The 576,716-nt window shown below is 36.5% G+C and overlaps 1 protein-coding gene, 1 non-coding gene and 1 pseudogene across 3 annotated transcripts; 2 read left to right on the forward strand and 1 right to left on the reverse strand.

Annotated features, from left to right (window-relative positions):
- Positions 1–128,783: 128,783 nt before the first annotated feature.
- On the forward strand, positions 128,784–431,543 carry PPP3CA (protein phosphatase 3 catalytic subunit alpha). 2 transcript variants are annotated; one of them, XM_054591684.1, is made up of 14 exons: positions 128,784–129,600; positions 286,759–286,959; positions 356,792–356,916; positions 364,979–365,090; positions 366,367–366,512; positions 369,339–369,478; positions 378,555–378,632; positions 381,561–381,655; positions 397,405–397,530; positions 399,944–400,018; positions 416,779–416,863; positions 423,530–423,627; positions 426,592–426,621; positions 429,750–431,543. In XM_054591684.1, exons 1-14 carry the CDS (start codon positions 129,543–129,545, stop codon positions 429,944–429,946), a joined length of 1,566 nt encoding a protein of 521 aa, XP_054447659.1. In that variant the 5' UTR covers positions 128,784–129,542; the 3' UTR covers positions 429,947–431,543. The 2 variants fall into 2 exon arrangements, with proteins under 2 accessions (XP_054447659.1, XP_054447660.1); XM_054591685.1 differs by lacking the exon at positions 426,592–426,621.
- Positions 130,471–213,923, reverse strand: LOC129085212 (40S ribosomal protein S6-like; annotated as a pseudogene).
- On the forward strand, positions 349,186–349,292 carry LOC129085450 (U6 spliceosomal RNA). The gene has a single exon (XR_008530704.1). It is a non-coding gene; the product is annotated as a U6 spliceosomal RNA (small nuclear RNA).
- Positions 431,544–576,716: the final 145,173 nt, after the last annotated feature.

Here is a 576,716-nt window from a genome sequence, read left to right on the forward strand (position 1 = left end):
TGCCTTGCTTCTTTGCATTGTTGGTTAGGTTCCGCTTATAGGTGAGATCATATGGTATTTGTCTTTCGCCCCCTGGCTCATTTCGCTTAGCATGATGCTCTCCAGTTCCATCCATGCTGTTGCGAAGTTTAGTCAATTATCTTATCCTACTTTTCTCCTTCACCCTTTCTTGTTTCTTTTCTTCATGTTATTTCTACATTACCAGATCAAATAATACAACATGTTATTATATACCCTTATTCCAATAATTATTTTAGAACATTAATTACATTCAAATTCAACACCAATTCTTTTGTCATAGTTTTCACAATTATCATTCTGGCAGATTCTTCAGTAATCTGCTCATAAACGTCATGTTCAAAATAGTTTTTCTCTAGTCTTGATTCTTGAAGATAGCTTGGCTAAATAGTATTTCACTAGTGGATCATTTTCTAGCATGTCTTATAAATATTGCCATACCATTTTCTAATAAAATATTGCTTAGAGGTCAGATGCCAACCTGCTTTGATTTCCTTTGAAAAAATTTGGTCCTTTAGTTAGAAGCCCAAAAAAGATTACCTTTAGTGTCTAAATAATTCCAGCATATGCTCCAAGTTGACAATTCACTATATAGTTTCAGTCTTCTGTAATTTCAAGAAAATTTTCTTGATTTATATTTTCAAATATTAGTTCTGCTCCATTCTGTTCTTTGTCCTTTAGGATCTTTGTTCTGTATTTATTAAATTTACTTTATCTTTCTTCTATTTTTATCAATTTTTCTCAGATTTTTGGTCTCTTTCCTTGTATCTGAACTTCCTCATTCCTTATGCCTCCTTATAGTCATATTAGCTCATCCCTGTGTGTCGATAACTCATCTTCATGTAAGATGACTTTGTCATTTTTTAAAATTATTCTGAATTCTCACACATCTTTCTATATCTTCATGCTATTTAAGCCACTTCTTCAGAGTTTTTGCATTTATGCATCATAATTGTGTATATTGAATGTTTTCTTTTTATTTCTTGTTTCAATGTTCTTGTGCTTTGCGGCTCTTTGTCATGTATTTTTATTTGTAAACAGTTTTGAATTGTGTCATCTACAGTTTTCTTATAGTATCTCTGTTAGTTTTGGCTTTTTTTTTTAATTTTTAAAGACATTAGATATTCCTAGTATTTTAGTTAAAAGAGGGATTCTATGGAGGTACAGGAGGTGATTGAAATGGTTTTTCTGATTTCCTAGCTCAAGAGTTCCCCCTTCTGTTGCTACAACAAAGGGAAGTTGTTTTATTTTGTGGTACCTTTTTTGTGGCCAGCCTTTCTCTGGTTCTTCATTCCTACCACATTCTAGAAATGCTATTTACCTGTTTAATTACGGGTGATGCCTTCAAAGGGCACCTCAAATTTCCAGATTGCTTCTCTTTCAGTACCCAAGCGCTGGGTACTGCCCACCCCAGTCTCATGCACTTTGATGCCTATTCTAGTCCTCTCCTCCGTTGTGAGTCCTCTGAACTGCCCCATCCCATCTCCATCTCAGCAGTGCCCTGAGGGTGGAATCCTCTCCTTCTGAAGATAAACCTGACCTCTGCTGCTGCCGTCATGCTTCCGTACTTCACAGTTTTCGGTCCAATTTTTTCTTGATTATATGCAATATCAGGGATTCTGGCAACAGTTTTGCCCTGTCCTGTGTGTTTTTCCCTAATTACGTGTACATTGGAGTTTAAAGTCTTCTGTGTCTCCTAGTTACACTATAGGAGTAATTTGTGAGAGTTTAATTTGCTCTCCTTTTACTATCTGTAAATGTTAATAGAAAATTTCAGGCGATTCCATCGTAGTCTGCTGCCATTATCCCAGGGAGCCTGAAACTCCTAGATTTCCTCAGCTTAAATTAAATTAAAAATTTAACAATATTAAGAATAAAATATAGATGATACCTGTATGAATATAGGATGTGGAGGACTTTCTTTAGCAAGACTTGAGAAGTTATGTTAGTCTATTCAGAGTGTCATAACAAAATATCACGGACTATGTAGTTTAAATAACAGAAATTAATTTTTTCTCAGTTCCGTTATTTGTAATTTATGGGAGGTTTATTCAAAACATGGAGAAGAAAATTCTGTTAAAAAGATATACCATGAAATACTAAAATAAAGAAAACAAGACTGGCAGTTATGACCATAAAACAAAATAAAGTGTATTTTAAAAAAAAGTAAGCAAAAACAGAACTATTATGCACTGAAAAGGAAATGGAGTCTACTTATTATTATTATTTAAGTCTATGAACCAATTTTTTGTTATTGTTTTGTGTTTGTTTTGTGTGGTTTATTTGTTTGTTCATTTGTTTTTTTGGTGAGAACACTGAAGCTCTGCTCTCTTTGGACCAACTTGTAAGTTTCAAGATTGCCAAATAAGACCACCCTTCTTCTCCATCTGTCTTCTAAACCAATACAGAAATAGTAAAAGAGTCAGACAGATGGACACTAATATACCAAAGCTAATATTGGAGAAAATGACTTTTTCCTGTGGATGCCTAGGCTACTGAATCCTGACAATAGACGTACACATCAAATCCGTCCCCAGTGTCAATAGATAACACAGGTCTCCAAGGCACGGGCAGGATCTTTACTCCTAAGCTCCTCGTATATCCACAAGGAACTGAGCACACACAATCTCTAGAGAAAAGGCAGGAACAAAAAAGGAAAAAGGAGAAGGCAGAATTGTTCATGTCCAGTACTTCATCCCTAAAACATCAATTACTGGAGTTGCTCTGCAAGAGAGAAATGAATGAGAAGGCTAAAAGAGGTCAGTGATGATATGCCAATGATTGAGCCTCCAATTGACAGGGACTGCTAATTGTCACAAATATCAATACTTACTTTCTTCAATAACAATTTTTTTTAAAAAAATCCTCCTTAGTTTTACTGAGTGGATAGATGTCCAACTAGGCACTACTTTTCCAAAGTCTTCCCTCCAACTTCATGAGATGACATTATGTTCTGGCCAATAAAATGACAATAGAAGATATGTGTGTCACATACTAATCAAGCCTTTCTTTGTTGTATACTCCACTGGCTGGGAGAAGACGAAAACTCCAGGCTTGGAGTTATAGCAGTTCAGAACGGAGCACCTCAGCTATCTTCAGCTCTGCCACCCTGAAGCCACAGGTACAAGCCACCATATTTTGCGCTGTCTTGGTTATAGCTACTTAGCTTCTGCCCCAAATCACACAAAATATGTCGATGAAAGTGAATTAATGGTAAATGTAAACCTAAGAGCATTAGATTACCTATTAACTGGTAGGTAGTGATGGCAAAGACATTCATTACATGATAAAAAGTTGGTGATATTTATCATGCTATGATCAGTTGTCATCTTCAATAGGTTCAAAGGTTGACTATATGTCCACAGAGTTCTATAATTTTATCAGGACTCATGCATGTGTGTGTTGGAAATGCCTTACTACTTTCTACAAATTCCTGCTCAGGCTAATTATAAAAAGTGGCTGTGAGAAAAAGAATCATTGCTGGAGAAAAGGTCTCAGCCTTCAGAACCTCAATTAAGAGTTTTCTACCAGACAATGGGAGGCACTGGAAAGGAACCAAGCATTGAAAATCAATTTGCAAGTTATGCATTCCCACGGAAGCCTGGTTTCCAGAAGGCATCAAGGTAGCCAAAATAAAATTGAAATAGAAAACAATGGATCAGACAAAAGACAATTTAATGAGAGGTAAGCTGGAAATCTTGGCAAATCTTGGTAAAGGGCTTCTTTGAACATATAGACCAGAACCTTACTAAGTCAGAGGGAACAATTATTTTTTTTTTAAGTCATATGCCTGACCCTCAAAAGCATGTGACTATTTCATCCTCTGATATAATCCCTAGAGCCAAACTAAACCAGCTGTTCAACTTCCAGTATCAACTTCTGAAGAGATTACAAAAGGTAATGGAATAGCGTTTGCTTCAGAGGGAAGATCCACGTGCCATCCTGAAGAAGGGACTAGGGAGTTCTGCTCAGGGAGTAGAATCAATGTTGAAAGGAAGACATTTCTCTGTGATCAGAGCAGGGAGTTAATGTTAGTCCTTTACAGCAAGATTTGTTTATAGCTATGGTGCAGTGACTGCTGAATGTTTCCCATTCCCACCACTCCATATAAGAATAATTTTAAGTTAACTAGTTCAAACTCATCATTGTATATTGGGTATGAGTCATAAATCACAGGGTCATAGGGAACAATACTTTGATATGGACACAATCAGTGTTTCAGACTTTGTATTGTCCACCTTGGGCAGACTCGAGTATGTTCTAGGTGGGGAGAGAAGGAATGGCCTGGGAATGTGAGAACCAAGAAGAGCAGGCTGGCAGTTCCAGCTAGTGGTCCAATCATTTATATTCCTCACTTCTTTAACTATACAACTCTTGAATTATAGCTGTTCATATATACAAGACAGAAGGTTAATATCCAGAATCTATAGAAAGTTTCTAAAAGTCAAAAGAAAGAAAGAAAGGAAAACAGCATAAAGATAGAACTCGAAGTGGGGTTTTTCTGGTTAAACATATTTGAACTTATTAACTACCACTGAATTCCTCTTCCATTCCCCACCCGACTCCTCACAATATGAAATAAACAAATGTGAAGGAATAAAAAGCAAGTGGAAAAGATGCAACTCACAAACATGACTAGATCAGGAGAGGAGATAAGCCACAGTATTTTGGGACCTGGAAAGCCATAGACAGTGGCAACTGACACAGTAATCCTAAGTAAACTGAATTCTAAATAAGCAATGGAGAAAACAGGAAATCATTACTATTTATGCACCAAAACTCCCAAAAGATGTAAGAATGGCAGCTGAAGGCAGTTTAGGAGGTGAGACTAAATGTGGAGTTAAAATACAGGATTGTTTAAAAGTCATTGTAGGAAACCATAGTTAGACGGGTCAGTCTCTTCCTTCATGCAGTGGGCAGCTGTTCCCTACCCTGTAAATGCCCTGGCTGCTCTCTTTTTCCAACTTTACCTCCCACCAGGGCCTCTAGTAAAGAATGAAGGGTTACTCTGTGGAGAGGATAAAGTGGGAGGTCTCTAGATCAGAAAATACCAAGTACTGCTATATAATACCAAGGACAGAACTATTAAGAGCAGGGGCATTATCTGGGTTCACATTGTAAATGTTGAGAACTACTAACTGCTTTTTACAAAAAACCTTGGTCTTACAACACTACTATATCTTCGGGCTTATTTTTAGTTGAACTTATTAATAAACACATGCCCGTGCCTAAATATAACAACTGTCACCGAAAATGAATTTTTTCCTTTCATACATTGGCTTAATTCATTTATTTTTTTAAATAAGTGATTTAGCTTGCCTTACTTACATTTGATATATTATTTATACATGTTTTTAACGCAGCCTTGATGACACTTTTGTTGCCAATTTTCTTGTATTCAAATATATTTTCTTTGTCTCCATGTTCTATTATCTATAAGTTGTATATCTTCCATATTTTATGGAAGTAAGATATATTTACTTACTAAGAAGTATTAGTAAGAAGTATTTACCTTTAAGACTTTGAAAGGCAACATTAACCTTGTATTTAATTAAAATCAGAGCCAAGAGTGAAATGGCATATTTTGTGTATTGCCTTCTTCCTTCAAATGCATTAAATTTCTGTCTGACTACATGTGCTCGGTTTTTCCATTAACATTCTCTTGATCTGTATTAGAATAATCTAAGGTTTTAAATCCAGATAATTATTTTATATTTTTTTAGATAATGTCTGTTTTTAATTTGTTTAATCCTCACCTGAGGATATGTTCACTGAATTTAGAGAAAGAGAAAGGGGGAGGGAGGAAAGGAGGGAGGGAGGGAGAGAGTGAAGGAGAGAGAAACATCAATGAGATGCCTCCCAGTGCACACCCTGAACCCTGCAAACTTTCTTTGGTGTATGAGAGGATGCTCCAACCAACTGAGCCATCCAGCCAGGGTGAATATGTCTGTTTTTAGTTTAAGAATAATTTTTGTTGGTTTTATTCACTTTTTAAACTTTCATAAAAATTTAATTTTTATATATTTAACTAGTTTATCAGCTACACAAGAAATAAAAGCACTTTGCCTTAGTACACAAATAATTTAAGGCAAGGACTTTGCTGCACAGGTGAAGGGCAGGCTGAGAAGCCACATAAAAGGCAGTGAAGTTACCCAGAGATTAGCAAAAGCAAGGAGCCACTACTGTATTTAAAGACAAGAAGAGGTGGCAGTGATGCTGGGCTAGGTCACCTGTGGCATTCGTGGTAGGCCTGTCTGGGAGAGAGCTGGAGCCACCAACGTGATGCAGCCCCTGCCAGACATACTATGGGGGGCGGGGGAGAAGCTAGTTTCCTTCATTCTTTTAATCTTCCATAAAGACCTATCATTGGCTAAATGTCACCCAAAAGCAGGTGACAAGGTGGGGGCTGAAAGAGTTAGACCCACATGACTCAGGGCAAAGCCAGGAGAGGACAAGGAATGGGTCTGAGAGCCTAGAGGCCTCAGGCTTTCACTGTCCACTTCTTTCTATTACTCAGCATCCATTCTCTTCTTTCTACTCATATTTAGTAACTGTATGTTTCCACCTAACATGAAGCACCTATCCATTGTACAAATGTAGACAATCTCATTCTCTTCCCAATAAGGAGAGACATTAAAAACCATCAATCATTGAATATTATTCAAGTTTAGGATCTCCAAGATAATCAGTCCTTACCACTCAGCTCTAGATATGGTTCTTTATGAACCATGACCTATGAATTAACTTAAGTACCAATATCACATCTCATAAAAATAACAATAAAAAAGAATCATTGAGTACTACATACCTTAAGAATACATATTTAGCTGCTATAATTCTTGAGCCTATACCTAGTTCCAAGGCCATATTTATAAGTGTCTCTTTCCTCCTACCATTTTGTTTTCATAGCCTTTAGCAGAGCCTCAGGTGGTTGGTGCTTTCAACTGGTGGGATTATCTAAATCTTAATTCCTAAAGTGTCTGAGTCCTTAGTGCCCATGCAGTTATTGCGCTACTCTATCTTTCTGCTGACATTTATTATCAGACATGGAATACTAAGAAGTAGCCCAGTTAATTTCCAGGTTGCAAAAATAATACCAACTGCTTCCATTGCTAAAGCAATCAAATTGTCCCCTTTGCAATTGGGATCAATCATTTAAGTTCCTGCTCTCTCTGTTGATTCTGAGGTTTAAAAGGCCCCCAATACCTAGGTGGCAGTCTGAACTTATAGTTTGATGGGAACACTGTTGCTTCTTCCACTGGAAACATTCCACCATAGGACTAAAGATCTCACTGCTACATAATTCTTGCAATGAAATCAACTCCTTGGTCAGGGGCAATTTATGGAACACCGTCATGCTGCATAGGGCTTTCTCTAAGTCCTCAGTTGTTGTAGTAGCAGTAATGTTATAAGTAAGGAAGGAAAGTCCAAACTCAAAATGAATATCTATTTTGGAAAGGACAAAAATTAAAATTAGTGATTACTAATCACTGCCTTCTCCATGATGGAGGAGAGGCAATGTAATTAACCTACCATTAGAAGGTTAACTGGGCTCCAGGTAACTGGAGCCATATCAAGTCCCCAGAATTGGCCTCTACTATTGGTAAGCTGGGCAGCCAGCAGGGACTATAGCCATATTAGCCTTGATGGAGAAAGGTCACGTTGTTGAATCTGTGCAAAACTGCCAGAGCCATTTTATGCATAGTTACAAGATTCATATATATATAAATTCATATACAGGATTCATATGTATATTCAAGTACAGGATATACACACACACGCACACACACACAAACACACACACATTCCTTTCACCAGGCAATAACCTCTGAGTAGGCATGAAAAATATAAAAAAATTACTTCCAGCCAGTGCCAGTTTATCCTGCAGAGCTCTCTATAACAAGGCCTGAGTATTTTTTTTCCTTTGTACATTAGCTATTTTCAAGAAACTCTCCATGAATCCATAGGTGTGGGCAGAAGGAATCGTGACAATGCAGCATGAGTAGGTGTCACAAGAGCCTAAGCCACCTGCCTATGCAGTTTTTTTTTGGTTCCTTGCATACATTCATGAGTCTAATCTAGATCATACTTCAATTTTATAATGATTGATCCTGCACAATCTTATGGATAAGTCTGATAACACCTAATGTATGGTAGACGTCTCAGGTTACATAGTGTCACGGTGTCCACTGGTCTAGGGCTCAGCCTCTACCAGGTCCCAGTAGCAAGTCAGGAGTTGCTTCTCAAAATGCAATAGTTATCAGCAGAAGACATTTCCTGCAAACCCTAGGGAATTGTGTAATGCACTTTTAATGTAGCTTGACAGAGGTTTCAGATGATATCCTTATTTATCACTGTGTTACTTAAAGTGACATTGAATCTGATGGATAACAGAGCAGATAACAATAGCCTGAACCTATTGCAGAGCCTTCTTTTTCTCTGTTACCCCTTAAAACATGCAGCATTATGGGTTATTCAATTAATGGATCAGAACGTCATTCCCAAAAGGCCTCCAGAGGTGACTGCCAAGTGTTGTACTACGCCCTCAATGGCAGGCAGTACAAAGCACAGCAACTTACCTTTTACTTGGAAAAACATATCACAACATGCCTAAGACCTTTGGACTCCCAAAGCTTAATAAACTGTCAGCCCCAAATAGGATTTATCGCTCAAGCTCCAGCACATGTGTATCCAACTAAAACAGCTAGTACGCTTGTTATTTCTCAACAGTCCAATTTGTATGATGTCATCGACATTATGCTCCATAACACGATGTTCTTGAAATGTCCAAATGATTGATGTTGGAGCAGATCACTATGCATTGCTTACTAAACTAGAGGAAGGCTCTGACCATTTGTGCCTGTTGCACCTTGATATTAGAGTCACCAAGAAGAACACAGTGCAGTCAAGCAGTGTGTGGAACAAAGCATTTCTTGCATAGAGAACAAACAGAGCAAGATGAGCCTCTACAGTGAGCATTGCTCCCATGGCCTTTGTTTCTCTCCCTGTGGCTGATGCAGGGCAATTTCCTACCACACCTATCCTGTGCCATGGTAGAAAGACCCATCCCCTCCATGGTGGAGGATGTACAATAAAAGTGGGACGTACAAGGTGCCACATGATGCACAGATTTCAAGCAAAGACAAAAGAACATTCCTTGAGCCTGAAGAAGATAAAAATATTTTCACATAAGGTGACAAGACTGGTATAAGCCACATGGACTATTTATCTCTCAGTAAGGAAATGTCCTAAGCCCAAGGCTCAGTCTTATGTAACTGAATGGGGGTTGAGATACTGAGTATATGAGACTGCCCTTCCTAACAATCAATATCCCACTAGACTGTATTAGTAAAGAGATTTAAAAACACAGGACTTTGAGGTAAAACAGTGAGGGTGCACTTCTGTTTATGCCAGGTGATAATGAAATGCTTCTCACTGTCTTGCCAATTCCTATGATGTGGTAGACTTCTTGCAAACAAGGATGCAATATTTCCTCACACCCCTACATGACACTTCTTGGCAATGAGACACAACTATTCCTCACGTGAAGGAACATGTATTTCGCCACCCCTTAAATGTGAACTGGCCTTTCAACTTGCTGTGACGAATAAAACACAGTAGAAGTGATGCTGGAAGACTTCTAAATCTAAGCCACAAGTCCTTGAACTTTCTGTTCTCACCCTCTCTCTACCTAGAGTCTGACTTATGAAGAGACCATAAAATGGATACTGAGGGATACAATAACTTTACAATAACTTTTCGTTTTATTGCTTTGGAGGTAAGGTGCAGCTCCAGGGGTTTCTCTTGTCCTATGTACCTGTCATAGGGAGGCAAAGGGGGAATTTCTTCAGAGGCCAAGAATGTTTATTCCAACTCTACATTTGGAATCTGAGAAGATATCCACAGGCTGGGTCTATGGGTCTACTGGGATGTTTGGGAGACAAAATCAAGTTTGCAAAATTTTCAATACAGAAGTCATGTTACTTCCCTTCAAAGTCCAATCATCTGTCTATGCCTACTAATAAGGGGGCTGGAAAACATGCAGAAGGATGTATCTGTAGATATTTGTTGAACAGTAAATTCTCTGCCATAACTGTCTACTGCCTTTTCTTGGAAGAAAACAAACTGGCTTTATTTCTCTATAGGTAACTGTTGGTTTTGTTTTGTTTACTTAGATATTTTATGGTATTTTTTTCCTTCATCTTTGTTGTGTAAATGTTTCCCCAAGTGACCATAAGTACAAATTTGTTTTCGTTGATTTTGCTGGGAATGTAACCTGCTACAATAAGTCTCTTACTATTTCCCACCTTGTTGTTTTCTGAAAGTTGCTATCTCTAGATGGTGGTGTCAGTGTTAGCAGTGAAAAGGGAGGTGGAAAAAAACAAGGGGTAAAGGCAAAAAGTATTTACGTTGTGCAGATCAAAGGAGAAGAGTAGAGAAAAAATAATGCTTAACTTTGATCTGCTCAGACCTTGAATTTCTAGGTTAATTGACATAGGAAATTATCAGTTATCTTTCTGCTTCTTTTAAGTAGCAAGGCAAAATCTAAATGTGCTATGATGTCAAATCATATTAAGTTTTAACTTTAGTTCTATCCACCTTGTGGGAAAGGACGATTTGTCATAGTTCCCAACTACAAGTTGATTGTTGTTTCTACCTGTCAATTCTATAATGAGTTTTCAGCCTTTTGTACGTATATTTTTTTTTTAGTCTTGCAGAAGGCTGGAAGAGGCTGCATAGACATGTGCCTTTTTAATCTAGAGCACAGTATACTAATTTAACATATTGTTGATTACACTGTATCCTCAAAGCTCATCAGCTTTGAAAACATGAGATTTGGAGTGCTCCAAGGATCCTGCTCTGGGACAGTGGCAGTTTTACTGAATATGGGACTATATTTAATGCTCACCAGCTCTCCTATGTCTTCTACAATATGCTAAGATGTCCTAACGCCTCCTCAGAAAAATGATGTTGACTTGTACTCTACTCATTGTCTGAATGCTTCCCAGTCCAGTTATAAGTCCTACATGTCATAGAAACTCACCATCACAGCATGCGAAAGAAAGAAAGAAAGAAAGAAAGAAAGAAAGAAAGAAAGAAAGAAAGAAAGAAAGAAAGAAAGAAAGAAAGAAAGAAAGAAAGAAAGAAAGAAAGAAAGAAAGAAAGAGAGAGAGAGAGAAAGAGAGAGAGAGAGAGAGAGAGAAAGGGAGAGGGAGGAAGGGAGGAAGGGAGGGAAAATGAATGCTTTAGACTAAATCTGCAGAATTTATTTCCTCATCAAAAGATAAAATGCATGTAGAACAATGCAGTTTCTGACCTGTGTGTTTTCTTTTTCTATCCTCCCTTATGGATATCTTACTCATTTTCTCATTTGAGCAATTCAGAGAAGAAAGACAGCCTAAAGACAGAACCTCTCATAGGCTAAAGCAGGATGAATCATGAAAATATGTCCTACTGTTCTGTTGCCAGAATCCAGAGCTATCCACTGGTTCCTAGCACAACAATGTGAATATTTCCTTATGATTAATGGACAGTTTCTCTTCATTATTTGCTTACAATCTTGCACATCAATTGATAGTCACCTCTGTGTTCACATACTAGGGATATATCTAATAGAAATAAGTACTGAAGTCTGATTGACACATTTTTTTTACATGTCTCTGATGACTAACCCATTTTGAAATGAGTAATGTAGAAAATACTGTATAGCTGCTCAGTAACCATATCTTCAAATTGGGGGGGGGGAATAAGTTTTAAAAAAAACTGCAAAGTTCTCTAATTTTCTGCCATTATTGACTTTGCCATCATTTAGGCAGGTGCCTGCAAATGTAAGAAAATAATAGCAATTCACCCCTAATATAGTTTTACTAAAAAATCATTCAGCTAACCATAATTTTTTCTCAAGGAAAATGGTTCCCTTTGCATAAGAGGGTATTAAAATAGGTGATAGAATAAGAATCTTCCAAGGAATGAATAATATTTTTAAAACATAAAAGTTTTTTTTACTATTTATAGATAATACTTTTTATAGTATTATAGATAGGACTGGAATGAAGATGGAAAACTATCTAATTAGAAAAAATACAGACTGTATAAAAACGGTATATATTTTTATTGAACTATAGTCCAGAAAGTCAGTGAAAATTAAGTCTGTTTATCAGAATATTTAAAATAGGTGAATATCATTTGTCATTGCCACATTCTTGTGAACTATACAGTTATTACATTTCTGAAGTTTAGTATGACTATATCTCAAATCTATAATATAATTTTCTAACTTCTTCAAAATGTTTATATTCTTCCAAAGGATTTGAGACAGACTATAGAAATAAATGTGATATAGAAATATTTTATACCCAAAATATGGTATAAAATGGGACTTAAACACAAATAACTATACTTGATTGCTTCAGGATTCTGACCAAATGATGAAACGAATATAACAACAAGATAAAAGGAGCCAGCACTGGAAAGTAGGCAAGGGGCTATTTGTATCATAAAATTCAAGAAATACGTCAGTGCTGAGAAATCTCAAACTTTTGTCTTTTAGAAAGTAGTCAATGTTTAAGAAAGTAAGCTGAGGGTTTACTGCAAAAATTTAAACTTCCTACTAAATTTATAAAAAAACACACAACACAAATAGTAATAACCTGCTACTTTAACAAAGCAAACTAAAAAGTTTAACCATAAAAGAAATTAAGAAATGAATATTATCAAGAGCACAATCTATTAAATGTCTTTACTGAGTAAAGAAGAATAGTCACATGATTACAACTTAAATGTCAATATGAGATTTAAAAAATAAAATATTCATTTCCAATGTTGGAAAAGCCAGATTAATCTAATGATAAAAGAATGTTTCATGAACACAATCTAGAATATCTATGTAAAAACAACAACACAAATTTATATATGAGAAAAAGGTTAATGGCTGTATCATTAAGTTGAGGAATACTGAAAAGACTGCTCACATATTTATTTTATGTTTTTTTAAGTGATAGCCAATGAAAAAGACAAAAAAAAATTTCAAACTTAAAATAGTAGAATTATGACCAAGAAAATCCCAAAAATTAACTAAAATAATTTTAGAGTATTAGCCAATGAAATAACAAAAAATAATTCTCTAAAATTATGTATAAATAATAAGCACTAGTGAATAAAGTAAGAAAATTTTTTTTCAAATTTATAAAAGAATAACCCTTATCAACCTAGTAAATCCAAGGTAATCGGCTAAAGATAATTTCACAAAAAAATTAATGAGGTTATATAATAAAGCATGTATATACGAAATCAAAACACTTTCTACATACCTGCAATATTTAATTATTAAACATTATGGTAGAACTTTCCAGGTAAATCACACAGTTTAAATATATTTGCTTACTTCCACACTCTATCAAAATGGCAGCCAATCAAAAGTTTAAGGCATTTATAAGGAAGAAGGCAATGAAACTAATGAGAAATGAAAGCAGACAAAAAATCACAGAATTTTAGAAGCCAAAGAGGAAGTCAAGCAAACAGAAAAAAGATCAAAGGTTAAACTCTATGGGGAGGACAGACCAAAAAACAAAGCCTGATACTCTCAGGCCATCTGAAAACTGCAGGCCTCTGTTGCCCCTGAAGCTGAGGAAGCAGGGGCAGACGTTAATGGCTCTCACTGAATATCTATTTTTTAAAACTCCGGCAAAGTCCTATAAGTCCATTCCGTCCTTGTAAGCATGTGGAAAAAGCTTTTAATATGAAAATGGAACCCAGGAAAACGGAGTAAAGGTGAGGAAGTGAAGACATTCTAAGAAAATATAATTAATATTCTCAGAAATTTTTTGAAAAGATAATATATTCTTGAAAAAAGAAGAGAATGATGTTCAAAAGACTCATAAAGATTTAAAATATTGTAAGAGAAATAAAAGTGAAATAGGATGGAAAAATAAATTTGAGAAAAGCTTTCACAAAAATAAAGAAATAGAATGTAGAAGGAAAAATATTTTAAGTCGATTATTTTTCAAGAAGTCTATTCTTGAATTCAAAGAGAAAAAAGAGCAGATAAAATGGAAGTGGAGGAAAGGAAAACTACATAAAATTTCTAGCTATTAAAGGATCTACTAAATACACAGTATATTGAATGGGGGGGAAAATTCAAACCAAAATACATTACCATAAAATTTCAGGGTGTCTGAAGAAAGAAATTTGTATGTCCAAAACTTTTAGGGAAAAAAACAAAATGTCATTTGAAAGGAATGGGAATAAAAAAATAAAAATAGTATTCTTTAATATTGTACTATAGCTATATATAGTTGTTCCTTGCCATTGGGACGGATTACTGTCCCACTATTGGGATGAGCTGAGGGAAAGATTCATGGGACTCTTTGTGTAATTTTCTCAGCTTCCTGTTTGCCTATAATTATTTCATAATAATTTTTTTAAATATCCTAAGACACTTCAACAGCAACACTGGAAGCTACAGACAATGAACTTATTTAGAAAAGCCTTCACAAATCTGACAGGAAATTCTGATCTGGAATTGTACACACAGCCAAAAAATTGCTCATGTGAAATTAAAGTAAAGATATTTTCAGATTTGCAAAATCTCAAACAACTTTACTCCAATGACCAATTTTTTACATCACTGAAAAATGTTCCTTGCCGAATTAAGAGAATAAATCCAGAATCAGACATGAAATCCAAGAACAAAAGAGAGTTTCGGGGAATCTTCAGAGTGATGGTGAAGGGGCAGCTCTGAATCACTCTGTCGCAAAGCCAATAATCAAAAGACTAGGTTGTAGGGGTAGAAGTCCCCTATTAGTGATAACTCAAAAAATAAATAAATTAAACTGATATATTATCAGATATATTATATGTTTGAATTCTTTAAAAAGATTTCTGGTGAAAATATGGGGATAAATTAATAATAAGTGTGTAGAAGAAAACAAGGCAAAAAATATATCACTTATCAACTCAAAAAAATAAACCTATAATCAAGGGAAGCAACGCACAATGGATGTATCAATTATAAATAATAAGAACACTGTCATAATAGTGAAAGCACTGAGAAGTAACTTAACTATGATATGGTATAACAGATATAAGAAAGCTAAATACTCATCTTTCACAATAGGAATCAATATATACTATCTGAAGTTCAAAGGTCAAAATATAGGAATTTGAGAATGGTACTTAGACATGTAGAGGAAAAAGGGGGTGGAGGATGTAGAAGAGGATAAAATGGGGATAAATGATGACAGGAGACTTGACTTTGAGTGTAAACACACAATATAAGATATGAATGATATTATAGAATTATACACTTGAAACCTATATAATTTTATTAACTAATGTCACCCCAATAAACTCAATATAAATTTTGAAAAAGAAATGTACAAGTAAACACAAAAATAAAAAGCTGAAATACAGAAAATGGTTTTCACTAGATTATAACAATCAGATTGTGGCAGAATGGAGCAGAGGGTTGTCTTTTTTCATGATAAGCCATGAAGAATTATTTGACTTTTAAATGAAATACTTTGAATAAAATTAGATTAAATTTAAGATGAAAGATAAAGAAGCCTCTAGGTTTTCCTTTTTTTTTTTTTTTAAGAAAGTGAGCAATACCTAATTCATCCACCCTCAGCTTCCCATTTAAATAGCTGTAAAAGCAGTTTTTTAAGATTCAAAATTTCAAAAGTTTTGGAAACTTAATGTATAAAAGCCACCTATTTTCACAAAGTCAGTTTGTAATGGAATCAGTAAAATGTTGAAAGAATCCCCTTGCAGGGGGAATGCAGGAGTAGAAAATACATGAGATCTAAATTTGGATATCCATTCGCTTCACTCATCAAAACGGAAGGAGCCTCCAACCTAGGGTGTGGGAAGTGCTTTCCAGTAGAATCACAGCTCTTCCAATAACCTCCTCCCCATCATTTTTCCCTCTATTAACTTTTTGGCACCAGTTCTGGAAATAATTTTCCTGATAATGCACTTGCGCTAAAAGGCACTTCTATCTGGTTGACTAGATAGAATACCCGTAGAGTGGAGGACATGAAAAATTGCAATTTGGTTTGTTTGGGGGTTTTGTTTGTTCGTTTGAATGCACAATTTCTAATAAGAGAAGAATCCCAAAAAACTTAAGAATACTTTAAAAATATTTTTATTTCTCACCAAATTAAACTCAAAAAGTAAAACCAGGAATTCCTCACTCTGACTAAAATATCCAAATTAAATACCTAGAAATAGCAAAAATCTGGCTAGAAGTCTTACAGGTAAAAGAAAAAGAATCTCTCCCCCCAGTAGGCCTTTCCTGATCACCTTGTCAAACATTGCAAGCACCTTTACAGCCACCCCACTCCCTATACCTTTATTTGTTTTACTACTACTTTTTTTTTTGAGAACACTTACATCCTCTAACATACTATGATGTGCACTTCATTTATGTATATTTGATTATCTTTCTTCTTCCCCTGCAACAAGAATATAAACTCCTGAGGATGGAGATTTGTCCTTTTTGTTTTTGCTGAGGCCACTCAATGATGACTGGCACACAGAAGACAATAACTATTTGGTAAATGAGTGAGTGAATTGTAATAGGCATGAGGTAGAGCCAAGGAAGAAGCCAAGAACAAACCCAAAACTCAATTTATCAAGTCTGGAAGAAACTTTACTCTTAGAAAAATAAAATTTAAAAAAAGGAAGCTTATTAAAATAGCTTTAATCTAAAGGACCTAAGATGAGACAAGCATTTTTAAATTTTATATTTTTAATAGGAGATATACTCAAATGTTTCAAAGTCAAAACCATATAAAGAGGTTTAAACAGGAACAGCTAGCTCCCATCCCTGTCCCCATTTTTCCAGCTTATCACTGTTAGTCACCACTCTCCTCAGTTCCTGAACTTTCTTCCAGTGTTTCTAAATATAAATTCATATTTTTTTCCTTTATTTCGCAAGTGGTTTTTTTTGTTGTTGTTGTTCCAATACATTTGTCTCCATTTTCCTCCCACCACTTTACCGTGCCCCACCCACCCCCATCTGCCCCCCTCAATCCTTCCCCACCTTGGCTTCATTCATGTGTCCTTCACAGCAGTTCCTTGATCTGACCCTTCCCCTTCCCCTTCCCACTGGCCCCCTCCCTCCCTCCCTCCCTACCATCCCTGTTGGTTTCTTCTTTCTTTCAATGTTGCTGGTCATATTTTCCTTGCTTGCTTGCTTTGCTGATTATGTTCCACTTACAGGTGAGATCATATGGTATTGGTCTTTCATCCCTTGGCTTATTTCACTTAGCATAATGCTCTCCAGTTCCATCCATGCTGTCGCAAAAGGTAATAGCTCTTTCTTTCTGCTGTATAGCAGTCCATTGTGTAAGTGTACCATAGTTTTTTGATCCACTCATTTACTGATGGGCACTTAAGTTTTTGATTAATATTTTAAAATCTCTGTTCTGTCTCATGTTTTGGTTTTCTTCAAGAATTTCAAGTGTTTATATATTAAATCTGTTTTCCTGCCATCTAAGTATAAAATTTATTTTTAATCTTTTGAAATCTTTCTTGATTTTTGCTTTTTTTTTTCTTTTGACCATTAACACATTTCATTCGTGCTATACTGTCTATAACATGTATTCACTCTTGTGTCCTTGTAATTTACTCTTGATTCTTGAAATGGTGTTCTCATTTATTTCTTTCCTGAATTCTGCCACTTCCCATTTTCCCTCCTCCTGTTTTTTGGTCATTGGTTCCCATTGTCTGGCTTTATCTTCCACTGGATTCTTGTAATATTATTTTCAGTCTGCCTTCATAGCTGCAATTACTTTATTACACTTTTTTTATACAAGTTAGAATTAGGTAATTTTCTTCTACTTTGTGGGAGTGTTTTTCTGGCATGCTTTCTTCATATATAGAAAAGATTTTCTATGTACTATTTTTCCACAGTTGCATCCTATAGAAATCAGATTTATCCCTTCACATAGTTCATTTGTGTAAGAGGTGAATTCATTTAAGCCAGGTTTTAGCAGGAAGTTCCTGGAAAAGACAGAAAGGGCCAGGGTAGTTGCCTGTTTCGTTGATTGAGAGGATCTCTCCTCAGTTCCTTTAAAATATATGCTCTCTGGGGCTGTGGGGAATGGGAAACAGGGACTTGTTTAATGGCTCTGTCACTTCAGTTTTACAAGATAAAGAGTTCTTGAGATTGATTTTGCAACATTGTAAATGTATATAACACTACTGAATTGTACACTAAAAAATGGTTAATGTGGTCAATTTTATGTTATGTGTATTTCATAATTGACAGTTCTTTTTTAAAAATTAAAATGTATATATTATCTATATATTTTAAATATATTTGTTTTATTATTTTAAAATATAAACCATATATATTCTGTGTAGCCATGCCATGCCACTTATATAACCCAGAACCTAACCTACTTCACAAGGCTTCTCTCATCACTCTGGTTTCCCTCGCACTCTCCCTGGATGATATTATGAATGAATACAACTTCCTTTCAAATGTGCTCCTTGTCTTCTAGGAGAAGGTGCTCTCTGAGATCTGCTATTTTAGGATGCTTCTAAGGACTTTATTACCACTCTTTCTCTGCTCCCCCAAAATACTCATGACATTAATTTCAGTTCTCCTTATAGACATTCCAACTTAGAAAGGAACACTCAGTCTGGAAGGCAATGTTTGTTAGTAGTTTCTCAAACCTATCACTACTTAGTCTTACTTCAAATCAAATCTTGAGTGAGATAAAGTGAAGGAAAAAGAAGATGAGTAAGATTATAGTGGCTAACTTCAATAATTCTCTTAATAGAACAAATATAGAAATAAAGGAAATTAAGGATATTTTTTAAAAGGTAGCAATGTAAAGGTGACTATTAGAACCACAGTATCGACATACATATATATGTATCATACACACACATATGAGAAGTGTGTATATATGTATCATACACATACACACACATATGAGAACTATGTAGAGAAATACTTGGCAAGAGAGGAACAGTTAGAGATACGAGGTCAATAATGTAGATTTGTAGTAGTCTAGGTGAAAAATGTTAGTGGGATATATGGGAAGATGACAGAGCAGAGAAGCTGACAGATTTCAGATACATGGAGGAAAAAGAACTGAAGAAGTTGTTGATATTTTGCTTTGTAAGGATACAAGGTTGATGTTATAGGCTATCATGTTATAGGGCATAAGGATAGAGAGCATGGAGATAGGAACTTGGACATTTCCTCCATATTATTATGGGATGGGAGCAAAAAATAATAGTTACATTTGCATACAGGAGGTGCTTTTAATGACTTACCCATATATTTCTGTGAAGTTGGCATATTGTTTGAGTGGAGAAAGAATACAAGGTCTGTCTGGAAAAAGTCCAGCCATTGTTAATTTAATGAGAATGGTTTTTGCAACATTTATGTAACCTGGAAGTCAACAAGAGTGGACTGGAATGCATATGTGTGAACAATGACAACTTCACTGTACTAGTCATTGGTGGTGGTAGATGCCACTAAGTGAGCATGTGTACTGTGTGGCTATTGCATTCAAAAGGACTCAGTGAGTAGAGCAATGAATCTGCATCAAACTTTGCATTAAGTTCAAACATTGCTCTGCAGAAACTACTCAGATGATCAGAAGGCCACAGCTATGGGCAACTGGAGATTGGCAGCTTCATCACAATAACATGCCCCCTCATGCATCACATCTCATGCAGAGTTTGCTGGCAAAACATCAAGTCACCCTGGTGACTCAGCCCCACAACAGCCCAGGTTTGGTGCCCTGTGATTTCTGGCTTTTCCCAAAACTAAAATCACTTTCAAAAAGGAAAATATTTCAGACTGTCAGTGAGTTTCAGGAAAATATGACAGAGCAGTTGATGGTGATTGAGATTGGGAAAACAGTGTGAGGTTCCAAGGCGCCTATTTTAAAGGGGACTGAGGGGTCATTGTCCTATGTACAATGTGTCTTGTATTTTTTATATTCTCTAATAAATGTCTCTATTTTTCATATTACATGACTAGATACCTCTGGACAGACTTTCTCTATATATATAATTCATCAGAAACTATTAAGCCAACACTCCGGCTATTTGGGAGCAAACACTTAGAGCCATATCTCAAACCATACTCGAAAATAAATTTCAAGTATATTAAAATGTTATATTTAATATACAGGATAACAACAAAAAAAGTTTAAAATATATATAATGAATATACAGGGTCCGGCACAAATAATGCTCCTTTTTTATTACAAAATCATAAGCATGTAATTCTGTAACATAACAAAATCACACTCAAGCACACCATATGACATTTTAGGTGAAATGTTCAAAATAAAACTATAAATTATTACACCCATATTATTACCCTACCAACCACACTCAAGCAGATGTTACTTCTGCTGGACGCTGTATTTCACCTTGACATGGAGAAGGAATAAAAACAAAAGCAGAAGCCATAAAGAATAATAAATATAACCATATAAAAATAAAATATATATGGTAAAGAAAACACTATTTAAAAACTAGGAAAATAATTGCATAATATATATAAATAAAAATAGGTCTAATATTCTTGAATAGAAATATTCTTGGAAACAATTACTAGAAAGATGAGCATGCCCTTTTTAAAAAATTGGTGAAGAATATAAATAGGCAACTTAAAAATTGAAGGCCATTACCTTTAAGAAAATATATTCATCTTCAGTAGCAATCAAAAAACACAAATTAATAGTAAGACACCCTATTTACCTATCAATTTTTGAGATGTGATTATTTAAGTAAACTCTGAGGGTACAGGACAAATATAATTTTCATATAAGCTGACAATCTAAACAGGTATAACTTTTCTGGAAGGTAATCAGAAAATGTGTATCAATAGCCTTAAAAATATTATATTTTTTATTTAACTATTGCTCTTCTAGTAATTTATTCTAAGTGAATAGTAATGTATATAAAGCTTACATCCAATTATTGATATTTATAATAATATTGTTCACAATATTTAAGCTGGGGAAACTATAAAGTTTCTAAAATAAAGGTTGACCAAAAAATAGATTCATTATTACAATGGAATATTATGTAGCCATTAAATATAAAGTCACTGAACAATGTTCAGTGCCTTGAAAAATTGGTCTCACTAATGTTAAACAAGAAAACAATTAAATTGTATTATAGTATATATGGTATACACCAAATTTCTTTTTATTGATATATTTAATCAAAATTTTAGAAATATGTTTATAAAATACTAACAATAGTTATATATGTTTATCTTTTCATACCCATCTATATGTTCTAAATGCTTCACAATAAACCTCAATATTTTATAATTAAGAAGAAATTATTGAATTGATACATAAAGAAAGTTGATTTCTAAATTTTCCCTTTATCATTCCTTTTTTTAAAAATGTTTTTTATTTAGTGATTTGAGAAAGAGAAGAAGAGGAGGTGGAAACATCAATTTATCATTCCATCTATTTATGCATTCATTGGTTCATTCTTGTATGTGTCTTGGCCAGGATGGAACCTGCAACCTTGGCATATGGGGACAACGCTCTAAGAAACAGAGCCACCCAGCTAGGACCATCATTCCTTTTCATACTCCTCCTTTCCTACTGCTTTTGCCCCTCAACCAATCTTTCCTGTTACAAGACTTCATAGACACATTTATAAGTTCTAAAATGAAGGATTCATTGGAAAAGAGAAAATGGCAAACATATTACTGTTGCATGTATTTCTAGATATTTATATTTATAAATTATCTGTAGTATTGAAACTTATGAAATAAAATACCTGATTTTTAAAGCATAACTTTTAAATGAAATTAATCTCTCCTATCTCAGAATATTATATATTTACCATGAATAAGGCAATTTTTTTTTCTATAGATCTGTGTTTGGAAACCTAAGTGCACATCAGGACCACTACAGTAACTTTCAAAATGACAAGCGGTGGAACCACCCCTAATGTTCTAAGTCAGCAGTCCTGGGGCCCGGATAGAAAACTGTATTTCTAAGAAGTTCTCATAATATTTATGATTCTAATAAGAAGCCACATCACAAAAATGCAGTTTTGGATGATTCATAATTCCACTCTTTGAACTTATTCTACCTTTCACCTATATTAATTATAATACAAGTAACTCTAGGAAAAAATGTGAAGTGGTTTTTGAAAATTGACATAAATGAAACTAAGCCATCTAACTACTATTTCCATATAGCTTGAATCATTTTGAAAAGTTACTCAGCGGAACTATGATAATATTCTAAGTCCACATCTACAAAGATCTATAAAAAAGAGCCTTCCTTTCAAATTCTTAGAACAAAGTGGTAACAAAAGTCTATCTTTGATCATTAGTGAAGAATAAAGGCAAGAGCTGATATCTATTATATTCTAAAAGTAGATTGTTTCCCATATCTAGGAATGTTTTATATTGTAAGAAAATTACATTCAACGTTTAGTATGAATGAAAGGCCTAAGAGAAATCTTAATCACTGAATCAAGAAAAAAACTGATTACTTCTGTTGAGTTCATAAAATTCAAAGTTAACATTTAAAAAGCATGATATGTACATCTAGAAAAATGTTAGCATGCAGAAATTTCCCCCCCAAAACCAAATTCTTCGTACACAGCCATAATTTCTAATAGAATTAGAATTCTAAATTCTAACAGAATGTATGATGTATAATAATGTACATTATTGGTTTTATAAGAAAACAATCATAAGGATGGATTTTTTTAATGTATTAGAAGGAGAAATAGTAGTAATTGAACTATATATTGTTGTTGTTTACTTGATCCAATTAGGACTAGTGCAACAGGGACTTATGACAGATTTTACCAGCTGAGATGTTATGACTGGCATTCCAGAATTCTTAAAACATTTCAAAGGTCCGGGGTTAATAGAAAGTTTGAAGTATGTGAAGAGAAATGATATTAATATTCTAAAAAGAAAGCCAGGGGGTTAGAAAAGATTTCAGCTAAGTATGGTGTCACTGTTTAGACTACTTAGGAGAAGTATTAAAAACAAAATAAAAAAACAAAACAAAACAGGAAACTGAAGGTTGAATGTTGAATGCTACTCATGATGGTTTCACGCTTTTGCAACTGCAGTAGATTTAAAAAGTGGCTTGCAAATTCTTTACTGTATTATACAGAAAAAAACTGTTAAGACCAGAAAAAGGGTCCTGTTTGGTGATCTGGAAATAATATTAGAGTTAAGTGATCTCAGAGTTTGGTTCAGTTCTCCCACAGACTTTGTGTGAATTTAAGAAAAATCACTTTCACTCCCTGAGCATTAACTTAGTAATCATGCATAGAGGCAGGATGGTGGTTCAAACCTTGGGCTTTGGAACAAGCCACCAGGTTTGAATCTCAGCTGTACCACATACAAGATATGCAATCTTGTGCGAGTTAATGTTCCTGTGGATTCATTCTCTTGTGTGCAGGATGGGAATAGTAATAATGCTTACTTCACTAGGTTATTGAGAGAGTTAAATGATTTATTATGTATTAAGCACTTAGAAGAATGCCGGAAATATAGTAATTGTTTCAGCATTTATATAATGTGAACTTTGATCCAAACTCAGTGGTTTTCAAATTACTCTCAGTTATGAGAGCTTGGGTCAAATGAAATGTCATATAGATGTCTAATAATAAAAACACATAGAATTAGAGATGTTTTCATTGAACAGGGGAAGAGGGGTTGCAACTCATAACTTCCATCTTCCCAGCGCTTCCCAGGTCACCTCCAAAACAACATCAAGAAACCACAAAACAATGGAGCATGGTTTAAATACACTAATGAGCTCTTCAAATGTGTCATAGGCTACGTATCAATTGGGAATTGTGGCTAGTAATAGGAACCTGACATTAGTGGGATTTATTATCTCATCTAGAAGTTCAGCAGTGGATGAACAAGGCCTACTTGGCAGCTCTTTGATGCCATCAGGAAACCATGCTCTCTCTTGCCCTTTGGAGCTCCAGTCATTTTATACATGAAGAAAGAAGGGGAAGGGGGAAAAATAGCTTTCTAATAATCGTCACCAAGCATCTTCTGTTAACACTTCAATATTCATCCCTTGATACAGAAAAAGGTAGGAAATATAACCTTTTAATTGAATGTATCTCTATCTGAATTAAGTAAGTGTTCTGTTACTATTGAAAGAAAGAATGGATTATTCTAGTCAATTACTTTCTACACATTTTAAAATACCATTTTGTTTCATGAATAAAAGGAATGTTAAGGCTGCCTCTTTAACAGTGAATCAAGGACAGTGGGAAAAGAATAGTACATAAATCAAAATGTGACTTTTTAATTGGCTTTTAATCACCATTAATTTTTATGTGGTTCCTGAAAAAGTGTATTGATCCATTTAGTAAATAAAATAGTTCTCAATAAATATATGCCAATGAAGTTTAAAGTATTTCTTCTTGGCCAGAGGAATAAAAATTTAAATAGCTGTCCATCTACAAAATAAAGGTTAATTTGAAATTATAAAATAGATAATATACATGTAATATAGCATAATTTCCAGTACATATTTGATAATTCTCTAATTCTCCTTTAATACTCAGAACTTCAATTTCTTCATCTACATTATGAGGAATTTAATACAAATGATACCTGAGACTTCTTAAAATTCAAGCATCCTATGAGACAATATGCAACTCCCTTAGTTAAAAAACATTTTAAGAGCTCCAAGATGGTGGAAGAGTAAGTGGAAGCTACACTAACCTCCTCTCAGAACCTATCTGAATTACAAGTAAACTGTAGAGAAATTATCCCCAATAACCAACTGAACATTAGCTTTAAGGAGAGAAGCCTTATAACCATGGACAGATCACCACAACCTGACTGGTAGGGAGTGCAGAGGAGGCTTGAGAGAGCTGACTGGGCTCCCATGGGCAGCAGCTGAAGTTCTGGAGGGATATATCAGCTGCTGGGTGTTTCCCCTGAGAAATGTGGGGTCTAAATCCCGAGCTGGGGAACCCAGCCTATAGCACCAGAGCCTGGAAGGACCCCAGATAACATCCAACTGTGAAAAGCAGCAGAGTTTCTGTCTGCCAAGGAGAGACTCCTGGAGGCACAGAGAGCCTCTTAAAGAGCCAATGTATAAAGTTTTGTTTGCAGCCACTAACCCTGGGCTCCAACAAAGGGAGGAAGAGTGGACTAGAGACACTTGAGGAAAGTCTGGGACTGATGGCTGTGGGTTGAGAACTGAAAGGACAGCTACCAGGATCCATGTGCTGAGTTATTCCCATGCTGGCAAAAAGCCATCTTTCTTAGGCAGAGCACTCCCTGCCAATTGGCATCAGCCTGAGGGGAAGCAATAGCTCTGCCCACAGGAATTATTCGTCCCCATCCTGTGCTTTTTAAGCAAGATTGCTTATTACAGCTTGATTAGATTAACAACTCATCAATTCAACAACTGATTAGTCTAACATCTAAGGAAGAAAATACAAAGAAATGGGAAGAAAAAGAACACACCTCAAATGAGAAAACAAGAGGATTCTCCAGAAGCACTAGATGAAATGAAGGCAAGCAATTTATCAGAGAGAGAGTTTAGAGAGTGATTATAAGGACATTTAGCAGCATAAACAAAGACAGAGAAACCATAAAAAGGGACCAGTCAGAAATAAGGAATGCAATATCTGAAATAAATAAGACACTGGTAGGAATAAACAGCAGGTTAGGTGAAGCAGAGGATCGAATCAATGATTTGGGAAACAAGGTAGGAAAACAAAACACAGGCAGAGCACCAAAAAGAAGAAAATTTTAAAAAGTGAGGTGAGCTTAAGAAACATTTTGGACAATATGAAATATAACAACATTTGCATCATGGCATTACAATAAGGAGAAAAGAGCAAACCAGGGATTGAGAACGTATTTGAAGAAATAATGGCTCAAAACTTCCCTAATCTGGTGAAGGAAAAAGACACACAATTCCAAAAAGCTCAGAAAGTCCCAATCGAGTTGGACAAAAGAGGCCTACACCAAGACCCATCATAATTAAAATGACAAGGCCTAAAGACAAGGAAAGAATCCAAAAGCCACAAGAGAAAAGCAGATAGTTACCTACAAGGGATTACCAGTTAGACTGTCATGTGATTACTCAACAGAAACATTTCAGGCCAGAAGGAAGTAGTGATGTGAAATATTCAGGGTGATGAAAAGCAAGGACCTACAACCAAGGCTTCTTTACCCAGAAAGGCTATCATTTAAAATCAAAGGAGAAATAAGGAGCTTCCCAGACAAAAAAATCTAAAGGAGTTTCTTAACACTAAACCAATACTGCAACAAATGATAAAGGGCTTCCTTTAAGAAGAAGAAAAAAAAGAGAAAGGAAAAAAAAAACAGATGAAAATAATCTAACAAAATGGCAATAAATGTGTATCTATCAACATTACCTTAAATGTAAATGGCTTAAATTCTCCAACCAAGACACAAGGTAGCTGAATGGATAAGAAAACAAGACCATACATATGCTGCCTCCAAGAGATCCATCTCAGATCAAATGATACACGCAGACTAAAAGTAAAAGGTTGGAAAAATATATTTCATGTAAATGCAAAAGAACAAAAAGCTGGAGTAGCAGTACTTATATTCAAGAAAATAGACTTTAAAACAGAGGCTATATATAGTAAGAGGCAAAGAAGGATACCACGTACTGGTAAAGGGAACAATCCAACAAGAGGATATAAACCTAGTAAACCTTTATGCACTCAGCATAGGAGCACCTAAACATATAAAACAAATCATGGTGGACACAAAAGGAGAGATTAACAGGAGAGATTAACTTGGTACAGTCAAGTCAGGGATACTGACTTCAGTGGATAGATATTCCAGGCAGAAAATCAACAAGAAAACAGCAGCCTTAAACGACACACTAGATTAAATGGATTTAATAGATATCATCAGAACATTTTACTCCAAAGCAATAGAATATATACACTTTTCAAGTGTACATGGAATGTAGTCTAGGATAGACCACATGTTAGGAAACAAAACAAGTCTCAATAAATTTAAGAAGATTGAAATCACATTAAGCATCTTTTCTGACCACAATGCTATGAAACTAGAAATCAGTCACAAGAAGAACACTGAAAAACAAACAAAGACATGACACCTAAATAACATGTTATTAAACAATGACTGGGTCAATAACAAAATGAAGGAAGAAATCAAAAGATACCTTGAAAAAAATTAAAATCAGGACACAACAATTCAACATCTGTGGGACACTGGGAAAGCAAACATTAGAAGGAAATTCATAGCATTGTAGACCTATCCAAAAACAGGGAAAAAAAGCTCTAATAAACAATCTAACTTCTCGCTTATGGGAACTTGAAAAATAACAACAAACAAAGTCCAAAGTGAGTAGAAGAAAGGAAATAGTAAGGATCAGAGAAGAAATAAATGAAATAGAGTCTAAAAAATGATACAAATGATCAATGAATCCAAGAGCTGGTTCTTTGAAAAGATAAACAAGATTGACAAACTTTTAATTAGACTCATCAAGAAAAAAAGAGAAAGGGCCCCCAAAAATAAAATCAGAAATTAAAGAGGAGAAATAATAATTGACACCAAAGAAATACTAAGGGTTGTAAAAAAATATTATGAACAATTATTATATGCCAACAAACTGAACAACCAGGATGAAAAGAATAAATTCCTACAAACATACAATCTTCCAAAACTAAATCAGGGAGAATCAGAGAATCTGAATAGACAGATTAGACCTAATGAAATTGAATCAGTAATCAAAAAACTTGTAACAAACAAAAGCCCTAGATCAGATGGCTTCACAGGTGAAATATACCAAATATTTGGAGAACTAACACCTCTCCTTTTCAAACTATTTCATAAAATCCAAGAGGAGGGAAGGCTCCTAAACTCATTTAATGAGGCCAGCATTAATTCCAAGGCCACTTAAAGACACTACAAAGAAAGAAAATTATAGGCCAATAAACCTGATCAACAAGATGCTAAAATCCTCAACAAAATATTAGCAAACCAAATACAGCAATGCATCAGAAAGATCATACAGCATGATCAAGTGGGATTTATATGCAAAGTTGGTACAACATTTGCAAATCAATAGACATAATTCATCACATAAACAATATGAAGGATAAAAACCATATGATCATATCAATATATGTGGAAATAGCTTTTGATAAAATCCAGCACCCATTTATGATCAAAACACTCAGCAAAGTGTTTTTGTGGAAATAGAGGGAACATACCTAAACATAATAAAGGTCACATATGACAAACCCACTGCCAGTATCATACTCAATGGGCAAAAATTACAAGGCTGCCCCTTAAGATAGGAAACAAGTCAGGGATTCCACTCTTACCTTTCTTATTCAACATAATACCGGAAGTCTTAGCCACAATGATCAAACAAGAAGAAGAAATAAAAGGCACCCAAATTGGAAAGGGTTAGACCAAAAACCATAAAAATCCTAGAAGAAAACACAGGCAGCAAAATCTGACATTGCTCATAGAAATTTTTTTATCATATATATCTCCCTAGGCAAGAAAAACAAAAGAAAAAATAAACAAACAGGACTACACAAACCAAAACGTTTTTGCACATCAAAGGGAATCATCAACAAAATAAAAAGATAGCCCCCAAAATGGCAGAACATGTTTGCTGATATATCTTATAAGGGGTTAATCTCCAAAATTTATAAAGTACTTACAAAACTCAACACCAGAAAAAATAAACAACCCAATTGAAAAATGGGCAAAGGAAATGAATAGACACTTCTCCAAAGAGGACAGACAGATGGTCAATAGACATATGAAATGTTCAATGTAATTAATCATCAGAGAAAAGCAAGTTAAAACCACAATGAGATATTATCTCACACCTGTCAGAATCACTATCATCAATAAATCAACAAGTAACAAGTGCTGGCGAGGATATGAAGAAAGAGGAATGCTTTTGCACCATAGGTGGGAATGCAGATTGGTGCAGCCACGTTGGGAAGCAGCATGGAGATACCTCAAAAAATTAAAAATGGATCTGCCTTTTGACCCAGTGATCCCACTTCTGGGAATATATCCGAAGGGATCCAAAAAACTAATTCAAAAGAACATAAGCCTCCCTATGTTCATTGCAATATTACTTACAGTCACCAAGATATGGAAGCAGCCCAAGTGCCATCAATAGATGAGTGTATAAAACAACTATGGGACATTTACACAATGGAATTCTACTCAGCTGTAAAAAAGAATATGTTACCCTTTGCAACATTATGGATGGACCTGGAGAACATTATGCTGAGTAAAATAAGCCAGTCAGAGAGAGACAAATACCATATGATTTCACTCATATGTGGAATCTAATGAAAATACTGAACTAACAAGCAAAACAGAAAAAAACTCATAGATGGAGAGTAGATGACAGCTAGTGGCGGGTGGAGGGGCGGCGTGTGGTTAGGGGATGGAAGGATGGAGCAAAAAGGAAAAAGGACTCATGGATGTGGACAACAGTGTGGTGATTCCTGGGGAGAGGGGAGTATAAGGGGACTAAATGGTAATGGAAAAAATACAATAAAGATTAAATTTAAAAAATAAAAAATAAATAAAAATAAAAAAACATTTTAGAAGAGAAGGGTTTTACATACCTGTTGGGAAACGCCCAGCCTGGTTTCAGAACCTGTAACCCTGCCAACAGGCTGGAGGGCCCCAAGGCTGGAAATAATCAGGAGGCCTTGGAGAAACAGGCTCCTGAGGAGACTTGACCTGTCCCCTCCTGGCAGAGGAGTAGCCCCTGCCTCTCTGCTTTGCCATGGAGGGTCAATAGCCAATGACGGGTGAGTGACCTCAGCGCTGAGGTTTACAACCTAAGACAGGCATTGGCCGATTTTGGCAGCAGATAAGAAATTGAGGGACACCGAGAAGGGGTGAAAAGGCCCCCTGCACCCCTTGGCTTGGCTTAGACACGGCCGCAGTCCTCATTGCAGCCAAGAAGCAGTCTCCTTAACCCTTGGTGGCTTCCTCCCCAAACCTGGCTCAGGCTTGAAACAGTGCAGGAAAAACAGCCCTAAATCAGATCTGGCAGGTCTCTGGGTAGTAATCAGGCCTAGAGGTAAATTCTTTAGAGTGTGTTCTGTTCCTCCCTCAGATCTCTGGTCAGCTCATGCTGCGAAGGACCTTTATTTACATCCCTTACCTTGTTAAGACATTTGCTTCATTTACACATTTTACCCTATATCTTTAAGGTACCTTTAAATCTACTTTCCCGTTATTTATAGTCTCTATTGTTGATTCTAGTCTACTCTCAGACCCATGTAAATCAGTGTATTCCTGTCACTTGTCTTGTTAGAAGCATCATGTATTCACTATGAAACTTACCATACTGATGTAATGAGATAACGTATGCATTCCTGTTACATACTCCACTGATAAGATTTTCAATAAAAGCCTTGGAACAAAGGACAACGGGGCCTTCCCCACTAAAGGGATGTGCCATGGCCTTATTCAGTGAGAGGGAAGTGCCCCGTCTGCTCTCCCGGCAAACAGAGAGGTGTTTGCAACATTTTGTGTTTATTCCCCTCATCTGTGACAACCCTGGGAGGGGCTCTGCGGGTTTCAGAGCCCTGCTCCCACCTCAGGTGGCCCCAGCCGGTTTCCTTCAGGTTTCAGGGAGCGCTGGGCTCTCTGCGGCACTTCCCCGCAGCAGCGGGCTCCCTACAGCCGCCCCGCAGTGTGACACATACCTTCAAAAATAAGCATTAAATGTGTAATTTCAGGACTCTATGCTCTTACATAAAATGCAGACCAGTGATACTACCGGGATATGAATGAAGCTAGTTAGTGCTCAAAGGTAAACATCTTTGTGGAGTATATTTTAACATAATTGCCAAGCTAAATTTATATAACTGGAAAAGAGAGGGGGGAAAACTTACCACCTTCACATTATTTATTTTTCCTAGCTCAGCTAATTGAAAATTATCAATACTCTCATTAGCCAGCTACTTTGAGCCCCCACTATCTACAGGACCACTGCAATTTATAGGACATTAAGGGAGACACAAATGAAATAGAGGATAAACTGTCTGCCCTAGATAGTCTTGAAGCCTGACAAACCAAAAAACCTTTAGGTCAACAAATATTCACTGAGCTTCTACTGCATGTCAAGTTCCATACCCAAAACAGACATTAAATGTTAAATAAGACCCAAGGACTTGTCAAGGTAGTTCTGGCCATCAAATGTTATGCCCAGGGTCACCATACCCCTGGCACAAATAACATTTTGTTATACTCAGAAGCCACCTTAAAACATTATCCACCAAAGAGCACTTCTTGTTCTGTAGATCTTCTGTTGTAAATACTTAAGACTAATTTGATTTCTTTAGACCAAAGAAACCTCCACTACTGTGCAGAACAGATCTTGGGAGAGTTTTCATAGGATGTTTGTTGTTCTTACTGGTGCTGGAAGCAAAGGATCTTGTTAAATAAGGACATTTCTCTCTAGAGGACATATGAAAATCAACTTCTGGCATTTGTAAGAACATGAAATCGGAAAATAAATTGACTGGCTAGATTGTGGGAAAAACTCACTAAAAATATCATATTCTCATTAAAAACACCAAAGTGAGAATTGAGATATTTACCAAGCTCAGTTCTCCAATAAAAGAGATGATAGTTTGTGTGTTATGCTGAGTTTAGTTTTTTTCATTATCATCTTTATATAGCATCCTCTCTCTTTTTCCTTTTCTCTTTTTTGCTTTGTATTTCTAATTTTGAAACTATAGGCATGAAAAACAGCTTGAGGTGCCAGATCAAGCATGACATATATCTCAGAGTCTTCTACTTGCCTTCATACAGTATCTTCAGGAGTCCTGGGGGATGTCTTTACCACTCTCCGTTGATTTTTATCTTGTGTTTTATCATTTAAAATTAATACTTGAATCTCTGAACCATTTTGTAGTGGTGGTGTTGTTGTTGTTTGAGTAGAGGTACTATAAATGAGAATATGATTTATGCCTGGACACTGAAGATAGAGCTAGAAGAAGCAAGAGATACCTCCTACCCCAGAATAAACAGATTACCACCAATAAAACTTCTTGGAATTACCTGGTATCATTCACTAGACCAATATAAATACCTTCTATGAAGTACTTAGCTACTCAACTCATGGACTGAAATATTAACACTGCATTTTCTAACCATACACAAAGTTTAGGAGACTCAGTCTATGGTAGGAATATATTAATCCGTGATTCTATCCAGAAACAGAATGCCTAAGAATTCAGATCTAGTTTTCATTAAAATTTGATTTTGAAATTTGTTATCCTCTAGAGTTAGAAGGAAAAGTAAATTCTTGGAGGATGAGAGATGCCAAAGAAATGACCCAAAATAGGGAAGTTTAAAACACTCCCTTTAGGAAATGGATTGAAGACATGACACTGGTAAATGAAAGCTGGGGTACCACTGGGGAAGGCTACAATCACACTGAAAATGTAGACAGCCCGATGTGTGAGAAAAGGATTTTGAAAACCAGTAACAAGGTGAGTACTGTGTGCTGGAGAATAAAATTCTTGTATTGTAGGAAATCAGGTGCGTAAAGCTAACCACATTAAATGGATGCATGGTGATACACAGTATAAGTGTATTTTAGTTTAAAGCTCATAACTCAGTTCATAAAGAGGTCTGGATTATTGTCCTGAGACTATCATTAAGTATAAGGAGATCGTTCAGAACTGGTGAAGTAGGAGCCGGTTAAAAAAAAAAAGCTAAATTCAATGAAGACAAAGAAAACTACCATAAAGAAGTAACAGAATACAGATTCATAGTTGCTCTTTAAGCTGAGGATCGTATTTCGATATCTTTCTAACTCTAAGATATAGGCCCATGTAAACAGTCAAACATAGCAATACTTAGAAAAAAAATTTGCTTAAGACATTATCATAACATAAAAATGCAATCAGGAAGAAATCAACAAGGGCCACAAGTATTCCAGAAGTATCATTATGTTCCAAAAGCATGACTTGGCAATAAAGCACAGGAAAATCTTGCTGCACACTGCTTTTCCAGGAAGTGCTAAGATAACGCGTAATGTTGGGGCGGGTGGAGTGGCGGGGCAGGGTCGGCGGGTACTGGGGAGGCAGGAATCCCCACATCTAAGTTGAAGCCCAGTCCAACTGTCAAGCTCCCAAGTTGTTTCTATTATAAATGATACTTAATTAGCAAGGTGTTTTCTTAGAAGTCCTCATGAAAATGAAATGGAAACCTCAGTCCTTCTAAACAGTCAGTCTTGGTTTAAAATGCAACATTAAACTAAAGGTTATCATTGTAACAGTGGTCCAGGGTTGTTATTACTGTGAAGGGCTTCTACATGCTGAGTAAAAATACTCATGAACCCCCTTTTTTTACATTTTAATTTAAAATTCACACATTTCATTTGATGGAGAAACTGATAAGTGTGCTAATTCACTTGTTAGTCTTCTAAAAAAGGAAATTTATGAGACTCTATGGATATTATGTTTTGTCTTGGAATAGTAAAATGGATTTCTTCCACTTAAATAATAAGATCACTTTTCTTCTAGGAATGTCTCTAGCATTAATCCTACTGTGCAAATAGAAGCTTAAAAGATTGGAGGAAATACAGTTTTAAATGATTCTAAGACATTTAAATATATGTCCAGCATTTGAACTAAAGGTTCGAACTTGATGAGTCACTGTGAAAAAAAAGGTTACTTCTGGCAAAACTTGTTTTTCTAATTCTAGTGGAATAATAATATAATTCTTTATATTTATAAATGACTATGATTCAAAGAACTTAGAATGCCATAAAGATTGTATGTTACCAAATACTAACACTGAAATCAAGTAGAAAAACAGTGTTAAAGATAATAAGAGAAACCAGAGTTTTCATTTTTCAAACACACACACACACACACACACACACACACACACACACACACACCCTTTTTTTATATAATGAATCTGAACTAGAAAACTCCTCAAAGGACCAGAAGAGGGTTAGTTCTTCAAAAAAGATACACAAAGTTAATACCCACAGAGAGCTAGGTTTCCATCAAAATTTAACTCTCTTCTCTTGGAATTCTGTGAATGTTTAAGCTCATTGCCAAAACAGGGGAATTTGGGGTTTCTTTGAGTCAGTGCAATGCTACACAAGCTGACCAAAATATAGATAGATTCACAGACAGATACACAGACACATAGACATGTAATTTATTATTATTTTATAACTAGGCAAATTAGACTTAAAATTCTTCTTTTATCAATTTCATTGATTATAATACAGGTTTAACAAAATTGCCTAGCTTCTGTCATGGATGATGAAAACATATTGTATTATATCTAGTTACAAGTTGTTGTAAGTCCTACACACTGAATTTTGAAAATAAACAGTAAAGGGTTATAAACACTGTTCTTTGATCTGTTCTTGATACAGGCAACTGTAACAAGGCCCTTAACATCTTGGGGGGGGGGGGAACAAAGGTGAGAGATGTTATTCAAAACAATAAAACAAAGAAATGTGCAACAAGACCATAAACCATATTAAAACTTTGAGAAAGAAATAAAATGAAGGGGGAAAAAGGAAGGGAACAGAGTATGAAAAGCTCCTCAAATGCAAATTGTAGCTACTGAAGTTCAGAACCCCTAGACAATTTAGGTGGACAAATAACTGATTACAATGCTGGGACTTACGGTAAGCATGAAGAGCAGGTCTTAAGCATTCTTAAAAAGGGGAGAGAGACTAAATCTCATTTTATACTCATGCTCATATGAAATCTTCAAAGCTGGGATGACAACATGAGTGTTCAAGAACTGAAAGAAATGTAAATAAAATGGTAAAGAGGGAGGAAAATCATGGAAGAGAGGAGTAGGCATGATTGACACAGGTGCCATTTGGAAAATATAGTTTGGTCAATAACAGGTGAACTAAGTTCAACCAAGACTTGTTAGAAAATGAGCATCTCTGTGGTTATAGTTGTACCGATTGGGAGAGAAGTAAGCCCATGGCTTTTTAATGCTGGCTATCAGGCATACATGTTGTCAAAGGTCTTGCCTAAATTTACACAATGTGGTTCTAACTCTTATAGAATACACAGTTCAAAGTTTTCTGTAGTTTAAAAATTGTAAATTGCTTACAAATACTTGCAGCTTTAACCCACAAGATTCCTTTTTTCTTTTGATACAAGAATAAAGCCATGAGTAGAACCATATTGAAACAAGGATGGAGGGAAGTAGACAGAGGGAATATATCTGGGACAGAGGGGTTCCTTATTTTTCCATCATCTGATTTCCTACCAGAACGTCCCCTAGGCCAAATCCAACTGAAAACCAGAGGGCAAAGGGGCCTATGTTTCAGTCCTTACAGGGAAGCCTCTCCATACATAGAGCAGGATGGGAAACAAAAGTATAAAGTGGATCCAAAGAGTCAACAAGAGAATATCTAGCACAACTGCTCATTCTAAATATCTTCACAGTTGATTCAATGATTGACTGAATCAAAAAAATATTTGGAATGTCTGAGATTTTCCTGCCTATGTTCTCATCTACAGTTTTTATGGTGTCACAACTTACATTTATGTCTTGTATCCATCTTGAGTTTATTTTTGTGAATGGTGCAAGTTGGTGGTCAAATTTCTTTTTTGTGTGTGTAGCTGTCCAGCTCTCCCAACACCATTTGTTAAAAAGGCTATTTTTACTCCATTTTACATTTCTTTCCCCCTTGTTGAATATTAATTGACCATAGAGACATGGGTTTACTTCTGGGCCCTCTCTTTTGTTCCATTGATCTATGTGTCTATTCTTACGCCAGTACCAGGCTGTTTTGATTAGTATGGCCTTGTAATACAGTTTGATACCAGGTATTGTGATCCCTCCTACTTTGCTCTTCTTTCTCAAAATTGCTGTGACTATTCAGGGTCATGTATGGTTCCATATAAATTTTTGAAATGTCTGTTCTATATCTGTGAAATATGTCATTGGTATTTTAATACAGATTGCATTGAATCTACATATTGCTTTGGGTAATATGGACATTTTGGTGATGTTAATTCTTCCAATCCATGAACACAGTATATGATTCCATTTGTTTGTGTCTTCCTTAATTTCTTTCTTCAGTGTTGTGTAGTTTTCTGAGTATAGGTCTTTTACCTCCTTGGTTAGGTTTATTCCTAGGTACCTTATTTGCCTTGTTGCTATATCAAATGGGATTTTTTTTCTTGATTTCTGATTCTGATACTTCATTGTTGATGTACAAAAATGCCTTTGATTTCTTAATATTGACTTTGTATCCCACTGTTTTGCCCAATTCACTTATTAGGTCAAGTAGTTTTTTTGGTGGAGTCTATAGGATTTTCTGTGTACAGTATCATGTCATCTGCAAACAACAACAGTTTTGCTTTCTTCTTTCCAACTTAGATGCCTTTTATTTCTTTATCTTGTCTGATCACTGTGGCTAGGATTTCCAATACTATGTTGAATAGAAGTGGTGAAAGCAGACAACCTTGTCTTGTTCCTGATCTTATTGGGAAAGCCTTTACTTTTTGCCTGTAGAGTATGATGTTGGCTGTAGGTTTAGCATATATGGCCTTTATTATGTTGAAGTATGCTCCCTCTACTCTTATTTTGCTGAGTGTTTTTATCATAAATGGGTGCTGTACCTTATCAAATGCCTTTTCTGAATCTATTGATATGATCATGTGGTTTTTGTCTTTCCTTTTGTTTATGTGATGTATTATGTTTATTGATTTGTGAATATTGAACCATCTTTGTATCCCTGGGATGAATCCCACTTGATCATGGTGGTTGATCTTTTTAATATATTGCTGGATGCAATTTGCCAATATTTTGTTGAGGATTTTAGTATCTATATTCATCAGCAATATTTGCCTGTGGTTTTCTTTCTTTGCTGTGTCTTTATCTAGTTTTTGGATTAGGATGATGCTGGCTTCATAACAAGAGTTTGGGAATCTTTTCTCTTCTTGGGTGTTTGGAATAGTCTGAGGACAGCGGTTAGCTCTTTCTTAAATGTTTCGTAAAATTCTCCTGTGAAACCATCAGGGCCAGAGCTGTTGTGTGCCAGGAGTTTTTTGATTACTGCCTCAATTTCACCAGCTGTTATCAGTATGTTCAGGCTTTCTGCTTATTCTTCACTCAGTGTTAGATTATATTTTTCTAGAAATTTGTACATTTCATCCAGGTTTTCAAATTTCTTGGCATATGGTTGTTCATAGTAATTTCTTACAATCGTTTGTATTTCTTTGGTGTCAGTTGTAATATCTCTTTTTTCATTTCTGACTTTGTTTATTTGGGTTCTCTCTCTTTTTTTTCCTAATGAGTCTGCTTAAAGGCCTGTCAATTTTCTTTATCTTTTCAAAGAACCCACTCCTGGATTTATTGATCCTTTGAATTTTTTTTTTAGTCTTTATGTCATTTAATACTTCTCTGATCCTGATTATTTCCTTCCTTCTATTTGCTCTGGGCTTTGTTTGTTGTTGTTCTTGAAGATGTAGGGTTAGGTTGTTTACTTGAAATGTTTCTATCTTTTTTAGGGAGGCCTGTATAACTATCGACTTCCCTCTCAGGACTGCCTTCACTGTGTCCCATAGGTTTTAGACTGTTGTGTGTTTATTTTCATTTGTTTCCAGACACTTTCTGATTTCTTCTTTGATCTCATTATTGACCCATTCATTGCTTAGTAGCATGTTATTCAGTCTCCATGAGTTTGAATGTTTTTGAGTTTTCTCCTTAAGGTTGGTTTCTAGTTTCAAGCCCTTGCGGTCTGAGAAAATGTTTGATATGATTTCAATTATGCTAAGTGAAATAAGCCAGGCAGTGAAAGACAAATACCATATGATCTTACCAATAAGTAGAACTTAATCAACAAAACAAACAAGCGAGTAAAATATAACCAGACATTGAAATAAAGAAAAAACTGACAGTAACCAGACGGGAGGGGTGAGGGGATAATGGGGGTGAGAGCGAAGGGGAAGGGTCATCAAGGAACATGTATGAAGGACACTTGGACTAAGCCAAAGGGGGGTAGGATCGAGGGTGGGAGGTGGGAGTGGGTAGGGTGGGAGGGGAGTGGTGTGGGGAAAATGGAGACAACTGTACTAGAACAACAATTAAAAATATATATTTGGGCCAAAATGAGGTCCATTTAGTCTATTATGTTTGTTTTTGTTGTTGTTTTTGTTTTTAGGGTTTTTTGTTTTTTGTGTTTTTTTGGTGCATTGTTCATAACTAACCAACATAATGAGAGAGTTGAATTGGCAAGTATATAACTCTGGAATAGCATGTACATTTTTTTTAAAATGGAGGATTAAATGCCCCAAGGATAAAAAATGTCATTGAAAATAATGAGAGTTTTACAGTATAGATTGACCCTTTCATCTTTTACTACAATCGGAAAAATGACATAAGACCCAAATTTAGATGTGAGGAAGAATTACTCTGGTATAGAACGGGCACAGAGAGAACATTAACAAGTGACGGGCTTGAATCTAGGGTAAGAGAGAATGCTCATTAGAAACAAGAAGTACCACAAAACTCATATTTTTGCATCCAATTTAAACAGATTTAGTACTTTCAAAGTGATGAAGAACCAAAATAAGTCTTTATGTAGTCATATCAAAACACCAATTGAGCAGCCACAAACAAGAAATTATTGCTGGTGAGGTCAGGACATTATAGGAATAGGGGCAGTAACACAAAGACATTTATGACTATGTAATTCTTACGTTTACAAATGAATGTTCCTACTCTTAAAATATACCTGATAAGCAACAGAAGCCATGGAAAGAAAGATGCCAATATAAAGATCTGTTTAAGTTAATGAACTAATTAGTTCTAGTCCTAAGTTAGAGGACCCAACATAGCCAGGCTTCTAGTTAATCGAAACTAAAGGAAAAATAAATGCAGTGTGTTCTTCAATGTTCTGGCCTCAATTTTAGCTCCATAAATTTCTTCTGAGGACAATGTGACAGCCTCTTTTCCAGAAGCTATGGTCTGAGATGAATAAGCCTGTAATTGCTGCCCTTTAGGAAGCTATAGGGGTTAGTGGGAAAATGGGTACACTGGGCACATAATCCTTTTCTCTAAAAAGCCCAGTTGCAAATGGGTGTGAGGAAATGGGGAGAGGATGAGATAGCTAGAGCTGAGGAATATCTAAATATCTAAATCAGAATATCTAAATCTGATTCTGCCACAGACAACTTCTTCAAGTTCCCTGGGGGAGATTTATGGATAAAGAACATCTGCTGAGAAAAAACCTAACTGAAAACTTTGGCAAGCAAACTTCAGTGCAGAATCTTAGAAGCATATCAAAATTTGTACTGTTTCTTGTGCCAGTCGAGGCACACCTAAGAGATCTCCTTGTACACAGAACTGATTTTCAAAGCAGGTCAGGAAGACACGGTAGTCATCAACTCCAAAAGGGTGGGAGAACTCAGTGCTTTGCCAGACACTGACTTGACATAACATACTAGGCCAAGAGAAGCAAACTGTAGACATGGGGAAAAACTATGCTGACAATGTCTAATGACATAAATCACCTTTCTTCTCATCTTGACATTCCCAGCCCCTAGTGCCATATCTGAACAAAGATCCCTGATTGTTATCTATTGCTATGTAATGATCCACCCTAAAACCTAATGGCTTGTAAAACCACTATTTTATCTTCTCTCACAATTCTGTAAGTTGACTAGGCTCAGCTCGACAGTTCTTCTCCTCCACCTGACATTGGCTAAGACTACAGTCATCTGAGAGCCCAGCTGGGCTAGAGCATCCAAGATGGCTCACTCATGTGGCTGGCAGCTGATGCTAAGCTGTCAGAGGTTGGGAGCTCAAGTGGGGCTACTGTCCAGAGCACGTGAATGTGTACTTCCCAAGTTGCCGCGGAGCTTCTCACAGCATGGCAGCTGGTGTCCAGTAGAATGTGTCACAAGAACGTGCATTTGAAGCTGCCAGTGTTCAAGTCTAGGCCTAGAGCAGCCACAGAGTCACTTTTACCTCATTCTATTGGTTAAGCAGTCACAGGGCTGGCCTGGATTCTGGAGAAAGGAAAATAAACTAGTACAGAATTCCCAGCCATGTGTAGTTCAGCACAAGGCTTGAATATAAAATAGTCCAGCACACCCACGAATGGAGTAAGGGATAGTGCTGTGGTGCTGGTACAGATAGTAGACATAAAAGGACAGCATCTTTTATCTAGTGACCTTGAGAAGCAATAGATAATGTTAATTGGCCAATATTATCAATCAGTTAGGAGTTGAGGACAGTTGCCCAGTTGCTGACTGATTAAATGTAAATCAGAATTTGCAAGAGGGAGAATACAAAATAAAAAGGAGTCAAGGAAATGAATGCCCAAAATGAGATATATTCAGGGAAGTTAAGTCAAGGGAATCTCATGCTAGATCCGACTTCACAATCTAGAAGGTAACACTTCAACCATAAAGAGGAGGTCAGCTGAGATTAAATGAAAACCCTGTAGAATAGATACAGCATTTAACAAAATGTCTTTTTAAAGAATACAAAATTGTAGAATGAAATATGAATACGGTTTCTTCAGTTTCTTGTAATCCTAGTTGTTGTTTCTGTTCTGCTTCTGGATATTCTCCTTCCCCCTCAACTAGATAGACAAGTCTATTATTTTGAAATACAACAATGATTATCTAGTTTTCTTAAACTACCAGGAAGCAGAGTCTGCCTGATCAAAGGGAACTATAGACAACATTCTATTACAGGTGTGAACTAATAGAGACTGAAAGAAATTGAGAAAAAAATTTCAGCTAAATGGGGTTTTTTCTGTTTGAACTAATTAATTAAACTTTTCAAATATACACCAACTTAAGAAACACAAAAATAATTCTTGCTATTTCAAACCATTGTTTACACATTCATATACGTTGCATCAGTTTAAATATGTCTGAAATTTGCTACCTTTGAATGTGTTTCTATTTTATTTATCAGAGATTTTCTGAGTGAGCACGTCTCTGATTTTATCATGGAAGTCAACAGGAAGATCAGCTTTCACATGTAGAGAATTGCTTCCATAGGCGATATTTGTTTCACAAAACCAGGGGCATCTATATTCTCTAGCTAACGGTTCATAGCTAGTAGCTGTTCTGTAGGACTACTTTTCTGCTATTACCTTAACATCAATTATCTGAGATTAGTTTATTTGGATGGGGCTGGTGCAGAGAAAGACAGAAACAAATAATTTCTGATGGCTGAAACAGGAGTAGTCAGGCAAAGTTCCAGGGAGCAGCCGAGGCTATAACTGCCCAGTTCCCACTGACATCAGTGCAAGTAATAAAACTAAATCCTCTGGAGATACTTTGAAATTTTAGCCTGCAGTATCTTTGGAAATATTTCACAGTGAAATTGTATTTCCAATTCCACAGCCAATAGTTGTCCCAACCACCTCCTTCTCATTTCCCAAACATGCAATGGCTTCTAACTCTGTTCATTTACAGTGATTACTTCAATTTATATCAACAGTGCATGGTGAAGGGTAAGTCGGCAGCCACTTCTGAATTGATCATTTAAAAACAGTGCTGTGACAGCTCTTTCCCTTGCCCAATTGACAGAGGAGTAGTGCCAAGTCTTCACCAAGTGTTTTAAACCCTACCTAAAGAATATTCAAAAAGAATAATTAATAAACACTGCAGGAGTAGATTGTCTCTTAGAACTTAACATAAGACAGAGAAAAGGGAAGCAGGACAGAAAAATCATTAAATGTTCTCTCTCTCTCACTCTCACTCTCACTCCCTTTTTGGTTTTAACACTTTTAACCATTTTTCCCCTAAAAGTACCCAAAACACAGCTACCATGAAAGAATAAGTGTTACATGTTCACTTAACTTTTTAGTACCTCTCTGTGCTCCATCTAGTGAGTTTGTATTAGAACACTTAGCCTATAGGGTGGTTATAAAGATTAATGAATGTGACACGCTTGGAAGAATGGCTGGCACATGGAAACATTCAATACGTGTTGTCTGTGCTTATAAATCTTTATACAGGATTTGGATTTGTACGCAATATAATCTCCCTGGTCCTCTCGTGAATTTATACCACATCCTCCACCTATTCTCACCCACCCTTTTTCCATACACATAAAGTCATTAAATTTTATATTAAGAATTCTAAAGTAGTATGAAAGAATAATGGAGTCAGTGCTGCCAGTGACTGATAGAATGGAAATATATATTTAAAAATAATTTTGTAAGTTTAACTACATCTAGAAATGATCATGGTGGTGGTGGTGGCGGTGGTTGCTCGTATGCCCTGAGCACCACATGTTGTCCAGGCATTGTGCCTAAACTACACATTAGCCTTTTTATATAAGTATCTCTCCATCTATTTTGGGGGGGGGGGGGTAATAAAACTGAGACTTAAAGAGGATTTTTAAATTGCATCCCTCATTTTGGTGCCTTCACAGTTAAATTTGTTTTCTTTTTATTTTACTTTTCAATTACAGTTACATTCAATATTATTTGATATTAGTTTCAGGTACACAGGTATATCTGTTAAGTTTATAAAGTGTTATCTAATTACTTCAGTCTACCTCCTTAATGCCATTGGCTCATTAACCCAATCAAGCCCTGCCCCCCATCACTGAAATGAAGCTAAATCATATCTGGCCCCCTGATTGCCAGACCAAATTAGCCCTTTCACATCTAATCTTACTTGATCTCACCATGGTAAGTGACATTTTTGAGCATGCCCTACTTCCTAAAAATGCCCTCTATCTTTGGTTTTCATAATACCACATTCTCCTAGTTTTTGCCTTTGTCTACATATTGTAGTCACTTTTTAAGGTTCCTACCCTCTGTGCCTTTTAAGAAATTGGCTTCCAAATATTTTTTTTGTAACCATGGGAGGAACTATATTTTGAATAACAAATCTGTACTCAAAAACATATTTACATCACATTCTGAAATAATATTTCCTTACTATGTGCAAATATATACTGATAAGTTTGTTTTATCTCATTAAAAACAATAATTTTGGTCATAACTCATCATATTACTTTCCTAGTCCACACATTTTTAGCATTCTGTTTTGACAGTTTTTTCTCTTGCATGTGGTTCAAACAAAACCTGAAATGAAAAATCTATTTGGTCACATCTATCCAAACATCTGTGATACCAGCACACGGTAGTAGCAAAACCCAAAAGACTTAGACAGTCGTCTTAGTTAAGCTCAAAAAAGCTTAAAAGACAATTATAATTAAGTCACCCAAACATTTTTTAAATAATGCTATAGATATCAAGGAGGCATTTTGCTAAAAGTTTTTAGTTGAATGAACAAATACTATTTTGGGAAGTGAGCTTTAAATAATTACATAATAGATATCCTCTCTAATTTTGAATCAACTTTCTGCTGTCAAAAAAAAAAAAAAAAGCCTTAAATAAATTATGCCACTAGGATTATTTTCTAATTTTAGTGTTCCATTTTCTGATTCTATTCCTAATCAGGAAGCAAAAAAATCAGTGCATCTCTTGTCATCACTGTAAGCACCACTTTTTCATTCATTAATGCATTCACTTAGCAATAGGTATTTAGCATTTTTCATGCACAAGGTATAGCACATGAGGCCACAAAGGATACAAAGATACACTGGACTGGACTTCTGTCTCAAAGATCTTATATGCTATTTATTTATTCATTCATTTAAATATTTTAAAGAATGATGATTATTTTTTACTACTTTCTTGTCCCCCATTCATAGATAGATGATTCATTAACTTCTAATTCAAGAGCAATGATTTTTAAATCATGTTCATTCACCTGCTAATATAAACTCAGATCCAACAAGTCATTTTTATGGGGCTTTTTTTTTATGAAAAATTCAAGTACTCTTTTCATTCTGAAGAAGCTTTATCTGTTGATAAACAATTAACATTTAGATCCAAATGGGTGATTAGCTTTGCTCCTGTTGCATTACATGCAGTAAATATTAACAACCAACTAGATTTTAAAACTAGAGAATAAAATCCCAATAAACTGGATTTTTTTGTCTATTTTTAGGACTTGTTCTCATGACATAAGCAAATCCATTATTTAGACAACAACCTGCTATTCACTGGTTTCTAATCGCAAAGAAAATGAGAGATTATGTTTTTATCTTCTCAGAGCCTGTTGGATAATAGTATTTTTAATCTAGTGGAATTATTATCCAGGCAAGATATATAAATGCTTACAAAGTAAATTAATCATGCAGGATGTGAATAACGTCTAGTTCTGTGAACACTTTAAGAATGAGTGTCCGTGTGCCATGAAAGTGGTGACCAAGGACAGGGTTCATGCAGAGCTGTTGGGCCAATAAAACATGCCAGGTACAGCTTATCCCAAATGATTTCTCTTTTTGTTTAGAATGGCAGCCCAGGTTGTAGGGAGAAATCTTAGTCTACAATCATGCCAAGGAGAGTCTGAAGATGCACATACCCTACAACATAGTGATTCTATGTCAAAATACAGTGTCCAGCACAAATAATGCCCCTGTTTTTATTACAAACCCTTTTATTACAAAATCATAAGCATGTAATTCTGTAACATAAAAATATCATGCTCAAGCACACCACATGACATTTAAGGTGAAATGTTCAAATTAAAACTATAAATTATTACACCCATGTTATTACCCACACAAAAGCCGGCATTACTTCTGCTGAACCCTGTATATATCCTTGCATATACACTAAGAACTTAGCATATATGTGCAGATGTTCCTTCTAGCATTATATGTAATAAAGAAAAGCTAGAAGGAACTCTAATGTCCAACATACATGCACACACTTGCACACAGATTCTGTTGCATGAATACTATAAAGTGAATAATCTAGATCTAAAATTTTCCTTAAGCATAAATCTATTAAATGATAAGTCAGAGATTTATTGGCATAAATGATAAGTCAGAAATTAAAAGTGTAAGTCAGAGAAATACATGCAGTACAATATCACACATGCAAATTTTAAAAACATGAGATGGTATACAAGTATGGTAAGTTATAAAACACAGCTAGAAAAAAATATGTACCAACTTTAATATTTTTAATGTTTGAATTATATTTTTTAGTTTATTTTTTTGTTCAAATACATTTGTCTCCGCCTTCTCCCCACCACTTTCCCTTGCCCCCCAACCCCCATCTCCCTCCCTCAATCCTTCCCCACTTTGGCCTTGTCCATGAGTCCTTGCTATATGTTCCTTGACTTGACCCTTCCCTTCCTTTTCCCTGTGCACACTTCCCTCCTTCCCTCTTGACTCTGTTGGTTTCTTTTTTCTTTCAGTGTTGCTGGTCTTATTTTCCTTGCATCTTTGTTTTGTTGGTTAGGTTTCACTTATGGCAGAGATCATATGGCATTTGTTTTTCGCCCCCTGGGTTATTTTACTTAGCATAATGCTCTCTAGTTCCGTCCATGCTGTTGTGAAGTGTAGTAGTTTTTTTTCTTTCAGCTGCATAGTATTCCATTGTGTAAATGTACCATACTTTTTTGATCCAATCATCTACTGATGGGCATTTAGGTTGCTTCCAAGACTTGGCTATTATAAATTGTGTTGCTATGAACATTGGGGTGCATAGGTTCTTTTGAATTGACATTTTGGGATTCTTAAGGTATAGTCCCAGCAGGGGAATCACTGGATCAAAAGGCATTTCCATTTTTAGCTTTTTCAGGAAATTCCATGCTGTTTTCCACAATGGCTGCACCAGTCTGCATTCCCACCAACAGTGGACTAGGGTTCCCTTTTCTCCACAGCCTCGCCAGCACCTGTTGTTTGTTGATCTTTTTGTGACGGCCATTCTGACCAGTCTGATGTGGTATCTCATTGTGGTTTTAATTTGCATTTCTCTGATGGCTAGTGATGCTGAGCATCCTTTTAAATGTCTCTGAGCCCTGGGTATCTCCAACTTTAGAAAAGAAGTTTCTTCTAGGTAAAGAAGAAGAAGAAGAAGAAGAAGAAGGAAAAGGAGGAGGAGAAGAACAAGGAGGAGGAGGGGAGGGGAGAGGAGGGGGAGGAGGGGGGAGAAAAGATGGGAGGAAGGAATTTCACTTGTACCTTTAATAGTGTTTTTAAGATTTGAAATACACATGGCCAAGTCATTACATTATTTAAGTCCATGCAGTAGATAATTCATATTGTTTTAGTTTATTCTCTTTAATCTTCCTTATAATTCGACTATTTTTGGTTTTTTAAACTATATTTAATAACACAAGTGACATGTACACTTGGATTAGAACCAAGCCGGAGTCATTTTCTAGTATCAGAAAATTGTGGCTGGAGTCCTCCAATGGTCTCATCAATCCCACCAGGCTGATGGTACATTTACTACTGCAGGGGGTTTGTCCAGTTTGAAGATGACCCTAGATGAGGGTACTAGGCAGTTCTCCGAGAGACTGGGCAGTTGGTCAGGGTCCCATTCGAGAATCCTGAACCCTACCGAGGAGGGAAAATAAGAGTACTAAGGAGGACCCTAGTGGAAAGTTAGTGCACTGCCTGTGTCCCCCGGACAGTCAGGGGACACCAGATAATAGGCTTACAAAAGAGCCTGCTGGACAATAGTATTTTATCCTATTTTATCCAGGTGCACTGCGATTGACCACACTCCTGTTTTCGATGGCTTTCCTGATATTAGTTCTACAGAACTTTGTCAAACTACATAAAGTGAGGTATTGTGCCACATATGCCCTTCATGTATGTTGCTTCATTTTATACTTATGTCTAGGTTTGATTTTATTATCTAATTTTACGTGTAAGGGAAATGAGGCATTATTAATGAGTGTTGAAACTGAAGTTTAAACCTAAATAAGGATATGAAATAATATAAAAAGGAAGAAGAGGAGGCAGAGGTGGAGGAGGCAGGAGAAAAGGAGAAGGAGAGGAAAAGAAAGTTCTGGGAAATAAGGAAGCAAGAGAAGGGAGGAAAAAGAATGCCTTCAGAATATATTCTAGTAAAAGGAAGAATAAAATAATCAGGGGTAGGGAGAGTAGGAACCAAGTTAGTAGAAAGCCAATAATTTCATATTTTTCCATAAACAATACATTGTTGCTACAGATGCAAAAGTTAAGTAACAGTGCCTCTACCTAAAAAAACTGGTAGAAACTATCCTATGCAAACAACACTCTTTCTTCTATTTCAAATCTTTGTGCACTCTTTTCTCAGGTGAATAAATGTAAAATAACCCAGAACCAAAAAGAAAAGGATAAGTGATTCCACATAAACTTAAGTCAACATTCAGTTAGAGAAGGAGGAGAAAACTGAACATATACCAGTCCAATGAGAACTTTATTTTTATATCTTATAGCTAACATTCTAGTCTTACAATGAAAAGTCATTCTGACATTTTTTAAAACAAAAGGCACTTTTAAAAGCTATGGTTGGCTTGCATTTTTGTCAGTGTCTGCTGTTTTCATGAGGTAAAACGCAATGTAGACCAAAAGTCTGAATGATTGTAGATCCTTTGGGAAAACAATTATTCGGGCAACTTGAAGGAAGTATGTGACAGGAAGTGACTCATGAATAGGTTCTAAGAAAAATAGCCAAATCATAAGTGAATTATGTTTAACTTTACAAGAAATATATTTTTAATATTTTTAAATTATAGAGAACCCTGAACTATTACCAAACAGAGAACTGGGCATGTTTTTGTTCTCAACAGTTGAAAATAAAATATCTTCGTGCAATAGGAATGAATGGCAACTTCTCAACCCGTTTTCACTGTGCACTTTCCATCTCCCACCTCAGGGGAGAACCAATGAATTCAGTAAACATAATTAAGACCTAAATCACACCCCAGGTAGCAAGAATTGTAGCTTTTTATAATTCTTGAAGGCCCCAAGGTAGAACAGGGAAAAAACCTTACAATCTTCAGTTCAATTATGGGGCCCCTTTGGCTCAAAGCTGTGCCAATTGTAAAAAGATCTTTTCTTCAGTAGGTGTTGTCTTGATGTACTGTCATGAATTTGTCATGAAGGGGACCATATTATTAAGTTGAGGCAGTAAAGTAGAATAAATTGCTATTTTCCAAAGGAAGTGTTAGACAAAATGCCAAATTTATAATGCAGTTAAAATTTAAAAAAAAAACAAAACAGTTACCTGATTTTTGAACCTGTAAACCATATTAAGATGATGAAAGTCAGGTTATATGAGAAATTTGTGAGGAAGCTTTTTTGGACTCTTTAGAACTGCAGAAGGAATAAGCAACCAGATAAAATAGTAAAGTGAGAGGAAGTTTCAGGTAAGAGAGATCCAGAAATGGAGGAGGACTTACATATAGCCCATAACAACAATGCACAAAAGAAAAAATCAGCTTCAAACATCTGCTGGGATTTGATAACATAGAGCCATCTTTTGTCAACATAGTTAAAATAAGAAATTTTCTTCTCCCCTTCAACTATTCATTCCCCCTCCTTTATGCCCACTCCACTCTTAAACTCAGGTGGGACAAAAAGAGTAGCCAGTAAGTAGGGATGGAAATAAGGACAAAAAAAAAGTGACTGAACATTCTCCCTTTCCATTAGGCATAGATTAAGAATAAAGGACCATAAAGGTCAAATAGTCTCTGCTTTTCCCTAAATAAATGGAAAAAAATGAGAATAGACTTCTTTACAGATCTCCAAATGAGATCTGTTTTAACTTTCTTAATGCATTTACATAAGTTTTTTATTATCCAAATTATCATTTACAAATCTACTTTATTTAGTCTTTACTGATTCCTCACATATCAATTACCAGCTTTTTTAGGAAAACAATTATATTACTTTCTGTGTGTCAATTCTAACATGTCTACAGTAAGGTTGAAAGGTTTTTTGATTTTATGTTTTGCCTAGGAGTTATAGCAAAAGAGGTAAGAATGGAAATTTGAAGATTCAAAATATTGCCACATTATTTTACATAATCCCATCTTTTTATGCCTAGTGTAATCTACTATATGAGACTACACTCATATAGTAGAATGTGAATGTAATCCAAAAATTAAATTTCTTCATGACTCTCTACATGGAAAAAACAAAGGGGTAAATGACTCCATTGAACATAATATTGACAGTTCAAATATGAAATCTACGCAAAAACAATCCATCAAGTAAAATTGTAAACTGTCACTAAAATCAATTACCTAATAATATAGCAATATTGGTAATGTTCTTTTTGTGGAAAGCTTTGGTTTAGTATAAATTAGTTAGTATTTAACTTTTTGGATGCTAATTTCAGAAGAAATTTATTGTATTAATTTTATTTTGATCTGATTCCATTTACTTTCTATCTCAATTGAAATTATTACTATTTCTAAACACAGTTTGCATTACTTGAAAAATTATTCCATTTTTATTAGAAAATGTTAGTATCCTACAAATGTCACTAGACTCAACTATCAAATTCTAACTAGTCTCTAAAAGAATATCCTGTTCTTGTAATGCCATTGTAACAAATGCTCATCTAGTTGTCACTAGGGAAATTTTAAACATTCCAATTCCACCAAAACTCATGGAGAATTTATTCATCTGGGTATTGTAATTTCCTGAACTGTAAGTGAAAACTGTATATACAAAAAGCAATCATTCATAATGAGCAATCCCTTTGTGAAACTAATGTTTATATCTTACACCTCATCTTACTTGTTACCCTAGGCAGTCAGGAAGCACCAGGGAATCTCCTCCGTTGACCAAAATGGTGCAGGGGAGGTTCTTACACTGAGCACGCCAAAAACTAGAAAGATAAATGGATAGGGCCTGGGTGGCCAAAAGCTAACAAGATAATTGAATAGAGAGAAAAAAGAAAAGCCCTCCCCTCCCTGTCCCTATAAGAATCACAGACTTGAGCAGGAAGGCAGGGGATGGTCTTTAAGATGAGAGTCCACCATTCTCCCAGGTGGTGGCACATGAATAGACTTCTTTCCTTCTGCACCAGCACCTGTCTCACAAGTTTGGTTTCCCCTGAAGCCAGCAGCCTTCACGAATCTGCGTTTCAGTTACAATCTGGGGAGATTTTGGGGAGATTTTGGGGAGAAGGCTAAAGCCTTCTCTAGCTCATAATTTTTATAGAAGTTAAAGATTTCCTGCAATAAGGCAGAGGTAAGGATATTCTTTTCAAGTAAAGGACAACAAGCGGGGCCAGGCTGAAAGTTGTTAAGTGAGTGTGTTTGGCTAAGGGTTTTGCCAGTTCAGAGGGTCCTGTTAGGCTGCAGAAAGCCTAGAAGACTAGAAGAAGGGAGTAACAAAGCTTCATATACCCTTAACCGCATCAACCTAAATCTTCAGCATAATTATCAAAAAGATGTTGCAAAAACTACCTTTAACAAGATATGATACTAAGCTTTATCATTTGAGTTTCAGATAAACTGATAACTCTTGCTAATTATTATATAATGAATAGGCATCACACATATACAACCACACAGCAATCATTTAACAGTAAACGCTGTAAACATGTTCAGTCATTGCAAGGAGAGTTTGAGTATGGAAAGGCAGAGCCTGAAAAAACCACTATCTACAAAAAGTGTTACTTTCAGGAAATAAGCAACTTTATTAATGAAATCATTTTTCTAATACAGGACCCCTTTGAGTCCTGCAAGATGAAGAGATCATTTTTAACATTTAACATTTTCTGAACAAACAGCCTGCCACTGAAAAGCGGCTCCCTCTAGCTGAGAGCAAAGACAACCTTCTCTCTAGGGAATGGAGTGGATAATGGCCCTTTAGGACCACAGATAACCAAAGAAACATAGTATTCAGTTGACTGAGAGGGTCTAGATGGATCAGCAGTTTCCAGCAGCAAGTTTACAAAAGAGGGCAAAAAACCAAAATAAGAACATACACAAAGAATTCTAATACCTGAGCATCTGTCAGAAGATACCTCAAACAGAAAAATTTATACCAACAGAAATAAAATAATGAAATAATTTGAAAAGGATTTCTAAGGGCTGGGGCACTGAGTGAAAAAGGTGAAAGGACTAAGATGCACAAATTGGTAGTTACAGCCACAGTGCAGTAAGTAAAGCATAAGAAATACAGTCAATCATATTGCAGTAACTATGTACGGTTCCAGTGGGAGTGCTGGAACTATAGAGGGGAACACTATGTAACCACAAAGCTGTACCCCTGAAAACAATACAAAATAAAATTTTAAAAATAAACATATGTAGAATACTCAGAGATAATGGGAAAGAAACATCTTTGAAATGAAAACAGCAGATTACTTATCTTTAATAAATAAAAGAGCTGAAAAGTTTTTCCGCGGCTTTGGAAATCTTGGAAAGAAAAAAATGCAGTAATAAAAGTTAAAGAGACAATTTGCATATTTTAAACTAGAATTTAAAAATTCACCTAGAACGCTGTAAGAAGACTAAGAAGTTGAAATTCCTCTCAAATGTAAGAAAACTGAAATTCCCAGACTCCCTTGAACCTTGGATTTAGTCAATATATATTTGACTCCACAAATCAGACACACCTCTTGAGATTTGGATTTGAAAGTGAGCTGAGGAAGGAGTTAGCCTATTAATGCAACTTATACCTTTTCTGGTATAAGCTCAGGCAGCAATTGGTATTTTGGTGGTGGCAATCAAACATGTGAGGTTTCTGGCAGTTGCAAGATGGTCTTCCTAGTGCAGAAGGGGCCTTGGAAACCCAGGAAGGGGCTGCTCTCACTTCACAGACACTAAGGAAGCTGAGAGACATGGCAGTTTGCTCATCAGGCAAATTCTCTACTATAGTTTTAGGGGAAAAAAAATTCTGCTTGAGACTAAGCACCAAGATTACAAATGTTGAGCCAAAATATTGATAAACTTCATTAACAGCTACAAAAATATTGTCTGCAAATAACAGTAATTTTTATGCTTAAAACAGGATTAAATATTCCAGAAATCTCTTTTCAATTACTTAATCAGAACATCATTAAGTCCTCTTTGAGTTTCAAAGTCAAACCAGCAAATTTTTAACTTGAAACACAAGCCCAAAAGCCAGATACTTTTGACGAAATTCACTTTACAAGGAGCCTCTCACCTATGTCCTAAAAAGTGTTTTCGGCCAGATGTATAGAATAGATACAGGAATACATATATAGATTATATATACCCTCAAAATTATTGTAAGATAGCAGTTAATTTTTTATTTTAACCCACAGATGTCTAATATAGCATATACCTGAAGAATAATGCCACCAAGAGTAGAAGAAAAAAGCTGGTTGAGAAAGAACTCGGCAAACGTATGATGGTAAATGGCATGATGAAGAACTATGCTGAGAAAATGGTCTGGATCACTGGGACAAAGCAAAACATCTCTTCAACAGGAGTACTCCAAATCTTTAAAAAGAAAAACAGAGTTGTATCTTTTCTGCTGACTATAAAACATCATTATAAACCTTAAATAGTTGATAGAAAAATGTATTTTTTAAAAGTAAAAATTATCCTAAATTCCAATACACAGAAAGAACCTGTTATAACAGAAATAGCCTTGATTTATTAATGCCAATAATTTTTCTATGTACACATAAAGATGTATGTTAAAGAATTAGGTCATAGTACCTGCTACTTTTAATTGCTATTAAATCTCTCCAACTATTGGTGGTAAACAAAAGCATATGTATTCTGTCCCCCTCCTAAAAATCCAGTGATTTAATAAAATAAAAAATATAAAAAACAAATAAGCTAAGTACAGGAAATGTAAACAATAAAACTACATAATTGTATAAATAAAATAAGATTTAAAAAAAGAAAAGTACTTTGCTGTACACCTGAAACTAATACAGAATAATATTGAATGTAAACTGTAATTGAAAAAAGAGAAACAGGGAAAAAAAGCATTTGGATCAGTTAACATAATTAAATTGAATAGTTTGACTTTTCCTCTAAAAATGCAAGGACTTTGAGTTTGCTTCAAATGAAGAAAATCCTGGTATTTATCACTGATAAGTAGCATTCTTAAAGCAGAATGCTAATAAAGATTAAAATTATAGATATGGTCAAAGATATTGCAAACGAATGCTAACAAGATATAGAAATAGTTGAATTACTATTTCAGTAAGCAGAGTTTAAAGCATAAAAGCATTTATTTAAAAAAAGAAAGATATTTTAATGATAAATGTTATATCCAATAAGGCATAATAATCACAAGTCTTTGTGTTTCAATAAAAGGAGTAAGGAATGCTTCTAGAATCACAAAAGAGAAGCTTGACAAAATCATTACAGTGTACTTTAATCATTAAATCATTAAAGTGTACTTTAAAACACCTCTTTCAGAATGTAAAAAAAAAAAAAGATCCACAACATATAAAATTCAAGTATACAAAAACAGAGCTTAAATTAACAGATATAATAAACTGTGCAATAAAGCAAACAATGTACGTATGCCCCATGAATACAAGCTGGTAGATTCAGGAAAAAACAGAAAACAAAACCAACAGAAATGAAGACAAAATTGGAATTAATGTTTGAACTAATATTGCATGGTACTTAAGAACAGACATACATATTAATAAAAGGAACAAAAAGAAAAATAATAGTTGAGGTTTAAAATAATTAAAGAGGGACTTTTGATTTCTAATTCCGCATGTAAGGAAATTGGAAGTCACCACTAGGTCCTAACAAGTAAAAGGCTGAACAGACTGAAAATTCAACAATTCCTCTTGAATGCATTAGCGAGAGAAGGACCCAGGGCGAACCCTGCCCCCAAGATTACAGAGCGGGAGATGCCAGGGAACAGAGGGAGTTACAGTTTACTGGAGCAGATGACCCAGCCTCAGGAATCCAAACTGGAATTGCTGGACTTCTGAAGGCTCAGTGTGTGCAAAATGACAATTAAAAATTTCAGAGAAAGCCTGCCATAGTGGACCGACCCCTGCAATATTGTGAGATTTGCCTCCAGATGCTCCATGAGATTTTCGGAGTAAATATCAGAGAAAAATCTCCTTGGCCTTTCATCAAGGGGCGGGGAATAGGGACCATTTTGAAACATGCCAGAGGCTCCATTCTTAACAAGGCCTGGAGCCTAACCTGCTGGGGTATTTCAGGCACATAACTGATGTGAGGGAAGGAAAACACCCAATTCCAACCCACTCTAGCCATCCTATCCTACCAAAGGGAAGAGGAAAAAACTGAGAAATACCTGTAAAATTCTCAGCAGAGTCATAAGCTCACTAAAGACTAAGACCTAATCATAGGAATGTAGAATGCTTCCCTTACCTTGTAACTGTCCATTATTAAAGGCCTATTTACAACAGTTCCTATTATCTAGTATTGATACATCATGTCCAGCTCTCAAAAAAAAAAAAAATTGCAAGGCACACCAAAAGACAAAAAACACAATTTGAAGAGACAGAATACACGTCAGAATCAGATATGGTAGGGATGTTAGAATTATCAGACCAAGTATTTAAAACAATTATGATAAATATGCTGACAGGTCTAATGGATAAAGTAGTCACAATTCAAGAACAGATGAACAATGTGAGCAGAGAGAAGGAAATCCTAAGAACAAAAAAAAGTGCTAGAGATTAAAACAACAAAAAATTGTAGCAATAATGGAGAATGCCTATGATGGGATTATTAGCAGACTGGACACAGCCAAGGAAAGAATCTCTGCATTAGAGGATATGCCAATAAAATCCTTAAAAACTGAAGGAAACAAAAGCAAAACAAAACAAAAATGACTGAGAAAAACAGAATAGAATATCCAAGGACCACGAGACAACTCAAGATGTATAACGTGCATACAATGGGAATACCTGAAGAAAGAAAGGAACAAAATAAATATTTGATAAAATGACTGAGAATCTCCCCAAATTAATCTGAGACACCAAATCACAGATCCAGAAGGCTCAGAGAACAGCAAGCAGGATAAATACTAGCCCCCATAAAAACAACAACAACAACAACAAAAACACCCTGCACCTACGCATATCATTTTCATACCATGAAAAATAAAAAATAAAAATCCTGGAAGAAGACAGAGGAAAAAAACTAATTTCTCTCAATAACTAGAACCAAATTCTTACATGGCCATACCTTGGCTGATGATTAGTGCAATTGCACAAGAATCTTAAAATGGCCAGAAGCTTCTAATTCTTCAAAATTATAGTCTTCTTACATGCTAGTTCCTTCACATCCTCAATGTTTAAGGTCTTGATGACAGTAAGTATAATTTCTTGGTTGTTAGAAATCATCATGAGAATAACTTTTAATGTCAAACCCTTGTTCCTGGTTGTAGGAGAGATTGCATAATGTATGGCCTGCAGATTTAAGACATATGCCATAAATTTGCAAGATTTTATCAGTAGCAGGAGTCATAAATAAGCCTTCAGTGGGCCGTGCCACCTTTCTATTAAGCCAGCTGCTTTCAATGATGTGGCACATGGTAAGACCAATGAGTTTCAGGAGTAAAAGACTACTGTTACAATATGTATGCAGTATGTGTGCCTTGGTCGAAGCTTGTATGTTCAGGATATAATAACATTCTTCTAGTCCACAACTGAAGGTGTTAGGAGTCTATAGACAATGAAGGTCAATGCAAACCTGAAAAAAGCATCTAATTCCATGAAGCAAAAGAGCTTTGCCCCTCCAATGAGAAGTGAGTAATATAATCAATGGCTACCAGCCAGCTGTCATACCCCCAAATGCTCCATTTTGGGAGTGCAGCATCGGGCTCTAGTGCAGTCAGTTTGGGCACTCAGCATGGCAGCAGTCAGATCAAATTTGGTGAAGAAAAGACCATATGGTTGAGTCCATATATCACTTACCTCTCTACCATCACGATCATTTTGTTCATGGGCCTATTATGCAAGTACTAGGAGATTTAGGGAGGGAAAGTGACTGACAGCAAGAGGCCAAGTCATTTTGTGATCCTAACTATTAAAAACCTCCTCTACTATGCATAATTCTGGTGAGCATTTACACAAGATACAAAGATATTTGCTCACTTTTCCCATTACAAGAGGTGAACCCATATGTACATATGCATTTCCTCCACACTTCCTGATCACCAGTGTCCAACATTCTACGTTCCAGGTCACTAAGCAATTAGCCAAATGATTAGCCAACGCCCATAAATCAGTATAGGTATGTGCCTCTAGTCATCTTTCCTTCCATAAAATGTGGGCAACCAGAGTACCTCCAAAGACTAAATTTTCTTGAAGGATTTTACTTCACCACACTCTTTCAGGGCCACTCCTCAGAGAAGACACAACGCAGAAGCTTTCCACTTCCACTTGACAACAACCTGCCATGCAGATCCGTCCATAAACCAGGCCCATTACTCTTTGTTCCCCATTCAATGGTAACAAGGAACTTCCTATGAAGCTATAGGTGTGAGTTGAGAAGGAAACAATGAAGAAACAGATACAGCAGGAGGCCAAACCCGTGTAGTTCACTGTAACACCTAGAACTCTTTAAACCAAGTCTTTTCTAAACTACTTCCTTTTTATGATGGAATGCTGCTATGCATGCAGTTTTATGTTTTGAAAGACCAAATATTATTCAGTTCATAATGGGAAGCTCAGGCACATGGTTACTTGGTGCCCCATTGTCAGATGTCTCTCTCCACCCAGGCCCAGCAGCAACCCAGCAGCAACCCAGCAGCTACATTTCAAATGGAGAGAGATTGTTGGCCAAAGAAAGCAGAGCTTTATTCTAAAATCTTAAAGGCAGGTGATGTTATTCTCTCCAAAGCTTTTCTAATCATTCTATATAGATTTTATTTTATTTTTTTGCCTCAAATATTTTCAATAAAATTGCATATGTTAGGCTATAAGGAGTAAGGTGTAGGGCAAAATGCCCTATGTATAGGGAATTGCTACAGAGCCCTATATATCCAGGCTACACTCAAAACTAGGGGCATTATTAGATAGACAGTAATGGGTTGACAAACACATCCAAACATGTTATATGTTACCTCCAAAACCCAAAGAGATCTATGAACTCATGACCTCACTGCTCATACTATGTGTTGCAAGGTGCAGAACAAGTCTGCCACTTTAGACATGCCCATATAAGTGATATACTGATAGGGTCCAGAACACTGCATCCCAGAAACCTCACCAATGTGGCAGACCTTTTATATTTGCAAGGATTATTTCCTACCCTCTGGAATACATAAAGCTTATTAAGATATATTAGGTGTTTGTTACTTAATTTTTGCTGGGCTCAATTGTCATGCTGTCATCAGCATAATAAACTTGTGTAATGTTCTGTTAGTTACCAAGATGATAAAGAACCCTCTGAACTATATACCATGATTTAAGAGGACATAAAATTTGACACCTTCCTGGGGCGAGTCAGAAAAATTATACTGTTGTCTCTGCAAACTGCTTATAATTTTAGTAATTAACGGGAATTGACAAGAGAGCATTTGCTGGGTCAGTAACTGCATATTGAGTTCAGGGACTATGTTAATTTGCTCCAGAAAAGACCCACATTTGGAATTTCAGCTGTGACCTCCATGGTCACCTGATTATGTATGTGATGATCTAGTCTGGTTTTCTATGGATCATCTGAATTTTAAGTTAAATTTTCAGTTGATGGTCAAATATGGAATTAAAAGTAGATAAGACATTATGGGAACTACTATCTGTGCGTCTCTCAAGTTTTTGATGCTGGGGTTGCTCTCTTATTTCCACAGGATACAGTATTGCTTTTGATATACCATTATAATGAGGGTTGTTGGAGACAGTGGCAGGGGCTTCCAACTGGTCCTTCAAGCTCTAATAGGCCTTACTCCTTGGGTCAGAGAAACACTGTTGGGATTCTGACAGGTATTATATATACATATACATTCTGAGGCTGGGAAAATAATAAGTGCAGTTCTACAGTCTGTATGAACACACTGTGAGATGGAGTAAAACCAAAATCCCATCCCTGACTTAACCTGCATAAGTCCCTGCTGCATCACAGGTACATTCTGGGCCTTTGAGGTTCAACAAAAATTTAAGGCCAGTATCTACTTAGCCCTAGAAATTTCAGGGTTTTTTTCTTTTACCTCATGCTCAGTCATTTAGATCCATAGCTGAGGTCCTTCTGAGGAAAGTGTTGAGGAATATTTGCAATGTACATCTTATTGCTACTCTCAGGTGGTTTTAAAAATTTAGCAAATGTCAAATCTAGGGTGAGTATACTCCTGTCAATAAATTTGGCCTGATCAAGGCTTGTATTTCAACCCTCTTGGTTTAACACTACCACACATGTTGCTCAGGCTTTTTCTGATAAAGATCAATGATTTCTTTTAATTTTTGGTATATAGTTTATCTTCTCCTAAAGATCTTATACATCCCCATCTAGACTATTTCAAAATGTACCTCCTACACTTGTCCTGGAGGCAAAGAGACTAGATGAAGGTTAGCCAAAAACAAACAAACAAACAAAACAAAACAAAAAAAACCCTGGTGTTACTTTGTGAGAAAACTGTCCCAGAGAAAAATGATTAAAAAGGTTTTTATGTTGAGGAGGGCTGGTTCTGTCACATGGTGAGATGGCCTGCCTCTGCCAGCAAAGACAGGCCATAGGAATTTAAAAATTCAAAATTCTCAGTTTTAACCACGTCCACTGAAAAGTCCTCATCTTTGAGGACTCTTTGTTCCCTAGCAGTGGTCCTACTTTGGCTTGTAAAAACTCAGCATTGAATTGTTGCTACAATTCTGTGATCCTTAGAGTCAGGCAGATCTTGGCATGGTCCTGAGCTAGTCTACCCTGCATCTTCAGCAGAGGACAGATAATTTCACACCTGCAAGCAGGCTTGACAGTCTCCATATTTCTTCTCAATGTATATTCATATTTCTCAGTTTCTCCATTTACCCTACTTACATCTCTTGGGATATAAGAAGAAGCCAGTTGACTCAATCTTTACCATCACTGTTGTTGTCATAGACTAAGTGCTACAGCCACCTGATTTCTTAATTCATGCAGCTTAATGTGCGGTATCACATCAGTTGTATCAACACCACCTGGGAGCTTGTTAGAAATTCAGCGTGTTAGACACCATCATACACATTGTATCAGCAACAGATTTTAACAAGACACTGCAGTAGTTGGTATGTACATTAAAATTTCAGAAGCACTGTCCTAATCACTTGCCTTCCTTAGGCACTGCCACTGGTGATAATTTGAGTAACTGTGTCACATGTCATATATCTGACTCATTGTCCTCTTGCAAGAAAGTTACCTCTAATTCTTGACTTTACGGGCAACCCAATCTCCGAAACCATTTTTGACAGCCTATTTTCTGGACCTCTTGTGGTACCAATTACTTTACCAATCAGGGTCCTGGCCAAAAAAAAAAAAAAAAAGACACAAAAAATTGTAATAATTTAGGATAGTGATAAAAGGACCATTCGCAAAATGTGGATGATGCCAGAATAATATATCATAAAGTTGCCAAAGCTTAACACACATGCACATAACTAGAATTCTTTTCTGTAGGAATTTAGCCCCATTTAACATTACTCTTAACATGTCATGTAATTTTTGTACATCTATTTATTTTACACATATTTCTACTTTGTTTCTATAATAGGGTTTAGAAAACAGGAAAATGAACAAAATCATGACAATGCACAAAAATAAATTTGAAGAAGAAAATAGAATAAAAAAACAAAAATATATCATGGGATCAGAAATGAGAAAATGAGTCCATTAGAAAAAAAAATGTGCTATATACTTCAGACCAAATACAGCAATAAACATCTAGCAATGAGCAAGGAAACATGCACAAGGCTAGGTCTTCAGAAGTAACAGTTTCTCCCACTTAAACACCAGAAATAAATACCTTATTCAAAGAGAAACATAGTTTTTAATAATGACTTCATAAGACTCACAATTATCTAAAGTTTGTGAATTAAAAGATTAAATCAACATTGAAACCTTAAAGGTACTACTTAGTGTGAATACTTTGTCTCAGTGTCAAATACTTAAGTCCAAAAAACTAACAAAACATGTAAATACAGATCCATAATCTCTTACCTTAAATTCTTAGAGCATTGTGTGTTTTGCAATTCAAAAGTTTTCCAACGTCAGAAGTTTTATACAGGGCATGTAACATCTATGAGAAGCCATTCCCTGTGGAATCTGAGGCAACAGCCCATAATCAAACACATTAATACATCTGCAGTGCAATCCATAAATATTTACATGAAGTAGGATAAATAAGGACTACAAATATCCTCATTTCAGTCCAAGGTAAGTTTTATCACAAAACATCAAAGAACTTAGGGTTTGGTTCTGTTATATTTTTGAAATTTTGTATTTTTAAATTGTAGTTAAGAAATTGTGGCTCTAGGTCACTATTCTATTAAAAAGTAGATCATATTTACTGATATATTATTTGGAGAGAGAAGTATCAAAAATAATTTTAAGTTATTAGAATCTTTCCAAAAAACAATATTCTCACATTGTGAAAATAAAGTCATTTTTATGATAACCAACAGAGAAAACCTCTCCAGGTGACATGTCAGAACTCAAGATCTGGTAGAGCTGACTATAAGAAATGGTTATTGACTGTATCTTGTCCCTGTTGATTGTGTGAAGGTATAGAAGGAAATGAATTCACTTTTCCACTTTCAGCTCTCCAAGCACACAAGAGATAAATTAGATCTGATGCAGTGACTACTGTACATCATCTGGTGACCTTGGATTTTGAGCTAGAGGTAGTGACAATATGAGATTTTTGGATTGTCTTCCATGGAGAGAAGTTGAATATTCTCTATGTGTGGAAGGAATGGCACAGAACTATTTTGTATCAGTTGAGAAAAGTAAATACCTGTCAAATATTTGTTGGAATGGGTGCCTCCTCCATTTTTCTCTTCCTCTGTTGCAGCAATGTTGGAAGCTCCAAATTTCAAAAGGTCAAATCTTAGTATGAAGGAGGACCATTATTTCATTTCACAATGATGTTTGAATAACAGAGAAATAAAACTCTGCTATGTATGCCTAGTGAAATCTGAGAATTGCTATAGACAAGTGACTGCTGTGTATCTCCCATTCTTTCCATAATCTATTAGAAATGGCAGGGTGGCTAAGCCTCTGTGTTAATTATTACACAAACAAGATAAGAGAGCAAGGAAAAATCTGAGCTAATAAAGATCACATTTCTTTTAGAAAGACAGGGTGATGGGATGAAAAATTAAATCACTGAATTTCACATGATGATATGTCAGTACAAATTCATTGCTAATGGGACTAAATTATTATAACCTTTCAATTGAATAATCTGGAAATATATGTTAAACTTTAAAATATTCATATATTATATTGCAGAACTCCTAGTTAATAATTCCCTTTCCACAAAATTTTATGTAAAATATAGAATACATATAAGAAAGTAAACAAAACAAAAACACACAGCATACTGATTTATAACAAAAAAAAAATACTATCATCCCAGTAAAAAATGGAACATTTTTAACACTCCATAAAATTTCTTATACTTTTTCCCAATCATTGTCCTTTTTTACTCTCTGGGATCCTATGATTATCACTTTCTTGCTTTTCTTTATGGTTCTTACAACTAAGTTTTTACCACTTAATATTAGTCTTTTTTTTTTCAACTAAATATAAATGGAATTACCCAATATATACTACTTTGTATGAGGTCACTTTTGAGAAATTCATCCATGCTCTATGTACCTGCAGTTTCATTCACTTTTATCGCTATTATTTTATTGTAGTATATACCATCACTTATTTTACTATTGATAAACATTGGGTTTGTGACCAGTTTGAGATTATTACAAAAAATTTTACTATAAACATACTGTGTATATGTTCTTATACACATGTATATGTATTTCCCTTGGGTATATACACCAAAGGGTCCAATTGCCAGGTTGTTTGGTATGCATAATTTCAACTTTGCCAAAGTAGATAATGCCAAACTGTTTTCCAAGGAGGAAAATTCAATTTATGCATATACCAGTATTATCAAATATAGGGTATTACTTAATTTATTATTTTATTTAATCCTTTAGTAAAACTGTTGAAATGGAAATTATTTTTTATATCACCTTATATCAAGTGACTTTGCAAAATTCACTCATTAATTCTAGTAATTTATCTGTATTATATTTTAATTATTATGTACACTATCATATCATGATGTTGATGTTGTCATTAGGAGGAAAAATGTGTCACTCCCAGGAATGATCAAGGCAGTACCCGAAAATTTTATCCTGATTTTTGACCAGGAATCAGACAAGAGGAAATGATCCCTTTCTGGGAACAGCCTCACTCAGAAACCAAACCCTTTTACTAAAGAGGGTTGAAGCAAGAGGAGGGTACCATCATAAATTTTTGAGTCAAATTTTGTGGAGGTCTTTCCAACACAACAATACACGGTACTGTGGATGGTAGGGAGTATAAAAGATCTATCAGATACCAAAACTATTAGGACATTGTTGAGTGGCTTTTGCAATAAAAAAGCATACCACTCTCAGGATGCAAATAACGCAGATTATTTTATGGGCTACAATCTGAGAATAGTAATCTGAAAAAGTGTCACCAGTGGTGAGGCACCACCAATAGCACAAGGGTAGCCAAAGTCTGATATAGTCAATCTGTCAGGAGCATCCATGGATAAGAACATATACAATGGGCCCTGGCTGCTGTGGCTCAGTGAATTGAGCACCCGCCTGCTGATTCAATTCCCAGTTCGGGCACAAGCCAGGGGTACAGGCCAGGTCAACCACGCATTGATGTTTCTCTCCCTCTCTTTCTCCCTCCCTTCCTCTCTTTAATATAAATAAGTAAAATCTTAAAAAAGAAAAAAAAAGAACCTATGCAATATAACCTCCCTCTCCACAAAACAAATGGGTCAGCTTTGGGCAGATTTCTTCAAGAAGATAAAATAACTGTCACACTAGACTTCTATATGCAGCAGATACATTTTAAGGATAATGATTATGATGATGATAATGATGTAGCAAAACTTCTTCCTGAAGGAAAATTCTAATAAAGTGTTTCTAACAGAAGAAAATCATTTCTAGATGGAAAGTCTAGAATTCAAAAATAAAATAAGAATAAAGAAATTGTTGAATGTGAAAGTAAATTAAAAAATTTCATATATAAATTAAAATATGTGTTTTTTAAAAAGATAGAATGAAATAAGAATACAACATTAATATAAAATCAGAAGTAAAGAAAAAAGTTGTCAAATTATTTCAAGGTCCTTATATTTCCAGATGAAAAGTAAAGACATTAATTAATTTTAAACTGTAATAAGTTAGGTATGTATGTTGTAATTTCTAGGATATTGACTGAAAGAAAAAATATATATTGTATGTAATATCCAAGATCACCAAGGGAAAAAAATTATGGCTAGATAATTTTTAATCAATCCAAGAAGGGTAAAAAGAGGGGAGAAAAAGAAAAAAATTAAAAGCACAATATCAAATGATAGATTGGAATGCAAATTTATCAGTAATTACATTAAACATAAAACTTTAAATACTTGTAGTAAAAGATAAACATAGCCAGACTAGATTTTAAAAAATCCAACTCTGCTACTTTAAAGTGTTTCAGGTAAAATTTAAGGATTAAGAAAAGTGAAAGTAAGTATTCAAAATAGATATACTATGCACTAATATCAAAAAAGAAAGATGGCAATACAGATAAAATGTAATTATAGGCAAAAAGCATTACTAAGTATTAAGAAAGTCATTTTATAATAATTAAGATTTTAATTCACTAGAGATATATTAATTTTAAATTTGAACTTAGCTAATAACAGAGCTTCAAAATATAAAAAACAAAAATTGACAAAACTGGAAGAGAAATATTTATTTTTAAATACTTTCCTAATTGACAAAACAAGAATACAAAATGTCAGTAGGGATATAAAATATTTCCCTATATAATTTTAAAACTTTACCTAATATTACAGGGATATAAAATATTTTATCCATATCTATAGCAAACCTGACATGAGGGGTACATGTAAAACATTGAATGCCTGCTAAGTACATAAGTACATATTTTCAAGCACATGCAGAAATTTTTCAAACATTGAGTAAGTTGTGAGTCGAAAAGCCAGTCTTACAAGTTTAATACGATTGAAAACATACAAATTATGGTCTCTAGCCATAATGCAATAGAAATAAATAACAAACATGAAAATTAACATTTTCTACTAAACCACAGGCCAAAGAAAAAATCATAGTAGAAATTAGAAAATAGCTTAAACAGAACAATAATAAATATAATTTATATCAGGACCTGTCAGTTGCAAACAAATAATGTCTTAAGAAAAAATTATTCTTTAATTCATGTATTGAAAAAGAAAAAAAGGAGAAAAATGATGAGATAAATATATTTTTATTGTATTTTTTATTGAATTTATTGCGGTGGCACTGGTTAACAGAATTATACAGGTTTCAGGTGCACAGTTCCACAACACGTCATCTGTGCATTGTATTGTATGTCCAGCATCCCAGGTCAAGTCTCCTTCCATGACCATGAATTCCCCCTATTCCCTTCTCTTCCCTCACAGTACCCAGCAGTCACCACACTGTTGTGTGTGTCCATTAGATTTTTTCTCTTTTTTTTCTTTTTTGCTCAATCCCTCCACCCTCTATCCAGACCCCATTTTCTCCCTTTTAGCTGTCAGCCTGCTGTCTCTCTATGAGTTTGTCTCTATTTGGCTTGGTTCATTTCGTTCATAAGATTCCATATATAAGTGAAATCATATGGTACTTTTCTTTCTCTGACTAACTTATTTCACTTAGCATAATGCTTTCCAGGTCAATCCAAGATGTCACCAAGTGTAACATTTCATTTTTTTTATGCCCGAGTAGTATTCCACTTTGTAAATGTACCACAGCATTTTTATCCACTCATCTATTGATGGGCACTTGAGCTATTTCCAGATCTTGGCTATTGTAAATAATGTAGCAATGAACATAGGCATGCATATATTCTTTTGAATTATTGTTTTGAGTTTCTTTGGACAGAGAAAATTGGACAAATATGTGCAAAAAAAATGAAACTAGACCACAGTCTTACATTATACACAACAATAAACTCAAAATGGATTAAGGACTATAAAAATTCTAGAAAAAAACACAGGCAGTAAAATCTCAGACATTTCTTGTAGTGATATTTTTTCTGATATATCTCCACAAGCAAGGGAAACAAAAAACAAAGTACACAAATGAGACTACATGAAACTAAAAAGTTTTTGCACAGCAAAGGAAACCACTAAGAAAATGAAAGGACAAATCACTGAATGAGAGAACATATTTGCAGATACACCTGATAAGGGGTTAATATCTAAAATTTATTTAAAAACTGATAAAACTCACCACCAAAAAAAAACAAACAATATAATTAAAAAGTGGGCAAAGAACCTGAGTAGACACTTCTCCCAAGAGGACCTACAGATGGCCAAGAGACATATAAAAAGATGCTCAATGTCACTAATCTTCAGAAATATGCAAGATAAAGAAATTTTTAATAACATCTAAAAAATCCAAACAAGAAAGGAAGATGGGAGAATATGAACATGAAAAAGCACTAAAATAGAAAACAAATGAAAAATAGGGAAATTGGCAAATTCTAAAGTTGAGTTTCTAGATAGACTAAAAATTATAGAAAAATACTGTCAATGCTGATTAAACTAAAATGGAAGAGAAGCACAAATAACCATTGTTGCAAACTTAAATGAGGACATAACTGTATCTATGGACATTAAAAGATAGTAGAATATTATGAACAACTTTATAGCAAAAAATGTGATTAAAATGGAAGAATTTCTAGAAAATTTAAACAAAATGACTGGGAGGACTATCTTCCATAGTCTTATGACAGTTAAAACTGCATTAGTCATTGAAAATCATCCCACAAAGAAACTTCCAAATCTAAATGTAGGTCTTCATCAGTAAATTCTACAGACATTCATGGGGGAGCTAATTCCTGTTTCAATTACAAGGGATTCAGCAAAGAACCACTACCCTCCAAATTTATCAATGTCATAAAATATGAAGAAAATTTGATAAACTGTTCTAAAATAATGAGACTACAGTTCCATAACAACTAAATACAATTTATGATGCTAGATTGAATCTGGAATCAATGAGGAAAAAATATAAAGAACATTATTGAGATAACTGGCTAAATTTGATTATGGACTATATATTAGACAATAGTATTTTATCAATGTTAATTTTCCTAATTTTGTTCATTGTACTCTAATGACCTAAACAATGAAATAGGTTCTTCTTATGAAATAGGTGACCAAATTTTGCAGAGGAAAAGAGGATGATTATTACAACCTATTCCCTCATAGTTTAGAAAAATAAAGAGAAAATCATAAAGCCATCCTGACAATATGTTACAGATGAATAAAACTGAAACTGGGTGAAGCATGTAGAAGATTCTTTGTTCTATTCTTGCAATTTTTCTTGAAGCCTGAAATTATTTCAAAATAAATGTTTTTAATCCCAATTTTACAAACTCATCTAAAAGACAATTAAAAAGTTATACTGTCTCAATGTCAGCATTACTTCATATTTTTATGTACATGACTTGAATTATAAATTTCAGAAATGGCAGAGGGAAAAAGGAAAATGACAGGCCAATTCATCAATGTGAATAAAGACTTCCTAAGCAAAATATTATGAAATTGAAACCAGAAATATAGAAAAGAATAATACATCATAACCAAGTTTCATGTATCCCATGAATTTGGGGGTAATATTTGAAAAATCAATTAATGTAATCCACAATATAAATGGAAACAAGGGAAAAGTCAAATGATCTTATGATTAAATGACAGAGAAATATAGTTCAATATTGTTTCATGATATAAATCAAGCAAGCCAAGAATAAAGGAAATTTTTCTTAATCATATAAAGGGTATTTACAAAAATCTACAGCAAGCAACAGAGTTAACAGTGAAACATTAGAAGCTTTCCTTTGAGATTACAAACAAGATAAGCAGACCTCTGCCACCACTTCTACATAACAGGCAAGCAATGCTGGCTTACATGTGACGGCCACAGTCATGTAAACAAAGGAAATAAAAGTTTAAGAATTAGAAGGAAAAGCAAAAACTGTCATTATTTGCAGATAATACAATTATGTATATTTTTAAACCTCCACAATAATCTGTAGATAAATTATTAGAATTACTAACAGCTCACCAAGTTTATAAGATAAAAAATTACATATAGCATATATCAATTTGTATTTCTATGCCAGCAGCAAGAAACTGGAAATGAAAGTTAAAAGATTACATTTACCAATACATTAAAACATATGAAGTACATAGAATGTACAACATCAAGGGTGAATCCTGATGTAAACTATGGACTTTAGGCAATAATGATGTATCCGTGTAGGTTCATCAGTTGTAATAAATGTTCCCTCTTCTGGGGTAATGTTGACAGTGAGGAAGACTATGGATTATTAGGGGCAAGAAGAGCATGAAAAATCTTTGTACTTTCTGCTCAATTTTGCTATGAACCTAAAACTGCCCTAAAAGTTATAATCTATTCATTTTAAAAATATATAGTATTTAAGAATAAATCTAGTAAGGAAAATAGAAAACCTCTATGGAGAAACTTTACTGAGCAATATTAAAAGAAATAAATGGAGACATACCATAAACATGGGTTGGAAGACAGTATAAAGTTGTTAAATCCCTTCAAATTGGTCTATAGTTTCAATGCAACCCATACCCAAATCCCACGCTCCACCCCAATCCTTTACTCCCACTCCAGAACTTAAGCAGGTTCTAAAATTTATATGAAAGTGATAAGGGACAAGAATATTGATGGTGCCTATGAAGAAGAAACATCTGAAAGAAGCTGCCTTAGTACATAGACATCAAGATATAAATTCAGAGAAATTAAGACAGCTTTGTATTGGAGCAAGGATCAACAAATAGACCAAAGACCATAATACAGAGCCCAAGATACATACACAAGTGGACACTTGATAACAATTGAGTAGAGAAAGAATGATAAACAGAACTATGACAACTTGGTATACAATTTGGAAAGCACAATTAGATTCCTACCTTCACCATACACGGTTACCAATTCCAAGTACATGAAAGACTTACATACAAAAAGATAAACAAACAAAGTGTTAATATAGAATATACCTTTATGACTTCAAAGTACAGAAGGATTTCTTAAACAAATACAAAAAGCAATAATCATAGAAAAGTAAGATTGATAACTTAGACTAAATTAGGCTTAAGAACATTGTTTCTAAAAAGAGCAAAATTCTAAGACAGAAAGCAGAAGAACATATTTATAGCACATATAACCCACAATCACTTGTATCTGAAATACGTAAAAGTCAATAGGGAAAAGATGAATATCTGATAGGAAAACTGGAAAAAAAATATAAACCAGCTATTCACAAAATGGAAAATCTAAATTGCTAAAACATTCAAATATGCTCAATTTCATTGGTAATAAAAAAATAAGTTAAAATAACATTATGACATTTAAAATTTCAAAATAATGCATACAATATAATCATATTTACCTAAATTTTATATGTACATATGTGTGTATTATACTTTTATTATTATTATTTATGCCTCATGGTAAAAATGCTATCCAATCATAACAGATGTGCTATAATAAGCTCAACAATTATTTCTCAAATTATTACATAGATGCCTCTAGATATAAAGACTCAAGGAAACCAATTCAATCTTTAACAACTCAAAATTGGAAAGTTGTTGCTTTTACTTTTGTTGTTATTGACTTCTTTTTTGAATTAATATTTGTCTCCCCATTGTTTTTTCCACTTGAATTTTGTTCTAGAATGGGTCAAATCCTTTTTCACCTGACACAAAAGACTTTATAAATTAAAATAGTCATCTAGAAATAACAAAAGTTACTTCACTAGGTAGTAGGCTCCTACTAGCTGTGCACAGCAGAGCATGAATTATCATTTTTCATGATATTATGGAAGGTCATGTGCATTAAATTCCTTCCCAAAACACTTCTAAGATTGTATTTCACATACTAAAAGCAATATCCCAAATTCCTTGCAGTATTTCCTTGGGAAAACGTATCCCATGAACACAGCCTTTCCTGTCTCCTGTACCTACTCTAGCAGTTGCACAGGATGTTATCCCAGCAGCAGCAGTAGCTTGCTGGGCAGAAGCCGGGAGGAGCCCTGATGCCCGAAGACCATGACACTTTAACCAGCCAAGGACTTGCTCACTGTGTTTACACATATAAGAGCAGGAATAATCTTAGAACTGTATTGTCCAGTGTGGAGCCACCAGCCACACATGGCTATTAAGCATTTGAAATATGGCCCGTAAAAAGTGAAATGTGCTGTATGTATTCAAACTCAGCACAAAGGGGATTAGCTCATTAATAATTTTTATAATGATCGCATGTTAAAGTACCAATATGTTGGATAGCTGAGTTGTGTAAAATACATTATAAAAATTAATTTTGCCTGTTTCTTTTTACTCTTTAATACAGTTACTAGAAAATTTTATAACAGGTGCGGACTCACACTGGGTTTCTATTTGACAGCTTACCCTTAAAGACCTAAGGTAGAGTATACAATGTGGTACTTTGTAAGAAAAATACTGTTCACAGAAGTGCTTAGTGTGTCTTTTTAAAATATTATTCAAATGTAAACTTTGTTGCTAGCTTTGAAACATCATCAGTATTCTCATAATGTTGAGATTTTTTTCAAAAATCAATTTTACTTTCCTTGGAAATCCCAGAGATGAGGCATTTCTTGGACTCTATTGTTACATGGCATCAACTGTCTGGAGCTAGAGAGCGGCCGACTTCTTTTCAGACCAGGCTTGCCGTAGTCCCCCACGTCCCCCTTTGCTAGTTCTCACTCCTTTCATCATCAGTTGTATTTAGCTTAGGTGAAAGAGTTTTGAATTTGTAAGCCCTATATTTTAAGACTAATATTTTGGCATTCAACATAAAAATGGGGGATTATTGCCATGTTTCAGAGGTAGAAGATGTGGATTTTAGTGGTGTGTTTTTCCACTGGCCCATTTTCTGATTAAGATGTTGAAAAATAGAAATAAGTATTTGCATGTGGGGAAATCACCTGTGGGCACAATTGTCAATTAAATCAGTTGAATGAAATAAATAATTGAGGGTTCCCATCCATTGGCTGGAACAGAGGATTTTGTTCAAAAGGTGTATGGGGATCCCACATCCTGAGATCAATAGGGAGTAGCGATGCATGTGTATACTAGAAAAGAATTTAACAGTAAGTGGTTTGTTGATTCTTCTTGAAGAGAAACCAAATGGCAGTCACCCAAGCCTTAGAAACAAAATCAAAGGAAGCTATCAATTAGAACAAACAAGGAACCTTAGGGAGGTAGTGCCTGAAATCAAAGAAGCCTTCTTTGCTGTGAAATGATTGGTTTATAATGTTGCCACCAGAAGAGATATAATAGTTCCAAACATACTGGTATTTACAATTATCTTTCAGTCAAGATGATCTGATAAGAGTTCTTTGCATACTCTGTTCTACTCAACATTTCAGTTTCCACCTGATTACCAGTTGGCCATTTAGAGAGCTGGTTTTCAAAAAAGGCACAGTTGTACATTGTTGCCTAGCTCAACACTCTTCCTGACAGAATTATTGAGGAAGCATTGTGCAAATCTATTGTTTACTAAAACCATAAAACCATCTGGTCCTAGGGGTTCATTCTTTGTAGCTGACTTCTGGAAGCCAGTGTAAGTTTCACTTCCTCTATCCTTCCTATTCTAGATGCCAAGCTGCTGTTGACAAAACACAGGTGTTTAAAATTTCTTATTTTTGACAGGCTGTCCATCCTGATCCTTACTGCATTTCCCTTTGCTGTATTTTCTGCAAAATCACCTTATCTTCAGCATTTACATGCCCAGTTAGTTGCCATATTACACGTAAGTTTCTTTGGAAAACCTTCTATTTCCAATTTTAGACAAATAGTTACAAGAATATCTCATAGACACAAAGCACAATGACCTTGGTCATAAAGCCTGGGGGAATAACTCTACAGTCAAGTGACAGCATCTACATGCCAAAATATCAACCATCATACGAGGGACTTTAGGTTTTCAAAATCAGTCTCTGATCCTACTTATATAGCCATATATTTACAATACAGACATTAGAAAATCTAAGACTTTGTTGCCATTACATAGGCTTAATAAATGTATTTAACTTTCAAGATCGCTATATAAAATTAAACTCTTTCATTCCCATTTTGTATAAGAATTTTCGATATTTATTTTGTCATTCTTTAACACACCACTACTCCTTCAGATCCTATCAGTTTCTGTGCCTACTTATGAAATGGAACTGTATTATCCAACATAGCCTACAGAAACTTAAGCAAATCATGGCATAAAAGCTCAATGACACCTCTTCTTAGTCCCTAAATACCCTAACTAGGGGCAGCTGTCAATTTGGAGCAGTTCGGGCTATTCCTTAATCTTACTGTTACCAGGGAGAGAAACAAATCAGGGGGCTGTCCCCAAGCTTATTCCTTGGTCCTTGCATTGCTCACAAGAGACAAATTCAAGTGAGAGACAGCATGTATAGTGGGAATGAGATACCAAGTTTATGTATGAAATACATACAAGCACAAAGCTGCAAGCAGGCACCCAGCTAATCTGAATGCCCCACGTATACAGGAAATAAAGTTATTAGTAAGTTTGTTCTATACACTTGAGCCAAGGTTACAAGTGGGCACTCAGCTAATCTGAGTGCACTGACTATTGGGGTTCAGGGGTTATATTCTTTAGTAAGCTTCTAAGTACCCCTTCTTCTCCCCCTTCTAAACCTTGGCAATACTGTACAGATACAAAGGCTTTCTTTTTCAGCTCGTAAAGACTCTTCGTCTTAGTCAGAGATATTGCCACAGAGACTCCCTTTCCCAGCACAAAGTCTCAAGGCCTCTCTTCCTCCTGTGCTATCCCTGCTTGTGATGTTTGAATGCCCAGCAATCTTACCAGACCAGGCTCAGGACTGTTGTGTCAGCAGGTGAGACACGTCTCCCTCCTCCGCCCTGCCTTAGGTACTACCTATCCTACCTAACATTACTATCTATTTTACCATGAGCAGGAAGCAAAAACAAGTTATATTTTTCCAGTGATTTAGACAAGTTAAGAGACATGTACTACAATACTTATTTTCTGTAAGATTTAAAAATACTTCTCAAAAAGAGAGAGGACTCAAATAAATAAAATCAGAAATGAAAGAGTAGAAATTACAACTGATACCACAGAAATATAAAGGATTGTAAGAAATTACTATGAATAACTATATGTCAAGAAATATGAAAACCTGGGTGAAATGGACAAATTTCTAGAAAAATATAACCATCCAACACTGAATGAAGAAGAAGCAAAAAGCCTGAACAAACCAATAACAGCTGGTGAAATTGAAGAAGTAATCAAAAAACTCCCGGCACACAAAAGCCCTGCACCTGATGGTTTCACAGGAGAATTTTACAAAACATTTAAGGAAGAGCTAACCCCTGTCCTCAGACTATTCCAAAAAGAAATCCCGGAAGAGGGAAAACTCCCAAACTCTTTTTATGAGGCCAGCATCATCCTAATTCCAAAACCAGGTAAAGATACAACAAAGAAAACTACAAGGCAATATCTCGGATGAGTATAGATGCTAAAATCCTCAACAAAATATTGGCAATCCAAATTCAGCAATACATTAAAAAGATCATAAACCATGATCAAGTGGGATTCATCCCAGGAATGCAAGGAGGGTACAATATTTGTAAACCAATAAATGTAAGAAACAAAATGAAGGACCAAAACCATATGATCATATCAATAGATGCTAACAAAAGCATTTGATAAAGTATAGCATCCACTTACGATAAAAACATTCAGCAAAGTGGAAATAGAAGGAGCATACCTCAACATATTAAGGGCCATCTACAAGAAACTACAGCCAACATCACACTCAGCAGGCAAAAACTAAAAGCTTTCTCAAGATCAGGAACAAGATAAGAGTGTCTGCTTTCACCACTCTTACTCAACATAGTACTGGAAGTTTTTAGCCATAGTGATCAGACAAGAAAAATAAATAAAAGGCACCCAAATTGGAAAGGAAGAAGTAAAACTGTCATTATTCACAGATGACCTGATAGTGTACATAGAAAAGGCTCCACAAAAAAAAAAAAAACTACTTGATCTAATAAGTGAATTTGGCAAAATAGTGGAATATGAAGTCAATATCCAGTAATCAAAGTCATTTTTGTACACCAACAATGAAATATGAGAAACAGAAACTAGGGGGAAAATCCCATTTACTATAGCAAAAAGAAAAATAAAGTACCTAGGAATAAAGTTAACCAAGGAGGTACAAAACCTGTGCTCAGAAAACTACAGAACACAGAAGAAAGAAGTTAAGGAAGATAAAAATAAATTAAAGCATATACTGTGTTCATTGATTAAAGGATTAATATCATTAAAATGTCCATAGTAATGTCTCTATGATCAATTAATACTTGACAAAGGGGGCAGGAGCATAAAATGGAGTAAAAATAGCCTCTTCAATAAATGGCGTTGGAGGATCTGGACAGGTACATGCAAAAAAATGAAACTAGACTACCAATTTACACCATACACCAGAATAAACTCAAGATGGATAAAAGACTTAACTGTAAGTCATGACACCCTGAAAGACCTAGAGGAAAATATAGGTAGTAAAATTTCAGATATCCCACACAGCAATATTTTCACTGATATATCTCCTAGGACAAGGGAAATAAAGGCAAAAATAAACAAATGAGACTACATCAAATTTAAAAGCTTCTGCATCGCTAAAGAAGCCATCATCAAGACAAAAAGGGAACTGACCATATAGAAGAACATATTTGTCAATGATACCTCGGACAAGGGTTTGATCACCAAAACATAGAAAGAACTCATACAATTCAACACCAGGAAGTCAAACAAGCCAATTAAAAAATGGGCAAAGGACCAGAATAGACACTTTTCCAAAGAGGACATATAGAGGGCCCATGGATATATGAAAAGATGCTCAACCTCACTAGCCATCAGAGAGATGCAAATTAAAACCACAATGAGATATCATCTCACACCAGTCAGAATGGCCATCATTAACAAATCAACAAACAACAGGTGCTGGTGAGGCTGTGGAGAAAAGGGATCCTTAGTGCACTACTGGTGGGAATGCAGACTGGTGCAGCCACTGGGAAAAACATTATGTAATTTCCTCAGAAAACTAAAAATGGAACTTCCTTTTGCGAGTGATTCCACTGCTGGAATTATAACTCAAGAATCCTGAAAAGTGTTGTTTATAATGGCCAACTGCTAGAAACACTTGGGGTAGAAAAGAGGCAAGGGGAGAAAAAAATGGGACAACTGTAATAGAACAATAAAATGTTTAATTAAAATAAATAAAATAACTAATATATTAAAAAATGCTTCTGAAATCAGCATTTTTAAAACAATTATAAATCTGAGAGATTCACTGGATGGTCCAAACACTAGTAGAACAGGTTGAACCTCTGTGTGCTCAGATAGTTGGGAATGAAAGTCAATCTGTGAAAAAATTCTGATGGTTTTTTGAGATAACAAAGGACATGTAATTTTTAACGTAGGAAGATATGCAACTGCTGTTTATCACTTTTATTTTGGTCCCCCCCCCCATCCTGTCCCACTAGAACTTTTTGACTAAATGAGCTAAGTTATTTGAAATTTCTAAATTCTAATATTTCCTTAGTTCTATACCCTTTTCTCTGTACTGAAATTATTGTGAAAATTGCTGATGAAGGAGGGGGGCGTACAATAGCAACACAAAGAAGATGTGAACTTTGGTTAATATTATAATCCTGGGAGTCGCCATCAGCTAAAAAAAGAACTAGTGGGAGGAGGATGTGGCTCCTTGCTCAAAGACTTAGAGCTCTGCTTTGGCAGCCACATCCTGCCTGTGGCTAGGTCAACCCAAGTACCACATCTTACTGTTTTCTTCAATGATAAAACACCATTTGCTCCTGAAGAAGGGGGTCTATCTTTGCAATAAGTCAATGTCATCACGAAATGTTAGTAAACATCTAAAATTATAGGAAACTTGGAGCTTTAAGAATTATGTGTACATGTGAAAATGTTGGTGGCCAAGATCTTTTATCGATAATAAAAAATAATATATTTTCATAGAAGAGGATTTGAAAAATGCATAAAGTGGCAAACAGGAAATAATTCAAAGCCATGTCCTCTGATATATTGAGAATAGCAATTTGTTCTGCTGGTATGTATGTATGTGTGTACATATGTGAATATATATATACATGAAGATTTTGTTATACATATGTATTTACAAAATGGAAATCATGCTATACATAATTCCCATGATCATATTAAATAGGAACAATTTTTATTCTTATTTTATTCACTTAATATTAGGTTTTAAGAATTTTTCAGTGTTAAATGTTTTTTGAAAACGCTTTGAATGTCTGTAAAATACTTCATTACATCAGCGATTCTGAAGCGTTAGTACACATCAGACTTATCTCGAAGGCTTCATGAAAGCTGGGCTCACCCAGAGTTCCTGAATCAATTGGTGTCAGGTTGAGCCAGGAAGATGCATTTTTAACAACATGTCTGGTGAGGCTGACCTTGCTGGTTGGGGGCCTACACAGTAGTTGACTAGATTATATAAACATTTTCTTATAACTGGAATTAGGATTGTTAATCATAAATAACATTGGACTGACAATTTGTATACACGATAATTATTATAGTATAGCTTTCTGTAATGGAAATAACTGACTAAAAATTTGTGAACTTTTTGGACACTTTCTATATATATAGCCAAACTGGCCCAGAAAACCTGTACCAATTTACACTATAGATGAATGCTTTCATTCTACCAAATCCTTTTTGTCACTTAATATATTCTATATTTTCTAAGTATTCAGTCAAAATAACATCTTATTTCAATTTATATTTCTTTAATTACCAATGAAGGGAAATATTTCATCATTTTTTTCATTATCTATTTGAAAGAAATATGAACAAAAAACTCTTCGGTTGTTTTCTTCAGTTCAAGCTGATAGGAACTTAAGATTTTTCCTTCTGTATTTCTAGGAACCCTTTATATTTTCAGGATATGAATCCCTAGTTTATAATGTTTGCCACAGATATTTTCTCATCTTACTGGCTGCTTCTGTATTTGCTGTACTTGACAGAGTTATTTTTAAAATTTTTATATAGCCAAGTCACTTGTTTTTGTGTGATTTAGTTTGTTACTTAGAAAATAGGAGTCTTAAAATAAACTAAATATTTCCCCAATTATTTATCTTTGGCTTTTATGCTTAGCATTTGCTTCCCTAACTGTTCTGCAATTTCTTGCATTCTCTCCCTCTCCCTCTCTCTCTCTCCATCTCATTTCTTGCAATATAAAGTGAAGCCCAAGTAGTTAAAAATTACCGAGCACCATTTGTGAAATAACCATTCATTTTCTTTATTAAAATGTGATACACAATCACATTTAAAAGTTAATTTGCAAGCTATAAAAATTTCTTGCTTGATATTTGTAGGAAATATGGCCTGCCATAAGATATTGTTTTAGTAAGCACAACAGGAGATACATGGATGACAACTAATGAGAAAACCAGGAGTGGAGCCATGGTAAATAGCATAGGTAAAGCATAAGCAAAGCTCTAATTTCAATATGTGTGTTTTGGCTTCAGGTTAGGTTTGCAACCAGTTGTTTACTGGGTTTCCTTGCTCATTGCCTTAAAGATAATGTTTTCAAAGGGACCAAACCAAAGAAGGAGGAGGAGAAAGAGGAGGGGAAAAGGGAAGAGGAAGAAGGAGGAGGAGAAAGAGTTCGAGTGTATTTCCTAGAGTTTGAGGCAAACAGAGACTCAAAAATCCCACTGCAGGATTGCACAAAAAACATATTTGTTGACTGCCTTTACTTGTTTATTCCCTGCCATTTGGTCTGCCAAATAACTAGGCTTTTCTCAGTCTGTTATATTAAACCTTTCCCACTCACCTCACTCATGGAATATATCAGAACTGCATTATGAGGTATAATAGAAGGTAAAGTAACCTCTTGGTATTTGCTTTGAGAAAGTCAAGTTTTGTTTACAATTGTAAATATCCCTCTCATTAGTAGCTGTCAACAATTCTTTAATATTATTGTAGCATCCAAATGATTTTAATACAGTAAAAATATCACTATGAAATCTAATCTCGGACTCAGTGACAATTATTCAGCACTTTTTCAGTTAGCTTGTACAATAAATGTAATTATCTTCAAAGACAGGCTCAGTTGTTACAATGAGAAAACTGAGGAGAAATACCAGACTTGCAGATTGTGAACCAAACTAACAATCAATTTCCAGGCCCTAATGAATGAATAGCAGAATAATAAAGTATTATTCCAACTCGATTTTTCTAAAAACTCACATCTTATGAATTTTGAAATAGGGAACATTGGTAGCAGAAAAATAATGCATGTACAACTCAAAGTCAATTATATTTTTAAAATGCACTCACCAGTTGTATCTAAGACAGTTTTTGTTTTAATTTCCAATATTCTGGCACTATAGAGATTTATGAAGGCTCAGTTTGGGTCTTGCAGAACTTGTATCCGGACATTCCATGCCAGACCTCTTAGTCAGGTCTTTCTTTTTCCTACTGTCATGCTGATAGCAGCAGCATCATGCTGACATATCTTTATTTTTTTCTCCACTCACCTAGCTACTGTAGCTGATATGAATCAAAGATGATAAGTATACTAATCATGTGCTGCCACTTCCCAATTTTGGTCTGATAACAGACATCACTAATAAACTGTAAGATTTTGTCTTTGTATATATTATATGTCTCTTTCACAACTCTTCTAGAGGCAAGCAGAGAACTAAACAGTTTAAAAGTCATCCCTGACCCTGACTGTGGGAAGTGACCTTATGCATCCCTTCCTTTCAACTCTATGTGAACAGAAGGAATAAACAATGTTCACAGGAGTAGAAGGCAGAGAATTTGTTGCATATTGGAAAAAGTCTATTAGATCTGCCACTGATTACCTGCTGATAGTCACTGAAATAATGAGGATGATAGAAACTCTGGTGGCTAGCGTTACAACAAGGAGCTACGTGCACAGTTCTCCTGGACTAAATGAATCCCAGGTATAGAGTTCTCCCTTAAAGACTACATTGTCATGAAAAATTAAGCCCTACAAGAAAACAGCTTTATTCTCCGACTTTTTATAACATATCTAAGTAATGACAACCATTATACCTACTTAAGAATACATTTATCAGACCTACCTTATAAACTTTTCTTCAAATAAAATGTACACATCTAATATTAAAATTTAATATGAAAAATAAGCACATGCAGTGTAGAGCTACAAAATGCATTTTCTGTCTCCCTGAAAGTTTTTAAATAATAAAAAATATTTGATCAATTGCTAAAATACAGAGTCACATTTTTTCTGCTGTAAGAAATAAGATCACAACAGAAAGAACATGGACTCATGGCAGCTGCTCTTACAGAGTCCCCAGTATTCCTGGCACAGGCAAGCCTACAGGACTGGGGCACTGGAGGAATTCAGTATCTTGGGGACTTGCAAGAACATCTTGGCTCCTCTCCTTTATCTGGCTCTCTACACTGTGGCCAACTCTAGTATATTTCCAGAAGTATAACATTTAGGGTTTCTGACATAGTGAAGAGGTGACTATAGCTATAAAAAAATAATATATTCTCAGGCAATTTTTAATCAAAATGTAACTGATATTCTCTAATTTTCATTTTCTCTCCTCACCCACCTACCAGCTGTCACAATCTAGATCACAGTTGGCCAATATTTGGCAGTAGGATTCTACTCCCTCCATCTGGCCCACCACAGCCAACACTGATGGATCACAAGGCCTCAGAGGCCTCTCAGCAAAGGCCTTGAGCAGCCTTTTCCAATCTCTTTCAGTAGGTGTAAGAGATGAAACCCCGTTAGTTCCCTGAACCAGTTGGAGACCACAGGATATAGAAGACATGTTTTAAACTTGGCTGTATAACAGAATCACTCTGGCATAAGAAAGAATGCGTGGATCTAAACTAAACCTATTAAACTAGAATCTTCAGTAGTGGCGGTCCTAGAATATATATTTCAACAGGATAATTAACATGCAGATGGCCCTTTACATATTTATAGGTTGCCTTTGGTAGACATTGGTACAGAGAAGAAAGATTAATCAATTTAATTAAGATCATTGAACTTTAGATTGCTAATCTATAAAAACAGTATCACAATACTTTCCTCAATGGGTTCTCCAAGAGACAAAATGAAATCATGCATTTGGATGCACTAAGCGCTTAGCTCAGGTCTGAGGCTCCTTAGCAGTCTGAGTTCATGGGAGATCATCAAAATATGATTAACTCACTAAGGCCTTTATTGTCTAGGAAACAACAATGGCCCATAGCTCATTCCCTTATAACCCTCTTACCTGTATAGCTCTTAATATTTTTGAAATTACCAGTTTTCTTATAGATACTTGACAGGTATTTTTTTTTTCAGTACTGTACACATAGCATGATAAAATAAGCCTTAAAGTCATATTACCTCCTATCACCTTGAGACAGAAATGAAGAAGTGATATTTATCTACAATATTAGTCAATAAAGACTATGGAATCTGGATAGTCTGTATATAGCCTGATGAGTGAAAATTAATCGCACCCTTGAGGTAATATTTCAGAAGTGTTCTTTCAGTCAACATCTTTACCAAAAGGCACAACTCACCTGAAAAGAAATAAAGCATGATTGAAACGGAGATAAATGTTTGTGTTCACTGAGAAATATTTGTGTATTCCTAAAATCATGCCAAATTTAATATTTTGCTTTTATCACTTGCTTGGAGAGTCTTTTTTCCCTTCAAAGATCTTGAGGACCTTGCAGAAGCTGCACATTGAAATGGTGAAGAGAGGGTGTCAGGTCAGTGTGGTGAAAAAGATGAGCATAAGACACTACGGCTGGCCCTGTCAGGGTTATGTGCTTTGTGGTCATTCCTGTGGCCTGAGGAGAGAGGTTATAATAGGGTGAGGAGTGGGTGTGAGGAGTGTCAGCATTATCAGGACTACATGATGGAAAGGTGGTTTCCCCATGGAATTGCCGCTGGGCAGCCCAAAGCAACATATGACAGATATTCTTACCATATCAACTTCACTTTCAAATCCAAATATTTCCTGATCACATGACATCAACATGTGCCAGGGTAAAATGAGTATTAATTACAGTAAGACACAAGCTTAGGCATTTATTGTTCATCCCATATGCCCCATGTTTTGTAGAGAAAGGCTCAACCTAGAATTTCTAATCAAAACCAGTGAAGAAAGAGTCCCTCAAAAGTATCTAAATGAAAGCTGGGGCTGGCCAGCAGAATTAATAAGGATAATATAATTGCTGAAAGATACTACATGCTTATCTTGAAACAATGAAATATAGTGCAATAAAAATCATGTAAATTCTACTTAAAATTATGTGCACCATGCTCAACATCACCAGTAATTAAAGAAATACAAATCAAAGCCAAAATCATACCACCTTAAATCTACTAGAATGTCTAAAATTTAAAAATTGACCTTTTGCAAAGGATGAAGGGCAATAAAATAGAGAAAAGAAAGTCTTCAACAAATGACACTAGAATAACTCTACATCCCCTTGCCAAAAAAAGAATGTAGAAACAGACCTTATACTTTTCAAAACACTAACTCAAAATGGATGATAGAATGCACCCCTATGTTCATTGCAGCATTATTTACAATAGCTAAGATAGAGAAGTAAACTTGTGTTCATGGATAAATGAATAATGAATGAATAAAGATGTGATAATACATATATAGTGCAATATTACTCAGCCATAAAAAAGAAATCTTACCATTTGTGACAATATGGATGGATGTAGAGGGTATTAAGTGAAATAAGTCAGACAGAGAATGACAAACACCATATGATTTCACTTATATGTGGAATCTTAAAAACAAAATAAATGAACAAACAAAACATAAATTCATACTGTTGTCCCTGCTATGAGTTCTTTCTCTTTTTTCTTTTTTGCTCAATCCCTTTATCCCCTCACTCAGCCGCCCACACAGCTGATTGCCAAGGGGAGAAGGGTAGCAGGATATAGAGAAGGATAAGGGAGGGATAAATAGTGATGGGCAGACACTTGACTTCTGGTGCTGAGCGCACAATACAGTGTTCAGATGATGTGTTGAAGAATTGTGCATCTGAAAGATATAATTTTGTTAATCAGTGTCACACCAATAAATTCAGTAAAAATATTGTACCCCTAAAACTTATAAATAATGTTATAAACCAGTGGTACCTCCATAAAACAAAAATGTTCACCAATATGCCCTGACTGGTGGGGTTCAGTGGGTTGGGCACCATCCTGTAAACCAAAAGGTCACCTGTTTGATCCCAGTCAGGGCACATGCTTGGGTTGTGGGCCAGGTCCCCAGGTGGGGATATGCAGGAGGCAGCTGATTGATGTTTCTCTTGCACATTGATGTTTCCATCTCTTTCTTCCTCCCTCCCCCTCTCTAAAAATAAATAAAATCTTTTAAAAAATATTTACCAATACTCAATAAATATTTTACCCTTGTCTTGACGAAGAAGGAAGAGGAGAAGGGGAAGAAGGAAAAGGAGGAGGAGAAGGCGAAGGAGAACAAAAACAAAAACAAGAACAAGAACAAGAAGAATCAAACTCACAGATACAGGGACCAAATGGATGGTTGCCAGATTGAGGGGGCAGGATTGAGAGAATGAGTGAAAAAGGTGAAAAGGTTAAGTGCAAATTACCAGTTATACAAACAGTCATGGGGATGTAAAGTACCACATAAGAAACATAGTCAAGAATATTGTCACAATTATGTATAGTGTCAGTGGGTACAAGAATTATTGGGGTGATCATTTCATAATTATATAAATGTCTTAATCACCATGTTATATACCTGAAATTAATATAATATTATACATCAATTGCAATTGAAAAATTTTTAAAAATTTAATGGGTCAGAAACCTAAATATAAAATGTAGAACTATAAAACTCCTAGTAGGTAACATAGAAAATAATTTAGATGACCAAGATTTGGTGATGACTTTACAGAATAACACCAAAGGCATGACCTATGAAAGAAATAGTTGATCAGCTGGACTTTGTTAAAATTAAAAACTTCTATTCTGTGAAAGACAAAGCCAAGAGAATGAGAAGACAAGGCACAGACCAGGAGAAAATATTTGCAAAGAGACATAGAGGAAAGTGCTGTCATCCAAAATAAATAGATAACTCTTAATATTCACCAAAAACAAACAAACAAACATACAAGCAACATGATTTAAAAATGGGCAAAAATTCTGGACACCTCACCAAAGATATACAGGTAACCAGCATATGAAAATGTGTTCCACATCATATGTTTTAAAGGATTTGTAATTTGAAACAACAGTGAGAAACAACTACATACCTATTAGAATGACCATATTCAAAACAATGACAACACTAAATGCTTGTGAGGATTAGAGCAACAGGAAGTCTCACTTATTGTTAGTGGATATGCAAAATTGTACAGCCATTTTGGCAGAGAGTTTGGAAGTTTCTTACAAAACTAAACATCCTTTTACCATATGAGCCAGCAATCACACTTCTTGGTATTTACCCAAAGGAGTTGCAAACATGCACACAGAGAGCAGCTTTATTCATAATTGCCAAACCTAGAAGGAACCAAGGTGTTCTTCAGCAGGTACATAGATAAAACTGTGGTACATTCAAACAGTGGAATATTCTTTGGCACAAAAGAGAGCTATCAAGCCATGAAAAGTCGTGTAGAAAACTTAGATGTACATTACTAAGGTAATAAGCCAGTCTGAAAAGGCTGTATGATTCCAATTGTATGACCTTCTGAAAGAGGCAAAGCTATTGGAGACATTTTAAGGATCAGTGGTTGCCAAGGGTTGAGAAAAGAGGGATGAATAGACTGAAGACAAGATTTTTAAGGCAGGGAAACTATTCTGTATAATACTGTTATATTGTGGATACATATCATTTATTCATTTGTCAAAACCTATAGAATGCACAACACCAAGAAAGAACCCTATTGTAAACTGTGGACTTTGAGTTATACTGATGTGTCAATATAGGTTCATAGATTATAACAAATGTCCCACTCTGTAGGGGATGTGGATAGTTCAGGAGATTGTGTGTATACACCATACAGGAGATATGGGGAAACTCTCTATTTCTGCTAAATTTTCTGTGAACTTAAAGCTGTTCTAAAAAAATGAAGTTTATTATATTAAAAAAAAAACTGTTGACGAGGATGTGGAGAACTTGGAACCCTCATACATTGCTGGTGGGAGTGTAAAATGGTGCTCACTTTAGAAACCACTTTCTCACAACGTGAAACATTGAGATACCACATACAATAGAATATTGGGTCATAAAAATGTCTACATCCTGATCCACAGAACCTATGAAAATGTAACCTTACATGGGAAAGGGGACTTTGCAAATATTATTAAATTAAGGATCTTGAGATGTGAAGATTACCTTGGATCATTTGGGGACGGGGGTGGCTAATGCCATCACAACTATCTTTATAGGGAAAGGAATAGGCCATGAAGTAGATATGAGGAAAGTAGCAGAGGACGGAGGCTGGGGACCATGAGCAAGGAATTCAGGTAGCCTCTAGAAGCTAAAAAAAGAGCCCACTACATTCTTCTCCCTCTTCCTTATTTACTCTCCTCCATTTTCAACCTGCATGTAATTCTTCAGATTTTCAATATTTGCACCTTTTTGCATAATTTAAGCTTAGTTTGTCTTCCCTGAACAAATGTATATACTCTCTGATCCATCCCACTTTCACAAGTTGGAGCTCCCCGTTCACCAACACCCCACATAGTCTACCTGATTCTCTGTGACACCCTTGGTCACAGGCACAGAGTCTCCCTTCACTTCCTTATCATGCAACTGTCTCTTGGGAATATATAGAGCAGATAGGGAAGAATAAAAGAAATAAAAGTGGTATAAAATTTTCCAGAAAAACTGTCTGAAATATCCCCGAGAAATAGGGAATGTGAATATTTGAGAAGATGGATTAAGAGAATGTTAATAAAATATATCAGTAGATAGAGAAAAGGAGATTGAAGGAAATGAGAGAAAAATAAAGATTGTGGCACAAAAAGAAATTACATTTTAAAGTATTTTTTTCCTCAAGAGATAATTTTTTAAAGCAAGTATCCTCTTAAAATAATTTTCCAAGAAGCATTCAAGTGATTTGGGTATAAAAAGATGCAATATGGTAAGGCAAGGTCAAAATCTGACTTGACATGAGTGTCAAAGATACACGCCTTATTTATATAAAAGTATTCCCCACTAGCATTCATTCTTGCAAAATCTTTGAGGAAAAAAACCTAAATTCTCTATAACATAATTGGACTTATAAATTTCAAAATTTATATTTTATTCACTCTCCCTTGTTTTGTCCATAATGTTTCATCTTCACTGACCTAATAATTATAAAATTGCAAGTAAAGTTTCCACCTCTGAAAAGATAAAAATCTTCCCAAATTTAGAAGATAAATTACCATGAACGGTGGCCACCTAACAATGTTTATTTTAATAACTAATTTTGGAGAAGTATTTGAAGTTGGGAATTTGGGAATGGGAAAGTGAGTACAAGCTGTCTAATAGGACCTATTAAGCAGTAAGTGGGCCATCGTATAGCTTAAAGGTATGTCATCAAATGGAGAGAAGCATTATTGAAACACTTAAAGCATCTTGAAAGCCTTCTCACTCCTTTTAGAGAGAGATTTTAAAAGAAGAAAAAATGAAAAGTAAAAGGCTTCATACCACCATACTGAGTATTATAAAAGCATTCTTATCTGATAAGATTAGGTGCAGTAGTTTGTTAGGCAATCAAAAAAAAAGAGGTTCAAACAAGTAAATGTATACAGTATACACATATATTGTCAAGAACTGGGAAATCTCTCAGATTTTACAATCTCCTTGCAAGCTCACACGATTGCTTGCCAAAGTTTCATACATCACAAAACTTCTAAAAGTATGGGCAAAACATGTTGAAAAAAAATTAAATGCATTCCTGAGGCAGCTGGAGAATAAGGGACATTTTAGAAGAAAAAAAATGAGACTAAAATATGAATCCAACCTTGAAGCTAGTGACAGTCTAAAAACACTTATAACCTTTGGTGATGTCAACCTTACACAGCTGCTGGGTGAGAAGAATCATGAAGATAGGAGACTCAGAAACAACTCAGGCCCCAGTTTCAGGTATGGAGTATGGCATAAGCAGATTATCTTAGGAGAAGTAACCACCCTCATTGCCAAGTCTGGAGGACTAAGAGTGAGCCTGCAGGTAGAGGTTAAGGTTGAGGTTTTGTGACCAGCCTGAGCCTGGTGGTTTAATAATCACACATTTTAATTCTCCCATTTTCAGTAATTTCTTAAAGGCATGGGTCATTTGATCCTATTCTAGGTATACAAAGTTTCATGTAGACTTCCAGTTAAGATGGTACCATAAGTAAACAGGGCCCACCACCTTGCACAACCACATCAAAATTACAACTAAAACATAGAACAACCATCACCCAAAACTGTCAGAAATCGAGTTGAATGGAAGTCCAACAACGACAGAATTAAAGAAACCACATCCATCCAGACTGGTAGGAGGGGCAGAGATACAGAACAAGCTGATCCCACATCCATGTGTGGTGAATAAAAATTCAGGAGGGATAACTTAGGAGCAAGGAGTCCCAGCTCCACATCAGGCCCCTAGGTCAGGGTTCCAGTGCCAGGAATATAAGTCCCCATAATTCCTGGCTGCATAAACCAGTGGGGGATTGAGTCAGTGGAAGAAACTTCTGCAGTCCCAAGCTCTTCCACTTAGAGAGCCACACATGGATTTACTTAGACTCAATCCCTCTAGCTCTTGCACTGGGGTAACAGCATGAAAGTCACCAGAGGCACACAGGGAGGAACTGAAGTATCTGGAATCAAGGAGAGAACTGGAGACAGCTTTCTCCCAGATAGAAAGGCAGGCAGAAGCTATTGCCTCCTTTCTTCAAACCTCCCCCCACAGAGCCATAGAGCCAGAAGGCACTTGCCATATCTGAGACTCCATCAACCTGGTTAATTCTGTTTTCTCCTGTGCTGGAGCTACCCTGAGACTTCATCCCACCCAATTTATGGGCCCACCCAAACTGTTAAGAGTGACTTTTGCATGTGAAGGGTGTCTTGACTCATGCTCCAAAACTTCTTAAATCCTCTCAAATAAGCAACAGCCAATCTCAGTGAGTATCCATACCCCAATCCTCTTAAGTGGTCCCAAACCAAGCACTAGCAGCAGCCAGCCTAGATTTACAACTTAGCCTTGCTTAGGAATCTCCAAGCCCAGCATAAGTAGCAGCCATCTCAGATTGCTTTATAACTCAGGCAGGGTGGCACCAGGCATAACAACAGGTGGTGGCTGAACTTGACCTGCACCATCTGCGAAACTCAAAAGTCTGTGTACCCAATGAACAGCTATAGACCATGTCAGAGCACCAACACCATGGCCCTACATAGCTGATCCTCCATATAAGGCAGAGGCTGGTGGTAAGTGGTCACGGTCAATCCTTGCAGCTGAGTGGTTTGAGTAAAACCCTCTCATTGACCTGCTGCAGCAATCAATGCTCAACTACAAGAGGAGCATGTACTCACCCCACACACCTACACAAAAGGTGCACCTCAAGTACCCAGCTTGGGTGATAGGGAAGGATGTGTACTGGACCCTACAGGATAGCTACTAACATTAGGCCATACTACCAAGACAGGGAGTCATAGCAGCTCTACCTAATACATAGAAAAAAACACAGGGAGGCTGCCAAAATGAGGAGACAAAGAAACATGTCCCAAATGAAAAAAACAGATCAAAGCTTCAGAAAAATAACTAAACAAAATGAAGATAAGCAGCCTATTAGATGCAGTGTTCAAAACACTGGTTATAAGGATGCTCAAGGAACTTACTGAGGACCTCAAAAGCAAAAAAAGATCCAGTCAGAAATGAAAGATACACTAATTGAAATAAAGGGCAATTTACATGGAAACAACAGTAGAATGGCTGAAGCCAAGAATCAAATCAATGATTTAGAACAAAAGGAAGCAAAAACAACCAATCAGAACAACAAGAAGAAAAAAGAATTCAAAAAAGTGAGGCTAGTGCAAGCAACTTCTGGGACATATTTGAGATATTCAAATCTTAGAGATGCCAGAAGTAGAAGAGAAAGAGCAAGAAATTGGAAATCTATTTGAAAAAATAATGAAAGAAAATTTCCCTAATTGGGTGAAGGAAATAGACATGGAAGTCCAGAAAGTACAGAGAGTCCCAAACAAGAGGGGTGCAAAGAGGACCACTCTAAGACACATCATAATTAAAATGACAAAGATTAAAGATAAAGAGAGAATCTTAAAAGCAGCAAGGGAAAAACAGTTAGTTACAGACAGTGTAGTCCTTATAATTGGCAAGAAATATTCAAAGTTGTGAAAAGCAGAGACCTACAGCCAAGACTGCACTACCAGCAAATATGTCATTTAGAATCTATGGCAAAAAAAGAGATTCCCAGACAAAAAAAAAAAACTAAGGGAATTCATCATTATCAAACCATTATTCTATGAAATGTTAAATGGGACATATTTAACATTTCATATAGATACATATCTATCACCAATTGCATCTAAAAACAAACTAAGGACACAAGAAGAACAGAGGGAGAATCATGGGTATGGAGACCATTTTGATGGTTGCCAGATGGGAAGAGGTTGTGTGGGAATGGGTTTAGAGATGAGGGGATTAAGAAGTACAAATAGGTAGTTACAGAATAACCATGGGGATGTAAAGTACAGTGTAGGAAATGGAGTAGCCAAAGAACTTATATGCACAACCCATGGACATGAACAAAGATATACGGATTGTCTAAGGGAGTGAGGGGTGCTAGGTGGAGGGGGGAAAGTGGAAATATGAGACAATTATAATAGCATAATCAATGAAATACAGTTTTAAAAACATTTCATGTGTTCTTGTTTTTTAGAATGGTGTCATCACTCTAATGAGCATCTTATTTATTTGCAGAGAAGAAGCCATCTATAGCAGGTCTGAACAAAATGGTTTATACTTATAATTTATAGATCAGTTTTAGAGGCAAGGCTTACCCCTTTTTTTAACCTACATTCTGAGAAGTTCAAACAATTTTATTGTCTATTTATTAATTACTAAAAGAAGAGATGGTAAAGAGTTTACCTTTGTACCCTCTCTCTGAATGGGAGGGGGTTTGCATACTTGTCTCCATGAGTAAACTGGAGTTTATTTTGTTAAGTGATTTGTAAAAAGGTCATCACTACAAGCAGGATATTACACTGTCTCTTTGTTTTGTCGTCACATTACATTATTATTAGCCACTTGAAGAACCTCCTAAACACTTTCCCTCTCATCAGCCTCCATGCTGAAGCAATACACCTCAGTTTCCAGTTTTGAGCTTTGTGGGCTCAATTCTGTTTACACTATAGCGTGACTGATGGACACTGGAATCTAGCCTGTTTCATGTAACCTGGTTGTTATGGGTATCTCAAAATTTCTCTGCCAAATTTGTGGAAACCTTGCATATTAGCTGGAAAAACGTGGATCCATCAGAGCAGATTCTTTGATCACTATTCCACATTCACTAACTTTTGAAGTACAAAATAATTAATTCATTTAGGAAGATCCAGTGCATTTGCTACTGTTGGTTATGTTAGATACTAATTGATAATAAAATGCTGTAGGCATCTTAACTAAATAATGCTACTTATTTTACTGGCACAAACTATTTCACTGTGATGTGAGGCAAATCAATGAAAATGTCCTGGCCTCAATAAGGAGAGTACTTCACGGCTAGGAAGGCTACAATACTTTGTGGTTAGGAAGGGTTCAATGCGCTAAAGAGAAATATTTCTACATTGCAGGATGTAACATTTTAGGGGTCCATTTATTTGTTTTTTTTCTTCATGAAGCATACAAGTGAAATATTACTTACTGTTGGAATCACTGGTAAGATTATAGTTCTACCTTTAGAAGAAAATTTTATCGTTACCTTGTACTGCTTTTATTGAAGGCTGGTAAGAAAATTCTTCCCAAAAATACACTAAAAACTGAAAATCATTTTTAAAGGCCTGTTTTTGGAAAACTTAATAAAGCCTGAGAAACCTTATCTGATTTTTTATTAGGGGTTTTAAGTTTTATTTATATTATCGAGAATGTGACATGTGTTGAAAATACCTGGAATTTTATGCAAATAAAAATTACTGCCAAAAATCATCAATAATATTGTGTGTGTGACAGAGAAAGAGAGAGAAAAGAGAGAGACAAGTCATATGCACAAGTATTATAGTATTTTAAATTAGCTTGTCATTTTAAGATTATCAGTGTTTCCTCAACAAAACAAAAAGTTAAGATCAATAAATAAAAGATCAAAAAAATCTAAGTTTTATTTTGTGGTAATCTATGTTCTCAGAAATGAAACTAAATTACTTCAATACTAAGTAAATAATCCTGGGAATACATTACATGATCAGCCCAAAATTTTAGAATAGCTTCTTTCCACTGTCTCTCATCCCAAAACACTAGTCACCAGTATTGGGAGATGGCTGCAAAAATGATTTTATCTTTTTTCTCCTGCAGTAGTCTGATATATGAATGATTTTTCTTGAATGAATGAAAAGAAAAAGGATAAAAACAGAAATGTGTTCCCCAGAGAAACTCTTCACTTTCTTCAGCAGCTCACTATGTCCAAATATTGATTGGACAGGAAATCTGACCCAAGAGTGACCTCAGAAAAGCCAGAAGAAAATGAACTAATGCTAGGATCTGCAACATCTCTTATATATCATTAAACATTATTACTTTGATGTTTCTGAAGGTAACTCTAACAATAGCTGTGCATTAACTATTTATCCTTTGGGATCTAGTCATATAATAAAGATATTTTCAGTTGTTATATGAAAATATGTGACATAGTTTTTGTTATTTTGGTTAATGTTCCTCTTTGTCAAAGAGCTCTTTGTCAACTACCTTGATTTGTTCTCTAACACCTATTATTATCCTGATATGTCTATAATTTCTTCAGAATAATTGATTTTCCATTTTCAAGGGAAGATGAATATGGCAGATATAATAGTAATGATGAAACTTGCAAAGTAAAGATGAAAATACAAAGAAGAAAAAATAGTTTCTTGAGTTATATTATATGCCAGGCACTCATTTGGGTGCCTTGTGCACCATCACATATGTAAGGCTCATAAATATTCTGTAAGACAGATTTTATTTTCATTCATATTTTATATATAAGAGAATTGAGAAACAGAGATAGTAAGTAATTTGCCTAAGGTCACACAGTAGTCCCCAAACTGTAGGCTTTCTAAGTGGAGTTACACCAACATGACTTAGGCCTGTTTCCTGTCCTTTATGAGTACAATTTGTCCCACTGTGTCTACTTAGTATAGCTCCTGGAAAGTTCAAGTGTAACCCTATTTCTTCTGAAATTACTATAAAGAACTAAGATATAGTACATCATGCAGTGTCAAACCATACAACCTAACCTGGCATAAGCTTAAAGCATTTATATTCATTTTTCTTCACTTACTAACCTTTTATGCCAGATCACCTTTCTTAAAATCCTGGATTCATAATAAGGTCTTCCTTTGTGTCTGCTACCAAGATTCCCCATAAAGCCAAGTCCAGTCAATCTCCCTCATTGTTGGGCCAAACTCACCAAGGTCACTCCGTTTAGCCTATGTTTCTGGGCACCTCCTTATACGATCTCAGATCTCTAAACTCTATCAGTAGTCTTGCAATCAAATGTAGTCTATGAAACTGCAGTGGCAGCATTACCCAGGAGCTTCTTAGAAATGTAGGGTCTAGTCCCACCGAGACCTACAATTTCTATATGTGTCGTGTTTGAGAAGCACCACTGTGGGACGCAGCCTGCCCTTCGATAAACAGACCTAAGTTTTTAGAGCAGTGGTTTTCTAACCCTAGTAGACAGTAGAATCCCTTGGAGTTTAAAATACATACTTCTAGATCCCATTTGTAAGAGTTATCTGATTTAGTAGGACTGGAGAAAAGGGATCAAAAATTTATATTTCTACCAGGTTTGAAAATGCTGTTGCTGCTGCTGACCTGTGAGCCATACTTTGACACCCAGTACTCTAACTCTTCCTGGATTCTTTCCTCTTGTATTCAAAACTTCTCTAGAAAGTTGTGAGTTCCCCTTATGTTGTGTGAGGAAGAACATTCCCCTTTGATTTACACATGACATTGATCTGTGAAGCTATTGTCTAGGAAGAAATTGAAGGCTGATGAGAGGCAGCACGTGTCGAGTGGGGAAGTGAGAATGGATGTCTGAGATCCCTGCCCTGACTCTCATGTGTAAACCATAGTTTCTTCTAATACGGTGGTTTCATGGGATAATTTTAGTTCCATATTTAACTAAAATATTCACAATTACAAATAAGGTGGGGCAAAATACATTTTGAAGAATCTGTTCTATGAGCTTCTAAACTAACAATAAATGTAATAAAGATAGAAATCAAATTAAGAAATCCATGGACTTACATGAGGATCATGGTCTAAAAGGAGAATTGGGAATTGTAAAGAAAGAGAAACTAGAGAATAAAAAATTAATTTTCTGGGTCTTTACTGGGAAAAAGTTTAAGGAAATTTTTACTCCCAAACTATTTTGGAAATTTATATTTAAAATTTTTTGAATTTTATAAACATAAAATTACAGGGGTTTTTTTAATAACAAATCACTAAAAATATAAGTAACTCATCTGGTTGTCACTGACATATATGATTGAACAAATTTAAGGTGTGCAATTGTGGAATATTTCCCAGAATGTTCAAACTTTTATGCAAGATAGCTAGTGATTTTCCAATGTAATGATCATTTATAATAGAGCTCCAAAGGAATACTGAAAACTGCAAATTATTAAATTCTAATGCTCTCTTTCATTTTGCAGATGTTGTGAGAATTTGTTGTGAAAACAAAGAATTGGAGCATTGAATATATACATATATATACAATACAAAAGCTAACAAAGTTTCTTAAGAAAACTAGGTGCTTATTTGGAGTAATATGAGAAAAATGAGAACCAGCAGTTTTGTAATGAATTTAGATTTTTTTGAGATTTTTGTATATCACATACTATTAAAATATATTGAGTCACCCAGAGATAAAAACCATGGTTTTACAATAGACTTTAACAGAAATTACAGGATAATGATAGATAAACTCATCTCTGTAGTCTTCTTTTATAGATTTATAAATAATTTGGAGGGAACAGTCCTTAGTCAAATCTCCAAGTCTATAAATGGTGTAAATGTTTTATTGCAGTGAAATTCTAAGCTAAAGGAGATGAACTGCAGAAATCTGTTTAGGAATGAGAGGGCATAAAAAAGGCAAATGAGTTTCTATATAACAAAATACAGAGTTTCATAAGAAAGATAATCCAGATATTACTTGTAAAATGGTAAAATCAGACATAGCAATAATTCAAATAAAGGACTTAGCAATCATTATAAAACTTTTTCTGAAAACATTGGTTTTCTGGGGTATCTCAGAGAAAAATATTCAAAAGCTAGTTCTTCTTAAAAGAAAATAGAAGAATAAAAAATTTGTCTGGATATTATAATCATAAACAAGGACAATGGAAATAAAGCCCACAGATGGGAATCTGAGACGTTAAGAGGGTGATAAAACTGTCTAATTAGATCAGAACTCAAAAATAAAAATTTTCAACCTGTAAAAATGAAATACTAGAATGAGATATAACTCTATGATATATGAAATAAGCAAACGCAGTATGAGTCATTTTACACAATGGAGAGATAAATTAATATAGTATTTTGAGTTAGAACAAGCTAAGAAAAAACGAGAACATTCTGAAAGATATGATACCACCATAGGTAGTGGTCACACAAGAGACTTTCTAAGAAAAAATGGAGAGGGATGGATTGTGGGTAGGGGGGCAGTTCTTCACTCTGTGGAGTGGAGACAGCCACGGATGACCACCACAATCTCCTGAGGCCTCACTTACAAAATATTAGATTGGATAAGCCATGGTATTTTCTTAGGTTACTGTTCTTACTGTTTTGTAACAATACCTCTCTTCTCTGGTAAATTTTAAAATGATATTCTCTGTAAATGTGCCTCTGACCTCCTCTCCTGTCCTTTCTGGTTTCTCTACCATCTTACTGCTTGCCTTCCCTCTCTGTTGCTTTCCCCCAAACTCATGCTTCATTTTCTCTTCTGCAGCACCATGCTCTAGGCCTCTTTTGTCACTTGGCCTCTTGTTTCTACTCTCCATAATTGATTCCCTCTCCAGTGTTCTAGCCCTACTGTCCCTTATCGTTCTCTGGTTTTTCTCAACCCTTGCTATTTCATGTTTGGGAATTCTCAGGAGAAAAGTTGGGGAAGAAAAGGGGACTACATAAAAAGCTTTAAGGTGAGGAAAAAGCTTTGAAAACAAATGCAGTATCTGTTATGTCTATGGGACTATAGAGATACACAGTACAGCGGTATTCTATCTCTATTTCCCCCACCCCACACTATTCCAAGTGGGCAGGTAGCCAAGTGCTTGGCCATGCCCCTTTGAATTCAGCAGACTAGAAAAACATTGTATTAAATAGGAATATTCATAATCTGAAAAAGTTATTAAAACACACCCCCTTTTCTAACTACATGTCTCTGTGAGACTGGATTTTCTTCATATATTTACAATATATACAAGCATTCTTCAATATGTGCAACCAAATATTGCAATACATTGAATGCAGAAACATATGTGAATCCAGCTCTTTTTCTATTAAGCCAGACATTAAAGAAGTAAACCAAAGTATAAAACAATGCTGCTCTACTCATTTTTTTGTTTTGGAAAATATGGTTTTCATAAAAATATTATTTATATTAAAATATAATGGATTTATTGAGACAATTTTAAGATAAATTAATAAACAAAAAACTTTAAATTTCTTAGTTTTAATTTATAGAATAGTAAATAATGATAGCTATAACCTACAGAAATAAAAGGTCTTTGAGGCCCTTGATAATTTCGAACACTGTAATTTCTTCACAAATTATATTTTAATACTACCCTGTAAAAACAATAGTTTCTAAGTATATTTTAACATAGTATGCCATTCTCTTAACTGAGAAATACTTTATATTTCTCAGCAGTGAGCATTGGCTACCAAACAACCTAGTCCATGGTTTTGCATTAAAGAATTTGAAGAAAGCAAATTTTTTCCCCCAAGAATTTTGTGTATTTGATGATGAAGAAAAAAACCAAAAGCCTTCTTGAGGCAAATTTGACAAAATCCTGGGTAAACTTCTCAACATAAGTGTTTGAGTTCACAAGTAACCAAAGGAAACTTCTAGTGTCTCTGTACGCAGGAGAAACTGAAAACCAGTGTTATAATCAGGCACTGTCAATTCGGCAGTCCTAGAGGTTCTGCTAGGCTGAGTAATCAAGACGCATGACCTTCAAAGTCCACATGAAGTTCTAGGCACCTGTGAGTTGATAGGTTGGAATGAAGATGACTCATACAATTACAGCCCTTGAAAGACATCATCCATTATGAAAGTGTGAACTTCAATAAAATCTCTCCACTTGAAAATTGATAGGACAAATGACTTTGTATCATTCTTGGCTCAGGATGGGAGAGAAAAAAACTCCCATAAAACATTGTGTCCATAGGCCTGCTTTGATAAGGTTCAGGATTTTAATTCACACAGTGTCATGGTCAGGAAAATTAACATAAAAAATTTTCCCAAAGTAGTAATGTTTCTAAGCCTGGAAGATGCAAACCCAAAGCTTCTCTGTAAAGATAAAACATCAAGCTCTCTTTCCAGGATTCTAACAGTAAAAAGGCAGTTGAACATAATTTTCCAAGTTCATTGTTACAAAACATATGAGGGGAAAAAACCCAAAATGAGCAAAAAGTCAATTAAAAGCAAGTTACAAAAATATATTCCTAAAACCTTCAGAAGAAAAAGTTATTAGATACAAGTCATTTAATAATGCTTAAAATTACAGAAGAAAAGAGAAGAGATCAAACATACAGGAAATAAATATATTAACCCAGAAAGATTGGTGATTTGGAATAAAAAACAGAAAATAGAGAAATGAAAAATGTAATGAGTGATTAAAAAAAAAAAACTTGGAGACAAGGATTAGGTTAAAAAAAACACACAGATTGAAAAGAACCTAATGAAGTGGAATGTATATCTGGAGAAATTATTCAAACTGCAACACATGAAGAGAAAGAAATAGGAAATGGGAAAAAGAAAATGGAAGAACCAACATGTATCTAGTTAGGCATTACAGAAGGAGAGAAAATAAGAGCGGGAAAATGAGTTATTCATAGCAAGATAAACCAAGAAGAGGGAATGCACAAATAAAAATATAGTTTAAAAAGAGATAGAACTATACATATAGGAGATTTAAGAATATATTTTATATTGATGTATTGCAAATTTATACAAAATGGACAAATTGCTAGAAAAAATGTCTTACTAGAGTTGCCTTGAGAAAACAGATCTGTAGGGGAATAGACAATTACCATTACAATTAAAGTAATTGAAAAACAATTAAAAGTATACAAATGAAACAGTAGGTCACATTGGGACAGGCAAAAGCATAGGAAGAACTCTGAGACAGCGGCAGCTATTGGCCAGCATCAGTATCCTGGTTGCCAGGAAACACCTTGGATAGTAAACCAAGGCAGGGAGGAGGAGGAAAACATGTCTCACCCACAAACTCAGCAGTCCTGAGCCTGGTCAGATAATATTGCCAGGTGTTCTGACATCACAAGACATACTATGTTAGCACTGGAGGAGGGAAGTCCTTGAAATTCTATGTATCCTTTCCACTAGGTGGGAAGGAAAGCCTTTGAAATTGTGCTTTTATCCCAAGGCTTGAAAGGTGGGAGAGAGTGCACAATGCTCAAGAAAGAAGCCCATAAAACAACTTTGATTAATTGCCTACCTCTGGTAGCTATCTGTTTTAAGAGGGAGTCGCTAATGCTTAAAGAAAGAGCCCATAAATAACTTTGGGTAATTTGCCCCCATTTTAATTAACTGCTTTCTACCACATATCTGTTTTAGAATGAGATGAACAAATGGAGCCTGGAGCACGATAAGGATTTGGGCTAACAGACCTGCACACATACCTAAGTTTGGGAAGTCATATTCCCTCAAGAAAGCTAGCACCATCTTTACCTGTCAATCAATATGTAATTTCTTCACCCCCATTCCACGTATATAAGTCCTCAGAACCAAGGGCTCAAAACTTGTGCTCTTGGCTCTCTGGTCACCTGGCCTTCCGCCACCTAGGTGTGCCTGCCACCCCTTACTTTCGCCACCCTGCTTTGCCCTGAGCCTATGCCTTTCACACCCTGCCCCTCGCCCCCCTCCAGTTTAGCTAGGCCCATTATCTTCCATGGAAACAGGTCACCAATAAATCTTGATTGCATGCTAATACATGGGCTGATCTGTAGTTCTTTACATGCATTGGCAAGAAGAACCTGGTCTCTTCCTTTAACAACATGATTTTAGAGGTAATCTTTAGCATATGCATTTTACTCCATATATCAAAAATAAGGAAAAGATTGCCAGTTAATTTTATGAGACTATGATAATCTTGTTACCAAAACTAGAAAAAATAATAAAAAATAAAATTAAAACTTAGCTCATGTATCTCACACACACACACATTCATTTTAAAATTAGCCAATTAAAAATATGACCAGCAACACTGAAAGGAAAAGAAATCAACAGAGACAAGAGGGAAGCGGCGGGCGGGGGGCGGGGGGGGCAGGGAAAGGGAAGGGAAGGGGAAAGTCAAGGAACATATAGCAAAGACTCAGGGACAAAACCAAAGGGGAAGAGCTGAGGGAGGGAAGGAGGGAGGGGGCAAGGGAAAGAGGTGGGGGGGAGGCAGAGACAAATGTATTTAAAAAGTAAATTAAAAAAATAAATAAATAAAATTAGCCAATTAAATTGAGAAGTATTATATTAATGCAAACATATTTATATATCTATCATGGAAAATCTGGATTTATCCCTGGAATACAAAGTTTCTTTCACATTATATGAATCATATAACCCATCCATATAACAGTTTTCTATGATAGTTTTAGGATTAATCATATAAATATCACAATAGATAAAGATCAAATATTTAATAAAATTAATATTCTATATGTGATAATAAACCTTTGGAAACTAAAAATAAAATATTTCATAACTTCAAAAACAGCAGCCATCAAATTTTGCAACATACATAATATTAAATCGTGAAAACAAAATTTTTTTTTAATCAGGAACAAGCAAGGACATCTGATTTCAGTGATACTGTTATATTTTTGCAAGAGGTTCTAGCCAATAAAATATAAAACAAAATTAAAAACTAAGGCATCGAGGGGGCAAGGGAAAGAGGTGGGGGGGAGGCAGAGACAAATGTATTTAAAAAGTAAATAAATTTAAAAAAAAATTTTTTTAAAAGAAAATACATTTTATTACCTGAAAAAAAAAAAAACAAAAAAACTAAGGCATCAAAATTTAAAAAAAGAAATTACAATTGTTCTCAAAGATTGTGTATTCTACACTTCAAATGTTAAAATGTACATTAAAAATTACTAAGATAACAAGAAAGTTAGCAAAGTTGATGAAAGCACACCAATTCAAAAGAACCTATGCACCCCAATGTTCATAGCAGCACAATCTACAATAGCCAAGTGTTGGAAACAAACAAAGTGCCCATCAGCAAATGAGTGGATCAAAAAACTGTGGTATATTTACACAATGGAATACTACACAGCAGAAAGAAAGAAAGAGCTACTACCTATTGCAACACCATGGATGGAACTGGAGAGCATTATGCTAAGGGAAATAAGCCAGGGGGTGAAAGGCAAATACCATATGATCTCACCTATAAGTGAAACCTAATCCACAAAACAAACAAGCAAGGAAAATACAACCAGCAACATTGAAAGAAAAAAGAAATCGACAATAATGAGAGGGGAGGAGGGAGCAGGCTAATGGGGAAAAGAAGGGGAAAGGTTAAATCAAGGAACATGTATAAAGGACCCATGGACAAAGCCACAGTGGGGAAGGATTGAGGGTGGGAGGTGGGAGTGGGTGGGGCAGGGGAAAGTGGTGGCAGAAAAGTAGAGACCAAGGTATTTGAACAACAACAACAAAAAATTTAATTGAATGTTCCTAATAGTGATAGCATTGCTTGTATTGGACTAAACCGTCTGTTTATAACAATGATAAATCCTGGGGGGGAGGGGGGATTTAACTACTTTTTGAAGCTAGATGAAAAAAATAGAAAAATTTGGAGAAATCTCAAATTTTACAAGAAGGAACCAGCCCTGGGCAAATGAGCATTTAAACAGTTTTTACCTAAGGGGATCCCTTGATGCTCTCTATACAGCATTTAGAACAAACCAGAAACTGTCACTGCCCTCTCTCTGCCTCCCCTTGAAGGACCTGCCGTCCCTCAGATTTCAACCTACTTAGCTACCCTAAAGTCTCAGCTTTACAATGGGTTTAAGAAAAGTTATGATTCTGTAGTTTATCCAGCATTTTCATGTCCTTAGGATAAAAGCATCACTCCAGCCGTGGGCAACCTAGGAGGAAGCAGAACTGCCCTGCCCCTACCCCACTTATTAGCAAAGCTGTGCCCTGCCCCGGGTACCAGCAACGCAATTCTCTGCCTAGCTCCCACTTCAGGCCAGATTTCAGGTATTAGCAGAAAGATGGCCCACAACGATTTTCTTTTTAAAGTTTTTTTTCTAGGTGAGATTCATTCACGTTCACTGTTATGAAGTATCCTGCTGTGTGAATATATCAAATGTTGCCTATTCTGTGTTTAGTGGACATTTGGTTTGTTTCCATTTGTTTCACTAATACAAAATAAAGCAGTCAAGAATATTTTTGAAAATGTCTTAGCATTCTCTTGAGTATGAAACTAGATGTGAAATTGTTGGTCTTTGGGAATATGTATATTTAAGTTTAGTAGGTAATGCTAAATAGTTTTCCAAAGTCATTATACCAACTCTTTTTCAACCATGTATGATAAACCGACCTATATTACATCTCTCCATTGTGAGGCTTTGTGATAATTTATCATTTTAAATCATTCTGGTATATATAGACATATCTCATAATTACAATTTGAATTTCCTTGATGATTAATGTGGTAGAGAACTTTTTTATAGGTGCACTAGCATGTAATTATTTTAAATTTCTTAAGTGCCACTTAGCATCTCTCACCCATTTTTCTATTTGTTTCAATTGTATGAATAAGAATTCACACAATTGTAGGAGAAACTAGGGAAGGAAGATTACAAAGGGAGAAATGGAGAATCAAAGACAAATCACTAACTAGGTCCCCTGAATCCAAGTGGTTTGAGCTGCTGGAATGGGAGTGCTAGAGAATTGGCGGAGAGGTCCAAGGGACACTGTCGCTTCTGGACCTGATGGGGCGCTTAGCATTGTGACTGGTCATCAAGGCCAGCCATCACAAAGAGCTAAACACAGTGGGGAAAAGAAAGTTCTCAGTGGAAACCACTAGCATTTCTGAATCTATTTCTCACCAAATCTAATTATGATGACCTTCAAAGCAAATTAGCAGCCACTTCCCTTTTACCGTCCCAATTCCTTACAACTTTTCTTTGGCCAACTCTAACTGGAACCATACAGAGAAGGGAATTCTTGGAAACACAGGTCTAGCCTATCCAAGCTGACACAGAACACCGTCAGAGAAATGACAATTTACCCAAAAGGAAACCAAACGGCCAGTAAACTTACTAAAAGACACTGAACTTCACATTTACTCAGGAAAATGCCATTTGAAAACACATTGAGATATTCTTCACATGCATATGATTACATAAACTTTAAAGTGTTAATGAAGATTATTTATGTTTGCAGAGTATAAATTGTTTCAGCCACATTAACAAGCAATTTGGAATGCTAAATAAAATTCAAGATGTGCATACACACTTCACACATACACGTAAGAGAAGTTTGATTCTCATGGCAGCTTTGGTTTTAATGGGGGAAAAAAGCAAAAAAAATTAAATATATTTTAGTGGGACTATAAACATCTATTTATTTATACAACAAAAACTATAGCATAGTTAAAATTAAAAAGCTAAACTAATTTTTAAAATTTGCAAAATAATACAGTATACATTTATGAAATATTGGGTTTGTTGTTATTATTGATTATTATTATCATTATATGTAGTAGAAATACAAAGCCTTCAGAAGAATGATACCAAATTCAAGGAATGCAATAAGGGAGAGTTCACAGGAAATTTCAATTGTATTTGTAATAATTTATTTCCTATTGGTATTGGCTGCATAGGTGGTTGTTTTATTTTCCCAATGCTTTTTTGTCTCTTTAAATGTATTTCTTAATTCCTGAAAAAAGAAAACTGATCTTGCCAAGTACATTTTATCCTATCTGCCTATGAAAATAATTTATCCTCACCTACCTCATAGGCAAGAGCATCTTCTAAAATTTAATTCTTTCTACAATTTATTCAAACTTTTTTTTCTCTCTTTACATAATATTAAATATAGTTGTTAGTTTTTTAAGGCATTGTAAAAACTGAGCTTTATTTTTTAATTGGATAATATTATCTCTGTGACTTTTACATTATTAAATTAATCTGGTTACATTTGATATTCAATATATTTTCCTACACTGAGGTGGTGTCTTATTGTAAAATTGATTTAAATTTTAAAAAAGAAGAATTTACTCAAAAAGACTTAGAAAACTTATACCTCATGTTAAAACAAAATTCAGAATATTTGCTCACTGAAATTCTGGCTGGCGATTGAAGGCAGAGCAACCCCACAGGGCTGCTCCACTTGAGAGAATGCGTGGGACAAGGGGCTGTGGTACAGCAGGAGGGAAAAACAGGGGTGGGGAGTGGGGAAGGGATGGGGGAAAAGGCATTTCCAGGCTCTGGCTGACAGAATGGAAGGGCAGAAACAAAGGAGCAAGCAAATGGTAGAATGTTTGCATTGTATCAACGGTCCTCTCTCAGAAGTCCTCAAATATTCGGTAAATTCACCAAATCACAAAATGCTGACTGAGAGTTTAATTTGAAAGAAATGGTAAAGGAAGAGATACTCACATCAGAACTTGACATGGCAAAGAATTAGAAGAGCAAGAATGAACAGGAGCTCAGAGGTCTAGAGAAACACCGTAAGGAACACACATTTTAGAGCAAGTTTGAATTGCTGCTAGAAAAACATGTAGAAACTAGGCCATGTTTATTCAAATTCCCAACGGGTAGAAGACATTGCTGTTTATATCTCTATTATAGTAAAATATATTTAAAACACAGTGATCTGTTTCCATTCTCTTTAATACAGTTTGTAAATGAAATTGAAATACAGTGTTTATTTTCAGAAGACTAGCTTCAAAGCAACGAAATACAAATAATACATTTAATTACATATATTTTGCTTAAGTCTTCATAGAAAATATGGTAATATTTTCTTAGAGAAAAATATGGAGTAAAGACAAATTCAAATACCAGTTTTATTTTTTACATCTAGCTCTGTAATGTAACAAGAATGGCTTGATTCTCTCTTATGTTTTTGCCTCTCCTTTTAGGAAATAGTAATACATGATTCCTAGTCACAGCACCAGTTTGTAAAGTATGTAACACTTTTGAAGAATTTTAATTAAACATTTTCTTACTCTTTGAATTTATGAAATTTCAACATTAAGCATGTATGATGATGGTAATTTTTATTGAAACAATTTATTTGCCTCCTTGCATTCTATTTCTTGTGAACTATTTAATCAGTAAGTATAATTCTACTTTATTTTAAATTTAAAAAGTGCTTGTATTAAAAAAACAACTATAATAAAGTTACAGAATAAGTAAATTTCTTTCATTTAAAATAGTAAGAACTATACTATATACTAAAATACAATTTTCTTATCCTTAAGTAGCAAAATTTCAGTGATTTTTGTTTTTATACATAATATTGGTTCCTTTTTAATTCTTTGCTAGTATGAAAACAGTTACAATATATATTACGCCATTAGTGGTTTTCAGTGAGAGAAGAAGAAAGTTGAACCTTAAGTTTCTTGGTTTTAGTGATTCCTTTGCTAAGCAATAAAAATATTTATCTTATATCAGAAATTTTATAGAAGGTAAAAGTTAGAACAAATTTCTTTATATTAGTTTTTAAAGTGTGGAAGGCTCTGGAGTCAAGACTTTGTGATTCAAAACCACAACTTGGTAGTTTTGTAACCTTGAGTAAGCTACTTCACTTCTCTGTGCTTCAATGTCTTTGTCCCTAACAGGAGAGTATAACAATACCTCTTTTATAAATTATTTTGATGACTAAATGAGAAAAGATATGTAGAACTGCCAACATAATGCCAGACATAAATATTAAGACTCAATAGTTTCTAGCTCTTATTATTGTTCTTAAATGGCATAGGCTCAAAATGGCCATCACAGATAAAAGTATAAATAAAAACACATATACACATAAATATGTACACATACACATATATACATCTCACTGTTTGTGCTAAGGCAGCAATGTGGACAAATAAAACTACTGGGCAAGGTCTAGGCTGACTGGCTGACCAGCTGCTCTGTGACTGGTAAATTCTGCTTCTCCACATCTCACTTTCCCCATTTGTAAGTTGGGAGTTTATACAAGAGGATTTCCGTGGTTTCAGTCTAGTTCTAATAGTCATTGATTCAATATTTTCTCTAGAATATACCTGTAGTATCAAATAGGAATATGTAGAATTATAAAGTAAAGTGACTCTTGAGAGGGGGAAAAGAAACTGAAAGGAGAGTTTCTCCTGACAAATTCATTGAGCAATAAGGATGCAACAATAGATTCTAAAGTACTGACTTGACAGAGCACTAGAACAGTGCACATAAAAAACAGTTTTAATGTACTGAATGTTTGTGTCCTCTAAAATTCCTATGTTGACATTCTAATCCCCAATGTGATGGTATTAGGAGGTAGGGGCTTTGGAAGGTAATTAGGTCATGAGGATGGAGACCTTATGAATGAGATTTGAGTCCTTGTAATAAGCAATATGGGAGATTGCTCTCTCTGCTGTGCTCTTGGCTGAGTGAGAATATAAGGAGAAGATAGGAATCTGCAAACCAGGAAGAAGCTCTCACTAGGCACTACATCTGCTGGCCCCTTCATCTGGGGCTTTCCAGGCTCCAGAACTGTCAGAAATAAATGCTTGTTGTTACCCGTTCTGCAGTCTTATGTTATAGCAGCCTGCACTGACTAAGACAAGAGTTTTTCCAGTCTATTCATTCTTTTATTTATTCATTATATGACATTAATGAACATGTACTATGTGCCAGGCCTTGTAGGAGAAACTAAAAATATAGAAATAAATAGTTTCCCTTTGTATTAATATATTTAGAGGGACAGGCATACAATTACAAGCATTTTGACAAAAGACTATACCATATCATGATATAGGCCACTTATACACCTCTAGATAAGGCGCTGAGGAAAAAAGGCACTCATCTGAAGATGGTGAACTCTATTTCCAGGTTGTTTCTTTTATACATTGTCTGTTTTTCCATTTTTCTCTTCTGTAAAATGGGAATAATTTTAGTATTTGCCTTATAGAATATTGCGAGGATTTAATAAGATAACATAGGTAAAATGATCAGTAATTTCCTGAAAAAAGTTAGATACTTTTTTTAAAATTCAGAAAGGGAACAATATATTTTAGTGATTAGAAGCTTGGTCTTTGGAATTAAACAGTTCATTTTTCAATATCAGCCTTGCCATTTACTACCTGTGTGTTCTCAGGATATTGCTTATCTTTTAAGTATATCCTCATTTTTAAGGCAGAAATTATGACTGTCCTTCAGTTTTCTGAGATGATAAAAACTTTGAATGCATGTAAAGTACTTATTAAAGTGCCAGTGTATTTTGATCCTAATTTAATCCTAAATTAAAGGATTAAAGTTACCACAGAATATGACCTCATAAGCAATATGTACACACATATATCAAATTACAGAGCATCTTAGGTCAAATGTCTTAGAGGTAAAAAGGCAGGCACTCTTGCTCCAGTGATTTATTACGGAAGTGCCTTCAGGAGAAGCAGGGGGAAGGGAAACAGGATACGGGTAGGGAAATAAACTAACCAAGAATGTAGTCTCAGCTGGACATTTGCTTCCGTCTGATCCCTTGGGGAAATCTGAAACACAAGTTGCACCACAGAGTTAGCCTCACATTGTGGCAAGTGGACCAGTCATAGCAGTGCTGTGTCAGTCCGTCATTGATCAATTTCTTGAAGAAAGAGCAAGAGGGGTAGCCCCTTAAGAAAGTAGCTCCTTGTTGGCCAAGAGCGGTTCTTTCAAAAGAAGTAGCAGTAAATTATTATTAGTCAACAATCCAGCAACAGAGTGATGGGTACAGATGGGTAAAGGCAACCTCAGTGGGACACCAATAGCACACATTGTACAAAGATACAGGTAAAAGACCTAGACTATTACTAATAAATTACTATTGTTAATACAATTGGCTCTTAAATAACTTAGCTTCTCAGGAGTGAAGAAAAGCAGGGTTTTAAAAGTTTTTCTTGATTTATAAAAGTAAATGTTTGATGTTTTCTGTTAGACCTTAGAGCTCTTTCCTTCTCCGTTTTGGGCCATATTTCCTGGAAGCTGGAATGTATGAACTACATCAGATGTCCTCTTGACTTTTGGCTTCTGATTGAGTCAAGCAAATGGGATCACTGACAGGAGAATAAAAAGCAAGATGAATCTATTCCTTTAGGGTTTACATGAGGTGGCTGCAGGCCTGCCCTGAAGGCCAAAGTACCTTCCGGCCTCCCAGTCTGTCAGTGTTTGGTAAATACTTCCTCTCTTGTCATTTTAGGTGGGGGAGTGCTAGTGATTCTTTGCTGGCACTAGCTTCACAATGGGACACACATCCTGCTGAAACCGTTGTGAAGAGTCTTCTTATTAAGATTTCTTTGTAGAACTCAGAAGGTTGTTATTTTTTTCCTGAAGTGACTCTCACTAATGTAGGTGGTGTATCATTTCATTACAAAAAGGGATATTACTTACCCTAAATTCTAGGCACAATTTATTGCATGAATAAGTTCTCACTTAAAATACAATGAATATGATAAACTGAAAATGTGAAATATTCTTAATATGGTTATTTCTTTTGGCAACATTTTATAAAATCTGAGGAATTAATACTGAATTGTAATTCATTGAAGTTAATTACTGTAGAAGTTTAAAATAATATATTCCAGGAAATTAGCACATTCACAGTAGCCTTATTATCTTAGGCACATGTGCCAATGAAGACTTTTTAATCTTGAAGACTTTGGACTTCAGGTCAAACAAAGCCAGACTCAAAATTCTGAGTCAGTTAATACTTCCCCAAAAATATGCATTTTTATAAAAAAATTTTAAATATCTAGTTTTTTTAAATCTAAAGAAATATGTACAATATCTCTTCCCAAAAAGCTATTAATCAATATTCTCAGAAATTACAGGCTTAAATATACTACGTTTATGGATTGGAAGACTCAACATTGTAAAGATGCCACTTTTCCCAAAATTATTCTAAAAATCGAATGTAAGGAGGGAAGGAGATAATGGGGAAAAGAAGAAGAAAGGTCAAGTCAAGGAACATGTATAAAGGACCCATGGACAAAGCCAAAGTGGGGAAAGTGGGGAAGGATTGAGGGAGGAAGGTGAGGAGGGTGGGGCAGGGGAAAGTGGTGGCAGAAAAATGGAGACAGATGTATCTGAACAATAAAAAAATAAAAAATAACTTTAAAAATTGAATGTAATCCTAATCAAATTCTCAGTGAATTTTTTTTTGTGGAAATGTATATTGGAATGCAAATAACCAAGGCAACTGTGAAGAACAGGTTGGGAGAAAGTGTTCTATTTAGTATCAAAGTAATTACTGACCTACATATGAGTAGATTTATATAGGTGGAGAGATGAATAGACTAATGAATCAGAATATAATGTATAGAAACAATGTATTGATTTATGTCTAATGTGACACTGTAGAACAGTGGCAAAGCTCAGTCTTTTTAATAATGTTATGTTAATTTGACAGTCATATGGAAAAAAATAAACTTTAATCACTGCCTCACACAATGAATAAAAATCAATTCCAGCAACCGTAGCAAAATGCAAAATAATAAAGTATCTAGAAGAAAACACAGAGAATATTCATAAATGTGGAATAAACAGAGATTTCTCAAAACATAAAAAGTACTGACCATAAAGGAAAAGGTTGGCAAATTGGACTATCTTAAAGTTGAGAATTTATCTGTATCAAAAGACACAATTAATGAAACCAGCCCTAACACTGAAACCAGGCCCTAATCGTTTTTTTTCCCCTAGATTTTCAGTGTCTTTTGGGAAGTAACAATTGGACTCCTCACAGCACTCTAGAGACCACTAGTCCAAGTGGATCAGAATAGTCCCAGAGGGTTGAGCAGAAGCATTTTACAACTACATGACACTAAGCTGACCTCAAGAGCACAGCAGAGCCAAGATTCACAAACTCAAATAGAAGAAGTGGTACTTTTACCACCGGAGCCCATTAAAAATTAAGGAGTCTGTCAACAAGGAAGATCTGGTAAAAAAAATCAAATTTGGACACTCATAGGGCTAACTAATCAAACTCTGCCTGATTGGAATTTCTTTGTTCTTACTTGCCTCTTCCACACATCCTTAGATCACTTAATTCCAAGGCTATCTAGGCTAAACCCTTTTTAAAAAACTACTGAATTTGTTGGAGTGATGTTGGTTAATAAAATTATATAGGTTTCAGCTATACAATTCTGTAATACAACATCCGTATATTGTATTGTGTGTCCACCACCCCAAGCTAAATCTTCTGTCACCATTTATCTTCCTTTTACCCTCTTCTACCTCCCCCTAGCTTTCCTTCCCTCTGGTAATCACCATGCTGTTGTCTGTGTTATAAGATTTTTTCTTTCCTCCTTTCTTTTTTTTTTTTTTTTCCACTTAATTGTTCATCTTTTTCACCCAGGCCTCCAATTCCCCTCCCTTCTGACAGCTGTCAGTCTGTTCTCTGTATCCATGAGTCTGTTTCTATTTTTTTGGTTTATTTTGTTCATTAGATTCCACAAACAAGTGAAACAATGTGGTATTTGTCTTTCTCTGATTGGTTTATTTCACTTAGTATAACACTCTCCAGGCCCATCCATTCAGTCAAAAAGGGTAAGAATTCCTTCTTTACTTACAGCCAAATAGTATTTCATCAATCTGAGCCCTTAAACTAGAATTAACAAATATGTATAGCTCCTTTCTAACTTCATTCTTTAATTTACTCCAAGTCATTGTCCAGAAGAGGCTGGGCTGAGCCTTGTCTCCCTATCTGGCTGCCTGACAAATGAATCTTTGTAAAAATCTGTTGCTTCAGGTTCTGGCTTCTCTGGGTGCCATGAACATTGAACTCACAGACTTTGTTCAGTAACATTAAGAGAGCAAAAAAGGCAAGTTAGAAAAGGGGAGAAGATATATAAATAACAAAGGGCTGGTATCCAAAATATAGAACGAAGTCCTAAAAATCAGTAAGACAAAGGCAATGCAACTGAAATATGGCAGTAGACTGGAAAAACTTCTTGCAAAAAAGTATACCAAAATGGTCAATAGACATCTGAAAAGGTATTCAGTACTATTAGATATCAGGGAAATGGAAGGTAAAAACATAATTTTTGTAGATTTGTAGCAGTGTACCATTAGGATGATAAAAACAGAAGCAGAGAAAATAGTGTATAAGTGTGAATATGGAGCAACAAGAACTCCTATAAGTTAATGGGGAGTGGAGTATAAATTGTTACAACCACTTTGGAAAGCTGTTGAGCAGTATTTACTCAAGTTGATTATAAACATACGTCATAATCCCTCGATTTAACTCCTTCCTTTATAAGGCAGTCCCCCCCTTATCTGTGGTTTTACTTTCCATGGTTACAGTTATCACAGTCAACCATGGTCCAAAAAAATGGAAAATTCCAGCAATAAAAAATTCATGTTTTAAACTCTGTGTCATTCTGAGTAGCATGATGAAATCTCATACCGTCCGGCTCCATCCTGCCCAGGATGTGAATCATCACTTTGTCCAGCAGATCTCTGTTGCAATGCTCTCCATCACTTAGTGACTTAGTTAGTCATCTTTGTCATCAGATTGACTGTCTCAGAATGCTGTGTTCAAGTAAGCCTTATTTTACTTTGTTATGGTCCCCAAGTGCGAGTGGTGATGCTGCCCATTCCGGTATGCCATGGAGAAGCCATAAAGTGCATCCTTTAAATGAAAAGGTGAGCACAATATATTAAGATATTTTGACAGACCACATTCACATAACTCTTAGTATAGTATATTGTTATAATTTTTCTATTTTATTAGTAGTTAATGCTGTTAATCTTATGCTGCACATAATATACAAATTAAAATGTATGATAGGTATGTACGTATATGAAAAATGCAATATACCTAGAGTTCAGTATTACTTGCAGTTTCAGGCATCCACTGGGATGTCTTGGAATGTTTTCACTTTTAATAAAGAGGGAATTCTGCACTCAAATGAAATGTACACAGGTACACCAAAGGAAAAATTCAGTAATATTTACCACAGTATTATTGATAAAAGTCTCATACTGGAAAAAACCAAAATGTCCATTAACAATAAAATGTTTAAATAAATATTTAATACACATACATAGTAATATTATTCAGGAATGAAAATGAAAAAAAGCAGAGTTACACACACAGAAAAACAGATAAGTGAAAGACGTCAGATACATTATGTTAATACTGTTTGATTTCATTTGCATAAACTTCAAACTGGCAAAAACGTGTCCATGTTATTATAAGCCATGAGAGTGGGTACCTTTAGGGAGAAGGAAAGGATTAATAATTGGGAGGGGGTTTCAAGATGAAAAGTGGGTGATTCTTGGCCACTGGTAATGTCTTATTTCTTATGTCTATCATGGTCACACAAGTGTGATTACTTTCACTAAGTCATTAAACTATACATTTATGATTTTTTCACTTAATGTGTTTTATACTTCAATATCATTTTTTAATTACACTTATTCAAATAGATAAAGAGAGTGAACACCAAATTGTGATAGGTAATTTTAAAGCTTTTGTGATGGCAATGTGGACTCAAAGGACTTTCTACAATAAAAAAAAAAAATCTTATCAGGACTTCCAGCCAAGATGGAGGCATCGGTAGATACAATTTGCCTCCTCACACAACCAAAGGAAGGAAAACAACAAATTTTAAAACAAAAAATAACCAGAACTGCCAAAAAATTGAACTGTATGGAAATCTGACAATCAATGAGTTAAAGAAGAAACATTTATCCAGACCAGTAGGTGGGGCAGAGATGGGCAGCTGAGGTGGAGAAGATGTGCGGTAAGGCTGTGGCTGGAGGACCAGGTGGGCGAGGTGGGGCTGGCAGGCCAGGCGGTCCTACATTTGTGTGCGGATAAACTGTAGGAACGGCTGGGGAGTGAGATAGACCATGCAATCCAGGGTTTCAGTGAGGGAAAAGAAATCCTCAAAACCTCTGGAGGTAAAAACATGTGGGGGTTGAGGCAGCAGGAGAAACTCCCAGCCTCACAAGAGAGTCTGTTGAAGAGACTCACATGGTCCTAAAATAAACACAAACCCACCCACCTGGGAATCAGCACCAGAAGGGCCCAATTTGCTTGTGGGTACCAGGGGAAGTGACTGAAATCTGGCCAAGAGCCAAGCAGGTGGTATTGTCTCCTCTCAGACTCCTCCCCCACAGAGTCACAACTCAGCGACCTGGGTTGCCCACCCCCCCAGTGAATACCTAAGCCTCCACCCCTTACAACATAGCAGGCCCCCTGAGACAAAGAAATATGGTGCAAATGAAAGGACAAGTAAAAGCTCCAAAAATAGAACTAAGCGATGAAGAGAGAGCCAGCCTATCAGATGCACAGTTCAAAACACTGGCAATGAGGATGCTCACTGAATTGGCTGAGTATGGTTGCAAAATGGAGGGAAAAGTGAAGGCTATGCAAAGTAAAATAAAGAAAAATATACAGGGAACCAACAGTAAAGGGAAAGAAACTGGGACTCAAAACAATGACTTGGAGCGGAGGGAACAGATAAACATTCAACCAGAACAGAATGAAGAAACAAAAATTCAAAAAAATGAGAAGAGGCTTAGGAACCTCTGGGACAACTTTAAACATTCCAACATCCAAATCATAGAGGTCCAAGAAGGAAAAGAGGAAAAGCAAGAAATTGAAAACTTATTTGAAAAAATAAAGAAGGAGAACTTCCTCAGTCTGGCGAAGGAAATAGACTTCCAGGAAATCCAGGGAGCTCAGAGTCCCGAAGAAGCTGGACCCAAGGAAGCACAAACCAAGGCACATCATAATTACATCCCCCAAGATTAAAGATAGGAGAGAATCTTAAAAGCAGCAAAAGAAAAGGAGATAGTTACATACAGAGGAGTTCCCATAAGACTATCAAAGATTTTGAGATTTCTCAAAAGAAACCTTGCAGGCAAGAAGGGGCTGGAAAGAAGTTTCCAAAGTCATGAAAAGCAAGGACCTACTTAATCCAAGATTACTCTATCCAGCAAAGCTACGGTTTAGAATGGAAGGGCAGATAAAGTGCTTCCCAGATAAGGTCAAGTTAAAGGAGTTCATCATCACTGAGCCCTCATTATATGAAATTTTAAAGGGACTTATCTAAGAAAAAGAAGATCAAAAGCTCTGAACAGTAAAATAGAGGGGCGGGGGAGGGGAAGAATGGGGGAAAATGTACAAGGAATAAGCAGCATAAATTGTAGGTACAAAATAGACAGGGGGGAGGTTAAGAATAGTACAGGAAATGGAGAAGCCAAAGAACTTATATGTACAACCCATGGACATGAACTGGGAAGGGAGGCGCTGGGAGGTGGGGTAGTGCAGGGTGGAAGGGAATAAAGGGAAGAAAAAAATGGGACAACTGTAATAGTATAATAATTAAAATATATGTTTAAAAAATCTTATAAGTTTGAGAATGTTCCCTCTAAGTGACATGTGACTTACATATCATCCAGTATATTCTCTACATGGTTTTAATGCATCTTTTCATAGGTAAAAGGGAAAAGGAAAGGACATGTATATTTTGGAGCATAAATGCTATGTAAGTCCAATGATAGGTATTTTACATACTTTTTTTAATCATTAGAACAACACCATGGGTAGTTATTATTGTTCATATATTTCAGATTAAGAAATTTAGACTCATAAATGGTAACATGCCTGAGGTTATATATCTGGTAAATATATGTCCAAGGACATAGCTAGTAAATGTGAGAGTCTGATTTCATATAAACCACATGCATTGGACATAAAACTGACATGAGAGAAACCTGAACTTTACCGTTGGGCTTTATTGTCAAAAGACCTGAACTCATGCTATTACCCCATCTTTTATACCTGCAGAACCCGAGAGTAAGATATGTAACCATTCTGAGCCTTGGTTTCCTTATTTCTAAAACAGAAAAATGGCCCTGTCCAGTGTCGCTCAGTTGGTTAGGTGTCATTTCGTAACATGAAAGGTCACCTGTTCAATTCCCAGTCAGGGCATATGCCTGGGTTGTGGGTTCAGTCCCTGGTTGTGGCGCATATAAAAGGCAACTGATCAATTGTTTCTCACATTAATGTTTCTCTCCCTCCCTTACCTTCACTCTAAAAATAAACAAACAAAAATCTTTTTAAAATTAATTCAAAAAAATAAAACAGAAAGCTAGAGGTTATTGATGCCCCTCCTTCATTCCCTTTACCCTCCAGGGCACCCATTTCCCATCTTCTGTGTTGATTGACAAAGACCCTCTTCTGACCAGACAATTGCCCCCAGAGTTTTGGCCAAACAGTAACTTCATCTGTCCCCAGAGACCTTTACCAATGCCTGATGGGTACAAAAGGCTGGTTCATTGCATCTAGGAGATCCAACTTTATAATGCGCTTTGTGTTCAGAGCTTTTCGGAGACCTTTTTCTTGCTTAGGTTTTATTGACTGGCCTGTTCTACTTCCCTCACTCCACTTCCCAAACAGGGAAAGTATCCCTGCTTAAGGATACTTTCTCAATTAATCCTTTGAAAAAAATCTCCATCTCAGGTTTTGCTTTTAGATAAGCTAAGATAAACATATTCATTCAAATATTATGATAATAAAATGAAATAAATATATAGGAAACACTTTATTCACAAGAATTATAAAAGTTTAATATTAATATATGAGGAATTATATAAAAAAGTAGAATTCATTATTTTTATTCCTTTTCCCTCAGTTGCCAAAAAACTACCACCTTTCAGGTACTTAGCACATTTGTATTCTGCTTTCTCTCTCATATGTCAAAACAAGGAATTAGTGAATGTTTTTATACCTCGGTCATTCAGCTAATCCATCAAAGTGTTGTGGGCTTAAGGTTGCAAGGTGTTCTTGGGTATGAGAAGAAAAAAATAGGTTCAGCCAGCTTGCCTTGGTCACAGAGCTTTAGCCTGGGTAAACACATTTTGCTAAGCTAGAGGTATTCAATATTTTTTGCTCAAATACTTCCTAAAATATTTTTAATTATATTTTTTCAGGTTTTAGCTAAAGTTTTATATTGCAGTTTTAATAGCTACACGATTTTAACTTCTAATAAGTTGTATATTTGTGCGTTAAACATTTTTCATCAAGACATTAAAATTTAACTTATTTAATTTAATTAACATCTGCCAAAGAACTTAATTGCTAAAGCCAGTTCTTAATTGTGAAACCAATTATTTAAATTAGGCTTTTCTGTTAGGAATAAAAGGATTTTGTTTTGCAATCAAAACCAACATGTAAATATGTGTCCCCACTAGCATCTTACCTCTGAATCCTAAATAAATATTGTACATAATGCATGATTTTCAGGAGATAAAGTCACAGGAGTTCAGCCATCAGTTTTTCAGCTTTGTAAAAAAGGAACTGTCCTCTCCAATGTTTTTACTGGTGCCTTTCCAGCTTTACCATCTTGTGATACTGCCTCACTGTCACTTCCCAAATTGTTTTGTTTGTTTGTTTGTTTGTGACCCCAGAGGATTTCACACCCTGGGATAATGAACCATATTGATTTCAGATAAGTAAGAGGATGGCAAAAGGGTCTGTGAAGAGAGATATGGGAAAAAAGAGGTGGCAGCTCACAAGACATTCACTGATGATCAGTTTTAAGAAACAGTAAATATGAAGTTGGAGGATCTGGAAAATTGTCCTCTGGAAAGTGTTCTTACGTGGGTAACATTCTTAAATTTCTGGAGCTATGTGTGTCACCACCTTAGCCTCTGGGTCATCCCTTGTTCCGCCAGACACCTGGACGTAAGGGACTTCCACTGGTGCCTACCCAAGATTTCTCGCGGGCATAGTCCACAACTGAGAAAAATTTGTTACTCTTGGTCTCCCATTGTTTTTTATTCCTCATGTACCTAAACTTCAACGCATTTCAGGACAAGGTGGGAATCAATGATAAGAACACAGTGGGATCTCACAGACCCCAAAGGCCATAATGCACTTGGGCTTCAGGAACATAGTAGAATCAGAAAATAGAATTTCAGTAAGTCTTTATTCATTTATTTCTGCTCTTCTCTGCATGTCTGATTCATGTTTCTTTCGGAAATAGAAACCCTTTCTCTACTTTCCTGATCTATAGGGCAGAATAATATGACTGTTGAAAATGCCTTAGGATAAATATGACCTGTTTTCTAGGAAAACACAGTCCAATTCACCAGAGAAAGGAATCTTATAGGGGAAGATGACATCATGTTCCCAGTCCTGGTACACAGAACTAATGTGCCATGATTCATGGACAATCACGGGAATGAGTGTGGTTTGAAATAAGGCTTCTGAACAGATAAAACCTCCAGCATAGATAAAAAGAGGAAAAGAAAAAGAAAAAAAAACTTTCAGTGTACACCCATGCCTTCCAAGACTGGACAGAGGACCTAGCCACAAATACCCTGCACAGAATTCCATTCTGAGTCAAATTAATGCATTACCTGTTTTAGGAATATTTTCATAGTAGTCTATCCACAAAGGGATTATATGCTATATTCTAAGACTTAAGAATTTAATACAATATAGGGACATTATTTGGAAATTGGAAATGGAGCAGGAATGAGGCCATCTGCCCATGAAACCACATCATACTTACTCCTAGGATGGTAAGTCCATTGTGGAGGTGGGAGAAGGAGATTAATTTGAAATTTAAAGTGATATAGGAAGAGATGTGATTTTCAAAAAACCAAACTTTCAATGAGGCGGTCAGGTCATTTTCCACCATCCCGCTGTCCTTCACCCTTGCCTGATTTCCTTCCCTTAACTGTCACTTGCCCTACTTTCCTTTGGTTTTTCCTTGGAGCATTCTTTAATAAATCACTTTTATATGAATTTTTATTTCAGGGTCTACATTGGAGAATTCCAACCTTAGATTCCCGAGTGTCCATTGGAATTACCTGGAAGTTGGTTTATTTGGGCAAATAAAAGTCCTCTGTCCAAGCCATGAGTGAATAAAGCAGTGTATTTTACCCTAGAGAATCAAATTAAAAACTTTATATTTTAATGGATATATGATGTGTTTTCATGTGATGTAATGTGATATGATGTGTGTGTGTGTGTGTGTGTGTGTGTGTGTGTAAAGAGATTTAAGGAACAGCCAGTCATAGGTCGGTGTGCCTGACATCTACACGGCAGACTAGCTGTCTGGAAACTCAGGCAGGAGCTGATGCTGCAGCCTTGAAGCAGAATTTCTTCTCCAGGAAACCTTAGTTTTTGCTTTTAAGGATTTCAACTGATTGCATGAGTCTCATCCACATTATCAAAGGTCATCTTGGTACTTAAAGTCAGTTGATTGTAGATGTTAACCACATCTACACAACACCTTTAAAGCAACACCTGGACCGGTGATTTTCAACCTTTTTTATCTCACGGCACACATACACTAAGTACTAAAATTCTGCAGCACTCAAAAAATATATAGTTTTTGCCAATCTGAGAAAAAAATAGGTATAATTTTGATTCATTCACGCTGGACAGCTACTGTTCTATTGGCTGTTGTCATTTTCTTATTTGACAAACTAAGGGAAAAGAGGTCAGTGCCCCTGACCTGAATAGTCAGGTATTGCATGTTTTAAAAATTCTTGCAGCACATGGGTTGAAAATTGCTGACCTAGACTAGTGTTGGGTTAAATAACTAGGTATTATAACCTAGCCAGATTGACACAAAAGACTGCTCATCACTCTGTAGACCTAACATAGTAAGAAGAAGACAAAGCAGTATGTTTTCCTATGTCAAAGTAATACCAAAACCTGGCATTCACAGGAACTGAAATACAATAACAAGTTTGCATTTTATTAGTCATATGAACTTGTTATAAAAGGCAGTGACTAACAATAATAAACCCTATACTATATGCTGTTTATACGTGTATATAGATAAATTTCTATTTCTAAGTAATCTGTTTATATCTTTCAAAATTAAAAAAAATAGTGGTTCTACTTGTGGCTAAGACACATGAAGGGGGCATGTTTTTCCTGCCTAGTTTGTATAATATTAATAAATGCCAACCATTGCTTAACACTGCCATATACAGAGGCACTAGAATGCTGAGAGTGAGAGAGCAACCAACTTTGGCCTAAGAGGGAGTTAACAAGATTACAAAATGTAGTAGAGCAACCAGGAGTGCATGCAGGACCACAGGGCCCCAGGGGAGATGTAGTAATATCAAAACCTGTCCGACTGGAATATATCCAACTCAGTCCAGTAGAGGCCATGAAACAGGGATAAAAGGAGAGGTTCAGCAAGAAGCATGTCAGGAGCTATAGTCACGCAGGAGTATCTTGGCTTTTAAAACAGAAATATGACACATGCCTTAGTCACTGGTTGTCAAACTGTAGCTTGGAGGTCTCAAAGGGTTAGGTGGGTTATTTAGAAATGCTGATTGGCATTATTACCCTTTTAAGATATTTTGTTTCCCTCTAATTTTGGATATACAGGAGCATCATATACCTATACCTCTGCTCTCCCACCCCCTTGAATTTAGGTGTGGCTAAATGCAGAGTTCAAGCCAATAAACAAGAGAGTATTCATTCATGAACATCATTTCTGGGCAGAAGAGCTTGATTGCTGGTGCTCAGCTCTCCAGGGCTCTCCTCCCTCCTGGTTGACTATGAAAACTTGCACTCATGTGGGTGCTGTCTGATCACAGCAGGCTAGGATGCTGAGTCAGTACAGAGGATGGTTGTCCTGGAGAGCGGCCCAGATGTGCAGAGGACTTCAAACTTTGTTAAGCTCATGAGATTTTTCAGTTTTTTCTGACCATAGCATAGCCTGTAGCCTTCCTGGTTATGACATGGAAACAGGAGAGAGAATCTCTCTCTCTCTCTCCGCCCCCATACACTGTTTTTTTTTGTTTGTTTGTTTTTATTGTTGCACTGAGTGTGCTATAGAGGCCATCTGGATGGGCAAAGATGGAAGCATGATATAGTCATTTTTTGAATGAAGAAACTGACTTCTATAAGCACCACAATCAGACGGCGTCGACTTCGGATAAACTACGGAGGGTATGCTGCTCTTTTGTCTGCCATATAATTTAGTGAGGATTCTTGGGTTTGTAAGGAACATAACTCTCAAACCAGCTCTAGAAAATAAGGTTTATTGTATGGATATTGAAGGATCGCATAAATCCAGAAAGAAAATTAATCAACCAGGACTTAAGAAGGACAAAAAGGAAAACAGACTTAGGAGTCTCTTTGTCTCTCTCATCTCTTCTCTTTACCCCTGCTGAGTCCTACCTATGGTCCCTCTGTTTAGGATGGCTTCATCCGTTTACTCACCCTACATGTGAATCACTTGCTAGTGACCATCTTAGTCCAAGCCCGCAAGGCCATTCATTTAAACAACCACCACCCACTTTCCTCTGGAATTTTAGATCAAGTTCTTCCTAGGAGATATCTGATTGGCCCAGCTTACTTTTGCAGATTAAGTCAGGGAACTTAAAGGTTACTGGCCTTTAGGTGTCCTCTCTTTAGATGTTCACCTATTCCAATCCAATCTCCAGTGATGGCAGCAGTTGAACCACTGACCTGATGATCACTCAACGGGTACTGTGACTGGGGCATTTTCCTTAAAACAGGAGCAAGAACAGGACAGGCACTCTAAAGCTTATGTAGCACAATTTCCCCTACTGTCTGGATTTCTTTGGGCTGGGCATGTGGCATACCCTGAAAGAGAGAAAGAAACCTTTCTAAGGGACTGCTTCTAAACCATCAAAATCCAATCCCTGCCTACTTCCTGTCTGAAAATTGCTAATGTTTGGCCTAACTTATCACCAGAGAATAGCTTAGATGTTGCAAACAATAGAACCCTTTGTGTATTTGGAGAAAGAGGAGTTATGAACAATACTGTGCCCTCCCTTGGATTTCCACACATAATGATTCTTACATTGGGGATGTGTGAGAAACACACCTCATGTTAAATCTAAATTTCTGAGTTCCCATTCCACTTCTCATCACGAAGGCCTGAGTCAACTCTTTTTACTCTGTGGAAGTTGATTTTATGACTTAAAAATTTTTTTAAATAGAACTAAACATGAATTTTATTTTTGTCCTATAAATGCTTTGAAATGCTTATTTCTCCTCCCCCCAGTTTTATTGAGATATAATTGACATACGACACTATACAATTTAAAGGTATAAAACATGGTTTGATATATGTATATATTGTAAAATGGTTACTGCAACAAGATTAGTTAATATCCATAACCTCACATAGTTATATTTTTTCTTATGATAAGAACTTTTAAGATCTACTCCCTCATCAACTTTCAATTATACAAAGAGTATTGTTAACTATAGTCATAATGTTGGTCATTACATCCCCAGAACTTATTTATCTTATAACTGGAAGCTTGCACCTTTTGAATATCTTCACCTAATCCCCCACCCGCTTTGTGAAATGCTTATTTTGACTACTGAGAAAATCAGAAAAATTAACCTGAGCCAGCATTGTAAGTAAATATTCATTCTTGAAGTCAACATTTTATTAAGCTCCTAGTATGTGCTTGGCATATTAAGGCACTGGAGATTCAGCTGGGAACAAAACAAAGTGCCTACTCTCAAGGATCACATCATCCAGCTGCAGGAAGCGAGGCAAACACATCACTCACATAGCACACCTACACATGTAATGTCAAGAAGTTAGAAACATGAAAAAGGAGCTAAATCTGTATAAAGAGGCAGAGAGTGATGAGGTGCTATTTTAGGTATAAAGACTACTTTCTTAAGGTCACCAGTGATCATCCCTTTAGTCAAAACCAATAGTCATTTCTCAGTTGTCACTTTACTCAACCCATCAGCATGGTTGACACAACTCACTTCATTTGCTTGACCACAGAGACACCACCATTTTCCCCCAGAAGCTGCTCTTTCCAGTCAGCTTTGCAGGTCCTGCCTCTTCTCTTTACTCTCTCACTGAAAGTAAGTGCAACTGAGATGCCACAACTTCCAATTTTATACATCACCAGCATGGCTCTCTTCTCTCATAGATCCACCTACCTACATGTCATCTCTACTCTCATGTATAATATGCTTCTCAAAATTAACATATATAAAAATAGTTTTAGATATTTTCCACAAAGTATGCCCTTCATTTCCAATGTTCCCTTTCTCTAAATGGTAACTTGTACCTTCCATTTGCTCACACCCAAAACCTTGGAGTTCTTTATTTTTTAAACAGGTCTTTTTTTAATTGAATTTATTGGGTTGGCATTGGTGAATAAAATTATATAGGTTTCAAAGGTACAGATCTATATCACATCATTTGTATATTGTATTGTACAGGTCAACTTGGGTCAATTGTATATTGATCCAAAGTCAAGTTTCCTTCCATCACCATTTATCTCCCCTTTATTCTCTCCACTCCACCCCCCATCCTTTCTCTCTGGTAATCATCATATTGTTGTCTATGAAAATTTTTTTGCTTATTCACTTTTTTCACCCTATCCTCCTTCCCCCTCCCCTCTGACAGCTGTCAGTCTGTTCTCTGTATCTAGGAATCTGTTTCTATTTTGTTTGTTAGTTTATTTTGTTCATTAGATTCCACATAGAAGTGATATCTTATGGATCTGTCTTTCAAACCCTGGAGTTCTTGACTCCTCCTTTTTATTTTCTTGCATCCTGTATCCAATCCATGAGCAAATGTTAGCTTTACTCTTAAAACATATTTGGAATCAGATACTTCTCATTGTTCAAATCATCTTATTTCTACCCTGGATTATGACAACATTCTCTTCAATGGTCTTCCCACTTCTATCCCTGATCTCTTACTATTTCCACATCTGAAGTCAGTTCTTAGAAAAGAGTGACCATTTCTTTAAACATAAATCATATCTCTTCTCTCATGAAATAATTTTCACAACAACAGAATACAAATTCAGAATCTATTCAATAGTCTCTGAGGCTCTGCATGACCTGACCTTACACTATCTCCTGGGCTTCATCTTGTACGTCTTTCTCCAGTTCACTGTGCACTAGGCTATATTCGTCTTCTTTGACATTTCTTAAAACATATCAGAATCTTACTTCAGAGCCTTTGCACATGCTGTTCCTTTAAACTGGAACACTCTTTTTAGATAGCATCATAGATATCTCCCTCACTTCTTTTGAATCTCCATTCAAGTATCACCTTTTCAGAGACATCTTCCCTACACAGTTTGCCTACAACAATGAGTAGCACTGCTTTGCCTGTCACTTCTTCCAGTGCCCTTAATAATGTGGATTATTTTAATGTTTATTGCTTAGTCCACCTGACATATCATATGTGTGCTTGCCTGTGTGTGTAATTGTTTTCAATTATCTTTTTAATCATCTGTTTCTCCCCACTAGAATGTAGGGTTTATGAGGGCAGAAACTGTTTTCTTTTTAAGTTATATTCCCATTGCCTGACATGTGGTCAATAGAATATATGCTTTCCAAAAACCATAAATATGCAAAACTTCACTAATTTGAAGAAAATGGAAATATGACTAATTTGAGTGCAAGATTCTTTTCTAATAGTAGAATATTTAATTCCAGATTCTTGAATTTTCCTTTTTTCCCTTTTAATTGAATTTATTGGGGTGACAATGGTTAACAAAATTATACAGGTTTCAGGAGCATAATTCTACAAATCATCATCTGTACACTGTATTGTGTGTCTATCAGCCCAAATCAAGTCTCCTTCTATCACCATTTATCCCCTCTGTACCCTCATCCCCCTACCCTCCCACTCTCCCTTGAACTGGCAATCGACACACTGTGGTCCATGTCCATGAGTTCTTTCTTTTTTCTTCTCTTTTTTGCTAAATCCTTCCATGCCCCCACCAGCCCTCCATACAAAGGTCAGTCTACTCTTTATCCATGAGCTTGTCTCTGTTTTGCTTGTTAGTGCATTTTGTTTATTAGATTCTACATATGAGTGAATATGGTTCTTGTCTTTCTTTGGCTGGCTTATTTCACTTAGCATAATGTTCTCCAGGTGCATCCAAGCTGTCACAAAAGGTAAGATTCCTTTTTTTTATGGCTGAGTAGCATTCCGTTGTGTAAATATAGCACAACTTTTTTGAGGGCTTGTTTGGAGGTTCTAGCAGGGGAGCGTAGCTACTCATATACCTTTGGCTGAAGAATGGTTTGCTCCTGTAGTTAGGAAGATTGTCCCCTTGTACTGAACATGAGGCTTCCAGAGGGATGCACATGGACTGGTGAAGGAGAGAAGGGATATCCGCCTAGCCGGTAAGATCAGCCAGACCAACCTTGGTGATCAATGGGGTGACAGATGTCAGACAGATTGCTCTCACATTCTGTAACACAGCTTTTTTACCTAGTTACCTCCTGATGGGCATTTGGGCTGCTTCAAAATCTTGGCTATTGTAAATAACACTACGATGAACAAAGGGGTGCATGTATTCTTTTAAATTAGTGTTTCCAGTTATCTTCGGATAAATTCCCAGAAGTAGAATTGCTAGGTCATAAGGCAATTTTATTTTTAAGTTTTTGCAGTGACTCCATGATGCTTTCTACAGTGGCTGTACCAATATGCATTCCTACCAACAGTGTGCCAGATTTTCCTTTTCTCCACATAGTCATAAGCACTTGTTTTTTGTTGATTTATTGACGATAGCCATTCTGACAGGTGAGATATGTTACTCATTGTGGTTTTAATTTGCATTTCTCTGATGATTAGTGACATTGAGCACCTTTTCATATTTCTCTTGATCATCTGTATGTCCTCTTTGGAGAAATGTCAAATCAGGTCCTTTGCCCATTTTTAATTGGATTATTATTATTATTATTTTTTAGTATTGAGTTTTATAAGTTCTTTATAAATTTTGGATATTAATCCCAATAAGATGTATTGGTAAATATGTTCTCCCATTCAGTGGGTTGTCTTTTCATTTTGTTGATGGTTTCCTTTGCTGTATAAAATGTTTGCAATCTGATGTAGTCTTATTTGTTTTTTTTCTTTTGTTCCCTTGCCTGAAGAGATATATCACAAAAAGATATTACTATGAGAAATGTCTGAGACTTTACTGCCTATGTTTGCTTCTAGGATTTTTATGGTTTTGAGTCTATCATTTAAATCTTTAACCTATTTTAAGTTTTTTCTTGTGCATAGTGTAAGAAGGTGATCAGTTTCATTTTTTTCACATGTATCTATCCAATATTCTCAACACTATTTATTGAATAAGCTATCTTTATCATATTTTATGGTTTTGCATCATTTGTCAAATAATAAGTGAAAGTAAAGGTGTGGGTTTATTTCTGGGCTCTCTATTCTGTTCCATTGATCTCTATGCCTGTTTTTATGCTAGTACCATGCTGTTTTGATTATTGTGGCCTTGTAGTATAGTTTGATATCAGGTAGCATGATTCTTCCAATTTTATGCTTCTTTCTCAAGATTTCTGTGGCTATTTGGGTCTTGTGTGGTTCCAAATATATTTCCGGAATATTTGTTCTAGATCTGTGAAATATGCCATTGTTATCCTGAGAGGAATTGCATTGAATCTATAGATTGCTTTGGGCATTTTAATGATGTTAATTTTTCTTATCCATGAACACAGTATATGCCTCCATATTTGTATCTTCCTCAAATTCTTTCTTTAGTGTCTTATAATTTTATGAGTACAGATCTTTTACATCCTTGGTTAAATTTATTCCTAGGTACTTTACTCTTTTTTAAGCAATTGTGAATCGATTGTTTTCTTTAGTTTCTTCTTCTAATAGTTCATTATTGGTGTATAAAAATGCAACTGACTCTGGATATTTATTTTGTATCCTGTTATTTACTTTACTAAATTAATTTATCACTTCTAGTAGATTTTTTGTGGAATATTTAGGGTTTTCTATGTACAGTACCACATCATCTGAAAATAGTGACAGCTTTACTTCTTCTTTTCCAATTTGGTTGCCTTTTGTTTCTTCTTGTCCGATTGTTGTGACTAGGACTGCCAGTGCTCTATTGAATAAGAGTGGTGAAAGCAGACATTCCTGTCTTCTTCCTGATCGTAAGGGAAACGCTTGTAGTTTTTGCCTGTTCAGTAGATGTGGGCTGTGGGTTTGTCATATATGACCTTTTTTAACATTTAGGTTTATCTTTTCTATTTCCACTTTGCTGAGAGTTTTTATTATAAATGGGTGCTGGATTTTATCAGATGCTTTTTCTGCATCTATTAATATGATCAAGTGATTTTTATCCTTCATTTTGTTTATGTGGTGCATGATATTTATTGATTTGTGGCTATTATATCAACCTTGCATCTCTGGAATAAATCCCATTTGATTATGGTGTATAACTTTTTTAATGTATTGCTGGATTCAGTTTGCTAATATTTTGTTGAGGATTTTAGCATCTACGTTCATCAGGGATATTGGCCCATCATTTTCTCTCATCAAAGTATCTTTATCTGGTTTTGGAATTAGAATAATGATGGCCTTGTAAAATCAGCTTAGAAGTCTTCCCTCCTCTTGAATTTTTTGGAATAGTTTGAGAAGGAGAGGTGTTAGTTCTTCTTTGAATGTTTGATAGAATTTGCCTGTGAAGCTGTCTGGTCCGGGACTTTTGTTTGCTGGGAGTTTTTTGATTATTGCTTCAATTTCACTAGTTGTATTCTGTGTATTCCGGTTCTCTGATTCTTCCTGATTTAGTTTTGGAAGATTGTATGTTTCTAGGAATTTATCCATTTTGTCCAGATTGTCCAATTTGTTGTCATGTAGTTGTTTGTAATATTCCCTGACAAGTAAATGGAAATATGACTAATTTGAGTGCAAGATTCTTTTCTAGTAATAGAATATTTACTTTCAAAGTCAGGAATTTTCAATCAGTAACAGGCAAAACTTACCTTCAGTAAAGGTAAATTTCTGCCAGCCTTAATGAGTGAAACTCATTTCTAATTGCTATATTGATTTTGTATATGCAAATGTGCTTTTTAAAGGCTTTGAAAATATTTCTCCTAAATTGATTTACTAGGTTTCCCACAATTGGGTAGTACCTTTAGTTTGATTACTAAACTTCTTGCTGTTACTGTTGAAGTTGCTCTTAAAACACTTCAGATGTAGACTTCAGAGCATTTCAGGTCACATATTCTGAAATTCTGACCTTCGAAAAGCCAGAATACATAGCTTTACAGTATAAATATTTTTTGGGTTTTCAATGTAAGTACATATATATATATATATCTATTTTAAATGTAAGCTTTTATGATTTGGCATCCTTAATCTATTTATAATTTTAAAATTAACATTTCTCCATTTTCTCCAGTGTGTATATATGTAATATATAGACATGCATATATAAGAAACATTGAAATATTAAAATATCTCTGAGAGCAAGGACAGTGCTTAGTGCTTCACATATTGACTGCTCTTTTTAAAATACACTCAGTAAAATTTGTTGAGTACCTTACTCTGTGCCCAGAAATAAAGTATGAGATGAAGATACAAATATAAATAAAACAAATATGAATTTTTATTAAATTCAAGTAAATAGTCACCCTTAGTCTTGTCAAATTTTATGTAAAATACATCATCTCCATATTAAGCTTAGCATACAATTCCATAAATTATAGTTTGGTCCCTAATGGGTAAGTAAAATTTATTCCTGAATACATTTGGTATAACATTTTTATGTTCTTTGAGAAATAACATTTCTAAATGTCTAAAATTGCCCTCTGGAAAAATGGTTTAACAAAATTTCAAGAGCAATCCAAAGATAAACAAAAGCCCTTTTAGTTTAAACCTTTAATAATAAAATCCATGGTGACTAATATATTTCATAGAGCCTCTATTGTAAATAGGGTAGAATTTGACATGTTAGAAATGAACATCAGGGGAATGAACTCTAAGACAGTAAATCAAATTCTCATAAACAGCTGATGGCCCCACTAGGACTGGCTGTCTAGTCTGCAGGTTCTTCAGCACTAGGCTCCTCCAGCTCAGGTGAGAATAGGTCAGACATACTACTATCAACTACTCAGAACAAATGGCATTCTTCAGACAGTCAAAACCAGGAGTTATCATTCAATCCTTTTTTAAAAAAGATTTTATTTATTTATTTTTTTGAGGGAGGGGAAAAGAAGCGAGAGGGATAGAACCATCGATGTGCAAGGGAACATCCAACATCAGTTGGTTGCCTCTGGCACACCCCCAGCAGGGGCCTGGCTCTGACCAGGAGTTGAACCCCAACCCAGGGAGTCACACCAGTCAGGGCTATTATTCAACTCTTAATATTAAATGATAGTAATGTCATCCCAGAACTAAAGAAAGTTCAAAATTTGAAAAAGCAGGTTTTTCTCAAAACATGATATAAAATACAGTAGTTTTAGTTCTTTTCTTTACAAAATATGCCTCTTGATCTAGTAGAGCACTTAAGAACAAAGTAAAATATTGCTCCTTTATTATGACTTGCCCCCAAGTAGATTAGCTGTGACTTGGAGCATTTGAATACATGGATGATGCAAACCTTCAACATTTTCTTTTTTATCCACACTTATTTATTCTCATAATTAGTTGTGAAGTCAATAGTAAAATGTTTGTGTTTTTCAATAATGAGAGGAAGTTGCACCTTTCATCTAAATTTCTAAATTTTTGCAAAGTTAATATGTGAAAAATTCTTGTATAACATGACTTTGAGATCCTCGAAAGGACAAAATGTCTGAATCTTTATACATTTATGCATCACCTAGCACAGTACCTTGTAGAGAAGAGGTGTTCAAAACACAATTGGTAAATGATTAATTCACTTTCAAGAAGTCAAAATTTGTTGCTCATGTACTAAAAGAAATAAAATTTTTAGTCTGGTAGTTCTATTACATAATATAATAGTTCTGAATTTTACTTTTTGAACTGTCATCTTTAAATAACTTCTGTATATTAATTTGGTAATACTAGCAACCTTAACATATCCCCAAATTTCAATGGAACAACACAGTAAATGTTTATTTCTTCTTCATTAAAAGTCTAATGCAGATTTTCCTAGTAGGTGGGCAGCATTTCTGTATGTGGTAATTCAAGCAGTTAGCTCTTTCACTTGGCATTATGCTTTCCCTTGGGCCCTAGAAGTCTCAGCATTCAGCTAAAGGTCAGGAACCCAGAGGCTGGAGAATGTATATACGCTGCTTAACTGTTTTGGCCTGAAAAAAATGTAACACTTTGCCCCACTCCCCCACCCCCCGTTCATTGCTTAGAGTGAGTCCATGGACCCACTTAGATGCAAGCAGAGGCAGGCTAGGAAATGGAATTCCTACCTGGGCAGATGCTTCTCAGAGAGAAATATACAAAAGAAAAGGAAATACAATTTTTTAGTAGAAAGCAAGTTGTTTTTTGCCAAGGTTTTTTTCCTCTTTATTTCTGTTTCTTTATAAGCAGAGGACATTGTTAGTCAGCATCCAGGAAATGCTTGAAAATGTAGATTCCAAGTAAAAGGTAATCTTAGGCAAGTGTAATGCAATTACAGTCAGCTTGGGCAGTCTAACAAAATTAAAAAAATGGCAGTAGCAGATAGTAGGACATGTGAAAAAAATATTTGCATAAACAAGATGATTTGGCTATTTCAGCAAGCCAGGTATGAGCACATAACTAGTCCCCAATTAACATGCTCTTGCCTAGTTTTCCTTAGAATAGGGTCCAATTTTGTTTATGAAGACATGTCATGTTGCAGCCATATGGAATCATACACATATATTGTAGTTACCTGGTGATAATGTGTTATAAAGTGATTATGATTCATAACCTTTTTTCCCACACATACCTCAGCTAGGAGGTGCCTTAGACTTGTAGCGGACTGCAGGGTGTGTCTCAAAGGTGTGCCTTTATTTTCTATCTGTATCATGTAAGTTGTATATGGTGTTGACATTTAAAGCATTCTGATCTTGGTTCAAGTGTTTTTCCTAAATCTGAAAGTGAGTCCAAAAATGGTGGAAACTGCCTCTCTGTCTGCAACATGTGGGAGGGAATATCATCACAGCCTCAGAAGTGAGCATCCCTAGTCATGGTTTCCTGGCCTTTCCTCAGGCAGGCCCTCTTCCTCACCCACAGGTCTTGGCATCCCTGCCTGGCTTTGTGCCATCTGGCCAGGGACCAACTTCCCAAATCTGCCTTAGCAACTAGCTCTGCCCATACTCAGGAGGCTGTTCTCAACAGTCCCTTCTGAAGATGACACAGTGGCCTCTTAGAGCTTCTATTTTCGATAGTTCTACTGGGCTCTAGCCTTTATTGAGGGCAAGGACCATTTTCATCCCTGCCCCTCCCACACACATAAATTACCTACCACAGTGTCTGGCATATAAGAGAACAATTCATATTTATTGAATGTACTAATTACTGCTCACTATACTCACTATCTTGAGTTCTGAATTGGACAGCAGAATATTGGAGCCAGTAGCAGCCTCCCTGAGCCAGTGGGACACGCCCTGCATGATCTCCTTTCAAGCCAGGCCTCCACAAAGGCTCACCTGCCTTCTACACTAAGTTCCTACTTTTTGCAGGCCAAACTGTTCAAGTCATAGTCCAGTACCATCAGTCAATTCCTAAAACTTATTTGCAAATTTGAGCTTTAATGTAATCCCTGTTCCCCAAAACACTCCTGATTCTATTGCCTAGCTTCTTAAATCTTTTATTAGGCTCTTGACTAGGTTCATGGTACCATTCAGGAAATAGGAAAAAAAGTTGATATTGAACGAATTTGGAAATAAAACAGTAAGGATGGAGGGTGATGAACTTATTTAGCTCTCTTCATGTTTTCAGAAGAAACTCCAGCCTCCTTGCCAGTCCTTGGTGCTCACTGAGGTTGGTCTGAGAGAGGGGCTGTGCAGAGGAAGATCCACTCCTCATTCTGTGGCATGGCACGTAGGCCAGAAATGAGCATTTAGGCCACTGTCACCCTCTGGCCTCTGCCTTGAATTCTCTTTATTATCCTTCCAACTGGAGGGACCAGTGTGTGGGTCCTCCCACGGCTTCAAGGCCCTGTAAGTACAGGTAGCATCAGTTGCTGTCTGGGAACAGGAAAGAGCGGGGAAGGGAGGTATGCCACGAGCCCCCAACCAGAGGCTGCGTGCTAGAATAGGGAAAACGCGACCCTCTCTGGTGTTTCTCCGCTCTCCTCATTTCTCCCTGGAGATCCACAGGGTCTCGGAGTGTCCCGGGGTTCCAGAGTTGCCTGGGGTCATGTGGACTCGCGTCCCAGACCTCCTCCAAGAGCTCTATTCCGCGCCCCGTAGTGCTCCGCACATTTCCGCCACGTTCCCGGCCCGCGACGCTCGGGAGCGGACTCCTCCTCGGAAGGTATGCAGGCCAGAGTGGGAAACATTAGTAAGCACCACACCGCCCGCAAAAAAGGCCCAACGGCTAAAACAACTGTATACCCATCACAGGCGGAGCCCGGCACCCCAAGGTAAGTTTATTCGTCGACGTTTTGGCGATCCTCCCTGGACAGCTGCGGCAGCCACAGCAACTGTGGCTCACGCCGCGGAACTCCCCGCGCTCTTCCTTCCTCCGCCCTTTCTTGGTCTCCTTTCACCCCACCCCTTCCCTCCTCTCCCTGCCTCCACCCTTCTTGCCCTCTCGCTGGCCACGAACTCACTCGGAGACACCCTCTGCACTTGGCTACTCACACTGAGGGTTAACCCTGCCGACAAGGCACGTTTACCGAAGCGGCGCGGGGGTGTGTGCGGGGTCCAGTGGCGGAAGCCAAATGGGGCTGTGGTGGCCCGGTAGAGCCCCTCCTCCCAGCCGCGACCCCTGCCCACTCTCCGTCCCTAATCCTGGTCTGCCAACAACAGTAACACCTGAGCAGAGACGGCGCGGTGGCAGTGCCAGGGTCGCAGGACTAGCAGCTGGGAGAAAACAGAGAGGGGGGCGGGACCGCCAGGAGGAGCGGGAGGCGGGCGGAACCGGGGGGGCCGCCACCTGGCTCAGTGACACGTGCGCCAGCCAATAAGCGCCCGCAACTCCGACGTCGGCAGGGAGCCGGAGGCGGGCTCCGCGTGGAGGAGGAGACTGACCTGGCGCTGGAGGCGGGGGCCGGGAGGAGGAAGGGGAGGAGGCGGAGGCGGAGGCGAGCGCGGTGGCGGCGGCGGTGGCGGCGGAGGAGGTGGAGGAGGAGGAGGGTAGGTTACGCCTGGGACTGTGTCTGCCGAGCTCCGCGGCTGTGCCTGTGTGAGTGAAGGAGCGGCGCGGAGAGGCAGAGGCGAGCGGCGGCGGGACGTCTCCGGCGGCCGCGGACCTGCGGCGGCACTCCGTGTGGGGAAGCAGCGGCAGCGGCAGCGACAGCAGCTGGGGCAGCGGCGGCAGCAGCAGCAGCAGCGGCAGAAGCTACGGCGGGCGTCTCTCCGCCGCCGGGGACGCCGAGGCGCGGTTGGTGGCACTGACATCGGCGGCCCTGCCTCTCCTCCCTCGCCCCCGGCCCTCCCCATGTGATCGGTCTTAATCCCGGCAGTGTGCGCGCGTGGGGCTCCATTCCGCGGTGCCCGGTCTCCGTGCCAGGGTGGGTGCTCGTGTGTGCGCTTCTCCTCCCCATCCCCCTTCCCCAAGAATAAAAGAAGAACGGAGAAGCGTGCTTGGAAAATAAATAAATAACAACCACACACGCGTGCCCGGAGCAGAGTCGGCGGGGCTGGCGGCGGCGGCGGAGGAGGAGTGAAGGCGGCGGCGGAGAAGGAGGAGGAGGAGGAGGAGGAGGAGGAAGAGGGACACGCGGAGAAGGCAGTAACTTTAAAGCCAGCTCAGAAACCAGACCTCCAACTGAGCGGTTTGCAGCGCGGCGGCGGCGGCGCTGAGTGTCTGGCCCGCCGGTCCGGTCGGGGTGTGCAGTAGGACGGACGAACAGCGCGTCGCTGTCCCCCGGCGGCTGGAGATGTCCGAGCCCAAGGCAATTGATCCCAAGTTGTCGACGACCGACAGGGTGGTAAAAGGTAAGTGGCTCGCCTCGGTCGCCCTGGTGCACCGTGTGCCGCAGGCACCCGGGCGGCTGGCCTCCCCTCCCCTCCCCCCCCCGCCCCGGGTTCTCTCCCGGCTCCAGCCACGGACCTTCTAGGATATTGTGCAACCCTCGCCCCCCTCTCTCGGGCGCCCTTCCCCCACGCCTCCCACCCAACCCCACTTGGGGATTTTTTATTTGCGGGGGCGTCAGTTGGCAAATGGCTGAGCCTTGGGGAGGCGGCTGCGGGGGTGGCGGTGGCGGGAGGGGGCGCCCGGGGGGTGGTTGCTGGCAGGGTGTAGCTGCTGTGACAGAAATAGGAAGTGGGTGGCTGTTCACTGGCTTGCATGGGATCGGGTTTATGGTTTTCTTTTGCACAGGGAGGGGTGATTTATGGCTTTTAAAAAATTAATATGGCATTTTTATGTGGCCGTGGCTTTCCACCGACTGCCGGGCTCGGGCAGGGTTCTCTCGGCGCTATATTGCAGCAATTCCCTCCGCGCTCCCTCCTCCTCCCCCTGGAAGGGCCTGCACAGGACTCGCGAGAGACCGGGAGAGCGTGGGGGGAGCCCGGCGCTGCTTTCTGCGCGGGGCGGGGGTGGCCTCAGGCCGTGGGGGTGGCGGAGGGGACGCGCGGGGGCGCGGGAGGCTGGGAACGACCCGAGAGCCCTGCCGCTGCCGCCGCCCCGGGATTCCCCTGCAGGCCCTGAGAAGGACTCGAAAGGCAGTTCTCCAGCCTCCCTCGCCCCCTCCAGTCTTCCCCCGCCGACCTGTCATTGCTCTTGAATTGGTTCCCCTCTGGAGCACACCTCCCCAGTGGTGAACTCGCCCTGCTCTCTTCTTCCGTGCCCCTGTCACCCCCTGTTTAGTGGGCTATTTGATTATCCCACACCCCTACATCTTCCACTCCTGGAGGGGATGGCTCTGGGTTTTCTGGCAAAGAGAAGCCGGGATGTATGGGGTGAGGAAGGGGAGAGGCAATGGTTTCTTCTATCGCACAGGGGAATCCGCCGTCCTCGTTGTGTTTCGTGGTGGAGTGGGGGAGGAACCATCCTAGGAATCCTGGAAGGATGAGGCAACACAGCAGATCCGCCAGGATTAAGTAGTATCCATAATTCCTGGGGTCAGAATGCAGAGCAAAGCAGGGTTGGGCGTGGGCTAGGCGCAGAGCAGGCCTCTGAAATTGAAAACAACGCTGGCTGGTGTAGAGTATGTGTGTGTGAGTGTGTGTGTGGTGTAAAACAGAGATAGGATCTTATGTGGCCAGAGCTTGCAAGTAGAATGCAAGGCAATAAAGTCATTTGCATCATGAGCCCTTAGGTGAAGTAACCCAGCAGCCTAAAGACCATGATAACAGAAGTCATTGGGGCTTCAAAACTGTTAATTGCTTCATTCAGGTTTACTCAGTTTTTAAAGTTTTGTGTGTGTGTGTGCTCTTGATGATGGAGTAAATTATGGCCTCCTTTGATAAGAAAAATAGAATAAAATATCTCGTTTTGGTTATATTGGAATCATTCCTGCTTCTGTGCAGTATTCATAGACCCATCAAAATAAAGAGGAAATATCTTAAAAAATAACTGGAAATAGGACTGCAGATGCACAGCTTTTCTTCCTGCAGGTATGGATCCTCCTGTAAATAGTCAATTCAACTTCATTCAAAAGAACTATGTTTGTATTAAGACGGCCTGTTGACATTTAAAGATAATTAAGACCTTCTGCTAATATATCAGAGAATAACAAATATCTCCCCAATGTGTGAAGTTTAGGTGTAACTCCCAATTTGTATGGTAAGATAACCTATTTTCAAAACAATATAAAGCTTGCAATTCAAATGATAACAGCGAACAGGTCAGCAATTAAAAAAACACTTATGTGCACACATGTAAGATTACACTCCCTGTTTTGAATCACAAGATGTGCATTCTAAATGTATATGTAAAATTGTCATCAAGCGAAGAATGTAAAACTTACTGTTCATACATTCATGCTTGTTGTCTTCACCAGTTAATGTGAAAGAGCCCATTCAACCATTCTGTGGCTGTTTGTCTTACCGTTTTTTTTCAGTGCTATACTATGTATATTGTTACAAATGGAGCTTCCCATTATAAGTACACAACACACATAAACCCATAATTCCAAAAATTGTGTTTACGTGTTATTGTATAACTGAAATGCAAATCTGGGTAATAGCCTCAAAATAGGAAAAGTTAATTTTACATTTATTTTGATAGGGCTCTGGATGTAAAATTCTGAATGTGAAGTTGTATGTAAAGAAAAGTTTTATTGACAAATCCTTATTTTTAAGGTGGACACACCACTACTGTTTCTCTTATGCTTTCTTTATATTGTTGGCTTAAAAGGCATTAGTAAATGTTGTATTCAACATTTTGTCATATATACAGTTTTTTTGATTATTGGAGATGATAATCAATTTTGATCAGTATATTATGAAATAGCAGTTCCCTTTGAATATGTATAGACATGCTTAGTGAGTACAAAGTTACATGTATAATGAATGGAAAACATTACCAAACAATTTTTTATGTTAATAAAAATGAGATAGGAGTTCCCAAAACCATAACTTCACTCTAAATGTTGCTAGAACTTCATCTCAGTGCTCTGAGATTGACTTATTTTCTAATGCAGGAAAGGGATTATCCTTGAGGAGATTTCTATGCTCTAAGCTTTCTCTCCTTTTACCAAGTACAGTTAGAGGTATTTGCTTACAAACAGAAATAAGAGGTATTTGGATTATTATTACCATGGCATGCATGCCATGGCATTTGTTTACAGTGACCTTCACGAGTGTGATCTGGTTTTTGTTGTATAACAAATTGCTACTTATTTACAAATAAAGCTGTGCTTGTGGTTGTGTTTGTAGTAGTATTACTTTCTTGACTTGCTCTTCAGAATGCAACTTTAGAAAGGTAGGTTGAGCTTAAGTGTCAACTAACTGTAATTTTTCCCGGTTTGCAGCACCTTCTGGAGTGTGTTCAGAGACCCTGATCGTTTTCTAAATCTTAGAAATAACAGGAAATAAATGGCAGCATTGGAGATGAAAATCATTCGTTTAGATTATCTCAGAAAAAGTTACTTCATTTAGCAAAACAAACGCTATTTAATTTTGACTGTTCTTGGATAAAAACAAGGGAGAGTAAAAAAATTCAGAGAAAACATTTTCGTAATGCCTTTTTTTGGAAATCAGAATAACTTGATCCATTGTTTTACGTTTTTTTTTAAAAAGAAACATTGCATAATATAGAGCCAAAGATGGAGGGCAATAAATAGAAGAATCTCCCCTCCCTACTCCCCCAACACACCCAATAGCCTGGATTTTCTCTGCAGTGATGCTCCACAGGCCTTTTTTCCAAACTTTGGATTCTCTTCATTTCTCCCTGCCTGCTCCTGCCTTTTAAATCCCTACTGGCTGTAGAACTTTGCTACATGACAGTTAGATACTTGGAGGAAATAAAACTGTATGTGGAGTGGGTGCCCTGCTTTTGTTCCATCTTTTGCCCTCCCTTCTGTTTCCATTTTCGGGTGTTCTGTAATGGGTCTTGTATCTTCACCCGAATTGTTTTTAATGGTAGAAATTGCAGATCCCATGGCAGGTTGTTGAGGGGTGAATTTCTGGGAAGACATTTAGGGAATTTCTCAAAACTCTAGGTAGGGCACTCCTGTGCTTTGTGTCAGGTTGCTTTTGCCTGTGGGGAATCCAAAAAAGGGAACTGCCTTTCTGTGTATTGTCAGCTTACATACTTTCAGTGTAGACAAAGTATATGTAGGGAAGTTCTGGAAAGATATCTAAGATCATATAATCAAGAAGATGGTAGCTAAGTAAAATACTAAGTAAATAAGGATTCAAGCCACAAGTTTTCTACCTGAATAAGACTGGTAACACTACTTAAAAAGAAAACAAATGCCATTTCTTCGCAGTTGTCAGGAAGAGCTTATTGTGGATTTAGTTTACTATTTTTTTTTTTTTTTTTTTACCATAGGTTGAGTTATTCATGTATCTGGTTTTCCATTTGAGTATAGTAAAACCTCATTAATTCAGGGTTATTAATTGAAACTTACTATGATTAAATGGTGGCTGAAGATTACATTAGCACTTAATAGGAAGAAAGGGTCTCCTAATCTAATTAATACTATAAACAACACGATTTGGGCATGGTTAATATACTTGATAACGAATTCTTTTCAGGACTTAGTGAAACAGCATGCAAATTACTGCTGTTAATTACAAATCAGAATGATCCATTCATTACTGTAAATATAACACAAGTGCACTGTTTTTAAGACATTCTGTAAACTTAAGGTTTAAGGTAACAGTTAAGACTGGGATTCTGGGAAATTCCAATGATTCTAAAAAGCCATCAATTAGAAGAATTAACATTTAAAAAACAATAGTTTTTGGGAATTGTGGGGAAGAAACAGTTCTTTAAATGAGCAATTTATTTTAAGGTAATTCAGTTAAAACGGGAAAAGAAATACCTTAGAATCTAGTTAGAGGTTTATTCTAACATTTGTTTATATTATTTTAAAAATATACTTTTAAAAACCCTGTTTATTTTTTGTAATTTTAGGGATGAAAAATGATATACTGTGCATTTATAACTTTTGTTATGGCCTCTTAATGCTTTTCCTTTTTTTTATTTGTTAGCCATGTATAAAGTTAAACTAATTATGAAACCAAATACAGAATCCAGCTAGACCTCTTTGGAAAACAGCATTTTTTCTAGACATACTCTCTTTTTAGCAAACCCAGTTAAATTACTTTTTTGAAAGTTTTGTGAAGATATTGGACACTTTCAGGACACTAACGAATGATAATGATTCATGATACGGAACTTTGATAAATACTAAAAAATCATTTTTGTCAGTTTTTTCAGCAGTGTTTTGGGTAGTGTTCTCTTGCTGTTCAAGAGGGGTATAGTGAGATTTTCAATTACAACTTTTTATAATTCCATTGATATGTATTATAACATCACTGGCTACTTTCCCCATATGTAAAAGGGCAATAATTGTACTCACCACCACTTGTGAGAACCAGAGGATCATCAAGTGGGATTTGAGGACCTGAATGGTTACATTTGGGCCACTTGCCTGGGGGTAGCAATTCAGTCACTGCTGACACAGTTACAGATGGCAACGTGCTAATGTGTTTTCAGGGTCACTCAAGAATAGTCAGACCATTAATATTAAAATCCATCAATAGCTTGGGTTTACAACAGTATGTAGTGGCACTTGTATTATACTTGAAGAAATGGAGACAATAGCTAGAAAGGTTGGCTGCAAGTGAGACTAGGTGGTAGGTAAGTGTAAGCAAATTCTTTACTCTAGCAAAGATGTGCTCTCTTGAAAACTTTTGTAACTGCCACTCCTCTTGGTATATTTAAGGTACCACTTTTTTTTTCTTTGAATTTTGCTTCACTGAACTACTAGCTGTATGTGCAAAATAGTTTTATTAAGAGAAGAAACTTTTATACCTCTTTTTAGCAGAAATATAAATTCTGAAGATAAATGTTTTAACCTGGTTTGATCTTGGCATGAGGTTTGCTAAAGGAAAACTCTTAAGCATTGTCTTCTACTCAGGTAAATATATACAGAGTTATACACAGAAATAGAAATAGCATAGTCTCCTGATAAGTTATTATTTATTATAATTTTGAAGGGTGTTACTACTGTAAGCCTCTTTGTCATTATCTATAGTGACCCATACTGTTACTCTGGTTTGAGGATTTTGTTAATTTCTAGCAAAAGTCCAAGCAAAAATATCAGCCAATTCTTCTTATTCTCCATTTACCTATCATCCATCCGTCCACCTATCTATCTGTCTATCTATCGAGAGAGAGGAAGAAAAATAAATCGATTTGTTGTTCTACTTATGCATTCTTTGTTTGATTCTTGTATGTGCTCTGACCAGGGATTGAACCCGCAGCTTCATGTATTGGAATGATGCTCTATCTAACCAACTGAGCTACCCAGCCAGGGTTCCACTCCTTTTTAAAAATAGTCATGAGGTAGGAAGATATAAGCACTGAAACAATTTCAGTTTGTAAATTAAGTCTTTAGTAGTGTTGACTTTTCATCACATTTTATTCTATATATTCAGCTCCTGTATTCACACAGCCCGTATTCATTGATAATCTATCAATTATATTTCATATAAGAAGCCAAATAAAACATTGTGTATTCCTTCATGGTTAGATGTTCTGCATAATGTCTTAAATAGATGAGCTATCAACCTGATGCTTAGGACCTGTTGCTGGGAGTTCAAATTCATTTTATAAGTGTACAATCAGGTAGCTGAAGTCTTAGATATTAAAAAAATACAAGCCCTGACTGAGGAAGTAGAAATCATTTATTAAAATGCTGCATTTTTGGAATTAGATGGATTCTTACTGAGACCATGATAAAAAGAAATACAACTTTTTTTTTTTTATTCCCCTAATCCATGCTTTTGCCTCACAGCAAACTATATTATGACTATTTTAGAACATGATCTATCTGACTTTCTATGAGCTTCTTTCTCTCTCTTGCAACTGGGGATTTTGCACATGCCTTCTAATAGCAAAACAAGTAGATACCAGATTTATTTTAAGGGCTGCCTTCAGATTATGACATACCACCTTACAGTGTTTTGTCAATTTCAGGTACTTTCTCCAATTAGGAAACTAGAAGAATGATGGTTGATGTTCAAAGAGAAAGTTTTATTTATATGAAGCTAAATTTAAAAAAAATTTTCCTGAGATCTAATATTCAAATATTTAGTCTCTTTCTACATTGATTGTATAGCCCCAGTTTTTCTTTTCTGAGGGGAAGAGCTACTACTTCCAATATAAAATGTTCAGTTGTCTCTATGTAACATTAGAATGTTTTGGAAATTCTCGCATGTCATTGTCTAATCTGTGTCTCCCAGGTTTCTGAATATACTTGGAAGTTACATAATACTTTTTGTCAATACATGTATTCAGAATTTTCATTTGGGAAATATGGTCATTGAACCAGTGGTGCCTAGCTCAATGCCTTGCTTATTAGGCACTGAATAAATTCTTACTGAATGATCTGGGCGTTGCATGTGCCTCCTGAAGCAGTAAGTCATGAAAAATTACATTTATTTTGAGTGCATTAAGTTCTGATTCTTTGTGAATGGTCTATATACGGTGACGGTCTGGCTAATTGCTTCCTTCTCCAGTCATATTATGGAATGGAGTACGAGAAGGAGACACCAAAAAGGTGGCACAATTAGATTGAGAGCAGTTTTGTTATTTGGTCATTTGGACTGGCTTTGTGCCAGCTCAATTTAAAGGGCTTTTTCAGCTTAGCATATTAGCTTGAACCTGAAAACTTTCTTTCAATTTTGTTGTATTTTCCCTTAGGCTGATCAATTTTCGACAAGTGGAAAAGGTACCTTAATCGTTCAGTGTTTGATTTATTGGGTGATTAATGTATTTTAATTATTGTCCAGACTTGGACTTGAAGAGAAAATGACCTGGCAAATTTCATGAGGAAAAAACAAACCAAAACAAATAAAACCCTCTTTCTTTGTTTAAATCTCAGTTTATCGTTTTCTGTAATTCTTTTGTAATCCAGAAATGCAGCCTTGTCCAACATAACCTCCTGGCCCCCCAAAACATTATTAGATGGTATCCAGTGGGAAGATATATGGGATAAAAGAAGTTAAAAAAAAGTGGCACCAATTTTGCTGACTCCTTACATTGCCCAAGTGGGCTTGAAGCCATTCCTTGACATTTGTTTTTAGATATCTTCTAAGCTATTCCATTTTATCAAATTAAAAGCACAATATATTTTCTTAAAATGACAGAACCTGAGTCAGGACTTCAAGTTTGTGGTGGTGGTGGTATTATTATTATCATCATTATTGCTCCTTACAAAGGAATTACAAGTTTGGTGTTTTTTTTTTTAAATTATTAAACCTGACATTGTTGGTCTGTTATCATATTTAATGCTAATAAATTAAAGTACACAAATACCTTCTCTGCGTGGGTCTGGTTATTTGCATGATAACAGTTTTCATTATTTAATTCTTATTATTCGAGCAGTTGAAATATCACCTCCTCTGGAGCTCACATCTCTTGATACCTTTAATTGTAGTAAAGACACTCAGCTTCTCAGAGAAGACACCTTGAATAGAGCATGTTGCTGTGACTATTTGTTTACCTGTTTACCTCTCCTCCCTGGTAAGTGGAGAGCCCAGGAGAGCAGTTCCATTTATCTTTAGCCCTGGCAGTGCAAACTGTGGAATAGGCATTTATTTGCTACATGGTTTTTAAATGAAAAGAGGGATTTAAATTTCTCAATTATAGGGTTCTTTTCTATTTTGAAATTTTATGAAATTTAAATCATGGGCAGATCACAAACATCTGATGAGTCTCTTGATTTGTAAGTGCCAATCCTGTAGAAGGGTTCTTCTTTCACATGAGTTTTGAAATGCTTTGTTTCATTAATTGGAATTGGTTTTTTGCCTAATAGCCAGCTTGCAAAAGCATAGCTAGCAGCAGTGGTTTCCCAGGGAGCGCTTGGTTTTCAGTGTGTCCGTGTCAGTTAAAGGGTGTAGGTTAGTCTCCTCAGAGGTGGACAATGGTTTTTTCCTCAGGAAGATTTGTGATGATACCAGATTAGGGGGTAGCTATTGTGACAAGCATCTGAGCAGCCCAGGATGAATTTCACAGTTAAATAGCTTACTTTGAATGCAAATGAATAAAAGTTACTACATTTAGGAATCAGAACAGAGATGTAAAACATACTACAGACCCAGATAGGAGGATGCCTGTGTAATACGAATATAAAATCTTGAGGCCCATGGCATGAGTACAGGCTGCTGTGAGTCACCTCCCTGGATGGCATGGCTACCTGGTGAATGTTTTGAGAAAAGCCAGGCCTGGGATGACATCAACAGGGAAGCAGTATGGGGAGGCACATGCTCTCAGCCCAATTCTCACAGAGGACTATTGGACCTGCATTGGCCAGGACTTGGTCATATGGTCCCCATTGAAGCAGGCCATCCAGGGCTTTCCAAGCTCTGGTTTATGGGCCAGTATTTAATCTGTCACCCTAGTGCAGAGATACTTTTCTTTCCAGGAATTAAAGACTAGGGAAAGTCTAGTTTCCTATATAAAAATCTTAGTATTGTCAACATCTGTTACTTTGCATTCAGCAGTCTGGAGGGAATCTCTCTGTAGCCCTTACCTATGGCCAAAATTCTACTTGAGTACTTGTCTCACTCCACATGCACTTCCAGGGAAGGTTGAAAATTCAGAGTATATCAGAGAAACCCGCCACCCCCACCCCCCGCAAGTGTTAAAAGGACTTTAAATTGCAACAAAGATTGAGATGTCTTAAAAAGAAAAGATTCAGTGGTGATACAATTGTGGATTTCAAGTATTAAAAAGTCTCCTTCACAGTATATTACACTTAGATGTCCATCACCACTATAAACCAAGTAAGAAGGAAAAAAACACTATTTGGATGCATCAAGGATTTAGGTAATTTTTTTTTTAATCAGTCAAGGACATTTAACACTGGCATGAATTGTGGGGATCTTCTGAATGGAGAGAGTAAAGGATCCTCAATTATTTGGGTTGTAAATGTGACCTAAATCTAAAGTTAGGAAATTTTGGAGCTGGAAGAAACCTTGGAAATCTACCTCCCCATCTGGCCCGAAGTCAGTCCTCTAGTTATGTACGGGGGAGAGGGAGTGGGGATACTGAGGGAACCTTTTATTTCTTAACACTTGCTCATGTCTGAGCCTAAGCAAAACAAGTAAGTTAGACTCTTAGAATTGGAAAGTGCACCAGAAGTCTAGCTCAGGATGTACCCAGGGTGGAATTCCTGTCCAGCCTCCCTGATGGAAGGTAATCCCACTGCTGCTCGAACACATCTAGTTGGGAGAAGCTCCCTACTTCCTGACACTTCCTTCCTTTTCCTGGCCGTTTCTGTCTGCTAAAACGTTTCTTTATGCTGGACCTTCATCTGAGGCTCTGAAATACACATTCATTGTTCCTACCATTGCCCTAAAGCGTTCCATAAAACGAGCTTTATGTCTTCCACGAGAAAAAGCTTACTGGATAGTAGTAAGGGCTTTCATGTTTTTAAGTCTTGTAGCTATCCCCCACACTGCATGGTTTCTGGGTCATTTGCCATCCCAACAGCCTTTCTTTAATGCCATGTCAGATGGTTAGGGTCTTTTGAAAATGGAGAAGTGAGCAAAGGTTCATCTTGGCTTGTCTTTTTCTGTGGAACCTTTAACACTTGAGGCTTGGGTGCCTCACTACTCTTGCTTTGCTGTTCTGTGTCCTTGTACTAACCTTTAAACTTCATGGAACTCAAGTCCTTCACTGGTGGGCCCAATGTAGAATTCTTTCCATGATGTCCTTTGGTTGAATAAGGACTGCCACTGTGTGATGCTTTTGTTCTTGTTACCCTTCCTATTGAAATTCTCTTCAATTGCGTTTTCCCCAATTTCTCTACAGCTTTAAGGTATCAGATACCTCATCTGCTTTATATGTAGGAGCTTTCCAGAAAACCTGGGTAGCAGATTTTCTAGAGGAGTTGCTTTCATTTTTCTTGCCTTTATTTGTAATACAGGCAAATAATAAAGACAGCATGATAGCATGACACCATAGTGGTGGTAGTAGGGTAATTGAGGACAGGTCAATCCCTTTGTTTACTTTTCACATCACACCATGAAGGCAGCTCAGCATCCCTCCTGACCAGAGCTGAACCTGCCTCTTCTGCCTCCTCTTATTTCTGGCACCCAACCTTTGAAGGTTGTTGATAAACAGCTCCTAAGGCCATTGAATTTGGCTAACCCAGTGAGTTCAGCTGTAATTTGATAACTAGCTAAAGTTTCACTGAAGCCTAAAAGAGGTCAGTGGCTTCCAACTGTGGTGTCACAACACATTTCTGTGTTACACTCAGCTGTGAGGCATTAACAGCTACTGATAACAACGTACAAAAGTTTGCAAATGACTTATTTTAAAATATCTATGTATAAATTGGGGTGGATTCAAATTTACCCATAAAATTTTCCTTTCACTTGCATTCTGATGTTTCCTTATGCAGGAGAGAAAGGAATGGAGCAGCAGCTGTCACGGTGGGCATTTTGCATTACATCTAGTTTCCTTGATCTTACCCATATGCCTTTAATCATAGTGGAAATTATACATTCTTATTATCTGTGGCAGTGTTTGCCTTAATTCCGTGAGCATTTTTGAGGATAGCTTATTAGAATCTGGATTCACTCATGCTAGTGTTTTTCATGCAAGTGAATGTCATGTCATGTACATCTTGGTGGGAAAAAAAGAGACTGAGACCTAAGGTTAGAGAATGCACTTTGTGCTAGCCAGATTTGTAGATTGAATAGGTTTTGAAACATGTAAGTGAGCACCTCTGGAAAATTTCAAAGTACCCCATGAATCCTGTTCTCAAACATCTTAAATGGGCCATGCCTGAAATTCCATGGTTAATTTTTCATTTAAGATAATATTGGCCACCTTTGATAGATGTTTCTAAATAAAGTAAGTGACCTTTAAAAAAATAATTCAGTGTAAATTATCACAGTTTTTTACCCAGTCATCTACTTGGGCACTTGGGTAGCTTCCAAATCTTGGCTATTGTAAATAACGCTGCATTGAACATGGGGCTGCGTGTATTCTTCCTAATTAGCGTTTCAGGTTTCTTTGGATATAGTCCCAGAAGTGGAATTGCTGGGTCGTAAGGCAGCTCCATTTTTAATTTTTTAATGTAACTCCATACTGCTTTCCACATGGCTGCACTAATCTGCATTCCCACCAACATTGTGGGAGGGTTTCCTTTTCTTCACATCCTTGCCAGTGCTTGTTTGTTGATTTATTGATGATAGCCATTTTGACAGGTGTGAGATGGTATCTCATTGTGATTTTAATTAGCATTTCTTTGATGATTAGTGACATTGAGCACCTTTCCATATGTCTGTTGGCCATCTGTATGCCTCCTTGGAGAAGTCACTGTTGAGGTCCTTTGCCCATTTTTCATTGGATTGTTTGCTTTTTTGGTGTGGAGTATTATGTTTCTTATAAAATTTGGGTATTAAGCCCTTATCAGATGTAATGGCTGATACATTCTCCCATCCAGTGGGTTGTCTTTTTATTTTGTTGATGGTTTCCTTTGCTGTGCAAAAACTTTTTAGTTTGATATAGTCCTCTTTCTTTATTTTTTCTATTGCCTGAGGAGATAATCAGAAAAAATATTGCTAAGAGAAAGTGTCCCAAGATTTTACTGCTTATGTTTTTTTCTAGGAGTTTTCTGATTTCTGGTCTTAAATTGAAGTCTCTAATTCATTTCAAGTTTATTCTTGTGTATGCCATAGGAAGGTGGTGGTGTTTCATTTTTCTGCAGGCATCTGTCCAATTTTTTCTATCTGAAGAAACCCAAAACACTTGCTGGGAAGAATATATGCCCCCCCTGTGTCATTGCAGAATTACTGACAATAGTCAAGATCTAGAAACAGCCCAAGTTCTCATTAGTACATGAATGGATAAAAAAGCTCTAGTACATTTACACAGTGGAATACTACTCAGCTGTTAAAAAAAGAAGGAAATCTTACCTTTTGGGACAACGTGGATGGACCTGGAGAGTATTATGCTAAGTGAAATAAGCCAGTCTGGGAAAAACAAGTACCGTGTGATTTCACTTATACGTGGAATCTAATGAACAAAATAAACTAACAAAATAGAAACAGACTCATACATACAGAGAATTGATAGCTGTCAGAGAGGAGGGGGGCTGGGGGTTGGGTGAAAAAGGTGAAAGGAGTAAGCAAAGAAAAAAAAACCCTCATAGACACAGACAACAGTATGGTGATTGCCAGAGGGCAAGGGGGGTGAGGGAAGGTAGAAGAGAGCATAGCGGGGATAAATGGCGATGCACGGAGACTTTGGGTGGTGAACACACAGTTCAATATACAGATGATGCATTGAAGAATTGTATATCTGAAACATGTAATTTCACTAACCAATGTCACCCTAATAAAAAAATAATTTAGTTGAATTGGTTAAATTAAAAAAACACACTCACTTGAGAACTTTATTTGTTTTTTTGATTTTAGGGAGAGAGGAAGGGAGGGAGACAGGAAGGGAGAGAGAAATATAGATTGGTTGCCTTCTGTAAGCTCCCTAACAGGGAGTCGAACCTGCAGCCTAGGTAGGTGCCCTGCCTGAGAATCGAAACCACAGCCTTTTGAGTATGCTGTGACACACCAGCCAACTGAACCATACTAACCAGGGCTGATAGAATTTTTCATTTTGCCTCCGGGTGGAAATGAATCCAAGAAAAATCTGTCTTTCAGGAGTATTTTTGAAAGTGAACTTCTGTGTCACTTTTTAAATGCATACTGCATGCCTCTTACAAGTATTACTCAATTTTCTATACTTCTCCCCTCAAGTATGATATAATTGTAATATTCCAGTTGTTAAATGGGTTAAATATTCTCTTACTGAGATAAAATGGCTCTTGAAAAATAATATTTCCTTCATTTATCTGCCATTTTATCCTTCCATTCTCTTGATGAACACATCAGTTTTATTGCCAACTTGACTGGCTCTGTGCTATGTCTTGGGGGCTTATAATGTAAAAGGCACTCTCTAAAGATTACTGTCCAGCATGGGGGAGATGAAAGAAAAATCACAATGTAAGTTATAATTATTTTAATAGCACAAGATTCAACATGCTGCAGAGTGCAGAAAAGGGAATAATTAACTGTCTTCATAGACTTAACTCATTTTTTGCAAAAGTAGGTGGAACCAATAATTTTTTGGTGTGAGATATACACACATGCATATGTGTATGTGTATATATGCACACTCATACACATATGAGATCTGTCCAGAAAAAGTCCAGCCATTGTTAATATAATGAATGGTTTTTGAGCTGTCGATGTAACCTGGGAGCCAAGGAGAGGGGATTGGAATGTGTGTGTGTGAACAATAATTCACTGCACTAGTCAGTGGGGGTAGTAGACAGCAATCAGTGAGCATGTGTACTATGTGACCATCGTATTCAAAATGACTGAGAAGAACATGAACGTTCATCAAATTTTGCATTAAGCTTGAATATTCCTCTGTGCGGAAACTATTTGGGTGATTCAGAAGGCTGCAGCTATGGGCAGCTGGTGATTGGCATCTTCATCACAACAATGCTCCTGCTCATGAATCATGTCTTGTAAAGAGTTTTTGGTGAAACATCAAATCACCCAGGTGACTCAGCCCCCCTACAGCCCAGATTTGGCGCCCTGTGACTTCTGGCTTTTCCCAAAACTAAAATTACCTTTGAAAGGGAAGAGATTGTAGACCATCAGTGAGATTCAGGAAAATACGATGAGGCAGCTGATGGCCATTGGGAGAACTGTGTGAGGTGCCAAGGTGCCACTTCAGAGGGTACTGAGGCGTCATTGTTATATGTACAATGTTTCTTCTATCTTCAATAAAGTTTCTCTTTTTCACATTACATGACTACCTTTTGGACTGTGTGTGTGTGTGTGTGTGTGTAGTTAGGATGTGGACTTATTTTTAAATGAAGGTATAAAAAGTGCTGCAAAAGGAGAGATGGGCATCTTTATCTGAAGTTCTGTGGTTATAATTCATCTCTGAGCTAGGTATATGATAGAATCATGTACTCTTTAAGGTAAAAGTGACTTTAAAAGTCAGCCAGTTCAGCTAGCTTCCAAAAATGTTAAATGGGTAACAGGCTTTCTGCTGTCCCCGCCACACACTATTTGCAGTAATCTAGAGGCAGCATCATATTGTGGAAAGAACATTGATTTACAGTTTGACAAAACTTGCATTTAAATCCTACTTTCTCCGTGTGCCAGCTTAGTGTTCATGGGAAGTCATGTAGCTACCCTGAACCCACTTTTCTTCCTGAAAAGTGGAAATGATCATTAATGGTATCATTGCAAGGTTCTTGGAACCATGAGAGGGATTGTTAACCATAACCATGATTGTTAAACATTCCATAATGTTAGGTATTGTTGTTTTATTGTTGGACATCTCCTTTGAAAGTGCAGCTTTCTACCTCTACAAGTAACCTGCATTAAAGTACAATACTTCCTCATCTGGCACAGTTAAAATCCACTGCAGTTTGGGGACCTTCATCATTCTTCTCAGACAGCCTGGCAAAAGTCCTACTGGCTTCTGTGATATTTGACATGAAGGGCTACCTCTTTGTTCTTGAAACATTGTCCTCATTGACCTTCTTGGATTTACTGTTTCTCTGACTTTTATTTCTTTCTTTTTTACCAGCATCTCTTGACTGAGTCCGAAATGTTGATGTTTATTTATCCCTTTACAAGTTCAGGCAATTTTATCTCCTCGTACTCAGAGGATTAACTATTGCTTATCGGCTGATGTTAAACACATGTGTATTTGCAACCTAGTCTTTTTTTTCTAGAGCTTTCTCTAAAACCATAAATAGATGCTGTGGATACGTATGGTAAGGATGAAGTGGGGTATTTGTTCTCCTGTGTTCCCTATCATGGGTGATGTTACCACCACTCATGAAGTTAATTAGACCTGTTCAGTTCAGGTCTTTTAAATATTTGACCTAGTGCTGCAGTAGTCTCTTTGCTGTCAAACTTATTCCCACTCATACAGTAATTTTCCTCTATTGTTACTAAAGTGATAGTTTAAAAATGAACATCAGATTTAGGCTAATTCCGTATTTGGTGGTTGAGCTTTTTTTTCCCCAACTGATTTGTGGGACCTCTTTATATATCATGAAATTTAGCCCTTATTGCATGACTTTTGAAAGTATTTATAATACATCATACTTGACATTGTACTGAATTTAAGTCTCTAACTTATTACAATACAATTTTTAAAGTATATTTTATTCATGCTATTACAGCTGTCCCATTTTTTCCTCCCCTTTATTCCCCACCACCCTGTACCCTCTTCTCACCAGCTTCCCCCCCGCCCCCCGCCCCTTAATTCATGTCCATGGGTCATACATATAAGTTCTTTGGCTTTTCCATTTCCTATACTATTCTTAACCTCCCCCTGTCTATTTTGTACCTACTACTTGTGCTGCTTATTCCATGTACCTTTTCTCCCATTCTTCTACCCCCTTGCTGCTGCTAACCCTCCATATTATCTCCATTTCTGTGATTCTGTTCCTGTTCTAGTTGTTTGCTTAGTTTGTTTTTGTTTTTAGGTTCAGTTGTTGATAGTTGTGAGTTTGTTGTCATTATACTGTTCATAGTTTTGATCTTCTTTTTCTTAGATAAGTTCCTTTAACATTTCATGTAGTAAGGGCTTGGTGACGATGAACTCCTTCAGCTTGACCTTGTTTGGGAAGTGAGAACGTTTTTTTAATTCATGTGTGTACTCTGAATGCTTCTGCGTTTGCTGTATATAAAGTTGGTTGAACCAACGATAGCTTCCATGGCTTTGCTTTACTGCTCCATGGAATAATCTTGCTTATTATTGTGTCCTCTTCTGTGTAAAACTTATCTGACCCCTTCAGGCACAGCTGTCTGCATACTCCATATACTGGGTACACACAATGTATCGCAAACATTTGCAACAAAATGTTCTCTTTAACTGTGAAGTCATCCAGGGCAAAGTCTCATCTATCTCATCTTCCTAGTACTTAGCATGATGCCTGACATATAATTAATCATGTTACCTCCCCCTCCCCCGCCTGGCATCAGACAACGTGACTTGTAAAAGATAGAGCTGTTCATCACAAAAGTATAATGATATTAGTACTTGCTCCCCCCGCATATACTTTTTATTAATATAGCCCAAATTGAATTGCCTTTTCTATTATCCTTGATGTATGGAACACCTAATCTCCTTATCCCCTCTGCCAGGAATTTTCATGTAAACCTATCGTCAGGTCTCCTTCACTCTGGATTTCGTAGTTATTTTATACAATTCTAAACACAAAATTTTAAAGTAATACAATTGGATTTAATCATGTTTACCCTGTTCTCTGGTTCTAGGCTTATTTAGCTCTTTTATTTAAACATCTGGATTTTTTCTCTCTTTTTCTCAGTTACTTGCTCCAATTTATATCCTTATTAGATCTGCCTAGGCCTTCACCTAAGCATGGCAACCAAATGAATTTTTGGAGCCAGTCAATCTGGATGAGGGAGTTCATAAATCTTTAGTTTAGGTTCTGCATATGTAACATGGGAAAATAATCCTACCTGTGTTAATAAGAAGCTTGTGGCTTCTATGGAAAAAAGAGGAGATGGTTCAGTAATTGTCCTTGATCTTTTCCTTACGTAATTAATGTATTTTTCTATAGCTGTACTTTAGAATGAAAAATTTAAAAAAAAAAGTCTAATTGTTTTGCCTACCCTGAGATTATTTTAAAGTTTGTCATCTCAGAGAGTGGAAAAATAATTTTTTTAGGAATAATGAATAGAGAGTTGGTGTGTTTATTACTGGCGTATGTTTGGGACTATGTTATTTCACATTTATATATGAAGAGAATACCCTGTTAACTTGTTGGCTACTTTGCTTCTCTATCAGATCTTGTTCATAGTAAATAAGTAATAAAGTGACATATATTTTTTGAGCTTTCTGTTCTAAAAATTTTAATAACATTAATATATAGGCCCTGCACATGCACTAGCTAATTTTATCCTTCCAATAACTCTGTGGCCAGGGAAGATTTAGTACCTTTTCAAGGTCACATAGCAAGCAAGTGGTGGAGCAGGTATTTGGACTTCAACAATCTTGACTCCAGATCCTAGACTTTTACCACCATAATAATATTAAGTTGAAGTGCATACAAAGCCAAATTCATTAGGCAGTATGTTTTAACTGATAGAAAATAGACTTCATTAGGGATTTGTTTTTATATAAAATATTAGTGCTGGAAATTTTAGTGAGAACATAATTGTCCTTTTCTGTGGGAGGAAAAGCTAGCACTTTTATGGAGCAGATATTCCTGCTTCCTTTTTAGAAATATGTAGCTGAGGCATTCAAACAGACTAAACTGTAAACTAGGCTTTACTTAGTACTACTGACCTTACCGTGCTGTTATAAGACAGACTAATTTAAACATAAAAAGTGCTTTATGAGTTACATAAAAAAGGTATTTTTATTGGACCTTGAGTTTTTCCTCTGGGTTAAAACTGGAAAAAAAAAACAACCCCAAAAAACAAAACTAATGCTAGCTATTGTATATACTGTTGGCCTTTGTTTTAGAGATTTTGCTTCTTTATATTCATTTTTATATTTTTGTCACTAAAGCAAATAAAGGAAGCCACACATAGCTAAAGTGAAAGCCACTTCAAGGAGACGTCACATGAAACATTTTGAGGAGGGAGTTATGTGGTTTTATTGTAACATGCAAATGTGAATGTTTTAAGATCAGAATTTTTCATTTACCACTCAACTATTCTGTACCATGATGGCAGTTTAGGACTAGTTGTACTTTCAAATAGATGTAATTACTTAAAGGAAAGGAGTGGTGATTCTGAATCAGAATTTTAATGCTGTCTGAGGCAGGTGATTAGAGAAACTTATTTCTTTATTTACGATTGCTAAACACATTTCTGATCCAACTGATTCTGGTTTGACTAACTGAGACGACTGTGGTTGTGAAGTGCTTACAGGTCAGAGGCTCAGGTGGAATGGAAGATTAGCACCTTGCCTTGATTCCCTGAGTCTGTAAATTCAGAGAGCTCCAATTTCATACTGGGGCCTCTGGCTTTCCCTTGCTTCATGGCTAATACCTCTGTATGTGGGGAAATTTCTTCCCTGCTGGAGTCAGCTTTGGTTCAGATTTTCCTGACATTTTTGTAAACCTTGGACTTAGAATATACCTTTATTTTTTATTTTTTTTTGAATAGTTGTTTAAAGGTGTTCCTTAACACATAGGAGAAAAAAATTGAATAACTTTAATTCTTAAATAGGAGTACAACTAAGGTGTTTTATTGACAGTTCTTATTTTGTTAACTTATGTATATTGAAATATAAATTATTTCATGGCCTGAAAAAAAAAAATACATTACAACTTTCCTGCTGTGTGTGTTTATTTTAATCCTTGAGCCAGACCTTGTGTGAAATAAGCTTTACCTTTTAAGGAAATTGATACTGAGATATATTTATGCCTAGTTTTATTATTGCACACACACAGATAATTTGAATGTTATTTGTATAGGAAAGAATGTCAGGTAAGTTTGTATTAAAGTAGGAATATCTAAGTAAAGTAGCCAATGACTAATCATTTCATTCATTCCATGTATCAACAGTGTGAGAAATACATTAAAAAAGTGCTTGGATACAGCTGTTTAAAATGTGGCTTTAACTTGTCCTAAGTGAAATTGTAAAATAGAACATTAGCATAGAGAGTGCTTCTTTTGAGAATTCCCTCAGTAAATACAACTTCTGGGCTCACTTCACTGTTTTTTGCTCTTTCTTGAACTGACGAGGGAGGCTCGCATATTTGTAGTACATTTCAGGCTTTAGAATTTTTTCTTGGGGAAGAGAGGCATGCCCCTGGAGTCCCGTTCAGTCACGGCATTTGATTAACATTCAGTTGGAATGGACGTAAGTGACATTCGGTATGCCATTACTTCTTCAAGTTCTTAAAAAAAAAATGTGCATTTAGTTGTTTTCTGTATATCCACTATTTTAAATAATTTTTCCCCTTCACTCTTATGCTAAACTGTGTATTGTAGAATTGTGCACTTTCATTCTGTGCAAGGTTTACAACTGTGAGGTTTTGTGAATGGTTTGATGTATTTCTGGAAGGATGGAACTGTCTTTAATAATGTATATATTTGAATGATTATGCAGTTATGTTGTAATTATGTTATAGCTAATAAAGGTGGCATCTGGTCTTGAACTTCGTTCTCCTTTAAAGAGTTGGCACCAGAAATGATATTTTGCTTGTGACTATTTGGCATGTATTCAAGACATTACTTTTCTCCTTAACTGCTATCCCCAGCTACTATTTAGAGATTTTCATAAATGAAGGGAATGAGTAGGAGGAAAGCCATTATGTAGTCAGGGTACTAGTGTAGGAGCTAGAACTGGTGTTTGTCTACAGGCTACCTGTAGTTGATTTGTGTTGTCATGCAAGAAACTTTTTATGTGGTAAGCTCAGAACGGGGCATTCTGGATAATTCATCATATGCTACTTGTTCCTATTTCTGTTGAAATCTGGTCTAGAATATTAAAAAAGAGTTAAAAGAAAGGACTGAAATAGGATGATGGCACACCATCTTCACTCTTCACAGACCCACCTGTTTCTGTTTTAGAAACACTTTATCATTATTTTTGTTGTCTTCACATTGGACCCATTTGGATTAAAATTATATTTATCTTTATGATGTGACTGCGTGGTTTCAGTTATTTTTTAAAAATGTTGTTTTTTAAAATCTCTGTGGTAATCCAGTTAAGGTGGTTAATAGGGAAACCTGTTTTACTGAGAGTATTTTGCGAATCAGGGAGGTTAAATAATTTGTTTATGATCAGAGAGCTAGTCAACAGTGAAGCTGAGATTCCTAAACAGGACATTTAAAAATTACTTAGAAAAATTTTAAACCTGTAGAGGTTGAGAGGACAATTAGCCCCCATGTACCTGTCCCGCAGAGTACCCAGAGGTTAAGATACCCAGATTTTACTGTTTGCTCCCCCTCTTCTCTTTTCTTTTTTTCTTTTCGATTGCTGAAGTATTTTAAGGCAGATCCCAGACATTGTGTTTTCAAATGTGCAAATTTTGACTTTGGGACAAATGTTTTATCAGAAGAGCATGACATAATATGAATACTGTGAACAAATAGAAACCATATTTATTTTAGAAAACAAGTTTATGTGTGCATTCAGTTTGCTCTTCAGATATTAATAAATTAGCAGTGAAATAGCTAATACGTTTTGAGTACGGATTCTAAGCTAGGGTTAGCCCCTCATGCTTGATGTCTCTTAGTTCATGTAGTTGTCAATAACGCTGTGCTCTATAATCCTTTCTTGTGGGTTCAGGTTGCTTTTTAAAAATAAGTATCTCTTTATGTAAAAGTGAAATATTTCACGTTGTACGTTACCTTAAATAGTAATAACTTGTCCATTCCTCACCTTTAATACTAATTATAATAGTGCATTGATGAAGGTATAGTGATGGTTGCTGCTCAAAAATGTCCATAGACCAGCAGCATCGGCACTGCCTAGAAGCATATAGAAATACAGAATTTCAGGCCATCCTCCAGACATTTTGAGTCAGTCTGCATTTTAAATAAGATCCTCAGGTAATCTATATGCATGTTAAAGTTTGAGGAGCTCTGAATAATACTTAGGCAGTGCCTCTCAAATATGGCTACAAATTCCAATCGCCTGGAAAACCTTTAAAGCTACCAATGCTCATACCAATTAAATTAAGCTCTCTAGGTGAGGCCTAAGGACCTTTATTTATTTATTTTAAGTCTCCAGGGTGATTTTTTTAAAGATTGGCCAGGCTTTAAAGTGCACTAGTTTAATAGGACTGGAGTATTTTTCCCTTCTGTTTCAGCTGCTTAACTCTGACCAGAACATTTTATAAATTGTATATCAAAAATGATGCTATCAATATAAATGAGCATTGAAATTGAGAGAAATTCTGGATTTAGGCTTAATCTTTTGGGTGATGGTAATTCATTGGCAACTCTACAGAAACTAATTTCCTTTTATGCATGACTGAACTTCTTTCACTGTTCTTATCTTTCTTTGGCATTAGGGAAGAAAATGCCGCCATTATTTATTGCCTATTCTTTGTTCCATTCTTTCCTTCAGGTGAATTACACAGATGGAGACAGGGAGATGTGGAATACCAAATGGATAGAAATTGGACCAAGAGTCATTAAATTGATGAGATTATACTAGATAGGATTCTCAGTATTCTAATTTTGTTCTTAAATTTTTTCCTGTGTGTACATGGATATTTGCTTTTCTGTGAGTCAGTGACTACAATTCTAGGCCTACATTTTGTTCATTCAGCTACAGTTACTGACTGCTTACTAAATGCAGCCACATGAACAAAGTAGTGTTTTTGTGCTCCTTACCCAGTTGTACCTGGTGGAGTGGTGTAGAGCATGGATTCTGGAGTCAGGCTGCCTGTATGGCACCCTAGCTAGCTCTGCAGCTTATTTGCTGTGTAACCAGGGGCAAGTTAACTATGTGTCTCAGTTGTCTGCCTGTTTGTCTTCCAATCTGTAAAACAGGGGAGCCTAATGGCTCCTACCTGTAGAATCGCGGCAGTGATTAAATGAATTACTACATGTTTAAAGCACTAAGAAGAATGCCTGGCTCATAGTAAGTGCTATGTAAGTTTTTGCTGATAGAATTACTACCATTAGTTATTCCATATCTCAAAGGGAAAAGGTGGTTTGTATTTGAAAGCATAGACTCTTAATCTTTGAGAGATTCCTTAGGTTAAAATAGAACTTTTGTGCAGGGAAATTGACTCACTGATTAGAGGCAGGACACCAGAGGTTCAGACCATGTATTCCAGCTGCCTGCATTTCTTATTTTATTGGATAATTGGTTTAATCAGTCCACCTTTAACTGAAGGGGGTTAGGGAGGGTGTGCAGGTAACACTTATCTCATGGACACAATTAACCTTAGTTTGTTGAAGTATTTTATAACCCTTGAATAAGAGCCACTGAAAAAATCCAACTTTTAGTTTTTAAAATAATTGCTTTCCCCAGAGCCCTGTAATAGCACATTTGAGTATTTTTAAAGCCATTAATTAGATTAGTAGCATTTTATAGTTGGGCTTTATTTGAGGAATGGCTGTAGACATGGAGGAAATGTGGCAGGCAGATTAGAAGGCAAGCCATGGCAGCCTGGAGTCATCCTGGTATTAGGACCATCAAATACGGATACTTCAGGGACTGAAAGATTACATTTTAGTCCAGTGCCTTTATTTCACAGATCACAAAGTTGTGGCTGAAATGTGATGATTTTGATACTCTTAATGAGAAATTCACATTCTAGTTTCACTTAGTTTTGATCTTTTCTTCCTAATTAAATGCATTCTATGCATATATATACACATCTATGTCAAGTGTGGCTAAAATAATATAATACCAACATTGAATATTTTCCTACAGTAGAATTTTCTTCTATTTTTACACATCCCTTTTCAAAGTTGTGAGATCAACTAACTGATGTCCAACTAGTGATTGCTTGCGTTTTGGAATAGAATATGGTATCTGTTTTTTTATGGACAAGATTAGGCATGTTTTTGTTGGCATTGGAAAAATTGCTATGTGAAAAGAGTGACTATTATTTATCTAACATTTAACCTAAAAGTTAAAATGTGTTCAAAACAGCTCATTTGACAACAGTCTGAGTCAGAAGTATTGAAGGACAAATGAAACAAGGATTTCTTATTCTTAATCAGGGAAAGGGCCAACCTTCAGCAGAGGAAATGACTGTAAATGGTCTTTGCAGTTAAGGCATCCTCTGTTGCAACAACTGCCTTTCTGGTTGGCCTGGTTTTTCCCCTCCCTCATAGAGTATTGCTGCTAAAAACACTTTACTCTGCTATTTGACTCTTCAATTTTCTCTTGTTTTCTACATAAAAGTAAATTTTTTTTTTTTTTTTTTTGTTCTCACTTTTGAAGCTTTGTGTGGCCTTGGTACTAACTCTTTGCCTTTGTTTTCATTTTTTTTCCCTCTTCTTGGGGGCTTGTTCATGATACTCGATATGCTTGGAAGGGTTCCCTTATTTGATGCCAAGTGACAACAACAAATGAATCCTGTTCCTTGGTCTTTTCTAGTTAGCTTTTTAGGGAAAAAAATGTAGAGAAAGAAAATTTAAAAAATTTGTACTCTCAACATTCAAGATAGAATGACATTCACTCCCACTCATGGACTTTTTGGTCTCTGTTGATATTTTTAAGGCTTTAGGGTAGGAATTGCTTTTCCTATCCCCAGTGATGTAATAATTGCATGCCAAGGCAACACCCAACACTCATTTACCTCTGAAATGCTCTTGTGTTTGTTTTTCTAAATAAATGTATGTGGCTTTTGAGCTCTACTTTTTAAAAACGTTTCTGTAAGTCAGTTGTACCAAAGGATTTGTGTTTCTACTCTTTTTAAGAGTTAAAAATGCATAAAAAATAAACATGTACAGATATGTTTATCTCTGTAGATCGGCTGTCCTGGAGTTTGCTTATAGGCATTATCATCTATAACATGTAGATGAGAAAACGAAATCACAGTTTTGGATCACACAGATTATTGGTGGCCTTTGAAGCACAGATCATGTATACTGTATAAAACTCTTTGGATAGGAAATAACATAAATGATCAAAAATAGGCTGTCTTGTAACTGAAAGTCCAAGGGATGGGTTTGGCTTCAAACACACACATCAGGGTTCTCCTTTTTATCCCTCTGTGATGTTTCCCTCTTAGTTGGCTCTACAGTCATTCAGGCTTTTTCCGTGTTGTGGCAGAGAAAACCACCAGAAAATCCCGACTCCCCTGGCCTTTTCACTAGAGATCTTAGACTAGGCCTGACTCAAACTCCATACGGAGTAGCCATCAAACTCCGTATGATCTCTCAAAAGATTTGATTGGAGCACATGCCCACTTTTGGATTAGTCATTGTGTCCAGATCTGATAGGCCGAGATTTGCAAAGTAATGAGAGCCTAATTACAAATTGGAATATTGTTTGTTGAAGTCAAGATTAATGAAGAAATAGCTATGACTGCCCTGCTCCTGTGGCCTGAAGCATTGTCCTTTTTTTCTACTACTACATTTCTTTCTAAGAACCATGACCAGCCAATCACCTGAGCCCCTCTTCATTGTAGGAAACACAATGAAATATTATTATTTAATATGCCATTGAATCTATCCTATAGCTATGCTGATCTGTTTTTAAAATATCAGCTTCCTTCAGCACCTAAACTGTTTTAATATCAGTATAATATGTAAGTAAACAATTTAGTTTTAATTGATTACATTTCAGGGTAGCTGTTTTTTTGGGTAGTTTTTAGGGATTGCTTTCCTAATGCTAATACTAATCTCAAATGTATCCCATATCACAATATGGGATAGCTTACTTCCAGATTTTTTAAAATCTACAAATGTGTGTATAAATTCTGGGTAGTTTCTATGAGATAGGATACTATTTAATGGTCTTATTTTTAGATTGATTTTTGTGTACTCTTGAGTAAGACTAGTTAGTTCATACAACTTGTAGCTGGTCTAGAAATTTCTTAAAATTAAGGAACACTAAACAGAAGCTTATGGGTGTGAGTGAACCTTAAATGGAGCACCTCCATTAATTCGTAGGCTTTTGTTGGAGACATGCCAAACAGCTAAAAATCAATAGTCTGTAACCTTAGTCACTTTTAAAAGAGAATTATCAGTAGCTTTTAAAAGTGATAATTTGTTTCTTGTTCTTTTGGGGGAGGCCACATATTATTGAAGGAAGGTAAGATAACTTTCTTTTCTTTTTTTTTAACCTAGGCAGCTTTTTTCAGGCTGATATAACTGAGAAAAAATTCTCTGCTTTCAAAAAGCTCAGTAGCTCATGGGAAATTCTCTTGGTGTGAGCCTGCTTTTCAAATGAAAATATTTTTTTCATTATGTTCTCATTTGCTGCCAATGTAAAGATTTTTAAAAAAATTTTTTAGTTGAGAGGTTGCTTGTCCAGCAGAAATGGACCTAGTATACCTTGAGAGATATGGAAGCCTATATAGGGCATTTTTGGAATAGAGAGGGTTTGGAAAAAATGAGAATCTCCACACTAAATATTATTTTGCATTTCTTTGATTCCCGGTCCTTTAGAGCAAAGTTAGGTGCAAGTCACTGGACAGAACTTTGGACTATCAGGATGCTTTTGAATTGGTAGTGTATTTTACATTCACATTGAAAACTCTAAGCATTGTTGAGACTAAGTATAAGTTTTAGATACTAAGAAACCTATTAAATCTTGACTTTTTTCATTTTTAGCTATAAATGAATACTTTAAGTACTCTGTTGTTAGAAGACATCTGTTGTATTTCTGTTCTTGGTATCTGTTGTGTATCTTTATCCTAGTACTATTTACTGAATATACAAGCAGAGCACGTATTACAGTGCTATGTACATACACAATACAAAAATATTTTAATTAGCCTAATTTTAATAGTGTTCCTAGATTAATGGTTTATTTTAATATTGGTTAGGTAAGTATGATGCCTACCTTTTATCAGTTTGTCCTAAACCTAAGCACGTTATCAGTTGAAGCCTGTTTACTGACCACTTCCATGATCTCTTTAAAAAATATTTCATTATTAAAGGAAGAAAAATATTTCTGTTTTCTCTCATGGGAAAAGAATTTCGACTTTTAAAAAGATTTAATATTGAAGTTCCTTTTATGAACTATGCTATAAACTTATTCAAACTGAGTAATTAATTGGTGTTAGGGTTTTCTGAGCCCCGTCTTTAATAAACAAGTAGGTTTTTTTTCAGTAGCTGAACTTTTTTTATACCGTTCAATCGTTTAAATTTTTCTGAATTCATTTCTTAAAAATACAAACCCAATGTTCTAGATCATGCATGTATGCTATCATTGTTAGTGGGCAATTTATATTCCCAAATTGTTTTGATATGTTATTTATTACATTAACTGGTTTTTTTTAGAAAGTGAGAAATAATAATAGATAACACTTGTTCAGTGGCTCTTTGTATGGAGTACTATTAAACCTGTTTTCCAAGTAGTAATATACTTAATAGAACAACTTTAAGAGGTAGGTATTGTTATTATTCCCATTTTCCAGATGAAGAAACTGAGTCACAGAGGGAATACTTCTAAGGTCACGCAGTTTGTAAGTGGTGACAATGAGATTTTTGCCCAAGGCAGGGCCCATTGTTCACCTACTGATATGCCTCTCAAAAGGCTGTATATGGCTGCTGAGTCTGGTATCAAGTTAATCATCAGGTAAACCTGACTCGACAAAACTCCAGTTTATTAAAAAATGTCCTGCGATTTTTCAAAAGTGGACAAAAAATATTGTCAGTATCCAAATATTATTGTATATGACAAGTAATACTCATTATATCATATGTATTTAGCTATGACATTATTTCTTTGTTTAATTTTGAGCCTCCTGTTTTAATCATGATCCTTGGAAATCTATCTAAGTCTAAAAGATGACAAAAATATACTAAAACACAACATGGAACCATATAAAGAGAGTTGGTAGAGAGAGGGAACGTTTAGCATTGAGGTTTTGGGGTAGATAAGGAAATTCATGTGTCTGATAAATTTTCACAAATACATGAAATTGAAGGAAAAAATTTACGGTCTTGACTATGGATCTGGTTAGTAGAAATTACATCACTTTACCATTGGAGAAATGGAAGGAGTGTGTGTGTGTGTATTTATGTGTTGGGAGTGTTGATGACGAGCCCCGAGACTGTGGTCAAGAGATAACTCATGACCAGGTTTTATTTTGCTGAGGACTATTTGGGTGACTTTGTCCAGCTGACTGCAGTCAGACAAATTCTACAGTGACCGTGGGAAGTTGGGAAGGTTTATGAGGGAGAGGGGAGAGAAGGGTAGGGTAAAAGCCACGAGGAGCGGAAATTAAGGAAAAGATATTTAAAGAGAATTTCAAGCATACTTACGTTGTTGAATGTGAAATGACTCCCTCTATCTTCCCTCCAAAACTTTTGTAAACATCAGCTTTATTTGGTTTGTGCTTTCGAAGTTATGTTTGTGTTTTTCCTCAAATGCTTAATTATTAAAGTCCAACTTCTACGAGAAGAGACTGGCTTGTAGGTGACAGCAGGGACCAAAAAAGTTACAGATGCGCACATTTCCTGATAAATGTTTTCAAGTAATAATGCAAATATAACGTATTTGAGAATAGTTATAAATCTGCGTAAATACTTGGATCTAGATTAACTGTTGAAGCACCTTTCAGATTTGATTTCTTATCAACATTTGCGTTTTCTCCTGTGTTCTCTATTTGGTTTATGACCTCTGTTCTCTATTCTCTATTTTGTTTCTGTCCTCTGAATATTAGAAGAGTTTTAGAAGATAAATGGCGGTTTAAAATCAGTAGTACCCCCATTGGTAGAATTTATCATCCAATGCAATGCATTGTATTCTAACCCTGGAAAAAGATTACCATTGATAAAATAAATCCTGCTTGATTTTTGTCTGATAGACCCATTATGATGGAAATGGTGAAAATAAAATTTCCAAAATGGTAAAAGTAAAAAAAAACAAAAGTTTTCCAAAAAAGTAAAACCTTGTATATTCATTTATTGTCTATAATGAGATGAATCCAATGGGATTATATATTCTACCTAGGAAATACTATGACATGTGTCTGTCTCAGTCATCTCTGATTTACTTGATAATATGAAGAATAAATTGGAGACTTTATGCAAATATCTATGACAGGTTCATCTAGTTGCCTCCAGGTAACCAGCCTCTTACCTTCCATTTCAGAAATAGTAAAAGTTCTGGTTTTAGCATCTTGCTGCCCAGTCAGAAAACCTACATTTCCCAGCTTCCTGGTCTCCTTTATGCCAGATGAGTGTGTGCAACTATGTTCTATGTTGTAGGAAGAATTGCAGTATTGAGTGTTACTTTGAGAAATAATCCTAATAAAGGAGGAGCAGCATGCTTCTTTTTCTAATTCCTTCATCTTGCTTCCTGGAACACAGATGTGAAGGCTGGAGCTTTGTCAGCCATTTTGGATGACAGATAAGAATCACACTCTAGAGAATATAAAGTAGCCCCCTAAAGGCGTTTGGGTCCTTGATGACTGTGGGATTGCCATTCTAAGTCTGGATTAACCACCTTGATCTATTTTTTGTGAAAGAGAATTGTACTTCTATCTTACATAAATCATTATTATTTTGGGATTGTCAGATCCAGCTGAATTTAATTCTAGCAGGTAAAATTCCTTTCCCATACAGAAAAGCCAGTAAATAGGATCATTTTTGGAGATATATACATACATATATATACACACACACACACACATATATATATCTCTCTCTCTCGCACCCAAGGGCATTTTTTTCATTCCTTTCAGATAGAGAGGAAGGGAGAGAAGAGGGAGGGAGAGAAGCATTGATGTGAGAGAGAAGCATTGACCAGTTGCCTCATACATGCGCTCGAACCAGGGATCGAACCTGCAACCAAGGTATATGCCCTGACCAGGAATCGAACTCCCAACCTTTCAGTTAGGGGACCACACTCCAACCAATTGAGCCACACAGGACAGGGCTGGATATTTCACTTCATTCTTATGGGCATATTTCTGTGTCCTGAATGAGAAACTTCGAATCCCACGTATAATTATCAGTGAATATTCAGAAGCAACAAAGTGTATATAGAGGGAAGAACATGAACTTAACCTCAAATTTTATTGGTTATGTGATTTTGGGGTAGTTATTTAACCACACTGAGTCTCAGTTTCATCTTTTGTAAAGCTATGGTGGTAGTGTCTTCTAAAAGTTACTGTTGAATAAATATTTGGCTCAAAGTGTACCACATCGTGGGCTCACAATTTACATTTGTTACTTCCTTTCCTGTTTTTCCTTTATATTAAGAGATATGAGGTCATGTTGAATGGCATATTCCTGTAACGGCACTGAGGAAATAAAGAGGCCAGAAAATGGGACATGTTAAGTCTGTTGGCAGGCAAAAAAACAAAACAAAACAAAAACCAAAGGAAACTTGTAGCTTTGTCATTGAAGGTTACAGACAAAAAGGTGTTTCAAGAATTCAGTACCATGTAGAATAAAAATTGGTTTTTTTAGGACCTAGTATTTATGTTTTAAAGCAAGTTTCAGGGCTTTGTATAGAGAGAACAGCTACTTGATGATATCTTTCACTAAGTAGGACTGTGATGCTTAAATGAAAAAGTCAATCAAATCAAGAGCTAGTTGTTTTTAATGATGTTTTGAAAAATTACAAATAAAATATATTGTCCTGCGGAGCAGTTTTTGTAAAAGATGAGAATAAGCAATGACTTCTAATGAAGGAAGGAGGCCATTAAGATAACATGAAGTAGCAGATTTGAGGAATTTTTGTATTTTGCTTCCAATCTGCTATTTGTGGTTCAAATGAAAAATGTAGAAAGCCTCTCAGGGATTACGTTTATTCTCTTAAAAATATATTGAGTTAGATATTTTTATTAAGTTATTGAAAATGATAAATGGTTAAGAGGGGTACTTTATTGCCATGTAGTTTTCACAACAGAGACACAACCTAAGAATTACCATTTTGAAAATTAAATATTTTGATAATTTAGCTGGTAATATCTCCTTAATTAAAATGTGATAAATTAGAAGTCTAAAGCCAAAACTTATTTTTTAAAATCAACATATGTTGAAGTGTCTACAGTAATGTTGCCAGTACAAGTGTTGGATAGTGTAGTGCCAACATATTTTTGCAAATATCTAATTCCCTTCCGTTTCTGGATTTTGTCCCAGTTTTAAATGTAGGGTAGGTGATGAAATTGTGAGGCATTAAATGCACTTAAAATTGCAAACGCATTCTAATTTTCTCTCACAATTACTTGACAGCTTCTGACCAGTGTTTCCTGTTTCGCAGTAATACTGTAGCCTCCTAGTGTTTGTCCCTCAAGTGAAGCACTCCTTAGAATAGAAGAGCTTTTGGGATCAGTTCCTCATTTTTCATTTGTTCTTCAGTCAACTAGGAGTGCATTTAATCATTCCAATTCTTATATTCACAACCATCTACAAGTTAAGTTTAATAGAGTTTTAAAAATCCAAACGAGATGTATCTTAAATAATTTATTTTCATTTAAAATTGCGTTACTGAAAAAGCCAGCGTAAGCCATTTGCTTATAATAAATCATGCCTTCCTCTAGGAATTTTTAGTTTGTTTAATGGGGCTCCTGAGTAGACAGCTGTGCAGTTTGAATTGCCTTGAACTTTGAAAACATTTCAGATGTAAGGTTCTACCAGCATGGAGTGCTGATCTGCACACATACTGCCGAAGAGGCTGGTTAGGAAAGTTAGGGCTGGGTCTTTTCCTGCAACTCAAAACAACTAAAGCAAAAATTAAGAGGAGCTGTATAAAAATCACCATGTTTGCCATATTTGCAGATGTCAGCTATATAAATAGGAACATTAGTTTGAACTTTCAGAAAATGACCCTTTTAAAGTGTAATACATCTTAGACAAGAAGATAACTCTGCATTTTACCTTAAGTCAGAACTTCATTGATATGTCCCAGAGGTTAATTCCACATATTAGAGTCTCTAATAACTCAGAATTTCTTGGTATTAAAAAAAGAGAGATGTTTATTATAGAAAAAGTGCATTCTGACTCAAAGGATATTTTGGAATAAAGAGTGGTGGAGCGTCAGGAAAATGCAAGAGTATGGGAGCTCTAAGGTGAAGGATTTGATTAGATAGGAAGAAGAGAAGGAAAGAAGAAAACCTTTTGAAAATGTATTGGAATGCTCCTTTCAATAATTTGTCTTACATTTTGGTTTACATTTTTAAAGTGCTTTTTATATATTCTGCTTGTTTTCTACAACCAGAATTTGATGTGTCTTGGATACTGCTTGTCCCTGCCACTACTTTTTAACGTGCCTAGGGTGTTGTCCTGTATAGAAAGAACTTAAGCTTAATTGTGTTACATTTTGATTGTCTTTTATACATTTTGTTCTTTGTTGGTTGGTTGTCTCTATTGTGTGAATCTACACATTTTGTTTTTTAAAATTATTAAAAATTCAAATTTTTAAATAAAAATTATGCACCTTACTTTTTCCAAACATTTTATTAAAGAAGGAACTATTTTAACTTTTTTATTTTATACAAAATCTCGGTACTTTAAGTGAATGGTCATTTATCCAATCTAACAACTAACGTAATTCATGAATGTTAGTTTGCAATGAATGTAAAAATAGGATTCTAGATATTTTATTTCAGAGATTTGCTTTTTTTCCTTTTAGGTAAAATCTCTTCTCCAAGGTAAGTTTTTCTATTAGCATTTTATTTATAAAATTATATTTGATAAATTCTAGCCTTTCTTATGCCTATCACATAATTTAATTTTATACTTTCAGTGAAATTGAATTTATTGTAAAGATCCATGTTCTACATTTGCAATATTTGCATCACAAAAATATGCAAAATAGATGTTTATTTCCTTGATCATGTGTATAGTTCCAGAGTGTCCTTTAAATCAAAAGTGCCTGTAATCTTTTTATACTTTTCTCATTGACTTCTACTTGTTTTATTTAACTACTTAATAGATTAAATGAGGTATTTGTGTAAGCCACCTAGAACAGTGCTTGATAAGGACTAAGCATTCATTAAATGTCGACTATTATTTTAATAATTAAATGGTATATAGTAATATATAGTAACAGATGGTCAAGGATTGAGTCTAGATAACTTATGAATGGATTTTTTTGCATAGCTCCATAACTACCTTTTGTGGGAGGAGATAAATATAAAAGAGAATAAATTGGTCGGCTTAGATACAGCATCATTCTGGGAGATAGGACCCCAGTGTTTAATACTGCCTTATAGAAATGGAGTGCAGGTTGGGGACCAGAAGACCATATAAATGGTTGCATGACTGCAGGTTAACTTATCTGATTTTACAATTTTCAAATTCCTCATCAGATAAATAGGAGTAACGCAAACCGGTAGGGCAGGTTATAAAGATTAAATGAAATAACATGTAAAGAACAGGGCACAGTACACATTAGGTACTCAACAAATATTAATTCTCTTCCTCCTAGGACAGAAAAGAGAAAAGTGGCAGGAATATAATAGAACAACAAAATTGAATACATGGTGCTCTTTTCATAATTTTTAAAAAACATACATTAATCTTTTAGAATTTTAGCTATACTTGGGTTCTCTGGAAATGAGAAATTTTGAAATGATTATCTATTTCATTGCTATAACTTATTTAACATAAGTGAGAATTGACTAATTCTTGATTTTTATATGTCTTTATGAAGCTTTTTTTTTGGTTTTATTCTTTGCTTAAAACAAGATTTTAGTATTTTTTACTATTCCATTTGTATTAATTACAATTTCTACTCATATCTTTAGGATGATGAATTTCAAATAATCTGCTGTTCTGTCTCAAATACATTAATATAAGTCGTATTTTGCCAAGTAAATGTATAATTTTATTTAATTTGAACAAGGTCTTTAGATTAAAAATGTTTATATATGCTTTTATTGTACTGAATTTTGGCATGGATTTTATGAACTGTTCCCAGGTAAATTTTTTTATTTGTTGGAAGTAAATAGTATTAATTTACAAAACCAAATATAAATCATTTCTTTCAAAATGGAGCTTATATAGTTTCCTTTTTTTATTAGTCCTGCAGGACAGCTGTCACTCTTTTTGAAAAATTTTGAGGGCTTGTGTGATTATATTAATAATTCCTGTGAGCCAAGTTGATCAGTAGAGCTCAATAATCATTTAAGTTTGACCTATTTTTATCCATTGTATTAATTATGAGAGATATTAAAAACCTTGGCAGTGAAAACAAACCAGCATGTAGAAAATCAGGAAGTTAATCATGGAAAGCTTTTCTTTTTATTTGTACAAATACAATTGTTGGTAATACTATAGTTGAAGAAGGTGCAAATGACACTTAAGTTAAACTTAAATAGATGTTAGGTAACTTGATAGTTTATTTGGTTTTTATAATTGTACTTAGAAAATCAAGTTTATATATTGATCTTATCATATAGGACATGGAATACATAATTAAAGTGTGAGGGTCTGGTGAATCATTAGGATAAACTGAAAAATACATGCTGTCAGTTTCAAAAATATGTTGCATATGTTTTGAAATAGTTTTATTACAGCAGTGTAAGAATATTCTGTAGAAACATTTAATTGTTTTACATATTAGAGAACAAGGTCTCTTTTGGTTTATTCTGACTGCTAATCATTCTTATCTAGACTATGAAGAGAATCCATTAACAGAATAAAATCTTGTTCTTCTTGCTCAGGCACATCTGGATTGCTTTTAAAAAAATGTTTAATTGGATTCTCAGGGCCCTACATGAAGATATATATTTTTTCTTTAGATGCATTATTAAATTCTCAGGTGGAGTCACATTGATTTTTTTGTAATTAATGTTCCACTTTGCCATATTAAGAAAGTTTTCCATGAACTTTAGAACATCATGAAGTTTATGAGACTGTGAAGTGTTTGCCCTCTTCTCCTGCCCCACCAACACACACACACACACACACACACACATTCTGCCTTTCGGGTTTCAAGCATTTATATGAATCCAACATCACAATATAACTAATTCAGAGTCTGGCCTTCAAAAGGGTCATGTTTCTTATATTCTATTATATATGGGACAGTCATTTCATAATATCCACAGGAATAAAGTGCCTTACAACTGGAAGCCATGGGAAGTACCAAGATAACACCTGAGGTGTAGTGTATTTTTTTGCCTTTCTGCCCTTGTAGCTTTTATAAATGATAGATGACAGAAGCCTTGCTCTCAAAGTGAAGACGGGGAATGGCAGAAGTTGGGGTTGGGGTTGGGGCTGGGAGAGTTTTTTGTATAAAACCCTCGATTCCTTCTTCTGGGAAATAACTTCCTCTCACTAGTGTAAACATTTTAATCTCATTGTGTTTATAAAATTTCACATTTCAGAAAGTATGCTTTAAACGAACAATGAAGTTTTTGTGAAAATAGAATAATTTTTGAGTAATAAGTTTTTTTATTAAAAATCTTGAAATACTATGTTCAAGGGGATTTTGTGAACATTCTATATGACAGATATCATGATAACAAAACTGTAGCTTGAGTGCACCATATATATTGTGCAATGATAAAACATTAGGTTTATTTAGAGCAGTTGCTCCCTAAGAGTTTTAAAATCCAGAATTAGCCCTGGCTAGTATGGCTCAGTGGATTGAGTGCCGGCCTGCAAACCAAATGGTCGCCATTCAGTTCCCAGTCAGGGCACATGCCTGGGTTATGGGCCAGGGCCCCCAGTAAGGGGGCACTTGAGAAGCAACCACATGTTGATGTTTCTCTCCTCTTTCTCCCTCCTTTCCCCTGTCTCTAAATATAAATAAATAAAATCTTTAAAATAAAAAGAAAATCTAGGATTACTTTGGCTCAGTTATAGTCATCTTGGAAGAAAACAAGTCTTTACAATTACATTTACATAGCATGACCAGTTTTGAATGTGAAAAATACATTAAATTCTTGAGAAATTACTTTTAATTTCACATTCCGGGCCATATTTTAGGTGTATGAGTCTTTAAGAGCACAAAAAGGAGTCCATGTATCATGTACACATGAGTCATTACAAGATGTACTGTTAAGTTGTTTGAGACACACCCAATAATGAAAAGGCCAAAGAATGTATACGATGTGATTACGAAATTCTCCCTTGATTGCTCAGTTATCATTGTGCTTTACCATTAATTATTTTTGGATAACAGATTCAATAGATTCATAGTAAAGATTCATACTTTGAGGTGGTAGTTTGTGTCCTTTAATGAAAATGAACTTACCATAGAATTGGAGTATAAATGAGACTTTCAAAGAAGAGAAGTTTATCCTTTAAAAATCCAGTGACTACTTCAGTTATAACCTCATTGGTACTTTGGTCTGTGAAAAAACAGTGAGCATAGTTTTGCTAAAGAAGGCTACACATACCAGGCACCTAGTGTCCAAGAGTTGGCCCCAAGGCACATCGGGTAGATTTAGGAATGTAAGAGAAAATTCCAACCAAAAAAGTTGACCGTGTTTTAACTTTTGTAACACTGCCAGTTATAACTACATTTTATAATCAAGATAGTCACCATGTGTCACATAATTGAGGTAAGTCATTTGTTAGGAGAAAACTTTTTTTAGAGAGTTTGTCTGTCTGTCTGCAGGCATTTACGTTGGACTTAAAGAAGGTTCATTTTCAGTCAATAAGGCAGCTAACCATGGTGACCTATCTGGTTTCCTTGGTTTGTGCTGCCAAACTACATTCTCAGAATTGTTTTGCAGAGGTAAAAGCCCAGAAACAGTGAAAATATGGGAATTATTCATCCTCATTTCAACATATTCTGTGTTCAAATTCCCTGAGACTGGGAAAAGCAAAGACTATAATCACATTGATTGGAGTGAACGTTTACAAGGCAGAACTCTACCTTCAGATGGTCTTGTTTTCTGTGTATTGCAGGGCCATTTATATAAATACAATATGCCAACAATCTGGTTTTCTTTGATTTAAAATGAAATTAGAGGGGTGATTTCTTTTAATTTCATTTCAGATTCTTTGAAGGTACAGCAGTATCTAAGTGTAATGTAAAGTTTTGCTGGGAAAAATTATGTGGTAGTTTGGTAGAACTATCCTACTGACAATGCCAGTACTTCAGAGAGAGCGAAGAGGTGCATGGTCACTGAGACCGTCAACAAATGCTTGTGGAGCAGAGGTCAACCAGGAGGGAAAGAACGCTATCCTCGACTTACATTCCTGGTCCAGCTCTGAGACCTTGCAGTTATCGGTTTTGTCTTGCTTATCTGTGCCATAGTTCTCACATCTCAAATTGAAGGAGATGACAATAGGAAACAAAAAAGAAATGAGAGTACACTTTGACAAAATAAGCTATCTGTATGAAATAAGAGAGTTGGATTGGTATATCAACTTCAGAATTACAGTAGAACTTAGAGCAAGGAGAAAAGTCTGTAGCTCAGCTTGTTTACTTTCTGATTTGCTTTTGCCGAACATTTTTTCTTTCGGGTCAGACAGAATTCAAGTCTTTTTGTGTTCTCTTTATTCTGAGAAGTGAGGATGGTAGTGGGTATACAGCCCATATTTGTTTACTTTTTATGTAGCTCATATATCAGTTATTACTGTTGGTTTCTTAGTGGAAATTTTTCTTTCATCCTTATTTTGGCTTTACCTCCAAATGCCTTATTCTGGTGGCTGAAATTTAGCACTGCAATTTGCGGCTTTCCAGAGAGGGAACCTCCGTGGTCAGGTGGAGGAGGCAGGCCACATTCCAACAGTGGAGTGGTAGGTGTTTCAGACAGAGCGCTGATTCTGGAGTGAGTTGAGGTGTGGGGTGAAAGTTGGCTGCTAATTCAAGCCACACCTGAAGCAGTGTTATTTTAAACAGAAAAGTGCCCTCTCTAATTAGCTAGCCCAATATGCAATTAGATTAATGACAGCCAACCGATTTAGAAACCTCTTCCAGGGTGAGCTAACCAAACAATAGGTGTTTCAAGGTTACCACCAAGAGCTAATTTTCCTGCATTAAGGAATTTGTAATTTTACCTCTTGTATTTGTTGTGGACAGCCTCATCGCCTTATGAAAGTAAAGCACATTCTCTTTCATTCTCTGTTTTGGGAGGCAGAGTTAAAACTTTTTCCTTGGAAAAAACTGTATTCTTGGAAAAAAAAATCTGTTGCTTAAATTTACCTTTCCAGTAAATCCTGTGCTCTCAAAACATTGTGTAAAGCTTTGGAACTAACTAGTTTAATTGGTAATAAAGTTCTCAGGTTCTGGAGATACATATATTTCCATCTTTTAAGATTGACTGGACTATATGATCATTTTTGTCAACCCTGAAAAGCACTTAGAAAACTATATGGTTGTTAAGATAGATGTACTTAATGACAGTTAAGTGTATGTTCTTAAAATATTTTTATACTGTTAGATGCCAGAAGAAGATATGTGTAAAAGTTAAAAACTTTATCATCATTGATTTTTTTCTAACCCCCTCCAAACCTTTAATAACCTTCTGTTTGCCTCTTTTGAAGTAGGAAAATTATGACAAATTATTTTATTCTGAAATTGTACTTGAATAGGAGTTTTTGAATTTTACTTTATGGTATCAAAAGAATACAGTTACCTTTTATATGAAAAAAGGATGATTGTTACCATTTTTCCTTCATACTTGTACTCAAAAAGAAGCATATTCCAGGGTTTCTCCTCAGTTAGTGTGGCCTTAAATTAAATCATGGAAACAATCATTATTATTCCAGTTTTCAGTATTTGTTGATTATCTAGAAAACTTGAATTATGATTAAAAGTTGCCATATAAATTCATTTTACATTTTTTCTGAGGGGTGAAACATACTTTTTCTGTAAACCTTAATTTAGAAAGTATTCTTTATCCTCTGACTACCTCCTAAAAATGTGACTAAAAATGGTAGAGGATGAATAAAGAATAATAATACCTTTTGTATTCTCAAATAGTTCAATTTTAAATGGGAGCTTTAAGGTTCACAGGAGCAAAAGCCATTGCAAAGCAGTCAAGCTGCTTGAAAGCCAGGCAGTTTTTCTTGCTTATATGCTGAGGAACCTTTTTAAGCCATACCAAGCTGCTAGGATCATTTGCTCTGATTTCAGATAAGCAAAATAAAATAAACAAACTCTTGCCCATGTGGAACTGGTTCTGCTCTCTCTTGTTCTAACTCTGCAAAGCCTGAATGTCTCCCCAGTATCTTTGAATGGGGCTCATTGTTTATTTATTGTGCTTTTCACAAGTGCTTGTAACTTCACCCTTGTTTTACTAATAGCTTTCTTCTAAAGTGGGCTGACATTTCAGTTAATTTTCAATGGCCTCAATGTTTTTCTTAAATTGGGCCAGACCAATAGGCCTATTTAAAGTTAGACAGCCTCATATAAATTGTAGCATATAAAAATAAGGAACGTTTATTAGAGATTTTTGAATTTGTTTTCCTATTTAAAAAATGTAAGGTCAAAGATAAATTTTTCTTTCATATTCTTTAATTACTTGTGTTGGCAAATTAAATAAATGGGTATAGAGTTTAGAACTTGTAAAAGTTGTGAGTTTTTATGTTAAAACCTATTAGGTTATGGAAATATATATTTTATTTTTAAATATAATACTGTTTAAAATCTTACATGAGGAATTTAGAAGATTGATTAGTGACTTCCTTATCTAGATGAGAAAGTTGAACATCCTACACAACATTCTGCATTTAGATTTTTATTGCCTTAATTTTTAAAATCATAAGTGAAAGCTTTTTCATCTATAGAAATGAAACTTCAAGAGAACGTTGTCCTTATACCAAGAATTAGAACATAAATTACAGAGCAGTTTTGGCACAGAAATGGATGCCAATAAGCAAAGTCCGGAAACAGGTTCTAGTACATAGTGAAATTAATTAAATGGTAAAATTATATTTTAATTAGAGAAAGCATGGATTATTAAAACACTTATTGGTTTAGCTTTTACCTTATTTGACATCATAAAGACAGATTCCAAATATATTAACAACAAAATAAAACTAAAGAACAACTTAAGTAAAAAATATTAAGAGAAAACAATATTAGTAAAATATGCTGATGATGGTGGCCTTGGTAAGCTTGCTAAGAAACTTGGATTCATAATGCAAAAATTGCAGGTTTGTTTACATAAAAAGTAAAACATTCTCATTTGCAAATGACATCATAATCAAAGGCAGAAGAGCAGTTGCAAAAATATGGCAAATGAACATATTGTGTAAAGGGCTTCAATACACTGATAAAAAGAAAAACAAAACAATTTAGAAAGAACATGAAGAGTAGGTAAAATGAAGATATGGCCAGTGAAGATTTATAAATGTGCTCAAGCTCTTGAGGGTCAGGATATCACAAGTGAAAATGATGTGTCATTTTTATCTCTTCAGACTGGTTAACTTACAAGAACTTAACAATGTCTAATGTTAATAAGGATATAGGGTAATTGACATTTTCATATTCTGATGATAACTCTGAATTTTTTACACCTAAACTGTACATCTCAGTGGTCCTGTCCTCCTTGGAACCCATCCTATGGAAAATAACAATACATAAGGATAGAGTACAAGGATGTCTATTGTTCATGACCTATCTGTTGTTAATAGAACTTAATTGTTAAAAAATGTATTTTATCCATTAAAAAATCAGTGACAATGTTTTGAACCAAATATGGTGCATTTAAAGTATGGAATATCATACAGTTTTATTAAAAATAGTAGATATATGCTTGGAAAAGTATACGTGATATTTTTAAGTAAACAAAGGAAATTGCAGATATTTATGTATATCTAAATATATGATCATGTATTATATATATGTATTATATAATATATACATATTATATATATGTATAATATATAATATATATATTATATATATGATCAAATATATATATATTTGGTAATAAAAACTATTCTATAAAATGTAAACATTTGTACATTTGTGTACACATACTCAAAATATGTTTATTTCCCTTAGAGTAGGTTAATATTAGGTCTTTGGAGAGGTACAGGTAAAAGAAATATGAGTATCTATTACATTTGTAATTTTAGTAGTACCAATAAACTTTTATACAGAAATTTTGACCATTTTACTTTCAGAAAACACGTTATTTTGAAACAAGTCAGATTACACATCTTATGAACGAATTGTTACTGCATTTAGAGGCCAGTATACAAAACTATAGATTCTGCCATGAAGCTTCCTTCTCACTTTGGCATATCACGGGAGAATGAAGCCCTTCTTGATTATGAAACATCCCTCCAGGGTTTCTTAACAAAGAGGTAGAATTTGAAGTAGGATGTAGCTTTGAATAACACTCAAACTAAGTTTAATGGGCACTCCCAATTTTTAAGTGAGCCATAAATTTGGCCCTAAACTTTTCCACTTGATTCCTGCACTAGCTTATAATTCTGCCTTAGAGAGAATCAGGAGGCTCTTACTGCCTTACTCCTAAAAGGCAGTGGCTGAGACAGGGCCAGGAACTTTTGATTTGTCCCATTGGGCTCTGTCTTGCTGACAAAGGGTGGAATTACCCTCATGGCTCTGAGACTCAACTTCTTTTGTCAAATGGGCATGATAATATTGAGAATTAACTGGTTAGTACTTTTATGTTACTTGGAGCTCTGTATAAAAAATGTATGGTAATGATAGAGATGGCACATTCTGTTAATTATCTTATTAGTTACTATAATCAGCTGTCATACAGATCAAGAATTATTTATTACTCTGTGGTAATATGCTAATAACTTAAAAAAGTTTGTCTTTATATGATGTTATGTAATACTAAGATGCTTACAGTAATACGTCATTGCAACCTGATCTTCTCATAGTGTTAGGGCCAGAAGGAACTTGGAAGATGAGGCTGCAACTACACTTTAAAGATGCTCAAACTACATTGAATCCCTTCTCCATGGTTACATAGCTGGTTAATGACAGGGCTAAGAACATGCTGGGAAGTATTTCTGGCATGAATGAATTAATAGGGACATCTCTTTATTTTCAATGTAGGGCTTTTTCTATAGTATTTCACCATTTTGCTTAATAATTCTTTATTATCACACATGGAACAAGTAGTATTAAGAAGTCAAGGTAATCTCTACCAGGTAGATTCTAATCTAAAAAAAAGTATCCTTTTAAAAACTGGAAGCTTTGCTTTCCTTTTTCCCTTTTTTTCTTTCAAACTGAAATTTCTTTAGGGTATTCTATAAGCTATATTAAATGGATGAATTGTAGGAAACATATATAAGTAATATTTACTTATTTGCATATTTATTTTAATTGGACCATTATTTGCTGGGTTTCTTTGAGCCCATATGTGATTTAAACACACCCACACCCACACACACACATACATAGATATATAAATATTTTTTATAAATTAATCATGTTATTTGGGTAAGCATCATATCATTAAGTATGTAAAAAAAGTAAAAGGTAACTTAAAATACGTTATCTATCCTTTAAAAACCTAAACAGGATTACTTTTCCTAGAATTGAGCCTGGTGGTTGCATTACTTGTGTGAAAAATGATCAAGAGAATTGGGTGACTTATACACTGATTTCATTGGAAATATTTGAGTTGGGAGGGGGTAATGTGTAACAATCAATGACTCTCATGTTGTTTTTGATACTAAATCAAATTGAGTGTTTCAGTTCCAATAAGTTTTGGATATTTGGAGGTGTGAATGCTTGCTTTCTGTCGTGCACGCATGCGCGTGTTTGTGTTGTGTTTAGTTATATAAGTGAGATGTAATCTATAAACAAATTTGTGTATATATAAATTTATAGGTAAGGGTTTACATAAATATGTTTTTTTGAGTTGGTATTTAAAGTGATACTGTTTATGATGAATGATGACGACTTCTGTTAAGGATTTTTGAAGTGGTTTAAAGTAAAATCTTACATATTAAATTATTTTGTAACATTGAGATAATTTTTTATTTTCCCCCTTATTCTCTCCTTTCTTTACACCATCAAATTATCTATGAACGGCGATAGAAACAATGGTATTCTTTGTATGGAGAGAAATCAGAATTACTCAGATACTCTTTAACTTTTGGGGAGGCAGATGGACAGTATAGTCTCGAATAACATTTAAGACCTCTACATGAAATACTATCTTATGTGTCATAAAGTAATTTTAAAAACTAACTTAAAAAGTAATGAAAATATTTCCTCACCATGGTATCACTAATGCCTACTCCTTAGTAGATTGTGATCACAGTTTATGCTTTTGATCTGATTTTTGTCCTTTATGTGTCAGGAAAACCTAAGCCAAGTTGTGTGACTTTGTTAGTATTTGATCCCAGCGGGTTTTCTGGCTAAATGTGTTTTATAATGTTACCATAATTCACATCTTCTGGATACAAAAGTATTTATACGGGTAGTTTGACTTGACAGCTTGAAATATTTAATGCATATGTACACTAATCTTAGTTTCTGTTAAATAAAGTTGGTAATATTTTAGATTATTTGTCTTTATGGTCCAAATTATATGTCTCTCTGAAACAGCAGTCAGCATGTCATTGTTCTGTCTTTTTACTTTCCTTCCCCCCCCCCCCGCCCCCCGCTCCTTAGTAGACTATGCTCCTGGAGGACGAATACCATTACCTTAATTAACCTTATAAACCTAGTGCCAAGCATGGAGCTGGCCACATACAGATACAGTGGTACCTCAGTACTCACTGTTAATTCGTTCCAGAACTTGTGACAAATGCCAGAACCAACGAATACTGAATGAATGGTACAAGCAGTGAGTGATGAAGCATTTTCTCTTGTGGGGCAGTGTCATAACTCATACAAGTTCTAGCAAGTGTGGCGAGTGCTGAGCAAGTGCCGAGTGCTAAAACATTTTTTTCTCGTCAAAATGCGATGAGTATAGGGTTCGACGAATACCGAAGTATGACAGCATATGTAAATATAGGTAAAATATAGACAAAGGTAGTCAAGGAAAGTGTTAAAAGAATGCCTTTGAAAGTAACCTCAGGGGTGTGCACGATGCCTGTTCTTGATGGGAAGGGAAGGAGACTCTAATGCTTATAACCTGGTGAAAATAAGTTGGACTTTTTTCTAACAAATGGTAAATCATTTGCTCAGTATCACTTATATATGCATACTACATGCTTGTTACAGTGGGGTAACAAGTGTCTGTCCTCTAGCATTTCACAGACATAGAAGACAAAACTAAAAAATTCTGTTAGGTAAAATTAATTTTTAAAAAAGATCCCTGCTAGGTGTGGGGAAAGACAGCCAGTTATTGGGTGATTTTGAACAAAGGTTTCTTTGCATCAGTTCAGTTTAAAAGGGATTAGGAGACTTGGTGCTGAATGACTTTGGTCTGCACCTTAGGGACTCTTGAATCTATTTGGGGATCACCTTTCTGTAATGTTGGCATAGGAGCTTTGTGATCTACTGGCTTGTGCTGATTCTAAGATCCATAGGGGAAAAGCTAGAGTCCTAGATTTTTGGAACTGAGAGGAACCTCAGGAGTCATTCACTGGAATTGGCTTGTCTCTGCTGAGAAAGCCCAGCAGGGATTTGCTCCTGCACACAATTAAGTCTGAGCAGAGAGCCAGCTCCTTTGAGAGCTGGTTCCCTGATTCCTGGTCCTCCTGCTTTGCATCAGCTGTGTGTTTTCACTCCTGAAGTGCTGGTGATAAAAGTAAAAAACAGCTGAGCTATTCAAACGAAAAGAGCTTTAATTGGAACATTATGATGAGGCAAGAAAAACCAGTCAAACAAAGCTACCTTCATGATTTTACTTAAAAATGAAGCAATATAGAGCAGGCCTTCCTTATCTAAGATTTAGGAAAGGGGATCCTCCTTGCCCATACCAATATTCCTGCACAAAAAAAAACAGGGAAAAAGTTCTGTAGAAGCTTCTGTCATGGTGGGTTATGTTCAGAATTTTCTGCTACCAGTTGGTTATGCGGGTGGGGGCCAGCATGGTTGGCCTTTCCCAGGGTTCATCATCCAGTGGGTTCCCCTTTCTGATAATGGAGGCAACTGGCCAGTCTCTGCTATAGTCAAACTATGTGGTTTTTAAAACACCTCGGGTGAACTTCAATCACCTTATATCGATCTGCTGATGTTATCCTGGTTAAGCAGTGGACCTGTATTACAAAGCCAATTCATTATGTCCACGTAGTAATAACTTTGGATATGATAAATGAATGCGATGGTGATTAGTTTGTTTCATGCCTTAAGTTCTTCCTTTTGAAATGGAAGCTTGTAGTTACTTTTGAACTTACTATGTGTTAGGCACTGTGCTAAAATATGTAGTATTTGTTATTTTGAATAAATCCTATTAACACTCTAAAAGAAATAGATGAGAGAAAATTAGAAAGGCACAGGGAACTTTTTACTTGCCAGTGTCATTGACAGAAGGCAACCAAACTTTATTACAAAGAATATATGATATGAGAAAACAAGGAAGGCGGCAATGTATGGTATTTCTTGTTTTGACATTACAAGGTCTGTCCAGAAGGTATCCAGCATGGAATATAAAAAATAGATACATTTATTGAAGAAGATACAAGACACCAGAAACATTGTACATAGGACAGTGATGCCTCAGTCCCCTTCAAAGTAGGCACCTTGGGACCTCACACAGTTCTCCCACCATCTCTTCCACTGTTCAAAACACTCTGCAAAATCCTTTGTTGGAATCGCCATCAGCTGCCCTGTCTTACTTTCCTGAATCTCATCAACTGCCTCAAATTTCTTCCGGTCCAAAGGTGATTTCAGTTTTGGGAAAAGCCAGAAGTCATAGGGGGCCAAATCTTGTTCATTGGTAGCAGTTTGAATCAAGTCCTCAGCAGCATGATGTTCCTTCTGCTCTGGTAGCAGAAGTCGCAGAACGAATTTTACCATGACACATTTCATGCCAAGATCCTGCGTCAAAATCTCAGACACAGTAGTTTTTGGAATCCCTAGATCAGCTTTTAGTTCTCTCACTGTCAGTCACTGATCCTTACTGATTGCAGCAAACATTCTTAGGTGTTGTGCTTGTTACAGCCCTTCCAGAATGCGGGTCACTTTCAACAGATTCTCGACCACCTTTGAAGCATTTATGTCACACTTTTATTTGTGCTGCACTCATTGCATTGTCTCTGAAAACCTTATGAATCATCCGAATAATTTCTGCGGAGGAATGTTCAAGCTTAACGCAATTTGATCCAGATTTGTTGTTCTACTTGCTCAGTCATTTTGAATGTAATGGCCACACTGAACACATGCTCACTCACTGATGTCTACCTCCCCTACTGACTGGTACAGTGAAGTCACCGTTTTTCAGGCATGTGCATTCCAGTCCATTCTCCTTGGCTGCCAGCTTACATCGATGTCATGCAGACCGTTCTCGTTATATTAACAATGGCTGGACTTTTTCTGGACAGATCTCATTTGGTACCACCTCTGATATGAACCTTAAAAGTTCCTAGAATGATACTGTGTTTAATTGTGCAAATAGTAAAATTTTTCTAAAGAAGCTCTCGATGTTTTAAATATATTGTTATTTCACATATTCTCATTTAACTTAAAATATTTTCATAGTGGCTTAACTGTGGACTTGTATTACAGAAGAGACCATTAAGGACACATTAAATGACTTAGCAGTATTTCAGTATGAGTCATTGACTAACTTCAGCTGTAATTTTAAATCTCTTAACTTCCAGGTATATGACTTTGTCAGTGGTACTCACCTATGCATAAATGTAAATTTTTGCATATGTCTGCAATAATAAACAAACTTTAGAAAAGCTATCTTTTATTTTTTTTTTTTTTAAAGTTATTTGGAAACAGAAGCAGAGTAATCTAGTAGAAACCCTCAGGAAAATAAGCCTGGGACTAAAATCCATAAATATTATAAAATGATATAGTCTCCGGAATCTATAGGAATGATAGGGACACATAGGATTCCATATTTAAAAAGAGAATACACACACTCTAATTACCTCCTGATCATTTTTGAGGAGTTCAGTTTCAAGCAAAAAAAGATGATGAACTGGTTTACTAAAACCTGTAATGTAATGAATATAGCTCATTCATCTTTTATTCCTCCTTAGCTTTCTTACATTGCTGTTAAAGAATAGTAAAATGAAAGAAAGTAGGCACTGGGAGAAATGTGGACTATGTTAGACTCTAGATGAATAATACACTTAAAATTTACACATATATAATGCCTATATTGTAGAAAAAATATATTAATCTATCGGTAATGGTTAACTGTCTTTTACTGTGAATGAGACACAATTAGAATTTTAAATTATTTAAAGTTTACTTTAATTGAAATCAGTTACATTTATATGAACAAAGTACCCACTTTAACAAGGTTGGTAATTCTTAACAAAGTTTGGAAATTCCTTTTATGCTACCACATAAAAATATCTTTAAAATGCATAATATCACTTTTTTAAGCTTAAATGGTTGGTGTGTTTCTCCTTTTGACACATTTTGTTCAAAAGACAATAATATTCCTTTAGATATAATAATAAAAACAACTTTGCTTATGTTCAAATCTGTTACAAAAAAAAACTCAGTAAGAAGAAACCAGTCTTGAGGCCTTACAATTGCAAAGATATTTATCTAAAGTTCATAAGATGTTGTGTTTGGTCCATCAAAGCTAAAGATCCTACTCTCCAGTGTCAGACTTGCAGAATTTGGGTGATTTTTCTTTTTTCACTTTCCCCTGGTATTTAGAACCAGTTAAGAGGACTCATGGAAATAGATGGGAACATCTTCAAACCATTACAGTAGGTTATGGCTACATGGCAAAAAGTTTGTTGTAGATTTTCTAGTTATCTGGTTAGTTTAATAAGTGTTGACTGCAAAAAGCTATAATTTAGACTTTTCCCAAAGAGAAAAGTTTGAAGCCAGCAGTCATATCAAAACAGTTCCGAAGGTTCCATTTTGTTTTATTCTATCTAGATGTGGTCTTAAATCATATCTACAATGAGATCCTGAATGAGTGTGTCGAGTTTCCCAAAAGGAAAGTTCCAGAAATGTTCAGGAAATGTTATTTAGAATTCCTTAATAGTCTTAGAACATATATGTGCTCATATTTAATTTGTCTGATTATTCATAAAGCGTGTTAAACCACTAACAAATGAGTGAATATTCTTTAATATAAGTAGCCCTTTCCCTTAAGTAATTGTCTGTTGGCATCATAACCCTACCTTACGTGTAGTGGATGTTTTGTATCCTGAGACCCTTGATTATTAAATTACTTTAATGTTATTCTCCTAGTGTGTTCCAGGGGGTTAGGGGTAGGTGAGAGCAGTGGTAATGTCTGGGGATATTTTGTATTGTCATAGGGGTCAGGTTCAGGTACTGGTATCTAGTGAGCCAAGACCAGGGATGCTGCTAAACATCCTACAATGCACAGGACAGCCCCCAACAATAAAGGATTGTCCAACCCAAAATGTCACTAGTGCCTAGGTTGAGAAACCCTGCAGTAGATGAAAGGAATTGTCTTTCTCCCTTGTCATATATAATGTGTTTAATTTTTTCATCATTAAAATTTCATGAAATGTACTCTTACAAAATGGTAGTATCAAAGACTAAAATTTAGCCCTTAATGAAATAAATTGTTGAAATTAGCTACATATAGGGCACAAAACTATAGCATGTAGTAGGCATGTGGATATAAAGTTATAATGCTGAAGTACACCTGAATAAATGATAGAGATTTGGTAAAATTTGGTACGTATCCAATACTTCAATATTGCTAAAGCTGCAAGGGGCCTTAATGGTTATGTAATTCGGTGGTTCATAATTGAGGTGATGTACTGATGAGCATTAGTGCTTTGGAATTACTTGAGGAGATTCCTTCCTCAAAAAAAGAATGCTTAGAGTCCCACTCTAATATATCCATTTTTATAACTGGATCTGATGACCTTACTTCAATCCCCTCCATTTCCTCTTTGAGAACCACTGCTTTCTTCTACCCCTTGTGACATGGTGTCTCAAAGATGTTTGCCTCCTGTAGGTAGCAGGTAACATAGTTAATTAGTGACTGCCGAACTTAAAAAAGCAGATCATTCTTCTTTCCCCACTGCCTTTTTTTTTTGATGTTATTTATTTGTTACTCTTAGAAAATTCCATTTTTGACTGGATTCAGACTTGGGTGTAGGAGATGTAAGAGAGGACAGCCTATGTCTCATCGCGGTCTGTTCCCAGCACTTTAGCTTCCTTCATTCCCTTATCCAGAAGTTTAGCATGTTCTGTGGACTCTTACTTTTCTTAGTACATTGTTTCTTCAGAGAAATAGGGCAATGTTTGTGTTCCAGGGCATGTAGAGTAACAAGATGCTGAATCTCGGATGCTTTGGTCCTAGGTTTCCTACTTTTGTTGAGGGGTTTTCTCATAATATATTGGTGGACGTCATCTTCTTTAGAGAGATTGAAAAGTTTGTGGATTCTGCCAGTTCTTTTGGGCTCCAGGTGACGAGGCACACTATTATCAGTGAGACCAAGAATATCTTTTTACCCCTTTTTTTATAATGACCAAGTGGAGAACACAGATTGGCATCCACAGTGCAACCCTGAACAGATTTGTGCTTTTTCTCTCCCGTTCTCCTTGGGCTGTAACAGGAATGCCCCTTACTCGGTAGCAGGCAGACACTGTCATGGATCAAGGCGCCCTGCTTTGTGGGAAAACCTTGTTTGTCACTCCCACCACTGATTCAAAACACATAACCCTTCCATTCTTCACCCAGAGCGGCAGCAGCAACTTCTCTGGTCATACGCCTCTCACAAAAGGTATGAAGATTGCATTCATCGTCCCTTTCAGTGAGTTTCTGGCAGCCAGTAGCTGAGAAAGAGAGGTTCAGCTTCACCCTGAAGCAGCTGGTTGCCTCTGAGGTACCACAAAAGAGGTAGCCCTATTTAATAGGCTTTGTTTTAAAAATGTTGAAATACACATTTTCCTATGGATGTATGTTCATTCTCCTTACATTTACAGAATGCCCCTAGGTGCCTGCCAGCCCCACTGCTAGCATCTGAGGATACAGATACTGTTCCAGCCCTCATGGAGCAGAAGAGAGACAAAAACAAAACAAAACAAAACACCAAACAACAAATAAGCAAATGCAATAAAAGCAAATCTGTAGGAATAATTAACAAATGGGAATAAAAAATTTGAACTGCAAGGGACCTAGCGATTGCTTTGGATTATCTGAGACTCAAGGAGTCAAAGTGGCTTGCCCTAGGTCACCTAAATACATGCCAAGGTTGGAGGTAGAAGGGAAGGCCAAGGACCTCTGGACGCAGCTCTGCTCTGCCAGTCCATGCTAGCAGATATGCAGGTTGGGAGCAGGAGCACCCTCTGGCTCTGGAAAAATAACAAGGGTGTGTACCGGGGTAGGAACAGGTACTGCAAAGAGAAAGTGACCAGCACACCTTCCTTTCTTAGGAGGATACAGCCATACCTAGGTTGGTTGGTATCCCTTGCAGGTCTGAAGAGTGAAGATTTTGTGAGCTTATTCATCCCTTGTTAGGCTCTGGGCAGTCATTAGGTCTTATGGAAAAGGGGAAGCACGGGAAGGTGGAAAAGGGACTGGAGCCGTGAAGGAAGGGAGGGGAACACAAAATGCTAGTGGTATTAGAATGGAGAAAAGACAAGGTCCTGGTTTCCTTGCTCCCTCCTCTTTTTACCCTGAGCTTTGGGATGTACTTGCCCATAGGCCACATTGTAAATGTGAGTTTTGTTTCTTGGCCCCCTTCCCATAGCCAACTAAACCTGTAATGCACCAGACTTTTAATTTAACAGTGGATTAGATTTGGGTAATATGGCTAGCAAGTTGATTTATCAAACTTATAAATCATAGCCTTTAAATGACCACATAGATTTGGGAAAAGATTAAAACTATATTTAAATTTGTGATATGATATATGAGATTATCATATGGAAAAACACTTTAATAAAACTAGATTGATTATTCACCATATGAGAAAAACATTTTTCTCCTTTGAATCACATTAGCGTTTAAGAATTCAAAAAGTTTCATTCAGGAACATATTGTGCTCTCCCCCCACCACTCCCTACTCGTGTGTGTGTGTGTGTGTGTGTGTGTGTGTGTGTGTGTTAATTGTTGTTTGCTCTTTCTTAAGGACTAAAAGCTGTACTTAGTTCCACTTCATCATTCTTTTCAATTTTTTTTCTAAATTGATTCAGGAGTATTGTGGCATTGGAAATTCTCTTAATTCATTGCCACAGCATAGTGGCTCCTGTATGTAGCACTCAAAAGTGAAATGCTCTAAAATAACGATCTCCTTGGCCCCTAGGAGAACTCATGTTAATGAGAGCAAATCAGGAAGTTATTTTGATCCACAAAGAAGAGGCTGATTTTGAGGTCACATGGAGATAGATGCCATGGAAGAGGTATCTGTTCTGATGGAGCTTAGGGTGAGCAATCTGATAAGCTTTCAGCTGTCAAAACAGATAAGAGAAAATTAGGGGTTTGTCAAAAAGCCATGGAACTTAACCAGGGCTAGAAATAACGTCTATGGTCTTTAAAGTTTGAATACAAAACACCTGTATTTCAATTTATTAGACATATATTGGAATATTATTATTATTATATGCTAGAAAGTGGGGAAATATAAAAGAATTGGGCACGGTTTCTGCCCACAAGGACCTAAAATCTTTTCAGGAAAAGACAACTCTATATTGGGGGCCATGTGTATACAAGACAGTAAGTTGATACCATCAATGGGTGTGGAAGAGGGCAGGGAAGTTGTGGGTCATCTGAAGACTAGTTTGATCGCTCTGCCCCTCACACTGCCATTGTCTCCTACACATTATTCTGTTCATTAGCTTACATTTGCTTTTGCAACTACTGTTCAACTGTGTTCCTTCTTTTTTGAAATGTTCTTGAAAAGCACTATGCCTCATTAGTATTATTCTTTGGGCCTGTCACTGCCTCGTCTGCTAAACATATGTTAGATTTAATGACTGACTGACTAATGAAAGGATTAATAGGAGAAACTCTGAAAGAGGAGGTGAGTACGGTATGAATATGGATTGGTAGAAAGTTGAGGCTGGGAGTGGAAGGGAGGTAGAGGAAATATTCCAAACCTGCACGGGGTCATACTGATGAGCATGATGTGCTGGGAAGACAGTTTGTGTTAGATTTATATAATAATGGAATGCATGTTGATATAGACTCTAATTTAGATTGCAGACAGTAGGAAATGCAGTCAGAGTGGATTAAACAACACCACAACAGCAACTCTAACTTTTCCAGATGAGGAAATGACCCCAAGAGAACTCCCAATAGTGAAAGCAAAGCGGGAAGTTGTTTTGCCCCACACAGAAGAGCTGATTTAGGTAATTGTCCTCAGTAACTGAATTTAGTTACTGTTGTCCTAAGTAACTGAATAACCCAGTCAAGGGGCAAATCTTCAGATATCCTTAGAATCTAACAATCAGATGGTTGTTTTGCTCTCTTGGGCTCTGCCTTCCTACCTATGGTGGCTTTATTGTCACAATTGCAAAAGGGCTGTAGTAGCTTGAAACCTCACAAGATTATACCACCAAATACTGTGGAGCTAGCCTGTGCGAAAGTCCCTTCTATCTGAATGACTCTGATTTTGTTACCTGCACATTTCAGAACCAATCACTGTATCCAGGGAGTTGGGATGTGCTATTTGGCTTCTGTCACTCTGGGTTCATCCCATGAGCCAGTATTTACCAACTGCCTGCCTGTTCTCTTAAGGGCTGGAGGTGGTGTTTCAAATTTCAGCTCCACACGTCCACTCTCACCCTGGCACTCGATGTTTTCTCCCTATTTTATTTTTCTCCACAGCACACATTACCTTCTAACACACTATCTATTTTAATCTTGTGGTAGATTGTCTCTCCTTGTGGGATTGTAAGCTTCACGAGGGCACCAGTTTTTGCCTGTTTTTGTCACTACTCCATCTCCTTTATCCATTATGTGTAGTGCTTAATAAATATTTGTTAACATGAATGGCATGAAAGAATAAAAAAGACAATGTCCTTTCTTAAGCTGATATTCTTGTCGGGGGAGGATGTATATTAAATAACTAAGTAAATAAGAAAATGCCAGTATTGTTAAAAATGGCATTTTTAGTACAGATAGTATTATTAAAACTAAGACACAGTGATTGGGCAGCAAATGCAGGAGGAGTGGTTTAGTTTGGTTGGAAGGTCCATCATGACTGCATGGCTGCTAACGGAAGAGGAAGTGGTTACCAAAGGAGGTTCCTAGGACTGCGTCAGCAAGTAGTCAGACTGATACAAAGATAACAAAAGTGATGTTCCTTCTAGGAGAGGTCTTATAGCTTAATCAAATTAGGAATGCCCTTTAGAAATTCCACTATTTCCAAGATTTTTGCTGTCTTCTCTGAACTTTCATTGACTTTTAACTGTGTCATTCAGCTCTTTTAATACTGGAGGTCACTTTTATCTTTTGTCTTGCTCTGTACAGTATTAATATTATAAAGTATTTGTTATTCACATGTGGGTGACACATTTTTGATGTCCAGCTAACTTCCTTCCTAAATGCTTGCTTGAACCACCCCAGCAACATGATCTTAGGGCATGCAAGCCCATTTCAGTCTTAAACATAATTAGGAAAGTAATTCATATTCTCTCTCTCTCTCTCTCTCTCACACACACACACACACTCTCTCTCTCTCTCTCTCTCTCTCTCTCTCTCTCCCCCCCCCAGTGTTTAAAGTAATTTAGGTTATCCATTAGTGGCAGTTAATGGAACATCGGTATAATACTAGGAGATACTGTTAAACTGAATGTATAACTGGAATCAGTTGATATTTTAATGAGACAGAATCACTTTATAAAAGTCATATTATGTTCATAGAAGTCATAGTATGAGCTCATATTGGAAATAAGGGGGAGGTTTAGTGTTGTGAAATGAAAGAAAAGTTTAGAAATCCTGCATATATACATATATGCTTATATATACAAAATAAAAAGTATGAAAAGATATCCACCAAATTGAGGAGAGCTTACATCAGAGAGTGGGTTTTAGGAGTTGGGAGAGAGTAGTGATTTTGCCCTACACTGTGGCAGGTACATATTTTAAGTTTTATCTGGAAGCATGGATCATTTAATTTGAAAATGTGAAAAAAGGTAAGAGCAATTAAAAAATTGACCTCAGAGTTGTCTCTGTACTGAAATCATTACTGTATATTTTGTTTCACTTTACTACTCTTGATATTTTAAATGGATATAAACATTTTTTAAAGCAATAAGACATGATAATTACTAAAAAACTGTTTACAACCATTGACTCATTAGGAAGAAATTAGTCAACCGAGAAAGGGGGCCATATTACATGATGTTGCTCATCTCAGGTTTAGCTCCAATGGGAGAAAAAAACTGGAAACACTCAAAGTGTGTAACAACACTATGAACACTGAGAGTCATGATTGTCTACCCCACATGATAGTGATTCTACCTTATGCCTACTTTGTGCGAAGGCAGGGTAGAAATAATTCAGTAAGTGACTTGTTTATTAACTTTGTGGAATATTACATAATTCTTAATGAAATTACAACTATAAGGGAACCATGATTTCAATTATGTGATTGACATATAGTCTGATACAAAAAAGATGAAGGAAATATGCAAAAATGCATATTCAAGATTAGAGCTCTTGCTTTAGTTTTATAAGTATATTTCTATATGTACGTAGAAATATGTTAATATATTTTTATATACAAAGATGTATTTTATAAATGTATAATATAGAAATATACATATTTCTACACACATATTTTTTAGTAAAATTGGATTGACATTAAACTTATGGTGGCAGTTTATAAAAGATAGCATTCTCAGGTAATTTTTTTTTTTTAATTGAAACCAGCAGGCAAGTAAGAGGTATTTTTTTTTCTCTCTTATATCATGGACATTTGGGGATTGACAGGTACTTGGTCATGACCCTCACTTTCAGGATTTCCTTCTTGCAGCTAAGTTGGGAGGAAATGCCTCACATCAAAAAGGGAAAGAGAAAGGGACCCAAGGCATGCCATTGTGATTGTGTAAGTGTGTTCTAATGGGTTAAAACATTGACTCAGTTTGGATTATTTCTTTTCTCAGAACAGTGGATTATTTCTATCCTCAGAGCAGTGTATAAACATTTTTTGGGAAAAAAAGCTAAAATGTTTAGACAGCTGCTTCCTCTATTTTTTTAAAATATACAAATAATATTTTTACTACCTCACAGACATCATCATGCCTTTGTGACCAGCATACTTTAGACTCCTGTAAACGGCTTAACTTTATTTCTGCTTTTGGTAGCAGTATTTTGATATCAGTTCATTTCTTCTTTTTTTTTAAATTGTCATCTATGAGTTTGTTAGACCTTAGGGTGCCTTAAAATTGAGACCAGAGTAATAATAAGAGTAATTAATTTTATTTTTAGTATTCTGTATTGACAGCCTTGCCGGGTTTTTTGTTTTTTTTTTTGTTTTTTTTTTGTTTGTTTTTTTTTTGGTGAGCGTGGGTAGGTACCCATTATTTTACCTTAGTAAAATAAATGGCTTTTATGTATAAACTAAGACATGTAAAAAAGTAGGTGATTAATGTCTTTTACCTGTGACTCTGCAACACTGAATAGTCCGCTTGTGGTTTTTCAGCGTAACATATGGCCATTTTAGTGATTTATTAATTTAACTGATTAACATGGAAGGAGAGGTAAATTCTATAGCTCCTTCAGACAGAGCCTGACGTTTCTATCACCTCTTTTGTGTTGTTGGCTGTCTGAACTGTTGGCTGCACAATGTGCTTTCCTTTCCCTGGATTCCTTAGACTCCTATTTTTATAACAGATTCTACTTTGGTTGCTGGCATGACTTCAGCCTGGCAGGGCATAGGGCTTTCTTGAAGGTGACCATCTCCTTAACCTGTTTGATTTCAACAGTCCCAGCAAGAAGAGGGAGAAAGGTACAAGGCAGCCCGGACGGCGCTGTTGGAAACTGTTGTTTTCATTTGCATTTTTTGAGATTGCGTAAAACTTGTTACTAGCCATTGATTAGCAAAGTTAGTTTAATATTTGTCTTTGGAGAGACTTAACTGTAAAACACATTTAGCCATTTTCCCCACATCAACTTATGAAGGGGGAGGGGGAATGAATAAACAACTAACTATATTATGTTTCCTTTTTAATGCCATGTGATCGAGATATTTTAGAAGGCAAAAAAAAAAAAAATTCTGTGCAAGTGCTCATTGAAGTGGTGAGTGCCTTTCTTGCTCTGGATGTGAATTGATGTTGGGTCCTTTAAGAAGAAGACTATACATTAAGTAGTAAGCTACCCAGGGCATCCGAGCTTCATACTCAGCACTGCGAGCTGGACTGCATATCTGAGAAAAAGTGCTTTGCCACTGTTTTGATTAGAACCTTGTGTTTACATGCTGAATATTTTCAAAACAAGATCTCTGTCAAGAAGAGAAGGTCAGCATCAGTTCTTCCTAAAAACTCTAATCTTTTGGTGGTGCAGTACTAGATGTATATATTAACAGGAGTGTAGAAAAATGAGTGTCATTTTTCAGTTGTGTTTCTGATGTTTCACTATGTATATTTAAATATGTGTAAAGTAATCAAAGATGTAAAGCTGACGGCCATTCCGAAAGTTTTAAACTTTGCTAAAGCACGATAAATTAGCTAAGGTATCTCTGTTAGTAGTTACTTTTTCCCTGCCGTTGCTGGGTTTGAGAAATGATATACAGATTTGAGAATGACCTTTTAATTTAAACTTTAAATATTAAATGTAATTTAGTAAGCACACACTTAAAGTCCTTTTTGCCCTTTATTTTAAGAGAAAATGCATATTAACGTTATACACTCATACATATTCCCCCCGTGTGCAACCTCAAACCTGTTGGGGAAAAAATATGTTTTCTGCTAGAAAAACAAAATTACCAACGACTTTTAAAAGCCTAAAGGTTCAAGTCCCAGCTGTTGAAAACTGATCCTGGGCTGCTGTGGCTAATGCACTCTCCTTCGAGAGGGCGAACCCTGTCACAGGTGACAGCTGACCCACTTACTCAGACCTTGTTAAAGCGCCAGGTTCCTTTTGTAGGTCTCCAGATTCTTCTGGCCTGTCATAGCCAGCATTGGCTGCTGAAGCCGAATCTCTTATACTTAGTTTTTCATGGCTTTCGTGTAACTAATCAGTATCGGAGTAATGGTTAACATAAACCTATGACAAAATTCTGACACATAGAGAGTAGCCTGTAATAACATTTAGAGTCCATTTCTAAGTGAAGGTAAGGCCTGCAGATGCTAAGAGTTTGATTATAATGCCTCTTCAACTGTGTAAAGAAGATTTTGTTTTTTAATCAGTGGTTCAACTTTTATTAAAATAGCTCCATAACTTCCATTCACAAGAAACCATGATTTTTCTACCTTCTTGGTAGCTTATTAATATAGTAAATAGTTCCAGGTGCAAACTTTATGACCTAACTAATTTGTGACCCCCTCCATGCTGTATGCAGGTGTTTCACAGGAGCCCCGTGTCTGAGGGAAAGCCGTGCCAAAGTTGTGGCTGGCATTTGTGTTCATTTGCTTTCAGATATACTTACTGGCTTTACCACATTGTCCCAAAAGAACGTTTCTTTTAGTTGTACAATTTCATGTTGGAATTTAGGCTGGATTTTTTTTAATTGATTTTTTAGATGGAGGAAGGGGAGGAGAGAAAGAGAAACATCCATTTGTTGTTCCACTTACTGATGCATTCATTGGTTCATATAACCTACAACCTTGGTGTGTTGATTGGGTTGTTGTACTAACCAACTGACCTATTTCATCAGGGCTTGTTTTTTTTTGGGGGTGGGGTGGGGTGGGGGGGACGGTGGTGGTGGTGCAAATTATCTGCCGAAATCTTTGTTGAAAGAAGACAAGTTGTTGGTCTGTGCTCCCTGACTGCTTTTCCATTATTCACACTAGTATTGATTAATAGCATGATTCAAAGCAGCACTACAAAGTTCAGGACCTCCCATTGTTGACTTTGTGGGTCATGCTTTATGAGCTTGGTGGAAGTGTTTCCTTGAGATAGGAATGACCAACACCCACATGTGTTATAAACTATGTGAAATGTGTGTGTGTGTGTGTATGTGTGTGTGTGTGTGTTATGTGTGGTGCTTGAAAGGGAAGGGAAAAGAAGATAGTCTTGGTTAATTCTTTGAAATGTGTATCATTTTTTCAGATGATTTTGAAAACTGGTTTATGTGATGTGATAGGAGTGGAGTGAAATCTTTGCCTGTTCACTCTTAAGAAGAAAAAACCATAGAAAAATATGGGTCTGCAGTGATATATATGCATGGGTCATAACCATTTTACTCCATTTCTTCATAGACTAGTCATATTAGATGCAGGTCTGTTTTGGGGAAAACCTATTAGTTGTTTATCGTTAATGATAGGGATGATTGGGAGGTCATAAACTCCTCTAACACTTGACAGCACCTGACCTCAGGAAAGCAAGTAAGCATTAGAGTTGTTTAGAAATAATCCTTTGTGTCAGAATTAGCATTGCATGAATATTGAATTCTGTATTTATCTGAAAGCAACCTGTAAATTCTCTCTGTTGGGTAGATAATTATAGATTTCACTGGTTAGATGGAGACCTTGAGTATGGTGGAGCTTCAGAATTCTTGACTACAGTTAGTGTTAAGATTGTGTTTTAGAGGGTTTTTTTTGTTGTTGTTGTTTTTGTTTTTTGTTAGAACATGCTGCTTTAGGAAGATGCCCTGGGAACTTGCTTTAGCAAGTTTGTCTGTTGATGCATAGGCATGACATTTGTATTTTTAATTATTTGGTTACTGTTTGTTTAAAAGCAACTGAATAAAAACATCTTCAGCTATCCAGATTTCAATCTGTACAGATGACTAATCATGTGGCAGATTTGAACATAAAGGTTCTAGTGAAAAATAAAAATTACAATAAAATATGTACTTGCTGCCTGGTTTGAAAGTACAGAATGTTTTCTGAGCCTTTTAGATATGAGGAGCTATGACATTGAAAACAATGGTAACCATGGCAATTGTACCTTACAAAATAAATAGAAAAAAAGGAGGTGGGGGTGGGGAGTGGGAAGGAGTTGGTGTAGTAACAGCTTGGTGAGTAAATAAATATTTAAACTTCATGCCTGGTTACTTGTGTAATCATGAGATTTGCAGAGTTATGGTGTATATTGCAGTTTAGTCGGTATCTTATTTATCTTGTTTTAAATAATCTATTACACCAAATTTAAGTGCTGTTCAGAAGCCAAAGCAAGTTACAAGCTTTCTGGGTCTTAATTGCTTCATGTGTTAAAAACAGGAAATCGAATTAGATATGTGGTAAGGTTTTTCCAAGTTTTTAAATTCCACGATTTTGTCACCCAGGAGGAGTCTTGGAGTGATGTTAGTAAACTAAGTTTTGAAGTGACATTAATTCCAAGGTTTAGGACTGTTGAGAGTACCCAGAAATGATTTACAAGAGCCTCTTACAGGTGCAAGTATAAAACAGATAAACAACCACATACCCATAAAACGAAGCGAATCCTGATCCTGGCAACTTAAGAAAAGTGGAACTTTATTAGCGATCTGGGGCAGCAATATTCAGTAGGACTTTATTTGAGGGTGGAAATGTTCTCTCAGTCTGGCCTCTCCAGGATGGCAGCCAACAGCCAGCCACATGTGATTATTGGTTGCTTGACATGGTAAATTCACCTAAGGAATTGATTTTTAGTATTATTAGAGTTTTAATTATTTTAAACTTCAAAATTTAAGTATTCAAAGGAATTCTGGGAATAACAGCCATCAGTCTTAAGTAGGGTAGGTAGGAGCTGTGGTGGCCTTAGGGCCTGAGGACTGCTTTGGGATCTTTAGAAACAGGAATGGTGGCCTCTTTAGAGTTGCTGTTACCATCACTTGGATGTTAGTGGGGCCTGGTTTGTGTTTATCAGATCAAAACGACGACTTCTAGGGAGAGACAGTCTGGTTGCCTTAGCTTCCTTGTGTCTGGTGTCTTCTCCCGAATCAATCAACTGTAGCTTGGGTCGAAGAGTTGCAGTGGACCTGTAGGAGTGCCGAGGACAGTCCTCTGAGGAGAAGGAAGTGTGGGCCAGATAGAAATCTTCAAAATTGTTTACTACATTACTTAAATGCTTTTTCTCTGCAATCGCTGATTTTCTACACTTAAAATACTCTTAATTTTGTTAATTCACTCATATTGTGCCTGTTTACCTTTTTATTACAAATTAATGTAGTTTGACAATATGCTGATAAAATCTACTAACCTGAGAGACTGATATAACATCGTGTGGAAGAAAATCGTAGAACATTACAGATAAAGGCAACAACTTAAGTATATTAGCACAGTGTGCTCTTTTTACAGATGAGGAAACCAAGTCTTAGGTGTTATGCTTCCTCAAGTCACAAAAATAGCTGCCATGTTAGGGCCAAATGCTTGCTGTCATCTGAATCTATGGTATTGACCTGTTAAATGTTAAATTAAAAACCATACTTAAGCATTTCAGATCTTTTCTGAAAATTATTATTTTTTTGTAAAATGATAATGGTAAAAATTTGTGAGAAACCTGAGTAGTGCAAGTTTTGATGTTTAAGCTTTTTGTTTTGCTTTTTTGATTTTTTGTGTATCACGAAGTTTTGATTGAGAATATATTTGTGTCATGTGAACTTATAAAATCACTTCTTCTTAATATATTTTAATTGAATAATTCTTGACCCAATTTAGTCAAAAAACGAGTCGAAAGGAGAGGCACCCGCACAGGATAACTGTTGCTTTTATGAAAGTTTGAGTTTAAGTAGCTGTTTAAATCCCATGATAAATGTGTTGATGGCTTCCCTGGGAACAAGTTGTCCTCTGTGTAGACCAGCCATGTTTCTGTAGTTGCGGGTGGGAGCCTTGCTTTGCTCCCTGCACCTCAGGAAGCTCAGGAAGGGACATTTGCTACAGTACTAAGTTCAGACATTCATTATGTGAAATTATCCTAATAGCAGTCTATGGGTATCTGTTGACAGGAGAATCATTTGGGGTTCAAATCCACAAATAGGTCAGAGGACGGATGAGGTTTTGCAGAGAAGAATCCAGAGCAAATGGAGCACGGGAGGGCAGCACTGGAAACTCAGAGGTCAATCAGATTGCGGAGAATATGCTACACACCCTCCCACTTAAAATAGGGCATGGGGAATTAGGGGCCTGATTTTCCATGTGTGCATACCAGCTTGAAGATGATTGCATCTGGGAGGAGCTCTGGACGCCTACCTCCTAGATTGAACTCTGCAGTTGAATGCTGGTGAGGTCTGTCCATAACATTTCTCCCATCCTAATCTTCACTCTTCTGGTTTTCACAGATAGGATAGAAGGAAAAACTGCTGTCACCATCTAGCTGGGGCTTTACCAGAAGATGGGTGTGAAGTGGTTATCAGTGCATAGACTTTCAGAAACACCCGCTCTCTAAGTACGTTTTAGCAGTTAAGCCAGATTTAAATGGTTTTTTTGGTAGTGGGAGTATCTACACTCATAAGAGAAGAACTGCAGATCACTTTTAAACTTGTCATAGACGAGAAGTTAAAAAATATTCTTGTTTTCTGGACTAACTCTTCCCAGGAAAAGATACGGGTTTGAGGGCTATCAGAATTAAATATCAATTTTTGTAGATATGAAAAGCCCCACATAGCTGTATTTACAGGCTGTCTACGATCCAGTTGAGTGTGTATTGAATGCAAATTTTTCTCTTCCCTGTTTCCCTTTATCTGGTCTGTCATTTGTTACATTGGGACTAATACAAGAGGGAAGCCCTTGATAACTGGCAAACCTGCATTTGTTACATTAAGTGAAAGATTTTCACTGAGAAGAAAGATTATTATTTTATTATGAAATTAAAATGAAGTTAGGGAAGTTTCTCCAACACAGAAAACATGCTCCCAGCTCAAGGCCTTTGCATTTGCTGCTCCCTCTGTCTTCCACGCTCTTCTCCCAGCCACACACCTGGCTTGCCTCCTCACTTCCTTAAGTCTTTGCTTAAATATCACCACCTTCAAACCAACCACTTTCTCTTCTTAATTTTCTCTGTTTTGCTTATTTGACATACTGTGAATTTGTTTACTAACTGCGTTTCATTTCAAGAATGTAAGATCTATAAAGGCAGCTGTGTTTGTTTAATTCACTAATGTGTTCCCAGTTCCTATAAAAACAGTGCCTGATCTATAGTAGGTGCTCAATTAATATATATGTTGTGAACAACTATTACCATAATGATGCTATAGTTTATTCAGTTCCAGGAACAGAAAATCTGAAAGAGCTTTAATCAGTTTCTCCTCTGAGGCTTAACTTTATATAATTTATATCTTTGGGAGAGACAGCAGCCTCTTACTCTTAAAGGAAAATTTCCATTGTGTCTTTTTCTTCTGCAACTCTCTCTAAGCAAATTGCTCATCCTAGCTGCTTCTTGGAACGAATTTCTTCTCCTCTAAACTTCACTTGGCTTTCTCCTCCTGCAGCTTGGCTTCTGTTCATCGAGCTTAGTTCTGCTTCCTGACCTCACAGAGCTCACCCTTTTTATAGTAAAAAGCCTGCGGTGATGTCATTGGTCCAGCTGGTTTCAATCAGGTTTCAAACTGAGCACAATTGAAGCTGGTTTATGACTCTGCAAGTTATCTTTTGCTGGGCCAGACTAATTCAGACACAAAACAAGATACATACAGTGCTAACCCTTTAGCAGTTATCACACTCAAGTCACAGGAATGCATTTCTTCACTCCTTACTAATAACGATTCTTCGCAGTTCATTCAAAGGCAACATGGTCATCTGATGATGTTGGTCATCTGCTCACTGGCTCTCTCTGTGCCTACCCCTCCGGGACCTCCTGAAGCATCCTTGCCTTTTCTTTATTCTGCTCTCATGTGTCATTCCTCATACTCTTAATCAAGCTACCCCAAACTCACTTTCCACCTTGTTCTTACCCATCTCCTGCTCCTGGAGCACTTTTTTTTTTTTTTTTTTTTTGTTTACCTTCCAATCTATAAAAGGAAATAGAATTGTGTGTTTAGTGGCCAGGCTTTCTTTGTAATTTACTTGAATTCTAGGTACAATCATCACTATTAATCTTGGATTCCATACAATAATTTCTATTTTGACTTTAGAACATTGAACAAATTTTTCTTTTTAGTGAGAAGGTGCTTAGCCTGAGATTATTTTATTCAAGAAGATTGTTCAGCTCCTAAGTCTGATGGAAGACATTTTAATTACATTTTTTTGTTCGAAAAATGCTCTATTGGGAAACCACTAACATTTCATAAAACAAACCTCTCATATTTATAAACAGTCTGCATAGAATATAGAGTGTTACAAAAAATAGTAGATGTAGAATCCTTATAGGCAGAACTCTGGAAGTTTTGATAGCCAGCAGCATGAAGGGTCGAGGTGTCCACAGGGATGGTTGTTCAAAGAGATAGTAGGAAATATATAATGTAGATGGGTAGAGGGATGGGGTGCTTATGACCACGGCGACTGCATAATTTATTGTCTATATCAGGATGCTTTGAAGATGAAAGTACCACAGGAGAAACTGGGACTGCCTTTTGCAAATGCTACTTATGACACTGGTAGCACAAGTCAGAAATATGGGTAGGCCTAGTTGGCCTTCAGGTTCTCAGGACTTAATGAAGGTGCTCTCCCACTTGCGTTGTGTTTATGATCTGTTTTACATGTATACACACACACACACACATAGACATGTGTATGTGAGAGAGCAAGCGAGAGACTCAGAAAGCACACAGTGCAAGAGTCCTGCGGTCAGTGCAGAGAGGTCCTTTTCTGAGCAGGCGTTGTTTCTAAACTACAGCAGATGGGAGTGTGGTGAAGGGAGTTATGTGAAGGACATGAGGTTTCTTTTTTTTATAAATTTTATTTTTAAACCATGTTTATTCTATTACAGTTGTCTCAGTTTTTCCCCCTTTGCCCTTCTCCACCCATCCCACCCTGTACCCCTCTCCCACAGTCAATTCCTACTCTGTTGTCTATGTCCATGGGTCATTCATACATGTTCTTTGTTTCATTCCTTCTACTTCTTTCCACCATTGTCCTCCTTCCCCATCCCCTCTGGTCACTTTCAGTCTGCTCCATGTTGCCATGCCTCTGGTTTATTTGTTCGTTAGTTTATTTTGTTGAATAGATTGCACTTATAGGTGAGATCATATGGTATTTGTCTTTCACCGACTGGCTTATTTCACTTAGCATAATATTTTCCAGTTCCATCCATGTTGTAGCAAAAGGTAGGAGTTCCTTTTTTTTAATTTTTAATGGAGATTGATTTTATTTATTTTTTTAAATGTCAAGATCCATTATAAAGTATTAAAAAATTTAAATCCATTATGAAATCTCAACAATCATGACACCTGCACAGAAATAATCAAGTAGATCAATGAAATAAAATGAGCATTTTAGAAACAAATGTATATATCTAACAACATAATACATGATTAAATTGATAATTCAAATCAATGGGGAAAATAAGGCTTATTCAACATATGGTGCATGGATCACTATTACTTGAAATAAAACAAATAGCCCTATTTCACACATTGTACAACACATATTCAAGTGAGTTAAAAATCAATATATAAACTCTAAGGACTTTTAGGAGAAAATACAAAATAATATTTTTCTTATCCTGAAGTAACATATTCAAACCCAGAAGCTATAAAGTAAAATATTGGCAGTATAAAGTATTTGCAACATATCTATAAAAAGGTTAACAATTTTTGTTTTATTTTAGGGAAAAAATTTTTACAAACATTTAATCAAAAAGTGGATAAAGAATACCAAAAAGTCATTTAAAGCTTTTTTAAAAAGTAACTGAAATAGGCAGGAAATATACAAAAACAGGTTTAGTTTCAACAAATAATAAAGTAACAATTTAAATAACACATCATTGTCACAATCAGATTAATGAGTATTAAAAATACTGGTAATATCAAGTATTGGTAACTGAAAGGAACTGGGTATTCATAGACTCTTTCTTCTTAAAGCAGCCCCTTTAGCATATCTTGCAATGCTGATTTGGTGGAGGTGTATTCTTTTAGCCTTCTTTTGTCTGGGAAACTCCGTATTTCACCTTCTATTTTAATTGAGAGCTTTGTTGGGTAGAGCAGTCTTGGTTGCAGGCCTTGCTTTTCACGACTTGGAATATTTCTTGCCATTCCCTCCTGGCTGGTAGTGTTTCTATTGATAAGTCAGCTGCTAGCCTTATCGGAGCTCCCTTATATGTTACTACCTGTTTCTCTCTTGCTTTCTTTAGGATTCTCTGTTGGACATGAGGTTTCTCATTGAGCATTTAATGGAACTAATTCTAAGGGCTAGCAAGAGGCAAAATTTGGAGTCCTGAGGTAAATAGCAGAGGGGGGATAAATAATAGAGATTATAAACAAAATAGTTTGAAAAAGAATATATATATATACACACACATATATATATAAAGATGCTTACCTTATTATAAGCTTATAGTGCTTCTTAAATTGTATAAAATAAATGCAGTGTTAAATTTATTCTAAAACGTTGAATTTTCAAGTCATAGATAAAATAACTGTTCTTAATTTTGCAGTAATGCCTTTTGCTTGCTCATTTTTTTGTTTGTTGCCATGCAAAATTGAAGAGTGGGTTTCTCTCCATATTTAAAAAACACATTTTTATGTATTGGGAGGTTGAACATTGTGACTTAGTAAAAATATCTGGTTGATTTAGGCTTTAAGAGAAATCAAGATGGATCCTAAAAAGATTAGGAAGAGGACTTACAAGACTGTAATATAGTCACTAACTTAGTGTTATGACTGACTGCTTCAGTTTTCATGGAAATTTCTTTTAAGGAGAATGTTGTATGTCATTGATATAGGCAGAACTTTGAACAGTTAAATCATTGTGCAGTAGGAATTGGAAACCTGTTTGCAGCTAACTAGTGACTCGCCCATAGTAGATACTTAATAAATATTATTGACTGAATTTGGGTTAAGGTTGTGACATGGAAAAAGATGAAGCCAGTGCACATTTACTAATAATCCATTTTACTTTTGGTGTGCATTGTTTTTAAGGGTGTGTACATTTCTGTAGAGGTGGTGGCTGATATTTTGGTCTAACAAAAATTATGTGCATGTGTGAAATGTATTTGCTCCCCACTTTATCCTGGATAATGGATGTACATCTGAGGAGGCAGGACAACTAGAAACTCATGCATGCTTAGTTATCTAAATAGTTGTAACTAAATGCAAAGGAAAGAGAGAATTAGGTGACTTTTAAAAATTAGGTGTTAGTTTTGTTATTTAAGAAAAACTACGCTCCTTGGTATTTAACAAAATGCGTTGGAAACTTATGTCCATGCAAAACGTGGCATCTGAATATTTATAGCAGTTTTATTCATAGTTGCCAAAACATGGAAGCAAACAAGATGTCCTTCAGTGTGTGAATGGACAGACTGGTACATCCAGACAATGGAATATTACTCATAATTAAAAAGGGAGGAGATATCAAGCCACGAAAGAAGTGGAGGAAGCTTAAATGCTTATTGCTAAGTGAAATATATCAATCTGAAAAGGTTGCATGTTGTATGAATCCTAGTACATGGCTTTGTGAAAAAGACAAAAGTAGAGCGATAATAAAAACACTGGTGATTCCTAAGGGTTCAGGGGAATGTGGGAGAGCAGGTGGAAAAGACACGTGAAACGAAAATTTTACAGCAAGAAACTATTCTGAATGATATTGTAGTGGTGGATACATGACATGCATTTATTTGTCAAAACCCACAAAACTATGCAGTATAAAGAGTGAACTATGAAGTCCTGATCTTAACTGTGGACTTCAGCTAATTGTCATGTATCAGTACTGGCTCAATTGTAACAAGTGTAACAGGGAAATGCAAGATGGTAATAGGGATAACTGGAAGAGGGAAAGCTGGAGCAGGTATATGAGCACTCTGTACTTTCCATTCAGAGTGTCTATAAATCTAAAGTTGATCTAAAAAGAAAGCCTATTAGTATGTTTTAAAAAGGGCATATCCCATTTCCTGGTATATAGTGGATGTCTAATACTTGGTAAATGAATGCAAGATGGGGTGCATGAAGAAATGGACCAGGTGATAAATAAAAGCACCCTGTAAACGCTAAACTACTTCACAAATATGGAGAAAGAGAACTAATAAAAAAAATGAGAAAATGTAATTTTGAAAAACATTCAGTGAAAAAGATTGAAATGACGTAAGAGGAATTTAAATTTGAATTAAATACTGAAACTATCTTTAAAAAATTAATTTTCAAAATAAGTATTTTTTCCTTTAAATAAAGGTTGATAAGTATACTTTCAGGTTATATGAATTAGAGAAACCCTCATGAATCAAATTACTGCTTATATATTTGGTTGTGTTCTAGAGGGTTCAAGTTACAAGCTTCAGAGGGGACTCTTCTCTGGAGGTATTTTTTTCCTTCATTGTTTTATGTAGTCAGGTTTCCATTCCCTTGATGCAAAACCTTGATAAGATGTAAATGTAACCTCCTTACATAAATAACAAGCTTCCAGCAGACTGAAAGGCAATTAAAAGAAATAGGTGGGCTATCAGTTGCATAATATTGCATAATTTTGGGTCTTGGTTTTAAAAAAAACTTATTTTTGTTAAGTTTGGGTAAATTTTTGAATGACCTTGGTTTTTTACTTTTACCTTTAGTAATATTAAGTGCCAATATGTTGAAGGTATATTGCTATTTTTCTCAAATAATTGTCTCGTAATTGGAAATAGCTTTGTAATGATTTCTCTGTGGTAGAAGTGTGTTTTTCCCAGTCTTCTATCTTCTTTGCAGTGGCCTGAAGGTGGCTGGTGAAAGATTGTAATGTGTTGTGAACATATTTCTGCAGGATTTGACATGAAAGAAGGTATGACTTCCTACAGGCTATTACAGAGGAAAACAAGACGTTGTAGGAGCAGAGGGAAGCTATTTACCTGCAGACCTGAGGAGTTAGGAAAGGTGTCCGGTATCAGAAGTGACAACTGAATGGGACCTGAGGGACAGGTGGCTGTAGCTAAATGAGGAGGTGCTAAGAGAGGAGAGTCATGAAGTTAAAGCGATAGTTTGTGGAGAAGCTTGGAGTCAAGGCTGAGGAGAGTTTAGAGAACAGAATGATGTCCTCTGTGGCTGGAATGTTTACCGTTAAGTGAGAAGGTTATGAGGAAATAATGAGGCTAATGAGGAAATAGGGTCAGATGAAAAGCCTGCAAGCCATGTTCAGTAGTTAACTTTTGGAGCTCAGTTATTGGAAATTATTCAGTTTTATTTTTAAAATTTTGAGCATCTTGTGATTAAGAAATAAAAAATTAGATATTAGTGATTGATTTTAAAGGCTTTAAATACTATGTTCCCACATCCTATGTAATGTAAGTTGTCTTATTGCTCAAAATGGCTTGGACTCTAATAGATCACCTGTTAGATTTGTAATTGAAATAACCCTTCAATTTAGCTTGATGAGAGTGTTTCATAAATTGAAACATTAAATGAATTATATAGACTAGATTTGTGGGAAGGATGGCTTTCTTCAAATGCAGAAAAACTTCCAGAAATTTTACTAATGTAGAAATACATTAATATTATTTTTATATAATTCATGATTTGCATGCCATAATATATAGTAAATGGAAGAAAAGATTAAATTAAAAAAGACATAATTGTGATCAGTGGAAGATTCTCATTTCTAGAGAAGAAATTGGGAAATCAACAAGTAATGGTGGTTTAGTATTCATGCAGAATAAATTTTGCCCTAAATTACTAAATAATTCAGCAGATATTCCATCTGATTAGTTGAAATCAAATAATTGAAGATTTGGATGCTGTAGCAAAATAATAGCTGGGATGTTTTTCAATAATTGAGTGAATACAGTAAAACAGACTGAAACTTAAGTATGTTTTCTCATCTATACTGTTCTCTCTTTATCTACTCTGTTATTTAAAGAGTTATTCTGCAGTTTCTTTATATAAACCTTTTTTCAGGTGTCTACTCAAATAATTTTTTATTTATGCAAATTTTTAAAAATTTAGGTTATAATAGCCAACTTTCTAGTTGTTGTTATTATTTTTTCGGTCAGGATGTCCTCCCTCCCTTTCTCCCTTTCTCCCCTTCTCTTTCTCCTCCCTCCTTCCCTCCCTTGCTTTCTTCCTACCTTCCTTCCTTCCTTCCTTCTTTCTCTGCAGTGTTGATAGGTGATCATTCCTGTAGAGGTTGTAGCACTCTTAACCATTTTTTTTTTGAAAGACTTCTTCTATTCCACTCCTTTATTCATTCTTATCCTAGAGGTTTGTTATATATGGAAGCTTATTTTTTAAAAGAGGGGAAATAAAACTGCTTAGACTTGAGATTCAGATTCATAAATGTGAGTTATATTAAAAGTAAGTAATTAAAATTTTTCTCTATTAAAAATAGAGTCTTAGAGTGAAGAAATTGTATTCATTAATTCCTTAAACTAAGAGTAGTAAAAACCCTTGATGCAGGTGTTTGGAAGTCACAAAAAATAATCTTCATTTAGAAAGTAGCACATACCAGTTTGTACTTTCACCATAGCAAGTAACATGCCATGCTTAAATCTATTAAGTCATCAATTGAAGGAACATAGTCAAAATTGACAAAATCTATATTCTTTGAACTAAAGATGATCTTAAGATCTAATACTCATTCAAATGATTGGAAATCAACCTGGAGAATGATCTTAAGCCATTTTAGTTTTTTTCCAGCTCCCTTCTAACTCCACTTGTTAGCTCTTCATTCCTATCTTTGAAGAGTTTGCCCATTGTCCATTCTTTCAACTAATTTCTTTGCCCTAAAGGAGCATTTAAAAGTTTATGGGTTACACATTGTTTTACTATAAACAAAGTTCATACTGTGCTGTCAATAGAGTTTGTCACTAAGCAGCTTTGATACAACCTACCCATAGAGAGTGTTTTTGTTTAATAAACACTTATCTGGTCCTTACTCTGCCAGGTACTGTTTCAAATGTTTTACAAATATCAACTCATTTAGTCTTAAGGTAGGTAGTATTATACACAATATACAGGTGATGAAACGAAAGTACAGAGAAGAAATGGGGGGGAACTGGGATTGGAACCCAGGTTGTCAGATTTTGTGCTGTTGCCTTGCTAAGGGTAAAGGAAATGTTAGTACTGAAGACAAGTATGCTAACGATTCCTTATGGGAAAGACATTTTTCTTGTAAGCTTGTATTGAACAGATAATTGAATCTTGATATGGTTACTGATTTTCCTATATATTATTTGATATGTTTGTATACTATAGGTTGAGATAGTCTATCTCTGGGTAATACCCAGCCTTTGATGCTTAACAGAACTGGGTTTAAATCTTGCATTATACTTAGGTATGATTCTTATAATTACTTGTAATTCTTGATAAATGTCTTCAAATATAAAATGAAACTAATAATACTTCATAAGGTGGTTATGGTATCAAATGAGGTAATGAATGTAACAGGCCGAGTACATTGAAAGCATTCACTAAATGGCTGTAGTATTATTAGATGCCATAGAACAATAGAACTAGAAGCCCTGTAGTGGAGGAGAAATCTAGAAATAGTTTTTCAATATTATCATATTATCAAGTAAGAACAATGAGTGAAGTGTCCACATGTGTCGAGCTACCTTACCTAACTTGCAAGTGTGCGTTGTGGGGTGTCAGGGAATTATTTTTGATGCAAATTAGACCTAACTACTAACTACTACTTGTTTTTAAAAGGTGAATTGTACCAATAAACAACACAGGCATTAGACTTTAGTAATAACATTTTTGTTATTTGTGTCTTGTGTCTGTATGTATTTAATTTTCCTACCACATTTCTGGACACATCTTTGACCCTTGTTTGTGTCTTAGCGGTATTGGTTCATTCCATGGGAAGAAAACTTTTCCTCTTAATAAACAGCAGGAAGCTGTCCATTTCCAGTGGTGCTGACTCCTGCAGCAACAGGAAGACAGTGATGCCTGCAGCTGAGGGGCAGGGAGTTAAGATCCCCTCCCTCTAAAAACAGGACAAATTCAAGCCAGAATTACAAAGCAGTATATATGATAGCCAACTAAGACACTAGTCAGAAGTGTTGGTCCTTATTTATGACAATTTTATTTGTGTTCCATTCTTGGCCCATTGGCTTACCCAAGAGAAACAATTGCTAATGCTTACTGTCTTTTAAATTTATGGTTCCTTTCACAAATTAGAAGGTGAAAGGGGAATATCATATTTATACATAAAATATTAACTTCCACTTCTAACTGGTAGTGTGCATGTGGGAAAGTAGTTAAGTAGCACTTACTGATCATGATTGGCACCATTAAATTCTTATTGGTGAAAGAAGGAGAGAATTGTTGAATGTCTAGCTAAATACAAGAATTGTTAGTATTTTTTATGAATTTATTGTTGAGTAAATGCTGCTTTTTAAAACATTTTTAAGAAACTTTTAATTTACTGGGGTAACATTGGTTAATAACATTATATAAGTTTCATGTATATAACTTTGGAATACAACACCTGTATGCTTACCACCCAAAGTCTAGTCTCCATTCATCACCATGGATTTGATTCCCTTAACCCTCTTCATCCTTCCCCTCCCTCTGTACCTCCCCTCTGGTAACCACCACACTGTTGCCTGTGTGTGTTTGTTTTGTTTGTTGTTTTTTGCTTCCTTTTTTATATCCTGCATATGAGTGAAATCGTATGGTTCTTGTGCATTTCCATGACTTAATTTTAATTAGCATGATACTCTCAAGATCCATTCATGTTGTTGCAAATGGCAATATTTCATCTTTTTTAAAGTCATCAAAGGAGACAGGTTATTTCCATGTCTTGAAATGCTCGGTTTTAATTATTGAGGTTAGGAAACATATGGAATCCTATGAAGAGAAATCTAGAAAACTTGAAAAGAAGGGTAGGGCGCACTGGTAGTTTGGAGAATAGGGTCTGTGTGATGTACATTCTCTGAGGCACGTTGAGGAGCACATATGAAGTCTAAGGTGGATTTGTCAGAGGTTAAAACTAGCTGCCAGCTCTAATCCTGAGAGAATCTCCCCTCTCTGCATATCTTTCAGGTACAGAATTTTTTCTTCTTTTTTTTGTTTGTTTGGTTTTTATAATATAATGCATATTACCAAAAAATATTTTTTTGGAGAAGACTGTGACAAGATATAGGTAAAATGAGTAAGTTTTATAGGAAATTTGATAGGCCTTGCCAGTTTTAGAAGCTAGGAACTTGGCAGAGCATGTAATACAGGATCTAACAAAAATGTATTAAAATGATTTTCACTTGTTTATGTAACCACTAAAGTTCATAGAATCACATTATATAATATTTAACCTAGAGTATAAACTTACAGAAAGGATTTTTAGGCCATGATTTATTTGAATGCAAATGATGTTAATTAAAAATGGATCTTAACCAATTAAAATTTATGTAGGGAATCAGGTACTGGACCAGCCAACCTATAAATTAAGAAATAAAAACTATCAAATTAAATAAAAGGAGTACAAAAGAAGTTGTCCAGGTCCTTTTTGCCAGTGTGCAGCTATGCTGTTTCTAGGAGTTATACCTTGATGTAACCATTTAAATAGACCAAGAGTGTCTACTTGAAAGTGCTTTTGGTGCCTCGTTTCTTGTGGCATAATACATCTCAAATAACTGGTAAGCAATCCTTTTGTGTCTCTAAGAAACGTATAGCATTTTACAGTGAACCTTTCCTTTCTATCTCAGAGTTTGAAGGAAATTTTCTTAGAACATTCTTATCTAGAATGTTAGTCCTCTATGCCTTGTGATAGAGCAATAGATTGAGAAACACATTTTAAGCAACTAACAAAGTTTTTACTTTTAAAATGTATGTTTGGTTGTGTAGGTGCATAGGCATATTTATGAATGGCCTGCGCTCGTCGTGGATCTCATACATGCTTCTTTTTATGCAATAACTATAGCTACTTTAAAAGTTCCAGACGTTAGATAATAAAAATGCTGTAAACACAGCACCTTCTTTTTCATTTTGGTCTTTTGAAAATTGCAGTCCACACACAGTTCCTCAGAGAACTTTATTGCAACATAGCATACTCTGAAGCATGCAAAGTACATTTTCATTTCTATCTCAGGGGTTACGTTCATTTAAGTCCATTTGTAGGAATTACTTCTAATATTTAATGAAATCCTCAGCAGCCAACTCTATGCCATAGAGATTACCATGAGAAAAACAAACATTTATGAAATGTTAAAATGATCCAGGAAAAGCCTATGGCCAGCTTACAGGGGTGGCTAAGTAGGGGCCTTCCTTCTACTAATACTACATTTCTGGAGGACTGCCATATTTGGACTCTTATCTTACAAATACTTGTGTGTTATCTTCCTCATGATATTCATGTTCAAGTGCTTAATTATGGCAGCAGTACACTTTCTGTGTTTCACAGCTGTAAAACAAAGTGGATAGCACCATAGTACGTACACCTGTGTTTCCAACAATTCAACTTAATGCCTTAATACAAAGGAGGTTTTCTGGATTTTTTTATATATATATTTTTTGGATAGATACATGTTTATATATAAATATTTTTATATAATATTTATATATTTCAATATATAGTATATTTATATTTTAATATATAAAATAAAATATTTATATTTATATAAAATAAATATGTATGTTTTCTCAGAGTTTTCTGATTACATAGAACTTATATTCCTTTATTTATTTGATTAGGTATTAATTCTATGGGTAGTCCATTGAATAATTATTGAACACTTTTTTTGTGTAATGACATTTCTGTATGTGATAGGAGAAGGCCAAAGTAAATAAGAAAGATTGTATTCCTGCTTTTGTGGATAGGAATAACAATTTAATATTGTTTGAATTCTAGAGTTTAAGTTAGAAGTAGATTTAAAAAGAAGGCTTATGCCAAAATGCAAAGCCCTGAGTAACAAACTGAGAAGATTGCACTTAATTCACCTGTGACTGTAGTGCTAGTAAAGATTTAGAGCACTACAGTAGCATGGTTGCTGCTGGGCTTCTAGAAAATTATTCTACCATAATGGTACAGGGTAAGTCTAAGATCTAAGTCAGGAATAGTCAAATTGATGTCTGGAAAGACTTATTATAACCTGTTGTAGACAATGCATTGATGAAGGTGGAGAAACCATTCACCGTATTTTAGGTGGAAGTAAAAAGCACCCAAAGCAACATGCTGGCCCTGAGAGATGTATTTGAGACAGACAAGCAGAAGTATCAACTAAATACAAGACCTTAGTAACTGAGTGAATGCATGTGGTGACAGAACCAAATGGGTTTTTGGATGACCTAGTTTCTGACTTGCCAGGAGTTTAGAGTAATGGGTATGTGGAAAATAGGACTCTGAGGAGTTTGGAGAACAATTTAAAAAATGTAGAGATGTAACCAGGGGGAGCCCTTAGTGGGTGGGAAGTAAAGAATTAGAGCAGGCTGGGTGGTCTTCATTTTCAAGACATTCAGATGAGAGGAAGTCACCAAGGTATTATGTTGAGAGAGAACAGGATCAGGGAAAGGTCTCTCCTTTCTTTCTTTCCCTCTTTCTGTCATTCCTTCTTTCTCCTTTCTTTCCCCCCCCTCCTTCCCTTTCTGACTATTCTGTATAATTGATAAAACAATGAACAAGAACTGGCAAAAAAACACTTTCAAGAAAATGGGTGGAAGATTCATCCTGGCAAAGAGGAAGGATGCTAAAACTCAGGAGAGAAGGGAGAGGGAATTGAGGAAGCAGAGGGATTGTGGGTTAATAAGGATGGTAACATTTCAGTGGGGCTCAATCTTGGCAAAGTTTTTGAAGGCAGGCTATAACATTGCTAAAAAGTAACAATAATTTGATAGTAGTAGCCATAAATAAATTTGGTGACTACCCTCATAATTTTTATAGCAGTTTCCCTTTGGGCTGAACAATTAATGCTTATGAACTTTGAACAAATAATATTTAACAGGAAGTCCATGAGCCACTCAATTAAAAGAATTGAATGCCAAGATCAGGTTCATGAACATGACACGGAAATCAAATCATGGTAATGTCCTGGGTCTTTTTACCATAGCTGCTTAAGGGAGATATCTTGAACACATGTAAGTCTTGGATATTTGGTTCATAAGTATGATACTTATGGGTGACTAATATAGGGCAGAAAGTCAGTTTACAGTTGTGAGTACGCAAAACAGTTTACTTTTGTTTTATTATTGCATTGTTTTCTTTTTTATATTTTTTTAAGATTTTACTTATTTTTAGAATGAGGGTAAGGGAGGGAGAAAAAGGGAGAGAAACATCAATGTGTTGCTGCCTCTCTCGCGCCCCCTACTGGGGAATCTGTCCTGCAACCCAGGCACATGCCCCAACTGGGAATCGAACTGGTGACCCTTTGGTTCACAGGCCAGTCCCAATCCACTGAGCCACACAAGTCAGGGCTAATTATTGTGTTATTTTCCACACGAACTCCTATGAACCTACTTTTGCCACACCCTGTATATTAATCCTAATGTGTCTTGGCACATTATTGTAAATGATATTCTATTAAGATGTTACGGGATTCGCACCTTCCTTAGGTTTGCCTCTTTATAGTGGCACTGCTTTAGTTAGGGTATTATTCTAGATGAAGATGGTTGTATGTGTTTGAGGTGATTCCAGTTTTTTGGTGCCATAGAACTATGGAGTGAAAGTAAGAACTCAGACTTGCTAATGGCCTACTAATCATTATGTACGCCCTGAAGAACATAACCAGTAAGTGTGACAGAGTTTTGCGTTCTTTTCTCACATTTCTTTCATGGATGATTAATTGTGTGCAGATTTTTTTTTTTTCTTGAAAGGGAGTAATGTGTCTTTCCCATTTGCTTTAGTTGAAAACAGACTAATAAGAATTTATAGATTATTTGCCTTCTGTATATTGACTTTATTTTAGGCTGTGTAGTGTATCCCTTAAAAAGAGGAAATTATTTAAACTGAAAACGTTGAAAAATCTTAGAAGTTTTTTTATATGATTCTGTTTTCAGAATCACTGTCTGCAGTCACAGTAAGTTTTCTCATGCAACCTGTCTCTCTTCAGTTAACAGAATTTGAACTGTTTCTCCATTAGCACTAAATTAAATTAAAGGCATTTAATCTCCCTTTCCCGTCTTTTCATTCTTTGTGCTTATTTCTTCCTTTTCTTTATTTTAGTTTGAACTCCTACTGTACTTATAAGTAGCCTCAGTCATTTGCTTTCTTGGCACATGCCACATGCTTTCCTATACCCTGTTTCCGTGCCTTTGTTCATCTTGATGGCCCGCTCCACTTCTGCTCTCAAAATTGTTTTTTTCTTTTTCTTCAAAACATTCTTCCATATTCAGAAAATATTTATTGAATTGATTACTCAATAAAAGATGGGGTAAAGTTTTGAAAGATTGATTAGGATCTGATTTTTCATGTTATATGGATTTAACTGTTAGGGCTGTATGTAAAGTAAAGGCCATTTTGAGGCAGTTCAGTAGCTAAAGTATGCCATTTAGAAGTAGCCTTGCACGTTATCCCTTTGCATAGAAGTTTTGGTGGTTTCCCTTTACATAAAGGGCAAAGTCCAAACACTGTTTTGTTACTGGGGCCCTGTTTGCTTCTCCACCAGGCCCATCGTTCCTTCAGTCTTGGCACATGGCCTTACATCCACCCAGAGCCCACTTCCTCCACTGTACCAGATTATGTCACCTCCTTTAGAGACCATTCCTCAGATCTCTTGATGCCTTCTTCCTCCAGTCTCAGTAGAGTGTGGGCTTCAAGTGATTCCATTATTAAACCTTATGCTTATGGCATTCGAAGCAGACATCACAGCACACTTTCTGTGTGTGATTATTTGATTCCCTGATTGCCTTTCCTATTAGGTTATAAGCACCTGAAGTACAGGGACATTGTATTGTCAAGTATGCAACAAAATTTTAACAATTCCTAGGCCCTGAGTAAAAGGGTAGGAAAAAAATCTTTATTCACATTGTGGATAACTCATACACTGTCTAATACATTGACTAAGAAAACCTTTTGATTTAATGGAAGTAGAACTTTATTCAACTTTTAAATGAATCATTAACTTATTTATATCTAATATATGTATTCCGTGCAGTGCATGAATTATGTAATACTATGTCTTTTTCTAACAATCTGCAACTGAGTGCCATTTTATGGTCCTCCCCCTCAGTAGGAGGGTGTGGAAATACACATGTACATATTATTTCATTCCTAGGTAACCAATGAAGCCCCAGGGCAGAGGCAGATTGGTAAGGAGATATTTGTTTATCCCCCTTCACACCATAGTTCTGTCAGTGGTGGGAAAAGGACAGAGAGGGGTAGTAGTGTGGTGTGTGGGTGTCTTGTATCCTCACTGCAGTTGGCTAATTTGGTCAGATTTAGTAGTTGAGAAAGGACATCATCAGTAATCAGCAGTTACTGAGTGGTTACAATCTGTTCTCTCCTTTTAGAATATTTGTTCTCTTCCCTTTCTTCTGTGACTGTGTACTGATAACAAATATCCCTAATTTAACATCCTTTCACTAGTTGAACTCAGGTTCCATTGGGAGACTTCAGTGTGCACTGTATGGTCTCATTATATAGTGTCAGAGCCATCAATGTAAAGCCATTGTTTTTATGTTAGTCCCAACCTTGCCTTTCAGATTTTATTAGGTAATTCTTAGTTGTGGGTTTTTAATTTTGTTCTTAAGGTTGTTGTATATTGAGTTGATATCACCATGATTTTAAGTGAGAAACAGTCACTCAATTTATAATAGTGAAACTAATTTTTATAATATAGTAGTAGCTATCACATAGCCAGGGTCACATCTCAGTTTAATAACTTAAGTGAAAAGTGTATTTACTTTATTATTATATTTACTTTTTTATACTTTTGATGCTACATATAAATCATAAAAGTATGGAGATATATGAAATTGTTATTACTTTTTAAAATTTATTTTTGGCTTTACATGTTTTGACAGTTTAAGGAAAGGAATGAATTGATAAAAGAAAATGCAGAGTTTTGGTGAAAAGTAGAATAAATGGGGGAAGGTAAGAAGCTTTAAAACAGTGTAGAATTGTAATTGTTACTCTATCTAAGACACTTGATAAATAAGTAAACCTGTTGAAGAATAAAATTATTCTAATTTCTCTTTTTATATATAAAGGTAGTTCATACATAGGAAGAGGTAACATGTAAATTTCCCTACCCTCTAATATACTGTCACAAATACGTTGGTAAAACTACAGCTTACTCATTTTTTTTCTGGATAGACCATGCAAATTGCATAACTATAGAAACATTTGTCTATGTCACTTTCCTTGATTTATTCACCTGGATTACATAATTAGGTCTTTCTCTGTTTTAGGAGCAAATGACCAATGAAGTTTGTCAGATAGTTCAGTTTTATTTTTTTGAAATCATGTTAAATGGGTTATGTTTGGTTTGAGTCAGAGTTTGATGGTGGGTGGGTGCGTGGGTGGGGGTGGGGTGTGTGTGTGTGTGTGTGTGTGTGTGTGCGCGCGCGCGTAATTTGGTCTATCATTTTACTTTGGAATTCAGCTTCTCCCCCAAAATGTCGACAGAGAGAAAGCATGAGCGAGCAAAAACTCAGTTTATATTTATTCGTGTTTCCAAGTGATTCATGTTCAGTTATCCATTCCATGAATCACCATTCATCCAAAAAAAAAAAAAAAAGGAAAGAAAAAAAGGTTCAGTCTTCTCTTTGCCCCTGTTCTGTGTTTGTTAGAACATTCTTAAGGGTTCAGGCGCATTTAGTTAGAAAAACTCAAGATGAATTATCTTGAATATCTTAAATAAGCCAGACTCTAATGAGTTAATTGCGTATAGGTTGACAAATTGTAGACTACAAGGAAACAAAATTCAATGAATGCTTATAGAAAACAGTAACATACTTTTTTTTTTTTTTTTTGTTCCTCTACTAAAGACAAAAAATTGTCTTTTAGTCCTCTAGATCAGAGGTAAAGGCTGCCTGCCAGCTTTCAGAGAATTATTTGGCCCACAGAGAGGTTTTAAGTGGTTTTGCATTAATTTCTAAAATGCAGGATTCAGAAGTTTTCCTATATAATCTGACTTTTCAAGGCTGCCTCCTTTAATAAAGTCATGCATTGCCAACAGCCTACCTTGTCTCCTTATCTCCTGTTTCCTCCCTATATACATTCAGTTACTTTGCCTCACACTGGCTCCTATAGGTATTTGAATGTGCTACTTTTCTTGGGGTAATGAAATGAATTATTTGTTTAATGATTATTTGAATTACAAAAGCATTGTGAGAAATTGAGGGTCATTGTCCTGTGCAGCTGGGCATTTAGAATCTAGATTAACTCTGAGACTGTGGGACAGAGGTCACAATAAAACTGAATTTTATGTGCATTTGTATATAGTGCATTTTTCTATGTGTTAAACAGTAATTGCTTGCTGGTGTCCAAAAATATTTCATGGAGAAAGTTCAAGAGAATTTCTTTTCCTTCATAACCCTCAGAAGTCATTTTAGTTTTGATTTTAATGATTTAAAAAAAAAAACACCTCAATTTGTGTTAAAGTTTAAACTCCAAAAATTTAAATGCAGTTATGAGCTACAGAAACTTCTCATTTACTAACCAAATGCTGGGTCATTAAAAATAAGAGAGAAACAGAAACAGCACCTCCCTTGCAGTAATTTACTATATGGACACAAGGATATGAAAAGAGATACATGCTTTACTTGATTTATTTAATGTAAATGAAGTACTTCATGTGAAGATATATTAAACTTCTCTGCCTGTTTAAAACTTTATATTTAAAAGCAAAATTGTGAATTAGGATGAGAATCAGTGCATTAAGATAATCTTGTGGAAAGATGGCTTTGGACAAAGACTCTTCCCCATAATTGTGTCACACCAGTTAACTGCACTTGTCACCATCTTCTTTGTCAGCCCCACTGACTTTGCTTAATAATTTGGTAAAATGAGAGTGGTCAGAAAAAGACATTTTTGCATAGCATATCTAGATTTTTGTTCCCCTCTTACAAAACTCTTGAATGATAGGTACCTTAATGGATACAATATACAATAAAGCTAATGGGGGTTCGATGATAATGAGATTAGATTTTTTCCCCCTATTTGAACAACAACAAGAGCAACAAAACAGTAATTAATGGATCAGTGTCAGTCCAGAGAGGTGCTTCTAGTAGTGAGCAGGGAGCTCTGACTTTCGTATATATATGGGGGAGAGTTGGTGTTTTGCCATTAATGGTAAAAACAACAAAAACAATAAAAAAAATATAGGATGACATCACTGTAGAAATGTAACATTGACAGTGGAAATTAAGAACCCAGAATTTTAGAAAGCTTCCCTTCTTAAATGTAAGAAACACGTTTTGTCTGTCTTATTTTTTAAAAAATATATTTTTAATGCTTATCATATTGCCCTCTATGAAGAAGGAGTTGACTGAATCATTGAATGAGATGCAACAAGTATTTTGGAGTAACAGGTTTTACAGAATGGCCCCCACTCTTAGAAATTCTGATCTAATTGATCTGGGAGCAGGTCCAGGCACTGGTGTTTTCTATAAGCTATTTGGATAATTTGAATGTTCAATGAGGGTTCAGGGGTTCTGATTCAGCCATTTATAAGTCCTAAGATTTTCTGTGATGGATGGAAGGTTGTCTATTCCCACATGTTGTGCAATAACTATAGCTTAGTAACATATATTTGCCCAGGATTTTGCCGGGTAGGATCGATTGAAAGCGGAAGAAAATGAATATATCTCTAAGAATATAAGCTGTGCCTGCAGCTTAAGTGTATTTTCTCAAGTATGTACACAGAACACCCCTGGGTGTGTATGTTGTGTGCCATAAGTGCATTATATTCTGGTGTACTGTGGTTGTGGTGGTCCATTCTCAGCCTTGTGTCCCTCCAGTTGCTTGCTCTCCAGCATCCCTTTCTCCCTTCAGGCACCCAGTAGCGTCCACCACCTAGGAGGACTTCTCAGGGACACTGGGTCAACCATAGGCATAGAGCTTAATGCAAATTTTCTTCTTAGCAAGGAGCGAGGCTGCTACCTCTGTGAGTAAGGTGGTCAGGTGGGTGGTCATAGCTAACATCAACCTGATTTGCATTTTTCTCATTATTTTTAGAAGGCACTATGTATACTTGAAAGTTACAGAGCAAAACTGTGAGAGTCAGGAAACCTGCATCATGGCCTCAGATGTTTTGGGGCCACTTAACTTTATGACTTTTCAGCAACTTTTTTATTTGCCTTTACCTTGTTTTCCTTTCTTTAAAATGAGAAGCTCAGATTAGATAACCACTAATGTTCTTTTTAGCCCTTAAAATATGAAATAGTGCTTTTGTTATTATTTTAAAAATGAGCATTCATTGTAGCTAAATACAATTTTTTCAGCATTAAAAAAATTAGCTATATGTCCCACTCTAGTGAAAGATGTTGATAATGGTGGAGGCAGGGATTATATAGGAAACCCTTGTACCTTCTCAATTTTGTTGTGAACCCAAAAGTGCTCTAAAAAATAAAATCTTAAAAAAAAAATCTAAGCAGAAACTAAATATAAATTAATGAGTTCAATTTATGTAATTTCATGTATATTTTTAATTTTGGTGAATTTTAATTGGAATGTGTCTTAAGGTTATAAATTAAGGCTATACACCAGTCTAGAAATATTTTTATAACATTGGATGAGGGTGAGGGCTGGGAATATATGCATGTACTCTTCACTTAGAGTGCTTGTATAAAATATAGATAGCATTGCTTTTGATTGCGTATTTGCAGTGATTATTAGTAAAATGTGGAGGGGATTGATGAATTTTTTCTTCTCTACTAAAAAGAAAATTTAATACAAAAATTTTATATTACACTAATTTATTCTTTGTATTGTACCTTAGTTCATGGTCAATATGTAACTCATTGAATAACAAAAATATTTGAAAATCATTTTTTGTTTATTATATACCAAGTTAATAATATTCCCAATATTTCATACTTTAATCCTGTTGAAAGAAAGATACAAGTAGTTACTGTAGATTAGTTTCAGTATTCTGGGACTAATAAACACTAATGCTTGATTCTTTCTTTTGATGTGTTTATGGAGTTAACAGTGCACACATATAATTTTTTAAATGAGGTCTTTAGAAGTCTGTGAAAAAGCTCATGATAATTCTATGATCAGTTTGGGATTTTGCACAGCCCATAGTTAATTAGGTATTTCTAAACTAATATGTAAATCTCTGGCCGGTGCTTTGCAGTGGGATCGATCATTGACACCTTTGCAGAAAATAAAACTCTAATATTAAAAAGTGAAAAGAATTGTACTACATCAGTAATTTAGAGGATACTGAAAGCTTTTTTCAGAATGATGATCCAAAAGCAATGACTCTGTGTTGTTTGCAAATGCTTTGGAAGAAATGCCACTGTTTGAGACATGCCTTCAAACAGTCTGGAACAGTTAAAAAAATTGTGATATGAAAATGTTACATTAAGATAAACACAATATCTTGTAATAAATACTAACGAGTAAAGAAAGTCATACTATGCCTTCAAATTTAAGGATTTGGTTCTGGAGCACTTAAGGTCAGATATGTATGCTGTCTCCTTTTACGGAGTTTTCAGAAGTGTCCTTTTATTATGACTGAAAACTGGCTGTAAGACTTTTATCATTCTTGAAGGAGTTACTCTAATTTGCTGTAGGAGAGCCTTACTTTGACATTTTTACCTGTTTTGATTTTGGTTAAGTAACCAAGTAGTCAGACCTCAGCTTCTTTATATATAAATTGGAGCTGTTAATGATACCTATTGTATATATTTTTGTGAAGATTAAGTTAAAAAATACATATTAAGTTCTTTTTTTTTCTTACTCCCTCTACCCCCTAACACTGGCCTCCCGCCACCCCCAGCCCCCACTTCCTAGAGCTGTCAGCCTCCTCTCCATCTATGAGTCTGTCTCTTTTTGCTTTTCAGTTCAATTTGTTCATGAGATTCCACATATGAGGGAAATCCACATATGGTACTTCTCTTTCTCTGACTGGCTTATTTCGCTTAGTATAATGTTCTTCAGGTCCATCCATACTGTCAAAAAGAGTAAAAATTCCTTCTTTTTTACTCTTTAGTTATTCCATTAGTAGTATTCCATTGTGTAGATGTCCCATAGGTGTTTTATCTACTCACCTACATGTGGACACTTGGGCTGCTTCCAGATCTTAGCGATTATAAATAATGCTGCAATGAACACAGAGGTGCTGTGTTCTTTCAAATTAGGACTCATGGACATGGGCAACAGTGTGGTGATTTTGGGAGGCAAGGGTGTATAAGGGGGATAAACGATAATGGAAAAAATACAATAAAAATAAATTAAAAAATAAAATACACATTAAGTGTTTAGCTAGAAACTGCTATATAGGAAATACTCAGTAAAAGTTAGTGATGAGGTTGTTTTCTTATTTGTGAGCTAAACAATCATTTGTTCCTTTACTATTGGCTGGTACTTTCTCTGTGAAAGTGATGCCTTTAACTTTTATTTTTTCTTTTAAGATACCATATATTCCTGAGACAGTGAAAATAATTAAATGATTTACTTTAATGACTCTTTCCTTCTAGCTTATTTTAGATAGGAATAAACAGAAAGTATGTTAATTAGAAACAGAAATTAACATACTTTATGGGATAATTTACTTGATGATAATAATGAGAAGTTAATGAATTACTTTAGATGAACAGAAGTTGTTACAGGGAAAAGAGATAATCTGGACTTAGATCTCAGAGTGAGTTAGAAAGCTGTAGTGTTGCTGGCATTCATTCTTTAGTTAATCATTTGGCTCATCAGGGTCATACTTAATGGTTGAAATAGAACTTGCCTCTATTGATGAAAGCTCTACTATAAAAAAATTATTCAGATGACATTCCTTTTATTCTAGAAATATCTTAGATAGCCCCATATAGACCAGTATGGTACCAGGAAACTAGAAGAATTCCTGGGAAACCGGGTATGATACTGTGAGGAATGGGTTTATTAGGTCATTTAAATTTTGTTAGATTTTGAATTCTTTTTTGGATTATGAAGTGCTCTGTAAGACGAGCAAGGAAGCTAGTATGTAAACAAAGTTTTAAGTTGTTACATTTCTAATACTGTACAAATACATCCTTCACATACACCCATCCCACATCACACAGTCACAATTTCTTTGTCAACTCAGACTTATATAAGAGGAAATTTAATTAAAAGATGGTATGAAACCCCATGATGCTCTATTAGAGTAGCAATTTTGCACCTTTCTTGTTGGTATGATTTGCCTGGTCTTCAGAACCCTAAGCAGCTGAAGATGAGTCATTAGGAGAAAATGGAATCAGTAAAACTGTATTTTTACAATAATGCTTTCTAATTTGGTCATCTAGCTAAAATTGGCTGAGGCCGAAAGCAGTTTTTGCCATGAAAGGAAAGAATAATTAGTATTAAAATTGGTCTGGAAGTGTCTTAAAAGTTCTCTGCCTTGACAGCTCTTAGCCTTTTATTAACATATTTTGGAAAGAAGTTGTGTGGCCCATACGGGATTGTAGGGACCGGAGGCTAGAGTGGCCGCAGTTACAGGCTGCCCCAGTCTCAGAGGCGAGGGGCACATGCTGGAAGGGTCACACACTTACTTCGATTTGCCAGTCTGGATCTACTGCTCTGACAAAAAGTCAGCATCTTGTAGGGTGGCATGTTGGTTTTTTATTTAAGGAATCTAAAACACCTTTCAGAATTTCTAAGTTGTTATGAGCATAATGATTTTAATGTAGCACTGCGAGTAAGTCTGGTGTTGCTTCATTACCGTAACCAGGTTATTTTTATATCATGCCAGACACAGTCAATTGAGTACATTTATTAAGCTAGAACTCAAATCCTTCATTTTTAGCTCTCATTAAAGACAGGTTTTGCTTGCTCTAAGAAAGCTGGCTGCTCTGAGCTGTGGGCTACAGTGTGGGGACGGGTGTTGCGGGGATTCACTGACCTCCCTGGTGATCGCGGCCAGTACGGTGTCCAGGCTCATTGTGGACATTTGTTGAATGAATGATTGCCTACCTGTCAGCTGGGAGAGGACCAATGAAATAAAACAGAAAAAAAAAAAAGCTCAGCGGTAAGGTTTGTAACAGCTGTTCTAACTAGTTTCCAAAGTTGAATCTATCTCAAGGACATATGAGAGGAAACAGTTGGCATGTGGGGTGGTGGAGAGTGATGATAGAAGAAGAGCAAAGACCTTGCAGTGTTGTTTTCCTCAGAGTAATAAAATTATTTAAATATAAACTGAAGACGACCTCTGCTTCCCGTTTTTGGTAAGTGGGGAAACCCAGAGCATAGATTAAAGGTATAAACTTCTCTCTAGATGGAGTCAGCTGAAGCCTCAAAAACTGACACCCGATCTTCTGATTCTGGGCATATCTGAGAGGCTTCCTTTAGCACAGCGAGGACCCGGGGGGTGAAGATCTTAATTTGGAGTGGTTGTTGGGTTTCCAGAATCAACAGTAAGCTTGTTTAGTTTCTTCTCAAAGAAACTTAATTTCCTGGGGATTTAATTTCTTTCAAGAAAGGAAACTGAAGACTCCATTGGGAAGCTTTCCCCTTTCTGAGTTTTATCAAAGCTGACATGAGCCTTTGGAGAGAGGGAGGAGGAGGAGGAGACCTGGAGATGAATAGTGGCAGAGAAATGGTTTAGTTCAATAGCAAGTAAATAAAGAGAGAATGTTCAAAGAAATGAACAGTTCCTCATGGAGAGAGATACTTACGGTTTTGTGTCAAAATCACACCTTTTCCATCCATGCAGAGGAATTCAGATGGTATCTGCTATTTCCACCTGGGAAGTTAGTGTTGAAACAATGACAGATTGAGGGAACATGCATTGACCTGTGAGAAGAAGACTTACTCGTGGGCAGTGTAGCCGCCCTCTTCCCTGGAGCCCCTTCTCTTTCTTTTGTTTGTGAGTGGTTCATTGGTTTGTCACAAAATTGCGGCAGATTGACTGGAAGTGTAGACTGTAGCTCCTTCACTTTAGTGATACTTCCTTTGGATATTTCCTTACATATCTTCTCTAATGTCTACTTTTCTTCAGTTAAGTTTTCCTTAGCTATTATATTTTACATTGTTTTTTTCCATTAATGAATTTGAGAATTTAGTATTTGCCTTCAGGTTTAGTGCTCTTGAGTAAAGTTGAAATTTTGTTTTTCTAGTTTATTTTGTATTATTTTGACTGATTCACAACACCTGCGATCATGCCTTCTTTTAACAGAATTATTTGTTCATTTATATTTTCATTCGCCTTTACAGTAAATATTTATTGTATACTGATTTCAGGCAGTTTTGTGTGCTTTCCCGTGTCTTGACAACTAGGATATAATATTAGTACATTTCTTTTAAATACTGCTTTATGTGTTAATATAGTTTTAAGAGGAATTATTTCTGATCAGTTTTGGTAAACAATGATAATACAGTCTGAATATCTACACAGAAGGGAGATTTATTTTTAATTGAAAATTTTCCTGGATACATTAGAAATAATAATTAATGAATAATTAGTAATCAATGTTCTTAGACAAAAAGTAAACAGATATATAAACTACATTTATGGTTAAACATGAATTCTTTACACAGCCATTAATACCGTCAGTCAGAAATTATGTAATGTTCTGTATGTTTAGTAGATGAAGAGGTGCATCACCCAACATAATGAAAGGGTTATAAATGGTGAATTACATAGCATGCTGCATGCCAGACACTGTTCTAAGTGTTGTACATGTACTGATTCATTTAGTTATTAGAGCAACCGTGTGTGATAAATACGGTTTTTATACTAAACCATTAGTCCCTTATTTGCACATGTTAGGTGAGGTAAACACAGCCCACAAACTATAAATATTTGAGGGTTTCACAGCCAACTCCTAACAGATCTGAAATGTCAACTACAATGGCTGTTGATCTGCTCATTGGATCTAGTCAGTGAAGCTGGGGCATGGAGAAAATGTCTTCTTCATGCAGATGGAGACCTTTAACTCTCTAACTTGGGGTGAAGATAACTGACCAACCCATTTCTCTAATGATTTTTCCATTTGGAACATTAATATACCTTGTCTGTATTAAGCAACTCTTCACCATGCATTAACAAAGGCGTAAGAAAGAAGACCACAAAGCTACAAGAATCAGAACTAAACAGTAGCATGGGAATATCCTTAGAGCTCATTTTAAAGTTGTGGAAATTGAGTCTCAGAAAGATTAAGTGACTTGTGAAAGGTACACAGCAGGGCTAGGATGGGTTTCTGTAATGAGAAGTATTTGGATTCATATTCCACCCCTTCCCCACCTAGGTGACCCTGACAAAATTAATCTTTCACAGCTTCTGTTTCTTCATGTGTGAAAAAAGTAGCAATGACAAAATTTAGTATAGAGCATCAATGAGAATACTAAACAGATTAATACACTCAAAAGTAATTATTTCAGTGCTTTTATTTCATAGGAGGCACACAATAAATGCCAATTTTCCTTTGTCCACACTGTCTCTCTAGCTCTCCATGGCTTAATTCACTACCCTAGGACACAACCCTAAGATTTCCAAGCTGCTCATGGGATCAGACTCTCACCAGACAAATATTCCCAACACACACAGCTGTTTCGTAACAGGTCTGTTGATTCCTTCCATCATTAAAATCCTTCAGTCATCCTATTTCAGTTTAACTTCACCAGATTTCTTTACAGTCATTTAAATGGAAACTTCTATTGTGGATATGGTTTATTAGATGTCAGTGAATATGAAGAACACTAGTGAAAAGTCGGCCTTGCTAGCCACATATTTGCCTTTGGAGTCGGGCAGTGACCATGATTCCTTCACTTTTTCAGCACATGTAGTTATACTTGTAGCAGTTGGTCATTTGAAATTTCTAGCAATGTTTATGTGCTCTCATTTAATTAGCAGCCTGTTGTAAATCAGCCAGCCAGTGGTGATTTGTCAGAATGAACAATAGCTGAGATTGTGCATCGCTGACTTTAATATAGAACCTGAAAACATTTTTTTCTTACTTGGTATGAAATTCTTCTGACATGAGATGACTTTTGAAAAGTTAGCTATGGATTCCGACTCTGGTTTGAATGAACAGAGTACCCATATTGGTCTAGTAACAAATCTCTATTTGGAATCCATACATGGGCCTTTGTTATATTTTGTAATATGTGTTTTCAGTAAAAATCTTGATATAGCAGAAGTGGTGAATAGAAGATCAGTACCAGGACCAAGGATAGAAAAGAATATAAATTGTTAGACATATTGGTAATGCACCAATTTATTTTAACCATTCAGTGACCATAATGTATCCAAAAGATAGAGAAAAATGATCTAAGCATTCTTTATCCTACTAAAAAATGGGGAGGGGGTAGAGAAATGTAAATAATAACATAGATTTGAGGTTTTTTTTTTTTATGAAAAAGTAACATTGAGACAGAACCAACAGTGACTACAGTAACCAAACAGAACGGCCTGCTAAACATTAATGTGTCACTACACTTTTGAACAAAGCATTTAAATACAGGTGGCACCATACAAAAGTGTAAGAAGAAAAAGAGGAGAGGGAATAAATAAATCTACAATTTAACTGTTTTATTTTATGCTTTTACCTTGAGAGAGTTAACATTAAATAAGACTTTTTTTATATTTGCAGAATTCATTCACTTATAGTTGGTAGTAAGATATTAGAATAGTTCTTTTAAAAAATTAATTTAAGAATAAAACTGATCATTATAAATATGACAAATGGGCCCTGGTTGGTGTAGCTCAGTGGACTGAGCACCGGCCTGCAAACCAGACAGTCTCCAGTTTGATTCCCAGTTAGGGCACATGCCTGGGTTGCAGGCCAGGTCCACAATAGGGGGCATATGAAAGTGGTTACACACTGATGTTTCATTCCCTCTCTTTCCCCCTCCTTTCCCCTTTGTCTAAAAGTAAATAAATAAAAAAGTCTTAAAAAAAATGACAAATAGGATCAAGTATTGAAGAAGAAGGTCTGTTTCTTAATTTGTTTTCTATCCTCATTGTTGCCTTCATGGTACAGGGCTTTGTATTTTGTAAGTTCGAGGAGAAGTATTTATGTTATAGTGAAAAAATGTAATAACTAAAAAATTAAAAATATAATTTTCACCTAAAAACAGTTGATATAATATATTGATATTATATTTTTTGCCTTTTTAAAAGTAACAGTGACAACAGAGAACCTGTGCTTTCTCATAAAATAAGAATAAAAACTACTTACTATGTTAGGGAGGAGATATAGAAGGGGCAGTAGGGGTGTTAAGTTGAAAATTAGATATAAATGCCGATTCTCTTTAGCCAAGGATCTTCAACATTTTTCATCTTATGGTACCCATAAACTAATTACTAAAATTGTGTGGCACACCAAAAAATATTTTTTTGCTTATCTAGCAGAAAAAAACAGGTATAATTTTGGTTCATTCACATCAGACGGCTGTTGTGTTGGTTGCTATAATTGTTTTTATTTGACAATCTAAGGGAAAAGAGGTCAGTACCCCTGACTAATGGGTATTGCATGTTTTAAAACTTGTTGGGGCACACAAGTTGAAAATCTCTGTCCTTAACTAATGTGCCATCTCTTTAAATTTATTTTTTCAGATTGTTGGGAGAATTATTTTATTTTTTTCTTAGATACGGAGACTTTTTAAAAAAATTTATATTTTATTTCTTATACTATTACAATTGAGCCAGTTTTTCCCCCTTTCGCCCCCTTCAACAAGCACAGCCCACTCCCTCAGGCAGTCCCCACACCATCGTTCATGTCATGGGTCATGCGGTAAGTTCTTGGGCTACTCCTTTTCCTGTACTGCACTTTACATGCCCATGGCTGTTCTGAAGTACCCATTTGTACTTCCTGATCCCCTCGCTGCTTCATCCATTGCCCACACCCCCCCTCATCTGGCAACCAGCAAAACGCTCTCCGTATCCTCCGTATCTGTGATTCTGTCTCTGTTCTTCTTTGTTTAGTTTGTTTTTTAGATTCAATTGTTTATAGATATGTATTTTTTTGCCATTTTATTATTCACGGTTTTAATCTTTTTTTCTTAAATAAGTCCCTTTAACAATTCATATAATAATGGCTTGGTGATAATGAATTCCTTTAGTTTTTTCTTGTCTAGGAAGCTCTTTATCTGCCCTTCAGTTCTAAATGATATCTTTGCAGGGTTAGGTCCCTGGTTTTTATAATTTTACATATTTCATGCTAATCCCTGCTAGCTGGCAAAGTTTCTTTTGAGAAATCACTTGACAGTCTTATGGGAACTCCCGTGTAGTTAACTAACAGCTTTTCTCTTGCTGGTTTTAAGATTCTGTCTTTATCTTTAACCTTTGACATTTTAATTATGATATGTGTTGGAGTGGGCCTCTTTGCATCCATCTTGTTTGGGATTCTCTGTACTTCCTGGGCTTGCATGTCTATTTCCTTCATCAAATTAGAGAAGTTTTCTTTCATTATATTTTCAAATAGACTTCCAATTTCTTGCTCTTTTTATTCTTCTGCCACCCCTATGATGTGAATGTTGGACTTCTTGAAGTTGTCCCAGAGGCTGCTTACACTGTCCTTGCTTTTTTGGATTCTTTTTTCTTCTTCTTGTTCAGATTGGTTGTTTTTGTTTCCTTATGTTCCAAATCATTGATTTGATTCTCAGCTTCTTCCACTCTACTGTTGTTTCCCTGTAAATTGTTCTTTCTTTAAATTAGTATGTCCTTTGTTTCTGACTGGATCTTTTTAATGCTGTGGAGGTCCTTAGTTCCCTCAGCATTCTTTTAATGAGTGTTTTGAACTCTCTGCATATGATCGATTGCTTATTTCCATTTTGTTTAGCTCTTTTTCTGGAGTTTCGATCTGTTCTGTCATTTGGGCCATGTTTCTTTGTCTCCTCATTTTGGCAGCCTCCTTGTGTTTGTTTCTATATATTATGTAGAGCTGCTATGACTCCCTGTCTTGGTACTGTGGCCTAATGTGGTAGAGGTCCTGTAGTGTCCAGTGGCACAGCTTCCCCTATCACCCGTGCTGGGTATTCGAGGTGCATCTTCTGTGTGGGCTGAGTACAGCCTTTTCTTGTAGTTGAGCCTTGATTGCTGGAGCAGGTCAATGGGAGGGATTTACCCAGGCCAGTCAGCTGCAAGGACCGGCCGTGACCACGGACCATCTACCTCCGCCCTCCGTGGAAGATCAGCTGTGCAAGGGCAGGGTGGTGTTGCTCCGATGTGGTCTGTAGCTGTCCACTTGGTGTGCAAGCTATGAGTATCCCTGGTGGTGCAGAATAATATCAGTCCCCACCTGTGTTCTGCCAAGGACCACCCTACATGAACTGTAATGCAATCTGAGATGGCTCCTACTTGTGCTGGGCTTGGAATTTCCCAGGCCAGGCTAAATTGTGAGTCTAGGCTGGCTGCTGCTAGTGCTGGGCTTGGGGTCACTTAAGGGGTACAAGGTCTGGGGACATACTGAGGCTGGCTCTTGCTTGTTTGAGGCGATTTAGGAAGTTGTGAAACATAACTCAAGACCAGCCATTCATATGGAAAAGTCACTGTTAACAGTTTGGGTGAGCCTATAAATTGGGTGGGGTGAAGCCTCAGGGGATCTCTAGGGTGGGGCAAACAGTGTTTGCCAGGTTGGTGGAGTCTCAGATACAGCACCAACCTACTGGTTCTGTGACTCTGTGTATGGAGGGTTCAGAAAAGGGACAGCGGCCTTTGCCTGCCTTTCTGTCTGGGAGAAAGCTGTCCTCAGCTCCCTCCTTGATGTCAGCCACTTCAGTTCCTTTTCTTATGCTGCTGGTTCCTTTCAAGCTGCTACTTTGGCACTGGAGATCAGAGGGAGAGAAAATGAGTAAGACCATGCATGGGTTCTTTAAGGGGAACTGCTTGAGACTCCAGAAGTTTTTTCCAGTGATTTAATTCCTGCTGGTGTTTGCAGCCATAAGCCATAGGGACTTATCTTCCTGGCACTGAAACCCTGGGATCGGGGGCCTGGTGTGGTGTAGGAGTTCTTGCTCCTGAAACATCCCTACCGAATTTTTACCTACACACGTGGATGTGGACCAAGCCAGTTTCACATCTCTGCTCCTCCTACCAGTCTGGATGGATGTGTTTTCTTCAGTTCTGTAGTTGTTAGACTTCCATGAACTCAGTTTTGATGGTCTGAGTGATAGTTATTCTGTATTTTAGTTGTAATTTTGTTGTGGCTTTCTGAGGAGGCGAGCTGTGTTCATCTATGTTGTCATCTTGACTGGAAATGAGCCTCTTTAAATTGTTGGTATTCCCTTTCCTTTTCTTTTTTTTAAAAAAAAATATATATATATATACACACATATATTTTAACAGAACAAGATATTCTGCCTCAGTGATTTATAGAAGATAATAAACACAAGTACCTGAGATTATTGGTTATTAAATATTGCAGTGTGATGAGAGTTAGTTCTTGTTTGCCTGAAGTTACAGACTACACTGAGGAAATGGATGTTTCGATTCCAGAAAGGAGGAAGTCTTAGGAGGCTTGTTGTGAGAGAAATGTTAGAGGATAGATTTACAGTATTTTAGGGCAGGCTTATTGGAGGTAAGGAGAAGGAAAATTGGAAGTACCAAGGAATGGAATTTTCCTTTTTAACGATTTCAACTTCGTGAAATTATGAAGGTCTATCTCCTCAAAAAAGAAAGAAACTTTTTTTTGGTACAACTTTACATCTGATTTTGGAAGTCATGCTTTTTGTCTTACAATATTGCAGAGCAGAAGGATTTGTTCATTTCCATACTGCTTATTTCCCGTTAATCACATTAAGGTTCTGTGTTTTGCATGATGGAAGATACAGAGATTAACTGGGTACAAGATTTGCCTTCAAAAATGGTATACTTTAAAGAGAGAAACAAGATAAGGTCATTAAATGCTGGTTGAATGTCTGAATGAAAAAAATTGTAGACAGTTGTAGTGTCTGTAGCAGCAAAACTTGCACGGGGCTAGTCTCAATATTTAATATTTAGCCTATTTGAGGGGACAGTCAATTAATATTTATTTGATTTATCTTTTTAAATTTTCTAAGTGAAGTTGATCTTCAAAGTCCATTTAGATCATTTTTCCCTGCTTTTGTATGAATGATGTCAGTGAACACTGTTCCAGTTTTATAGTGGTGTGAGGACATACTGTTAAAATAATATAAATTATACTGTTCAATCTTTATTCATAGAGACATTGCCAAGAACTATCTGAATTAACTATTATAATAATTAAAATTTTGGAATTTGAATAAGGTTATGGCGTAATCACCAAATCAATGGTTCTTGCTTTTTAAAAACTTAAAATACAAGACAGTTTTTAATGTATTAAAAAAATTTTTTTTTCCAGTTAGACACTGTTTATAGTTTATTTGGTATTCACAGGTGTGGATCCAGAGTATACACTGAAATGATGAACTTAAGAATTTTATCTGATAATTATTTCTTTCATTATTCATTAAGCATTTAACAGGTGCTAAATTCTTTTGCTGTATGCAAAGATATTGTAGACCCAGACCTTGACTTCAAGTTTTAGTGCTTTAGGCGTATATATAAACCATTACCTTACAGGGGTGTCCAACCTGCAGCCCACGGGCTACGTGTGGCTCAGGATGGCTATGAATGCTGTCCAATGCAAAACTGTAAATTTACTTAAAACGTTACGAGATTTTTTTGTGTGTGATTACATGTCACAATGAATTTATTGTGTGGCCCAAAATAACTCTTCCTTCAGTGTGGCCCAGAGACACCAAAAGGTTGGACACACCTGGGAGTACAAATTACTAAACTGTCACTTGAAGAGCAAACTAGACTCAGCGTTGGAAAAGATTGAGTCATACTGAGTAGGTCAGTTTGGATTCACTTTTATCTTAACTGGCATGGGTATGACATACCTCTAAAATGTCTGTTACTATAGGATTTGAATGGTTACTAATTGGGAGTAGGAGGGGTGAAGGATGACTCGGGTGACTATAGCCATGAAGTGACTGTACTTTATAATTTTCCAGGCTATGATCTTTGCCAGATCCCCACCTAGAAAAGTGGACTTGATTTCTCTTTTTCTAAGGTGGATCATAAGAGAGAGGTACTATCTTGTTCCCTCTTCCCTTCACATATACACACTGGTATGATAGTAGACAGATTTAGTCATTGGAAAGCCTAGAATATTGTGGAGGATATTGTGGGGTGGAGGATTAAGTGCTAGAGCTCTTCTCCAAATCATAATGTTATCATAATCTATCAATTATGGTGTTAGCTTAATCAGATAATCCGCACACATGCAATTTAAAGTCTATGAAGCAAATTAGGTTTGTTCAATAAATATTCATTGAACTAATGAATGAACAGATTGGGACACTAGCTTTTTTTTTTAAAACTGGTATAAGGGATGGAAAAATTTAAGAGAAAATTCTTTTTGTTATTAGATAGGATGTTGATACCAGGGTCATAGGAGAAAAAGTCCAGGAAAGAGGAAAGGTGGATGGAGAAGAGATATGAAAGTGACAGAGAGATGTCATATGATTGCTTGGGGCTTAAGTACTCATAGTGAATCTCATGTTTCTGAAAACCTTAAAGTCAAAATTTAGAATGCTGTTTTAAGACCCAGATATTTATGTAAATATGACATTAATATGACTTACCAAATCTTTGAAATGCAGGTATTAATATATACAGCATGTATATACTGCTAATACATATAACCTAGTCCTCCTCCCTTTCTTCTTTTCTGGAAATGAAAATCAGCAAATGGTCACCTTTGTATATCTGGGTCTCATTTACATAGATGAATAAGGTTTAGAAGTTTTTTCAGTATTTTTGTATATGATTTTATAACTAATAATTGTAAATGTGACTTCTAGGTATAGATAGACTAAATATAGTCATTTAGAAATAGTAGACTGGAGTGATTATTAGAGATTAAAAATATATTTCTTTAAATTTTCATTTAGTATGGTATAAGGGATAAAGACCCTAGAGGCAGGCAAGATTTCATTTGAACTCTGTCTGAGTTTGAACCCTGACTCTGCCACTATATGCTGAGTCACTTTGGGGGAAGTTAATTATCTTCTCTGTGCTTCACGTTTCTCATCTGAAAAAATGGGTATAATAACAGTGTTTCTCTTTTGGGCCAGGGCAGCATCATTGCCCATGATCTGGCACTTGAGAATGTGGCCCTGTGCTTGGTGTTTACTCCTCTGTGGTTACATCTTGACATTTTTCACAAATTTCACTTTGGATTTATGTTTTGTAATGAACTGAGATGGCACAATGAGGCATGCACCGTTGGCTGGGAGCCTTGGCTCACATGTGGTCCCCACCTGCTCCCGCCTCCCAGTTCTCTGGAAGGGATCTGGTCTGCCTCTTCTCCGGCCTCCTCTGCCTCCCTTTGTGTCCAGTAGGGTGTGGGTTTGGGGACCAGGGAATCGGATTAGCCAGTGGTACATGTGCTCAGTGTCAGAGACAGGAGAGGCCTAGGCACCTGTGAAGATTTGCTTTCATCCTGCAGGTATCTCATGATAGCCTCAAGAGACAGGCCATGGGAGAAAGGAAAAAACACTTTTATCCTGCAATTATAGCAAGGGATCCCACATTGTTATTTTGGATTGGGCCCTGCAAATTACATAGGATAAGTTGTTCTGAGGATTGAAGAGCTAATAGTTGTAAAGCACCTAGAACTATGCCTAACATACATAGGCACTGCAGAAAGGTGTGCTGTTATTATCTAGCATATTTACATATCTAGCAAAACATCTAGTTAATTTACAATTGCTAATTATATATGTTATAATGTATATAACAATTTTATAAAATAGGTAATCAGTATCCTTTCCTTATACATGTCATGAATAATATTTCTTGCATTCAGATGGAAATGAATAATTTTAAAATAAAGAATAGCATCCAGTTGGTCTTAAATATATGAGGTCTAGTAAGTACTACACACTTCATTTTCACACTTTCAGTACAATAACTGAAAAAATTAAGGTTATATGGTGGTACAAAATATACCCATTTTTTGTACTACAGTTGGATAGGGAGCCAGGATGCTGGGAAAATTTTCCTTAATTTCTTTATGGTCTCCAGTATCAAATGAGAAATAAACTTAGCAAGAGTGTTTTTCTTGTTACATATCCTCCTGTGATATATGTAATCTGTGCTCTGTATCTTTTTGTGTGTGCATGTGTGAGTACAGTAAGTCCTCATTTCACATCATCACTAGGCTCCTGGAAACTACAACCTTTTGTGAAAAATCATAGCAAAACCAATTTTACCATAGGGTGATTGATACAGATATGCAAACAAGATTTCAGTTCCTGCAGCAGATTTTTAGTAGCGAAAAATCACCAAACTTCTAAATACAGACCCCAAACACTTCTAATATTAAAAATTGAAATAAATGTGAGCAATACATACACTTAACAAAGATGAGTAAGAACAAGTAAGATTATTATTTTTCAACGTGATTATTTCAGTTCAGAATTGTGGGTGGTCAGAGATCAGGGTACAAGGCAGCACCTGCCCAGGACAGGATGCCCTTCATCTAACACATATGCTCATTAGGTTGGGACATTGCAGACACGCCAATGTCACATGCACATCTTCGCGATGTGAGAGGAAATCAGAGTCCTGGGAAAAAACCACACAGATATGGGGAGAACGTGCGGACTCCACACACACAGTGGCCCTGGCCAGGAATTTCTTTTTTTCCTCATCCATGTTATAAGGAAAAGACGTTGAAAGAAACCACACTATTTGAGGACCTGCTGTATAGGCTTTTAAAAATTATTACTCATTTTTTTCTTGTTAAGAAAATATCTGTGGGGTACTGTAGAAACGAATTTTTTTAAAAAAAATTTAGGTTTTATTTAATAAAATGAAATTAAAACAGGTTTATATATCATAGATAAATTGTTACCCTTGAAGGTCCTTGATGTATGTATTTCCAATGATGAGAGATCTCAAGGAAGAAGGTTACTGTTGGCTTCAGCAATATCATTATCTTTATTTAAGTAACTTTCTGAAGTTGACTAGCTACACGAAGAGGAGATGGTAGAATGGTGCCAGGTTTACTTGACCATCTGCTTCTCACATATGTAATTTTTTATGCCAAAAATTAGTATAGCAGGGATCTTATATTTAGTGGTTGTTGGTTATAGAAGGTATGCCATTTGGAATAATCATTTTAATGTGAATAGCTTCATTAAATAAACATACGATAAACATTTTTTCATGATCAACCTCAGTATGTGCTTTTGTTTGTTATTTACATGTGTGACACTTTGTTGTTGTTTCTAATCAAAACTTGATATAGGTCCAGAAATCTTAGAAAAGTACATTTTTGATGATTGAGTTTGACCAAATCAATGCCCCAGCAGATTAAAATGTGTCTTTGCCCTAACCTGGTAACAAACATTTTTTTCCAGGCTTAATTAAATCAAGGATGGGAAAGGAAGATGGGTTTTGGTGAAACAACACTTAGTTCTTATACATAATATGCAATAGAACAATAGAGGTTTCTGAAAAAATTTATCACAGAATTGATCAGGAACAAGCCCCAGCCATCCTATTATGGGAGAAGTAGAGATGGGGAGGGAGAACTTAGAATTCACTCTTGGACTCTGCTTGCTTAATCAGGGTCGGTTTCCTGGTGTCTCAGAGGGGTGGCCCTCTTTGTCAGTTTTCTCAGAGTCCTTTTTTCTCAGTCTCTCTGCATGGGGGCACATGCCTTCTGAAGCCAGCTGCAGGTGACAGTCTAGCACCTCTGTTGTTTCACCTCGTCCAGATGCTAAGTGTGGGCGTGATGGTAGAAGGAGACTGAGGTGAGAGTCACTGTCTGCCCAACAAGATACATATATCTTTTTTAATTTTTTTAAAACTGTTTTGAGGGGGAGAGAGAGAGACTTTTACTTGTTGTTCCACTTATTTATGCATTCATTGGTTGTTTCTTATATGTGCCCTGAACAGGATTCAAACCTGCAACTTTGGTGTATCAGATGATGCTCTAACCAATTGAGCTGGCCAGGGCAAGATAGATGTATCTTTAAGAAGTGCTTCAAGGTAGGGAAAAAATGACATAAGGAGTTGAGCCTCTGAGCCAGGCTGCAAATGTATAAAGAATAAGTTAATAATTAACAATAATTTGCTTAGTACTTTCAGGTATCCATTAAAAACAGAGTTATACGTGGAATTATATAGAGCCAATATATGGTCTTCAGAAGGTCTTGGAACTCTAAATTTCCATGCAGCTTTTATTTTATTTTATTTTATTTTATTTTATTTTATTTTATTTTATTTTATTTTATTTATTTTATTCTTTATATTTTATTTTATATTTTATTTTTTGGTATGAATGTAGTTTAAAACCATTACCATGGAGTTGAAAATATGAGTAGAGGGATTTGCACCATGCCTCTTCTCTTATTTGTTTTATAGTGGTGTGTTTAAGTTTTCATTGTTGAATAATCACTGATTGATAAAATAAATCACATAAAACAGAAAAGAGGTAAGAAATAATCATATTTAATTGAGTGGTTTTTTATATTTATTTAGTAATTCTGTACTATATTTACAAGCCAAAGTCTCTATTTAGTCATATTACAGAGAAATCAAGAAATAATTCATATTTGTCTTAATTCTCTTGAGACTAAGGTGGAAAATAAGTTTAAAAGTGTGCTGGTAATATGGAGACTGATGTTTTTGTAACAATGTGGGCTTTGAAGTTTAGTTTTGGATTACTGCATATTTGGAATTCTGCATATTACTGATTGTCATTTACATGTAGGCAGTTTCCTTTCTGTAATTGGAGATAATAATATTTATTTCTCAGGATTTATTTTGTTGTAAAATTACAGCTTCAGCAATGAGAAACTGGGACTATGTACCCTTTCCGCAGGATGTGACGTTTCTGAAAGGAGCACCTTTCTTGCAGGAGAGTCTGGTAACGGGGCAGGGTATTGGTTCATGACTGTCCTGTGACTCTCCTTACCTCCACGGACACTGCCTTGGTATCTATGTGAATGTTCATAGAGTGGCGGAGTTTGTGATCCTATTTTGCTTTTTGCTTTCGGGAACGGTGAAAGTTTCTTCCAGCTGGCAAACTCAATATACATTTTATTTTTGGACCTCTTCAAAAAGGAAAGAAAAGGGGTGTTAGAATGGAGTTTTATTGAAATGGCAATTGTTACTGTATACCTTTGATTCATCTGAGGCTTTCACATTGCTTTTAATCTCTGCAATATTTTTGTTTTCTATTCCTCAAGAAGAGCATTAGAGAATCCCCATGGTCAGGAATTACAGGACAATTTCACAAATGATCTGTGACTCTAAAGGACGAAATGTCAGTGTCCTGTATACCAAAGCAATGGTCGTTATGTGGATGTTTCCATTTACTTTTGGCAACTAGGAATATTGTATGTTACTCATAATTTCACACATTAAAAAATCCCTGGAATTGAGTTTTGTAATTAGCAAAACATGAGCTAAAATGTGTAAAGCCCTTCATCTATGTTACCATCTATAATAGAAGAAATTTATGTTGAGAACACAGTGAGAAATTAAAAAAATATGTATGTGTGTATGTATTCATATACATTATAATACGTATTTTCTTTTTTTGGTAAATGAAGCTATAAAGGACTTGATATGATATTCTTTTCACCATTCCACATTTGTCTCCATATAAACATGACTTTATGAGATAATTTGAGGACTAAGAAAATTATTGCTAGTTCTTTCTCATAAGTTATTATTAATGCATAATAATTAAAATAAATAATATGGCAATTTTCAGATTAAGTAGAAGTACAGTTTCTGTTATAAAATGGAAAGCATTCTTAGAGAATGTAAAGATACTTTATATGAAAGCAGGAACAACCTTTTTTTTTCTTTTTAATCATTGTATTAGAGTAATTGTTCAAGAAAAAGACCATTTGGTAATCACAGTTGAGACATTTTACTTCAGTTAAAAAAATTTCTCTGTAATATAAAGGTTAGCAGCCCATTGTATTTACAGAGAGAATTACACTCACTCATTAACCCTATTAAGAATTTTGGAGTTGGAAAAAATATTACCTCACGTAGGGAAAAAAGCAGAGACTAATGGATAGAATGGAAAAGTTTTGCTAAAGTCACTTCAGATTAGCTAATTATGCTCATTTAATATGCAGGTGGTAAAAGGTATGTTTTGAGTTTATAAGAGTCACACAATTAAAATGAATTTTAAAACTATGGAAAAATATATATTTAAAATTTTGAGCCGTTGGTGAGTTAACAGAGTATCATCCTGGTGAGTTTTAGACAAGAACACAAGGAACCTGGTTGTATATAGCTATTTCTTTAATAATGATAACTTAACATTGCTTACTATCCTTTTATTTACCATGATAATACTCTATTCAATTTAGGCATCACAGCAACATTTGAAATGCTTATTAATATGTACTTTTTACAGATGCCAAAACTAAGTCCGTGAAGATGCAGTAACATGTATAACATACTACAGTAAGGGGTAGAGTGTGGATTAGTATCCAAGTCTGCCTTACTCTAAATACTAGGCCTTTTCACTACACCACACTGGCTGTGTGACCTTGACCAAGGTGTTTTATTTAGGTGACTATTTCTTCATCTATAAAGAGAAGATTTAGACTAATTTATATTAGAAATCTCATTGCTTCTCAAAATCTTCTAATTTTTTGTTTTAAAAATTGAAACCATAAAGTACTACCGAGGTACATATAAAATACTATTCAATAAATTGCTACCTTGTTACCTTATAGTAAATTCAATAAGTATAACCGTCTATAGTCATCCAAAATCAAATGTTAAAAGGCTATTCAGTTGCACTTCAGCATTGAGAAGCAGTAATTTGCTATATAATTTATGGAAAATTAACCAGAAAATTTGTTTTTATTTCATATTTTTATATATATATGTATATCTTGAGGGACACTCTTCAAAATGTGATATACTATAAAAATATTAAACTTACATTTCTTTGTGGTAATTTAGTTTTGTCATCTTGATACTGTGTTTGCTAATACACCATACAACTAAAGAGAGGTTGATGGTATAGATATTAATGTAAATAGATGTGAATATTTTAGAAGTTTGTATAAAGTGAAATTAAAAGGTAATGTCTGCTACAAGTTCTCTGTTCAGTTCTTAAAATTCAGTTCTGATAACTGAAGTGAGTATTTCAAGAAATTGGAATGTTAACATATTGCCCTCTCATAAAATAATATCCTCTCAACTCCTTTGCTTACTCTTTTTTCTGTGTTTAATTCTGGTATTTCACTGAGGAATCAATGCAATTAAAAATTAAAAAAAGAACACTCATCTTTCCTTTTATAGAGGATGAAAATTTTATAGCAATCTTGTTTCAAGAGAATTTGTCATACTTTTTCACGAATACCTTAAGTGTAATGATAAATAATAGAAAAGACATTTTAAGAATATTTTATATGACATAAAATTAAAAGGTAAAGCTAAATTGTCTTAATTTTGCTTATAGTTTATTCAAGTTATGCCAAAAGTAGATACAATGTCTATAAAAGAGGAAATTGAAATCACCTTCGTAGTAATGCCTGCATTCTTTTAAAATATATTAAAGCTCCAAGTAGCAATAATTTACTGTTTTCCTGTTAAGTGTTACTGAACACTTAAGAATCTCTGACAGATGTCTTCAGGATATTTCAATTCAGATTTGAATTATAAAATGTATCAACCAATAAGGGACAGGCAGAAAAAAAAAGAATTGGATTAACTAGGAGTTTGGCAGTTTTGTCATTATGTAGCTATTGGAGTCCAGATCTGAATCTTTTAGTGGCTTTGAGGAAAAAAAGGATAGATAATACTTTGACATACTTTGACAAAAGGCAATCCAACACACATCTCTGTTAGATCAACAACATAATTGTGTTGAATTTATAAGTCCATCAGTCAGTGTCAGTGGTGATGATAAACTCATCCCCAGAATAGGTGGTGTACATGCAATTTGATAGTATGTTTATTATTTACTAAAAGCAATGACAAATATATACATTTAAACATTTGAGGATTGGGAATTCAGATTATATTTTGTAATGTAGCAGACTTTCTCTGAAGAACAGTGGTTTTCTTTTAATTCTATAATTGCCATTCCTCAGTACTAATTATGTTTTGTATGCCTTAAATATGTCACCTCTTTCTAATCAGAATAATGCAAGAAAAATTGTAATGTAGAAAATGAATACATTCTCACCTTTGGTTCTAAAACTCAAGTTCTTTTTATGTTGTACTGTCTTCTGCCTTCTGCCTTCCTGTGACTTCACCTGTATCTGAACTGTAAATATCACAGGTTGTTGAGAGATAGAAGGAGCCTTACCGATCATCTACCAGGAGTGTCCAGCCTGCAGCCTGAGGGCTGCCTGCAGCCCACGATGGCTATGAATGCAGCCCAACACAAAATCGTAAATTTACTTAAAACCCTTTTTTGCTCATCACTTTTCATTAGTGCTTGTGTATTTAATGTATGGCCCAAGACAACTCCTCTTCTTCCAGTGTGACCCAGACACCAAAGGGTTGGACATTCCAAAATCTTCAGTTTTATATCTTTGGAATAACCAAAAGAGGTTCGTGGACTTGCCAGTGGTAAATGGATAGTGGCTAGACTAGAACTTTGGTCTTCTAATTCCTAGTATTAGCTCTTTTTAAGCTCCTTTGCAATACCATTCAGGAGCAATTAATCATGTACTATCTTGGGACATTGCTTGTATGTCAACTCTGTGTGTGTGTGTATGCGCGCTTGTTTTGCTCTCATTGTATAGTGAGCTTCTATAAGGGAAGGAAGGATTTTTTGTTCTTTGGGCAATGTCCAGTCAAGTCGCATATATATAGCATCAACTTGATAACCACGGATTAGTTTATTGTTACTGCTTGTTTTCTGTTAGTTCATTGTTATTGTTTTGTTCTTTTAGCTCTCCAACAACTGTAATCATTTCTTATATTAAATTTCTTTTGTTGAAATACCTGGTATAGTTTCTAGTTTCTACCATATCCTAATACAAAATAAGTCACAGACTGAATGAAAAATATTAAATATGGGGTAAACATATTAAGTTGGCTTGCTTAAATGTTTTGAATCATTTGCTCATGATTATTACAGAAATGGTGCTCATACTGTGCTCAGTAGCAAAGGCAGTACTGTAACATATAGAAAGGGCTGGTGAGGGAAGATCTCCAGCGATGGCAAGGAAGCAGACATGTACTAAGACCATGCTGCTTTTCTAACACGGAAGTAGGACATTACCACATTTTACAAATAGGCTTTTAAAAAAGTATTTGATGTCCAGTTATCCACAAATTGACCTTATAGATAAGGGAGTGCTTTATTCTAGCTTAGACTAGTGAGTTTGTGTGTGATTTGCACTTGAATGAAAACTTAATTTATTTTTTTGTACTCTAAAAGAAGTACATATGTTGTACTTATTTTATATACATTGGTTTTCTGGTAAGGTTAGGAAAGTTTTCTCATTCCCATTTTTTTGTGGGGCAGCTGGAAGACCAAGGTGAGGGTTACAGGAGAAGGCTGGAAATTCAAGGTTAATTAAACTAGTCGGCTTAGGAGGACCAGTTTGCACTTTTACCTCACTTGCACCGCCATTTAACTAAATATACTTATGCCACAGGTGACAAAGCTCTTTAATTCTATCCACATAGCGGGAGGCCTCAGTATGGCCACGTATGTTTCACACACACACAATTATTGTGTCTACACTGATTGAACTTGCAGTTTTACATTTAGAGCGATATATAAAAGTATTTTTGTTTATATTAAGACTTAAAAACACTTTAACTCTAAACAACCTAAATAACTTGTAATTTACTGCTAATTAGTTAAAATTTAAATATTTTTGACTAGAAAATAGATGTCTTGCTTCTTCCCTTTGAAAATCCTTCTACTAGTCTTGGATGTTCTTTATTACTCTTTTATATAAAAAAGTGGCCTAAAGCTTTGTTTTCACATCATTTTGAATGGTCACACTTGCTATGACTTCACTTAAAAGGATCAGAATAAAACATAGCATCTCATTGGCCTCTTCCTTTTTAAAAAACATACCAGTATTCTCATGTATGGATTGCAATTGATACTTCTCTCTAATCGTGCATTCCTTTGTGTCAGATAATCAATAATATAGCCCTTCATGCTAAATCATTCAGTTCCCACTACATACACATTTGCTGAAAGTGAAGAAAACACAGATTCTGACATAAAACATAGGTACTTATTTAAGGAGATTATTCTCTAGTAGGGAAAGATGGTGGCCAAGTATAGGATGCCGTGACTGGGAAAGATTTGATGGAAGAGTTCATGGATGAGGTATGACTCATAGGACCCTTTGAAGACTAAGCTGGATTTAACTGTATAGACAGAGGAGGCAGAAGTAGTCAGAGAGACAACATGAGCAACATGGGTTGACAAAGAGTTGAGTGTAATAAACCTACAGGTTATCTACTACATCAGAGGTGAAAGAAAGCGATGGGAAACGGGTAACCACGGGTTTACAAGGATGAAAGAGGGAATTGAAAGCCAGAGGAGTGTTTGGAATTGATACATGGAAATAGCATTTCCAAAACTGCACCATTATATCATGTTTTGGAGAAAGAAAAAGTCCCTTGATCAAATAAGTATGGGACATGTTAGATTAAAGAAAGGCAAACTGATTTTTATATTTCAAAATTAAAGAGATATTAATATGTTGATATACGTGGTGAAATTCCAAGAGGGATATATAGCAAGCATATCTCAAACCGAGTTGGTCATTGGCATCTTTTTCCCTCTTTGGGATAAGTACTCTTAGCAAGATACTGTAGTAGAAAATAGATACAACCGATAAAGGTTTTATTGAAAAACACATATCAAATAGTGTTTTGGGAAGATAAGTATTCTAGAGACAACCTGGATAAATAGAGGAATAAAGGATAGAAGCTCTTGAAATGCTTCCGGAGAGGATTGAAGACAGGCTGGGCTAGGGTAGTGGCAGTGATTTCAGAGGATAAGACATAAATTCAAGACCTTTTTTTCCAAATAGACAGATACCCTAGAGGATATGGTAGTGAAACGAATTACATAAAGTGATGGCAAACGTGTAGTGATTGAAAGCAATTCTTGTGACTATTAGTGATAAAAAGGTGAAGAGATAGAAGGCAGTCCTAGGTGTTCTATTCGGGGATTTGCAGGTAAGGCGGCAGCACGGAGACTGAGGCTGCAGTGAAAAGGAGCTGGTGCCGTGTGGGAGAAGATGGGAGTTAAACACAGGCAAGTCAGTGCAGATGCATAGAGAGACTAGGGGAGTGTGGGCCTCGGGGCTGGGAATTGTCCTTTAGATTGTGAGCCCTCTCTCTGTGTAATCATATCGCATCTTCTTTTATTTTTTTTTAAAGCCTTGATGGGAAGCTATTTTTAAAAAGTCCATTCAAACAACTATGGAGAAACTACTTACCAATCTCATTAAATTTCACAAGATTTCTTTGAAGCATATGCAGGCCGATGGTTACGATAGTTCAAAATCATAGGTAGAGTCATATTTTTTTACCCTTTTCTTTTTTTTCTTGTCAGTGATCTGTGTAAAATTATGACATAGCTTGGAAATAATTTTAAATAGTTTCCTTTAAAGCCATTTTTTAAAAAACAGAACCACGCATTGGCGCCTTTAAGCATTTACAGGTGCAGAAGAGAGAGGTCTGATTTGGTGCCAGTTTGACTTGAAATCCCATGTTAACTGATTCCATACTTAACTAAACTGGACCATGTATGGTACAACTTCAAGAAACTGCTACTAAAATATTTTGAACTCTTAAAATATAGAATGTGTGTGTCACATCGAATAATTGGATCAATTCTGTGGTGTTTTCCTGTGTAGCTTTAGTGTGTCCCTGTGTATGTGAGCTGTTAGCTTCTCTCTCTCTGCCTTGGGACAGCATACTCTTTAATTGTGCTGTTAGTCCTCATTAGCACGATCGTGAGGACATTATTTCTCACTTCCTCTTATTTCAGGGACTTAATTAAAATTAGCGTGCATGTGCTCTCAGTAGAATGTGCTCTCAGCGCTCCATGTGGTGACTTCTTTGTAGGCTGTTTTCGGGTTGTTCAACTTGCAGGTTGAAGAGGTTAATTATATAGCTCTGCCCCCCCCCCCCCCCCCCGCTCTTCTTTTATTAACGTTACAAAAATTATTAAGCAAAAAACAGGAATCTGTAGAAGTGTGTAGACTCTAACTTTTGTGTGTTGGAAAGGAGATGTTGTCTGGTGGTGAATAAAGATATGCATGTTATTGGAAGTTGGTCCTGGTGTGACTTTTCTACAAAATGCATTTTAAGAATTAAACATGTATTGGAAATATGTTTTAAAATAACACAAGTGAACTAAAAGTCAGGTACAGTCATGCATGCTTAACAGTGGAAATAACATTCTGAGAAATGTGTTGTTAGGCTGTTTCTTTGTGAGAACATCATAGCCTATTGTTCCTAGGCTACAAACCTTTACAGTATGTTGCTGCACGAAACAATATGAGATTAAATAGAGAGCACATGAGAAAATGATGCAATCAAGAGACATGGTAAATAGGAAATGTATGAGGCTGCTGCCAATGTAAGAACATGGCTTACTGTTTGACAGCAAACATTTTTTTAATAAGTAGGAAAAGTACACTTTAACAATAAAAAGTATGGATTAGTAAATGCTTAAACCAGTGACATTTTCAAGTATTATGTACTGTGCATAATTTTTATGTGCTATACTTTTATATGACTGCAGCGTAGTAGGTTTGTTTACACCAGCATTTCATGATCACGTGAGTAATGCTTTGTACTATCATTAGGTGACAGGAACTCTTAGACCTACTATCCTCTGTGCAATCCCTCATGGACCAAAATATCGTTCTGTGGGCACATGATTATAGTTTAAAGGCAGAGTGACTTATGTATTCCTCTAGTGTTTTGAATGTTACCAATATCTGGAGAGGGTAATGTTGCCTTTGGCAGAGGGAAGCCTACATGTTACTCAATAAGAAACTTATGATCCAACCATCAACTGCCATGAGATAGAATATTTTTGATCCTATAAAAAAAAATCAAAACTTTATAAATAAAAACTATTCTGTCTCTGTTTGAATTCACTTTTATTCTTTCAAGAATTCAGAGTTTTGAACTGGAAAGTATATTAGCCATTTCTTCATCCAAGATTCAGGGAATAAGAAAAATGAGGGTTGGAAAGATTAAATAACCACTTAGGACCACACAGGCGTGAAGGGAAAAACTGGGATTTGATTCAGGATGTTTAACTCTTGGTCAATAAATGTTAACCATATACTTATTTTCACAGCCCTTTTATGTAATTTGGTGTGCTATTTCCCAGACTAGATCTTATATAGGTGCTTCAGAGTGAATAATGTTTTATGTATCCTGAGGTGTGTGAATAAGAACGTGTGTTGTGTCCATGAGGGTATGTATACATGCCATGTGCACATGTATGGTGCAAGGGAGTCAGGTAGCCGCTTGACAAAGATTGACAGGGTGGGAGTTGGGTAGTTTTAGGAAGATGAGAAGAAGCAAAAAACAAGCTTTTTCTAAGTTGTATGTAGGTTATGAAGGTGGGGATAAGAGAAAAATAGTTTTGCTTTAAATGCTTCCTAAATTTTTGAAGCGCTCTGGGTTTAGAGACACTGCCATGCTCACCATCAACCTTTCTGCTCACTTTAACCCAGGACTGTTCCACTGTGCCAGCTGTTGACATGTTAGTGGGTTAGTCAGAGCAGAGATTCGGTGGCATCGGGAGCCCTTGTTCAAGGGATCAGAAACACTGACTTCATGTTTTAATTCGGAATATGATACATACAGAGAGCCTAGGAGGCAGATAAATCCTTGAGGGAAGAAATAGGTGGAGAATCCAGTTTTACTATTTTTTTTTTTTTATTAAACTTATATTTTTCTTACTGAACAATCTCAAACACATGGAGTTAACTTCAATTCTGTTCTCTGGCACTTGTCTTCCCAGAATTTGACCCTTCCTCTTTCTCTTCAAAACTTTGTTATTTAACTTGTAAGCATATTATTAATTTTCAGTCGAAAATAATGGCTTTTAAAAAGTGTAATTTCCAGGATATCTCGCATAGGTGTTCTTTTTCCACATTAATTAAATTTAAAAATACTTAAGGTTATGTGTTTAATTGCTAGTCTCTTCACATAATGCTTATTGCAGTCAGTAGTAAATAAATTGTGAATGAACTAATGACTCAACAATCCCATAACCTAGGTGTTTATACTGTGATTTTTGTTCAAGAATTCCACATGTGTATGTATTTTCATACCTAAACAAAACTATTATACTTAAGGTATGCAATTATGAATAAATCTGTTATATGGAGAATGAAGTATTTTGAAGACAGAGAGAAGAGTGAAACAAAGATGCCATATAATAGATACCATGACTTTGAGTTGGCTCCCAAATATAAAAGAACTATGACTGTGTAGCACAATTAACAGTGCTTCTGAATTGATTTAATCTGAATATACTGTTTTGAGCATGTAATGGTAATGTTTTTATAGATACATTTATTTACCAATTTATCACTGAGGATATGTGTTAATAAATTTATTTTAGTTTAAGAGCATAGTTACCAGAAAGATATTTTCAAGATTGAATTGAATCCTCCACTTATAGCCTGTAGGTTTTGATACATTATTTAGCCTTGTATGGTGAATTAGGTAATATTCTTTATCTGTAAATAAAGATTTGTAAATGAAGTAGATTCTGATAGTAGAGTCCACTTCAGGGATTTTTTTTGTCAGGTTAATTTTTGTGAAGTCTTTAGAACAGGGCCCGGCAACATGGCAAGCAAAATAAGCACTGGACTAATACTGTCAATTACTATAGACCACTAGAACGTTCAGAATTTAATGTTAATATAATGTTACATATTGAAATAATTTGGTGATTTGGTGTTAGGCTTTAAAAATTTATTTAAAAATGTTCATTCTTTCATCAACAACTAATTGTTGAGCACTTGCTCTGTGGTAGAGACAGTGGCATTGACTGCCTCTGGTATTACTGTTGGGCCTTATTTGTATCCTGTTCTAACATTACAGAGCCCTTTCCCTTATCATCTTAGGTGATTTCCCTGTCAATACTATGAGGTAGCTAAAAGAATGATTGGTATTGCCAGTTTATATATGAAGTAACTTTTCATAGCAGCGCAGATTTACCTAATTACAGGAAGAAAAGCCTAGGCCATTCCTTGCTTCCCTCTGCCCCCCACCTCCTGGTAGCAAGAGGCTTGCTTAGCTTCCTGTGTGGCTTGCTGTTGCCTCTGGAGGTTTATATGTGGATCACTTGGACCTAGGACAAGTATCCATATTAGTTTGTATTTTTCTAAGGTTAAACCACATAAATTCCATCCTTAGTTTTTTGTTTTTGTAACTTAAAAAATTGGTGAATATTATAAAATTTTGCATTCTTAAATAAATGAAAAATATTTTATTTAGTTACAAACATTTTAATATTTTTGATGTTTATTTTTATCCTTTTGTGTCTCTGGCTTATTCGAATCCTACTTTTAAAAAATTTTTTATCTTGTTTGCGTATTTGAACTCCCATCGTTCTAGATTTACACTCAAAGACCAACACAGAAAGAAGTCTGTATAAGAAGGCGAATAAAAGTAAAGCTGCCCATCAGACATTTAATGGACCTCTTTCTAATAGACCTGATTGAATTGATTACTCCAGCAGTTCACCCAGTGGAATAAAAAGCATAAGGCACTCAACATTTAGTTATAAATTTATTCATTGCTAAGAGCCACATCCCATTAATTTTATGTAATTTGGTAACTCCCAGTAGCTGCAGCTGAAGTATGTGGTCCTTTTAGGTTTTGTGCAATGATGATCTTTGGAGAGAGGAAAACTCTATTGCGTACATAAACTTTAAAGGGCCACAATATTTTGAGAGCATTCACAATCTTAACTGTTCCTTTGAGCTTGCTTGTACTCTCACTCTTAAAAATGCTTTCCTCTACTATATTTCTGAGCACAGATACATATAATACTGAATAGTAAAAGGATGTACAAACCAGTTCTTGTGTTCTAGTTGCTACCCCTAAAAGCATTTTCTGTAGCCTCCCTTTACTGTAAATCAATAATCAAACTATTCTAGAAAAGTATATGAATGTAAGATCTAGCTGTAGTCAGTGCACAGTCAAATGTGTTTGAATCCACCATCAGAGGGAAGCTACATTTTAACTATTATTGTATCTGAAGAGTGAAATTTTGGATTGGCTTGACATGTAGATACAATCCCTCTTGCCATTCATTACCTAAAGGAATAATGACGTTGAAGAGTGGTTTAGCCATGTTGGAATATCAGTTTCTTTTCCTGAGTGCCTGTTCAGTGTACAAGGCTCATGGCTCCTTAATATGTGTTCATCTTTATCTTAATAGCATGAGACAATAGTATGAGACTTAATAGAGGAGACATGAATCATTAAAATGGTCATCATTTTTATTATTTTTTCTATCTACTAATGAGTTAGTATTTAGCAGTTATTCTCTTGTTTACCATCTACTTACTTTTCTCCATCACCTCTTCTTGCTTCCAAATAGTGATAATTAAATATTCTAATACTTCTGGATCCTCTCCTATATCTGGGTAGAATTGTTTTCTCCTGGAATTGCTTTCCTTCTGTTTGTAAAGAGAGAGTCTTAATTTTCTTGCTTGTTGGTGTGTTTGTTTGCTTTAAATTAGACTATTGAGATTTTGACATTGCTGAGAAAGAAAAAAGGGGAGTAATCAAGGTTGACATTAAAGTGTTTTAGTGCTTTAAGGAATAATACTGAACAAAATATTTAAATTCTGTTAGAAAGTAGAATTCAGTGAGATCTTCACTTTTTAAGAAAATGATTTATTTATTTGCTTATGCCAAGAGTGAGATGTTTCTGTTTGCATATAATGAGGTACAAGGGAGGACAGGACAAACTAAATTACATATGTAGCCTCTTGCTGTTATTGGCAGAAGTAAACCTTTGTTTTAAGTTCTGCGTATGGGATGCATGTGTATTCTGACCTTCCGTAAACTTTCTTTGAATAGTGTTTGTAGATAAAGCAAGTTAACTTAATTGTTAGTGATAGATGTGTATGTCTCAGTTATACTAGGGAATACTGGCAAACGGGAGGATGGTTGCCTTAGAGTTTTGATCCTAAAAATAATTATGAGTCATCAAAGTGCCAGTAAAGCAATAATTGTGTAAGACATTCAAAACATCTTAGGTCAGGGAGAGAATTAAGTCTCAGAAGACTAGTTGAGGGATAGGTGATAGGATATATTTGAGAACATAATTCTAGTTTCTGGTGAACAGAGTAAATTTTCTTTTTACATCCATTAAAATTGAAGCGCTTCTTACCAAAACACTTAAGATTCCAGCTTGTGGTTGAGATAACTATTGATTTTTGAAGTATAAAAACTGTAATTTTTGGATCAAGCTTTTTAAGTGATACACTTTAAGACTAACTAGCCCCAAGGGAGTTCTCTCTCTCCTCCTTCTCTTTCTCCCCCGCTCTCTTTCTCTCTTTTCTTTATGTGGAGGCAAAAGAAGCTTGATTGTATTTCTTAAGCCTCCATTTTTAGTATTTCTCCTTATTTTTTATCTTTGTACTAAAACTTCCTTTAATATCAATTTTTCATCACTTTATAAAATAATAAAGTTAGAATTATATTAAAGAATTTATAAGCTGCTCTTTTAATTTAAAAATAAACCATTAACTTGTTTTAAGGAAACTGAGTTTTTTATTTCTTAAATTAAATGATTTTTTTTCTGTAAATATTAGCCCTGTTCTTATGAAAAAAGTAATTGGGTATATAAGTGTAAAAGAAATGGACTGGTTTAAGACATCTATTTTAACCATACATGATTGTCTCCATAAAAGTAAAAATAATTTACTTGAGATTCCTATAGAACTGATGTTACCAGACTTTTAATTGGTTTCTGGTCTCAAAGTGAAGGACATGACATTAAATTAGTTCAGGTAGTAATTATTTTTGTTTGATTACATTAAATAAAATAGTGAACTGAAATGGTATAACTGTATTTTTAAAGTATACTTACATTTTATTGTCACTTTAACTGTTGGCTATTCTTTAAGCATGTGCCTTTTTTTTCTGAAAGAAGGTATGTATGGGTCTAGTGGCAAAATCATTCATTTATTCTACCATTTGTTGAGCAGTGTCTTAGGGTGAGTTGCTGGGACACAGTCTGAGATTTGTTTGCAGGAGGTCTGTTGGCGAGCATACTCCAGATCACTACCTACGGGGGACTGAAGAGAGTGAGGATTGGAAAAAGGCAGAAGTTGAATTGTGATGCAATTACAATAGAGATGTGAACTGATCCTGTGGTGAGCTCTGGAGATAGGATGGCCCTTCAGAGTTGTCCCTTGTTTGAGGCAAGGGCCTTTGCTGCCCTTTGTTGGCCAGGACAGTGATGCAGCCTTGAGTGGTGCAGTTATGAACAGGCAGCAGCCAGTACTCCTGGAAGCTGGGAGGAGAGCCTGGATTCTGGAAAGGGGTCCTGACTGGAGGATCTGGGTAGTGCTGTGTCTCGTCTACTATAGTTGCCTACCAGGATTCGGACTTGGAGGCACTGGAGGTACTGTGTTGAGCAAAAGCAAATGTGCATACTCTGTTCTTTTAAGAAGTTGATGTGTAGAGCGGATGAAGAAGCTGTAATGGAATATTACTTAGCCATAAGAAAGAATGAAATCTTATAATTGTAAGAACATGGATGCAGCTACATGGTATTTTACAAAGTAAAATAAGCCAGACAGAGAAGGACAAATACCATATGATTTCACTTACATGTGGAATCTAAAGAACAAAAAGAACCAACAAATAAAACAAATAGACTCATAAATATAGAGAACAAAAGGATGGTTGCTAGTGGGATGGCACTTGGAGGTTGAGCAAAAAAGGTGAAGAGATTAAGAAATACAAATTGGTAGTTACAAAAATAGTCACAGGGATATGGTGTACAGCATAGGGAATATATCAATAATATTTTACTAACTGCAGTGCCAGGTGGGTACTAGACTTACAGGGGAAATTAGTTTGTAAATTATATAAATGTCTAACGACTAAGCAGTACATCTGAAACTAATATAAAGTAATATTCAATGTCAACTGTAATTGAAAAATTAAAAAGAACATATGTACTTACTAAGTCAAGTTGGATACATGGAGGTTTATTCTGTGATTCCTTTTATTGCTATGAATATTGACATTTGTCATAATAAAAAAGTTAAGAAAAGCTGATATCTAACAAGAGATATTATTAAACAACTACACAAATAAAAGCAAACTTGTGTTTGTTATACATGCTAATACATGGCATCATAAAAGCCTACATTGAGAAGCTAAGAATCTGTTAAGAAGCTATAGGTAAAATATTATAAAGATATATAGAGGTGGCAGTCAAGCTACCAGTAATCATTATGCAAGCTCCTTACTGCTTTGCTTTCTCTAATATAAGTGTATCCTGTATTATATTTTTCATGCTATTTTATATCAACATTGTTTACCTATTAATAACTTGAGTCTCCACATCAACACCCAAACCCTCCATTCCCCAGAATGCTGGAGAAATGTAGTTCAGATGATTCATCTGACACAGTGATAATATTATATTTACCTACTCATAGAAAAATGTTACTCTATACACATTAGACTTGATAACTGGGAAGTCAGAATTGCAATTATGATATTTTCTCCTGGACTTGAGGTTTCCAGGAGAAATTATATTTTCAAACTAATAGAAAAAGGATAATGCAATATGGGAAGACATCTGAGGCTGCTTTTTAAAAACTTAATTAAAAGAATAATAACTACTACTTCTGAGCATAGTGATCTAGTTACCAAGTGCTTTATATGGATTATCTTATTTAATTGTTATTAGCCTACTGTTCTAAGAGGTTTACACAGGTTATGTGATATAATCTTCATAATATCTCTACAAAATAATTCATATTATTATCCCAACTTTACAGGTGAGGGCACTAAAACTAGTCTTCACAAAATTAATAAACAGAAGTGCAAAGGTGAAGAAAATGGCATTTTGAGCCTAGAGCTTTTCTTAGGGACATACTGAATATATTTATTTGAAATGTGTTGGTGGTAGAGAATTAGGGGTGGTTGAAAAAAATGTTCAGCAATTCAGAGGGAAAGAAAACTTAAAATTTTTTTTACCTTGCCTTATACAAATGGTGAAATTTAATAAATGATTAAGGCAAGGGTTTGACCACCGTCAATTGCCATACTGCTCCCCAGTCTCATTTCCCGCTTGGCAATGAGAGAGCTCCTTCGTTGGATCTCTTACTCCCTGGCTAAATACTTGATTGGCTTCCTGTTAAATGTGAAATATACATTCTCTGGAGCTTGCTTCTTCAACCACAGATGGTGTCTCCACCCCAGTCCCCTTCAACTTTGCTCAAGTCAACATGATTCTTTTACTTCTTCTGAATGCTAAGCTCTTTACTTCAGTCTTTTGTACTTGCTATTTTCTATGCCTAGAATGTGTTTCCTTCTGCTTTTCACATGACTGACTTTTTCTCATCCTTCAGATCTTGACTGAAATGTCACTTCCTCAGCAGGGCCTGTCCTGACTGTACTATTTAAAGTTGGTTCCCCCTGTTGCTCTCTGTCTTTGCACCCCATTTCCTTTGTAGCACTTGTCTTCATTTGTAATTATAGTGTCTGTACCTTAGGTTATTTGTTATCCAGGGCCACTGCAATACTGCAAACTCCATGAGTGTATAGGGCTGGTATCTATCTTGTTCCCTTTGTTTTTTTTCAGAGCCTGGCACAGTGTCTGGCCGAGCCCTTGTCCTGTAGTGTTTGAATGAATTACCAGTGGTAGTAATGTAATGGTCTTTCTAGTCAAGCCACAATGAATTTGACTTTCCTACTTGCTCTCCCTTTTTACATCTTTTAATGGTAGAACATAGGATTAAATTTACGTGTGGCAAAAATTGTCAATTTCGTTTGAAAGTCATGTGGGCCCTGAACAGTGCAAAAGGTGTATATTTTTAAAAGAGTTGAAATTCATTTAGGTTAAATGTTTATGTATTTACATTCTGTGATAACAGCGAGGAAAACATCTTTCCAAATATGAGATAAAACAATTTTAGACAAGTTGGTTGTCAAATGATTATAATTCTGTGTTGCTTTTGGGTAAATATTAGTATATGCTAAGTTGCTACCCAAAACAAATCTGATTCTTTCAACTGGTTTTAAATAAAGTTCACAAGTATTTATTATTGATGTTTATTTCAAAAGACAAGATTTCAATGGGTATAATGGGCTCCATTAATTAAACTTGTTTACTGAGCATCTACTGTGTGCCTAGGTACTTTTTTGGGGTTTAGGGATATGGAAAGAAACATAAGCAACCCCTGTCCTCGTGAAGCTTATAGTCTAGTGAGAGGAGAAATTTTTAATTAGCAGTCGTCGTCCAGTGCATGTGATTTTACATACATGTCATTGATAAAACTGCGCACATTAAATGTCCATATTGTGAGTGTAGAATTCTGATATTATTTATGCACATACAAGTCTGGTGACCAGTTCACAAGTCTGAAGTGACAAAGATTTTATCTGATTGGTAGGGAGAATGGTCAACCTCAGTAGTGTTATTTGAGTCTGAAATAAGATGCTTTAAAAAGTCATTTTCATTAAAGTTTTTTTCTAAGGCAGTTCAGCACCACACTCCAAATGAGTTGGATATACATAATTTGTTTCAAAAGCATTTGTTCTTAAGCTGTATAAGTTATGTATAATTTGGGCAGTTTAAATGCAGGTATATAATTTTTAAGTTTTATTATTTTGAAGTAATATCTCAAACAATATCTTTCATGCATCAATAATTTATATTAAAAAGCCTATTATCTGTTTTATTCATTAGTAATAGATGTATGATTTGAAAGTTTGTTGTAAACAAAGCCTGTTTGCAGTAATTTTTCATTAATAACTCTTCACATTTCTTCTAAAGAGATTAGTCCTTTACTTCTTCATTAATTTTAGAACAGCATTCCTTTTTGATTTGTACATTAGAAAACAAACCAGAGAAGAATTTGGTTTTCAGGCAAAAAGATATGTAAATGGTAATCAGGCCACACTAATATTTATTTTTGGACATTTTTCACTCTGAACAAGTAAATTTCTCACTGCCTTAACTTATGTTAAAATGAACAGGCTTTCTATTACTTTTTAATAATTTGCCAAGAATTTAGTACTACTTAGTGATACAATAAATAAAATTTGATTAATGGATTTACCTAACAGAAAGCCTTTAATAAAAAAAGACCCCCAAATTCCTTTGTTAGGACTTCACAAATTTTCATTTAGGTTAAATACTTAATAATTTAGTTGATTTCATTTATTTTTCTTGACTTTTAAACTCACACACAAAGACCAGTTACATTGGTAGTAGAAAATGAAAAGTAAACATTATAGGCTAAATTCTCCAATTTACAGAGTGGATTCTTGGGTTTATTTACATTTTCCTTAAAATGTGAAAATAAAATAAGGATTATTCTGAACTGTTTAAAAAATCAAACTGTGAAAAGCATACATTTTCTCTTCAAAATATTTTTGATTTTGTTCACTGATTTTATGAAGAGATACTGAAAATCTCATTTTCAGCTTGCTATGTCAAGTAGGGAGAGCAGCAGGTCCCAATGTAGGGCACTTTGCTGTTGTTGGTACTGAAAGATCTGCACTGGGAAAGCTTCCTCCTCTCTACAGGCAAACCAGGAGGCTATGCTAATGTCAAGTGTAAAATCCTTCTTACCTGGTATTCTTCTATTCAGTTTCCACACAGCCATTCTTACTATATATTAAAGTTCTTTCTCTTACAAATTTTCTGGTATTCTTTATACTTTCGGTATTGTGCTGTCTTAGATTTACTTGCTAGGAAGGTGGTCTTTCCGTTGACAGTAGACATAGATTAAAACAGAAGAAAAACAAAACCACGTGTATGTAGTTCACATTAAGTTTAGATCATTTATTTTGAGGGAGGGCAGCCTAATGAGTGACAATGATTGGCAAATAGATAGATAGATAGATAGATAAATAGAAAATGCTAGATAATGAGGCAGTAGTTAATTGAAGAATGTCATTGTGGTGTTTCATGTTGGTGACACTGAAAGGAAACTGTATATCAGTTTCCACTGAAACCCTTTAAATGAATTTGAAAGAAACAGCCTGATTTTATTTCATTGGTAGGTTTAATTATTTCAACAGTATTTTCACATGCATTAGTACCTGTATATAGGATCCTTATTTATTCCTGAGGACATCTTTTCTGTTGGAATACCAGAATACGTATTAAAAATGGAATATCAATTATTAGTAAAATGGACATTTTTTTCTGAATAAATAAACAAAAATAATATTTTTTATTTAAGGCCATGAAACTGTTTTAAAACTCAAGACTATTAGGAAGGAGGTTTTATATAGAAATTAGAAAGTAGTGAGATATCCCTTTTGTACAAATCTGATTCTTGGTATGATCAGTGAGCAACTGTAAGGAAAGCATGTAAAATTCAGATCAGTATTTGCTTTTTGTGTGGTCAGTCATACGATAGATATTGAGCCTAAATACTGACCCATGCTCGAAGAAATTAGAAAAGAGCAGAAAGTCTAAAGGCTCCCAACAAAAGATTAAGCATTTACTGCTACTGTGTAGGCTCTTGGTTATTTTATTTTGGCTCTTAGTTTTGTTACTTTGAGTAGAATAACTATAATATTTTGAAGGAAAAAAACTCCAGCTCTACTCAGTGGCTAAAAATTATATCTTAAAAACTGGCAGGCCATATTAAAAGTGTGTGCCATTGATCCCAGGAGGAACCCGATGGCTCACTCGGCCCAATTCATCATTACTACTGGAAAAAATAGCTCAGCATGCCTGCCCTGTTCGTGGTGAGTCAGTGGAGTCATGTTCATATACTGACAGCACTTTTTTCTTTTTAGGAATTACCCGGTCTGTCTGAGCCAAAGCACATGGCAGTAAGGTTAAAATAGGTATCCGTGTTCCAAAGAGCAAAGGCCGATGTGTTAATTTTGAATTACTATTTTACTCAAAAATATTAAGTAAGGTTTACCTTATGTGCAGAGGTGATGACAGAGGTCAGCCTGATATGGGTCTTAATTTTGGGGAGATTTTGATCTTATAGAAAATGTGAAATTACTGAAATAATTATTAGCATAGAATGCTGAGTTCGTGACAGGTGAAATGAAATGGGAGTTTAGAGGAGGGAATGAGTACTTATTGGGAGGGCTTCTTTTATTTATTCAACAGTGCGATTGCCACTATGTTCTAGTAGGAATTTTTAATGTAAGGTTTTAATTAAAATTTAATTGTAGCTCTGATTGATCCAGTATCCACCAAAAGTTTATTGAACACCGGAATAAATGAGATATTTAAAAAAATAAGGGATAACTAACACACAGTTTATTTCAGTAAGTCGTGGCCCAATCAAGAGAGAAAGATATGTAGCAAGACAGATGTATTATAATATATATGTAAAGGATATAATTGCTTGCTTATGGTATGTTACATATGTGCTTTAAATATTTGTTTGTATATGTATTTGGTAAAAGCCTCCAACACTAGATTTAGTTCAAATTGGAAAATATAAAACCACATTATCTAATTAGTGTAGCTTGTCTTTATTTGTCAAATTAATAAGCCAAATCTGACTTAACTTTTGGTTAGAAAAAGTGTGATTTAATTTTTCAGTCTAGATTAACTGTGCCTCCTTTCCCAAGCATCTCATTTCTGATATATCTACCAAATGGACAGGTAGGTAAATAGTCTGACCTACAGGTAGGTGAAAGGCATGGAGTCTTGCCCTGAGTTAGTGGCTGCCTTCCACGTTCCTGACTTTGCTGTTCCAGGGCTCTCCCTTCAGGAGAAGACTAAGTCACCTCCAGTTACTTGGTGCTCTGGAGGTTTATTAGGCCCTGAGCTGTGCGTCGTTGTATGATTTTTAAAGTGGAGGAGGGCACTGGTGAAAGAAAAGGGTCCAAGGTGTTGGTGAGAAAGAAGAACCAGAGTGTGCTCAAAGTAATAGTTTTAAGGAGGAGGAGATTTGAGAACTGAAAATTTGCAAATTGACTCATAAAATTGTCCAAGCTCATGTGCACCTTAGAATGACTTTGTGTTTTGAAAATGCTCATGAAAGCCTATAAAGTGTGAGTAGGATTTTTCTAGATGAGGGAGGTGGGGAAGGGAGACAGTTCATGGAAAGGGACAATTGACAGAATACCTAAGAAGTCATGAAAAGAACATGCTGTACTTATGGAAAGTAGAGAGCCTCATTGTGGCTTCAAGATAGGTGATGTTGTAGGAGTGGCAGAAGGTGAGGCCAGAGAGCCGACTGGGTTTGGTTTGTGAAAAACTTTGCATGTTGCCCTGGCAAAACTTTGCATGTTGCCCTGGCCTGTGTGGCTCAGGTGGTTGGAGTGTCATCCTAGAACCAAAGGGTTGTGGGTTTGATTCCTGGGCAGGGAATATGCCCAGGTTGTGGGTTTGGTTCCTGGTCTGTACAGGAGACACCCTATTAATGCTTCTCTCTTTCTTGCATTGATGTTTCTATCCTTCCCTTCCTCTTTCTCTAAAAAGCATTGAAAACATGTCCTCTGGTGAGGATGGAAAAAAAAGCTTTGCATACTATTAATCTCTAATTTAGATCTTACTTACGCAGGCAGAAGGGAAATAGTTGCTTTTCAGAGGGACAGTAATGTTAAATGCAGATAATTTACATGTCAGAGTGAGGTTTAGAGGTGAAACTAGAGGAGAATGGAGGCAGACAGCCAGTGGAGAGGTTTCATGTGTTCTAAAAGAAACATTTCTTTTTACATTACTGAAATTAGGATGCATTTTACAGTTGATGGAAATCATGAATTAATTGGCAGTATTGTTTTCTTTCTTAGAGATACATAAGATAGTGATGTATTTAGAAGCCAAAACTGTATTTTAGTGAGAAGTGATGTTTGTCTTGAAAGTAGTATGTGCTAGTGGGGATAGATAGAATTTCAGACCTATCCCTGGGGAAGAAACACCTGACTGATAGAATACCTTGTTTTTTGACTTATGATAAAAGGTTTCTAAAGATTAAATTTTAAGGTTTAAGAATTGTCAACGTACTTTGATTAAAGTATTCTATAACTCAAATCATTATGATTTAATGGAAGTTGGATTTTTTAAAAAAAATATCAATTTGTAGTTAAAAAAAATTAATGGAGAAAAAATATATATCCAGACCAGTGGTAAATGTTTTCAAGTACAGATTTTTTTTCTTTTTCCTATTTCTTGGGCTTTTTCTTCCATCATTTCTCTATTTGTTATCTTCTCACTTTCCCTTGTCCTCTTTTCTTGGACAAACAAGTACTACCACTGGGAAAGCACCTTCCTACCTTTTAGTTCTCTACTTTTCTCCCCCTTTTTCTGCTGCCCTTTTTACCTGCCTTGTGGACAACACTGGGAATAACATAGAATATTGAAGGGAGTAATTAACTCAACATTTGGCCCAGGGATTGTAGTAGAGACTAGACTAACTTGGGACTAACTCCTAAGGGCTCAATTTATATTACTCTAAAGGCATTTAGGTTCACTTTCTTCACTTGATAGCGTACTGCCAAACTCCCTAGTTTATTTAAGTCAAGGTTTACTTTTTTAAAGAATGAATGGATCAAAATAAGAAACAAGTATGATTCTTGAAAAGTGCCAGTTAGAGAGAAGAGGGTCTAGCAAAAATTACAGTTTTGCTTGAATGTTCATATGTTTCTCTTGTACTTGGTAAGTGAATCCTGAAGAACAACCAGGGAGGAATCTGCAGTAGCATGAGCCCTCAGGGGGTGCCTGGCTTCCTAGAACTAGCCTACACACTCATCTCTCTCTCTCTCCTTTGGGACTGGATATTTGCAATTCCATTCAAAGCCTCCAGGCATCATCTCCAAAATTACTGTTTTTGACTACATGTAAATAATATATGAAAAAATGAATACAAATCTTATTTCTTAAATTGTTTTACCTTTTTAGTATTTCAATATGTTGCCTCTCCATTATTCATTTCTTAGATTGTCCTGAATTATTTTTCTGGTGGTCCTCAAAAAGAAATTCTGTTTTGTACCACTATGCAGCACGTATTGGAGAGAGAGAATTATTTATCAGTCTTAATGTATCATTCTATTTTATAGTTGAGCCATTTGCAAGTTAATAATATAACATTACCATAGGAGTGGCCTCTCATTTCAGTGCCGTTAAGTGGAGTGACAGGTGTTTACGTGCTGGGTGTCCAGTCAAAAATGGATTCCCCGAAGAGTCCCTTACACTTTGTTAATTGAAAAATCAAAACCAGTATCTATTGGGACAGCACTGACTGGACTTTTCTGGAGAGATTATCTTTGTAGAGTTTATATCTACTTTGAGATCTTTTCTAATTAAGTGGTTTTCTTCCATAACAAGTACTTGCTTTCACCTGTTGTTCCCTGGTGATTAATAAAGGACAGTGTTTTACCAGGGATAGAATGTTCACCTCTGTTAGGGTTGCCTGACCCTCTCCTTGTTCCAAAGTTTAAATCTTTAATAGTGGGATCTTTGTGAATTTTAGCAAGTGCTTCTAATTCACTAAAGCGTCTTTTGAAAATAGCCCGTTGTCCTAAAGGATTTTTTTTTCAGATGTGCATGCAGAAATTTTGTTTTGATTTCTCATGACCAAAATGAAACAGTCCTAAATTAAAACAATTTGAAAACATAAAATGTAAAACTCCTTATTGCATAGTATGTTTAATCAAGGCTTATTATGTTATTTAAGTGTTTGGTTTTTAAGTTTCCATGTCTAACATTGAAATGGTTTTATCTAAATCGAATTCTTTTCTTTGTACAGAGTTTTACATATACTGTGGATGCTGTCTGTTCATAATTTTGAATTGGGATTTAGTTCTCATAAGACTTTCCACATAATAGCATTTCAATGATTTCCACCAGAATTTGAGATTTTTATACTTCTATTGCAAAGTCTCTGGAGGTATACAGTGAAAGAGTAGTCTCATGCTGATTTCAAGAAGAGTTCCCTGGTTAAATGACTAGGGAATTCTTCTACTGAAAAACAGACTGTGTATTGGCTCCCTTGAAAAACAAGTGTTTTAGACATTTGTTCTCTAGTCAGAAAAAGGAGGTGTCATTTGTTTAAAATTATTTATCATAATTGTATATTCTATGTAACTTAACCTTATTTGGTCAAGTGCAGCTTGAATCGCTGAAGAGAGAATCCCCTTGAAATGCCTGTTGGATGACAAGAGGAGTAGTGTTTACTCTCCTCGAAGCACCACTAGTGTGATTGGAACATGAGTAATGGAAGTCAGAATTATTTATTTATTCTTTCATTTACTCAGTTAATCAAACAAACACTTATTGAGCAGTTTTCCATGTGTGAGGTACTAATCTAAATATTCACTGATACATGAAGTATTTCTTGCCTTTTCAAAAATTTCTCTCTAAAGTGAGAGATAGTCGGTGAATAATTATACCATTATATATAATAAGACCACATAATCCTGCATATAAGACAAGAAGGAAGAGATTACAGATTATGAAGAGAAAGTAGTGATCAAACGTAAGGGAAAGACTGTTGAATTTTAAATTATATGTATAACCCAGTCAATCTCTTAAAATATTGCAGAGCATTTATTTTCCTAAGAGAAATTACGTATAGTTTGAGCTTTCTTTCTCCCCACAAGTGTATAGTCATTATTAAATAGTATAATTTATGTGGGTGTTTAATATAAATATGTATAATAGGTAAATGTGTATCTGTGTGTATGTATGAATGCACATACTTTTATATACCATTACTCTATAGACATATATATATTTTCAACATTAGATTTATCAATAGGACCATGTGTATTTTACTTTTGGAATATTTATTTATAGTAGACCCTAATTTATTAAAAAGGAAATATAAACCTTTGTATCTTTGATTACCATGCACTGCCCATCACATAGAAAAATAATTGTACTGAACAGGCTTTCAAGTTGTATGTCTATTGTTTCCCTACTTGAACTGATGTTTTTTTTTTTTTTTTGTTATGTTAATATGCCCCAAGCATTTCTGTCCGGAGATACCTTGGCTGCAGAGGTGAATAGTGTGAATGATCATGTTCTTATGGTTGTGTGAGAGATGGAGCTCTTTGTAGTCTTAGGCTGTATATGAAAAAATCATGCAAACATTTTACCCTCCTCCAAATATGTGTTTGTTTTAATGTAAAAAAGACCTTTTCAAGTTAGATCTTCGAGTAAAATTCATGCTTCCGAAAGCTCTACCAGATTGTAATGACTTCCTGATAACCAAGTACAAGAAGCATGGAAGCACACTGGGAACTTTAGTTCAGTGATACTCAGATTGGTCAGTTCACAGGTTTAGAACTTGTTTTTGGCTTTTGGACAGTTGTGGAAAGATCCTTGATAGAGGTGCATTCATCTAGCAGGATGCTTACTGATATCAAAGGTCTGATGCCTCAGACTGTGGTCATTATGTTACAGGTTTTTACTGTTTTTCTCAAGGAAGCCTGAGCAGTCAAAACATGACTGGTTCCCAACTAAACACATCAGGATTTCAGGAGGTTCTAATTTTTTTAATTAAACTTTTATTGGATTTTTTTCCCCATTACCATTTAGTCCCCTTATACATCCTACCAATCTCCCAACCCCCACAGTCACCACACCGTAATCCATGTCCACGAGTCTTTTTTCCTTTGTGCTCAGTCCCTCCAACTCTTAACCTCCCCCACCCCTTCTGTCAGCCTGCTCTCTCTGAGTCTGTCTCTATTTTGCTTGTTAGTTCAGTTTATTCATTAGATTCCTTGTATGAATGAAATCATATGGTATTTGTCTTTCTCTGACTGGCTTAGGATAATGTTCTCCAGGTCCATCTATACATCACACAGGATAAAATTTTCTTCTTTTTTATGGCTGAGTAATATTCCATTGTGTAAATATCCTATAGTTGTTTTATCCACTCATCTACTGGTGGACACTTGGGCTGCTTCCATGGATTGGCTATTGCAGATAATGCTGCTGTGAACTTAAGGGTGTGTATGTTCTTTCAAATTAATGTTTTGGGTTCCTTTGGATATATTCCCAAAAATGGGATCACTGGGTCAAAAGACAGATCTATTTTTAATTTTTTGATATATCCCCATACTGCTTTCTGCAGTGGCTGCTCCAGTCTGCATTCCCACCAACAGGGCAAAAGGGTTCCCCTTTCTCCACATCCTCACCAGCACTGTTGTTTGTTGATCTATTGATGGTAGCCATTCTGACAGGTGTGAGATAGTATCTCATTGTGGTTTTAATTTACATTTTTCTGATGATTAGTGAAGTGGAGCATCTTTTCATATGCCTGTTGGCTATCTGTGTGTCCTCTTTGGAGAAGTGCCTATTCAGATCCTTTGCCCATTTTTTAATTGGTTTTTTGTTGTTGTTGTTGTTGAGTTTTGTAAGTTACTTACGAATTTTGGATATTAACCCCTTATCAGATGTATCGGCAAATATGTTCTCCCGTTCTGTGGCTTGTCTTTTTCTATTGTTGATGTTTCCTTTTCTGTACAAAGACTTTTTAGTTTGATGTAATCCCATTTATTTATTTATTTATTTATTTATTTATTTATTTATTTAGTTTCCCTTGCCTGGGGAGATGTATCCCATAAAATACTGCTATGAGCAATGTCTGAGATTTTGCTGCCTATGTTTTTTCCTACAGTTTTTGTGGTTTTGGTTCTAACATTTTACTCTTTAATCCATTTTGAATTTTTTCTTGTGTGTGGTGTAAGAGGTGGTCCAGTTTCATTTTTCTGCACATATCTGTTCAATTTTCCCATCACTTATTGAATAAACTATCTTTAGCCCATTGTGTGTGCTTGCTTCCTCTGTTGAATAGTTTTTATGCCAGCACCCTGCTGTTTTGATTACTATGGCCTGATAGTATACAGCATAAACTATACTATCCTTTGAGAAATTTTGCCTAGGTGTGGATGTGTAATTACAACTATGATGGAGAAAGGAAGGAGCTGTGTGTATGTGTGTGTGATTGCAAAGAGCTTAGATTCTTAGAAAGTTTACAACTCAGGTCTTAGCAGAGTCATTTTAGCACAAATCTGCTCACCAACCATATTAAAATATTTCAAAGCTCGGGTCCAATATCTGTAAGGTTTTATTCACAGAGCAAGAAGAGTGATATTACTGTAATGTTAGAATTTCAAAATTTCAGGTGTGTCAACATCAATATTACAGTATTGATAGTACAGTGGGTTACCAATATGTCTTTTCTCTTCAAAACAAATGCAAATTTTGTACTATACAAGTACAGATCATCACTTTTTCTTATATACATTCATCTTGATGGAGAAAACTAAAAATTTGAGTACCAGTGTTTCTGATGTTGATACTTACTTTTTTATATAGTTTGACACAAAATGCTTACTCTTAAATTTATATTTATCCCAGAGGCAAAAGGGAAGGTCTTTATTTTTATATTGTTATCTTGTGTATATTTACTTGTATTTTATGCATAAGATACATAAAGGAATTTTTTTTCAATTTAAATTCTTAACTGTCATAAAATGTCTATGTTTAATACTGCTTTTAGAAATAAACTTATACAATACAATCTAATTTGCTGTGCCTGTTACTGATACAAACATCCTGGAACCAATAAATTCTTTGAAATACCCAGAATTTTGTATTTCAGAGACACCTAAAGGGACATTTACAAACTGTCTAACATTTTAAATGTAATTTTTAAATGACCTTTAGGCAACCAAGGCTGTAGAAGGATTTGTGGCCAATGTGCCAGCCATTTTGGAGCCTCTAGTGCATTTGAGTGTTACATTTCTTATATTATTAGTTTATTTATTTTTTTAACAAATTTTATTGAGGTTTTTTTGTTTGTTTTTTGTTTTTGTTTGTTTTCTTTGGTGGCGATCGCTTTTCTGAGGACATTCAACAAAAACGTCTTTGTCCTTGTGAAGCTTGCCTTCTAGTGGGAGTATGACAGAAAAAATAAGTAAAACATGGTACATTGAATAATGATTATATGGAAAAAACAATGCTAGAAAGTAGGATGGGAGTGCTAGGGGCATTCATTTTAAAATAGTGTGGTCAGCAAAGGTCTTACAGAGGTGACATTTGGAGAAAGACCTACAGGAGGAGGCAAGGGGAGAGGCCTGAGTGCTCACATGGGAGAGTGTTACAGCCGGAGCAAATTATAATCCCCAAGGCAGCAGCATGTCTCCGGGTCCTGGGAATCTCAGAGGGTTAGGCTGGCTCATGCCTAGTGAGTGAGGTGAGAGAATTAAGAAAAGAGGAGGGGAAAAGTGGTATTGTTGGGGGGCAGGACGGAGGAAAATCATGTAACATTTTGTGAGGGTTTTGGCTTTACTCTGTGAAAGATGAGAAATTGTTGGAAGGCTGCAAGCATGAAGAATTAATGAAAATGTCTTCAGACACCCTAACCTAAATAAGAGGTTTCTACAATGAAACCTCGTATTTTATAATATTGACTGGATTTACTACTCCTTCCCTCCCACTTTTCTTATTTATTTTGAACATTGATTGAGTTTCAGGAACTGTTTCATTTGTAATATCCCTGCCTGAAATTAGCTGTAGCAGATTTTTCAGGTCCAGTTTCAGGTGATTTTAAGTACAGAGCAGTATATCCGTGCAGGCAGGAACGAGACTGCTGATTTCTCCTCAGGGCTCTGGCCATGGCATTTTGAAATGGAAACACAGAGGTCATAAAGCTGCAATTGTAGAAGTAATAGCTTTTAAAGGAGATTTTCAGACTAATAAACATTTCTTGCCCTAGTTAAGACAAAATCGGACATGTAGAGAAGAAGGAGTTAAGCAGTTTGACTAATATTTTCCTGTACTGTAAAAGAGAAGTATGGGTAGGAAGGATTGAAGGAAAAAAGTAATTTTGACCTAAAAAAGAAAAGAAAAAAGAAAATCGAGATGCTTAGGAATCCTTGGAAAAAATCCATCTGGTGAAGATACAAAATTAAAGTGATCACCATGTATCCTGTTTATTTCCCAGGACAATCCTAATTTGTGTCTGTTGTCCCAGTGTAATTATTAATAGTATCTCTTTTTATTCCCCAAGGTGTCCTGATTTGATGATAAATTATGTGGTCACCCAACTTAGAAGTATTTGGGCTTTATATCTTCTATATTATTTTTAATCATTTCAGTTTTTGGTATTTTCATAATTTTAGTTTGATTTGGGGTATTGTTAGTACTCAGTTCAATATTTTTTCTCTTTAAAATTTTTCCTTTATGGGAATAATTTTATACATTTATGTTTAGAGAGATTGCAGATTGTGCACTTTCTAGAAAATTTGAAGAAAAATACCTTATTTTAGAAGATACTTGTATTTTAGTTCATTTTATTTAGCATTTTTGTATGGTGAATAAGAGACAATTTTAGATTCAAAGTTATAGATTGTTTCTAGAGTGTTAAAATAGTATTAAGTAATTACATGAAAATCGTGAAATGTTGTTATTTATGTACTATTGAAAAAATATTAGAGTTTTGGTTTGTGGAAGGAAACTGAAGAGAAAAATAAAGGTTTCGTTTAATTGAGGATTTTCTGGAATGAATACCTTTATATGCGTGTCCAGAATTGCTTTGCTAATAACATTGCCTCAATTGGAAATGCCATTACACTATAAATATTGCTGTAACATTCTTAGGGACATGGTATCAGAGAGTCGGGAAGAAAACTAAATTAAGACTCGGGAAACTTGAATTCCATTTTTGTTTTTTCTAATAAGTGGCATTATAATTTTGCTATTATCATTTATTCCGTCTGTGCTTTAGGGCTCTCCGACCTAAACTAAGTCCTGGGCTATTGTGTGGAGCCAAGAAGCTAATATATTTGAAAGTATTTTCTACATTATCATTTCTATCTAAGTCTGAGATTGCTTTAGATCTGCAGAAAAAAGGAAAGCCCTGTTAAGTGAGTCAGTTACTTTTTTTTTTTCCTAAGGAAGTTCTGAACCAGTAAGTTAATTACCTCTTTTCCCTAGGGAATGAATCAGCTAATTATAAAGAGCGAGCCAAGGTCAAATTTAAGCCAATCTTTCCATTAGTCTGAGAGACTACTTAGTTCATCTCTTGTGAGGAGGTAATGCAGGACTAATGGGAACAGTTTAACAAGTTTGGGAGCCTTGAAAAATAGACCTGAATAGACTTTTCAGAATACTTTGATGATTTTACTGAAAATAATGTGCATTATTAGACTGTCAGAGATATCCAACTGTCTGTCTGTCATATACAGATACTTTTTGGATTATGTACACCGATGAGCTGCATGATTGGCATAGATAATTAAATTTTAACTGTGTCTTTGTGTTACAGAACAGCCAGTGCTGTTCCAGAACAGTCAGTGGGGTTCTATTGCTCACCACCTACAGGCAAAACTCTGGATTTAGAAGTTTGGAGGACAAAGAAGGGGTTGTTTATTTAAATGCTGTACAGTTTTGGAATATGGGATACATTTTTGGAATACAGACAGGTTTCTGCCTCAGAGCCACACTCCCTTTAAAACACCCATGGACTAATAATCCTGCCACCCTCTGCCAGGCCAGACCAGTTCAAGGAAGTGCCTGGAGTCCCCACTCCCACTCTTAAAAATGCCATCCTTTGGGGAATGCAGATCTTTGTAGTATGTTCATTCAGGTAGCTTAGCTGGTTCCCAGGCACAGTTCAGCTTGAGGCAAATCGCACAGGTCTGTGTGCGCTTGCCGGAGTCCCGCACAGCACAGCCAATACTGCTACTGCTTTCTGTGTAGAAGGGGCTCTGTGAACATCCATGCAGCCTCCATGGTCCACTGGTCTCAGGAACTTGGACCAGATCTGGGCAACTGGGCTAGGCAGGGGAGTGGAAAAAGCCATGTGTTTCTCAGAGTGTTACATTTTAAAGACTTGTCCCAGAAATCTATGCATGATGGAGCATCTGGCTTTTTCATCAGCGTGCACCAGTGTGCCCTTTTTGTCAGCTCCCCAGTGTCTTAGACTGTCTTCTGGCTGCCATTTTGCTCAAGGGGGCAGGTGTTTCCCAGCTGCATGCAGGCACACAAGCATCTTGGTCCGAGTAGGGTGTCCCACCCCTAGAGCTCACGAGGCTCTCTACAAGATCCCTCTAGCTGTATCATGAGCTACTTGGCTGCAGGGGCCATGCATGTTAGCACTGCCCGGCTGCCTTTGTTTACGGTAGCCCCAAGGTGTCAGAAAGCTGTCACGGGGTTTGGTTGTTATTTCAATCCATATGGCCTCCAGTGCTTTTTGGAACCCTTCTCCCTTCAGAGGTGGGGTACTGGCCTTCAGGATTTCTCCCAACCTTTCTGTGATCTGGTCAGACCCCTCTGTTACATTTTCAGCTAATCTAGTTTGATGTCTGTATTTTAGTGTGGAACATACCTTTCATTAGAGATATTGGAACACAAATTACTGTGTTTAAATAGGTTTAAGAATATTCATTTTTTAATAATGTTCATTCATATTTCTACTGTTTGATTAAGAATAGATCCTCATTCTATCCTCCTGCAATTGCCTGTCTTTGATACAAATGATATTTTTATGAAGCACATTTTCATCAGTGTGGTGAATCATCCATTCCTAGATACCTACCAATATATAGTCACGACCTTGGAGTAAAATAACAATTGGGAAAAATAATCTGATTTCTATATATGATGATGGGCAATGTGAAGAGTGTAAGCTGTCCCCTTTCTCCAGTGCACATTTACCCAAACTTACAGAAATGAAGGAAAAATGAGGTTAATCTTTTGTGCACATTATTTTTAAGGACTGGAAAAACAATGACTAAAAAGCATTTATGGTGTCCCATTGTTATTGAATGTATTTTTAATGTATTTGGGGTGGGATTAAGGGTGGAAACTTTTACAAGCTGGATATCTGATTCAGTGTGGAAATGAGTCCTTTCCATTTTTATTATATTTCTCGTACATATTTTTTGAAGCTAAATGTCTCTTTCTACTACACTAAAAGAAAAAGTAGAAAGAGGAAGAAAGGAAAAAAAGAGGAAGGAAGGAGGGGAGAGAGAGAGGGAGGGAGGGAAGAAGGAAGGGAAGGGAAGGAAGGAAGGAAAGAAGGAAGGGGACTAGATCTCTGTTATGTTGAGTATGAAAGATCAGTATCAAATATCTGTGCTATCCCATTATTAAGAAAGAGGGTTTGTCTGACTTACTGTTTTTGAGCTTTACCTAATAAAGTTTGTCATGTGAATCTAATTAGATGGTGCATATGAAGCATGCAGCACTGCCCCTAACTAGTGGGCCTAGTAATTTTGGGTTCTCCTTTCATCTTTTTGATGAATGCAGTACCTACTAGAAGTCCTAAGATTATGTAACAATGCGCTCACCACAGGGGTACTGCTGTTACTTCAGATGAGTCCTAAAGCAATATGCACTCACAGAGCAGTGATTTCCCAAGTGGTCAAAGAAGTTTTATAAATGTTTATGATGACTTAAAGTATTTTCAGAATTCACTTGTAATCTGGACTCTTAAATTTAAATACAGGGTATGTTATGTCTATAAGAAGGAATGAGAAAAATTCAGTAGGATAGACCTCTAAAGAAAACAAAAAAACAAATTAGAGAGTAGTTGGCTATCTTCTCTTGGTTGGATATCTCCTATTTTTAAATGTGTGTGATAGTGTTAAGAGCACAATCTAGGAAAGAAAGCATGTGTGAAGTTTAAATTATATTGGCTGCCAGGGGGTGACTAAGACATGCATTTGCTTTCAGAGGGAAGTGGGTTTTGTTCCTTGAAGCAGTTTAAAAAGTCACTGGCTAATGTTGTTATATATAATTTTTGTATAATAAATACGTTTGGAGTTGTATACATTATTTATATACTAGAAATGTGTCCTTTCTGGTGTTATGCAGTCATGCCTAAAGGTCGGGCACTCAGGGACCACAAATTTGCCTTACATTTCTGTATGCCTGCTGCCTGTGTTGGACTTGATTTTGTGTGTATGTGGTTTTTCAAAAAGTAGGCTGCTTGACATAATCTCTTACAGATTTATGTTTTTATAACAAAATTAGCATAGGACTTAGAATTTCAATATGAAATTGTGGTTTTGTTTGTTTGTTTACATCTGTGAAGGGATGCTGACTATAATACCTTTTCTCAAAGTATGGTTTCTCTTTGAAATAAACTTTAGAAATTTAATAAACAAAAATTGGAAATTTTTTACATTGATGTAAAATATTTCGCTAAACATGTTAACATAACAGACTTATTTATATCTATTAAATATAGCAACTACAGACACAGTTTCATGTAATTCCATGAGTCCCCTCTAAGTGATGACCTTTTTATTTTTTTATCCTCACCAAGTCACCTTACTGGAGAATATTTTTTCATTGTCTTTAAAGAGAGAAGGGAGAGAGTGTTTAGAGAGAGGAGAAGGGAGGAGAAAGAGAGGGAGAGAAACATGGATGTGAGAGAAAAGAAACATCGATTGGTTGCCTTTTGTACGTGCCCCAACCAGGGACCGAATCTGCAGTCTAGGCACGTGCTCTGACTGGTAAGCAAACCCATGACCCTTACTTTGTGGGACATCGCCCAAACTACTGAGCCACACTGGCCAAGGGCAGTGAGACTTTATTTTTTTAATATGGTCCTTGTATGTATAGCCTTCTATTACTGCATTTCATATTTTATACTACATATAGTTAATTTAATGCTTTCTATCACTTAGCAACTGGTAGAAAATATATGAAACCTTGAATCAATAGAACCAAGTCATTTCATAGAAGGCATTTAGAAGACTTTGTTTATCAAATTATAATATGAATAATTTTAGCTTAAAATTGTTGAATTCTATTTGACATTATTCTTGGTAATAAAAATTTCCTGTTCACTGGAATTTCTGGTACAAGACTGGTGTGGCATGGTTTGGAAGAGAATACTTGGACTTTCTCATGGTTTAATTCAAACGGAACAATCTCTTTCAATAATACCACAGAAGGAACTTAAGGCAAGGAGGTCATTTGGGTTTAGCCAACATTTTATAATGCAGATATTAAGGTAAATTATACTTGTAAGTTTATCAAACTGATGGAAGTGACTAGTATACATGGCATAACTTAATGTGAATGGGTGGCATAACTTTTGACTTTGTATGACTGTATGCGAGTTATTGATAGAGAATGTATAAGAGGGCCATTAGGTAACAGATGCCATCCTCATGTCAATTGGGAAACTGGAGATGTAAAACAGCTGGTATTGGATTTACATGTAGTAGGTGCGAAGAATAATTAAACATCAGGAAAAAAAACCCCCAAAACTGTGTCCATAGTGCCAGTTTCTCCCAGACAAGTATATTTCTCCTTGAGTATCAGAAAAGTTGTATTTTTAATTAAAACTTATTAGTCTGTAGCTGAGAAAGCATCAGTAATTCTGTTCAAGTTCAGTGTTAATGTCTGTTAAAGAAATTGTATTTTAGTTTCATTATTTAAAATATAATTTACAATGTTTGTGGTGAAATAGGAGTAGGTTAATTTTTCTTTGTGATCAGACTTATTATTTTAGTAAATAAAAGAAACAACAGCAGCAAAAAAGCATCCCCCAAACATGCTATCAAGTAATGGTGAAAAACAAAGCATTGAGTATACATAGTATTACTTTAAGAATGTATTCCTTGAACTTGTCTCAAAGGATTGACAATTGAAGTCTGTTATAAAAATTAGGATACCAAATAATCTGATTTCCTTTATGTTAAAACATTTATATGTATTTATAATCTTATGTCAGTGAAACATGTTCCCCAAGTGTGATCATCTGTTTTATATTTAATTGGAGAAAATTCCTTTTAGTTTTCTGATTATAATGATAACATGGCATGCAAGAAACCAGAGCCTGGTAATCAAAACTCATGATTATAAGTATTTAACTTCATGGAAAATGATCATTATGGATATTCAATAACATTCATTTGGCCACATTTCATATAAAGTTAATTCCATTCTTAAGGCTATAAAGTCATGTATTTATATAACTCATTAATGAAGGAAATTTGGAAATCTGATTTTGAGTTTGAATTCTCTCAGTTTCATTTTACAACTTAAAGGATACATTTAAAAAATCAGTCTGCACTGTTATGTGGAATACATTTGTTAACTGGCTTCTCCCAAGATGACAGTATTAAAGACTATACTGTGTGCTGGATTTCATTTCATTCTAGATGTTGACTGCTTTTTATAGTTCTTTAATTTAAAGAAAATAGAGCTTCAAAGAATAAAAATTTTATTGTTCACCTTGGATCATTCAGAATAATATCATTTAAATTCCCTTTTGAAATAACATTATATTTTCTTAAAGGCTGGTCTACTGAAAGATGAAAGAGAGAATATGTATTTAATAATGAGATTTTATTTTCACAGTCTGATTTTTTTTAAGATTAATTCCCCTCTGCCTTTCCTTCCATGCTAATTTGTAATATTGTGCTTAAGGTTTGATGCAGAAGATGTATCTTATAAATAATGCTTTAACTATATTTCTGCTTATCTGCAATGTTCATAATACTTTAAAATACATTTTAAGGGGAGAAAATACTTTATTAAAATAGTGTGCATATATTGTCCATTTGGAAGAGAGGTGATCTCTTCTAAAGGAGAAGAATATAGATACAAAATATTGATGGTGTTGTTAAAGAAGGATGAGTTGGAAATATCACAGATATTCCTACTGACCATCATTGAGGCAATAATATTAGTTTCATTTAATGGAAATAATGTCAACAATATTCATGTATTTTTTTAATCACTAACTTTATATTCAGATTTTAAGTACAGGGTGGGGCAAAAGTAGTTACAGTTGTTCATATGGAAAATAACACAATAATAAATAATAAAAGAATAAACAACACTTTTTTTTTGCATACTAACAACTGTGTAAACCTACTTTTGCCCCACCTTGTATGTTACTAATGATTTTAGGCATTTCTGTTCCTTCCTGTTAAAATCTAGGTTGTGATTGCTTTATACGTGGTTATTTGTCATTAACTTAGGTGTGTTTGGAACATTTCTTAAAATGGCATTTTTCCTGATTTATTTTCTTCTTCTTGTTCTGTAAGTCCACATTATTAATCGATTTTCAAATTATTCTTCAAACAGCATACTTTGCAGATGTATTGATAAAATATTTAGGAAAATTTTGAGCAAAAGATGATAAAATTGCAGCATATCAGACTTTGATAGTGAACCTGAGAATCCCAGCCTCACCCTTCCATTCATTATTCCCCATTCTTAGGTCATGCAGCAAAGTGGGAATATTCACATTGGTTCTCCAACATCTAGATTAGTGTCTGACACATAATAGGCACTTGACAAAAGCGTTTTTTAATGAATAAATAAACTCAGCTTTCCAGCAGATGTTCGTCAAAGGCCTGTGTGTTTGTTTGTGACATGAAGGAGCATATAGATATCCAGTAAAAACTGTGGAGGGTAAATAGTGTAGAGAACATTCATGATTCGCTGCCGATTGCATATATCTGATTTGAGACTTTTTTTCCAAGTGCAGTTCTGCCTGTTTCAGCCCTCAAAGCCTGTCACTTTTCCCCTCACATCCATTTACTCCATTAGGTCTCTGTTTCTTTTTCCCAGAGAGCAGCTTTATAATTTAACACTCACTGCTGAAATAGTCTTATTATTTGTGTTCCTATCTTATCTGGATGTTGGATTAACTGTATTTTCCATTGTCACATATGACTTTTTCCTTTGTTTTCTTTAAATGAATTGTTCCTAGAAAGGAATCTAAGCTATGGGTCATTATTATTCAGCCTTTATAGTGTTTGTGAAAACAAAAGGTGACCTTATACAATGAGGAGCTATGGGAAAACTTGGGTGTAACAAAAAACTTTTTTAAAGTGAAGGGAAAAATCTCAACAATGCAGGCAGAAGAGTATGCTTCAGTTTTTCCACATTTTAACTCCCCCCAAAAAGCTATTCAATAAAATAACGCAATTTTTAAGGAATTTTTCTTGAGTACTTAATGACTCCCTTTCTTTCCACCAGTGTTTATTTACTAAGAGTCTTTTTTGATGAGATCTTCTTCAAGACAGCAGGATTATCTACACGCTGCAGAAATGAAGAGGTGTAATGGAGCCACTGCGTTAATTTTTGTCCCACCTCGACAAACAAATCCTTTGTTAAGATGGGGATCCCATTAGCACCACTCAGTCACTGGCTGGCATGTGTCCATCCTGTGCAGGAAGTGGAAAAGGTCCAATGTTTCAATCATTCAGTGGGGACAGCATTTTGGCCCTCAGTTTCTGACTCATTTAAACACTTTTTTGCAGTACCCACAGTGTGCAACTGAATGCACAGGCTGCCTTATGCTGACTTCTGTTTTTCAAAGTGTTCTTTCCAAAACTGTAGCCTGGGGTATGCCCTTGGGGTTTGTTAGACAGGTGAAATGGCTGTATATCAGAGGTGAATACATGAAACCTTTAGGCAGCTTTTATTTTCAAAAGGGAAAGTAACCTGGAGCCTTCTGGTTTATCCCCTTATTTTATAAACAAGGAAACTGAGCAATTTAAAAGTGAAGCTGAATATAGCCTTTTTGTTTCGGAGCCCTGCCCAAATCTCTCTGCATGCTAACTTGAGGACCAGTAAATGTTTCACACTGTCTTACTCAGCATAGAGACAGAATTAGATTTGATAGTCTAACAATGAAATATGTTTCAGAAAGACATTTTGAATAGCAGTTCTATTTAATAAATTGGGTAGTTCATATGCATGATATGGTGTCAAGAATTGAAACCAGATTTACCTGGGTGTGCATCCAAACTGTGCCACTTAATGTTAGAGTGAACTTGGACACTTTTTCTTAATCTGTCAAATAGGGGCAATAAACACTTACTTTATATGGTTAAGGTAAAGCCAAGTCTCAAATTCAAGTAATCAAAACTCATGACACCAGAGCAAAGTGCTCCAGGGATTAGTGAAATCCATACAGAATGCCTAGCCTCAGTTTACACACTAGTGTAGCTCATTTCTGCAACAAATTTTAGAAGCATTTCTATGAGCTAGCACAATTTAATTGATTTGTGCTACAAAATAGCATTCTTTACATATATAATTATTGAAACATTATTTTCCCTTTTCATTGAAAGTGAATTGTTAATATTTGGATAAAACTTTAGAAAAGGGATTTTTCAGTGGCTTCATTTTCAAAAGACTTTCAGATATAATTTCCTATAGAAATAATGTATGTGGTGATGTTAGAAGTAGGCTATTATTAACTGGACATTTTTGTAGCAAAGTATCATTTATAGAACATTGTTTTGAAGGGCTAATATGTTTTTGGAATGCAAGACCCACAATATTGTTATCAGTTGGTGAAGTAAATAAAATTCAAGATTCAGAAAAAGGTAATGGTGTTCATTTGTTATCACCACCAGTTCCTTAATTGAGGATAGTGTCATTTATTCTGCAAATGAGAGGAAATATTTTATATAATTGAAGTTCACTTTGGGACCATGTTATTAATTTCCTGATATGGTAAAATGGCTAAATAATATGTTCCCAAATGAGAAATCACATATAATGTTGTACAAGTTATTGATAGTTGAAATGTCTTTAATTTGCATTCATATGTAGGTCAGCCAAAAAAAATCATCTCAGAATCACCTGCATTCTTACATTCTTCTATTAGATATTTATTGTTGGCATAAAAGTTGAAGACTTAGGGACGTTTTTCTGTTAATTAAGCTAAGTATTTAATAAAAGATCCTCTAAATTTGGTGATGATAGTCTGTCATGTACCAAATGAACATGACTTTCATTTCTCCACTACTTAAGTGCTGCTTTTGTTGAACTTTGGAGACACAACTTTTATGTTAAACTGACCATGTTATGTTTCTAAATCTTTGCTAAATGGCAGGCATATTTATATAATAAAGTATGTGATACATTCTAAATAGATTAGCAGTGTTTTAGAATAAATTCAGTATATCAGCAATATATGGTTGGTTCTGGAACAAATTATGTTAGTTTTATTAAATTAGGAATTTTTAAAAGGCTCAAATGAAAACAACTGAAGGATAGTTTTATTTTGTTAAAAGGGGCATTTAGATAATGGTGAACAAGTCCTTGTTTCTGAAACACAAAACTGAATTTTCTTTCTGTCTCACTATTGTTTATCTTCTTTTTTTTTTTTTTTTTTTTTTTACCAAAGAGAAGAAAATGTTTGCGCAGTAACAAATGAAAAAGAAATATATTTTGCTTAATAGGTAACTGGATGGTTAATAGGTAATTAGGCATAGGAGAAAATATAGGAGAACATTTTTTATTCCTTTTCTAATATTAGAAATGAAGAATTTGAAAGAAATCAATATGTATATTAAAGTATTCCATGTTTTGATAATAACTTGTTCAGTTACAACAACTATTCCTTACAAAATGAAGTGTATATTTATATTTATATTCTCTTATATTTTCTTTAATATCTCCTGTATAGCTGAATATGCTTTTTTCTTTAATTTCTTAGTAATTTGCACTTGTCTGTAAAATTTTCAAGACAGTTTTCTTTGTTTGAAGACACACATTACATTTGATAAATGTACTATTATATTTGTGCATTATTTATTTACATTATTAATTGTAAACACTGTTATTGTAAACATTACAAAAATAAATATTACCTTGGACAAAATGGCATTCCCTCAATGCAAATTCATTTGTTGAATATATACAAGACAAAAATCTAATAAAAGGACTTGAGAGTTCTCAGCAAAGAGGTACATAGCCATACTGCTATACCATAAGAATGAAAACACTTGATTATTGCTATTGGGGTGAAAAAATTGTGTTCTTCTAACATTTTTCTCTTGCCTTTTAGCTAAGGAATTATTTTAAATGAAAATGAAGGAAATGACTATGAGGAAAATTTCTGTAGCTCGTTGTGGGCATGTGCCTAACCAGTATACCGGTGATTTTGGATTTCAGTTCAGAGCTTATCCAAATGAGATTTTCATAGCATAATTTGGATTTCTTTACATTTGATCACAGGTTATTTCGGTGAGCTCTCACTGGTGATTCTGTTGAGGAGTCACATCAATAAACTGACCTGAATCAGTCCCCAGGTTACATTGGCCTGATAAAGGGAGCTGTTACAGATTATTTTGCCATGGGAGGAGTCACATTCTTGAGTTTTAAATTTTGTTTATCTAATAGGTAGAAATAGAACTTTCTCCATAGAGATACATCAAAGCTTACAGCCAAAGTATACGTTATGGCATGGGAGTCATCTCTCAGTGAAGGCCTGTAATGATTCTTGATCTCTTTCTTGGTAAATCACAATTCAGGGAGCTATCCTATATTTTGTTGCTTTTGCTCTCATATTAAAAAGTCTCGCAGTAGTAATAGTAAGCACTAATTGAGCACTTAGGACATGTCAGTCATTGATCTTAAGTTTTTATATGACATGTATTATTGAGTCCTCACAATGGCCTTTATGCCATTTCACATTTTACTCAGGCATAGTGAGATTAATTATCCAAAGATTGAGAGCTATTAGGTAGCTGAAGAAGGATCTCAACCCAGATAGTAGGGGGTCCAGAGCCCTGGGATAACCCCTGGGACAAGCTGTGGGACAGCTGCATTACCTAAACTTTTTAATTGTAAGTCCTTAAAATAAGAAGGAGCAGCTCTTTTATTTGAGAACACAAATCCATTGTAATCTGTTTGAGTAAACACTTAAACAATTGACAGTGTTTGTTTGGCGTGTTAGAGGTAGTTATGACCCCTAGATCACAGACTCCAGATTGCCAAACAGTGGGTTTGAAAGGGGAAGGAAGACGGCTAGCCTTTGGCTATGGCATCCTGTCTGTCAAAAACCAAGGGTTTTCTTTCCTTTGGTTGGATTTCTTTGGTTTCCTTCTTCCTTAATTAGAATTTTAAAGAAAAAAAGCAACTGCCTTTGACAACCTGCAATTTGTAGGAATTTTCAGATTAATGTCCTCAGTTTCGGTGGAGAGGGTGTGGGCTTTGGAGTCATGACTCTGAGATTGTGTCTTGGCCTCCACACTAGCTGTGCTGACTTTTAACATGGAATGTAAACTCATTTTTCTTATTCTCTTGATCTATAAAATGATGAACATTGTGATACATATCCCATAGCATTATTACGAAGATTGAATTAAATCATACATATGAAAGTGTTTAAAAATGTAAAGCATGTGAATGTATCATTTTAATGTTTAATAATTTGTTAAAGTTGAAAATCTTATATTCATAAAATAGTTCTTAGTTCAAAATGACATTTCTCCCTGCCTGGTACAACAGTCAAATTAACACAGCTAGAGGAATTTCGAATTGAGATAATTTATTTATCAATTACTGATTTAAAGTCACCTAGCAGCATTTAGTATCTTCAAATCATATTTAACTTAAACCAATATTTGATGGCTATTAGTCATGAACTATTAAATAAACACTATGCATTATAGAGTAAAAGATGTTAACTTTTATTGCATGGTAGTACACTGTTCAGTTTGATACCCATATGAATAAATAGATAGATGAGTAAATAACAAGTTTCCCACCTTTTTTATTTATTTAATTATTTTGGTTTGGAAATTGATAGCTAAATATACTATGTCCTTAGCCAAAACAAATGTGTTTATGACTTTGATTTAAATTTCCGGCCAATTTTACCATCCTCTGTTAAATAGTCACATTTGTGTGAACCAACTGACTCTGTCAAAACAGTTGAATTGATTATTTGTTTATAGTAGGCTTTCACAAAACATAACATCTCTGGAAGACTGGATTTGGGAGGAAGAATGTTGAAAAATGAGGCATTATCAGTCTCCCTCCTAGATAATCATAAGATACAACAGCATATTCATATCTCTAAGAAAACTTGACATAAATGTGCCCATTTAACCATGTTTTACATAGACAGAGACATTCTGGAGCTCTTATTTTCTTCCCCCCAAAATGTATTTTTATAAAATATCTATTAGCCCAAAACTGAAAATGCTGCTGTAAACATAAAATCCATTGTCCAATAATTCCTGGTGTTCTGGAGGCCTTCAGCTTCTCAGCCAGTCCCGTCCTAGACTGTTTACTATTGCTTCAGGGCAGCCTCCTCCTGCAGCCCCTTCCTCAGTGATCTGATCAGATCTCGGTATCAGAAATACTTTTGGAGGCTCCTCTTGCCTTTGGACCAACCCATCAGAAACCAAATTACAAGCTGAATAGTGAACCAGTTAATTGTCCCTTGTTATATTTGATCTCTTTCAAACTGGAAGCAATTAAGTGAAGAGAGAGAAAAGCCAAATAAGATATTCAAGGAGCAAACTTCATTGGGGATAAATATTACTGCTGTTAGAGAATTATGTGATGAGCTGTGAATTGTGTATCAGTGAATCATTGGACAGATGTTTTTGAATACTTGCCATGTTTATCAGTGTAGGGAACAGTAAACTCAAAAGGAAAAGGTGTGCATTGTTAAGGAAATCCAGAGAACTATGTGTGTATTTCAGGCTTTGCATTTAATTACCTTTGAATTAATTGGATTAGTCCAGTGATTTTCAACCATTCCATGTCATGGCACCCATAAAGTAATGACTAAAATTCTGTGGTACTTCAAAAAATATTAATTTTTTGCCAATCTGACAAAAAATAGGTATGATTTTAACTCGCTCATGCTGGATAGCTATTGTTGTGTTGGTGGTTGTCATTTTTTTAATTTAACAATCTAAGGGAAAATAGGTCAGTGCCCCTGACTAAATAGTCAAGTATTGATTGCATCTTGTAAAAATTCTTGCAGCACATTGGTTGAAAATCATTGGTTACCTCTTATGCAGAGGCACAGTACCAAGGATTAAAAGCACAACTCTAGAGACTAGGGTCTGGGGTCCTGGTGTGAGCTCTGGTGTTCCCTTACTTACTCGCTATGTGAACTTGGTAAAGTCATTTAATTTTTTTATGCCACAGTTCTTGGACATGAAAATGGAATAAATAGCATCCATGTCACAGGGTTTTTGTGAAGATTTAATGAGGTCACACATATAAAGTGTTAGAATGGTATATGGAATATAGGAAGTGCTATGTGTCAGTGATTATTTTATTATTTTAATTGTAATTATTATCATTACTACTCATCCTCTTTGAGCCTCAATGTCTTCAACTACAAAATTAGGGGGTTAAATTAAATGATATTTAAGTACATAATTTGAGATTTATATACATTTATTGAATTTAGTATAGAACTCTAATGATTTGTGTGCTATCTTGTAAATACGAATTATGAACATTAATACAGGCAGCAAGTTCTTTGTGTTTTAAAGGCAAAGAGAAATACAAAACAAGCCAGAGTAAAAACAAACAAAAAAGCTGTGTATTTTAGCAAAGGACTTTTTATTCAGTCCTTTGCATTGGAGTATTAAGTCTCAATACTCCAGGATGTGGCGTTTAGATGGAAAGCAGGCTTTGAGTTATCTTCAGAATTTGTGACATTTGAATAGTGATGATTAGGTTGTATGCTTAAGGAGGTAAGCCAGGCACTTGCTAATCACAGTGAATATGAATACTTATAAAGTATTTCCTATACTAACAATGTTCCAGGCACTTCACAGATAGTAGTTTATTTAATCTCCAATTTACATATCTAGAAGCTGTAACATAAGTTACTTGTCCAAGATCATACCATTGACAAAGTTGGGATGTAAACCCAGGCAGCCTGGCTTCTGAGTTCCTGCTTTTAGCCCCTTTGTCTTAGTATCTCTGAAAAGCTTGAAGAAAGGTATGAAATTTCTTGGAGTAGTTAGGAGTATTGAGTAATTGAGCATGGCCAGACATTATGATTTTGGGGTAAAGTGCATTAAGGTGAGATAACTGGGGATTTGAAGAAGTACTCTGATGATTATCTTAATAATCTACATAGGAGTTTAGTTGAGGAACTAAATTAGAATGGTTACCATAGTAATACAGTGAGGAGGACTTTGGGGGATAATCTTAGCCTCTTTGGGTCAAGGACCCTTTTGAGAATCTATTTAACTATATGGTCTTTCTCCCCAGATATTTGTGCAGCATACAACAATGCGACAAGATTTCAACAGTATTTGATGTTTTACATAGCTTGGTTTTCCTCCCTTGTAGTAATTGTATATTTTCTTAAAAGTCTGCAGTTTTTCTTTATTTTTGTTTTTTTTCAGTAATCATATTTTTTAATAGTTCTGTTTTGTTTAGATGCTTGTCTTTTGATTACTGACTTTTAAATAATAAAATTTTGGTGAGTTCTTGAGGACAGTCAACTTTGTATCCCCACTGTATGAATGTATATAAATAGATGATTGCCATGTAATTTCCTGTAATTTTCTTCCTTTGTTGCTTGAGTAGAAAAGTGATGACTGACTTTGTGGCCAGTAGATAGTTTCTACAGTGGTCCACATAGTTCTGTGTTTATTTATGAACATTTTGTTACTTGAATAGTTATATCTAGGATGGGAAAATTATTTGTATTCAAAAAAGAAAGAAATCAGTCCTATTTCAAAGTACAACTGAAATGGCCTCTCACGGAGAATCACATTTAAGGTTCTGTCTTTGCTTCTAGGACAGACTTTTTTGTTTCTTGTCTCAGACTTTTTTTGTTTCTTATGGAAATCCCTGTAGTAATTAGAGTCTAGAGGTGAGGGAGTTCAGAAGAGGTTAGGCAACTGATTATCATTTGTTTTGTTTTTCATTTGGTGTGAGAATAATAATTGGGTCCCCCTTGGCTATGTGGGGAGTAAGCATTGCCAATGCCTATGAGAAATTGCTCTAGTAAAATTTGCATGCTGTTTAGGGTTTTGCTTAAAAAAAAAAACTATCTAATGGGGCAATTCAGTGAGCTGAACTTAAATTTATCTTCCTCAAGTGATAAACCTATTGTTTTCTTGTTTTTCTTCATTTTTCCTTGTATTTTTATTGCATTTTAATTGTTGAAGTCTTCATTGCAAAGTATACATTATTTATTTACACATAACATAGATATTTTCAAAAAACATGTTTTTGACCAGTTTGTTTTGAAGAGTATTAGTAGAAAAAGAACTTCAGAAGTTTCTCCGTTGTCTTCAGACTTTACGCTTAATAAAGGAAAGTTGCTTTTAGTTACTTTGCATTCATGTAATGAATAGAATCTTTTTGACATTTTTTCTTTCTCCAATTCTACTCTACAAAAAATACACTTGATATATAAAATATTAGTATATCAAAAACTATGTTGAGTTTAATTACGAATGACAGAATGCACTGTTTTGGGAATGAGGATATTTTCATGATTTGAATTTTTATTTCAAAAGGAATTGACTATATTTATAAACCTTTATTTATGTGTTGTGATTAGGAAAGGAGACATTTCACTGAAAGTGAAATTAATTGAATAGACATACGTCTTTTAACCATTAAATCATTTAAACTTTTACTTACTGAAATTAAATCAAAATTGTGTTATACCTTTTTTCCTTTGTAAAGTGTATTATCTCATAATTTGGAATAAGATATACACGTATTTATGAAATGTGGAATATATACCATCATGGCACCATGAATATGCCCGGATAACCCCTAGGATTATTGTGAAATATGGGACTATATAAACAAATGCTCAACTATGCCATCATCCTTTTCTCCGTAGCTTATTAAGAATGACTCCATTTCTTTCCTGTGAAATAGGGGGTGTCGATTTTGTGGTGTGTTCTCACCCCTGCTCAATTTTTTTTATTACCTCTGGGTGAGTGGTTGCACTGTGGTTGGTGAGGATGATGGGGACCAGAACTCTGAATAAGTAGAGCATTTTTATGTATCAAGGGACTTAAACACTCTCTCTCTCTCTCTCTCCCCCCCTCCCCCCACCCCCTCTCCATTGTTGGACTTAAACACACACACTCACACAAGTCCATTGCTGGAGTAATATACACCATTTGATTTGTGTGCACGTGCATTACTTTTCATCTGTTGTATCTTATATCTTATATTTGTATTAACCCATGATTCTACATTTAATTATGATTATTTTTTGAGTGGGGATTTATAGCAAGGGATCATTTTAAATGTTGTAGTAATAAAGAAATGCTATATTCTAGTCTGCCAGTTGTGAACTCTGCACTTGTAACTTTAAGAAAAGCACTCACAGTGCTGCCTAAGTGACTCACCATCATGCCTAAGTGAGTATCTTTAACTTGGACAGGGACAAATTTATGGAACTAAAGCCTTTTGGATGTTTTGAAGAACCATAACCCAAAGTCATATATAATGGTATTTATGTTGTTCCGTTTGTCATCTGATATGTTTTTACTGTGAGTTAGATAACCTAGTTTTTAGCTATCCTTGGCAGCTGCATTTCACACTACATTTTTCATTTGTGTTTACTGGTAAGATTTGAATTTTCTCTAACTGGTAGTGATAATCATTAAGCAGGTACTAAAAAGAGGGGAGAGGCATTCTTTCTCCTCCTGAATTACTTCTGACACTTAGGGATGCTGAGAAAGTGTTAGTCTAACAAAATGTCTTTTTTATTGAAGCATACAATAAACATACTAATAGTACTCTACAAACTAGAAAAAAAATGTTCCTTTAAGAAAAAAAAATCTTTTATATTTAGATATACAGTGTCTGAGAGAAGTAAGGTCTGCTTGAGTGTAGTTGGTAGGTTATAACATGAGTGTAATAATTTTTTTAAAAACGTTTTTATTGTTCAAATACGTTTGTCTCCATTTTCCCACCACCACTTTCCCCTGCCCCACCCACCCCCACCTGCCCCCCTCAATCCTCCCCACTTTGGCTTTGTCCATGGGTCTTTTATACCCTTCCCCTTCTTTTCCTCTTTACCCCATCCTTCCTTCCCTCTCATTACTGTCGGTTTCTTTTTTTCTTTCAATGTTGCTGGTTATATTTTCCTTGCTTATTTGTTCTGTTGATTAGGTTCCACTTATAGGTGAGATCATACGGTATTTGTCTTTCGCCCCCTGGCTTATTTCACATAGCATAATGCTCTCCAGTTTCATCCATGGCGTTGCAAAGGGTAGTAGCTCTTTCTTTCTTTCTGCTGTGTAGTATGCCATTGTGTAAATATACCACAGTGTTTTGATCCACTCATTTACTGATGGGCACTTAAGTTGCTTCCAGCACTTGGCTATTGTAAATTGTGCTGCTATGAACATTGGGATGCATAGGTTCTTTTGAATTGGTTTTCTGGGATTCCTAGGGTATAATCCGAGCAGTAGAATTGCTGGGTCAAGAGGAAGTTCCATTTTTAGTTTTTTGAGGAAATTCCAAACTGTTTTCCACAGTGACTTCACCAGTCTGCATTCCTACCAGCAATGTACTAGGGTTCCCCTTTCTCCACAATCTCGCCAGCACTTGTTGTTTGTTGATTTGTTTATGATGGCCATTCTGACCAGTGTGAAGTGGTATCTCTCATTGTGGTTTTAATTTGCATTTCTCTGATGCCTAATGATGCTGAGCATCCTTTCATATATCTCTGGTCCCTGTTTATGTTCTCCTTGAAAAAGTGTCTGTTCAGGTCTTTTGCCCATTTTTTAATTGGATTGTTTGTCTTCCTGGTTCTTTTTAAAGGAAATATTTGAACTGTTTCTGAAATTCCCTGGGATAACACTTGATGAGCTAAAAGTACCAAAGCATTATTCTAATATTAGTTTTATCATTATTTGGTCAATTTTAAATCATAAATAACACATTTTATTGATGATCCTCTATTCACATATGGGATTAAAGTATTTAGTACTTCAGACTTTTTTAGTGGATTTTTTTACCCTTCCCTTTTCTGTTTTCTGTTGCTCACTTTGGACCATTCTATGTATTTCATATTGGGGATGAGCCTCTAGCTCCAACTCCACCATCTGGCATCCATGGCCTCTCTTCTGTAAATGAGTACTATAAAAGAGATGTTTATTAAATGAAGGTGTCAGTTAAGTAGTTATTTGGGCTATTGACTATCCTTTTTATAATTATATACTTGAAGATCTGAACAAGGCCATTTTTTAAATTCTCCTTTTTTTTAAAGTACATTTTAATGATTATGCTATTACAGTTGCCCCATTTTTTTCTCCTCTTTGTCCCCCTCTGCTCTGTATCCCCCTTCCAGCATCTCCCCGTCCCACCACTGGCTTAGTTCATGGCCATGAGTCATATTTATAATTTCTTTGGCTTCTGCTTGTCATATACTATACTATACTTAATGTCCCCCTGTCTATTTTGCACCTCCCAATTATGTTTCATAATCCCTGTACCTTTTCCCCCATTCTCCCTGCCGATATCCCTCCATGTGATCTCCATTTCTGTGATTCTGTTCTTCTTCTTGGTGTTTGCTTAGTTTGTTTTTGTTTTTGCTTTTTTCTTTTTTTAGGTTCTGTTGTTGATAGCTGTGAGTTTGTTGTTTTACTGTTCATAGTTTTGATCTCCTTTTTCTTAGATAAGTCCCTTTAACATTTCATATAATAAGGGCTTCATGATGATGAACTCCTTTAACTTTACCTTATCTGGGAAGCACTTTATCTGCCCTTCCAGTCTAAATAATAGCTTTGCTGGATAGAATAATCTTGGATGTAGGTCTTGGCTTGCATGACTTTGAATACTTCTTTCCAGCCCCTTGTTGCCTGTAAGGTTTCTTTTGAGAAATCAGCTGATAGTCTTATGGGAACTCCTCTGTAGGTAACTGTCTCCTTTTCTCTTGCTGCTTTTTAAGATTCTCTCTTGTCTTTAATCTTAGGTAACTTACTTATGATGTCCCTTGGTGTGTTCTTCCTTGGGCCCAACTTCTTTGGGATTGTTGGAGCTCCTTGACTTGTATGTCTATTTCCTTTGCCAGATTGGGGCAGTTCTCTTTCATCATTTTTTCAAATAAGTTTTCAATTTCCTGCTCTTCCTCTTCTCCTTCTGGCACTCCTATGATTCAGATGCTGGAACATTTAAAGTTGTTCCAGAGGTTCCTCACCCTCTTCTAATTTTTTTTGAATTCTTGTTTCTTCATTCTGTTCTGGTTGAATGTTTATTTCTTCCTTTTGTTCCAAATCATTAATTTGAATCCTGGTTTCTATTCTTTGACTCTTGGTTCCCTGTATATTTTTCTGTATTTCACTTTGTATAGCATTCACTTATTTCTTTACTTTTTCCTTTACTGGTAATCCTGATTACCTGTGGTTTATTAAACTCTAAACCTGATAGGTTGGCCATCCCCTCATCGCTAAGTTCTTTCTCTGGAGTTTTGATCTGTCCTTTCATTTCAGCCATATATCTTTGTCTCAACACACCTGTTATATTGTAAGGGGCAGAGCCTTAGGTATTTGTTAGGGTGGGGCAGGCACTTGACTATGTTGTGGTGCTGTATGTGGGGGAGGGACCAGAGAGGGAACCATACTGTTTGCTTGGCTCTCGCCCTGCTTTCAGTCACTTCCCAGAAGCGAATTGGGCCCTCATGGTGCTGATTCCTGGGTGGGTGGGCTTATGTAGGTTCTAGGATCCTGTGGGATGCTCCAGCAGACTCTCCTGTGCGACCAGGAGTCTCTCCCCGTGCTGCAACCCCCACAGGTTTTTACAGCCAGATGTTTTGAAGCTTTCTTTTCCCTCTCTAGAACCCTGGGCTGCATGGTCTGTCTCCCTCCCCAGTTGTTCCTCCTGGTTTATGCACTCAAATGCGGGACCGCCTGGTCTACTAGCCACTGCCTCACCAGTCCAGTCTGCCAGCTGCCACCTTGCCATGTGTCCTCTCCACCCCGGCTGCCCATCTTTACCTCTCCTACTGGTCTGGATGAATGTTTCTTCTTTAACTCCTCGGTTGTTGGACTTCCATACAGTTTGATTTTCTGTCAGTTCTGGTTATTTTTTATTTTTAAATTGGTTGTCATCCTTCTTTTCATTGTGCGAGGAAGTGAAACGTATCTCCTTAGGCCTCCATCTTGGCCAGAAGCCTCTAAATTCTCTCTTCTTAAACTACGTTTAATACCGCTCAAATTCCTAGTGAACAAAGAGAAAGTTTATTTTTTAACTCATTCAAAAATAGGTGGGTTAAATATCTGTCAAATGCCAGGGCTTTGGACTAGACACTAATAGAACTTGATTGTTAATCATTCTACTTAATTATTCTGATGTGTTTGGATAGCGGTAAGTGATTAGTTCATTTAAAGAGTGATATTTGGTATTACCTGTAAATTTGCAATTGACACTATAATCCCAGCAATCTGTTCCCCTAGTTACTTCAGAATTTCTTTTATGCACAAATATGCCCTATATCAGAGCAGAAAGTCTCTCTTAAGGGTTGCTCTTTATTGAGGAAGCAAATGTAGTGTGTTACAGCTTTATTATGAAATTAGCCATTTTCTACTTGATAGATTAAGACATTCACATTTGATTTAAAATTAAAATTGATGTACATTTTAAAGATAAATGAAACAAATGAAAAATGAAGCTTGAGAGGATACAATGGTAGGTGGTATTCACTGAAGTCTTCTAACTTTTCAATAAATGTGTGAAGACTATGTTTTGGGGAGTTTGTATTTAAGGTGGAAAGCCCTGGGACCTCTCCAGTGTGTTTCTGTATTATTCATCTGAGTGGATTGTTCTTAAACATGGTGGACTAGAGATCTGGTTATCAGAGTGAAGCAAACAGTGTAAGCATTCATGAAACATGGAGAGGCCCAGGGAACCTGATGTTTCACTATGGAGCCTCTGGGGAGAGCACTGAGCCAAGGCCGGAGGACTTAAATGCAAACCTGGAAACTAAGGGGGGAAATGTAATAAATGAAATCCTGGGAATTTAGTTTCTGCCTTGACTTCTGGGAGAGTGACTCTGTGGTGAAATGTTTTGATCTTTGCTTTACCGTGGCACAGATATCCAGCTGTATGTTAGATTTATCAGTTTTTAAACAAATAGTATTTATGTGCAGATGTGGTAACATAGTAACATTCTTAAATTGCCACTTAGGATTTATATTATTTGATGTCATTTGGGACATAGACTTGCCATTTCATCAAAACCTTTTGAAAAAAAGAAAGTTTATTCATTTAAAAAAAATTCTGATGCCTGTCGGTGTTTTAACCACAGGGCATAGGGAACGTGGGTGGGCATGAGGGCATAGAAATGTGTGGGCTCTAGAGCTGAGTGATGAGTTTGAAAGGAAAGAGTTCTGTGTGGGCATATATTGATTTTTTTCATATCAATTTACAAGTTTAGGATTGAAGACTAAGAAGGCACATACAAGTTGTAGCCATGCTATTTTAATTCAGAGATTTCTAAAGTTTATATTTACTAAAGAATTTCTAATCAAATAGTTCAACTCCAGAATAGGTAAAGTCCTTGCTTTTATTTCATGTCTTAGGCCATTGAGCTGAGGATTCCTGAGTGGTGAAGTGTGCCTTGGGTTAAAGGAAGATTTAGCATCCCTGGACACTCTTCGTTTCTAAGGAATAATTATCATGTTCAAAGGGACCTGCTCTCTTGGGAAAGAAATTCAACTTGTCTTAAAGTTTCCTATTTGCTTCCTGATTTTAATCTGTTTCTGTGACATTTTTCCAGGAAAAAATAATATATTCAAGGCAATAAATAAATAAATAAATAAATAAACTCTCAGTTTAAATTCCTCCCAGTGAGTAGAATTTTATGCATTATTGTAAGTTAGCTCTTCTAGAGATTACTATAAATACCATTTGCTGAAAATACTGCTTTAATCACTTGTCTAGTACTAAGATCCAAGATAGATGAGGTACATACTAATGTAACTGAATATGGCTGACTATCCCATTTTTTAATTGAAAAAAATAAAACTATAGAGGAGACTCTTATAAAACAACACACTTTTAATATATATTTAAAATTTTTTAATATCTAAGTTAAACATTTAATATTTCATTAAAATTCTTAGTTTAATCTAAACATTCAGTATTATATATCAAAATCAGTAAATATAACTTTGTTTTTATTATGTACATGTATAAAATAATTGACACGGCCCCTACGTTAATTGCTGGACTTGTGCATTTAACTTTTATATTTTAACAACAAAAAAAGATTTTTATATACGCTTTTTAGTAATGCTGAACTATTGAAACTCTTAAAACTTTCCTCAAATAATATTTTATGTTCACTTATATAATTCATTATATAAGACATTAGCAATGTTTCTAGTAATTAAATGAAGTAACCAAAATATGAAAACTTCCAAGTAGTTTTGTGATAGAACCACCCAAGACCGCGTGTGGAGGGGATTGTGGACTGTCAACTCATTCCTCTGTCCTTGAGTTTATAGACTGAATGCACAGTGGCCAGAGAATGAGAAAAGCTGTATCTGTGAGGGATAAGGAGTAGCTCTAGAACAATTAGCATATTTAAATGAAATGTAGATAATAAAAGACTTTCTGATTGTACTATTAAGGTACTCATTTTCACTAATTATTTATTAATCCCTTGTAGTTAGAGCAGTATTTTTTTAATTACTTTCTGAGCTTTATTAAAGAATTGTTTGTAGCACATTTTAGATTTACATTCCAAATATATTGTATAATATGCATTCTGTAAGTCAGAGGGAAAAAAGATCACTTATTTTTTTTTTACTGTGAATATTAATTTAATTTTTTTTATTTTATTTTAATTTATTTTTTCAAATACATTTGTCTCTGCCTCCCCCCCACCACTTTCCCTTGCCCCCTCCCTCCTTCCCTCCCTCAGCTATTCCCCTTTGGTTTTGTCCATGAGTCCTTGCTATATGTTCCTTGACTTTCCCCTTCCCTTCCTCTTCCCCGCCCCCCCCTCCTTCCCTCTTGTCTCTGTTGATTTCTTTTCCTTTCAGTGTTTAATAAATGCTTGGAGTAACATAGTGCCCTTTTATTAATACCTTTGATGTGTTACATGAAATACAATTGCGTTATATTTGCCTATAAATTTCAGAACAACCAAATGAGGTATTTTTTTATTAATGAAATGATCAGTATACATATTATGTCTAATAATTTAAAGGCTCAGGAGTTGCATGGTGGTATTCAGAGAGGGACTAGTAAAGAGGTTTCTGCTAAGAATGGATGAGGTAGGTCATCATCATAGAGGTAGGAAAAAAAAAACCCACCAGTTAATTAATAAATTAGAGTTTTATTTATAGACTTGATGTGCAGAATTTTTTTTTTTTTTTTTTTGGTTAAGTGGGACCAGATGTTTTTCTTTGCAAGATTAATATTTAACCACACTTGAGATGGACAAGCATATTTTAATTTGACTGTCATTAATGTCTATAATGAAAGCCAGAGATTTTCAGACAAACAAGTGACGAGTGTCTAGAGGAGTAGCACAAATAGGACCCTAATAAATAAGCTTCTATATTTTTTCTTGGAGGGTAGGTGTAGTTAGTTTTTAAGCTTTCTTTTCCTACACAAAATGGTTCCTCTACCTTTGCATATAGACACGCGAATGGATAAACATATATTCCTGTACTGATGAAAGAACATAAGTCAATATACTTGTTCAGTATTTGAATCCAAATAAAATTTATTGTTGTCACTACTGCTTCATTTTGTAGATCCTTCATTCTTTATTCAGAAGCAGGATCATATTTCACATATTTTAATGACTGTTAATGGAACTATTTTTATATATTTTAGCTGGAATATTGTATCTTATAATTGTTTTTAATTACCTTAAAACAGAACCTTATATTCTGGAGTCATGTGAAAAATTAGATATTTAGTATTTATTTTAGACCAAAGAAATGTGCAGCTGCTCCTGAGAGTTTTCTAGGAGGACAAATATCCTTAGGGTAGACAAAGACACTTTTTTTTCCTTACTGTTTATATTGTCTCTCATTTTCTTTAATTTTTTTTCCTTGGTTTTGCAGTTTAACACTCTCCGAGCAATCTCAAGCAAAAATTAATAATTATTCCACGTGGTAAGCTCTTCAGAGCCTGGTATGCTTATATTTGTTCTCTATTGCTCACTTCTCCTGGCCCTTCTCTCTGCCTGGCAGGGAATACAGTGCTTAGTAGGTACTTGATGATTGACTGATCGATTGATTAATTGATATGGTTTGATTAGAATCATGGTTAGTGATGTACACAAATGTCCAGGAGTGAATAGACAATCCATCTGTGGACCTAAGACCAGAATGTGTTTAAAGTTGTGTCTGACATGTGATATCCTTAAGCTGTTCTCTTAACATGTGCTGACATAAGTATCTTAGACAGCCCTGATGCAGACATTGGCTGCATGAAATACGGGACAGGAGCTGTTCCTGTATACGTCTGGATTACAGAGAGAGATGAAATAAACGTGCCTGGGCTTGCAAAGTCATTACATTTGCTGTGGTTGATTGGCATTGTGGAGCATGTTGGGGGGGACGGTGGTGGTGGAATTAAATCACCTGGTGTTTTTTTTCTACTTACTGAAGTTATTGGGGTTGTATTGGTTAATAAAATTATATAGGTTTCAGGTATACAATTCTATAAGACATCATATGTAACCACCTAGTGTTTTGTAAGCTTCCACTTAATGATATAGGTCAGTGAATCTCAATCTGGTCTTCACATTAGTACACCCTGGGTTTCTTTGAAAACATGCTACTGCTAGACAAATCAAAGCAGGAGCTCTGCCGAGGTGTCTGACCTGAGGCCCGTGTGCCGCATGCAGCCCGGGATGGCTATGAATGTAGCCCAACACAAAATTGTAAATTTACTTAAAACATTACGAGATTTTTTTATGTGTGATTATGGTTGCATTGTATTTATTGTGTGGCCCAAGACAACTTTTCTTCTGGTGTGTCTCAGAGACGCCAAAAGGCGGGACAGCCCTGCTAGAGGATGGGCCTGGGGATCATTTGTTTTTAATAGCAATACCAGTGTGCGGCCAGTTTTGAAGTAGTTTGAAGTTTTATAGGAACGAGAGCTGCAAGAAAAGAGAAAGAATGTAATTTCCATTCACCCTATTCTCATTTACTTGTTGAGAAGGATATGCCACTCTCCAACAATAATCTAATACAAGTCATTTATGCAATTTTAAAAGTTCTAGTGGCTCTATTTAAAAAGTAAAGAGGAATAGCTGGAATTAATTTTAGTAATAAGCTTTATTTAGACCACTATCTTCCACGTCTTATTATTTCAATGTGTAATCAATATAAACTATTTAATGAGATATTTACATCTGTTTTACTTGTATGAAGTATTCTGAATTTAGTGCATATTGTAGACTTGAAGCCCATCTCAGTTAAGACTAGCCACTTTTCAAGTGTTCAGCAACCGTTCGTGAAACATGCCTTAGTCAGTTCTGTATTGGACAGAGTGAATCTAGAGAGTACAGTTCTGCAATACGAAGCAGGAGACCTGAAGTTTAGTGTTGATTTTGCCACTGACTAATCATTTGACCTTGAATAGTTCATTTATCCTCTCTCTGGACTTAAATTTCCTCTTTAATGTGAGTGGGTAAGGAGTCAGTCTAAATTGGGGGTTTTCTAATTTTGTTGCAGAAAACCCCAAGACTTTGTAAGCCCTCCTAGAAGAGGAGAGAGACAAGCAAGCTGCTTTTGGTTCTTTTTTTGTTTGGATATACTTGAGTTTTCAGATGTCACTTTGATGAAAAAAATTGTTTTAAAGCAAAACAAAGGTTTAAAAAAGTCTCTAAGCTAAATGTCCTCTTAAGTTGTGATTCTTTCTTGCTGGCATTTATGACAGCTACTTCAGGGAGAGGTCAGGCTGCAGGTGTCCTCGCTTTCCTTCCAGTGAAAGCACCACTGTGGCAATGATTCTTGGTCGTTCCCTATCAAATAATAGGAATCCCCTCAGTAGTGCCTAAACTGGCTTAGATTTGAGGAACAGAAATCTCAGATATCCAGAGGGAGAGCAGGTCACTGATGGCTAACGGAGGCAGTGCTTGTGTAAAACTGACCAGCCCAGATTGTAGGAGACCCTTCCCCTCAGCTCTCTCTGAGGTGTGGTCCCTGTAGTCAGCCAGAATTGAGGACTAGGGATACTCTGCTACAGGCTTTGACTTGGAATGTGCTTTTCTACTGGTGAATGACTAATTGACAACTTCAGTAATTGTTATATTGATGTCTTTATTGGATGCACATGATTTTGGTTCCCAGCTAGTAAACTATCCCTGTATCACGTAGATGAACTCTGGTGGCAACAATAAATAGAAAAGAAGCAACATCATATCATATATTTATTGGAAATCAATCTCTACCAGATTTCCATAGTCAGTGACATGGAAACACGATTCTAGTCCAGTATAATGTTTATCTTTCAAAACCTTCTGTGGTGGTTTGTATTAGGGGTCAGCCACGGACTTACATGTCCCAAATTTTAGTTACTTTGCCGTGGTATTTGAGAGGGGATGTGATATCAGGTGGGAATCATGGAGAAAGTTGAGAGGGTTTCTATTCTTAGAATGCTGTTAAGAAGTCTATGATAACACCTTATTCTGCACTTAATAAGTAATTATAAGAGAATTGTTTTAAAAAGGGTCAGCCCAAATATCTACAGTTACTTCTAGTTCTGGCCTGCTCATATATTAATGAAAGCAACTGCTAATACTCAAAAGCAAAGGAGGGGAGGGGAAATCCAATTTTATTGTATCACGCATAGCCACTTTTACAACAAATTAATAAAAGAAATGTTTACTAAGCACATTGGATTCTTTGGTCTAAGTAGTTTTTGCTCAGTATCTGGCGTAGGTCTGCATGTAGGACTCCAGGTGAACAGGGAAAGCAAATAAATGTGACCTTTGTAAGGCTGATATTTTCTTTATGAAGCCAAAGGGTGCACAAATACACAAATATTAACTCACTCTTATTTTTGTGCCACAAAAGTTCTCTCTGGCTGATAGTATCTCTGTGTTCAGTTTTTGGCATCCTTGCTGTTCATCTTGGGTTCCTGCAGGCCTTGCCATCTGTTTAACTGGTAAAGGGCCCCATCTCATCAGTGTTCCTATCATCCTTTTGGGAACAGAGCTTCTGATTGGCCTTTTTTTGTCTCTTCTTGCTACTGTTTATTTGGAACCAGCTCCAGTATCTCAGAGCAGGTGGCTTTGTCTTAGCCAATTACCTTAGCATGAGCAATTACTGGAAGGTAAGAAATCTTCTGTGAAGGGGGGAGCATCTGTTATTGCAGTGATCTTAGCCTTGGAGAGAGTCTAGGGACTTAGAGAAAGTCTAAGTCATGAAGGTGATACCTCTCTGGGATGCTCTCCTTTGGCCTCTTACTTTCTTAAATGCTTGTGCTATTTCAGGTTTAATCCTTTGGGCTGTCTTCGTTTAGTAAGGCCGGCTAGTGCATGGCAGAGACCCACTGCTTTTTATCAGCCTGACAGTAAATCAGACTCCTTCCTTCCCTTCGATGCTCTTAAAGTTCTTGCCTGACAGTTTTGCACAGTCACTTAAACCTTCACAGTTGTCCAACTCATATCTTGGGAAGTCACTCAAAAAAAAAAAAAATCAACTCTTATCTTAACCCCATGTGTCCTTTTGAAGTTTTCCCTTGTCCAGCCCTCATCCTCTATTTGGGGAATTTTGAGGAGTCACCAGGTAATTTCAAACCATACATGGAGACCTAAATAAAAACTGTGGCCATCGAAATGTTTGTTATTTCTTAACAAAATAAGTGTTAGGCAAGAAAAAGGGAGAAGGCAAAGAAACAAAATGAACAAAATCTCCAAATGCCTCAAATCTAATGACCAGATTTCCTCTTTTTTCTTTTCTTTGTCTAATTCTTAAATTTTCTTTTTCTTATTTTACACTATACTTTGGCATTATACATATTTTCCTTTAATTTTACATCATGCATTTGTATTACATCTTTTCTATCAGTCACTAAAATAATTTTTGAAAATGAATGTGGTCTTTATAAGAAGCACTGCACAGTATTTGTTAGAATTTCAATTCTAAAATGTGATTTGCTCATCATCATTATTATTTTTTTAAGCACTGTCTTAAGTACTTTCTGGGAAGCAGAGCCTTGTAGTTGTTAACAGTTAATATTGGCATCAGACCCGCTAAGGGCTACACGCAGTGGGTCTACATATAAGTCTCTAAGTGATTATCTTGGGCAAGATGCTTCATATTTTTAAGCATCTTGATTTGTCTCCCACAGTAATGTTATAAGGACTAAATAAGGTTATATATAAACACATGGGCATAGGCCTTACTCCTTTTACAGCTTTACTGTTCTGCCTGACTTTATTACCCAAACATTGCCTGGCATAAAATAAACACTCTATAAATGTTAGCTACTACTATTACTATTTACTTTAGTTATTACAACAGTCTTCAGATAGATATAATCCCCACTTTACAGGTAAGCTAACGGAAGCCATAGGAAGATACTTAACTTGCTCAGGGTTATACAACCGGTGAGTGAGCAGAGCCAAGACTTGCACCCAGGTTCATTTGCCCACAAAAGTCGCACGCTGGTGCACTGAGTGCGCCCCTGCCACTTCATTTTGGCAGGACAGTTAAACAGACATGCTTGGGGGGTTGTTAGGAAAATCAGACCTGCATTCATTAGCACAGGGTCATTTCCTGATTTTTCTTTCCTCTTATGTAGTTAAAATTTCTCTTGCATAACTAATCTGTGTTATCAGATTACGCAAAATTTCTTGGCCTGCATCTACCATAATTCTTGCTTGTTTGAGGGCAGGTTTATTCCTTGAATATCACGTGTCCTTTTACAGAGAGGGACCATCATTAGGAGATGTTCTTATGCATATGGCATAATGCTTATGGCAGATGAAAATTACATGAAATGTGTTTATGCTCCTTCCACATGTTTCTAGTAGATATGAATTGTCCAAAAATGAACCTTCGTGTGAAACAGAAATAATGCATTTCCCTCACTGAAGGGGCCTATTTGCCATTTATGAGAAATTTTACATGCATGATACCATCTCTGCCCATGGACCTGGGGTCCTGGCTCATTGTAGTTGTTTATTGAACATCCTTCAGCTGAGTGAGTGAAGGAATGTGTTTACAGATGTGAAGAATGACAGTGGCTGTAGGAAAACGTCTTACTGTTGAGAAGGCCTGGGGGCTGTGGAAGGGAGAATGGCTGGTTCCAAGTCTAAGCAGTAAGTGGTTTGTCATTGTACCGTATTCCTAAATACCTGTGCTTCCTTTCTGACATCATACTGTCCCCTCACCATTCAAGATGTTCCTTCAGTATATAACCACAAAAATATTGACTTCTTGTTCAATATTCTGTGTGTTTTTACCTTTTTGCTCATAGATTCCTGTACTCCCCTTAAACAGTGAAGCCATCCTTTTACTCAGAGATGCGACTTTAGGTGAAGGGGCAGATCTGGTCTCACGTTTCCTAATCCCAGTAGAGGAGCCTGCTTTCTATTGGAGAAATGTGTTCACCCAAGTTGGTTATGGTTGGATCTTTAGGAGAGATTTCTTTTGCTGAATCGATTATTGCCTGACAGAAGCAAATATCCTTGTTTGCTATTAACTCAACTGGCATTTTCACAACGCAAGAAATAACTGCAAACTTCCTTTCATGCAGTTATGTTACATCTTGAATCAAAGAAGTCTTTAATTCTTGAGAGCTCTTGATCATTTTAATGTGAGAACATTTAAAAGTACTCTGATAGGTGGTTAATGATTAGGATAGATATTTGGTGCTTGTTATTGAATCTTTCGTTGTTGAGTTTTGGCTAATGTATGATTCTGACTTTTTCTCTTTCAGCTGTCCCATTTCCTCCAAGTCACCGGCTTACAGCAAAAGAAGTGTTTGATAATGATGGGAAACCTCGAGTGGATATCTTAAAGGCACATCTTATGAAGGAAGGCAGGCTGGAAGAGAGTGTTGCATTGAGAATAATAACAGAGGGAGCTTCAATTCTTCGACAGGAAAAAAATTTGCTGGATATAGATGCACCAGTCACAGGTAGGTCCTAAGGACAAAGACTGCCCACTTGTATCTGTACTTTGTCTTTAAGTAGTGTAGTCATCTTACTGTTTTAACTCTCCAATCTGTTCATTAAGAACTAAAGATCTGATACATAAACATATTTTTATTTTCATGTATTAAATATCATTTTATGATGCTCTAAAAATGGTGTGCAAATTAGAGGTGAGGAAGATATTCCAAAGTAATACTTTAATTAAGAAGTGGTATTATTTATCACTAAAACTAACTGGCACAAAAACACAAGATATATATTTAGAACGATTAGACAAATTATACTCAGGCTTCCAAGTGATGGAGTAAGTTAAATATGTTAACGCATTGGTTCTCAAAGTGTCATTCCTAGACTAGCAGCAGCAGCAGCATCATCATCATCATCACCATCACCACCACCTGGAACCTTGTTAAAGTGTAAATTCTCAGGCCCTACCCCAGAACTGCCAGATCAATTTGTCCTGAGTGAGTCCCAGCCATCTGTTTTATCAAGTGCTCTAGGTGATTCTGACGCACATTAAAGTTGACAACCACTGAAGTTTAGAAAGACCAAATTTCTCTCCTTTTGTAATATTATTTGTCTAGAAATTGTGTCTTCAATTTTTAACTGCTCCTGTTCTGTTACCTCTAATTGGAAGATGAATATTTTGGCTAGGTGTAACCTCTCTTAGACTATAATAATTAAATCTTGGATATAGAGGGTCAAATATTAGAGCTTTTGATCTACCCTTTGAGTTGGTAAATGTGCGAGTTTTCATTTCTAGAGAAGCTATAGAACAATTATTTTTCTTAGTTGTCATCATTCTGGAAAAGGGAAACATATTTAGAGATAGAAAATTACGCTTTTCAAAACAAAAGGGGCATTTAAAAATATTTTTTTATATTATTGATTGCTCGTTCCTTCCAGATCTTCATTACTTATATTATTTGCCTCCAAATGTACATTTGAATGTGTGACTGTTAAGAAAAAGATAAGTTCTCCTGAATATCAGACCAGACCTTCCTAGACATCATTTACCTAGACCTTCCTAACTAAACTTATTTACATTTTATTTTTGGCTGGCCATGCTATTTTTCTTGTCTTTCAGAAAAATAATAAATGTGTTTTTAGTTAGGCAGCAGGAGAAATTGGCTTCAGTCGTGTTGATTTAGTGTTGGACCAGTGGTTATCACTAGGAACCCCTTTTCCATGTGTTAAAGTGGAGTCACGCATTACTATCTCCAAATCATTGACATTTTGAAAATATGAGGACAAAACACAGTGAATATGCTTTATTTCTTTAGGCACTAACATACTAATTTTTTTAGTAACTAAATACTAGTTTGAAATCTGCCAGCCCCTAAAAATTACTTTAAAACTGACTATAAATTCTACTTACAAATTCATGGTAAACTATAAGCATTAAATAGTATCTTTATCAGTAAGCTTATTTTGTTTTTAAGAATGAATGGCTTGATATTTTATCATGAGTTTATTTTTTCTCCATTTCACATGATGTGTGATTTTTAATGAAAAACCTTTCTGAAGTCCATAAATGAAGTACCCTCATATTCAGTAAAGATCACACCTGGATCTTTCTAGTGAGATCCCAGTGGATAGTCTGGCAAAGTTTGAGAGGCTTTGGAAATCAGGACTCCATTATGTGTACTTTCCCTGGGGGAGGGAAAAAACCATAGTTTTTTAGCTAGTGACAAAAGCAGCTGTGGAGATAGAGACATCACAGAATCTGTAGCGCTAGAGAAATATAACCCAAGCAGGAAACACCCTTCTACAGAGGAGTGTCTGTGTTTCACAATGTAGGTAGCTCTGAGGAGCCTCCCCTGGGTCCTGCTGCAGTCGTCTTTTTCACTCTCTTTTGGGGAGTATAAGGAAGTGAAATAATAGTGACAGAGAGAGAGGGGAAAGGGACAATATATTTTAACACTTTAATAGAAAGGAAAAAAAAAAAAACCTTTTGCGTCTAATTTACCAGAAAGCTAAATTCATAGTTTAGTATACCAACCAAGAGTTTCTGAGCAAAAGCTGAAACATGGAGGATTGCCCAATAAAAGAAGGGTGCATTGTTCGGAGAAAATTATAATCTCTTTGTATATAAAGATACTTTGTATAATTTATTGATAAAATTTTAGGATATATGATTGTGTTCCAAGATTTTCTTTTATCTATACAGCTGAACCAACAGTGAAGTATTTATTTATAAGTTAAGAATATTTGTTGTTTGGGTAACTGAATCTGTAAAGTTGTACTTTATTATTGATACTAGACTCCAATTAAAAGGCATAGTTTACATTTAAAAATCTTCAGGGTAGAGTATTATTGATGTAGTTCAGAAATCCACACTTAGGAAGATGGAGAACTTAAGAAACAATTTAGAAAAGGAAAAGGAGGAAAGAGAAGAAAGTAGAAGAGGAGGAGAGAAGAGGAGAAATAATACAGCTACCAGTGAGGATCTGTGGGGAAAAAAAATTAAGGGGAAAGAAGCAAGTACTTTGAATGCAGGAAGGAAATGCCTGAAGCCTGACCATATGGAGTTTTTCGTGTGATATTAGAAATTGTCTCTCACCTGCATATGTTAGATTCCTAAAAATGGCAAGATGAGTGGCTCTGGGTAAAAAGTGGAATTCAACTTTTAAATGTAGTAGATATGTAAACTCAAATGAAACAAATGACAAATATTTTATAATTTTACACAGATGCCACTCTCAGCTCTCCCTTTACTCCTCGCCTCCTAGTTTTTATTAATAAAAATGTTTTACTGTCAAAGTGTTTAAAGAGAAGTTATGCTAACATCTGTGTATGTTTTGCCTTCATTTTAAGAAAAGCTGGAAATTAGTGTTGTAGTTATTTGAAATCTGGACATTATTTCATTCATTATAACATTTCTTTAATGTTTAAATGTACAAAGCTGCCCTCGTCTCCCCCGCCTCCCCTCAAGTGCTTATAAAGTAGTGAAAGGTTTATGTTCATTTAGGATTTTTTCCCCTTAAAATTCAGTATGTTTTATTTTGGAGAAGACAGAAAGACCAGAAAGCTGCCTGTCTCCACCTGGCTCTCTAGGAATGTTCCTCTGGAGGAGATAAAGATCTGTGTACCTTGCCTTCCTGGAGCAGAGAATTAGATAAACTGTAATTATCTCCCTGTGAATAGAGATGAGGATTAGCTATGGGTCCCAATCAAAATGAGGGAGTAGGAGGCACAATCTGCTTTTTTTTCCTCTAAACTAAGTTGCCTGAAGTTTGTGTTTCTGTGTTGGAGGCATTTTGTGAAGGAAAGTATTTTCCCTGCTTGACTGTTTTCTGAAAATTGAGTTGAATTGTCTTTGTTTCCTTGCAAATATGCAAATGGAACATTAAAAAATGTGGTGAAATATCAGTATGGCAACTCGCTATGGACTGAATGTTTGTGTCCCCCATTATTCCTGTGTTGAAGCCGTAGTCCTCAATGTGGTGTTATTTAGTGATGGGGCCTTTGGGAGGTATGGTAATTGGGTTTAGATGAGGTCATGAGGGGGGAGGCCCCGTGATGGGATTAGTGCCCTTAGAGGAAGAGATGAGAGCCTTCTCTCTCTCCTCCAAGGGAGGACACAACAAGAAGATGGCCATCTGCAATCCCGGAATAGAGTCCTCACCAAATACCAAGTACGCCAGCACCTTGACCTTGGAATTTCTAGCCTCCATAGCTGTAGAAATGTTTGTGGTTTAAGCTACCTAGGTTATGGTTTTAGTTCTAGCAGCCCAAACTGAGACACAACTCATTTTGGGAATTCAATTTAACAAACTTTAATTTTCCTGGTGCAGGTGCTGTAGGTTATACATAGGCAAATGAGACTTGGTTTCTGCTCTCTGAGAGCGCAATAATGTATTAGGAAAACTCAAACAGCTATTTGCCCAAAGACATGTGCTTCAAACTGTTGATTAAATCGAAGGATGTGACCTCAATTTATTCAAGCTAATTAAGAAGTATTGAATTGTATATAGTTAATTTAAAACCAAAAGGATTTTCTATCTTCTAACTGGTTCTAGTTTCCATGACAGTCTGCCCATTGATTATTGCATTCCATCTTTGAGTTAAACTGTCGAACAGCTGGGACTGTACCTGTCTGGCATCTGGATTTGAGCACTCTTTTGGAAGGATGGGGACTGTGAGTGATAAAACACATGAGATACAGTCGCTGACTAGAATACTTCAGGTCTAGTTGGGGAGTCAGACATGTATACAGATAATTACTGTATTAACTTGTTAAGAACTATAATGGAGGCACCTACAAACTCGTATGGCAACTCAGAAAAAGGAAGGCAGGGAAGCCACCAGAGTCTTGACAGATTACATGATATTTGAATGGGATCATGTGTGACAAGTAAAATTTTATAATACAGTGAAAACCTAGAGAAGGATATTCTGGGCAGAGACAACAGCCTATGAAAGACTCTGTATCTTTTGTAAAGTGGAAAGGGTGCTCCTGGAGGTTTGCAGCTTCTCCAGGTCTCTGAGGCTATGCCGGTTGGGCATGGGGGTGGGACTGAACTTGGATGGTCAGGGTCTGATACTAGTCTCTCTCATAGGCAGCACTTAAACATCTGGATTCGGTTCTGCAGGCACCGGGGAGTCCCAGAGGGGTCTTTGAGCAGAGGAGCTACATAATCACGTTTGTGGCTAGAATAGCATGGTGGGTGAGATGGGAAGCGGGGAGTGGGAAGGAAAGGGAGAGGGAGAGGGGTAGATGAGGTACCTCTCATATTTGTTCAGGGGAACAGACGACGATGATGACTTTGGCAGTGTAGGAGGCTTGGATCTGATTTTGATTACAGGGCCTTTTAAAAATGACACTTAAAACATCTGGTTAATGAATGTCTATCCGGTTAAAGAGTTCTGGAATATGGTAGGATGGTGTACGCTGTGAGCCGGTTTACTACATCGCTTTTGGAAGTTCTCATATTATCCTGTTTTCCCTTTGACTTAGCTGCGAAGCATTTCCCTCATTTATAAAGCAAAGGCAGGTCAGGAACTGAGGTTTTTGAATACAAAAACCTCTGGGCTGAAGGGATAGGCCTGCATCTGCTGGGCAAACTGCTAATCTCTCCAGTTTGTCTGTTTCCTGCAGTGGGGTATTTGTCCCTCGGGCAGCAAAGGATTCCCTCAGTGGCTGCGTCTGCCATTTAGCATGTCAGGCAGTTGCCAGGAGAACCCTCTGGCTTTGTTCCTGGATGTGAGAGTGGACCAGTGGCCAAGTTTAAGGTCATGGCATTCCTTCCCTTACAGCAGCTGACGTCAATTAGGAGAATTCCCCATGCCTTTACTCTGGGGAGAGCTAAGTGGGGATAAGAATCCAGTATCTTTTGAGACCTAAAAGGTCACTGTTTATTCTCCTCATACTATCGTTTGTCACTATCAAAGCAATGTGGCCTTAGTTTATATGGGGATAAAATATTACTTCTGGGGCATTTTGCCCACTTGCGATTTCAGTGGCCAAATCTTCATGGCCTACCCTGCAGCCAGAGGCCTATTTTGGTACCCAGCCCACTGCTTGCTGTCAGGACACGTTAGTCCCAGCCAGTGGTAGCAGCACGTTATTTTGATGTCCTTATTTCCCTTAATTTGGGCCCCTGATTACTACTACTACTACTACTACTACTACTACTACTACTACTACTACTACTTCTTCTTCTTCGTCTTCGTCTTCGTCTTCGTCTTATTATTATTACAAAAAGTCACTATGTGAGAGTCAAAATCCTTTTCCCTAAACTGTCTACTACTCTGGTTTTGCAAGGTTGGTCATAGGAAACCCATCTTACAAATGGGGAAAGGGAGTCTCAGAGAGACTCCCACAATAATTGAGCGCCTGTGTGAGTGTACAAGTCCGTAATAGTCTGACACCACTAAACATCTACCACCACCCAGAGGAAACACTTGACAGTTATAAGAATTACATTAAAATCACAGGAACAGATGTATTGCTTTAAGACACAGTGTACCCTGTTCTTTTCAGTGTGCCATGAAACAGTACTTTTCACAAATACTGTAGTGATGTGTCTAAGCACCGTTGGTAAGGCAATGCCTGTCATTTTCGTAGGAAGATAAAAATTCCCAACTATTATTAAAAACTTAAAGGTATCCCTTGCAGTAATAATATCATGGTTTGGAGAAGATTGAAATATATTGTAATCAATACTGCTGTAGCTTTAAGAGAAGTAGTATTTCAAACAATACTGCAATGCTTCCAGCTAAGGAAAGGGTATCCTTCTTGGGAACGTTAGAGGACAAATGTAGATGCACTTTACTTTGCCCAGGTTACATCCGTGCTTCCAATTTCATCTCATGCTTATTTTCTCATTCAAGTGTCCCTAATCATTTCAGACTCCATTGATTTTATTCACCTGTAAGCCAGTTATGTTTATGGTCTTTAATGGACATTCCCCAACACTGGTCATAGAGTGGTACTGGTCTATAACAAGGTTTTCCTTAGTCCAGAGTGAGATGATTTATTTTTCCATTTCACTGAGAATGCTTTCTTTTTGTAAGTGAAACTGTAATGACAGTGGGTGGTAATTTTCTAAAATAGCTTTTTGGTGGACAAATAAATGAGTTATTTTTGCTTTAAGGCTAACATTTGTTAGGTTCTTATTTTTTACTAGTCACTATTATAAATAAACACTGTACTTTTTAATTCTTGTTTTTCACACAACTCTGTGAAGGAAGTACTGTTATCAGCTCCATTTTACAAATGAGGAAACTGAAGCTCAGTGAAATTGAGTGTCTTATCTAATGTTACCCAACTAGAAAGTGCCAGGACTGGTTTTAAAGCCCAGGCAGTTCAACCATGTTTATTCGCATTTTATTTGTGGGTTAATTTCACAGATCCATGAAATCATTAAACCTGGGAGTAATCATATAGCATAACATTTAACAATATTAGACTGATGGTTTTTGTTTGCCTCATGCTATTTTCTATGAAATGTTAACATCTGAAGACATGGATCTCATGGTTTTATAGATATTTCCCTATGTCAAAATAATTTTAGTGTAAATGAACTCTTGATTTGCTTATAGTAAATTATGATAATATCATAAAGGAAATATCTAGGAACCTCTAAAACATAATATGTGTATGTGAGTGTGGATGCATGTGTTTCTATTTGTGTGTCTGTGTACTAATTTACATGGCAGTTATCTTTTTATTTTGCTCTTTTTTCCCTGAATATAGCTATTTGTTGACTTGTGTCTTAAGTGGGAGATTTTGGACATGTGAGATACTGGATAAATAAAGTACATGAACTTGTCAGAACAGTTTTCATGGAAGAATCTGTGGTTTAATTGGTGGTTTAGTAAAGGAAAAATAATAAGTTTTGAGGCAGCTGTATCACTGTTTAAAATGCCTGTCTTGGCATAAATGTATTATTTAAAATATTAGTTAAATGACTTTACGCATACATTCTTTTAATTGTTAAAATGCATTTCCTCCGAGAAGCCTTTGCTTTTGTCTTGGGGTCAAATAGCTTGTCTTCCTCTTACTATTCTGTCCAGCTCCCACCGGTATCATTGAGTGGCCATCGCTTCATGAAGCGACCTGAGAGTCTGTGTACTGATTTGAGACTTAGGTCCATCTGTTGTGGGGGCGGAACTCACAAAAAAGTCCAAAGTTCTTTTCCTAATATTAAACCCTAAAAGATACATATATAAGATACTTTATGTGTATGTAAATTGTGATCCAAGAATAAATTACAAACTGGTAACAAGTCTCCCTTAAGTTGCTTTCATCATATGAAAATAACATTTCTAGTAAAAGGTATTTTCTAAAAATAGGACTTTACTGGTTATATGATGGGGAGAGGGAAAAAAAAGCAACAACAGACCAACCTCATATCCAGGCAATAATCAAGTCTTTTTCAGAGATTGCTATGAAACAACATTGTATTTTAATATTCTGAGCAAGATTTCAGTTCCTGCTATTATATGGTTAGTTTTTGACTCTGGTGTATAATGTGCTGTGTGCTATTTGAAAATAAAAATAGAAAAAAAAATTTCTGTTTGTATTTGGCATTGTGATCTACATATCAGCCAGTTTTAGATGTAGCATTGTTTTATTCTATACCTTAAGATATTTAAGGTTTGGACACTGAGGCTTTTGAACTGCAATTTCATGAGAGTTATACATGTAGGTGAAAGGAAACTTGACCTGTTTTATTTTTTTCTAAAAGCTTTTCTTCCTTTCTTTTTTTCTTAATGCTGCCTTCTTTGAACTGTCTTTCATCATGTTTACAATAAGCAACCCTGTGAGTTAGGATCAGTGGGAAGGAAAATTGTAGGTAAAAACGAAGAAAACATAAAATTCTTAACTGAATTTTCTCTTTCTCTCACAGCTCCATCTGTAATGACTTTTAAAAATAAAAATCGATGTCAAGATCACCACTTTATTTACAGTGCCTTTTTATCAGGTTTTTTCTTTTTTGTTGTAATGTTTAAAACAAAATTATTGTTGGGTTCTCTGGATGTTATGATTAGCACCAGATTTTAATATTAAGAAATCTATTTGAAATTCACGATTTGATTCTGTTTCAGAAATGCAGTTATTAACTCTCATAATCTCTGAATGTGCTATCTGATTTAAGATGCCATCTGGTGGTATGCATTTGATACATCTACTTGTACTTTAAACTGCCATTAGTCTTACATCCTTTATTGCTTATAAAAGGGAATATTTTTTGGAAATGACTTGCAAAGACATTTGTTTCCACTTCAAACAAAGGATCCTTTGTACCTTACTTTCCTTTTTCAACTATGCATCTTTGCTTTGGTCTATATTAGCATAATCTGATTCTTTCTTTTAAAAAAATTGACTTTAAAAATCAGGCTCCAATTTCGGGAACTCAATTTAGTTCACAGAAATTTGTAGATATTCAGCATCCTCTTTAAAATCCTAATTACATATATTTTTCATTTAGTTTTTAAATGATAACATTTCATTGGCTCTTGGGATGCTCTGTGGTGAGTAGGAGATTATCAGGTAATCATAAACATGAAACAGAAGTTATTCATTTGAAATTCTTTTCCTCATGTTTTAAACATTAAAGACCAACTCCTTCAAAGGTGGACCTTAGCTTAATCTTAACTACTGCTTTCTTTGCCTTCTTCAAAAGATAAGCTGATAATACTTATTAATAATATATCAAAGCGAGGTGAAAATTAGAAAGTATATTGTTTACATTATTGATATAAAATATCCGTACCTCTTGAGAATTTGAATTAAGGAAGTGTTAAAAATATGTGAGATTTTTTTTAAGGCTCTTTCAAAATTATTTGTGACAGGTTAGCTTAGTTTAGTAAGGGCATGGCAGTGAGCCAATTTATAGATTCTTTTCCCGCTCTGGTTTCCGATTTATCCTCAAACGTCTGGTTCACCCAATTTAAGGGGTGGGAGCAGGGGGTGATGGTGAGGGGTAATGAATGTCATGGGAAGAGGTGAGACAAGGAAATGTGGTTTAATCCATGCTGTGCAGGTCACCTGAGGTGTATCTCCTAATGACAGTTTTAACACCAACTTTATTTTCACCCTTTGTAGTGCTTGGTATCAGGTTTAAAAATCATGGATCTCTAGATTAGCATTCTGGATTTGCAATTTCCTAGCTATTTACCACTGGGCAAGTTATGTCACATTTTATACCTCAGTATCCTCATCTTTGAAGATAAGAGATGTTAGTCTCATGTCTGTTGCTCAGACTAAGTGAAATGCTGCAACCACAGCATTTAGTTAGAGTAAGTGCCCAGTGAATTGGTGGCTGCTTTATTATCATTGCTCTAACCGTGTTTGTCATTGTGTTGTGTAGCTAATATTCCAACTGTTAGCTCTGTTCTGTTGTTTGGTGATTAGGACCATAGAGAGCTTATAACTATGAATTTGGAAAATATGGCAGACATTACATTTCTCCTCTTACGGATGTAAGAGAAGGAGCAGACAGGTCCTCTTCCTATAGCTCTCCAGTACTTATGTTTTCTCAATTGCAAATGAGTATTGATTTTAATTAAAGAAAAATGCATTTTGTTTTTGTGGAAAGTTTTTATGATATCGGAATACCACTTAGAGAAGAATGGAAAAAAAAAATCTGTGAAACATAAGCTATTAAGATTTCTTTTAAAGTTATAAATAATCAAATATAAGAGGGTCCCACATAAAGATAACTCTTAATATTTGACGGTTGAGTACCATTCTAATGTAAATACAATTTTCATTTCAAATTTGGGTGATTGACTTTTTAAATAATAGTTTATGGGGACCACCAACTACTAAATGTACGTTATCTAGATTTTACATTTCCCTACTAATGTGAACTGGAGAATGCTCTCTGACATTTAAATCGGAAAAACGTGACGGGGATAGCCATGATTTTTTTTCTCCCATTGGCCACCCTAGGGCCAAAAATCACTGATAAATGGAATTTGCTTTATGCATAAAACAAATAACATACATTTTTACATTAAGATGATTCAAATTTTTTAATTACAATGGAATTTGAATTATTTTTATTTACTTACTTTTTTATCAATTTTAGAGAGAAAGAGAAGAAAGGAGAGGGAAGAAAAAAACCCAAACATTAATATGCTGTTCTACTTACTTATGCATTCATTGGTTGATTCTTGTGCCCTGACTGGGATTGAACCCACAACCTCGATGTATCGAGACAATGCTCTAACCAACTGAGCTGCTGGCCAGAGCTCAAGTATTTTTAAAGTTTTCATTAATTGGGCATTTATCCTGATATAGTTACTCTGCTGAGCATATATGTACAATGTTCGTAACATGAAATTGCCAATTCTAAGATGGTTTAGGAAGTCTTACATGTTCTATTCCTGATATATATAGCTTCAATCTTATTCAATATCTGTTTCCCTTATTATACCTCTTTATTTTCATGTGACATATCTACACTGGCATTTTTATAGTTCCTTTAATGTGTCACTTTCCCTTTCAGTAAGAGACTTGTCACATGCTCTTCCTTTCTAGAATGTCCCCTACCCCTATACACACACTGAATAATCTTGAATAGTCAGATTTCAGCTTAAATGTCCCTTCATTAGTTTTTCAGGGAAGCCTTCCCTGACTATCCCAGTATATTCCATGTACCTTTTCTTCAAAGTATTTAACATAGTAATAATATTGTTATTTGTGTGATCATTGTGTATTAAGGTCTCTCTTCTTTACTAGACTGTCAGATTCATGGGGCAGACATGTTGTCTGCTTCTGCCCACCATTCGTCCTCACCATGTAGCATTTTGACAGCCTTGGGGTGGATATTTTATTAACATTTGTCACATGAAATGATGTATGCATGCATTGTCATGATTTTTTATAAAGTTTATTAATAATCCTTATGACCACATGCTGGTAAAAAGAGAACTAGAGCCAGGCACCTGTTAAAACTGATAAAAACAGATTTTATTGCTGAACTGTTTCAATAGGGGAAGAGAGACTTCAGTAGAGAACTGAGCTCAGTTTGGTATACAGCAGGACAAGTGGAAATTTATAGCCAAAAAGCAGGCAAGGATCCAATGTGGATCCAGGATGGAAAATTACTAAGAGGAGGCAGCAAGGGTAGGGGGACTCCTATTGAAGACAGGCCAGTGAAGGCAGAACAGATATCAGGAGTGGGAGGGTTCTTGCTCCGAATGGACTGGACAGACTGAAGGCAGAGTGCAGAGGATGAGGCCGTGATGAAAAGTGGGCTCAGACGAGCCTGTCTTTAAAATTTAGTCAAGGTGAAAGTCTTTGTTGGTCCCTCCTCTTATTCAAGGAGAGAAGCATCCTTCTTCCCTCTAAACAATGTCAGCTCATTTTTCATTCAGTCACCTTTTGGTCATTAAAGAGCAGCTGAACCATCAGTTGAGACTTGGTGCCAGTTGCCAGTTGCTGTACTGTGCAACCCAGAGACACTTAATGAGATACCTTTGAAGATAAACAGAGATTAGAGACTGAGTCAATTTATATGTCCAACTTCGTAGGCCTTCAGGGATCTATCAGAAGAAGTCCCCGAACCTGTCATCTTTCTTGGTGGAGTCAGTGCTATGGCAATAATGCAAGGCATTTCTCCATTCATCTCTTGAACCTTCCTCATTGGGTCACTGGGACAAAGCAGCAGCAGTTGCTTCCTTCCACATCTAGGGTGATGTGGTTGTGGAAGACGGTGCACTGGGTTTCTCATAAATAGCTGATCATATATATGAGGCCAGTGGTGATACTGTCCAGAGACAAGGAGAATTGCTTCAGCAATGACTCTGACATGACTCTTGTGGAGTCACACCTCTTCAGCCAGGCGGTCAATTCTGTGGGATGGCATCCAAAAGGTGGCAAACCTTGCCTCAAAAAGAGTGAGGTTGTGGATGGAATTTAGGCCCAGTCCGTAGCTGTATTTTCTAAATCACCTCCCAAGGAATTGAGATCATCTACGAGGGAACCTCTGATGCCCTGGACATGTTTTTGGTTCTACAGTGAGAGTAAGATGAACCTGAGGGAGGGGATGATTGTTTTAGAGAGAGTTCAAGAAAGAAAGTAAACTGTACAGGGACAAGTATGATGAAGGGATTAGTAAGATTGGCGAGTCAGCAAGATCCAGTCCGGTGGGTTTGGGTTTCACAGACAAAGTAAGGATCAAGGTAGGTCCTGTGTGGTGGAGTTGAGTCTGAGAATTAGGGCAGGAGAGCTAATGCTGACCTTTTCATTGATAAGAGGGATGTCTGGGGCACCGTGGTAACTTGGGGCTTAATGTTGAATTTAGTAGTGGTGACTAGGTTAGTGTCATGACTAATGCTCATTTTAGTAAAGGGGCTGGTGGTAAAATTACAATGGAAACAGACGTGACCCTTGTGAGGATAAACTAGAAATAGAGTCAGGGGTTGACTCATGATGGGTAATTTTCCAGTTTAGAATGATGGCGGGAAAGAGGAAGGCTTATAGCAAAATAAACATTATGATTGATCAAAGGAATCTGGGAAATGTCACATGTGCCCACAGGAAAGGGAGCAGAGCACCACCAGTCTGTCCAGTAGAGGTCAATAGGAGACAGTGTGACTGTACTTGTCAGGTAGAATAAATTATTTAAAGGGTCAGTAATGATTATGATTTTAAATAAATTTTTAAAATTTAAAGGCAAGGTTTCTTTTTGAGCAGGTTTTTGTTGTTACTGGTTTTGAGCAGATTTTGATTTTCTGTTTAAGTAAGACCTAATGCTAAAGCTGTTAAGGATTTACCACACTCTGGGCAAACAATGAAATTGGAACATTTGTGTAGAAAGTAAAACTGAAATGGAGCATGGATGTGTTTGATCTTGTGTTCTAGAGTTTTTCACGTAACATCTGCATTCTGCATGTAACAGGAATGTTGTCAGTATAAAGTTCTGTCGCCTACCGAAAAGACCTTTGACTCCAAAATCAGACATAAGTTTTAATCCTGCTTCTGACAAGATGCCTGATGCATCCCTCTCCATTTACTCACCTGTACAAATGGTTGAAGTAATTTCTACCTTGCACTGCTGTGAGACTCGAGGTAATGTTTGAAAAGTTCCTCTCACAATACCTGACATGTACTGGGGACTCAGTGAACAAAAATAGTCACTTACTGCTTTCACCATTGATACATATACACTCAAAGCCCTGACCCTTCTCTACATGGTGGGTAACAATATTTATATTTAGTAAGTGACCTAGACTGAGCAATGACAGTCATGGTCGGAGGGATTGTGTTACTCTGCCAAATTTAACAATCGTTTTTGGTAAGAAACATCAAATATTTGCCGATCTATTCAGTTCTCACTTCAAATTTGCCCTTTGGTGCAAATCAGAAATCACTAAAATGATTTATGATTGAAAGCTAAAAAATTCATCTCAGGGAATTTTTATAAACTTTTTTTTTCCTCTTACTTGGTGTGCTTGTCATTCCATTTTTCATCGGACGCACATATGAGTTGCCTTGACATTTATTTTGGTTCCAAGTAGATGTATTATTGTTTTCTTTAGGATTTTCTTGTCATTATTATACTACATACATTTTTTTCTGAGCTCAACAGGAAAAGGAAGATGATGATAATGATATGGGTGAAAACTATTGTCTAAAAGCAGAGAGAATGCATATGGGACTGTGAATCAGGAACCCGGAGAGGTGGTGCCGGTTCTGACAATTTCTTCCTGTAATTCATGAGGAGATTATTCTAGATGACCTCAGAGCCCTTCTCAGTTTTGATTCTGTGAATGTATTTCTTACTCAGAGTACATGTTACATGACTTCAAAGTGAACATCTTGATTAGATACTTCATTAACCTTCATCGTGGTTTCCTCCTGCCACCCTTTAAAAACATCTGTGTCCAAGTAACAGATAACCCCAACTTTTGTTACTGTGTGATTTCCCTTCCCACCACATGATGGTTTCCTGAACTTTTTGGAACCATTAGTTTTATTTTTGTGAGTTCTTCAATAACAGAATGACTTCTGTCATTACAACATAATCTGTATTGTCATAACTAAAGCTTCCCCACCCGTTCCCACATGTTCTTTTCCTTTAAAATATACAAGAGCTATTTTACCAAAACATTTTTTCATTCTTTAAATATATGTGCTTTACATACTTCTAATATAAACAGTGTAAGTGAATTGCTTTTTAGTTTGAATAATTTTATTGTGATTATAGAAAAAAGCATGATGAAAAGGGAATGGATTTGTGAAGTTTAGGGAAAATATTCTGATCTATCGCTGTGACATAGTAAGAAATATGTATTTGGTTCCTGCTCCTGGTTCCTGTGACATAGAATCCCCATAACCCTGGTAACGCCCGAGTGATGGTGGGGATAGGAGTGTCCCACACAGCGCTCATATTCCTTGCTGTGGAATTTCCTTGCTGATGGGAATGTCTTTGGTTTTAATGAGGTGACTCTTGGTGTGCGCCTAGATGGCTTCAGGATGGGGGCTGGTCACCAGGAAGACCAAGCCTCACCCCCATCCTCCAGAGGGTAGAGGGGCTGGAGATTGAGTTAATGATCTCATGTCTGTGTGTGAAACTACCGTGAACATTCCTAAATTAGGGGGTTCAGAGAGCTTCTGGAGTGGTGAATGTATCCACATGCTGGGAGGATGGGACACCCCAATGGCAAGGGGACAGAAGCTCCTGTGCTCGGACCCTTCCATACCCTGCCTGCGTTTCTGCATTTGCTGTTCATCTCTATCTTCCGTAACATCCATCATAATAAACTAGTAAATATATGTAAATGTTTCCCTGAGTTTTGTGAGCCATCCCAGCAAATTATTGAACCTGGAGCATAAATAAGCTGTTATGGGGACCCCAAACTTTGTACCCAAGTCAGTGTGTATTTTGGGAACTCATTACATGCAACTGGCTGCTGAAGTACTCCACTAACTCTGGGTAGTTAGCATCAGAATTGAATTAAATTTCAGGACATCCAGTTGATGTTGGGAGGCTTGGAATTGTTTGTGTGAGGGGAAAAACCCATATACGGGGTAATAGAAGTGTTGTGAGAAGAGAAACATTTTTACTTTAATTGCATAGCGCCTGATATTTTATTGGATGTTGGCCTGGCCTACTGTGTGTTGCTTTTTCTTGGGGGGGGGGGGAGGTCAAGAGGGAGATTTTTTTAATAGTAGTTGTATATAAACAATAGAAATAATTTAGTGAACACTTTCATTATTTCTCTAAGGGTTAATAATTTCTCACATATCTGCTGACGGATCTTCCCAATCCCTATTACTAAATCTTGACTTTTAAAGAATATTTGATTTTTTTCTGTGATTACTTTCGTTCTATGAATAGTCATCCAATTTTATTTTTGGAAAGACTTAGAGACTACTGCAGCTGCCCATCTTGGAAATCAGGAAACGGGGGGTCAGGGGCTTGGCGTGGTCTGGCACTGTCACTCAGAGCTGGTCATGGCTGAGTTAGGCCCAGACCCCTGGTCTCCTTCACGACGTGCCATGGCCCTTCTTTGTTCTGTCATCTATTTCCTTCTGAACAGCTATTAGGAACATAAGTGATTTTTACATCTGCATTGTGTCAATGTTATTTTGCAATTTAATTGTCATTGCTTTTATTAAAATGCAATACATATTTATATACATTTAGCACATTTTAACAGTTATTCTTTAGTAATAGGTTGGAGTTTTTCTACTCTCACCTAGCCTGTAGATCACATGTTAACTCTTTTCTCCCAACAAACTTAAATAGAATAAGCCTGTGTGTCCTTATTTTGTCCTTGACCTGGAGCATTCTTCTGTTCCTTACATCATATTTGGCAGCAGGACAGAGGTAATGACCTAGGAGGCGTGATGTTTGTCCATTCCATGACTATCCCTATTTAACTGCTGGGAAAGTTTCCCTCATCTTCCCCCATAATTACCTTTAAATGTCTTGAGACTTGAGAAAGTAGGGTTTTATGGAGACCGCAGAATGCTAACAGGAGTCTACCACAGATCTCCATCCTCTATTTCCTGTGGAAAGTGGAATAAAATAGAATGTTTTTAGTTTTCCAGACCTACTCCTCTATGTGGTAGAATCAACCTTATTCATTATATTTGTGCCTAAAGTGCAAACATTCTGTCCCACTCCTTGCTGAAGTTTCTTCCTGAGCATCCTGCTCAATCTGGAAATAGAAGGTATTTCATACACCAAAGATCATTACTTTCAAATTTCTTCTTTGTCATCCAGCATTTGTAGCAGATTCAGGTGTACATGTCTTCAAATATTGTGCACAGCTGCAGGATTACAAAAACATCAATGTGTGTATATCAGAGACAACTTTTAAACTCTCTTTGGTCTCCTTAGACATTTACTCTTTAGCAAATGTTCAAATAGAATAATAAAAGAAGTACTAAATCTGAAAGAAACATTATGGATAAAAACTCAGACAGTGTAGTGAAGGGAACAGTCACAAATCAGTGGGAATAACCTTAGAGCAGGTTACTTCAATGATGACTATACCTCACTTTTCTCATTGATAAAATGAGCCAGACAGCAAGGTGCAAGAATTACCTGGTCGTCACTTCTCTTTGGTTCCAGTCACTTGAATTGGTTTTTACTGTTTCCCAGGAGTTGGCCACACTCAACTCAAAGTCCCAACTTAAGCCATCACCTTAAATGCATCCTTTCCTTTCTCAGAAATAAGATTTTTTTTCTCCTTGCTGATTTCTATAGCTTCAAAAAGAAGGAAAGCGTCGTTCTAGCATCTTCTTCTAGGAGCTCTTTATTTCCTTTCTTTAGTCAGTGTCTTAATCTTAGCTTCTAGGCAGGCCATTCCCATTTCTTTTCTTCCATCATTATAGATTTCTTACATCTTTTTCATGTCTCTCAGGATTTTTCAGGACCTTAAGTCTAACCCAGTCCTCTTGCTGTCCCCTCCACCCGCATTTCACAAAGCACAGCCCTACAGGGCACCTAATTCAGATCCAGCTCTGTCACCTTCTATCTCTGTGACTGTTGAGATTACGTATACTCTCTATGCTTCATTGTCTATCTCACAAAATTGTTGTGGGGATTAAGTGAATTAGTATCTGTAAAGCTCTTAAAGCACTGTCTGGAGCACAGTAACTGCTGTGTGATTGCCGGCTATTGTGATACTACTGAAGGCTTGTTCCCTTTTCCCACCTGCCTATTCTTCTTGGCCCCTTGAGGGTCTCATCCTTCCCCGACTCTGACTTTTTGTCCAGTGATGCTATTTAGATCAAGAAGTACACATAAACCGATGCCCAAAGACTTCCCCTAAATACTTTAAATGATGTATAATCTCATATCTAGGTTTGAATACAGATACTTTATATTCCTCTAGTCCTAAAAGGCATTCTCACAATTCTAATGGCTTTCATACCATGTTGGGAGAAAATGTACTTAATTGAAGAAAATATTTTAGAAAAAATGTAAGACAGATTTTAAGAGAATACACCAGTATAAAAGGATTTAAGTTTTAAAAAGAGAAAAAAATAAAACACACACCTAGAGACTTTACTCTTGGGTGCTGTAGTCTCCAACCCTAGTTAATTTTGTGATATCCTAATGGAAAAAGTTAATCCATCAAATAGTTTGGTTGTTTCGTTTCCTTGCAAAGGAATCTTTTAGGTTCATGTTTTAGCAGAGCTAATATTAAATAAGTAACACTGAAGAAGCCAATCTTATTCATAAAAATGTAAGTATTTGATGGAGCCGTTCAATATCAAAAAGTTTAAAAATTTAGAGATTATCAAATCCAGTGATTTCCAGACTATTTGTTAATAACACAGTTTTTTTAACTTTTTAATTTTAAAATTACTCGTATTCTACAAAACTCCAAACACAAAACAGAAAGAGGCCTATTAACAGAAAGGTGATGCCTCCTTTTCCTGTGACCAAAAATCATACAGAGACAGAAGTGGAAACTGTCAGTCCAGCTGAATTTCTCCTCTTGCCTCTCTGAGGCTCAGAGAGGGCTGTTTCATTACAAGGACATTCACCTAGTTAATAGCTGAACTGGGAGAAGAAATCAGCTGCCTTAACTCCTATGTAAGCATGATTTCTATGCTTCATTCCACACTATTGCCCTAGAAATTAGTGTTACAGTTATCTATAATTATTTGGAAGAGCACGTGTTTAACTGCTCTGACTTTGTGATTAGATTGATCTAGATTCAAATTCTAGATCTGCTGGTTTTGTCCTGTAAGTGTGCCTCTCTGCACCTTATCTCATGGATAAGATTATCTTATCTGAAATAGGCATGATACTTATAGCGATTACAAACTCCATCAGTTTTTGCAACGTTATCTCATCAGTTAATGTTTTCAATTAATATTACATTTAGTGAGCTAATTATTAAATCGGGGATTATTTTGATTTAAAATTAAAATTAAGATTAATTAAGTTGGATGAAAAACCTCTTTGCCAAATTGTTACTTAAAATTTAGGCTCACAGCGGAAGCAGTCTGTTTACAAGTATGACTCCTCCAGTAGAAGAAAATGTACATCTGCATTCTACAAACTTTCATTCTTTTTCATTCAGTCAGTCAGTCATTCATTCATTCATTCATTCAATCAGTTGATCAATAAATATTTATCGAATGCTATCATGCATTAGGTACTATGCTGAGTATGAGAGTGCTGTAATAAATGAGAGACATGCTTATTTTCGCATAATGCTTACATCCTAGCAGAGATGGGTATTTCACAAATTACACAATTGTTTGTATTTGTGACAAGTATCACAGAGGAAAAATACACATCTAACCTGCAACTCTGTCTCTGTCTCCATCTGTATAAATCCTGACATCACTGCTTTTTTGGGTGCATAAAAATAAGTGTGTGATATAAATAGAGCAATTTGTTTTTCAGCTGTTAATAAAAATGTAGATTGCTAAAGCTGGGTATAGCTGTGGAAATCACCTACTGTTTCATTTTACTGTTGCAGGAAATTGGCCCACTAAAGTTTGGATTGTTTTCCTTAGCACACTAGCTTTGCAGAATCTTGCACATTCACATACCGCCTTCTCCCTCCTGCCACATGCTAAATAAACACCCTGCCTACCACACATCCAGGTATTACTCATAGCAATATAGCCTGGTCTACAGACTTTTTCACATACCCTCCATACTTTCCCCCCAAATAAACAAGCAAAATCCCTTTTCCATTAACCCCTATGAGCCATTGTCAATGCCCAGAATCTATCTCCAGCATCGCAGCCATGCTGTTGCACTGGCTGATGTCTCTGATCCTACGCTAAGAGGCAAAGATGGTAGTGGAGCGGAGCCTGAGGAGGGACATGAGCGTCCAAGCTTAGTGTACATATATGTGGATTCTCACAAATCTGAGGATGCTGCATTTATAAATGTTCAGATAACTGCTTCAGTGCAAAGAAATCTAATGTGTAACTATGTAATGAATTGATTTTATTAGTCTGAATACTAATAAAAAAAGTACTATAATTTTGTAAACCTTTTTGTAGGCTCATTATGAAATGTATTAAAATGGTGCCAATGTTTTTAGAAAGAAGGAGAGACTTATGTTTAATATGTCTTAGGGGAATGAGAAAACAAATGAACTCCTGATATTAGTTAGAGTCTGTCCTGATTTAAAGATTGAATCTGCCTCCCTTTGCTTTAGTGAACTAAGTGATTTCATGGAAATAGGTCTAAACCTCCTAAGACTCGCGGTAGAAGGGCTCATATGACTTAGAAGGAATCTGAAATGGGGAAGAGGGACAGAGAATCCGTTTCAAGATTTGAAAGGGTAGGGGAGGTGGGAGTAACATTTAAGGACATTTAGTTTCAAAGGAACTATGACTAGCAGTGTCTTAGTAACAGTATCAAGCACTTTTATACACGTTTTTATATTTACCGTTTTTAGTAGCACAGCAGTTCAATGACAAGTTTAATGTCAACTATATGCCGGGCACTATTCTAAGTGTTTGGGTATATCCGTGAATAAAAGGCAATATTGTTATGTACCTCTCTTTATAAATGAGATAGCCAAAGCTCAAAGCTTCAAAGATGTTAAGCAGCTTGTCTGAAGCCACAAATGGAAGTGTCCGAAATGGCATTTTAACACAAGTCTTTGAATCCACCATCTAAGTTTTGGAAATATAGCATTAGTTACTGGGCACATGACTGTTGAGTATTTGCCTCCAAAATACAATTGACAGTACCTCTACTGCTTGTCTCCTGGGCCCACTGAATCAAGTGGTACTTTGTACTTGGTGGGTTTTAGTCTCTCTCTTCCTGTTTCCCACTGCTTTCTGTTCATACTTTGATGGAGCATTAACACTCTGCATTAAGTCTGTTTACAAGTATGACTTATTCAGTAGAAAATGCACATCTGTCATTCAAACTGTCATTCATTCCTTCATTCAGTCAGTCAGTCAGTCATTCGGTCAACAAGTATTTATTGAATGCTGTCATGCATTAGCCACTGCACTAAATATGGGATGCCACAGTAAATGAGAGACGTGCATATTTTTCACATGACCTTTACATCCTAGTAGAGATGACTGTTACACAGAGTACACAATTATTTGTATTTGTGGTAAGTATTCCAGAGGAAAAATAGAGACATATCTGTCTCAGAGCTATAGCTCTTTACCAAATTTATAAATGGTTAGAATAGATTCCTCTAACAAAATGATGACGGAGCACAAAGACCTGAATGTCATCATGCCAGGGTTCAGAACCCAGACCTGCTCCTTACTGAGCTTCGGGACTCTGCAAAGTTACTCAGCCTCCCATGTTCCAGTTTCCTGCAGAATGGGATAATAATGGTTGTTGTAACGGCTGAATAGAAGGAATATCAAGAAACAGTATAGAAGAGTGCAAGACATACAGTAAATGCAGAAGATTTAGCTGCTATTATTGTTGTTACTATTGCTAGTATTACATAGTAGCGCTTTTCAGGAAATTCCCTTTTACCCATAGTGTTCACCTATGTTAACTTTTGTCTAAGAATTTGTTAGAAGGATTTTTCTTAAGCTGGAGTATGTGTCAGAACCAACTGTAGGGCTTTAAAGAATACACATATCCAGGCCCCATTACAGGAGATTCTTGTCAGTCTGTCTGGATTGAGCTCTCAATTACAAAAGCTTCACCAGATGACCCTGATTCACACCCAAGGTAAAAACCGATGGCTTTCAAAAGATACAGAAAGGAGGTTACACACATGGCAGAACAGGAACGTCAACTGCTGACAGCCACCTGCGGACTTTCCTGGTGTATCTGCCCTTCTGTGAGTATTTATAGCCACTTGGAAAAATGCAATCAATGAACAAAAGAAATGCACGTTTAAGAATACCTGTAAACTTTATTTTTGAAGTGGGATTAATTTTTAATATTTTTAAAATACCAAAATTGTTTATTACTTGCCCAAATAAGTTTGACTACCCTAGAACGTGAGCTCCTGTACGACCCGGATCTTTGTTAGTGTCATTGATATATTGGCATATGGTAGATGCTTGGTAAATAAGAGTTGAAATGAATTGAGTGAATTTTGAAAGCCTTACGATATCTTGGAAGGGATACAAAGAATGAATTATAGTCTGTGCAGTCCTTTTCTAGAGAAAGTAGATGAAACACATATTGATTGTTCTGTCATTTTCTTGAGTAAAATCCTGGTGCAGATATATCTTAAGAAAGGTATAGAGACAGAGCAGATGCTAGGTGTGAGGTTAATTTGCATGTGGTGGACATTCTGGCAAATATAAAAGTCTTATTTTTTCACCACCTCTCATTTCACCACTCCGGTGCTCTTTCTTAGCTCTTAGCTCTTTTCCAAGTAGTTAAATTCTATTTAATTATTTGAACTAACATATAAAATGTTTATTGCTTTTGTTTTTAAATTCTGGCGATTTTCTGTATTTATTATGTGGTTAACTGTGGTTTGCAAATTATCTGGAAGGATTATAGCCTTCAGAGTCAAAGAAATTAAAGCCAAACATCTCAGGTACTTTACAGTGTGTTCTGGCTTTTGATCTCAATGGGTGACTTTCAATAAGAAACAGGAAGATTTTTTTTTCTACTTTTATATGTAGCTTTATGTAATTATGAGAAAAATAATGTCTTGGGGCTTTAAATAACAGAGATTTTGTCTGATTTGTTTCAAGGCCACTCTTTTGTGATTTCAGATGGTAATCCAGAAATCTTAAATTTTCGCCTGCAGAAATTTAAAGTCATTATGGTGTCCTGTGTTATGGTCCTTAACTGGGCTGTGATGAGGATGCTGCAGATAAGAAAATGATAGAAAAATAAGTATTGGATTTCACATGGAAAATTATAGAAATAAGGAAAATGAGCCAAACAACTTGAGCCTGCCTGATAATTCACTGTCTGAATTTAATATATGCTCCATGGCACTCACTATCAAATGAACAGTCTTTTCTTTCAGAATTAACCCTGACTCCCAAAACTTAAGAGGGTAAAAATCATCAGCATGTGTTGAAAATATGGCTTTTACATGGTTTCTGAACCACCATTTCTTAAAGATGTTTCTTATGGCTCGCTTTAAGGTTACATTTGCATGATCAGTCCCTGCCATCTAGAAGTTTATAATCGAATGCTGAAAACATATATTCACATACAGCAAGGTTAAAGTCATCAAATACAAATGTAGACATTTACTAACTGTCTCTTCCTTCATGACACATCTTTGTAGGCCTGTTTTGAGTTTATATTGATCTCAAAGGATATTTAAGCATGTGCATGCCATTACTTGCCTGCTTTTCAAGTTCAGGATAAACATCAGAGGCTGGCTGATGTTCTCAAGGCTGCCACATGTGGATGAGGAGGCTTGCACTGGGCATCTCATGCCCTGGCTGCCTAGTGAACGGCGCCCTCTTCAGGGTGCAAGAGACAACCTGCATGGTCCTTTGTAGTCTCCGGGCGCACACCCACCTTTCATTTTTGTCTTCACTGCTTATTGAGCACCTTCTCCGGGCACTATGCTAAATCTGTGTAGAAAGTACAAATGATGAATTGAGATAAAATATTCAGCTTCCCAAATTAGGCAATTTATTGATTCCCATACTAGACGCTCAGTTTTTCTTCAGTAAACAGGCAAGCCTGGTTGTTGACTCTTGTGCCTAGAAATAATTGCTTAGAAGCTTATGTGTATTTCTTCATTGTACTTAATTGACCTTGTGGAAAAGTATCTCAATTTCCTGTTTGCAGTTGGTATTGAAGTCTATGAGATAATTGTATTATTGTTTCAGTTAATGAATATCATTGATCATCCAGCAAATAAGTATAAAGAAGAAGATACGATTATCAAGAATCAGTTTAGGGTTTACCATTGCTTTTTTTCAGGCTAAAATGGTGGTTTTGGCAGGTACGTTATTGTGTCTGTGTAAGCAGATACGGCAAATGCAAAAGATTTGGTACAAATACCTAATATAATACTAAGAGATTTTACTAGCTAGACATGTGGGTAGGGTGGCACAGCTCCTAAACACCAATGTTAAAATAGTGAAACCTATGATTTGAAAAGATAGGATTCAGTTTTACAGTACCCAAACATTTATTTTTTGCCATCGGTTGATTTTTAGTGCTCCTCTTACTGGACTTTTTGGCAAGTTGGTACTCACCTTTCCTTCCAACGCTTTCTTCACTTGGTTTTCAGGATACCATACTCTTCGGTTTTCCCTTGCCTCACAGCTATTTTTTTTTCTTAGTCTCCTTAGTGGTTTTTCCTCCTCTTAGAATGTCCCAGTGTTTAGTCCTTAACTGTTTTCTCCTCCGTCTCTATGCACTCCCTTTGGAAATTTCATCTGCCCCCTTGCTGTCATAGTCATCCTTACTTAGTCTGATGCTTCAAAATATACCTGCATTTCTAGCCCAGCTTTTTTTCTTAAGCCCAGTTTTATATTTCTAACTTCTTTATTCATTTGTCAGTATAAGGGACATCTCAAATCGAAAAACATGTCCAAAACTACACTTCTCAATCCCTCAAGTGGCTTCCCTTCCCACTGCAGAAGTTGAGTGGACAAATGGTTGCCTTCGTCCCTAAGCCCTTAAAGATTCTGCTAAAATTTCTCTTTAATTACATCCTCTATTCCCCTACCCTAATTCATTCACCTCAGCCATGCTGGTCTCCTTTCTGGTCCTCACAAAAGCTCTGTACTTGCTGGAGAGCTCATCACCCAAATATCCTTACAGTCTTCACGTTTGTTGTGTCTTTGCTCAAAGGTCACCTTCTCAGCAAGGTCTTCCCTGACCACTCTTATGGAAAGTAGTGGCTCCTCTTCCTCCACCCTCAGTACTTCTCAGGTGCTTGCTGTTATGCACTCCTGTTTTATTACCTGCATTGCACTTACCAGCCAGTGATGCACTTTGTAGCTCAGTTTTGTATTTATACCTGTCTTTCTGATTAAAACATAAGCTCAAGGAAAACAAGAATATTTCATTTATTTTTTCTGCTGCTCTATTCCCATTGTCTCCAACATTATCTGGAATATATTTGGCACTTGATAAATAAATACTTGTTATTAATAATGGTTTACATATTTACTAAGTCCCTTTTGATGCTTTATACTATAGCTGCCTACTAGACCAAAATTGTCTGTTTGGAACCTCATGCCTGGGATTTACCCCCTAAAACTTATTGCTCTCTATGTGCATCCAGAAGCAATTTGATGTTATCTCAGTCCAGAGCGCCTGCCGTGATGGCAGGTATCATCTCTTTTTTCCAGGAGAGGCTCCTCAGGCTATCATAATCATGGCCATCCATAGAGCCTAACAATTTAGTCCTCTTACATAAATCTAGTTTGGTATTTGTCTTACTTCCTTCAATTAATGGTATTCTAAATAACATATTCATTGGAAAGCATGAAAATTTGGAGTTTCACTTTAGGTAAAATATTTCTCACCTAATTTTCTCCTGAATTCAGGTTAAAATATTCAATTTTAGTTATAATTAAAAAGGAGAGGAAGGAAAGGGTGAGAGACTAGGCATGTGCTGTTATTTCAGTTTTTATAATTGTCTTCTCTAATAATCTAGTTCTTATTAATGTCAATAGTACAAAGCAAATAAGTCAGTAGTGTTTTGGCTTGGACACAATGTAGCCGGCTTTCAATGTATTAATGTACCCTAAGGAAAAATATGAGGTCTGTCCGGAAGAAGCCCAACCATTGTTAATAGAATGAGAAGGGTTGCACGACATTGATGTAACATTGCAGCCAAGGAGAGTGGACTGGAATGCACATGCATGAACACTGATAACTTCACTGTACTGGTCAGTGGGGGTGATAGACACCCTTGAGTCAGCATGTGTATTGTGTGGCCGTTGCATTCAAAATAACTGAGCAAGTAGAGCAATGAATCTGTTTCAAATTTTGCGTTAAGCTTGAACATTCCACCTTGGAAACTATTCAGATGATTTGGAAGGCTGCAGCTATCTGGTGATTGGCAGCTTCATCACAGCAACACACCTACTCACGCATCACATCTCTTGCAGAAGTTTTTTGGCAGAACATCAAATCACCCCGGTGACTCAGCCCCCCTGCCACTCAGATTTGGTGCCCTGCGACTTCTAGCTTTTCTCAAAGTTAAAATCACCTTTGAAAAGGAAGAGATTCCAGACCATCAATGAGATTTAGGAAAATACAATGGGACAGCTGATGGCGATTGAGAAAACTGTGTGAGGCCCCAAGGTGCCTACTTTGAGAGGTATTGAGGCGTCATTGTCCTGTGTACAATGTTTCTTGTATTGTCTTCAATAAATGTCTCTGTTTTTCATATTACATAGCTGGATACCTTCTGGACAGACCTTGTAAATTATAAGTAGCAGTCAGTAATGCATTCAGGTTAGTTTATTAATGTTGCTTAGGAATCCTTAAAGGTAAGATCTTTTTTTATCCATATTTTAAGTGATGGACTGAGGTACTTTAGGATGATTGGTTTAATAGAAGGGAATAAAATAATAATAATTCTCTACAGACATAAACTGTGCAGCGTGGAGTCAGAGGGGCAGGGCTTGACAAGTGGTAAGCCACAGAGAGTGCCAGGTGCACCTATGAGTTAGGCAATGGGAAGCTGAATTCAGGAAGTTGTTTTTTTTTTTTTCTCTCTTTTTTCAGCTCTTCTGTGGAAGAGGGAGTGGTCTCAGGAAAAAAATATTCTTAGGAAGCAAAAGACATTGACTAAAATAAATGAACATGCAATGTCTATATTGAGACTGAATTTTGTATGATGAAAATCTGCTTTGTTGCGTTGGGGGCACTGTACTGCTTTAGTAGGGCAATTATATGTTACTTTGGTACAAAAGTGGCTTATGAGACACTGTTGACTTACATACTTCAGGAAATCTAACAATTGTTGAGGTAAAAGGAAAATCTAACAGATGAGTTGGGAAGAGAATGTGTTGGTATTTGGTTGCCTGGAGCAGACAAATTTCTTTGTCTAGGAGTACTTCCTTCAGTTATATAAGTGGTTGTTGAATATGTCTCATCCTAAAATTCTTTTAAGTCAGAATACATATGCAAACTGAAGTTCATCATTTTGAAATCTGCTAAATGAGTATGTGTTCCAGTATACCCAGTTTTATTTTTATCACCCCCTTATGTTTTGAAATTTTACTTAACTAATTTAGCAACTGTTGCTTATTCCATCATTATGTCATCCATCCAGCTTTCTCTTCATTAACCAGGTGAGAAGAGTCTTATTTAACATAATAATTTTCTGTGTTGTTACTATTTAGAAAAATTTATGTATATACATTTTGCTTGGTGTCACCTAAAAAGCTATTACCAGTTTGAGTATATAAAACTTGATAACTTCCTTTTCTTTTAATGTGAAAATGCCCATTGACTTACAACCAGTTGCTGTGTGCTTGAGTATGGCCGGTCGTCTTGAGAGGAGGTAAATTTTGTTGATGTACACATACATGTTTTTGTAATATTTGGACAGCTTAGGCAGTGTAGCTATATCAAAGAAGAAAGCGTTTTCAGATGTTCAAGGATTTTTCTTCTTATTGTGAGGTAAAGCAATAGGAAAAAGAGGTTTAATATCAAATTGTAAAAAGTTAAGTATTACACCTGAGTTGATACAAGGATAAGGAGCTGCATAAAGCCTATTTAAATATTGATATTGAGTTCTTATTTCTGTGGCTGTCTCAAAAATTGTATTGATATATAGCAGATATTTTTTGTTTGTACAGAGGATAATTGTTTACTGTATTAACAAACGGCATCGTTTCATATTGAGTCCATAATTTGAAATGTTTGGGAGAAAGATTTTGCTGTCATGCAAAGAGAAGTGTGTACTAAGGAGTAGAATATGACAGTGAACCACACAAGTTCCTTACTGCCTTAGTAGTAGGACACAAAAAAGAAACAGTAAATGCAGCAATGTATAAATAAGGAGAGTAAATTATAAAGGATGTTAGAAGGTGATAAGCACCACAGAAATAGAAAAGTAGACTGGGAGAAAGGAAAGCTAAGTTTGGAGCAGGTGGCATTGTACAATAGAGTGGTCAGAGTAGACCTCGTTGAGAAGTTGAGATTTGAACAGACAAAATAGGTGAGGAGGTAGCCCAGGAAATCTGTGGATTATTAAGGGCTGTTCCTAAAGTGAACAGCCACGGGGTGATTCTAAGGCAGAACTATGCCTGGGGTGTTCAAGAAACAGCCAGGAGGCACGTATGACTTACACAGAGTGAGTAAGCTAGAGAATCATGTACCTAATTATCAATTCTTCTAATACTGTCCATAGGAATTTGTCATTCTAAAAATCCCTGAGTTACTTTGCTTTTATTTAATTAATTTGTTTTGGTAAAATGGAAACTTGAGTATTTATTAACTTTGAATTTACATTAAATTATGTAATGTGCTACATATTTTTTTAAAAACATTTCTATCAAAATTTTCTCCCAGTTGTGTCAAAATGAGTTTTCATGGACATGGAACTAGAGAGAATGATGGGTTGGGTATGGAATTAAAAATACCAAAGTTCTCTCACCTACCAGCTTTACCTGAGATCAGGAGAAAAATCTATTTGTGTATGATAAATAGGTACCAGCTGTGTCTTTGGCCCCAAACTTCAGTGTAAGGCCTGAAAGCTAGGCTGAGCCAAATGGAAACTTCTCTGGTCCTCTGAAGCAGACTTAAAAACAGTGGAAGAACTGCTTTACCCGTTTCCACTCCTAAAGTCAACGAGAATCTTTAAAGTACAGTGTATTTCCCCAGAGACAAACCGTGAAAGGAAGAGAATGGGGAACAGTGTGTACCTTGTACCTGAACAGGGAGAGCTGTGCTTCCATAACCTAGCCAAGACCTTTCACCAGTACAAGGAGAAACAAGAGGAGGAGAGGGAGATAAGAATGAGAATTAACCCACCTTGTCCAGAAGGTGACTTAAACCCTGTAGGAAGGGTGGAATAAGAAAGGACAAGAAAATAGTGACCTGTTCTCTTTAAAGCACTCACCAAACAGTTGCAGAGGCTATATGCATGCTTGTGTTACAAGCTTTTGTGGGGCCTCTTTGGAAACCCCTCAACCTTGCCTTGTGGGCTTATAATAAACACCCTGAGATTTGATCCGTATCTTTTGGGAGAAAGGGTTCAGGGCAGAAAACATTAATGCAAGAATTTCTGACTGAAAAGGAATTATAAGCAATGAATTAAAGTACCCCCAAAATTGTTGAAAGGGATAGAGATTTCTTTTTTGTCGTCAGAGTTTACTGCACTTGCAAACTAAGAACAAGCATCCAGGAAACTACAGCTGCATCCACAAATGAAGAAAAACCTGACCAAGTTATAACTGCTTCACATTCTCTTTACTGATTACTACTAGTGGAACATGGAGTTGTCAGTCACTAAAAAAGCATTTACCAAAAGCAACAGGCAGTAGCCATGTCAGCTGTGGGGGATAAGAATGACTTCTACATTCCTTTGCTGTAATATCACATAAGTATCTCTCACTTGCCGAATGTTAATGCAGCATTCCAGTGGCAAAGGATTCTGGGAATGATGTTTCTAAGCTTCTAGCCCCTATAATACAGGGGAGAGTACAGAAGGGAGTCGTAATGACTGCAGACCAATAGAGTTTGTCAAAGGCAGAAATGCAAACTAAATGGAAATTCTGAAAAGGAGAGGATAAGTCAAATTTGCTAGTGAGAAATTTTAATCCCAGTGACAAGATATTGTAAACTATATCTGTAATTGTGTACATGCATATTGTTCCTGGGAATGCCACTCAGTGGAGTGGATGACTGATTAAAACTAATTTTCAAGGGTCAAGGAGGGGGTTCCTTTATTTTCTACAAACTGTTGAAAGAAATCGGTTGTTTAGCTAACTAATATATTTCACTTTATTTTTTATTTTTTAAAAATATTTTTTTTATTTATTTTCAGAGAGAGGGGAAGGGAGGGAGAAAGAGAGGGAGAGAAACATCAATGTGTGGTTGCCTCTCGCACGCCCTAAGTGGGGACCTGGTCCACAACCTAGGCATGTGCCCTGACTGAGAATTAAACTGACAACCTTTAGGTTTGCAGGCCAGAGCTCAGTCCACTGAGCCACACCAGCCAGGGCTCACTTTTTATTTTTTAAGAAATGTTGACTGTAAAGGTAGAATTTTCTTTCAGAATGGATGTATAGCCAAGCCATTTATAGGCTTGTGCCTGTGAGAAAGTATCAGTGTGCCTGCTTCAGAGCAACTCCTGTGGTGGTAGGCTGGTGAAGACACTGACTTCTCTGTGCTTTGGGGAGCAAATGAGCTTTCTCTTACACACCGATTCCATTGGTTCCTTTTCCTGGAGTTTTCAGAAATTTACATCTGTACTTAAATTTGTTCTAAATCCTTTACCAAGTATTTCATGATCTACACAGCTTTCAACTTCATGCTTTAAAAGATATTTTAGATTGTGTAATCAAACTGTCAGCTGAGCTTTTTTTCTTAATGTCTATATTTAAATGATTTGTGGGACTGCCAGTCTTCTAGAGCTAATGAATTCTTTCCCATTTGGCAGCAGATAGCTCACTGCCAGCCCCTTCCCATCTGATAAATGTTCCCATAGCAACACTAAGACAATCTGTTTTAGTTTCGTTAAATGCCAAAATTATAGCCTTAGAAAATGTATAATGTATTATACCATATTATAGCACCTAGAGAAATGAATCATGGCTGATTAAATTCATTGTGATTTTTGGGTGGAGTGGAGGGAACTTATTTAAATAATCAATACAAATATTACCTTTTTTTTTTTTTTTTTTTTGGATAAGGGAGAAAAAAAACCCTTGAAACCTGAGCCATCATTTTGAACTTTACCAAGGATTCAGATTTACTGTTGATGTTAGCGGATCTAAATTTTCCAAGCTCATTTTCTCTATATTTGTACATATGAATCCTGTCCTCTTATTATCTATTTGGATACTTTCACTCACTCACTCACATATTTTAAAGAACAGCCTAATTTTTGTGATTTAAAAAATATTTTTAAAGAACAGATTCACTCTGGTTATACAAAAAGCAGAAATGTCAATTGATTTATAAAAATCAAAAGTGCACCAGCATCTTTTCCTGCAGCTGAGTGGTGTAAAGGTATTTCTTGCTTATGAGGGTTGAATCTACCTGTTGGAGACAACCCAAATAAAAGTCTGGCTTCAAAGAAATGAACAAAGGGTAGGGAAGATCTGAATCATCTTGCAAGACATATTTAACTTCTGAAGAATCCACCATAGTTATCCAGTTTCTTTTTGCATTTAACATGATCGACTCCCACGTAATACAGTTATACTTAAATTTGGGTATATTATCTTTTAATTGGGTTAATAAATATTAAAGACTGAAGAGACTAAAGAAGTCATGTTGGCCATACTCCTGTTTCTTGAGGTTAAGGGGGAAAAAAAATTGTGATAACACTGTGCTATACATCTAAAGTAATACAATTTTCAATTGACAATTACACCTCAATAGAGCAGGGTAAGGGGAACCTCTAAAAAAACAAAACAAAAACTTGGGGCATAAAGAATGTTATCCACTGAATGTTAGCCAAGCCTTGTTTGTAAGAATAAGAATTTACTACCAAATGGTCTTTGCCAGTGGGCTTTCTATAGAGAAATAAAGGTATGGGAGAATTTTTTTAGCCGTTTCATCATTGCAATTGATACATAGATTTACACCTTACCATACTATTACATCACATGGCACATAGCAGTTCAAATTACAGTGTGGAATGTAGCACACATGCACCAACCATGCTTTTCTGTTCTGCTATTTTACCTTTTCCTTTGCTACTTCCTAAAGATAGTTGTCACTTTATCCTGTCTTGATTTTTATAAAGATGCAGACATGAACGTTTTTTTCTCTTAGGCTATTTTTCAATAAGAACCATACAGCATATTTTATAGATAGCTCCAAATTTTGTAACTCAAAAATATTGCTTCTAGCAGTGGCCCCGTTTCTGTGTACAGATGGTTTTGATGTATATATTTCAGGTATCTGGAGCAGTGCTGAAAAAGGCAGTCCTGGTTGATACCTATTTTAGAATTAGCCCTACATCCATAAATGTATTATTTTTGAAAGGTTTCTTTCTGGAATTATGCAGTCCTTTAATAATACTAAATTTTGTTGGGTGATTTTTTTTTAAGTAGTGACAGTACAGCACATAGTATAGGAATAATCTTAAGACTAGGACCATTGTGAGGTTTTCTAAGTCTCTTTTACCTACTAAAAATGCAGCTGTTTATTTAGACAACTGTTGACCATTAATAAACAGAGCTGTCTTTCTATTGACATTAGAGGGAAGACTCATCCTGTTCCCTGAATTGAAAGTAAACTTCTGGTTTTAAAAAAAACAAAAAACCATAAGACTAAACCTGACTCTGGAAGGGTTGGATTACCATAAAATCCCTGATCTCTTCCTGTGAGATAGGGTAAATCCAGATGAAATCAAGGGCCAGCCACTGTTCTTATCCTGGGGTGGGAGGAGTAGGTAGGTCAGCTCTACTTGGGCCCTGGGCCAGACTTCCAGGATTGGTTCCCATCTTGACCGACTGTGTACAGACTTGCTAGCCTTTGAATTTGAGCCAGTTACCTCTAACTCTTTGAGCCTCAGTTTCCTCATCTGCCTAATGGAGATGATAATAGGACACTGCTTAGGGAATTGTGAAAATTCAGTGAGCACAAACCCCAGAGTAAGCTAAACCAACTATTACTCTCAGGGTTTAAAGTTCTTAACCACTCTGAGCCTTAGATTTTCCTCATTCATAAAATAGGGGATCATGCACAGTGTGAAGATTGCATAAAATGGGTGGTATTTATTAAAAGTTCATACCAAATATTATTAAGATGTGAAGCAATTTTTAGCTGATTAAAATGTTTTGACTTGCATTCTCCATTGCATCAAACACTTGAATAAGAAAACTTTTACTGTGTTTTTCTGCAATTTATTCATAGGACATGCATGTTTTGACATTTGGTTATTGAGTATTACAGTTGACTTGTTCCATCAGACATTATTTATTGAGCACTTGCTGTGCGAAATATCAGCCAAGGCTGCAGGTGAGGTCACTGAGGGCCAGAGAACTCTTATCCATGGTGTGACTGGCAGTATTAACTACTCTTATTATTTTTCAGCCTTCTCGTTCCAATATGGTGCATAGATGGAAAGCCCCCAAAATTGAAAGAAGTGATCCTTAATGCACAGTTGCTTTCAAATTATGTTTTCGTTTGAACCTCCAACAATTTTTTAAGAATGAAAAAAAAATCCCTCCCCTTTTAAATACTGCTTTTTAAACCGTTCTTGTTGCAGGCTGCTCCGGCTTTTATCTTTCCACTGGACTTGCGTTTGTGATCCCCCTGAAATAATTATTTTCACATAACACAATCTCTGTTCACTGCTGGTCTTCCCTTGAGCTGCTGTTGCTTCCCCTGGGAAATACAGATGAGGCCGGTGATCCAGGAGCAGTCAGGGGGCATTGAGATAATGACTGTCCTTGTGAATAACTCTCTCTGTTTGAATTCCCAGCAATTAACCAGGCTGCTGGGAGGGTTCTCTCTCTCTCTCTCCCTCCCTCCCTCCCTCCCTCCCTCCCTCCCCTTTTTTTTTTTTTTTTTTTTTTTTTTTATTACCTTCTTGGTATATATCTAGCTTTAATGATTTCGCAGAATGTCATCTGGGACCTTTACCTGCAAAACAAAGACAAAAAATGAACAAAGTTATTTAACCAGTGACCGTTCTTCTGTCTCCATTACGGTGTAGTATATCCACATCACATTACTATAAATGCACAAAAGTTTGAGCACTTGTAGCTCTTAGATACTGAGAACAGAACTATCTAGAAACTAGTCATGAAAACTGGGAGTTTTTCCAACTGTCAAGGAACTTTTCTGGTTTCTTCAAGTGTTTTCTGAAATAAGAGGCAGAACTACAATTTTGATTTGAAAAATCAAGACGTCACCGTGCCCAAAATCTACATTAAAAGAACAGAAGAAAAGAATATTAAATAAACTCTCTGTCTCCCCAGAATGGGTTTCAAAGAACTCTGAAATTACACAGTGGCTTCCCTTCGTACAGACAGGAGTTTACTTCATTCAGCCTTTGAGATCTTTATTCAGTGTGCAGATAACTGTTAGGCCTTCCTAGGTGCTAGGCTCCCTTTATGGGTTTCTCATTTCTACTAAGGGCACTAACATGCTCCCTGTCTCTTAAGCGTGAAACTTCAGAGACCCTCTTGATTTCTTCTTTTCCCTCATTCACCATCTCTAGTTGGTCCTGCTCTTCCTTTTGGAGGTCTTCTTGTCTCCCTTTACTCCTTAACTGCAGGTCTTCAGATGCCTTTTTCTTCCTGACAAAATAAAAATATCTGGAATGTGGCGAGTACAAAATGCCTGGACAATTAGGGATATATGTGTAGAACTTTCACAATTCAGTCACCAGTCTTACTAATATAACTCGCTATTGATTTCTACAGTTGTGGTTTACTTGGAGGTGCTTTGTGTAAAGAAATATTTTATCACTTAGTGAGAATGACTGAGTACAAGACCCTGGTTTAGGAGAAAAAAACACAAAACCTCTCTGAGAGGCAGAAGCATGGAGCTAACCAACAACATGCTTTCACAGATCGACCTCATAGCTCTGACTCTGTGCCCTAGAAAAAGTAGAAATGGGAACATTTGGTGATCGCTTGGGAAAAGTTGAAATTGTGAATGTTAAATCTGTGATTGCTAAGGGGCTATGGTATTTCCTCCCTGTTTTGCCTGTAGTTTATCTCCTTCTCTCCTAATTCATTTTTTTAAATTTTCTAGATTAATTTTACTAAAATACCATTCTGCATTCCTCATCTCCTGTTTCAAAACCTGTGGTGATTCACCACTGGTTTTAGAAATCAATTCAAAGGCCTTAATGAAGCTGGCTGTAGGCCTCCCACAGTTTGGCCCAAGCTCACCTATCTTCTCTTCTTCATAAACCTTTCAGAGCTAGCCAAATTGATTTGTTGTTTGTCCCTGTAGTACTGTGTTTTCTTATCTCAGCCTTTCTCTGAGTGTTCTCTGTTTAGAATAGATTTCAAATCCCAGTCTCTTTCTTTAATCCCTAGTCTGTGTTCAGGCCCTGTGGGGTTGACCTAAGGACCCAACCCAGTTGTAAAAGCCACACTGGTTGAAATGTGGAAGAATTCCATGACATAATGGAATGTCATTACTTCAATTATTAATGATAATTGATATAAAATGTTTATTGAGTCAGGGCTGAGGGATTGACCACACACTGGAAAGGACGACTCAAGAATTCCGTAATTGAAACCATTTCATAATTGCTTATCTTTGGAAATCCTTCTTGCTTTAGTAAAGCAGGTTTTATATTTTCATGTAAAAAAAAGCTATGGTTGGATCATAGAGCAGGTACTAGAATCAGACTGTCTTGGTGTGAAACTTCACTCTGACTTCCAGCTGTTTAATCTTGGGCAGAGTTTCCCTGTCTCCAAATGGATCCGATAATGATACCTGCCGCCTGGTAGGGTGGTTGTGAATATAAGAAGAATGCCCACCACATGGTAAGAGCTCGATAAATATTAGCTGCTGCCATTAGTATCAGTATAGTTATTTTCTGATGAATTTGGTATTTTTTTTCGTTCAGCATTTACTTCACCACCACATTTAATTTTGAGTTAAAAGGCATTTCCTGCTTTGAGAATGAAGTCTGTTTCAAGTTAAAATAAAAATCCGTCTAATATACCCTTAAGTAATAATAAGGCATTTAGCGCACTGAAGTAGTTATGTGCTTCCCAAAGTGGGAACTTACAACAAAGAAATCATTTAAGCTTAACAATTCCTTGTGTTAGTCATGTAATTATCCCTTCTTTTAGAAGCCTGAGGCCAAATGGATCTGTTCCCAGGAGAAAGAAACTATCTCTCCTGGCTTAACAAAGATTTGAATATAAAAACTATCCACTCTCTGATCCACTGCTACCTCCCTGATCTTGGAATCACCATGAGAAAGACGAGTAAGAGAGGCAACAAAAGCAGAACACTTTCTCTTTCTTTGACGCCAGCCTGAAGCCTAAGATGCAGAAAGAAATGCCTACCTGAGTTCATTCATCCGTTCTTTTATTGTTCATTCAGCTCATCCACCATTTATCTAGCATATACCTAGTGACCAACGCTGTGCTAGATATTGGCATGTGGAGGAAAAAACTGACATTTAGTTCTCTGCCTTGAGGTTAGGGAGTTTTGTTTCTTCTGGGAATGAATACTTTATGAAACAGATTTACATTTGCTAAACTCAGTGCCCAGTGGAACAAATGTAATGCATATTTAATTTGAAACTCATAAAATGGAAGTACTTGAGCAGTTGGAAAACCATACTCAAGTGTAGAAACACAGTCAGAGTTGGAGTCATGATGATCACGCAACTCCGGGCTAGGCCTTAACCAGTGTCCAGTCACCCACATGGAGAACATGATGCTGAGTGAAATAAGCCAGTCAGAGAAGGACAGATGCCATGATTTCACTCATATGTGGAACCTAATGAACACACTGAACTAACAAGCGCAACAGAGACAGAGTATAGATGAAGGGCGGGATGACAGGTACGGGGGATGGTGGGGGCGACAGACTGAGCGAAAAGGAAAAAGGACTCGTGGACATGGACAACAGTGTGGTGGTTTCGGGGGGTGGGTAATGGTAATGGAAAAGAATACAATTTAAAAAAAAAAGAAAAAAGGATAATGAGTAAAACATAAAGGTGAAAATGGATCATGGTGACCCCAAATTAGAACTAAGATCAATAAATTTGTATAGAGAAACAAAAAATAAATAAAATTCAGTCAATCTTTATATCTCTGTGGTGAGATACTGGCATTGAAATGTTACCACTAGGCCATATAAAATTTAGGTGTGTAGAAAATACTTTTTGCCCTGTGACATGGCTTTAGAGTGTTTGTCCAGTCCTTTGCACCAGTCTGGGAAAAGAACCATTTTTAATTCCCTATATACCATAAGCCACACGCTGCTTGATAGTAGACTCTAATGTAAGTTTTGAACCTCTTTGTAAGTTTTCCAGTCAGAATTATATTCTTGTGGATGTTACTTTGGTTTGAAAATTTTCTTGTGTTTATTCATTGCTAAAGTCTCTAAGTTGTACAGAACAATGGAAGTCAATTTAAGTGCACTAATTTCACCAATAGGAGGAGTGTAAAGGCAGCATTGTGTACTTTTTCTTACTGACTAGTAGGGCCATTTACAGCTTTTAAAGCATCCCGACCGTGAAATAATTTGAAAGAGGAGGAAAGAACTGTTTCTCCTCCAAAATTTAGAGGCAGGCAGGCAGCATTCATGATACAGACGAATTATATAGATGAAATATACAGGTCAATATGGTACTTCATAAAGATTGAGTTAGTCTCATTGTTAGGTAGATAATTTCCTCTTGTGACTTGCAGATTATCTTTACTCTTAAAAGTGGCCGTAAGCTTTATTTAGCAATTTCTGTCAAAGAGCAGCAGACAAGCCATGCATTGTTCAGACCGTTCTAGTATTAAGAATGACTGTGATGTTAACTTGGAGACATTGCAGAAAGTATGCCTGAGCGCACAGTGGCGCTCCTCAGCGTGGTTCTGTGATGGTGGTTCTCATGTGGCTTGTTTTTGTTGACCTAAGCCCACCAGGAAGAAGGTCATCATTAAAGTAAAAAGTTTCTTTTTGTTAGCTAGATGAGGTGTGGGTGCAGTATGGTTCTTCTAAATCAAGGAGAATGCCTAGGTGAGTGCTAATAGGATTCTCAGTTTGGTTTCCTAATTGGAGGCCCTAATTAAGCTCCAACAAGATCCATGTTGATGTTTTGACACCCTCTTTGTTGACCTGACTCTTTGTTCAGGGATCTTTTAACAGCTAAACAAACAAATGTGGGGCGATGACTAGAATTTTATATAACACGTGCCCAAGATACAATTCCTTTTAGCCACTAATGTATGATATCTTCACAGTCATACATTGCTGTGTTGTGTGTGTGCTACTGAAATGTTATTTTTTAAAAGAAAGAAACGTATTTTATTTCTTGCTGATAGTTGAACTTAATGAAGGATGCCTCTTTATTTGGTACAATATCATGCTTTGTTTTAATTCCGTATTGAGAAGAAGCCTGAATTCTTTCTTTTCTTTCTTGCACGTAATGCCTTCCTCACTCAGACCCACGCAGTGTTCTGCATGTACATGTCAGACCCCTGCTCCTGCACAAAAATCCTTCAGTAGCTGCCCTTTGCCCTTTGGACAGAATCCAAACTCTTTATGGTCCCAAATGTCCAGAAGGCTATTTGTTCTCTAACATCCTCTGAGCTTTTCCCCTTACTCTCCATTGCCTTAGCCTTACTAGATATTTTATATTTCATGGAATTTGTTAAGCTTCTCTGTAACCTAGATAGGTCTTACCCTTTGGGTCTCAGCTTAAATGTCACTCCTGTGGGAGATCTCTCCCTATTTACAAAAGTATGCAGTCTTCTGCCTTCACGCTCTTCTTTTGGTGAGATTAGTGCACCTAAGTTTACTTTTAATCAAGCATTCATTGGCCTATTATCTGTGTTCCCTTTAAAAATGTATGTTTATCTCTTGCAAAGAAAAGACTATTCATCTCTCTTTGTCACACTCCCCAGTGTATAATATGGTGCCTGCCCCATGGTCCGTTATCCTAAATATTTGCTGATTGATTTATAAGGAGAAAAAATTGTGTAGTATTTACTGCATGATGGAGGAGACTGTTTGATGGAAGAAATTAACTTGAGTTACACTTACGCTTTTTGTTTTCTATTACATTATCCAAATTAACAATTGCTTACTTTTTTAAAATTATAAATAGCACTTACGATGGTATAATAGTATTTTAATGCTCTGTGATTATAAAGTAAAATATCTTCATTAAACACATGCTATATTAGAATATGATCAGTTATACAGTCTGAACTGGTCATTTTTCTTTTTCTTTTTTCTTTTTATTGAATTTATTGAGATGACATTGGTTAATAAAATTATATAGGTTTCGGGTGTACCATTCTACAGTACTTCATCTGTATATTGTATTATGTGTTTTCCACCCCAGGTCTCCTTCCATCACCATTTATCCTTCTTTACCCTCTTCTACCTCCTCCCACCCCTTCCTTCCTTCTGATAATCAACATACTGCTGTCTGTGTCCATGAGGTCTTTTTTGTGTGTGTTTGTTTTGTTTAATCACTTCACCTTTTCAACGAAGTCCTGTGAACTAATAATTTTTAAAGATAGCTCATGAAAAATCTTTTTTCAAGCATCCAACAGCATTATAACTTTGTTATTTTACTTTTAAACAATTGTGCTGGTAATTCTCAGTAGTTCTAGTCTGTTCCTTATATGGCCCCATCATGACCTCTACTGATATACTTTCTCATCCTACAACAAAGTGCCTTACGTAAATTTCAGGTATTTAATTGCATTTTATATGTGTTTAGTCATTGATCTGTCTACCTATTGCTTATTGAAAGGAACAATGCGTAAATTCACGAATTCATGAATTAAAAAATTTAATACTAGGTTTTTAAGTTACACGTATTCAGAAAGAAATGTAAATACTGTCTCTGCCTTACAGAAATAATTTAGAAAGTGTATTTAAGGTTCAAATTTTTAGCCATTCAGGTGTACCCCACTCTTCTAGTTGTGCTGAAACAATGATGTTTTGCGACATTGTAATTCCTGAATGCTAGAATATTTAAATATATATAGACAAATATAAAACCTGGGCTTAGCTAAAGTTTAGGTATAAAGTACTCCCTTGGTATAGAAAAATGAGGGTAAACATTTCTATGTAGAACCTCATCAAGACAAAACTTACAGAAATGAATATTTGGTCAGAGCAGTATTGTTCAACCCTTATAGTCCATTGTCATGGTGCAGGGGCCAGCACTGAAGCGGCACTCTGTGGAGAGCTGCCTGTGGTGACGGTCATGTTTAATGTCTAATGTTAAGAATGTCACATTGTTCTAAAAATTTTATTTATTTAATTTTGTGGCATTGTAGTTAGCTATAAGTATTTTAAGCTTTGATACAACTCAATTTTTAATGCACTTTTGTTGACTACGTATGGTATGTGGCATAGTAGTCTAGGTCTGGAAGTAACACAAATGGAAAATATGTAGTTAACTCTTCCAAAGGACTGGGATTCTAAGGAAACTTAACTAATGTTTCCCCAAATAATATGTTGTATGGCATGATAGTCTCCAAAAATTCAATGAAGAATAAAGTATCATGAGAATGCCAAGAAGAAAGTGATTAATATGAATTGTAGACTCAGAGAATGCTTCATAGAAAAGACAGTATTTGAAGGTTGAATACCACTTCAGTAGAAAGATTGTTGGAGACAGAAGATTCCTGGTAGGACAGGACTCTTCAAGCAAACTACTGTGTACTTTGTTTTCTGGGAATGGGACCATCTGGAGGGACTGGGCAGAGTATGTTTGGAAATGGATTTTGGGGGCAGTAATCGCAAGCCTGGTTATGTCCAGTTGAAGAGAACTTTGAATGAATTGGACTTTCTTTGGTAGCTCATAAAGACCTACCGCTAAAGATTTTTTAACTGAAAGAGACTCTAGTAATCATTGAAAATGATCACCAAAAATTTCTTCCCTTCCTGGCACATTTTAGTAGAATTGCACAATTTAGTAGAATTGCACATTTAGTAGAATTGCACATCTTCCCCTGTTCTTTCTGGCTTAATGGGGTCCTGTAGCTACTTCTATGAATGGTGTTGGTACTAGAATTGATGGAGCATTTAATGACCTACAAAAGTCTTTTTCCAGCTCTCGTTTGTTTGGTGTATTTGAGATGGTGGTTGCCTTCTATGCATAGAGTCCCCCTGCTGACCAGAGATGAATGTACAGACATAGAAGCCTTTGTTGTTTTAAGCTGCATGCAGAGATATGAGAGTTATTTATTCTTGCACCCTGCCCTGATGGACATAGGGATGGTGACAATCATTGTTTTATAGTGACAATCATGGTAGCATTAAGTTGGATACATAAAAAGAAGGGAACTCAGGAGTTGAGTCCACTTAAGAAGCTATTGGATTAATCCTCAGCCCCCTCTCCCCCCCAAAAAAATGGTCAGGAATGTCAGTGGACATGGAAAGAAGAAATAATGTGAGTGGCGTGAAGAAAGAATCAACAAAATAGTTTAACAAAATAGATTGGGAAGAAGTATAAGAGGAGAGATAAAAGTTTTTACTTCCAGCAGAAATTCTTATCATTTAACTTCTGAAACTTTTTCCACTGAAGAAATTACACTCATATGTTTCCTTTATGTTTTTGTGTTTTTTTTTCTTTAAACAAACTCATTTTTTTCCAGAGCTTTGGTGAAACCAAATTGACTTGTTGTCTTTATCTACATTTATTCAGTTTGTGATAACTATTTAGACTTTCAGTATTTTGCTTCTTGACTGCTTTATTAATTATTCTACAGCTGTATATCATACATAATGCTTTATTTAATAATATGTTAACTTCAGTAAAAATTTTTTTTGGTTTCAGCGAATTACTGGGAAGAAATGATAGTTCTCAAGTACTCTATTAACCTATAGCATTATATTAGTGATAATAATAGTCACATAAAGAGTTGTATTCGCAAAACAATTGAATATGTATTTTCTCTTAATATGTGTTGCCTCAATAAATATGTGAGGCAGCTAAAGTAGTAGTTTAATTTAGTGAGTGAGAAACATGGAAGGCAGAGATATTAAATTAATAAAGAGCAAAACCAGTCTTAAACCTATGTGTTTTGTCTCCATGTTGACCTCTCTTCATTCATACTATATGACTTTGAAGCACAGAGGAAGCTCAAGAGCTATCAGGGGTACAAGCCAGAATTTAGACCAACTCAGTGAGACATCAGGAAGAACTCATTAATTCCTAGAATAGGCTGCCAACTACATTATTTTGACCTTTGGATTTTTAATTGTTGTAGACCTATTTTGAATCTTCTTACACCCTGTAAAATTCTGATAATCTTATTCCTCCTGTTCCAGTTTTTATATAGTTTTTTATAGAGGTTCTGGTGAAGGTCTATACATTGTCATTCTACCCAAAATATTGATATGGATAGTAGAAGCCAGAGGTCAAGACCACAGACTCTGGAATCAAATGGCCTGCTTTCAAGTTCCTGTTCCCACTATAAGTAGTAGTGACTTTAGGACCTCTCATAGCCTTAGTTTACTCATCTCTAAAATGGAGTAAAAGTTATATGTGAATAATAGGATTATTATGAAGTTTAAATATGGTAATCTACATAAAGACCTTACTTACTGCAGTGTTTTGCATATTGCAAACCCAATCACCTAGCCATTGTTAGATAATGATCTAACCAGATGGCTGAAATCTTAGCTGATACTGCCATCATCAGTCACGTAAGGCAATTATAATTTAATTGTAATTTAAATTATTATTTCACAACTGTGCCTGATAATTTGTCAGTGTTCGATGAATGATAAATGAGGAATTAAAATATTAGGATTGGGTTTGCTCTGCTTAATTCTTAACTACTGGTTAGAGAAAATTATGTCAGCTGAAGTACAGAGAAACACATAATCACATAATTGTTTGGACTTTTTTTAATGCCTAATATTTAGTGTGAAAACCACAAGTAAAGTCAAAACAAAGAAACATTGCTATTGTTTTGGTTCTTATACTGAACTTACAACTTCTGGCAAAAATCTTACATTTTGGTTATTGTTTGATTTTCTCCTTTTCCCTGGAGTTCAATTAATACGCCATTTCAAAAGCTGATTTTTTGGTTATACATGCTAGGGAATGAAACCAATTACTTCTCCTATTTCTGATTAATACATGTTTGGTTAGTTTATATTCTGAGTACATTGATAATACATCGAAAAGTAATGTTTTGTAAAATGCTTGGATAATGTAAGAAAGTTTTTTAAACCTAATTTACTTTGATCAACCAGCATAACGTCTAGTTTTGTCTAGGTTACTAGTGTTGGTGTAAGGACATGATGTCATGGATGTAAGGAAAAGTAGTGCCTTACACATAGAAAGTGCTCAACAGAAGTTACAGTTATCCCTTTTTCAATTATATCTATCTTTGCCTTAAATATCTTTTTAGAATTTATTTTATATGTGCTTATGGTTTAAAGATATAAAATTGCAGCATTTTCTACAGCAGTGTTTTCAAAAATACCCATTTTTGGAAATCACGTTTTTCATCACTTTTTAAAGACATTTAATGAATTAATAAGTCTAACTAGGACAACTGAATTAAACATTTAGAAAGAATTCTACATGAAAAAGATCATTTTGAAGAACAATAAAATGTTACAGAATGAATGTTATAGAATATTTATATCCCCAGCAAATTCATATTTTGAAGCCCTAATAGGCCCAATGTGATGGTGTTTGGAAATGATGCCTTTGGGAGGCAATTAAGGGTCTCAGGGTCAATTAGGTCATGAGGGTGTGATACTTGTGATAGGATTAGTGGCCTTATAAGAAAAAGAAGTAAATTTAAACGTGTACTTCCAACCTCCAGAGCTGTGAACAATAAGTCTGTTATTTAAGCCACCCAGTCTAATGTGTTTTCTTATTACAACCCAAGAAGACTAAGACAAATTATAAATGGGAACACTTACCTTGATAAAGTTGTTAAATACCATACATTTAATTTGACTCAGGTAATTCACACACCTGACTCACTTTTCCTGGTTCTTATTTTTATTTCATTTCTAACTCAAAGGAAACTTTTTTCCCAGCTGCATTTAAAAATTCGGTAAGACCTGAGTTTTTGATATCATCATGAGATTTAACTGAGTGTATTTCAATAATAATTTTGTTTTTGATGTGTCCTAAGGAAAAAGGTTCTTCTTCTTTTTATATTTTGGATGAGAGAATTGAGATAAACATTTTAAGAAGGATTGATACTGCCTGCACTATGCCCCAAAGCAGTTAAATTACCTGACTGAATCTATTTCAGGCAGAACCATGGACCTTAGTACAAGACACCAAGTTACTTAATTGACTACATCTTGGAAATGTTCATCTGCCCTCGCAATAACTAGAGACCTGTGACCACTTGGAAAGATAATTCAGTTAATTTTCATATTGTAGTTTTTAAAATGAAAATACTATTTCATGGTAGGAGTTGTAAATAACCACAGAGGAAAAAGAGCATGATATATGGATGTGTGATTTGAATCTGTTAATTTGTGTATATGTGAAGTATGGCAGAGTACCAAGGGGAAAAAGTGGCGATTATAACAAATGAATTGAGTATATTTCACTTCTAAAAGAATAGCTCTTGGAAAGAATTCAGATTGGTTCAATTTCAAGTAGCAAAGGTAATAATATCCATGAATTACCTGTATGCCAACATTCTTGTATTATATTTCAGTGGACTCAGCTTTTTCTCCTCAGTGTAATAGGAACTCTGTGTCTTTTTTTAGTTAGTGGCCTTTGATATTCTCAGATAAAAGGCATCCTTCTGAATTCTTTGATCATACACTACAGCAAGCCAAGAAGCTCACTCATGGCATCGTTGAAAAATGCCCATATTCTTCAAATTCATTTAAAATGATTTAATAATACAATGACTTTTTACGGAGTGTAAAGGAAATTAAGCCAGAATTTAATTGCATGCTATAAAGAATTGAGGAAATGGGAAATTATTGACCAGAAAAGAAAAACCCTGAACTCTAAATCCAGTACTCTAAAAGAGTTTTCAACTCTTCACTACATTTATTTAGCGGCAGAGAGTACTATGGAAATAGTCTAGACTTTGTGAGAAATTGGGTTCAAACCACAGCTGTCCCACTGAATGGCTGTGTACCTGGCACCAATTATTTAACTTTTTTCAGCTTTAGTCTCCTAATCTGGAAAAAAATGGGCATAAAAATAGTACCTGTCTCAGAGAGATGTACAAATTAAATGAGATGCTACATGGAAAGCACAATGCAGGGGAGATAGTAAATACATGATAACATATGCTCTTTCTCTGGTTTTGATACTGATTCCTGTGCTTCCTAACTGTATGTCTGAATCACATTACTTAGTTCTTCCTTTGTAAAGAGCTTAACACCTGCCTTTGGGTTTGTTTGACAATTATGAATGACATGGATCATCTAGTGTTTTGCCCAACATGCAGAAAAACTTGATACATGGTAGCTTTGCTGCAGTGTTCCTGTGCAATTTTGACTACACTTTGAGGTATTTTTGGATAAATCAAAGAAGATACTCTTAGGAACTTTGTAGAGTGGCGGAGGCTAAAACACAGGTGATTCATGTATACATGAATATTACAGCTTTAAATGTGAATGGAGAAAAACTCCTTAAAATTGAATTCTCCTAAATTTAGATTCCTGATACTTAGATCTGGTCCAGGTTGAAGTTTACTTGGAAAAATGCCTGTCATAAAGGGTTTATCAAATTAAATAAAATGTGAAACATAGTTCAAAGGGACATTATTAGCATTTAACATAATATTTTTTCTGAACTTAAGGTCATATCTTGTAAAGAAAATGCTTTTATCTATATTGATTTAAGCCAGGACCTTCACATATTTTTAATAGTTTAAACCAATGTGTGAACTTCAGAGAAGTAATATGTTATTTCTTTTTAAATATTCTATAATTTTTCCGCTTACTTACATGGATGTTCCTATAGTTTGGACAAATTACAAATTTTTTCAATAATATGTATAGTTAAATGTTAAATAAGAGAAATGCTTAGCTAATCCAGAAATTTAAATTTCTTAAATTAAGACTTTTTAAAACACCATATATAGAGAGCTTTTTTAAGTGTGTGTCAAGTCCATGAGACATGACAGCAATGTATCATCATCTGTCTGGTATTTTTTAATGCAATGCAAAATATTAAAATAAGAAAGAAAATGTCAGTTTATTATACAAAATAAGGGGAAGTATCCATAAACCTTCTGTTTTTTGTGCATATGTGTATTTCTAATGGCTTACGATATAAAATACATAACCTTGGTTTGTGATCAAATAATTTTAGAAAACACTGCCTACAGCATGGCACCCTGCAGAGAATCCCCATTGTTCAGACGAACATGGTGTAGGAAATACCGTGAAAGAGGTTACCTGAAGCATAAAAAGTCAACCTCAGGGAGTATCTGGAAGTAGATTAAGGTGGACTAAGTAGAATGTTCATTCTTCCATTTAGTTCAAAATATTTATTGAGCATTTGCATTTCTGGGATCTACAGGCACAGAATTGGCAAATACAGGCTCACCTTGTTTCAGTGGGCTTCGCTTTATTGTGCTTCAGAGATGTTATGTTTTACAAATCGGAGGCAAGACCTTCCACCAGCAGAAAGAATATGACACGTTTTATTGTGGTGGTTCAGAACTGAACCCCTAATATCTACAACAGTATACCTGTATGTAGCCTCTGCCCTTCATAATGTTAAAGTCTACTAGAGGAGACAGATATTGAAACAAATCTGTGTGGCTGAATAGACAGCAATGCCACCATCCCCGACAGGATATACTCATATGTGTAAGGACAGGTTTGTGTGAGAGATGATGGATTCATCTTAGGCAGGTTGAATTGGAGCATCTTATGTGACACTCAGCAGAGTTACCAGTTAGCTGCTGGGCATACATTTCTCTAGAGTTCAGCTGACAGATCTAGGTTAGAGATGCTGCTCTGGAGCTATCATTATTTAGGCAGCGGTAAAGTCATGAGATTAGTAAGAGGGTAGTGACAAATCTGGGGACAATGCCTGCATTTAAGGAATAATCAAAGGAAGAAGAGCAAAGATGATTGAGAAATTGTGGCTAGAAAAGTAAGTGGAAAACTACTTACTTTTGTGTCCCTCCAAATCCATATGTTGAAATTTAAACCAGTGTGATGGAAGTGAAGCCTTTGAGAGGTGCTTAGGTCATGAGGGTGAAGCCCTTATGAATGGGATTAGTACCCTTTTAAAAATAGACATCAGCACTCTCTTTTCCCCTCTGCCATATGAGGACACAGCAAGAAGATGGCTGTCTCTGTGTACCAGGAGACGGGTCTTCACCAGACACCAAATCTTCCAGTGACTTGAATTTATAGGTGCCTTGATCTTGGGGTTATCCCAGCCTCTAGAACTGTGAGAAATAAATTTCTGTTTATAAGCCACCCCATTTTTGGTATTTGTTATAGCAGCCTGAATGGACCGAGACAAAAACCAAGAAGGCTAGTGTTAATAAAAGTTGTGAAGTGAAGGATCCAAGAATGCCTGCTGGATGTGGCAGTCAGAAAGCAATTGTCCATAGAAATGGAGTAGAGTGGCTGGGGACAGGACAGGCCTTTTGTAGTCTACTGAGGGTCATTAGGGGTAGAAGGAAAGAAGTCGCTCAGGGTAGACCACTCTTTGAGGAATTGCGACTGAGAAGACATGTACCGCAGCAGCATGAGAGATGACAGGGACAGGAAAGACTATCTGACCATAAAAGAGACTCAGATGTTTACAGGTAAAGGGAAAGAAACCAGTAGAAAAGGAGAAGTAAGAAATATAAGAGGCAGAGTAAATAATTAGTGATGGAGCATGAACCTTGAGAAACTCAGCATGGAAACACTGGTAGATTAATTAGCTTCAGATAGAAGTAAAGACCTTTTGAGACCAGAGGGAAAGAGAAAAGTAGGAAAGAAAGGGAAAAGGACACTTGGTGAGTGATAGGTATTATCATTATCGTTATTGTTATTCATTCTGAAAGTCTATGATGTGTGTTTGGACAATACTTAGCTTTCTCCTTTCTTACTGCCTCAAGTGTTTGGATGACATTACTGCTCTCCTGCCACTTGTAATTCAGTAACCAGCTCCTCCTCATATGTCACAGTGAGGCATAGACTCATATGTTGGGTTGCAGCATATGCTCATTTAGCAATATGTTGTGATACAGTAGTGAACAAAATAGTCTCTCAGGAAGCTGTGTTCTAATAGAGGAGAAAACTGATAGGTAAGTTTTTAAAAATAGGTAAGAGATTGTAACAAGTGTGATGAAGATGAAAAAAGGTTAAGGAATGGCACATGTCTGGTAGGGAATGAAAGATGGAACATCAGGGAAGATCATTGAGAAGCTGACACATCAGCAGGGTTCTAAATAAAAAGAGGGGAGAGAAGAGCACATATTTAGGGAAGAATTCTTCAGGCAAAGGGATAGCAGGTGCAGAGGTCCAAAGGTGGGAGCTGGCCTGGTGTCCTTAGAAAAGCAAGGCTCCTTCGGCTGAAGCCAAGTTTGTGCCCAGGAGAAGGGAGCTGAGGTTAGAAGAAGAGCTGAGGACCAGAACATTTAAAGCCTTTAACTTAATTTAAATAGGATGCCACAGAAGGGTTTTGAGCATAGATGTAAAATGTTGATCTTATGACATTAAAAAATTGTATTTTTTTCTCCCCATGTTGTATCCTTTTTACTGAATCATAAGTGAATAATCAAAATTGCTGAGTCTTCCATGAAAAATGGCTATTAGAGAAGGGTGTCTCATAGATAGTTTAAGCTCAAATCCTTATGTATACCCATTTTTGTTCAGGTGAATAGAATGTTAGAAACAAGAAATACTGTTTCTGTTCAGTTTAATATGTTAAAAAAAAAAAAAAGTGTGTCTGTGAATAGATAGAGAACCACACCTGTAACTAGAGTGCTTTTTATAGGTAACTGGATACTTTAAGAGCTGCAAACTATCTACGTGATAGTTATGGCATCATTTCTCTTTGTGTATAATTCAGTGTTTATGTCCTCATCATGACACATTTGACTTTTACTAAAAGTGTCTTTAAAAATGTCTCAAATTCGAGGCCCTGGTCAGGTAGCCTCGTTGCTTAGAACATTGACCCGATGCACCAAGGTTGTGGGTTCATTCCTCGGTCAGGGCACGTACAAGAATCAACCAAGGAGTGCATGAATAAGTGGGACAACAAATCAGTGTTCCTCCCTCCCTGCCTCCCTGCCTCCTTCCCCCGCTGCCTCTTCTCTTCCTCTAAAATCAATTCTAAAAAGTGTCAACTTGAAATTTTTTCTTCCCAAGTAAAAACACAAGTTAGAGCATATTTTTTTTCATGTTATTCTGATTCACGTAGTTAATGCATCACATCCAGGAAAGATAGTACTAAAAAAGGGATGAAGAAGGAAAGGAAGGTGTCTTTGGTATCTAATAGTTCATGATTAATGTTCTAAGTACCACTGAAGAGAACTGTTCCAGACTGCCAGCATATACCTGCCATTAATGTGACAGGGAATCTACATGGCGCATGTAGCTTAGTTATCTGCTGAGATCTGTGACTTGAAAGGGTAGTATTTTGCAAATGAGGATATTATTAAGTCATTAGTGCTGAATTCTGCACTCAGCATGGATATACACTAAAATTAAAATTAATTTGAAAAGTAAATTGCAAAGAGAAATACAGCATGAGTTCCACTTTACTGAAGACAAATGGACATTTTTAAAAGTAATCACCTGAATGAGATTTAGGTAAATATCAATTACCTTTTTTTGTTTTAAGATTTTATTTATTTATATTTAGACAAAGGGGAAGGGTGGGAGAAAGAGAGGGAAAGAAACATCAACATGTGGTTGCCTCTCGCATGCCCCTTACTAGGAACCTGGCCCACAACCCAGGAATTGTGCCCTGACTAGGAATCGAACTGGCGACTCTTTGGTTCGCAGGCTGATTGATGTTCAATCCACTGAGCCATACCAGCCAGGGCTCAATTACCTTTTTAAAAACTGCTATGTAACTAAATAAATAAATTGCTTAGAATGGGAAATTCTTACTCCTAATCATTCACTTCTAGTCAGAAATTTGTTAGTCAAATATGAAAGTACTATGCAAAATTCATTGGAAAAGCAATACAGAAGACATAAAACCTACAATTATAGAGCAATGTCATTTTGCCAGAAGGCTTAAAAATACCATAAGGGAAAATGAAATTTTAAAGACTTTAGAGAATTAAATGTATTGTCCTATTTACATTGGCATTTTTTTTTTCAAGCAATAGGAGCTATTGAGACAGATTTAAACTCAAAGTCAGTGGAAAACAGAATAAAGTTATTCAAAGTCCTTCATTTAATTTGTTCAGTATTTAAAGGATAAAAACAAACAACAAACAAAAATCCTGCTGCTTTGGGTAGAGGATGCATTCTACTTACTAAAAACAGCAGGGCTCTGTTCAGGTTCACTGTCTGATATTTATACCTAAAGCACTGTTCACATATTTGCCATATTCTTTGTAGGGATCAAACAAAATATTATTGAGCTCCCATAAGGAGTAAAGCAAGACGCAATATTGGTGACTGTAGAGGACACAAAAAGACTGTGTGTTTCGTCTGATTACCTTATGAAATCTAGGATGCATGCACATGACTATACGAAGAATCATATGAGGCTGACCCTGGGCCTGACCCTGTCACTAATCAGCCAGATTACCTTTAATAGTTCCTCTAAATCGAAGACTCACTTTTCACTATTATAAAAACTCAGACTGCTTACTGTGAAAGTTTTCTGTAAAAATGTGTTTTCATATGTCAGATTTTCAAATCACTTTACATTATTTTCATATAATTCATACAATTTGATTTCATTTCAGTTTCATATTATGTTAAATATAACATTATTAACGATATATGGTAACATATGTAAGCAACCTATGCATGCAAGCTTTGTGACTATGTATGCAGTTGCTCTGTAACCTTACATATAACTGTATAGAATTATGTATATATTTATTACAAGCGTAGAATGAGGAGTGGAAGGAGCAAGCCTGATAAGATTTCAGAGAACTGAGAGTACAGAGCAGAGTACTTTTTCTAGGTACCGTTAATATACATGTACTGTATGTCATGTAGTGTGCATGTTGATGAAGCATAACATCACACAGTGAGCCAATGAGTAGATGTCTTACCCCCATTATAGAGGTAGAATTCTGAAGTCCATTGGGGTTTAGTTACTTGTCCAAGAATTATGCATTTGAAGACTGGAATCACCACAATGCCACTTCACAAAGGAATGGACTGGAGACGAGGCTGGAGAAATGAGAAAGGACCAGACTGTACTGAGAGGAAAGGATATGGTGGTACTATGATAGAAAATTGGGACTTATGTCATTTAGTCAAAAGGCAACCATTGGTTATTTCTGCCCAGGAAAGTGGCACAGTGTAAGCAATACTTCAAGATCAGTAAGATCTCAGCTCCAGAGAAGTGGTAATACAGTTGCTCATATTAATAGCCTGTTTTATCTAACATGGAATAGTGAAGGCAAAGTTCTTGTTCTTTTGAGCTTATTTGTTTTGTTTTGTGGCAGGATTTTTTTTTTTTCCTTGAGGACTGACAACTGTGAGTTATAATGGACTTCCCAAATTTTATACATGCCCACTCTCAGTCCATGGAGAGGAGTAAATTGCTCTCATCTTCATGACACACTTAGATCAGGAGAAGAAGGGAGAGTGGGACAGCATTACATCAACAAATTAAAACTAATGTGGGATGAAGACCCTTAGAATATAGCAAGATCAACAGTGATGAAAAGAGAAAATAACACACAGGCAAGAACCTAAACTAGAGACGGCGGTTACTCAGTTCTCCCAAAGGACTTCAACCTACCCCTGCTCAGGAAGACCCAGCCTTTGGGCTGGTCAGTTGGGGGAGGCAAGGTGGCACTGAGGGGGGTCCACAGAGAGCTGTGTAAATGACACGACCTCCTAAAGGCACACCTGGGTGAACGGGGACATGTTTATGTGCCTTCTCACACCAGCTGGGCATGGGGCCTGGGAACTGCAGACCTCAGCCACAGCGACAACTAGCTGGGTGATTCCTTAGTTGATTATTCCTCATTTGCATTCTAAGGCATGATCTGTCAGATTCCCCGTCCCTTCCCCATCTTTCTTTTTAATTGCTTTGGGATGAAAGCACCGTAGGTGAAGAAAGTAATTTAGCAGTCCTGTACTCTATAGACAATACCAGAAAATCCCCTCTGTAATATGCCTGCTGGCTTCTTCTCCATTAAGCCAATATTTATTGAGTCCTCCTTTCATGTAAATACAGGAGTACATATTAAGACTGACACTTCCTGACAGTTGAGGAAAACTATGATACAGTATTCAGATGATTCCATATTTTACCAGTTCTACAATGCACACTTCTTATTTCCTAACTTCTCTGAAGTTTGCCTGGGTCTCACAATCACTTGTCAAACAATACTCATGTTATAGCTATCATTGTGTGCACGTGTGCATGTGCACAAAATTGGCCATGGCTGTTTATATTGTTGTCTCTCTGAGTTATATGCATTGTTGCAACCTCATGTTTTGGATTTAATTGCTATGCACAATGTCTTCAAAAATATCATTTGACTTTAAATGTTACCATGTAGAAAGGCCCAGAAATAGGACAGTGAAGTCCATATACATTTAATATTAGAAAAGAAAATACTCTCTCGGAAGACTGTCTGATATTTTCTGTTTTCACACAAAGCAAAGGCCATGTGCTTTACAGGACCTGAGAAATAATGATCACCATAATCCGATGAAGCCCATTATGTTTTCTTACCAACACACAAGCGGAGGATTGCCTATCATACACCAGGCAAGAAAGTCCAACGACAAAATCCTGGTCATAATGCTGAAACACTCCATTAAAAAACAGTGCATCATCAACCTTTTGGTAGCATCGATAATGGTATTGGTGAAAAAACATCAATGACTAATGTGAAAAAGGATTCTGATGAGTCAAAGTCAATGGAAAGAAGATTTTGGGATGTATCAATATTTCTCTTATAAAGTATAAAATAAAGGTTTTTCGTGGTAAGAGAACATGTCATTGTTTAATTGTTTAACTTGGTAACACCTAAAATACTGGTGTATCTTATTATAAATGATGTAATCTTAAGGTCTTTGAAATTGGTAGTGATGGTCACAAAACATTATGCATTTTAATCCTCAGACAGCCTTGCAAGCTGAAATATTACTGTTCAGTTTTACAGATGAGAACATTAAGTAACTAGACCAATATCTTAAAAAAGTAGTAGTGTTAGGAAACTAATAGTTGGATAATGGTGGCTGCCATTTGAACCGAAGTTCAGGTTGTTTACCCAAAGCAAGTTGCTCAAAATGAAGAGAATCAGTAATCAGAAAGAAGAAAATGGAGGACACAGGGATATGATGAAACAACAATAACAACTTAGTGTTTTACACTAGACTTAAATATTTCTACTGTGGGTGAGCTCATTGCACCTTCCATTCCATTCTGAGTGGTTTTCTTGTTAGAAATGAATCTTTTTTTAATATAGTAGACAAATAGGCTTCTTTATAACTTTCACTCATTTGCCTTTATTCTGCCCTCAAAAACCCAGAAAATAAGCCTGACAGCTCATCTATTATACAAAAGCCTCTCAAATTCTCAAGAGCAGTTACTATGTTGCTGTTTTGTTTTCTGAACCAGAGAGCTCCCATTTTTCTTACAAAATGCGTTTTCATGACCCAGAATCATGTTTATCATATTCCCTTAGGGTATTCTGTTTTGTTGGTGTGTGCTTAAAAATATGGAGTTGAGAGCGAACTATTGCATTAGGACTTTGAGGAGCAACATGCTGCACATTCAGTCTGCAGTCATCTAAAATTTACAGGACCTTTTCAAGGTAATGAGTATGAACACAGGTTCCTCTTGTCCTGATTTTTTTTTAAAGGGATCTTTATGTCACCTTTCAGGGCACATAACCTACCTCTTACTGGAATAGGGCAGACTGGAAAAGATTGTGACCTAAGACATCTTCTGTGAAGAATAGTTCACCATAAGACTCGGCTGCTTGTAGCTGTAGGAAGTCCTGTCTACACAGCAGAGATGTGGTGACTCACATGAAGGGCATCCCAGGTAGCATAGGGCTCAGAGGGAGACTGCCTGGGTGTGAATTTACCTCTGCCACTTACCAGCTCAGGAAAGTTACTTAACCTTTCTCAATTCCTTGTCTGGAAACTGATAATGAATAATAGGTGTTCCTCTTAAGTTCTTTGAGGACTAGTTGAACTTCAGCATTTAAAATGCTTTAATATAGTGCTTGACCTTGTTTAAGAAGTCAAAATGTTTTGTGTGTGTGAGTAGCTTTCAAATAATTGAGTAATAAATCTAGCATATTTGTTTACTAGGGCTACCATAACAGAATTCCACTAACTGAGCTGCTTCAAGAAACAGAAATTGATTGTCTCACAGTTGAGGAGGCTCGAGGTCTGAAATCAGGGTATTGGCAGGGGCCATGCTCTCTTTGAAACCTTTAGGGGACAGTTCTTCCGTGCCTATTCCTACATCTGGTAGCCTCAGGCCTTCTTTGGCTTGTGGCAACATGACTCTCATTTCTGCTGCTGTCTTTACATAGGCTCTGTGTTTCTGTGTCTGTATTTTCCTCCTCTTATGAGGACACCAGTCATATTGGATTAGGGCCCACCCTAATTGAGTATGACTTCATGTTAACCTGATTATACCTGCAAAGACTCTATTTCCAAATAAAGTTACATTCATAGGTACCAGCGGTTAGGATTTGAACATATCTTTGGGGGACGCAGTTCAACTCATTATCTAGTACCAGACAAGTTCAAAGCAGAGGAAATGTGTGTCTCAGGAACAAGCAGAGGATAGCAATGGGGAATGGGTGACGTGTTTTTTGTGAAAAAGTATTACAGCCCAAACCAAATCTTTGGGCTAATATAAGGTTTATAATATAAGGGAAACAAGGTTTCAGTTCTCTGTGGGGGAATATTTGGACCCGCATCGTAAAGGTCCTGCAATACTGAATAGGTTATCAAGATATAAGCTGTAAACCCAAAGTTGTCCCTGAGGATCCTGTTCACTCTTAGAAGTGCCTTTCCTCAAACATGGAATAAAACAACATTTTAACAACTTTTTGAGGTGTTAATACAGTTTTAGCAGCCTTCATAAGCACGGTGTTATAGATTTTGATTGCCTGCACAATTTCCAACAAACAGATTTCGTTTATGTAAGATGCGTTTGAATTCTCTGGAGAATGATGATGTGTTTATTTTCTGGTTGAAACACCTAAGAATTTCCTCTCTGTAACCATTAGGCATTGTCTGCTCTTGAAAACCTCGCTGCTGGATAAGCATGAGATTGTTAGGTTTGTAAACTGCTTGAAGATACTATGAATAAAAGGTGCATCATACATAGAGGTTTATTATGATCATCTGTGTGTCTGTACCATCAATATTTCCAGAGGAACTGGTCTTGATTTCCAAAGTAGAGCATTTTGACTGCAAGTTAGAAGCAATATGACTGAAATATTAAGAAACTCATCCCTTTTGTGTCTCTGTCAGAAAGTCTTTTGTAAATACCATGTTAATGACAACTATGGAAAGAGAAATATGGAAAGTGTGCTTAACGTAGAATTTTCTAATCCTTACAGGAATTTGAATCAATTTAAGATTAGATCATCCCCTAAGTGGGTTTTTATATAGTTGTTTCGTTTCCAGTTTTCCATGCCTTTCTAACACTTGATCTTTGTATGAAAACTGCTGCCATCTTCAGAGACATGAGTCATGGTATTTAAAATGTTTTCACCATACTTTAGACATTGGAGGATATAGTAAGAAAAGAGTAGAGTCTTGGCATTCACAATTTTTACATTCTAAGACTTGACCTTTCAGAGTGGTTAATTACACATGTATTAATTTAGCTCATTCACTAGGCTAGCAGACTCTTCAGTGTCTAAATTTCATTTTGGCTTTTTCCATTTTTTAAGTATTGTGTGTATGTTTACCTGAATATCTGTGTGTATATATATTTTGTGGGAAAAAATATATCCATGCAAAGATAGCCAATTCCATTGGAATCGAGAAATGAGGAGGTAATGACTTAGCCAGAAAGAAAGGCTTTAGATAAACTAAAGAATAGAATGTGATGTTCTTCGGGGATTTGGTTCTGTAATGTAAATGAATCCATCATAAATCCTGTGCAGATATTAGACAAAGTGAATAGTAAACGATTACAGTGAGTTTTCCAGGTCCTGACAACATTGCTCAAATGAGAACTTAAAACTTTAGCAAAGTCACTAGAAGAGCTACTGAAATGATCTTCAAGGTTAACAGAAGTACAAGAATTTCAGCCTTTTTTTAATGCATGAAATGCTACTCGTGTTTGCCTGGAATGCTCCTTTTGATTGTTGACTTTGCCCCACTCCCACCAACTGCAGGTGGGCCCATGAGCCAGGTCCAGCAGGTCGGGGGGCACAGTGATTGATTTAGGAATAAGCAGGTACCGGCAGGGGGCCCGTCGCACTTGTTGCATGGCTCAGTTTTGCTGGAATTGGGGGATCCACCTCTCATGTCAGCATCCCACCAGGATGTGATTTGGAGGATAATCACGGTAAGTTTAACTGTAGGAGAAGATAAGACCAAAGTACAGGGAGAAGCTGATATGAGAGTGAAAGTTAGGGAGGCTTCATTTAAACCCAGATCCATTTTTGTCTGAAGCCAGGGCTTATATTTTACTGCATTATATGGGGAAATACTATGCGTGGTAATCCTTGTGAATTACAGGATTTCTGAAGATCTTTGAATCAGATCTTTCTTGTGGTTTAAGATTATAGCAGGAGTGTCCAGCCTGCAGCCTGTGGGCCACATGCAGCTCAGGATGACTATGAATGTGGCCCAATGCAAAATTTTAAATTTACTTAAAACATTATGAGATTTTTTTGTGACTCTCTATTGCAATGTATTTAACGTGTGGTCTAAGACAACTCTTCTTCCAGGGTGACCTAGAGATGCTGACAGTTTGGACACTCCCATCTGTGGTATCTTACACCCTCCCGTGGATATTCTTACAAGCATTTAAACTTCTTTGCTCTTTGAGGCTGTTATAAATTCTGATTCTCTGTGTTATAAGATAAACGTTGAAATTCATGCTTCATTTTAAATACATTATAATTACAAACAGTAGAAAGCATCGTGTGCATCAATTAATAATTTAGAAACCTGTGAACATTTAGCTACTTTCATAATGAATTTCAATTAAGCGACTTCACAAATGATGGAAATTTAAAATGGTGCTAATAAAAATATGCTGCTCAACATCAAAGTAGTAATTTCTGTATAATTTATTCATATGTAATTTCTTTTTAAAATATTTCTGCAATCATTTTTTTCTGTTTTAGTCCTGTATGTGAAAAGAGATATGAAAGCAATGTCACCTTGTTTGCACTTTGCTCTTAGGACCATCAGGTACCCATTACCTAGCATTGAACAAAGATGGAAGAATATTAATACAAGATATACCAAACTTTTTATCCAGATGGATGCTAATGATATTTTAACTTTGGAATATTATTGTGATCATTTATGAAAAGGGGGCAGCTCTAGTCAAGAGAAGCTGAAGAGAGCTGTGGTATCAGAGAGATAGGGAACTTACCTTATCTTGAGTTACTAACCTGGGCCAGTTACTACAGCATTATCAGATTTAATCGGCACAGTCACTGTGCCTGGTATCTGCTTTTGACCTTATTATACGCATTAGGAAGGTAGACTATTTCCTCTCACCCAAATTCCTTCAATGGCTCCTCTTTGGATTAAATGTAAACTTCCTAACTTGGATGATAAAACCCTCATTCTTTAGCCTTTGTTAATTTTTACAGTTTCATCTTTCATTTCTTACCTAGTCTCCAAGTTTACAGATCTTTTGCATTTTAAATTTCTCACAAGTTGTGTCTTCTGCTGTGAACAGTAGTCCCTGTTCTTGTCCCCGCCACTTAGTGACTAACTCCTTTTCAGTATTTAGGTTTCAAGTTAAGTATCACATCCTCCAGGTAAGTTCACTGAGTCCACCATGCCCACAGCAATGTTCCTTCATTCATATAACAAATACAAGGTCTGTCCGGAAAAAGTCCAGCCTTAGTTTATATAATGAGAACAGTTTGCATGACATCGGTGTAACCTGGCAGCCAAGAAGAATGGACTGGAATGCGCATGCGTGGGCAATGATGACTACATTGTATTAGTCAGTGAGGGTGGTAGACGCCATTGAGTGAACATGTGTACTGTGAGGCCATCGCATTCAAAATGACCGAGCAAATAGAACAATGAATCTGTGTCTAATTTTGCATTAAGCCTGAACATTTCCCTGTGGAAACTATCCGGATAATTCAGAAGACTGCAGCTATGGGCAACTGGTGATTGGCATCTTCATCATGACAATGTGCCCACTTATACATCACATCCCGTGTAGATGTTTTGGCAAAACATCAAATCATCCAGGTGACTCAGCCTCCCTACAGCCTAGATTTGGTGCCCTGTGACTCCTGGCATTTCCCAAAACTAAAATCACCTTTGAAAAGGAAAACGTTTCAGACCATTGATGAGATTCAGGAAAATATGATGGGTCAGCTGATGGTGATTGGGAGAACTGTGAGGTCCCAAGGTGCCTTCTTTAAAAGGGACTGAGGCTTCATTGTCCTATGTACAATGTTTCTTGTATCTTACATCTTCAACAACTGTCTTTATTTTTCATAGTAAATGTATAGATACTTTTTGGACAGACATTGTCATTTATAGTATCCCAGGTACTATCCTCGGCACTAGGAATGTAACAATGAGCAAAGAAGAAAGAAAATCTCTGCCTGTCTAGCTAATACTCTAGTATTATTTAGTTCAGTGTCCATCATTACACACTTCCTTCATGAGAGGATCGATTATGTCTTAGGTTGTTCTGTTACATTTTTAGGGTCTAACTCAATGGGATATTGTAGGAATGTTGCAGGCATTTAATATTTATTGAATTGGGGCACAAATGAATGACTTCATTTACTGTTTAATTTATAATAGTTGCATAGAAGTATAAGAATGTTCTGTCTGAACCCTTTTATCTTTTCACACTGCTGTCATCTAACACTAGACCTCATTGTCTTATGACTGTATTATTGTAGTGAATCTCTAATTGAAAGCAACCTTGTTTTCAATTTTTCTACATCATTGAATTCTCATAGAGCTGTCAGACTTAATATTCTCTCACTACTCGGATTGTTTTCCTTCTTCTTAAAACATCTCATACTGAAACCCAAGTCCCTTCATAATCTAATGTCACCTTTCTACTCTAATTTATCTCCTACTCTTTCACATATGCCTTCTAATCAATCCTTTTATCTATCTATCTATCTATCTATCTATCTATCTATCTATCTATCTATCTTACAGCCCACTTATTCTGGTTCATTTTCACCTTCCTACCGAAAGATTCCTTCCTCCTATTTTCAGTTTGCTACAGATTTTATCAGCACAGCAAAGTCACTTCCCTTTGGTTAAGTCTTCTTTGACAATGTCAACCAACCTTTATTCTCATAATTTCTGATTTCCTGAAAGACTCTATATCAGTAGTATTCCTAAACAAGTTTTAAGCAGCAGAATCTATCTAACCCCCGCTCCTAAACCACCAGCACACACATACATACACAGAGAAAGAAAGAAGTCTCACATGGGACTCGAAGGTAAAAAAAAAATAAATAAATAAAAGTATAGCTTATTGTAATATGATGCTAACACGTCACGTGTGCCCTGTAGCTCTATAGAACACATTGAAACCAGCGTATGAGCTCAGCCACACTGATCTTTGCTTGGTCTTACTATTAGCAAGGGCAGGTCAAAGGTGGTCAGGGTGACTTAGCACTATTGAGAGGAAGATTACTTACTCAGGAAACAGAAGGAAAGGATCATACTAGCCATGCCTGCAAACAGTTTAAGCCCCATGTTTTTGGCTTCTTACCACTTCCCAGGAAACATCTGTAGGAAACAGAATAGAGTCTGATTCTATTCCTTTCTCTAGTTCTGAACATTTGAAATGTTAAGAAGCCTTTAGGCTAGACCCCCTTAAACCTTTTTTGTTGTTCACATTTCACATGTCCAGAGGCCAGAGTCCATGGTCAAAGATCAATGTATTACTGATGAAAGGTCAACTTAATAGCAGTTTAGCAGTTGGAAGCTCTAAGTCCTTATTCATAGGTGTATTATATCCCAAGTATACCTTAAGATTCTTAATGGAATAAATTGTTTTTATATTCCTTTACTATAAAATTACATATTAGTCTTTAATTATTTCATAATGATATAATCTTGTCTTTCCACCAGTTTTCAAGAATGACCAGTTTTTAATTCTAGAACACCTATCGTATAGGAGGAACTTAATAAATACTTGCTAATTAAGACTGAATAAAACATCCTAGTTTATGAAGTTGTCTATTTTATAGGATTAGTCACAATTTGTACTCTCTAACATGTGAGTTCTCCATATAAAGTATCAAATCATCACAGTACAGTTCAAATGTTCTTTAGTAAAATATAATTCAATTTGTGACATTATTAATAATAGATCTCATATTCTAAAAGGTAGCTTTATATGTTTTAAGAACATCAAAATTTTTACTTAGAATACATTAAAAAAGAAATACAGAAGGTAGAAAGAGTTCTGGAAATTTAATGAAATAGATCTATAAAGAAATGTAACTGGAAATTATGTGATTTTATAAAACAAACTTTTCCCTAATAAAACTCAGTTTAGTAACTCACCAAACACATCATGAACATGCTTTTTAATTTTTTGTATTTTGTCAAGGGGAAGGAAAAGAGTTGATTGACCATCCTGATTGGTGTTTTTAGCAATTCAAATACATAACAAACATCCATCATTTTTAATTGATGATAATTAACCTAATTTTGAAATTATGATTACTAACAAATCACAAGTTATGATGATTTGCAACTATTTTCTGTTTTCTAAACACCTGCATTAATTTGCCGTGATCACTTACTTTATGTATGTCATATGTAACATGTTAGGAAAACAAGATCTTTGCACAATTCATTAGATATTTGTCAAATGCTGAAGAAACAAACTTATGACATGATGATGCATTTTTAGAGGCAAGTACGTATGTAAATGTGCAAAATATATAAATACTTTATGGATGCTGTGATTTAAATCAGTTAGGTAATTGTGATTCCTAGTTGTACTCACAGAAAAAAATAAAATTGATGGTTTGTTTCACTATGAAATACATTTATCTGCATTCAAGAAGTTTTCGACTAAATATTAGCTCTGAAATGGAAATTTGAGATAACTTATTACAAGTTTTCAAAGTTTTAAATTGATACTCCCTTTGGATAAGCAAAACAATCTCATACCTTAATATAATTTAAAATTTCAAAATAAAACATTACTGAAGTAAATGAGAAGTATTTATAATTTGACATATATTCTTAGAAAATAATATATCCTCCTGCTTCTGTTAAGAAATTTGGCAGATGGTAAACAGGCAATGAAATGATCTGCCCATAGAAAATATTTATGGGAGACATAAGTCTTAAACCCATGTTTCTTGACTGGTACTCGAAAGTTTCAGAATGGAGAGGGTCATATTCTGATGCCAGGAGGCCAATAATTTTTTAATACCATTTTGTGTATGTATTTCTTCTCAACTATTCTGTAAAATTCTTGAGACTAAGTTTCATGCATTCTGTTTCTTTATTGTCGCAATATAATTAAACATAAGTGAAAAATTATCAGCCTGATGTTATTTATTCATCCTTTTAATACAGCACATTTAGCAAATTTTTTTCAGATATATAAATGAATAAATAATTCTGAAATATCTTCCTAATGAAAGATTGATAAGGAAATGATAGGTTAAAGAAAACTAGGCAGAATTTAAAAATAGCCTATTGCCTTTTTTAGAGTTATAGTCCAGAAAATACTTTCACTTAACTGAGTTTTAAATGAATGTGTTCTAACATGTCTGAGTTGTTCATATATTTTTTAATAATTGCTCAATTAGGAATTAAAACATCCATTTCCACATATGCCTCATATAACAAATAAGCTTATATATTTTTACTGAGGGAATTAAAGTTACTTAATTCATTTAATCTCTCTTTTTATTAAGTCATTTAAGCATTGTTTTGTTATTGTTATTATTAGCTTAGTACACTTACTAGTAGGCATAACTATAGCTGACTACTTGAAAGTCAGTGATGGATAAAAACCCTTTCTTCTAATATCCTCACTGCCTATAATTGCCAAATTAATGATGACTATATGGACTCTAGAATTAAATATCATTAACTTGCTTTCCTTGAGTTTAAAAAATATTAAAAATAACATAATATTTTCAATTGTTAAAATTGTAGGAGTGTCATGACAGGAATAAAAGATGACTCACTTTTTTTTCCTACTTAGAAGATTTTTCTTAACCAAGTTTCCCAGAATTCTAGTAAGAGCTGGCTCTTTAAAAAACCCATTTGGTGCTCACTTCAGCAGCCCATATACTAAAATTGGAACAATACAGAGAAGATTAGCACAGCCCCTGCATAAGCATGACACGAAAATCCATGAAGCATTTCGTATTTTTTAGGAAAAAAAAATCCATTTGGTGAAATACCTTATATTTCTTCTATTTACTATGTCGCTTTCAGCTTTAAACCATCACACAGCCATGGAATAGAGTGGTCTTGTAAATGAGCTTTGCTGCAAGGACAACTTTAATAGAATAACAATAAAAAATGATTTATTAAAAAAAAAAAGAAAGAAAATGAGACTACCTGGAAATTCGGCATGGTGTTGCTACCCACTGAAAGTTTGGTAATGTCACTAAAGTTATTTGGAGATATTTTCAGTCTTAGAAAATTAAACTTGTGAAGCATGAGACCTAGTTTATTTGATTTTAACCTTAACAACTTTCAACATAAGATAGCATTTGAATAAAAAGTAGAAAAAATACAGCAACTCTTTATATGTTTTATTTATGATGCTATTGAGTACAGGTACTTGGATCATAAATCTGGCAAAGCGTTTGAGAGGTTTTTTGGGTAGGCATCCTCTGGAATAGCTTCCACATCTTCTACTACATATTGTGTCAGTATAATCCTTGTGCCACAAGCATGTTAAGGTTTTTTCTTCCTTATGTTATTTCATTTAGTTAACAAAAACTTACTAAAAGCAGGTTTATTACGAAGCCCCTTATAGATGAGGCATCTGTGATCTCCTACAAAGATGAAGTATCTTGTCCTAGTTACACAAGTGGCAACATGATAAAAGTGTAAAGAAATGTAGTAAAAAAAGAATAAAGTGTGCCCATGTAAAGGAAGAGATTGGGTAAAGCAAATCAGAATGATCCATGGATTCCATAGATAATAAAGCTGTTTGAGGGAGAATGAATAAAATAATGATTAACTAAGAGGCCAGAGCTTATGGATTAAGTTAATTAAATCAGGAGGAACACACATACAAACTAACAAACAGCAAATATAAAATCACGAGGTCTTGGTACATAGATTGTGTTCTTAACCATCACACTATGCTGCCTCTCCCCAAGGAAGGAATAACACATGGTGGGGGGTGGAAAGCCGCAGCTACCAAACATTTTTTTTTTAATCCCAAAATACAGGGTTGGAAGGCCCAAGATGGAAACCTTAAGGCACAGAACTGTAACCCCCAGATCTGGTTACAGTAATGAGAATCCATCTTTCAGAGTCCTGAAGGGAGTTCATGGGGATCTGAAACCTAGGATCAGTATTTCAAAAAGTAAAGAGAAGAGTTCATTTACAAATAAATATATATAGCACACAAGTTTTCAAATTTATTTACATTTGGCTGAAATTAAATCAACTCATAGTGTTTATCCAATACTCTTAATTGACTGGCGATGACAGTCAAGAGTTTAGTGAACTACATAATGTGAATAAATCCACATATCAAATAACTGTTGGTTTCCAGGACTGACCAAACTTGGACACACAAACAGAGTGATGACTAAATTTAATTAATATCACCGTATTATATTAATACATACTTATTATTAATGCCACAGCCAAACTCGTGACGTAAATAATTCCATGATGCTATGAATTCTTAATAGATATGTACTTTCTTAAAATCTGGATTGTTGCTGAAATGGAAAAACAGTGATAAGAGATGGAAAAAGAATGCACTCTAATTCAGTAATTAAGTTCTTCTAGTAAGCAAAGTCTTGTAAAGCATTCAACCCACAAAGGAAAAAATAAACTTCAAAAAATAATTTCAACAGTGAGAACATTCCTCTTTAGGATAAATAAAAATTAAAGTTTCAGTAACTTATTTTTCTCTTGATTGGAATACACTGGATATACCATGGTGTTGTATATGCTTGATCCTATAAAATAGTTTAAACACACAGACTAATCTAGTTTCTTTCTATCTGATTATAATTATAAACTGAGACTTAGGGGATTCATGAAATATTTAGTACTTGGTTGGTGTGATTATTGTAACCTACAATATAGTCCATTGTTTTTTCAGTTGTCCTGTTACTTTTCTCATTAACACTGGCTGACAGATAGTTTGTCTTTGTAAAACAGCATTATAAATGTAAACAAATGTTTGAAATTATGGCTATTAATCTGCACTGATGCTATTACTGTTTTGTATTTAATTTCATAGCTTTTTTTTTTCCCTATTAAAATCCTTGAAATTTGTGGTTAGCAAATTTTTTATCTGATTTAGAGACTTTTTGTTATTGTTTGGTACTGTCAAACTACAGTTCCCTGGTTTAGAATTTGTATTTTGTGTTTTACAAAGTACTAAACACATTTTTAACATTTGAAAAATAATATTAACTATGGGAGAATATTAATTATTTTGAAGTGTACCTCTTTAGTGAATTACACTCCTGTTATTTTTTTCTTGGTTAGCTTACTTTACAGTTGATGAAGATTTTTCGAGATAAGTGAATGCTGTAATAAACTAACTCACTTTTATCTCAGTAATTGCCTGACTGCAAGCATTTACACATCTGCTAATAACCTGCACGTGTTTGTTCTGGCTGGTTTGTACTTGAATTTATCACCCACTAAAGGTTACATAATCCTGGATTATCACCAGCGGGGAAACAGATATGTACTTGTGATACCCACTGTGTTTAACCTCTAACAAAACCTCTAAATGCAAGATCTTTCTCTGCAAAATTGCAGATTTGGGAAAAGAAAAAATTGTAACAGATAAAGAATTCAAAATAAGTTGAACAGGTAATCCCCTCATGCTGAGAATTAGACATAATGATAGTTCCTTAACATTAGAAATTTTATTGTCTTGGGAAAATGTGGCTGTTGTGGAAAAATATTGGGTTGAAGTAAATAAAGCTGAAAGTAGAGTGGAACTCTTAATGGCGAAATTGCTTGGCGATTCAGTAACATCTTTTCTAAAAGAAAAATTACAATCTGTTAGTTTAGTAAGAACTGGAAAAACTTGTAGCAGTTACTCTATTTCATGCAAGTCTTCCAAGATAATAAAAGCCGGTATTTTGGAGGGACGAAAAGTTCTTTATAGAAAAATAAATAATGAGGCAAGAAAATTTAAAAGCACTTGACTTCTAAATCATAATATTGGTACAAATTTGAAATGCTGGTCCATTAAAAATGTAGTTTTCACCTACAGTTCATTGTTTGTTTGTTTTTAACAACTACTCATCTGTCCCTAGGCATTCTAATTTGTGTAAGTTTTCTTTAACCTGGAATTCTATGACATAAAATTTTTGCTTAGGAAGAAACTGATCCAATTATGTTTTTTGCTGTATTTCCTTTTTTATAGGCAAGTAAACAGGGCCAATGTATAAATGTAAGCATTAATTAAAATCTATCTTACGTAGTTTTATATGAAAGTATATATTTTATATTACATGTTTAAAATGTCTCCTACTAAAGATGACAGTTTTGTGGGTGCTTTAAAAATTATCAATTGTATAGCAATTATACTAGGATTTCATCCTAGTATGTACAGTACTGTCTAGTGTTTATATTTCCAATGTAGCAATTTAATTCTCAATGTGAACTATGAAATAATGGAATTCTTTGAAAAAATAATTGTTATAGATACACTTACTTGCAGCTTCGTTAAATTAATGTGGACTTGCATACCTAATTACTCATATAATATATGCATGGTGGTTGTTTGGAACACTAAATCCCTTTCAATGGAGAGTTACTGGGATTTCTCTAGTGAGGAAATGTAAGGCAAAGACTTGGTCCTGGTTGTGGTTATCTTTCCAACTTCCTCCTTCCGCTGCCTGAGATTATTTTCTGAAGGGCCTGTTTGTCCTCAACATGCTGGCCATTATCTTTTCTACTTAGTACTGTGCTGGTTTTAGGGACTGTTAGACTTGCTCTGTGACTGATTCATTGTCCAGTCTGTAGATCACAAGGCCTTACTCAGCTCACTACAAAGAGCCCCTTGTTACTGACCCAACTGTTTATTGATGTTTCTCTTTAGCAGACTTTGCTGTAATCTACAGTGAATAAAGTCTTAAAGTTGTTTAATGACTCCCTAATTGCTGTGCTGACCACTAATCTCCAAATAATCCCTCCTTTGTGATGGGCGGCTTTACACACAGACACAGACACACTTGAACCCCCTTAGACTGATTTCTAAACCAAATCACCAGCCCTCCAGCAGTGATATTAAAGACTATATCCCCTTCCCTAAGAAATAAAGACAAATCCTTTTTGTATGTTTTTTCAGTTTTCTACTTCAATATTCTGTATTCTCATTCAAAAGACATAGATCAAAAGTTGTTGTGCCCTGGCTGGTGTGGCTCAAGTGGATTGAACGCCGGCTTGCAAACCGAAGGGTCACCAGTTCTATTCCCAGTCAGGGCACATGCCAGGGTTGCTGGCCAGGTCACTGGTAGGGGACGCATGAGAGGCAACCAAACATGGATATTTCTCTCTGTCCATCTCCCTCCCTCCCTTCCCTCTCTGTGAAAATAAAGAAATAAAATATTTTTTAAAAAGTTGTTGACACTACTTGTGTGTGAGAATCATTTTCAAAAACGTTTTATTCAATGTGGGCTAGAGTCATCAGGAAAGGGAAGCAGTATTAAAAGGCAGTTATTCAAAAGGAATTGTTTGCTTAAGTACTACTTAGTAGTTGACTGTTTAGGCATAATTTGTGTATTTCCTGATAGTAAGAGAGAGAAATGTATGAATTCGTAAGCATCTCAGGATGTTGGTCACTCTTAACTCCATTTAGTTGTCATGACGATGTTAGAGTAGCTGCATTCAAAACCAACCCATTCACTTCACAGGGGGGAAAAAGAAACAAGAAGGAGATAAGCCACCTTCACACCAAATAGTTTCAACTGCTCAATGTATACCTACTTCTCACTTGTCCAATATAAAAACAAATGGAGGACTGCTTCTCATGGGGAAAATAACCATCCTGTCGTGGCACATTAGGTTGCTAATGGATAGGGGTACCAATGTTTCCGGGGCGGGGGGGGGGAGTGACACCCTGTTTTGTTTCATTATCTTTGATGTTCCAATTTCATTAAGTGCTTTAACTTTACCCATTGCTGATAGAAATATATACATCTCTGTTAATAATCTATTAAAGACATAAGATAATATTTTTTAGAATGTTCAGTTAAATGGAGGGCTCTTTTCATAGAAACTGGGAGTGCTGGTAGACTTCAGTGATGGTGCTGTATTGTGGTTTTATATTAGTGGTTATGAATTAGTCCTGTACTGTGGACAGGGAGCCCCTGTCAGGACAGAATATGGAGAGAAAGAGTGGTTTCCTGTGGGCAAAGGTGTCAAACAAGGGTGCATTTTATCTCCTTGCTTGTTTAATCTGTATGCAGAACATATCATATGAAAAATTGGGCCAGGCTCGGGGAACGTAGGAGTAAAAATTGGAGGAAGAAATAGCAGTAACTTAAGATACGCAGATGACACCGTCTTATGGGCAGGAAGCAGCACTGATTTGAAATGACTTCCGATCAAAGTGAAAGAAGAATGTTTCAAACCAGGACTGCATTTGAACACCTAGAAGGCAAAAAGTGTGACTAAAGGAGATACAAGTTTACCTTAGAGAATGAAGAAGATATTTAAATTGTTAAAGATTTTGCTTCGGTCGGTTCAGTCATTAATTCATATGCAGACTGTAGCCAATAAACCAAGAGAAGGCTACAGCTTGGAAGCACAACAATGGGATAATTGGGAAGGAGCGCCAAGAGCAAAGGTGTGTCATTAGAGACCAAGGCTAAGTTCATCCACATTCTCACATTCCCAGTTATTCAATACTATGGAAGGATGCAAGAGTTGGCAAGTGAAGAAGGCTGATAGGAAAAAATGGACTCATTTGAAATACGGTGTTAGAGGAGAGCTCTATGGATACCCTGGACCACCCACCAGGAACATAAACAAAGCAGAGCAGATTAAGCCTGAAACAGCACTGGAGGTAAAAGTGGCAGAACTGAAGCTGTCCTCCTTTGGGACATCATGAAAAGGCAAGATTCTTTGGAAAAGACAGTAATGTTAGGAAAAACATTCAAAGAAGGCAGTGGGAGTAACAGGAAACCAAATATGACATGGATTGACTCCATAAAAGAAGCCATAGGCATGAACCTATAGGAGCTGAGCAGAGCTGCTGAGGACAGGACATTGTGGACATCACTCACTCATAGGGCAGCGAGAGTCAGAGTCCAGTCAACATCATGTAGCAGCAAGAAGGAGTGCTCGAAGCTAAAGACAGCTAAGCCCTAGTGGAGCCATCTTATGGGAAAAAAACAGATGGACTTTTTGGCCAACCCATAGGTTTCAGGAACTCTTCTAAGCCTGTTACACTATTAACACTTTTAATTCTCAGTAGCTCCTTAAGGTAAGGTACTTAACTATTCACTGGTACATTCATTTTGTGAACCTTTTAGTGTTCAACAAACAGCCACATCATAGTCATCATTTAATCACAAAACTATTCTAAAATGTTAAGTACCTATGCATATATAAAACATAAAATATCAAAAATATTATAATGGTGTTGGACAGCAAAAGCTTCGAATTAGGCAAATCTGAACTTAAACCCTGGATCATCCATGTTTAACAGTGACCTTGCCTGTCCTCTCGTAGCAACACTGTTTTCTTACCTGTATAACAGAGATAATATTTTTTAGGGCTTTGAAAGTAGTTAAATTAAATAATAAGTACTAAATAAGTGGTTTTGAAAAGAGACTGCAGCTCTTTCAAGAATTTTGGTTTAAAAGAGAAGGTAGGAAAGTTAAGAAATAAAAATCCCTAGTGATTATTTATATTTTACAGGATTTTTTCCCATTTCATGATTTATTTTTTTCATTTTTAACATCTAATGTTGAAATTCATCTTATAAAAAGTTTTTCTTTACAATTTAAATTTAATTGAATTTTTTTCTTTCTCAGTGGTACATAGTATAGCAGTCGCAAAACTAGGTTTATAGTTGCAAGTATGTGAAATAGAGTTTATTCTTGTGTTATTATTTATTATTGCATCTATTATTTTCCATACAAACAATTGTAAACCTGCTTTTGCCCACCCCTGTATAATGATGTATTTTATAATTGATGACATTTTAGATTCAATGAACTACAGTTTTCGTGGTACATATCAATGGTTCTTTTTTCTTCAGGAGGTAGTAACATGTAGTAGTTTGACTCATACTTTATTTGCATGTAGATTATGTCAAATTTCTGAACTGTTCTTTGCCTGATCTCTTAACTGCAAAAGGAAATGTCTATTGTGCAACATTGTTAGTATTAAATTAGTAAATGTGTATAAATTTCTTAACACCGTGTCTGATGCAGAAGTGCTAAATGCATAATAATAATGGCCATTATTGTTATTATCTTTATTTTTCCAGTTAATCTGTGAATTAGTAGATCTGGACGCTAGAGCCAGATCTGTCGCTAAGTAACTTTGGAACCTCTGTCTTATCTTCCTGTTTTGCAAGATAATGTTTTGGCTAAGATGACCTCTGAGTTTCTTATGGCTCTAAAATTTTGTAATTTTATTATCTAATGCAAGTCTTAAAATAATGTGACCATAAAATGAATTTCTGTGTCTCTTTCAGTTTGCGGGGACATCCATGGACAATTCTTTGACTTGATGAAGCTCTTTGAAGTGGGGGGATCTCCTGCCAACACTCGCTACCTCTTCTTAGGGGACTATGTTGACAGAGGGTACTTCAGTATCGAAGTAAGTCCACATCATTTCTTTTTAGCTGTTCAGTAATGGGTCAGCAGGATCTTAGTAAAATAAAACTGGTAAATATCATTGCCTTAAGGAAATCCCTAGTCTGTAACAATGAACTTTAATTACACTTAATTCTTGAGATATTACATATCCTATTTTCAGTTGGTTCACATATGCTTTTTTAATATGTAGAGATGCCAAGAAAATGGCTAAAAGATTTTGTCTTTTGTACCTTTTATGTATTTGCAGCTTTGCAAAAATTACGTCATATTCATATTACATAATTCTGTTCCCTGTTGCGAGAACTAATTTAAAGTTGCTTAAATATGCAGGAATGTGCTTGCATGGATATGCCTGTAATTATGACAAAATAAGCTATTTTTGTAAATTGATAGTCAAGTACAAGTGTTTCTCGGTGTCTGCATTTGTGTGTGTAAATATGTGTGAGTACACTTACAAGTGCTGTGTTTTGTCGTTGACGTCTGTCATCTAACTAGGGTAATTTATTAAACTCATTAACTGAAACAAAGCAGATAACCTTTGAATAGAGATTCTTCCTCGGCCTCCCATCTGCCTCAGGTAAGTAGAAATTACATTCAAAATAAAAGCAAGTGTTGTTTTATTCAGGTGTTTGTTCTTGCTGGTGCTTGATGTGGTATCATACATAAAAAGCATTCATTAAAATTTATTTTAAAAAATGGCTGAACCAGAAATAAATTTTAAAGAAACAGTTTATGTTATAGTAGCTGACATAATTATTCTCTGAAAAAAAGCATTAAACAGACAAACGATTTTTCTTACTTAAAAATAGAATTCAAATTTACATAAGTCTAACATCAGTATCAGGTATTTATAATAGTCATATAAGAGAGATTCTCGGTTTTTAAATTTTCATCATAATTTATTTACTATAGGAATATTTAATAATTGAAAATCATGTCACTCTTAAACAGCTTTTGTTTTTAAAACTATCATACTGACTTTATTTTTTGGTTATTCAATTTACCTCATCTCATTGACTACATGTATATATTTCCCCCAATAGATTAATTCTTTCTTCACTGAAAGGTCACATATTTATTCATGAAAATGTGGGAAGAACGGGTGGTGTTGGTATAAATCCAAAAGGAAAAAGTACATTTTTGGAATTTCATCCATTTGGTAAACATGTTATTAATTATCAAGCACAAAAATGCATATGCATTGTGACTGGGACTGTGGAGAATTTGAAGAAATATATATCCTTACTCTCGAGAAAACTAAATCTGGGTAGGAAAATATAACTCTAAAAAGCTCTATAGAATCAAAAGCCTAGAATAGGTGATCATCTCGGATTCAATTATTATTTGACCTGATTATGAAAAGTTTGTAATAAAGGAGGTACAGAAAATAACTGCCATTGGAATGCAGAAAAGTGGGAGATTGCTGCAAGTTTACCCATGGCTGGGTCAAACTGAGTCAAAGAACAAGTATGATTTAGGTAGGAAGGAAATTGAGAAAAGTCAAAGAAGAACTTAGTAAATTTCATAAGCCTCATTCATGGACTAACTTGATAAACTTGGCAGGGAAGCGTGATTTGGTACACATTTGTAAGACTTTCATGTCACATCAGGGCTAATATTTGCCAAGAGTAAGAAGAAAGAAAAAAGAAGCCTACACAATGATGGTTTGAGCGAGATAGAAATTTATTTCTCTCCCCAGTAAAAACCTGCAGACGGGTCAGTGTGACAAGCTCAGTGCCAGGGCCCAGCCTTTCTGCCCCCTTGCTCGGGTGTGCATGGCCTCATCCCAGAGACAGCCTCACGACCCCCCACTGCTACCCCAGCTTCAGCCACCATGTCCCCACATTCCGTCCAGGTAGAGGGGAAAGAGGGCATATCCTCTCATTAAAGGACGTTTCCCAGAAGTGGCACTACTTGGGCCAGATTTGTCGATATGACCATAGGTGGTTTCACTGTGTAGCCAGACTTGAGAAAGACTGTGGAGGCAGAAAACAGCAATGGGAGGTAACGAGTTTCTGCTCCTTCCCTTAAATTAGGATTGTCTGGATATTTTAAAAATTATTTTAGTAACTCCAAACTTCGTCTTATTTATTTAACATTTAATATGCTCCTTTGAAGGGTCGGGAGGAGGAATGAAATAGGTGTTCTCCTTCTCTTGAAGCTCAGTTTCTAAGCAAGGGATGCCCAAGACTATCCTGCTGGGAGTGATGATTTTTATCAGCCAAATTATGGATGTGATGGTAGAAATTTTCTTAATATCATAATATTTATGATTTTTAACAACTAACTTGTTATCTTTTTCCCTAATCAAAGCCAATAACACTATTTCTTACTTATTTTAGTAAGGAAGTACTAAATCACATGGTGCATGAGTAACATATGGCACACACGGACTTCATTATCTCATCAAGTCCAGTTTTGGATAATATTTCTTTAATCTTAATCGTCTTTACTTACCTTTTACTTTTTTACTTGAAGAATTCAGGCTTCTGAATCACTGGCCTCGAACCATTCAAAATTTCTTAAACTCCTCCTAATTAGAGCTTTTTTAGAACTCTGTTTCTCCAAAGTAGAGAAGTTCAGAAGCAGTAATCACTAACCTGTTTCTCAGCAGATTTTTTTTTAGTATACAATTAATCTAGATATTTGATTATGAAGGTTGTGATTATTTTGTGTAATATGCACCTTTTAAATTCAAGCAGAGGACCAGAGAAGGAAACCAAAAGTTGGTGACATCAAATGTCGGCATCATAGGACATTTGAAAGTTCTGAGATGCATATCTCAGAGTCCCCATCATCAAAATGAGCCCTTTAATTAAACCACAAGAGTCTGATAGTACAGCCCCAGGGACTTGCCACATGCATACAGCAATGACAAAACTGTGATGTGTAAAAAATGATGCATTTTGACCTTTGAGGGACTTTGGGATTTTTCAGTGATATTGTCATTTTTAGAACAGAACAGACATTTATTTAAAATACACTAACTGAGAATACTTTGGAGCTTTTTATTGTGGATGAAGCAAGCTGACATTGTTTGCATGCTGTAAATGCTACTATTTGCAGGCATAAATTATTTCACTTTTCCCTTATAGGTCTACAAGGAACATGTAAATGTCTTCCTTGCATGCTTGCAGAAACTCAGGCCAGGGAGAATCCTGAACACAGCAAATGGCAGTGCTGGGATTCCAAGTCTGTGCCCTTTCCACTACACCCCATATCTTGGCCATGTCTTCCCTGAAAGAACCACAAAAAAATGGACACATCAGGAATGCAGAAATGGAAATACACTCTCCCAGTCACTCACACATGTGCAAACCCATACGCAGCGTTCTTCCCACGGATATATTCTGAAGGCCACAGCATTCAGTATAAAATAGTCTCTTTGACTACTGTTGATTTAAGAAAAATCCTAAAACAAGAGCTCAGTTTTTCAGCCTGCACTATCCTAATAGGCTTGAAAGGGTTCTTCATTTATCTGAATAATTCAGGGCACCACTGCAGGTATTTTCCTCTGGCTCTCTTCTGAGCAAAGAAGAGCACTTAAGTTTAATTTTTACCAAATCAGCTTTGAAGAATGGGTTCAGATTTCATACAATCTCTGCTGGGTCATATTTACAGGCACTAGGTAATGTGCTCTGGGCAGTACATAGAGCTCATTTTATGGACTCACTCCCTACCCCTCCCCGCGCCCCCCCACCCCCATCATCTTTTCTTGCCAAGATCAGAAACCATTCCCCACAAAGTTAGCCCAAATAAAACAAGCAAGCTTTTGAGTAGTGATGAAAGAGGTAATTTTGTTTTGGGTAATAATTTGTCTCGCACCAAATACCATCCTCTTTCTGATGATTGCATTATGCTACCTAATGTCTTTGATCAAGCATATGTGTACATATAGGTCTATGTCTGAGTGTGTTTCTGTGGGAAAGCAGGGAAAAAACTGCCTAGGCATGGACAGCTGTTTCCTTCTATTCTCTTCCTCAGGCTCCCTTTCTAGCCATTGTGCGCGGCATTGCCTTGAGCTTAACAGCAAGCCCCCCGCCCCCCCGCCATGTGAGACAGACAGACACACACACACACACCCGTGCCCCCCCGCCATGTGAGACAGACAGACACACACACACACACGCACACCACACCCCCCCCGCCCCGCCCAGATCTCAGCCCAGTCCTCAAATATTTAAGCAAGAAAAGTTGTGCTTATTAGCTGAGAACTCATAGACTAGAATGAACCACAGCAGGTCAAGCAAATGTCGCATGCTTCTGCCTGAGAATGACAAGCCAACAATACAGCAAGCAATGTTAGGTGGCAGAGTGATGCCACAGACACAAGGAAGAAAGTGTCTGTCCGGCTGTCTCCTGCAGCCGAGCATCTGTTTAGTGCACTGCTATTCCACAGCTGCTTCTCTGCATGCCTGTCAGATCCAGTGAATGGTGTCCTGGATGAGCTGCATTTGACATTGCAGGAGTTTAGATCTTTTCCCAACCGATGCACATCCTTCACTTAATTGTCTTATGATTAAGAGGTGACATTTTTGACTGGAATGTGCCCCAGCATGGTTATTTTAAAGAGCTGATTGATGTATATTTGAAGCCGTATATATGTTTTTCACTCGCTTGCTTCCTCTTTACATTCTTCTTTAGTCTCCTATGCAAGTTTTCAAGAATACTAGTCATTAAAAGGCATGAATTGCCAATTAAACTAATAAAGAAAATTACATCCTTAGTGTTGCTTCATAGAGGAAGGCAGATGCATTAAATAGAAGACTGTCTTTATAATGAAAATAAATAAGAAGGTAGAGGATGCTCAGTCCCTCTGTTGAGTAACAACCTAATTTTATATTGTAAATATTCTTTCAATTATTTAGAGTAAGAATGGAAAGACAGTCAAGGTCCAGTAAAAAGTGATTAATGCAGCTAATTTACATCTTGAGTTCAGAAAGGCCAATGTAACTTGCCTCTGTTTCTACCTTAACCATTTAATTCAGTGAAAATTTTACTCAGTCATCTGATATCACATAGGTGAAAATTCCCAATTATTTAACTGATTTGTATTTCATTGCTTATTGATTGTGAAAATTTTTTTACAAGAGACTTTCCTTTTTAAAAATAATGTCAGATTATGGTTTTGTTTAAGATCTTTGGCTCTCTAGAATGTCAGAACTTTAGATGGCAAAATAGTTGCCAGCAAGACAGTGTTGTGCTTGGCAGGCCGCTCCGGCCAGATGTTGAGGGTGAAGGCTGGCAGGCCTCCACTCTGCAGTCTGCCCTGCCCTTTCATTTACCGTGCCACTTCTTCCATATTGGCTGCATTTGTGGTTTTATTCAGTGTTTGGGAAGATATTTTATTCTTGCCACAGGGGAGAAGGAAATAAAATGTGAAAACAGGATTCTTATTTTGAGCCAAGAATTTGGAAATTGCGCCTTTCTTTTTTCTCTGCCTTTCTCTTTCTTTCTCACTGCTTCTTTCTTTTTTCTTTCCTTCCTTTCTTCTTTACCTCCCTCCCTCTCTCTGTATTTTCTTCCCTCCCTTCCTCCCCTCCCCTCCTCCCTCTCTTACTTTCTACTTCTGTGTATTCGTCTTCCTTCTCATTTATAGATTTACAGAAAAGCTAATATTCCCTAAACTTCTTTATACTACTAGGTGCTTCACATCCATTAAATCATAAGGGGAACTCACTGTGTATTGAATCACTTAAAAAGTAAATAAGTATGATAGAATATCATAGACTATTTCTGTATCACTCTTAAAGTTTCAGTTATGAAAGAGGCCAGTAATTAAGACTAGAGGTAGTAAAGCCACTTGCTGATGTCAAAGCAGGATCTGTAACAGACAGCAAAAAAGAAAATGTGGGTCCTAGAATGTGATTCCTCTAATAGTATTTGAGTGGGATTAAAAATTACATTTTAGATTTTAGTTGGAGAAATGATAACTTTGCTTTAAAATAAATTGTTACTGGCAAAACTAATCTAAATACTCAGTATTGTGGCTACATTTCCAAAAGAATATTGATGGGGAAGGGGAGTACGAGTCAGTCCTCTGCATGTGAAACGTAACTGGGTCTGGCCAGTGGTTGCATGGGCGTATACATTTATGAACATTTAATTATACATTGAAAATATGTATACTTCATTGGTTATAAATTATACTTTAGGAAAAATAAAAAATAAAAGCTTTCTAAGAAGTAAGTACAGTATAGCCAAAACATGTATTCTTTCTCTTAATATAGAAATAGCAGTTTCATCAAGTACATAGTCAATATAATTTTTAAAGACTTTACAATATGATCATTTCTATTTGAAATGAGGCATAAAAAATTAAAACTAATTTGGAAATGTGTATGTATATTTATATATGCTCATACATACATATATAGTATGTTTAGTATGTTTACGTACTAAAGTAGTTATAACCTTATAAACTTTAAATTGGAAATAGTTTTCTTATTAATATTGATAATCGTTTATAAATATTCTGAAATGTGAGACAAGTTTGAGTAACACAATCTCTTTTTTGAAAACATGTTAAGAGTACCCATAAAACCTGATACACAGTAATCAGAGACTCATTGAGCCACATTACTACCCACTGAGATAACAGGGAACTTTTACACATATCAACAGATCGTGATGCTTCAAGTATCACTCTACTAAGCCACTTGGTCAGCTTCTCAGAAATAGTAATATCATTTTTCACATGAACTTTAGCTAATAACTATAATCAGAAAAGGGTAATTGGAAAATTAAAGTTATACACGCACATATATAATTTGATGTCAGCCCCTTATTTTTGTTTACTTCAATCACAATTACATAGTTGGAGTCAGTGTCTTGCTTGAAGATATTGTATCTTTTCAAAAGCACAATAATACATACTCTTTCTGATCATTAGTATTTTCTCCAAAACTTAGGCTCTACTGTCATAGTTATTTTCACTCAGTAAATTGTTGGACATGATTATTCTTCACAGGTAGCACAACAAATGATTTGCCAGTAGTTTTATCCTCTGGACATTATTCAGCAAATTTATCGTATTTGGAAAGCTCTTTATTAAAATGTAAATATTGTGTGTTTTTTGGTTTCAGATCTTAGTAACCGCAATCAAACTTGTCTTAATATTTTTGTGGTTCTATAACTTCTTAGCTTCACTTTTAGAACATAAACTTAATGAGTATTTTTACAAAAAAAAAAAGCATACTTGTTTTCAAAGAGTGGTTTTCTGTTCCCTGTGGGTTCTTAATAAATGTCAGTCAAGGATAATGAAATCAGTGTTAATATTTTGAGTATCCATTTATTTCCACGCACTCTTCAGGAAGACAGTGTCAATGCAGCTTTACTCCAAACTGGCTGATTCATATAGTTGGCTGTACTTTTGCACAAACTGAAATACCCAAGTAACTCAATGTGAGCATTTTAAGGCACATATATGAACAGTTTCCCCTAGCTATTAGCAGCATTTACAGTGAGATTCCCTGGCCTTCAGTTTAATTATATTTACATATAAAACAAACAAACAAAAAAGCTTGTGGCTTTATCTACCACTGACACTGAAATAAAAGACAAGGTAATGGAGGTGAAGAAGCCACTCTCCGGGTCAGCGTGAGTTTGTCAGTGTTTATTTCCAAATTTTGTCTTGCCTTTCCTTTCCCATTTTTTCATTTGTTCCTGATTTTTAAAAACAATAATCAGCTTTATACAGAGATGTCTTTTACTTTATTTATTAATTGCTAATCGCATTTCTTGTCATACTTTTACATCAGCATATTTTCATTTTCTAGTGTATTTTCCTTCAGGCTTTTTCCAATAGACTATGCATAGTCCATGGTTTTCTTGTGATATATAGATCCCCAGTGCCTGTATATATTTTATGTATACATAAACCTTGGCTTTTTACCAAAGTAATGTTTTCTGCTTGATTTTTAGTGTTCTTCTTAATAAATCCGGCCTTTGGGGACTTTTGGTCACAGTAGCTCTTTTGAGTGATGTCTTCCTGATATGTCAGCAGTGGGATGCTAAAGTATAAGGATACAATATTTATTTTCATATTCTTATTTTCTTCTCAGTGTGTGCTGTATTTGTGGGCCCTGAAAATTCTTTACCCCAAAACACTGTTTTTACTTCGTGGAAATCATGAATGTAGACATCTAACAGAGTATTTCACATTTAAACAAGAATGTAAGTATATTTTAAGCCTCTTCCTTTAACAAGATAAGTGCTAAATAATCATTTTAATCCAATGTTAAGAGTACATTACAATATGATCTATTGTTTGAAAGTGAAAAGCCTTTTTAAAAAACATTACCTCATTTCATATTTATTTCTAAGCATTGATAATTAAGATAATTTAGAATTTCTTTTTAAATTATAAATTCTCTGTAAAGTTATCTAAAACTTTCAGTTAATACTCGATGAAATTTATCCTAAGAAACAGTGATCAAATTATCTTTTAGAAATAGCAGAATGCACCTTTGTGTGGCTCAGTTGGCTGCAGCATCGTCCTGTACACCAAAAAGTTGAGGGTTCAATTCTCAGTTAGGGCACATTCCTACCTAGGTTTCAAGTTCTATCCCTGGTGGGAGCTCATTTGGGAGGCAACCAGTCAATATTTCTCTCTCACATCAATGTGTATCTGTCTGTTTCTCTGTCTCTCCTTCCCCCACTCCTCTCTAAAATCAATAAATATATTAAAAAGAAATAGCCAACATGCTACTATTTGGGACAATAATCCTCCCCTTTAATCTCAACTCACTCAAGAAAAACAAACAGAGGGCAGATTCAACCTCCTACACCTATTTTTGGATGCAGCACATTTAATAGCTTCTAGTGGATTTTACAGAATTAAGGATGACTTCTTCCTTTAGATATAAATGCTAGGAGTAATGAATACTTCATACATATTTTATGAAGTCCTCCTCTCAATTTTTCCAATTGTCCAGTGAAACCTAAAATTGTCTCTGTCATTTACTCCTATATTCAATGGAGTATAGTGACTTCTTTCAAAACATTAGATATAAGTCAATAAGAAAAAAGCACTACATAGTGATACAGAAACAACTTTACAGAATTTCTTGCCCTCTGGTTTCTATAAGATTATTTAGGAAAATCAGCCAATTTTAAGTCCATCTTTTTGTTGGTCTCCTACTTGTTTGTGTATATTTTTTTGACATAAACTGCAGATAAATAACAAGGAAATATACAATAGTTCTCTCCCCTTCTTTATAAAAAGTTACTAAAAACTGGAAGATAACAAAAATTTTGAAAACACAGTAAATTGAAATGTTAACATATAACTCTTTAAAAAGTCTTATTTAATCATGTTTTGGAACTTTGCAGTGTATAGGTGGTATATGCTAATATGATGGCATGAAAACATTTTTAAAAAATGGTTCCATGAAATGTCTAACTATGAAATCATGAGAGTAAATATTTTTTTTAAATCATGTTTTAAAAGGTAAAATAAAGTATTCAGAACGTGTCTATGACGCCTGTATGGACGCCTTTGACTGCCTACCCCTGGCCGCCCTGATGAACCAGCAGTTCCTGTGTGTACACGGTGGTCTGTCTCCAGAGATCAACACTTTAGATGATATCAGGAAAGTAAGTTCTGTTGTTTTCCACATATAATCATTCCCTTCAGTTATAAAGAGAAGGCATTGATTTCCCTATCTTTGTCACAAACTTTATCCTTTTGAACTAAAATGATTTAAGTGGCCATGAATCTCTTTTTTGTATTAATTTTTTTCTGGAAAGAAAGGTACATTTCTACTTGGAAGACTTTTAATCTCTAAAGCCTCATCCTACCATTTGACATGTGTCATTAGAAATGTAAAATATTTGATTGCTAAAAAAAAAAAAAATACACCTTTTTATTTCCCTTTGGTTTGCTTCCAACAGAACATGGTATATTTTAATTAGAAAATGTGCTTTGCTCTTGGGAAAATATCACAACTTGACCTTTAAAATATGTTTATATTATTTTTTTAAAATCTGTTTGTTACAGCTTAAACCCTTAACAAAGGGTATGATAATATTCCATTGATTGTATCAAGTGTCTAGGTGAAAAACAGTCAGTTTTATTTAAAGAGGTATTTTCTACTTAATTTAACATTGGCTGTTCCTATTGTTTTCGCCAACAAAAAGGTGAGTGAGATGGAATGTGGAAGTATGTTTCATACGAGAAAATGTAATAACATGGGACAGTTTTATGTAGTGAAATAACATGGGATAATTTATGTATTTCTTTCGTTATGCTCAAAATTCTTTAAAAAGTACATTGGTTTAAAAGAAAAACTATTTTAGGGAGGTAAAACATTCAGATTTTACCTCAATATTCTTTCATTAAGGTTCAAGTCTTCAAGTGTAAAAATAATATTGTATTTACTTTTATATTAGAAAGAAAATGCATGATTTTTATTTTTAAAATCAAACAAAATTACATTAAATGAGCCTTTGTTTTCTGCCTTGTGTGTTTGTGTCCTTTTTATCAGACATGCATTTGCTTTTGATGCCTGTAGCACACCAAGCATTGATATTTGTGCTACTTTTAATGTACTGTAGAGACAGGATGCTACAATGTCATCATGGAGTTCAAATATAGAGTGGTTCACTTTCTGCTTGAATGTAACAGATTTATTCCTCTACGATTTGGTGGACTCTTGAAATACATAACTAAACCTCTTCTCATAAATTAAATAGACTTCTAATATATCACCTACTGTCCTCAGGACTGACGTGTTTCAGATATTATGTTCAATTTTCGTTTATGTCATTAAACTCTAGACTTAGCCATACAATGATTTTGAGGTTTGCATTTTGCCATGTGTCAGTAAGAGTTCCACTACACTTTCTTTATTTAATGAATTTTTTAGATGTTTATTCTCAATGGAGACAGTATTAAGTTTAGAAAGCACTTTTTAACTTTTCCAGAAGAAATTCTATATTCTGGTTGCCTTACCAGACCTTCAGCTTGGGAGTCACATTAATCAGAAGCCTCCCCTCCTCTGCTCTTCTACCCCAAATAATAAGTTTATGTTTCTCAGAAGGAAATTCTGTATTTTTATGGACAAGTATTATTTTTCTAGGATGAATTGTTCCAAAGGCATAAACTATTCAAATCTCCTAAACAAGTCTAAGTTTGTAATGCATGTTTTATGGAAAACCTAATGGTTAAAATATAGAGGGTCTCATCTTGAAGTTTTTCATTGGGTGTTTAAAATGTGGACTATTGCTTTATTCTTTTAGATATTAGTTTTTAAAATGGTGTGTAGTGAAATCATGATTTATATCACCTTTTATGTCTCAGGAAGAAAAGATAATTTGGTTGGCTGTCGGCTTTATGTATTCACCTGTCTACCTGTTCCTATGGGTTTTTTAAAAAATGTTAAAGTATTGATTATGAAGAATGAAGAATATCAATTCTTAATGGGTTTACATAGCTATTTTATGCATTTCTTTTCAAGAGACTGTAATATCTGCTAACTTTACTAAAGATCTTTTAATAACAATTTAAATTGGAATAAAATAATGGAAAAGAGCAGTGTTATAAAATTGTTAGTGAAATGTCGTTTGCAGTTGTATTGCTCATACCTTCTAAATATACCATTTAAAATTGAAATATAACTTTGCTAAACATTTATGGCTGGAAAATGGATTTTATATGAGGGTTTCAGGTAAAACTATGAAGCTTAGAATTGTGAGCTGAAGAATAACTAGCTAACTTTGGGTTTATTTTACTCTGCTTATCAATATTCTTGTTTTGTAACCAGTAAGATAAACTAGAGTAGAGTTGTACTTTAGTTAAACACCAAGATAGCCCCTAATGAGTGAATATCCAAAATGTCTTGAAACCAGTGCCATTCTTAAGGTGTCTGTTCTCAAATCATATTGTTAAATATAAACACCATAAGTTGTTCTCATCTGCATTTTTAAATTACAGTTTAATGGAAACAGTAAAAGAATTCTCTCCAAAGATAAAATAAAAGCCCCTCTCCAAGAAATGAAACACCGATAAGAGTCACATCAACTGATAGTGACTAAAGCACTTGGATAAATAAAATATGTTAGGGGAGAAAGATAAGAGAGAGACTCGGAGAAAGGGGAAAAAAGGAGTAAAGAGTTAGAAATTAAAGAAGCAAGATGGAGGTAAAGGGTGAGATGAAGATGAGAGGAAAAGAGGTAAAGGGTGAAATGAGCTAATCAGGAGGAAGAAGGAAGGCAAATTGAAGAGATGAAAAGTAGAAGAATGGGGAGGAACCAAGGAGAAAGGGGAGCTGACGGGAGAGGCAGAGAGGGCAGCTCCCAGTTAATGCTGCCCTGTGCTTGGGCAGAGGAAGCTGGATATGGTGAAATTCTGATTTCTTCCATTCTCGGAATTCCAAGTTTCCAAAGATTAGTATTTTGCTCTTTATCTTCTATTTTTCTTAGTTAGACCGATTCAAAGAACCACCTGCTTATGGACCTATGTGCGACATCCTGTGGTCAGACCCCCTGGAGGACTTTGGCAATGAGAAGACTCAGGAACATTTCACTCACAACACAGTCAGGGGATGTTCGTACTTCTACAGGTGAGGATGGAGTGCCCGCCTTCAGAGCACATTTGGTTCATAAATTTTGTAATTTAGCAGTCCATGTGCATGATTTATTGATGTTCGTATAACTTCTCTAGGAAGCAAGTATAAATGAAAGGTTCATTTTGAAAGCCTGGTTCAAATGAGTTCTTGGCACTTGCAAAATGAAAATATAAATAAATAAATAAGAAATATGTTTATATATTTAAACATAAAATATCTGTGAATAGAAAAGGAATAAAAGAGGCATTTAGGCTCTGGACAGTGTAACTCAGTTAGTTGGAGCATCATCCCATGGACCAAAGTGTCACAGGTTCAATTCGTGGTCAGGCTGTATCCCCAAATTTGCAGGTTTGATCCCTACTCAGGTTAGGGCACATAGTAGAAGGCAACCAATCAACATTTCTCTCTCTTTCTCTCTCCCTTCTTCCCTTTGTAAAAGCAATGAGAAAATGTCCTCAGGTGAGAATACCAAAAAAAAAAAAAAAACCCAAACAAACAAAAAAAAAAACCATGTGGTATCAAGGTGGCAAAGTAGCTAAAGGAGATAGTGTAGGATTTAGTAGAACACTGGTTTTGTTTCAAGAACTGTAGGGGAAAAAAATTCAACATCAGCCTTGATTTTTTTCATTTAGTTATGTAATAACTTTAAAAATATTTTACCAGTTCTTATAAAAAGAAAAACAGTTTTTAATTCCTAATTAAATTATATTCAAGTTATTCTTAAATTTTCTGAATTTTATCAGAGTTCCTGGATAAATTAAAATTAGCAGCAACTTAATACATAGGTACCATAAGTGAATTATTGTGAGCATGTCGATAAGCCACACTGAAAAAGTTGTTATAATAATTTTTATGTTTTTATATTTGCCAGTGTATGGGGATTTGCCCATTCCATAACATTTCAGAGCAGAAATCAACAACACAGTTGGGTTTTTGTTTATCATCATGATTTCCCTGACGTCTCATGTCCGTTTTAGCCTACTGCGTTTGTACCCTCAGTTACCTAGGTTCCCTTTTCATCCGACATGCAATTTATGTGAAAGAGGGAAAGAGATCATGGAAAGTTTGAAATTCTACAGTACACAGTCTTTTAAAAAAAAACCAACACCTTAAAAACCAAAATTGATGTTCACTGAAGTTTATGCTCAATTCCAGCCCTGACAGCTAAGCAAATAGCAAGGCTGGAAGAATTCTGTCATGTGTTTTGAGCCACAAATCTTCTATCTCTAGAGTAAGCAGTTACCATACTTCTGCACCACATTGATCAGACTTTATTCAATGGTAGAACATTTTGTTTGATTCATTAAGTTTTCCTTATGGGGAAAAGTAATTTTCTTTTCATCTGTTGATGTGATTGGGAAATGGAAGTTTGTCAACAGAAGGTCTTGTACACTGTAAGACATCAATCAAAGAATAGTTTTTGATAGAAATATTAATAAAGAGTCTTGTTCTAACCTTATTTATCAGAAAGTTTACAAGTCATTTCTTTGTTTTGGAGATTTGGGCACCAAGTCTAATGAGTCTATTTTGATTGAAATGAAGCATGGTATGTAGTATTTCTGAGAAGCTTAAGGTTTCTTTTCAGTAATTAATTAATTTGGGAGTAATCTTTTATTAAAGATGATCAAATATTTTAGTGAAAAGTTAAGTATTGTTGAAATATATCAAAGCCAAGTGTTCGATTTTTCAAATCTGTGTTGAGCCCCTAAGTATACCGTATTTAAATCACCTTTTTGATACCACTGAGTTGTGCTTCATTAATACAATATCAAACAAAATCTAAGCCTCTTGATTTGGATATTAAGCTATGTTGCATTAATCTTTCTTTAATCCATAGCATAACCTCTTCTATTAGCTTTCTGAGTCAGCTTTTCAAATAAATCATACTCCAAATAAAGTCATCTGCTGCACTTAAATAAATTTATGGTATTTTTGTTTTGTGAATATAGACACAGATGTGTTTACATCAGAGATAAAGGCCATCAACTAGATAGAGGATTATGCATGTTTTCTCACTTTTGTTCTCAACAAAATGATTATTTATCTCCTCTCATTAGAGGTTGGTAATAGATCTGTAGCCAAGACAAATGCTGAATATCTAAATTCATGGCCTATAGACTGACTAATGGCAAAGCAGCCTGGATTATGTTTTATCTAAGAAGGAGGAAAATGACTCTTACTCTAGAACTTGTTGATCCTTCTGATTTTAGTGCCGTCATGAAGGTGTCAAGATATCTTTTGTAGTCTTGGTTTATAAAGGCGACCTAGAGGGACACAGGGAAGCAAAAAAAAAAAAAAAAAAATTAGGAAAGAAACTTGGTGACAATTACCTATTGAGTTATTGGCACTGATTTTAATCCCACAACTCCCACGTATATTTTATATGTTTATATTACATTTGCATATTTAATTTGCCGTGCCACCCTAATCATGATCCAACACATTGCCTGGGCCATGATTTAAATAAAATGAAGTTGTACAGAAAAATGCATCAATAGAATTTATTAATGCTGTCCATGAGTTATAGAAAATAGGCAATGTAACAGAGAGGAAGGAACATGTAAGAACATGATTTTTGCCCAAATGCTACTATTATCTTTATAAACTTAGACCAGAGTTTGCATATTCAAATATCTAAAGTTTTGAGGCAGATAATTTAGATATTTGAAGTAGGTCAATTGTTAGATTGTAAAGATAAATGAGAATCGTTGGAGGTAAAATTTTCATTTTCATGTAGTTCAAACAAAACTGTTGGCTGATTAGGTGCTTGGGTTGTCAGTTTATATGTCTGTCTTGGATGAATCAAGTAAGCTTTGTGTTCTAAGTTTCGCTTGCTTCAAAAGGAGCGAGTTAAATTAGGCATCTGAAGTTCTGAGGTTTGAAGAACATCTTGAGTCATTTTAAAAGTGTTTTTGAAGTTGCATATTACAGCTCACTCAAATAACTACTGGTCTTTTAATCAGAAATCAGCAGCCTTTAACTTCTCTTCCGCAGTTGACACTCTCATCAGCCCCTTTCACCCTGAAATCCTCTGGTTCCTCCTTTTTTCACAAATCCTTGCTCCTCTCTAACATACCAGGCAGATCCTTGCCTCTTCTGCTGCCTCCCTCTGGTCTTCCTCTTGCTTTTGACATTGTTTTCCTCACATTTCCCCAGGAACCTCAACTGTTCCCTTAGGTTCACCATAAACTAGAACCTCCATGGTTTAATTACAAGATCTGTATCTAGTCCCTTCATCAATCTCTTCTGAGATTGAATTCTCTATTTCTAGGTGTCTGCTGGAATTTTTTTACCTAAGATGTTCCATTGTCACCTTAACCTAAACTCACCTTGCCTGAAAAAGCTTATTATTTACTTCTGCACTTGCTTAATCCCCACTAGAGAGTCCTGTTTGTTTGTTTGTTAACAGTTCATTCTCCTAGCCATATAGACTAGCAAATATCTTTCCTTTTTCTCCTTGCATTGAAATCACTGCCAGCCGTCACATCTTATTGAACCTTTTTAATAAGTCTGGACCATCCTGCCTTCTATCCCTCCAACTCTGAATTCAAAACCTTCCTTTTTAGTCTGTTGAAATCACACCTGATTGTACAATACCTCCCCTCTCAATTCATTCCCTTCCATTCATGGGTATTCTTTTGAAAAGAATTCATTCACTCGTTCAGTTTTTTAACATTACCTGAGCGCGTGCTATATATACGCCTTCTGTGAGGTTTTGTAAATTCTGAGTCCCTGCCTTCCAGGGGAGTAACAGTATAGCGCCAGCGACTGATAACCAGAAATTGATATGCAAGATGGGTTAGTGTTGTGATAAATATGGGCGTCATCTCACACACACCCAGAGCTGGGGGACCTAACCCAAACAGGGATGGATCAGAGTTTAAGGGACTATTCATCGTGGAACTATTGTTAAACTTAAATTTTAAAGGATGAGTAGAACATATCCAACCAGAGGTACTGGGAAGGGTTAGGCTCTTGCAATCAGAAAAAACAGATGTTCATGAAAACTTGAGGGGAAATAACATTAGGAATTCTAGAAGGATAACCACCCCAATGGTCTCACTTTAACTCTAATCCTAAATTACAGTTAGCAGCTTCAGTATACACTAAAGTTGAACATTCATATAACTGACCTGTTCTACTCCAATTTCAATACCTACTGGAAATGTGTACATATGTGTACCAAAACATCAGATTGTTCAGAGTAGCAGTATTTGTAATAGCCAAAAAAAATGGAAACAACCCAAATGCCCATTTAGTAAAAGCAACATTAAATTGTAGCATATTTAAATAATTAAATAGAGCCATGAGAATGAGTTAAATGAAATGGCACCCAACATGAGTGGACGAAGCCAGATACAAAAGAGTGCATCCTGGATGATCCAAATGAAATAAGAGTTCAAGGTTAGAGCAGCTAATCTAGAATGTTAAAAGCCAGGATGGTGGTTACACTTAGTAAAGAGGTGATAGTGACTCAGAGGAGATATGAAGGTTCAGGAAGCCTTCTGTGTCTTGGTCTGAGTGCTAGTTGCACAAGTTGACTTTGTGAAAGGTCATCAATTTGTAATCTTCTGATTTGTGCAGTTTTCTGTACAGATGTTATTCTTCGATAACAAGTTTGCCTTAAGTACAAATCACTCACCACTCTGGAGGCAGCCGACAGCCAGGTGCAAGTGAGGACGTAAGCTCTGGTGAAGTTCTGGTGGAAAAAGTTGGAGTCCTTCAAGACTTGATCCCTAGTGGGTAAAATGAAATTAGTTGGAGAACCATGGGGCAAAGAAAAGAACAAAGTCCTAGGAAAAGAGAGGCCTAACAGTATCTGGGCAACACCAGGACACTCCAGGGCTGAGTACCCATTGCCAGGCCCCGGGAAGTGGAGGAGGAGCTGGACAGTTAGGTAAAGTCCTCTGTAATACTGGGTTGAGACAGGGGAGGGCGGAGGCTTCCTCCTGGCCCCTTGACCAAGGGTAGCAGGCTGCCTGCTTCTACTTTGCGGAAGCCCATGAGGGAAAGAAACCTTTTGCCTCTCACACCTGTTTAACTGCCTCTGTTGAGGCTACTCCAGAAATTAACTGTGAGCTTCAATTTGCTGATAAATGGCTGCTAAGCATTTAGGATATGAAGACAAAACTGTTCATCTCTTAAGACATTCACTATTGCTGGAGAGCAGATGTATACGTGTAATTTACACTACAGCATGACAGGTGATACATTGCATTCCTGCATTATGGAAATATGGTGGATACAGCAATTGTGTGCACCTCAGGGTAAGGTAGGTTTAAAGGGAAGGGTTCACAAGTGATAATTTAGCTGAGGCCTGGCAGAAGGGTAGACTATTCCAGAAGGAAAATACACTCAAAAAATATGTAAGGGCATAAAAGCATTAAAAAGCATTTTAATAATGCCTGTTGGCTATATCTTGGTTAAAGAGCTTGAAATCTAGGAGACTGAAATCAAAGTCTAAAATATAATTTAATATTGCAGTAGAAGAGGGTAATGGGGAAAAATTGATGATGGAAGAAGACTTGGGGTGGTGAACACACAATACAATATACAGATGACATATTGTAGAATTGTAATCTGAAACCTATATAATTTTAATAACCAGTGTCACCTCAGTAAATTTAAAAAATTAAAAAATAAATGATAAATAATTTAATCTTGCAAGAGATAAAACTAAGAGAGTAAACAGATGCATCTAATAATAGCTGTTTTCTCTAGTGCCAACCCCCTTTTTTTACCATGTCTCACATTTGTGTCTTTCTACCTTTTTCATCTTTGTTCATGCTCCACCCACTTCCTGTCCCTCTCCCTCTCTTGTTCACATTCTAACCACTTCCTACCTAGTCATCCCCATACGTGATTTCCTTTAAGATCTAACATAAGTCACAACTAGCAAGTATAACATCTACTATTAGAATCTGGGGTTGCTGACTCACCATTCTAGGCTGCATTTTTTCTTTGAAACCATGGTGGTGGGGAGAAAATTATGAGTTGTGAAATGTCTACTACTGTGAGCCAGGCACTGGACTAGAAAATTTACATATATTACTAACTCATTTAATCTTTATCTCAAATCTGTGAAATAAATGATACCTTCTCCATTTTTACAAATGAGAGGTGATTTATTTATATGGGGTTAAGCAAAGCAACTAAACAATTTTCCAAAGTTTACACAGGAAATAGAAATAAGAACCCTAATCTAAGCACCCTCACTATTTCGTGGAAATTTTCACCTCCCTTTCTACTCAGAGAAGATGCATTCTCTAGTGCTTAAGGAATAATTATGATCCAGTAAAAAACAGCATTTTCAGAGAAGATAACTTCTTCCCCAAACAAAGCAGTGATGCTGGTAAATGAATATCACCGCGCTGAAAGCACTCTTGCAGCTGGTCTGGTTTAAGACATGGTTAGGCCACTGGGCTAAACAAAATCATTCTAGGGTCACTGTGTGCAGACAGATTGCACCTGACAGGTGAGTCCGTGGAGGGGTGTGAGTGGGGCTCAGATCCGGCCAGCCCTCCACCCAGAAGGCCATGGGCTCAGACCTGGGCTGATCAGTCTGGAGGAAGAGAGGCTTTTTCTTCTTGGTGGGCACAGACCATGGAAGCTTTGCCTTATTAATGCAAAGAAGAGAGAAAACAAAATCTGCCATGAGATAGATATTTTTCAAAAAAATTTCCTCATACCCATGTGCTTTTTTTCTTTATTGTTTCTCAAAACTTGAACTATTTTAATCTTAAGTAGGTTTTTTAATTTTAAAAAAATGTTTTAGTTTTCTACCTAAATTATAAATACCATCAAGATAGAAACCACACCTTATACTTATACCACCCATCTCTGTGCATAACACAATCTTCTAACAAATGGAACAGATTCACCAGTGAGCCTTTGATAAATTATTGGTGAATAAATGATTTACATCTCTGTCTATGGTGGAAAGGTGCTGTGAACTCTGCTTTTTCTACCATTCTACACGTATCTTTTTTAATGCTTTTCAGTTTGAACACTTTTTGGTTTTCATCATTTTCACTAAAAAAGACATAGAAGTAATGTAAAGTTTTTTCCCCTAATACTATTAAAAACTTTAATGTATCCTAGACAGGTAGCTTACCAATAATGGGAATCTAGTTGATAGTCACGTGTTTTCTGTAATTTATTTTGAAAAATATTTGTAATTCTTAGAAAGTTTGAGTATTTGCTTGCATGTGCTTTTAAGTTTCTAAAGATTTTCTTCACAATGTTTTTTCTCCAAGAAAGAATCCAAGTGTCCCCCGTTTAGTGCTATTAACATAGCAGAATGCTAAGTTAATTTTATTTTCTTCAGATTTCCATTAGAAATCATGTATATATTTCCATTGAAGAAAACTTAGCTTAAACTTATAAAGGTATCAGATATAGCATGAAGAAAATGTATTAAAATTCTGTTTTCATAAGACTAATGTAAGTTCTTCCAAAAGGAAAAAAAATAAGATAAAATACAATACAGTAAAGAGCACCAAGCCATTTTCCTAAGGGCAAAAAGTGACAAATCTAGGCAAACAAACTGTGTCTTATTGTGTAACAAGAGGCAATCAAGTGTCTTTTTAAAGAAGCATTATGAGAGCACAAAAAATGTAAGTGAACAGCATAAAGAGATAGGGAAGGAACATTTAGAATAAATTTTTAGAACACGCATCCATGTACACACACACCCCACCCCAAACATATGTGCACATGGAAAAGACTTTTTTATTTCAGATCCCACTTTTGCCAAAGAACTGAACCTTTTTATAATCAGTATTTCTACAGAGGTATGCCATCTAAATGATATTTTGTTTCTTATTGCTCAGCTAGTTCTCTTAAAATCTGTAGCACAGAAACTATTCTCACCTTCTCTTTTGTAATAAATTATTTGAGTGACGTATGCTAAATAGTTTCCCAAAGAGCTATTTTTATAATTGCTAAATTGTCTTCGATATTATACGTAGGTCAGGTTTGTGGATATCTGCAGTTTGTTAATATTAAAACAAGCATGGATTTGCCGTCCTTTGATTTGAAATATCTAAAATTTAATCATTTTTATGGCATACATTTATCTCATTAAAAATTCTTAGAGCAGAGACGAAGTGATTGCAGAGGGTTTTTCAAGATTAGTTTGTAATTTGAATTTTATTTGGAATGAAGTTCTCATCTTTAATTTTAAGACTTTCCTAACAAAAATATTATCTTAATTGAATTTTGATATTTTTATTAAGTCAAGATAAAGAATAGGCCCTGGCTGGTGTTGCTCAGTGGATTGAGTGCTGGCTTGCAAGCCAAAGAGTTGCTGGTTCAATTCCCAGTGTAGGGCACACACCCGGGTTGCAGGCCAGGTCTCCAATGTGGGGCGTGCAGGAGGCAACCATACATTGATGTTTCCTCTTTCTCCCTTCTTTCCCCCTCTCTCTAAAAATAAATAAAGACCTTTAAAAAATATAGATAAAGAATAGGATTAAATATGAAGTTCTTTAGATCATATGTAAGGTACACATGCTAAAACCTTATGAATTCCATACTTCTGTTAGATTTTGTGTAATGTAGTCAGTTAATGTAACCTTACATAAGTTGGTCACTTGATTTCTTAGAAGACTTACTCTCTCCCACTTCCTAACTTAGTCCTCCCCATATAGTGCTCAGGCATGCACATGCATCCAAATATAAATAGTGCTTGGGAAAATTGAGGTTTACATTTTAAATTCCATCTTCATATTATATTTATAGTTCTGTTCACTTTGCATTTAAAGGTAGGCTTGCTAATACCGATTTTCTCTACAAGTGGATACTTTTCTAGCGTTGTTATATAAGAGCCTGTGATCTTTTTCCAATTCATACGGCTCCAGCCTTTTCTGATTATATAAAAAGTACAGGTGTAGGTGCTGTTTCTGCCACAAGGGAAAACCTGTCTTTAGAGAGCCAAGAGGCTTGCTCCATGAATGATGTATGTGTGATTATGCTAGATCAAATCACACACGTCTGGATGTAACAGGTAAATTTGCTTCCTTTGATGATTTCATAACAGATGTTTCTCTTTTCTTTTTGTCTCTGGCAGTTACCCGGCTGTTTGTGAATTCTTACAGCACAATAACTTGTTATCTATACTCCGAGCCCATGAAGCCCAGGATGCAGGGTGAGCAGTTCTGTGGGTTGATGAAAACCATGCATTGTGCCTTTGTCACAGCTCCCTCACTCTGCTCAGGCTGTGGAGGTTCCCTTTGCTAGGCTCTTTCCCTGAAGGAATTCAATCGTAAAATTGTCTTCTGATGACACAGATAGTCAGGGTCCTGGGGAATGAGTGACTGCAGATGGGTGTAAGGTCCCTTTTCAATGTCTTCCCTTTTTAGCTTGAACAGGTAAAATTTTCAACTGGCTTTCTTAGGCACTGTAAGGGCATTTCCTCCTGTTTGAATTCCTGCACTTATCACTGTCCCAGAAGTGTGTAAATTACCAGTGTTGGTTTACAATATGAATAAAACTTACACAAAAATATTAAAAAGATACTGCATATTGTACTTTGGTTTAAAGAACATCATCTCTGATCCCTGTAGAGTTTTAATGGAAAAAGCAGAGACATTTAAATGGTGGGGAAAATCTTACATTCTAACTAATAAATGCATAACGTGGTTTTGTCATATCTTTTAAATTTTAAAACGCAGACCAATTTTAAGGATTTAGACAACTAAGAAATACCACATACTCACTTTGATGGTAGATTAAATCTGCATTAGGGAGAAATAGGTTCAATTAATTTTAAGATTGGAAGTCCATTACCCTTCCAGGGTAGGCTCCACTGAAAAGTGGTGTTTTCCTTCAAATGCTTAAACTCGTTCCTTATTGTTCTGAATTTCCTGAAATGGAGGAGCAGTTATTTTTATAACCCAGGTGCTAAAATGGGAAAGCAGGTATGTGGATTCTGAAGTAAGCCCATGTCTGCAATAATCCTGAATCAAGACAGATCTTCAGTTCCTTTCAAAATTAACTGTTTTCTTTTTCATCTTATTTTCCCCTTTCTATTGAATCTATTGGGGTGACACTGGTTCAGGTATAAACTGATCCATTATCATGTGCCCGCTGCGGTTGTTGCCGATGTGTGCAGTAACCTGTTGGTATACCCGGCTGCTCAGATCCTCCACTTGTTGTTTCCACTTTTGTGGGCAGTGGTGTCACCACGCTTTTTTGGCTCACTGTCCCAGCTGTGAATTTGAGGCAGGTTTCCCTTAATCTTACTATGAACCTGAAGTCATCTGCTTGTTTGATAACATGTTAAGTGCATCAGTTAAAATCAACAGTCCTTTACAATGAGCAGTTGATTGGTTCATTGGGGAAAATTGAGATTATGTCATCCATTTTCCTTGTTTTTATTTGTTGTCAAGTAGGCATAGCGAGTCATGGTTTATGTAGTCAGGGTTCTAGGGTTAAGAGTGTTTCTATCTTTCACCTTCTGGTTTTTCCCCCCAAACCTCAGTCCCATAAGTAGAATAAATATTTCTAAAATGTAAAGCAAAGGTAATTTTTTTTAATAATTCTTTTTTATTGTATTTTTTCCAGTCCCATTTATCCCTGTTATACCCTTTTCCGCCTCCACCCACCCCCTCCTCCCAAACCGAAAGTAATTTTAGACTGTAATAAAGAATAAAAAGCATTTATCTGAGCAAAAGGAACTGCAGCCCAGGAGACACAAATTCAGGTGGCAACCTAAATTGTGTTCCACTGAGAAAAAGGGGTGGCCTTCTTTTACAACAAAACTATCTACCCAGGTTCTCAATTAGGTCTGTTTTATGTAAATGAGGTATCAAAATTGTGCAGTTCAAATTGGATAGGGAAGATCTCAGTCCTTGGTAAAGAAAATCGGGGTTTCCTTGCAGTTGTTGACACAGATGACGAACAAGCACGGCATAGTGCAGGACACCCAGAGCTAGGTCTGAGAATCTTCCGGGTACCTGTGAGCGACTGTGAGAAGTTCCTGGCAGCAAATGACCACTAGGATCTTATTATTCTTAAAATTTGGGCCCCTTGGTTGACCATGGGGCATCCCTCTCAGCAGAGAAATTCCTTCTCAGTATTCATATGTAATTAATCTTCTCAGGATCCACAAGAACATTTCAGAAGATTTTTAAGGGGATATTTTCTTCGGGGAAAAGTAGTATCCAAAATATTTGTAAAATTATAAATTTTAAGGTGGCTATTTATCTATCCTAAGGTACTATTTGAGGCACATCTAGAACCCAGGTAAATTAGGCATGCCAGAAATAACTGACGCAGAATATCAGGAATGATAGAATTTTGTTATGTGCTCTAGAGGAATGTTCCTAAACTGACATTCCTAAAATCTATAACATAGAAGTCACGAAATATATTTTAACCTTGGTGGCAAAAGCCTCCTGTATCTTTTGGTTATTTGAGGATTGGAGTTTTATTTTGGTCTTAGTAGAAGAACAGAAACTGAATTGGTGGTATATTTCCAAAGATCTTGCAGATGTTCAGTTTCATTGCTGATAGATTAAGTATCACCCTGCTGAAACAATAATCTTTGGCCTGCAGACACCACGAGATTGGTAGTAAACAAACTTTAAAGTAGAAACAATTTCAATTCATAAAATTCATAGATTTAACCAAACTTTCTTTGAAAAGCAAATTACTTAGTCTAGGAAAAAAGAGGAAATATAACTAACAACATATTGTAGATAAATAGTATTCACAGGCTGCTTATTAGTGGGATATATATATATGTATATATATATTGCTTTGCTTATTTAGTTTTTTTAATTGACAAGCTTGTGAAAAACATGGTAGGTAGAGGGCAAAAAGTAGCTACTGTCTAGACTCAGGAAAAACCTATTTGGACATTTTACATATGATTGTATGTTTTTATTGTCATCTCTAAAGTGAATTGATGTGATTGTATAACAGACTTTACAGAGAAAATTTTGTTTAATGTTATGTAATCAAACTCTATGAAAGATGAAACTGAATTTTAATTTTATATTTCTGAATTAATAATTTGATATCATCGTTTTTTCCTACGAGCCTTGCTTTAACTGGTACTTACTGTTTTTAGGTATCGCATGTACAGGAAAAGCCAAACAACAGGCTTCCCTTCTCTAATTACGATTTTCTCAGCACCAAATTACTTAGATGTATACAATAACAAAGGTAAGTTGTTTTAAATCTCTCTTGTGAACTTCTATAGGTGTAATAATTTTTAAGTTGTTTTTATTTTAGTTTGGTTTTAATTAAGCATTTTAACCATGTTTTTCCTCTACTTTTTAATTTATTGTTCAATACAATTTTTTAACCTCCAGAGGTAAAGATTCAGTTGGTCAGAGGTGACGCCCAGGTGCTATTATTTTTTACCTCTTCTTCAGGCACTTCTAAGCGTCTTTCAATAGATTTATGTTGATAAATGGCTTTCATATCTTAGTGCATCAATCAAATAATACTTGCTTAGTCGTTCATGTCATATAGCAGGGTTGACAGCTACTACTGCTCTGGTAAATTATAGGCTTTAAAAGAAATTTTAATTAGCATTAATCCAAAATCATGTCCCTTAAGAAGGCTGTGGATTTAAATAAGAATAGTGTGATTGTGCATGTACAGAATCAAGAAAAAAATAAGCATAAACGATCTATAGCTTGAAATTCACATTCAAATTGCATGTATTGAGAACCTACCATGAGTTAGATCCTGTGCTAGGAAAGTAATTACTCACTTATTTTTTTTTAATTATATTCAACTTCAAAGTAAATATCACTAGCTTCCCCCCAACTCCTTTTATTATGCAGAGTGAATTTCTGGTTAATTGCCTTGCCCAGGGTCACTCAATTAGGTAGTGATGAACTGGGCTCATACCCAGGTCGGCTGGTTTGGCATTCTGCACTTTCTGAAACTCTACACACTTGTATGTTTGAAAAAGACCAGGAAACCAGAGGGCATTACTTACTGACTAAAAGGAAGAAAAGAGGAGCAAGGGACACATAATCTTCTTTCAGCAAGGTAATCTCTTCGTTAAGAAATGATGAGAAGTATAATAGGTATGGCGGGAAGGGTGATAAAATGTGAAAAGCCATTAACTCTAGTTGGCATTGGTCTGGATAGTACATAGGTGGCATGCCTGAATGTGGCTTTCTGAGATTAAGAAAAACGGAGACAGAAAGAGAAAGAGCAATCAAGTAGTATTTGTGAGGTGAGATATATCCCAGGAGAAGCAGGAAAATGCAGCCTCATTTCTGAACCAGTCTGAGCGTCTAGAAGGAAGAGACATTCCCATGCCTGAGTGACTTGTGACAGGTGCTTAGATGCCTGGGGCCCAGCATCTAGAGCCCAGATGCCTGAGGCGGACCTTGGCCACCTTGATAACCAAGCACCTGCTCTGTGTCCTCAGCCCTTAGGAATAGGTAGTGGTCTCCATTTTTGTCTTATATTCCCCATTCCATGTGGGAAATGGGCCTCCCTTTTTGCCTGTGCCCTGATTTCCTGCTTAGCACTTCCCACCTCCTCCTGCTCAGGGCTGGACCCTGACCCCTATACCTTCCGGGTCTGTCAGAGATCCTGCTCCAAAAGACAAACCTCATGTAATTACAGTGCTGCCACATGTCTTCCTGATCCTTGCCTCTCTCTAGACACCTCTGCTTTGTCCTATGGAGAGAGCTTGGCTCTCACCCTCCTCCCATGTAACCCGCGGAGTAACACCTGCTGGTCAGAGTTTGCTGCAGCCAGGTGACCTCTTCCACAGCCGTGGTTATCGGTAACACAGTTTCTGTCACAACTATGGATGCTGGGGGTGAGGGACAGTTGTCCCCCTTTTCTAGTTGCCCCCCTTTTCTAGTTGCCCCCCTTTTCTAGTTGCCACCCTTTCCTAGTTGCCCAGTTCCTAAAAAAGGGATGCCACCATAGTATTCTATGGCAAGAAGCATGCAAAGTAAAAGAAAACATGCTCTCAGAATGCCAAGGGCTTATAAGCCAGGTAACAAAGACACTTGGGTGACTGAATAAAAATATAAGACACAATTAGATTAAGTATAAAGTAAGAGAGTCAAATGCTAAATATATCCAACAAGGGTTGGTTCTCTAGAACGGTCAGAAAGGACCTTTTTAAGGCAAAATACGATCTGCGTTATACACAGAAAGAATGTGTCCCCCTTACGCTAGCAGAGCCAAACATTAGACACTGAAAACAGCAGTGGAGAGAGATTGGCTATTTTATTGATAAATGGTGCCGTCCAGGAGAACCGAAAGCTCATGCTCTAAAGACCTGACTCCTTGGTCGTATGTAGGTTACAGATTACAGAGGACAAAATCACAATACTCTGTGTGTTTTAGTGGTTCAGAGTCATGATGGGAGTTTATTGGTTGGAGGTGAGGAAAGGGTAATAAATGACTTCTTCAGGGTTTGACGACAGCTCTGAGGTCTTTTCCGGTGTCCAGTCTCATGGGAAAGTGGCCAGTGGGATGTTCCACTTCAGGAACTGAAAGTTTGACTGAGGTCAAGATTTTATCTTGAGCTTGCCAGGAGTCCAGACCTTGTGACCACCGGTCAGGTCCCAGCTACTGTCTTCTCCTGCCTTGGGGGTTATTGATCATCCTGGGGAAAGGCTAGGTCTCTGAGTATAGATGAGATGGGATTTCCAGAGCTAGGGTTTAAAACTAAATTTAATCAAAGTCATAAGGACCCTCAGTTTCAGTTCCTCCTCTTCTCCCTCAAGGCATTTAAAAAACGAATTAACATCTGTTTAGAATGAGGAAAAATACAAAGTTAAGTCCAGTGTTTTTCTAACTTATTTTTTATGCAGCAACCACTTTTTCCACAGACAAATCCTCAGTCTTGAAGCCTTTTGCATAAAGCCAGTAAGTGCTAATTCCCTTTGATAAGATAAGGATTCCTTGTCTTACACCAGAGAGCTCTCCCCTGGTACTTCCAGGGAGTGCAAGGACTCAGGAGGTCCCCTCGCATGTCATGTCCCACTATGATCCTGTTATTTACCGAAGTACATAGAATGTGAACACTGAGGTTTTTATTGTTTTATGTTACTAATGTTTTTTTTTTCTTATTAAACCTAGTGAAGGGAATGTAATTCCCCAGACAAGTAATTTTCTTGACAGAGATCAATGACTAAGTAGCATGTACTATACTTCCAGATTTTTTAACAACTAAAAAGTCAGTTAAAAAAAGAAAAAGAAGAAAATTGGGAATTTACTCCGTAAGGACAGACTTAAATCCTTTCTTTCATCATCATGCTAGGTACTGCAGTTTTGCTTGAGACCAATAGCTATTTACCACATAAGATGTGCGTTGCTTCTATGGTTCTGATTAAACAAGGTAAGAACTGAAAAAAGCAATAGCCATCAGTGTGTTGCTAGCTTTGCGGTTCTGTAGGTCTTTCACTGTGTCCTCTTACCTTTGGGGTAGATCACAATCTTTCAGAAAGTGGACAGAAGCATTTCATTTGGGGAACTTTCTCATAAAAGAAAAAATTCTCCTGAGGGAAAAAATAAACTGATACGAAGAAGAAAGATATATTCTCCAGTATGAGTATAATTTCAAAAAGCTTTTGTATGAAGTTTCTGAAGCACTTTAAAGCTGCTGTGCTAATGCTGTGTACAGTATGTGGGAGTGGGACCAGTTACTCATGCTGGAAGTGAGGATTACTATACTAGAATGAAATTAACATTAACAAGGGTTTTAAAATACAGGGCAACAAAATTAGGTTGCAAGCACCTTCAAAACACAGTTAATGGAAGCATAGCAGTGAAGAGTCTCTGAGTTAACCATTTGATTCTTAGAGCTAGATGATCATACAGGCCTCTGGAATTATAACCTAATAGTTACAGTATGACTGGATTTTTAAAGCTTCTCCAAGTTAACTAATAGCTCTTTAGCAAAATGAAGGGATGGAGAATAATGGGTGTATTCTGCTATCTCAAAAGTGGTAATAGTTGTGTGATCAGCTTCATGTTTAAGTGTCGAAGAGCTCTGATTTATTGTTCATACTTGCCTACAATTAAAGCCAGCTTTCAGAAAGTTTTGACTGTAGGTGTCCTATCCCTTGGTGTGGCCCACATTAATTCACTCAGTTCATGTCCTTCCCACCCATCTCCTTGTTCCTGATCCTTCACTGACAACTACCACTTACTCCTGCAAGATGCCAGGACAAAGGATGCAGATTTCAATCACATTCTCACCATTAAACAACTAACTCACCTAACTTTATTGGCATACAGTGATGTCTCTGCAAAATAGGGAAAATATTGTAAATAATAGATGAAACTGCTTTGAAAATAATGTATGCAGTATTAAGATATCATCATTGAATATTTTACATTGCTGTTGTTACCAATTTAGATCGTTCAGACCCCTACTATGGGGACCTGCTCTCCAGGAAGGAGCCTCTGACCTTTGAAGTGTTCTTTCTCTGGTGTCGCTGATCCAAAAATGAAACTGAAGCTGAGCATTCAGTAGCACAGGCTGCATACAATAGCCAGAGAACAGAGGAGTGGGAGTCTGACTCACAGATCGACATCTCGTTCTAGAGAAGTCTGTGGGGATTATTATGGGGGCAAAATAATGAGGGAGAGGCATATGCATTCGTTTTGGGGGAATGAGCTGGTGTCTTCCCAGAATTGGGGTGCCACCCCTTGATTCCCCTTATGTAGTCCAATTAGATCTGTCAAAGCACCTAAGGGTGTTTCAGTTAGCATGCTAATCAATGTATTATAATCAGGGTATAATGAGATTCAGGGTATAATGAAGTTCAGGGTCTCCTGGAGGTCAGATTCAGTGCCATCTTGGTTCAGGCTGGCTCTGGTCAGTTTTGTAATTCTATCCCTCTTCCATCGTTTGTGTTTTTCTTGTCGCTGAAATAGAAAGATAAGTATGCATGAATTTAAACAGCCAGGGGCCTACAGCCATGGTGACACTTATGCCACGTGTCAGTGCGGAGTTTTACAGAAGCTCCTAGCAGAATGATCCTCCTGCTCAGCTTCTGAGTTATAATTTCACTTTGTGGGTTGAGCTAATTTTATGACCTGTCTCTCTGCTTCTCTCTGGGTGAACCCTTTACTTTAGCTAAATTGTTCTGCTCATTACCCTAAATAGCTTTTGTCTTTCCCTTTTCCCACCTTGGCCCTCACTTTTTTCTATCTAGAACACTTATCTCATTCTTCTCCCCCCTCTAAATGGACTAAACTCACTTCAGTCTGTGTTGCCACTGTAGTCCTTCCTTGAATGCTTATACCAATCGTTCGCCCTGGTACTTATCATTTAATTTTTTTTCTATTAGCTTTTCCTGTAGTTAACATTCCTGTAGCTTCCTAATCAGATTATAAATCATTTGGAGCAGGGGCTTTTTGATACACATGGTACAGCCAAGTAGTATGCCTTATTCATGATAGGCAGTCAATACAGGCATTGATTGAAGCATTTTCTTTCTGGGAATGAATAACAAGACAGCGCCCAAAAGTGCCGTATCGTATTGACTGACAGAGCTTTATCTCACTTTAAATAACTGCCGTAACGAGTGAAGATACCCTGTACAAATTGGAGTTAAACACTTGGAGAGCAGTTTGCACACTTAAATTGTTTTTGTCCTATGAACCTGTATCCCTGAGGGAAAAGCTATTTCATAATTACCGAAATAGGCCAAACAGAAAGAAAGTTGAGTAATGAAACATTTCTTCTCCCCCTCTCCTTCTTTCCCACCTTCTCCATCTTAATAATTTGCTACCTGTAAAAGTGACTTTTAACCTCGTCCACTCACCAATGCAACACACCTTTATTGAGAACTTACTATATGCCAAACACCATGCTAGGTACTGGGGATATGAAATAAGCAAGGCAGACATAGCCTTTGCTCTAGTGGGATTTATAATCTGGTATGTGATAGGCATTAAGTAAATAATTCCACCAATAATTACTTAAATGTATTTGGAAAATACTACAAAGAAGAGAATGGTATGAAATGAGGGTAGAAATTAGTCTTTGGGGACAAAAAAAGCGTAACTGAGGAAGTGACACTTAAGCAGTGGCAGAGTAAAATCTTTCAGTATCAAGAAATACAATGCTAAATGTGCACTCTGCTTTAAACTTTATAGTTTGGCTGAAAATTATAATGACTCTCCAGGAAAATGTATTTTAAATCTTGATGTAAACAGTTAAGTCCTTTTTTTTTCCCCCCTATGATATACCTGTGCTTCAGGGAAATCTAAAGTAAATTACAGTAGGTTCCTATGTGGTTCCAGTTTGCTGTATTTTGGGTTGTCACATGGGTTGTGAGTGGATGGGTGAATAGATATATGAGATAGATGTAGGGAAATATACATACCAGGGGACTATAACTCAGTTCCAGGAAAAGATACTGACAGTAAAATTAAATAACTAAGTAAATTTATTAAGTGAAATGTATTTTGGATTTTAGAGGAAAATCTAAATGGCAAGCAAATTGATTTAGCAATCATACCAAAGATTAAAGTGATAACAAAGAAAAAATCAATACAAAGGTAGATTAAGGAAGAAAGAGGAGATAGAAAATCAGGTTTCGAGGATGGACAAGAAAAGCATTATTTGCTAAAATTTTGAGATACAAGTGTCTACCCTTTTTGACAGGGAAAAATGTGTTTTGATATTTTAGACTTTTAAACTTGGCAACATGATAGAATTTCTTATCAAAAGCATTTTAGTCTTAGCAAAACCTGACGTTTTCAATATCCTCAAATATTTCCCAATCAAGAAGTAGTCAGGGGCTTCAGGAAAATATCATTTATAAGCAGAAAGATAATTTATTGCTTGACAGGAAGATACCATTGTAAGGGAGGATTGAATTACTGATAGAGAGTGAACTAAGGTAAAAATCTTACCGGTAGTCATGATGCGAACATACAGGAGCAAATGCAGCAAATCCGAGGTCAGTTTACCTTAGACCCCTAACTTCCAGCAGAAGCAATCAGTGCTCAGTGACACCATCAACACAGCATGGTGCGGCCAGGCCTGAGCATTTCATTCCAAATTGCACCACAGCTGTTTCATACAATGAGCTTGTTTCAGACTAGGATCTTGTTTCATAATTCAGGAGTAACCATCATAAACTTGGAGATATTTGGTACCTGCCTGGTTCTGAACCACATGCAGAACCAACTAGGTCAGACCCTTATCCTAGGTGGGTGACAGAGATCAGGGCTGGGATGTCTCAGGAAGGGAGTAGAACCTGTGCCCAGGGAATCCCGAGTAGTGTTCTGTGCCTCTTTCTCTACAGTGCGTGAAAAAGCTTACTACCCAACAGAGGTGTGCGGTTGTGGCAGCAGAGGGCCATTTCCCTAAAGTCTTAGGCCTGTCTTAATCATGGTCAGAACCTTTGGCATTGACATAAATATTTTTAAAGCATTTTTGGATTCTTTACAGCCACAGGCATAAATATAAGCCTAGTTGCTTTACATATTGAGTAAAATTAATCTAGATACTTTGTCCAATGGCAATCGTTTTCCCAACTCTTTCTTTTTTTCTGCCATTATCTCAAATCTGAAGATCCTCCTAATTGGTGTTGAGCAACTGTTTGCCCAAATCACTTATTTCAATAGAGAAATTGTAAATATATATCACTGTGTCATTTTGTTATTTGCTTGCAGATTGTAGACCAAGTAGTTTTTTTGTTATTGATACAAAACGGTAAAATACCGCTCCACCAAAAAAATTTATTCCTTTGTTTATTTAATAAATATTTTTATTCTTTAGCCTGAGGAATGTTGGTAGAATTATACATGCTAGAAAAATAATTTTCATAGTGATTTTTAAACCTAGGAAAATCTAGCAAGAAATAGTATAGAATTTAAGAACCTATGAAGGAGCAAAGCAGAAACTATGAACACAACTCTTAGTCTCTACTTTTTTATTATTAATATGATGTGGTACAAAAGAGATTTTGTAGACATTTAAAACTAAAGAGAAGTTGAGATTTAGGAAACTTGGATTATTTTTCAGAGAAATCCCCTCTCTGAGATGAATGGATAGAATTAACTGCAGAGAGGCGTCGACAGTGCCTTCTTTCACTGCCTTTTATATTCAGGACTCTAAAGTACAAGGCATTGGTCTGTGACTGTAATTTTCTATACCATTGTCATTATCATTTAAGGTTAGGTTGATAATTTCTTCAGTAAATGTAAATGTAGGATGGGGCAAAAGTAGGTTTCAGCTATTCATATGGAAAATAACACAATAATAAACTCTGTTGTTCACGTACTTCCAACTGTAAATTTACTTTTGCCCTGCGCTATTCTTTAGCCTGAAGAATATTGGTAGAATTACACATGCTAGAAAAATAATTTTCATAGGGATTTTTAAACCTAGGAAAATTTAGCAAGAAATACTATTTTCCTTTAGTTGGGATAGCATACTAGACACGTGCTATTTATTTTATTCCTATAAATAACATATAATTATAACAATAATAACTATTGAGCACTTAGGATTGTCAGACATTTCTCTGTGTTTCCATAAATAAATGCATTTAATCTGTCAACAGTTGTATGAATTACATTGTAATCTTGATTTTATTGATGAAAAACTGGGGCACAAAGTGGTCACATACTTTCCCCAAGGTTCACACAAGCTCATTAGGTGGGAATTATAAAATGGCAAACTATTAAAAATAGGTAGCCCTCCCTTCCTGAAGAATTTGAAACTGAGTTATGGTACTTTACGTTTTTTAGGTGCCAAATATTTTATCTGATTGTATATAGTATGTATATTAATCACATTTTATTTGATTTTCTTACTTTGAAAATGACAGGATAGGTATTATTATTCCTATTTTACAAGTTTAGAAGACACAGCTCAAATAAGGAGAAATATTTGCTCAAGTTCACACATTACTGACAGAACCAATATTATTTTACTCTTACCTATTTTGGAGACTCTTTTACAATTTGAAAACAGAGTTTAGCCCTTAAGTGACACATTACCTTTGTCCTAAACTCCCTCATGCTCACCTCAGACTTCTCTTTATATGTGGTTAGTTACATTTTTAGTGTCCTGACAAGTTTTACTTTTTATATTTTTGAAAAATTTTTTTGCTTTCCTCTTCTTTGCCTGCCTTTCCTCTTTCTTTCCTTTCTCTCTTTCTTTGTCTTGTCCTTTCTTTCTCTATTTCCCTCCCTTAGAGCACTGCTGAATTAACCATGCGCCAAGTATGGTACAAAGCCCGATAAGGGAACAAAAGAGATCTGTACGGCCTTCATCCCTGCCATCATCTTCCTACCACTTTACCAAAAATTCTATATTTCAATAGTGACCTGGTTCAGAATTTACTAACATAATAATAAGAGAAGCACATAACACATGCACACACAATCATCATATGGGCTCATATTATTTTATAAATATATCTGATGCTGTCTCTTTTCTTTGTGTAAGTTAATATCATCCAAATTTTATGTAGGAAATTTATAACAAAGGTAAAGAAGGTGTCAGTATCAGTGGTGCTTGAAGGAGACGTGTACAAGGTGAGAAGATTGGAGCAAGAGCTAGATGTAGGCATGAAAGAATGACATAGTAACGTGTGTCTTGATAAATACAAAATTAATAGCTTCAAGGAAATTAGATATGTCTATTGTCTGTATCCATTAATCAAATGATTCAGATTTGTTGAAATCCAGTCATTACATGGAAGTTACAGAGAATAGGCCTGTGAAGGCCTTATGTTAAGTACTGAATCATGGAGACATTAAATTTCTCAAGAAACCCATTCTGAAGAATATCATTATGACAAAATTACCTGAAAATTGAAGACATGAAATTCATCTTCATAAATGACATGAGATATAGAGAAAAAGTAAGTTACAAGTGTAGTCCTTATAAAAGACAGTAATCCTCATGAATCAGTAAGTTTTCCTTAACCTAGGTCTCTAATAATAATTTAAAAAGGAATCTTTTGAAAACATACTTTATCTGGCAAGGAGAGGATATTCACAAGGCAGGAATAAAAAAAGGAAGTGAGTTAAAAGTCAGATTTTGAAACGGAAGGAATTCTGGAGATTGTGTTCATAGATGATATAATATGTACTACGCACACTGTGCGTGTGTATAAATATATATCTCCTCACAAAATCTTAAAAGAAAATTTTACCCTAAAAGATAATTTTTATGGGAAAACACAGACTTTTTTTAAATGATAACATCTCTCCCAAAATCAAAACTCTTCCTTGCAGTGTACCAGCACAATGCTAAGCTATTGCCAAAGGACATTATGGATACATAGATCCTACCTCAAAAATTTTACCTATCAAGCAATCATACCTCCTTTGTGATGGTAGGTTTTACCATGTGATGGTAGGTTTTACCAAAGAACAGACTGAGACTAGTTTTTCTGCTAGGTATCCGTAGGTCAAGGAATTTAAAAGAAAAAAACATCGTGTGTCTATTATGCATTTTTTCCCTATTTCCGCATAGATTACAGTGATTTCGGAGTGCCCCCATTTACTTTTCTCTCATCTTTATTTTCTGTCTCTGTGCCCTATCTTTTGAAGATGGGAATGGATGGTCAGTTGGAATTGAGGAGATAAAAAATTTTAGTAGACGGATGAGAAAAGGAATAAAATTTGTCATTGCCATTCTTTTGACTTCTCCTCTCCCCAGTTTTAAAACAGCCCTAGTAGTGTTGAGAATGCTGTGGTATGTTGGGTGCATTGTAGTTAATAAGAGCTTTCAGAAAAGGAGCTTTATATTCCCCTTGACATCCATTTGGAATGGGCTGAGCTCGCGTTTTGGTGAGCTAGTCAGTGCATCTTGCTAGCAGTATTCTGATGACTTCTCAAATTAGAAGCTCTCTTTTAATTTTCCTGTGTTGGTCACCTATTGCCCTGCCATCGGCTCCCCTAGTGATAACAATTGTAAAGAAGATATTGAGAAATGATACTAAGTTCTTATGAAATGTGGGGCTTTGTGTCTCATCATAATTTCAAATTTTGAAGTAGGCAAGACCCCTTTAATTTACACACTTAGATGTGGGCTAGCAATTAGTGCATGGCTTGGTAGACAGAGGAATGGAATAAGATCTAGATTCTATTCCTTGGGTTTCCCTATAATCGGAGGCCTCTTGTGTCATTAGAAACAATGGAGGTTCAGCAGCCCTTCCTGGTTCCCAAGTAGGACCAGTCCCTTAGTCACTTATTTTACATCTTCTACATAAGCATGTCTGATGTGCTTGTGAAGCGTTCTGCGGGTACAATAAAATGATTAGACCAAGTAATGGCATAACTTTAAGACTATAATTTTGGCATCAGAGAATTGGCACTCAGGCCTCCAGATCCATGAGGATTAATATTCTTTTCATTATACGAAATTTTCCTCTGTTCTTTATACCTGCATGTATAACACAAGAGCCTCTGTTTTTGTGCTGTCTCATCTGCTCTACATTATGATTGCTAATGTCAGGCCTGTATACATGTCATAATCCCTCTCTGGGCCTCTGATACAATTGTTAAATGACATTAGGTCGTGTAGATAGAGGAGTTCCTTGATGGGAGACTTTGTTCTTTTTTCCTCTCTCTATTTCTCAGACAAGGTCTCAGGAGGTTGTCTCAAGTGATTCTTGAAGTACAACCATTTGTATTATTTATATTGTACTGGAGATAAATGTCTTTCAAGTACTTCAGAGAAGAGCACATTGTTAGGGCTCCAGTTGAGTTTTGTAATCCCAGTGACAGTTGGGGGCAGGTGGCGGGCGTAAGATGTGGGAGATGAAAGATGAAATGTTAACTCTGAATTTTGTGGCTGTAGATATTTGGGACTGTTTAGGTTTAATTTTTGTCATGTGTTTTATAACATATATTTGTTATCAAAACATCAAAATTCATGAGTAACTTATTGGTGAGGTTACTTGAGAAGTATTTTTGTATAAATATTGTATGTTGCTGAAGAAGGAAAGAATATATATTGTTATATTTGTATTTTTAAACTATTATAAAATAATAAAGTTATATTAATGGCCTCTAAAATTACTGTGAATATTAATCAATCATTGCACTAATGATGAGGTCTTTGTTCCAGAGCTTATTAACATCATCAGATCTAGAAGTCATAAGTTATTTAGACAAACCTGTGTAGTTAGATGAGGTAATTGAGATCTAGAGACATTTAATGACCTTGGGTCTCGTGAGTAATTAATGACAGAATCTGTCTAGCAGTCCCAGTTCTTAGCCTTCCAGTCCAGTGCTCTTTTTAAAAAAAAGAATAAATGTAGAAGGAGAGCCTGTGTCCAAAATTTGGTAGGCATTGAATGATATATGCAGTTAGGGTAGAAGTATCATGGAATGCTGGAAAGATCAGGGACTTTAGATTCACACTCAAACTGAGGTCTGCTGCTTCTCAAGTGTGACCTTGGGCAAATAACCTCTCTGTTTGCTTATTTTTAAAATGCAAATGAGAAGAACCACTTTTGAGGGCTGTTGTGAAGATGTGCGGTAGTCTGAGGACCAAACATAGTGCCTGGTATACAGCAGATGCTGAGTAAATGTAGCTGTTGTTAAAATTTATTATTTCTGCTGTTAATAAAAATAAAATCTTAAACAGTATCTGCTTTATTAGCAGACATTCAGATAAATTGTGGTGAGCAATGTCAAATGAACAAACGCTTTATCTCACCAGCTACCAACCATTTTAGCTATTGCACAACCCTTGCCCTCACTTGTGAATTTGTATCCTATTTTTCTCAAACTTGTTTTTTGGCAAAAGCTAAAATGTCTTAATTATGAATACTATATTGAAAGTTAAATTAGTATAACAACTAGGACGAAAATTCATGCAAATTTATGAGACAAAAGGGAAAGATGGAAACGCAATGAATTTGGTGTCAGTAAAAGCTGAGTTTAAATACGAGTGAGATCTTCAAGTTGCTGGTTGCATGGTCTTGAGCAAGTCACTTCACTCAGCCTCAGTTCCTTAGTCTATAACAGAAGGGCTGTCACACCGGTTTCTCAGACTTGTAGTAAGGATTGAGTTACTATTATATAAAGCCTTTCCTATTCCTGCAAGGCATTACAACACTTAATTCCCTTCCTTTTGCTCTACTAACCTTAATGCTAATAAAACTAGAAGAGACAGAGAAGACAAATTACTCTTCAGAAAGACCAGTTAGAATGTTAAAACATGTTTTGAAGATCTGAGGCTGCACTCCTGCTATAAATACACACATTCCAAAATAGTAAAGACCTTTTACCTTGGAGCCAGTGCTCAGATAGTACTTAGCGAAGGTGGGAAATTCTTTACCTTTTCCCATCCAGCAGATGAGAAGCACTGGTATAGTAATTTGCCATATTTTTTCATTTCACATGTTTTCATACAGTATGAATGTGTCCTTAAGCCAAATGACATATGGCATAAATGGGAGGATAATATGAAGAAGACTGGGTTTACAGAAATATATGCAGAATTCAGAATTCCATGGGAAGAGGAGAGTAACTCCCTTTACGTCAATGTTGACTGCACCATCTGCAGTTCTTATCCCCAAGGTGTCTGTCATTCTGTTCCCTGTAATTCCCCGCTGGTCAGGCAGAAACATGATTCACAGCAAAGACCTTCCTGTTCTGCGAGCTGCTGAAAACGTCAGCATATTATTAGGCTGTGTTACAATGTATGTTGTATCCAAATCACAGATAACTATGTATCCTCCCCATATTCTGCACTGATCAAACCTGCCAAGAAGATTAAATTAGTTCTGGACCACAGTTTAACAGCATGTAGCTGTTGTGGCATGAGGCCAGAATAGGGATAAGCAGGATGAGAAAGACACTCTGAGAAGCCATCTCATATGAGAAAGAGCCAAACAGCCAGGGAACCTCGGAGGCAGGAAACAGGGCATAGGTCTGCCTCCAGGTGACTGTTAACAGGAAACCTCCGGCCTGAGGCTGACGCTCAGCTGCCGGGGGATAACCTGGCCCTTGTTTTCCATGCATGGTGACACCCAGTTTCCATGTGGCCCTGGAGACCTCAGGGGCAAGATTTCAGGTGGTCCCAGGCTGGCAGGGCCTGGCCATTGGTGGAGGTAAACATCTCTGGAGAGGTTCCTCAGCCTTGCACAATGCTGTTTGGGACAGGGAAATTAGGGGAACCCTGTGCCCTGTAGGGTACTAAGCAGCATCCCTGACTTCTCCATTTGATGCCAGAAACAACCAAAAAGTCAGACTCTTGCAAAGCGGGGAGGGGTACAAATTGCCCTGTGTGTAAATCTCTGCTCTAAGGAAAATGAGCATCTTCAGGTTAAAAACAAATTTTCACAAACACCGCAAGGAAAGACTCCACCATGAGAGGCAGGAGAAACAACAGACTAGATATTTCACATGGTGGAATTCTCAGAATATAAAATAACTTTTATATGTCTAAGGAAATAAAAGATCCTTGAAAATATGAAAAAAAGGGGGATTAGGAGGAATTTTCTTGAAAAACATTGTAGGGAAAAGGAAATATCCTGAGCATCTGTGCTGAAAAGGTGGTATGTAAAGCACAAAGAAATAGATAATCTGTTATGTGGTTCTGGTCCTTAAAGAAATAGAGGAGTGTTGGGTATCTGTATACATACATAGAATAGCTATGACCAAAATTGAATTATAAATGCAATATAGAAGTGTAAGTTAAGGGCTTTTGGAATCTACCAGAAGAAATCAGAAAATACTTCACTGAAGGGATAGTGTTTGGACTAGACACCAAAGAATTGGAAGAATTTGGATATTCGGAGGTTTCTGAGAAAATATGTGGAAGAGCAAATATAGAGTTATGAAAGCAATGTTATGTTCAAGATATCGTTAAGAAGTGATATTAGTGCAGACCTTAATATAAAAACTCAAATCCAGTAAACTTTCAGTTGCTTTTCAAAAATAGATTTTAAGTGCCGCCTTTGTTTTTTTATCTATAATCACATGCTACAACACCCTTATGTAACAGTCATTCTAAAAACTAAAAAGTAATGAAATAATTTTTCTATATTTCAGACCCCTAAACAAAAAGGGCAGGGCCGGGGGCGGCCGGGGGGGTGGGTAGCATCATCTAGGATCTGTTACAGAATCTCCACTAATAAAATGCTGGTTATGCCATGATAGGGTCATCAGAATAAAATGTAAAAGTTCAGTCCTGACAATTCCCCACAACTTAAAGTTGTTTATTCATTAAAAAAATGACCCCATTAAAATAGGTAGCTTTTCCTTCACTGAAAGTACTCACTGAGACCTACTAATCCTGTATCAGGATTACTAGGGAACCACTAGAATTTCTAAATCAGGGTGGAAGTGAGAAGCTGAGGACTGCTCTGTGAGGCTCTATGCAGCCTACAGACATCCAGAAAGCAGAGCGAGAAGGCAGATTCATTTTCCGAACGTATGGATGATTCATCCTTTTCGGAAATCAAAGGTGGAGTCTGTTACCAGCCTATTATTTTATGCAGGATTCAGTCCATTACTTTATCAAGTCCAGAACATATTCTAATTTAAACTATTTTGTATACATATTGTGAGTTCCACTGGAAAAAAAAGTGCATCTTTTAAAAAATAGAAATAAATTCTGTACAAATACTTGACACTATTAAATTGTCAAACTTAACTTTGCCAGTTTTGTTAGTGTCTTCAGATGTTAACTAAGACCAGAATGTTCTTAGATTCAATTTAACATTTTATTAACTATTTTATATAAATATTTGCCAAATTACAATGCCATTTCATATTTAGATTTTATGTATTATGCCGCTACATATTACACCAGATGAAGTTTAAGTCCATAAGTACTGGGAACGTTCATAATTAATTAAGCTATTTGCCTTGGTGTTTTGGAACTTAATAAGTCAAATAGTTGAATTTTCTCGATCAACCGAAGCCATGTGGAAAAGCAGACATACGAGCTTGTGAATCTTACATTTCTCTTTTTGTTGTTTCAGCTGCAGTATTAAAGTATGAGAACAACGTCATGAATATCAGGCAGTTCAACTGTTCTCCTCATCCATACTGGCTTCCAAATTTCATGGATGTTTTCACTTGGTCTCTGCCATTTGTTGGGGAAAAAGGTATGTTGTGGAATCCTGAAATACTCTAAGTGACATGGTGTAGGAAGGAGAGGAGATGGGGGCTATTTTACCACGAAACGCTTTAATCTAACCCAGCGATTTTCAACTGATATGCCACAGTAAGCGCTCTGGTGCACCGCGAGAATTTTTAAAACACGCAATTCCAGACTATTTAGTCAGGGGCACGGACCTCTTTTTCTTTATATTGTCAAATAAAAACATGACAAGAGCCAATACAATAATAGCTGTCTGGTGTGAATGAACCAGAATTATACCTGTTTCTTGTTGGATTGGCAAAAAATACATTTTTCATGTGCCACAGAATTTTAGTAGTTAGTTTATATGTGCCATGAGATGAAAAGGGTTGAAAATCGTTGGCCTAACCAGTAACACTTACAAATTACACCGTGAGAGGTATGATTTGAAAGTGTCAGTGAGTATCTTATTAACAGAATACAATGAATGAAGGGCCGATAAAAGAAATAAGGAATATTAGGAGAATTAATATTCAGAGAATATAATAATCACAGAATAATATAATTAAAAAATAACAGACATAGTTTTAACTGGCCTCAAATCGTAATGACTACCTTTTTTAAAAATCTCTTTGTATTATAATTTAAAAATACTACTTTATTTTACAAACTACTCATCAAATTAAAAGATTGGAATAGCAGTGCTTTCTTCACATTTCTATAGTAGGAGTAATCATTGTATAATAGTGATTAATGACTACAATATTTTGAAAGACTACATGTACAACAACAAAAAAGTAGTTTATTAAAAACATAGTGGTCATTATTGTGTTAGAAGATGAGACAAATTTATATTTAAAACACAGTTTTCCACAAGAATTCGCCTGTCCGCCTTCCTCTCCTCCCCCTTTGTTTTGTTTTTATATTTTGACCTAAACCTCCGCAAAAGTTTGAGGAAGGACCAGCAGACACTGGGCTTGAGTTGTTGGTTCAGGAGGCCTTACGGCAATAGATTGGACCGTTTCTTCATGCAGCTTCACATGCATGACATTGGAAGGTGAATGGCATTGTAATAAAGATACGCATTTGCACATGTTTCAGAAATAGGATGTCCTTTGAGAGGATTATAGAGAACAGCTGGACATATTTCTGAAATATTGGTTTATTTATATTAATATCTATGTAATATTTATTTTCCTACAGTATTTGGTTTGTTTCTTTAAATGCATTTCTTTAAAATGACTAGGAAGTTATGAATTGTCAGCAAAGAAGTCTTTCCTTTGTATACCAAAATATATCTAAAGTAAATTTTAGTAGCCTCTGGTGAACGTCTCCGGCCCCACTTCATGGCACCAATCAGATCACAGAAGCTAGTTTCACCTATTGTGTTTCCTGGAGACAGAAGCAGTGCAAAGCTGACAGCTACGCACCCCTTTGATGCCCTTGAATTGATTTGTTTTCATTAGTTATTCAGATTTTGGTCATCTATGATAAAAGAACATAGTAATATAATTGTGTGCATAATTCACTTTTGATAATTAAACTGAATCTCTAGATTAAGGTTGGCTCCACTGAAGTTTTGCTCTTTATAATGTATCTTCAATTCCAGAAGAACATTGATTTTAAAAAGTAGCTCTTGAAGAAGTGGTGGACAAGCTTCTTTTCACATTCATGATAGAACCCAACGTAATTTCTAAAAATGTTAAATGTAAATAGTGTGCACATTAGTGTAAAAGTGATGCAATTCAACACTTTCACATAATCTATTTACTCAACTAAATTTCTTACTAAATTTACCTAACCTTTATTTTTAAAATATTTTTGATAATAAAATATAACAATATCTAATTAAAATATTCAGTTTTTAAATTAACATTCTCAAAATGACATAAAATATACCAGTCAATCAACAAAATTTATTAAACATAAATGACATGCCTATCACCTTGCTGGGTTCTCTGGAGAATTTTAAAAAATAAAAAATAAATTTAGAAAAAGAGATCCATCATGTATTTACATAGTCCCTGCTGACCAAAAGTCTGTAATCCGGTCTAAATCTAGAGCTCATTGTACAAAATTAACTAAGAATTCAAAAGTAGCTTCCCTCATAGATTTATAGTATATTTATTTTCTCCTTCATAGAATCACATCCACATATTTAATTTATTGTCTGTTGATCTGTAGCTCATAAACTTTACCGTTACATTTTGTAGACATGAGCTAATAACTTTATAAACATAGAGTCTACATGGAATCATAAAGCCTCTTAACTTTTATGACTTGGGTTTTATAGAAACTGTTTTGCAGGAGATTCTATATACAAAAAGGTAAGAAATGTTATTGCTAAGCTTTCTCATTAAAAATTCCAGAGTAATAATTAAGGCTATGATAGAAAATCTGGACTTCTTTTTCTGTTTGTTCTGTTTTTTTCTCTTTAGTGACTGAGATGCTGGTAAATGTTCTTAACATCTGCTCAGATGATGAACTAGGGTCGGAAGAAGATGGATTTGATGGTAAGAGACTTGAACCTTTGTGCAAATTTGCCAGATAAATTACATGGTGTCTCATAACTAACCCTATGAATGAATTTCTAAGACTTGGTGATTTTTTAAAAATTATAACATATGATTGAGATGAAAGATTATAATTTCTGTTTGTTTTGAAAAAATATAAGAAACAAAAACCATGGGAAAATTTTCCCATTACTCTGAAAACATTAAGTAGTGAACTATTGTAATAACCATTTCTCGATACCTCACAGAATTAAATAACTTTTTTGGACTCCTTGATTTAAGAAAATGTAATCCTTTATTTTTTCACAGATATTACCATTTACTGGGTAACTTTTAATTAAAAGTGCCCTTTAAGTGAGATTGCTCCTGTCAAGTATTCAAATTTTGATATCTGTCATAAAAGAAGATATTTACACACTGATATGTGGGTATTTATGCCAATCCCAATATTTTCTGTATCCCTAACAAGTAATGAATAAGCTATGAGGTTTTTAAAATTATTGTTTTTTAAGATGCTGTTTATATTCAGTTACCCTAGAAAAGTATGCTTGTTCTGTAAAAGACAAAGATAGAAAAATTACACTGGTCCTTATACAAGCACCCAGAAATGAATGGAAAAGTAGCAAAAGTGTAGTTCGAAGAGGAAAGTGCAAGGGCACACTTTATTTTCATAGACATTTAATAAGTACCTATTCTGTGTGGTGCGTTCAGAATTCCAAGATTCCTGTGACCTGATGAAATTGCAGTCGGGTTAGACAGACTGATATGTATACAGCTAATATCAATAAAATGAGACAAATAAAGGATGAAGGTAGTCAGGGAAAGAGATATTGTGGCGAGTTTAAATTGATACCTTTACCTTTAAACATTATACTCAGGTAAAATGAGAAGAGAAAGTGGCCCTTTCGGAAAGTTGTATCTGAACAGCATGATTTAATATTCACTTGGGTTCAATACAGGTTACATCTATAAATGCAAAATATCTAATACTGCAGGCAGAAGTAAAATAAAAGTATTTACTCACACATATAAATCTAGTTTATATACTTAAGTAAATTTAAAGTAGTACAGATATCCCCACCATCTCATAATTTTACTCCTGTAACTTTTCTTGTCTTTATTACTTGTCTCTATATACTATTCTCTAGTCATGTATCACATGGCATAAGAGTGAGAATATATATATATATTCTCTCTATATAGAATAGGGAGATTTTTTACAAGGTTAGAATTACCTAAAGAATAGTTGTAAAAACTTAAATATATTTATTTACTCTGGAATATTTAAGAGATCAGTGGATATTTTGAGCTTTACCAGATTCTAGATGTTTCTATGTTATAGCCACAGTTTGCTACTCTTAACTTTTGCATGGATACTGTTATCATTTAACAGATAAGATAATATTTTCATGATGGCAGAAACTTTTTTCCTAAAGAAAAGATGCCAGCCTGTTGAAATCTAAACCTTAAAAGTCAACAAACATTTTTCAATTTGTGCCTTTCCCTATGTTCTTTTCGTTCCTCAAAAGAAATTTCAATTAGCATTAATACAGTGATGGTCCTCTGTTAACACATCTCTATTGTAATTAAGTTCATTGGCCAATAATTATAATATAGACAATATAATAAATATGTATCATATTGTATAGAATAAGAAGACCTGCATAGGTTTGTAATTTACATTGATCCATTTGCTCAGTAAATATATATATCGAGCACTGACTATGTGCCAGGTATTGCAGCCAAAAATGCCTGCGCATTTCAACAGTACAGGTGTACCTACACAGTTCAATATTACCAAGACTCATTGTTTACTTCATTTAAAGTGAATTATTGTTATCCACTTTCTCAGTCACATTCATGAAAGGATACATTTGTGACTTACTCTGCTTTAAAATAATTAATTCCAATCAGTGTGCTCAGCTCATCAGCACTTGCTTTTTAGCCTGTTAAAGCCAATTATAGCCATGCACATCCTTTTCAAGACATTTGGAAGAATTTGTTCTTTCTAAGCAGACCTCTGAAATCTCACTCTGCCACATTTTTTTTTCAATTTTTAACCAGATCATATTGTTTTTATTTTTTGTTATAGGGTTCTTTTTTAGTGTGTTTTTTTCCATTACCATTTATCCCCTTTTTCCTACTTCCCCGCACAGTCACCACCCTGTTGTCCATGTCCCTGAGTCCTTTGTCCTTTTGGATCAGCCCCTGCACGCCCTCACCTCCCCTGCCCCTTCCATCAGCCTGCCCCCTGCCACATTTAAATCTTTTTTATCAGTCCTGAAGAGGAAAAGCTACTGCCTCTAAATACGATCTTTTAGCTCATATCTGATATATATGCCCTCTTAGGAGAATAAAAAGAAAGCAAAAGGATTAACTCAAGGTACGTTTAACTTAAGATATATTACATTTTTGAGTACGCAACCAGCAATGTTCTTTAGTACTTTATTTAATATGACACAAAAGCAACAGAGAAAGGTGCTTAAAAAGCAACTTGTAAAACTTCCCAGAACTCTTTGGCTCTCTCTGGAGCTGCAGTTTATTGGAGTTTCTTTTCCTTTTGTTGGTAATATTATTTTCAACCTTAGGATAAAGTTCCCAGTCCTCCCATCCTGCCCGTCCTGCATGCAGCCTGCAAAGCCTGTCCCCCTCTGCTCTGTGCTCTGCCTCTCAGGCTTGGGGGCTTATTGACTACACAGGTGAAAACAGAACTCAAGACATCGAAGGGCTTAATTAAAGCTCTTGCTCAAATCACTTCTGTTTATTCTAAGGGTGCCTGGATGGGGGGATCTCTATGAGTCATTTGTCTAGCCCTTCTCAATATTTTGCTGCATATCCAATGCCAACTGAAAAGTCAAATGTAGTAAGGTATCTTTACAACCCATGTCTGTCTTTTTATCTTAGCTTGAGTTCCTACTGTCTATAAAATCTGTAGAAAATAGGGGTTCTTCTCATTTTCTTAAGGAAAGAAAGGTATGGGATTAATTTTGCTTCTTTTCTCAGGTTCTTCAGCTCTCTTTTACCATTTAATGATGATGACAGAGGCTAACATGTGTTAGCCATCATTCTGTCATTTATATATTAACTCGACTCATTTTACCTTTGGACCAAAAATTTTATAAAAATGTATAATTATTAGCTGTCATTCATATGTGTATATATATATATATATATATATATATATATGAATATATATGAATTTACTAGGTGGTTTGTATTTTCGCTAATCCTCAAACAACCTGTTGATATGGATACTGTGATAATCCCTATTTTACAAGTGAGGTGTTTAGGACTTGGTGAGATGAGGGCCCAGGGCACAAAGCTAGTACAAGAGGGAGCCTGGATCCAAGCTGATGTCTGCCTGGTTCTCAGGCTCCTGAACTCTTCACCACCTGTGATTACAGTGCATGAAATCTTTTTCTTTGAAACAGCATGATGTTTTCTTTTTTTAACAAAACAATATTCATAACTAAACATAGTCCTGTTAAATGTACTGTAAAATAAAGAAATAGATATTTTGCATTATTGTTTGACCATGAAAGTCAAATAAGAATGAAACATGGAACAGTTTCATTCTATTCCTTTAACCACGGTTTACACTGAGAAGTTGAGTTTCATGATGTTAAAAATTTTGGTGTCCGAGAAGACAAAAAGTTCTCTGGCTTTTACGTAGGCTTCTCTGCTGGGTACAAATCACGTCATGAATCTCTCCTGCTCAGCTTCTGCCATACAACATAAAAGAATTTGATAGCCTATCCAGAAAAAGTTTGCTGTTTTCAATTGGTCTGTGGTTCTTTTATGTTGAAAATAAAATACAAAACTTCTATTATCTTGTAAAGTCTTGAAGCAGTTTAATGCCAATGCATGTCCTTTGAGGATCTAATTTATATGGTTTGGGGTCTTTGTTTCCTGTTTCCACTTCTGATTTTGGATGATAATATGATAATCTGGTTTCAATTTGGAGTTGGTATTCGCCAGAACGTTTAGAGGGAAGAAATCCAAGTGTATGTATCCCATTTGGTAGTTGATTCTCATTAATGAAGAAGACTTACTTCAGACCAAGGATTAGTAAGTGATCCCAAAGTCAGGGGTGGGAGGTGGGTGGCTGACTGCAATCAAGCAATTTGCATCACAAAGTCTTCTTTAAAGTTTGTTATTGTAATAAGGAAGTCAGGAGTTCCAGTAAGCATTAGAAACCCAATGACAGTTTCATGAGTTAGAAATATTTATTTGGAACTTTCTTTTAGGTCCTAAAATCTTAGACTCTGAGATCATTTTTTTATAGGTATATACAAATTATGTGTGAGACTATGATATGTGATAAGCCTGGCTAAAGAGTTGTGGAGGTGAAACTGAAATCCTTCAGAATACGAAAGAAAAAATAATAAAACAAATACATTTCCGGCCAAATATAGTTTCAGGCTGTACTGAAAGACTAATATTAAATTAAAATTTATGTCTCTTGCTTTCGTCTAAAGAGCAAACCACATGGTGGAACTCTCATCCTCTATCCACATTTTTGCCTTATTCTAATGTTAACCACAGGCAAGTCACTGAATACGGGATCAGAGCAGCCCTTTGCATGCCTTTAAGAAACCATCAAAATTGTATACAAGAAAATTATCTCTCTTCATCTGCTTTGAATTATTAGATGATTCTTCATATCTAATATCACGGATTCCAGAGTGTCTCTCCGCTTCTTTCTGTCTAACTTTAAAAAGTTATGCAGAACTTTTAAAAGTTCAAAGTTGGGAATTGGTGGGACTAACACAGCATCGCCTTTGAGGAATACTCCTATAAAGAGGGTTTGGTTAGGTCATTTTCTATCAAAACTGCATTTATTTGCCATGTGGAATGTTTGAGATGATTTTCATCTTAAAACTTTTCACTGCTTTGTGCATCTAGCAGCACCCATAGTTAGAGACATTCTCTTAGAACTCTTCTTGTGGCCATTACTGTTGTCATTTCTGAGTGAAGTATTTCAACACTCTATATTTCACATTCCCAGTCTGGGGGGAAAAAAAAGTTGTATGTCCTATGACGCTTGGGGAGAAAATAGCAAATTTTAATATAAAACATATAAGTAGATAGGCGTACAAAAACAAAAGAGCTCTGGGGAGCAGAGTGGCAGTGGGACTCTTTTTTGTCAGCACTTAGGTGTAACCCCCAGTTGGTAAACAGAGGAGTGACCTAATAGAAGTATTTTCTCAAATATTAATAAAAGTACTATTTGGAAAAAAGCACATAGTTTTTCTAAGCTTAGAAAAATGCTTGGAAAAGGAACCAAGGAACATAATAAAGTATCTGAAAGTTGAGGTGATTGGATATCAACAATGATGGTGTTAAAAACAAAAAGGGAAATATTCCAAACAGCTGTACAGGGTCTTAGCAACTACAGCGTCTGGAGGGTAAAGGAAACAAAAGTTGATTTGGATGGTTCAACTTAGGTGCCTCAGAGGATAAGAACATTTATGAAAAGACTCATGAGTTTCAGGAGAAAGATGAATTCAGTCACAGATAAGAGTTTGAGGGAAAGTGACATAGAATTCTGGAAATGTCCAAGCAGGATTTGAATGGAAAAGGAGTCCTGAAAATGGGGAACAAAATCTAGGCCTGTGACAGAGGCGTGGAATTAAAAGCTGCAGTTGAATCTGTTAAAAATGAAGTAGGCCTCTAAAGTTGCTGATATGGAAAGAAATATCAGAAAATGGAAGACTGAGCCTTAAGGTTAACCCTTCCTGATGAAGCTGGAGAAGAAAGACAAACAGCTGAAGGAGAAAGGCACGCTCAGGGAGAGAGCACAAGAACTAGGGTTGGTGTAGCAAGTTCAGGCAGCAGCTGTTTAAAAAAATATGCACCAAATGCAAAAAAAGACTGTGAGATACCAATCTGGCAAGAAAATAAAATACTAGGCTATGACTTTGGTTGTTAGACATCAGATTATGGAAAAGAGGCAAATAGAAATATTTATTTTATTTTTATAATAGCTAAAAAAGAAAATTGAAATCATTAGAAAAGAGCAAAATATAAAATTTATAGTATTTCAATTGTAATATTGTGTTCTGTTTTATTTTATATATATATATTTCTATGTAAAAATGTTTATTTATGGAATATTTTTTTTCTGTGTATTCAGTGGCAAACAAACACATGGTCTCTGCCTTCACTAAACTGAGAATGTAGTGCAGGAAGAAACCAACTTTAAATATGCTAATTTTACAGAGGATTTAGAGGGTCAGGGAGAGGCCATGAATTGGAATGACATATCTGATAACTAAGGGAGGACGCAGAGAGGACATCATTTTTGTCCTCTTCAAATACTGACAAGGAGAACAAAAGCACTCTTATGTGTTTTACTGCTGTGGGAAGTATGCCCATGTGAGAAATCCATATAATTTTTCCAGGAAATTATATACAAAGATGGGTATCACTTTACCAGCTTTAAGTTCTGTCATCTTTTTATAATAACTATATTATAGTTATTATAAGAAAGGAAAAAGAAGACATTTATAAAAAGAAGGATCATTCAGTATTTTGTCAAAGGCTTTGTAATTTCCTCTCCAGCTCTTGTTAATTAACTCTCAGTTTCTGTTGATTTTTCTCAATTATTTAATATTTTAGTGTATAACTTAGAAGCTAAATCATTCTTGTCACTGTAAATGTACTGTTTGTACTCTGTACTCTTTATAGTACAGGTAACTGCTTTTGTTCATCATGGTTATGCCATAAAAAGGAAACAAATTTGATTATCCAGTATATCATTAAAACTAAAACATGTTTAAAATGCATGGGCATTTACTAGGGAGTAGAGTATACATTCCCAGCATATTTGCAGCTATTGATTGTTTGTTTGAATCCTTGACAAACAAAAAGGTACCTGGTGTTAACCATCATATTGTAATCAGTATCATCAAATCTGGCTCATCGTATTTGATTACAATAATTAAAATCCTTTTAAGTTGCTAATTAAAATGATAACAACACAGGCATTAAAAAAGAGAAAGTGCTACTTTCTCTTCATATTGTACTGCCATGATTTTGCACAATGTGTTGTGTTTTTTTTTTACCTGGCATAATTTTCACATTGCATGTAAGTGCAGACTTTGTAAAAGAAACTGAAAGTTAAAAACCAGGCATATTGGCTTTTACGACTGTTAAGACTAATTGGTTGATAATGGGATAATGTTCACCATTGGTTAAAATATTGTTCACAGTAAAATAATATTCTAGAAAATACTTCACATTTACGTTTCCCAAGACACATGTGTTATGCACACATACAATATTTTTACATAATTTTAAAAACCATTAGTATTTGTAGCTCTTGAGCCTTCCATCAGCTCCTAGTGACACTGGGCAACTTACACTAAACATTAGCTATTGCCCCAGTTAAATGTATTTATGCAATTTATTTGAGAATGAAACCTATGTTACATAATAAGAAGGGAAATAAGCATGTACTCTATTAACCTTAATGTACAAGTTCTGTCCAGAAGGTATCCAGCCACGTAATATGAAAAATAGAGACATACATTAAAGAAGATACAAGAAACATTGTACATAGTACAATGATGCCTCAGTCCCTTCAAAGTAGGCACCTTGGGCCCTCACACAGTTCTCCCAGTAGCCATCAGCTGCCCTGTCATATTTTCCTGAATCTCACCAATGGTCTGAAATCTTCCCTTTCAAAGGTGATTTTAGTTTTGGAAAAGTTAGAAGTCACAGGGTGCCAGATTTGGGCTATAGGGGGCACTGAGTCACTTGGGTGATTTGATGTTTTGCCAAAAAACTCTGCACTGCAGGAGATAGTGATGGATGAGCGGGCACGTTGTGATGAAGCCACCAATCACCAGTTGTCCGTACCTGCAGCCTTCTAAATCATCTGAATAGTTTCGGTGGAGGAATGTTCAAGCTTAACATAACGGTTTGATGCAGACTTGTTGCTCTACTCTCTCAACCGTTTGAATGTGATGGCACACAATACACATACTCACTTAATGGCGTCTCTCCATCCCCCACGGACTAGTACAGTGACGTCATCATTGTTCACGCATGTGCATTCCAAGCCACTCTCCTTGGCTGCCCGGTTACATTGATGTTGCACAAATTGTTCTAGTTATATTAACAATGGCTGGACTTTTCAGACAGACCTCATATTTTTTGAAAGGCATTGAAGTAGGGAACTTTTTTCCTTCAACAAGGGCAGAGATGTCTCTGTGTCTTAGAAAACCATTACTGCTTACCAACAAGGTTGAGGTTACTGTCAAAAAGGCATTCTTCGTTGAGGGAACTGTAGTAGATAGTGTCAGCTTACTGAAAATTGGTGCCATAAGAAAAGAAGGTATATTTTTCTTGCGTTTTTGGCAGAGCTTTCATGATTCTTTTTATACTAATTCATTTTATAGGTCTAGGTTGTCAAACTGAAGATTGTACTTATGTGAGAATAAATAATAATTGATTAAACAGCTTCAGATAGATTTAGTGTTATGAGTCCAAAGTTTGTAAGGCATCCTTTTTAGTGGAATTGTTTGATCTCTGATGGCAGATTTAAACATACACAAAAAAAGTTTAATAAATACTCAGAAAAATCAAAATTTTAAAATTTTTATGAGGTCACCTATTTTGACTCTTCAAAATGTTTTGTTCTTTTGCCATTACTCTTAGTTCATGAGAAGCTATAAAAATTTTCTCCCAGCTTTTCCTAGAACTTTATAGAACTTTTGGCTCTGTTTGGTCAGCCCCTCTTTTGGGGGCAGCACATTTTTTTTCTCAAAGCAAAACAAGCATCATTCCGGCTGCTGTCATTCTCCCCTAGTGAACTTGCCATCCCCTGGGTCCCGCCTGTGGCTTGATTGGCACGAAACACAAATGAGGCCCCATCTTAGGCAGCTTGATAGTAATGGAAGTCCCACAATCTTTTATTTTATAGTAAGGAGTGTAAATGTTAGCATAACTGGAATATTCTTTTCTGCATAAGCATTTTCTTGCTCCTAATAATAATAGCAAACATTTTTTAGTACTTATGTATCAAAGATCTGTGCTACGAGCTTTAGCAGGTAGCGCAGTACCTGGCATGTGTGTGTGTTGAATGTTGAATGAACACATTACTTGTTTCATTATTCCACCAATGTACGAAGTCACTCAGCCTGCCACTATAATGAATACTGGAAAAGAAAGAATAAAAGAAGATAAAGTTTAGGGATTATGTAGCACATGGTTTGGCCTTGTAGTTTTATAAGGGCCAATTTGGAATATGCATTCTCAAATATACTAATGTATTTTGAAGGATCTTCTGTTGCTTTGAAAATGGGATATAAGACAGAATAGCCTTATGCCAAACATCACACCATTGCAGGCTTTATTACATGCTCAGATTTTAGTTGAGCTGAAAAACATATGGAAGAGATTCAGAAGAGTATGCGGTTTGCAGTGATTTGGAGTGAGTGGCTATCGTGTCCCCATTTTATCATTTATGGATGTGTAGTACAGCAGAGTTAGAATCAAAATTAGGTATTCCAGGTTTTAGGTTATAATCTTCAAAAAGATTAATTTTTACAGGGATTTTAAAATTTTGTTACGCTAAATGTGTTTTCCTCTGCCTAATAGAATAACCTACGTAAGCAGGCATACAGCTATTTTATGAGGGGCAGCACTTAACAAAATCTTTGGGCTTTGGACTGAGTTTTAACCAGCACTGACCCTAAATGGATGAACAAAGCAGATTTCCCAGGTTATGACTAGTCAAGGAGATCTTCTAACAACTATCAGTTCTAGAAACTGAGTAATCTAATTCTTAATAAAGCAGCAGTGTTCATGCCAGAGTATCGCTACTACGAGGATTATCCAAATGCATTTCAAGAGGAGTTTTAAGGGAATCCATTTTTACATTCTCAGCTTCCATGTATCCTCTTTCCTAAAAGTGATCATGAGAACTCACTTGGGCTGGAGGGTATGGGCCTCATTGCAGCTTCTCCTTTCCCACCTCCTCTTTCTCAATTGCCCTCTCCCATTTTAATAGAGGGCACACCCTAGACATATTTACTATGAACATGACTTTGAGATGCTTAGTACTGGAGTACTAACCAGAAATGCATTAGAAAAACCCTGAGTCTAGGAAGTCTTTTTAATCAAGGCAATGGAACCTCCCTCCCATCCCTATCATTAAAGGATGCATTCCAACAAAATTGTATATGCTTTTTAAATATTTGTAGACATATGTCATCTATTTGTGCCACCTAGCTTAATTATATACTGCTAATAATTATGATAATACACAGGAATTTTTGAACACTTAGGGCCTTATTATCTGAGGAAATTTTTAAAAATACATTTAATTTAAATTTCTCAACATATTTTCATGAAAGCACAATATGATGATAAAATAAAGTAGAAATATATAATTCACTAGCATAAAGGAAACAAAACAGGGAAATTGAAATGGAAATAGAATTTCAAAGAAAACAAACTAATGTAAAATTTCTAAATACCAATAAATGTCTTGTTCATGGATTTTTTTTCTTTTACTGGATAATGGTGGGATGAAATTGCTAAGATATTTATATGCCATTGGTAAAAATATATTTATATACATATATAAAATAATCATTTCATCTTAAAATGACAGTGTTTACAATATTATATATATTCTTTACAACTATTTAAACTTGGAGGTGGCAGTCCTATTTTTTGGAGGATATCCTTCTGTGGATGCATGGGTAACGTATGTAAAGGCTAGTTGTAAAGCTCTCCCATCAGTAAACACAATTACTCAGTGCTTCCGGTGCTGCCCCACAAGTGCCTGGTGGTCTAGGAAAATGTGGTGAAGCACTTGTCACGCTCATAGCCAAGGGCAAAACTGGGTGGACATCTAAGTAACTTTTGGATAACATCACTTTGTTGGGATATAGAAGCTCCATATTTGGTATTGGTAAACTGGGTTAGGAAAAGAAAAGACAAGTAAAAAAAAGGCTTACGGATTATATAGCACAGGTTTTGGTCCTGTAGTTTTTTATACAGGCCAGTTTGGAAAAAGCACTCTCCCAAACAAACAGTCTGTATACTCATAATTTCATCATCATCTAAGGTTTTTAGAGGCATTTGAAGTCATATTCTGTCTTTGCTTTATGTCTTATATTTCAAAGGCACTGATTTTGGATTGAACCAATTTTTGTCTTTAATGTAACACTGTAAAAGATATTTCTTATCTCACTACCTTATGCTTTGTTCTATCCATAGCCTTTATTCAAATTCAGTAATTGCTCTTTTCACAAAAAAATAAAATTTTGAGACTTTAAACTCCGTATAGTAATAATAAACTGTGATAAAATTTTACTTTCAATTAAAATAGTTTTCCCATAAAGGTAAACTCGGTCAATTATTAACAAATGTGGAAAAGTGGTGTTTTCTGTAATATTTTCTTAGAATTAGAAATAAAAGTTGAAAGAAATTTGAAGCCTATATTTTGCTGATAGGCTTCAAATTTCTTTCCTTTAAAAAAGTATGAAATGTTAGTGTATATGCACATTTCTTTATATAATATGTTTTATTTTAAAACATATGGTATGGATACACTTGTAGTAGCTAAGAGTCCTTGAAAGAAAGAAGCGTGAGACAATATAATGATGACGGGGAAAACTGCTTTTCCCCTTAAAGAGAAAACAACTCAATAACAATAACACTTTTTTAAAAGCTTTTTCACATTCTAATAATATATTTGAGTATGAAATTTGTATATAGCTGGTCATCGATTCTTATCATTGTAAAAAGGTATCAAAATCACTTGGAATCTGTTGGCTTGGGAGTGTGAAACAACATCTGAGCGGCACGCTTGTCTCCCGGGGCTGGTTGCAGAAGGTCAGGGGGCGGTGGCACTTCCCTTCCTTGTCTCCTTCAGCAAGTTCACACATCTCCCACATAGCACGGGGCATAAGAGGGGCGGAGAGCCCTCTCTTTCCAAAGCCCCTGTCATTTCCCTCAAAACTAAGCTCTTTCAAATATAGCTTTATTTTTGTATGTTTTATTACAGAGTGTTTCAAACATACAGGAATGTTGAAAGAATTTTATAGTTGGTACCCCGTCACTTTCTACAATTAACATTTGACTGTATTTGCTTTGCCACACATCTCTCTTTCCACCTGTCATTTAAAATTTTTCTTGCCTTTTGGGAGGGGGGAGTGACAGACAAAGTAAGTTCGTTTTATCTCTGGTGACAAAATTCAGTTTATCTCCCTGTGCTAATGTCTAAGCTCTTGTTTCCACACAGTGCTGTGCTACAGCCTTTACAGTTCAACCCCAGGCACCTCCCGCTTCTCTTCTGGCCCAGCCTCACCCCAAGGTACCCAGACTCCACTCACACCAGACTTCTCACCCGTGATCTGAACAAAACACGGATCACCAAGGCCTCCGTGTTTGAGAATCCTCCTTCTATGGAGAACACTCGTTTTCTCTGCTCTCGATTCTTCCAGATCCTTCCACTGTCATTATTTCAGTGAACATTTTTGTCAGGCCTCCAGGCAGTTAGCGTCTCCTTTCAGTGGTGTGCTGGTAAATGTTTAAAATCCTGTTTACCAGGGGAAAATGACCCTGGTTTGTGGCATTTGCAGATTTCCATGTCATAGATGATTCCTTTCTCAGCCGCTGATTTCAGGCTCCCAAAACAATGCTCTGAGCGTGGAGTTTGGAAGGGACTCGCTCAGTACACTCACTAGCCAACAGCAACCCACTGCAATTTCACTCTAATGTGTGTCACGGTCCATTGTCCCAGTTCACATGCTCTCCTACAGCAGAGACCATGCTTTCTTCTTGTTTCTGTGGGTAGCAGTTGGCACATGGCAGGCTACATAGAATAGGATTCACAAGAACGCTTGAATGAATGACTTGGGTGATAAATTGTATTCTACATAGTACTTTCCACTCACCCCTCATTCAGTTAGAACTGAGGAATTTATAGTAGCAGCTCACGGAGTGGGCACTGAGCCGGAGGACAAAGCCAGCACCTGTAACGTGCGCAGATGTCCATGTGGTGAGAGTCTCTGTCCACCCCACGCTTGGCCCCCATCGCTGTGGTGCTGCTCCAGTTCTTGAGCTCCTTTCACAGGCTGGAGTGACCCTGTGAGGATGTAACACTCACTCATCAGGCCTCTTGGCATAGACACCTTTACACAACTGCGTGAGAAGTCAGCAAGGTGCTAAGTTAAGGTCAGGAAGGACACATATTAAAAGAAAGTCTTCAGAGATCCCCCTCTCCGTACATTAGCCTCCTTTCCTTGAAGAAAATTGAGTGTGCGGGGTTGTCTAGATTCTAGAAATAACACAGTGATGCCCCAGGCATATCAGAATATTAGAACTTAAAAGTTAGAGTGACAGAAGCCAAAAAAAGAAGGGATAATTATTTGAATGGAAACACAAAATGAAATTTTACTTAAAATTATTAATTTTTTAAACATATAAAATGCTGCCTTTCAGTTTTGGCCTTCCAAGTTAAAATAAGTGATAAAAATCTTATTGATAAAAAAGAATTGCCATGATTTTTCATGTAAAAGGTATTTTATGTGTCTTCATTATTTAATATACTTAATTTTAATTTGAGCTTCTGTCGTACATTTTTACAACATAAACAGAACAAATACCAAGAATATTGAATATGGCCCTATATTTGCATGTTGCAGCTAGTAAAATTCTAAAAAGCATGCTATTTGCCTTGATCTTTCTGTTGAATTCTGACTGTGAGGACTTGCATTGGAACATCAGTATTTTAAAAAAGGGTTTTAATGAACTCTGGAAAACAACCAAAACCAGGAATAGCAATACTAAATATATAAGGACTTTATATCTGAACTTAAATCTATCCTGCTGTTGTTCAGCAACTTTGAGTTGAATTATATATCAATTCAGATGTTTTATTTGAATATTTTTTTTACTGTCTGTGAGGTTATAAATGTGTGGTACTAGTTTAATTCTGATTTTGGTTATTTGGAAAATATTGAAGGAAATTCTAGGATATCTGAGACATTAGTTTTTTATGGCTTTTCTTACACTATGATCAGCTTATTTGACTTTTTGAGTAAATATACTCTAATTTTATAAAAAGGGGTTTTGAAAAATCTAAAGAGAGATAGCGTTTCTTCATGAGAACAGCGCCGCAGCGTGCGGAGTCTCCGATGCTGGGAGTGCAGCTGTGCATACGTTAGGTGGAGTATCTGCTGTGTGCTTTCCAGTAAGTCATTTGATGTGAGAAAAAAAAATAAGGAATGACAAACCTGGCTCTGTTAGAATGCTCATTGTACATTGAAAATGTAATATTTATTTGAGCATTTTCTGAGCATTGGCTAATACTAAGCTCAGAAGAACAACTCTGCATACTTTATTTCCCTTCCAACTTACTGTCTTGCTTTTCTCTGGCTATGTTTTTTACAAGTCCTTTATTGAAAATTTTCTGAGAGATTATCTTTCTTACATGTTTTGTATATTTATATATTTTATTTTATATTTTCCCCTTCTGATTTTTGTAAAATATGTAGTTTCTCTCTAGGCACTTAACTCCTCCTTCTTGCTGCTTTTCTTGTGCTTCTAAATATAGTCACGACTTTTGGAGCTTTCCCACACTTTCCATTCTTTGTGTCTGTTGGATGGATTTTACAATCTGGCTACACTGCTTGCTGTAAAGGGTCAGAATCTTTTGCCTCACTTAGCACATCATGACCTCGGAGTGGACTAGGTCAGTCAGGCTGGATAATATTAAACATAGGGTAGCAAAGCACAATGTTAGACTGAAAGCAGCATTTAACTGAAAAAATGAAAAAAAGATATAGGAAAACCACCTTCCGGAGAGTAATTTCCATCCCAGTTTTTTTTCCCCTCTCAATAAATGTCTTTTAGTTGTCTCTTCATCATAAATTATGTAAAATCCAAGCACAGAAACTTCAAACTTTTAGATGGTCTTCAGGACAGGACTTACCATATGAAGAGTATTAATTAGAAAACACAGATGATAAAGATTTCTAAAAACTCAGAATCAGGTTTGAGACAGGGAATCCTACACCCACCCAATTTTCCCTTCCAATTTTCCAGCCATTCTAGGAACAGATAGTGAAGGAAAATCCATGGTTTCACTTGACCATCAGATAGATTGGACTAGAGAATGACTTTTTCCCATTTGGATTTAAATTTACTCATTTGCAGGCAGAAGAGCTGGCAGAAATGATAAGTCCTGCCAGACAGTCCTGTTGAGAGATAATTTACTGCATTGTACTTGCCACAAGAGAGGGAGAAATGGGGAGCAATATGGGCAGTTTGAGGGCTTTCCGGTCAAGGGAAGGCGAGAGGAAAGCAGCTCACTGGCACACGCCTGGGGGCCCCCGTGGGCAGTGAGGTGAGCCTGCCTGAGCGTCACCTCTGACCAGCTGATCCACGCAGGAGAATAGAGCAGCCCATTACGTTCTCACTTTCTTGGGGTGGAGAAAGGTGGAGGCCTTTCCTCCAGGCCTTTCTAAATTGTGTGAAAGTGTTGGTGTGAGTTTTCTTTCTTATAGAAACCTTAGGGTGGTGATTAATTGTCTGACCCTTTATCAAACAGTGCAAAAGGCTCCCAATCACATTCTTGAAAGACCTCTAAGAGGAACACCAGAAATCCTTTTTTCCAAAAAGTTCAGAAAACTTGTTCTTGTCACAGCTGAAAAGACCAAAATTTACACCAATTACTATTTATGGACTGCAGTCTTTGAACAAATTATGTGACAAACTGCTCATGAGGTTAGCAACATTACCGATACTATATAAAAAGAATTACTTGGTTGCATTTCTATTAGTGGCTTGTGGTAACATTTTCTACAAAGTCCCATATAGTGTATACATGAAAAGGACAACTTATCCCTTTTACCTGGAATTATGAAATCTTAAGAAGAAAGGTGTGTTATGTGACTTGCACTCTTCCAAACAGACTTTGAGAATTGAAGAAAATGATAAAACATATTCACCAAAGATCATAGTATTATTTTAAAAACGATTTAAAAAGAAAATGTTTATAATAACAATAACCTATGTATATTGATTTTTTTTTTTCTTTTGGAAAATGTAGTGAGTGGTAAAACTCACTCAGACAGGCCTATGTGTAACTTATTTACGTAAGTACTAAAATATAAAGCATCTGCCGCCATCTATCACTAAATCCAACTCAGTGGTTTTCCACTTTTTCGTCTGGAACTTATGAACCAACCAGAAGATGAAAAAGCATCAAGTGCTAAGATAAATGTCTTATGGTCACTAAGTAATGTACATGACGTTCCAGGGAGCATAACGAGTTGAGACTCCTTAGTTTGACCACTTTCCAGGGAGAACTTTTGGAAAAGCGTTCGCCTAATGTAGCCTTCGGAGCACGGGGACAGATGAGTGGGCCCTGCTGACGCGCTCTGCTTTTCCTGCCAGTGCTCACTCTCTGTATAAACGCGACAGACGGGAACTCAACTAGAAGAAGAGGGTAGGAACCCACCCCGTCTGCTCCATGAGTTTTCAGCTAGCGCTTTACCCACCTCCCCGTGGAAATCTTAAAAGCTGCTTTTTGGCATTTCAGGGATCTCTCAGGAATCATATTTAGGTATCAAGGCTGGATACATAGGTTTTTCAATTGATTTACAAATAAATTATCTTAGGGTAGGGGAAAGATGCTAGTTTTGCTCACCATTGTCTATTATATTTAAAAAATGGTAAAATAATTACAGCAACATCAAAAGGCACTGACTAGTCAACTCTGTTTTAAACTGTAGGAGCCACAGCTGCAGCCCGGAAGGAGGTGATAAGGAACAAGATCCGAGCAATAGGCAAAATGGCCAGAGTGTTCTCCGTCCTCAGGTGGGATCATTTTTCCTCTATTTCTGCTTTAAATTTGATTATGTGTCATTTAACAAACATTTTAATACTTTAATTGGTATTCGAAGTATTTTACTAAAAGATATTTGCTTTACCATAATTATTTTTTCTTTTAAATGAAATTATTAGCTTCTCACTGTTTTAGTCAAATTGAAATACACTAAATTATTTCTGTAGAGAAGGTCTCTAAATGTACTGTTTCACATTTTATCCCTCTATTTGTTGCTGGCCTTTTAAAACATTTATTTCACAATAGGGTGAACATAAGGTAAAATAGGAAAGCTATTATAATCTTTTCTGTTTTTCGTTCTGGCTTTGTGGTAAAAGATGATTTTATTATGTGCATTTCACTGGATTTCTAAGAAATGAACATCAGCCATAAAGCTTGTTCATGTGAGTCTATATTATTCTAATAAATCATTGAGAGAAAAAACAGTTATTTAATGTTTCAATTCCCATGTAGTAGTTATTTTTTAAGTAGACCATGAATCATGTTATTACTAAGCCTGAATTTAGAGAACAAATATTTTCTTGAAGAGAATTAACTATTTTTACTTAAATTCAATGATCTATTCTTAGACAATACAGAATAACTATATTTCACTTCCAAAACTTAGCTTAAAATATGGCATGTTTCTATGTGAGGAGGATACAGTCAGTTCACAATTACACATTAAAAAGAGCGATAGGAAAATCTTGGGAAATAGACCATCTACATATTGTGTAATTTTATTACTTAATGTCGCCTAATTTTTGCCTTAGCTGTTTTGTACAGAGTAGTTAACACTGGCTCTTTTGATTTCTCCTCTTGCTATTTCGATCCTCCTTCTGGTAGTGTCACTAAAGAGTGACTGAATGACTTGACGCCACAAGCAGAGAGCCATGAGAAGGATGAAAAGTAGTCCCGTACTTCCTCAAAAAGATCAGCTCAAAGTCACTAACAGCTCTGTGGGAGCCAGCCAAATCTTGAAAAGTCGTGCTAAAGCTGAATATAAAGCAGCATTGCTCCCTACCACCTAATGAATGAGGCTGTTTTTGCTCTAATGTTTAACTGAACTTTTAGGATTCATTTATTCACTCATTCAGTAATAAATATAAAACGTAAAGCATTGATTCTGTACCGTGAAGGAAAAAAAAGACAGCAATATAAAGGTATAGCAAGTGGGAGATGCGGCACTGATTTTAGCATGTGATCAACAAAGAGCTTTCTGAGTAATGGCATTTGAGCAAGTGTGGGGACGGCCTTCATGGAGATGTGGGCTCAGAGGGCGCAAGGCCCCGAAAGAGGAAGTGCAAAGACCCTTAGATAGAAACAAGGTCGGCAGTTTTGAGGACCGGCAAGGAGGCATGCGTGGCTCGATGTCCTGTGGGGCAAAGGACTTCAGAAAGATCATAAACTCAGCTGATGCCTCTGTGTAAACACTTGCTTATTGATTGTGTCTCAGATTTACCAATAAATGCTTTATTTCGTTTCCTATCTGAAATCTCTACTAGGAGAGGAAAAAAATAGCTCCAGAATGTCCATGCGAAAGTACATTTAGGGAAAAAGGAGAAGCTTTCCTTAGTTTAAAAAATTATTTTTGTCTACATTAGCCTTCAAACCACATGAAGGTGTTAGAAACAATGCTCTAAATCATAGGTCTTAAAATTGGGAAGGCCCCCCAGTCCCTTGCTTATTAGTTCCCAGCTGAGAAGTGATCTGTTTGAACCCAGTGATAATCAGGGATTTGACTAAGATTATATGTGTAGATAGAAAATTAAAACAAAGTATACTTTATAGCTTTTCTGTAATTAAAGCATTTCAGTAAATTTGTAGAGTACAGGGGGATAATATCCAGAGAAAAATAAATTAACCTTAAGAAGTAAGGATTGAGCATTAAATGTATACCATATATCGATCGATATTAAGTTAAGCAAAATGGATAACAAATTCGAATGCCAGACAATGTAGAAAATAAACGAATAAAAGACAGTAAAATGCATGCCAAATGCATGAAGAGACACTCTGCCGTGGAAGAGGACAGCAAGGAGCCCTTGCATTTCCTGAAAGGAATGTTCATGGAGAGGCTGATGTTGGAGGAACGCTGTAAAGGACAGGCTGGGTTCCACTGAGTAAGGAACTGTGGTGAAGCCATGCCTGGAAACAGATATCACCAAGAACACAGTCACACAGTCCTAAAAGCAGTGTTTTATGGGGTCCTGGTTACGCGCCAGGTGCCGTGCCCCATGCTGTACGCACTTGACAGGAATCTACACAGCAAACTTGCAAGGTCAAGTTGACCTTAGTGAGGAAACTGAAACTGAGGGAGGCTAAGTGGTATGTCCAGACTCAGTCAGTGAGCAGCACTAATGAGAGTCTGATTGGAAAGTGAGCCCTGTAGTCCATGAACTCTAAGTATTTAAAAGAGCTGAATAGTAAGACATGAAGGTGAGTGAACAATCGAGTAAAAAGTGAGGCTGAACATGGATTGAAGTCCAGTCCAGATCCTTGATTGCCTGAATACTATGGTAAATAAAGCATTTAATTTTTTGTGTGTGGGAAATGAGGATTTATGAAATGATCTTCACGGGATGAGTGACATGCTCTAACCCATGTTTAAACACTATATGTTACTGACAGTATGAAGATCGGATAGCAAGGTGACTTAATGGGTGTCAGGAAGACATTTAGGAAGCTCTTGAAATAATCCAAGCCATACTGGGCTATAGGAGGAAAGATACAAAGGAAGGGACAAATGGAATAAGGAATTTGATAAGGAATTTGTGAAATTAACAGATTATAAATGTAATGGATGAATGTGGATGATGGTACAAATTTGTCAGGTATAGCTGTCCAACACATTCCTTACATGTGGGTAGTTCACATTACGGGGGAACCAGAAGCCTGTCTTTCAGCAGCCCTTTCAGGTTAGGTGCAGGCATGTTGCCTATGATCCACCAATCAAATGGACGCATATTCTGTTTCAAAATAAGCATCACGAGGAAGCAACTGGCGGGAGACGGTGGTTCCTCTCACTGGTGTGGAATCTGAGGGGCCAGGAGGTGAAGAGCTTCTTTCTCAGCGTTTCGGGGTTAACCGCACAGCATTAGCATGAGTTCGGGCCTTGGCTCTAAACGGTAATAGCAACATTTCCCAGAGCAGATCCCACAGTGTGGATGAGCACTGATACTTTTCCCAATTTCCAAACATTCCAGTCTAGCTCTCTGGATCTGTGAGCTCTCTAATTATCTTTTAATACATCTCTGTACAGGTAAAATTAGCCAGAGTAGCTTCTGTTGTTTGCTACAAGAACCCTGACCTAAGCAAGAGATAATGAGGGAGATAGAGTATTCTAAGACTATTACACAGAGGTGCTAGCCCATGTGATTGATAGGCTAATAATGCTGTTATCTAAGAAAGAGGAAGTATTCCTCCCTTAAAATATCTAACTGGATTTATGGGGAGAACTGTGGTATGTTGAATTGTGCTCATTTTCCTCTGAGATGCTACAGGAATATTCATGTAAAGGTGGTTAGAAGTTCTGCTCTGGAGCTTCAGAGAAAGGCGAGGGTTAGAAGTGCAGCATAAGTGATGCTTTTGCCGAGGGGAGCAAGTGAGGGAAGGAGGGAAAAGACAAGCGTCCTCTAGAACGGTGCTTTCCAATAGAAATGTAATGGGAGCTACATTTTAATTTTAAAGTTTCTAAAGCCACAGTTAAAAGAAAGTAGGGAGAAACAGGTGAAATTCGTTTTAGTGGGTGACTAGAGGAAGGGGCATAAAAGGAACATACTTCCAGTTATAGAATGTAATGGGAATGTAATGTATAGCATAGGGAATATAACCAACAATATTGTAATGACTCTGTAGGGTGACAGATAATTACTAACCTTATTGCGGTGACCATTCTTCCGTAAGATATGTAAATTTCTAATCACTATATTGTGCATGTGAAACTATTGTTATACTGTATGTCAAGTATACTTCAGTTAAAAAAATAAAAAGAATATAGGAAGAGGAGAAAAATAGTTGGGTGAAAAGGGGCAAGGGGATAAGGAAACCTGATTTTGAAAACTAATGCAAAGGAAAAAATATGTTCGTTTACTTAGAGATACTTTCAACTTTTCCAAATCCATCTATTAGCATTTAGAACATTTCTTTTATATGTACCCTCCAGTGGTTTGACAGCAAAAAAGTGAAAGGGTTGAAATAACTGCATTAAAGTAAACAATATTAATTGACCATCTCAAACCTAATAGGTTAAGTAAACTCTACAGTGTCAGCTCTGCACCAGGTGCTGCTCTGGTCTAGGTACTGTGGACGCAGCAGTGAGCAAAGCACACAGAAACCCTGCACACATGAAGCGTCTCTAGCCAGGGTGACATGTAGTGGGCAGAGCAACAACAACAGTAAAAAGGAAGCAAATGAACTGTATAGTGTTCCAGAAAAAAATAAAATAGACAAGGAGAAATAGGGAGTATAGTAGGTGCGTGTTATTTTTTAAAGTGTCCTCCAGGAAGTCCTCACTTAGAAGGCTATGCCTGAGCAGACTTGCTGGCAGGGAGGGAGGAGCCGAGCAGGTGTCGGGGAGAGGAGCCTGACAAAACAAGTGCACAGCCCCAGGGTGGGAGGAGCTGGCTTATTTGAGGTGCACTAGGGGAAGTGGGCACTGGTGGCAAACACAGCCTGAAAGGGACGAGGATGGGAGACTGTGGGTTGGGAGCTAGTTTTTTAAGGCTCTTGTCAAACTGTCCAATTTTCACTCTTAATGAGAGGAGAAGCCATCAGAGAGTTTGAAAAAGGAGACACAGCATCTGCATAGATAGTAAAAGGCTCAGCCTGGCTGCTACACTGAGAATAGTTGTGGGGGTGGGGAGGGAGCACAAGAGCATGACGAGGATGGAGCAGGGAGACTAGTTAAGAAGCTGCTGGAACAATCCAATTGTGGTGATAATTGTTCAAGAAGCAATTTGTTAGAAGTCCACATCTCCTTTGTCTCCTGAGAGACGTGTGACTGATCCTACAGGTGCCAGCATAAAAGGGTTGTCAGGTAGAGAATCGAGCCCGGGACTTTGTTAGACAACTAAGACATTAGCATCACTAGCCACCAGAGAGATGTAAATTAAAACCACAATGAGATACCACTTCACACCGGTCAGAATGGCCATCATAGACAATTCACCAAACAATAAGTGCTGGTGAGGTTGTGGAGAAAAGGGAACCCTAGTACCCTGTTGATAGAAATGCAGACTGGTGCAGCCGCTGTGGAGAACAGTATAGAATTTTCTCAAAAAACTAAAAATGAAACTGTCTTTTGACCTGGCAGTTCTACTGCTGGGATTATACCCTAAGAATCCTGAAACACCAATTCTAAAGAACCTGCACACCCCAATGTTCATAGCAGCACAATTTATAATAGCCAAGGGCTGGAAGCAACCTAAGTGCCCATCAATAAATGAGTGGAGCAAAAAACTGTGGTACATTTACACAATGGAATACTATGCAGCAGAAATAAATAAGGAACTTTTACCTTTTGCGACAGTGTGAGTGGAACCAAAGAACATTATGCAAATACTGTATAATCTTACCTATAAGTGGAACCTAATCAACAAAACAAACAAGCAAATAAAATATAACCAGAGACATTGAAATAAAGAACAAACTGAAAGTAACCAGAAGGGGGCGGGGCAGAAGGATAAGGGGGGCGGGGGGGCTGGGGAGAAAGGGAAGGGTTGTCAAGGAGCATGTATAAAGGACCCGTGGACAAAGTCAGTGGGGGGGTGGTATTGAAGGAGGGAGGTGAGAGTGGGTGGGGTGGGGGAATGTGGTGGCGGGAAAATGGAGACAATAACATTTGTTTATTGAACAACAATAAAAATGTAAAAGAATAAAGATAATATAAAAGTACAAACTTTTTTTTATGTCGGATTATTCCTATTTAATGATTATGTAATCATTATGATTAATGCTGTGCTGATTAATAAATATAATTGAAATGATATATATAAAAGTGATTATAAAACATTTGTCAAAATGAGTAATAAAATATTTTTTTATTAGCAAAGCTGTGGGGAAAGAGGCAGCCAAAAAGGAAAGCTGGGAAATCTTACCAGTTGCATTATTGGCTAGTTATCATTATTTTGCATGTTTATCATGTAATGTCAAAATTCCTCAACCTCTTGAATGCAACTCCTAGCTTCCTAATCCATAGAAGGATTTTATTTTTTTTAATCTCCCACGTACTCTGGTTTTCTCTCCCAAGTCAAATCCGCTTCACTGATTTTTCCTGAGCCTTGCTGGAAAAGTTCCATCAACACTCCACCTGGCTCGTCCTCAACATGCATGCGGTGCCACAGAGGACACCCAGCCGGCACCCTCCGGCACCCTGGGTATCGTGACGCCTGCTTACCAAATCCGATCTGTTGTCTCTGTCTCCAGCACTCAGAAGACACTGAACCATCACAATTGCATAATTGTGAACTAACCAGTCACACCATTCACATAACATAATTCCATATGAATGTATAAAAATATGTTTTAACTTTAAAAAAATCTACAGAGCAAAGATGGATGTAAATGTGAGTTATATGCATTTTTTTACTTTTAAGTCTTTTCTTTTTCTTCGAAGAAAGTAAGAGTTAATGTCCGCCTCCCACATTGTGCCTTTGCAGAGAAGAGAGTGAGAGTGTGCTGACGCTGAAAGGCCTGACGCCCACCGGCATGCTCCCCAGTGGAGTGCTCTCTGGAGGGAAGCAGACCCTGCAAAGCGGTAAGCAGGCCCGTTGCTCTGACTGTGCTGGGAGGATCTCAGTCAGCTGCATTGTTCGAGCCCTGACTTACTCATTTACTTCAGCTCTGCCTTAGTCTCTGCTCAAAGAAGGGCTGAAACCCCACATCCACTTGACCAGTCCTGTCTGCCTGAATGGAGTCTTGACCCCACCCCCCTTCCGTCATTCACATGTGAACCCCAATGCAGGCCTGCTCTAGGACAACTCATTTAGGCTGCCTACATGCACAATAGGTTTGACCACTTTGAGTGAATCAGTTGCTAAAAACAAATTTTTGGTTACATTTTTACTAAATGTTCTGATTATCTATTTGAAGGATGAAACACACTACACACACACACACACACATTTGTAAGTCCAGATTTCAGTGGAAAATGGAGGAAGAATATAAAAAAGGATGATTTCATTATCCACTTGAGTAGAAATATATGTCATATGTCTTTTCTTTCATTTATACCCTTAAAACAGACTGAGTAAAACCATGTTTTATTTCTGAAAAAAGAAAAAAAAACATTTCCTTTAAGCCAAAGATTTTGTATTAAAATGTGTAGCTTTCTGGATGAGTGCTTTCCAATAAAACTTTTTGTGGTGATGGAAATTACTATATCTGTACAGAAGCCACTGGCAACATGTGACAATTGAGCACTTGAAATATAGCTAATAACAACTGAGAAACTGAGTGTTTTATCTTACCTAATTTTTATTAATTTGACTTAACTAGTCACATGTGGCTAATGGCTATCCTACTAGATGGTACAGTACTATACACTTTTTTGCTTTTGTTACTTTTGTTCTGTTATCTATTTTAACTAATATCATCATTAGAGTCCAGTTTTAATAATACTTTATGGAAATGTTATGAGATTAGACTTTAACAGGAAAGGATGAGAACAAAAATACACCGTAACGTTTTGAAAATAATCTCAGCCTCTTGCTTATTTTCCTATATCTTTCCCTGAATCTGTTTTGTGTTCTTTTTTTGCCCCCTACCCCTACCCCTCAATCTAGAAGGTTCAGGTGTTCTTATGGTTACATTGTTTAGACACGCCTTACATAGATAGTAATGTTCAACTTTATGTGTATGCCGCTGTTAAGTAATCACATCTAGCCGCATCACTCCAATTTTCTTTATTTTCTTATGAATATATTCCAAAAACAGTGTCTCTGAGTTTCCACAAAAGAGAATTTCCTAAATGATAGTAGGAAAATGTATAGTATTTGAGTAAATTACCCTTTTATAACTAAAGATTAATTTAATAACGTTTTTTAAAAACCACAAAATTTTTCCCACCACAGTAAACATGCTCTCTATAGCATTAGCATAAATGGATCACTTAAATGCACAAATGCACAACCACCTAATTGACTGAAATCTGCGTAGTTTTTGATAAGCACATTTTAAAGTACTGCAGATGTATTATCAGAAACTATGGCCACATTTGCTTTAGAACAATACATTTAATAATGGGCAGTACATGTTTCTAATATGTTGGTTCTGGTGTGGTTTCATATATTTTACTTTCCTTTTAAACTTAAGTTACTTAAGTTCTTATATTCTTTTTGTTTTCTTTTGAAATTTTCACTGGTATTTGAACTTAGATTATTCAGTTTCCTTTTCTGTTAATTTTATTTTAAAATCCATTGTGTTATTATGTGTTGAACTCACACGTACACACAAATGCACACTGAACCTAAGGATTGGAACCTCATTAATCCTGAGAATTTAAAAACTCCGTATATATTTAAAGCATATACATTAATACAGTTTCAAAATCCATTGCCTGGCACCCTTCAGTTGTCTAAATGGAGGAACTACTTAAAGCTTTACTATTTCCTCTCCATGGTGGAATTCAGAATGCACTGTAAGTAAATTGTAGTGCATATTTGGCAGTTGCCCTAGATTTAAAACCTTAAATTATAAAAAATACGCATGTTAAAGTCAAGGGGTAGAATTTTAATAGAAACATTTTGGAAGTAAGCATAGAGAACTCTTTCATTTTAGCACTTAATTAGGGAAATATCAACTCATTAGTAAAACAGATTCATACACCTGTACAATGAGAATATAGACCCTAAACTTACAAAAATTGCTGATAAAACAATGGGCTTTTAAAGTTTTTGCTCTGAAATATGCTGATGTTGCAGTATTTAGGCTGCCTTTTCTTTAAAATGCTGATAGAATTATTGTTGCTATTAGCATGTTATCACTTGATTGTAACTTTTTAAGAATTCCATTCCCAGCAATGATATTCCAATAAGAAAAACTGTTTTTAAATTGAATTGCCTGATAAAAGAAGTCCAAGCTCTGTCATTGCCTTTCTTTTTTCTTTTGCCCTCACCACTCTAAATCGTTCTGGGTGGCGAAAGCCTTTATATAATCACATGCATCTTCAACTCAAGACACGTTGATTTTATTCTTCCTCCAAATGGACCTCTCTTCACCCCCGCCCTCCGCTTTTCATTTGTGGTAGGAAACTGGGCTATTAAATATTAAATAGCGTGAATTACCCCATTGACGTTATGGCACTGCTTCAAATTCTACCATTCTTCTGGTATTTTAAAACTATAAACCACCAAGCATAGCCGTGGCTTTATTGAAATTTCTGCAAGTCACATGTACATTTTTAGATTGACCTAGTTTCTTATCAACTCGATCTAAGTAAAAGAAAACTTTACTGAGTGTTTTCCTAAAGGATCACTTTGTCATTTATTTAGTGAGGAAAAACCAAAGCAGAGGTGAATGCATCTCACAAATTAAACTTAATCATTTTGTTGTATTTTTTCTTTCTTTTTAGTATTTCTGTTCTGTTGTCTATGCCAGAATCCAGCACTTACAGGAACATGAATTCTCTTAGCTCCCTTGATCGTCATTGATTTGTTCTTAAGAGTTAAAAATCCTCTGCTCATTTTTCTCATTCATTTTACACCCCCTTTCTTCTCTTCAGCTACTGTTGAGGCTATTGAGGCTGATGAAGGTAAATTGGCCAGTCCCCTTTCTGTTGTACCTGCAACAGATAAGGGCTCTGCTGGGTGTATTTCATTTTTTATTTTTTTATTTTTATTTATTTTTTTGCTGTAGCTTGTACAGAGTGTGTGGGTGTTGGGCTAACAGTTGTGGCTCAGTATTAACCAAATGTTCTTGCTTTAAAGGGGAAAATGTCCTTTTATGGTTTGTTTGTTTGGTTTTTCTTTCCCTTAAAGCTATGTATGGTTTTTGTATACAATGAATCTAGGATAATCACAGAAAACAAAAGGATTTCATATCTTGAATGATGTGGGGTGGGGGTTATGGCAGCTGTTTTGACAAATAATGCACAAAACGATATTCTTTGAGCTGAACCATGTCCCTCCCTCAAATCACTTTCAGTCAGCACAGAAAAGGAGAGAATAAAAATAGTCCCATGAATTCTGGTCTTCAGAAGTTTCTGGAAAGAAAAAAATGTTCATTTGAATAGTGCTTTGTTCTAGTTCAACATTATTTTATGTCTCTAAACAGTATCCCAACATGTGACAGCTGCATATGAGATACAGTTCTGCTACTCTTATCAAATTTTAACCTCCTGGTATTTGTCATGCAGTTAGCACCAGCGAAGTGGCTGTGGGAGTGGCTAGCAACAAGCACAGGGACTATCAAGTAATCACTCAATTGATTTATGTTTACTGAGTGTCTGCTTCACACCAGGCACTCCACAAGGTGCTGCAGGAGAAACCAAGGCGTGTCTATCCCCGACTGTTTTCTGGCACTGCTCAAGGACAGTAGCGTTGACCCTTTAGCAATTGCTTTTAAGATGAGTGCTTTTTAAATATATAGTTATGAGAGAACTGCTTATCGCATAGTTTTTAACATTATACATACCATACCCTCTGGAAATTGTAAAAAAGAATAATTTGAAGTTCCCCTTTAAAACAAAATTCTTCAGTTGTATTTTGTTCTTGCAAGATAACTTTTTTAATTTTCCCCCAAATTGTGTGCATATGGTCCTTTGACACGATGTTAAAAAGTGCCACTTTAGACTCTTTAATTTGTACATGATTTGGATATGGTAGGGGAAATGATAGCAACTGTAAGAGAAAATACAACTGCTTCCTAAATAGCAGTGAATAAACTGCTATTTATGTGGGAATTCTCTATTCCTCTTGGCAAATTCTAATCTGCAGTGTGCATTCTTGTTGATAGTTTGGCTGTTTTCTGTGGTTTCTGTGACTCTGTGTTGTGTTAAGTATACTACCAATGTAAATTGCTAATACCTATTGTCTGACCAGCAACTACAGCAGAGCACGTTCTTCCATACCAGGTAGACAAAAGTGATTAGAAATGGAGCCCCATTCCTAACACATCATTGTCCTGACTCAGATTTTGAATTTCTATGCTCCCATCTTACTGGCTTTTAAAATCCAGAGATTCCACTCGTGTCACTAAAATTTAATAAAGTCACTCCTTAAATTACCATGATAATGAATTTTTTATATGTATTAATTCTGATGAAATGGTATTCATAGTAGTTCAGAAAAAAAAATAGAGTACCACTTAGTGCAATTGTTTTGCCCCTCAAAATAATTGAGTTAGTTTTCAGGGTGGGTGCTCATTAGACAGCTCTATTATTTTGCAATTCATTACTAAATTAGAGAAGAATTAAGAAGCTTTGCTTTGGGCCTTGGTCTTTCCCCATTTCCCCATCTTCTCCTTCTCATAGTTGACTAATCACCATGATGCTAACCTTTAAAATGCAGAGGGGGAAACATGTTATTTTTCATCATTTATTAAGTTTAGAAGCAACTGCATATATCTTAAGAATCTCATCCGTACTAATCAAAGGCACATTTGTGTAAGAGTGGCTGGCAACGTTTCAGATTGAAACTGCTTTCCTTTTTTCCCCGAATAAGGCGGGAAGGATAAAGGTACCTTGTAATTGTCCTTAATCCACTGTGGAGACGCAACCCAGTTCAGCATTGGTGATTGGCCCTTCAATACCTGGCGTGCACTTCATGGGGAGTAAAGCAAACTGATGTCATTGGTTCCCCATTTATGTACTTTACTTTCAGCTTACTTTTTGGTGCACTCACTGAAGAACTCATTGAGTTTTCTTGAACAAATGACTTACCTGTCTCTGGAACACACCAAAGGTTACTGTAAAATAAAAAAATACTAAATATCAATGCTCCCCCTTTGAGAATTCCTGTTTCCATTGAACAGGACCTGAAACCAGCCCTATTCCTTTTTGCTAAACTTGTGAAAAGCTTTTTCTCAGTGTTATTCTTGAACCATCACTTATGTCTACATTGATCTACCGAGAAACTTTTTCTTTGATTTAGGCAAAAATGGATACCACATGAACATCAGTTTGACCTGTTCTCTGCTGAAGAGCAGAGAAAGTTTTCTGCCCAAGATCAGTGATCTAATCTTGATTTTTCTGAGTTTCTCTTACCTTGTCACCCACTCTACATGCTCCCAAAGTTGAGTGGAGAAGTGGGACCTGTTAATTTTACTGTGTTCATGCCATTATTGAGTTGTTTGTCAAGGAAGTCTTTCTGGGGTTCTGAGATGGCATGGAAATGCCCAAGTTAATTCCTTTTATCTCCTTTTAGCTTCTGATCTAAGCTCTATACCAGAATTTCAGGTATACCTGCCTCAGCGATTCTACTGAATTTGCCATTTCTGAATTTGCAAAATGGAATAATAAAAAGGTTATGTTCCAGTCTGTCTAAATTAGGGTGTTTGGTGCTATGATCCAGTTAATGATGTGGCCAGTTGATGCTGTGCTGGGTCTAGAGACCTGTCCCTGGTAGCAGCTTTCCTCTTTACATGTCCACTTCGGATTTCGTTGATCTAAACTTTCATGAAGACAACAGAAGTGCTTACGTCTTACTAACTTGAAGAGGACATTTTGGTTGGCAAGAGACATTGGCTGTTTTGAAACCTTTTGGTTTTCTTCGGGTATGGTAAGCAGTCTGTTGTGTTGTGCTCAGGTCCCGTTACTTGTTCACTGCTAAAGGATTCCCTCTCTGACTGCGGAATCTCTAACATCACCTGATGGAACAGCTGTGCCCTTCGTCTTCCTCCGGCTAACCCAATTTTTCTTTTTTTTAATGGTTTTGTGTTTAGCTATCAAAGGATTTTCACCACAACATAAGATCACTAGCTTCGAGGAGGCCAAGGGCTTAGACCGAATTAACGAGAGGATGCCGCCTCGCAGAGACGCCATGCCCTCTGACGCCAACCTTAACTCCATCAACAAGGCTCTCGCCTCAGAGACTAACGGCACGGACAGCAATGGCAGTAATAGCAGCAATATTCAGTGACCACTTCTTGTTCACTCTTTTCTTTTCGTCTTTCTTTTTCTTTCCGTTCTTTATTTCTCTCTTCCCTATTTTTTTTTTTTTTTTTTTTTTTTGAGCTGCAGCTGCAGGGCATGGTGGGGATTGCTGCATATTATCAGCAGTTGTATGTTCTTGCCTCTGAAGGTAGCGTATTTGCTGTGGGGGCCAGGAATTGGGTTCAGTTTACACTATCATTAAAAGAGAGGGAGAGATAATAAACTATATTTTGGTGAGGGTGGTGATTAAACACGTCTTTTGGGTATGCCTTTAAAAAATACTTAGAGGAAAAACAAATTTAAAAAGAGAGCTAGTAATGCTAGTATATACTGCAATGTTAGGGAATGAACATGTTTTCCTACTGCAATGGGGACTCCCAGATAGGTTAGTGAAAGGACTTTTATTATGTTACTGGACAAGAAAACTTTGTCTAATTTCTTACTCTATTGTACGTTTACAGTTGCCGCACTAAAAATGAATGACATCAAACATTTTTAACAAAATGATGTACAAACTAAATAAGGACTATTTATTGATAATGTTTTGCTACTCTTGTCAGACAATGGCTATAAAATGAATTAGGCAGACTTAAAAAAAACAGAAAAAGAAAAAAAAAGAATGTTGCAAATTTGTTAAAATGCCAAAAAAGACAGTTTAATTTTGTACAGATTATGCTTACCTCAGGTTTCTTTAGTGTGCTTGAATGCCCTCCTTTCAGTATAACACTTACTAATTTAGTAATGAATATCTTTTTGTTTCTTTTCTTTAAGTTTAAAAAAAACTGGAATAATTACATCTATCTTTTTTTTTTTGCTGTTTATATTTAGGGGTTTTGTTGATAAATCAAGTCTTGGTTGTGGCTTGCTGAATTAAATATTTATGAGTGGTGCATTTTAAGTATAGTGAACAAGATACCATATTAAATACAGTGATAAAGCATCTATATTCTGTAAAAAAAAAAAAAATCTGCCTATGCATGTTTTTTAAGAAAAAAAAATGGCTGTATCGGCCTGTATGGGACTGTAATGCGCTTAGTGGTCTGACATATACTGGAAATGTATGTATACTGGCGTACTTTATATTCTCTAAAATGCTTAATGCCTTTGAAATTTTGTAATCAAAAAAAGCTTTGAAAAAATCTAAAGGGGAGAGTATTCTTAAAAGTTTTTAACATAAGCTTGTCAGTGCACATATAGATGGTTAGCATGTTTAGCAACCTTGTGAAATTTAAATAAGTTTGTAGTTACATGTGAAACTCTAAATGCATGGTAACTGTTAATGTCATAATGGTTTAGTTATTTTGTTCTGTTCTGTCATGTGCCACAAACTATGTACTTTTTTCACTTTTTTCCCTTTGTATATCAGTTACGGGTTACAACTGGTTCATTCTGAAAACAACAGCAAAAGTCCATTCATATTTTTTAACAATTGTATAAGTGCCCAAGTAATTCACTAGAGCCTAAAGCCTTGCCTTTGTAATTTGACTTCTGAAATGTTGGCAATCAAAGCATGCACTTGTAACAATGAAAAAGAAAAAGCATTTTATATTACTACTCAATAAAATGTGCATGAACTTAAAGAACTCTCATCCTTTCACTGAGTCTGCTGAAGGGATTTCTGTGCACAACCACCGTGCTGTCTTCTAGGTGCCGGGCTCACCACCCTGCATCACCGAATTGCTCTAACAGGCTTCACTGAGGGCCTCGTGATCCAAGGTGTGGTGCCTACTCCCGCTGGAAGAAACTTGGTGGATTTGTGTCTCAAATCAGATGAGAAATGTATTTAAAGAGCAAATGCCATCTTCTGGCTCCCTCAGTGTGGGAGCCAGTAAAGACAGCAGAGCATTCCTTTTTATTGGGGAAGAAAAAAATTGTTATCAGGTGTGTCAGTTGTATTGGATGCCCTATCTGCTAAAGCAAAAAGAACTAAGCTACTAAGTGCATTTTCATCACAGAAGAGAGTTGCATTTGTATTGATAAACAATTTGTATACCGGCGCTTCAGCTAATATCTAATCACCAGAAGATTTGAGATACACCAAATTTCAGTTTGTTTCTAACATTGTTCATTTTCAGTGCACTTTGTTTTATGTAATAAAGTATGCCTATTATATTAAATAAGACAATTAGTGATATAGTGTACCAAAACAAAGATGTTCTAGATGTATTCTCTGACAAAGACTATCCCAAATTTATTTTAATGAATCCAAACATTTTTTTTTCCTGTGGATATTTTTCTGTCCTAAAAAAAAATGACATCTAAGGAAAATATTTAGATGCAATTTATTAGAATGATGTGACAGAAATGGTAATTCTGGTACCAAGGTGTTTACTTTCTTTCTTATATCTGCAGAGAAAATATCCTGACCAAAAAAAAAAAAAATCGTTTTTTTGGATTCCTTTCTTTTACAAATTGTGCTGAGGCAACTATGGCATAGAAATAAACATTTGACATTAAAATGATCAGTTGATGTGAGTATTGCTTGGTCTTTCTGGTCAGTAGATAGGAAAGTAATGCTGTATATTTTTCAGTAGTAATTCTAGCAAAGAAATCAATGTAGCAATGAAGTAATTTTCCCAAAAGGGATAACACTGCCAGATCATCGGTTATTAGATCTGTCTCCTTAGAAACTGTTGAATTCTTGAGTGGTTTATGCCCGTGAATCTTCGGCTGTACATGCGCACATTCACACGCACGCACAGGCCCAACCTCCATCCTCTGCCCTCCTTCCCCGACTCCCAAGGTGTCTTCTCATGCAAGTCAAACTCAGTACTGAGTTTTTGTCTAGCTTTTCAAGGAGTCAGAGCTGGATTTCACTGACCCTACATCAGCAAATTTTTAATCTAAAGTATTCTCTGCCTATATCCTTTAAAAATATGTTTTGAAGAAAAACCTTGACTGAACTTGTATGAGCCAAGGGAAGCGGGGATGGGGAGGCACTCCCTCCCAGACAGAGGCACGCCCCAAGGCAGGGTGTCCAAGAGGAAGCCTCCGGTAGCATCAGCCCCGAAAGTGTCATGATGAAGCTGGGGCGGCAGAATGACCTTGTCTTCAAACATTTCTTTCCTTGCCACCCCACCGCATCCGTGTGAGATAATACAGTTTAGCAACATCCATCTTTCTGCCCCCTAATCCAAGCCCCCGCCATGTGAATTCAGCACCATAAGCAGGGAAGTGGGAATGGCCGTACTTAAATGTCTCACGCTTTTCTTCACTACTTCAGGTCTCTCACTCGCTGACCCTCTTTGTCAAATTCCATTAAGAGGCAGGGACCTCTCAGCTTGCCCAGCCTGAGTGCCTACATATCTTTAAAACCAGAAGTTCCTTGAGTTGGACAAATCTGAGGTTCTCAAAGATATTTTCTTTCCCCTTAGTATGTGGCTTTCCATTTTATTCATTCCACAAACATTCATTCTCTGCTATGCTCTTCTCACTGTTACAGGTTCTTTATTTTTTTCACAAAAAAAATAAAGTCTTATCAGTCTTGACAGCATATCAGTTTTCATTCTGATGTAAAATGTCAATGTTCCATCAAATCATGAGTCAGTGTCTGGCTTAACACTGAGCTGATTTTTAAGTCCATTCTTACTCTCTGTTGTATAGGTGTTTCTTTTCGTATACATTTTAAGCCCCTGACAAGGCCCTTTCATGATAAATTCATTTATTAAAAAATATATTCCTTTTAACCAGTGGAAAGGAACAAACGTGGGCACATTTTCAAGAGACAACACAGACAAATTGGGATGCACATGAGAGAATGGAAACCCAGCGGAGGAAGAGTCTGGGGGAAAGACTGAAGACGCCTAAAAGGGAACAGAGGGAGACACAATAGCTATTATATTGAGCTCGTTATTCCAAAAGATCCTGTTTAACTCAGAAAGATGCCCCCTTATCATAAAACGGAAGCTGCTAATGAGTGACCCTTCCATTCAGTGGATGCGGTGCTTGCGTGATGCTGCAAAGAAGGAGCTGTGCCAAACCGTTGCAGGGCCTCCCTCAAGGATACTATCAAATTTTCCTTCAATTATTCAATCTTTTGGGAACATAGATCTTTGATTTGCAAACTGTTTCTCTAGAGCCATGTATTTACAGAAAAGGCTGAGCTTCCTGAATCAAAGTAGCTCTTTTATCTGTTTTGTACTTTGAGCTTTGTTGTATCAGCTAAGAAGAGTATTTGTTAGATTACCACAGCTCGAAAGTGATGATTATAGAATACTGGCTGAGAACAAAGTTGGTTTAAACTAATCCTGTGGCATTCTTGTCAGGATACACTTTGAAATTATTTTATTCCAAATGCTAGGGACTTGTAAGTTTCTTCCCAGCAGCTCCATATTGTTTGCAGGATTAAGTCCAACATCTTTAAGGTGGCACGTAAGGCCATTCACGATCTGACTCTAGCCAATCTCATCTACTTCCACGTTCTCCAGCTTGACTCTGAACATCAGCCAGGCCAGACTTTGAACAATGCTCAGCAAGCACCAGGTTTCCTTAACTCTTTGGATCCTTATTTACCATCTTCTGTGTGGAATGACCTCTCCTTTGCGATGTCAAGTTCGCCTTAAATACTTAAGCAAGGTGTTTCCTCCTCTCTAAGCGTATAGTAGTATCCTGTAATACCTCTATTTAGCACTTAATCCACTGTGTATAATTGTTTGTTGTCTCTGTCTGGCACTTCAGTGAAAAGTGTTGCTTTGTTTTCTCAGCATGCCACAGTGCCTGGCATAATGTTTCTTGAAAGAAAGGCAGGTAGGGAAAGAGAATGAAATGTTTTTCTGCATGGTTTCAAGATAGGGTTAACCCAGAGTGCAAGGGGCAAACCCTACTGAAGACCAGCTGAAGCACGTGCGCCAGCTCAGTACTTCCCACCTCTCTCATGAGTATCTTCTGGGACCTAATGGTCTGGAATGGAGCCTACATTTTAATAAGCATCCACCAAAATTCTATTAATTTCTATAGCAAATTTAACATTTAGTCCTGTATTTCTAATTCAACAGATGATGTAGTGTGGACAAATATTTTATTGCTTATCATTGTTGCTACACAGATTCACACATAATTTTTGTTTTCAGTTTAATGAATATGAAGTCAGATGAAAATATAGGTATTATTTATGTAAACCTTAACATTCACTAATAGACAAGTTAGGGGAGGTGGCATAGCCTTTTTGAGTTGATCCAACTTCGCCTGGAAAAGGAGATTAGGGCAGTAAAATAGACACTCCTCAGTGAAGAATCAATGAAAAGATTGCTCCGTTCGTATCATTTCTTCACTATAACAACTTCACCCACCATCATCACCAGCTTATCATAATCTGTTCAAAAAAATGCTTGTCAGGTGTATATTCAACACTGTTTATCTTTAAGAATCGCATAATGTACCTGAAGTTTTACCACGAGAGAGTCATTCCTTTGGTTTCAACTACTTTCTCCAAAAGTCCTTTATTAAAAGATACACATTAGAGATGGAAACCACAAACCATTGTCAGTTGCTAATGTCTTAGAATTGACTTACTACAATTCTGACAGGACTGGCAAAAGGTTAGTAAAGACATGTGTGTATAGAGAAGGGGAAGGAAGGCCACGGCCAGAGCCTGGGGCAGCATTTGGGGCCAGCAGGTGGCAGGAGCCCTGGCCCTCAGAGGAAAGGACCCCCATCTGATCACGGGGCACACTTACTGTGCAGCTGTCTGTGCAAGGCCCAGGCCAGCAGACAGGCAAATACAATGGAACTCACGACACAGTCTCTCTTCTCGTATCATAATCTGCCAATAGCCATGAAAACAAATTCATGTTTTGTGCCACAGATGGTCTCTTCTGTGTAATGTTCTCTCTATGAGTTTCAGTCTGGAGCCAGACCTGGGCTGGAATTTTTATAGCTCTGCTGCTTACCAGTTGTCTGAGTGACCTTGAGAGACTGACTAAGCCTCCCAAACCTTTATTTTATCCTTGGTAAAAAGGAAGGCAAGAAAAGTAATTAATATGTAAACTTTTCCATGGGGAGTAAAAAAGACAACTAAGTATTGTTATGGTGTCTGGCACAAAAGAAGCGCTCAATAAACTTGAGTTTTTGTTGTGGTATTCAGCAGCAGCTCAGTCATGTGAGCACTTACGATAAATACGCTGCGGATGAAGGTGTGCATGGGCTGAGTATGTGTGTGCTGGGAAGGTGTATGTAGTCAGAAACTCCTCCCTGAAGAAATGGCCTGGGGTTGGAAGCTTGGGCGGGGGGCGGGGGGAGCGGGGAGGCACTCCAGCCAGGGGGAAACAGAGCAAAGAGAAAACCCAGAGAAACGGTGACAGGTGGGCCACTGTGGTTGAAGCATAGGAGGGGCAGGGCATAAAGGGGAATGACATGTGAGAGCGGAGCCAAATCAGTTGTTTCTACCAGGGGTCCCCCCAGCTGCACATAACCAAATACATAATTAACTGTGCTCAAACCATAAAGACACTCGCAGTTACTTGACAAGGACATATGGGACTGTGTGGTCCCAGGATTAGTTTAGTGGCTCAACGTAATGACCCCAAGGACGCAGGCTCTTTTCAGGCTGCTACTCATGCTATTCTGTTGGCTTCTGTCCTCATGGTTCCAGAGAACTGTCCCAATTCCTGGCACCACCTTCGTCCACAACACTGACTACTGGAAAAACCACCAAAAGAGCCTACAAGTAACGCAAAGCTGAATGTATTGCCTACCATAGTCTTATAACCACTACCTTAGCAGAGTCATGGTGAATCTAGAAGGGGCAAAGCAAAAGCATAATATTTAAAAGGTTTTTTCCCCCTGGCTAAGGTAGATCTGCCCATGCAGCACCCTGATAAGGACTGGACAGAGTTTGTGACATGATAGTTTAAGGCTGGTAGAAACATGTCCTGGCTGGTGTGGTGCAGTGGGTTGAGCACCAAACTGCAAAACAAAGGGTCACCTGTTCAATTCCCAGTCAGGGCACATGCCTGGGTTGCAGGCCAGGTCCCCAGTAGGGGGTGCGTGAGAAGCAACCACACACTGACATTTCTCTCCCTCTCTCTCTCCCTCCTTTCCCCTCTCTCTAAATAAGTAAAATCTTTTTTAAAGATACTTTAAAAAAAAAAAAGATTGGTAGAAACAGCCAACAGGGAGTTACTCTGTGAATTTTGCAGAGTTAGCAGTAAATATCTGGGTTAAAATAAAACTTTTTTTGCTCTCTTAAGATATGTTTGACAATTGAAGCAAAAATTATAAAACTCCAAGATGCTGATGAAAGAAATCAAAGGAGACCTAAATAAATGGAGAGACATGTTGAGTTCACAGACTGGAAGGCTCAATAATAGTCATGCATTGCTTAACGATTGGGGATATGTTCTGAGAAGTACATTGTTAGGTGAGCTGGTCCTTGTGCAAACATCGAAGAGTGCACTTGCACAAACCTAGATGGTATAGCCTGCTAGACCTAGGCTGTATTGCACAGCCTATTGCTTCTAGGCTATAAATCTGTGCAGCATGCTACTGTACTAAATATTGTAGGCAATTATAACACAATGGTATTTGTGCATCTAAGCAGAAAGTACAGAAAAAAAATACTATACAAAAGATATTAAAGATGGTTCACCTGTAGAGGGCACTTCCCCTGAATGGAACTTGCAGGACTGGAAGTTGCTCCAGGTGAGTCAGGGAGTGAGTGGGGAGCGAATGCGGAGGCCCGGGCAGCACCCGGCTCTGCTGTAGGCTGTATACACACCGCCCCACAGCCCTCCCCTGCTTCCTCTGACAGGGTCGGAGATAGAACATGGAAGCTGTCGGTGCTGCTGCATGAACAGGGCTGTGGGCTGGACTGATTGGAAATATCCAGGGGAAGCTGGACAAGGCGTAGACCGCCATGCTAGTCACCGTCAGGAGAGAGTGAAAGGTGGCCTGAGGATCAGTAGGAATAAGAAATCAAGATGGAGAGATGAAGAATCATAGAAGATTGTCATGACAATGTGGTTTTGACTATAGCATGGTGAGGCAGTCGTCAGAATAAGGAACTTGTGGTATTCATTTAAAAAGAGAAAGTGTTTAAGATGGAACGGGCATAGAACTGAGAATTCAGTATTTTGACTTTGTAAATTTGTTTTTGGTTCCATTGTCCCTATCTGGCAGAAAGGGCTCTCTCTGCATTTAATTGATGGAAGAAATAAAACGTACCTATGCTTTACCTCACTACAACAGGAAAATGTTTCCAAAGTACCAGGACAGCTGGCTCCACACTGCCACAGAAAACTTGTACAAATGTGGTGGTGGCACTTAATATTTGTTAAGGTAGTTCCTGTGGACACAATGTCCTCATACAAGATCTTGGGTCCTCAACAAAGAATGCACAACAGTGAGGTACTCTGAAGACCATCACCTGGGTCTGGGCGGCCTGTAGCACCTGGTGAATATGTAGTGTTAGGTGAACAGGATCCTCTGTGCTGAAACAGGTCAGTGGCTGACTCATTCAGATGGAATATGTGCCCTCAAAATTGAGGTGCTGTGACTGAGAGGAACTCAATTGCCAATCCTCACAGACATTGCTCCAATCACAGGGGAAAAAAAAATTCCTCCTGAACCACTCGTCCTTCCATTTCTTACAGGAAATCCAGGTCCATTAAAATGTTATGGGGCCCTGGCTGGTATGCTCAGTTGGTTGTAGCGTCATCCCATACAGCAAGTGGTCAAGGATTCGATTCCTAGTCTGGGCACATACCCAAGTGTGGATTTGATCCCCAGTCAGGATGTGTATGACAAGGCAACCAATGTTTCTCTCCCACATCAGTGCTTTTCTCTCTCTCTTTCTCTCTCTCCCCCACCCTCCCCCATCCTCACCCCCACCTTCTTCTCTATCTAAAAGCAATTAAAAGAAAGTTCTTGGGTGAGGATAAAAAAATTTTTTTAAATGTTCTGGAACAACTGTCATACATGTAGTCAGTTATTGTTCAAAATGTCTTTATGTGACACATAACTGTACTTATGATGTTAATTTTTTTCAAGTGAATTTATACATTTAATGAAATCACAATAAAACCATAACAGGATTTTCTTGTAGCTACAGACAAGTTCATTCTAATATCTACGTTGAAAAGAGAGCTAGAATGGCCAAACTAGATTTGGCGAAGTCCAAGTTTTGGAGGGGTCATAGTATCCAACTTAAAAACCACTCTAAATATACTGTAATCATAATAGTACAGTATTGATGAAAGTATAGATATATAAATTCATGGAACAGAGTAGAGTCCAGATATAGACCTACACAAATAGTTCATTGAGAAATGTGCAAAGACAATTCAATGGTGAAAATATAACTTTTTCAGCAAGTAATGCTGGAACAATTGGAGATACATTGGCAAAGAAAAAAAATTAATTCAACCTCACACCCTATCTAAAAGTTAACTCAAGATGGGTCATGAACACAAATTTAAGATACAAAGTCTAAAATATTTAGATGAAAGCATAAGAAATTATGAGAGAATTATAGAGTGGGTTTGATTAAGGAAACACCTACATAAGCAGCAAGGTCGTAAAGCATCATGGGGTGTAGGTGATTCCTACGATTCACAAAAAGAAAGAACATTTTGGAGACCTGGGCTGAGGCAAAGATTTCACATGTATGACACCGAAAACAATCTATGTAAGAAATAAATGAAAAATTGGACTTCATCAAAATTACAATGTTTTTGCTTTGCAAAGGGCATTGTTAAGAAAAAGGAAAAGCCAAACAATAGTCTGGGAGAAGATATATTCATATCATATCTTTACCGGATGACTTATACACAGAATATATATGACTCTCTCCCAGTAAAACAACAAGCAAACCAAATAAAAAGTGAGCAAAAAATTTGAACAAGCACATCAAACAAGATAGACATACAAGTAAGCACATGAAAAGATTTGCAACACCATTAGTCAGTAAGAAAATACAAATTAAAGCCAAAATGGGATAATACTATATGGCTATTCAAATGGACACACATGCATACACAGAGCAAAACAAACAAAAAAACCCCTGACAATATCATGTGCTTGTGAGGGTTCGGGACAACTGGACTCTCACATGTTGCGGGTGGAAGTCTGAAATGATACAGCCACTTTGAAAAACTGCTTCTTAGTTAAACAGTTTCAGATGCAGTTACCATATGACCCAGCAAACCCTTTCCTAGGTAAGTGTTCACACAAAAGTCTGAACACAAATGTTTATAGCAGCATCAGTCATAATTACCCCAACCTGGAAATGTGCCAATGTCCTTCAACAAGCAAAAGAAACAAAAAAAATTGTGGTTACTTACCAAAAGGAAGAAACTATTTGAAATGGGTTAAATTGTGTCTCTCCCTACCCCAAAACAAATAATTTGTTTCAAATTTTTATACCAAGTATGTAAAAATGTGACCTGATTTGGAAATGGAGTCACTTAATTAACATGAGGTCGTACTGGAGTAGGTGGGCCCTTAATTTCAATAAGGCTGATTGATGTCCTTATGTAGAAAGCAAATGTTGTGTGATACAGTTTTTTCTATGAGTCAGTCCTTGACCCCTCCCTGCCCCAGCTCAGGTTCTCCGACCCAGGACTTGGGAACCATAAGCGTTGGACCGCCTACACAGTCACCAGCCCTAGAAGCAACGCCAGCATCACGGAATAACAGTGTGTCAACACAGATGACTATGCTATTCACTCAGCTTTTTTTTTTAATGCAGATTTAATCCAAATTTATAATTACCTAATAACACAAATAATCACTCAGAAACAATCAGCAATAACATCACATAAGAGAACTGGGGGATAATAAACTCAAGAGTCCTGATCAGAGTCCGGGTCTGGGAGGCAGCTGGTCAGTGTCTTGCAAGGCAGAGTCTGTGGCAGCTTCAGAGTGAGCTAGAGCAGGACTGATCAGAGCAGCAGGGTGCCATTCTCACCCCCCTTGGCTGTCTCAGCTGCCTGTCTGAAGACCTTTCCTTTCATATTTGTGTATGATGCAATGCTGCGTCAGCCTTTGATTGACACATGTTGTCTTGTGCCACCGCAATAAGCACATGCTAATTATGTTGCTGTGCTGCACATGCTCGGAGAGGGTGGTGTTACCTCTCATATAAGCACGTGCTCTCTACCACGTTGTGCTGTCCCTGCTGGAGGCATGGCATTATCCCTCTGAGTTATTGCTGTACTGCACATGCTCTAAACATGGCTTCTTAATTGACAGAACTAATGCTATCTTAGTTCAGTCCTGCTCTCCACTCCTTATAAAAGGGCAGCCATGTGAAAACAAAGGCACACAGGAAAAACACCATATGATGACAAAGGCAGAGATTGAAATTATGCAGCTAAAAGCCAAGGATAACTAACGGTTGCTGGCAAGCCACCAGAGAAGCAAGGAAAGGTTTCTCCGGAGATTTCAGAGGGACTGTGACCCTCTACACCTTGATTTCCGACTTCTAGATCAAGAGCTGTGAACCAATAATTTTCTTTTTCTTAAGCCAGTCAGTTTTTGGTACTTTGTTGGGCAGTCCTAGGAAACTACTACATTACTGATTATCCACAGTAACATAGTGAATCAAAATGCATTATGCTAAATGAAAGATCAAGCATTATAAAAGGTCTGAAGACTTAGGCCCTGATTGCAAACTGATGATTTTGCTTGCCACAAGTTTAAGGATGCTGCCAGAAGACGGCGGACACCCCTGGGTCAAAGACAAAGGACTTTATTACTCCCAGCACAGCAGCCAGCATAAGATTCACACCGGAATCAGTTCCCCTAAACCTCAACCCATGGGCACAATGCAGAGTCGGGCACAGGTAAGAAAACAGTAGATTCTCATCACAGCTGAAGGAATCCACCTTAGAAAACTCCCATTAAAAATAAAAAAGATTTTATTTATTTTTAGAGGAGGGGAAAGGAGAGAAAAAGAGAGGGAAAGAAACACTGATGTGTGAGAGATATACATTGATCGGTTGCCTCATACACGCCCCCAGCTGGGGACTTGGCACACAACCCAGGCGTGGCCCTGATTGGGCATCGAACCGAGGACCTTTTGGTTCACAGGCCCACACTCAATCCACTGAGCCACCAGGCAGGGCAGAAAGCTCCCATTCTTACAAACAGGACTCCAAGCAATCCTGCCCAACTTTTTCCTTATAGGAAGACCTCATCTAAATTATCCTGGTGAGGAAATAAATCTGTCCTCTGCTTCAGAGGGGGATGCTACCTCTGTCTTAGCAAACAGCCTTGACGCGACCATAGCAAATAGTCTTGAAAAGAGAGCCTGAGACACAGCTGTCACGAGACATGGAGGACTGTAATTGCCTCCTCACAGAAACCTATCTCAAAAGATTATATGATGTGTGATTCCATTTACCTGACATTCTGGAAAATGCAATGCTATTGTGACAGGTTATAGACATAGGTCAATGATTCTCAGGGGTTCGGGCTGGGATGAGGGTTGGGGTCAGGATGAGGGAATCTTTTGATGTAACAGAATGGTCCTTTGACCTGATTGTGGCCGTGCTTATGTGAACCCATACGCATATCAAAACTCAGAGCTGTATGTCAAAACAAAAGCTAATTATACTGTATATAAAATATTAAAATTAACAAAAATCAAATACTAATAAATAAAGAATGTTTAATGTAAAAAAAGAAAAAAAAATATGTTATTGGGTCAGAAAGGGTTACAACCGGCCCTTGCGAAATGCTGCTTTCATGTAAGGGGTCAGTGGTTAGAGGCAGCCTGGTATGAACTGTTTACACAAGCCCAGGAAAGTTCATGTACACAAGTCCACAGGAAACACACACAGTAAAGTCTTTGAGAATTAGAAGACAAACATTAGCTTTTAATGTCTGCTTCTGACATTTGCTCAATTTAAGAGGAGTGAGTCTTCAGGGGGAATGGTTTCCCAATTGTGCCAATTTTCAATTACTTTCAAGCAACCAATTACATGATCTATTTCTTTAAAAGATAAAGTTTTGACCTGACCTCCTTGGCTGAATCAGAACACCAGACTTTTCCTGCCAATATGAAGGCATTTTTCATTTAAGAAATGAAATGGAATACTATATTACCCCTGACCTCTTTTCCCATCACAAACCAGGCCATCTGTGCTGAAACTCTTTTTCTGCCCCTCAGTTTTAATTTCCTTTCTAACTTTCTTTTTCTCGTAAGACACATCACCACTTTAAATTCTCTCAGATCCTATGCTAAAGCAGAGCTAATGTTTTAGGAAAGCTGCTTAGAAGATGGTTACTTAATATATTAACACATGACCTCCTATTACAAAGGCTTTTTGCAAGGAGTAAATACATGGGTGGAGCAAAAGTAGATTTACAGTTGTTCGTATGGAAAATAACAATAATTAATAAATAATAATAATACAGGAATAAACTCTGTTTCATGTACTTCCACCTGTAAACCTACTTTTACCCCACCCTGTGGTATGTGTAAATTAAGCAACTTCGGTCAATAGAGTAGGTAAAAAACACACGATTAAATGTTGCTGTATTTAATTTAACACATAAGTCTAACTTGTCATCTATGACTTGTTTTTATAACCACAGTCATTAAAGTAATTTCCTCAACCTTGTTAGTTCTTGAAAGAAGGAATAAAAATCACAATAATATCCTACTGCATTTAGGAAGTCACCTGAAAATAATGGGTTAGTTGCTTTTGAACCTAGATGCTTCCCCCCAAATCTAACATTTTATTTTCCTCTAGGTTCTCGTTAAAGCTGGCTTCCTTAAGTTGCTTCCAGTCTGTCCTTCCCAGAACTCTGCTGCATCTAGTCCTTACTGTTCATGCGCACTCTAGAAAAAAAATGTCTGTATGTCTCCTGTTTGCAGGTTTAACCTAATATCATGTTTTCTTGTCATTCTATTTGTATGGCTTTTAAAAATATTATGTTCATACCAACACTTTTTATTAAGCATAGCAAAACACTTTTGGCCATAACAATATTGGGTATAATTACAAAAACAAATAGAAGGCAGAATTGCCCACATGACCAACTATAACTAGACCCCATTCTGATTATGAGAAAAGTTTGGTACTTCAGTCGTCTGAAGAGGCTCTGAGCAACAATGAAAACTGGACTCCAGATCTAAGACTTTGCCTTCTAATCACCCTGCTCTGAGGGGGAGACTGGGATAAGCAAATTCTTTACAGTGAAGTAGAATACTTCTTTGTAAATTGAAATTAAAAGAGTAGTGAATTCATAGCAAATTTCTATCAAAAACTACAGTGAGAAGCCACAATTCTTTTTCTTAGATAAACGGTGTTTAAAATGAAACTTGGAGGAAAGAGTCATTGCCACTTCCACAATTACACTGGAGCAGTTGTCCTGGCTGCCTCTTCAAAATTACCGATAATTTCACAGTTCCATCCAACCGAATACAACCTTTTAGCCATCGCTCTCACAGCGCACCACCATCTTCTCTTACCCATCTTTATCTTATATCATAGGCCTTTGGGTTGCCTTCTCATGGTTTCATTTTTTAATGTGTTATTGTTTATGCGATTATAGTCATCGCAGGTTTTATCCCTTCACCCACCTCCACCCAGCCCACCCCTCACTTCCATAGTCAATGTCCACACCGTTGTCCATGTCCAAGGGTCCTTCACAAATGTGCTTTGACTGATCCCTTCATTTTCTTTCATTCAGTCCCCACCTCCTCCCTCCCCTCTTACAGCTGTCAGGCTCTTCCATGATTCTATGTCTCTGGTCCTATTTTGCTCATTAATTTATTTTGTTCATTAGATTCCACTTATAAGTGAGATTATATGGTATTTGCCTTTTACCAACTGACTTATTTCACTTAACATGACAGCCTCCAGTTCCATCCATGTGGTCACAATAAGGCAAGTGATGTTGAGCATTCTTTCATATTTCTATGGACCACCTCTGTGTTCTCCTTAGACAAGTGCCAGTTTAGGTCTTTTGCCCATGTTTTAATTGGATTGTTTGTCTTCCTGGTGTTGAGTCGATACATTAGACAAGGGTTTGATCTCCAAAATATATAAAAAACTTATATGACTCAACACCTTCTCATGGTTTCTCAATATCATTCCTTTAAAATCGCTTTCTCCAACCGGCCTGAATTGTTTAAAAAGTGATTAAAAAAAATTAACTACTATCTAAAGTTCTTAAATCTAACCCCCGTGCTTCCAAATCAAATTTTATTTGAATAGATGTGATGTCATACAGAACTGAGGTGCTTGCCAGAGTTCAGTTGCACATTAACCTCCAACTATTTAAAGGCACCAGGAGCGAGGTGCTCAGTACACACTGGTTGAATGAATGAATGAGTGAATGAACCACCAATAATCTCCAGTACCAGATGGGAGGGATATAACATACTACAATCAATTTGTAACTTATTCCCTAGAAATCTGAGTTTAGATATAGTGAGGAGGGAGTGACTAGACCCACATTTTAGTACATGAGAGGCACTTTCTAGAGGGTGAGAATCCTGTATGAAAGAAGGCAATATGATGGGGCTGTGTGCTGCCTATCAGACATTATGAGAAAAAATAAAATAAGAGGCAAGCGCTGGACAAGATTAGCAGCAGGCTGGCATTTTATCAGAGGAAATATAGAAAATAATAAAAGGAAGCATAGCAATAGAAAATAAACTCAAAATAGAGAAGGTTTACCTGAAGATCCGAATAGCAATCAGAATAGTGTGTGAGTAGCTGAGAAAACCCAGATCACCAGAAGTTTCTATCTTGAATTGAATGTACAATTAGGAAAGCAATCGTCAGCTTGTGGGAGTTAGGAAAGAACATCAGCAGCAGAGTAAGAGACACAAGGTGGAGAACTGGACTCCACAATGTGCCCTTCACTTGCAGACAAGCACTTCTGTAAACTCACATCTCCCCATCCCGTGAAACACACGCACATGCACACACACAGGTGCACACAGATGAGTCATCCAAGAAGGGAAAAGACCTGCAAGTACATACCCACAGAGGAAAGCTACCCATAATATTCACATTTCACTGGTGAACGAGAAGTAATAATTATGTCCCCAAGTTACCTGATGGGGTTGGAGAAAGAGCCCTCGAATCAGAAAGGCGGAACTTCAATTACTTGTTGAGATTTGGTCCAGTTAGGAAGGTCCCCACATTTTACAGGAAAAGTTACACAGAGAATTTACCTGCTGAATTCCATGGGACATAAACAGGCCTGAATCTCTAGCCTGCTGATACTAGAGAGAAGAAAAAATATGTAGGATTTGCATGGTTCTCAGGGCAAACCTAAATCAATAGTTAGAAGCACTGAAGACATTTTAATTAAATGGAAGGGATGGGAAATAATGTCTTTCTCAGAGTTTGGGAAGAAACTAGGTAAGGCTTGGAAAATGGTATACCCTACGCATTAACGAGCTCATAGTTATTTCCATGTTAGGTTTGGGAATTGCCTAAGGAGCCGGCCAATGACCTTCCCTGGACCAAAGTGGAAGTGCACTGTTTTACATTCTCACGGTATTAAAAGGAGACAGAACAAACTGTATCTCTATAGATATATTTATATATAGATATAAGTGAGAGGTCTAGGTGAAGATACTGGCTGTAGTAGCTAAATATTCAGGCTGTAGGAGAAGTAACGAGGCAGTTAAGGGTTATGAATGTGTCTTTATAAAAATAGTCTCCCTACCCTTAGAAACACTGTTTTGTTCATTTTGGTGATATATTCCCTAGCTTAGAAAATATCACTGTTCCACTCATTCAATAGTGATTGGAAAAGCTGCTTAATGAGAGATTACTTTCCCCTGGTCCTTCACTCTCTTCCTTTCCCCTCCTTGCCCCACTCCTCCCTTTTTCTTTCCTCTAGTCCAATTTCCCTTTCATCTGTTCCTGCTTCCTCTTTTCTCTTCTCCCATCTGTCCACTCCCCCATTTTTATCTTGTCCTTAACTGGGAGCAGAGCAAAAAATGTCAAAGAGAGAAAAAGATGTTTTTATTCCTTTAGTCAATGGCTACTGAGATCTGCATAGTTCCAGGATTGCAACTAAGCACTTTGGCTGTGGTGTGAAGAAGACAAACGTAGCTCTCACCATCCTCAAAGTGAGTACGGTTTAGCAGGGAAGGCAGACCATCATGTGAGTGATAACCAAAGGCGTGATGCATGTAGTAGTTGGTATTCTACTAGGTCAAGGGAAAAGGGACCCCAGAGTAGAGAACTACACCCAGGCCATGGGAAACTATGCTATTTCTGTGCAAATGCATGGGACCGTGATCTTACTAAATTTCTTGAAAGACTCTGAGTATAAAGGAACTATTAGATTTTAATGAATTCCACACTATAATATAACAAATGTCTCCTGGTTATTGAGTTTGTTTGTTTGTTTGTTTGTTTTTGTTTTGCTTTATGAAACAAGGTGAGTAAAGGATTCTTGAGTTGTATTTATGCATTCCCAAGAGGGGTGATTATATAATTATTTTGAAAAATTGTAATTAAGAAATGAATTTTTTTGCCTCATTTTATCTAATTTATTATTTTGGCCAGGGATTTCTTTGCTTAAGTTATTATTTTGAGCTCAGGAAATAAAAGAGTGGATAAAGTATACATTGTCCTTGCTCTTTGGGGCATTTAGACAAGCAGTTAAACCCAGATGCGCTCAGTGAACCAGACATGAATGACATCAAAGGAGTGAAGGGTGTTTTAGTTTGTATTTCTCAAAAACAGAGTGGGAGACAAAGATTAGGCTGCCAGTAGTTTATCCCAGAAGGCAGGAGTGAAGGAACAAAGAGGGCGAGACTGAAGGATTGCTGATGGAGGCCTGGATGGCTCGATTCCACCATGAGCTGGGATGAAAAGTGCAAAATGCCACCAAGGACCGCCCCTTTGAAAGCTGAGAGATGGGCCTGTTTGCCCACCCACGCCCATTGTTTGAGGTCTGCCCCCGGAGGCACATGAACGCTTCTAGGCTCTCGCTCTGTGTTTGCACGTAGGCCACAGGAGTTCCAGCTTTGTCTAAGAAACACAAGGGGCAAAGTGCAGAAAGACAACTGTCTGCGTGGAGACTGACACTAAGGTATATCTGCGAGCAGAGGGAAATGTTCACTGCAGCTGCATTGAAACAGCAGGGCAGGGCAGAGGAGGTGTAAAAGAGGTCCGAGGCAGCAACTCTAAGAGGCATTTGAGACTGTTTTGCTTGATGCTGAACAAAAGCATCAGGATTCAGGTCTTTGAGAGAAAAAAAAATTGGTAGAGTTTACATCTGCTCAACTGATCTTATAAAATTGGTCTATGGATGAGAGCCAGCCCCCATATCATTTCTCTCCACTAATCATTTCCAACCTGGGAAATAGGTTGGTAGCATCAAAATGAAATATTTCGGTCATTATAGCCTTCTTTGTCTCAGAATCCCCTCCCCTGCCCCAGTCCCGTGGCCTTACGTTGTTTGAGGAAACATTGTCACTAGAAAAAGGAAACACAAAGGCATGAAGCTGCAGAGAGAAACAAGCAGGTTGATCATGCAGTCTTTGCCAAAGGAACAAACCGGGCTATTTTTGTCTACAAGAGTTATGCTCCCATTTGTATTTGAATAATGTGTCCTAACTCATCACCAGCACAGTCCCGTGCTGTTTATTCCCCGAATAATAGTGGTAGGTTTACCTTTATCATTCCACACTTTACCCTGGATGCTTTTTGGTCAATAGTAAGGATTCTTAATTGAGGGGTTTAGACAAGGATGGTGGTCCATGCCCTGGGACCAAGTTCATAGAAAATTCATATATTTTTCTTCATGTCAGTATGATTGAAAATATTTCACGATAATGTTTAGAACTTCAAAAACTACTATAAATTTTAAAATTAAGGTGAAGGCTATTTAGGAGTCTATTCTTTTTACAAATTTTCTATAAGTTTAAAAGTGTTTTTTTAATTTAAATGTTAGTGAACATTGCACAATACATAGTGGCATAAATACATGATTGATGAAATAAGGGAGAAAAGGTAAATAAATGAGATTTGAAAAGTTAAGTCAAGAAATATCACTGCCCAAAAGAGATAAGTAGATTTTGTTATATAACCTTTTAAATTTTTTAATGACCCATAAAGAAGAACTCAATCAATTGAAACAAACAGCAAACTAACACCATTATTAGATTTAGCAGACAAGACTTTTAAAAGGATTGTTAGAACTGTATTCTGAATGAAGCAAGATCAGTACTTGTACATCCCTAAGTAAGTGTTTTCTTAAATTTTGTGCCCTGGACATATGCCTCGTGCCTCACCCAAGGCCTGATTCTAATTCCAGAAATTCAACAGTTGAGAAATAGAAGATGTAAAAAAACTCAAATCAAATCTCTAAAAATAGAAAATATGTGTGTGTGAGATGAAAAGATACACCTTTTACTGAGTCTAAGCTTGTACTGCTTGCCATATGACTGCCAATAAGTTGAGAGACAACGTTGGAGCTAAGAAAGCAACTTCCTTTGGAAAGCCAGCCAGCTGAAAAGAGGACAGCCTAGGGTCCTAAATAGCCATCTTAAGAAAGTACAGAATTTAGGCTTCTTTTATGTCAAGGGAAGTGGGAAACAGGAGGGGCAGGAGGTGATTGATGACCGTAGACATCCGGGTGCCAGCAGGGGTTGGAGGAAGATTGTAAAACTTCTTTGTTCTTAGTCAGTTGACTCCAGTTGATGTGAGTCTGTTCACCAGGTTCCTGCAAATCTTTGATAAACAATCATGATTTTTATACATAGTTCCCTTATCTCCTCAGGAGAGACATTTTCTGGCAAGGAGCTGTTTTTGTAAACTCAAGCCACAAGCAAAATTCCTCTAATGATTAACATGTCTATATGCAAGAGTAAGCAGAAGCTATTAGCCTGAAGGCCATGAGGACAGAGCAGGCTTCAACAAGATGGAGGCAGAAAGGCCAAGCATTTCACTCTGTTACATACTGAATGTGATTAATGGCAGATTACATATTACAGAAGAAAAAAATGAATTACATTGAAATCTTAATAGAAATTACTCCAAATAACATAATTTTTAAAACATAGAAAGAGAATCTGTAAACTGTGGAATAACCCAAGAGGCTTAATATATATAAATCACAAAGGAAAAGACAGTAAAAACATTTGAAGAGTAATGATCCAAAAATTCCAAATTTGATGAAAATTATAAAACTATATATACAAGAAACTTAATCTCAAGCACCAAAAACATAAATAAAAACTATGCCAAGGCACGTCATAATCAAATTGTTCATAATCAATGATAAAGAGAAAATCTGAGAAGCCAAAGGAAAAAGATATTATGCATAGAAAAATAATAACAACTATCTCATAGGAAACAATATTGGCAAATAGATAGTAAAAGAATGTTGTAAAATTACTAAAACTTAAAAGAAGAAAACTGTCTTCCTAGAATTATACATTCAGTAAATATATGTTCATAAATGAAGGCAGAATAAATACTTTTCCAAATATACAATAGCTGAAAGAATGTATACATGCAGTCCCACACACCAAAAATGTTAAAGGAAGCCCTTTAGGCAGAAGGAAAGCAATACCAGGTGAAATTTCTACATAAAGAAATGAGGAGACCCAGAAATAGTTAATTGTCTAGAATTGTGAGTGATCTGAGATTTCTGCAAGTTAGTAAATTAGGCTTCCACAGTTTCATGGGTGCTGGCAGAAGATACAAGACTGCTGGGTCAGAGACAAAGAACTTTATTACTCATAACACACAAAGCAGTGTGAGGTTCGTGCTTGTGCCAGGTCTCCATGCCGCCCCCGTCCCATGTGGTGGAGCAGGTTGGCTTAGATATACGATGCACCTAGTCCTTGTGTCAAAACCAAGAAACTCTGAATTTAGTAAAATACAAATTTACTTTTTTTTAAATTATATAATAGGTTGCAAGCAAATTTGTCCAGAATTTGTGCAGGAGGAAGACATTACCTTTAATATAAAAGACAGCAGAAACTCAAGCCCTCTGTCCTAGGGGAAGACACTATTTTAGTCTCATCGAAGGCTGCTCATTATATAAACATCCTTGGAAAGATAGTTTGAAACAAAAGCTTTCAGTGCCTTTGTTCACAAGATGTTCAGACATATGGGAAACCTGTTAAAAATTGTCTCACAATAGTAACTAGATGAACAAATATACATTTTTCTAATTATTGAAATGTTTCTATAAGATCAGATACTGTTCAAGTAAAAATAATAATAATATAGCAAGACATTTAAAACATGTAAAACATAAGACAAAAATAGCACAAAGCTCAGGAGGAAAGAAGTACATGGCAAGATCCTTATATTACACATTTGTTTGTCCTTTTTTTATTCTCACCCAAGGACATTGTTTCTTTGTTTTTAGAGAGAGAGGAAGAGAAAGAAACATCGATGCGAGAGAAGCATCAGTTGGTTGCCTCCCATTCACACCTGGGCCAGGGATTGCACACACCTGTGACCAAAGTAGGGATCAGACCCTCAACTGAGGCATGTGCCCTGACCTGGAATTGAACCTGCAATCCTCCAGTTACAGGAGACACTCCAAGAAAATAGCCACACTGGCCAGGGCCACATGGGTTGTTTTAATGTCACTTGAAGGCGGACTAGGATAAAGTAACGGTGCATGCTATAAGTCCTGAAGCAACCACTAAAATAACAAAGAATTGAAGCTATGGGCTACAACAGTTTTGGATTTCTTAAGGCTGAAAGCAAATAAACCCAAAGCAAAATACAGGATATAATAAACAAAAGAATGAAAATAAATAGAAGAGAAAACAGAAAAACTCAACAGGAAGAAAATTAATGAAATAAAAAATGAATTCTTTGAGATATATAAAATTAATAAACCTCTGTAAAGACTCATCAGAAAAAATAGGGAGAAGAAAAAAATTACTAATGTCAGAAATGAGAAAAGTAACATACCTACAAATTCTACAGATGTTAAAAGGATAAGGAAATGTTATGAACAACTAAATGGCAATATATTCCTCAACTCGGATGGAATAGACAAATTCCTTAAAACTATTAAACTACTAAAGCTCACTCAAGAAAAAACAATCTGGACAGTCCTGTAGTTATCATAAAATTCAGTTTGTAGTCAGAACCTGAACACAAAGACAACTTTAGGATGAGGAATCTTCTCTGCTGAATTCTGAATTTAACCAAATAGTTAAACACTAAATAATGCCAATTATACACAAACTCTTCTGGAAAACTGAAGAAGAAATACTTACCAACCCATTCTATGAGCTGAGCATTACCTTGATATCAACACTAGATAAAACTATTACAAGTACAGATCCATATCCCATATGAATATAGATGCAAAAATTCTAATCAAAGTTTGGCAATTTGAATCCAAGAATACATAAAAAGAATTATATACAGCAACCACGCAGTTTTCCGAGGAATACAAAGCTATTCCATTATTGAAAAGTCCAATAACATAATCTACCATATTAATAGGCTTCAGAAAAAAAATGTGAGATTTCAGTTAATGCAGAAAAAGTATTTGGCAATTTTAACAAGCATTACTGATACAAAAATCCTTAGAAAATTAAAATAGAAGAGACTCTAGTAAAGATCATATACTTAACATCTATAGCTGACATCATGATTAATGCTGAAAGACTAAAAGGTTTTTAACCAAATTCAGAAAAAAGGTTAAGATAGTCAATCTGGGCAGTTCTATTCAATATTGTACTGAAAGTTCTAGCCAGTAGAATGAGGCAAAAAGAAGATATCAAATGTATTTAGATTAGAAATGAAGTGAAACTGTTTTCATTTGCAGATAATATGCTTGTCTATGTAGAAAATGAATGGAATTTACAAAAAAGCTCCTAGCTCTAATAAGTGAATTTAACAGTCCAAGGTACAGGATTAATATACAAAAATCAATTATGACTATATTCTAGCAACAAATGATCAAATATTAAAAATTAAAATAGTACTATTTACGACAGCAGAAAAATATGAAATACTTAGGGATAAATCTGACAAATGTTATGAAAGTGTTTTATACTGAAAATTAGAAAACATTCTGAGATAAGTTAAAGAAGCTCTTAATAAAGAGATATGCTATGTTCACAAGTTGAAGACCCAATGTTGAAAATATGTCAGTTCTCCCTAAGTTACTCTATAGTTTCAATGGAATCCCAATTAAAATTCCATTATGCTTTTCCATAGAAATTGAAAAACTTATTTTAAAATTCATACAGAACTGTAAAGCACCTAGGTTAGCCAAAATAAAAATTTGAAAAAGAACTGTGTGTGAACTAACACTATGTGATTTCAAGACTCGTTATAAAACTATAGTAATGTAGACAAAATGGTATTGGTATAAAGACAAATGAATAGGTCAGTGGAACAGAATAGAGAGTATTTGAATAGGCATACACATAACACATATATGGACAACTGATTTTCTCAAAGGTGCAGTGGCAATTTATGGTAAAAGAGTCTTTCCAGCAAATGATCCTGTAACACTGAATATCCTCATATAAATAAGTGAACTTTTTTCATGCCTTGCAAAACAATACACACTCTCTCTTAAAGTATACAGTGGACTTACATGTGAATCCGAAACTAAAACTTCTAGAAAAAACATAAGAGAAAACCCTTGTAATACTGTTGCATTAGATAACTCTTTTTTAGATATGATACCAAAAGTATGATACATAAAGAACAAATTGGACTTTATCAAAATTCAAAACTCATACTTCTTTTAAGACACTATGAGGCATACTGTACACTGACAGAAAATATTTGCCAATCATATAATTGATGAAGGACTTTATCAAGAATATATTACAAAAAACTCTCAAAAACTTAATAATAAAAAAGTCAAAATTTTTTTTAAAAAGAGCAAAACATTTTAATTACTATTTTGCCAAAGAAAATATAAAGATGGTAAATATATACATGGAAAGAAAGATGCTTAACATCATTAACCATTAGAGAAAGGCAATCTGAAACCACTATACACTGTCTAGAATGGCCAAACAAACAAACAAACAAACAAACAAACATATTCATCACATCAAGTTACTGCCAGGATGTTGAGGAACTAAAACTCTCATACGTGGTTGGTGAGAATGTAAATGCTACAAGTACTTTGGAAAACAGTTAATATTAATAATTTTGTAAAAAGTCAGTCTTACCATGATCAGCCATTCTAATCCCAGGTATTTACCCAAGAGAGGGAAAAAAAGTGTATGTCCACACAAAAACGTGTACATGCACGTTCACAGAGCTATATTTGTAATAGTTAACAGCTGAAACCACCCATATTTCTATCAATAGGTAAGTGTTTAAACAAACTGTGGCATGTGCACACAATAGAATATTAGTGTCTTAGCGGTGCTGTAACACAATACCGCAGACTGGGTTGTTTAAACAAAAATTATCTATTTCTCACAGTTCTGGAGGCTGCCAGGGTGCCTCCAGATAGTTGGATGAACCCAACTATCTCCCTGGTTTACAAATGTCTATTTTCTTCTTGTGTCTTCCTCATGTGGAGAGGAAGACAGCTAGTCTCTTCCTCCTCTCAGGACGCTAATTCCATCATGGGACTCTGCCTTCTGACTCAATTACTCCCCAAATGCCCCACCTCCTAATCACTACATTAGGGTTGCAACATAATCACTTTTGGGGGCTGGGGGAAGTGGACGCAAACATTCAGTCTGTGCAAACTAGCCATCATTAAAACAGAATGAACTATTAGTACATGCTGTAGCATAGATAAATCTCAAAGTAATTATGTTGAGTGAAAGAAGCCAGACAAAAGAATGCATTGTATGATTTAATTTCAGTGCCATTCTAGGTCATGTTTGTGGACGTGAGGGTATGTTAGGGATGGTCATGAGAGAGAGATTACTGAGGGGCATGAAATTTTGGGAGTGATATATAGGCTCATTATTTTAATAATGTTGATGTTTTACTAGTATAAATGTATGTTAAAATTTAGGAAATTTTATACTTTAAATATGGGCAGTTTATTATATATCTATTAAACTTCAGTAAAACTGTTTTCTTTATAAAATGGCTGCTGATCCCCAATGCTAGGTTTTATCTAGTAAGGCTTCCCAACTCACTCTCCTGTCAGCCACAGGACAGCGCTCAGCTGCGGGACAGTGCTGGCTTGTCCTCACTTTTGCGTAGCCAATCTGAAAGGTGGGGTGACACCTCATTATATTCCTTCACACATGACTACTAGTAAAACTTACTTTTTTTCCAAACATTAAAAACAAAGAAGTTAGTGTTGTTTTTAAATACAGGATGGAGTTTGCCTAATACTGACTGGCTTTGGTTATTAAATTTCTGGGCAGTATTATGCCTAAAGGTTTTAAATTCTGGTTTACTTGACAATTATTTGTATAAATTAAGGGGGGAGAAGAGAAAACTGACCATGACATGGGGCAATGCATAAATGCAGAAAGCTGAGTAGATTTTCTTGAACCATTGTGACTGCAATTGTGTATTAAAAGAACCCTGCCTAACTGAAAGAGGGAAAACACAGATAAAATTATCTTTGTTTTCTTGTTTCTCCTCTCTTCCAATTGGTCTGTGAACCTCACTTCTGCTCCATATTTGAAGAAGAGAAAATACAATGCTCCGTGCACATGAACAAAGACCTTACCCTGCCTCCCCTTCGCTGCCTTCACAATGGTGCTAAACTATTTTTGAAAATTACCGAAGAGACAGCAATGACTTTTGTAACCAATGCAGCTGGGCCATGGCACGGAGCTAGCTAAGATCTTCTCATGTGTTTTGCCAGTCATTTCTGGTAGGAGGCATCACTATCTGCCCAAATCCCCCAGAAATACTCAAACGTGCTTCACAGAGGAGCTGTCAGGGCTCTGCTAGCAGAGAAATTGTTCCATCTATGAAATTTTCTTGCACCTCTTGGTGACTCACACTGGGAACACAATCGAAATGGCCCTGGAGCACAAAAGGTTGGGAGTGTGCCTGCAAAGACACCTCAGGGTCAGTTAAGGACTGTGCAGTTGGTACAGAAAGTACCAGAACAAGCGGCCAAGTCAGGCAAAGGTCTGCTCTTGAGTTATTCACACTGGTACCACCTCTCTCTCAAACTTGACTTTCTTTTTAAAGTAACTTTTTATAGTGGAGCACTTCAGATACATACAAAAGTAGAGAGGATAGCATCCTAATGTAACACTCACCCAGCTTAAACAATGAGCAATTGTGTTTTATTTAACTAGAGTTGCTCAAAATTCAACAAACATAAGAATCAACTTGAATGTTACAATATAGTTGTTTTTTAATGCTTAGGCCTGAGACTCTTCATTTCTAATAAGCTCCTAGATGACATGGATTCTGCTGGCCAGTGGATTCTGCCTGGAGAAGCAGAATTCTAGACCCTTACCACCCAACTTTACCCTTGCACACTCATTACTTTGAAACAAACTTCAAGTATCATGCTATTTTATGCATAAATATTTCAGTATGAGTACCTAAAATATGAATTCATTTTAAAAAATAGCCACAATACCATTACATTATTTTTAAAAACTAGTAATTCCTCAATAACATTAAATGTTCATTGTTCAAATTTCCCTGATTATCTTACTGTTTGTTTATTTTTCTGCTCACAGTATGTTTGAATTGGGATTGAAATAAGGTCCATACATTGCTATTGATTAATGTTTCTGAACTTTCTTTTAATCTATAGATCTTCTCCCACCCTTTTCCCATCTCTTTATAATTCTTTGCAATTTATTGTTTTAAGGAATTGTGTAATTTATCCTGTAGAATTTCCAACAGTCTAATTTTGCGATTGCATGGTTTTTATTAACATGTTTCTTTCAGTTCCTGAGTGGTAGTTCGCTACAGAGGTATAATTTGGGGAGATTAGGAAGGTGGAGGTGAGGGAGGCAAGATTACTTCTTGGATGGTGTTTTGTAGGTAAGCAAATGTCTGATTCTCTCCCATTTGGTTATGTTAGCAGCTATCATTGTTCATTATCTAGATTAATTCATTAATTAGGGATTTTAAGTGATGATAGTATGTCATCTATTTATCATTTATTACCTGGCATAGATATATAAAAACATTTTCCTATGAACTCTTCTGTTTACCCTGTATATTTTGTATAGAAAAGACAAGATAAATGTTTGGTCCTTTTCCATTTTTTACCAGTCTTCAAAATGGAAGTTTGATTGACTCATATGTTTTGAAGGTGACCAAAGAAATTTTTTTTGTGTGTGTACATAGGGAGTGAAGGTGGGGGGTAATACCATTATGAACACATGGATTTAATTTTATTTGATACATTTCACTCCATTGCAGTTATTTTTCTTATTGATGCTCAAAATACTCTATTGGTGTCCAACATAGCCTTCCTGATTCCTGTATGGTGTTATGCTGGCAAAGAGGCTCTTAGAAAAAGAAAATAAAAGCTATAATATGTAGTAGCTACTAATTTTTCTGTGTAAATCCTCCCAGCACAACTGATTTATTTTAAGCTACCAATATTTTCACAATAGGATCAGAAACTTCTGGATATTTAACAACCAGCTCTAACGAGCAGGTATGCCCCGGCTCCGGCCCACCACCGCTGCTCATCCTGTTACAACACTGAAGCCTTTGTGTGCCTCCTTGCTGCTTTGTCTAACAAGATATTCCAAGCTGGTCTTGCATGTTTCCAGCCCCAGCCTAGAATCGGCCTTTATTTCAAGCAACCCTGTTTTCTGTAAGTGGGATTTAGAGAATGTGGACCAAAAGGGTGCTCATTACTGTAGCATAGGCTCTTGTTTCTAGACCTATTCAGTGAATATGGCTAGGAAATTTGTTTCGTTTTAAAAATACCTTGTTTATATTTTCACTGATAATTTCCATTTAAATTCAGGACTACAATGTTTTTGCTTAACTTTTTCTTTCATCTGTTTCTCTTTTTTCCACACAGATAACCTCAGTTCCCAATGAACCAATGTATTACTCATTTATCCTACAATTAATGATTTCTACCACAACTTACATGCAATAATCTTAAAATAACAATACGAATACTATATCCAACAATGTGGTTACTAAAAATATTTTAAGATTTATTATTTTGTTTCCTGTATTTTTTTTTTTTGTCTTATGATATATGCCGTTAGGAACATTCAATCAATTTACAATATACTGTTGTTAAGTTGATTGAAGAAATTCCTTCCATGCAGTTATGCTACAATACTTAAGTTTGTTTCAATATTGCTGTTGACTTTTAGGTATTACTTTCTTTAAAATTTAATTTCGTGTTATAATTCTGCAGAAATTCCAAAACCATATTTACAAAGTGCAAAGTATGTTCAAAGAAATCTGTCTCTATTCTTGTTCCTCCATTTTACTTCCTCCTTCCCTGATAGATGTTATTTTAATAAAAGCTTTTGGTTTATCCTTTCATTTAAAAATATGAATATGCAAATATAGATATATTCATCCCTTTCTTATATAAACTATACTATGCATATTTTTCTTTTTTAACTTTATATATTATGAAGATCAATCCATTACATTACACAGAGACACTTCTCATGCCTGGTTTACATCTTTATAATACTCCATCACATGGACAAACAGTTGTTTATTCAGCTTTTGGATTATTTCTAATCCTGTGCAGTTATAGATATACTGTTTTGTTTTTACCATCATATCTGAGGGATAAATTCTTTGAAATGGCATTGCTAGGAGAAAGAGTAAATGCATACATAATTTTACTTAATAGCTTTTTTTTTTTTTTTTTTAATTATTGACCACCTTTAAATGCAAAAATAATAGAAATCCTGCCCTGGCTGGCGTGGCTCACTGCATTGAGTGCTGGCCTGCGAATCAAATGGGTCACCGGTTCTATTCCCAGTCAGGGTCCAGGCCTGGGTTGTGGGCCAGGTCCCCAGTAGGGGGTGCAGGAGAGGCAACCACGCACTGATGTTTCTCTCCCTATCTTTCTCCTTCCCCTCCCCTCTCTCTAAAAATAAATAAAACAAAATCTTTAAAAAAAAATCCTGAAGCTCCAGTTCACCAATCACTGGTGCTGATTTCTGACTCTTAAGTCGGTACTGCTCTAAGGAATCTTCCCTTGGCTTGTCCAGACCTCTCCATTCTTTTTTCTAGAAGCATCACAATGTTTCAGGAATTTTTAGTATTACCTAAGTTTTAAAAAAGATTTAATTTATTTTTTATTTTTATTACCTAATATCACTTACTTCATTTTAAAGATAATGTGTATACAATTATAACAAAAGTATAAAGTGTATAGAACTTTAGAGTTGGAATGTGTTGATACTATTTTCCTTCATTAAAAAGGGAACAAATAAACATTAAACAAAAAATAAAGATTAAGGAAAGAAAATCTTAGTGACAGAGTCAGGATTAGAATTCCAGCCTCGTTCTCTAAGTTCAACATTCTTTCATCTGCATCTGAGATTCTCTAACTTCCATGCCAGAGGCCACAGTTCCATAGGAAAAACATGGCATATCTTCCTGGAACTTGATTCCATGGTCAGTAATTTGATTCCATGGTAAGTCAGCTTCATTCCATGGTGAGTAATATAAAACATTTTTGTATTTAAACAGACATATATTGGAGTAGAATTTAAGAAAATGATCACAAACCAGGTTAATGATACAATGGGGAACACTGAAAACCTTCCCGGCTTGTAGGACAGGACATCCCTGGATCCCCAGGGTCACAGTTCATTCTCCTCTGCCTGAGAACACTTTCTGGAAACGTTTGAGGGCCAGTGCCCATTGAAAAGGGGTGCCTGTTCCTTGGAGCTTCTGGGATCTCACATCCCACTTGAACTGGGTCAGGTTTGTGAAAGAGGAGGGAAAAGAAAATGAGAAAGCTGCTGGTTTATCCCAGAGGTGAGTTGGCCTCACTTTGATCCACACTTAGGTAAAAAGCAAAGGGAAGAGCCTCCTCCTTCTCACTGAGGACTTTGGCCTCACATACACTGGGGAAAATTCCTGAGATTTCAGAGGCTGAGACGTCTTAGAGCCTTCTTTGCTGCTGGAACATAAAAGTTGTCACAAAATGAGAAGGAGTTGGTCTGGGTAGAAGTTATTATCAAAAAAGAAACAATTTTCCTCACTGTATTCAAGAGAAATAAATAGTCTAAATAGCTGTCACATAATATCTGAAGATAGAACATCACATTCTAAACAAAGATTAATTATGAAAAAAGTTGTTTATGGGCTAGCACTGTGGTTCAGTTTGAATGCTTTTCAGTCCTTTGAGGATCCACTGTTCATTTCTTCAGAGGAATCTCTAAAATCAATGCAGAAAATGAAAACAAAGTATAGATGTAGTTACCATGGTAAATCCCTTAAATCAGCCCTCGGAGTGTACATGCTTCTTGCACACAACGCTATACAGTGATTGCTTTGCAAATCCAGAATTTGAACAAAGGAAGGAACAAAAGAAGAGTTGAATCTGGGCACACAATCTGCTTTGTTATGAAGTTATCTATCAAATCACAGGAGCTAATAATAGATGAAAAAATTCTCTCTTTCTTACAGGAGGTATCCTTCTCTGACTCAACCTTAAATATCAAGGTCCATAGTTAGGTGGTAAAGAGAGAGGTGGCAAAGACCAGTCATTATAAAGCCTGTTCTGATGGTTATTGCTTATGTGTGGTTATTATATTTGCTAAATATATGGTTGTAAGAATCAAATGAGATGTAAGAATTAAAGCTTGTCATATACAACACATGGGTACTTCAAGTTACAGGACTGGGAAATGGTATTTTTATTTTATAGTATTCTCTTCCTCTGACAAAACATCTTCACATATCTCAGTCACCTTTGTAAGTTACTATGACCCAAAGTGTATACCAACAAGGAGACATGTGACTCCATGAAATTTATTGAGCCGGCTCTGTCAATATAAACACCTAGAAGGTTGTTCAGCTAATTAAGATAAGAGGTTCTGAGGAGGGATGATTTGGAAGACAAGCATGTCCTCACGAGCGCAACTTCCAATTAAAAGTCTGGATGCTTGGGCTCCATGAAGCAACAGTAGTTTCTGAGTTGGTAAGTTGCTTAAGCCCTCATGCAACTGAGAAGCTGAGTTAGTAGCTCACAAGCAGTTAAAAAATAAAACTGGCTGAGAAATGTTGGGGATGTTTTTAATGCTTTTGGCTCTTTTGCCACAATATGCTTTCAGTTATCTAATCGCAAAAATGCACCCTTCCAAAATGTGCCTTTTTTTCCATTGAAGTATTTGCATAAAGTAGCAGTTTGACTGGACCGACTACTCGGAGAGTCTACAGTATAAAAAGAACAGGAAGTAGTGAACTGTATTCACCCTGAGCAAGGGACTGACAAACCCATTTGTCATACTGCAAGTTTTAACATTGATCCAGAACCCTTTGGTGAATAATGGAACTAAGGGATCCATTTGGGAAAACTTGAGAATGGAGGGCTTTTACCCAGTGATTCCACACTCACTCCAAACCACGTGGACCAGTAGCCAGGGTGGCCAGCACACTCTGTCCTGCTCCCGTCACGCTGCGCGAGTGACTGCGGCAGCAGGAGCACACACGTCTCTGGGGGGCTGTCGCCTCTCCTGACCTCTACCTTAAACCATTCAGCTCATCAAAGCATTTCTCCCAACCAACATGCAGCACTCGCTCTGAGAAAATTATGAAAAGTTTATTTCATTTCCTGATATTTGCTGATATGTTTTAGTGCCCCTTATATATACGCCCTTGGAAATGGCCCAGCTGCTTCCTTCCAAGGGTTTGAAGCAGGACCTGAGCAGAGAACTCAGTTTTCTGACTGACACAAGTTATGTGCTCTTGGACAATTTAGTTAACTTCTGTAAGTCTCCGTTTTCTTATCTGTAAACTGGGAGTGCTCATAATACCTATCTAACAAAATTGTTATAAACATTAAATGAGACTTCCTGCACAAGTCATTTAACACAGTGCTAAACAGAGAAGAAGCACTCTATAAATGTGAACTGTGTATTATTTAAAATGTTAAGGAGGAGGTTGAAATTTAAAGATGAAATTCAAAGAGCCCTCATTTATCTCAGTTTCCCCACGTCTCTGCTGCTTCGAAATCAGTTTACTTTTAGAGTGAAATAAATGTAATTGCTCATGTCTGACAGGTTCTGACCTGTAGAAAAGGAAGCTTTGTATGGTTCATTTTGTCAAGATGACAGTCTAATGTCATTTTGTCCACAGAAGAAGTAGAGATAAGGGTTACTTTGATGATTATAAATTTTGAGGGACGCCAATTCTGTGCAGAATGTTTACCATGCACTCACCCCAAATCTCTCAGTTACCTCTACACCTGTCTTGAGACCTAGGCAACTACCAAGAGCTGTGTCCACTCTACAATACAAGCTCTTCAGAAGAAACTCTCTGTGCTTTGCTCCATTTGTTCTCAAAAATAGGGCCTCCTTCACATAAAAAACCCAACGTCATAAACAGTGTAAAATTTTTCTCAGGAGAATGGGATTCTTAGTGTTCCAAAAAGGACAAAAGGAAAGGAAGGGGAAAGCCTTGCTCTTCACCTGCTTTGTTGTACCTCATGCTTTGCCTTTCTATGTTCCTGCGGTTTTCCTGAGCAGGAATGATCAGGTCATCACTTACGTCAGAAAAATAAACTGTATTTTCAGCCTATTGTCCAAAGGAGCTTATCTCCTAAAACTCTCCACTGGAAAGAAAGGAAAAAGAGTATGTTATGTCTTCCATGTTAGCATCGGAAGGCAGGAACTTTGGAGTACACGCCAAGCATCTCATTTAGAGGCTTTGGGCAAGAATCACAAAGCAAACGTACTTGTGGTAAAAGCCAAAATGAAAGTCAGTTCTTTCTTCTTCCTTTGCCAATTCCAGTGGCAGGCCCTGGCCTGCAGATCCTGGGATTTTTAAATGTCTTTCCAGCAAAAAAATTGCTTTCATGTTTGTATCCTTATTGCTAAATCTGGATTTTTTCTCACAATGCCCTTCTTGCATCGTGTCCAGGAGCCCCCCCCCCCTTTTTTTTTTTTTTTGGTTTGAAAGAGCTCTGAGTTTCCTGTTAAGGGAAACCAAGGCCTCAGTTTGGACGGATCTAAATGTCCTTCCCGCCTTGTACATTGCAGCATGCCTTGCCAAAATGCATTAAGAAGCAAAATCCATTTGAGTAAAGACCATGAAAAAAACCATTTACAAGCCTTCACGTTCTTGATTAAATAGTTCAGAATTATATTTAAAAAGTTCAGTGTAGAAGGTATGAAGAGGCTGTCACCCAGCTACAAATAACAACAGAGAGTAACAACCCTAAGTGTTACCAAGGTCTCGAAGTAGTTTTGATGCCTTATCTTCCAGTTGTCTTTCTTCTTGTTCCCTTTATTACATCCTCAATTTAGGAAGCCCGTGAGGCTTTGTAAGCAGAAGACTGTCCGGAGGTCAGAAGAAGAGCTTTGAGAATTAAGTCCAAACTTGCTGTTGGCACACATCTTTCTCCTTTCACAATAGGCACTGCGGATACAAACACAACTGAAACACACTTCCTTTCCAGAAGGATCTTCTCACCCAGTTAAAGAAAGGAGAGACATCAAGAATCAGGATATAGACAAGCATTGGTTGCCAGGGGAAAATTAACGGAAGTTACTGAAGGATTGCAGGAGAAGATACTTTACTCATATCCTTCAAAAACAGCAGGGAAAAAATAACAAAGATGTAAAATAACTCATTTCCATCCTAGGAAAATGCATGTGCAAAGGCATACTAGGTAGCTGTTTTAGTCAGATTGTCTGCTTTAACAAAATCCCATAAATGGGGTCGTGTGTAAATAACAGATATTTATTTCTCACAATTGTAGAAGCAGGGAGCTTGAAATCAGGGCATCAGAAAGGTCAGGTTCTGCTGAAGGCCCTTTTCCTGGGTGCAGTCTGCCAACTTCTCACTGTGTCCTCATAGTGTGGAAAGAGAGCTAGGGAGCTCTCTGGGGTCCCTTTTACAAAGGCACTAATCCCATCCAGGAGAGCTGCACCCTAATGATCTAATCACCTCCTGAAGGGGCACCTCCAAATACCATCACCCCAGTGGGGAGGATTTCAAATACGTGCTACACGTTGACAATCACTGTTACAAAATGTCCTCTCTCTGGAATGGAGCTTGTGGGGATAAGTAGAGAAAAAGCCTGCAATGTAGGCAGCATTCACTGAATCAAGCAAAGGCAGTAGCAAAGGTAACAGAGTAGTCCTGAAGGATTTTGTATAGGTTGGTGCTGATAAGGAATTTGTATATTAGAATGAGACCTTCACTAGGTGGCAGTTGAATGGATGGGGGATGTGCCTGGCTGTGTGTGACTGGGGTGAGGAACAGCACAATCCTGGAGAAGAGGAAAGAGAAAGGCTTCTCTGAGGGAGCCTGTGGCGGGGTGTCAGGAAGGCGATGAGGACAGAGGACACTAAGGTGGCGACAGGGCCCCGCAGCTATTGCAGCCTGATAACGCAGTGACAGGAGATGCATGGATGGGAGCTGTTACTTGGGTAATTGCCCCGTCCACCACATTTTCCAGGGCTTTGCCATAAAGGCAAGCCTTTGTCTGATTTACCTCTGTGCTTTCCTTTATTTTGTTTGTGGAGAACAGTCCTCAGGGAACTGCTGCTGAGCTCAAAGCTAATCAGCCTGGTAAACATTTTTTAATTAAAAAAATGAGGTAATTCGGTGGGCCTTTCTTTCCTTCCTTTCTTTTTGCGAGCCAAGGCACATTTCTTTGCTTGTACTACCTGTGGTCCTCCGAAAAAGCTGCAGCAATTTTAACTAGGTCATTTGCCTGAGTTTTCTGAGATTCTCTTCCTTTCTTACTGAAACTACTACCAACGAACAGGGCGGGTTCACTAGTCCTGAGGAGCGAATCCCACCAACTGCCTTTGCCCAGAGGCGATTCTCTTCTCCCACAGAAGAACTGATGTCGTCTGGTAGAGTTCTTAAACAGCTAAAGAGCTCGCAAATGCCCTGTCAGAGTAATTGTGGCCAGAAGAGATGCAGCAATGGTTTCTGGCTAATTGGCAGGGCAAGCTCTGGCTTATGTAACAGTTACCTCTGGCAATTTGTTCCAACACCGCTTTTGGCAGCAATACTGTGGTATTTTTAATGGTAAGAGCTTGGCCAGTGTTCAGCCAATCAGTGTGTTCATTTTACTGGCTGCAATTAGAATTACTGTTTCTTTCACCTTGTTTCCAGCCAGACCTGGTTCTGTAAATATGTCACTGGGGGTTTAGATGGAGCTCTTTTCTACCTCAGTGCCTTAAATCTGTTATTTCAGTTCAGAAAGTTACTTTATCTTTACACAAAGAGGACCCATGATGTATCTGACCTTAATACCCAGTGTCAGTTGGACCTGTAGAGAGAGAGTTAGATGTTCCAGATTTGAATGATACTACCATTTGGAAAGGGGATTTGAGGATTGGCAAGCAGCCTGGCTCTCGGGCCAGGGGGATTCATTAGGAGCTGCCTTCTGTCCCTCACGCCATTCATCACCCGGTTGTAAGTCAGCTGCCGCAATGTCTCCTGATGGCGTGCAGAACAGGGGAAGGAGGTTCGATTTGCCAGAATTCCACGTCTCCCTTTTACCTTTATTACCCCTGCCAGGATTTGTTCTGGTGTTGCTGGTAGTGACTGTGGATAAAGAACAGAGAGCTTCCTTATTTACCTTCACCGAACCTAGGAGTTTTCTTTAAGATGGACTTTATACCAAAGGGAAAACCTTGATGTATCATGTAGGAAATACGCTTTAAAAAATCACGAATATCATTCTCCCCAAAGAGGAAGTTAAGACTTCTTTCATCTTAATTTTTCTCAGAAATTGAGACAAAGGTGATGGGGGGAAACTCTTAGAATAGCATGAAAAGGGAAACCGCTTCAGGAAAGCCCGGCAGCCTGCTCGGTGCCGTCCCTGCAGCCACTTCCCTTACGTTAAGAGGCCCCGGGGGTCGCTTATAAATTTTCCTCTACAATAAAACTTTCCCTAAGTCACTTTATTGCTTAGGGGAATGCTGGGGGCAAATAAAATAAAATAAAATAAATATTTACATTACTCGAGGTAATTTGGGCCACATGAACAGAACAGCCTTTGTCATATCGAGGGTAATTTTGAATGAATATATTTAGAAGCATTTCCTATTCCAAATGATAAGAACAGTTTATATGCTCATCTCCAGAAGGCCTCTTCTTTGAATGTATGTTTACTAGGCTAGTGACATCACTGGGATTTTTTTTCAAGTTGGTAATGTTGCCTATGTAAAACCTGCTAATCTCTGTTCTGACAGGGTAGATCCAGATCTTCTTCCTATACCGTCAGAAACAGTTCTGGAAACTGGGAAAAGGAGACTATTGAAAGGGCCTGGGGACACAGCGACAGGAAATCCATCATTTACCTTAACTCTCCTTGTCCTTTAACCTGGCCCAGGCAGGACCAGCCGAGTTGCTTGGCAAAGTAAATTGATCCAAATCCTGCTGAAGTAGTCAGCACTCTCAAGCAGGAATTTAAAAAAAGAAAGCTAGCTGGCATTGACTAAATGGGTGTTTTTCCTGGCACACATGTGCAGGCAAAGTAAGCTGAAATTATGAAGCTAAATAATTCATGAGTATGCCCAATGCTTTCTCTGGAAGCTATGATTATTTTATTATACAAATTTTAACACTCTAACATGCATCGCAAGAGGTGGATTGGTAGAAAAATCTCAAAGGAAAATTGAATGGAGTATGAAAAGTATAAAAGCATGGAAATGTTATACTGAATTTTTTCACAACAGTGAGTTTTCTTTGGCCAGTAGAATAAAAAAATAATTAGAGGCTGTGCAGGGTTTACTTCTTGGAGAAATTACCACAAAATAAAGATATCTGAGTGCGCCACCCAGATAAAGAAATAGAACATTTCCAGAACCTCAGAGTGCTGAGCTAAAGGTCCCAACCTTGCAATAAAGGAAGAAAAGGAATTAAAGGAAGAAAGGTGAACATATGTTAAAAGAAGAAAATAAAACACATTTTTCTATACTGATGTTATTTTATATGTAGAAATTCAAAATTATTTACAAATAATTTATTAAAATTGTTAAGTAAATTTAGCAAGGTCGCAGACTGCAAAGTCATTATGCATAAATCAATTTTATTTCCATATGTGGGCAGAAAACAATTAGAAATGAAATGTTAGAAAATAATTCTATTTATAATAGCATAAAAAATCAATTATTTAAAATAGCAGTTTTCAAGGTATGGTCCAAGCAACTGTGGAGATTCCAAAATTCCATTCAGACAAACTTTTTTCTTAACTTTCATTCTGTCATGAGCGAACAGTAAAGTTTCCCAGAGATACTTAATGTGTGATAAGATATCAAATTGAAAGCAGAAGTAGACCTGAGAATCTAGCTGTTTTCTATTATACAAAGCTTGAAAGGGATTTTCAAAATGTAAAACAATGCCAGCCTTTTTTGTCTGATTATAGTATCACTTAATAGGAGATGTGTGTTAAAAATTTCCATGGAGTTGTGGATTTGTACACTTCTCCTTTCAGTGTTGAGAGATCTCTCCTTTTAATTTTATGTTTGTTTTGCTTCATATATTTTAATTTATGAAGTTAATCTTTTATTCTATGAAATATCCTTCTCTACTTTTTTGACCAATTTTTGCCTTGAAGGGTATGTCTGACAGTAGTATAGGTATAACTATTGACTTTTTTTTAAACTTTATTTTTATTCTTTATATTATTACAGATGTCCCATGTTTTCCACCTTTACCCACCTCTGCCCAGCTCCTGCCATCCCCTTCCCTCAGGCCCTCACCACACTGTGGTCCGCGTCTATGAGTTATGCACACATATCCTTTGGCTAATCCTTTTACCTTCTTTCACCATTTATTCCTTTGGAAAATGTGTAATTAATATTCATGAATCAGCCCAAGTGTTGCCTCTTCTAGGAAGATTCCTTGAACCATCATTGCCCCACATTAAAATTAGATCGTCTCCCTTATCTGTTTTTCTTTAATTTAATTAATCTTTTTGAAATCATGTTTGTTCTGTTACAGTTGTCTCAGTTTTTCCCCCTTTGCCCTCCTCCACCCATCCCACCCCACCCACTGCTCCCACAGTCAGTTTCCACTCTGTTATTCATGTTCATGGGTCATTCATCCATGTTCTTTGTCTAGTCCCTTCTCCTTCTTTCCATCATTGTCTTCCTTTCCCATTCCCTCTGGTCACTTTCAGTCTGCTCCATGTTTCCATGCCTGTGGCTTATTTATTCCATTAGCTTATTTTGTTAAATAGATTCCACTTATAGGTGAGATCACATGGTATTTGTCTTTCACTGACTGACTTATTTCACTTAGCACCATATTCTCCAGTTCTATCCATGCTGTCACAAAAGGTAGGAGTTTCTGTCTTGATTTCTTGATTTCTTGATTTCTTTTCTTTCTTTCTTTCTTTCAGATTGATTTTATTTATTTATTTCCTTAAAGTCAAAATCCATTATAAAATATTAAAAAATTTATATCCATTATAAAGTCTCAGCAATTAAAACATGACACCAGCACAGAAACAATCAATTAGATCAATGAAATAAAATGAGCATTCTAGAAACAAACATATATATCTGTCTAAGAATGTAATATATGATTAAATTGATATTTCAAATCAATGGGGAAAATAAGGCTTATTCAACAAATAAGGTGCATAGTCTACTATTACTTGAAATAAAACAAATATAAAGCTGTATTTCACACATTACACAAAAAATATTCAGGTGAGTTAAAAATCAATGTATAAAATCTAAAGGAGTTTTAGGAGAAAATACAAAAATATTTTTCTTACCCTGAAATAAGATATTCAAACTCAGAAGCTATAAAGTAAAATATTGACAATATGACTATATTAAACATTTAAGACTATATAGTAATATATGTATAAAAAAAGCTAAAGGACAAGGAGTAGAATGGAAAAGTATTTGCAACACATCTAGAAAGGGTTAATATTTTTTTAGGGGAAAAAATTCTACAAATATTTAGTCAAAAAAGGGATAAAAAACACCAAAAAGTCATTTAAAGCATTTTAAAAATAAGAGAAATCGGCAATAAATATACAAAAACAGGTTTAGTTTCAACAAAGAATAAAGTAACAATTTAAATAACATATCATTGTCACAATCAGGTTAATAAATATTAAAAATATTGGTTATATCCAGTATTGGTGACTCAGAAAGGAACTGGGGTATTCATAGACATTTTTCCTTCATCTTCTTAAAGCAGTCCCTTTAGCATATCTTGCAGTGCTGGTTTGGTGGAGATGTATCCTTTTAGCCTTTTTTTGTCTGGGAAACCCCTTATTTAGCCTTCCGTTTTCAATAAGAGCTTTTCTGGGAAGAGCAGTCTTGGCTGCAGGCTTTTGCTTTTCATGACTTGGAATATTTCTTGCCATTCCCTTCTGGCTTGCAGTGTTTCTGTTAAGAAGTCAGCTGCTAGCCGTATTGGGGATCTCTTGTATGGTACTACCTCTTTCTCCCTTGCTGCCTTTAGGATTCTCTGTTTGTCTTTGATATTTCCCATTTTAAATGTGATGTGTTTTGGAGTGTGTGGGGGGGAGACTCTGTCTTGCAGAGCTGCTCCAGGTCACCAAGGATGAGGAAATAAAATGTACCAGACACAATTTGCCTGTCAGGAGAAGGGGTTGGTGATTCCCTCTAGTGGAGAATGTCCCAAAACCCTGTGCTCAATGGCTTTTATTGAAAGGGTTATCAATGGGGGATAGGTAGTAGGAATGTACAGGCAATCTCATTACATCAATATCTTAAGTTTACAGAGTACAGGGGATTTTTGAAGAAGACAAAGGGCAGGAACACACCGATTTGCATGGATCCAAGATGAGTAAACATAAGAGTGTCAAATGGTTTAGGGTCAGGGTCCATGAATAATGTAAATTTCCTTCCCAGCATGAGCTGTTTAATCACAGCTTGAGGGAAAAACAACGAGTGCTTCAAGGAGTGTAATTTACTTCTAGGCCTGATTTCCCCTGGGAACTGCCCTATCCAGTTTAGGGCTATACCTGCCTTTAGTATTGTTTCAAGCCTGAGCCAGGTGGGTAGAGCAGAGCAGCCAAGAGATAAGAAGACTTCTTTCAGATAGAATGAGGACTCCGGCCATGACAAAGCCAAGGGGTAAGGGTCTTCTGTCCCTTCTCCGTGTCCCCCAAGTCCTTCCCTGATGGCCCCTATGCAACTGTGCCTGTTTTAGGTTGCCCCTGCCATTGATGGGTCTTGCCCTTCATTAACTAACCAGCCATCCTCTGGGGCCAAGCAGGGTGATGTGAGGCAGGCAGGGGCTGTTCCCCTGCCAGAGGCACAAATTTTGTCTCCTGAGTGGTCTATATTCCCAAGGCCTCCTTGCTTAGCTCCAGTCTTTGGGCCCTCTTGCCTGTCAGTGAAGCTACAGTTCCTGAAACTAGGCACGACGGTGCCAACAGGAGTGGGCTTCATTGGGTTCCTCTTGAATGGGACCCTCTGTGCTTTCTGGACTTGTGTGACTTTTTCTCTTCTCAAGTTAGGGAAGTTTTCAATCATTACTTTTTCATACAGGATCTCTATCCCTTTCTCTTCTTCTTTTGGTATCCATCTTATATGGATATGATTATGTTTCAGGTTGTCCTGCGTTTCACTAATTGCCTCTTCATTCTTTTTTAGTCATTTTTCATTTTCTCGCTCTTTCTGGGAGCTTTTTTCTACCTTATCCTCCAGCTCACTCATTTGATCCTCTGCTTTGTCTTGCATTCTTGTGATTCCTTCTATCGTGTTCTTCAGTTCAGAAATTGTATCCTTCATTTCTTATTGCCTCTTACTGATAGTTTCTATGTCCTTTTTCATGCTGATATAGTTTGCAGTAAGTTCCTCATAGTTTCCCTGTAGTTTTTTGTAATTTGCCCTGAGCCCACTGAGCTCATTAAGCTTCCTTGGAACCATTGTTTTGAACTCAATATGTGACAGTTTACTTACCTCTATTTCATTTAGTTATCTTTCTGGGTATTCCTCCCTTCCCTTCAACTGGGGGGTGTTTCTTTGTTTTCCCATTATTTGTGAGACTTTTCTTTTTTGCTGTGCTTCTTAAATTGATCTGTCTTGATTTCCTGACTCTGTGGTGTGAACTTCTCTGGTAGGAGACTGCTGTTTTTACTTTCTGGATCTGCCTCTGATGATGTCAGATGTTGATTTTATCTGACCTTAGGCAGTCTGTTAGAGACTTCCAGGATTCTACTACCTGTGGCTGTCTCCTTCAGTTGTTAATCTAGTCACTCTGCACTCAGCAGTCAGACTTAGGCACCACAGCACAGGGCAGACTCCCTCCTGGCAGCAGGGTTAGTGTGTCCTCTCATGCTCTTGCCACTCAGGGGAGTGGTCTGCCTGAGCAAGATTGCTGCAGCTATATGGGGGATGAGTCAGCACCAGGGTCCCACTGGCTACTCTCTCAGTTCTCTCTCCAAGGCCTCCTTCCCCAGTTTGTCCTCCAGTGTCTGTAGCCCACTCTGCCCCTGCCTTTCCTGTAGACCAGGATAAGTGGCTACAAATAAAAATGTATATGTTGTCCCTTTAAAAGGCTCTTTGTGTCTCCAGATGCCTGTCTCTGGCAGAGAGCAACCCTGCCACTTTTTGCAGCTGGCTATTATCTGTGTACTTTTTGGGCTCTGGTGCTGTAGGCTGGAGATCCCCACTTACGGTTTAGACCCTGCTCTTCTCAGGGGGATCCAACTGGCCGTTTCAATATCCCTCTGGTGTTGCTGCCCTTGGGCACCCCACCCACCTTCTCAAGTCTCTACCTCACTCCTTACAAGTTAGGTTGTGCTAAAGCTGATTCTTCTGTCGGTCCAAGGTTATAAGGCTCCTCTCTCGCTATTGTTCAGTTGTTTGTTCCAGGCAATTTCTCCACAATTTAGTTGTAATTCTAGATTGGTCCCGGGAGGATGTCAGTGTGACTTTCATTTACTCCTCCACCATTTTGATTTCTCCTCCCTTATCTGTTTTGATAATGCTTTGCACATTACCTCTATGGGGGATGTTATGTCTTTGTGATTATTGGTTTATTTTTGTCTTCCTTGAAAGAGTGTGAGCTTTTCAAGGGCAAGGTTTTCTTATTTATTTAAATTGTATTGTTTTAGGTTTTTAAATTTCAATCATTTTTAAAGTTTTTCAATTACATTTGACATAAAATATTATATTTGTTTCAGATATACACTCCAGGGATTAGACATTACATAAGCTACTAAGTGATCATCCCAACAAATTACATATCCATCTATACCATATATAGTTATTAGAATATTATTGACTATATTACCTGTGCTGTACTTTACATCCCATGATTATTCCTTAAATCATTTCTTTATAAAGCTATGACCAATACAGAACTTAAAAAAAGAGGAAGTAAATCAATATTAGCTAAATGAATAAGGTTTTCAATATTCTCAAATCACATGGCTCAGCAACAAGGTAATGTCTTTATTTGGATGTGATATCTGGCAAAGAATAGGTACTCAGTTAATATTTATTCAATTGATGAATCATATTAACTATTGGGGAAAATGTACTTCATCCTGAAGATATAGGGGTTTTCTTTTGCTTGTTTTTGTCTTTGTCTTAAATATATAGAACTTGTAAAGAATAAACTCAAGTTTGGAAGAGAGTTTTGAGGCTTACAGTTGGAGAAAACAATTTTATAAACATTTCTCTAGAAATGAAACCTAAATTCTTCTTCACAAAGCCAAGATTAATTAAGAATAAAATCACTTGGGTATGGATAACTTGAGAAAAATCAGTTATATAAGTCCTTAAGAAAAATATGTCAAATGTCCAAATACATAATTTATCTTAAATTTCTGAATTGGTGAGCCATAAAAATTGTATTCTGAAAATGTTTAAAAATTAAAGAGCATCATGTTTACTTTATGGTGCTCCTAAACTCTGAAAACTTCAGACTGCAGGCAAAGCTCATTTGCCATGGGGCTATCTATGGACACAATTCCTACGGATTTAAAGGAGCAAGTCCTACTCAGTCAATGAAAAATCTTTGGCAGAACTTCTGGAACATATTTTAATGCACATAAAAGTTCATTTCAGAGATACATAATTGTGGATTTTGATTACAGAGTCTGTAGGTCAAACTGTATTTTCCAGAAGGTGCTATGAAAAATTTTTAAACTCAGGCAAATGAAAAAAGATTGCTTACTGCTAATGAAGCTTGCAGTGGTTTCTATTCAGGTACTAAAATAAGAGCAGTTGGCTACTTTTGCATCCTATTGAATCTCTCCATGGGCAAAAGACTTGAAATATGTATCTTAGATTTAATGGACCACACCTGCACTCTAAACTTGACTTTCTATATGATGGTGATTGCTGAGATCACGGCATTTGTTTGTTGATCCTATAGCTGACATAATAAAAGGAAAAACATATCAAATTTGGATTATAGTGAGAAACTATGACATATAAATGGTTATATGTTCTGCAAATATTTATTCAGGCACAACACAATTAAAAATAGATTGTGACTAAAAAGTCCTTTTTACATTGCTTATAATATTATTTTATATATATTATAAATAATTATTGGCAAGATCAGCAGTAAAAATCTATTTAATTCATAGTATTCCTGAACAATTACACAGTTATGATGATAATACAAAATATAATTAACACATTATATGTTAAATTTAAATTAATACTAAAATTTAATTCCTTTTTATTAAAAATATTTTCTTTTAAAAATGTTTTATTGTTTATGCTATTACAGTTGCCCCATTTTTGCCCCTTCATCCCCCTCCACCCACTTTGCCCCCCACTTACATAGTCAATTCCTATTCCATTGTCCATGTCCATGGGTTCTTCATAAATTGTTCACCTTCTTTCAATCAGTCCCATGTCTCCTCTCCCTCTTACATCTCTCAGTTTATTCCATGATTCCATGCTTCTGGTTCTGTTTCACTCATTGGTTTTTTTTGTTCATTAGATTCCTCCTATAAGTGAGATCATATATTTATCTTTCACTGACTGACCTATTTCACTTAGCATAATAGTCTCCAGTTCCATCTATTCAGTCACAAAAAGGCAGAAATTCCTTTTTTCTGCTGCATAGTATTCCACTGGGTAAATGAATCACAGTTTTTTTAATCCACTAATCTGCTGATGGGCATTTAGGCTCTTTGCAAATCTTGGCTACTGTAAATAGTGCTTCTATGAAAATAGGGGTGCATAAATTCTTTTAAATTGGTGTTTCAAAATTCTTAGGTATATTGCCAGCAGTGGAAACACTGGGTCAAAAAGCAGTTTCATTTTTAATTTTTTTTTAGGAAACTTGATACAGTTTTCCACAGTGGCTTCACCAGTCTGTATTCCCACCACCAGTGCACTAGGGTTTCCCTTTCTCTACATCTTCACCAACACTTGTTGATTTATTAATGATAGCCATTTGGCAGGTGTGAGCTGACATCTCATTGTGGTTTTAATTTGCGTCTCTCTGATGGCTAGTGATGTTGAACATCTTTTCATAACTCTACAGGCTTCTTGTATGTCCAACTTGGAGAAATGTCTGTTCAGATCCTTTGCCAATTTTTTTAATTTAATTTTTGTCTTCCTGTTTTGAATCATATGTGTTCTTTATATATTTTTGGAGATTAAATCTTTGTCTGAGGTATTGTTGGCAAATACATTCTCCTATACAGTTGGTTCCCTTTTCATTTTGATGATGATTTCTTTAGCCACACAGAAGCTTTTTAATTTATTGTACTCCCATTTATTTATTTTTTGTTTATTTTTCTTTCCCTAGGAGACATATCAGCAAAAATATTGCTTTGTGGTATATCTGATATTTTACTGCCTATGTATTCCACTAGGATTTTTTGGTATCATGACTTACATATAAGCTTTTCATCCATTTAGAGTTTATTCTGGTGTATGGTGTAAGTTGGTGGTCTAGTTTCATTTTTTTGTGTGTAGCTGTCCAGATCTCCCAACACTGTTTATTGAAGAGACTGTCTTTACTTCATTGTGTTCCCATGCCCCCTTTGTGAGATATTAATTAACCATAGAGAAATGGGTTTATTTCTGGGCTCTATATTCTGTTCCATTGATCTACATGTCCATTCTTATGCCAGTACCACACTGTTTTGATTACAATGTAATCAAACCATACAACTTGTAATATCCACTACAACTTGTAATATACTTGTAATATACTACAACTTGTAATACAGTTTGATATCAGGTATTGTGATCCTTTCTCCTTTGTTCTTCTTTCTCAAGATTGCTGAGGCTATTCAGGGTCTTTTTTAGTTCCATATAAATTTTTGAAATATTTGTTCTAGGTTTGTGAAATATTCCGCTGATATTTTAAAAGTAATTGTAGTGAATCTATAGATTGGTTTGAATATTATGGCCATTTTAAAGATGTTAATTTTTCCAATCCATGAACACTGTATACACATCCATTTATTTGTATCTTCCTCAATTTCTTTCTTCAGTGTTCTATATAGTGTTCTCAGTACAGGTTTTTTACCACCTTGGATAAATTTATTCCTAGGTACTTTATTTATTTATTTATTGTTGCTATAGTAAATGGGATTTTTTCCTAGTTTCTCTTTCTGGTAGTTCATTGTTGGTGTACAAAAATGCCATCGATTTCTGAATGTTGGCTTTGTATCCTGTTACTTTGCTGAATTCACTTATTAAACCAAGTACTTTTTTTGATGGAGACTATAGGATTTACCATGTACACTATCATGTCATCTGTGAATAATGACAGTTTAATGTCCTCCCTTCCAATTTGGACGTCTTTTATTTCTTTTTCTTTTCTAATTGCTATTGCTAGGACTTCCAGTAGTATGTTGATTAAGAGTGGTGAAAGTGGACATCCCTATATTGTTCTTGATCTTAAGGGAAACACTTTTAGTTTTTGCTGATGAGTATGATATTGGTAGAAGGTTTCTTGTTATGGTAGAAGGCTTTTATTATGTTGAGGTATGCTCCCTCTATTCCCACTTGGCTGTTTTTTTCATAAAATGGTGCTTGATTTTATCAAATGCTTTTCCTGAACCTATTGATATGATCATGTGCTTTTTGTCTTTAATTTTGTTTATGTGATGTATCACATTTATTGATTTGTGAATATCGTACTATCCATATATCCCTGGAAAAATCCCACTTGATCAGGATGAGTGATCTTTTTAATGTATTGTTGGTTTGCAAATTGTTTTGTTGAGGATTTTAGTGTCTATGTTCATAAAAAATACTGGCCTGTAATTTTCTTTCTTTGTTGTATCCTTACCTGGTTTGGGAATTAGGATAATACTTGCCTTACAAAAAGAGTTGGGGAGTTTTCCTTCTTCTTGAATTTTTTTGGGAATAACTTGAGAAGGATAGGTTTTAGGATTTCTTTGAATATTTGGTAAAAATCACCTGTGAATCCGTCTAGTCCAGGGCTTATGGGTGTTGAGAATTTTTTTTGTTACTGCTTCAATTTTGCTAGTTGTTATTGTTCTATTCAGATTTCCTGTTTTTTCCTGATTCAGTTTTGGCAGACTGTATATTTCTAAAAATTTATCCATTTCACTCTGGCTGCCCAATTTCTTGGCATATCATTATTCACAGTAATTTCTTACAATCTTTTGCATTCCTATGGTATCAGTTGTTACTTTTCTTTCATTTCTGATTTTATTTATTTAGGTCCTCTCTCTTTTTTTTCTTGATGAATCTGGTTAAGAATTTGTCAATTTTATCTTTTTAAAGAACCGGCTCCTGGATTGATTGATCTTTTGATTTTTTTTTTTTTTTTTTAGTTTTTATGTAATTTAATTCTCCTCTGATCTTGATTATTTCCTTCCTTTTACTCATTCTGGGCTTTGATTGTTGTTCCTCTAGTTCTTTTAGGTGTAAGGTTAGGTTGTTTATTTGAGCTCTTTCTATATGTTTTAGGTAGGCCAGTATTGCTGGACTGCTTCCTCTGTGTCCTTTAGGTCTTGGGTTGTTGTGTGTTCATTTTCATGTACTTTTTTTTTTATTCTTTGATGTTATTTTAACCCATTCATTATTTAATAACATATTATTCAGCTTCCATGTATTTAAATGTTTTTTGAGTTTTTTCTTGATGTTGATTTGCAGTTTCAAGCCATTGTAATGTGAGTAGATGCTTCATATGATTTCAATTTTCTTGAATTTGTTGAGGCTTGTTTTATGTCCTAGCATCTTTGAAAATGATCCATATGCATTTGAGAAGAGAGTATATTTTGCTTCTTTGGGGTGAAATGTTCTGTTAATATCAGTAAAATCCATTTGCTCTTGAGTGTTGTTCAATGCTGCTATATCCTTGACTTTTTGTCTGGAAGATCTGTCCACTGATGACAGTGAGATGTTGAAATCCTACAGATTGTATTGCTGTTGATCTTTTTCTTAAAACCCTCCAAGATCTTCTTTACATATTTAGGTGTTCCTATATTGGGTGCATATATGATTACAAGGTTATAGCCTCTTATTGGATTGCTCCTTCAAGTATTATATGTAGTGAACTTCTTTGTCTCTTTATGGCTTTAATTTGGAAGTCTATTTTTTTCTGATATATGTATTGCTACCCCAACTTTTTTTCATGTCCATTTGCATAGCATATTTTTTCCATCCCTTCACTTTCAGCTTGTGTAAATCTTTTGTTCTGAGATGGGTATCTTATAGACAGCAAATTTGCAGGTTGTGTTTTCTAATCTATTCAGCCATCCTATGCCTTTTGATTGGAGTATTTAATCCATTTACGTTTAAGATTATTATTGACTTGGCTAGTGTGCCTCAATGGATTGAGTTCTGGCCTTCAAACCAAAGGGCTCTCAGTTTGATTCCCAGTCAAGGCACATGCCTGAGTTGCTGGTTCAATTCCCAGTCAGGCCACATGACTGGGTTGCAGGCCAGGTCCCAGCAGGGCCATGTGAAAGGCAACCACACATTGATGTTTCTCTTCCTCTTTTTCTTCCTCCCTCCCTCTCTCTAAAAATAAATTTTAAAAATATTTAAAAAAAGATTATTATTGATAGGCACTTATTCATTGCCAATTTTTCCATTTTTCCTGTGTTTTTCTCTCTATTTCTTCTTCTTAAAGCAGCCCCTTTTGCATCTTTTGAAATGCTGGTTTGGTAAAATGTACTCTTTTTAGCCTTGGGAAACTCTTTGTTTCTCCTTCCATTTTGATTGAGAGCCTTGCTGGATAAAGGAGTCTCAGTTGCAGGTCTTTCTGTTTCATTACTTGGAATATTTCATGACAGTCACTTCTGGCCTGTAATGTTTCTGTTGAGAAATAATCTTAACAGAGCTCCCTTGGAGGTTAACTAGTTGTTTATCTCTTGCTGCCTTTAAGATTCTCTCTTTGTCTTTAAATTTTGCTGTTTTAATTATGATGTGTCTTTGTGTGGCATCCTTTGGTTCATCTTAATTGGGACTCTCTATGCTTCCTGAACCTGCATGACTTTCTCCTTCACCAAATTAGTGAAGTTTTCTGTCATTTTTTCAAACAGGTTTTTTTTAAAATTTTTATCACTGGCCCCTTTTCTTATCCTTCTGGTATCCCTATGATGCAAATTTTGTCACATTTCATGTTGTTTCAAGCTCCCTTAAACTATCCTTGTTCTACTTGAGTCCTTTTTTAAAAAATTTGTTGTTCTGACTGGCTGTTTTTTTTCCCCTACCTTATCTTCTAACTTGCTTATTCAATCCTCTGCTTTGTCTAACCTGTTTTTAATTCCTTCTAGTATATTTTTTATTGCTATAAATAAAATCCATAAATATTGCATTTTTCATTTCCAATTGGTTTTTATTCAAGGTTTCTATATACTTTTTCATGCTGATATAGTTTCCACTAAGTTCCTTGTAGTTCTTACTAAGTTCCTTGAGCATCCTTATAACCATTATTTTGAACTCTGTGATAAATTGCTTGCCTTGATTTCATTTATCTCTTTTTCTGGATATTCCTCCTTTTCTTTTTTGGGGGGGAGGTTGTTTGTTTGTATCCCCATTTTATTTGTCTCTTTGTGTTTGTTTTTATATATTTGCTTGATATACTTTGATTCCCTGTCTTGTGGAGTGGCCTTATGTGTTAAGAGTCCTTGGGACCTAGTGGTGAACACTCCTTGATCTCCTCATCTGGATGATCTAGGAATGTCCTTTGTGTGGGTCATGTGAGCTCTCCTATTGTATTTGGGTCCTGATTGATATTGGCCCATTCTTTGGTGGGAACTCCTCTCCAGGTAGCTGACTAAGAGAATCAACCCCCATCATGTCTTTTACATTGCTGTATAGGTGCTGGTAAAGAAAAGCAAAACAACACAAAAACAATACCAAAACAAGACACCCTTTCCCCCACCACCACAACAGTATCCATGAAAAGAGCAAAGAATAATAAAAGTGGAAAGAAAAATAAATAGTAGAGAATGGGGAAACTGAAAAGGAATATGAGAAGACCAAAGGAAAGAAAAGTGATTATGAGAGGATAAAGGGGAATAGAACTATTACTAGTAATGAATAGAAAGATGAAAATGGAGAAAAGAAACACAGAATAAGTAACAAAAATAATAAAAGGAGAGAAGAATGTAACAATGGAGTAATCAAATATAAAATAAAATAGATGTGAAAGAAAAATTAGGTCACCATCAATAAAAGAAAAAGAAAAAATAGGTTAAAAAATAATGAAAAGGCTATGAAAAAAGAAAAAAATAGCAAAAATAGTGTAAAAGTGGATTCATCTTGGTGGAATGTAGTGCTTGCCTCTGTTTTCTCCCTTTGAATAGCTCCCTGATGTCTGAGTTTGGTGTAAGCCAATGTCAGGTGCTGTTCACGTTTGGCCCTCAGCAGTCTTTGTGAAACTACAATCAAGCCACAGTTTGTGGCTGATTCCTCCTAATTTGGCTGATTGTAGGGTGAGCCATGCTGCTCTGCAAAGCTGGCATTTATTAGCAGTGGGTCCAGGGGTATATCAGCAAATGTCCCAAGTCACCACAGGATCTGCCCCTGTCTGTCTCCACCTGCTGGCCTGCTGTCCGTCTGAGACTAGTCATAGACCTGACTATTTCTGAGAGAGCTTCTGGAAGAAGCAGGTGTTGTAATTCTTTGACTTCTCATGGCAGATGCCTTTCAGACTTCAGGGAAGATGGTGGGAGTGTCTCCCTTCTCTTAAGCCACTAATCTGAATCTGTCCAAAATTATTCCCCTGTATACGGCAGAGAAGGGCCCCTAGTAGGCCTCCATAGCCCAGATTTTGGGTCTGCCAGATGCTGGGAAGATGTTTTTGTGGCTCTCCCATGAGGGGGGAAGCAACAGTCTGTTTCCCAGGAAAATGTATGAATTGGCTGCTCCTTACAGACAGTCTCTGACAACCCCTAAGTATGTTTATGTTCCTGTTTCTGAAGCAAGGGTTAAGATGCAGGATGGGAGAAAAGAAACAAACAAACAAACAAACAAAACCAAACAGAATGAAATTCTAAGACAGAGCAAAACTAAAAAAGAACAAAAAGGTGCAGGGTAGAGAGAACAGGATTTTCTTGTGTTTGTCAAGGGGATTTCCAGAGCGTGGGGAGAGCTGTACCCCACAGGGAAATGTAATTGAGTTTCCCCTGGGAGGTTCTATCTCTTCTAAAGAAAGATGGCTGCTGTGGAGTCCAGGTATATCTGAGCCCTGAAAATCCCGCAGCTGCTCCCTGAAGTCTCTAACCAGTACCTCCCACTCCAGATTCTCCTCACACTACTTCAATCCTTGCTACCCTCCCTTCCCTGGGCTCCCAGGTGAGTAGCTACAAACACAAAACCTGTGCTTTGCCCCTTTAAGGAAAAAAAAAGAGGATGGTGGGTTTGTCTCCAGCAGTTTTCACCTCTCTCCAGCAGAGAGTGCCCCTGTGGTCTTTTGCTGCTGGATGCTCACTGGTAGATAGTTCTTGGCACTGGCTCTCTGTGCTTGGGAACTCTCTGTAGTCCTGGTTTCCTTCTTTCAATGGGAAACTCCTGCAGCCTCCCTGACACCCCCTCTGCACTCTGCCTGTGTGTGCGGGGCTGGTCCCTTTAAGATGTCCCTGCCCTTCCTGACAGTTTAAGGGTGGTTTTTGGCTGTCTTTTGTTAAAAGTGTCTTTTTCAGGTAGACTTTGGTTTAACTCATGTGATTGTTCTCTTTAATTTTATTTTCAATCTGGTTTTGGAAGACAGTGTGCAATATATATTTCTGCTCTGCCACCATCTTGCCCCAAAGACAAAAACAGATTCTTGCAAGAGAAATGCAAAGCTTTGTAAGAATTTGTTAAGAGAGTTCTGGAACTGTTAAAGGAATTTATATTTAGAGACTATCAATTCTTTATTATTTCCCATTTTATGTGAAAATTATTGAGTTTTTTTCTTGATAGAGACCCATCTCTTTACTGTGTTTACCAGCCAGGGTTGGGTTGATATTTGGTTTCCTAATGGGGAAGAAATAAAAAGAAGAAAGAAAAGCAAAATTTTCAAAAGTAGCTTTCTTAGAAAATTAATATACATTTCAGAAAGAGATTAGTGAAGGGTTAGTGAAAGTTGGGATGTATAGGTTGGTTCAGGAGCTCAGAATGTATAAAATCTTATCAGGAAAGTAGGCAGAATAAGAAGAGCTGTTCACGTGCACATTATATGCTTATAATCCAGAAACTACACAGTCATCTATAGAATGTTCTCTTTATTATGCTCAAAGAAATTATCTATGTTGTGGTCAACTCCTATTCAATCATGCTTTCCGATATATTGCCCTTACCTTCTCTGCCTAGGTACTTAATGATAAACATCCCTATTGATGTTGCTTGTATATTTTTGTCTTTAACTGACAATTCAAGATTTCCTGTTTTACTTGTTATCAGAGAAAATCTTTGAAACTTCGTCCCCTTTATTAGAACTGTTTTTTAAATTAAATATATAAATCCTTAATTGCTCTAAGTAAGGATCTTGACTTAGGTTGCCCTAAAAAAACACCAACAAAATCAGAAAATTATACAGCTTTCCAGCTTCTCTAGTTGATCTTTCCAATTTAGCATCAACTGATGCTGGGTAGGACATACTCATAAAGATGGGGGTAAGGGTAGGGAGAGTTGATACCATGCTAAAGGAAAGAACATGTATGATCGTGGGGCTGAAGCTAAGAGAGAACCCAAAGCATTGTGATATTGTTATACCGTAGGGTATAACAGGGCACAGAGCATAGATCCCCAGATAATCCTTGAGGCAGGATTGGGGCAGGGAGGGGTGCACACAGAACAGAAGGCACAGTGTTTAAGAAGTAGAAACTACTTATAATGGCTGCAGTTATGGATTTGCATTGGGAAACTCTGGAATTTCTTGTCCCTGAGGCACACAGTAGCACTACATCAGAGATTTGTTCAATCATTATGTAGCTGCTTCTAAGGATCCCATCTCCCGTGTTCACCACCTGCTTGTCCCTGGACTTGAATCTTGATTAGAATTCTTTTTCTGCTGCATTTTTTTCTGGGCTAAACTACCAAAAAGAGTGTGAATAATGTGGTTCCTCCCAGACACATTTTCCTATGGAAGGAGGTAAGAGAGGGTGTTGGCACAGAGATCCATTTCTCCTGGCCTGCCAGCTGCTGTGGTGGGCGTAATGTCAATGTGCATGCCATCTTTATGGTGAAAACCTTCCAGTAGTCATACAAGTGTTACATAAAATTCTTTCTTCTATATGGTTCCACCTACTACCTTCTTGACTGCCTTATTTCTTTTGAACTGAATACAAGAATATTAAACACACCCATATTTAAATATAAATATTCACATGGAATCATTGTTTAAGTCAAAAATAAATTTGAATGGCCAAATCATTTGGAATCATCTGTAGTAGATCCACTTTCTCAAGCATGAACAGCAGATATTTGGATAGAGGTGTTATATACATGTGTCTATTTTTATGCACCTTCTTTTTCTCTCATGCTGGCAAAAACTCTCAAAATATTGCTTTGGAGCTGTTCTTTTGATTTTATTGCCAGAACATTTATTCAAGAGAATAAATTTGGCCATTATAAAGCTGCAAGAATATGGAATGCATAAATTTTCCAGCTATAAAATATTTTTTGTCTATTTATGAAACTTAAAACAGATGCAGCTACAAAGTTTGCCCATAGAAAGACAGATTATTGAAGGAAAAGAGTCAGGTCTGGTTTCGAGAAGATTTTGGTATTTTTACCCTGCAAACATTTCCAATGTGTAAAATCGGTACTAGGGACTTGGATTCAATGGTTGGGTTCGGGGAGATTCCTATAAAGGAGCACAAGATGAGCATCTAACTACAGAGCATTTCAGCTCTGATCCTACAATCTTAAGCATAGACATTTTAAATTTAAATTGAACTAGAGAAAAGTCAAAAGTTGTTTTTGCAAGATTTTCTGAAGAATGGTAGCATGGTCAAGACAGAACTTACACCAAACGTAAAAGTTGAATTCTTCTGGCTGTTAATCAAATCAACAATATGGTAAATCTGAATTGTCTGCTAAAGTGGAAATGAGCCTTTTAAAAAAGGTTTCTTGTGTCCATAACTTACTATGTAGGCCACAACTCTCTGTTTAGTGCAGTTACACAAGTGAGATCTTTGTTGGCCCATGGATTGAGGTCAAGGTGGATGAGGAGCTTTCTTAGAGTAGGCATATGACTGCAATCAAATTCTTGTCCATTTGCCTTCTGAGAAGTGGAAAGTCTAGCAAACACACAGAATGTGGATGTTTTGGCTACAGCAATATCAGGAATTAAGTAAATGGTTGCTGTTAAAGTTAATAAAATACATCAGCTCCTTGATACTTCCCAAAAGCTCTCTTTTTATTTTCATTAAATAAATTATCATATTGTATACTGAGATCTCCAGAGGATCATAAATATTAGACAGGTCTGGTCTCATCCTTCTACTCAGTAGATATTTGTTGAAAAACAACTTTGCGGTAGGCACATATCAGTGTTGTTTAAGGAGGTGGGGAGTTACTCCCATTAAATCAATAGGATTACAAGTACTAGTTTTTTTAAGTTAAAATATCATTTTTCTATTCAAAATCTAATAAACTGAATAACCTCTCTTAAAGGGTTTTAATATTTTAAATTTCATTTATAAGTTTAAGATACTTAATTCTTTTAACTATTTCAGTTATAGACTAACAAAAACTTACAAAGTACTTAAGAAGTTCTTTAAGAGCCTCATGCTCTAGTGACTGAGCTAGCCGGGCATGCATAAGAAGTTCTTTATTACAGCTCTAATAATGTAGACTTATAAATACAGTGTATCTTAAGTATGTTATAAAATATTTTTATACTTTTCAACTTAAGATCACAAATGAAAATTAGTAAACATTTTGAATTGTACTCACAACTCTAATATGACAAATTCTTTTAAACATTACAAATAAATGAAATAAAAAAACACACAAAGATTATTCCTTAGGTTAATGCAAAAGTATTAATGTTACTATGGATTTTTAACTTACTTCATACTTTCTAAACTCAATTTTCAATTTTCCCAGGAATAAAGACATTTTTACACATTAATTAAATGATGTCTTTTCCCCAAGCAATTCGTTATTCATCCCAGGCAAATTGGTGTTATCTTTTCAAGGGGCAAAAAAATTGGCTAGGAAATGAGACCCACTGCAGCTGACACTCAGGGTGATTTTTCTCATGATCATGAGAGACAAATCAAAGGCCTTCAAATGGTTGATTGGTTATGGGTATAACAGGGTACAGAGCATGGATCCCCAGATAATCCTTGAGGCAGGATTGGGGCAGGGAGGGGTGCACACAGAGCAGAAGGCACAGTGTTTAAGATGCATTGCATAACAAAAGGCAAGTTAATAGCCACGCCTTCCTGAAGAGAAGAGGGTAGCTGCCCAGGGTGAATTGTGTACCTCACTGTGAGAACCTGCAGTGACTTATGGCATAGCCCTGGGGGTGGATGCTCTCCCCAGATTTCCAGGGAACTCTTGCTCTGACTAAAGATGGCAGTCAAAAGAGGATAAAAGATACTGGGGAGCTGACAAAAATGGTGGACATTAACGAACTATAGGAAGGGTTAGTTGTGGGGTCACATAGGAAGTTCCAAGCTGAGCATTTAAATTAGGGTGGGCACTAGAGATCTGGAATAGAAGCCTACTACATTTACAGCTTCTAGTTTGATTTTTTTTCTGTTCCATCTCATCTGAATTTTATCTGTCCCTTGTGGTCCAGAAGCCCAGAGAGCAAGGTAGATGCATGTAGTGAATGGGAAAGCAGTTAAAGCTACCAATAGGGAACTGTTTATATCCCACACACTCCAAACACCTAGCATAGTATTGGATACGCCATGGGTGTTCAATACGAACTTACAATGAGCCAAAGCCACTGCCACATTGCCATGGATGGGAAAACAGACCAAGCCAACAACTCTTTACCCTAAAGGCAAAGAGAACAGATTATCTTTGGTCAGTTCAGTTGACAATACGTGCACCTACATATATTCAACTGTATCCATCTATTTTTAAAAGCAGCTCTTCACACCTAAGTGTAATTCTGATCTTTATAATCAAATAATTTTGCATAATTACACATATGTTCATAGTAGCACAATGAGCCCTGTACAGCACAAATAGTCCCTGTTCTATACAATCTAAAATGACATTGGCATGGACAAATAATAAGTACATGTGTACAGTTGCAACAGTTTTAAAGCTAGGTAGTAACACTGCATAAAATATTAAGGTCTGTTGCATTAGAGTTCCAAAATATCCAGGAGGTATTTTCTTCTCTTTATTCAGGAAGGCTTTGTGAAGCAGGAAGTGTTCAAAGGAGGGAAGATTATTGGGTAAATTAGGGTGGGATGAATGTTCCAAAAGTGAATGCTGAGTAGATGAGAAAAGGGAATATTGGGGAATAAAGTGTTTTGTGCAGATGGAGCAGAGAGCAAAGGAGAAACTAAGGAAGGTTAGACAAAGCTTGGAGCAGCACAAAATTTGAGGAACAGTGTGATATGGGCTGTGCCGAGGCAGAGAATCACCTTAGCTGAAACGCGGAGTGCCAGAAGAAGATTAGGAGATGATGCTCCCCTCATCTACAATAATTCAGGTGTTGTGCTGTCCTTATTAATAAGTACAGAGCTGGCTGGTACTGGACAAGAAGAATGAGCAGTTATAGTGGATTAGCTCCTATGGAAGGCAAAGGTCAGAAACTGCAGTATCATGAGAAGACACTTCAATTGGCAGGTCAGGAAAGAACATGAGCAGATGGCCAAGACCTAGGCTAAGTAGCTGTTTCACATTCACAATTAATCAGAGTCCTGGAGCTGGAGTGAGATCTCAGAGATGAGTGGGGAGATAGAATATTCTGTAGTTCATGGTTTACTGTTTTATTTTTTAATTTTTTAATATACATTTTATTGATTATGTTATTACAGTTGTCCCATTCTTTTCTCTTCCCTTTATTCCCCTCCACCCTGCACCACTCCTCCCCACAGGATTCTCCCCACTTAGTTCATGTCCATGGGCTATATATATAAGCTCTTTGGCTTCTCCATTTCCTATACTTTCTCAACCTCTCCCTGTCTATTTTGTACCTACTATTTATGCTGCTTATTCCCTATACATTTTCTCCCATTCTTCTTCCTCCTCCCCTCTGATCTCCATTTCTATGGTTCTGTTCCTGTTCTAGTTGTTGGCTTAGTTTGCTTCTGTTTTTTTTGTTGTTGTTTTGTTTTTGTTTTTGTTTTTGTTTGGTTCAGTTGTTGATAGTTGTGAGTTTGTTGTCATTTTACTGTTCATAGTTTTTCATCTTCTCTTTCTTAGATAAGTCCCTTTAACATTTCATATAATAAGGGTGTGGTGATGAACTCCTTTAACTTCACCTTATCTGGGAAGCACTTTATCTGCCCTTCCATTCTAAATGATAGCTTTGCTGGATAGAGTAATCTTGGATGCAGGTCCTTGTCTTTCATGACTTTGAATACTTCTTGCCAGCCCCTTCTTGCCTGCAAGGTTTCTTTTGAGAAATCAGCTCATAGTCTTATGGGAACTCTTTTGTAGGTAACTGTTTCCTTTTCTCTTGCTGCTTTTAAGATTCTGTCCTTACTTTAATCTTGGGTAATGTAATTATGATGAGCCTTGGTATGTGCTTCCTTGGGTCCAACTTTGTCAGGACTCTGTGAGCTTCCTGGATCTCCTGGATGTCCCTTCGCCAGATTGGAGAAGTTCTCCTTCATTATTTTTTCAAATAAGTTTTCAATGTCTTACTCTTCCTCTTCTTCTCTGGCACCCCTATAATTTGGATGTTGGAACATTTAAAGTTGTCCCAGAGGTTCCTAATCCTCTCCTCATGTTTTTGAATTCTTGTTTCTTCATTCTGTTTTGGTTGAATGTTTTTCTCTTCCTTCTGTTCCCAATTGTTGATTTGAATCCCAGTTTCCTTCCCTTTACTGTTGGTTTCCTGTATATCTTCTTTATTTCACTTTGTGTAGCCTTCGCTTTTTCCTCCATTTTGCAACCATACTCAACCAATTTAGTGAGCATCCAGATTACCAGTGTTTTGAACTGTGCATCTGATAGATTGGCTACCTGTTCATTGCTTAGTTCTATTTTTGGAGCTCTGCTCTGTTCTTTCACTTGGGCCATATTTCTTTGTCTCATCATGCCTTTACTTTGTAAAGGGCAGAACTTTAGGTATTCACCAGGGTGGGGCAGCCCAGGTTGCTGCATTGTGATGCTGTATGTGGGGGAGGAGTCTGAGAGGGAACAATGCTGATTCAGTCACTTCCCCAACTACCCACAAATAAATTGGGCCCTTCTGGTACTGATTTCCTGATGGGTGGGTTTGTGTACCTTCTAGGACCCTGTGGGTCTCTCCTACAGACTGTCCTGTGAGGCTGGAAGTTTCTTCTTCTGCTGCAACTCCCACAGCTTTTACCTCCAGAGGGCTTGAGGCTTTCTTTTCCTGCACTGGAACTCTGAATTCTGTGGCTTATCTTGCTCTACAGCTGTTCCTCCCAGTTTATCTGCACACAAATGTGGGACCACCTGGTCTGCTAGTTGCTGCTTTGCTACGTGTCCTCTCCATCCCGGCTGCCCATCTTTGCCCCTCCTACTGGTCTGGATGAATGTTTCTCCTTTAACTCCTTGGTTGTCAGACTTCCATACAGTGCAATTTTCTGGCAATTCTGGTTATTTTTTGTTTTTAAATTTGTTGTTGTCCTTTTGGTTGTGCAAGGAGGCAAAGTGAATCTACCTATACCTCCATCTTGGCTGGAAGTTCCTGTAGATTACTGTTTTAGATAAGGGGTTAATTAGGGTTCTGGTGTTGGGAGGTTCTAGTACACACATTCTAACATTTATTAGGAGTTAAAGGGAAATTGTATCTCAATTATATTACCTAAATAGACAGGAAGATGTAAGGAACACCAGTCTAAAGCAATGCTTCAAGATCTGAGATAGTTTAGAAAGTGTGCTATTAAGTTTTTGTTTTTGTTTTTGTTTTTAAATGAGAGGATACTACTGTCTTTAGTATATCTGTATATAGTCTTCTGGGAGAACTGTGGTTGGGGTACCAACAGATGTGAATTCTCGTTTAAGATCTGGATCCAGGTAAGTCATCCTGCTTCCAATTCCCTTTCTGTAAAACAGAATAATGTTTATACCTTAATCTCCCTCTCAGGAATACTATGTTAATAAAAATTATATTTATAAAGTGAAGAACAATAAATTAGGGTGGGCAGAAGGTCAGAGAGGGAGAGCCACAAGGTCAGAGGAGATCTGTAGAGAGGTCTGCAGAAGAGTTAGCCACGAGGTCTGTCTGCTTGAGGTCTGTCTGGGGATGATGGCAGAAGAGCTGATGGATCCACGAAGCCAAGCACAGACACGCGAGAAGTTCTTGGAACTGAACTGTAATGGGGAATGCTGAGCTGCAAACTTCTGCTTCTCTGAAGGACAGATGGAGAAATCACTGTCTTGGTGTGGAGACTCGTGGTATAAGACTTTAGATCTTGTAAACGTTTTCCACCTCTGGGTTTTTGGCATTTGGACATTCTGGGCCTCTGGCCCTGCCCCATGCACAGACAGGAGTCCTTGTGGGACCAGGACAGATGAGGCCCATTAGGGATTTAGACCCCACATGGGTGGGAGCCCACTCCTGGATGCAGAGTCCCATGCAGGGATGCATGCTTCCCTGGGCTCCAACCTCTGAGACACCATGATCCAATGTAACATGGCATATGATTTCCTGAACTGCTACATGGAGGCTGAGAACAGTACACCCCAGATTCTGAAGGAGAGAGATGCTACGAGAGGATGATGACTCTGAAACCCACAAGTTCACTTTCTAGAGAGGATGGAGACTTGTTTGCATGACCAGGTGACAGACAGATGAAGACATGGAGAACTTATGGGCATAGTTTTGGCTTGTAGCCCTTTGGGGAACAAGGGAAGTTCTGGGTTTTATGGAAAGGAGGGTTCTGAGCAGGAGTGCTCTCAGCTCCCCCAAGTTTGGGACCCTGTTAATAAAAACCTGTTTCCTTCAACACTAATTGTTGGGTCATGTAGTTGAAGGTATCAAGTGGCTGAGCCCTTGTTTGCACAGTTACATGGGGATGGGCATAGATAATAAGTACAAAGATTTTGGTATGAGCAACTAGCACAGAGTGGTACCAATTACATAACTAAAAGTGATGGCAAGAAAAGTAGGCAAGAGAGAAAATCTTGGACTGCTTTTTAAATTTTCTAGTTTTGAGGAGCCAGTGGATATTGAAATGAATTTGTTAGAAGGCTGAATAGAATTCTCTGGGAAGAGGGATGAATTGGAAATTTCTGCTTGAAAGTCCCAAGAGTAAAGACATTCTTTAAATCTACAGAACTGAATGAAAAAGTAATAGGGAGAGAAAATAAGAAACCAGAAGACTGAGCACTGAATGAGCTAATGTTTGGAGCTCAGGGAGAATAGAAAGTGCTAGAAAAGAAGACCAAGAAGCAACAACTGCAGAAAAGAAACTTTAACAATAGTACATGACAGCATGAAAGCCAAGAGAAGAGAATGCTTCAAGGAGGAAGAATTTTAGGAAGAAAACGGGGGAGGAAAAAAATTATCATGGAGACAAAAGCCTCATTAAAACAATTAGCATAAAGGCAAATGTAAATGAGAAAATCAATCTGTAGGACTGATGAAACTGTACACAATGAAAGAGAAAAACCCACAAAGAAACAGCTTTAGTTTCAGAAATAGAAATAAACATGGATGACAAATGGACAGAAGATATAGAGGAAAAAAAGAAAGTACAAATGGAATAACAGCAACAAAAATGTTCAAAGAAATGAATAATAAAAAGCCTTCCTGCAATAAAGAACAACTTGAGCCTGCAGAGGACTGAGAAAAATTGGTACAGAGCTGTCAAAAGAAATGTGTATTTTAGTCAGATTATTGAAATTATTGAGCTAAGGATAATGAAAGAACCTTGATAAGGTTGTTGTGAAGATTAATTAGTTCACGTGAGGCATAGTTTTGTCTAAAATATAAAAAGCACTTGATAAATGTTGTTGCATCCCTTGTTTTTTTCCTTCTCCTCCTCCTACATTTATGCATTATTATTGCTACTGTGACTATTATTCTTTTATATTCCACCATTAGATGTTGGGATTGTTCAAGGCTGGGTCCTCTGTCTTCTCCCTCCTTAGGCAATCTATTCTACACCCACAATTTCAATTTTCCTTTGTTTATTGATGACTCCCACAGTTATATCTCTACTTGGATGTCACAGAGCACCTCCAACTCATAAGTCCAAAGTATATTTCACGCTCTCCTCCCTTCAGTGATTCCTCTGCCCCTCTTCCAGTATTGCTGATGTATCACTGCTCTGCAGTTTCATGGGTCAGATGCTTAGGAGTCATCCTTGCCCTTCTAGCTCACCCAATGACTGTATATGCTCCTGCTCCAACAGTATGTTCCTTACTCAATGGTCAAATGACTCTTAAAAATATAAGCCAGATTATAAAGGTTTCCTGCAAAAAATCTTTCAATACCTTTCAGCTTTACACAGACTAGTGGTGTATGGCCCTTATTATTTCTCTGGCTTCATTTATAACGTTTCCCCCCTTGCTCTTCAGAGTTATCTTTTCTACACCAAGAGGGCTCTCACTTCAGGTGACTGGACGATTCCTACTTGGAAAGTTCTGTCCACAGTCAGCCATGTGTCTCCATCCATTATGTCTGTCCCCAGATGTTACCTAGAGCCTGATTTCTTTCTGTTCCTCTCATTTTTATTTTCCTTCTAGATACCTCACCACTACCTGACATATTTCATGTGCATTATTATTTATTTGTTTTCTATTCACTCTCTTATTCTCTTTAAACTCATCCATACTTTTTGATTTCAATCACTTCTTCTTGTCACAGGGCCTTGGCACATAATGCTGTCTCTACTTGAAATTTTTCTCAACCTCTTTTCCTGTACTCACTCCTTGCCATTATACCTAGGTAATTTTTCAGCTATTTTTATTTTAGCTTGCTTGTCACTTCATCAGGGATGCCTGGCCTCATCCATAATGATTGCCAGTATCTTTAACTTAGGACTCTACAAAAACATTTTTCCTTAAATTTATAGAACTCACCCATATCTGTTATTGTCCACTTAATTGTATAATTATTTAACCATCACCCTTATTAGTTCTTTGTTCATCACTATGGTATCCAACAGGTGTAGTTCATAACTAACACATTCAAGAATTAAAAATATTTGACAAACGAATGAATGAACCCATGGACCATTGTAATAGTTCTTTTTTTTTTTTTTTTTTTGCCAGCAGTTTGCTTGGCAATAATTCACGCTGTTCAATTTCTCTTCATTCAGCTTCCCCTATGCACTGTTCCCAAATCAACCTTCCTAAAACACATCCCAAATTACATGTCATCAATGGTCTTTCAGTTCTTTGAAAAGAAAATGAAAATTTCCCAACTCCAAGCTCCCCTTTCTTTCACTTTCAATCTTACTTCTCCATATTGATATTTTAAGATCTAGTGTAAATTTTATTAGTTAATAATTTGTTTCATTGTACTGGTGACTAATACCTGCTTAAAACAAACATAATGAGGTTGCAGGCTATGATATAGTTTGTATAATCTTGAAAAAGACCAGCAGTATTGGAGCTTTTTGTATTGTGTCATCTCTTGAAACATATCCTCACTAATGAGGTATGCAGAAATAAGTAGTGAATAGTGCACAGAGAGACTGTTGAGTGTCTTTGCTTTGTGGATGTGGTATTTTTTGAGAGCCTTTCTTCTTTTCCAGTGTTTGCTTTCATTATAGCCCATAACTGAAGAGAAAATTTTCTCTTACTCCATAAGTTAAACATATTTTCCTTTGTTTCAGAGTTCATATTTTGTTTTTCTAGGTTTTAAACCTAATGGATCTCATTTTGGTATGATCTGATATCCTGCACTTATTTTGATCATTCTGATAAACAGAAAGCAAGCTATCTTGTTGACTGGTGGGGTCAGAGTGAGACAATGTCTCTCCTGCAGTGACATCTGATAATTAAAAATTTGAGAGCAGTTTTTACTATTTAAGAGTATTACTTTTTCATTTAAAATCAAACAAACATCATTTAAAAATTTTAACATACTATGCACGTAGAGTGTGATCGTTGTACTCCACATTTTAATAAAACTTTACAATATACAAAACACTGACATGAAAAGATTATTTTCAGGTATCTCTCAAAGTACATAGCAGTGACTCTATTTTCATGTTTTATTGGTACAGACCTTAAGCTCAGGAGTTTGCAGGTGGCAGAGTGGGACACTGGTCCAAGTCTTCTGTCCTGAGTGTGTTTTGCGTTGCACCACAACAACTCTAAACAAAGCATAACCTGCTGGTAGTACTTTTAATTCCAACTTGTTTAGTCACTCTGGAAGTCTATGATATGAGTATAGGGTGAATAAAAATGTAGAAATATGGGGTTTTTCTAATATATGGGCCTAATTTTCCATCTCATTTCCATTTGGTTTCCAAAGTGGGGAAGGAATTCTGCTCAAAAGCTCAGGCTGGTGATCTGGCTTGGGATCTACTCAGATGATATTTACCTACCCAGATATTCACAGCATTTTTTACTTAACCTGAGCTGCCTCTAGCCCATATGGCACATTTCTCCTTCTTCTGGGCCAGTGCAGTCTAGGGTTGAACAAGACTTGGCGAGTTAGGTCTGGGATGCAGTTCAGACCCAACTCACCATCTCTCCCAGTACCATTGTGTAGGACACTTCCAGTTCACCTGGAGATTCTGGGATTCACGCCTGTCTGAGTTTGTCTGCACAACTCATCAGGAACCTGTTTGCATGACTAGAGAGGAGCTTCTCAGAAAACTTTGTCCTGGGGGAAAAAGGACCCAGACAAGCGCTAGATGACAAGAACTTGTCACCTGGATGGCAGTGGTGATGCATCTGATTTGTCATCTGTATCTATCTTGGGCCAGAACCTGGAAAAATGCCTGATTCCTCTAATGGGGGTACCACATCCTGCGCAGAGTCCCCCCAGGTTGCTGCAGGTGGAGAAAAATAAAATAAGCCATTCCAGACACTTCTTGGTCTGCCAGGAAAAGGGGATGGCAATTCCCTCTAGTGGAGAATGCCCCAAGCCCTTCTCTTGAAGTAATTTTTATTGAAAACAATAAGTGCAGGGGTATACAGCATGCATGCAAAGCTCATCAATCAATGTCAAAAGGCTATGTTTGAAGGAACACAGAAATTTGACTAAAGTCAAGGTCTGGTAGACAGGGTGGCACCCATCTGGCTCTGAGACCTGAGAAACTGATCACATTCTATGCTCAACCCCAAACATCAGTACTCATTAACTCGAGCACATTCTTAGCATAGTAAGTTTCATAGGATTTAATGCATTCCTTTTCCAGGCCTTCTTGTCCCGGGGAACCACCTGATCCAGTTTAGGGCTGTACCTGCCTTTAGTATTCTTTCAAGCCTGAGGCAGGTGGGTAGAGCAGAGCAGCCAAGAGATAAGTGGACTTCTTTCAAATAGAATGAAGACTCCTCTGATGATGAAGCCCAGGGGTGAGGGTCTTTTTCACCCTCTCCATGCCCCCCAAATCCTTCCCTGATGGCCCCTCTGCTACTGTGCCTGTCTTAGGTTTGCCCCTGCCATCGAGGGGTCTTACCCATCATTGACTAACCAGCCATCCTCTGGGGCCAAGCAAGATGATGTGAGGGAGGCAGAGCATGCACCCCTGCCAGGGAGACAGGTTGTGTCTCTTCAGTGGCCTATTTTTCCTCAGCTCCAGTCTTGGGGCCTTTTTGCCTGTTGGCGAGACTATAGTCCCTGAAACCAGGCAGGAGGGTTCCCAACATTCCTCAGCAGAAAAAGAGTGCTAACTAAAATTAAAAGAATATTCCACTACAGACATTATAAATTTGAAGTGGTTGTTCAAGAAACTTAAAGATGGGGCTGTTTTCAAAGAATATGATATGGAGGGGAAAAACTATTGAGTCTGGACATGCTTTAAAACCCTATCATAATGTTTGGCTAAGCAAAGCTTGTATGCAGCTTTAAGATAAGGTGATTGTACTTAACAAGCCTTTTTGGAAGAGGATAGCAAGGCATTAGCGAGAGGCAGCAGTGCCTCTCTGCCTAGCAAGTGTTCTGGTCAATTAGTTTGAGGAAGAGATGAAGCTGCCTTTACTAGACACGAATAATGCTCCCTCAGTCCCAGGAACCTGATGTTGATTTCTGGGCTTATGTGGTCAATTTAAGCTTCTAATACGGGGATATTAAACACAAGTCACGTGTCTCCTTCTCTCCAGACATTAAGCATGGGAAACACGGCCGATCCATGAAACTGTTTCCAGAGCCCAAATGTGGCTTGAATAGTTCCCTCAACATAGTGCTCTAGGAAGTGACTAGAAACCAATTTGCAATGCCGGCTCTATTATATTTTGCAGTGAAAATATGGTAAGCTCCTGCCATCTGGGAACATAAAAGTTTTTTTTAATTGGGAAAGAAAGTTAAGTCCCAGGTCATATTCCATTTATGTAAATGACCTTTTTAAAATAGCTGCTGCCTGCAATGGGGACTCCTTACAGAAGGAAGAGTCTTTCCTGAGCCCAAAGCCTCCATCTTAATGTAACAAAGTTAAAATGGCCTAGACAAGGTGTTCAGATTTTATTTCAAAGCATTCAAGATGCTAAAAGCTTCTTTTATCCTGCAGCTGGTAAATAGATATGATTTGCAATAACACATGTCAGCTTATCTTTGGTTTTCAAAAACAGGTTGAATAAAAGGTATTCAGTATAATAAAAACTGTTGAATAGAACAGAGATGCAAATAAGTAACTTTTCTGCTCCAGCCTTCTTAAATTTTTCTTAGAATCAGTTCCACCCTCGTTACCAACACACACGTGTGTGTCTCAGATAAAAGCCAGATAAAAGGACACCAGTCCTACAATTGAGGGGGCATACAAGTCATTCTCTCTGCAAGTAAATGATTTTAAAATATTGAGATTATTTTAATAATCTCTTTAGAATGGGGCATAGTTTCTATTGGCTTATCCAAAAAGGCCACAAACAGTTCCTGGTCATCATAAATACTAAACACATCTGTCTACTAATTATTGACAAAACAGGGTACAAATCCTGTTGCTAGCAAATATAGATTACTTTTGGACTGATATATTAAGGTTTTGTCATTCTTAACTCAAAATTTCACTGATCTGTTGTATTTTTAATATTCCCTCTTTTGACAATATAGATGACCTCTATGAGCAGAGCTATGGTATGTGCAGCAGTATAGACAAAAGATTGAGCAGAATATAGAGTATTTAGAAGCATGAGACTGAAATCAGATTCCCCTGGCACTTACTAGTGGAGTGACCTTGTTCTATATAATTATAAAATTTTGTTAAGCTTTAGTTTCTCATTTAATAAAATAAAGTTAATAATAATAATAGCTACTTTATAATATTGGTGTAGAAACAAAACACCAATGCAATGAAACATATGTCTTCATTGAATTTTACATATGTCTTCAATAGGGCTGCCAGATAGAATACTAAACTGGGAGCTTCAGCTCCCAATGTTGTTGGTATAGCATGACTTTGGTGAGCAACCGCTGCAGACAGTGCCCTGACCAGTGGTGGCAATGGTGTGTTGTCATTATGGGGCCTTTAAAATGTTAATGGCCTTGGCAGCAGATATGTGCATAGGAATCTAAAAGTAGTGTGAAAGAGTAGAACAATGGTGGAATCTGACTGATTGCTTAAAATGCTGTGTATATTATTTAAATACTTACTGAAGTCACCCCAGACTGAGAGCCTAGAAAAGGGAATGGAGATCTCAGAATAACTCAGGGGCCAAACATAAGAAAAAAAATACTGCCTATAAATTTTAAAAACTCCCCAGGCAATGGTATAGCCAGAGGAAAAAGAAGTATGTAGAAATAGGCTTCCTCCATGTGGCCTCCTGGACAAATTCTAACTTTGGAGTGTATGGCAAAGTCAGAATATTTATGACAGATATGCAAAGCTACCCTGAGCTTCCAATGTGATTTAAAGTGGTTAATCCATTGTTCCTCCCTGATGAAGGGGTAAGATTGGATAATTAGCGTGTAGGCTATGATTTTCCCCGGCGCTGTCATTATGGAAGGCGGTCAGCAACACGACTCCCTCCTGGGTTATGTTTGAATTTAATTATGTTCAGGGACTATACAGAATGCATCAATTCATTAACCTTGTTTACTTCAAGACACTAAATTGATGCACTTACTCAAATAAGGTGGTTTCATATATTTATCCTAGACCTCTTACTTGCAAAAGAAAATGTCATCGTTAAGCAAATAATTAAAGCCAAAAGTCTATAGCTAGGAAACAAAGCTTTAGAAGAGAAGCACTGAAGATACCATTAGCAAAGTGTGCTGGGAGAAGCCCAGGGCCAGGCTGACGCATTCTGAGTAGGGTGACCAACTATAGCCCTCAGTCCTTATGGTTCGCAGTTGCCAGCCCATACCCTCAGTATGGCTCACATGGCTTAGGTTTTCAAAAATGTAATTCCTACCCATGAAAGGTGGATGGTCATTCTAATAGACTTCTACCGGGAGGGAAAAAGGTTTTGTTTTCCAATAATTTCAATAGAAAAAAAATTGAATCCACACAAGTTACTATTATTCTGTAGTATTTTACCTGTTGCTGTAGAAAAAATTTGAAGTGCACAAAATCTCTGATTCCATGCTCTCATGACAACAGTCATTTTAGGGAAGAGTTTTCAAGTCCTGTCTCCTTCTCACCCTTGTATTCAAGAGAACCCTTGTTGCAATTGGCTTCCTAGAGCATCTACTAGGGATGTCCAACCTTTTGGCATCTCTGGGTCACACCGGAAGAAGAAGAGTTGTCTTGGGCCACACATTAAATACACAAACACTAACGAAAACTGATGAGCAAAAAAAAAAAAAAAAGAAAAAAAAAGGGTTTTAAATAAATTTACAATTCAGTGTTGGGCCACATTCATAGCCACCCTGAGCCACATGCAGCCGACGGGCCACAGGTTGAACACCTCTGATTCTAAACCTCAGTGTCAGCCAGATGGGCTCCTGGCTACTCTAAATCCATTAATTCCAGACCTCAGAGTTTCCTGGAGAAATTGGCACAGATCCTATTTTTCTGGATAGCTTAATTTCAAATTGTCTTTGTGCCAATACTAAGGTGATTTCAGGGGTCTCTAAGGGGAGTAAGAAGCCTCCAACCTGTGAAATGTAAGCTTCATGGTTGAACAAATGCTGGAGATGGCAGGTGGCACCTGTCAAGATACACACATCTCCAGCCTAGATTGTTCCCTGCCGGGCTTCTCCCTGAACTTTCTCTCCTCCAAGTTGACATTGTCCCCAGTCCATTCATCAGCTGTTGAGGATCTACAAGCAGCCAGTTCTGTCCCACGTAAAATATTTGAGGTGAAAGAAGGGGACAGAATCTTTCTCCCCTCCAGGCCATCAGCTATGGCTAAAATATTTTGGGCACAAAGTTGGGTTTTAATACATGTGTTCCCTTTTCCTATCCCCTCCTTAGCCCAGAGAAGAGATTGTCTATACCTGACATTTGTGCAGCCACTCTACCTGCATCTTCATTTCTACACTCATGGTAATTTTCCTGCTGAGAAGCTTAAGCATTCTTCCTCCTGCAGCATTCAAGATCTCCACTACCAAATAGAACTTCCCTGCTGGTTGAAACCACTGTAGAACCAAAATAATATCTGTACTGTGGGAAAATCACTCAAATCACCTCACTTTAACTATGAATCCTTATTTTCAGGTCCAAACACAATGAAAACAGCAACAATGCACAATAATAATAATGTCAGGCACATGCCCGACACGTCTCACACACATTCCTTTGAATCCTTGCAGTAGTCCCACAGGCATCTAAAAAGAGGAACATGGGGCCCACAGAGATGACAGTGTGGTCAAGGGCATACAACTGGGAATTGGCAGAGCTCAATCCACACCCAAGGACATCTGGGTATAAAGCAGGTGCCTTGTCTTCTGAAACTATTCTATTGCTCCAAATTATGAAAACTGTTTTCTTAGGAAAAATTTGCACATTAATTTGTAAAAGAGAGGTTAATATTCTTTTTTCTGCCCATGTAAAGAACCACAGGGTTGGTATCTTTTTAATCCCTTGGCTGCTCTCAGTTAATAGTGTAAAAAATTACTCTCCTTAATATATAATTTTGTTTTCCTTAGCTCTTACCTCTTACCCTTTCTTCATAAAGCACTCAGCCAAATCTTTTCTTTGAATCTGTTTCTAATAAAGGAGGCTGATAGTGTAGTTTTTCTGCAAGAGAAAATAAAGGAAAGCTTTCTGTTACTGATTTGTCTTAAGGCAATTGACAGCAAGACATTTCGGTAGAAGCGAGGCAGAGACCTTGGGCTCATGCATCGATTGTCATTTTTGCTGATGTCTGCTCTTCTTAGCAGGTTTCCAAAGCTGGGCTGTAACACTGCAGTACATCACGAGCCTAAATATTTGTACTATCAAAAGAAATATGCTCCAAGAATTTGCTCATTGCTGAAGAAAGATGATATAAGAGATCTCCTCTGAGTCTCAGCTTCTTCATTTATAAAGCAGTTCTCAAACTTTTAAACTATAGGTCTCTTTTATAAAATAAAATCTTAATCAGAAAGTCCAAAATGTAAAACTCATAAAAATGGAAATGCTGTGTTTGAAAATCAGGGACAGGATTCTCAACTAGAAGCTTCAGTCAGGAGTCCCTTGGCCCACGTCCTTAGTAGCCTTTGGGGCACCTGCATAAGAAGCTCTCCGAGATATAGTGTGACAACCACTGGATGAGATTTTCTTGAAGGTCTTCTCCAGCTCTGGCTCAAGGACCTGTGCCTTCCCCTCCCTGCCATATATCCTTCTCATCAGTGACATGGAAAGGTGTTCTTATCCCCTCCTCAGGGGAGACAGACTGTAGCTCTTCATCCATCTCGCCCAATCTCGAGATACTCCTACTATCCTGGAAGGCTGATGATAGTTTCTCCCCTTACCCCATGCCACTGAGCTGTGAGAGCTCAGGCCATGGGCTTGTCCCACTGCCTCCATTTTTTCCGGCACTGCTGTTACCGACTTGCTCTGAGAAACTTCCTCTGAACTTCTACCTTCCTTCTTCTCACTGTATATGGAGACCAGGGCATTGCACATTCTTAAACAGTTTTTAAGAAATACTTCAACACAATTGAGTCTTGATGATCTGGGGAAGGAAGAAAGTATATGTTTCCTTGCAGAGATGAAGACTAGCTCAAAGCAAGCAAAGATGATGACTTCAAAATAAGGTGTTGGGTTTGACTATCACTACCTCCTGGTGATCCTGAAACAGGGGCATCAGAGTGCTAATGAAAAACACAGCTGATCCAGCTTAATACAACACAGCTGAGTCCTTAACGGCCGATGCTTAGGCATAGCACTGTTAGACATGGGCTGCGTATCATCTGAGCAAATGTGTTCTGGAATCTGCATTTGTGGCTCAGCTTTGCCAAATTATAAGCTGTGTGAAATAAGGAAAATAACCCCTCTGAACATAAGTTTCCTTTTCTGGAGATAATGACGCCTACCTTGAAAGGTCTCTGAGAATTAAATGATATGGCATAATAAATTTCCCATTAAGTGCCTGGTGTGGAATCGGGGCTCAATTATATAGCAGCTATTTTACTTTGAATGGAAGGGATGCAGCTAGAGACAATAGACAAACTGTGTGAATACAGCCTGTAGCCAAAAGCAGGATAATTTCACTGGTGTTCAGTAAAGAATATATCATGATTAATTTTCTCTTTTCAGTCAAATATTCACTAATACTATGGACATTATGCCATTTTAGTACAAAAATCAGCGTTGTTCTGAAAACTGTAAAACAGCCAATGATGTAATTTTTCCCAAAGTGTATCATATTTAATTCTTTTCTGAGAAAATTAAATTAAAAAAAGAAATAGAGGCTTAAAAAGCACAAAGAATGACATGCTTTTAACAGTGCAAGATTATGAATTTTAATCCATTATTTTTTTCTTTTATATAAATCTTCAAGTAAAAATTATTAGAAGAATGTCGGGGATATTTCTTGGTTTGGATACTATGCTGTGACAACCTCTTTTCTTTTTAGAAATTCTTTTAATTTTCTTTAACTTGCTTTCTTAGCAATTTTGTCATAAAGAGGAGTTGATGGGGGTGGGAATGCTATTTGGGGATAATCTTTCATGAAAATGATCCAAATGCTTCACAAAAATGAACCAAATAAAACATATTTGAAAGGTAAGAAGCAAAAGTGGTAGGTTTTATAATTTATATTCCATGCACTAAGACGTTACTGACAAAAGCCAGCACAGACAAATTATTCTTTTCACATATTGGTTATCACCTGAAGTTTTATCTATTATATTGCTTCCAGGATCATAACAACTAAAAGATCACAGAAAAACTACATAGGAAGGAAATCATTAAAGAAAGAGAATTTACAAACATGAACTCAAATATCCCATTTCAGAAAAATATAACAGATAGGCAGATTTTATGTAAGCTCCAGGAATATGGTGTGTGTGTATATCTTCTGTAGCTAATTTGGACTGTATGTACATACAGAACTATGTTTAAGCAAAATCAGTTACCATGGTGACACAATACCCCTTATAAATGCAGCATATGATACCTAATTCTGTCTGTATATTAACTATTTAGTTGAAAATGGGGAGCATCTTAGAAGCCACAAACAGACCAGTCATCTAGGTCATCTAGTATCTCTCTAGGTTTCTTTATTTTCATCTTACCTCTATCCTGGTCAGTCTTTTCTCCCTTTAGACCAAATATTAATTTTTTTGTTTCAACATGATTAATTAAATGGATATTGTTTATTTTCTGAATATGACTATACATCTTCAAAAATAATTCAGAAAGGCCAGTTATTTCTTCTGTTAGGACAGGACAAAAATTCAACATATTAAACAAGTAAATTCATTATTAGAAAATTTCTTTTTTATTTCTCATTAGAAGTACCATTTTCAAAATAAATTCCTAATATTAGGGCTGGTTGGTCTGTCTAATTTTAGTCTTTCTCTTCCCACACCCAGTCACGAGTTTTTCATTTTAAAGTTATACTCTCTAGCTAAAATATGGAGAAGTTGCTTTATAGGAAAAAAATGAAACACAAATACATGTAATAAACAGGAATGTATAAATTCTAAGCTTTTAAAAATATCTTTAGGGACTCAACATCTGTTAAGACTCTTTCAATATTCATAAGGACAAATGATAACATGAGGTACTTTTTCTGTGACTGTGTGAATAGGCATTTGCTTATTTGCTGGATCATTGTTAGGGGCATTTGCAGGGGAAACTATGAAAGAGGAATGAAGAGGCCTGAGTAGATCCTGACTACAGCAGAGTCTTGGTTAATGTGGCCTAATAGGCAAGAACACATGGGCCATGAATTCAACATGTTATCTCCAGTGAAACTTCCTATGAAGTCATTTATAAGAACAAAATCTACAAGTTGAGTTTTTACATCTTCACCTTTTTTTTTCACACTGTAGCAGGTGTTCTTATACATTAGGCTTCCAAAAAATAGGTACTGGATGAACTGAAGGATGAAATATTACACTTTATCAGTGGACAAACTAAAAACTTATGGCCAAAAAGCCCAAGGAACAGCAGTTGCCTTGTCATTTCTGTGTGATAAATTTAGCCTGCACTGATTGAAGTGAGTGTATGTTTTTGGCAATACATTCTACTTATTGCTGTAAGCTTTTTTTAAGAAAAACACTCCATCTGGCCTCTAAGCAGTACAATCTAAGTAGAAATAGGAATATACAGTTTTTAGCTAGTTATGAAGTGCTAATCTTTGTGACTTTAATGTTTAAAGTCCCAGGAGTCAATTTATGTACAAGGAATAATATGTTCATTATATAATAGCTGGGAATCGTTGAATACCCTAGATAATCAAAGAATTTCTTATTTCAAAAGATCTCAAGCTTTTTAAATTAAATATCACAGAAAGTATAGACTCTAGTGCTGTGTCAGTGAGGAGAGATAATCATAGCGTTGGATGTGGAAAGTATGCCATGTGTGATCCTTTTCTCTTTGTACGAGTCATCATTTAAACATATGATATAATTATTTCATTTGTTGCACAGCTAAATGAACATTTTTAAGAAACAAAATAGAATTTGTACTGAAAGTTGCAAAAGCCAAGTCAACTTGTCTGCTCCATCCTATGTGCTTTGTCAAACTAACCATGGGTAAAGAAAAAGCTATTGGTACAGGAACCTACTAATAGGTACTACAAGAGATTTTTCCATTTTCATGTGAAATAAAATTTGCCCAGTACTTTTGTCTATGTCAGGCATCTTAGAGGACAGCATCCTATTTTAATTTTCCCAATTAATCTGCTACTCACTGTTACTTGTCTTGTTTGCTTCTATTGTATTGTATTGTATAAAATATTTTCTTGTGTATGTTTTCTTTCATAGGATGTAAACTCTTTGGATCAGGGAACTTTATTCTCTGTCCACTATTTTTTACTTAGCACCTGAACAATGTCTGGAATATTTTAAAGGAATAGTTGAATTCATCTGTGGAACTTAATACAACATAAGATAGGGTAGTCAAACAAACAAACAAACAAAAAGTTTTTAAAGACATCATTCATTTGTCCACTTTCCATACATCTTTTTCTCATCTTACAAATGTATTACTTGAATCTCGACTATGTGGCAGGCATTATGGTAGGTACCCGGAAAATTATGATAAATAAGACACAATCTTGTCCTGGAGCTCTTACAAAAAGACATTGATGGAAAACTAAAAATAACAAATATCTTATTGCACTAAGGAAAATTACTTCATAAACATCTTGTTGAAACTCTGAGGAAGATAAACACTGAAAATAAATCTGTGACAAACAAAAGGGAAAATGAGAAATCAATTATTTCTAACTTAAGATTATAAAATTTCATTTTTGTCTTTGTTTTGTGTTTGGTTTCTGTTGGTTTGGTGTCTTTATTGTTTTATATTAATGAATATCATAAATTTAATTTTATATATGATTTCGAAGATGTCAAACCTACTTTTCTAGGGAATATTAAGAATAGCATGAACTATGGTAAGAAAAAAATAGAGCCTTGCACATTGGCTCAAAACCACTAGGAGTTGGTTTCTCACTCAGACATAGAATGAGGGTGATGTTCTTGGTCAGCTAGCAGTTTCCCACGTGGTCCCTTGGGGAAGCAGCTTCCTTCTGTGACTCTGCCATACTCTAGGCCAATAGTTCAAGCCAGAGATTCTCCACTGTGTGGTCCCAGGACCAGGAGCATCAGCATCACCCAAGACCTTATTAGAAATGCAAATTCTTATACCCCACCCTAATCCTACTGAATTGGAAACTTTAGGGCTGTGGTCTAGCAATTAGCAATTTTGAATGTCCACCAGGTGATTCTGAAGCAGGGTAAAATTTGAGAACCACTGCTCTAAGCCTGCATTCTTGTGTTGTTTGCATTCAGTGGGTGGATGGCAAAATGGAACACCTATTTCTTAACTCTTGGCCCAGAAATGTCACACATTATTTCCCCCACATTTCATTGTCTAGAAATTGGTCTAGATCATAGAGTCTACAGTCTCTTCCATGCAGGTCTTAAATGCAAATTCGCATACTATTGCTGTTATCATAAGTAGTTAACTAGTTATTAATAAGAAAGAGAACAAGGGGAATTAGACATTGAGCTTAATGACTGGGGAGCCTAAGCCTGCTTGTTTAGTCTGAAAGTTATAGCATTTATAGACTCATTTGCATACTTCAGGGGGCTGCCACCAAAGAGACTTAATCCTAGGAGCACAGGAAATCTCTCCAGGAGCACTGTACACTCCCTGGTACCAGATTGTTGGGAGGCACAGGGGAGGTGCTTGACCATAGAGGCCTCTCAATATAACCTGGGAAAGAGTTCACTGGCAAGGGGGCGGATCCATCAGAAGTCTTCAGAAGATTGGGAATTTGATTGGTTATCTTTTTTATTGTTATTGTTATTCTGTTACAGTTGTCCCAAAAATTTTCCCTTTGCCCTTCTAAGTCAAGCCCATGCCCTGCTCCCATAATCCCCACAGGGTTGTCCATGTCAATGGGTCATTCATATATGTTCTTGACTAGTCCATTCCCCTTCTTTCCACCATTATCCCCCTCTTCCCTCCCCTCTGACCACTGTCAGTCATTCCATGTTTCCATGTCTCTGGTTCTATTTTGCTCATTAGTTTATTTTGTTACTTAAATTCCTCTTATAAGTGAGATCATATGGTATTTATCTTTTACTGACTGGCTTATTTCACTTAGCATAATATCCTCCAGTTCCATCTATTCTGCCACAAAAGGTAAAAGTTCCTTCTTTATTTTTGCTGTATAGTATCCATTGTATAAAGGTACCAGTTTTTTGAGCCACTAATCTACCGATGGACACAGGTTGCTTCCAGCAATTGGCTATTGTAAATCATGCTGCTATGAACATTGGAGTGCATAAGTTCTTTTGAATTGGTGTTTCAGGATATTTAGGGTATATTCCCAGCAGTGGAATCACTGGGTCATAAGGTAATTCCATTTTTAATTTTTTGAGGAATTTCCATACTGTCTTCCACAGTGGCTGCACCAGTCTGCATTCCCACCAACAGTGCACTAGTGTTCCCTTTTCTACACATTCTCACCAGTGCTTTTTATTTCTTGATTTATTAATGATAGCCATTTTGGCAAGTCAAACGAGGTGATACCCCGTTGTGGTTTTAATTTACATCTCCCTGATAGCTAGTGATGTTGAGCATTCTTTCATACATCTATGGGTCATCTATATGTTCTCACTGGAGAATGTCCCTTCAGGTCCTGAGCCCATTTTTAAATTTGATTGTCTTCCTGGTGTTGAGTCAATACATTGGATAAAGGTTTAATCTCCAAAATTTATAAAGAACTTATATGACTTAACACCTTCTCATAGTTTCTTAATGTCATTCCTTCAAAGTGGCTGCCACCAAATGGCCTGGAGATTTAAAAAGTAATCAAAAAAATTGTAACTGCTATCTGAAGTTCTATTTAACTGCTATCTTAAATCTAACCCCCATGCTTCCAAATCAAATTTTATTTGAATAGATGTGATGTCATACAGAACTGAGGTGCTTGCCAGAGTTCAGTTGCACATTAACCTCCAACTATTTAAAGGCACCAGGAGCGAGGTGCTCAGTACACACTGGTTGAATGAATGAATGAGTGAATGAACCACCAATAATCTCCAGTACCAGATGGGAGGGATATAACATACTAAAATCAATTTGTAACTTATTCCCTAGAAATCTGAGTTTACATATAGTGAGGAGGGAGTGACTAGACCCACATTTTAGTACATGAGAGGCACTTTCTAGAGGGTGAGAATCCTGTATGAAAGAAGGCAATATGATGGGGCTGTGTGCTGCCTATCAGACATTATGAGAAAAAATAAAATAAGAGGCAAGCGCTGGACAAGATTAGCAGCAGGCTGGCATTTTATCAGAGGAAATATAGAAAATAATAAAAGGAAGCATAGCAATAGAAAACAAACTCAAAATAGAGAAGGTTTACCTGAAGATCCGAATAGCAATCAGAATAGTGTGTGAGTAGCTGAGAAAACCCAGATCACCAGAAGTTTCTATCTTGAATTGAATGTACAATTAGGAAAGCAATTGTCAGCTTGTGGGAGTTAGGAAAGAACATCAGCAGCAGAGTAAGAGACACAAGGTGGAGAACTGGACTCCACAATGTGCCCTTCACTTGCAGACAAGCACTTCTGTAAACTCACATCTCCCCATCCCGTGAAACACACGCACATGCACACACACAGGTGCACACAGATGAGTCATCCAAGAAGGGAAAAGACCTGCAAGTTCATACCCACAGAGGAAAGCTACCCATAATATTCACATTTCTCTGGTGAACGAGAAGTAATAATTATGTCCCCAAGTTACCTGATGGGGTTGGAGAAAGAGCCCTCGAATCAGAAAGGCAGAACTTCAATTACTTGTTGAGATTTGGTCCAGTTAGGAAGGTCCCCACATTTTACAGGAAAAGTTACACAGAGAATTTACCTGCTGAATTCCATGGGACATAAACAGGCCTGAATCTCTAGCCTGCTGATACTAGAGAGAAGAAAAAATATGTAGGATTTGCATGGTTCTCAGGGCAAACCTAAATCAATAGTTAGAAGCACTGAAGACATTTTAATTAAATGGAAGGGATGGGAAATAATGTCTTTCTCAGAGTTTGGGAAGAAACTAGGTAAGACTTGGAAAATGGTATACCCTACGCATTAACGAGCTCATAGTTATTTCCATGTTAGGTTTGGGAATTGCCTAAGGAGCCAGCCAATGACCTTCCCTGGACCAAAGTGGAAGTGCACTGTTTTACATTCTCACGGTATTAAAAGGAGACAGAACAAACTGTATCTCTATAGATATATTTATATATAGATATAAGTGAGAGGTCTAGGTAAAGATACTGGTTGTAGTAGCTAAATATTCAGGCTGTAGGAGAAGTAACGAGGCAGTTAAGGGTTATGAATGTGTCTTTATAAAAATAGTCTCCCTACCCTTAGAAACACTCTTTTGTTCATTTTGGTGATATATTCCCTAGCTTAGAAAATATCACTGTTCCACTCATTCAATAGTGATTGGAAAAGCTGCTTAATGAGAGATTACTTTCCCCTGGTCCTTCACTCTCTTCCTTTCTCTTCACTTTCCACCCCTCCCCCCTCCACTACTCTCCTTTTCTTTCCTCTACTCCTATTTCCCTTTTGTCTGTTCCCTGCTTTCTCTTTTCTTTTCTCACATTGCCCCCATCCCCATTTTTATCCTGTCCTAATTGGGAGGAGAGCAAAAAGAATGTCTTCCTGGTGTTGAGACCTATCGTTCTTTATATATAATTTTGGAGATTAGACCCTTGTCTGATGTACCATTGGAAAATATGTTTTCCCAAACAGTTGATTCTTTTTTCATTTTGATGGTGGCTTTTTTAGCTGTGGAGAGGCTTTTTAATTTGATGGGGTCCCGTTTGTTTATTTTCCTTTATTTCCCTTGCCTTAGGAGATATATCAGCAAAAATATTGTCCTGTGGGATATATGAAAATTTACTGCCTATGTTTTCTGCTGGGACTTTTATGGTAACATGATTTATAATTGTCTTTTATCCTTTTAGAGTTATTCTGGTATATGATGTACGTTGGTGGTCTAGTTTCGTATATTTGCATGTACCAGTCCAGTTCTCCCAATACTATTTACTGAAGAGACTATTTTTATTCTATTGTATGCTTGTGCCACCTTTTTCAAATATTAATTGACCATAGACACATGGATTCATTTCTGTTCTGTTCCACTGATTCTATATATCTGTTCTTATACCATTACCTGAATGCTTTTATTACAGTTGTCTTGTACTATAATTTTATATCAGGTATTGTTACCCCTACAACTTTATTCTTCTTCTCAAGATTGTTATGCCTATTCAGGATCTTTTTTGGTTCCATATAAATTTTTTGGGAGCATTTGTTCTAAATCAATGAAACATGCCACTTGTGTTTTAAAAGGAATTATCATTGATTCTATAGATTGCTTTGGGTAGTTTGGACATTTTAATGGTGATGATTTTTCCAATCCGTGATATTGTATATGCTTTCATTTGTTTATATCTCCCTCAATTCCTTTTTTCAGTGTTCTATAGTTTTCCAAGTACAGAGTTTTTACCACTTTGTTTAAATTTATTCCTGGGTACTTTATTCTTCTTTTACAATAGTAAATGGAATATTCTTCCTAGTTTTTCTTTCTCATAGTTCATTTTGGTATATAAAAATGCCATTGATTTATGAACACTGACTTTGTATCCTGCTACTTTGCCAAATTCATTTATTAGGTCAACTAGTTTTTTGGTGGTGCCTATAGGATTTTCTCTGTCCACTGTCATGTCATCTGTAAATAATGACAGTTTCACATCCTCCTTTCCAACTTGGATGCCGTTTTATTTCTTCTTCTTGTCTGATTGTTGTGGCTAGAACTTCCAGTACTATGTTGAATAAAAGTAGTGAAAGTGGACCCTTGTCTTGTTCTGACCTTAAGGTAAACACTTTTAGTTTTTGCCCATTGACTATGATGTTTGCAGTAGGTTTCTTGTATATGGCCTTTATTATATTGAGGTCTGCTCCCTCTATTCCCCCTTTGCTGAATGTTTTTATCATAAATGTGTCCTGGATTTTATCACTTTTTTTTGCAGCACCTGTTGAAATGATCATGGGATTTTTATCCTTCATTTTGTTTATGTGGCCTATTATGTTCATTGATTTGTGAACATTGTACCATTTTTGCATGTCTGTGATAAATCCCAGTTGATCATGGTGTATGATCTTTTTAATGCATTGCTGTATCCTGATTGACAATATTTGATGATTATTTTAGCATCTATGTTCACCAGAGATATTGGTCTCTAATTTTGTTTCTTTGTTTTATCTTTACCTGGTTTTGGAATTAGGATAATAGTGGCCTTGTAAAAAGAGCTTGGGAAACCTCCCTCTTCTTGGATATTTAGGAATAGTTTGAGAAGGATAGGAGTTAGTTCTTCTTTGAATGTCTGGTAAAATTTGGCTGTGAATGCACCTGGTCCAGGGCTTATGTGTATTGGGAGTTTTTTGATTACTGCTTCAATTTCACTAGTTGTTATCAGTTTATTCAGGTTTTCTGCTTATTCCTGATTCAGTTTTGGAAGATTGTATGTTTCCAGATATTTGGCCATTTCACCCTGGGTGTCCATTTTCTTGGCCCATAGATGTTTGTAGTAATTTCTTTCAATCTTTTGTATTTCTGTGGTATTGGTTGTTACTTGTTTAAATTTATTTCTAATTTTCTTTCATTTCTAATTATATTTATTTGGGCCCTCTTTTCTTTTTTTGAGTCTGATTAAAGATTTGTCAATTTTGTGTAACTTTTCACAGACATAGCTCCTGGATTCATTGGTCCTTTGAATTGCTTTTTTGGTTTCTATGTCTTTTAATTCTTGATTATTTCCTTCTTTCTATTTGCTCTGGGCTTTGTTTGTTATTGTTCCTCTACTTCTTTTAGATGTAAGTTTGTATTATTTATTGAAAAATTTTCTGTCGTTTTTAGATAGGCATATTTTGCTATGAACTTCCCTTTCAGAACTGCCTTTGCTGTGTCCCATAGGATTTATGTTGCTGTGTGTTCATTTTCATTTTTTTCAGACATTTTTTGTTCTTTCCCTTGATCTTGTTGTTAACACATTAATTATTTTATGATATGTTATTCAGTCTCTATGTACTTGAATGTTTTTGAATTTTTCCCTTAAGGTTGATCTACTTCCTAACCATTGTAATATAAAAACGTGTTTGATTTGATTACAATTTCCTTGATTTTGTTGATGCTTGTTTTTTGTCCAACCATGGGGTCTGTTTGAAAATGATCCGTGTACATTTGAAAAGAATGTGTATTTTGCTTCTTTGGGGTGAAAGACTCTGTATATATTAAGTCCATTTGACCTAGGGTGTCATTCAATGCCACAATATCTTGTTGATTTTTTGTTTGGACAACCTATCCAAACAAATGGATAGGGGATAAGGGTTGATGATGGGGTGTTAAAATCCCCTACAATGACTGTATTGCTGTTAGTCTGCTTCTTAAAGTCCACCAAGATTTCTCTATATATTTAGGTGCTCTTATGTTGGATGCTTATATGTTTATAAGGGTTATATCCTATTGTTGGACTATTCCCTTAAGTAATATATAGTGACCTTTGTCTGTTGTTACAACCTTTATTCTTAAGTCTATTTTTTCTGATATAAGTATTGCTACTCCAGCTTTTTTTTCATGTTCATTTGCCTGGAATATTTTTCTAACCTTTCACTTTTAGTCTGTGTAAATATTTTCTTCTAATGTGGGTCTCATGTAGACAGCATATATGCAGTCATGTTTTCTTATCCATTCATCTATCCTATATTTTTTGATTAGAGCATTTTATCCATTAACATTTTAAGTTATTATTGATAAGTACTTATTCATCACCATTTTTACCCTTTGTTCTTGTGTTCCTCTCACTCGCTCTCTTTTCCTTCATCTTCTTAAATCAGCCTCTTTAGCAGCTCTTGCAGTGATGATTTGGTGGAAATGTATTCTTTTAGAGTTATTTTTGTTTTTGTCTGGGAAATTTCTTTTTTTGCCTTTGATTTTAAGGGAGAGCCTTGTAGGGTAAAGTAGTCTTGGTTTCAGGTCTTTGCTTTTCATTACTTGGAATATTTCCTGTCATTCATTTCTGGCTTAAAGTGTTTTTGTTGAGAAATCAACTGATAGCCTTATCAGAGCTCCCTTGTATGTTACTAGCTGTTCCTTTCTTGCTGCTTCTAAGTCTCTCTCTTTGTCTTTTTATTTTGCCATTTTAATTATGATGTGTCTGGAGTGGGCCTCCTTGGGTTCATCTTGATTGGGGACCTCTGTGCTTCCTGAACTTGAGTGACTTTTTCCTTTATTAAGTTAGGGAAGTTTTCTGTCATGATTTTTTCAAAAGGTTTTCTATCCCTTGCTCCTTTTCTTCTCTTTCTGGTATCCCTATTGTATGAATTTTGTTGTTTCATGTTGTCCTGCATCTCTTAAACTATCTTTGTTCTTTTTGAGTCTTTCTCCTTTTTGTTGATCTGACTGGGTGTCTTTTCCTATCTTGTCTTCTGACTCACCAATTTGGCCTTCTGCTTCATCTTGCCTGCTTTTAATCTCTTCTTGTGTATTCTTTATTTCAGATATTGTATTCTTTTTTTCCTTCTGGCTCTTATTCATAGATGATGCTGATTTGTCCTTATTGATGCCGATGTAGTCCCACTAACTTCCTTGTTGTTCTAAGTTCTTTAGCATTCTTATAACCATTATTTTGAACTCTGAGTCTGATAAATTGCTTGCCTCAATTTCACTTAGCACTCTTTCTGGGAATTCCTCCTTTCCTTTCAACTGGGTGTTGTTTCTTTGTATTCCTATTTTAGGCGACTCTTTTTTTTTGTTTGTTTGTTTGTTTCTGCAAGTTAGATTGATCAGCTTTGACTCCTTGTGTTCGTGGGGTAGACTTCTGTGTTAGGAAACTGTCGGACTCAGTGGTGCAATCTCCTTGAATTCTTGAGCTGGATGTTTGAGGGATGTCCTTTATGAGTTTATGTGTCCTCTATTGTTGTAAGTGGATTTTGATTGTTGCTGATTTTCATTAGTCAGTTTTCCCATCTGGCTGGCTGTGAGTCACAACCCACACCACATCTTGTATGCTGTTGTACAGCAGCTGTCAGAACAAAACAGAAAAACCCCAGCAAACAAAACCCACACCAGCAAAAATACCCCCCAATCACTACCATGATACCAACAACAAATGAGCTAAGATTAATAAAGGTGGAAAGAAAATAAGAATATTATATGACAGGAAAAAAATGAGGTGACTAACGGAAAGAAAAATGATTTTGAGAGGGTAGAGAGAGGAGAAATAATAAAATTAGGGAATAGAAAAGGCAAAAAAAGGAGAAAATAAGATTTACAATGTAAATAAAATAGGAAAGGAATAGGGAAAAATAGAGTAAGAAAAGGTAAGAGTACAGTGTGAGGTTTGGAAAAAAATAGTGAAAAAGTAGGAACCAAATTGAAGAGAAACAACCACTGCAGTGATATCTATGACAAATGAGCAAAGATTAATAAAGGTAGAAAGAGAATTAGAATATTATAAGAAAGGAAAAAGAAAGAAAAGAAATAAAAGATTGTGCAGTGTTTAAAGGAAAAAAATGATTCTGAGGGGCTAAATTGAGGAGAAATAATAAATGTAAGGTTTAGAAACCAGGTTAAGAAAAAGAAAATATAAAATGTAAAATGAAAATAAGGCAGGGCAGGAAGAAGGTGAAATAGAATAGAACAGGGGAACAGTAAAAATATGAGATGTAAACAAAAAAAATAATGAACAGCTAGGAATAAAATTAAAGAAGCCCAACAACAACCCCAATATCAATGACAACTAAGTAAATATCAATAAAAGTGGAATAAGGATGTTATAAGAGAGGGAAAAAGAATGTGAGATGACTAATGGAGAGAAAAATGGTTTTGAGAGGATAGAGGGAAGAGAAATAATAAGAGTGAAGAATAGAAACAAGGCAGGGAAAAGGAAAAGATAAAGTTTAAAACAAAAATAAGCGAGAGAAGGATTAAGAAAAAAATGGAGTAAGAGAAGGGCAGCATAAAATATGAGATTTGAAATAAAACAAAAATAAAAATATAAAGTAAAATACATAAATAAATAGTGAAGTAATAGGAACAAAATTGAAGACAAAGAAACAATGTTAAAAAGCTATAGAGCAGAAAATATAATGCACATAATGAAAAAGAACAAGGTGGTGTTCATCTCAGCAGAGTCTAGTATTTGTTTGTCTGTTGACTTCTTCTTCTGGCTCCATACCTGGTAATGTCAGCTGGTTTCCTAGTCTAGCTTCAGGCAGTCTATTCAAGGCTACAATAGATCTACAGTCTGTGGCTGTCTACTTCAAGCTTGGCTGGTCCTCACTGTTCTGTTCTGCTGGCTTTTTATCAGCACAAACCCAGGACTGATTCATCTAACATTTGACTGCACTGCATGTACCACCTCCACTTGCCTCTAGAGGGGGTATCTGGTGTGATTGGGGGTAGAGGGGGGTTCATGGTCTTCTCCTGAGAGGCACTGGACAGTCCTCGGGGAAGATGGTTGCATGTTCTCATGCCCCTGCACTACATGTCTTGGTCTGTCCCAGATTATTTACAATAACATATAGTTTCTGATGAATTAGCTGTTTCATATGAGGAGCCTATCTGTGTAAATGGGTAAGCTCTTTCCTGCTTGGCACTGATGGCAGTTCTGTGTGAGAGCCAAGGCTGGGTGAGGCCCTGAATCCCTCTTGCTACACCAATTTCTCCTCTCTCTGCTCTGCTGTTTTCAGTGGAATAGGACCCAAGGAAGAGCCAGCATAACATCTGATAAAAGTTCAAAAAGGCCTCCTCTGAGCCCTTTTCCTGCAGATATTCATCTAGCAGGGTATTCTTGAGCTTGGCCTTACTATTCTGTGGAGTTTTTGCAATCACACAAGTGAAGGCTGGGCACGCCTTCCTCTTCTCAGAGCTTTCTAAGGGGCCCTGCCTGCTGCAAAGAATCTCAGGCACTCAGCTCTACCTGTCCAGCTTCTATCCCACTGCTCTCACAGAAGGCTGAGACCCAAGCCTATCATTCTGCATGCAGCCCTCCGCTTGCCACATGCAAGGGGTGGGGCCCTGCAATCCCTTCACTGCACAGCCTTCTACTCTCCCTGTCCAGTTAGACTAAGTGGGCATGAACCGCACTTTCAATCTGGCAGGCAGCTGTGTGCTCACGTGGGGTCCCTGGCCAGCCATGCCTCAGCTCTCCTCTTTAAAAAAGTCCCTGTGTGGCACTCACGCTGCAGCACTGAGCCACTGCCAGGCTGTCCATGCACTCCACCTCCCCAAAAGGCCAAAAGTCTCTTTTGCTAAGGGCTGGCCACAGCCTGCTGGTGCCTCCTGACAGTTTTATGAGATAGAATTTCTCTTTGAACTCTCCTGGTTGGTACTGCAGCATTGGATATTCTGTTCTCTGTGTGTGGGCAGCCTGAGTCTCTCAGACTCTGTATATCCTCCCAAGTCTCTCCCAATTAAGGTTGGGAGTTCCATGTGCAAGACTGGCGCCCCCTGCTCCAGAGGAGCACAAGCTACTAAGCTGCATTTTCTGTCTGTTGTGTCCTCTGCTCCAAGTGCCTCATACAGGGTGTTTCCCCTTCAATTTATAAAAATCTCTTACCAGATAGTGCAAAGTATCCTCTGCATTCCTTGGCTTCAAAAATTCATATCATCTAAAATTCCATTGATTGTTCAAGTCACTTGTCAAAAGATCAGCTGAAAATCTGTGCCGGAGGCACAAACAAATGGGCTCAGCTTCCACCTCCTCAGCCACCATTTTTTTACCCTTGATTGGTTATTTTAAAAAATTCTCCTGGTCTCTCACAATGCTGAGAGAATATAACCCCAAGGGAACAAAGAGCTGTCTCTCTTGCTTGATGACCGACACTTGTCCTATTCATTTGTATATTTTCTCTTTTGCCCAAGAACACACACAACCATGTGGGTCTAGCAGCCATGTGGGCTGGCAGCAGACTATGTGGGCTACAAAGTACTAAGCTTTAATATGAAACAGAATCTCTGGACACTGGCCTTTGTTTTAGTCTTGCTGAAGACATGATTGGACTTTTTCCATGGTGGGACAAAGGGAGGTGGGAAATTGGAACCTCAGTAGCAGATTTCCACCCAAATAAACCTCAGCATACCACAGTCTCCTGTGTGTGGGTCCATGGAATGCTATTCTCACAATCATGTAGAAGAACATGACTTCCACCAGCATTGTTACTGCAATGGGACATTCTGAAACAAGCTGCTTGATTTGGGTTGCAGAGATCTGTTGTGCTTTGTGGTGGCCCTGATACAGCTTAATAGATAGTGGCAAGATTTGGGGATAGACAAAACATTTCTTGTATTTTAGTCATCTTCAGTAGGAGAGTATATTTTATTTGAATAATGTTGTGTAAGGGGGTAAGTGGAAAATATGGCTCCACCATGAAGAAAAATTAACTAAAAAACAAACAAACAATGGAGCAGGAAGAAACTTGTAGCAGCTGAATAAAGGACCTAGGCTCGTTATTTTTTGGAGGAGTTGGAACAGGATATGAAATTGAGGATGCCTCAGATTCATTAGGAGGGCTTGATGAAAGGCAGATTACCTGGCCCCACCCCCAGAATTTCTGATTCAGAAAGCAGGAGAATTTGCATTTCTCACAAATTCTCAGGTGATGCTGATATTGCTGTTTAGGGATCACACTGAGAGCATCACTAAGTAGGACTTGTAAAAGAAGTCTTTCAGATGACACTTGAATTGAAGGGAAATCCTCCTTGCCATGGGGCTTTTTGACAGATGTTTCTATAAAATTATGGACAGAGTTTTTGGTTTTTTAAAAATTTTCCTAGCAAAGTAAGATGTATGCTCTTGACTTGAGGGTTGAAGAGTAGGTGTTAGCTGCTCTTCAAAGGAAAAAAATGTCACTAGCTTGCACCTGTAGGGAATGTTTATTAATCTTACAGCAGAAGTTCCTCCTGTACTGAGAGTAAGGAGTTAAAGGTGTAACTTATTTATTAGACAATCTTTTTCTTGCAGTCACAAAATGTTTTATTACTGTTTATTTCTTTCTCACCCTACCCATCAACACATTCAAACATTGTCAAATATACACAAAGACATAGATGTACACATGTAACAGGGAGTTCTGGCAAGATTGCTGGGGAGCAGGGAACTCTGGTCCAACATAAGAGGCTGTACTCCCTAGAGCTGGGGAAAGAACCCTGAGATGGTGAGAGAACCTGCCTTCCCCAGAGAAGAGAGAAGCATCACAAGAAACCACTAGGCATCGGATTGAAGCCACTGCCAGTTGTGCCACACACCTGTAAACAAACTGTGCATGGTGCCCTGCCCCAGGCAGAGATTCTGTACCCTTGTGTGGCTAGAAAATCCCCCTACCCCTTCTTGGTCATGATGGCAAGAGAAGGGGCAGAGACACTGGGCGGGCTGACAGGCATTGTGGACTTCAGCCCAAATGAGCTGTGAATTTGGGCACTCCCACAGCACATAGAATTTTGGGGGAGAATTTAAATTAGAAGGCATGCAGAAACTCGGCCCTATTTTGCATTCTCCTCACTCTGCCTGATTGGAGGACCAGGCATTCATGGACCTGGCAGATGCCATGCCCCACTCGTGGGTCTTTCCTGTCCCTGCTCACAGTCAGAAGCAGGCTCACGTGGGACAAACGCCCTACATGTGACAGCCTGCCAGACACTGAATCACTGCGGTGCCTTTCACAGTTCTCAGATTGCTCCTATTCTCTCACTCTAAGAGCAGCAAACAGGTGCTCAGCCTGGAAATATTCACCAGCCATTAGGGCACGAGCAGCCTTAGACAGTGAGGCCCAGGAGATTGAGACCCTAGCATGATCAGCTGCAGTGATCTGGCAGTGCACTGTGCCCTGGGAGAGGGAGAAAGCTGTGGCAAGGCAATGAAGATGCTGGCCTCAGACGTATGCGCTCCAGAGAAAGAGAGAGAGCTCAGAGCTAGAGAGATGCAGATCCATCTGTGTTGGACTCCAAAAGGGCAGATAAGAATGTGGGGGGAACCACAGATAGTAGATCCCTGGCTAAAGGGGGCGCAGAGTGGTCTAGAGACACTTAAGGAGAGTGCGGAGACAGAGGCTTTGGGGAGAGAACTGAGAGAGCAGCTGGTGGGATCCCAGTGCTGACTCCTCCCCCATACAGCAGCAGCCATCTGGCTCAGGCAGACCACTTCCCCTGAGCAGCAACAGCAGGAAGGACACAATAACCCTGCCCCCAGGAGGGACTCTGCCCTGCTCTGTGGTGCCTAAGCCTGACTGCTGAGTGCCAGGTGACTAGATTAACAACTGAAGGAGACAGCCACAGGCAGTAGATTCCTGGAAGTCTCAAACAGACTGCCTAAGGTCAGATGGGGTCAACAGCTGACATCATCAGAAGCAGATCCAGAAAGAAAAAGAACGGTCTCCTACCATAGAAGTTCACACCACAAAGTCAGGAAATCAAGACAGGTTAATTTAAGAAGCACAAGCAAACAAGAAGAGTCTCACAAATAATGGGAAAACAACGAAACACCCCCCAGTTGAAGGAAAAGGAGGAATACCCAGAAAGAGAACTAAATGAAATAGAGGTAAGTAAACTATCACATATTGAGTTCAAAACAATGATTCCAAGGAAGCTCAATGAGCTCAGTGGGATCAGGGTGAATTACAAAAAACTACAGGGAAACTACAAGGAACTTACTGCAAACTATATCAGCATGAAAAAGGACATAGAAACTATCAATAAGAGGCAATAGGAAATGAAGAATACAATTTCTAAATTGAAGAACACAGTAGGAGGAATCAAAAGCAGGCTAGATGAAGCACAGGATCAAATGAGTGAGCTGGAGGATAAGGTAGAAAAAAGCTCCCAGAAAGAGCAAGAAAATGAAAAAAGACTCAAAAAGAATGAAGAGATATTGGAACATGCATAAAGGACCCGTGGGCAAAGCTGAAGTGGGGAAGAGTTGAGAGTGGGATGTGGGGGTGGGTGGTTGGGTGGCACAGGGGAAAGTGGCGGCGGGAAAATGGAGACAAATGTATTTGAACAACAACAAAAAAGAATGGGAGGGTATCTTTGGGCAAGGATTTGGGTTTCAGTCTTTTGGGGAACAAGGAGCTTTCATGTTTTACAGAAGAGAATGGGTTGGAGGAGAGGAGCACTCTCCCAAATCGGGCACCCTGTTAATGAAAATCTTTTTTCTTCCCAACCAATTTTTGTGTCTCTGCTTGTGTATGGTGGCAGGCAGCTGAATGCCAATTTTCCTGGGATATATGCGCACGTGCATGCAGACACGCACATGCGAACACACATACACTTCCGATCTCTTCCACCTTTAGAAAAAGGTTTGGCTTTATGTATCTGCTAAGACATCAGTCTGCACTATGATAAAATAAATGCATTGGGACCACAGACTTATCTTGCTTAATTTAACTGTCTCCTCTAGGAAACCTTACCTAGTAAGTGTTGTTTTTCATGCAGTTTAGGCTGAATTTGTAAATTCACTGAATCCAATTGCTTGTGTTGCCCTCTGATCTCTCTTTTCATTGTTGATTCTGAATTAAAATTCTATGTTAGTTTCAGCTCAGTATATTTGCAAACTGCAAGAGGCATTTTCCTTATGTTATTGTTATTATGATACTGTTTATAATATACACTATCAACTGAATGTCAGCAGCGTCCTAGGATTTGTACTGAGCAAAGATTTTGACAAGGCTCCTGACTAGGGATTATGTAAAAGAGAATTCAAATAGAATTAAATTAATATATGACTTACTTTAGTGTGGCTAAACTTGCATATTTATTGATTCTTAGGATGTGAAGTGAGTTGTGAGAGAGAAAAATAAATTAACTGTAGAAATTTTAGAATCTATTTTTCTGAAACAATCCATTATTTCATGTAAGGACTTCATTGTCTTGATTGTCTCTATAAAAGACAATATTTTTTTGTCATTTTACTTCTTGAAGTTGAAAAAATAGGATCCAGGGACTCAAATTATTAGTAAGGGAGTAAGTATGATGTGTAATGTTTTTTGTTTGTTTGTTTGTTTGTCTTTTACTCACCTGTGGATACGTTTATTGATTTTTTTTAGAGAAAGGAAGGGGGGTAGAGAGAGAGAAAAAGAGAGAGAGATATTGATGTGAGAGAGGAACATCAGTTGCTTCCCATATATGCCATGTCCAGGCAGGGATTGAACCTAAACCTAGGTATGCTTCCTGACTAGGGATCAAACCTGCAACCTAATGTATACGGAAAACTTTCCAACAAACTGAGACTCCTGGCCAAGGCATGTCTGAGGTTTTAATAACCTCTCTTTTTTGTCTATGAGGGAGAAACACACTTCCCTCTACCCTAAAGGTTCTTATAGCTTGTCCAATAATCAAATGAACATGAGACAGATTAGCAAGAGACAATAGCCAAATTTAATACATACATATGTATGAGAGCCTCACATACATGAGAGAGTCAGGGACCCCACATGCAGGTCAGATTTAGAGCTAGAAAGAGGGATTGAGGTATACAAAGCACCCTGAGCTAGGGATGAAGTAACGCACCTTGGTGGGCTTCAAAGGGTCATTAGAGGATGATAAGGAGAAGGCATTTAGTAACAAAAGTTGCCCTGCCTTATAGATAGTAGTTAAAGGCTAATGCTGCCTTTCCACTTAAACTGCATACCACTGAGGCATATCTTGGGAGGACTAGCTCTGAACCCCCACAGGTCCAACTATACAACTGTGCTTCAGCTACTTTGCTTTAGATTCTTTACTCTGTTCTTGTGTTGTAGGTGGATGAGATGTAGCTTTTCCTTTCGTGTTGAAAAAGATTTGAAAATGTCTCTATTTTCCTGGGGCATTTTCTTTCTTATTTTTAAAAATTTTAAACAGTATGAAGTTTATCATACTGTTGCCAGTGGTAATAGGATTCTTCCACAGAATCACAAGAAAAGCATTCTGGGGACCAACACATAGAAGGACGAGGTGCTGGTGTGGAAGATTTATTAGAGCAAAAAACAAGCTGTCCCTAGGTGCCCAGTGTCGCATCCACAACCAGGTGGCTAAACTTAATTTCACTGTGGAACAGGTCCAGCTCTGGGGCTTCATACCTACACCTGTCCTCCCCAAGCCCAGGAGGGCCAGGGCCCAGAGATACAGAAGTTCCCTGTGTCTCATTTCCTTATCTGCACATCTGTTGCCAAGGCCCGATGGTGCCCTGACCACGCTGGTGTTACACCTGGGTTTCTGGCTGTGCTCTGGCGGGTGCTGCACTGCCTCACTCAGGCCTGCACTTGGGCCCTCCCGGCTGCTGCGGAGACGGCACCCAAACGGGCCTGTGAACGAATGCTACCCAGGCAGGCTTTTGTTAAGCTTTGATTATATTACCTTGAGCTTGGGAGAGAGCTGCCTTTCTTTCAAACTAACAAATACCTTTCCCAATCTTTCTCAGGCTTGTGCTGGGTCCTCCCCCTATCCGAACCAGTCTTCTCCGCAGGTTTTTCAGGGTGTGCTCTGCCCGCTTCTGTCACTATTGTAGTTCCTACTGTGCATGCCTCAAAGTTTTGTCTTGTCATCTGGTTTTTGCTGCCCATGCACTTACCTCCACTGGCACCAACGTGGCTTCCACTGGGCACGCACCCTGCAGGGGAATTTCCCCTTTATTGTTTATTCCTCCGTCCCATAGTACAGGCGAGTGGGCCAGTTGTCCCACAAGGGGCTGGAAAGCCAGTTTTCCCTTGCTACATGGTGGGTACTGAGGGATGTTAATCTCCTTGGCAGGGATTCAGCAATCCCCTGAGGTGTCTGGAGCTGTAACTTCCAGGCTTAAGCCTGATTAAGTGTAACTCCTCCACTCAAGCAGACCCAACCTTCTCTTTTGTTAATTCCTAGTTGCCTATGCTAATGATACATATAGGTAAAGTGCATGAACTAATTGTAAATGCATGGGTTTATTTATTTTTTCTATGTCTACACCTTGTAATCACCCAGCGATTATGAGTACAAGGTTTGTGTGCCTGATGCTTCAAGAGAAAGGCCAATATTCAAAACATCAGAGTTTGGAGTAAGGAAAGGTTTATTGACTGAGAAGGTCCAGCTAGAGAAGATGGAGGTACATTTTGCTTCCACAAATCCATCTTAAGAGAGCCTACAATTCAGGTACACTTGCTGTCCAAGGCAAGGAATGAGGGGCAAGGCAAGAGGTGAGTGAGGGCCATAGGCAGTTAGGCAACAAGAAAGGGATCCAAGGAAGAATATAAAATTTCCAAATCTCTTTATGACCTCTAGTCTAGTGCCGCGTCTGCCCCCAGCAATCTGAGTCAGGCCTGGAGACTCCTATTACTCATTTCCAAATTGCTTTGGGAAAGACACCTTCTAACAAGGGGTGGTTTTTGCAAAAATTCAAGCCTTAAGCAGAATTCCTCTAGTTAACTAGAACATCTATAGCAGGAGCTATTAGCCTGAAGGCCACGAGAGAAATGCAGGCTGGAATTAGCTAGAGAGAGCATTTCACTTGTTCTACCAGCTCAAGACATCAAATATTCCCATACCAGGGAAGTGTCCTCATTTTCCAGTCAACACCTTCCCCAAAAGTAATCACTATTCTGATTTCTAACATCTTTAATTAGTTTTGTATGTTCTTGAACATAATATAAATAATGTCATACAGTGTATTCTTTGTGTCTAGTTTCTTTTACTCACCATAATGTCTGGGAAAATCTGTGGTTTCATGTTTGTGATGTAATACATTCTTTGTTGCTGTGTACTGTTTCATTTTATGAGCACACACAATTTTTTTACTCATTTTCTTACTATTGGACACTTGGGTTGTTTCTAGTTTGGGCTATTTTGACTAAAGCTGCTATCAATATTTTTAAACATTTTTTTGATGATCCCATGAACTTATTACTTTTGAGTTATGAAATAAGCATATGATTATCTCTAATTTAAAATATTACTATTCCCAACAATTGTATTAATTTATACTTTCTTTAGAAATGTATCAGAGTTCCTGTTCCACATTCTCATCAACATTTGACATTGTAAGTTTTTAAAATGTTAGTTATTGTTGTGTGTATGTAGTAGTAGTATCTCTCTGTCAACTTATGTTTTTTTCAACGGTTAATGAAATTTCTAGATGAAATGAGAAGAATTCTAAGGTTGTTGAGACAAGGGCAGTTTGATCAGCTGTCAATATTTTAAAGCCATGAGAGGTACCTAAGCAGGTATTGACTAGCCAGCTCAGAGACATTTGTAATCTAGGATTTGCACGAACAAATTATTATTTTTAATAAATGCTTGCTAGTTAACAAATACTTTACTAAATTATTCATGTGTATTGACTCATTTAAGGTGTCAAATTTTGTATCTGACATTACTATCATTGCTTCTTTTTAAATTTTATTTATTTATTTACTTATTTGTTTATAGAGAGAGGGGAAGGGAGGGAGAAAGAGAGAGAGAGAAACATAGATATGACAGAGAAACATCGATTGTCTTACTCTTACAGACATCCCTTCAGAGGAAAAAACCTGCAACCCAGGCATGTGTCCTGATCAAGGATCTAACTGGCGACCTTTTGCTTTGTGGGACAATGCCCAACCCACTGAGACACACTGGTCAAGGCATTACTATAATTGTTTCTAAACGCACTCTGCATTTTGGGCTGCTTTTGGACACAATATAATTTAGATATCCTTGCTTATTCTAAGTACACCTTCCTGAAAACAGGGAATTCACCATCTTTAGATGTCCAAATACTTACTCTGAGAACAGAGTGCGGGAAATATGGAGAGGCTGGCAAAATAGTACAAACTATCAGTTATAAAATAACTAAGTTTTGAGGATCTAATATATGACATGGTCACTATAGTTGACAACACTTTATTATATAATTGACATTTTCTAGGGGCATAAAAAGAAAGGACAAATATGTGAGGTGGTGAATATGTTAATTAACTAGGTAGGAGGAATCTTTTCATATCAGATTACCATGATGCACACTTTAAACATATCATAATTTTATTTAAAATTATACCTCAATAAAGGTGAAAAATAGAACTGTTAAATGTTTAAAAAATTAAGAGATTTTTTCCTGAATCTTGGTCATAAATTTCAACCTCTACTCCTTCCCCAGAAAATAAGTCAATGCAAGAGATTGATGGTCTTTGTTTGTTATGAACACATTAAAGGAGAAAGAGAGTAGAGGGGAGAAGTGAGAGAGAAACTTCAAACTTAAAACAAAATTTAATTGTATTTTTTCCATTACCATTTATCCCCCATGTATCCTCTCCCACCTCCACCCAACCTTCTTCCCCCCTCAATCTTTTTAAATAGATTTTTTTGAAAAGTGATCAAATCTTCTTCTATCCACTTTCTTCCCATTTCAGTTCTTTTCAATTCTAGAGCAATCAAAAGTGCATTTATTATAAATTTGACTAGTGCTAAAGCCAATAAACTGATTTTAGTTTTATTCTTCTTTAAAAGTATAATTGAAGTTTTTCATTTTCTGTTTTTTAGTACGTTGGGGTTTATGTGTAAACACTGTGTAATGTACACCTAGGATCCCTTTTTAGGAGTCAGAGAGTTATTTGACAAATATATTTTGTTAAAGGGCTTATTTTTATATTTTTGCTTTTGTGACACACTATTGGGCATTTATATTATTTATTTGGATTCTATATGAGAAATAAGCCTCAGACATCTAAAGCAAAATGTGTTTGCTTTTAACCTGATTCCCAGGAATGCACTGGGCTGAGATTAAAAGGGAAATGAAATTAGGATTAATTAAAATGCAGGCAGACCCTTGCTTTCAGATTCAGGGAGTTCCTGAAGACCAAAGGCCATCTTCCCTCCCCAGAGGAGAGATGCTGGTCATCCATGGGTTGATGCCGGACTACAGGGGCCAGGCCTATGTGCAGCTGGGCACTAGGAGCAGCAGTGAATGTGTTGGCAAAAAGACAGATTTTTGTTTGTTTGTTTGGAGGCAAGTGAGTAGTGATAAAAAAGTAATGGCTCCCATATTAATGACTTAGTGATTTGAAAAAAAATCTAAATTTAATGTAATTATCAATTACCAATAACTTTGGAGGAAGACTATTATTATTTTAATATTATTTTGATAACTATTGTTTTTATTGAGAAGTAAGGATTTTGAGGTGAAAGTCTATAAGTGTTCCATTTCACTGCTGCAGTAAATACCTAAGTGTTCCTCATCGCCATGGCAAAAGAGCCAGTTTCTTAACTTCTTTGTTAAGACAAAATCATATCTGCACTATGAATAATCAAGTATGTATCATTATTTTCCTAGGCTGACAACTTGTCAACAACAAACTAATAGTTTGTGATGCTTTCAAAATCTTCCTGGAATATTATTTTATAAAATCACAAAAGATGTTGTTGACTTTTGGTTTCTTTAAAAAGAAAACCATGTATGTGTGTGTGCGTGTGTGCATGCACGTGCGTGCGTATGTATGTGTATCTCCATGACTGTACTCCCTTGACTTCCCTTTTAATGATTCTTAAGTGTCATGAATGGTTTTTCCAGATGTGAAATCAGGTGTGCATTTGAAGCTCTGGTTAAGAGGGATGACACAAGTGAGATGAGGGAGCTGGGAAGAAGCAGGAGGTGGCTGTTGCTGGAGCTACAGAGAAGACTTGAGACTTTGTCTGCAGACCCCAGAAAGCAGCACCTGAGCACAACAAAAATGTCTGTAAATAGTTGTTACTAATGTGGTAAAGATAAAAGCATCATTAAGAAAACCTGTGTCTGATACCACCTTCATGCTTTACTTTGCTCAAGACAACATAGTGATTTCAGAGAATGTAGTCCTTAAAAAATTACATAAAAATGTGTTTCCTCATGAGTATGATAAATTAATAAAAGAATAATGGGTGGTAAAGAACTAACCTAAGAAATTTTGGAAAGCAAGTATTTATAAGGCCAAAGAGTGAAAGAATTGTATACAAATCCTGTATTCTCATTAGTATTTTTTCCTCATAGCAATATGGATTTGCAATTCTGAAAATGCACAAATAAATAAAACATATTGCAGATAATGATATACACGTTTCTTATGATCAGTGAAAAATGTTACAAATAAGGAATAAGGAAAAGCTAGAATGAGCCCTGTGGAATTGGACTGAAATTAGAGGTATAAGATTGGATCCATGGTTTTTAATATATTTAAATAGGTAGATACAGAGAAAAATGTAGATATATCTGGGTTACTGTACATACATAAAATTTTCTAACACTGTCCACTGAGTAGGCCTACAACAAAGAAGAGCACAGTAGCAATGAACATACCTAGTGCCCAGACCTTGATTTCTAAATATCATTCTCCAATAAAAAATACCCAGGTCTCTGGAGAAATGGTTGATTCAATGCTGGAATAAAAAAAAAACAACAAGAATGTACTAGAATATACTTTTGTACAGAAAATAAGGAAGTGATTGAAAAAGAACAAGCCGTGTTGAAAAGACATAGGAGCCAAACTGAAAGAGCTCTCTTTTAGCACACCTGGAATGGTATGTGTAGCAAATGAGAGTATGGAATGACAACCAGTAGGACAAAATAAATATCCATGAGTCCATTTTGATTTATAAATAAATAATCAGAAAAATAAGTGAATGGGGGAGAAGAGGCTAATCTTTCTTACAAAAGATTTCCAGTTTATCAATGTAAAAGAGATGAAGAAAATACAAAAATTATTAGGCAAACACCATAGTAATAATTGCAGGCAAGATCCATGGATGTTGCTAAATTTGGGTGAAAGTTTAAGGAGAAGCAGAATTTTTGCATAATCTCAAAGAGCTCACTCAATTTTTTATAAACACAAATGGAAAACAGTGGAAAACAGTAAACAACTTTATGAAATTACTAAGGTTAGCATTTTATAATTAAGATATATCAACCTCAAATGTACCATAATATGATGCAGAATCCTCTGTGGTATGCTTGCAAAAATGCTTAATCTCAGTTCAGTTATGAGAAAACATTAGTTAAAACCCAACAGACAAACATTGTGCAAAATCACTAAACAGTTGTTTTCAGAAATGTTATTAAGACCATGAAAGACAAGGAAAGACTGGGGAACTGTCACAGAGAGGAGAAAACTAAGGAAACATAATTAAATGCAATGTGGGTTTCTAGTTTGGGCCTGGAAGAGGAGAAGACATCAATGAAAAATTGGTGACATTTGAATAAGGACCCTACTTTAGCTAATAGTATGTACCAATATTAATTTCTTGGTTTCAGAATTGTACTCTGATTAAGATGTTAACATATAGGGAGGGTGAAGGGTATATAGAAAGATTATGTAGTTTTTTTGCAACATTTCTGTTGTTTTAAATTTCAAAATAAAAAAGAAATAATACAACTAAAACCATGTAGAGTCCCACTACTGAAAAAAAATGCTAATATACATGGGTATATACATGTGTGTATGTATATATATAATTAGCCTGTCCAGAAAATGTCCAACCATTGTTAATATAATGGGAATGACTTGCATAACATTAATGTAACCTGACATTGATATAACCCGGCAACCTGGCAGCCAAGGAGAGTGGACTGGAATGCACATGCATGAACAATGATGACTTCTCACTGTACTAGTCAGTGGGGGCAGTAGACACCATTGAGTGAGCATGTGTACTGTGTAGCTATCATTTTCAAAATGACAGAGCTAACAGAGCAACAAATCTGCATCAAATTTTGCGTTAAGCTTGGACATTCCTCTGCAGAAACTATTTGGATGCTTCAGAAGGACACAGCTGTGGGCAACTGGTGACTGGCAGCTTTATCACGACAACGTGTCTACTCATGCATCACATCTTGTGCAGAATTTTTTGGTGAAATGTCAAATCAACCAGATGACTCAGCCTCCCATTATCCATATTTGCTGTCCTGCAGCTTTTGGCTTTTCCCAAAACTAAAATCACTTTTGAAAGGGAAGAGATTTCAGATTGTCTGTCGTGATTTAGGAAAATACTGTGGGACAGATGATGGCAACTGGGAAAACTGTGTGAGGTTTCAAAGGGCTTACTTTGTAGAGGACTGAGGCATCATTGTCTTATGTACAATATTTCTTGTATCTTGTATCTTCTTCACTAAATGTCTAGTTTTCATAGTACATGGCTGGATACATTATGGACAGGCCTTGCATCATTGTCTTATGTGCAATATTTCTTGTATCTTCTTCACTAAATGTCTAGTTTTCATAGTACATGGCTGGATACATTATGGACAGACCTTGCATTTTAAACAACTGTGTTTTAAAAGTGGGAAGAGTAATAATAGTAGTACACTTACAGGGCTGTTGTCAGGATGACAAAAGCTAATACACATAAAGCACTATGTTTAACACAGAATTCACAAAACATTTTTTAGTCGTTGTAAAGATTGCTTCCTGCTTTGTAACTGTGAACTAGTTGATGCCAGGTGGCACTGAGCGAGGCCAAAGAGAGACCTCCATTGGACCCAGGTACTTGTCACAGAATAAGAAGGAATTCAAAAAGAGTGACAGGTAGATTTAGCAAAGCACAGGAAATTTATTAAAGCGATAGTATGCACTTGAGAAGTAAGCGCAGGGAACCTTGGAGAATGTAATGCATTGATGGGGTCTGGGTGGAAGGTTCTTATTAAATGTGGGCAAGCAGGGTATAAGGCAGTCCTCTGCTTCTGACACTGGTGTGGTGACTACCGGACATGGGGGAGGGGGAAATGGGGGGACAGGGAGACAGTATAGGTTGCATTTGTGATGTTCTAGCCAAAATGGAGAAAGGGAGGCGTACAGTGTGAGGGCTTTGTTCCTTATTTTAACTTTCCTGCCTCATAAGTATTTAAGAACTTTAGGTATTTAATGTAATGTGTGAGATACTTGAATAGTTAAGGGATATTTCAAGACTGGAAGAGGTAGTATCCTAGGTGCAAAATTCTAGAATTACAAAATGTAACATAAATATAATTACTGTGACATTTGCTTAATGGGAAGGTATTGAGTTTGAACCTCTTCTGGGCTCTCATTTTAGATATTCAATATAACTGCACAACCACAATTAATTTGTGTTTATTTTCCCCTTTGCTAACATAAGCATTGAATTTAAAGAATTATAGTGTAAGATTATATGGAAATAGTGTAACAAAATAGCAAATATGTTTGACTCCCACTGACTTTCTTTCTGAAAGGTCAGAAACAACAGAGATTCAAAACAGAAACAGAGGAAAGAAGCCTTCCTACCAGCAGCTCTGTTGCCGGAAGCCATAATCCAACATTATGGAAATCCCTTGCTTTGGTGAGACACACTGCATTAGCTGGCCTCAAAAAACAGCATCTCTAATGAGCTGAATAGATTTTGAAAATCTTGTCAGCATTGTTGGAAGTTAGTGAACACAGAGCCATCACTAGAACCCTGTCCAATTATCTTTTCCAAACCTTCAAGTGAACAGCGATGTATTGAAAGAAGGAAAAGGGTCATTCTGGGCAAAGACTGATATTCCATTCTATGAGTTAAGACTATTTGGGGCATTGAGACCCACATATCTGAGCTTTTAAAAACAGCAATGATATCATAGTGTTGTATTTTTCTCTTGTAATCCATCCTACTCATATTGTTTAGGCTAAAGCCTTATTGAACAGGATGGGCTATATCCTAAAGGTTAGAGGAAAACACAAAAACAACTCGTTAAAGGCCAAATTGGTCAGGGGTGCCACCATATGTTGAAAAATCCTTATATTGAGATAGACTTTATCCCTAAAGCCTTTTGGCATTTTAGAGACATAGCAACTAATGTGACCTGAACAGTCCTTCAGAGAACTGTAAATGGGTAAACTCAAAGCTGAAAGCTAAATATTACATAACACCATGTAGTTTTTGTCTCAATAAATTGTCTCCTATTGTTTTCTTTTCTATTTACTCTTTTACTTGCCCATGAATGAGATGTTTTTATCACCAAACTTTACTTTAACTTGTGTCATGGAAACCTGGAAAAACCACCAGACCATTTGTAATGAACTTCCCCAAAGTACAGGAGTGCATTGATTCTAGCTCGGAAATATCTATTTGATTGTACTCTACCTCCTTCCCCACTGTCCTCATCTTCTCTCCTCTACACTAGTGCAATGCTCTCAACTAATCTTCTTCCTTTTGTTGCCTTTGCCATGAGTTGATTTTTAAATTAATAAATAATTGTCATTTTCCGGAATGAAATTTTTCAACAGATCTCAATTTTCTACAGTTTGAAATCCAAGTTTCTTAGAATGACTTAAAAAGGATTGTCACAATCTGGGCTCAATTTGCCCTTCCAGACTCAGCTACCAAAATTATTTTGTATTCTGTGCTTTATGACACACATGTCATGGACTCTTGCATGTCTGTGTCCTTGCTCTTGTTGTTCCTTCTCTCTAAATGGCATTTTCCCTACTTTTGCAATGGGAACTTGCTTATATTCTAATCACCTTTTCCATCTCATGCTTCTTTCTCTGATGCTTTCTCCTCTCTATTGTCACCCAGTTTAAATTATTTACTGCCTATCACTCTATTTATACAACTATGACAGACCATATTATAACACATCATTTTTAAGTGTACATATAGATTATAAATTCTTTGAGAGCAAATTCCATGTCTTACTCATGTTGGTTCATCCTAGCTTTTCTGTACTTGTAAGAATTTAATAAATGCACATATGAGTGAATGAACAAACAAATCATGCCTCCTAGGGCCTCAGGTACTCTATAGAGACTTAGAGAAATTTAGACTGAACATGTTAACATTTGGATGAGACTACTCTTCTATCTATGGGATCATTCTTTCTTGCATTGTGGACATAACAAGCCTATAAATGGTGCTCCGAAGTTATCAACAATCCAAAGCAATGCTACACATTTCCAAATGCTGTCTACCCCTTCAAGGGTAGTACTTTCCCAGCTGAAAACAATTTCTGGCTTAGCCCCATTATTATACCATTAAAAATCCAAACAGACTTGTGATCTCAGGAGGCAAGAGCTGTGAGGTGGAATATCATGCATTGAACAGTCTTCTCCCAGCTTACTGGCTCCACCTCTCTGCTTTTTCCCCAAAGTTCATGCTCCCAACACTTGATCCTTCTACTCGCCTTTTGATCTATGGGAAGTATTGTTCAGTTCCTTTCAAGATAACTCCCTGTCTTCTGGAAAGTGGCTTCACCTGGACGGCTAGCTTTCTCCTTTTTGTTATTCCACCGGTTAAAATTTTGTCATTATGTTAAGGCAAATATTGCATATCATGATAAGAGTCAAACATAGTTCTAAACTTCCTGTAGGTATTTTCAAATATTGCTTGCAAGTTGCTGAGAAATCTCATTCTTTTTAGGGGTCTGTATGGACTGAATGTTTGTGTCTCTCCAAATTCATATTTTGAAGCCCTAATGCCCAGTGTGGCTCTCTTTGATGGAACCTTTAAAGGAGTAATTAGTGTTAAATGAGGTTATAAGGGGAGAGCCCTGATCCTATAGGATTCATGTTTTTATAAAAAGAAACACCCGTACTAGCTCACTCGCCCCTTGTTTCTGCACCCGCATACCAAGGAAATGCCGTGAGAGCACACAGCTGGATGGTGGTTACTACAAGCCAAGAGATAAAGTGTCAGAATAAAACCTATGATACTAGCATCTTGATTTTGGACTTCCCACCCTCAGAAATGCAAAAAAGTGGATTTTTATTGTTTAAGCCACTCAGTCGGTGCTATTTTTTATGGCACACTGCGCAAACTTCTACAGGGCCCATAGTTCATTCCTCAGTGTCAGACTTGAGATAAGTAGTGAGGTTCTCAACAAAATTCTGCTAATTAGGAGGTAATATTACAGAACTATTGGACTACTACAGTGAAGCCTAAACCACCGTTCCTTCTCATGTAAGCTCTGCCAATGGGGACTCAATCTCATGACCCACGTTTCTCTGAGTTTCTCTGCAGGTCACAGCTTAGTGCATGCATACTCCCTTCCCATGTTATTATTTTGGAGCATGGTTCTGCCTTGCCTCAGCTCAGTGTTCTGATATTAATGGTTTCCTGCTTCACAAGGGTCTGCTGAAATTTTGGTTTGCATGACTTTATATTAGTACTGCAGAATTCCCACTCCCACAGGCATTTTGCCACCTTTTTTCTCATTTCTTCCCAGGCCACAAGTAGGGCGTTGATATGAGTTGGTATATGAGGTAGAAAAAATAAAAATCTGGCTTCAAAAAGCACTGACAGTTTGTTGTGATGGGTTCCTAATATCTAGGGTGCTGTAGGCCAAGAGATGCTACTGAGGAAGACACCAAGAACCAGGCAGTGAGTGACCCCATGTGCATCTGGTGGCTGAATTGACACACCTGAGATGCAGGTTGCGTGGCAACCTCAGTACGCTGACACAGGGAAAAGCTGCCAGTGACCTGGAAATTGGGAGGTGGGAAGAAGGTAAGATGGGAGAGTTTGGGGAGAGAAGGCTGTGGCAGAGCAAGTGTGTGTTTAAGAAGCCGCATGATCTCACTGTTCAGTAAGTCACTCTGATCGTAACCAGATCCCCGGGAAGCAGGCAAGACCCCAATCTGGGGGAACCCTGATCTGGCACAGATGCTGTAGTCCCCCTGAGAAGGCGGAAGGGTCCGATAGTAGCCGCAGGTGATGCCCCAGAAGGTAGGGGCTGCTGAGAAGGGTGGCTGCCCAAGGCAATTGTAAAGAAGCCAGCGTGCGTTGCCTTGGCAACCAAGCAGCCTGTGCCTTCGCAGCAGAGGAGGGGCTGTGGGAGAATGCTGCTGCCCCAGGCAGCAGTAAGCAGTCAGTGTGCATTGCCCCGCTGTCCAGCAGCTCATGACCCAGCGGAAGGGAGCGTGCACTGAGGCTGCATGGGGCTGAAAATGTCAAAACGCGTGTGTATAGTGAAGGTTAGCAACCTGTAGTAGGGGCTGGCCTCTACGGGGCTGAGACTCTGCGTCCTTCAGTGTAGCCAGGGACTTTGCCCCTTGTGGAACGTGGCAGCTGGAAGATAGGGAAAGATAAACATGGCCGGTATTAGCGCACATCGGTTGAAAAGCTGGACACTCTCACAGCGTGTGGGATTTGGGGGAGGGGGCTTTAAAACAGGATGTAAACAAAAGCCTCTCTCTTTTTCTTGCCTCATGCCTCCAGTTGGGGAGCACTCGTGGGACCGGCATACACCAGGCCTTGGGATGCTGTGACCCTGTGCAAGTGCGCGGGGCCTGGACGGCTTCCATTCTCTTGCCCTGAGAGCAGTGCATGGAAGCGTGAGTTAGGAATGTTCCTTGGCCCCAGGGACATAGATAGGCTCGTCCATAGGGGCCCCATGGATGGAGCTTCCCCTGAGTGACTGTCTGGAGTGATCTGGCAGTGCACCCCAGGCCCCAGGAGAGAGAGCTGCTCCAGGCTATAGCAAAGCTGAAACTCACAAGTGCACACCAGAGAGAGAAAGCCTGAGGATGGATTTGCGAGGCTTCCATGGGACTCAAAAGGACAGATAAGATGGGGCAAGGTGCTCAGATACTGACTCTGGTCCTGGGGGTGGCTGGCTTTCTGCACTTTGCAGAAGGGGTTGGCTCAAAGCAGAAATGCTCCCAGTCCCCCTCAGATTGGGTACACTGTTAATAAAAAACTCCTTCCTTCCCCACAAATCTCTGTGTTATGCTTATACATGGCAGCAAGTGGCTGGACTCTCCAGGCTGCCTGGTTACATGATGACCAAGTAGGGGAACAATTTACATTGAAGCATAGGAGATCCAGGGTGTCTTGGGTACCAATTTTTTAGGGAAACTGCTTGCGTCATAGGTGGTAGGACACACAAGTCCTATTTCTGGAACAGAGAATGATGGTGTAAACCCAGAGACCTTGTGGATGATGAGTAATAGAAACCTATACTCACCATGTCTTAGTCTGTAAGGACTGCTATAATAAACTACTATGGACCAGGTGACTTACACAATAAACATGCATTTCTCATGGTTCTGGGAATTTAAAGATGAAGTTGCAGGCAGACCTGGTGTCTGGTGAGGACCCACTTTCTGGTTTGGTAATGGTTGTCTCTGCTGTGTGCTCATGTGCCCAAGAAAAGGAGAAAGTAAACTTTCTCATGTCTTTTCTCATAAGGGTTCCACCCTGTGATAGTTAATTTTATCTGTGAACTTGACTGGATTAAGGGATGTTCAGATAGCTGGTAAAATGTTGTTTCTGAATCTGTCTGTGAGGGTGTTTTTGGAGGAGATTAGCATTTGAATTGATAGACCGAATAAAAAAGATTGGCCTTACCAATGTGGGTGGGCATTGAGGGCCTGAATAGAACGCAAAGGCAGAGAAAGGTCAAGGTCACTCCCACTTGAGCTATGACATCTACCCATTCTCAGACATTGGCACTCCCAGTTCTCAGGCTTTTGGACTTAGACTGAGTTACACCACTGGCTCTCCTGGTTCTCCAGGCATCAGAGAGTGGGACTTGGCCTCTGTAATCATGTAAGTCAATTCCTAGAATAAATCTGCATCTCTATATCCTTGTCTATCTATTATCTATCTATCTATCTATCTATCTATCTATCTATCTATCTATCTGTCTATCTATCTATCTCTCTATCATCTAATCACCTATTATCTATCATCTGTTGGTAGGTCACACAAGTCCTATTCCTGGAACTGTTTCTTTGGAGAACTCTGAAAAATATGTGACCTGATTACCTCCCAAAGGCCACACCTCTTATCATCCCATTAGTGTTAGGGTTTCAAGATATAGTTTGGAGGGACACAACATGTAGTCCATAATGACATATTAGGCTTTCCCAGAAGACCACTATGAGGAAGGAGAAAGAATCAGCAATGAGGCCACACAGCTGCATGCATGGAGGTCAGTGACTAGGGACAGCATGGTCCCAGGTTCCTACCACCCCCATGAGAAAGAGAAAAGTGAAGAAAGAGGAGTTGGATGTATAATTTCAACCTTCACATAAATAAAGCCCCAGTGACTAGGGCACTGTAGCAGGTGAAGAACTCATCTCCTGTTGGCTGACCTCATACAATGCTGCCCTGGTTCTTCCCAGACCACCTGGGAAAGATGGCAATCTCTAAAAATACATCCACATTTCCCCTGTTCCTTGCCCCAGGAGTCCCATATATGACCTCTCTCATTGCCTGCTGTATCTTCTTATCTCAGAATGGAAAGACTCTGGCATGGTCTGAACCTGAACATGGACTTAGATATGTTGGCATAATTAGACCTCTAGCTTTTCCAACCCATTTTTATAATCTTCATGCTATGTTTTGCTGGCAAACCGCATCTCTTCCTACCCTTGGAATTCTGTTGATTCGGTCTCATCGTCTTGTATCCTTCCCAGGTGGACTTCATCCTGCTCCACTCACGTCAGTTACTTCACAGTCTTCTCAGCAGTTGTGTCTGTTTAACTATAGCTTGTTTATGTTCCTAACCATGCTTTTGCTTTTATTTTTATTTTGTTGTGTTCTTATAAATTTTTTTGATGTTTGCTTTTCCCTCTAACAATAGCAACAGCAGCAGTGACAATAGTGACAGCTCTGTCATTTGTCTAGGTCTGGCTACGTGACTGTCCCTGTGTTACACACGTCAGAAACAAACTTCTTTTTTGTTGTTGAAACCTTATAATAATCCTCTGAGATAGATATTTTAAAATTTTGTTTTTATTGAAAAGCAATATTTTAATGTGTGAACATTGTAAGATATTTTTTAAAATAATTGTTTATAATAAAACTGAGTGTCCCATTTTCTTCCCCATTGTTAATATTGATAATGGTGGAATATGTTTCCTCTCAGATTTGGAGTGTCTCTGTGTGTGTGATTTTATATGTACATATTTGTACACAGAAACTTGGGTGCAGATTTTTTAATATAAATGGAATCATAGAGTAAATATTTTGTGATTTTTCTTTTTTACCTAACAGTGTATCTTAGAACTAGCATGAGGAAAGAATAACTGCCCCCATGTTGTAGACAAGGAAGCAGGGGTTTGGAGAGATTTAACAACTTTATCCTCTTAGGTAGTAGTTTCCATTATGTGACAGGTTTCTTGAAAACAGCACAAGCTTTCTGTTTCATACTGAGTTCCAGTATCTTGTACTCTAATTTTCATAGCTCTCTTATTCCAGAACTTTGGTGTTTCCCTTCTACTCCTATATTTGAAGATGGATTCTTATTTCCTTTTATGTGCCTGAGTCTCCATAGCCCACCTGATACCTGTAATTTGAATCAAGCTTTAGTTTTACTATGCCTCCCCTAGGCAGTGCAATCCCCACCTGAAGGAATTCAAGCCCTTTCATATGCTGATAGAATTCTTGATGCTGGCTGCCTACTGATGGAGTTTTCCTTGAGCTGAATTTGCTGATGGTTTTCAGGCTTGACAATTGACTTACTATCTGTTAATTGCCTTTCCAGCCCTCTACTGGGCTGTTAGTCAGGCTGGGCTCTCTCCCGGTTCATGCAACTGGGTCTCCTTTCCTCACCTCTCTCTGCCTCTGTATCTGCCCTACTTTGCAGGGTGCGTCCTGCTCCAGGTATCTCGCAGCACACTTGATCCTAACAAAATCCTGCCTGCTTTACTTTGAGGAGAAGTGCAACTTGCCATTACTTGAGAATGTAAGATCCATCTTCAACATAATGTGTGATTATAGCATATTCCATTGAGAGGAAAATAAATTTAGTTAAGGCTTTGGCATAAAGTAGAGCAGATAGGGCTAACCAGTGGTTTACATAGTTATTTGCCATTTCTTTAACATTTATGGGATGATAATCCTGTTCAGGCTAATCAGCAACATCCCATTTACTCACCCTGAACTTTTTGGTTTCTTTTATAAGAAGTAATAGCTCTTCTTGTTTTAAGAAATAATTTGCTAGAGTTTTTTTTTTTCCATAGACTTTTGAATTGTTCATGTGACTTTTCCATTTTAGTAAAGTTTCTTTTCATTTTTCAGCAACTTATCTTATGTCCCTCATTTCCTTAGCAATGATAAGATGATTTTTAGTCACCCAGAATGGAAACACGGAGTGATCACATAACTCTCTCCTTTACCCTGTGCCCTAGTTAGGGACTCAGAATTACATCCTTGTTGATCTTCCAGACTCCAGTTTTCCCCTTCCTTCACCACTCCCATCCCACGCTGTGATATGCTTTCCCTTATAAGCATTGTTTTTATTACATCATTCCCATTCTCAAAATCTAAAATGTTTCCTATTGTCTACTAGAGCTGACTCAAATAGATTAGAATTGTCTACTTTTTTCTCCCATGCACTGAGCCTGGGCTACCATGGGTGTGCCAGAGATGATCAAACAAATTCTAATTTTGGGGCGTTATTGCAGGTCAAATAATTACTTCTGGGAATAAATCATAGCCGCTGATTTCAAACTTCAATCTAGTTCCCTTTGAGAATTGACCTTCAAGACCCTCCATAACCTAAACCTATTCTATTATCCAATCTTATTCCTCTTTATTCCTCAGTGAGAACCTTTCCATTGTTCTGTAAATATGCATCATTGTTCTGCTGCCAAACCTTTGATCAAGTTCTAGCCAGTCTTGCAACATTCTCCAGTTTGTTTGTTTTCTCCTGATGAATAGGAAGTTAAATGGCTGTAACATGTCATCTTTGGCCTTCACCAGCACATCTTGTACCCTATTGTTGAAAAGATTATCTTACTAGATGGAACTATTATTATATAAAGGCACAGCTTTCCTCAAATTATTTCACCTTCCTATTTGGCTCGATAAACTTGTGAGGGTTGGTTTTTGGCCCCCACTCATTTCCTCCCTTAGTGAGGAGTCTTTGTGCACCATACAAATTGAACAATGGTATATGGGAGCTCTATTTAATCCGTCATCCAAGGGCCAATTTTTTTGACAGAACCAGTGAGAAAATTTTATTTTTTCTCCTTCAATCTTTCCTTACCCTATTGAAATCCAATACAAGCTTCAGGGCCCAGGTGACAACTTATTTCTGGCTTGAGGACCCCAGTCATTGAAATGCTTTCTTTCTAAATAGCATGTACACAAGCTTTATCGTAAAATTGAATTCCTGGTTACATCCTACCTTGGTTTCTGATTGTCCCTTGGGTTGGCTTAATCTTTCTTGATTAGTAGACTCTTTTAATGATAGAAACTATGACTTAAATTTTTTTCTCTAGCTGATAAACTACTCAACACAAAAAACTAAGCACATACATTATTTTATAAAATCCAGGTTGTCATTAATTGTAAGATATGTGGTTCTATTTATCACTAAAAGAGAAAAAAGAAAATAAAACACTGAAAATTGAACTATGATTTTGAAGTTCTATTTTAAATTTATTGAAAATAATTTTTAGACTTATTTTAAAAGATTTTGGTTATACAGCACTCTTATACCTACATACAAGGTCTGTAGGGAAAAGTCCTGCCATTGTTGATATAACAAGAACAATTTGCATGATATTGATGTAACCTGGCTGCCAAGGAGTGTCGACTGGAACATGCATGTGTGAACAATGATGACTTCACTGTACTAGTTAGCGATACAGTAGATGCTGTTGAATAAGCATGTGTACTGCACGGACATTGCATTCAAAATGACTGAGGAAGTAGAGCAATGAATCTGCATCATTTTTGCATTAAGCTTGAACATTCCTCCACAGAAGCTATTTGGATGATACAGAAAGATGCAGCTATGGGCAACTGGTGATTGGCAGCCTCATCATGACAACATGCTGGCTCATATAACCTGTCTTACGTGGAAATTTTTGGTGAAACATCAAACCACCCAGGTAACTCAGTCCTTCTACAGCCCAGACTTGGCACCTTGTAACTTCTAGCATTTCACAAAACTAAAATCACCTTTGAAAAGGAAGTGATTTCAGTCAATGAGATTCTGGAAAGTACAACAGGCAGCAGATGGCGATTAGGAGAACTGTGTGAGATCCCAAGGTGCCTACTTTGAAGAGGACTGAAGCATCATTGGACTATGTACAATATTTCTTGTACCTTGCATCTTCTTTGATAAATGTCTCTATTTTTCATATTACATGGCTGGGTACCTCCAGGACAGACCTTGTAAAATGAAATATATAAGTCAAATATACTCGTTAAGATATTCTTAAACTTTCTTTGCAGATTCAAACTATTTTGAATCATTTTTGAGGTGGTTGTTGATGTCGCTGTTTTCGCTTAGTGTGGTTCTCTGTGCTTAGAAGACCAGTGCTGATGCAGTTGTTCTTTTAAGAGTATTTCACTCTTTTGGGAGGATTTTCTTTCACTATGAACACAAACAATCATTCCACAAGTTTTGATGCTTTAGTCCTCTTAATCTTACCATACAATGTCAATGATACTCAACAGCTAAATCACAGAGATTACTCAAAAGTTTTTAAAGTGCTTCTTCAACCAAGTATCAAGGGATTGTGTGTGTCCACTTATGCCACCAAGATTGCATATGAATAAGTAATGACACTTCATTACTGACACAAGACTAATATCAGCAATATGATACCATTGCTTCTGATATTTATTCCTATTTTAGAGGCATTAAAAAAGTGGAAAAAATGTGTCTTAGTGAGAGGAAATATAAGAATAATTGTTCAGTTAATTTATCCCAGTGGATTAAGAGACCATCAACAATATTTAAGTGAGAAAAGCCATGTCTGGGACAGCACTGTTATGTGGAAAAATCATTGGACATGTATTGCAAGTGTTGCAGTCTAGGTTTTGCTGTTAAAAATCATCTGTCACATTTTCATTTCAGTTATCTGGATTTAAATGTTATTGTTTAAAGAATCAAAGCATTGACCTAAATAATCTCTAAAGGTTAAAGCAATGAGATTAAAGTTTGAAATCATTAATCCAGATTCTTGTCCAAGAGGAAAATCCCTTAGACTATAACTCTGGCCTAGAAATTTGAATTTGTCTGATGAAATCTGGCATAAGTTATGTGTGGTGAAGCCTGGGCTCATGGGGCATGATGGTATGTAATTCTTATCCATCTGAGGCAAAACTGTCCTCATGCAAACTCCCCTGGCTGAGGTAGGAGGGGAGAAAAAAAGTTATCGAAATAATGAGAGGGCAAGTTCTTTTGTATGCAGAGAGTCAGATTCTTGTAGACTTCATTTTTTCCCCCCTGAATATTGACAAAGAACCAGAGGCATTCTGCTGGAAGGAAATTAGATTGCAAAATGGTTAATCCTCCCCAAATGGAAATCTGGTAAAGAATTTATGTGTGGAGCCTGAAATATACGCAGCAGAGCCAAGTGACTCAGTCAATTTAGGAAAAATCACATTTTAATTAAATGCAATGGGAGAGAGAAAAGTGGAGAAATGTTATCCTGCTTTTCAAAGATACATGGAACAACTATAAATATAATAGATAAGTAACATTATTTGCTTTTTTATTCTGCAGCCAAACCATGAAGTACAAACATAAGAGTATTTATTTTTTTTATAATCATGACAATTTAGCCCCTTTCCTTTGTAGTTAGTCCTCAAAATGCAAACACCGTTTTTTAAATTGAGTAAATTACATGGACAAAAGGATGGCTTAAAAAATGAAGTATGAGTGCTAAAGAGATTTAATGTTTTGTTTACTTTTTTCTTTTACGAGAAACAATAAAAAAATGGCTGAGTGGGCCTCAGCCCTGAATAAGAACATCTTTGTGCCAACTAGAATGAAATATTGGGACCATCTTATCTGAATCCACAGGTTAGAATTTGTAATTACACATAATCTGTTTTAGATCTAAAAAATATAATGCATGGTCTGAAGAGATATTACAATCTTTTGGAAATTTTCAAGTTTTTAAAATAGGTGTTTGATTTATCTCCTTAAATGTCAGTCTTCTAAGTGAGAACCTCTAATTGCTGTACTTCATTGCATGCAGAATCAGAAATCTTAACAACCTAGTACCTTTAACAATTTACCAAGAAAGAGGCAATGGGCTGGATGAAGGAATGTGAAGGGATTAGCCAAAGAATTTATGTGCATAATCCATAGACACAGACAACAGTGTGGTGATGGCCTGAGGGACGTGGGGCAGGGATCGGTACAGGTGGGCAAAGGGGGAAAATGGGGACAACTGTAATAGTGTAAATAATAAAAAGTACAGTTAAAAAATATGTGAAAAAGAGGCAATGGAAAGAACATATGTTTCAATTTTAAACAAAACTACGATAGGTTCAGGTTCTGGATCAGTCACTTGTAAGTGATGTGACTTCAGCTTCCTAACCCCTCTGGATCTTCTTTTACACCAATAGACCATGTGGTACCTAGTCCAGCAAAGATTTGGACTATGGCTTAAATAAAATGGATGAGAAATTCTGAGCCTATAGAAAACCCTGAATAACTTGTAGAACCTACAATAACATTCAGAATATTGGGGCACAGCATCTGAATAGTGGAAGAGAAGAAAAGGAAAGTAGACAAATAGGTCTTGATTGTCAGGCATTGTAATGAGTAATAGTCATAACAATTTCTAATCCTAAAAAATGCTAGGAGGTAAATGTCATAATATTTCTCTCAACATCATGGGCATGATTCAATTCATATGGTGATATGTGAAAGAGCACACATTATGTCAATATATCCATTGAGTAATTTTTAAATCATGGATAAATTGGCAGCATATCGTCAGGCATAAAAGCATGGCAAAGGCCAACTTACCTGATACACAGACTGATTCGTAGAGGGAGATATTAGTGTCCTCACACAGTAGCCATCTACTCCAATTTAGTTATGCTACCTGTACTCAGAGAGCTTAATTTTCCTTTTTATGGATATAAACAGAGAAAGAGAAAATTACTTTCGAAAACAGTACTTAGTCTCAGACTTTGAACAGTATCTGAAATTAATAGTAATAGTTTTGTTTTTTTTTTTACCATTAACCTGATAAACACCATCATTAACAAATATGATATTCAACCTAGGCCATAGAACTTAAATTTAGTGGTTTGAGAGTGTTGTAGAACACTCTGAACTTTATGTTTCTCTCCCTTTGCCTTATCGCGGCTTCACCAGTGTCAAGAGAAAACTGCATTTGAGGCAAATCCTTACCCTCTTTGACTCATTTGTGGGTTTCACTTAAGTTTTAAATGTCTCTGCTGTTAGGTGATTGAAGAGTTGAGTTGCCATTTATAATATATTTACTAGAAGAGGTCTGAAAAACAAGTCATTAGTCAGCTACTTTGATATGGTTCTCTTAATCAAAGATTTATTGGGACAGTTTAGAAATAGTCAGATAAATGTTCTCCCTACCTGGGAGATGGGAGGCGTAAGCAGTCTCTGTGGAAGATTTATGCTGAATTGCTCTATGCCATCTTGCATTTGATTAACTTTTATCAACCAGAACCAAAAAAAAAATGCTTTCCAATGCATCATTTATATGAACTTTATAAATGAAACATCTTTCTCTTGCCAGCATAATTCACCATGATATAATCATTTAAAAAGTGTCCAAGAACAAGCAATTAACACAGGAGGTATTTGTATGATGTTCCTACAACAATTTTGTTTTGAAAAAATTGAATGTACTACTCTGCAATCTCGACTATAAAAGATTAATATGAAGTTTTTATTGATTAATATCAAGTTTTAAGTGTTCCCGAGAACAGGTAGGAAAAGAAAATGGTCTCACCCTACAATCTTCTTGATCAGAGTAAACCAAGTGAAAGGCTGACTAAAACACTTGGCTCATGGAATGTGAGCTAAGAAGTGTGAGTCCCCTAGGATACAAAGGACAGTATACAGGTTTACTCTGCCATTTGTATAGTTTATATTTTCTCAACCTGTGATTTCAAATAGATATGATAGTAACATTTTTAGATCTTGAAGACAAAGTTTAGGTAAATTATTCAGTGCTCAGTCATGACGCTCAGAAGCGATTTTTAATTTCATCAAGAGAAACACTCTTTAAAAAATTCAAAAACCCTTTCTGGTGAATGTGAAAAAATGTTAGGCCCCTCAGGAGTACAAATAAGTATTGAACGCTATTGTCCTTTTATTTCATTACTATATAATTTTAGGTAAAATTTACCAACATAGATATTTCTTTTGTGTGGTGGGAGTGATTGGCCTCTGGATCTCAGGGTCCTTGTCTGGGGGCCCGTTGAGGGAGGGAGCATGGGCTCTGATCCCACAGAGCCCATCCCGGGGTTGTCACCGATGGGGGCAAACAAAATGAGTCATCACAGAAAACTTCTCTGTCTGCCATGAGAGGGGCATGGCTCAAGAAGGCAGCCTGAATCCCTTTTTCCAAAGGCTTTTATTGAACGGATTATCAATGGGGCTAGGTAATAGGAATGGACATGTGATCTCATTACATCAGTATGTTAATGTTTGCAGAGAATAGATGATGTTGAGGAAAAGAAGTGTCAGGAAAACACCAATTTACATGAGTCCATTTACATGGGTCCGAGACAGGATGAGTAAATATGACGGGATAAACATAAGGGTGACACAGGGTTTAGGGATAGGGTCTGTGAATAATGTAAATTTCCTTCCCAGCATGAGCTGGTTATCATAGCTTTTAGGAGAAGAGCAAAGCATGCTTTAAAGAATTTACTTTTAGGCCTGATTTCCCCGGGAACCACCAGATCTAGCTTAGGGCTGTCTCCAGTATTGTTTTACACCTGAGCCAGGCAGGGGGAGGGAACCGCCAAGAGATAAAGAGACTTCTTTCAGATAGAATGAGGACCCTGGCCATATCAAAGCTGAGGGGTGTGTGTCTTATTGCCCTTTCTCTGTGTCCCCCAAGTTCTTTTCTGATTCCCGTTTTGGCTGTGCCTGTCTTAGGTTGCCCCTTCCATCGAGGGGTCTTACCTGTCACTGACTAACTAGCCATCCTCCAGGGCCAGGCAGGATGATGTGAGGGAGGTAGGGGCTGTGCCCCTGCCAGGGGGACACATTTTTGTCTCCTCAGTCACCTGTTTTCCCAAGACCTTCTTGATTATTATTAGTTCCAGCCTTGGGGTGCTCTCACCTGTCGGCAGTTCCTGAAACCAGATGGGGCATTTCCCAACACTTATGTATTAAAAAAATGAAATGTAGAATTAAGGTAAAGAGTTTATAGAAACATTCAAAGTAGAGATGGTTTCCAAAATGGTTTTGACTGTTCCCGGATGACTAATTGGTATTTTTAATCCTCTTGGCATTTCTGTGGTTGCAAATTTTTTTCATATATTTATATTTAAAAAAGTTGGTGTAGTATTCTTTCTCCTTTCTCCTCCATATACATTGTATGACTTTTCTCTTCTGTTCTCTCTTCCCCAGAAGACTAGCTTCCACAGACTTTTACCCTCTGGTTTCTGTTGGGTTCAGCCAGTGGGAAACATTGAGAGGAGATTGAAGACTGGGAGGAGAAAGAAGTTGGATGTTAATTCTTCTGCTATCTACTTGACAGGAAGAGGCTGTGTTCCTCCACATCCACAGATGTGGTTGGGGGCTTTTCTTCCATGACCATTGCTCTTGCTGTAAAATTCTGTCCTTGTGTTTTAGTCCAATTGCCCTAGGGATGCTATGGGATTCCCACAATTGCAGTCACAACATCTTAGTGGTTTCCTTAAGCTTGTCTATACCTCTGTGAATGTTCTCTTTGTTAGACCCTCTTTAATAAAACTCTTTTAGCTCTCTAAACTATTTTAGTTCTGTCTGCTTAATATTGAGACCCTGACATATGTACTTGGAATTTTACTCAGGTAGATATGTAGCCCACTAATATATAACACAGACATAATTAGAGTGCAAAGAGCATTTTTGAAGAGTTAAAAGTCACATTGGAAATTTCCAATGCTACCAATAACCAGCTGTGGTAACTTGGGAAGGTTGCTTAACTTTTACAAGTCTCACGTTTCTTATTTGTAAAATAAAAAGATTGGTTTAATGGTCAACTTTCAATAACCTAAATTTTAATAGTGATCTTGCAAAATAAATATTTTACCTAAACCCGTGGAAAGCATGGGCTATTGTACCCCTTACAATTTTTAGCTCTGAACCTCAAGTATTTGAACACTCGGTCTTGAGGAAGAATGTGATTTTTCTGAGTATTCACATTTACTGACACATGATAGGTTATGTTTATACATTGTCATTTAAAATTTGCAATACAGAAAAGAGTAAGCCTGTAATTATTTCACCACATTACTCTTGTTGATGAACTTTGAGCCTGTTTGATTGAGAAAAGTGGAATTCAATTACGTATTTTTTTCAGAATGGAAAATATGTATAAAAGAAATGATGACAAAGATGGAATAACAAAGGCTTGATATATGCTTACACCTGCTACAACTAAAAAACTAAACAAAATATACTACAAAATAGTTTTAAAAGCTTTGACATCAGCAACCAAATGAGTGATTCCTGAGTGACAAGAAACAAATGGAGTGAGCACTATGATTTTTCCACTTAACTAATCTGAGTGAGTTTCTGGGTCACAGAACAGGGAGGGGACCATAGGCAGAGCCATCAGTTTCCCCAAATTGAAGAGAAACAACTGGAAACCAAGAATGCCAAAAACAGCTAAATTTTGCAGATCAGAATACCAAGGGAAAGAGAAAAAGAGAGAGAGAGAGGGAGGGAGAAAAAGAGAGATAACTCTGGAGATTTGTTTTAGCATGGAATAAAATTAACCAAAATTTCCTAAAATTTATAATATCCTATATATATTCTTAAACTTTTTCCTAAGATACAATTAAGTTACTTGGAAAGAGTTTTCTCCCTGCAAAGTCTTGCTTTTAAGCTTTTAAGCTTTCTTAGGCAAAGCTTTAAAGCAAGACTCTTAAGGATCAAACTGAGTGATATACTTGTAACTTAATTGCATCCCTGAACAAAGCTCAAAGATCTCTATTGTAATACAAATATTTTGGCCACCCAGAAAGGTAAAAATCACAATGTCTTATATCTAATAAAATTTTTCCAGACATGCAAAGGAGCAGGAAATTACAACGCATAATAAGGAGAAAAATTAACCAATAACAACTGACCCAGAAATGACACGGATGATACAATTAGTAGAAAAAAATATTAAAACTGTTATTATAACTATATTACTCGTGTTCAAGAAGTTAGGAAAATATTGAACATGCTAAATCAAGAAATGAAAGATGTAAAACATTCCTAAACTTTAGAGATAAAAACTTCAGGTGGATAAAACCGAGATGAGAAATACAGCTGATTCCTTCTTTTTTTTTTTTTTTTTGTAGTTCAATTCCTAAGTTGTCATGAACAGTTAGTGAATACTGAAAAATTTCCTCTAGGGGAAACAGAGAATTAGGCTCCTGTGAGACTCTGGTCATAAAATTTTCATCAACCAATTAGTACATACCATATTTTGCTGTGTATATTGTGTACTTTTTGCCCAAATTTTTGAGGGAAAAATAAGGGTGCACATTATACTTGGGTTTAATGATTACATACCATGGGTATAATAATGGTAACAATAATCCTGTGTACAATGCTCACAAAAACGTGGGTGAATGTTATACACAGCAAGATATGATAATCTTGTTTTATGTGTGTTTTTGTTTAATGACTCCATATTTAATATACATTGTTCATTCATTAATACTGAACTCAAGGCCCAAAGCACTATACATTATGTGCAAATGAAGCTCATAAAATACATGTGTTTTCTCTGCAAGGCACATCACAACCTTCCTGGGCTTAGGAAATCTAGATAGAACTTTTGCACTATGCTTAGGGACCATTTTGAACAGTGAAATTAATGACAAAAAGTGTAAAAAATATAAAATGTTTGGTATTAAGTACATACAACCCCCCACTTGCTTACTGTGTGAGAGCTGAAACAAGAAGGTAGAGTGTTGCTGTATCAGCCTTATCTGTGAATGTGTATTGGGAAACTCAATTTTTTTCCTGCTGTGCTCATGCCCAAGAATGACCATGGAAGTGAAGTGAGTACTGATTTTGAGGTTTCAAATAAATTTTAGTGAATAAGTGAATTCACGACTACAGAATCCACAAATATGAGGATTGACTGTGTCATGACGGTACTAATGGAAAATTAGGCTTTATTGAGGAAAATATTAATGAGCTTGAAGAAATAGAAACCATCAAAAATAAAGCATTAAAAATGAGATGAACATTTTCAAGTAGAATAATATACATACAATTAAAATAACCAGAGGTAGAAAGCAGGAAATGTATTAGAGAAAACAATGGCTGAAAACTTATGTATTTGATTAAAATGGTAAGTCCACAGGTGCATGAAGTAAAAAACAAAACAAAAACAACAAAAGAATTCATGAAACTTTCCTCAAATATCAAAACAAGAAACATGGATAAAAATCATCAGGGCACATTGTAATAAAATTACTCAAAACCAATAATAAAGACTGAATCTTAAAGCAGTCAGAGAGGTGGTAGGTTGAATTAAATAATGTACTGAGTAAGGAAAACCAGCATGACAGCAGACTAGTCATCAGAAACAATTAAAACCAGAAGACAATGAAGACATTACTATACCTTTATAGTTATGAAAGAAAAGAACTATGTACCTAGGGAAAATTTCTGTCATAAAGGTAGACATAGAAGTGTTTAAAGAATTCACAAGCAGTAGGCATACATTAATATTAAAGTAAATTTCAGAAAAAAACAACACAAGTGATAAACTCATTTCATAATGCTTATCATTTGAAATATATGAGATCAATTCATCAAGAAGACCTAACAACCTTAAGTGTTTATATACAAAATAAAAAAAGCTTTAAAATCCATTAAGCAAAATCTGGTAGAATTACAAATAGAAGTAATAGACATATATACAACAATAATCAGAGATTTCTGGACCTCTCAATAATTGCTAGAATAAGTAGACATAAAAATAGTAAAGCTATAGGAGATTTGAACAACACTGTCAATATAACTTGACCTAACTGACATTTATAGAACACTCCATTCAGCAATGACAGTTACACATTCTTTTCAAGTGTACAAGGAATTTTTATTAAGATAGATTGTATTTGGACCTTAAATATCTCAATAAAGTTATTTAAATATAAGGGTTTAAGTTATTTAAAGTATTCTTTTTACAATGGAATTACAATGAAACCAATAGTAGGAAGACATGAAAAAAACTCAAAATATCTGAACTAAAGAAAACAATTCTAAATATAGGGGGTTAAAGAAAAATCAAAATCAAAATGGGAGCATCTTGAATGGAATGAAAATTAAAACAGAGCATATCAATATATTTGCAATGCAGCATTCCTTAATGGGAAATTATACAACAACATTGTATACATTAATGTAAATGCTTACATTAAAAAGAAAAATGTTTCCAAATAAATAACTTTAATGTCTATCTTTAGAAAATAGGAACAGGAAATGACAAATGGAATTCAAAGTAAATAGAAGAAAAAAATAATCAAAAGTAGAATAGAAACCAATGAAATAGCAAAAAGAAAGACAACAGAGAAAATTGAGGAAACCAAAATCAGGAGAAGATCCATAAAATTGATAAACCTCTACCCATACTAATCAGACAAAAAAAATAATACATGTGACCAAACATAAATGAGAGAGGTAATATCATGCATGTTTTACAGATATTTGGTGCATAATAATCATATGAACAACAGTATGTAAATACATTATACAACTTAGATGAAATAGATTCCTTGAAAGACATGAACTACCAAAGCTTATTGAAAAATAAATATGTAATATCAATACATATTAATGATTTAAACTTAAGTTACAGGTCTTTACATAAAGAACAATTTAGACCAAGATGATTTCAATGATGAATTTTATCAAACTTTTAAGGAAAAAATAATACCAATTATAAAACTTCTTTCAGAAAATTAAAGAGGAAATAATATTCCCTATGTCCTTTTATGGAGCTAGAATTATTTTGATACAAAAACCAGAAAAATGCATTGCAAGAAAATTAAGTAATATATTTCAAAGATGCAAACTTTTTAACAAAGTGCTAGCAAATGAAATTCAACAATACAAAAAAGGATAATACAGTATAATCAAGCAAGATTTACCCCCAATCTTATCAGATATTTTAAGAAAATTCTACATCTAACATTCTAATTAAGAAGTAAAGACTGCTGAGTATTTATTTGTAAGGATGTCTGCTTTCATCACTTATGTAACACTGCACTGGATTCAATACAACAAAACAAGTAAGAGAAATAAAAAAACATTCATATTAAACTTGAAGAAACAAAATTATTTTTATCATGGACTTCATAATCATCAATGTAGAAAATCCTATGGAATCTATAAAAAAAGTAACTGGAGCCAAAAAGTGAATATAGTAATTTTCCAAGATACAAAATGAACATTCAAAAGTCAATTGTGTCTTTAAATACATTAGCAGTAAACAATCAGAATAAAAATTTTAAAACATTGTATAGGAGCATTAAAATATCAAATACCTAGGCAAAAATGTGACAAAAGATATACAAGATCTCTAAGCAAACTATAAAACATTGCTGAGAGAAAGGAATGAACTCTTCAATAGAGAGGTGTGTTTCTGGATCATAAGACCCCGTATTGTTAAGATTTTAAATCCCCTCAAAACAACCTATACATTTAATGCAATCACTGTCAAAATCTTAGGACAGTATTCGCTATAAGAAACGATTAAGCTGTTTCTAAAATTCTTATTAGGTTGCAAAACACTAGAATAGCCAAATAAATTTAAGAAAAAGTTGGATACTTATACTGAATTCCAAGACATTATAATGTCACAATAATCAAGACAATGTGCCATTTGTGTGAAAATAGACAAACAGGTCATTGGAACAGAAGGGAGAGTCCAGAAATAAACAATAAAACAGACTTCATCAAAATTAAGAATTGTTACCCTTTGAAAGCCATCATTAAGAAAATGAAAAGACAAGTCACAGATTTTAAGAAAAGATTTGTAAATCACATATGTGATAAAGAATTTGAATTCCAAATATATTAAGAACACTTAAAGCTTACAAAAAATCAAACAGCCCAATAGTGAACTAGTATAAGATTTCAATACATTAGCCAATATATATGAATAGCAGAAAAACATGTGAAAAGATGGTCAACATATGTCATCAGTTAGGGAAATGCAAAATAATTCAAGTGACAGTGTCTAAAGTTAAACACTTAAAAATGTCTAAATTAGAAATCTGAACATATCAAGTATTGCTGAGCAGAGATAGAGCAGCTGGAAGTTTCATAAGCTGCTGGCAGAAGTATAAAATAGTATACTCACTTTGGAGAACAGTTTGTAGTTTCCTAAAAAGATAAACATATACCTACCCTCTGATCGAGTCATTTCACTTTGATCCATTTAATTCCAAGCAATATGAAAGCACATATCCACACAAAGACTTGAATAAAATTGTTCCCAACAGCCTTATTGTAATAAAAGCTGGAATCTGGAAACAATCCAAATGAATGTCAGTGGGTAAATGAACAAACAATTGGTGTATCCATACAACTGAAAACCACTCAGCAATGACAAGGAATGAACAGCAGCATCCATGAATCTCAAAACAATTAATCTGAGTAAAATAAGCCGGACAAGTAACATCTACACAAAATTATAATAAAAAAACAATTTGTAGGGACTGGAAGCAAATTGATGGTTGTCTGGTGATGGGAAGGGGGTGAGGGGCAGGAAGGAAGGAATGACCATACCATCGTCATGAGGAAATTTTGGAGGATGATGAATATGCTCATTAACACTATTGTGGTGATAGTTTCATGAGTATATACACACAGTTCAAAAGTCATCAGATTGTACACTTTAAATATGTCATTTATTGCATGTCAATTTATTTCACAAAAACTGTATTGTATATAGAAAGGAGAGAGAGAGATCCCTGGAATGCATTCCTGTTAAAGTATTTATTGGTCAAAAGAAAAAAAAAAGAAAGAAAAAAAGTAAATTAACTGTTAACCGGTCTTTACTTTGAAGGTATGTTTAGTTTCATAAATTCAGTGTGTAAAGGGTCTCAGAATGGCAGATCATTTCTTTGTGCCTCTCTGCAGTCCTGATAATACTTCTGTGATTTGAGCAGAATGATGCATATTTTGCAGATTGGTTGCCTTTGGCACTGAACACGAGGTCACTAATAAGAGGACTGGAAACAGGTATCTTGCTCCACAGCACACGCTCATTCCACTGCCCAAAGCTCACCTCAGGAACCTGGTGGTTTCGTGGCTAGAGGTTTTGGTGTCCCTTTCCCCTCAACATTCCCTGCTGTCCGATATGACTTGTAGTCTTAAAACCAACTTAATAAGAACGCCAAAAAAAAAAAAAATGCACTGCCAGGTTGCCATCTTTGCCCAGTACAAAAAGACCCTACCCTGTTCTTGCCAAGGGAGCAAACTCAAGTTACTGACATTTCTTAAACCAGCAGAGGAGTTTTCCCATTGTGTGAGGTTAAGCTTTCCATTCTGTCTGCAGGATAAATGTAGCCACGCTTCCAGATATTGACACCTGCTGGTCAAGAGCATGAACATCCAAAAAGGAACATGACACAGAGGCCTCTAGTGGAAAGAACAGTTAGAAGTTATTGTTAATCTTCTCAGATTTCAGACCCTCGTCAGTAAAAATACTTAAGCCTTTACCCATAATACTGTATACGTATATTTATATATTATGTATAAATACTAGTTCATGCATTATAAAATGTATAAAAATGCGTTTCAAATATAAATATAGAATAAGCATTAATTTAAAAATAATATATTTTATTAATGATGTGAAAACGATATTTTGAAAGCAATGTTAAAGAATATCTTTCACTCTTAAAAATCCTGGTTTAACCCATTGTGATATAAAATTGATTACTTGATTTATTTTATTTAAAATTTAATGAAATAAACTGTAACTGAAATAAACTTTATTTTACGTAATGCACACTACACTGGCCATGCTTACTAAATCAATGGATTCCACTAAAAAATTTTGTGGGTTTTTGTTGTGAGCGTATGTTTTGCAATATAGTCTTCCCTATAAGTCAGTCCTCAGTCCCCAGGCCTCAGGAATCGAAAGTGCCAGGCCACCTACATGGCTACTAGCACCAAAGAAGAACAGTGAGTCAACACAGGTGACTATGTCATTTACTCAGCTTTTATTAATGTAGATTTAATCCAAATCCATATTAACCTAATAACAATAATTATCACTCAGAAACAATCAGCAATAATATCACACGAGAGAATTGGGGGATAACAAACCCAAGTCCCAAGAGTCCAGATCAGGTCCGGGACCAGGAGGCAACTGAGGGCAGTCAACGTCTTGCAAGGCGGAGCCAGGGGACAGAAGCCAGCGGAGCTTTTTCTATCCCCAGACGGAACATGCCGGATGTCTCAAAGTGACTGGCTTTCCAGATGCATCATCCATGGTCTGAAGTTCTCTGCTTTTTTGCTTTCTTTTGGTTGCAAAGTCATGTTGATTTTGCACAATTTCTTGTAAACATGTTTTTCTTTTTTTAACATGTTTTTCTTAATTTGAATAAGCACGTTATTTTCCTCTGTCCCAAAAGGCACATGTTGTATACATCAGCTCTGATAGACATATGTTATTTGCCACACTGTACTGTACATGCTGAGGGGTTGTATTATTTGTCTGAGTCATTACTATACTGTGCATGCTCTAAACATGGCTTCAGATCCTGCTCTCCACAGATTTTCCCCAAAATTGCGTTGTTTTAAAATGCTTGTAGTAAATCTCCATCTTCAAGATGTAAATCAGCTGTTCTTGCAAATTAATTAGAAGACATGTGGCATTTAAATTTTTTTAAACAAATAAGTTGAAAACCTTTCAAAACTTCATTTGGAAAGTTATGTTAGCATGTTTTAAAAGAGTGTTGATGAGGTTTTTATGTATCTGTCATTATTTTCAGCCAAAGAAATAATGAGGAAAATAATGTTAAATATCCATTTCAAATGTTCTCTCCATAGCTGTTTTCTTTCATAAAATTGTTACTTTCTTAGTCATTGTAAAAATGTCACCTTACCTATGAAGGACACGTTACACATGTTTAACTATCTGCATTATAAAAACAGCCTCTCTGTATCACAGAAGGGAAATAAACTTAACACTGTTCTTCTCTCTTAAAAGGCAAAAATATGTAAGCTGTCTTGAAGTTCTGCAATATTTTATGTGCTTTGTCACATTATGGTAAGTAAAACTCTCCATGGAACAGAGGCTTTTCCTCCATTCCACATTTCATCTATTGTAATGATACATTTTTATTTAAAGTCTCATTAAAAAAACAACAAAAAACCCTTAACCTTCTGGATGAGACTGTAGCACTTTGTGCATTTTGAGCTTCATCTTGTCATGGCAATGGCTTGCCACCAGTGATGCTATGATTGATCTGTAGATGTTGGCTACTTCTGTGACTTTTTCTCAGAATTCTTTTTAGGATCCCAAAGTGGATACTATGTCAGGGGTTAATGTATATGGTATTTTTTTGTCCCAAAATTATGGTGATATAAAAATAAGCAATTTACTGTTAAGTATTTTCTTCAGTACATCTGTCCTTTAGTGGCCCACAAATTGTAGCTTTATATGTATTTTGTCACTGAAAGCCAATTTAGCAAATACTATAAACTGAGTATAGTATAAATATCAGTGGTTTGACCCAACTGTAAAACAAACTTTTCACACTTTTTAATTGGTTTGAATATTTGTTTCTTTAAATCTTTAACTATGCTTCTCTATATCTTCAAACATATTTGCTATCAGTGAAATAAATGTTGATTTTTTTATCACATTAATTTATTTATACTGTTTTGGTCATATTTTGCCACAGCAGAAGGATGTTCTTCAAAGGTAGAAAGATTTTTGTGCCATGATTATAAGCAAGAAACGCTCAAAAGATATATATAAAATTCATCATATGGTTAGTGGATACTTATAAATTACTGAATTAAATATTGTATGATTTTAAATATTGCTAAAAATTGTAGAGATGTGTTTCATGTTAGGGAAGTTTGTAATACTATGATTTTCTTCACTCAGCTGTTTCTTTGCAAGGATTTTATAAAGCACTCATCCGCTGTGTGAGGGTTAGTTTAATTTAAACTAGGCATGATCTGTAAGTGCATCTGTCTGAGCTTGCACATGAGAGAAAATCAATGTTGGTCCTCGTGTGCTGACACTTACTCTCCACACTGTCCTGTGGACTGAGCAAGGGGAACTATGTCCCTAATACTAAATGCACTACATATTACTTTAGAAGTAAAAGTAAATGTAAATAAAATCCTAAGATTTTATTTTTGTACTTCAAGCATCATTTTGTGTACCACAGCAGGTAGTGTATACATCATATTTGACACCAATCTTACCGATCAATCTTTGTGTGAACAAGACTAGGATTTTTTACTTTGCATAAAAAGTCAGGACTTTCGGCCTTTGAAGGGAGTGAATACACCTTAAATGTTAAAGTACGGAGATATATTGCACTCTGACAAGTAAGAAAAATGTCGAGATAATAAAGGGCAATTTTTGCATCTGTAGTAGACAATGGGTTATAAAAATTTCTAGAAACTACCTATTTTTCACTCAGCTTTATGCATCTACCTCTGAGATAATTGAATTGCAACTTTTTATATTTAGAGAATTTATGAAAAGTTGGGAAAATTGCTGAGCTATTTATATATCACCTGTATGAGGGAAAAATCATTTAATTAAAAGAATCTTTATTGCACACCAGTAAGTAAAATACAGTAGTGTTTTAAAATGTCAGACTACTTCTCCTAAAAGAATATTAACACTGCTTTGATAAGAGTCTAATAAGAGTAAAATGGTGATGAAATAGATTGTTAGGAGGAACAATCTCCTGTTTTACATCTACTGAAAAGTGGAGACCTTTTTGAATTTCATCAGATATAATAGTCAGCTTCTTCCTGCTGACTGCACTTTGTAAGTTAGAAGATCGATATAATTTTAAAATAATAGACATATACAAAATATGTCATGAAATGTAAGAATCTACATATAAAGATAAACCTTCTGTGCTTCAAATGTTTGTTACAGAATTACATTTTAATTTGGTTATATATTAAGTGATTTCTGTATAAAATGGAGAGATCCTTCAAATAAAAGATGAGATAGCCATAAATGTGGCCTTCTTTAGTTCCCATGTCATAAGAATCTGGGTTAGATAACCCAAGGCAGCCCCAAACCATCCTTCTCTATTAGGACGATAACTTGCGGAATAAGATGCAGTGGTGAATATCAGGGACGGAGGTCAGAATTTCATATTCCAATATCATTGTATTCCCAAAATACAATGCTTTAAGCATGCTTTGCAAAGAGTGTTTTTTTTTAAGGAGGTGACAATTTTGTGTGCAATAATATGACAACACAATTAATTTTTCTTCCTACAACAGAGTCCTCTAATGCCCGCATCCTGCTTATGACACCATTGTCTCCCTTGTACATCATTATCCATGTCATTCTTTGCTGGGTTGACTGTTTCACTACAGTGAATCTAAATATGGATTTTGTATTTTTTAAATATTATGCTCTGAACTCGATGAGTGCTTCTAACTTCCAATCTAAAAAATTTATTTTTTTGGACATTGCTTATCCCCCATTTCTCTATTATGTCTTCTGAAATGTCAACTAGATGTATGTTGAAACTTCTCTTTCTATTCTCCTTGCCTATTAACCTCTCTTCAACATTTTCTATCTCTTTATCATTCTCTGCTACATTTAAAATGATTTCTGTAAATTTATCTTCCAAATCATTAATTCTTTCTGATGTATCTAGTAAGCTATTTAATCGAAATTTGAGCTTTAAAAAATGTTTGATTTCTGTATTTTCATTTCAAGAATTCTGTTTTAGCTTTGCTTAAATAAGCCTATGTGCTCATTTTCCATATTTTGTTATTATTGCTTTAAATTTTCTTCCCTTCATTATTTATTTGACCACTTTAAAAACCCTTATTTTAAGATCTTTTGTGTTATTTGTCATACTGTGATATAAATTCTCCAGTGTATCTCACTATGCTTATGCTTTGTGACAATTTGCTTCTTCACTTTTTTGGTAAGTGTGACTGTGAACGCATTTTTGAAGAAATTGTCCCCACAAAACCCTGCATGCCCTAATCATGTGACAATGTCTCTATGGCATAGTTTTATGGTTGCCTCTGCACAAGCTCTAAGGGAATTGCCAACACCAAATTAAATTTTTGTTAATTTCTCAAACTGCAAGTTCCTAGCTTTACATATTGAAGAACTGGGTTTCAGATTTCCCAGTTCTCTTTCCCACCACTGTCCATAGTTGCTGGTCTCTATGCCATTTCCTTAGAGCTGTGGAAAGGTTTTTGTTGTCTCTTTTTCAAGGATGAGTCAACCTTTCTTGGTTCATGACTTTATGTAAAGAGCTCAGACACAGCACTTGATGTTGGGCCTGTGGCTGTAGAATTTCTGTATCTGCAAAGCATGACCATTAGCCCTTCAGGCATATGTATCTGGTTCTGATAGCTGCATGGAGAAAAGGAAAAAAAAGCAGTACTTACTTATTGCTCTGATTTTGAGTTCTTTATTTCTAGTATCAAGGAGCATCTTGAAACTAACTGTATTTCAAAAACAATTTTATTTATAATTTATCTAGCACTTTTATAATTTGAGTGAAAGAGTCCTATGTTGGCTCAATCTATTAAACAGATAATAAATTTGACCTTGTTTTTCTTGTGTTTTTTGTGTATATATTATCAAATTGTTGGAGGGAACTTTTAAAAGTTGGTAGAAATCTTTTGTATGGGGTGAAACCTAGAGTGATGCTTAGGTAACTGGATACAAATATTAAATGAAATTTTCTTTCCTTTAATGTTCCTGATGTGGAGAAGTGAAAATAAAGTTTCTGGAAACAGAGTCATCTCTTGATGAGCTTCAGCTGCTCTGTGGCTCTAGGCAAATACTGACTGCGTTTTCTCACTTTCTTTTATTCTTGTTTGTTTAGCTGGAAGTTGTGCTTTCTGGAAAAAGTATACAAATAAAATATTTTCCTTGATTTGATTCATTGAAGTGGTTGGATTAAAATAGTTGAAAACACCAAACTTTAGTTTGGGAGTCTGACCCACAAAATTCTAAGGTGCGAATGCTGTTCTGTGCCACCGAATCCTTTAAAGGACCTTCCCCAAGCTACTGGGAATGTTATTGCCACGCCTCAGCTGCTCTTTAGCCCTCTCTGGGAATTGCCTCACTGCAGAAAGTCACTTTATCTAAGTCTAAATTCTCTTCCTGAAGTAGTGCCCATCCAATACCTCATCAGTGTGCAAGTTCAGTCTTGTCACCTGAGGTCTTGTTGCTGCGTCACCACACAACTCTCTTCAGCTTCCTTCCCTTCGACAGATCATGTTGCTCCTGAGAGCACATCCCAATCACCTGCCTGTGCGGCAATCTCTGCCTTGGAAGCTGCTCCCTGGGGGAGCCAAGCTGTTGGCATGAGACCCACTTCCTGTCCTTAAGTGCAAAACAGTACAGTAGGAAAAGAATTGAACTTAGATTTCTTTTAAGATCTAGGTTTAAATTCAGTGTTGCCATGAACTGGCAGCATGATTTTAGAAAATTTGCTTCATATTTCTTTTATTCATTTTTTCATTTGTAAAACCGAGGGGACTGTATTAACACCACCAAACCACTATGAAAGTAAATATGATAATGGGTGTGAAATTTCCTAGAGAAATACCTGGTAAAGGGTAAGTGCTCACAAAATGTTGGATGAAATTGTACAAAGGCATGAGTGTTTTCTGAGAATTGGGCCTCTCTCTGTATGTCCAAAGGTAAGGCGGGGAGGAGGTTGTTCTAAAGTTCAGTATTATCCTATAGAGACATTATGTCATATTTTATGGTAAAGGTTATCATTAGGCTTAGTGTAGGAAGGAAAGGCTGAGCATAGGATAAGGAACACGGGAGGATGGAAAAGCAAAATATTTCCTCCTGACTTTGGTAGTCACATAATCCCTTAGCACTGTAATTTGAACAAGATTTTACACTTACTAAAGGCCAGCAACTTCTCTTTTCCATTTTTCTCCCTCTTTAGCATTTATTAAATTGGCTTGAGAATAATAGCTACTCAATAAATACTTCTGGTATAAGTAATTATATTTCTTTCTATAGAAGTCAAAGTATTTTATAGGGGTTTACAGAAACCTGCTTAAACTATTTCTCATTTTTTTTCCCAGTGAGAATATAAATCCTTGAACTTGTTCTGGGGAAGATAATATGAATACATGTCACGAATAGTTTGCAATTAAATGATAAATGATACTATTAGAAAATGTGTTATGGGAAAATATTTAAGAAACATAACTCCATTGCAGTTAGAAATATCTTGGTAGGAAATACAGTAGTGACCCTCTTTATCATCTTAAGATGACAACAAAGATACAGCAAATAAAAGAGTCTGAAAACATAGCCCCATAGTCTCTTGTTTTCTCATTGTTTGCAAGCTAATTTCACACCTCTTTATTTTCTTCCTCAAATAACCCATTCTGAGTAAATAGTATGATATGATATATGATTTTCCCTGTGTGGCAATTATTTCCTGAAGAACCATGTTTATTTTTTTTAATATCTTATTTTCTTCTTAAATAGAATATAAATATTTGTTGTTGTTGTTGGTGGTGGTGGTGGTGAATTCCTGGTTCTTAGGGAGAAAACACAGTAGAATGGTGGGAACTTGAGTGTCAAGTCACATGGACTTGTTTTTCTTCGCCTCTGACTTATGAATCATAAACCCATGAACAAGATATTTAATCCACATAGCCTCACTTCCCTCATCTGTATAAAAGAGGTGACGCCTCAAAAGTTGTGGTGACATGAAATGAATCTGTAAATGTAAACCACTTAGCACAAAGTAGACAACCCTTGTGATTATATAATTATCTTTAAATTCCACAAAGCTAGGCAATTTTTAATCAATAACAGCCTTTGTAGAAAGAGCCGTTATTATCCCGATAAATACCTTTGTCTCCAGTGACGGCCACAAGATGATTTTTCAGCGATTGTTCTCTAGCACTCACATTTGTATCTATCTTTCACAATTCATCCAGCCTCCACTCCCAGCACCTGGGCTGTAACTGCTCACCTCCTTGATTGGTGGAAGGATCCTCTTTCTAATTCAATGCTCAGGTCTACTGACTGATGTTTTAAAAATTGGCTCTAAGCAAACCTAGTAAAACAAAATTCAATAGAAACAGTTACCACTTATTTATAGTTTATTATGTGCTAACCACATGCTTTTATTCAATTTTTTCAACAATTTCATGATATAGGTTTTTTAATCCCATTTTACTGATAAAACTGTGGTTTAGAGCATTTGGGTTAGTGTCCAAAGTCACACAATATGTTCAGATCAAAACCAGGTGTTAAAACTAGATCTCGCCAATGCCAAAGCCACAATGGTTCACATTGGGCCAGTTTGTTTCTTCTCTTTTTTGGCCTCCTTCTTTCTGATGGTGAAATAAGATATTGAATACTCTTGTACTGCTGTGTCTCATTTTTAAATAAATATAAAGGCTCAACTGCTCTGGCTTTACAGGCTATTGTGAAAGTCAATCTAGGTGGAAATCTCCTCTAGGAAATCTGGTGAATGCTTATAAACTTAGAATCTATTAATGCAAAGAGAGGAGAGAAATGATTTTTAATATTCATGTTATTTATTTTGTGGCATTGCCTATGGTTAATAATAGACCTGAGAAATGCGTTTACTTTTCATAAATGCCATTTATTCCAAGCATTTTGATAGAAAAAGGCAGGTTAATAATTACTGGCTAATTTGCTGCCTCTGAAAACAAGTGGCTGCATCATGTGCTCATGTGGTCTCAGAAAGGAGCCAGCTCCCTGTCAAAAGCAATGGGTTCACTTTTCTTTATGTAATAATGGAACTGAATGTGCTCTGTTCAATGGGTACCAAGTACAGGGAGGCCTGGTGATTTTCTCTGGAAAAAGTGACACTTCCTAAGTTCCATAAAACAATTGCAGTGCAACATGAAACAGAAATGCTGTCATCTCAATTGCTGTTTATGAGCTCTGTGTTCTCAATAGCCAAATAAACTCCAAAGTTGACTTTTCCAACTAGCTTTTCATTAAAGTTATTACACTGTTTTTACTGCATTTTCCTAAGCTGCATGAGGCTTTTGTTTACCTATATGGAACACAAAGAAGAGCAGAAGGAGAAATGAATACTGGGCAATTGTCATGATTCCTGAAAGCAACAGAGTGTTCCACTACAATCCCAGGGTCAGTTTCGCTAGGGTATCAGCCAGGTCATGTGAAGCTAGGATTAGGGTAGGCTATGCTATCTGAGGCAGTCTGCTAAGGAGAGAATCAGAATTTAGACCCAAATCTCTGAGGCAGAACTGAGAAGCTAACCCCAGTGAGACCAATTACAGACACAACGTCTATTTGCCAGAAGTGGAAACAGACACAGCCCATGGAGCCAAGAGTTTAGGATCAAATGGGGATGGACTGAGATTAAGGACAAGGCAGAAACATATGGTCCAGGGAAACTCTCAAGAAAACTCAAGGAACATTCATACACACCTATACCTCAGTCTGTGCATGGCAGCCTGGCTGAAAGAAGACCAGGATGCAGAACTGTTCATTCTTCTCTAGAAAAGATGTGTACGAGCAGCTGCATGTAAGATATGGCTGAAAGGGCATGTGGTCAGAAGTGTCATCTTCCTTTAAGGCTCCTTGCAGCACAACATAGCAACTCATCCTTCTTTCCCCATATTCCTACTGCAGAGCGTTAGATACATAACAGTTATTTAGCAAGCACCCCTTGATCGTACGTTCAGGTTAAGTAAGCCCCTTGAAATAGGTTTAACATCAAAAGATATATAAGGTGTTAAGCTAACCTAACCTTAAGGTGTTATACTAACTTAAAGGTGTTGTACTAAGAAATAGGAAAAATATCTAACCCTCACAGATGAATTTCTAATAGTAAGTCACTGAGAGGCTCTAGAATTGCCTAGTGCAATGCACCTTCTCAATTCCTCATCTGCACCTAATGCTGTTCTTGCATGTTAAAAAGACCCAGAAATCAAGTGAACTTGGTCCCAGCAATCCGCCACCTATTTTTTCTACTTTGATATATTGTCAAGGTTGGTTACTAAATGTGGAAAGCACCCTTGGAGAGAGAAAATATAATGCATCATGAGTACAAAAAAGCACTTAAAATATTAAACTCTTAACAGAAGTTGTTAATTGGAAAATGAAAAGTAAACTAGTCAGCCATGCTTCAAAGAAAAAGAAGTAGGCTGAGTGGTAGTTCTTGAGCTTCATAATTGTTTTAAATCTGTGAAGGAATGGTTAATTATTACAATTTATTATATTTTGAACACTGGCTGGTGTGGCTTAGTGGATTGAGGGCCAGCCTGTGAAGCAAAAGGTCACTGGTTCTATTCCCAGTCAGGGCACATGCCTGGGTTGCTGGCCAGGTCCCCAGCAGGGGGTGTGTGAGAAGCAACCACACAGTGATGTTTCTCTCCCTCTCTCCCTCCCTTCTCCTCTAAAAATAAATAAATAAAACATTAAAAAATTATTATATTTTGCATCTGTGGCCATGAATTAGCAAAAATGTTTCATTGGTCACTGGGAAGTTTTTTTGTTTTTTGTTTTTTTTAATGCCATTCCATTCATCTGTAAACACGGACTTGTCACCGCTTGACTACAGCAGATAAAAGTCACCATGGTAACAGGATTCCTCACAGTGATGACTGTGAACAATCTGAATATTTCCCTTTCACTTTATCAGGAGTTCTTCAGTTCTCTTCAATGGACAAACATTGTCTTTAAAACCTTAACAAAAATGGATACTATAAAACTATTACCTTGCAAGGAAACTGAGAAATAATTTACAGTCTAGGTTAAACAATTAGATGATCTTTGCTAGGCTGTGATAACAATCTCAAAATTTCAGTGGCTAAACAAAAAAGTTTTTTTTCTCATGTAAGTGGGAAAAGGTAATTCTCTAGTATCACTAGTATATACATATTTAATTTAACAACTGGGCATTTCAGCTTGTTTTAATTTTCTTAAATTTTATTTATTGATTTTAGAGAGTGAGGAAGCGGGGAGAAGGAGAGAGAAACATCAATTTGTTGTTACACTTATTTACTCATTCATTGGTTGCTTCTTGTATGTGTCTTAACCAGAGATTGAGCCTGCAATCTTGGTGGATCCAGAGGACATTCTAACCAACTAAGCTACCTGGCCAGGGCCAGCTTGCTTTAATTTTATAGCATATTCATATTAATAGCAGCTCTTACAGTTGCCAAGATAAGGGTAAAATTGGATAATTGTAATTCAAATAATTCTAACTGCAAATGCACATATCACCTCTACTAACATTTCATTGGTCAAAGGAAGGGGACAGGGGAATACATTCCTCATATGGGCCTAGAAGAGGATGACTGGAAATAGTAGGGAGAGGCACTGATTTTTACCATGGACTGCTCTCCTTGTCACCAAATATTAGGCTCATTGTCTTTATTGCATGTCAAATACACCCACTCTATAACCGATGGTGACTAATTCGAAGTCCCCTCTAATACTATCATGGGTGACTATCTAGGATCTTTTGGTAATGCATCGTTTTCTTTCTATTAACATGTGATATGCCATAGTCTTTATACCATGTCCAGATGTGGCAGCTTTTGATCTTCTGCTCCATACCAACATACGGTGATGGAGCAGGGACAGGATAACTACAACAAGCATTTTCATTCTGAACAAGGAAAAGAGCATAACCTGCAGAAGTCACTGGGCCATTGAAATTCAGAGAATCCTGAGAATACATTTCAACAGCCCCTGTCCCAAGGACTTAGACAATTCTGTTCCCTGGGAAGGTTTCTCTCAATCCATTGTCCTGTGTCATCCATGGCTATACCTTCTGAGATGATTTCTTTTTCTTTTGTTTTATCCTTCTCAACCATCTCTAGTAGGCCAGAAAATGATACTGGAGAATTCTGTACTGGATTTTAAATACTTCATTGCTCAGACAAGTCACATGATTATTCCTAAGTTCAAGTGGGTGAGGATGTGCCATCTTTCCTTGTGTCTAGAAGAGAATTGAGATTATGAGTGAGAAGCACTAATCAGTAATCAGAGTCATTTTGGTTTCTGAAACAGAGATTTTTCTGGGAATTCAGATGAGATAATAATAGGGCTGAAGTCTTTTAAAGGTTTAAAGGTTTAAAGGGTTAATTCCAGTTCACTCGTAATTTTCAGTATATCTCTTTGGTTTCCAGAATCAGTATATGGGGTGTTTTCTAGGTCCTCTATCTTTCATAGGTCTTTGATTGCCATTGTTATCCCCCTCACTGAAAATTACTTCTCGGCTTGTCAGTTATCTCTTCAAAAATGACAACTGCCATAGGGCAAAACTAGCCCCAAGTGTAAGTGCACCTCTCTGGAGTTAATTTTCTCCCAATCTTGCTCTGGGAAATTTTCCATATTTTGCTAGTTTCCTAATGCTTTCAAGCCCTTGATCAATATATATGTATACATTTTTAAAGTTTTTTAGTTATTCTCAATTAGCCTTTGCAAGAAGCAGATGTAACATTGACCAAGACATCTCTCCCCCAGTTTTTTCTATTGGATTGATTAGAGTCATTATTTGGATGTCTTACTGTTGAAGTGAGTGCACAGCTTTATACATTCGTTTACAAGAATGTTAGATGAAAGTTATAGTACACATTATGTTAGAATCTGCTGGTGATTTCTTAGGTACTATTATTTGAATATAGGTAGTTGTAACCTAGAAGATAGCAGTGATCTTTAATAATACAAGGCCCCGATTCTTCTCCCTTCTTATCATAAACCATGGGGACAAAGTACAAATACACATGTAGGAAGATGGGACTGGGAGAGTCAAGCAAAATGAGGACATCTAAGTAGGGAGTAAGTAAAGAATCAAGATAGGCCTGGGCTTGGCTTCTTATTCCCCCTAGTGGAGTTAGGGCTTTGAGATGAAGGAACTGCCTAGGAGAAAGTATCTGCCACCACTAAGACTGAAAATAGAACTTCACTGTCTTTGAGTAGCCCAGGTGAACTTTTCAAATAAGCCTGGCCATCTTAATAGTTTTCCCTTGACAATGTTTCATTATGATACTCCATAAAAGCTTCTCTTTTGCTGCTTCATCTTACAGATTATGTTGTCAATTGCTTCACTTTTTTCCCCATTCTTATTTTTTCCCTCCTTTCTTGAACTTGATGCTACACAATTGGCAGGTGCATTTTTACACAGAGCTTGGACTTTGACTACCTATTGCACCATACTAACTAGCCCCACTCATTACCAAGTCTGAGCCTGGCCCCAGAAACCCAAATTTAAGATAGGTCCCTCAGTTTCCATGCCTACCCCAGAAAGTATGTCAGACAAAAGTCCGATCTCAGCCATCAGGGCCAAGAGTGAATTAGAAGACTGGGAATCTAGAAGATAATACTCAGCAACATGGCAAGGCAGGTTGTGAAATTAATTTTGAAAAGGGGCTCAGGACCAGGGCAAGAGCCACTATCTTACTTTTTTGTACAAATGGCTCTACTTCTTTTTTTCAGTCACACCTGAAGGAGAGGGTATACTTTAAAGAAAAATAATAACTATAGCACGGAGAGTTCTCCTAGCTGCAAGGTGGCCAGATAAAATATAGATAGCCAGTAAAATTTGAATTTCACATAAAAACAACATAATTTTTTAGTATAAGTATGTCCTATGCAATATAAGGGCCGTATTTATTGTAAAAAACCTCATTGCTTATCTGCAATTCAAATTTAACTGGATGTCTTGTGTTTTTATTTGCTGAATCTGGAGCCTATCTAAGTCTTTAGAAAGAGCTCCTGGATGGTATGAACATTTGAGAGGCATTTATAAGATTAAAGAGGTCATGCACTATTCAGGCAGTGAAATGATTTCAATTTGGCTGGAACTTAGTTTGAATAGGATGAAGTACAGATACAGAAATATGTCAGGATGGAAAGGGGCAAAATCCTATTGTAATTCTAGTGAGACTAAAAATTTCACTGTTCACAAATTCACGATGAATAAGTGACAAATTAATTATGAGTTAAGAGAGGCAAATAGGATTTAAGAATGAATAGAAATGACTGAATAAAGATTGACCACTTATCAATACAGTCTTTGTTACTTAGGTGGGATTTAAAATTATGGATACATGGGTGTTTAAGCTGAAATGTTTCAGTTGCCATAACAACATTATAATACTTTTATTATGTCACTTTTCAGCATGTTATTTAAAATATGACTACATTGCTTTAAAGTATGGTTGCTAGGAAAACCAAGATGTTTCTTATATTTGGTAAAGTCAGTACTCACTCACGGAAACACAAGATTGTGACTTAGTATAGTTAAATAAATTTGCGATATGGTGAAAATGTCATTAATATAAGTGGGTGTAATTGTTATTAGTTAATCCTCACACAAGGATATGTTTTTACTGATTTGAGAGAGAGAAGAATATCAATGTGAGAGAAATATCTGTCAACTGAGTACTGGATGTGCAATGAGGAGTACCAAAACCACAACTTAGTATGAGCCCTGACTGGGAATGGAACCTGCAACCCCTAGGAGCATGGTACGATGCTCTAATCAGCTGAGACACCTGGCCAACACAATGGGTATTATTGAATTACAACTTAGATATTATCTGAAATTCAAAGAGCTATCAGAAACTTTTCTATAGATTTGGCAGAAAGTTTCCAAACACTGAAACTCACTCTAGAACTGCTCTAGTATCTTTTCTGCTTCTTGTCAGCTGCCCCCTGTGTCCTGTGCCTGTCTCTGAGCACATCTCCATCATCTCTATGGTTATCATCCCTTTTGGGTGGATATGGCTAGTTATACCTCCAAGTGTTTTTTGTTTTTTGTTTTTCTTAAAATTTAGTAAATGGGGACCACTTATCAAGGCTTTTTCTTCCCATGTTAACATAAATTAGTTTAATGAAAATGCCATTTAACATACTGAGATGACTTGATATCTTTAAAAACCTCAAAATTTTAACTCTTAAACAAATTTTGTTGTTATTGTTGTAGAATAGCAATTTTAATAGGACAGTCTAAGATAAGGCCCCATCCCTGATAGCACTATCTCCCCCATTCTTTCTTCATTTTCTTTTTTTAATTCTATTTTTTCATTGTCATTTATTCCCCTTATACTGCCCTCCTCCTCCACAATCACCACACTGCTGTTCGTGTCTACCAGTCCTTTTACCTTTTTGCTCAATCCCCCTCCACTCATTAACTTACGTCCCTCACTAGCTGTCATCCTGCTTTCTATCTGACCGTCTCTATTTCGCTTGTTAGTTCACTTAGTTCATTAGATTCTACATATTAATTAGGCCATATGGTATTTGTTTTTCTCTGACTGGCTTACTTTACTTAGCATAATGTTCTCCAGATCCACCCATGCTGTCCCAAAGGGTAAATTTTTATTCTTTTTTATGGCCAAGGAGTATTGGATTGTGTAAATGTCCCGTAGTTGTTTTATCCACTCATTTACTGATGGATGCTTGGGCTGCTTCCATATCTTGGCAATTGTAAATAATACTGCAATGCATGTAGGGCTGCTTATATTCTTCAGAATTCATGTTTTGAGTTTCTTCAGTTATATTCCCAGAAGTGGATTGCTGGGTCTAAAGGCAGATCCATTTTTAATTTTCTGAGGTATCTCCATATTGTGGGTGCACCAATCTGCAGTCACACCAACAGTACAAAAGGGTCCTCCTTTCTCCACATCTTTGCCAGAATTTGTTTCTTGATTTATCGATGATAGCTATTCTGACAGGTGTGAAGTGATACCTCATTGTGGTTTTAATATGTACTTCTCGGATGATTAATGACATTGAGCACTTTTTCATATGTCTATTGGCCATTTGCATGTCCTCTTTGAGAATCATCTGTTCAGGTCCTTTGCCCAATTTTTAATTAGATTGTTTTTTTGGTGTTGAGTTTTATAAGTTTGTCATAAATGTTTGATATTAACTCTGTACCAGATGTATCAGTGAATATGGTCTCCTATTGCATGGGTTGCCTTTTTATTTTGTTGTTGGTTTCCCTTGCTGTAGTCCCATCTGTTTATTTTTTCTTTTGTTTCTATTGCCTGAGAATATATATATGATAAAATATTACTAAGAGCAATGTCTGAGATTTTACTGCCTATATAAAAATCTTCAAGGACTTTTATAGTTTCTGGTCTAACATTTAAGTCTTTAATCTATTTTGAATTTATTCTTGTGTTGGTATAAGATAAATGTGATCTCATTTTATTTTTCTGCTTGTATCTGTCCAATTTTCCCAACACCAATAACTGAATAAACTATTTTTAACATGTTATATGTGCTTGCTTCCTCTGTTGAATATTAATTGACTATAACAGTGTGGGTTTCTTTCTGGGCTCTCTATTCTGTCCATTGATCTATGTGTTTGTTTTTATGTCAGTACCATGCTGTTTTGATTATTATGGCCTTATAGTATAGTTTTATATTAGGTAGCATACTTCCTCCAACTTTGTTCCTCTTTGTCAGGATTGCTGTTGCTATGCAGGGCCTTTTGTCATTCCATATAAATTTTTGAAATATTTGCTCTAGTTCTGAGAAACATGTCATTGGAAACTTGATTGGAATTGCATTGAATCTATAGATTGTTTTGGGTAGGATGGACATTTTAATGATGTTAATTCTTCCTACCCATGAACACGGTATGTTCTTCCACTTATTTGTATATTCAATTTCTTCCTTCAGTGTTTTATAATTTTCTAAGTACAGGTTTTTTATGTCATTTGTTAGATTTATTCTTAGGTATGTTATTCTTTTTGACGCAATTGTGAATGTGATTTTCTTAATTTCCCTTTCTATTAGTTCATTATTGACATATAAAAATGAAACTGATTTCTGGATATTAAGTTTGTATCTTGCTACTTTCCTGAATTCATGTATCAATTCTCATAGTTTCTTGGTGGAATAGTTAGGGCTCTCTATGTACAGCACCATGTCATCTCCATATAAAGACAGTTTTACTTCTTCCTTTTCAATTTGGATGCCTTTTATTTTCTTCTTGTCTGATTGCTATGGCTAAGACTTCCAGTACTATGTTGAATAAGAGAGGTGAAAGCTGACATCCCTGTCTTGCTTCCGATCTCAAGGGGAACACTTTCAGTTTTTGCCCATTGAGTATGATATGGGCATTGAGCTTGTCATATATAGCCTTGTTATGTTTGGGTATGCTCCCTCTAATCCCACTTTGCTGAGAATCTTTAATCTAAATGGGTGCTGGGTTTTATCAAATGCTTTTTTGTATCTATTGATATAATGATGTAGTTTTTATCCTTTAACTTGTTTATATGGTGTGTCACATCTATTGATTTGTACCAATCTTGCATTCCCAGAATAAATCCCAAGTGATCATGGTATATGATGTTTTTGATCTATTGCTGTATTTGGTTTGCTACTATTTTGTTGAGGGTTTTAGCATCTTCTTCATCAGGGATATTGGCCTGTAATTTTCTTTTTCTTTTTTTGGTAGTGTCTTTATCTGGTTTTGGAATTAGGATAATGGTGGCCTTGTAAAATTATCTTGGGATTTTTCCCTCCCCTTTAATTTTTTGAAATAGTTTGAGAAGAAGAGGTATTCGTTCTTGGAATGCTTGGTAAAATTCACCTGTGAAGCCATCTGGTCCAGTGCTTTTGTTTGTTGGGAGTTTTTTGATTACTGCTTCAATTTCACTAAGTATAATCTGTCTATTCAGATTCTCTGATTCTTCCTGAATTAGTTTTGGAAGATTGTATGTTTCTAGAAATGTATCCAATTCATCCAGGTTGTCCAGTTTTTTTGGCATGTAGTTGTTATTATAAACAATAAACAATAAAATATTATAATTTTATTACAATCCTCTGTATTTCTTTGGTGTCAGTTGTGATTTCTCCTCTTTCATTTCTGATTTTATTTATTTGAGTCCTCTCTCTTTTTTTTCTTGATGAGTCTGACTGAAGTTTTGTCAATCTTGTTTCTCTTTTCAAAGAGCCAATGTTTGGATTTATTATTATTTTGTATCATTTTTAGACTCTGTTTATTTCTGCTTCCATATTTGTTATTTCCTTTTTTTTTTTACTCTCTTTGGGCTTTCTTGTTCTTTTTCAACTTCCTTTAAGTGTAAAATTAGATTGTTTATTTGAGCTTTTTCTTGTTTCTTGAGATAGGCATGTAATGCTATGAATTTCTCTCTTAGGATTTCTTTTCTAGCGTCCCATAGATTTCAGGTTGTTGTGTTCTCATTTCATTTGTCTGAAGGTATCTTTTGATTTCTTCCTTGATTTCGTTGTTGACCCATTCCTAGTTTAATAACATGTTATTTAGCTTCCATGTCTTTATGTAATTTTTCCAGTTTTCTTCTTATGATTGATTACTAGTAAACAAACTTTTAAAGCAATTATTTCAAATTAGCATCATAAATTTAATGTGGTATAATAGATGGTATTGTTTTGATGACACTGCTATAACTCTCCTGAAAAGATAGTGTAGTGAAGACTGTTAAGACATGAGTTCTTTGAATTGGATGTTGCTCTGCTCTGAAATCATGGTATTCATTTTCTCATCCAGTTTTCTTTTTTCAAACCACTGAAACACTTCTACGTCTTTAGGGCATTTTGATCGCAGTCATACTTAACCTCACACAAATCCAACATTATATGAGGTCTGTCCAGAAGGTATCTAGCCATGTAATATGAAAAATAGAGAGATTTATTGAAGAAGATACTAGATACAAGAAACATTGTACAATGACATCTTGGTCCCCTTCAAAGTAGGCACCTTGGGACCTCATACAGTTCTCCACATTGCCATTAGCTGCCCTGTTGTATCTCCTGAATCTCATTGAAGGTCTGAAGTCTCTTCTCTTTCAAAGGTGATTTTGGTTTTGAGAAAAGCCAGAAGTTGCAGGGTGCCAAATATGAGTTGTAGGGGGGCTAAGTCACCTGGGTGATTTAGTGTTTTGACAAAAACTCTACTCAAGATGTAATACAAGAGTGGGTGCGTTGTCATGGTGAACATACCAATTACCAGTTGTTCATAGCTGTGGCCTTCTGAATCATCTGAATAGTTTCTGTGGAGGAATGTTCAAGCTTAATGCAAACTTTGACGCAGATTTGTTGTTCCACTTGCTCAGTTATTTTGATTGTGATGGCCACACAGTACACATGCTCACTCAGTGGCCTGTACACTGAGTCAGTAGCCCACTGACTAGTACAGTGAAGTCATCATTGTGCATGCATGCACATTCCTGTCCACTCTCCTTGGCTGCCAGGTTACATCAATGTAGTGCAAACCATTCTTGTTATATTAACAATGATTGGACTTCTTCTGGGCAGACCTTGCGTATTATGCCTGTTTTTTTTTTGTTGTTGTTTGTTTTTGTTTTCCTCTCACTAGCCTACAATTAAAGTCATACTTTTTGGTAGTAACATGAGAACAAATTGGACACTGAAATCCCATGAATAACCCTTACAACATGGTAATTATTAAAAAAAAACAGTGAGCTTTCCATTGATGCTGGTGTCCCTCCAACCAGCATATTCCTTACATGTTTTGGTATATGGACTGTCCTCTAGAACCTTCTAAACAATATAGGTACTTGGTATGTTTCCCAATCTTGCATTTCCATTTCTATGAGACTTTGGATCCCTTGCTTTATGAATTGTTATAGCAGTCCTTGCATTCTTATTTCATTTAACAGGAACCATCACTTTTCGAGCTTCTAAGGGTCATCCCTGCAACACATTTGCACTTCCTCCATAGGTCTTTGCCAGGATGTCAAATTCTGTGTCATTAGAGAGTGCATCCATCAGATAAACACCTTTTTATGTACTTTGCTTTTGTCCAGCACCCTCAGGGTCCAGTCCCATGTATAGTATCCACCACCTTCAGGTCTAGCCCATGTAAAGTTTCCAGCACCCTCAGAGTCCTGTTCCATGTAAAATACTCCAGCTCTTAGCCATTCTTATTAGATAAGATTCTTGAACTCTTTTCCTTGCCTTAGGCTAGCACATCTGTGCCAAGATTTGACCCTTATTATCTCAATTGTCATCAGGGGGTAGATCCTGAAGGGAAGAAGAATTTTTTGTAAGTCTCCTGCCTCAGCTAAGGCTACTATCTTCCAACAAGGGAGACTGGGTCCTAGTGCAGGTCAATAAACTCAGGGGATTATAATTGTTCCAGATTATCCACAATATTCTTATAGATATTCTCATTCCAAATTTTAATGTCTTACCTTTTCCACACTAAGGTTCTAAACTTGGAATAAGGGAGCTTTCAGAGCTGAGAATCTTTCCTTCACTGAAACTCTGCTGTACTTTAAGTCCAGCACTTGCACTTCAGCTCTGATTGACTCCAGCTCATGGAGTTAGACACTTTAAATGCAACCAGGAAAGCATCATGGCTTTCTATTTTGTCTTGAATTGATGACTAATCATCCTAAGCCTGCAATTATCTCTCTCCATTAACTCAATGGTCCTCTGCAATAGCCACCTAATTCTATTGCCCTTACAATGAGTGTTTCCCTTATTCTTCTCAAGCTTCAGAGATATTTTATTATCTAGTGTGCTCTCTTCCACTTGTGTCTCATGCCAGATCACCACTGGTATGTATCACCAATACATACCTAGCTATACTCCATCTGCCACTAGCAATGGGATTCTTATTTCCAGGTTCTGGCAAGTGATCCATTTCCCGAATTTCATTTTAAAGTGGGTTTCCTAAGACCACTCCTGACATTATCTTTAACTGTATTCCCTGGACATTGACTTTAAGGCAGGGGATTGTGTGCAGATTATTTGTTGGTGATTGAGAGATACATAAGTAAGGGAGTTAGGAAGGCCAGATTGAGCAAAGAGAGAAACTAACCTGTAATGTGGCTGCAATGAAGAACTTCTGAGGATCCTAAGGGAGTTTGTAGCTTTGGCATTTTTCTAAATTGAGAGAAGGGGGAGAGCTGGGTTCTTATAGCCCTATATCAGCCAGTATTAAGTGATAGTCCTTCCCCTGGGAGGTGTCTTAACCTTGGGTGAGGACAATGCACAATGAGGGCCACAGCTATAGAGCATCAAAAGTCAATTTTCTGTGCAGCTGAGATTTGAATGAGTAGGACCTGAAAAGTGGATCTAAGAGCATAATCACAGAATCCATTACATCTTTCCATCCATTAGCTTATGGATTCTATGAGAGCCGGGAACTCTGTCCATGTTGTTCTCTGTCTTATCCCCTTTTTAGAACAGTATTTGGCATCTAGTCAAAAAAAATCTCTCAATCATCAAATCCTAACTATTCATTCCTTTAAATACCCTTCAAACTTGTATATATTTTGTATTCTACTATTGCCTTAGTACATATACCCCTCACTTATTGACTGATTTAATGCCAGAATTTTCTAACTCGTAATTTTTTAAGATACTTTCAAACTAAATCATTCAACACAAAAACTGTCTTTCAATACCACAATTCTGATCTTGTTAATAGCCTTCTATGGCTCCTAATTACCAAAGAGATAAAAACCAGACTCCTTGGTATGAGACACAATGCCTTCACAATTTGGCTTAGCCTTGCACATTCCACTGGGTTGCGTTTCTAGTATGCTCTCCATTATTCTTCCACCACACATTGTGCTGCACAAGGAACTTTAGGGGGTGCATGAGGTGGTGCATGACCCTCATTACTCGGGGTCATTAAGTGTGTTGTTTCTCAATCTGCTATAATCTTACTCTTAAACCGGTAAATATCAACTTTTCTTTAGGATCAAGATCTTCTTGGTGTATGTTTTCCAATTCTTTTAGGGAAAATTAATCATTCCTCTCTCAGTGCTCCTATGGCATTCAGGATTACCTCTATTCTGGAAGACTATCCCCATTGCTTACATTTCTATTTCCTTCTTTTCCCTGCTTTCTCTCTCACTAAATTGGTGAGAACTCTGGTTATATGTAGCTCACTGGCTTTTCTCTGTGTTTAGAACAGAGTCAATGTTTATTAAATAAATGAGTAAATAATTTAATGACTATTAATTAAAGACCTACTGCTAAAAACTAGGTAGAAAACAGAATAAGAATGATGTGTTCCTATCTTCATGGAGCCCACATTCTGGGGATGAATATTATGGATTGAGAAAAATGAAAGCAGAGATCCTTTAAGGTCTGGCAGTGTAAGGAACTGACCCAAAGACTGATGCTTAGTTGACCTAATCACAACTGTCAGAGAAAGTTTCTGTGTGGGCTAATTTGTTATTTTTGTGAAATAAGACCGCACAGCTCCAAGCTAAACCATCTTCTATTGACATTTTCCCATTTTGATTTCCCTCTGTGCTCTGCCTCTGCATGTACTTAACCCATTTAGAACAGAACACTGTATTCTCACATGACAAAAATGATTATCCTTTCAGTTGTCTATGAAACGATCATCACAGAGACTGAAGCAGATGTTGTTTAAATCATATTTGCGCATAATATTTTCCCCGATGGTCTCTTGAAAATAAGGTGCAGATAGTTCATGGTGATAGTTTGAGATGATAGTTCACTTTTAAATCCAGTGGGTTATACTTTATATAAGCTGAGGAAATAATTAATGTGTAACTGCAAATTCATCCTCCTGGGATGCAAAATTGGGATACAAAATTGGTAATATTACAGAGGGTTAAACTGAACAGAATATGGTACCAGCTGTGAGCTAATTCCAAGGATAGTTACAGGGAACAATTAGATTCTAAAAGAAGAGCATTATGTTGATGCAGGGTTTGTATGTGGTTATATTTTATGCATGAGCCTTAGATACTGATGTATAGATATACTGTTGAATCAATTCTCGTTAAAGAAAACAAAACAAAACAAAAATAAGGGAAGAACACACATGGGAATGAAAAGCCTTTTGCCAAATATACCCTCGATGTTTTGTGAGGAGGAAACCCACACCTCACTTGAATACAGATTTAATTTATATGAGTTCCATACACCTGAGGAAGTTACAGCAGCCAACTTCCTAAATCTGCTTTTCTAATGAAAGATGAACCAGAACGTGTTAATAATTAAAGAATACAAAAATCTGGAATTATACAAAATTAGACATTGTGAAGTTTTTTAAAAAGCAATTTAAAATGAGATGATAATACTGGAAACCAATATTATTTTGTTATTTAACAGGTGAAACTAAGGAGTTTAAGTAACATGGCCAGCATTGAAACTCATGTCTGACTCCAATGCTCTCAAACTCTCTCTGCCATGCCAACTCCTGTAAGATAACTAAAATAATACCGATTGTCAGTATTATCATGTTAAACAATAAAAAACTGCCTGTTACATAAAAATGCACAAGAAATATTTTCACTGCCCCTTATTTCTTATTTTAAATTAAAAATTGAAGGTTAAAATAATTAAATAAAAGGAAGTGGTAGGAGCTGTACTTTGAAAACGTGCTTGGTTCCCAACTCTCTATTCAGCTTCTCCCAACTTAATACTAAGCTGAAAAATTTACACTACTCCCGAAAACAAAGACTGATTTAATAACCCATTGTCAGAATCTTGGAGGAAATTTTCACGAAGAACAGAGCCAGTTTTTTCAGAATGAAGGAAAATTATGAAATAAAATTTTTCGCTTCATTGCAAGAAGATATTGGGAACATAGTGCCTCTCCCATAACTCACCTTCTAGTCAGTGACCCAGGGTCTGTGTCCACCCAGAAAATAAGATCTGCCTTCTCCTGCAAGAGTATCCTTCTTCCTCAATATTTCTACATTCATTTGAATTTCAGAATCTATCAAGAATCCTGGAAGAAATTAGTGCATACTAGAAGCATAGTTTTTTTTTTCTTTATAGACTTTATTTTTAAGAGCAGTTTTAGGTTCACAGCAAAATTGGGTGGAAGGTACAGAGATTTCCCTTGTACTCACTACCCTCATACATGGAATGTTTCCTCCATTATCAAAGGTACATTTGTTACAATTGAAGACCCTATATTAACATATCATTGCCACACAAAATACAGAATTTATATTGGGGCTTATTCTTAGTGTTGTACATTCTATGGTTTTGGACAAATATATAATGATAAGTATTCAGCACTAGAGTTTCATACAAAGTATTTTCACTGACTGAAAAATAATCTGTGCTCCATCTATTGATCCCTCCCTCCTAAACCCTTGGCAATCACTGATTATTTTTTATTGTTTCTACAGTTTTGCTTTTTCTGGAATGTCATATAGTTGGAGTCATACCATATGGAGAGTTTTCAGATTGGCTTCTTTCACTTTGTCACATACATTTAAGCTTCTTTATGTCTTTCTATGGCTTGACAGCTCATTTCTTTTTAGTGTTAAATAATATTCCATTGTCTGGATGTATCACAGGTTATTTATTCATTCTCCTATTGAAGGCTATCTTGGTTACATCTAAATTTTGGCAGTTAGGGCTGAAGCTGCTGTAAACATCTGTGTACAAGTTATTGTGTGCAGATAAGTCTTTAATTTGTTTGTGTAAATACCAAGGAACATAACTGATGGATTGTATGGTAAGAGTGTGTTTTGTTTTGTAAGAAACTACCAAACTTCCTTTCAAAGTGACTATCATTTCTCATTCTCATCAGCAATGAATGTGAGTTCCTTTTGCTCCAATCCTCACGATTTGTTATCAGTGTTTTGGATTTTTGCCATTCTAGTAAGTGTGTAATGATCTCTCTCTCTCTCTCTCTCTTTTCAAATTTGCTTTTCTCTGAGGACATTTGATGTGGAATACCTTTCCATATTCTCATTTGCTGAGATATCTGTTTAGGTCTTTTGCCCATTTTTTAAATTGGGTTAATTTTTTTTTATGGTTGAGATTTGAGTTCTTTGTATATTTTGGATGCAAGTTCTCTTGTCAGTGTCTTTCATAGAGCAAGATATAGTTTTAATGCATTTCATTTTTTAAACAAAATCAGGTAGTAAAAAGAGAAAGATTCTTAGTGTGAAAAACAAGGCAAATGATGCTCACTAGAAATAAAAAATTAGTAGAAGTACATAGCAACTCTCCTTCCAGATCTAGATCAAAAGAGATTCAACTGTCTCTACATGTAGAGATGGTTTAACAAAGAATTTATCTGGTCTTTCTCCCTGGTTCTTGTAAGAAACACTCTAAATCCTTGTAATTTCCAGAGTGATAGGAACTTTCTTAAAATTTATAGTAGGCTATGAGAGTTTATGCTAATGAGATGATTCATGATGGAGTTTAGGCTATGCCAGAAAGACCAACCACGAGATGAAGGGGTCGGAGCTTTGAGCCAGGTGATGTCATTTCACCTCCTGACACCCAGGGAAGGGAAGGGGTTGGAAAGGGAGTTTAGTCACATGGCCAGCACTTCACTCAATCTTGCCTGCATAATTAAACCCTGATAAAAACTCTGGACAATGAAGCATAGTGGGGAATACCTTGATGTGCCAGGTGGGGGACATGCTCTGACTTCACAGAGAGAGGGTGTGAAACTCTGCCCTCTCTCCCAGATATTGTCCCATGTGTATCTTTTATAATAAAACTGGAATCATAAGTATAGTGCTAGCCTGAGCTGGTGAACTATCAAATCCGAGGAGGTTGAAGAAACTGCTAATGTATGGCCAGTCAGTCAGAAATACAGGTGGCTGAGGGATCCCTGAAGTATGGCTGGCACCTGAGGAAAGACCAGTGCTATGGGGCTGTATTAGTCTGCTTGTGGTGCTGTGGAAACTTCATCAGGCTGAGCGACTTTAACAAGAGAAGTTTATTCCTCATAGTTCTGGAAGCCGGGAATCAAGATGCTGGCAAGGTAGATTTGACTCTGAGGCCGCATCTCTTGGTGTGTAGGAAGCTACCATCCTGCTGTGCGCTCACATGGTCTATCCTCCCTGCTCTTGCAGGAAGAGAGAGAGAAAGCATAGAAGGGTACACAGGCTCTCTGGAGTCTCTTCTTAAAAAGATACAACTACTCCTATCAAATCATGGCCTCACCCTTATAGCGTTGTTTAACCTTAATTATTTTCTTAGAGGCCCCATCTCCAACCAGAGATTAGGGCTAAATCATGTGAATTTTGGGGAGGACATGAACTTCAGTCTATAACATACTGGGCCTTTTCTGCAGAGTTTGATGCTAACTTCCAGTGTTTATCATCAGAATTATACTTCAGTGTTCTCAGCTGGGAGTGAAACAGAACAAGAGGTGAAAGGCACAAAGGGACAACCATACTCTCTGTACACTGGAAAAATATGAGTCACTGTAGCAGAACCTACGCCACATCCCCAAGTCTTAACCACTTAAGTGGCTTCTGGCAAATCTCCAACTGCCAATATGTAAACTTGTTTACCTGGCCACTTTTTTACCTAAGGTGTGGAAAGCAGCTCTACCTAGAAGTGTGACTGCCCCTCAGTCAAGATAATTAACAGCGTCCTTGCCCTACAGGTGAAATAATTCTCAGGTATGTATTGTGTGCCGGTTCCCAGAATTTTCCCACGGATTTACTCAGTGGTAACTGGACTGACAATCTACCTTCTATTTATGACCTTCCTTTTTTTATATTTTTTTTCCCATTTTTCTATCGGTGTTTCTTATACTTTCAAAATAAGTTACACGGATTGCATTCTTTTTCTCAGGATTAACTTCTGTGAGAAACAAAACTAAGAGAATCTTTTTGACTGAGAGCGAGTGAGAGGACAAAATAACACAGGGCTCCTGGAAAAAGTGATTCTATTACACTGGAATGAAAACAACATCCTGAACAGGGAATGAATGCGCAGAATTCCGCAAAATGTTTTCCTACGGAAACTCAAAGTGAATTTTGAAAACTGTTTGACAGCATCAGTACAGTCTAAGCGATGTGATGTGAAAAGACAACCATAAGGAGGTACCAAATTAGAGGGTAAGGATAAAATGAAAAGGGAATTTAATAAAATAATATGGATTGCATGTTTAATAAAACCCTGCAGCAGACAATAGTCAGTGATGAGGAGCACAAACTTAAAAAGATCATTTAGGAGGCAGCTGAAATAATAGAGAAAATAATGTGAGATGAAATTTAAAAA

Source organism: Pteronotus mesoamericanus, unplaced genomic scaffold (assembly GCF_021234165.1).
Source record: "Pteronotus mesoamericanus isolate MK-2021 breed Mesoamerican mustached bat unplaced genomic scaffold, CSHL_Meso_final scaffold_232, whole genome shotgun sequence".
NCBI classification, from domain to species: domain Eukaryota; kingdom Metazoa; phylum Chordata; class Mammalia; order Chiroptera; family Mormoopidae; genus Pteronotus; species Pteronotus mesoamericanus.

Excerpts from the sequence above, each read along its gene's own strand:
- PPP3CA (XM_054591684.1), top strand. The coding sequence starts at position 129,543 with ATGTCCGAGCCCAAGGCAATTGATCCCAAGTTGTCGACGACCGACAGG. Across the intron at positions 365,091-366,366 it reads TTTCACATTTAAACAAGAAT|GTAAAATAAAGTATTCAGAA; the intron begins GTAAGTATATTT and ends ATGTTTTAAAAG. Across the intron at positions 397,531-399,943 it reads GCCATTTGTTGGGGAAAAAG|TGACTGAGATGCTGGTAAAT; the intron begins GTATGTTGTGGA and ends TTTTCTCTTTAG.